The sequence below is a fragment of the Kogia breviceps genome, chromosome 6, assembly GCF_026419965.1.
Source record: "Kogia breviceps isolate mKogBre1 chromosome 6, mKogBre1 haplotype 1, whole genome shotgun sequence".
In the NCBI taxonomy this organism is placed as follows: domain Eukaryota; kingdom Metazoa; phylum Chordata; class Mammalia; order Artiodactyla; family Physeteridae; genus Kogia; species Kogia breviceps.
In genome coordinates, this window is record NC_081315.1 from 55054204 (window position 1) to 55630919 (window position 576716).

A 576716-nucleotide genomic window follows, 5' to 3' on the forward strand; every position below is an offset into this window, starting at 1 on the left:
AAAATGAATGAAGAAAATGAACTGAGCCTCAGATACCTGTGGAAAACCACCAAGCTATCAAATGTATGCACAGTGGAAGTCACAGAAGGAGAGAATAAAGAGAAAGTTGCAGGAAAAAAGTGTGACTAAATAGTGGCCAACAACTTAGCAAATTTGATATAAGAAATTAATCTAACAGTCGACTAATATTTGACAAGGGAGCCAAAGAATACTCATATGGAAAAAAACGTTTCTTCTATAAATGTTGTTTGGAAAACTGGATAACCACATACAAAAAAAAAAAAAAGAAAAAAAGGAAATTGGACCTCTACCTTATAACCCTCCCAAAATTAACTCAAAATGGGTTAAAAACAAAAATGTAAGACCTGAAACTATAAAACTCCTAGAAGAAAACATAGGGGAAAAGCTCCTTGACATAGCTCTTTGCAATGATTTTTTTGAATACGACACAAAAAACAAAAGTAACAAGAGCAAAAATAAACAAGTGGGACTACCTCACACTAAAAAGTTTCTGCACAGCAATAGAAACAATCAACAAAATGAAAAGGCAATCTATGAAACAGGAGAAAATATTTGCAATCCATATATCAGATAAGGGGTTAATACCCAAAATATGTAAAGAATTTATACAAATCAGTAACATTAAAAAAATCCTATTTAAAAATGAGTAGATGGGGCTTCCCTGGTGGTGCAGTGGTTAAGAATCTGCCTGCCACTGCAATTCTGCGAGCCCTGGCCCAGGAAGATCCCACATGCCGCGGAACAACTAAGCCCGTGCACCACAACTACTGAGCCTGAGGTCTAGAGCCCACAAGCCACAACTACTGAGCCCACATGCCACAACTACTGAAGCCTGCGTGCCTAGAGCCTGTTCTCTGCAACGAGAGAAGCCACCACAATGTGAAGCCCGTGCACCACAACGAAGAGTAGCCTCCACTCACCACAATTAGAGAAAGCCCGTGCACAGCAACGAAGACCCAACACAGCCAAAAATAAATAAATAAATAAATAACAAATAAAAATGAGTAGAGTGGGCTTCCCTGGTGGCCCAGTGGTGGAGAGTCCGCCTGCCGATGCAGGGAATACGGGTTCGTGCCCCAGTCCGGGAAGATCCCACATGCCGCAGAGCAGCTGGGCCCGTGAGCCATGGCCACTGAGCCTGTGCGTCCAGAGCCTGTGCTCCACAACAGGAGAGGCCACAACAGTGAGAGGCCCGTGTACCAAAAAAAAAAAAAAAATGAGTAGAGAAACTAAACAGAACTAAACTAAACTAAACACATTTGTATGTGTTCTTTTTCCAAAGAACACATACAAATGACTAACAGATACCTGTAAAGATGCTCACCATCAATAATCATCAGGGAAATGCAAATCAAAACCACAGTAAAATATTACCTCACATGTGTTAGAATGGATATCATCAAAAAGACAAGAGATAACAAGTATTGTTGAGGATATGGAGAAAAGAAAACACACACTGTTGACAGAAATGTAAATTGGCACAGACACTATGGACAACAGTATGGAGGTCCCTCAAAAAATTAAAAAAGGACTACCATATGATCTAGCAATCCCTCTTCTGAGTATATCCAAAGGAAATAAAAACAAGATTTCAAAGAGATATATGAACCCTCATGTTCATTGCAACATTGTTTACAATAGCCAAGCTATGGAAGCAACCTAAGTGTCTATCAATGGATGAATGGTTAAAGAAGATGTGGTAAATATATATTCAATAAAATATTATTCAGCCATGAGAAAGAAAATCATGACATTTGTGAACACATGGATGGTCCTTGAGGACATTAGCTGAGTGAAATAAGTCAGAGAGAGAAAGACAAATACTGTATGATGTCACTTATATATGGATATCACTTATACATATTGTACCATAAGTGTAATATAATACTATACTATACACTTGAAAGTTGCTAAGAGAATAGATCTTAAATGCTGTCACCACAAAAAAGAAATGGTAATTATGTGATGCAATGGAGGTGTTAGCTAATGCTACCATGGTTAACCACACTGTCATATATAAGTTTATCAAATCAACACATTGTATTGTACATCTTAAAATTACACAGTTATATTCAATTATATCTCAATAAAGTTGAGGAAAAAATTAATCTATTCACCCAAGAAGCTCAAGAACTCCAAGTAAGATAAACTCAAAGATCAAGTACTTTATTCATTACTGCATTTTCAGACCCTAAAACAGTGCCTAACACATAGAAGTCTCTCAGCAAATATCTGTTGAATCATTCAATAAATTAATCTTTATTTGGAAAATGAAAAGCCTGAAGCACAGAGAAGCAGAGTAATTTTCCCAAAGTCAAACAGCCAGTAAGTGATGGAGTCTGGTTTTAAATCCAGGCAGGCTGACAACAGAGCTCTCAATCTTAACCTCATGCTATTGTACGTCATGTACCAGCCCTAGAGGTGCTGAAGCATTCAAATCTACATCTTCTGTCTGAAACTCATGTTACAGAATTAGCCATCTTCTACTGCCTCTCTCTGCTTCCATCTGAAGGACTTGACATTTCTGAAGCACCGCTTCTCAGATCTTCAAAGACAGTGAGGTATAGTGGAAAGAAAATGAGCTCTAGTGTCATACAGACCTCGGTTTGGATCTCTAATTGGGTCCTATCTGAGGCTTGTCACCTTGGATAGGTAACTTGATGTGCTTCCCAATTTTCACATCTTGGTAGGCATTGAGAATTATAATATTTCTACAGCACACTGGGGCGAGGTAGCACTTGGTCAAAGGTGACTGGCCTGGAAATCCACGTGCCTCATGCTCTTCCTACCCACCGCTAGGGCTAAGATGATCATAGGGAGGCACTCCTACAATTGATTTGTATACACAACTCTTGAGATGCTGTAACTTACCCAGTTTCCTTACCTTTAAAAATGGGGCACCGGTTCATAAAATGGGGCAAATGATGTCTATTTCACAGAGCCCTTGTGAACTATAAATAAAACATCATAGACAAAATGCTTGCTCTAGACTATCAACATGTAGGTGCTCAGTTGATGGTAGTTATCATCATGGTTACTATGGTTAGTATTGTTTAAAAAGAAATGACAGGTCCCAAATAGATCACTTGTGCTGAGCCCCAGTTCAGCAAACGGAGACTTAACTGCAGTTTCAACCTCTCCCAGGAATGCGACCTTTAGCAGTCAATCTGGAATCACCTGATCAACACTAGTAAGGTAATCTGCATGACAGACCCCACTCTTCCCCCGAAGGAAGGTGATCTTACCTGAAAAAATCCTTTCTTTTGTTCATGACTTCCTTGTCCCACCCCCTTTCTGCCTTTAAAAACCTTCCATTTTGTACAGCTCCTCGGAGTTCCTTTCTCTTTGCTAGGTGGGATGCTGCCCAATTCATGAACTGTTGAATCAAGCCAATTTATTTATTTATTTATTTATTTTTTTATTTTTTTGTGATATGCGGGCCTCTCACTGTTGTGGCCTCTCCCGTTGCGAAGCACAGGCTCCGGACGCGCAGGCTCAGCGGCCATGGCTCACGGGCCCACCCGCTCCGCGGCATGTGGGATCCTCCCCGGACCGGGGCACGAACCCGTGTCCCCTGCATCGGCAGGCGGATTCTCAACCACTGCGCCACCCGGGAAGCCCCGAATCAAGCCAATTTGATCTTTAAATTACTCAGGTGCATTTTGATTTTGAACACTATTAACATCAGCAGTAGCATTTACTTACAATTTCTATGGGCTCTCTATACCCAAGAAACAGCCTGGGCCAGATTTCATCATGCAGGTTTGTTTCTCTGCTTCCTGTAACACTGAAGTATCGTTGTACATTACTTTTATAAATCTTTTTTTTTTTTTTTCTGTGGTACGTGGGCCTCTCACTGCCGCGGCCCCTCTCGCCGCGGAGCACAGGCTCCGGACGCGCAGGCCCAGTGGCCATGGCTCACGGGCCCAGCCGCTCCGCGGCACATGGGATCCTCCCAGACTGGGGCACGAACCCGCGTCCCCTGCACCGGCAGGCGGACTCCCAACCACTGCGCCACCAGGGAAGCCCCATTACTTTTAGTTTATTAATTTTGACTCCTGTTCACTCAGTGACGAGGCACCTAACTGTGCACTGTGGGAGATTCCAAGGAATACAGTCACAGACTCTCAGGACAGGATAAGACTAATACCCTGCTTGAACTGCTTTCCTCGAAGGCTTGAGTCCCTTCTAAAACATTCACTGAATGAACATCTGATCAAGTTTCAGATACCTCCAATGATGAGAGTATAACCATCCAAAGAAGCCCATTCTAACTTGGGACAAGATTTATTAAAAATTCTTCTTTATATTGATTCCAATCCAGCTTCTGCTTACTGATAATTTTTCAATCTGGAGCCATATTGAGGAGCTCCAATATACGTCATATAGAGCTCAGCTTGAAAGATCACATTCTAGGACTCAGACATACCTGCGATTGTCTGAAAAGAGGGAACCTGGATCTGGGTTAGGGTATTATTTGTAGGAGGAACTGGAGAGCTTCCTGGAAAAGAAGTCATTCATCTAATCAAAAACTAGCTGTGGAACAGTAGCAGATAGGAGCCATAGTCTACAAACACAGGAGAACAAGCAAACCACTTCTTTTCTATAATAACTTAATTTCTGACTAATAAAATAACCAACTTTTATCACACATTTGTTCACAGATGATGAAAGAAGAGCATATGAGTAGAGCCCAAAGTCAGTCTCTGAGACTGTCTTCCAATCCTGCCCCTATGGTCTCATGCTTAAGTCCCAGGGACAGGAAGGGCCTTACAATGAAAAAAGAGATAGGGACTTTTCTGAAATTAAATAATTACTATCTACAAGTCTGTGCTGATAAATTCCAAAATCTCAATGAAATAAAAAGTTGATAGGAAAAATATATATAATAAAAACTCAAGAAAAATACCAAACATGAAAAGATCAATAAGCTTGGAAGAAATTGAACGTTATCAACTAATTACCTCTAATAAAAGATTTTAGAACCAGACAATTTTGCTGGCAGGTAATTCAGTTCATTTTATTAAGCTAGCATAACCAAAATAGCAGAGGTGACCAAAGAGGGTCTAAAATACAAAAGCTGGGGACTTCCCTGGTGGTCCAGTGGGTAAGACTCCATGCTCCCAATGCAGGGGGCCCAGGTTCTACCCCTGGTCGGGGAACTAGATCCTGAATGCATGCTGCAATTAAGAGTCTGCATGCCACAACTAAGAAGTCCACATGCTGCAGCTAAAAATACCAAGAAACAAAAAAGATCCCTCATCCCACAACGAAGGTCCCACATGCTACACTAAGACATGGCACAGCCAAAAATAAATAAATATTTTTAAAAATGAAATACAAAAGCTGTAAATCTCACCTATGTGGATTTGAAAAGTCAAAATAAAATAAGCAAATTTTGTAAATTGGAAACAAGTTTAAAAGATGGCTTTTCATTAAAGGAAGGAGTATACAAGGGTGCCAAGCACTAAATACTTATTTCTCTAAGATTTCTGGAAGGTATTTTATTTATTGTTCATTGTCTATATACCCTTGTTAGAATATAAGCTCCACAAAGGCAAGAATCTTGGTGTACTGGTATATCTCAAGCATCTAAACGGTGCCTGGCATATAGGAGACATTCAAGTATTTGTTTCAAAAACAAATGCAATAAGAAGAAGTTTGTTTTTTAATCATTATTACGTAGTCCCAATGGCAAGATTTAATAGCAGGTAACAACATAACTGTCAAGTGAATATGTCCATATGTCCATCTCATTCTCTGCTATTATTTATCATGACACAATCTGAGCTTGACTCATTTACTGCATGCCTACTTCAGATATAAAAGTTGCATTCCTTAGTTCTTATATGTAAGAGAAACTGCTAGTTGCCAATCTGATTTCAGTTTCTCTTGCTTTCTTGAAGACCATATACTCAACTAGAAGACCACTTTCTAATCTCCCTTGCAGATAGGTTGTGGTCAGATAATTAATATATCTGATTAATAATGAATATATCTGATAATTAAGATACATACGAGGGACTTCCCTGGTGGTGCAGTGGTTAAGAATCTGCCTGCCAGTGCAGGGAACATGGGTTTGATCCCTGGTCTGGGAAGATCCCACATGCTGTGGAGCAAATAAGCCCATGCGCCACAACTACTGAGCCCACACACTGCAACTACTGAAGCCCACGCACCTAGAGCCCATGCTCTGCAACAAGAGACCACTGCAATGAGAAGCCCATGCCCTGCAACGAGGAGTAGCCCCTGCTCACCGCAACTAGAGAAAGCCTGTGCATGGCAACGAAGACTCAACACAGCCAAAAAAAAAAACAAAAAAAAAGCTGGGGGGAAATAAATAAAAACAAAACACAATGAAGGAAAGAAAGAAATGAAATGGATCTGACAGAAAATCAAAGTGCCATAATGACACAGAATTGAAAACTTTATTATGGGATCTACTTTCTGCCTGCCATATACTGTTTCTTCTTTGCTTTTGTGTGTATCCTTCACTCAGCAACAGCTGAAAAGAGAAGAGTGTGAGAAAACTACCCACGTTCCTAACTATTGAAACTGACAAGGAAGACTCAGTTCTCTGCTACTCACTGGACATATGACCTGAAACATATCAATTTATTTGGGCCTCAGTTTCTCCTTTTGAAAAACAGAAGAGATTGTCATAGATCAGTGATTCGCTAATGTAGCTCTTGGACCACCAACAAACTAAGAGGGGCTCATCTGTCCTAGGCGAAATGAACAATGTAGAAATCATGTAAGAAATTTGGTGTCTTTTTAAAAAAATAAATTTATTTTATTTTATTTATTTTTTGCTGCATTGGGTCTTTGTTCCTGCGAGGGGGCTTTCTCTAGTTGCTGTGAGTGGGGGCTACTCTTCATTGCAGTGCACAGGCTTCTCATTGTGGTGGCTTCTCTTGTTGCAGAGCACAGGCTCTAGGTGCACAGGCTTCAGTAGCTGTGGCACGTGGGCTCAGTAGTTGTGGCTCACAGGCTTAGTTGCTCTGCGGCATGGGGGATCTTCCTTGACCAGGGTTCGAACCCATGTCCCCTGCATTGACAGGTGGATTCTTAACCACTGTGCCACCAGGGAAGTCCCAAGAAATTTAATTTCTTACATGAAATTAAGTTACTAAAATAAAAGATTGCCATTGATTCTGAGATCAAATCCTCTTACCCATCTGGTGTTAAAATATTCCTCCCTCTATGAAGCAGTGGTGACATGATTTTAAGAGTGGCTTGAAAGTCCTCACTAAGTAAAACATTGCCAACCCAAAACTGACCTCCAAATTTGGGGTCTATGAAATCATTGAAAATCCACTGAAAAAAAAATTTTTTTCTGAGTGTGTAATAGCAAAAAGATAGTTCAGTTTGGAGACTGGTTGGCCCAGGCTTCAATCCAGGCTCTGTTAATTACAGATTATGTGACCCAGGATGTGAACAGACTGTCTCTGCTTGAAAAGGTTATTGATCTTGAAAACCAAAAATCTGGAAACTCAGTTCCTTGCTGATCTCTAAAGGTCCTTGCAGCTCTGCTTTCTAAACTAATACATGGATGTCAACTGGAAAAATACACTTGAGTGATCAAATTAACCTTGACAAGCCAAAAACAGTGGATATTCTATATACTCCAGGGCTGAAATACAAAAGAAGAGGAAAAAACAGGCTGTGCATAAACATCAGAGAGAAAGATGAGAATTCTAACAGAATACCTTCTGTATATGCTTGTTACACAACTATTATACGCTAATATGCACATGAGTCATTTCATCACTCCTGAAAACTGTCATGAGATTTTAAAATTCCAGATTTTCTTCCTGAATTTCATACTCTTATTTGTATCAGTTTCGTGAACTCTCTTTCTAAAACGGGAGAAAACAAAGGGAATTGGCAAAATGAGAACTCAATAACTATATAGGGTCTCCAAGCTCCTTTTGGTCTTTAACACTGCCTCCCCACAGAGCTTGCAAAGTAGGAAACACACACACACACACACACACACACACACACAGACACTCACCCACAAAAGCCCCTTCTCCCCTGCAGTGTTTTTCCTCTGCCTCTGACAAAGCTGCCAAATCCAAATGTAGGTCACAGGCACCACCTAGAGGCATTAATCCCAAATCTGACTCTCATTTCTGTGAACTGATAAAAGTCAGTTCAAAATCCAGATGAGTTCTCCCTCTAGTCACAGACTTGCAAATTAGTTAATCAAGTAAAGTGCTCCCATTTCTAAATGCTGTCAGGGGAAATGAGTAAGACTAAATGAAGAGATGTGCAAATAGACACATCCTGTCAAATTGTTGACTTATCTGTCTTACCATCTCATTCGTTAACATATTGTGGTTTCACTTGCTGCCTATTCCAAAAGAAAGATGTACAACACAAAGGCCACAATTCTACCTTCGGGGGATCAGGAGATTATGAAACTGGAACCACAATAATTCCACACAAGCCTTAACTCAAGACATAACATGCCCTTTTAAGAGTGAAAATGTGTCTGCAAGTAATGATATTAGATCCTCCAGTTACCGTTGCTATTAGGGACAAGGAGTCCATTTCCAGAAAGTTCATCTTTCATGTGCCAGCTTTATCTCATCAGCAATAACAAGACATCTGAGTGCTGTTTTAATCATCTGCACATCTTGTCTAACTGGAATACATAAACAGAGTCCCCAAGATTCAAAAGCTAATCTAAACCCAAGGTATCACAAATCACCATGCAAAGTTAGGAGATAGTTTAAAATAATGAGGAGCTATGAGCTTCCTATGCATAACTGAGTCCACAACTCAGGACACTGTTTTACAAATACCTCAAACTTTTAGGATATCAGCAATCTAACTTAGATGGCAGCTCTGCTTGGCAGAAATTATGTTGGCTATAGACACTGGAGTCCCATGTTCTAGCATCTATATCACTATCTAGCTTTGGGATCTATAGCTATTCATTTAACCTCTCAGTTTTCTCATCTGTAAAATAAAGAAGCTGTTTCTTATGAATTATAAAGCTCTACAGACAGAAAAATATTTCATTATAATTTGAAAGTCTTAGATGTAATAAAGCCTATAAAAAACACCTGCCCTTTATTAGCATCGATACTTTTTCTACAAACCACTAGTGGGCAGTGTTGGGCTATCTGGTTAAGACACAACCTGCAGGGTGGGTGAAGAGATGCCTTTAGCACAGAAGAGCTGCCTCTGCAACTTTTCTCAGAACTGTCAGCAGGCCACCTGCCCACTGCTACCATCACTACCTTACCTGTGCTATAAGACACAACAATCAAGTAGATCAAGAAAAGTTTGAAGAATAAAAGGCTCAACATTAGATTTCATTTCATTTTCACTGTAAGTTAATCATTAGGCCCCACTCTGATATTTTAAGTTTAATCTTTAATTAATCTCTTCAATTACCATATTAATTCATTAAAATCATAATTATTCAAAAAAGACTTAAGATCTCATTTAATAAGAACTATTATATAAATTTTTTCTTTATCCCAATGTTTCTGAAAAGATGTAACTACAAAAAAAAATGTAACTACATTTTTTATGACAAAAGAAATGTTTCACTTTTTAACTTCAGAAATTATTCAGAAAAATCACAAAAAAGCAAGAAGCCCCTCAAATATTAATGTTTTGAAAATATCACTGTTTATATTTTGTGGCTTATCCTTTGTGTAAGCATTTAACTTCTGCTTTTTTAAATTTATTTTTTATCGAGGTATAGTTGATTTATAACACTAAATAACAGTGTACAACAGTGATTCACGATTTTTAAAGATTATACTTCATTTATACTTGTTATAAAATGTGGGTTATATTCCTTGTGCTGTACAATACATCCTTGTAGTTTGTTTCATACATTATAGTTTGTACTTCTTAATCCCCTATACTTACATTGGCCCCTTTCCTCTTCTCTCTCCCTACTGGTAACCATTAGTTTGTTCTCTGTATCTGTGAGTCTGTTTGTTTTGTTATATTCACTAGTTTATTTAAAATTTTACATGTAAGTGATAACATACAGTATTTATCTTTCTCTGACTTATTTCACTAAGCATAACACTCTCTAAGTTCATCCATGTTGTTGCAAATGGCTAAATTTCATTTTTTATGGCTGTAGTATTCTATTGTGTGTATATGTATATGTGTGTGTGTGTATACACAAACACACATCTCCTTTATCAATTCATCTGTTGATGGACACTTAGGTTGCTTCCATATCTTGGCTATTGTAAATAATGCTGCTATAAACATTGGGGTGCATGTATCTTTTGAGATGACTATTTTTGTTTTCTTAGGATATATACCTAGGAGTGGAATTGCTGGATTATATGGTAGTTCTATTTTTACTTTTTTGAGGAACTTCCATTACTGTTTTCCATAGTGGCTGCATCAATTTACACTCCCAGCAACAGTGTACAAGGGTCCCCTTATTTCCACAACCTTGCCAACATTTGTTATTTGTGGTCTTTCTGATGATAGCCATTCTGACAGGTGTGAAGTGCTGTCTCCTCATGGTTTTGATTTGCATTTCTCTGATGTTTAGCCATGCTGAGCATTTTTTCATGTGCCTTTTGGTCATCTGCATGTCTTCTTTGGAAAAATGTTTATTCAGGTCTCCTATTTTTTTAATTGGGCTGTGTGTTTTTCTGATGTTGAGTTCTAAGAGTTATTTATATAGTTTGGATATTAAGTCTTTGTTGGTCATATCACTTGCAAATATTTTCTCCCATTCCATAGGTTGCTTTTCATTTTGCCAATGGTTTCCTTTGCTGTGCAAAAGCTTTTAAGTTTAATTAGGTCCCATTTTTTAATGTCTGCTTTTGTTTCCTTTGCCTTAGGGGACAGATCCAAAAAAATACTGCTACAAGTTATGTCAAAGAGTGTCCTGCCTATGTTTTCTTCTAGGAGTTTTATAGTTTATGATCTTACATTTAGGTCTTTAATACATTTTGAGTTTATTTTTGTGTATGGTGTGAAAAAATGCTCTAATTTCATTCTTTTACATGTAGCTGTCCAGTTTTCACAATACCACTTACAGAAGAGTCTTTCTCCATTGTATATTCTTGCCTCCTTTGTCACAGATTAATTGACCATAAGCGCATGGGTTTATTTCTGGGCTCTCTATTCAGTTCCATTGGTCTATGTTTCTGTTTTTGTGCCAGTGCCATACTGTTTTGATTACTGTAGCCTTGTAGTATAGTTTGAAGTCAGGGGGCATGATTCCTCCAGCTCTGTTCTTCTTTTTCAAGATTGTTTTGGCTATTCAGGGTCTTTTCTGTTTTTATACATATTTTTAAATTACTTGATCTAGTTCTGAGAAAAATGTCATTGGTATTTTGATAGGGATTGCATTGAATCTGGAGATTGCCTTGGATAGTATGATCATTTTAACAATATTAATTCTTCCAATCCTAGAACGTAATATATCTTCCCATCTGTTTGTGTCATATTCCTTTCATCAGTGTCTTATAGTTTTCTGAGTACAGGTCTTTTGTCTCCTTAGGTAGGTTTATTCCTAGGTATTTTATTCCTTTTTATGTGACTGTAAATGGGATTGTTTCCTTAATCTCTCTGATAGTTTGTTGTTACTGCATAGAAATGAAACAGATTTCTGTATATTAATTCTGTATCCTACAACTTTACCGAATTCATTAATGAGCTCTAGTAAGGTTGTGATAGTGTCTTTAGGATTTTCTATGTATAGTATCATGCCATCTGCAAACTGTGTGACAGTTTTACTTCTTCCTTTCCAATTTGGATTCCTTTCATTTCTCTTTCTTCCCTGATTACTGTGGCTAAGACTTCCAATACTATGTTGAATAAAAGTGGCAAGAGTGGGCATCCTTGTTTTGCTCCTGATAATGCTTTCAGTTTTTCACCATTGAGTATGATGTTAGCTGTGGGCTTATAAATACATGGCCTTCATACTGTTGAAGTGTGTTCCCTCTATACCCACTTTTTGGAAAGTTTTTATAAATGGATGTTGAATTTCTTCAAAAGCTTTTTCTGCATCTACTGAGATGATCATATGGTTTTTATTCTTTAACTTGTTAATGTGTATCACATTAATTGATTTGTGGATACCAAACCATCCTTGCATCCCTAGGACAAGTCCCACTTGATCATGGTATATTATCCTTTTAATGTATTGTTGGATTTGGCTTGCTAACATTTTGTTGAGGAGTTTTGCATCTACGTTCATAACACTATTCTGTAATTTTTTAAATGATAGCTTTGTCTGGTTTTGGTATCAGAGTGATGTTGGGCTCAAAGAATGAGTTTAGAACCATTCCTTCCTCTGCAACTTTTTGAAATAGCTTGAGAAGGAGAGGTGTTAACTCTTCTCTAAATGTTTGGTAGAATTCACCTGTGAAGCCATCCAGTCTTAGGCTTTTGTTTGTTGGGAGTTTTTCGTTGTTATTGTTGTTTAATTACTGATTCAATTTCATTTTAAAGAACCTCTATACATATTGTTGTATAATTTGCTCTTCCCCCATTAATTATGTCATGAATATCTATGTCATTAATTACCTTCCCCATCATCTTCGTTAATGTCTACATAGTATTACATCACGGTCACAGGAAAAAACTGAGTCAACTGCCTTTTTGGAAACTTAAAGTTCTTTCTGATTTCACAACACTGAAATGAATACTTATTGATAAATTTCTATACACATTTTTGATATCTAAGCATAACGTAAGGTTTAAAAAATCAGGCAACAATTACAGATGTTTCAATGTTCAGATGTCTTCATTTGAAGACATTTCAGACAGCCTGTTTTAAGTAGATTCCTGGGTATTTGAAGAAGCCTTGGGGTAACTGTTTTCTAATCTTGATTTTTACCAACTCAGATACTGTCTTAGTCCATTTGGGATGCTATAATAGAATACATAGACTGGGTGGCTTAAACAACGAACATTTGTTTCTCATAGTTCTGAAGGCTGGGAAGTCCAAAAGCAGGGTTCCAGAAGATTCAAGGTCTGGTGAGGTCCACTCCCTGGTTCATAGATGGCCATCTTCTTGCTGTATCCTCACATGGCAGAAGGGGGCAGCAGCCCTCTAGGGTCTTTTTTTTAAGGGTACTAGTCTCATTTACAGGAGCTTCACACTCATGCCTAATCACCTCCCAAGGGCCCCACCTCCAAATAACATCATCTTGGGGGTTAATTCGGAAGGGGGGGACACAAACATTCAGCCTATAGCAGATGCTTTGGTTTAAGTTACTATAAAAGAATCATAAAGTAAATGTCTTGGATCCATGTACCCCCATCCACTATTCCCATACAAATCTGGTTAATACTCCTCTCCAGCCAATACCCTCCTTCCTTGCATTCACACTTTAGGATTCAGTAGAGACTTGGATTTAAATCCAGATTGAATTACTTATTACTATTATGTACTATGCACCCTTGAGCCTGAGATTTAACCTCTTTAAACCTTAATGCCTTCATTTGTCAACTGGGAATTATAACAGCCTATAACTTACCAGGTTCTTGCAAGGAGTAAATAAGCTAAAGCATGAAAAGCAATCAGGACAGGGTCTGACACAAGTACTATGAAATATGTGGTAAATATTGTTATTATTTTGTTCATTCAGAATTTATCAAGCACCTGTTCGTGTGCTAGGTCTAAGAGGTAAAACCCTGTACCTGACACTCTTTCTGCCCTCGTATTGGGTATGTGCTAATGAGGATACACATCCAAGTCAGTTACAATACAGTGTAATAAGGGCCATGTAGAATCAGGCAAGAGCTATGGATGCAAAGAAGAGGACCACCCAACACTAATGTGTGAGGCAAGGGAAAGTTCCCAGAAGAAACGACACTTCAGCTGCAGGATGGTTGAAGTGCGAAGCAGTGTTGCTAGGAATGTGAAAAGTCCTGGGGGGAAATATCAGGAATAGAGTGACTGCATAAATTAAAGCTGAGTGTATAAGAGTCACCATGTTGAAGACTTTGTATTCTATTTTTAAAAACAGTGATTAGTAAAGCATTTTAGGCAGGAAACGGCAAGATTCTATTTCCTTTTGAGAAAGGTCTATAGCTACAGAATGAAGAATAGACTGAAAAGACAAGACTGCAGATAGACAGCAGTTAGAAAGATGTTGTAGAAATCCAAGTGAAATAACGGTGGCTCAGAGGTTCCAGCAATGGGGACTTACAGAAGCAGACACATGCAAAAGAATTTTATAACTTAGAGTATGAGGCAAGAAAGCAAGGTTACAGGAGAGGGTGAATTCAGGATATTTATTTCTCTAACCCAGGCAACTTGGTAGAGAATATAGAAAAAGGAAGGTGTTTGGTCAGAGGGTGATAATGAGTTGAACTTTAGGTATATTGAATTTACTGCCTACCGACAGCCACGTGGAAATGTCCAATAGTCAGGTAACGTTATTAGTCTCAAGCTCTAGAGAGCCAAAGAATTGGAGGTGCAGATTTTGAATATATAAGTGCATAGATGGTACTGTGGCCAAAGGAACCTCCCAGAGGAGGATGTAGCATGAGAAGATAAGACCTAGAAAAAACTCTAATGGTCAAGACTTAAGAGGAACAGGAGGCCACAGCGAGGTACTGGAAATAGGAGAGGAAGACTCAAAGCATGCATTGCCATGGAAACTAAAAAGGGTGTTTAAAGAAGAAAAAAGTGGTTAAGCATACCAAATGCTGCCAAGAGGTAGAAATCAAGAAGTGAAGCAAAATAAGGATAGAAAAAAGTTTGAGGAGGAATGTGGATGTTTATTGCGGTGGCATAGTGTTTGAAAAGAAAGGAGGAATCTACATAGCACACTGGGGATACCTGTCTGACTGCTAAAAACTCTAGAAATTACCAAAAAATCTATAGCAGCAATGAGAAATGAGGGAATCATTAATGGAACAGAAATGATGAAGAAAATGTACGCAGGGAAGGAGTTACATGAAAGGTGGACACAGTTCTGAGGGTAATCTAAGCTTGGAAATTTGGCAAATTTGAAGATAGACAAGGGAAAGGGCAACTGTCCGCTTGTTTTGAGAGCCTTTCAACCACTTGATCTTGCTTATGTCAAATAACAGCCAGCAGAGTCATCTAACAGCTATAAGAAAAATGACTGTAAGTCCTTGAATTAGGGGGGCAATGTAATGCCCTGAGTGGCCAGCTACACTTAAGAGGAACAAGGAGCACTCCTCATAGAAGAAGACATTATTGACACCTTCTGCCTTGCAGCCTTTCCTCACAATTACTGGAGGCTGCTACAATAACAGATGCTAGCAGAGAAAGTTAAATCAAAGACAAAAACACAACCAAGAATGACCAAATAGTTAAGTAAAATCGTGCCCTGAAATATAAGCATCAACCTAAATATGCAGAAGAACTAACTCCTGAGGAAATAAAACTGAAAGTTCTTTTAAAAGAAGTATAATTAATATTTTCAGAAGCATGAAACAGAAAGATCCATGTAGCAAAAGTAGGTTTACCCATGTAGCAAACGTCAACTTTTGTGAAAAAAGAATTGATTAGGACAAATAAACTTTTAAATATTGTAACTGAAATTGTCAGGAGAATCACTGACTGAAAACTGCCCGCCCTGGCCAGGCCCAATAGTAGCCACTAGCATGAGTTATCTTAAACAGGAGGTCCTGGTAAGGAACACAAAATTAACAAGCCACCACCAACTGGAAAAATCCAGGAAAGGTCAAAAGGAGGCAGGAGACACCAGACCACATGTCCTCCCAGAATCCTTCTCACTGGAATTGATCTTGGCTGAGCAATGTGCGTGCCACCCGGAAGGACCCTCAGTCAGAGTGATTGGCCAGAGATAACCCAGAAACTAATCCCATCACCATAAAACCCAAGACTGTGAGCCATGTGGCGGAGCAGTTCTCCGAGGTTCCCTTATTCTCCTGCTCTCCACCTGGGCGCCCCTTCCCAATAAAGTCTCTTGCTTTGTCAGCACGTGTGTCTCCTCGGACAATTCATTTCCAAGTGTTAGACAACAGCCCACTCTTGGGCCCTGGAAGGGGACCCCCTTCCTGTAACAAAATGAAACTAAGAACACTGAGTAGACACAACTGCAGAATAGACACAGATGAAGAACAAATTAGTGAACTAGAGCACAATGCAAAAGGTCAAAGTAATGGAGAGTGGGAGGGAGTGAAGAATGAGAGACTGAAGATAGCCAGTACAGACAACTTAAAAATAAAATGGCTAGGGAGTTCCCTGGTGTTCCAGTGGTTAGGACTTGGTGCTTTCACTGCCATGGCCTGGATTCAGGACCACGAGGAAGAATGAATTAGTTATTTGATTAGGCACTACCAGAAGCTCAACTGAGTTTTAAAAACAGGCTCTTATTCACGAGTTCAGGGCCTTTTTCTTCAAGGTGCCACATTTTTCTGCTTCTGCTTAGCTGGCCCTGTGATGGCAAACTCCTGGGGAATCCCTTCTGAGTACTGGAGAAGACCCAGGAATGCTAGGGCTGACTGGCCATAGCATTTAGTGTCATACCCCAGAGGCCCGTCCTCCATACTGTTTGTGACAATGCAGCCTGGCTGGCCCAGGTCCTTTTCCCTAGGACTTAGAAGAACTAAAGGAAAGTAAAAATCAAAGCAGGAGCTTGCCGGGTGTTTTCCTGTCACTATAGGAGAGGTGTGGCCCAGTGTCACCTACAGGTCCCAACAGGAAAATCTTTCCCCCCCTGTGCTGCCTCTCCCCAGCAGTACCTCCTTCAGTCCTCTTTCTGCCTAGCAATGATAAGTACTGCCATTCTAAAAAGCAATGCACTGGGATGCAGCCCAGCAGTGAGGAGGAGGTTTGCTCTGCAGAACGACCCCCAGCCTATTGTTTCTGAAGAACAGGTCCATAAGAAGCAGAAAGCAGAGAACCAGAAGATGGGCAGTGTAGTAAGGCCTGCCCCTAAACAGGGTCAGGACTCACAGACCACACATCGACAAGCTCTATGGTGTTGCTTGCTAGACCATGGAACTGTGAGAAAGCAAGTCAAGGGGAAGGCTGGAACGGTTTCAAAGTAAATATTTTGCCAGCAGAACCACAAGCCTGTTAACTCCCAAGGTGCCTCCCAGGCAGGAAAAGCAGTACCAAAAGGGAACTGGTGAAGCTCCAGAAGGGAAGCCCTCCTAGTGCTCATCTCACATGCAGCTGTGGGTAAGACAAACTAAAACGGCTTTACCTCCCCATGAGGGAGCCCCACGGGCTGTGTGTGTGCCTGCGCTATGAACCTGCAGCCACGCGGTGATTTCCCTTCTTCCCTACCTCAAATGGGAACTTCTACTGTGATTTTCTTGTTTTCTTTCCCTTCCACTACTTATTATTGGACACGTAAGTATATTTCTTACCATGCGGAATCTCATGAACTTAACTCAGAAGGATATAAGTTATTCAAAGACCTTGGATCTAAAAGCAAATGCGGGGCTTCCCTGGTAGCGCAGTGGTTGAGAATACACCTGCCAACAAAGGGGACACGGGTTCGAGCCCTGGTCCGGGAAGATCTCACATGCCGCGGAGGAACTAAGCCCGCGCGCCACAACTACTGAGCCTGCTCTCTACAGCCCATGAGCCACAGCTACTGAGCCCGTGCGCCTAGAGCCTGTGCTCTGCAACAAGAGAAACCACCACAATGAGAAGCCCACACAGCACAATGAAGAGTAACCCCTGCTAGCCACAACCAGAGAAAGACCGTGCGCAGCAACAAAGACCCAATGCAGCCAAAAATAAATAAATAAATAAATTTATTTTAAAATGAAATAAAAGCAAATGCAGGAATTACACGATAATTTGGAATTTGGGCTGTCTTCTGTTAAGGAGAAATAGTTACATTATGTTTTAAGTTATATATTTATAGAAATTACATATTTATATATAACAAGTGTAATGTTTAAATTATAATTAATATTAATTCTACATAATTATATATTAAATAAAATTAATTATATTACATATGCTGCTGAGCAGGTAAGGAGCTGGATAGAGAAGTCCTGTATCCTTTGAAAATCCATTTCTTCCCAACACTCCATTCACATGGTTTAGGTTAGAGTTACCCCAACAGTGGATCTGGGAGTGGTAAACGTAACTCATATCTGGCCAAATAATATACTACACCCACACAAGCCAATCAAGGTCTTCCCTAGAACATTTTCTAGAAGTACAGGAAGCACTAACTGAAGAGATATTGTGAGCCTAGAGCTACTAGTGGCCATATCTGCCACTTGAGCTTCAAAAATCAGGCCAACCCAAAGGAAAGCAAAGTTGAAAAATAAAAGAAAATGGTCCTGAGGACACTGTTTAAACTTCTAGGACCAGCCATGCCTAAATCCAACATTACCTATAAACTTTGTAGTTATATGAATAAATATAACCTCTTTTTTTCTGAAGTTAGATTGAATTAGGGTGCCACTTACTGTGATCAAAAGAGGTCTTATAATCAAACTAAGTAATGGAAAAGTAAACTATAAATCAGGATTTAGGTGTTCTCTGTCATCGAATGGAATGTAAAATATGCTAGAGAGAAATAACACTGGCAATATGAAGCCCTCTACTTTTTAGGGAGTATCCTAGAAAAAAATGGTTTATTAGAGAAAATGACTAACTTAAGCATCATATTAATGAAGTATTAATGTCAGGGTGCCTGGATATTGGAGTACAACAAAATTAAGACATATGTGAAGTATGGTATGGGAAAAATGGGCTAAAACACGTCAATATCCCACACTGGGACTTCAAAATGCTGAAACTGCTGAGCCAGTGCTTGGTGGTGCTGGTCCGTGGTAATGGGTTTCCTGAATTTAAGAAATGGGTATTTTCCCAGAGGACTCACCCTGTTGTTATGGGAAACGCTGGGACCCTCTGCTATTACCATATAATGATCTTAGTTCTCATGGAAATCAGATGAATTGGTAGATCGTGAAAACTATCTCTTGTTCTTCCAACTACATACTGCAATTATCTGTCTGTCCCTTCTGAGGGTACATATGCTACAAAGAAAGTGAATGTATAATGTTTGTGAAATTATTATGAAATAGCCTTCTTTCTGTCTGCAAAACATGCTTGGTATTTATACATACATTAAAAATCGTGTAAGAGAAAAAAATAGTGTAAGAGACCCTAGAACCTTCTACTGGGCCCCTGCAACTGTTCCTCTCTACTCCCTTCTACATATGACCTTTGCCCCTTGTTGTTCTCCACTGCTCTTGATAAAATCCATGCCCAAACCATGGGTATGAATCAGCACGAACTATTCCTCTCTCTAAGGAGAACATCCTTGACTAATTCTCCCAACCATCTAAATGTTAAGTGACCCTTCATGCTATAAACTCTATACAATTTTGCCCTCCTCCCCCATGTTAGAATGTTCCATTGGACCTTCTCAGGGCCAGCATTTTAGAATAAAGATTTATGTTAATGGTGGTCTGGGGGGTTACTGTCTACAACAAAAGATAGGGGGGGGGGGAAACAATCCCTTTCCCTTCAGTATACTGCATGAGATAAAGTTTTGATTTAATATCACCCCAGGTCCACAGTATCTTTCCCAAAGAAAGCAAGAAAGAATACTTCCTTCCAGAGCAGGCAAAGTCTTGTCTGATGGTAGCAGACCTGCAATCTGACCCCTCAGATCAATTGAACTGATACCATTTTAAACCCATTTGAAGACTTTAAACCCATTTGGCCTCAGAGAGAGGCAAGTGTGCACATAATATCTGAATATACCTGGGAATAAAAGAGAAGGAAGACCTTGTAGACGAGTCAAAAGCAGTCTTACGGCAAGAAAGGAAAAGTTAAATGAAACAAAGGAAAGGTCTAGCTCAGGAAAAAAAAAAAAGTTAATCCTATATTGTAGGGAACAAAAACACCAAACCTCTGGGACTCCAACTACCTTTCAGCAGCTGATCTAGAGGAAGTGCTTGGGAATGCAAACTCTCTGGACATGATGGTGCCTCTAGGCAATCTCATTATATTTGGTAACTCTTTGGAAGAACAAGAGAAGAGACTTCAAAGCAGTAGACCAGGGCTTCCCTGCTGGCGCAATGGTTAAGAATCTGCCTGCCAGTGCAGGGGACAGGGGTTCAAGTCCTGATCTAGGAAGATCCCACATGCTGTGGAGCAACTAAGCCCGTGCGCCACAACTACTGAGACTGTGCTCTAGAGCCCATGCTCTGCAACAAGAGAAGCCACCAACAATGAGAAGCCCACACCCCGCAACGAAGAGTAGCCCCTGCTCTCTGCAGCTAGAGAACGCCCACATGCACCAATGAAGACCCAATGCAGCCAAAAATAAATACATTTATTAATAATAAATAAAGAAGGGTGGCGCAGTGGTTGAGAATCCGCCTGCCGATGCAGGGGACACGGGTTCGTGCCCCAGTCTGGGAAGATCCCACATGCCGCGGAGCAGCTGGGCCCGTGAGCCATGGCCGCTGAGCCTGCGCGTCCGGAGCCTGTGCTCCGCAACGGGAGAGGCCACAACAGTGAGGCCCGCATACCACAAAATAATAATAATAATAATAATAATAATATTAATAATAATAATAATAATAATAAAGAAAGAAAAATAAAGCAGTAGACCATCTCAAAAAGGCAAATCTGAAACTTCGCCATGGTAGTCATCAATTGTACTGTTATCTACTGTACCCCTGTTAAATATGTGGGGCACTTGTTATCTCAGCCAAAGGCAAACACAAAATCCCTTGGAAGACTTGTTCAAACACTGGCCTGTCCCATGCACTTCAGAGAACTAGAGATCTTATACCTGGGAGTTATCAATGGGCTGTTGTTGATTTTTAAGGATTTAGATTTCCAATTCCTTTCACTATTTTGACTTGAGGCTACACTTTCACTAGGTAACCACCTTGTCTTCTCTCTCTGATGACCCCCAGCAGCCTTGGGCATTGTAAGAGGAGTGGAGTCATTCTACCCTGGTCCCACTGGGAGAAGAAGCCTACAGGCAAGCATTCTATGTGTAAGTGGATTGACTTCTCAGTGTCACTGTACCAACATCCGATCTACATATGACACACTCACATCTGTGGAAGGCTTAGGGGCAGTGCAATATATGATGATTCCAGAGAAGAAAAGAACAGGAACAGCTGGTTGCCTTTGCTAGCTGAGGGACTATGGAATTACAGAGCTTTGTACTCCACTTACAAACCAGAATTTTTAGGGAATTCCCTGGCGGTCCAGTAGTTAGGACTCCTTGCTTCCACTGCCATGGGCCCAAGTTCAATCCCTAGTTGGGGAATCAAGATTTTGTAAGACACGTGGTACAGCCAAAAAAAAAAAAAGAGTACAAACTAGAATCTTTAGCACTGGAGTGGGCTATTAGATATAAATTTATGGAATGAAGAGGTACCATTTCAAGTGTGGGCTCATAATTACTCCCTTATCTTCCTATTCTGTGTAAATTGGATGCTTCCCAGGACTACTGTAAGGTGGTATTCTCAAACTATAACTTTAGCTTCTATTTTCAGTCTGGGGTAACCATGGAGATTCATGTGTCCCACCAGCAAGGGCATCCGAACAGTATGGAATACTGGAGGAGAGAGAAAGTGGCGAGTAGACAGGTACCAGACAACCCACGCCTCTGTACCTGGGCACGGCACGTATAAAGCCCTAAATTATATAATCCTAACCCCACTGTATCTCCGATAGAGGTTGAGGAGTGGTGAAAGTCTGACTGGAACATCTGAAGCTTCAGATGGGGTGAAGGGAGAACTGAGTCTTGCTTGTGAGGATGAAATGGGAATAAAAGCATTCTTGAAAAAAATGGCTGTGGGTGCAGCTGGCACCTCCTCAGAAATGCTGCCCATGGGAGGCTGAGGTCTATGCATCTTAACTTTGGACACTTGAGGAACAGAGGCACCCCAAGAGCTCATGTAGAAATGCTTCTTCTCCAGGACAAAGAGAGGTGAGTGTCTTCACTAAAATGTGGCTCTGGTGGCCAGTGCATTCATTTGAGCATATTACCCACCACAGTGGGCTATCTAGGATAATTTTAATGAACAAACTCATAGAATTCATATCCATGAAGCTTTTTCATAAAATCAGAGAGTAATATCTATATACACACTTTTGTTGGTGGATCAGTCACTTTACTTCCTACCCTCAAGAAGGCCAAATTCTAGCCTAGACATTATGGGGAAAAATATCTCTGCTTTACTCTATGTGGTCAAGGGGGAAAAACTGAGAGGTGGTTACTAAAGAAATGTCTCATTTGGCAGGGCTTTTTTGTTTTTTTAAGTCTATTCCCTTTTATCCTCAGAAAAAACCCAATCCTGAGAATTTTAATAGAACTTCATCAACAATGAATGTGAGCAACTCTGCCTATAGAAAATAACAATAGAACCAATGTGTGGGTTGCCATGCCTACAAGGCCACCAGGAATTACCAGCTGCATGACACACTCACCTTTTTTGATTTCTGAATATGTGCCCTGCTTCCATTAAACAATTTTAGGGCAAGTGACAAGGTGTCAGAGCTAGTAAGCTGGCGCTGAGCTGGGGGAATGAACATCTTACCCCTTGGGCAGTTCATCACATCACTGACATACAGAAAAGACAAGTTACTCATGTGCAGCAACAGGAATGGCAAGCCAGATACTGGTTCCAGAAATGTCACTTGTGCATTCCAGACATATACACAACTGACTACTGAAAGCTTATCATATGTAGTGGTGGATGGGTTAGGTTCCCTGAGGTGGATGATGTCAGAGACCATGGTCAGGATTATCTTGGTAAGGCATTTTAGTAAGCTCCTGCCCACAGGAAGATGGTAGGGAGAAAACACACCCAGCCCAAGGCACTGACATTAACATCCAAGACACAAATTGGAGGGATTACTCTAAATAGTGTCAGAAAGTGACCCTGCTCTCCCCACCACCACCTAAAAGAAACAGGGGGCTACAGATAGGAAGAAAAAGGGAGGAGATGATGGGAGATGGAGTGACTCCTTAGATCTAGATAGTGCAGGGGCAACATGGAAGAGCAGAGGAGTTCATTCATCTGCACAGATCTTGATCTAGAAGTGGCAGTGCTTAGACATGAGAAACAAGGTCAAAAAATGTGCCTAAATTAAGGATCTTGAGATGGGAAGATTATCCTGGATTATCAGAGAAGCCCAATATAATTACAAGAGTCCTTATAAGAGGGAGGCAGGAGAGTCATAGTGAAAGAAAGATAAGAGAGAGAGAGAGAGAGAGAGAGACTGGGTGTGGCGGGGGGCGGGTAGGGAGGTCAAGAGCTAAGAACTTGAGCAGTCCCTAGAAGATGGAAAAGGCAGGAAACTAGAGTCTCTCCTAGGGCCTCTAGAAGGAACGCAGCCCTGTGGATCCATTTCAGACATCTGACCTCCAGAGTTGTAAGATAATAAATGTGGGTTGTTTTAAGTCACTAAGTTTGTGGTAATTCACTACAGCAGCAATAGGAAAATAACACGTGGCTTGAACTTCAAAATTTGGAATTGTGGCTAACTGCTCCATCTTTTAAGGTGGTGGAGCCTATGAGATCTCTCAATCTCAGCTTCTTTTTGCAAGATTTTGTAATTTTGCCTCCCCTCTTATCGTAAGCTTTCTCTGCTGCCCTTGTCTTCTTTGCAACATCCTAGTCTTATCACGCATGTGAGTTTGGGCTGGTGGATGGCTGGTGGTCTAGCACTCGTTGTGCATGAATCTGTTCCCCAACTGACTTGGTCTCCATACCTTAGTTCAAATTTCCAAGAGAGATTTAATCGGTCCAGCTTGAGCTACCTGAACAACCCTGACCCAACCATCTATGGCCTGCAATGGGAATGACTTGTCACCTGGTAAAAAAACTTACTCCTGAAGGGTAGAAAGGAAATTACAAACATAGCAAACATAACAGGTGAAACAACTGAGTGGCAAAGCTGTCTGATGGGACACCTGTTTAGCTATTGAAGTCACCCAGTGTGATGGCAGGAGTGAAGATAGAGAGGAAGCCAATAAATAAGAGGGGTGACCAGGCAAGCAGTAGATGTCAGAAAAAATAGAGGGTAGGCAGTGGTAGACCCAGTTGGCATTTATATCAAGAGAAAGTTATTTTTACGTAAGAGAATAGTAATCTGTGAGTAAAAATTGGAGGTCCCTTACCTTCTACCATCCTGAGTTACAAGGGGAGTGAGGAAAGAAAGCTGAAAAGGATGCGGCAGCTTTGTTTACCATGAAGATAAGAGGAGCAGAGTGGAGAGGTTTGGGAGAGTAGGGATACAGTGGGAAGCTTAGTTAAGAGAAGGGAAACCTAGATCAGAATGAGAAGGAGAGCTCCAGAGTCAATAGATGACAGAAAGAACCAGTGATCAGGCATAATGGATTTAGGCAACCACGTTTTCTCAAATAATTAGCTCTAGCTGTGCCCTTCTGCAGGGGTTGGTGTTCACTCAGAGAAACATACTAAAGCCTGGTGGGGTTATTTCTGAATGTGGCCTAGCTCATAAGGGCAGGACAGCACTGAAATCTGGTTCCAGGGACCAATCCCTTTGGGGTAGCCACTTTAATTTTTTTTACCACCATTAGAAAGATTCTTAAAATGTTCTTAAAAATATCACTTCATGGGCTTCCCTGGTGGCGCAGTGGTTGAGAGTTCGCCTGCTGATGCAGGGGATACGGGTTTGTGCCCTGGTCCGGGAAGATCCCACGTGCCGCGGAGAGGCTGGGCCTGTGAGCCATGGCCACTGAGCCTGCACGTCCGGAGCCTGTGCTCCGCAACGGGAGAGGCCACAACAGTGAGAGGCCCGCATAACGCAAAAAAAAAAAAAAAATCACTTCAATTCACAGAACATCTTGATGACACGTCTTTCCAAAGCCTTTTTGAAGGCATGTGTGTGTGTGTGTGTGTGTGTGTGTGTGTGTGTGTGTGTATACATATATATATATATATATATATATTTCTTCCCTCTTTCACCATAGCATCTAGTTTGGGAATAGTGGGTTATAAAAGTAACAAATAAGTCAATCTGGCTATATACCAAATTGTTAGGTTCTTTTTGGCAGATAATGATACTCTTTCAAGAGTTTGATAGGGGTGAATGTTAGTAATTCCCCCATCCCACTCTCCAATTTCACTAGCAACTTAAAATGAAAGTAAGTCTCAGACTAAACTCTACCCCATATACATTTATTAAACAAAAATATGTGATTAGCAAGTAGACACAAAAAGTGCAGCTCTGTGCTCTGAGCTCAAAGAAACCCCAGCCCCTGTCCTTTAGGTGATCTCATCACATCAGCATGAAGACTTACTACAGGCAGCATTATGTTATCCTGGGAAGGAATCAGAACTGCTCACACAGATTAAGCCTCAGGACCATCACTGAGGTTGCAGGTACAGACCTCATCAGATTCTTATCCCCTATTCATTCAAATGTAGGCATGTCTCTAAACTATCTCAACCAATCCAAATGCCTTCATACAACTAATCTGACCAATGAGAATCCATTTCAAATATCCATTGTGGTGATTAAAAAGCCACTAATTTCATCAAATAAAAGCCTGTGATACTATAATATATATATATATATATATATATATATACTGTAATATAGTAAGAAATATGTATTTGGTCTTCATTCATGATTCCTCCTGGCACACAGCTCCTACAACACTTGTAATTTCCTAGGTGAAAAGAGCAATAGAAGGATCTTTTGTTATGCCATTTGGTCTTTTGTGCACCTCAAACAGCTCCTAAAGGAGCTGTGAGTGTTGTTATTGATAACAAGGCCCTTTCAAACACAGCTGAGTTTATAGTAATGAGGTAAATTTTGGAAAGCCCCTCCTGGATAACCAAAGGACGGAGGCTGAATGCCCAAGGAACCAACCACAAGATCAGAGGGTTAAAATGGAAACTTTCAGCCCCATCCCTTGACCTCCCAGGTGGAGAAAGGGGCTGGAGACCGAATCCAATGACCAATGACCAATGATGTAATCACTCGTGCCTACATAATGAAGGCTGCAGAGTATGGGAGCTCTGTGTACCCACCCCTATACAATGACCCAGGCAATCCTTCCATTTAGCTGTTCCTGAGTTGCATCCTTTATAATAAATGGATAATAGTTAAATGCTTTCCTAAGTTTTGTGAGCTGTTCTAGCAAATTATCAAACCCAAGGAAAGGGTTACGGGAACCTCAGATTTGCAACCAAGTTGGGTGGAGGTTGTAGGTAATACTTCAGATTGGTGTCTGAAGTGGGAGGCGGTCTTGCAGGACTGTGCAATCTGTACTGACTCTGTAAGCAGATAAGGTAGGGGGTGAACCAGGCATGGCTTCCTTGATATAAGAGAAGCCATTTTTGCCCTAAGCCATTTTGTGATCTAAGCCTGCCTACTATGCTTGTCCTTGAACAGGGTCTCTGTAAGCAATGATCATAAGGGAAGGCAGGAACAAAGGAACAAAGGAAATGCAGTAAAGAAACAACAGTTCAGGGCTTCCCTGGTGGCACAGTGATTGAGAGTCCGCCTGCGGATGCATGGGACATGGGTTGGGTTTGTGCCCCGGTCCGGGAGGATCCCAAATGCCGCGGAGCGGCTGGGCCCGTGAGCCGTGGCCGCTGAGCCTGCTCGTCCGGAGCCTGTGCTCTGCAACGGGAGAGGGCACAGCAGTAAGAGGTCCTCAGACCACAAAAAAAAAAAAAGAAACAACAGTTCAGAGATAAAAGAGTCCTAGTTCCTCCTCAACGGATATACATAACAATCTGATACATTATCTTTGACTTCTGAAGGCACTAAGGCCCCCACCCAGGTAGAGGATGGTAACTACACACTGAGACACTCAGGTCAGAACCTAAGGAATGATGATGTTAACCTTTTCTGACCCTTGGGAGCTTGGACTCTGTCGACATTTGCCCCAGTTCTGTGCCGAATTCTCCTTTGCTCTAGCCCCTTCCTGAATGTGCACATATCCTTAGCTTAAAACTTCCCCAATTTTGCAGTTCGGGGAGACATTCCTTTTGGAAAATCCCCTGTGTCCTCCTTACTTGCTGCAAGTAATAAATCCTTTCTTCTCCTATCTTTGGCTTGTTTGTGTCTCTTGGCTGGACACCCACCAAGAGGCAAACCCAGTTTTCAGGTAAAAACTCCAGGTAGTATCAGAACTGAACTAAATTGTAGGACACTCAGTTGGTGCCTGCAAAGAACTGGAGAACTGCTTGGTATGGAGAACACACACACACATTTGGTAGCTAGAAGGGTTCTGTGGGTAGTGTATAGAGGAAACAGAATTTTCCATTAGTTGTTTTTCTTTCAAATCCATTCTGCTGTGATGAGATATTCCACTTTAAATTTTCTACTTTTTCTGACCATCACTTTCCTGCAAGTTGGGAATATCATGATGTCTGGTAATGTCAACATACATCGTGTTCTTTCAGCGCAGCGATAGTGTCACTGCATAATAAACACAATGTTTTGCCATCTAATTCAATAACAAAACAATCTATACTCCACTGTGCTTTAAAAGTATGACATTTGAAATCCACTTTTCTTATTTTGACTGTATATGAACTGGTAATAAAAAATAAAATATCACAGTAGGGCAGTACACATGAAATGCTGTGGAGTTATAATTGCATCACTAAGACCTGTGTGCTGAGCAGAGTATGAAGCACTGTGACATAAAATCTCTGTCACAACCACTCAGCTCTGCATTTGAAGCATGAAAGTCACAGACAATACATAAACAAACATGGCTGTGCTCCAGTAAAACACTGAAATGTGAACTTCATATAATTTTTATGTGTCAAAAAATATAATCTTTTCATTTTTTTTCAATCATTTAAGAATGTAAAAACTATTCTAGGCTTTCAGGCTGTACAAAAAAGGGCAGTGAGCTAGATTTGTGGCCCATGGGTCCTCAATTTAAGGATGCCTGATTTAAACCATCATATGACTAGAAAACTGTGTGGCATAGGCTGAAATACATTCAATTCTCATTATTCACGGTAGTTTTGTTCTATAAAGCCACCCATCACTCCTAGAGGAAATTCAGAGTTAGGTTCCTTCAAGCCTTTGGTCACAACAGCCAATTTCATCAACCAATCAAGACATAATCACGTCCTATGTGTGTTTCTGTTTAAAGACATCTTATCTAATATATATTGTTGATTCACTAACACTGAACTCATGGCCAGTAGCACTGTAACTCACACTGGAAAGAGGCTTATTACATAACACATATTTCTCTGCGAGGACATCACAGTCTTCTTGTACTTACTGCTTGGGGGCCATCTTAAACAGAGAAATCATCACCAAAAAGTGTAAAAATGAGAAAAACATGGCACTACATAGACCACAAGAAGGACACGTTTACAGTATGAGAGCTGAAACAAAACGCAGTGTCACCTAATTTGACTGTTGCTGGGAATGTGTGCACTGGTCTCAAATTTTTTGCTGCTCTGAGCGTGCAGCCACATGTCTGCTAGTAACAGCAAAAACATCACGAGCATTTTACAAATAAATTTTAGTGAGCAGGTGAATTCACAAATATGAAACTGTGAATAATGAGGATTGACTGTATTTTAAAATAAAGTAACATTATGATGTAGATAGGTGAAAGTTAAAGATAAGGAAGAAGATATTTCATTTTAAAATCTCTACTTGGTTGTGACTGTAATTTTAAATGGGAATTTCTGGTTTTCACTTGCATCCCCAAATGGAACATCTGTATTTGAAAACTCATAAAAGCACAACTGAAGCTTCTATAATGAAACCACAAAAGGAGTTTCCTACCTATAGCAACACATGGGACACATTTTGAATAACATGGAATAAGAAGCTGTTAATTCTCTCAGATACAGAATTCATATTTTTAATACTCCTTACCCTCAGAAGCATCCATCACCCACAGAAAAGCCAGGAAGTTTGAGGTTATAATTAGAAGAAATTCCTCAAATTATCAATTGTACTACCGTTGGAACATGCAGATATGCAGCTGCAATGAAAGGGATATAGTTAGGTATATTTCATATTCCAGTTTTAAGTTTCCCCGGAGAGCAAAAATTTAGCCAGAAGACAAAAACCAAAGCTAAATTAAATACACTGCTCTGCCTTCTCAACTAAGGAAAAACAAATATAACTGCTATATCAGGGATACAAAGGAAGAGGAGCATGACCGTAAAATTTTCTCAAAATAGATAAGATGGAAATGGGGCATTTTCCCCAGAGGCTTCTTTTTCAAGAAATTCTTGGCCCTCTGGAGTCTAGCAGGGACTTTCAAGGATAGAAATTTCTTTTTTGTTGCCTTAGACAGAAAAACTCAATAACAGTGGCTGCTTTTCAAAAAAATTTTATTATTTATTTATATTTATCTTTGGCTGCACTGGATCTTTGTTGCTGCGCACAGGCTTTCGCTAGCTGTGTTGAGCGGGAGCTACTGTTAGTTGTGGTGCGCAGGCTTCTCATTGCAGTGGCTTCTCTTGTTGTGGAGCACGGGCTCTAGGCATGTGGGCTTCAGCAGTTGCAGCACGCAGGCTCAGTAGTTGTGGCTCATGGGCTCTAGAGCGCAGGCTCAGTAGTTGTGGCACACAGGCTTAGTTGCTCCACAGCATGTGGGATCCTCCCGGACCGGGGCACGAACCCGCGTCCCCTGCATTGGCAGGCGGACTCTCAACCACTGCGCCACCAGGGAAGCCCAGCAGGTGGATTCTTAACCACTGTGCCACCAGGGAAGCCGGACTGCTTTCTTAAAGCATTTATTTTGATTTTAAGGTCTTTCCATCAAGGTTTTTGTTCTCAAACACCCGGAAGTCCTCATTTTACAGAAGAAAATCAGCAGTATAGGCCTAGGCAATTAAAGGTAAGACTATCTTGCAAAACTTACGTAAAAACTGGGCTGTCAAGAAGGTAGTCAGTGAGAATGCAAGGGAACAGGGTTCTCTTGTTACATATTCCTTTGGGACAGTTGTGTCGGATCTCTCTCATGTTCAAGTTACAGCAAAGCAAAAGTTACTGCTCTAAGAACTAGGCAAGGTTTCTGTGTGAAAGTGCTTTCTTGGTTTAATCTCTTTTGCTGCCATTCCTCAGCTGGTAATTTTTTTGTGTGTGGTAACTGCCAGGCCTTGTGGTTCCTATGGACAGGAATCAACCAGGATCAAAGTGCTTTTATGTACAGTCCTGTCAACAGAAAAATTCATCAACAGTTTAAGAAAAAAATGGAAAATTTTCAAGCCAATTTGAGGATTATAATCTGAGAGGCAGACTTTCACAAAGCTCTGGGGACTGTTCTGCCAATTAGGGGTCAAAGCACAGTTATGTACGTTTTTGAGACAAAGGGTTTATGTCATACGATGTATTATTAATGGTTTACACAATCCAGGCCTACAGGTACAAAGCAAATAGTGGGTCATGAGTCATCATGGTCCCTTACAAGAAGGAAGGTTATCTCCTAAGAGTCAGTGTCCCTTAATGAGATTAAGGAATGTCATCTCCTAAAGAGCTCTGGTTAATGCAGATGCACAATACCTGCTAAAGGGGAGGGAGGAGGCCCAAAGGGACAAAGAAAAAATTTATGTTTAAACTTTTCTCATCTTGCCATAAAACATGAATTTTATTTCATCAGTTCTTAACTGGGGTTGTGGAAGGTCTTAGGTGAAACAGATATGAAGGATAGGCTTTCTGGGTATACCGGTAGAGAACAGGGCCCGACACTTTGATCCCACTTTTATATAATTGAACATACTACATTTTTAGCACTTAAAAGATTTTAAGTACTGTCAAATATATCTGGATTATATCATAATCCACAGTACTTCACAGAGCTCATGATTTTAAAAAACAAATTAAACCATATCTGAATTTCTAAATCTTCTATATACAATAACAGTGAAACTTGTAATTGTTTCAAAATTACTAGAAAGTATGTCATTTTCTTGAAATGAACTTGGCGTAAAAGGCAGCAAAGAGGTCTTTATAAGGAGTGTCTGAATCTGATTTGGTCAACGGTATTCGACAAAGCTGGCGAAATCTAGGAGAACGTAGCAGCAAGTTCTGTGAAAGGCCCATGAGGCTGGAGCATAACCAGTAGAGAACAATTGACTGTAAAGAGAAGAAAGGACGTGAAAGTTAGCATCTCTCCATTCTCCAAGGACACCAAGGTCTAGAAATAGGTAGGCAATAAAAAAAAATTACAATCTCTGTAAATATAAGTACACGAGGACTGACCAAGACCTTCAGTAGCTATTAGATACCTGACAGATCTAATAGATAGGTAAGAAAGTTTAAAGGAAGACTCAAAAGTGAAAAGAAACAGAAAGGAGAGGTATTCATGACAGAAAGTGGATGACAGAGAACAGCTCCCACAGAGGTCCAAGAGAGATCTCACCTCCGTCTCTGGCAGTTAGGTATACTTTTTCCCCACCAAGAGTCTTGACAGGCTGCTACATTGAAAGTACGCTACTGGGGGCACGGCCATTTATCATGGCAAATTTAGGCCCCCTAGACCTATATACAGTCACCTATCTTCCAAATGTTTCCCACTAACCAGTTTCTAAGTGTAGTCAGGACTGCATTATCTTTGCCTTTTCCTGAGACAGTCTCAGCATTATCTTCAACTCTTTTTTACTACCATTCAGATTGACTTATTTAGGTCAAAGACTAAGTTCTGCCGCCTCTCAAGACATTCCCATACATACATACATCTTTCCCAAACCTTTCTTTGGCATTAGAAGGTAATCAGTCCCCAGAGGCAAGACCATGTGGTGGTTGAATCCAGGTCCCAGAGTCAAATTGCCTGAGTTTGAAATCTATTTATTTAACTCTGGGTACGTTATTTTTCTTGTTTCAGTTTTCTCTTCTATAAAACGGGGACAGAACTGTACCCACCTCCAAGAGATGCTGTGAGGAATAAATGAGAAAATTCAGGTAGAATGGTAAGCACAGTATGTCGCCCATATTAAGCATTTGCATTTGTTCCAGAGCAAGTTTTTAAGGGCAGTAAGCAATACATCCTTAAAGGCAGGTTAGCACAGTAGTTAAGAGTAAGAGCCAAACTGCCTGGATGTGTGTTAGACTCTGCCACTTAAAAGATGAGTAACCTTGATGAGTTACTTAACCTCTCTGTGCTTCAGTTTCCTCAGCAGTAAAGTGCAGATTATAATAGCTCCTACTTCAGTGCATTGTTGGGAGAAGTATGTGTACTAATATATGTAAATGATTTTAAAAAGGGCCTGGTACAATGTTAATGCTGAATAAATATTAACTACCATCATCAAACTTATCCACAAAGCAAAGAGTATCCTGAGCCTCAACTACGTCAGACTAAAAACTGCCTCCTAAGTATCATTCTTCTTCCTTAGTAAAAAAAAAATACTAATTTTCAGCCGGGTATACTGCCATCTAAAAAAAAGAAAAAGAAGGCTATCCTTCCCAACCTCTTCTGCAGTTAGGTACAGCCACATATTTAAGATGGAAGCTCAGTGTTTGGTGGGGCACCTGGCCAGGGTCCTGAAAGGGGCTGACTGCGTTTGAGGAACCTTTTTACTATTCTCGCAAGGTAACAAACTCCAGTGGCCATCGTGACTATCCTGCGGCCTTCAAGACCATTACCGGCTGTGGACGATGCAGCACTGAGAGAGAAGCAGGCTGCCTTTCTCAAGTCTTCACAGGGACGCTACATCAGCTCTACATTAAATTACCTAATTCAGAATTTCCTGTATTTGAGAGAATGAATTTTGGGGTACTTAAGACACTGTTTTTCAGGGCTTCCCTGGTGGCGCAGTGGTTAAGAATCTACCTGCCAGTGCAGGGGACCCGGGTTCGAGCCCTGGTCTGAGAAGATCCCACATGCTGGGAAGCAACTAAGCCCACGCGCCACAACTTCTGAGCCTGCGCTCTAAAGCCCGCGAGCCACAACTACTGAGCCCGCACACCTACAGCCCACGCTCCACAACAAGAGAAGCCACCGCAGTCACAATGAGAAGTCTGCGCATCGCAACCAAGAGTAGCCCCCACTCGCTGCAACTAGAGAAATCCCGCCCACAGCAACAAAGACCCAACACAGACAAAAATAAATAAGTTAAAAAAAAAAAAGCTTAAAAAAAAAAAAGAATGTTTTTCAGATCTGTTACTCACTTTGAATCCAACCTCTCACTACAACTTTACTGCTCCTATTTTACTTGATCTGGGGGTTTCTTCAGTTACAATTGGTATTATTTCTCCTTAGAAATGTAGTGAATTTGTATTGTTCTGTTTTTACAGAGTATTTTATAACAATATTATTATTACATGAAAACTACTATAATAGACACTTGTCATTTCATTAATTCTCACAGACATTATGGTGTCTATTTTAGAAACAAGGAAACTTATTTTACACAGGATTAATGATGGTACTATGTCTAAGTGACAACTTAAAAACATTTAACATTTAATTGAGCCCATGGACACTGCCAAGTAATCATCGTTGAAGTCTCCCCCATCTACGGCCATCATGTGTAAGTCGGAGTCTCCCAAAGAGCCCGAACATCTGCAGAAGCTCTTCATCGGCGGTTTGAGCTTTGAGCTTTGAAACCGATGAGAGTCTGGGGAGCCATTTTCAGCCAAGGGGAATGCTCACAGACTGTGTGGTAACAAGGGATCCAAACACCAGGCACTCCCGAGGCTTCGGGTTTGTCAAGTATATGCCACCGTGGAGGAGGTGGACGTGGCCATGAAGGCAAGGCCACACGAGGTGGATGGGCGAGTTGGGGAACCAAAGAGGGCCATCTCAAGAGAAGACTCTCAAAGACCTGGTGCCCACTTAACTGTGAAAAAGATTTTTGTTGGTGGCATTAAAGAAGACATTGAAGAACATCACCTAAGAGAGTATTCTGAACAGTATGGGAAAACTGAAGTGACTGAAATCATGACTAACCAAGGCAGCGGCAAAAAGAGAGACTTTGCTTTTCGTAACCTTTGGTGACCATGACTCCATAGACAAGACTTTCATTCAGAAATACCACACTGTGAATGGCCACAGCTGTGAAGTACGGAAAGCCCTATCTCAGCAAGAGATGGCTAGTGCTTCATCCAGCCAGAGGAAACTTCAGTGGTCGAGGTGGCTTTCGTGGCAGCCACGCTGGTGGGGGATATGGTGGCAGTGGGGATGGCTATAATGGATTTGGTAATGACGGAAGCAATTACAGAGGTGGCGGAAGCTACAATGATTTTGGCATTTACAACAGTCAATCTTCAAATTCTGGACTGATGAAAGGAGGAAACTTTGGAGGCAGAAGTTCTCGCCTTTATGGTGGCAGAGGCCAATACTTCGTCAAACGATAAAACCAAGGTGGCTATGGCGGTTCCAGCAGCAGCAGGAGCTCTGGCAGTGGCAGGAGGCTGTAATTACTGCCAGGAAACAAAGCTCAGCAGGAGAGTATAGCCAGAGAAGTGACAGGGAAGCTACAGGCTACAACAGATTTGTGAACTCAGCCAAGCACAGTGGTAGCAGGGCCTAGATACTACAAAGAAGACATGTTTTAGACAATACTCATGTGTATGGGCAAAAAAACTTGAGAACTGTATTTGTGACTAAGTGTATAACAGGTTATTTCAGTTTCTGTTCTGTGGAAAGTGTAAAGCATTCTAACAAAGGTTTCCACTGTGACTTTTTTTTTTTTTTTGCACCCATGCTATTGATTGCTAAATGTAATAGTCTGATCATGATGCTGAATAAATGTGTCTTAAAAAAACCAAATATTTAATTCACATTTTTTATGATGAAAACATACTATTTCAGATTCCTAAGACAAGTCCTATAAAGTACTTTTATATAAATGATATAACTCTAACTACCAGCAACAAATGACTACTACTTTATGGTCTACATGCTGGCTCTGAGCTAAGACAGCTCTATACCTGACATAGCTTTACCCATCTTAGCACTGAAGTATCCATGGAAGCAAAAGGCTAAAATTATGAAATAACTGCAAATATAACATCTCTTTTTCTATTTCTATAAAAGTTTAATTACATATATATAGGGACAAGTATATGTATCTCATAAAACTGTTATGAGATAAAACAATATTACATATGAACCCATACAAACCTAGCACAAAGTTTTGTTTCTTTTTTCAGTGCTAAAATTCCTTGGACTAGTCTATGAAGACAGAAAGAATTCAATATATCAGTTAATCAAACAGAGCAAATACTACGTTCATAGTACTGTGTCAGGTACTTTGCAAGATTAAAAAAAAAAAAAAGAAAAAAAGAGGAAAAGGAGTTTGGTTTAATAGGATGGTTAAGACATTCACGTAAAGGAAGATTAACCAATCCCCCAAGAAATATTGAGACGTCACTTGGTGATAGAGACAGTAGATTCGTTACTACAGAAACCCAGAAACCAGTAAGGGATTGAGTAGTCAGAGGAAGCTCAACAGAAGAGGCAGAATCCCAGCCAGTCTAAGCTAGAAACAGAAGATTTATATTTAGCACATGCTTCACGCAATACTGGTGCTTACTCACTGAAGGTACTGTCGCTGCAATTGGAATCATCAACACTGATACTGCACGAACAAAGTACGTAATATATGTCTGGAAACGAGACATTCCAATTTTTTGCAGAGCAAAAATCTGAAGGGGTAGAATATATAACACATGCTGATTATTGAAATGTACATTAAATGAGACAAGCTTTAAAATACAAACTGATTTTTGACTGGCCTCTACCTATATTTTAAGAAAAGCAATAAAAATTTAAAATAAAACTGATAAATTTATGTAAAATTCTTAAATGGAACTTTAAGTAACAGCAATAAAGAGATTCATCTATACTACACAGTATCACAGCATAATTTTTACAAGTCAGTGTTTTTTAAAGATTGCCTGTAAAACTGAAGTCCCTTCAAGATAGGTGTTATGTATGAATCACTGTCCTTGTTTTTTAGCACCTAAACACAGGACCTGACATAAAGAAGGAACTTAACAGGTATCTCAAAGGTTTGTGATCTGGCTACGTGGAGTACGGAAAAGAACCAAGGTTAGGGAAGGCAGTTATGGTTTATGAATCTTATTTAAGAGGCAGCATAACTTAATGATTATGAGCACAGACTCTACACTCAAACTACCTAGATTCACAAGGCAGCCCTGCATTCAGTGGTTATGTGACCTTGCACAAGTTACTCAACCTTTCTGTGCCTTACCTTCTGCACCTTAAAATGGGGATGATAGTCGCACCAACATCACAGGATTATTTTAAGAATTAAATGAGCTAATTCATGTAAATTGCTTACAATAGTGCCTGGCACATGGAGTAAGAACAGGCTTTTATTAAACTTATGCATGCTGGGTCGTTAGATGGAATAAAAGAAAGACTAGAGGACTGACATTACTCACTGTGACCCTGTGTCATCGATTCTTTCTAAGAAATACTCACTAATTACCAACCACGTTAACAGAACTGTGCTAGATGCTCTTAGGCTAACACACTTAGACTACACATAGAGTCTTTCGTCAGGAAAACTTCACCCAAGACCTCAGAGTATCATCCTCACTCTTCTCGTCTGAAAAAAATAAGGGGTGTATTAGATTTCCCAAACAGAGCAGTGGATATGAGGTCTGTGAAATCTCAACTGAGTTAGGTCTTTTCTAAGGTTTCTTCTAGCTCAAAGAGTCTATGTTCCACTCAGCATCTGAGAACAGTTCTTTATGGAATAGGGGTCATATTTTATATGTATGTTTCTCCACTCCATCTTACAAAGAAGTTCTATGACTTTTCTAAGGTTGTGTAACTAATAAATGGCAGTCAGGTACTGACCACCTACAAATTGACATATAAAACATATACACAAAACATCAATATATTGTGGGAAGAAAACCAGATTCATTAGGCATCTTAATTTCTGTCTTTATCAAAAAGCAAATCACAAAACTGTATGTATTAGAATCATATAATCTTAAAGCTAAAAGACATTTTGGAAATGTTCTAATTCAGCTCTCTTGTTTTAATTATGAGCATTCTGACCCCCAGAGATGTTAAGGAACTGGCCTAAGACAATTTATCAACAGCTGATCAGCGACCAAAACTAAGGAGTCTCAACTTTAGCTCAGAGCTATCACCACCAACTCAAATACGTTTACATTTGAAGTCAGAACAGCAACAAAACCCCAATGATTTAAATGGCAAGCAAATCTCATTTAAAACCACTGACCTCCACTATTAATAAATTGATGACACCAATGGAGACAGGCAGAATCCAAGTGGAATCCAGGGCAGTGAGGTCAGGAAACCATAGGACCCCACCAGTAGCTAACTGCTCCTGAACAGAAAAACCTGCTGAAACATTTTTATAAGTAAAACAAAAGAATTTCTAAAATAGTAGAGGGAGGTAATTCCAATAAGGTGTTCCTCACACTAAAGATTTGCACTTTTTATTCAGGTTATTTTCATTCCACAACGTAAGTTAGTTCTTGCTGTACTGAGAAAGAGGCAAGAAGCTTTCTGTAGTAAATAGATGTAGAGACAATAAAGATATGTAGCAGTAATCTTTTCAGACTTAAATTTAAAAAAATTTTAAAAACCAGACTTTCTTTCAAGTCTATTTAGATTACTTTCTGGTTAGAAATGCCTTTAAATGAAAGTAAAAAACAAGCCCTTTAGTTTATAACCTTTCTTAATTAATGTTTACACTTATAACTGTGAAAGCTTTTCTGGCTTCTTAAATTTATAAATAGAAAAAATTCTTGGCCAGGAAACCGTATTATGGAATTATAACACTGATTTTATCATGACCTCCAAGAAGCAGTACTAGTTGACGTCCTTCCTAGATTGATTTGTTTTCTCAACACACCTAGTTTGCTTTACACTTAATATTTTAAATTCTATACCCTTGTAAGGGAGATGATAAAAGTGTATTCTAGTTATGAGAAGTATGGATGTTTTTTAGTTTTTGATTGTTTTTTTTCTTTTTTTTAAGAGTACAAAGACAATGTTAGAAAACTTATTTGGGTGAAACAGACTTCAATAATAACTACCTTCTGAATGCGTTTCCCCTGTGCTAAAATTCCGGAGAGCAACAGACATGAATATCCACATTGGAAGCTGAATCCAGACCAACACAGTGGCTTTGAAAGGGTGGCAGTTATCCCGAACATACAGCTCTGAAACAAGCCTCCGCATAGTCTTTAGATAAGTGAGCCTAGTTTGAGGGAAGAGGGAAAAAGGGAAAGGAGAAAATGTCATTTGACTACTAGCAGTGCTTCATCCCCATAGCACAAACACACCTGTGCTGCGGTTACTGGCTAAAGGATTTATGCAGGATTTTTGGTTGTCCTAAGCTATACCACGGGGCTGCCTAAACGAAAGTAAAATACAGCCTTTTACTCAAAGTTCTTTCGCAATGTACGCAAATTACATTAACAATTTGATAAATCTGACACTGTCAGACTAGTCTTTGATTCTGGTGATCTCTGGCAAACTAGGCTTTGAGGAGGGAAATTTCACTACTAACATGGTTATGATGACAATTTAAATCACAAATACTAGAGATGAAAGCACATTTTACTCATATCTCTCCACTTCAGCCAAGCTCAATCACTTGATCCCCGAACATATCCTGCAGTGTGGTTCTGTACTGTGTATGCTCTTGGCCCGTCAAAATGGTCTTCACTCTTCAATCAACTCTTTCATAAAAACTTTCTTACTCTGTTTCTCTATTAACCATATTAGTTATTTCTGTTCTTAAGTCCCACTTTCTATAGTATTGGGTCTTCATCTTTAAATCTCTCATAGCATGTTTTGTACAAGGTTGGTTTTCAATAGGTTTGCTGAATTTAATCAAATTATAATGTACTGAATTAAGACAGTATATGGAGACATTGCAGGCTCTTTGTAATTCAGCCTCTGCCTACTTTTCCAACTTTATTTCCTGTTACTTTTCTTTAGACACCTATATATTCTGGTCCCTTGAATGACTGGGGTCATCCAACAAATCAGATTTCCACATCAGCATGCCTTTGGAAGTTATTATATCATCTGTGTGGACTGCCCAGTTTCCTGGCTGTTCACCTGACAACCTCCCTTTCACGCCTCAAAACCCAGCTCCATTGAAAATGCAGGAAACCTCAGATATGTGTTCCTAGAAAGCCACTCATCTGTTTAAAGGATGTGTCTGGACAATCATCCTGCCAGTGCTGCATAAGCAAGGTGCCACAGTCTTGTCTAGGCTGCATTTATAACCCAGGTGAGCAGCTACTAATCTGTTCTTCTGGCCTAGAGCTGTAGTCCTCAGATTTCCCTGATCAGTAAAACTTCAAAACTACAGGTTTACCAACTTTGTTTTAGCAAGTAAAGACATTAAGCTGTAAAAATGATTTTTTTTAAATGTCAGATCTTTTTCACTCTATATAAAGAAGGACACAATTTCATACCGAAGATAGTTGGCAAATTTACACCTATATAGATAAAAATATATGGAAAGCTATATATATATATTACATATTCATACTAAAAAACCCTTATTTTTCTCATCGCTGTGAACTGGTGAACACTTTTTCACAGTCTAGTAAGGATCAGAATTTGGGAAACTGACTAAGCAGAACTAGCTTAGGCTGATAGAAGGAGATGGACTTAGAAGCTCCTAGTGGATGACTGTAGGCATAGAACTGTGTCATGGGGCAAGGGCTTTCTAAGAGCCCAGGCAGATACCTACACAGAGTAACCAGAGCAGAATGACAACACCTTGCCTATCCAGTTGCTTTTACCATGGCATTCATACTTTCTACCTTCCCATTCCTTTGGGCTACTACCTGCTGTATGTTGTCAAAAGGTCAAGTCTGTAAATAACCAGTATCATTTGTTGACAAAAATCCCAACAACTGTCACAGTATCTTCATCCTGTGAAGCCTTTCCTAACTTTCCGTGATGACCCAACTCCTTGTACATGATCTTTTGTACAGTACTTAGTTCAGTCATTATTTGATTACATATCTGTCTTTTTCAGTAGCTTGAAGTCCCTTAAGGACAAGGAACTCTCTCCTCTTGTTTCCCTATTTTTTTTGCTTTCGGTCCAGTATATAAAACTACCATGCCACATAAACTTATTAAAATATTAAAGAGAAAAAAAGAACTACTTTGCTGCTAAAGCTACAGAAAACCAAAACCTATAATAAATATCACTTATATATTATATATATGTATATATATTTTCATGGTCTTATATGCACAGAATTAGCTTACCTCGCAGCTCTTTTGGACCACCCCAACTGATTTGCACGAACTGCAACGTCTTGGTTAAGATGCCTTGCAATGTTTTTTATTTCTGGCTGCAAATTTTCCACCTAGCTAAAGAAAAAGCAGACTTTGTAATGAGAACATAAAAGATATTTATTCATAACATTCATAATTTCATTCTCTATTCCCTCAGCTCATTTAAAAATGTGGTTTACTGGTCATGTCAAGAAACCCTAAGTCTGCGTATAAGATGTTAACTTAAGATTTCCTCAGTTGCAACCAAATTCAAACTCCAGCTTGTACATCAGTATTATCTTGGACAAATTATTTAACCTCTAAAGTCCTGTTCTCTCATATATAAAATGTATATCAGCACCTACTTCACAGGGTTATTATAAGGATTATATAAGAACTACACTCTGCACTTTAATGTTTCAATTCCTGGATTTCCCAGTAATGTCAACTGAGGAAACAGAAGTCTATTAAGAATCTTTTATATGCTCTGTGGCAGTCACAGAGCCACCAAAAATTGCATTTACTTCTGCTCTGTGTTAATTCCTTTTTGTAAAGTAGCTCACTGCCTTACTTGTACTGATGACTAAGCACTCCGGGAGTACCTGGGGACCTTAAGCCCCGGGTAGACGTCGACCACTCCTCACCACCGAAGCGGGTCCATGAACGGCTCGGCGCCCCTCACCTTGGCCAGGATGTAGTTCTGGTAGGCAGCCAGGGGCAACGTAACAGCGCCGCGCAGGGCCACGGTGGTGAGGAGAATGCTGCCCCACCAGGGCAGGCCCGAGGCGGTGTGCGCAAAGAGCAGTACGTCCTCGGCGCCCTTCACCGGCGCCGACGTAGCCAGGGCTTCATACCAGCCACCCGCGCCGCTCGGGCCAACTGCAGAGACTGATGCCACCGCCCACAGTGGCAGAGCGGAGGGCTTGACGCCACTGGTGGGGGCCGGTGCGACCGGTGGGCCCAAGCCCCGGAGCTGCAGGGCAGGCCGCGGCTGCAGCCACCTAACGTTAAGCCGGCACAGCATCTCTTGCACACGACTGTATCCAACACGCGGACGACACGGACTAGCTACGCTTACCGCTCCACCGAGGCCGCTACGCGCATGCGCCGGCAACCCCGGGCGTAAAGATGGCGGGAGCCCGCCGGCAGCCATAATTGACTTTCCCCGTCACACCAGTGACGTCTTGCGTCGCACTAGAGATGACGCAGGAGGTAGGGAAGTCCCGCCTTTCCCACGCGGCACTAAGCAATCCTACTGCACACACACGAAACTTTCGCGGTGCTGCGGTGGAGCTCCTCAGAGGCTCGACCGGAGTTGCAAATTCGAGGGCGGGGCTTGCTGCCCTGGGCTGGAAGAGGTGGTTTCTGTGAAGCGCTCACCTTCTAAAGCTGGTCTTCGGGTTGTGCCTTTCCGTTCTTTTTCACTTAAACTAATCGGGTCACGGTTTAAGTTTTACCTTATGTGATCAGGAGGTAGTCCCCCACGTCTTTTTGTGCGCCCCAATTGCTTCCGCTAGAGATTGAGATAGAATATACTACCCAGGAGTCAACATGTTGCTGAAATGCCAGTTTGGAGAGAGGCACGTTTCTGGATTGTTTTAATCAACAACCTTTATGCACTAGGCATGGTTTAGTCTGTGGTATAAAGATTTAATTGGCTCATCTGTCCTAATAAGACATTTTCAGACCCAACTTAAGTGTTTTCTTTCATCATAAAGAGCAGCAAAACACCTTATGTTAAGGGTAAAGTACCATCTCCTGAGTTAAGGGGAATTATCACTGGCAGCGCGGTGAATTCTTTACTGGGGCTTAACATATATCCTATATAAGCTTTCAAGAGCCTGAACAGCAACATTAGGTGTCTTCTGGTTAAAAGGAATAGGCAAAATATACATGGACTAATTTGGGGCTTTCTGTTCCTGGCAAAAGCAAACACGGGAATGACATGAAGGAGTTTCCTAAAAGAAGGGTCACCCCTACACCTAGAGGCCAAATTGTGTTGTGAGGAATAAAACGTTGATTAAAACGATGGCTCCAACCAATGTTGGGGTAATGTCAAACTGAAGCTTCATTATGCACCTACCCAGGGGTACCAGATATACCCTTTCCTCTGGATTCTGGAAGTCATCTTCCTTCAAATTGGCTGATAAAATCATGCATGAATTTTTGAATGTTAATACACACATCCCAATATATGTTATACATAGAATTTCCTTTTTAAAGGTAAAAATCTATCTCCCTATTCGTTTGTCAAGTTAAAACAAGCAATACTGACTACTGATTTAAAGTGGAAAGGAATTTTAGAGGGAAATATCTTGGCCTAAAGATTGTGAGAGTAAAGAAGCAACTTCTATGCTGCTGCATTCCTCTTCTCCCAGAGAACTGATGACATTAGGAGTTGGCCCTTCCACAGTGGCACATAAGCTTAGGGAATCTGATCTTTTGATATCCAGGAGAAAAGGAGATTAAAGGATAAAGATCCTAAAGTGAAAAATTCATATTTATGCATTCACTGTTCATATAATTTAAATCAAGAGTTTGTCAAGCTATTCCTCAAACTCCTAAGACTTCCTTCTGTTGAGCTGTTATCAGGAGTTGGAACTGGGACCTCTTCAACCAGTAGCAGAAAGGTCCACCCTTTCTGCTACATTTTGGGGTCACAAATTACATTCTCATTTACAAATGTTCCATTGTTTTAAGTTTGAATATTGTGATGTAAATAAAATTTATGAATATTTAACTTGCTAATTTCATAAACATACATTTTAAAATTTGAGTAATGAGGATGATCAGAACTGGCTGTCTACTTGGTAGAGAATGTTGGGAAAAGTATTTGTCAATTATAAAGCCCAATGCGAAAGAAGTGTTAGCACTCATGTATATGTATGTACTGGTAACAAACATTGTGATACATTTTATCTTTTGAGTTGCAGAGTACAGTACAAAATGACCATGCAAATATTGGGCAAACCAGCCAAATGAAATCATGTACTTTGCAAATGGACATACTAAACATTTTTTAAAAGTTCAACATTATTAGCCTATTCCTGTCTTTTATTCTTACTACATCACACTTTTTTCTTAATTTTATTTAAACTCCTTAAAAACAGAGACTATATTTTATTTACTTTCTAAAGTTTCTGAAATTCTTATCCATTGCTGTGCTGAACATAGGAATGGAGGTCAAAATATGAATGTAGGCTATTATACATAAACTGTATATATGTAGTCATTTAAATTTCTCATTTCGAACATATATGCCTTCTGAAATGTTTGACTTTAAAGGAGATTTTCACAAGGAGTTGTTAGTGTTTCCTGGGAATCAGATTTAATTTCTTCTCTTTTTCCTATTTCTTTAATACGTTACTTCTTAAAACCAAAGATACCTAATGTAGAATTAGGTTTTTTCTCTCATTAAAAAATATCCTCTCTTATTATCTTATCATTGATTTTTAAGTACTGAGCATGCAAAATTGGCTTTTACTTTTCAAAAGTGTGAATTCATTTAAAGGTAGAAGTCTAATATGAGACCCCTTGTAACACATCTATTAGTCCTACATTCCAAGTGTCACATAAAGAAATTCTTATTTCTAAGAATTTCTAAGCCACAGTGGCACATTTTTCTCTATATTCACTTACCCCAAATGGTAAGTGATGGTATTTTTGCAATCAAGGTGTGTGTATCACAGTAGATTAAGTATTAAAGCACTAATGATGCTCTCACCCTAAATTCCAGTCACCTGGAATTAACACCAGTTGATTCACAATAACACCAGTTAATTCACAATAACACCAGTTAATTAAGTGTTGTGACTTGTTTAAGCATTTATCAATAGGCTATATATATTTCCAAAGAGATTCAGGAGCATCCAGAATTTACAAAGTATAATGTAAGTGTCCCAAACATTAATATTAAAAGACATCTGAATAGATACATTTATGTAAAGTCAAAATATGTTGAGTACTGGAATACTGAATCTCCATATTAGTAATGAAAAACAGTGTAATGGTTTTCCTTTGATATTTTAATCATTTTGAAATAATCCTGATTTAAAAATTTGTTATTTGAAAGTTTTGTCATTCTTTAAATGTTCTGTTCTGTAATGCGAGATTTCCAGTTTAACCCTTTGTACTGTTTTAGAACTAAAGTGAATAACATATTCACTATTGTGCAAACTATTGTGCAAAATAGTTTTTATGAAATGTGTATTAGGTCATTTGAATCAAAAGAAAAATGGAATAATATTTTCATGAAAAACAAGACAGGAAGTTAGTGAACTATTTACCTCCTTCTTTTTCCTGAGAAGAAAAATGACTAAGTATAGTAATTACCAAAAAAAATTAATTTTCAATTACTAATAAAATAAAATGATTTAACTTTACAGTAACAGGGAACAGAAGGGGTAAATATCACATGAATACTAAAATTACTTTTTTGAATATATTGGTATACGTTGAAATATATGTTGAAAAGGCATGAAATGGGGATTCTCTTGGCACAAGTAAACAAAATTATCTCTAAAATGGAATGGTTGGTATAAACAGATTACACAATAATTGGGATATTAACTATTTGGGGATTTAAGGTGTGAACTAACCTGTTATGTCCAAGAGTTAAGCTGCTTCTTAAAAGAATAAGAGAAAAGAAATACCTTACATAGTCTGCAATTATACATACCACATACTTTCAAAAAGGGGGAAAAAAAAAGACCTGCATGGTCTCAAAAGATTGTTTTTTTATTGTTCAAATAAAAGTGCACTGCATTCCATCTGAAATATAAAAAATGTATTTGAAAAATGTTCCTACTACAGACTTCTAGAACCATGGTATTGTATTTAACAAGCCTGATCCCCAAAACTAAATAAGGAACATTCCAATCAATACTCCCCTGTCCTGTAGCTTTAAAATAAAATTATATATATATATATATATATATATAGGGTTTTTTTTTCCTTTTCTTTTCTTTTTTTGCGGTATGCGGGCCTCTCACTGTTGTGGCCTCTCCCTTTGTGGAGCACAGGCTCTGGACGCGCAGGCTCAGCGGCCATGGCTCACGGGCCCAGCCGCTCTGGGATCCTCCCAGACCGGGGCACGAACCCGTGTCCCCTGCATCGGCAGGCGAACTCTCAACCACTGTGCCACCAGAGAAGCCCCTTCCTTTTCGTTTTTAGTAAGACACCCTATCTTAAGAAATTCACTTTTGTGAGTCAACACAAGTCATGTGTTTTGATAAATACTGGCTAGTATCTGTTATCTAGCAAGATTATTTTAATTAGAAAATAAAATCTAGTAAACACAGCAAAGAAATTAAGCAAAAAATTATAGGATGGTGGCAAAAGTCATACATAAAATACTATTAAATAGCATTATACCCCTTTCTTAGTAAAGTGCAATAATTTCATGTCATAAGGATATTTATCTGTAGGATATCATTTAGCTTTTCCTTTAAATTTGGTCATATCAATCAAGGACAGGTAGGAAAACAAATTTATATATTTTAAGACCACCTCCTAAAATGAAAGATATAAATGTGTTGTTTACAAACTTCTGGATATGTTTGAGAAATCTTCTTTTTTACTCTTTACTCAGGCTACCAGAATAAAGAAATCATTTCATTTACTTGAACAGCTAAGGAACCATATTAATATTGTCAACTGTGGGTGATCAATCTGAATCTTAGTTAATGTTTATGTTTCAACAGTGAGGAATTTAGGTCTAAATTTTTTTAAAAAAAGATTGATATATACATTATTTCACTTTTATGCTTACTTTCTTTTACATTTCAACCATATAATTTATTTTTCCACATGAGACGGTAGGACACATATTCTTCTTGGATATGTTACTGTTTATTGTTTCAAGTGAACTGAATAGATAAATTCCACTGAGTAGTTTAGTGTGGCCCTGTGTCTTATATAAACAGGTTAAATGGAGACTTTATTTTGTAACCTGTGTGTTCATGTCTACCATAAATTGTCGTAATGAAAAATGCAAAATGTATTTTATTACTTGCCCCAAGTTAGCTGTTGATCCCTTTCGCTTTTAATACACAAGTGTAGAGATTAAGAAGCCTTTAAAATTGAAAAACAAAAAACAAAAAAACAAACACCTTACACTAAATTACTGAAAACTGGAATTTTTATGTTGACTCCTGGTGACTAGAAAGCCAATGTTAAGAATCAATATTATCCAATATAAAATAGTACATTGAATTGTTTAATAATAAACAGTATATTAAGAGGTTATGTATGCTGACTGGGAACCAGTGGTGGCTTTTTAAATTCTCAAAAAGACTGTATGTTTTATGGTTAGAAGAAACGACAGGTGATGATGAAGATTCTCCACCTCTCCGTAGCAGCCATTAGAGTAAAAATCTTTACAGAATTATTTCACTATCAGCAAGAAAATTTTACCGGTATTAGTGGTAAGGGTGAGGAGAGAAAAAAGAATGAAGAGAGAAGTGTGTATTAGTTTTAAAAGTGTGACAATGTAATAAAGAGACATGAAAAAGTGATAAATTTCTTATTCTATATGTCCCTTGCTGCAAACAAACTCAAAAGAGAGAAGCATGGGTATTTTAAAAGCCGTCGGGAAGCATTCACTGATAATGCCCATTGTTTTACTTTATACTTAAATTACACAAGCAAAAAAGTTGTACTTATTAATAGTTTAATGTATGAAGGAAACATCCAGATTTCTGAATATGAAGGTACATATCTCACATTAATTTAAGTCTACATAAAGTAGAGCCTCTATACTGACATATTGAAATTTACTTTCTGCTTAGCCTTTTCTGTTATGTAAACAATTGTACATTTATTTGCCATTCTAAAACTTCAGGATCAAGTTTACATAATTTTGCTAAATTTCCGTGTTTGCTCAGAAGCAGTTTACAGTACTAAAACCAACCAGCCAAAGAACAGCTTCAACAGAAAGTTATGTCCAAAGGGGCAAGAGGGAAAGAAAAAAAGAAAAATGATAAGAAAAATGCTAACTAAAGTAAAACAGATGATGATGGGGAATGGGCAGTCACAAATGTTCACAGAAAATAGGTCAGTTAGTAAGTTCTTCTGCAAAAAGCCTACACACTTCAGTCAAGCACATCAGTAGAATGATTTGGGAGCATAAATTTTTTTCGGCCACTTGTGATTTCCTCTGAATGAAAAGGAATCTGCAGGCTAACAAGCTGATCCTCATCAGCCAAGCTGGTTCATATGCACACTGTTCATGTGAGGTGCCCAGGGTCCAGTCCACACCTATGAATATAGAGCACACATTTTATTAAATATGTATTGAACATATATTTGATTAAAACAAAACTCTTCAACACTAAGGAAGTGCTCCTAATATTTATGAACTAAAATAGCTAAGTCTCAATCAGTTTGCAACATGCTGGGAAACAATGAAGAAAAGCAGTGATAAACCACTTTTATCTGTTGTTTTCCTGCCTCTCCTCTTATCCCTCAAACAGGATCTGAATTATCACCGTTTTTTAAAAACCATCATCTGAGGGCTTCCCTGGTGGCGCAGTGGTTGAGAATCCGCCTGCCGATGCAGGGGACACAGGTTCGTGCCCAGGTCCGGGAAGATCCCACATGCCGCAGAGCGGCTGGGCCCGTGAGCCATGGCCGCTGAGCCTGCGCGTCCGGAGCCTGTGCTCCGCAACGGGAGAGGCCACAACAGTGAGAGGGCCGCGTACCGCAAAAAAAAAAAACCAAAAACCAAAAAAACAAAAAACCATCATCTGAGTACATACAGGTTGAGGATTGTGGAAGGAAAATGAATCAGGTATTAAACATATACCATAATAAGCTAAAATATACAACCATTTCTGTGCATTTTCACAGTTATATACTGTTTTGACATTTATAATACTTTTAATAGATAACCTCTAGATGGCCCTTTTCACACCACTAGTAAATTATGATACATAAAATTACATTACAACACTTTGCAACTTAAAATCTTTTACTTACCACCCAATAGAATATATTATATTATGGCTTTCATAATTTTAGCCCCAAACCACTACCTTTGGTACCATTTTCCATATCACTCTGCTGTATTTCAGCTATACTAAACTTCCCTCAATTTCCTCAACTGCCCATATTCACTATACTCTCTCACAACAATGATTTATCTTTATCCCATTTGTCTTGGCAGCTCATAAACACTAAATAAAAGTTCACTGAATGATCAGCCTTACCGTTTGAGGGCCATTATTTTCTGTGGAGCTTGAAACCATCTTTATCAGGGAATTCCAAGAGGGGTCCGCAGCATGAGGGCCATTAAATATGGGTCCTCCAGCACCATCAGGAATAGGTGCCACTGGAGGAATAATTGCATTCCCATACACAGAAAAAGGCATACCCTTAAAAGAGGAGAAAACAAAGATTATGGACATTCAAGTCACTGGTTACTTTTCCCAGTATAATCAATAGCCTTAAAACTGATATTTGAAACTTCACCTCATTTTGGAAAAGTGTAAGTTATCTAGGTGATGTAAAAATTATTTTCCATAATATGATTCCATCTAGCATTAAACAGAAGATACTATAAGCCTAGTATATAAAATATTTTGTCAAAAAACATTTCTCTAAACAACTGGGACAAAATCAGGATTTATAAATGTTTATATTTTAGCCAGATTTTGACCTATAATTCCAAGCCAAAGCTCCAGCATCATTTCAGAAACACTTACACTCTGGTAAGTGAAATAAGGCTAATAATCAGAAAATCATTTTGAAATAATGAAAATGCTTTTAAATCATCATTACCCCAACTTTAGGAAAGTCCATGTATCCTGCAGGAACATGCTGATGGAATGTACCAGAAGGAGTTACAATTCCTGTACTCTCTCGCTCCATTGCTTGATGCTGTGAAAATACTCCTGGATCAGACATTGGCCTGTGCATCATAGGATTTCCCATCCCAGGGTTACACCAGTCTACTTTGTCTGAGGGAAAATGAAGAGGCAGAAAAAATAATTGGTGATATTTAAAATCAGAAAACAGCAAAAAAAATTTATATATTTCGAAAATTTTCCACATTGAATTGTGAATTCCTTCAGAATAATGACCTACTTTTATATATTTACCACAGTATTTCCATGTTTGTAGGTGGTGACATAATAGCCTAACAAAGTAACATAAACACTTGTGTTACAAAACAAAAAAAGCTAAGATAAAAGCTTAAGAGACCCCAAAGAAATATTAATATTTCCTTAATATGAAGAAAATAATATGTTTGCATTAAACTATCTTCAGAAAGCAATGATAAATTCAGTAAGAGCTCACATGGGAACAAAATTTAAACTCTTAAATAAATTGATTAGTCAAAACAAAAAGATATGAACACAGATTTTTTAAGAATGCCTATGATAATTAAATACTGCTTACAATATTTTAGTTAAATGCATAAACTTACTTTCCAGTAAGCAGAATAGCATATCATACCTTGATTGCCACCAATCCCTTCAAAGGACCAGATGCCACTATGCCCTACTGATGTGGACAAATTACTCCCAATAACAGATGGGGCTGAAGTTCCAGTTTGCCTGATACGTGCAGAACGTTCCGTCCCAATAGGGACTGGAACTTTTCTATCCTGAGAGACGTTGCTGGGCTTTTCTGACCCTAAAGGTACTGATGATGGGGCAGGAGAAGGTGCACGAACTCCGGAGGATACTGACTGTGCAGGAGAATCTAGAGAAAAGATATTTTCAAATAATATACATGTCAACTATACAGACTGTACTTTTGTAAAACAAAATCTTAAATTCTGAAGACACCTTAAATATGCATTCTTTGAGGAAAAAATGAAATTTGAATATAATGCTTAGATAATAAATTATGTATATTAAAATTCGGTTAAAGTTCTACGACTTTGCAGTCAGTTTTTAATTTGGCTCACAATTTTCCCATTTAGTTTCATGATAGTAGAATGTGAAGATGTGAATGCTGCAACTACACACTAATTAATATTTAAATAAATTTACCGTTGACAGTGAGTAAAATATAACACCAGAGCAATGAGAAGATAATATTTAAATTAAAAAAAAAAACAACAATGACAACAACAAAATGGAGGTAGGGAAAACCACTGCCTATATTGGCAGTTCTCAAACTATTCTCCTTGGGAACATTTGTCCCTTGGTATGGTATGATGAAAAAACAAAGATATTCAGGTATCTAACAAATTTGGAAGATCAAGCTTAAGAAAAAAATGTTTCTTTAAATCAGGACTTCACAGAACTTTAATATGCTGACAAAATACCAACAGAAGGCTATGCTTCATAACCCAACTGTTTCATTGTATCTTGTGGGTATTCCACAGAACACTTTTAGAAATGGTGGTTTAAGCTCTACTTATCAAAAAAGGCTAGTTCTTAATATAGGCAATTTGGGAGCATTCATTAGTGATTTAATCTCTTTGCACACTACAGAGAAGGATAAACAGAAATAACCAAAACTGTATTTCTTATGAAAAGTTCAAATCTCAAGCACATTTAAATTTAAATAGAGTCTAAACTGTGGAGGAGCTTGAAGCTTAAAAGTCAAAACAGTTGGGCTTCCCTGGTGGCACAGTGGTTAAGAATACACCTGCCAGTGCAGAAGACACGGCTTCGAGCCCTGGTCCAGGAAGATCCCACATGCCATGGAGCAACTAGCCCATGCACCACAACTACTGAAGCCTGTGCTCTAGAGCCCACAAGGCACAAGTACTGAGCCCGTGTGCCACGACCACTGAAGCCCACGAGCCTAGAGCCTGTGCTCCGCAACAAGAGAAGCCACTGCAATGAGAAGCCTGTGCACCACAACCAGAGTAGCCCCCGCTCGCCACAAGTAGAGAAAGCCTGTGTGCAACAACGAAGACCCAACATAGCCAAAAATAAATAAATTAATTTTTAAAAAGTCAAAACAGTTACCTGCATAGATAACAATTTATTCACAACTGTCTGACTCTATGCCCTAGTGACAGTCTTTTAATACTTTTTCATTTATCTTTGCATTTAAGTTTTCTATATGTATGTGTGTGTGCATGGGAATGAGTGTGTGTGTGTGTGTGTGTGTGTGTGTATCTATCCAAAAGGATTCAGGGAGCTAATAAATTTACAAAATCAATCAATCTATCTATCTGTACACACAAACATAGTGCTTCTATTTCCTGTGGTACTTTTCAAGGAACTTGGAAGACAAAGAAAATTCAATAATATTATTGGCCTGAACATGTTTTTTAGAAGACTTCTCAGATATATTTTAGAATCATACAAAATTGGAAAGTACTGTGGAGATCAATTCCATCTTACTAGTACTTGCAGAGGTCTATTTTGGTTAAATTGATAGTACTGCCACTCAATGAGACGTAGTGACTATTAACTAAAAGGAATGAATGCTAAAGTACCTTATAAATTATAATTTATTGTATGGATACTGATTTCATTGGGGAACAAAAACATGAAACATGGACTTAACTATAAGAGTAAACCAAGAAAACTATTACCTTCTAATGAAAAATTAAAATATATTTCCTGCGGTCATGGATCCATTAGCATTGCTTGACAGCATTTACTTTTAACAAATGACAAGAAAATGGAAAAGCCACATGTGTCTTTAAAAAAACTATAAATATTTAAAAATTCATTTTACAGTGGTATAAGAAGGAATTCTAGGATGATGGAAGTAACAGTAGCACAGGTTTTGATTCTTCCCATTAAAAAAAGCCACTAAGTTAGCTAAGCCCAAAACCCGTGGATAACATCTATAACAAAACAGAAAAGACATCCAAATGAATCCAAAGATACAAGTGAATGGGGACAAATCACCAACAGCTATAAGACTAGTGTAGTGGCAGCATCTGTGTGGAAGGAAGCAATTCTCTAGACCTGAGAACAGGGGAGCCACAAAACAGTCAAAGGTATTCAAAGGAAAGCAGGGCAGGCCAATCTGAGAACAGCAGGTGAAAGTGGGAGAATTCTGCCTATGCATGGGTGATTGTAAGGGATTCACAGTAAGGTCTGAAAAAGCTGGAGCAACTGGGGCCCTATGACTTTTTAAAAATATTTATTTATTTATTTATGTATTTGGCTGCATTGGGTCTCAGTTGCGGCACGCAGGATCTTCATTGCAGCATGTGGGATCTTTCATTGCGGTGTGCAGGCTTCTCTCTAGTTGTGGTGTGCGGGCTCCAGAGCGTGCGGGCTCCAGGGCAGTGGTCCCTTTTTGGCACCAGGGACCAGTTTTGTGGAAGACAATTTTTCCACAGGGTGGGGGATGTGTCGGGGGGTAGGGAATGGTTCAGGTGGTAATGGGGGTAATGATTCAGGTGGTAATGTGAGCAATGCGGAGCAATGGGGAACGGCAGATGAAGCTTTGCTCACTCGCCCGCCACTCACCTCCTGCTGTGAGGCCTGGTTCCTAACAGGCTGCAGACCAGGGGCTGGGAACCCCTGCTCTAGAGCGTGCAGGCTTAGTTGCCCCACAGCATGTGGGATCTTAGTTCCCTGAGCAGGGCTCGAACGAACCCACGTCCCCTGCACTGGAAGGCAGATTCTTAACCACTGGACCATCAAGGAAGTCCCTGCTATGACTTCTTAAAGGTACCTGCTGATCAAGTCCTACACTGACAAGAAACTTCTGGGAACAGATTCTAAACTGAACAGAAAAGCGACAACAAAAGCAAAGTGAAGAGAATATCCAGTCAAGAGTAGGGCAGAGGTGGAAGTAGGCGCGGAGGTTGGATGGGTGGGTAGGGACAACAAAGCCAGGAGATTTAACAAAGTATAAGACCATATTTTTAAATACTTCCTTATAAGAGGAAATTCTAGAGTCTTTAAGCTAGAGAAGATATCCTGATCCACTTATTCCTTCTAAATGTTCAGGAAAACTCACTTCATTAAAAAATGCAAAACAAAATAGAACTGCAGTCAAATTCCATGCAGAGCTATTATATGAACTAAAGGAGATATGAACCCATAGTAACTTGTAGACCAGAGGTTCCCAACCCCTGGGCCGCAGACCAGTACTGGTCCGCGGCCTGTTAGGAACCAGGCCGCACAGCAGGAGGTGAGCGGAGGGCAAGTGAGCAAAGCTTCATCTGCGCTCTCCATCGCTCCCATTACCCCCATCCATAGAAAAACTGTCTTCCACGAAACCAGTCCCCGCTGCCAAAAAAACCAGTCCCTGCTGCTGCTGTCCTTGGGGACCGCTGTCGTAGACAATAAAAGCATGCCAGAAAGAAAGCTATAGTCTAGTCTAATATTCTAAAGGCACATCAGAAAGAGACTATAATCTAAAATTCCAAAGTGAGCTTAAAGAAATAAAAGAAAAAGATTTGAAAGAACAACATAATTCAGAATTAGTAAAACTATAAACAAGATGACAAAACTCAGGAAAGGATTAGAAATGAAACAATATTCCAGAAAAGACTAAATTGAACTGCAAGGAACACAAGAAGTTGTAAATATGATACACAAAGTTCTATTTTTTGTTTTTTAAACTACATATTGAAAGGGCACAATTATATACCAGAGAAAAATCAACCCAGAAAACTAACACGAAGACATAGTCAAAGGTGACAGGGAGGAAGGAAGCAGAGATGGAAGGCAAGCAGGAAGGACTGATGGAAGGAGGATGAATGAATCCTACCTTCCCTCAGACTCATTTCTGGGAGCCTGCCTTAACTTCTACATTAGAGCTAGTTTTTCACTCTTTTACTGTATCCTTCAAAAAACTAAAGCAAAGCAAAATAACAGAAACCCTCCATATTCTTTTTATTAAAAATTTATTTATTTTTGGCTGCGTTGCATCTTCATTGCTGCAAGCGGGCTTTTTCTAGTTGCGGTGAGCAAGGGCTACTCTTTGTTGCAGTGCCCGGGCTTCTCACTGCGGTGGCTTCTCTTGCTGTGGAGCACAGGCTCTAGGCACGCGGGCTTCAGTAGTTGTGGCATGCAGGCTCAGCCGTTGTGGCTTGCGGGCTCTAGAGCACAGGCTCAGTAGTTGTGGTGCACAGGATTAGTTGCTCTGTGGCATGTGGGATCTTCCCAGACCAGGGATCGAACCTGTGTGCCCTGCATTGGCAGGTGGATTCTTAATCACTGCGCCACTAGGGAGGTCCCCAGAAACCCTCCATATTCTGTTTAAATGAGCAGAATAACTAGGATTGCCTGCTAACCCACCTCATTTAAGAAATTTGCCCTGGGACTTCCCTGGTGGCACAGTACATAAGAATCCGCCTGACAATGCAGGGGACACCGGTTCGTTCCCTGGTCTGGGGAGATCCCACATGCCGCGGAGCACCTAAGCCCATATGCCACAACTACTGAGCCTGCGCTCTAGAGCCCACAAGTCACAACTACTGAGCCCGCATGCCACAACTACTGAAACCCACGTACCTAGAGCCCATAGTCCACAACGAGAAGCCACCGCAATGAGAAGCCCGTGTACCACAACAAAGAGTAGCCCCTGCTCACCACAACTAGAGAAAGCCTGAAAAAATAAAAATTTTCCCTTTTCACAGATTCTGCCACCTCACTAGCCATAGTTTGTTGTTTTTTTATTTTATTTTTTTAAGTTTTTCAGATGATGTTTTCTGCTTCCTTCCTGATGGCTTAACTGGACTAACAGCAGGCATCTGACTGAACAATGATCTACTTCAAGCTAGTTGATAATCTATGACTGACGACCTTACTTGAACATATGAGCTGAGCCAACCATATTTCTCAATCAGAAAGGTGCAATTGGTAAACAGAGAAAAACTGGTTTAATTAACTATGAATTGAATCTTTGAGGACCATATATAAGATGAGATTATGAAGAAGCCTAGGTGTAAAGAGAGTAAGCAAGATAAGAAACAGACCATGAAAGAGAGATCATAAATCCGCCATAGAAAGAGAGAGAGAGTTGCTGTATTAAATTCTGGACAGTTCTGAAGATCGCCCTGCATAGCCTTAAAGTAAACACCATTTTCCTTGAGATTGCTTGGGTCGGTCTATATTCCTTGCTACGAAAAGAGCCTAATTATAATTTTTCTTCTCATCTCTAATTATTATAATTTCTTTAATTAGAAAAAAAGCAAAATCTAAATCAGAGTCATGTTATTAAATATGCTAACATATATTAGAGAAAAAACAGGTTTTAGAGGTTTTGTGGGATCCTATATAATCTTGGGAATCTGTTTTAGAAAAAGAATGCATATCTACAAATACAAAATCAGGTACAGGACCTTGGCAGGGCCCCTTGCAAATAAGATTATCCTGAAACTGAAGCTTCAGTAAATCCACCTCAGTTCTGAAATGACAACAGGGTCCTGAATTCAAATTGAAAGAGCAATGTGACTTATAAATGGAAAAAGTGCTCCTGCAGGAAAATTACACTGTACTTTCATGCTTCAGTTCAGTGTTGATTAAACTATAGTAGATCATGAGATGAATGTGGTTGGTCATGACTAACGTAAAAAATTTTTTTAAAGGTTAAAGAAAACAGAATAGAAAATATCAGCATGCAACATATATTGTAAGGATAAGTATTGTTTTGTAAATATATTTCAATCACACACAGGTACATGTGTACTGAGTCACGATGTAAAATTAGGTTTTTCCTTAAAAAACTGTAATGCTTTTTTACTGCTTTTTGATCTGACAACAGCTTTGTAAGACTGAATGTCAAAATGGCCCACTGACTAAATCTGCCAAGGCCTGAAACTCACAGACCAGAGCCAGTGATCAGTAGTACTCAATGCATGGACTGGTTGAATGTTGGTAGGATAGACCTTAGCACTTTGAGTGGGATAAGGGCTGAAGTGATCTCTGCCCAGCCTGTATGCAGAAGGATCTCGGGCATCACCAATCTGCTGCTTGGGGGCCTCAAGGAAGGTTCTTTGCTTGCTTGCTTTTTTTTTTTTTTTGAAGGAAGGGGCTCATGTCCCCCACATCCCAACTTAAATTTGTCAGAGTCCTAATACCATGTCCTGATGGCCTAAAGAGGGGGAGGGAAAAGAGAAGTGGAATGTATGGAGAAGTGTTGATAAAACCTGTTCAAGTACATAAACCAGATACATATATTGTGAAAAATAAGTCATGCTTCTGTGGTTAGTTCTACAACAGCACCCAGAATGGCAATTTTTAAGAAAAATATAAATACTAAAAACAAAATTTTAAAAGACTACCATAAATAAACAAAAACATGAAATTACACTCATGTGAAGAGATTACCTAAAGAAGAGTTAGAAGTCAGATGAAACAAACTAAATGGTTATTAAAAAGTACTAAGATTAAAAAAAAAAAAAAAAAAAAAAAAAAAAAAAAAAAAAAAAAAAAAGTACTAAGATTTACATTAGGTAAGGAAAATGCAAACTAGTTAAATGCTCAGTATTAAAGGTAGAAGTCTGAGAGTCTTGCCTGAATCAATCATTCTAACAGTTGTAAAATGATGACTCAAATTATAATTCCTCTACATTTATGAGTTGTCATTATACTGTAAGGAGCAACATTCCCTCTTCTGCATTTTAAAATTTTATTTACAATTATTATGTACACATGGGTTTTTGTTTTATTCAATGAGCTGACATTATTCATTTTGATGGTCAAATTGTCCTGAATTTGGCTAGTGGGAGACCCTTTCAAGCCGCCTCCTATGTCCTGAAATGTCCCAATCATCTGAGCACTGAATTACTTTCTGACACTCTAAGACTTTTGCAGGCTCCCCTTATACTTTCCCTGCCCCAGCTCTCGAATCAGCGATTTCCCCGAGAAGACCTAGTTTCTTTTAGTGAACTAAAATATCTAACAGACAGATCTGGACACTGAATATGCTTAGTGCTACTGAAAATTCAATGCTTCTAGGCCCTTTCAGTAGGCAGTGCCAAAGCAGGGGACATGGGTTCAAGCCCTGGTCCAGGGACATCCCACATGCCACAGAGCTACTAAGTCTGTGTGCCACAACTACTGAGCCTGCGCTCTAGAGCCCGTGCTCTATAATATGAGAAGCCACCACAATGAGAAGCCCGTGCACCTCAACGAAAAGTAGCCCCTACTCGCTGCAACTAGAGAAAGTCCGCTCACAGCAAGACCCATCACAGTCAAAAATAAATAAATAAATTTATTTTAAAAAATAGTAAAAATAAAATAAAATAAAATCATGAGTTCATATTGATCCTCTAATTCCAATCCAATTCCATAGGGTTCTTCCTTGCCTTACTCTACTCTACATTTCTCTCTTCTTACAGTGAGAATCCTGGATCACATTATCATCAATATTTTTACTTATTCATTTGCTCAACCTTACAATATACCCCATATAGTTTTAAAATTGTTTATCCATAACATTATAAAAAAACAAATGTCCTAAATAGAATTTCAGATTTGTATGAAGTTTATTTGTCTTTACACTGAAGTAGTACAAAATACTGTCTTGAAGAGACTCTTGAAGAGTTTTTTGGATTGTTTCTTTTTCTTTTAGTAGGTTTATGTTAATAATCTAAAATACAGATAGGTTTACTTGTTTCTATTTACATACTGAGATAAGTGCTACTTCTTCCCCCGGTTCCCTTATATTCTTCTGCCTGAAAGTCTGATGAGGAATAAGAATTGTCTCAAAGCAACTCCCCACAGATTAATTATAAATTACAAAAGGAAAAATGACAATTTGACAGTGTAGAAATCTGTGAAACCAAGTGATCAAAGTTAACAGCGCCAATAATAGCACAAACTGACATTTTATACCTTCTAATGTCAGTGAGAAGGGTGCAATGTTGACTAATACTAATATTCGTGTGAAAAATATATAACTTAAACTTAATCACGAATATCAGAAAAATAAACTGAGGCATTTTACCAAACAACTGACCTATAATCCGAAAAAAAAGCTTTCTTTGAAAGATACAGAAAGGCTAAGGAAACAGTTCCAGATTGTCTGAGACTAAAAAGACATGGGAATTAAATGCAATCTGTGATACTGATTTGAATCTTGAATGAGAGGAAGTAATAAAGGCATTATTGGGACAAGTGATGAAATGTGAATATGGACTATACATTAGATAATAATGTATCAATGTAAAATTTGCTGAAATTGACAATTGCATTGTAGTTGTGGAAGAGAACGTTCTTGTTCTTCCAAAATATTATAATCTGGAGTATTTAGGGGAAATCAGCTTGATATGTGCAACTAACTCTAAAATGATTCAGGAAAAAAACCCCTACAATCCCTACACATACTCTACACATACACACATACACAGACACACACTCACTCACTCATACACACAGGGATATATGGTGGGGAAAAGGAGGAATGTGGCAACATGTTAACAATTAGTGAGTTGGGGTGGGGGGATATACACAGGTTCTTTGTGCTACTCTTTAAAGACCCTAGAGATATAATCAAATGCAACATGTTTACCTTGAGTGGTTTATGGTTCAAAAGGGGAAAAAAAAATCTCTAATGTATTTCCTAAATAATAAACATTAATATCAGTAAGTATGTTTTATTTTATTTTTAAAACGTTCTCTGCTTCTGAGAATCCATTCTATTTTACAGATTAACTACCAAAAAATTTCAAGTAACACATTTCAGTAGCAATGATGTTACAATTTTAACACCTTTTCTCCCAATTCCTATTTTTTATGAACATGAAATCAAAGACTAACCTTATTTTTATATATAAATAGGTGAATATGAATCACCCATATGTAGATATTTTAAGGAAGATGTTTTTATTCCTATAACGGTTTAGTTTCAGCTCAACATACTCAGAAGACACTGATCCAGATCTGTTATATACTTAGGAATAAAAACTAATTCTAAGAGGAGTCAAAGAAAAAACCAAGCAGGTAAAAATCATTCAAAAATTATGTTTCAGACTTTTAAATCACTGGCTATTTATAAATATGTTTGCTCTTCTGTTACCATTCCATTAGTACATTTCTAAAACTATTAGAAAACAGTACTAACACTTACTGTTCATTATCATCAAAAAGAAGACCAACAGTAATAGTAGGTAACAGTAGTAATAGTAGATAATAGTAGACCAATAGTAATAGGAGATTATCCCATTTACTCCTTAAAGTAATCCAGTGTGGTGGATATTAACAGATCAGAAAATTGAGGTTCACTGAAATGACTTGTCTAAGCTCACCTAACTGTTTATATTAGGATTTTGCTGACAAAGGCAATCTGGGGGGAAAATTACCTTGAAAAGTATCTAAACCTCAGTAAATTAACTGTTGTTATTGTTATTATTATCATTTAGCATATGGTTATTAGCTATACTACAAACAGAGTTCATTGGTAATCCTCAATATTTTACTTTTCTGGGTTTTTTAAAATTCTTAATTGTTGTAATGTGCCCTAAAATCTCTTCAAATTCACTTCCCAAAAGGGAGAGAATCCTGAATTAGGATAAAGTACCAATTTTTTCTTTTTATTGCTGCACCACGTGGTGCAGCTTGAGGGATCTCAGTTCCCTGACCAGGAATTGAACCCATGCCCCTGGCAGTAGAAGCTCAGAGTCCTAACCACTGGACTGCCAGGGAATGCCCCCCCTTTTGGGGTCAACTTTTTAAATAAATAAATAAATTTATTTATTTATTTATTTATTTATTTATTTATTTATTTTTGGCTGTGTTGGGTCTTCATTGCTGTGTGCAGGCTTTCTCTATTTCTCTAGCTGCGGCAAGCGGGGGCTACTCTTGGTTGCAGTGTGCAGGCTTCTCATTGCAGTGGCTTCTCTTGGTGCAGAGCATGGGCTCTAGGCATGTGGACTTCAGTATTTGTGGCTCACGGGCTCTAGAGCATAGGCTCAGTAGTTGTGGTGCACAGGCTTAGTTGCTCCGTGGCATGTGGGATCTTCCTGGACCATGGCTCGAACCTGTGTCCCCTTCATTGGCAGGCAGATTCTTAACCACCGTGCCACCAGGAAAGCCCAGGCCAATTTTTAATACAGAGTGAATTACCTTCCATTCAATATATACCTATCAATCTTCCTTATAATAAACTAAATAAATAAAACAAATATCCATATTCATCTAGTACACAGAAATTTATGTTGCATTGAATACAGCTTTAAATAACTGAGGCTATAACCTTTCCTTGTAAGCCAGATAGTTAAGACTAAAATGTCATAATCAGTTATTCCTTAGAGTTGTATTTAATTTCAGTGTTCTGTTAATAGCTTAGTTTAGATAAGCCAGGCTAAGTAGCTATGTTATAGTATATTCACTTTATCTCAATTATGATTTGTAAGAAATTTTCTAAAGCTTTTTCAAAGATGGGTAAAGTATCCTCAATGAGAACTGCTGTAAACTTTTTTTCTTCTTACATTCATATTTTCATACTTCTCACTTTGTTTCTGGCATGTTTTTATCACAGTCACTTTGAATTCTTTCTAAACCACTTCTTTTCACTTAGGGACACCTGTACAAGGATAATTAATATTCCACGTGACAGTCCTTGTTATTTGACAAACACAAGAGAAACTATAAATATGTAAATTCACTATATGCTACATCTTACTTCATGATTTCACTGGCAATGTACTTTGATATGCATGTCTCAAATACTAATTTTTTTTTTACTCTTTCATTCAGTTAACCAGTCTCTATTAACTGGGCTCTAACATTGTTAGAAGAAATTTGGTAGTTTAAAAAAAATGGATTCTTATTAAAATTTCCTCAAGGTGAAAGCAATTTGATGCCTTTATCCTCACTACATAAATAAATAACCACAAATAATAGCCTCACTATGGAATTCTCTTAATGTGAGTTGAATTCCCTATTGATGAATGATCTTCCTTGGTTTGAAAAATCTGATCACTGCTTCAAAGTCTGACTACAGTTAAAAACACACATCTGGTAATGTGAAATCAGTTGTATTATTTATGTAATAGATGAGATTTAAAGGTAGACCAAAAGCACATGATATTTATACTACTTTTAAGGCTACAAATCTTTCTTCTTGGGAGCTGTAGTCTCAAACCTGAAAGTAAATGTAAATCAATAGATGATACAACAAGATTTTTTATTCTCAAAAAATGAGCCCTCTTAGAAATTAACTTCAATATAATATGCTAGGTTTGATAGAGCCGAAGTTGATTCTAATACTTTAAAAACCTGGAAATTCTATTTAAATTCCTCCTGATTTCAGATTGCCATGAATACAAATTACATTTTTATAGAATTCAAATTATTAAGAGATTTAAAACTTAAAAATTCCAAACTTTGAAAAAGTTAAAACCTTTTATTTTTTAAGGGAACATACAGACAAACTCTTCCTCTGGAACTATAGTGTATATTACTCACCATTTGATGCTGATGAACATGGAGTCAACAAACTAAGTGGGGAAAAATGTTGTCTGTTAAAGTTAGCAGCTGTGGGTGCTCCTCCAAGGGGTGCCCCAGGTCCATACATTTGACCTCCTGAAAGGTTTGAGGCAAAGTTTCCCAAATGTGTAGAAGAAGGTGTTACAGAACCATATGGTGAGTCCATATTGACAATACCTATAATGTAGAAGATAATCATAATTTATAATAGTTACCCCTAGGAGATATAATTAGAAAAACATAAAATTCCAAGAGGTTCCTAATATATCCAAAAATATTTTAGATTATTAAAAAAATTTCTCCTTGCTTACTTCTTCCAGTTATTCCACTCATTATTCCACTCATTATTTCCCCCTTTATTTCATGAAGATAGCTATAAAAAAGACATTACCAAGGAAAACATTTTACATTTAATTTTGACATTTTATTACTTATTATAGAATACATATAGATTTAATATTAACACTAGAATTTAAATAGGTTTGGTGGCCAAGGAGTTGTATAAAATTTTACATTTAAAAAAACGTATGGGGAAGAGAGGGATGAGTAGGCAAACCACAAAGGATTTTTAAAACACTGAAAATACTCTGGATGATAGTATAACGGTTACTATACTAGACTTTTGTTCAAACCCACAGAATGTACAGCACCAAGAATGAACCCTCACATAAACTACAGACTTTGATAAGGATGTGTGACTATAGTTCCATCAACTGTAACCAAAAAACCATCTGGAGTGGGATGTTGGTAATAAAGGAGGCTATGCCTGTGTGAAAGCAGTGGGCATATGGAGAACCCCTGTACTTTTCTCTCAATTTTGTTGTGAACTTAAGAGTGCTACTAAAATAAAAAAACAAAAACAAAACCGAAAAAAACCCACAAAACTAAAAACAAACCAAAAAAAAAAAACTATAGGAGAAAAAAAAAGATTGTAGCTATACTTTTTTTATAATAATAGAGATCTGACAATCAGCATCTTAACTAAGTGGCCACGCTTTCCATAGATAAGAGAAGGACAATCTGTCACTGAGTGCCTCCTGATACAATGCAGTGTGAGATTCAAACATTACCCATCTGATGTTCCTGCTAGAAATGTTTAACCAGAATGTAACCACAGATTGAGAAAACAGGTGAATGCAGGACATTCTTCAGTACAACTGGACTCTTCAAGGGATTCAATGTCAAGAAGAACAAAAGAAGGTGGTGAGATGTTTTAGACTGTGGGAGATCAAAGAGACATAATAGCCAAAAGCAATGTGTGAATCTTGATTGGTTGGATCAAAAGGAGAGAAAAAAGAAACATACAGGCATAAAGGGTATATTTGGGATGATGGTACTACATGTTGGATGCTATTACTGAATTAATGTTAATTTCTAGGGTGTAGAAATAGTGGTATAGCTGTAAAGGCAAACATGGCTATGTTGACCTGAATCTAATACTTCCTTCTGATAGACTGTTAAGTTAAACTTCATTGCTAATTTTGGCTCTAATCAACTATACACCCCAAAACCTTACCTCCCGATGGAGCACGGCTTTTTTCTATACTTTTCCACAAAACAAGAATTTATTTCTTTTTTCTCTAAATCTTAATTGTAGTCTTTCTTAACACATTACCTAGATTTCACATTTTTTGAAAAGTGAAGTATTTTCACTAAATTCCAACTTTACAAAAATGAAATATAAAAGCATTTCCAATTAATCCCCCAAATATACAAACAGCTCATGCAGCTCAATATCAAAAAAACCCCAAACAACCCAATCAAAAAGTGGGCAGAAGATCTAAATAGACATTTCTTCAAAGAAGACATACAGTTGGCTAAAATCACATGAAAAAATGCTCAACATCACTAATTATTAGAGAAATGCAAATCAAAACTACAATGTGGTATCACCTCATACCGGTCAGAATGGTCATCATCAAAAAATCTACAAACAATAAATGCTGGAGAGGGTGTGGAGAAAAGGGAACCGGCCTACGCTGTTGGTGGGAATGTAAATTGGTACAGCCACCATGGAGAACAGTATATAGTTTCCTTAAAAAACGAAAAGCAGAGCTACCATATGATCCAGCAATCCCACTCCTGGGCTTATATCCAGAGAAAACCGTAATTCTAAAAGGTACACGCACCCCAATGTTCACTGCAGCACTGTTTACAATAGCCAGGATATGGAAGCAACCTAAATGTCCATCAACGGAGGAATGGGCAAAGAAGATGTGGTACATATATACAATGGAATATTACTCAGCCATTAAAAAAAGAACGAAATAATGCCATTTGCAGGAACATCAATGGACCTAGAGACTGTCATACTGAGTGAAGTCAGACAGAGAAAGACAAATATCATATATTGCTTATATTTGGAATCTAAAAAAAGAATACAAATGAACTTATCTATGAAACAGAAATAGAGTTACAGATGTAGAGAACAAACTTACAGTTACCAGGGGGTAAGGGGCAGGGAGGGACAAATTGGGAGATTGGGACTGACATATACACACTACTAGACATAAAATAGATAACTAATAAGAATCTACTGTATAGCACAGGGAACTCTACTCAATGCTCTGTTATGGCCTATATGGGAAAATAATCTAAAAAAGAGTGGATATATGTATAACTGACTCTCCTTGCTGTACACCTGAAACTAACACAACACTGCAAATCAACTACACTCCAATAAAAATTTTTAAAAAATAAAAAAATGAAAAAAATAAAAGCATTTCCAATGTACTAATTAGCATATGAAGCTTTTACAAAAAAATTACATTGATTCTATTTAGTACTCAAGAGAAAGTGTTTTTGAAAGTACATGAAAATATTTCAATCAACCCCCAGCAAGGAAATATTTACTGACCATGTTCTTTACATTATATTTATGTGTTATAGAAATAGGTAAAAATAACAATCAGTTCCCATTCTATTCAGAAATTTTTAGTCCCAGAATGTCATCTTTTCAATAACACATAAGTTGGCAACCTTTCTGTAAAGGGCTAAATAATAAATATTTTTAGGCTGTCAGCAGAGCATGGAAGCAGCCATAATACAATATGTAAATGAATGGGCATAGATGTATTTCAATAAAACTTTTATTTATGAACAATGAAATTGAATGCACAATTTTTAAAGAAAATATTTATTTATTTATTTTTGGCTGCATTGAGTCTTAGTTGCGGCGCACGGGCTTCTCTGTAGCTGTGGCACACGGGCTCCAGAGTGCGTGGGCTCCCTAGTTGCAGCACCAGGACTTAGTTGCCGCATGGCATGTGGGATCTTAGTTCCCCGACCAGGGACTGAACCCACATTCCCTGCACTGGAAGGCGGATTCTTAACCACTAGACCACCAGGGAAGTTCCAAATATACTATTTTTTGTGTCACATATTATTCGTTTTAAAAATTAAAAAAAAATTTTTTTTAATCTTACATAATTGTTATAACTCAATTAAAAAAACCCCACAAATGTAAAATCGGGTAGTATGCCATACTTGGCACATGGACCATAGTTTATCTATCTCTAGCGTGAAATTATTTTATTATTGCTTTAACGGTAGACTTTTTTTTAACAACTTTATCGGAGTATAACTGCTTTACAATGGTGTGTTAGTTTCTGCTTTATAACAAAGTGAATCAGCTATACATATATGTATTTCCCCATATCTCTTTCCTCTTGCTTCTCCCTCCCACCCTCCCTATACCACCCCTCTAGGTGGTCACAAAGCACCGAGCTGATCTCCCTGTGCTATGCAGCTGCTTCCCACTAGCTATCTATTTTACGTTTGGTAGTGTATATATGTCCATGCCACTCTCTCACTTCGTCCTAGCTTACCCTTCCCCCCTCCCCGTGTCCTTAAGTCCATTCTCTACATCTATGCCTTTATTCCTGTCCTGCCCCTAGGTTCTACAGAACCATATATTTTTTTCCAATTCTATATATACGTGTTAGCGTACAGTATTTGTTTTTCTCTTTCTAATTATTTCACTCTGTATGACAGACTCTAGGTCCATCCACCTCACTACAAATAACTCAATGAAATTATCTTTAATTATTTAAAATATTCATACTAAAACACAAAGCTCAAAATGCAACTTGGTATCCTGGACACTGCAACAGAAAAAGAACATTATTGGAAAAATTGTGGAATCTGAATAAAGTCTATAGTTCAGTTAATTGTACTGTACCAATATTAATTTCTTGGTTTTAATAAATACATGGTGTTTATGTAAGAATGTTTTATTAGGGGAAATTGGGGTAATTATAAAAGAACTCTTCTATAAATCTAAAAATATTTCAAAATAAAAAGTTAAAAAAGAAAAAGCAGTCACTCAAAACCAGATCTTTAGATCCTCTGTAGATATCAGCACTGTCTAACAGAACTTTTTATGTTAACAGATGTGTTCAATATCTGGGCTCTCCAATATTGTAGCTACCAGCCATTATGTGCTTATTAAGGAAGCACTTGAAATATGACCAGCCTACAGCCACTATGGAAAACAATATGGGGGATCCTCAGAAAACTAAAAATAGAACTACCACATGATCCAGCAATTCCACTTCTGGAACTATATCCAAAAGAAACAAAAACACTAACTCAAAAAGATACCTACACTTCCATGTTCGTAACAGCATTATTTACAATAGCTAAGACATGGAAACAACCTAAGCATCCATCCATGGATGAATGGATAAAGAAGCTGTGGTATGTATACATATATGTATACATACCACACACATACACACACACAATAGGATATTATTCAGTCATAAAAAACAAACATAAAAAAACCACGAGGAAATCCTGCCATTTCTGACAAAATGGATGGGCTGTGAGGGCATTATGCTAAGTAAAATAAGTCAGACAGAGAAAGACAAAAACTGTATGATCTCACTGATATGTGGACTCTCAAACAAAACTCACAGAAAAAGAGATCAGATCTGTGGTTACTAGAGGTGGAGGTGGGGGTGGGGAATTGGAGGAAGGTGGTCAAAAGGTACAAACTTCCATTTAGAAGATAAGTATTAGGGATGTAGTGTGCAACATAGTAACGGTAGTTAACACTGCTGTATGATACATAGGAAAGCTGTTAAGAGAGACTAAATCCTAAGAGCTCTCATCACAAGGAAAAATATTTTTTCCTTTTTCTTTTTTTTAAAAAATTGTATCTACAGGAGATGATGAATGCTAACTAAATTTACTGCCGTAATCATCTCACAATGTATGTAAGTCAAACCATTATGTTCTACACCGAAAACTCATATACAGTGAGGTACATCAATTATATCTCAACAAAACTGGGAAAAAATTTTTAAAATGGCCAGCTTGACTAAGATGAATTTTTAATTTTATTAAATTTAAATAGCACATATAGTTAGTGCCTACCTTATTGAACTATGTCGCTCTATATTTTTCTCATTATTTTTAAAACAAAAAAGACAGTTGGAAGTGAAATCAGATTTTAAAAATCTTTGGTAATTATTTTTTTATTTGAACTAAACGCAAACTTTTGATGGCATTACTTATTAAATTAAAATATGAGACTTTTTTTTTTTCTGGTATGCAGGCCTCTCTCACTGTTGTGGCCTCTCCCGTTGCAGAGCACAGGCTCCGGACCAGCAGGCTCAACAGCCATGGCTCACGGGCCCAGCCGCTCCATGGCATGTGGGATCCTCCCGGACCGGGGCACGAACCTGTGTCCCCTGCATCGGCAGGCGGACTCCCAACCACTGCGCCACCAGGGAAGCCCGACATTTTTATTTTTAAAATTATTTATTTATTTATTTGGCTGCATCTGGTCTTAGTTGTGGCATGTGGGATTTATTTCCATGACTAGGTATCAAACCCGGGCCCCCTGAATTGGGAGTGTGGAGTCTCAGCCACTGGACTACCAGGGAATTCCCCTTTTCTTTACTTTGAGAGAGAAAAATATACCTGATGAAGAAATTTATTTATAGTAAATTTAAGATAAAAATCCATTACAGCTTCTAAAAAGATTTAAAAAATAATAATGCCATACTAGACACATTCAATACTCACAATAGCATTTGAATTAGTACTACAATCTGTCTATCTGACCCAGTCACAAAGTAAAAATATTAGAAAATAACCAAGAGTTTCAACATCATTTGTATAAACGAGCAGCTGCAGAATGTCAGAAAATACAAACTTACCTGAGGGACTTGGAGCAGGTCTCTGTAATGGTGGTCTAAAACCTGGAGCTTTGGAAGTATCAGACTGATGTAAAGGATCTGAATTTGGCAAATATGAGGATTTTCCTGATAGCATAGATTCTGGTGTTGACTGAGATGAAACAACAGATCCTCCCCAGAAGGCATGAGCAGAAGTAGGGCTATTTTCAAACAATGTGCTAAAGGGCCCAAATGGTAAGGGGGCACTGAAATTGGGAGCAATAGGCTTATTTGCTGGATGTACTGAATTTTGACAAGCACTTTGTGTACTTAAGGTCGAAGGTAGCTGGACAGAAGAGGGAACACTGTGAGGTCTTTTAATGTGATTGACACTGAGGACTGCAACAGATGAATTTTGCACAGGAGCTGGATTCTTGTGAGGGGCAGCTGTGCCATGAGAGGGTGGTCTAATAGCAGGGGGTTCCATTTTAGGCGGAGGCTGGGAGCATCCCATTTGTGTCTGAGGCATAGGGTAGGTCACTTGGGCAGTAGAAGGCACCGCCACTGGAGCAGAACTTGTTGTTACTAAAGGAGGAACAGTCATTCTAACTTCCGGGGGAGGAACCTGAGACTGCTGAAGAGGTGGTCTTGGCTCCTGAGAAACAGATCCCGGAGGTTGCTGCTGAGTAGAATGAACTGATGAACTCCCAGAAGAACTGCTGCTGTTTGGAGGTCTACTGTTTGTTGTTTCTACTACTGGTGGACTACCTGCTTCCTGTTCAGAGGAAGATGCCCCTTTATTTGGAGATGCTGTTCCACAATCCAAAGGGCTGTTTCTAGAAACCCCTCCTGGCTGGGCTGGTGGTGATGGGGAAGATGGGGATGATACTGGGTAGTGTTCTTTGGCAGTAGGCATAGGATATGTGGCATTTGTGGGTGCGGTGCTGTTGTTACTTGCTGTGGTTGTGACTGTTGTTGTCGTGGCATTGGATGTCTTCACAACTGTGACAAAAAGCTGCCTTCTAACAGAAGGTGAACTTGGACTGCCATTTGTAGATGTACCAGGCACCGTTGAAGCTGATGAACTGGTTGTAGTTGTTGGACTTGAAGTTAAAGAACCTGCTGAATTCACCTGAGAACCACTGCTATTCTGATTGCTATGGCGAGGCACCATGTGAGGCTTAGGCGAGTTAGTAGCTCTGGCAGGGCTCAAAGGCCTGACAGGAAAAGGACCCCAAGTGGATTGAGCTGGTGGAAAAGTACCTCCAAAGTGCGTCATGGGCAACCTTGGTGGACGGATCTGCTGGAAAGTCTGAGCAGCAAGCAAAGCATGTGCAAACTGTGGAGGAGGATATGCTAATGGAAGAGAAACTGGAAAACCAGGCCTCACATTATTCACTGGGTTCTTAATGGTTTTGTGAGTAGATGCAGAAGAAATTGCAGGCACAGTGAGTGCTGTGGCAGTTTGAGATGTTGATGACAGAGCTACAGTCGTCATTTTAATTCCCATTAAGGAACTGTTAGCAGCAGTGGTGGTAGGTGCTGATGACCCAATTTTGGAATTTGCTGAGGAGCTTTTCAAACGATTCTTTGGAATAAGTTCATCAATTTCTTTGTCTGGATCCTTGATCAGAGCATTGATCAACTGGGTTGCTTGTCTTGTTGATTCAGTGCCACCCCTATAAGTTGACAAAAAAAAAAAAATTAGGTCCAATTTCCCCTTTTTAATATGGAAAGCCTAAATTAATCGTGTGTGTATGTACACACATACAGAGAACAGATAAAAATTAAGAAGCAATTTTCTATTTTTGAGGTATTATGCAAACAAAGCAATAAACTGTCCTGACACACCACTATATTTTTCAAAGGAAAAGTAAATGACTTCTTTTCCAAAAAATTTAATTTCACTATTGTTTCCTCAGACTAAGCAATCATCTTCCTACTGTGAAATACATTCTAGACAGAAAAACCACTGCACTTAAAATCCTATGTAATCCATATTGTTACCATGAAGTTAAACAGCTGATCAATATTAAAAGCAGTACAGGGCTTCCCTGGTGGTGCAGTGGTTGAGAGTCCGCCTGCCGATGCAGGGGACACAGGTTCGTGCCCCAGTCCGGGAGGATTCCACATGCCGCGGAGCGGCTAGGCCCGTGAGCCGTGGCCGCTGAGCCTGTGCATCCGGAGCCTGTGCTCCGCAACGAGAGAGGCCACAACAGTGAGAGGCCCGCATACCGAAAAAAAAAAAAAAAAAAAAAGCAGTACAAATAAGCAAGAAAAATAATACCACTGAGTAAGAAAATAGTATTTTATTTTAAATCCTGGTAGCTAAGATGACCCCATTTATATTTATTAGTGGTTTCTCTATTAGTAGAGTGATTATTGTAACTTTTGGACAGATGTCTCAAAATGAGAGAAGAATCTTGATAATTACAACGATGGCCATAAGGTCAAACCCCAGTCTTAGGTGTTCAGGAAAATATTTGATTGAAAGGAAAGCCTTATGGACACCCTAAGGGGGAAATTACTTATAAAGGGTATCTGCTTCCCCTCTTCTCTGGATAAGGCAAGTTGTGACTACACCTATCCCAGGGGAGGGATAAACAAGATAGGAGAAGGGGATAAGTGCAAAACAGAGCTGGCTAATTGCCTCCTTCCTCTTGAGGCAGGCTAAAAAATATCTGTCCCTCTATTACTGGGAAGGGCACTTGTCTCTCACAACCAAATTTATGATGTCTTAGAATATCATCTTTACTCTAAGGGTATTCAGGCACAGACATGTTCAAGTACTCAATTTAAAACAAATATCCACTTCAGATTTAAATCTATTACTGAGCTCATATTCTAAGGATACAATCTCAGAATAACAAATCTCAAATGCTAATTTAAGAGAAAGATGGAAAACTATTGATTAGAATGTGTTAGAAACACATTGCTTCTTAAAAAGAAGTTTTTAAGAATGTCATATTAAAAGTTTATAAAAGGAAAAGATTATTCAAAACCTTTGCCATGGACATACAAAAGAAAAATTCCTTTAAAGCCCTTTGAAATACTTCACAAGAGCATATAAATAAGAAAAAAAAACTGTAAAGGTTATCTTAAACACGAATCAAATTCCCATTTAAAAAAGCATGCTATTAAATACAAAGTTCCATTGAAAACTCAAATGCTTATATATATTGATAACTAAGCTCTAGTACAATAAAATACAAAAGAAAAAAACCGTAAGAGACAAAATTTTGCCTTATAGTTATTATCCGGTCTCCTGTCTTGTCTTTCTGCTTATCAATATCTATGTGTGCACCAGTGAACTCCCGAATAGCATTAATATTACAGCCTCCTCTTCCAATCACTCTGGATATCACAGTTGATGGAACAGATACTTTCTTTGACCTGTTTAACAGTTGCAAAAATAAATTAAGATAAATCATAAGTATCAGTGGTTATAATTAAAATAAGAATTATTACTAAAATACGTTTCTGTAAATGCAGAATAGTCAAATAAGCCTCTCCTACCTACTCTCACTCTAAGTGATAAAAGGCAACTAAGAGCCACAGAACAAAGAGAAAGAGAGAGTGAGCTTTACCATAGCTTCTCATCTCATTACCAAAAACTGTTTGCCTTTTTGACTTTTGTCCTTCATTAATATCTGTGACACACATACATGTAGATATACACTATGTTAATGCAAATACTAATGGCAAATAAGACAGACAGGGGTTCCTGCCCACATATACTGACTATGTAGAAACCAAGTAAGAAAACTACAACACGATGTTGTAAGTGCTGTAATAGGGTATCATAAAGACACATTGGCTGGGGCATCTAATCTACCCCAAGGAGTCAAGAAAGGCTTCTTGTGGGTACCTTTGCGTGTTTGACTCACATTCTTGTTTTTATTCCCTAATATATAACTGAAAGGATGATACTAAAAATTCATTGTTGCCCTGCATTCTTCTAGAGGCATTAAAATGATTATCCACAAATATGGAAACTTGCTAAGGGATGTTTAGTTGTGTGAGGAAAGAGAAAAACCTGCTGGAATTCCAAAAAAGCAAAAACCACCTAACACCTACAAAATTACATTACAATTTTAAACACTCAGATTCAGGAAAGGTAGATATAAATTTCTGACAAGTCTAAATTAAAGAATACTTCTAAAAGAAAAACAGTATAATTCTCAATAAAAAGAGGGAGCCAACTGTGCTTCAATGAATAAGTAAATATTTATTTAGAATAGATTAAATATGAAATTATATGTTACTTTTATAAATGGTAAGGTATGATCCCTTCCCTTTTGTATACATAACTAAGTTACTTGATAATTCCTTTTTCCCTAAGGGACATAATAATTAGTCAGTGATCATTATTTTAAGTTAGTTAAGAATTTGCTTGCATACTACAACATAAAATACATGCAGGAAAACTGAATTCTCTTACTTTTGTACAGAGAGTATTCTGATGTTGTGATTTCAGTTAGTTCAAAAGAATGTGTGTGAGACAGAGAGAAAGATTAAAGATAGAGATGGGGGTTGAGGAGAAGTGTTGGCCCAAAAGAAGATAAAAGATGTACAGTACCTCTTGAGATTAAGAGTAATAAGCTTGGTTCACTACAGATTTTGTTTTAAAACAATCAAAAGTTTAATTTTTTGATGCAATTTCTGGAGATTTCCTTAAAACAGGTTATCAAAGATTTATAATGGGGCTTCCCTGGTGGCACAGTGGTTGAGAGTCTGCCTGCCGATGCAGGGGACACGAGTTCGTGCCCTGGTCCGGGAAGATCCCACATGCCGCAGAGCGGCTGGGCCCATGAGCCACAACTATGGAGCCTGCGCGTCTGGAGCCTGTGCTCCGCAGCAAGAGAGGCCGCGACAGTGAGAGGCCCGCGCACCGCAATGAAGAGTGGCCCCAGCTCGCTGCAACCGGAGAAAGCCCTCGCACAGAAACAAAGACCCAAAACAGCCAAAATAAATTAATTAATTTAAAAAAAAGATTTATAATGGATCACATCCTTTCTAGGTCTGTGGTATCTTACTACCTTTTAGTTTCTGGGATGTTGTTTTACTTTTTAATACATATTATTTAAAAATTCCAAGCAAAATACAGCAAAATATTTTAGTCCTAAAACCCCTGAAATAAAGGTATCCTATGATTTGAAGACAAAAATAGTTTAAAACCAATACTTAATTCATTCTCCAAATATTGACAGGTATGTAGTAGACACTACATATTGGGCTCGAAGGTTACAAAGCTGAACAAGACAATCTATCACCTTAAATAAATCAGCTCACTACCAAATACCAATACCTATGGGGGTCAAGCAGACACCACAGTGATCTAACTTTTTATGTAAAATTTCTCAATTTTAATAGTGTTAACATATACTTATTTTTCCGTCTAAAATACAGTATAGGTTGTCTCTGGTGGCCAGATGCAGCCTTGGGCCACCAGTTTGTTTGCAACCTCTGGAAAAGTTAGGGGAATTTAACTGTAAGGTAAACTATGCTTCATTGTGAAATACAGCACATATAAAAATGAGAAAAACAACCAAAGAAATAATCAGTCACCTTCTTACAACTTCTTTCCATCCTTCTTCCCTCTTTTGTCCACGCTTAGGACTTGCTACTGTTAATTTCCCATTTGGAGAGGAAAGGGGAGATGGACCAGATTTTGTGCAAGTGGAGAGAGAATTACTGGTCACTTCACTGATAGTCTCTGACAATCTTTAACAGGGAGGAAAAACACATTAAATATAGAAGAGATGTAGAATTTTTTAATGATAAAGGTAATCTATTACATGATTTTATTCTTTATTTTAAGAATACTATGATGAATAAATGAGAAATTTATTTTTCACTTTTCAATACTTAGCATAATATGAAGGGCCAATTTTAAGAAGATATTATCTAGAGGTCAAATTTAGCAGAACTGAAATACAATAATAATCCCTGAGAAACCATAATCAATACTTTTCATAGGTTAAGTTTAACAACCAAAATGAAGAAATTACACAGTAATTCTTTAATTCAAATGAAATCATGCCTTCTTTAGAACAAAGACAAAGCCTTATTTTGTCAGTTGTTCATCTGCCTGCTTTACTAAAAAATTCAGCAACAAAGTTTCATAACGATACTATAAATCATGAAAATGAAAATTGGAACTAACTTTATTGCAGCCTTGCCAGAAACAGATTTTCTCTCCTCCTTTGGAAATGTAACCAGAACTGATGGCTGCTTCTTGCTGGTCACAGTGGTGGTGACCATAGCAGGTGAATGATTGTCACTCTTTCGGCTGCTGTTGCTGTTACTACTTTCATCACTGCAACTGGAAATTCTCATGTTATCACTGTCTCCACTCTCACTGGTACTGCTGCTCTTGGACTCTCCATTCACCTTCTCTGGCTGACTGTATGAGATTGGTAGTGGATCATCAAATATAATTTGAACATTTTCTGGAGTAATTTTATTTTTCCTGTTTTTCCTCTTTGAACTGGTTGTAGTTATGGTATTGTTTCTTTTACCATGGGAACCTGCCAAAGTGGTCCAGGTTGCAGATATACCTATGGTAGTAGTGGTTGTGGCACTTGGAGGCTCCGTCAAGACTTCAGGCTCATCTGTAGAAGTAGCAATACTGAATTAGCAAGTTCTAGTGCTCCTGGCATATATTTAGCTTTAAGCACTCGACAAAAGTAAATGCTGAATCTATACTTTACTACTACTATTAGATATAAAGTTATCAGTCATTCCAGCATTCACTGGTAATGAGATAGATATGATTGATCTACTCTCTCTGTCCCCAAGTTCTAAACAATGCATAGTAAGCAGTTATAAAAAATATTTCGGGGACACTTTGGGAAATATGAATATGTACTGTATATTACATATTATTACATAAATATTAAATTTCTTAAGTGTAATAATATTATTGTGGTTATATAAAATAATGTCCTCTTTCTGGGAAACACTGCTGAAGTATTTAGGGGTAATTTCATATGATGTATACAACATATATAAGACTATTCAAAAAAAGAGAGAGGAAAAAAGATAAACAAATGTGCCAAAATGTTATATGAATCTAGGTGACTTACAGGTGTTCATTATACTAATCCTTAAACTTTTCTGTAGTTTGAAATCTTTCAAAATAAAAGGCTGGAGGAGGGGGAAATTAACACACACAGCATAAATATTTGGTGGTTTAATGACAATGGTTCTTTCTAACAATATCTCATCTCAAATAATGTTTTAGTTAGAACCTAGTTAAAAATAATTCCCTCATTTAAGAAAAATCTGAATATGGTCTTGACTGTAGATGAAATTATGGAATTACTGTTAATTTTTTAAGGTATTATAAATGGTATTGCAATTATGTAAGCAAATGTCATTCCTTGGATGTGTGCTGATGTTTTATAGGTGCAATGTCAGATGTCTGCAATTTACTTTCAGACGGCTTAGGAAAAAACTATGTATGTATATTTAGAGAAAAAGATAAAGCAAATACAGTAAAATGTTTATTTTTAAACTAGGTGAAGGGTATTTCAGGTGTTTGTTTCATTATTCTTTCAACTTGTGTGTAGGTTTGAAATTATAATAAAAAGCTGGGAAGAAGACAATAAATGAAAATAGCATATAAATACTTTAGGCCTTAATAACATAGAGATATTTTTTCACCTTAAGTTACTGATATTTAAGGAAATATAATTTTGAGTAGAATGTATTACATGAAACAAATTAGATGGTTTAGAGAAAATACCTTCAACTTTATGCTTTTCTTTTTCTTGAGCAGCTTGGAGTTCAAAGTTTTCTTTATTTTTGGCTTCAATCTCTTCTAGTTTTCTTCTTTGTTCTTCTTTTTTCTTTCTTCTCTTCTCCTTTCTCTTTTCTCTTTTTGCAGCCAAAGCCAGCCTCCGGCTTTCTTCCCTTAACTGTTAAAGAATCGAATTATAACACTGGAATTTACCTTGGAAAAAAGTTGTCACATAATGTCATTTTATCATTAAGGGTACTGGGATACCATACAATTCAAAAGTCATCTTAGTTCAATTCATTGTTTGATCAAGATCATACTCAAATCACTCTAAAGAGAAAATAATTTTTTATTTTTGCGGTACACGGGCCACTCACTGTTGTGGCCTCTCCTGTTGCGGAGCACAGGCTCCGGACGCGCAGGCTCAGAGGCCATGGCTCACAGGCCCAGCTGTTCCGCGGCATGTGGGATCTTCCCGGACCAAGGCACGAACCTGTGTCCCCTGCATCAGCAGGCGGACTCTCAACCACTGCGCCACCAGGGAAGCCCAGAAAATAGTATTTTTAAATGTCAAGATCAAATTAATGATAAAAGACAACCTAATTTCAAAATGGATAAACGATAAAGATATACATAACTTCATAATCACTACGGAAATATAAATTAAAATAACAAGCTACCATGTTTTGTTCATTAATTTGGGAAAATTAAAAAAGACATCAGGGCTTCCCTGGTGGCTCAATGGTTGAGAGTCCGCCTGCCGATGCAGAGGACGCGGGTTCGTGCCCCGGTCTGGGAGGATCCCACATGCCGCGGAGCGGCTGGGCCCAGGAGCCATGGCTGCAGAGCCTACGCTCCGCAACGGGAGAGGCCACAACAGTGAGAGGCCCGCGTACCGCAAAAAAGAAAAAAAAAAAAAAAAAAAAAAGATATCAGGTAGCAAAAGTTTGGGAAAATGAATTCTTCCCTACAGTGCTGTCAGTATAAACATTAACATTTTGAGAAAGGTAATTTGAAAGCCTCCTATGAAAATTACTAAGTGCCTACCCTAAGAATATATTCTATAAAATGACTACCTCTAGTGGAAATATATAGGCTCAATACTTTCCATTGCAAAGTTGATTACAACAGTAGTAACTGGAAGCTAGGTAAATCCATGGGGTGGGGTCAGGGGTGGGGAGAAGTTAACAACAGTATACATTCACAGAATACTAGGCAGCCATTAAAAGTCATAAATGTATACCTGGGAAAATGCTCACAATTTACATTTGCTAGGGGAAAAAAAGGCAAATTGCAAACCAATGATCTCATTTATGGGAGGGGCAGTGCTTTATGTGAATCTATCAGTGGGAATTTTAAAAAAAGGCTAAGAGGCTATAAATCAAAGGCTTACTAGTGATTACCTCTAGAGCATGGGCTTGAACAAGAAATAGCAGAAAGATGGTGACTTTCAATTTTACTTTATATAACTGTACATTGTTTCTATTTGTTAAACTGGATACATATTACTTTCACTGTCAAAAAAACTAGGAATAAGTTTTAAAGTCCAATAACATCTCTTAATAAACTATTTTAACTATTAAATTTTCCTCTTTGGCTCATAAAATGGTAAAATCATCTACAAACTCTTTTGTTTGTGTGTTCTCTAAATGACATTTTCAAAGTACATATTCCTTGATATAATCTAGCTTTCTATATATTTTATGTGTACTTTAAATATGTGTCAAAACAATGATACTCAGTTAATGGAAAATGTCACAATATCCTAACTACTGAAAGCAGCCCTTAAAGACAAACTTATAAGTCAAATCAGACTTACTTTTCTTGAGAAAAAGTCTGACTTTTTAAGTCTCTAGCTTTTGCTAGAACACTCCTCCTCCCTTTTGAAATAATCCCTGTTGGGTACCTAAAAGGTTTTGCCCACCTTGAAAGTTTTCACACCCTGGGGCAATGCACCATAATTACATTCTCTTGGGTAAGAGATATGACTTTTGTTTCCGAAAAGGTAAATAATTAAGGAGAATCTACAGAACACCAGATACTTTCTCAAGCAGATGGATTTTAGGAAAGAACACAAATGGAAACTGGAGATATAAAAATTGTCTGCATAGTACCTACCCCCTATAAATTTTTGTTTGTCTTCCAGAAATACCCATGTTTCCTCTGAAAACCAGTAAAGGAGGAGCTTTTGATCTTTCCAAAGGACTGAGAAGAAAACAGTAATTGGTGACCTTCACACCCTAGTTCACTACAAGGAAGGAGTACTACCTGATCAGTGAGTTTGAAAGAAGGAACTGAGCCTGTATGACTCAGCTCATTCAGCCTTGCTTTAATGTAGCTAAGCTGACTGTCCTCAGGAACCATATACCTTCTACATCTTTGTCTGAGCTCCAGTGAGGGAGGCTTGGGGTTGATCTGTTTTGCTGACTTTCACAAAATAAATAGGTAAGTGTAAAGGGAAGAGAAGGAGTAGAAAGGGCGGTGAAGGGTGTGCCAGAGAAACATTTTCAAAGCAACTGTGGCTACAGATAGATACTAAGCCTCTCCAATTTAGAATCAGGAATAATAAAACTGATCTTTCATCTATATCACATCTGTATGGAAAAAAAGCCTTGAGAAAGGTACAGGAAATAGCTTGGGGGGGATAAAAATAACAAGTGAGGTTTAAGACTTTTGGCTCAGCCTGATGAATTAATTTTGCTTGATTTTTAAAATGTGTCCAGTGGTTAAGAAGTAATTGTGATTGGTATTCAAGGTTGGGGAAGAACTTTTAAAAATAGAAAAACTAGAAAGCAGGCTTTCCTCTAAAACCATCTGGCCTTAGGGGTGGGTAGGGGTGATGGGCTGGGATAGGTCTTAGTGTGCAGGTGTGGCTGGGTCCTTAGGTATGAATGTGCCTCAGGGCTTACAGAGTTCAGTCAGTGGAGGCTGGCCTGCTGGCAACTGTCTGAATTATCAAATTTTAGAGTTTAGCTCTAAGGGATAACTAGTTACTCTTATTTCTAAATTTTGAAGTTATAAGGCTGGTATTTTGATAATTTCATGGATCTTACTAACCTTTTAGACTCACTAAAAAGTGAGACACAAATTCAGAGGTCCTAGGGAAACAATTTCTTTCTAGGGGAGAGATCTCAGACTATGGCTGCAAAAGGACCTACAAAGTATGGAGCTCTCTAAAACTAAGCAGAATTTGACAAGATAGATACAGACTTAAGAGGCATTATTAGTTTGCAGGTGGTAACTGAAACTAATAAATTAAAGGAAATCACCAAAGGTAAAAGGCTATAACAATGTGTGTGTGTGTGTGTACACATAAAGAGGGGGAAGGTAGTGGGGAGGGAATATCAGTTATTAAAAGGAAGACCAAATGAGACTTTTAGAAAGGCATATATCAGGCAGAAGAAGACAATCAGGAGAAAGCAGCTTCAATGGGAGAAGAGTTTCATAAAGGAAGGCAAATCAACATTGGTTAAGTATCACAAAGTATCAGTAAGGACACAAGTATGAGATGTCTAATCTTATTCTGGATTTGGCAATAAGATGCCATTGGTGACCTCTGCCATAGTTAGTTCACTGAATTAGTGGAGAAGTAAGCTAATGGTCCTGGACAAAGAATTTAAAAGAAAAGAAAAAAAAAAAGTGGAGTCAACAAGACATAGATTATTCCCTTAAACTATTTAGATAAGGATACAAAATATTAAATTTGAGGTAAGGTTTCATTAAGATAGTTAACTTCATGAAGTTGTAGAAAGAGGGTAGGAGTTAATGAAACAGCAGGCACTAAAGTATGGGAGAGGTGGTAATAACTGATACAAGATCCGAAGGAGAAAAGATGAAAACAGAGTATTTAAACCATGAGACTCGAGTAAGTCTGGAGGTGCAGGTAAACAGGGTTAGAAATTCAGCCTACATTCTATATTTTCTCACAAGGTACATGCCTAGACCTCATTTCACTTACCGGGGAACTGCTACATGTTTGTGAGCATATGTGGGGGAGGGTAGAGGTTTTGAAGAAAAGAGTCAAATTGTAGAATAAATAACCTCATTGTGGAAAAGGAAAGAAAGGGCACTAGTCCATCTGATTTTTTCTTTTGGCTGCAGGATCTTAGTTCCCCAACCCAGGCCCAGCAGTAGTAAAAACACTGAGTCGTAATCACTGGACTGCCAGGGAATTCCCTGGTGATTTCTAATTATAGATTCAGGAAACAAATTGATGTTTGAGAGTTAAGCTTTTTAAGATGAGAATTTAAGGATTTAGGGAAAGGCAGTCCAGACTAAAGAAATACCATATGCAAATCTGTTTTTTTCTTTTTTTGGCAGTACTCGAGCCAAGTGGGATCTTAGCTCCCTGACCAGAGATAGAACCCATGCCCCCTGCATTGGAAGCACAGAGTCTTAACCACTGGACCACCAGGGAAGTCCCCCCATGTGCATATTGGATACAGTTATGTGAATGAGATATGTGAGGAGTAGAAAACCATAGTGAGTGATGAGCCTAGAGAAGACAGAAAGAGCTAAATGTTTGAAATTTCCCAGGCAGACAATGAAGACTGACTGAAGGATTTCGAGTAGAGAGTAAAGGCAATCTTATCTGTGTATCAGAAACTATGGGAACTGGAAAAGTTACATTGGAATAAAGAAGGATTAAACTGAAGGCAAAAGATGACAGAGGCAAAGGTATTTATTTATAGACAGACTGTTAAGAAGCCTAATGCAATACTTCAGGCAAGAAGTAATAATTTAGGAGAGGATGGAACAGAAGACATAAGGAGACTGCCAAAGCTCAATTAAAGGTGATGATTATGATACTGATGCCATGAATATTTAGGGGGTTAATATGTGCCAGATACAGGATTAAGTTAATTTACTACACTAACTTATTTGATAGATATAGAGAATGCGGAGCAATGATAATTGAGAATCTGAAAATGACATCAAGATTTCAATTATTTCTGAATAATCAGTAGTGGTATCAATAACAGAAAAAGAGATCAAGGAGTACAGGGGAAGGGAAGGGCAGGGCAGGATTAAGTGAAAAATTTTTGATAACTATGTACTAAGCATGGTTCTAGTCTCTTAGGACTCAGCAGCAGACAAAATATCCCTGCCCTCATGAAGCTTACATTTAGTTGCTGGGGGAGGCACACAGATAGCAAACATAATACATTATACAGTTTTTTAAAAAGGTGTTAAGTACAATGTAAAACAGGAATACTGGAGCACAGGAAGAGAAGTGTGTATATGGGGACATACTGGGGAACATGAAGGTGAAGTTTAAGTAAACATTTAAAAGATTTGAAGTATAGCAGGCAAAGAGAACAGTCAGTATATAAGCTGTATGTTCAAGTAGGCCTGGAATGTTTAAGTAGGTCAGTCTGGTTGAGAATAATAGAAAATGACTTTCAGAGAGCATATCAGGAGACTTCATCACCTAAGGTCCCATGGGGCATTTTAAAGACCTTTTATCTCTTACTCTGAGGGAAATGGCACTGTAGGGTTTTCAGCAAAAGAGTGATTTGATTTAAGTGATATAGAGGATCACTTTAAGTGTTAAATAGAGAACAGACTGCAGAGCAATGATGGAATCAGGGAGACCAGTTAAATGACTACTGTGCAAATACAGGTAAAAGATGATATTAATGACCTGAATCAGGGTGAAATGTGATAGTGACTAGGATAGTGACTACGATCCTAGATATAGTTCTAAGGCAAAGGTAACTAGATTTTCCAACACAATGGAGGACAGAGAGAAATCAAGCATGATATCAGTATCTTTAGCCTGAGCAATTACAAGACAGAGTTGTGGGTTTGGAGTGGGCAAAGATCAGGAGTTCACATTTGAAAATAAGTATGAGATGTCCAATTAGGTATCCAAAAGGACATGTTAAATAGCTAGCTAGATATAAGAAACTGGAATGTAGGGAAGAGGTCTGGGCTAAAGATATGAATTTGGGATCAGCTATTATATATTTAAAGGTAAGAAGCAGGATGAGATGACCAGTGGATAAAGAAGATCATGTAATAAGCTAAATGACTTGCCAACTAAGAGGGGAGAAGAGGAGGAATTAGAGATACAAAAGGAACATTCAGAAAGATAAGAGAAAAACCAAGAGTGTGTAGTGTAATGGAGGCCAAGTAAATAGAGTATCTCAGGTGTTATTAGGCTTAATAAGATAAGGATAGAGAAGTAATCACTGGATTTAGCTAGTGAAGAGTCCCCAAAGACCGTAAAGGCATAGTTTTGGTGGAGCTGTAGGAGTGAGAGCCTGGTAGGAGTAGATTCAAGACAAAAAAGAATTGGAATACCCAAAATAGACAAGTTTTGCTGCAAATGGGAGCAGAAATGGGCTTGTAGCTGAAAGTGGGGGGTGGGGAGGTGCGTGTTGGAAAAATCAAAAGTTTTTTTTAAGATTGGACAAAGAAGCTTATATGATGAGGAGGACGATCCAGGAGAGGGGGGAAAATGATATAGAAGAAAAGAAAACTGCCACAACAATGTTTTTGAGTAAGGGATGGCAGACAGAAAATATGATGTAGTTCACAAATGGAGGGATTGGTTACAACAAGTTTATCTAGTAATTGGTCGGAAATATATGGGTACAGGGCTTGGTGGGTTGGGAAGATGGGGTAGGGGAAGTCTCTGGCAGTTTTCTTCTGGTGCTTCAGTTTTCTCACTGAAGTAGCATGCAAGGTCATCAACTGAGGTTGAAGAAGAGGATGTACCAGAAGTCACAGGATAAAGGAGAAAGAAATAATGGTCTAGAAGAGTGGGAGAGTAAATTAAACTAGAGAAGTATATAGTATGACTACTATATAGTATGACTACTGGGCAGCATTAAAGGGTTCACTGTCACACAGTTAAAGTAAAATTAGTCATCAAGGTTGAATACTTTCTTTTTCCTTAGACACCTTTAGTTACTAAGCTTCAGTTAAGAATAAGGAGAAAGAGGAAAGTCAGTGAAGCATGGTACGATAAATGGATCCTACAATTTATTGGTAGACAGAATGTTTTTAGGATTGCTGGAGGTAGAATTCTAGAGGGAGTAAAGCTGAAAAGACAAGACGTGATAATCAGAGAATGAAATGTATGAAACTGAGATTGTGAGGTGGGCATATTAATAGCTTCAGTGGTGGCAAAAAACCCAACTGAAAACGTCTATTAGGAATATTTTTAAAATATACTATACATAGCTCCCTAAAAGTTTATGAAAATTTACAAAGAGAAAAAACAAGTGATAAAGTTGAGGGGTAAAACATTAAAAATGCAGACCAATAATACCCACTATGGATTCTAACAGCCCAAAACATAACCTAGTTTTTAATGTCCTAAGAGAACAAGCAGTTAACTGCCAGAGTATTCGTTAGACCAGATGAACTGCTCTAGAGCATGGACTCTTCCACACAGTGTTTGCTGCATAAGGATAAGGGAATCTGATAAATATAATGAGCAGTATTCGCAGCAGCAATTTTTACAAACCTATTAACCAACATTTTCAAATTAGAAAGGTTGATCAAAGGAGCATTTTTACACAAGCAGTAAGCTACCCATGCAGAACATCCAAGTTAAACCAGACAAGACCACTCCAATGATATTTCTAAATCAGAAATGGTGGAGCCAGAACGTACTGAGCCTCAAAAGGCAAAACGGTGTATTCCTCCAGATGTAAATCATACATAAAAAATAGTGAACCAAACCCTAACACATCTCAATCTGATAATTTTTCAAATAGAAATAGAAAGGAGCTGGAGTTCAGGAAAGAAGAGTCTCATCCACAGTCTAGAATTCTATCTATGTACCATCCCCATTCAAAACTGTTTATAAAGTAAAAGGGCATGCAGAAGAATTTGCATCTAATTAATTTTTGATTAAGAATTAATACTGGAAAATATGCAAAGACATTGAAAGAAATTCCTTTTTAATTGCTTTAAATCTGAGGCTCTGAAAGCATGAACATCTAGGTTAAGAAAGACTGGCAAGAGTTCAAGGAGGAAACACTTATGTATTGCTCATGGTAGTAGGAAAATATTCTGAAAGTATCAAATTTAAAATATACTGACCCAAGTGAATAAACTTACTCCATAAAAATAAAAGCACCAAAATATAAAGAAAGATGTATAATGATGTTTATTGCAACATTATTTGTAGTGACAAAACTGGAAACAAACCTACTATGGAGTATATTATGCAGTTATAAATCACTATCAGTGGACGATATGCTTCACTTATTGAGAGAAGGAAAAGCAAGTATTAGAGTAATATGTTCGCATGATTCTAATTTTTAAAAAGTACAGTTTTCATATACATGGATATTTATTTGTTCAACAAATGTTTACTAACACGCCAGGCACCATTTTGTAGTTCATACAATCTAGTGGTAGAGAGAGACAAACAAGATAACTAAGTAAAATACAGTATTTAGAATATTAGAACATGAAAATAAAGAAGGGAAGAAGAGTAGGAAGAATGTGAAAGGGAGATTAAAATATGAGGCAAGTGAAGTGACATTCAAGGCAGAAGGCATAGCAAGAGCAAAAAGAATGGTCATTATGGATAGAGCAAAGTGACCAAGAGAAAGTAGTAAAATAAGATCAGACAGGTTTAAGAAGTGGTGTGAGTGGGCAGAACATGTAAGGTCTTAAAAGGTTTTAAAGGTTAGAAGTGAGGACTTTTAGTTAATTACCATACCAGGTTTTGAACTTCAGTTACCTTACAATGATGGCATATGCTTTTCTTTTAGTTATCTTTACATAGTTCACAGTTTAAACTGAACACATTATTGTAATAAAGAAAAAAGAAAATAAATCATTGAAGTTGACTGAGAATAGATATGCACAATAGGACATTCCTAAAAGCTGCTTTTGACTTTGTGATCCACAGGTATGCAGTAAATCTCTAAATGTATTTCATGTAACATATAAACAACAAAGGTATGAAACAATTAAAGATTTTATTTAAAAACAGATATCTATGTCTCAGCTATAGAAAGGATGCCTTCTAAGATTTATAAAAATGCAAAAAGAAACAATAATATGAAATAACTTACTTAGCAATTCTAACATCTAAAAATGAGAGTAATGCAAAAACAGGATAATACAATATTGTAAGGAGAAAGCACTAATAGGTAGGTTGACTTCAATTAAGGGAGGAGAGGAAAGCAGGGAATTTAGGATAAAAAAAGTGGATTTAAATCTTAGCCTAGCTTCGGCAAGTTACTTAACTTCCCATAGATTCAGTTTCTCCATCTGTAATATGAGGGTAATGATATTTCTTACAGAGAAGACTCAAATAATACATATTCTGTCATACAACTTGGCCCTATTATACTGCCTGGTATTTAGTAAACATTAAATAAATATTTGATGAAACTGAATATTAAAAATAGGTAAAGTAATAGTTATAATATTATAACCATATCCGTTCTCAATGTGTTCATATTCAGTTAAAACTTCAAAGTGGACAAAAAAGCTAATTTTCATTTGATCAGAATCTAAACTAGCAAGTTTTTAAAATGAAGAACCTCTGATTTAAAATATATTTTTCAGAAAATAATAGTGTATTTTCACATTGACTTTAGAACAAAATGTTTAAAATAACTCACATTTTCTTTATGTGAGATGAACTATATAGCTTAACAAAGTCAGTAAATCTAATTATAAAGAATGGACCTGACTCAAATGAAAAATGTTATATATACAATTGACCTGTGAACAACACTGTGCAGGCCCACTCTATGCAGATTCTTTAAAATGAATAAGTACTACAGTACTACATAATCTGTGGTTGGTTGAAATCCATGGACTTGAAACTGCAGATACGGAAGGTCCAAGTGTAAAGTTACACATTGCTTTTCAACTGCATGGAGGGGGTGCCCCAGCCCCCACTATCACTGCATATCCTTTATAAATCTAAAAAGTATATGTTAAATCTCATAGCATTTTTGACCTTTTAAAAAAAGATGAAATATGGCAGAATATATATTCCATAATATACAATACCAACCAATTCTTTTCCTACTATTACATTCTAGAGTACAGTTATTGATAGGAACAGAGAGTAAAGAAGCAGCTATGGGACTGCCCAAACTGTACATTGTTTAGAGTGTTTTACTCCCCATGGGAATAAATGGGAATGATACTACAGCGTGCTTGAAAGAGAAAAATACAAGATAAATCATCCATTTAAAAAGGTACACATTAAGGGGCAGGAAAGGAATAAAGGTGCAGATGTAGAGAATGGACTTGAGGACACGGGGAGGGGGAAAGGTAAGCTGGGAGGAAGTGAGAGAGTGGCATGGACTTATATATACTAACAAATGTAAAATAGATAGCTAGTGGGAAGCAGCCGCATAGCACAGGGAGATCAGCTCCATTGCTTTGTGACCACCTAGAGGGGTGGGATAGGGAGGGTGGGAGGGAGATGCAAGAGGGAGGACATATGGGGATATATGTATATGTATAGCTGATTCACTTTGTTATAAAGCAGAAACTAACACACTATTGTAAAGCAATTATACTCTAATAAAGATGTTAAAAAATAATAGATATACAATAAATTTCATGTATTTAAATTGTACAATTTTATAAAAATAAAATAAAATAAAAAGGTACGCATTAAACATTTCATCAACTGGTTGTATTTCACTAGTTAGTCATGGCTTGGTAGTGTATGCCTTCATAATGTATTTGGTACTTCTGATAAATTCGCTGGCAACAAATTACAAGGTCTAGGATCAATGAAGTACAGAGTTGGATGGGGATTAAGAGAACATTAGTTGAGATAATTGAGCATTAGAGGCTAGGTTCCCTGACTTGCAGATCAGTGCAATTCCTACAATAACATTTTGTTAATTCGATTATAAAGAAAACATTTTAATGATATAATGATGTTTAAAATACTCATAATTCTCTCCACTATTTGAGCCAAACTTGGAGAGAAAACCATGTACATAATTTAAAGCAAAACCAAAACAAAACAAAAAACCACAGATTACAAATTAGGATGAAGAGAAGCTGAAAGGAAAAAAGTAGGTATTTTTCATATGTAAAGGTTACCATTACCTTTTCCAAGTCTAACTCCTCTAATAAAATGCTGGCATTTTTGTTTGCTTCAGCAGCCTGTCTATCTTTGGCTTGTACTATTGACTCCATACAAAGGTGACACTTCTTCAGCATCTCCTAAAATGAAAAATCAAGATGTTTCCAGACTCAAAAAATTAACATTTAGAGAGATTCCTGAAAACATGAAAATATTAATTAAGGTGCTTGAATGAACATAAGCAATAAAAATCAGTAGTAGGGCCAAAAAAGAGTGCAAATAAAAACATAATTTAAATGGTATATTTTTTAAAATATATAAGCAAAGAGCCTCTATTGTTCTTCAAAATAATATCCAATTGACTGGTACTAAAATTATTTACTCCTGTAATTTAAATATGAGAAATCATACTGCAAATAGAGCTGCAATAATCTGTCAGCTGGTTAATGGGCTAAAGGAAATGGTCAATGTCAACAAAAGAAAATGGGTTTAAAACAATTTAAAATACCTATTTGGCAAGAAATATTCTCAAATATTTAAGCTTTGTTGCTATAACTTCTTGTGCTAGAATCATTCATAAAAAGCATGTATTTATAGACTTATCTCAGTGATTTCATTCTTAGAATATACACTTTTTGAAAGGAAAGGGATATTTCCCTATTAATACAAAGCTTTATTTTTAATCTCTGCCCCCCTTCCATAAGGGATATCCAGGAACATTAATTGTCATAAATGAATCTAGAGGCAGGCAAGACAGTAGATTAGCTATGTTAAATAAAACTTATGGGAAAAAGCTGTTCAGTATCATGCGATAACTGCTGAGAAAATGAAAGACATTTTTAGATTTTCAGAGCCATGTCTTAGGATTTTATTCAAATATTTTGATCTCACTTAGAATTGTAAAGGGATTTATTTTATTTTCCCTACTTTCCCTGCAAAAATCCTAGCAAATTCATTCTTAAACTGACAGTTACTCCAACTTTTATATTATGTTGAACATGTTAAAGAGTTTTCTTGACCATAATTAAAAGTACTGTGTTAATTTTTGTTTAGGTATAAAAAAAATCCACTGACTTGTTCCTCTCAGAAGAGATATCTGTCTGGATAGATTACAGGACTAATGAATAGTAACAATAATTTGCTTTAGATTGTTTAGTATTTACATTAAAATTAAATTAGCTTAAGTACTATTTAAAAAGATAAAGTAATTCTAAAACAGAAAATGTTTTATTACTTCATGAGGTAAGTAAATCATTTGAAGAGTTTCTTAAATATCATACTTCATTCCCCAATACTAAATAAATGAAAATTGCTATGTACCACACATTACTGCTCAAACTAAGACTTTTTTATCTTAGTGTGGAATATACATATATACAAAAAGCCAAATGGGATCCCAAGCTCATATAATGGGGATGAATTTAATCAGTATATTACCTTATCAGTGATCGTTGCTATGTATCTCATACATTCAGAATCTGATGGAAACTGATTGACTTCTTTGACTAAGTAGCGCACCACCTTCACATGACCCTAAAAAATAGATATCAGTGTCAGACTGAAAACAGATTCTATCAGGATTCAGTAAATCTAGTCTATCTTAACTAAGATTCCATTAACATTAGTGCCACAAAATAAAGACAAATTGGGTATTATTCACACTTTAAATGAAAAAGAGACAGGCTTTGGTTCTAATAAGTTAGATAAATCTACATTGTTCATTTTCATCCTACCCTCCCCCCCAAAAAAAAAAAAATACAGAATAACCTGACCTAAAATTCTAAACCATTCTGAATTTAAAAAAACAATAAAGCAGCATGAAGAAATGCAGGATATGTGTGAAAGAGAAGAAAAACCATCTTTTTTTTCTAGCTAATTCATTAGAACTGAGTATCCTGTTTCACTTTTAAGCATTAAAAGAGTAGAAATAACAATTTTGTTCTTTCTTTGAGCTAAAAACTGAATGCATAGCACTATACTAGGTAATGCAAAAGAAATAACATACACTTTCCTAAAGCTTGAGCGATGATTGTATTATTCACTGTAACACAGTTCACTAAGTTGAAAATCTTTAGACCCTTCAAGAGGCTCTCTACTTTCTCTAAGCCACACTATTACTGACATAACATATATAAACAGATGAATAAACATCTGTTTATATTTAGTACATTTCCTCTATTGCATTTATTTCGTCCTTCTCATCTGCATCCTTCTGAACTATCCCTATCTTTTAATGAATAGCTTAAATGCCACTTGCACCTTTCTTTGATATCTCACCAACACTTCTACAGTATTTAAACTATTTATATGGGACAACTCATACAGTTACCTGACTTTGTGTGTGGATCCCTGATTATTACATTTTGTACAAAATGCAACAGCTGGAACCTGTACAATGTAATATGCCAACAATTACAGTTGTACATGGTAGGTACTAAGAAAATAAATAATGGAATGAATACAAAGAGTATAAAAGATAAGTGCCTTTCTTAAGGAGCTAAGTCTATTTGGAAAGATGAGATATATGCATGTTAGATGTTAAGGTAATAACAATATATATTTGTCAAAATAAATGATAAAAATAATAATGAATTGTAGAATTTCTACAACCTTTAAGAGATTAGATATCTCAATGTGAGATCAAACGGAATGGGAAGAGTTTCTGTAGAAGGGGAGATTTACACTGTACCCAAAGAATGAGTAATTTTGGAAGAATAAGGAAGGACATGGGCATTCCCAAGATGAGAACAAAGGTGCTATGAGAGACAATGACAAAAGACCAAACAAGGAGAAGACTCCACATTAGGGACTCAATGGGAGATGAGTTCTAAAAGCACTAGATTGGGCTTTGAATAACAAACTAAGATTGGATTTCAAAGGATTACAGAGACTGGGGAGACATGAAAAGGTACTTGAAGAGGATACTAACATAGTGAAATGGTTTGGATAAACTTGATATGCTAGCTTGCTTGGAGAAGAGGTAGGTAGCAGCTGAGAATAAGTTTGATTAGTGAGGAAAAAAAAATTCAGAGAGTCAGTGGGAAGGTAGTTTAGAACACCCAGGGAGGAGGTGGTATAAAGAACAAGAGTCAGAGAGAATAAGAGAAAAAGGAAAAGATGATTTTTTACAATTTATATATTAAAAATTTTCAATACAACAAAGTAATTTGGAATCTATAAGAGATTTTACCTACGTGAATGACAAAACTCAAAATTATACCTACAGAATGACAAAACTCAAAATTATAATCCCTGGAATAGTAGTCTGGCTTCCCCAATAACAAATCAGACCTGCATTTAAGAGATCAACCAAAACATTAAATCAAATTACTTATACACAGTTCTGTGCTATGCATTACAGAAAGTTTCAGTTTCACAAAATTTATTTCTACTTCTGAAGGTTTCAAATACTGGCAGCTGAATTTTCATTTTTCCTCTTTTCCTAGAAATTAAAGTGAATAATTAAAAATGAAATCAATTTAAGTTAAATTTTTCTCTGCTGTGCTAATGCAAGAAAACACTCATTCATAAACAAGTAATTAATTACTCTTAGTTGGATTTATATTTTGTGAAAGATTAAGATTGCAACTAGATTTTGAAAATACTATTTCCAACAACTTTTTAAAAGTTTACTTAGCTTTGACATCCAATATGGATACTATTAATGGCGTTTCTGGCATACCTGTATCTACCTTTCAATGTTGCCATCAGAGTGATTATTTGCTTATTATTTTACTGCTGTCATCACTACTGTTAGATCCTAAAATGAGAGTCTTTAGTGATGATTAAATTATGCACTTCCTAGCCTAAGTGAAAAATATCCAACTGATTGAGGATGAAAGACTTCTACCTTTCTAAATGCTGCCATAAGAGGAGTTATCTTGCGGTTATCAGCTGCATCCACATCTGCACCTGCTTGCACCAGTAACTGAACCACATCAAGGTGTCCACCATTTGCTGCCAGCCACAATGGAGTGTTCCCCTTCTTGTTACGTACATCAATGTGAGCACCTCTAAATGAATGACACAAATATCACTTTTAAATGAAATGACACAGATAATAATAAAAATCAACTATGAATTTTGTGAAAATATTTTGTAAAGGAAAAAATTGTTTAAAATATATAGGACTAAAATATATTTCTCTCTCAGAATTACATTACAAAGAATTTCCAGTCATCAAATTAAAAGCCATTGAATCAAAACTAACGATACATCAATAATTGCTTTTCTTATTTTAAAATTAATGACTGTGCATAATTCTGAGCTTCAAATCCTGAGAAAATGTAAAATTTTCTTTAGTGAAAAATAATGGTACATCCTGTTAATATGTTAAACAGTATCCTAGAGCACAAACAGTATCCTATGAGGCAATTATATCTTTCAGATTATTTGTATTCATGTATTTATATTATGTGGCTTCATAAAAGAATGAATCTTAAAATAACATGAAGGTTTAGCACTCAGTGGGCATCATGGCAGATAAGACTCATGGTAAATAACTAGCTGATAGTAGCTACTACTAATTACTACTGTTAGGACACCATGCAAAAGTCTTTCAGACTGTTAAAGTAGTAAATCTAATTTAGCAGACAAGCAAGTTTGAAAGACTGGCAAGTAACTCCTAAGTGACTGAAAACAAAAAATATCCTGACTCTATCTTATATCTTGAACAGTTCCATAACTGTCTCTTAAAAGCCCTAATTACCATAAAGAACAAGAAAATCAACAATAAAGCCTTAGATTATTGCCAGACTTACAAGACTTAAGGTGATATCTTTGCAAAACTGTGTGGGAGACGTGAATATGGATGACAATAGCTGGATGTTCAAATAGCTTATTATAGTACTTTAAAAGAGTGTACTCAGACAAAAAAGGAAGAAAAGAAGTATTTCTAGATTGCACTGACATACATTAAACAATGCAACATAGCTCTGGATGGGTGGAAAATAATACAGGTAGGTTTAAAACATAAAAAAATACACTGCAGTTTATAGAAGTAAACACATTTGATTTTTTAATAGTTCAATTTGCACAGAGATTAGTAATTGCTAGTAACACCATGTTCATATATGAAGGGTATGGTAGCATCATACCTGCCAATGAGAAGCTCACAGAATTTATAATGCCCTTTATCTGCTGCTATGGTTAAAGCTGTATCTCTCGAGGAGGGCACTGGAGGGGCATTAACATCAGCACCTTTATCCAAAAGAACTCGGCCCACCTCTGCATATCCACCAGAGGCAGCTTCCATTAGCGGTGTGAGGCCAGTCTAGGTTTAGTGAAAAATAAAAAAACAACACATAAGAGACCAGAAAGTACTAAAATGTTAAAGAACAACGATCTGGGAGAGCATTACGGTACAGCTGTTACAAAATTCATGACTAAATTTCAGCATTGACACTGCTAACCTCTCTCAGTTACAGTGAGGTCTACTGAAAGCAGATGATTCTATCTAATGTCCATTTGTTGGTAAAAATTTTAAGACACATGTACTTGGCATATAACTGGCACTTAATAAATGCTCCCTCTCTTCTCTTTCATAATACTACATAGTTTTCAGCTGATAACCCCAATATCATTATTACCTATAAAAATCTATTGCTGAGGTATTTTCAAGAGTTAATGCTTAACTGAGTCATACAGAATGATTTCTTTTTAAATACATATGTAAGAGATAAATGTTACTACAAAGTACTAGAAGTATAATTAGCATATTGCTAATGTACACCTTAAATGTCAAAGCAATAAACCCATGGGTAAATCTCAGACTTCTCCTTACCTTAGCTCTGTGCTCCACATTTGCTTTTCTATCAAGCAGAAGACTAACCACTTCAGTTCTTCCTTGGAAGCAGGCTAAGGTAAGGGCAGTGTTCCGATTGGTTTCTATTTGAGCATTTATGTCAGAGCCCATGTCTAACAGGAGCTTAACGGCAGCTGTGTGCCCATTCATAGCTGCTAACATCAGAGGAGAAATGCCCAATTTGCTACCAGTTCTGGGGGTGGAAGTATGGGGAGAACAAAGGGAAAAATATATTTTTTAAATGTCCCAGAAAAACTAGATGATAATACAGAATTCTATCTTAGGATTTAAGATTCTTTATTTGGCAGAATTATTTAAAATAATCATTCTTCTCAGCCCTACTAAATCTCTGAGATATTACCAAGACTACACTACAAATCTTTTACTACCCAGAACTAGAATACTTTCTGTATCTCATTCAACATAACAACTTGGGCTGAAAAGTGATAAATTATTAAGTCATTATTAAAATGAACTTTCCATTCTAAAGTATATACTTGCTTGCTTAATAAAAACATAAGACAGATGTGTTTATGCTTATAATAAGAAATAAAGTAATTGATAATTTTTTCAAGTTCTATGTCAACAGTTTGTTTTTTGGTTTTTTTTGGTTTTTTTTGCGGTACGCGGGCCTCTCACTGTTGTGGCCTCTCCCGTTGCGGAGCACAGGCTCTGGACGTGCAGGCTCAGTGGCCATGGCTCACGGGCCTAGCCGCTCCGCGGCATGTGGGATCTTCCCGGACCGGGGCACAAACCCGTGTCCCCTGCATCGGTAGGCGGACTCTCAACCACTGCGCCACCAGGGAAGCCCTATGTCAACAGTTTTAAACACTTAAATTTGAATTCTAAATTTGTAATGAAGGCATTTCCTAAATATGGCATTAAAAAAAGTGTTCTACAAATATCTTTAACATAACATTCTTAAGGGACTTTGAGAGAGAGAATAAAACTTGCCTAGAATTAATCTCAGCTCCTGCATTTAGTAATATTTTGATAATGTTCACATAGCCACCAGAAGCAGCCAGGCTTAGAGGTGTGTAATCAGAAACATTCCTGTGCTCTTTATTTGCCCCTCGAGCTAACAATAGCTCCACCACCTGGAAAAAGAAAAGGAAAAAATGTGTTTTCTTCTTACGGTGAGACTACTTGCAAGGTGTATATTTCTGATTTCTCTTTTTTTCTGCTTTATTGTATAACGGAAGAAGGGGAAAGTCATTCATCCTTTGCACAAAATCAGTCTCAAATGAAAGCAAAAGGTCTTAGAGGCCAATAAAGGGATAGTTTCTCAAGTAAAATCCATTTTGGAATCTGTTGAAATGGCATCGTGTTTTCATTGAAAGATCTTGACCTCATGTGTTCTTGTGCAATGCTGTTTTGGAAATTAGTATTTCTGTATTATTCCACCACATAGTGGTAAAATAGAATAAGATTTTTTTCATTTATACATGTAAATGTCCTTAAAATATTTTTTAAACTTAAAATCAAAAACTAAATGTTAAAAACATTTTTGGAATAAAGCTAACACTTACCTTCCCCCAACATTTTACCATAAAAAGTTTTAAGCACACAGAAAAGTTGAAAAAAATTTACATACAATCATCACCTAGATTCTACCATTAACATTTTCCTCTACTTACATTATCATATTTATTCGTCTGTCCATCATTTTTTGATGCATTTCATTTCTAAGTAAATTGTAGACACCTGCAATTTCACTTAAACACATCAGCATGTGTACCATGAACTAAACTCTTATTTGCTTTTAGGCTTTTTGGGGTTTTTTTAGATGAAATTTGTAACTTTCAATAAATGCACAAAACTTAAGTGTATATTCACTGAGAATCGACAAATGCATAAGCCTAATTTAAATCTGTTATTTACTCATGTTCTTTCTCAGTCAATCCTACCCAAAGATTAGTTTCATTTACCATAGATCTTCATATAAATGAATCACAGAGTCATTCAAAGTCATCTGTGTGTACTGCATAGCATTCCATTATGTGAATATGCTTATTTATCTCTTCTATTGATAAACATCTCTACTGTTTCTAGTTTGGGGTAATTCTGAATAAAGTTGCTATGAACATTTCTTGTGGAAATATATTTTCATTGCTCATGGGCTCCACCTAGTAGCAGAATTTCTGGGTTCACGTTTAGTTAAGAAATTGACAAACCTGTTCCTAAAGTGGTTGTACTATTTACACTCTCATCAACAAGGAGTTCTGGCTGCTCCACATCCTCAGCAAAATTTGGTATAGTCAATCTTTATAATTTTAGCCATTCTAGTGGATGTGGTTGGTGGTATCTCACTGGGGTCTTAATTTGCATTCCCTGATAGCTGAGAATATTTAGCATTTATTTAAGTGCCATTCATAGATCTTTTGTCCATTATGCCGTTTAATGCACAAAACAACTCTTTGACACAGGTACTAGCATCCTCATCTTCATTTTACAAATGAGGCATAAGGAAGTTAAGGACTGCTCAAGATCATAGCACTTATCCTTGCTCTTACTGTTAATAATATTATCTAACTGGGAAATAAATAAATGTTAATGAACAGTGCTTTGCCTTACTATCAGCTAAAACTTTACTCGTTTGAATAAAGCTATGACCAATTCTATTTTACTTTTTTGTTTTTTGGGTTTTTTTAAGTTCACATTCATAAGCATTTTCTTTTTTAAATTTCATTAAATTTTTTTTTATTGAAATATAGTTAATTTACAAAGTTGTGTTAGTTTCAGGTGTACAGCAAAGTGATTCAATTATACATACATATACATACTTTTTTTATTTTCAGATTCTTTTTCCTTAGAGGTTACTATAAAATATTGAGTATAGTTCCCTGTGCTATACAGTAGGTCCTTGCTGGTCATCTATTCCATACGCAGCAGTGTGTATATGTTAATCCCAAACTCCTAATTTATCCCTCCCCCACTCCTTTCCCCTTTGGTAACCATAGTTTGTTTTCTGTGTCTGTGGGTCTATTTCTGTTTTGTATATAAGTTCATTTGTATTTTTTTTTAAGATTCCATGTATAAGCAATATGATTCTTATCTTTCTCTGAAGCTATGACTAATTTTAAATGACTTTCTATCAAATTTTTGCTTTTAGAGCCAGTAAGACTAACTGGTTTATGTAACAAGATCATAAAAACAAGCTCCCAAACTGGCATTAGGCTATTTTATTTTACAAAGAGTCCCTTAAGCAATAAAGTAGAAAACCCTAATCAAATTTCTAAAGTTTTCTTAATTCCTTTATGCAAAGATAACTGACCCTAGTTTTCTCTCAGAGGGAATGGTCTATTCCCCAAAAGTAATAAACATTCAATATAAAAGAATTATTTTGTGATTTTATAGTAAAATGACTTTCTAATATTTTATTAATTACTTCAAAATACTTTACTGTTCTAATGACAGCAAATAAAAGCAAGAGTGTTATAGGCAAAATTATTACCCTAAAACACTTCTATAATTATTATAACCTCATCTGTTACATTTTAGTAAGAATACATAAAGATTACAGTAGGCTATAGGCTTTAACATTGCTTTGAAAGGAAGAAAATCAACTGATTTCTTTTTGATTCAATATTGAAAAATGTTATGAGACAAGTATTATTTCAAACCACACAGTGATTGAAAATTTCAGTTAAGTCAAAATTTTACTTTCATTATATATCAAAAACAGAACATTTACATTTCTGACTGATAGAATCACCTCCACTGTGGAATACAGAAAATAATTAGAATGGTGAAATAAAAAAGAAAAAGATTTTTAAGCTGAGAGTAGGAAACTCACCTGGAATGACCTAGAGTGCTTCCTAAATATAAGATTCAACAACTCCCTAACTGAGAAGTTACCAATCCATAGAGACAGCACGACTGGTGAACAGAATTGGATTTTAAAAATTGATTTAAAATGAGGTTATCCAACTAATTATTAAATGCCAGAAGAATGAGGTTATCCAACTGATTATTAAATGTCCAAAGAAGACACACAATGGAGCAAAGCTATGACCTCTTGGGCCTATACCTAAGCACACCAGCTGTTCTACCTAAAGAAACTAAAAGGTCATATAATATAACCAAGAACCTTTCCTCCAGAGTTGAGAAGGGCTGGGGAACAATTAAAAGACAAAAGTACTCAGGACAACTAAAAATTGAACACTTTTAATCCCCTACTAATCTTATACATAGAGAGCAACAGAGGCTGAGCTTAAGTATCTTTCACACTAAGTACTCTGGGACAGGAAAAGATGAGTGAATATAGGCCCCACTTATCAGGAGCTTGCTGATTTGATTTGGGATGTCTTAATCATTCTCTTAGCCTGAATGCAATGAAGAGGGATTCTTATGGCAGTTCGTACTTTTAGATGAGTAGGATAATAAACAATGTATGATTTTTCTGGTAAGACAGTTTATGCTAACACTAATTCTTATCCTTTTGCTAAAAGATTATAGTCTCAGTTACTGTGATAAATCTTTTTTTTGTGTGTGTGTTACGCCAGCCTCTCACTGCTGTGGCCTCTCCCGTTGCGGAGCACAGGCTCCAGATGTGCAGGCTCAGCGGCCATGGCTCACTGGCCCAGCCACTCCACGGCATGTGGGATCCTCCTGGACCGGGGCACGAACCCCTGTCCCCTGCATTGGCAGGCGGACCCTCAACCACTGCACCACCAGGGAAGCCCCACTGTGATAAATCTTAATGTCTGTTCACTGTTACCACAAAATCATATAAATTAAAGTGCACATCTGTTAAACAGAGAGAAAAAAAAAATTACACTCGTGGACAATAATACCTCCTGTCTTCCCCCAGAACAAGCCAAAGATAGCGGTGTGTCCTTAGTTCTTTCTGACTGGGCTTCAATGTCTGCACCATTGTCCAGCAATATTTCCACAACACCAACATGACCAGCTGTAGCAGCCAAGATGAGCGGAGTAAAACCTGGAGTAAAATAAAGATCTTCTTAGCTAAGCAAAGAAACAGTGCTGTTGTCCATCAAAATAGGGCTACAAGTAGTATTTCGTCACAGAACACAAATAATTCAGAAGAAAAGTTAACAAAAGCAGGCCTCACCTTTCTTGTCTCTGTGCTCAATACTAGCTCCTCTCTCTAGCAATGTCTGTACCAGTTCCTCATGACCACCAGCACAGGCAAGCGTTAGCGCCGTGTCATGATTACTCTCAGTCTGTAAAAAATTGTTGATTAGCTCATTATACAATTAAAAATGTTAACATCAATTACATAATAGGTACATATACCAAATACACACACACACACACACACACACACACACACACTATTCTACTATAGCAAACATTTGGATAGTAACTCTTTTTTTTTCCCACTAATGGTCAACTTGTGATTTTTTAAAAGACTACAAATAATATTTGAACTTTATGGGCAATTCTTAAAGCAAGCAAGAAGAAAAAAAAGTATGATTTTCAACGGTATGCTATTTTCAACTACATGTTTTAAGAAATACTACTGTGGACTCACTTTCCCTTCTACCCATAAATGGAGTAGCACAGACAAGATTTATCTTCCCAGCCCAAGCAACGAAAAAAGACAAACTATTTGAAATGATGCTAGTTAGATAGGCAACACATGACAGTGATCACTGAGGACAGAAATGATTAACTTATTGTATTGCCTGGAGAGTTTCCAGGCTAAAGTGCAGGAAGAGGGTACCCAAACAGAGCCTGGCATTCTCCCTGAGTTGAAAAGAGAGTTTGGAGAAGTGAAGGTGGCTAGAATTCATGGGGTAGACTACTGGAGAGGAAGGCACTACGTACAGAGAGTACTCCAGAGATTTGCAGAGGGCTCCCCTTGAGTCTTCAGCTGAGTTCTGATCAACACACATGCGTAAGAAAAATTACCGGAGGCCAGGGAAAGACTATCAGAAGGGACTGAACAAAACCTAGAGCTTACAAAGAACTGGGAATAGTTTGATTCCCACAGCCAGAGCAGAAAGACCCTCAAAACACACAGAATATCAAGAAAAATCCTCAGCCGTTAGGCCAAATTAGCTACCCTGGACCCATCTAACAAAGCTGAAAAACAAGTCTTGAAATGAAAAAATTATTTCCAAGTAACTTAACTGCATTTGAGGAACAAAGCCCCTAAAAATTTAAAGGAACAAAAAAATATTATATACAATGCAGTTTGAAAGACAAACACAATTATAATTGAGACATGACACTGTTTATATACAGTTTACTTCTGACTTATGCCAGTGATAGTGATCAATAATAGATTTAACCAGTGGTCACACTCTACCATAGTATGTGGCTACCAGAAAACATAAAATTATATGAGTCTTGCATTACTTTTTATTGCATAGCTCTGTCTAAGCCATCTTCCCACTTTTACATATTCACCTCTATTACAGCATTTATCACCAATCTTCCTTATGTTAATATTACTTATGTGTCTATCACCCTCAGGGGACTATAAATTCCTGGAAGGTAATAAACATGTCTTATTTATGTTTGCATTCTCTGCCTATTAGTGATGTCTTGCCTAGGAAACAATAAATGATAGTTAAGTTGAATGAATGACAGTAGCTGTAAGGGTCATAGAATAAAAGACTATCACTAATAAAAAAAAGGATTACATATATGAAATATATATTTACTGTGTTATATAATATTATATTTATTTCAGGTTTATAAGGAAGGAATTATTGCGTCTGATTTCAGAGAAAAGGAGACAAAGATCAGAGAAATAACCTTCTGATGGTCACACATGCTAACAACTGGTAAAGACTGGTGTAAAAAAAACCAAGAGAATCATGGATAACAAAATGCTGCTTACCCTCTTACGTCAGAGAGCCAGCCCTAAGGCACAGCTGACTGAGGTGAACAGAATACTAAATCTATCTGTATTATGTGCTCTCTATGTTAGTGTATAGACACTCAGTAGAAGAGTAATCTTTATGATGTAGAGTCAACTTTATGATGAAGTTTTATGAGGTTTCTAGAAGTCTTCCACGGTTAAAGAGTAATTTAGGAAACTGGTGTCAATCGTAATAGAGAATGAAGAGACAAACAAAATTTGGAAAAGGTAAGCATGGAAAATTTTAGAGGATCAGTAAAATTTGGGTTTTTTCCACATTATAAAACATCAATTCAACTGACATTTATTAAGCACCTTTTATATTCAAAGTACTCTGCTAGATACTCTAGGGCTGACAAAGATAAGTAAATACAGTCTCTGCTCACTAGGAGTTTACAGGTTATTGTACAGGGCAAATTTAGGTTGAAACTAAGAGAGAAATATGAACAATGTGAGAGTTGAAGGAAAACATATTTAAAGCTGAAGAAGACGGGGAGGTTAGTCAAATTCCCTGGGCAACTTATAAGTACGTAACTTCACTATATTTCTGCATTAAGGTGAAATTAAAGCAATTAATATTTTACAACAATCTTTTTAAGACAATAATGAAAGAATTTAAAGATTCTGAAGTGAGACTTTCACCACCCTCCCAGATACATACTACACATTCCCAAAATGGTAAGAAATATCCTGATTTGCAATATATCAAGAAACAATTTAACTGAAGTAGGAGTTTGGGTTAAAATTAACTACTGATAAGATACAGGTAGTTTTGAATTAAAGAAAACAGGTGTTTTGAATATTTCTAATCAAGGAAATGAAATGTAGGTGATGACTTTCTAGACGGCAAAGTAACACTAAAGTTATGTTATTATACTGGTTACCCAGTCACATTCTTGGTCATATATCTAAGAGAAACCTGGAAAAGGAAAAGATGCCCAGAGCTTTGTTAAGAGCTTTCCAGGTTTATATTCTAAAGAAAATTTCCATTTAGCTCACAATATCATAAAATATACCATTCTGTATCATAACATGTTATGATGATTCAGGCTTATAAAAAATGGTAAAATTATATTCAATGTAAAAATATTCTGTAAATTACCAGCATGACTATTCAATTTTACAATATTAAAAAAACAAGCAAGAATCATAAGACAAATGCAATATTAAAGGAAAAGGCAGCTTTTAATGAGCTAGAATATAAGTGAAAAAATATCTGAACTATAAAAAAGGAAGTATATCTATTAATTTCATTTAAAGTAATTAAATAAATTACTTTGAAAACTATTAGGATTCAAAGGGCTGAATATTTTTTAGACCTCCATAGTCCCAAATATCTAATTCTCTAACCATGTTTGGGGTCACGTATAAGATTAAAAAGGATGGTACTTTAGGGCATTCAGTAAATGAGAAAATTCAGTAAGACAGTAAATAACCTATTTAAAACACTTCATATAAAGTAGAATGCATGCTTTTTTTTTTTTTTTTTTTTTGCGGTACGCGGGCCTCTCACTGTTGTGGCCTCTCCCGTTGCGGAGCACAGGCTCCGGAGGCGCAGGCTCAGCGGCCATGGCTCACGGTCCCAGCCGCTCCGCGGCATGTGGGATCTTCCCGGACCGGGGCACGAACCCGTGTCCCCTGCATCGGCAGGCGGACTCTCAACCACTGCGCCACCAGGAAAGCCCAGAATACATGCATTTTAAAGTAGAATGCTTTAATGGCAGAGTATTTCATATTACTATTATGAGTTAAATGAGTTTTCTCCTGGTCTCCTTAATTTCTCATTAAATCGTGGTGAAACTGTTTTCCACGTTGCAAAAACAGAAGAAAAGAGAAATACCAATGACATTTATACCATTAAAGGTAAAACATAATTTTACATACTCTACAATTTGAGTCTTGATATGTAGGTTAAATTTAACATCTACCTTCTTTAAAAGATAATGGATACATGTTAATTATTTAAAAAAGAAAAAAAAAAGGCAAAACTACATGAGGAGGTATTTAGTTTTCTCATTTTTGAGATGTGCTAGAATAAGTTACTCCAAGTTCAAGGAAAGCCTTTAGAAATTTGAGAATAAAATGTCAAGCAGTTCAGAACTGGAACACAAGTTCAGTTCATGCCAGAACACAGGTTTTAGAACCTATGAAGAGAACAACTAATTCCTTCTCACTTTTGGCTAGTAGAGTTAATTAAAAGTTCACACTATAAAATACAGAAAATAATTCCGAGGATTCAACTAACCAGATTTATTGTTTCATATAAAACCACAGTTCTTAAAAATCTATATGTGATTCCTAATTTCCATATCTAGAGTACCCACGTATAAGTTTTATTACACCACTTAAGCAAAATAAAAATAGAGATTAGAGCTATGTTATCAGAATGTATGGTAAAACAGTCCCAAATAATTACTTCAAACTATCATTTATTGATGTTTCCTAAAATAAATTTTGGTAACAGCACAGTGTGTAGTATTAATCTTAAAAGTTTTGATAGTATCCAGACAAACTTAATTCAATAAAACCATTACATGAGAGGTGGAGAGCCTGTGGCACACACAAACCAAGGGTGATTTCTAGTTATAGAACATAAGATTTGAGGAATGTTATAAAGAATGCAAACTCTTATTGTCAGCATTCTTTAAGGGCCAGAAATTACACATATGATTCCAGCTAATCCTTGTTTAAAATATTAGTTCCCTACTATAATGATCAACTAAAGGACCATTTTTCAAGAATCAGTAGCATTTTAAAAAAGAGACTTACATACTGAGCATTAAAAAAAAAATCACACTTCTTTTGTTCTTCCTTAAGTTAAGATTTGAGGTAAATATGCTGTATGGCCAAGGAAATATGCTAAACAGATGTAAAGATTAAACACACATGACCCTTTGCTATCTTGGCAGACCCATTTTCTAGATTTTAGACCCAGAGTCTTTTTGTTTGTTTGTTTGAAAGCTGGCTCCACTAAAAATTGGCTGTTAGGCAAGGCCTCTTTCCTTACCTGTAAAATGGTAATAGTAACAGTACCTACTTCATGGGATTGTTACAGAGATTAAGTTAAAGAAGTATCTGTAAAGAGTTAAGAATGTACATGTTAAGTTTTGTTAAATAAACAAATGAAAGATCCAATTATTAGAGGATTTTTAATCTTTCAAAATAGAGGAAGAATCTTATTATTAACTTTTTCATCATATCATCTGTCTGTAATGGCACAGTATTGTCACACATAAACCAAAATATCCATTACGTAAAATCTCATGGAATTTGTATTGAGAATGTAGAAAAAACTTCAGGTGGATTAAGCATAAAAGAATCTTTGTATTTATCACTTTAAGTACCTTCTTAGTATCATAAAAACTAGTAAGTTAAAAAAACTAACACTGAAAGTTAAAGAAAAAATGGTGAACAATTATTTCCAAATAATTATTTTGTATTATGTGTTCCAAAACAGGAAATTTCTAATTTCTAACTATGCAATTATGGTAAACTCCATGAAAAGTATTGTAACTCATATTAGGCTAACCCAACTGAAAAGCCTCAATGTAAAGACCAGATAAAGAAGCAGATTTTTAAGGAGCCATAGTCAAATCTTTTTACATAAGTATGTCTACTACATTTAAAATGTACGTCGTTTGTTCAAATTAACTTTTAAAAAGTATTTATATGTAACTTCTCAGAAATTAACTTATGGTTGGTTGAGTGGTATAGTCAGGTAAAATTTCATTATCACTATAATCTCAAATTCAATAAATCATGATCATACTTGATGGAACCTTTTCTGTAGCTGATTGATTAATTGATTTAATTTTGGCTGCACCGTGAAGCACTCGGGATCTTAGTTCCCCAACCAGAGATCGAACCTGCCGCACTGCAGTAGAAGTGCAGAGTCTTAACCACTGGACCACCAGGGAAGTCCCTGTGGCTGTTTTATTTAAAGCATTAAAAAAAAAAAAAAAAAAAAAGAAGAAGAAGAAGAAGAAACCCTTTATATTTTGGTAGTTTTACTTTTGCTTGTGGATCAATTCTTGATCCCACAAAATTAGAAAATATACTTCTGGTTAAAACATTAACAGACTAGAGCAAAACAGATTAGAGGAAAATAATGCAAATTCAATAAAAAATTCAATCCAATTCTATAATGCTATCAGTATGAAATGTAAACCATTGTGGTTCACCAAATGAATGTCTAATTTTTTTTATGAGACTAAAAATGAAGCTCTATAGTATGGTATTTGGAAGGGTGCCTTTGAAGTCAAACCAACCTAAGTTTGACTCCAGCCCCACCATTTCTTAGTTAAATGAAGTGATTGTAAGCCAAATGCTTAGTCTCTCTCTTAGCCTAGGTTTCTTCATCAGGAAAATGGGTGTTTAAGAGTAGCTACCTTATATGTGTAATTTGAAGATTGAATAAAGTTATTCCTTAAAAAAAGCCCCTAACTATTTTAGGCGCTCAAAAAAAAGTTAGCTCATATAAAATAAGGGAAGCAAGTAAGAACAGAAATGAGATTCCTTTTTCATAGTATTACCAAGAAACATCTTAATGAAAAGGAGGCTTTATTTCAATAGCTTAATAGTACAGGCCCTTAAGGATGCAATAATACAAACACACATACACTCTCTCTCTCTCTCTCTCTCTCTCTCTCTCTCTCTCCCCCTCTCCCCCATCCCCCCTCCCTCAAATTGATGCTTATAAAGAAGTGATCATTTATAAAACTGCAAGTTTTATAATGTACACCACCACCCTCACACTAGTCTCTCCATCAGGCATTAATCAAAACACAAAACTAAATAAACTGCAAACATTTCTCAGTCCTGAAGAAAGCTATATACCCTTACCTCATTCAGCAGTCTTCTAAGCTAGGCTGCTTGGCATTTCTTCAGGACAAAACACAAGCTACCTTCTCTTTCCCAACCTCACTTTGCTCTGACATTTCATGGTAAACTAATTCTTTTAAAAACCTTGTTTTTTAAACTTAACAGTGTTACAGAAACAGACACATAGACTTACTACATATTTCAGTCAGCAAGATCAGAATTTTCAAAGACAATATAAATGCAACTGAGTATATATGCTATATAAATGGAATCCAATATGAATTTTAAAATACATCTTCTAATTTAAGTTTAGAAGAAAATACATAATCTTAAATAAGTTCTTTCTTTTTACATCCCTTTTTAAACTAAAGTTTAAGAAAAAAAGATTACTTGATGACATCAGAAACCAGATCTTCATAATAATTAGAAGTAATAATCTGTATTTGGTATTTTATTACTTTAAATGTGGATTCTAATTTATAACTGTGGCTCAGGTCTTTGCCCAGGGACAAAACAGTCTAAGATGATTTAAATAACTGATTAATGTTTCTAATGATGATAGAATTCCAGCTAAAAACTATCACTCCTGAGTTTGGAGCTTACCTGTGCATCAATATCAATGGCAGGGTAGATAGGAAGCATGGCTGAAGGAGAGATGATAGGACTTGGAGTTGGAGTCTGAGGTTGGGAAATGGAAGCAGCGATACTGTGGGTAGGAGTGTTTGACATTGCAGATGCTCTTCCACTGACTGCTGTTGAACAAAATAACTGTACTTAATGAGGATGAAACATTGTTAGGTAACAGTAAGAAATAGTTGTCAGAAAATATTTAAATATCTTTAAAAACAAAATATCTACAGGTAGACTGCCATAGCACTAATAACTCATTTTCCTGGTTATTTCTGACACTGGACAACAGACCAAAATTTAAATATATATTGAGAGTAACCCATTTGCTAAACAATAAACCATATGAAAAACAAATTCCCCTCTTATGGTAAGTAATCACAAAACCTTAATTCAAAATAACCCTGAAAACAAAAATATTTTTATGAATTAAAATTAAATATATATGCAAATGGTTATCCATTATATCTTCTTAACCAGAAAAGGAATAAAAGTTAAAACAGTCAAGTTCAGAAGGAGAAAATGTGTCTTTTAACCTGCCAATTTCACACCTTATTTTCTAGAACTAATGAAAGTAATATCACTGTTTGGGGACATTTGCTATTGAATATTTAAAATACTTCCTATTCTTTTATTAACTGCAGACAGGGGGTGGCCCTTAGTATGACAGCATATATATATATATATATAAAAATTTGATCCTCGCACAGAAACAGTTTCTCACATACAGAATTATTCTGAAGGGCGTAAAATGCTCACCAATCAATCTAGCAATCACACTGACTTAGAAGGACAAAATTAAAACATTAGGGTAGAAAAAAATGTATGCATGCCATCAGCCTTCAAATATAGATTACTGTTAGTTCTTCTACGTATAATTTTGCCATGATATTATTTTCACCAAAATAAGCAAATTAAGAAGGGGCTAATTAGGTCAGTACTTGAGATGGGAGAATTCCAAAGGTGGCAGCAGTTGAGGGTACTTTATTCCCTCATCAACTAACTTCTGGAGTTGCCATGTGAACATCAATCCTTTTTCCCCCTTATTAAAAATGCTATAGCACTAGTCTGGGCATTAATCTTTGAATGATCAACAGTAGTGTGGATGTATGTTACCAACGTATTTATCAGCTACATCAAACAGAAAACAATCATGATTCACAACTGGATCTGAAACCAGGCAAAAGAGGTTATGCTCCTACCAAGAGCAAAACTGAAATAGGCCTTATCAGAACAATTATAAACACAATTGTTAATTAAGAAATCTATTTGACATGAAATCCTTAGTTCAGGCACAAACATACACTATACATTATAGCAACACACATTCTATAATTATACATTTTTAAGTCCACTTAAAAGCCAAAGGAAGAACAAAGGAGGAAACAAAACAAAACAAAACAAAACAAAACACACTATTTGAATCCTTAGGGATCCAGATCAATAGAAAAGGGCATGTATTCAACACTAATATGTTAATCATCTAATGACCTTGATATTGTTACTCCACGTTGATAGTTTTGTATGTTAAGAAAAAGATCAAGACAATTCAAATGTACACATTCTAGATATAAATTTCAAAACCATATAAAATCTATGGCTCTTAAAATGGGTTCCATATTCTCCTCTGATTAGACTGATTTTCACAAATGAAAATGCTAAACACAAAATTAGCTTAAAAAGAATGAACATCAATCTGGCCGAAAAACGGAATTTTATTTCATGATACTGAACAAAAAAATCTAAGCTTTATTGTTAAATGACTAAATTATAATTTACATTTCAATTTGAATAAGTTCTTTTAAAGAACATATTAGTTTTCTTATTTTGGGTCAAACTGGTTGTTCTTATCACCTCTTCTAGAAGGAGATAGGAAAAATCAATTCCCTCATTTAATTCCTTTGGGGTCCCTATGAAATTGGTTTACTAAAACTAAATAGCTGCCTGTCACCCAACCATTCTCTACAATTAAAAGTAACAATTATAAATATGTAGGTACCTGAAGGAACCATGGTACAGACCAGATCTTTACATGTGGAACTTCATTTTAGCGCTAGATTTCAGAGAGGGAAAACCAGATGCTCAAAGAAGTTTTAACATCAAGTAAGGAAAGAGGGAACTTGACAGCACAGCAAAGGCAAGTTGTTAAGATTGGTTAAATAGGGGACTTTTTTTGCTTTGGCTAGCACAGAAACCAAGGAAGATAGAAGATTCTGACCAGCCAAGTACTAGAGAAAAAGAGACTGAATCTTATAAAAGCAGTCTAATAAATGGGTACTAAGAATAAAGAACAGACATTATGCTGAAGGAGAGAAGGAAGACTGAGCCTAATGAAGTTGTAAGATATTAAAAAATCCAAAGAAAGAAATGGAAATGGTCATTAGTCAACTGAAATAACAAGTACTACCATAGAAGAAGTTTAAAGGCTGTGGAAGTGAGTGTATATGTGTATGTTTGTGCACGTGCACATGCATGATGCAGGAATGGGTTGCAGGGAGGTAGCTGGATGTTTTTAATCCTGTTCTTTCTTCTGGCCATCTCTCCTCTCCCCATATAAATGAGAATAAACAGGTAAAGTATTTTTATAATATGACAAGTATCTGTCATATTTCCTAAGAAGTTATAAGCTTTAAAAAATAATTTTATATGAAAACACCTGGAACACATAGGGAGAATTTAATTGTTTTTGCTTGGTAAACAAATCAACAGAAAAACTACTTTACAAACCTCCGATAATTCTGATCAGCATAAAAATTATACAACTGGCAAATCATTATTGATAACTATGCCCAAGAACATTAGGTAAATTCTGATAGCATATCAAAAATTTTTAAATAGTCATTGGTATGGAATGTCCATTCTTCATTTAATTGAATAAATAACAATTCTACACACTCTTTGGTAGTTCAATTGACATAATATAAAGAACACCATTATGATCTAGATTAATGGCCATGAAAGTAATATCAAATTTGGCATTTGGAGCTACTGCGCTTCAATTTTCATAAGATATATACTGTTTTTTAAATTACATTCCCAATTATTATAACCCACTAATGGTGATTAGTAGTAACTTTCAAATCTATAGGAAAAATGTATACTTCTTAATATAAGAAGCTTTATAGTTCTTACTAACAATTAATAGCATTTTTTCCAATGTAGTTACTGTACCCTCTAAGATTAGCAGAGACTTTCATTCCACATACTATTGTTGAGGCAATACTAAAAGACTGGGAAACTTTAGAGCAATTTCTAAGTACAAAATCTGTCTCATTAGCTGGTTTCTTAGTTTCTGAATGTTAGCTAAATATCTCAACACTATACAATTTCATTTTCTTTTATTCTTTTAAAAGATTAAAGTTAAATTATGTATAATCTCATAATATATAATGCTACTTAAACAGAGTTTCAAAATTAGAAAAAATGCAATCATCCTTTAAGTATAGACCAAAGAATTAAAAGGGGGGAAGACAGCAGATGAAAATTATCAAAATTCACCTATTTACTCCCTTTGTTTTCCCCTGTTCCTTCTTTTTCTGTTTTTTTTTTCTTTATACTTTTTTTTTAAATGAAGAAAATTATTCTTTTCAGTATAGTATTCTTATGGCTTATAATCCTGTAAAATCTTATTCTACTACTTTGTTACAGAACTCACAAAAACTAAGTACCCAAAACTAGAACCATTAAAACAACCCCTAAAATATTTCTTTTTGCCAATGAAGCTAATTAAAATGGAAAAAAATTTCTCTGCCTACCCATTTAAAGATATATCATTTATGATACTATCAAGGGACTACACCTTCTCATAATACAATTAGAAAGAAACTACACATTAACATTCACAGGGGATAAATGACTGACATACAGTATAATCCAACCTTATTTGGTTTTGTACTTTATTATTGTTGTAAAAGTATTTACGTTTTTTGTTTTTTTTAAAATATCCATCAGGTTTGAAGTCTGATCCATTAGGATATAAAGTATTTCTGTTCACAAATAAGCTTTCTGATATATCCTACTAGTTTTGCACTTCAACTTCTATCAGTTTCCCGGTTTATTGGTGTGAATACAGAAGCAAAAAAGCCAAAATTCTATCAGTATTCTGAACTTAAAAAGAAAAAACAAAACCAAAAACAAACAAAAAAATCAAACATCAACCTACGGAAAAACCTAGATTCCCAGCCTACCCACCTAAGTCAGAAAGTTTCAGCCACTTGCATTGAATAAGCTAATCTTTAATTTGACCTGTATCCATCTGAGAACGTCTGAGATTGAACTAATATTTCTAAAGATATACATGGTTCAAGAGTCCAGAAATAGTTCTCAAGTTGGGTAATGGCAAAAAATTCTGGCACACTCTTACTCGCCTTAAGCAAATCATATTTGATACCTGCTCATAACAATATAACCCACCTGCCATGATGTCATCCAGCGTGTCATTGAGGGTCTGAGCAGGGCTGGCTACCATTAACCCTTGTTGTGTTTCTGTCAGAATTCCTTGCCCCAGCCCTGCCAACTGTGCTTGGCCCAGTACTGGCTGTCCAACTATCACTCCTTGCAGTTCTGTAAGATTTGCGATGGACCCTGGAGGCAAGGGACCTGCCGCCAGAGGCAAAGCTTGAGGCATGGCCAGAGGCTGGACTGGTGCAAAACCCATCTGAGCAGCAGTTTGCTGGGGTTCATCTTTAAGCAAAACGGGATCCACTTGCTGTAACCGTGCATAGTCTCCCTCGGAAAGCTGTTCTCCAACCCCAACAGGAGTTAGCAGTCCCAGATGTTGGCAAGACTGTTGCTGCTGCTGCTGAAGTTGAATTCTTTGAGCTTTAACCTCTAGATACTGCTTTTTTAGCTGCTGCTGAGTTTTCAGTTGTAATTCTCGTTCTACTTTCTGTAGTTCCTCCAAAATCTTTTGTTTCTTCTGAATTTGTTCCTCCCTTGTTTTGTTCAGCTCCTCGATCTTCTCCTTGGTAAGTTGGTCAGCATGAGCCAGTTCCAAGGACTGCAGCTGTGCATTCTTTTCTATGGCTTCTTTTATCCTCTGTTCCAGTTCTGTTAACTTTCCCTGAGCCTCTTCTACAATGCTCTCTGGAGACTGATTGGTGATGTAACCCTGTACATCCTGGCTGTTTGCTGGCAAATGGCTGCTGGACTTTTGTTTAGAAGCAGCTGTGTGAAAAAGAAACCCCCTCAGAAGTGCACATGAATGGCATCCTCATTACAGAGTTACTGTTGGGAGGTTTAGTGCCAACAGTTATGCACCAAGTTATTATATCCATAGAAGGTGAAAATGTACTGTTAAGGAGTTAAAAACAAATCCACCTCCTTTATCATAAATATAAAATGTATGTATTTTATGTGCATAGAGTAATCTTTGGAAAATTAATTTCAGAATTTTAAAAATATCACATGGTTAAAATTAGACAATAGAGGGATGCAGGTTTGTGATATCTAAGTGGTACAATTAAAGTAAAATCTAAGGCTATGTGTAGATAGATACCGCATCTGGTCATAAAGATGTAAAAACTTATCATAAGAACAGAAAAATAATGCTAAATTATTAAGATGTAGGGAAAACTTAAACCTCTGAGTCAAGGTTTTTCTACATTTAATAGTCTGTGCCTTTTAAACACACACACATACACACAAAGAGTACTCAAACCACTGAGAAGTACCAGGAAATTAAAATCCAACTAAAATATATGTCTTTGTTGGGGCCTACCATCTTCAAGACTGATAAAGGTAAGATAGAAATTCACATATTCACAAAGCTACCTGGCCAGTAGAGAACTGGGATTCAGTTTCCCTGGAAGAAAAGATGCTGAACTATGACATCCACTGTATCTTCTGACAGCCAGGTGAATAAACATATCTGGCTATCGGTATAGCAATCATTTGCTTGCTATACCAACTGAAAAAGGTGCCAAGGCTCTAGATTGGTACTGGTGATTGAAAAGAACTGGTGGAAATACTTAGTATTCTTGCTGGTAAAATAATATAGGTAGCCAAAAACCAAAAAATTAAAACCACATTGGTTCCTCAGGTAAAACTTTCTAAAAGGAAAAAACTGATTCAAACTGGTAGCTGTAATCTTTTGGGACATAACTTATGAACATGCATGATGTAACTTCCACAAATCAAATATGGACCTCAGAGTTTTAGAGCAACAAACAACCATATCTGAAGTAACTTTGAATTCTTGGTTGAGAAAAGGTATTCCAGATATAAAATCTATATTAAAACCAGTTATTCTAAAATAAAATTTAATTTTGATCTAGCTTATAAATCTTATGCCTCATATCACTACAGAAATTTTTAGCAATTTACAAAAATGTCACCCAATTATACGCAGCCTAACATTGTAACATGAATAGAAATGACTAGTTATTAGAGGAAATCATCGATAATCAGAATTGCATCAAAGATGAGCATCTGAATTTCTACTGCTAATACTTCTGATTCCAGCACAAATTAGTGTTCTTAACTATGTTCTCTCCCAATAACATGCTTTTTTCATTGTTTAAAAAAAATCTTCAATTATGCCGACCTAGTAAAATTCATTTTTGTGGAATAATAATTTTAAATGGCTAGTTTTTGGTTTTTTTTTTTGCAATCTTATCATTTTTACTTGGACAACTTGTAAGTCTTTAGAAGTACAACTGACCTTTATTCCTGATGGGAAGAGTAGTGGCAACATTGGCAGGTGGTTTGTCAGGCTCCTGAGGTGGGACAACCATGGGCAGTGCTTGAACTGGTACACGAGGAGCCTAAGACAAATGAAACTGATTATATATATATCTGCTTTTCCTACACCTTCCATTACATAATTTGCTTTAAATGAAGAATAAGTTACAAAGATCCATTCAAAATCTTTTTTCATATTACAATCTCAGGTGACATATTTACTTAAAATGTGCTGGTATCAAATTATTTTCCATGACTTTTTTTTTTCCGGCCATGCCACACAGCTTGCAGGATGGGATCTTAGTTCCCCAACCAAGGACTGAACCCAGGACCCAGCAGTGAAAGCGCTGAGTCCCAACCACTGGACGCCAGGGAATTCCCTCCATGACATTTTTTTAATGCACTTTGAAATCAAAAGATTATTCTGGCCACAGTAAGAAAGCAAAGCAAAATCGTATCAATCTAGAATCTGGATATTACACCAGATGTTCATTAACCATATCAAGTATGTTATGTATAAAAATAACTACATATTATAACAAAAAAAACAATCTAGTTTAATCTTGAACTATGACCGAAAAAGGGAACAAGATGATATAACATAAAATGCTTTAGTTTAGAAGCTTACCCTATTTAAATCGTGGGATGGGGGTGTTAACTGAGTGACATCTGGTGGAGGGGCTGAAAGCAAGTTATTAGGATAGTCCAAAAGATAGCAAACAACGCTTGTATGACCACCTTTTGCTGCTTCTATCAACATAGTCGAGCCATCCTAAAAGAGTGAATATGGAAGGGGAAAATTTTTTTTTAAAGTTAATTTACAGAAACATTAAGGAAGATATAGCCAACAGGCCCCAGACACATTAAAGTTTTAGGTTTGGTAAAGAACATTTTTCTCTAAAATGAGAAGAAAATGAACACATTTAGAATGCCAATACAAGTGGAACTTATAGATAATAATTTGTTATGCTCAAGAGTGAAGATTAATTCACACTGCTACCTGAAACATTTGAGTTACATACTTTTAAACGGTGAGTAGGATCTGCCCCATGAGCCAAAAGTAGTTCCACCACTGCCAGATGACCCCCTGCACAAGCCAGGGATAGTACAGTATGGTCATTGTTAGCTGTGGTTCTATTCACATTTGCTCCTAAAACAGACAAGGCATGAAAAATCATGTTAATAGAGTGTTGTTTCTTAAATTACGGTAAACTTCAAAATCGAAGAGTAGAGAGAACAGTATAACGAAGCCCCACATACCCATTACCCAGCTTCAATGATTATAAACATTGCCAATCTCATTTCACATATACCCACATCCATTCTCCTCTCCCATCTTGAATTATTCTAAAACAAATCCGAGACAAACATGATATAATTTCACCCATAAATGTTTCAGTATGTACCATTAAAAGATAATGATAAAAGTATATATTATTCCTAATATAATCACTGTTTTAAAAAAGTAAAATACAAAATTTTATCTACATTTTAATATCTTCAGTGGGAAAGATGACTAAAAACCAATAAAAAATAAACCACACTGCCCTCTATGGGCCAAATATGGAAGGAATTAACAAAAAATAGTAATAGTAGTATAATGTTTTTTCATTGGGAAATATCTGAGAATGAAAACAGGTTTATTTTCCCCTTAACATGAATTCAACCCTGATTTGGAGCACTGTGCTATGCATGTAGGAAATGGAAATAAAATACCAGGAAAAAATTGGAATCAGATTCATTAAAACTAAGCAGGGGCTTCCCTGGTGGCGCAGTGGTTGACAGTCCGCCTGCTGATGCAGGGGACACGGGTTTGTGCCCTGGTCTCGGAAGATCCCACACGCCGCGGAGCGGCTAGGCCCATGAGTCATGGCCGCTGAGCCTGCGCATCTGGAGCCTGCGCTCCGCAATGGGAGAGGCCACAACAGTGAGAGGCCCACGTACCGCAAAAAAAAAAAAAAAAAAAAAAAAATTAACCAAAGAAGAGAGGAGATAATAACTGAAAATAATTTCATTCTTGAGAATACTATGTCTTATTTATAAACATATAACACAAGGAAGTGTTCAAATTGTCTAAAATACTTTGACCAGTAAGTTATTTCTGATTTATTTTCTTTACCTACAAACGATTTCAAACTTTAGTATTTTTGGTAAGAAGGAAATGGCGTATGTTGCCTTTTTAATTGCATATGGTCTACACAGTCTCACTTTTACTAATGTTGAATCAAAAGTAAAATCTTTAATCGCCTATACTTAAGAATATAATGAAATCTCTAATCTTCTATACTTAAGTTCATGAAAAACTTCAACTTATACAGTGAATATCTATAAAGTAATTTAAAGGAAGTAATAATATGCTACCTTTGTTATGAAGGATTTTGGTATTCAAAGTAGAATAAATGACCATGAATGAAAATGCATTTTTGGCATATTTGTTCCTTTTCAATTTTGATTTTTTGGGGAGGTGCTATATTTATGACCACCTCTCTATATTTTACAAAGAAGGAAACTTAGGCCCAAGGAAATATAAAGAAGAAAAGTGACATGCCCTCAAATTAATCAGTGGCAGAAACAACATAAAAATCCAGGTTTCGAGATATATTATTACACGAACAGAAAAGACTTCAAGGTATCTAAACAAACCCTCAAAGTTTTTTACATAGAGAAATTTTTCTGTATTGAAATGTTTTTTAACAAGGGTGGTATTCGGTATCAGAACTCTTCAGTTTGGAATGGTTCTATGTGTTGCAGGATGTTTATCAACTACCCACTCACAAAAATCTCAGTAGCGGGCTTCCCTGGTGGCGCAGTGGTTGAGAATCCGCCTGCCGATGCAGGGGACACGGGTTCGTGCCCCGGTCTAGGAAGATCCCACATGCCGCGGAGCAGCTGGGCCCGTGAGCCATGGCCACTGAGCCTGCGTGTCCAGAGCCTGTGCTCCGCAACCGGAGAGGCCACGACAGTGAGAGGCCCGCGTAACGCAAAAAAAATAAAAAATAAAATAAAAAAGTTTAAAAAAAAATAAAATAAAGATATTATACTTAACGTGTAAAAAAAAAAAAAAAAAAATCTCAGTAGCATCCCTCCACCACATGACACCTCCAAAATGTCCTTTACCTGTGAATCTCTTAATACCCAAGGGCAGGGGATAGATACCTGTGGAAAAAAAATTACTGCCTTACACAAACCTACCTTTACTAATTAGGAACTGAACGGTACAAACATGACCAGCTCTTGCAGCTTTCATTAAAGGAGTTCTTCCACCTTCAGATTCATGCTCCTGTTTAAAAAACACAGACTTACTTGATATTTAATTTCTAATGAACAATTATTCCTTTTCATGAAAATCAAAAGGAAGAGAACTGAACTAATTTCAGAATCTAAATATATTAAATAACATGCTTTGAAGTAAATCAAGGAATACATTCTTTAAACAATCTCAAATTAGAAACATGTTCTGTGGAAATATAGATAAATTAAGAACTGGAATTATATTCATGTGATTGTTACACCCTCATCTAAATCCACTTGGGTAATTTTTCCTTCTCTCTACAAAAAGGACTGTGGAACATGAACAATGAATGACACTCTAGCACAGCCCTCTCCAAACAATCAACATTATCAACATTATCCTAATCCACTACAAGTGATTTTCTTTTCATAAGTTTGTATCCTACGTGTATGAATTTCTCTAAGTATATCACTCTCTGCCTTTACAGGCTTCCCATTATCTCTATTTTACCTTACATAAAAATAACAAGGCTAGTGATATTTAATACCATCAATTATAAGATATTACTAGAGATTTCTGGGTTTCAAAAGGATGGAGAACCAGCTGCATTTTTGCAATTCAGAATATCAGCACAGGAAAAATTTTCAGATCTTACAGTATAAAGGTTTGAGAAAAAAACACCTTTTATAAAGCATTTTATATGTCAATAGTTTTTACACTTACATCTGATGATTTTTCTCTTAAGTCATACACTAAGTTGTTTTAATTGCAATTAACTAAGCAAGATTACATTGTTGTATGTTTCACAGTCACTGTAGTAAACACTGGAAATTTAGTTCCTAAGCTGAAGAAGCTCAAAACCTAATAAGAGGAATATACGCATGACTAGCTAGAATATAATGTGCGTCATAAGTTCTCCAAGAGTTGTGCCAACACAGACAGAGCTGAAGGAGGCCACAATAGTAATCTAATTTAACCCTCTCCTTTCATAAATGAGGAAAGAGAAGTTAAGTAAAGTTTAAGTTAAGAAACCAGTTAATTGAGGAGCCTGTTTCTGCCTGCATGTAAGTTTCTGTCATAAACTATGAACTTCTACAGGAAAACACATTTGCTTATTAATCTCAGCCCCATGAACACATGGGTGCTTATGTTTTAACTAAAACCTACCTTTCTTACTCCCTCACAGGCTAAACTGGAAGAATGACTATTTTCCCCACACACAATTGCTTTATTCTTCCCTACCTCTCAGGCTGTACTCATACTATTTCTTCCAACCGGAGTATCTCTTTTGTAATAACAGCACACTATCTACCTTTCCTAACCTTACACAGCCCCAAACATAACATCTCAGATGACATCTTCACCTCTTCTGAGCTTTTTTACTGTCTGTCCTTTCCCTATGACATTTCTTTGTAATCTACCTTAAAATGACCTCAGTAGGGACTTTCCTGGTGGCGCAGTGGTTAAGAATCCGCCTGCCAATGCAGGGGACACGGGATCGAGCCCTGGTCCGGGAAGACCCCACATGCCGTGGAGCAACTAAGCCCGTGTGCCACAATTACTGAGCCTGAGTGCCATAACTACTGAAGCCCACACACCTAGAGCCTGTGCTCTGCAACAAGAGAAGCCAGTGCAGTGAGAAGCCCACGCACTGCAACGAAGAGTAGTCCCCACTCGCTGCAACTAGAGAAAGCCGTGTGCAGCAACGAAGACCCAACGCGGCCCTAAATAAATAAATATTTTTTTTAAATGACCTCAGTATTTCATCCTTCTCACTAAATAAAAAGTTATTTGAGGGAAAATATTATTTACTGAATACTTATCTTTTTAACTCCTTTATTTAATAATGCTTTGAATGGTATAGGTACAATTTATTTCCTAAACTACAGTGAAAAGCCTCTAAGCCATATTTGCCTTTTTATGACAAATCAGAAAAGCTTCTAAAAATAGCTAAGTACTTAAGAGAAAATGTGTATTAATTATTATGATTATTAACATATCAAACACAAAATTTTCCCTTTTTTGTAGGGGAAAAGGGGTAGTAAACTGGATAGTCCTGCTAACAAGGAAAATAAGAATGGACACAAAACAGCATAGGAAAAAAATATGACTAAATGAGATAAAGAATGGCAAAAAGGCCAACATAAAATTAGAAGTAAAGAAATATCTTTTGTCTATAATCTCCTTTCAATTAATTTCTTGTCTTAGCTTTAAATATTAACATTTAGAAAGTGACATAGCTTACCAGATCTGCTCCTGCCTGAAGTAAGACATCTGCTACATCGGTATGACCATTTTCACAGGCATATGTTAGTGCTGTATCCCCTGTTGCTGTTGTTGCATGAACATTAGCTCCTGCAGTAGTGTTAGATACACAGCCTTAATAAAAGAATCATAAGACACAAATGTGGATACTGAAATTTCTTCTAGATAAGCCATATCTCCTCAAATTAGACAAAACAGCCTTATCCATTTCTAGAAATAGAGAATATTGTCAGCATCTTTAAAAGCAAAAAAGAAAAAAAATTAGAAATAGATTACTGCTTAAAATTAAAACTGCAGATATTTCAAATAGCAATAAGGTAAATTATTTATTCAGAATACACTAAAAAATTTATCACATTATTTTTCTATACACATTCAGTGCATCATACATCAAAGAAAAAGCTATTTGCATTGTAATATTTTTACTTAAATAAATCATGTAAAAAAACTCCCAAATGCAAAAATGCCTACCTGCAGCTAATAAGTATTTAACTAACTCCAAATGACCCTCTTGAGCAGCTTCCATTAAAGGGGTAGAACACCCTAGTTCTATATCAGCTCCTGCCTTAATTAGAAAGTCTGCCACTTCCAGAAAGCCTCCACAGCAAGCCAAAGTCAAGGCAGTTTCTTGAGTTTCTTCTGTCTGTGCATTGATATTTGCTCCTAAAATAAAGATTCTAATTATTTAAAGAAAGTCATTAACTTATTCCAGAGATAAGCAAAACATGATTATTTTCTAGTAAACTATACTTCAAAATGAACATTTATATTAATTTACTAAATGATGAAGTACCTCTCCCCTATTCTAGGAGGCAATAAAAAATAAAGAAAACCATCAAAACCACATCCACTAGTCCATATTTGACGTACACTGCTGGAATAAGATTTATTCAGCCAGAAGGTACAAGTCATGTGATTGAAGGCCTTAGACAATAAACCACATTCCCTAGTTATAAATATTCAAAATAATGATGATAAAGATGTTGATGAAAATAATAATAGATAATATTGAATATGCTGTTATTTGTCAGGCAATATTTAAAGCATTTTACATATTATTGTTAGCTCCATTTTTACAGCTAAGGAAATTGAGATTAACTAACTTGCCCAAGGTCACAACAACATTATCATCATCACTACTACCACCATTACCACAGTTAACACTTAACAGGCACTATATGACAGTGTTCTAAAAGCTTTATACACATCTATAAACTCTTACAACAACCCTACAGACAACAAAATTGAGGCACAGAAGGTTAGAAACTTGCCCAAAGTTACAAAATCGGCAAGCAGTGGATTTGTGATTCAAACCTAAGAAGTCTGCTCCCAAAACTATGCTTTTAAAATTCTAGTCAATATTACCTCTCAGTAAAAGGTTTTAAAAAAATATGCCATTCCTCTTAAATTTGTAAAAACAAAACCGTTACTACTGAAAGAGATATAAAACCAGGCTACCAATATGGATAGAGATGCGAGATTACTTCTAAAGTTAAGGTATCTTAATACAGTCAAGTAACTGTTTCACTTTCTCCAAAAGAGAAGCCCACTGCGTACTGAGCTCCTTGACAGCTTCTTATACATGCATTCTTGCATTCGCATCAAGTTAGTCCTTATGGCAAGATTTCCCATAGTATACTTTATGAAACACTAGAAACATCAAATATTTATTAATAGGTATTCTGCTCTAAGAGGCATTCTCTCAATATATTAGCTGCAGAAATGCTGAATCTCATACACGCCCCTACATAACCTACAACCCTATCCCACCCCCACTTCTATTTGTATTCACACAGCACAAAATGACTCTGAAAGCTCTTAAATACTAAAGAAGTCCATTTGATTTTATTTAGTACAGTATGAGAGCTGTTTTCAAAGAAAATATTTCATCTTTAGTTTTTGTGATAGCACCTCATTACAAATCTACTAGAAAAATGAAATAAATTCAATTTTATAAAATCATAATCTTACATTTTACACATTTATGCGTTAGTGTCTTGATTGGTATTGGTTACCTTGGCCTAAAAGTAACGCCACCATTTCTTCATGTCCTTCACGAGCAGCTTCCATCAATGGTGTATAACCTTCATCATTGACCTCTTCCAGGCTAGCTCCTCTTTCAATAAGTAAAGCCGCAAGTTCCACGTGCCCACCACATGCAGCCAAAGTCAATGGTGATTCAAATGAATCAGCAGGCATGTTCACTTGGGCACCACTGTCAAGAAGTAACCTAGCTACTTCAACATGGCCATCCTGATTACAATGCAATTAAAAAAACTGAATCAGCACCATTAAAAAAATCTTTAAAAATACTTCTCAATTGCTATACAATGAAGTTTACTGATTTCAATTCAAATAAGAATAAATCTACATTTAACAGATGAGTAAGCAAGCATTAATTAAGACATATCTACAGTTTACTCTAGTAGTAAACAGCAATTGAGGATATAAAATATGTAGAAAAATACCTTCAATCAAAAAGCTTATTAATCATCAGAAAAAAAAAAACAGTAAGCACATAAAATAAGAGAGTACTGTGAGATAACATCAACACTGCATAGTATAAGCTTAAATGCTAAAAGGATAAAGTTTAGAAAGGGAAAGTAGGATTCTCATAGAAACTTTAAGGATAAGCAAAGTTTTGGCTAGGTAGAGAAAGAAAAATCCAATACTTTTTAGAGGAGTGGGGGAATTGAGCATAATGTGTTAGGGAAAAGGGAACACAACATGTACATGGTTAATTCCTTTGTTGTTCGACAATCAAATGCCAGTGAAAATTAAGAAAAAGAAAAAGAAGTTCTATCTTAATCTTCTGTCTTCTTTACCGGTCTCCCTTTCTCACAGTTTTCCTAAATATTGGCAACCCCAAGGCTCACTTTTCCATTCTTTCTTCCTTTGATACAATTTTTCCTTCTGTATTAATTACCTCACAGACATTTCATCTTCTTTTGAACGTGTCATGCCCATTTTTGCCTTGGTACTTGCCATATTACACAACTTTAATGTCTTATCACTGGTTACTTTGCTGTTCCTTTAGCTCAGAATTTTCTCCCTCCATAAGTAGTCAACTCCTACATTTCCTTTAAAGTCCAGTTTAAAACCTCAGTCTCTTAGCAAGTCTCCAAACATATGGCCCCTACTAGTATCTTTCATCTACTTATAACACTTACTTCCACTGCAGTACATCTACAGAATATTCCACTTTAATTTTTTAATCTACATATAGTTTGTTTCTCTAATGGGAGTGGCAAGGATGTTTTAAGTTCCTTACACACATTATGTTATTTAATCCTCACAACAACCCTAGAGGCGGATATTATTTTAACAGATGGGGAACTCAAAACCCTCCCAAAAAACTTGTTTAATCAAAAGAATAATTTACTAAAGCAAACACTAGTATGGCAATAAGAGAAACAAAAAATAACTCAAGTTTTAAATGGCTACCTAATTTTTTTTTAAATTAGTAATTAAAATTTAACGTCCTTTCAATAATCATTCTCTGAAGGGAAGTTGAGACAAGAAACTTAAAATTAATTTGGGGTCTGCTTTATCTTTGGTGTGTTTTTCTCATAAATCTGTCTATAATGTTATTCTGATTCATTTCTGTGCCACAAGTCATAGACTGAGATACAAAAGTTTAAGAGTACTATTATTACGCATTCTCAAGTACAAATTTTTAAAAAAAGTTCTTAAAAAAAGGAATTCAGGGTTGAGAAAAGACCATGATAGAGGATCTTTGGGAAGGGAGAATCTTTGGAAAGGGATCTTTGGGAAAGGAGAATGACAGAGGGAGATTTATGTAATGCAAATAATATTCTAATTTAAAATTTTTCATAAATTTTAAATTATGGGTTTGATGAACATGTTTTACTTAGTATTATGTGCATACTCTATGGATTATGTTCTCATTTTTAATATCCTTGATCAATCTTTTAAAAAGTCACTTTTTGTGCCAATTACATAAAACCAGTATAACTATGGGAGACTAAGAAAATGAAGGTAGTGCTACAAAGCTTCAGAAAGCACCTCTGATAGAAGTTAATATTGCACGATTGGCTCTTATAACTCAGATAGATGAGGTTCTGATCCACAAGTCGTGATAAACAGAATCTTTGAACCCAAGGAAACCGCACTCACTATACACTGGCTCTGGCTCTACCTAATATATAAATATATTTCATGTATGTATTTCACCAATCTTACCATGCAAGCCTCCATTAAAGCAGTGTGCATTTCATCTGTTTTATGCTCTTGATCTGCGCCTGCTTCCAAAAGAAATCGCACCATCTCTAGATGTCCTAAACCAAAAGTTTATAAGATTACTTAAAAATATTTTATTATTCCCCAAAAATCAAATTACAATATTTGGAAAAGTCATATTTAACTTATAGCAATACATTTATTAAAATAATACTAAAGTCAGCTACAAGCCACCCTCAACTGCCCAACACAAATTATACAAGTGATCTGTGCTGTTCTACTCCTTACCCTGTTACCCTCGAAAACTGCTATTACTAAAATCCTTGCTGTAGGTGAGCAAGGGTGGCCCTAAGATGCAACACCCAGAATATCCCCTCTACAACCTTTTTAGGGCCCAGGCATGCCATAGTTATTTTATTTATACTACAGATTAAATTAGCTTTTGTGAACTAGTAGCCTGGGATGATAATCATCATTGAAGTTATTTCTATGAGGAAATGAGCTTTAAGTTTTAATAACTAACTCACAGACATTTTAGGAACAACCTGCTTATAAGTTGGAAACTGTATATATAAAAATATTCTTGAAACAACACAATTTATATTTATTCATTTATTTAGACATAAATATATATATACACATACATATATATATACACACACACACATATATTTATGTAGTTTCAAATAAACCATATGCTTCAGTTCAGATAAAGATTACCTTGTGAGTAGTTACAATGAATATAAATTATATTTTAAAAAGGACTTCATATACTATGTAAGAAACAGTAGAAAAGTGACTAATTTTTTTCCAACTTCAACTGGAATGAGCTGCAGTCAATTTTCAGTCAACTGGAAATGGAGGAAGGAGTGGATGGCGGAATCATGAACAGTTAAAATTAACTCTGGTGAATAAGTGTAGCACCTGCCATACTTCGTTTTTGCTAACAAACTATCTCTCCTTCCTCTCTGTCATTCTCCCTTCCCAAAGATCCACATCAATGTTTAGTCTCAGCCTGAATTCTATCCCTTCCCCATCTCCTCCTTGTCAATCTGTATCCTAAGAGACCTCACCAGAAATAGAGGAAAGTAAGAGTGTCCATGGATCCTTGGAAGTAGAGATGTTCTCCACCAGCTCAGTTCTATATCCAGTTTCTCTAATGAAAGCCTGCAAGCCCCAACCTCAGCAGAGTGGGGCTACAAGCATAGGAGAGAGGGAAGAGTAGTTATATATAGCCCTATCTCAAAGCTCATTGGCCAGCTAGGTCTCAGTAGTAAAATGGAGCTAGTTCTGGTTTCAAAAGTATCTGATGGAAAGGTAAGACAGAGCCACCCAATCAGCCTGCCCTGGAGAGGCTGCCCCAAGGCTTAATTCCTCCCCTCCCAATGAAGATCAACCTCTGTGTAACTACTAACAGAACTGGAGAAGTAAGAGACCTCAGCTGTGCTTCCTAAGTACCCTTAATCTGAATTATCTGTAACACGAGATAATCAAAAGTCCTTTACGGCACATTTTTACATTTAACTTAAATTTTAGTCACTTATGTGACTAAATACTAAGGAGTATTTTAGCCATGTTTTTTAAGTGAAGTTATTCCAAAAGACCTAACAAAACCCTGGCCACTCTGAAGTACTGACAGAATGAAACAAAACAACAGGAGGGCCAACACAAGGGTGAAGGAATCAAAGCTCTGGGTGCAAAATTTAAGGAGACATTCACTCACAAACTAGTGTACGTGAAGATTCAGCCATTGAGAGTGAATGCCTCCTTAACTTTTGTACCTTGCCTTGCAAGAGCTTTTTCTTGATGCCTCTGGGTCAAAAATGTATCACTTATTTTATACCATCAAGACACAGCTGCAGATGGTAGAAAACATTGAAGTGAATGGCTATGCAGGTATAAAATTTCATGAAATTTTCTTTTTAAAAAGTTTCTTAGTTTATAGCAATTTATCTGTCAAAATGGTTGATTCTGAAAAATGTCTGGCTCTGTGGCTGTCTTTTTAAAATCTAGAATCTAGATTAACTAGCTGAAGACCAAGTATCTTTCCAGACAATTATCTTGCCCCCCTCCAAAGAAGATATTTTACTCTATTATCAATATTTTCAGGTTGATCGACATCATTTAGAACACTATGTATCCCCATTGTACAGCTATATATTGGTAGGTATTCTCAATTTCAACCAGCTCTTCCTTTTAACTTTATTAAACGTGTTGATGATACTCTAAAATTGTTCTTTTGAATACCAACTCCCTCCACACCACTTTTTATTTTCCTTTTCATATATCCTCCTTTCTCTTCAATTTTTTCCCTTTCTTCTTGGTATCATGAGAAATAGCTTAAGCACCTTCTTGTTAATAAATCATTCTAGCTTCTATTTATTTATTTCTTTACTGGCGTATCGCACGGCACATGGGATCTTAGTTGCCCTACAGGGATCTAACCCACGCCCCCTGCAGTGGAAGCACGGAGTCTTAACCACTGGACCGCCAAGGAAGCCCCTCATTATAGCTTTTATTGCATTTACTTTAAATTACAGGCTAAACACTTCTGGATTCAATAGGATTCTTCTGTGTAAATCAGGCAAAATACTCTGACAAGCAAAATCATTAAAAAGTACAGTGCATAGTAAAATTAAATAACTGTTTCTAATAAAACAACTGGATCAAGTCATTTTTCACTGACAATATTTATAATATTGAGTGTTTATTTTAAGTTTAATAGATAAGCTTTATATATTAAACTTTTAAACTCTAAAACACTTTAAACACTATTTATAACATACTATATACTATTACCATATTTTATATTTTATTTTAAGTGACTAACCATTCTATATGAAGTAACTGTCATTTCATGAGTTTAAAAACTTTGTTTAAAAAAAAAAGTTCTTTACTGTACCTTTGTAACAAGCTAACGTAAGGGCACTCTCTTTAAATTCATTGGAATGCGTATTAATGCCAGCCCCATTTTCTAGCAGCAATCTGGCTACCTCCACATGTCCAGCACTTCCAGCTTCCATAAGAGGAGTATGACCATTTTCATTATGGTCCTCAATACTAGCACCGGATTCCAAGAGCACCTTTACAACATCTACATAACCTCCAGCACAAGCATATGTAAGTGCTGTATTGCCTATTTGAATGAAGAAAAACAAAGACATTAACATAAAATACCAAAATAAAACAGGTTTATTTAATATCAAAGACAAAACTGAAATAGACTATAATCTTAATAAATTTAGCTATTACACTTATATATATAATTCTTTTCTTCATTACATTTTATCTTACTGAAATCAACTCCCTATTCTTTCCATTTAAAAATCAGGGTCAAACACATGTGGAAAATCAGATACACTTATCACAGTTGTAGAGTTATAAAAGAACTGAGTAATTCTGAAACTAACTTCCCACATGAGGAAAAAGTTACACTGATTCTAACTTTAATCAGAGAAATGTTTCCCAAGCTTTATTTTTTCTTTGGATTATAATTATTCATCATATAGATATACCTCATACCGTTCCTTTTAATCACATACTGTTTTCACCACAACTTTACACATCAGTTAACTGGTGGCCAAAGTTAAAATAATTTCAAAAACATTCCCTCTTAATAATAAAAATCTCCCATGTTACAGGGGAAAAAAAGTTAACTTCTTGGTAAAATAAGAATTCCTAAAGCCCCCTCAAACCAGAACATGCAGACCTTTAAAATTATTTAAAATATTTAATAAATTAAAAAATCTTTCATGAAGGAAATGCACAAAATATATTTTCATATATTTTAGAGCTTTTACACAAACCCATCTATGCCCAAATTTGAAAGAAAACTGATTTAGATTAACATTGTCTCTTGTGTAACACAATGTTTTCATAATACTTTCTTTTTCTACAGGCCGCAATTTATTAACACTAGGCAATTACAGACCTGACTTCTGTTGCATATCCTTCTTATTCTCCCTATCTTCCCTTCCATTTTCCCCTTATAAATAGGAAACGGGTTTAAGAGGTGGAGACCATCCTCTCCACTTCCAAGAGGATGGTCCTTTTAACTGGGCCAGTGTTTAATATAAAAGAACCAAGGTCAGTTAATAGCACTCATACACAAAACAGGAGAAATTTCATTCAAAATACATTCTATGTACTGTAAGCCTAATGCACAGATATATACAAATGTGCAGCACTGATAATTGCAAAGCATCACTAATGATCACTTTCATGTGAATTAATTACTATCAGAGGATGTTAATATTTAAAAATTGAAAAAGAATTATGCATAACCTGTTGAAGACTGTGCATTGACATCAGCTTTATGAGCTAGCAGCAACTTCACAATTTTGACATGTCCTCCATTAGCAGCAGCCATTAAAGGTGTAATGTCACCTTTGATCCCCCTATCTTCCACATTGGCATGCATTGCCAACAAAACCTTATGAAAGAAAAAGTTTATAAGATATTAGAAAATGATATTTTCATCAAAATTTTTTGAACATATATTTATGTTAACACCTACCTAGTCATACTAACATAGCCAATAAACAAAAGAGCCAATAAACAAAAAAAATGTATCTAACAAAAAACTATTTCTTGAAATGAGCCTGATGGTTGGTTTTATTTTATTATTTCCTTAATACACAGGCCAAATTAAGACAAAACAATCAAAAAACTGTGAGCTTTATTTTGATAATACAAACCTGTGCAAGCTCATAATATCCAGCAGAACAAGCTAAACAAAGGAGGCTCTCCCCTTCCTCAGTGTGTTCATTTACACTTCGCCCTTCAATGAGTAACTTTCGCACAGCATTTACATCTCCTTCTGAACAGGCTTCTGCCAAACTGCGGCTATTGGGGGAAGAATATTGTAATATCAGGATATAAGAATATAAAAAATTGCCCAGCATAAGTGTTGATTTTTTTTTGAAATTAATCTGGACAGTGGTGCTAAAAAGAATGATTATTTCAATACGACTCATAACAAAAAGAAAATAAAATGATTCAGTTCACTGAGTTTTTAAAAATCTACATATAAAAGTCACTGAATTAAAATTATCCACATTACAAAATGTTTTCAGTCATGTAACTGAAAGATAAAGTCTAATTTACTATAAGTAGGGAAAAAATCCAAAATTTTAAAACATAAAATTGTATAGAAAAATCACATGAAGGAAATACAATTTATAATTACACTTGTTTGTTTAGTGACTAGAAAAATTTTATAAGATTTAATGAAATGGGTAAAACTTTTACTAATTATAAACGCCTATCTGAGTTCTTCAATCAAGTAAAGGAAATCAGATAGGAAAGTTGTGAGCATGTAATTTTGACTAATCTATGAATAACTGAGAAGGAGATTCTTTTTTTGAAGTATTTACTTATGCCATCAAGTTTTGGGGAAGTATGAAAAATATCCAGGTAAGGCAAAGGCTTAATTCAAGCAAAGGGAGAGTGGAAAAAGTGGTGGAACAACAGAAAATTATACTTAGAGTAAAGCATTTGCCCTGTAAATCTTCCACAAGAATTTCAACTATGTACATTTCTAAAGATTCCTTCACTTGCAGCTAAAATTCATTCTTAGAAAAACACTAAATCCAAGTCTCTTCATTAATATTCTCTTTATTTCAAATATACCTCAATTCTTACAACCTCCTCTTAAAACATGGCCCTGCCACTTCAGGTACTAAAGCCATCATCCATGGATAACCTGTTTCCTGTACTCGTATTATCACCACCACCCAGTTTTAAGAACATCATCCTTAGCCAAGATTATGGCGAAGTCTCCTAAGCAGTCTCCCTGCTTTTACCCTTACTCTCCTTCAGGCTCTTTTCAGTGAAGGAGCCAGAGAGATCTTGCTTAAAAGGAAGCAGACCTGTCACTCCTCTGCTCAGAATCCTCCATTGGCCTTTAATCTTACCCACAGTAAAAGTCAGAATCCTTATAAGACCTGTCCAGTGGTAGGATCTCAAACTCCTCCTTTTACTTCTCTGGTTTCATCACCTACTATTCTCACTTACTCTTTCCGCTTTAGCCAAATTGGCTTTCCTGTTTTTCATCAAAAATGCTAATTAAGCTGTAACTCCAAGATTTATGTATCTGTTATCCCTCTGACAAAAAAGCTTCTCCCAGACGCAGCTCACTGCCTTATCTATTTCAGGTCTTTGCTAAAAAGCCACCTTTTAAATGAGGGTTTCCCTGACTACCTTAACCCTAAATGCAACATGATCCCTAACCCCAAACACTGCCTTAACACTTCCCCATTGAATTTCTTCTGCCCATAATCATATCATTGTATGCCATACTATATATTTTGTCTACTTGTTAACCATACTGTCCCCTGCCAAAGTGAAAGTCTCAAAGAGCACTTAATAAGTTTGCCTCTTAATTTCCCATTTTATAGGCACTGACAGTCTCTAGACTCAATGTTCTCTATCACCTTTAAGTAAGTTCAGGACAAATCCCTCCCACAAGACATTTCATGTATAAGAACATACTTTTTTCCTCCCTTTCGGGTGGTCTCTCATTCTCTCTCTCCCCCTCAGGCACACATCCTCCTTTATTTTCCCGTTTGAACTTTCATTCAATTTCCTTAGGTGTGTTAGCTTTAAAAGAGCCTTTCAGGAACTATTCTAGCAGCAGTTGAACTTCACAACTTCTGAGCAAAGGGTATGTTAAATCTGGCACATGGCACCACATTTAACTAATGTAAAATGTGGCACATAAAACCCACTGCGTGCCACTGTTTCTCAAGCTTTGCTGAACAAATATGATGGTCACAAACATGGTCTAGTGTTTTGCTGATCTCTTTTAGTAGTGTCAGTGCCAAAGAATCTATGACTCTTTATTTTTCTATTCTATTTCCTGCTTGAACTAGCTTTAATATACTCTTCAAGGTGTCTTGCCAGTCCCAGAAGGCACATTAAAAAATATCTGGTGAACATCAATAATATCATAGGCTAGTAAAACTGAACGTTAACTAAGGAATAGAACTGGAAGTTAACTAAAGAAGGAGAGTCAATCTATGAGAAGGATGGTAAAATAAATTAATAAAAACAGAAAACTTAGATGAATGAAGACAAACACAGAGTTAAGAGAAACAGCAAATTCACACTCTTGTTAATACTACAAGATGTTGCATAAAAACACTATTATATAAAAGACAATTCTTGAATGCTATTTTTTATTCTCTAAACTCATATATAAAAGAGTATTCTCATTTTTTCAACTATTTAAAGGTAACTGCTAAAATACAGTTGACCCTTGAACAACATGGGGGTTAGGGGTAACCACACTCCACTCAGATGAAAATCTGCAGATAACTTAATCAGTCTGCCCTCCATAAATGCAGTTCCTCCATATCTCTGTATCCACGTTTCTGCATCCATGGATTCAACCAACCACAGACTGTGCAGCAATGTAGTATTCACTACTGAAAAAATCCTGTGCTGGGAGCTCCTTGGTAGTCTAGTGGCTAGGATTTGGCTTTCACTGCTGTGGCCTGGTTTTAATCCCTGGTCGGGAAACTGAGATCCACAAGCCACGTGTCGTGGCCAAAAGGGAAAAATAAAAGAAAGAAGAAGATAAAGAAAAAACCCTGTGTATAAGTGGACCTGTGCAGTTCAGACCTGTGTTGTTCAAGAGTCAACTGTAAATAAAATGGCTTAATGGCTTCTTTTCAGTTAAAGGAAGAAAAAGAAGCCTCTGAAGGGTGAAGACAGTAACATGTATTAATGGTTCTTTTCCAGCTGCTTCCTTGGCATTGTATTTTTCATTATACTACCCATAACTGTTTTATGTACAAGATGGTGTGATTGTTTCATATTGCATAACATCATCAGAAAAACTTTAAAGGCCAAGTCAGAAAATATTTACTGAGTTCTTACTAACATGAAATATTATATAAAAGGAATTATAGGACAAATAAAAATAACATCCCTGGAACTCACTTACATTCAAGTTATGGAAACTAGATCTCTGACATTTTTGAACATTCATAAAACAAATAAATAAAAACCCTGACCTTTAAAATGGTCAGAACTATGCACATGAAGTAGAAAATGGCATGACTAATTAGAAATCATTTACTTCTTTGTCACCAAAACATTAAAAGAAAACAAAATCTAAATAAGCAAAAGGTATTTTATAACATATTGGCTAAGAAGTCAGCCTTGTAGACAGACAGACACTGGTGTCCTACCTCTGCTACCTGTTACCTATTCAATCTTAAGTTACTTCTTTTCATCTTTTCATGAGTAAAATGGGAATAAAAACAAAATCCATGCCTAAGGCTTTTAGTGAGTATAAATAAGATATCACAGGTAAAGTGGTTAGCATAGTGCCAGGCACAAAATACATGCTCAGTAAATGTTAGCTATTTTAATTATTTTTAAGAAAATGTTTTTATACTGATCACAGTGGAAATACACTTACTTGTCCGACTGCCCTGCATTTGCTGTGCTCTCAGCTCTCATACGGGTAAGTGCAGCAGCAGCTTCATCCAACGCACAACTAACAGATGATGTCAACCTCCGAAGCACTTCAGGATCTGCAAAGGCTTTACCATCAGCCGTAGATAATTTGCCTATTCCTATTACATTATTTTCACACCAATTCGGATATACCCAAAAGGAGAAACAAAGCAAAATTCAAGTTACTTAATTCTATTTATGTTAAACTCCAAATGATACACTGGACATATATATTGCCTGGCCAGAATCTTCTGGGAAATCACTGTTCTCCAATTTTCTATTAGTCTTATTCTTTCCATGTGGTCCCTAAGCGCTCAACTCTGTGACTCTGGTTCTAGAAATGGGTCGTTGGTCTATGCTGGGACAATCGGGTGTCCTCACTCAGACTTCTGCCATATGTTTGCAAGAAGAACTTATGCTCAAAGGTTGCTAAATTGTGAGCCATGAGCTATTTGGTCACTTTTATCACCACAAAGAGAAAAAGACTACCCCAAATAAGTCAACATAGAGGAGAGGAGAGCAGAGAAACAGGAAGGAGACAGTTCTGATAAAGTTGTATTTGACTCATTGACACTAGTAGTGCCAGAAGCCAGCACCATCCCTATACCTTTGGTAAATGCCCATTTTCGTTTAAGAATGTTTAGTTGGGCTACTACCACTTGTGACCAAAAAATGGCCATATAAGACATTATAGGCTATATAAAAGATAACCTATCTATGAGTACCTATTTGCTTCAAATTATGACTACAATTTATTACATACACCCAAAATCATGTCTAAAAACACCATATCTAAAAAATATTCAGAATAGACAATATTTTTTTTAACTTCAAAAGCAGAAATGGTTAGTTACCATGTACATGAAACACAACTTGTTGCTATTCTACATATTACTATAAAGCAAGTTGATCTCTAACCTTTATTATTCTAAACTCAGTGCTGCTTAATCCAGGCTGCCCATTAGTGGAGCCTTTCAAAAGTACAGATGCTGAACTCTCCTATATCTAAAGATATAATTCAGTAAGTAAAAGGAAGGCCTAGGGATCTACATACTTTAAAGGCTCTAAGGAGATTCTGATGCACAGCCAGGATTAAGAACCTTTGCTCTAACTTGAAGATAAAACATCTAATGTTAAAATGGATATTATAGAACCCCACTACTCAACATGTGGTTCATGAACTACCGATAGAAGCATTACTGTCACTTGGGAGCTTGTTAGAAATGCAGAATCTGAGACCCTAAAATTTACTGATCAATAACCTGCATTTTTTGTTGTTGTTGTTACGCGGGCCTCTCACTGTTGTGGCCCCTCCCGCTGCAGAGCACAGGCTCCGGAGGCGCAGGCTCAGCGGCCATGGCTCTTGGGCCCAGCCGCTCCGCGGCATGTGGGATCCTCCCGGACCGGGGCACGAACCCGCGTCCCCTGCATCGGCAGGCGGACTCCCAACCACCGCGCCACCAGGGAAGCCCAATAACCTGCATTTTTAAAAAAGATCCCCAAGTGATTCAAACGCAATTAAGGTTTAAGAAACACTATTAGAGGTTTTAAAACAAACTATTTAACTAAGACAAAGACCAAAAAGATCTCCCAAATGATAATAAACATATCTGTACAGATTTCTTTTAATAGTGGAAGGACTCAATAATATCATATAAGTTTGTGTTTGAAGTTTATTTAAAAAAAACTTTATATGCGTTTGCTTTTCCTTCTGACAAATCCAAGATATGAAATATCACATCTTATGGAATAAATATGGCAAAAAGCATTTCTGATTTTAGATATTTAGATATAACAAATGTTCAGAGCAGTCAAATTTAGTGTCTGCTACAATCAAGACGTACAAAGGATAAAAACAGTCTTAATCTGGTAAGACTGATACCTACTGCATAATTTGTGTCACTAATATTAAAAGCCAACTGTAGTCTGAATGTGCTATAGTAGTATTTATTCAATAAGATATCTGTGGTTAGTTAAGTATCCTACCATTGAGACCAATATCACAGATACATTCTCACATGAGAGAATTAGCTCCAATATTTTAGCCAACTCAGATTAGCTATATAACAACTATTTGTCAGTGACAAAAAAGAACTAAACAAGGGCTTCCCTGGTGGCGCAGTGGTTGAGAGTCCGCCTGCCAATGCAGGGGAAACAGGTTCGCGCCCCGGTCCAGGAAGATCCCACATGACGCGGAGCGGCTGGGCCCGTGAGCCATGGCCGCTGAGCCTACGCGTCCAGAGCCTGTGCTCTGCAACGGGAGAGGCCACAACAGTGAGAGGCCCGCGTACTGGGGGAAAAAAAAAAAAAAAAAAAAGAACTAAACAAGAGGATACGTCCAGATCAGAAGAAAGTAATCCCTGTTTTTTTAAAAAATAACATTTAAAATAAAATATTCCACATTAAATTTTTATGAACTTCTCATATCTTCATAAGTAAAGATAACTATTTTAGTAAAAATAACTAGGAAGTAACCTAAGAAATACATAATAACCTTTCAAATAAATAAACAGTGATTGGAAATTAATTTATCTAGCTACTCTGGATTATGGTGATCTTTTTTACTGGTCTTATTCAATTATCAGATATTAATCAGTGAAGATCAAATAACAGAAAAGATACACGATGACCAAATTATTCTTTCCAAGTTATGATATTTAATCAATTGAACAGAACCATATAGTTTCAGAGAAAAGGTGTATTAAATGATTATCTAGATTTTTGATTTCAAGATGATTTTTTTTTTTTTTTTTTTTTTTTGGTATGCGGGCCTCTCACTGCTGTGGCCTCTCCCGTTGAGGAGCACAGGCTCTGGATGTGCAGGCTCAGTGGCCATGGCTCACGGGCCCAGCCGCTCCGCGGCATGTGGGATCTTCCCGGACTGGGGCACGAACCCATGTCCCCTGCATCAGCAGGCAGACTCTCAACCACTGCGCCACCAGGGAAGCCCTTCAAGATGATTTTAAGACAATTATTTCCCCCCTTTTTCTTCTCAGAACTTATTCAAAGGAGAACTAAAATACAACAGGAACTCCATCTTTGATAAAACTAGAAGAAATTTGCAAATCAAAGCTAATATTCATGAAGACATAGTAAAGAGGATATTAACTGACTTCGCAGAACAGAATAAGCAGAAACATAGAAATCAGTGAGAAACAAAGTGATCAGCCCAATAGGACTCAGGAGTTATATATAGGTTCCAGGTTCAGGGGTGAGGCTTGGGTGGGAAAACAGAGAGACTAGCTGAACAGCTGTGAGGAGCAGTCAGACATTTAAGACTCCACCCCAAACTGCATAGCCAGATAATTATTCTCTAAAGAGACTAAACCAGAAAGACCCTGGGCTAGAAGATATTGGGTATAGATGAGGAAGAGATAATACTAAATTGAAAATGAGGATTAAGTGAACATATGCATGATAAACAGTGAGATCCTTAGCCCCTTTTCTACTCTCAGCTCCCAAAATGCTGGCAGCCAGCATTTATAATTCACTAGACAGAAATAAGCAGATGTGTCTCTCAAGAAATTAAACAGCCACAGAGAAAAGACTTAAAGATATTGACATTTGGGGGTTCTCAAAGAAATGGAGAGGCTTCTGTCCAATCATTGGTATACTAGGAATTCTAAAATGTTCCCAAGATTAACCAGCTCTGGTGTACACACTCTATATAATCTTTGAGACTGTGAATTTGATAGATTTTATCCCCATGATTAGGTTATGCTATATGGCATAGTTGACCTGAAGATAAGAAGGTTATCTGGGTGGGCCTGACCTTATCACATGACCCCAAGAAGACCAAAGAGATTTCTTTGGCTGGTTGGAGAAAAGGAAATCAGAGATTCAAAGTACAAGGATTCCACAGGCCATGCTGATGTGAAGTTGGGGGGAATGTGGGCGACCTCAAAGAGGTGAGAGCAGTTTCAGCTGACAGTCTGTACGAATATCAGGATCTCAGTCCCACAATTCCAAGGGATTAAATTCTGCTGCCAACAATAATAAACTTGGAAATGGATTTTTTTCTACAGCCTACAGATGAGAACTCAGCTTAGCTGACATCTTGATGATTGTTAGCTATTATAAAGAAAATGGGAAAAAAAAGGGAATAAACACAGAAATGAGAAAAATGAAGCAACTATTACATCCTATAAAAAGGAACTCTACCTCCAAAAGTAGCTCCTTTCAGCTGAAATCTACCTTTATGTAGCATCTTTAAGCCCGGTTCTGCCTCTTCAAACCACAGAAAACAAATATCCCTCTTATATTCAACTTGAGTTTTCTCATCTTCAGGAGAAATATTCCCTGTTCCTCTTATGACATGTTTTCAAATAATTTCACAATCCTCATTTCTCTCAGGTAAACTCCTAAAGCAACGTCAAATTTCAGGCAAATGCTAAATTTTATCACTGCTACCCTGTACAGTTTTCCATACTCAAGGAAAGAACCTTGCATATGCCCCTACTATGTTTTCATCTGTATTTGGTCAAGATTCCCTTAATAATCCATTCTAGAATTTTACCCAGGATAGAAATCAAACTTAACCATGAGTCCTTCTAATATTTAGATGCTGTGTTGTGAGATATTTATTGAAAGGATTATCAAACAGCAATAGATCAGTTTTATGCTTTATGCCATAATGAAGTATCAGTTTATATGCATTGAATGTACAGAATCTAGCACTGGTTCGGGGTGTTCAAGCCATGAACAATTAATGTTCACCATATATTTATGTCCACTTTAGGAAAGTTAAGAAAATATGGTTATTTTAAATGATCACAGAGATTTAGAGTTACTATTCCCTTATATTTAAGGCATATTACATATTATGATGCTTACTCTTGGTTATGTATATAAACTCTAATTAAAACACTTCCTATGAGGACAATATAATGATGATCCACTTTACAAAAATATAATGATGATTCACTTTACAAGGTTTTAAAAGACAATCTGTGACAAAAAAAGTGGAGGGAATTATACACAGTCAATTCTTATCATTCATGGTAGTTATGTTCTGTAAAGTCACTGGAAACACTGAATTAATGAATACTGAACCACTGTTCCAAGGGGAAGTACAGGGCTAGGTGCCTGGAAGTCTCTGGCCACAGCATTTGCATTAACCAGTCAAAACATAAGCTTGTTTTGTGTGTGTTTTTGTTTAAATACAATCTTATTCAATATATTATACTTGATTTATTAACATTGAACTCACAGCAAACAGCACTATAACTCATGCTGAAGAGGCTTATCTAATACACGTGTACTCTACAAAAGGCACATCACAGCCTTCTCACATTTAGGAACACTAGATAGCACTTAAGCATTATACTTGGGGGCCATTTGAAATCACCAACAAAAGGCACAAAAATATGGAAAATGTGGCACTAAGTAGACCATGGAAAGGACACTTGTTTACAGTATGAGAGCTGAAACAAGAAGGCAGAGAGCATCACCTCTGCAGAAAACATGCACACAGAACACTCAAAATTTTCACCATTCTGTGCATTTCTATGAAAGACTAAGAAAGCACTATAATTTGGGGGTATAAATACATTTTATAAAGTAGGTGAATTTGCAAAGATGGAATTCAGGACTAATGAAAACTAAGTGTATAAGAAGTCTCGGGCTTCCCTGGTGGCGCCGTGGTTGAGAGTCCGCCTGCCGATGCAGGGGACACGGGTTCGTGCCCCAGTCCGGGAAGATCCCACGTGCCGCGGAGCGGCTGGGCCCGTGAGCCATGGCCGCTGAGCCTGCGCGTCCGGAGCCTGTGCTCCGCAACGGGAGAGGCCACAACAGTGAGAGGCCCGTGTACCGCAAAAAAACGGGAGAGGCCACAACAGTGAGAGGCCCGTGTACCGCAAAAAAAAAAAAAAAAAAAAAAAAAAAAGAAGTCTCTGTTGGGACTTCCCTGGTGGCACAGTGGTTAAGAAGCCACCTGCCAATGCAGGGGACACGGGTTCGAGCCCTCATCCAGGAAGATCCCACATGCCACGGAGCAACTAAGCCTGTGCACCACAACTACTGAGCCTGTGCTCTAGAGTCCATCAGCCACAACTACTGAGCCCATGTGCCACAACTACTGAAGCCCAAGCGCCTAAAGCCCATGCTCCACAACAAGAGAAGCCACAGCAATGAGAAGCCCGCACACTGCAACACAGTAGCCCTGCTCGCCGCAACTAGAGAGAGCCCACACACAGCAACGAAGACCCAAGGAAGCCAAAAAATATAAAATAAAAAAAGAAGTCTCTGTTTATAAGGTTTACAACAACATGTCAATTTTATGCTGGTAATTAAACTATGCTTATTGTTGCATGTAATGCTCTAGAAAGTAATCCATTAACCTTTATGAATAGTCTTATACTAAATATCCAACATCAGACATTTATAATAACCAGAGGTTTTAAGAGTTATGTAGAACTCTGGAAAATTAGGCTTATTATATACGTAGAGTTTGCAGACTTACCTGCAGCTTCTAGTAAAGCTTCCAGTCTAGCTTGTGTTTCTGGATCTACTGTCCTGAGGTCTGCACCATCAGCAGTACCTGACAAGAGTAACTTGGAAGCCGTTTCCAGCATTGGATTTTCCAAATCATCCTGATCCAAAATGAAAGACTCCACCTAGAAAACAAATACCAAAAAAAGAAGAAAGGGAGGAATGAAAGGAGAAAAGGAAAGTGGGAAGAGAAAGAAACAAAAGAAAAAGGAAGAGAAGAGAAAAATATTTTAACATCAAAATCAGTGATAAATACAATGCAATCCTGAATAATTTCAATGGGATAGATAAGCCCACAGTTTAAAGGAGAAAATTACATTTGTAGAATAATTTAAGAATGTATTATTCATATCATATGTAGTCTATTTTCTTTTCTTACTGAAATCATATGTATTCTTTTCTATTCTAATTTCATGGGGGAAGGGTAGTGGATGGGAGAGGTTATGAGGTTAATACTTAGACATGAAACCTTTGACTTTGGTAGAGGACCTAAATTAGCTGTTCTTAAATCTTTTGTTCTCAGGACACCTTTATACACCTATAAAGTACTGTGCTGCTCCCAAGGACTTCATATAAGGGTTATATTTATTAATATTTACCGTATTTGAAATCAAACTACAATATCAAAAAATCAAAACATTAATATCACTACTGGTTTCATTACAAAAGTTTTTAAGTATTGGAACGCTGTCAAGCCCAGGCAAATAAAATTTCCAAAATTCCACTTTGTGCTTGAAAGCTTAATTTTATCATTGGTGACAAATACTGTTGATTGTTTCCCTTAAAGTAATAGGCTCACTTCGATCATTTCTGAGAACATTTGCTAAATGCCCAAGTTTGATAGGCATAGTGTGTCTGTCTTTTATATTTTTTCAGCAAAAAAGACATTTCATGAAAAAAAAGTGGACTATTCACCTCACATCTCAAAAAAGCCCAAGTGCTTTTCCTTCAAACACCACCATACTTTCATATGCATAAGTGCTTTATGTGTTCTTCCCATTTTGTCACACAATAACATTAAAAGGACATGTATTCAAAAGTGGAAATTTCAAAAAAATAATATTTATTGCTCTATCAAGATTATTCTTCAGGTTAAACGGGCTTTTCATTTTATTTTTTTAACTGTGAGTATACGGCAATGATAACTACAATGATACTAGCACAATTTGGTGCCATGGCCTTAAGAGGCCAGCAGTTTTACCTACCATTGCTTTTGTATCATCAGTGCAAATATCAACCCAGTAAAAAGGCAAATAACATATTAGTATTGTGATGAAAACATTTTTGACCTCTTGAACATCCTGAAAAGATTTCTGGGAACTTGAGAGGGCTGCAGACCATACACTGAGAACCACTGATACAGTAACATATACCAGATTCAATTAAAAGAAATGTAAAGAATTAGAAAATAGCAACTCTTAAGACATGGGGAAAAGTTTTGTTTTGACATCCCTTGTCATAGTGCTACTTACAAATAGGTATAAAGATATAATTCTTTACAGTTTGCTGATAAAAAGTTGATAATTATTATATAAAATATCACTAACATGATCAGGTGAAATTTATTTCACAAGTCTCAAGTACTTCTAACACTGTAATAACTAAAATAGATATAAAAGTTATTAATAACCTAGAACACAATTACCCTCATGCCTAGTATCTAACTGTCAGAAATAAGATTTAAAAACTTCAGAAATAAATTCTTAACCAACATAACATCAGAAACTCTATTGTTCCATCTTTAAAAGTCACCTGTCTAGGAACCAGGCATAAATACTATAGTTAATCAACACATATTTAATATTGAATGTTAAATTTAGGGGGAAATTAATATGCTTCTTTCTCTGTTAAGCTAATGCAGTTTAATATGAAATAACATTTCAGATTTCTAATATTTCAAATATAAATAGACACAGAATACTCTGAAAATAATCTCCGTAAATATTTGAAAATTTTCAAAAATTTTGCTATATATTAACCTTAAAAATCTATATGATAGGAGGGAGTTAAGAAAAAAACAATAATTTTTTTAAACTTTATTTTTAAAGGCAGTAGTGAAAGACTAAGTGCTATACATTAGAAAGGGGACTTTTCAGCATGGTTTGGTCATAGACATTTGTGATTCAATATTATAGCGTGGTAAAAACTATGTCCTCCTATCTTTAACCATGGTCCAGATGATGAGTCTTTCTAGAGAAAAAGTTGCATCCCAATGAAATTTTCTCTGTTAAAATATCTATTTTTTTCAATCCAATGGGAGAAGACCAAAAAAAAAGAGGAAACAATCATGGAAAAATGAACACAGGTTAAAATGAATAGGTGAAAAATTAAATAATGTTTCAGATTAAGGTTTTAGAAAACAAAAGATATCAAAGAGCAGTGCAAAGTGCCAAACCAAAAGTACAGACCAAAGGTACTAAAACTGTTTAAAGGAGACAAATGCATGCAGAAAGAATATGAAAGGATTTTGACCAAAATAACTAATTGGTATAAGAAAAAAGGAGAAGAAGGAATGTAGCACTGGTAGACAAGCATAAAATTTCTATATGCTAGAATACAGGGTTTACTATAGGAAAAGTCAGAAAGGTACAAGTTAGATCACAGAAGGTATTAAATTTCAATCAAAAGTGATCTGCTGACACAAGGTCCCCTTATGCTACATTGTATCTTAACTAAGTTTGGTGAAAATTTACTAAGAAAAGTGCATCTCAATCTTTTTATGAGGGATACTAAGTGCAGAATATGTTTTCTTATTGATTTAAAACGTCTCCATAAAAGTTCTTTTTTTTTTTGGACACGCAGCACATCTTGTGGGATCTTAGATCCCTGATCAGAGATCCAACCCATGCCCTCAGCAGTGAAAGCCCGCAGTCCTAACCACTGGACCGCCAGGGAATTCTCATCCATAAAAGTTTTCATATTGATTTTTAAAGCCCACTATTCTTGATATGTGAAAAACTTGACAACTTAAAAATCAGTAGATTCAAGTGACTATGAAATTCTATATATAGTTTTAAAAGACATTAGGATGGGCTTCCCTGGTGGCGCAGTGGTTGAGGGTCCGCCTGCCGATGCAGGGGTCACGAGTTCGTGCCCCGGGCCGGGAGGATCCCACATGCCGCGGAGCGGCTGGGCCCGTGAGCCATGGCCGCTGAGCCTGCGCTCCGCAACGGGAGAGGCCACGACAGTGAGAGGCCCGCGTACCACTCACACACACAAAAAAGACATTAGGATGAAAGAAAAGAATAGGAATAGATGTCTATTATATTTTCCCCCACCCCCCCAGTTTAAGATTAATGAAGAATAAACTAATTTCAAGGATACTGTTAGGATCTAAAGACCTAGGTACCATTACTGCTTCATCTGCTACCTATGAGACCTAAGCAAGTCTCTCAGCCATCTCTAGATGCTTATTCTGCATAATTTTGTCATGAATTTTTCACATGACTTAGTATATATATTTACTGTCTTTCTCAACTCCACAGAAATAGGCACTTTGTTTGGAGCACTGATATATATACAGCAACTAGAACTATGCTCATCACATTGTCAGGACTCAAATAACTCTTCAATAAATAAAAGATGATTGGGGGACCCTTCCCTTTCAGATTCTAAAAGGTTGCAGTGTATTTGGAGAAGGGAGAGGTAGTTACAAAATATAAATTTAAAGGTATATTTTATAGATATATAAAAGTCAAATATTAGGTAGCAGGTAGGGCAAAATGCTATCTTCATTGATTTATTAAACACACTTTTATTACAGTCTTTGTACAAGAGATACTGCTGTTTACTACTATGAGATGTGTAAAATTAAGCCTACTACCTAGTATATTATTTCTTTAATGTGAGAGTAAAAGTATATAATAACAATAATACAAGGTAGAAAGTGCATAAGATGAAGAGAGGAAAAAAAAGAGCCATAGGAGTTCTGAAGAGGAAGCAGAAGAGGACTTCCTCCTTTAACACCAATTCCTCTTTTCCCACCTGGAAAGATTCTTGTGCTACATTACAGAACAAGTAGAGAGACTGATATAAGGAGAGGCAGTCTTATAAAAATACAAAAATAAGTAATCCTTTATTCAAACGTCAACTAAGTTATGGGCATATACCTCTTTAACATGTCCTTAGTTGAGGAAATTCAGATTAAAAACTAAAATCCATTTTCCCATTGAAACCTAACTCATTTTAATCATATTATTTCTATAGAAAAAAATTCATTTTGAATAATGGCCAAGTTCTGGAACATTAAAAATGGTCTGAATAAGAAATTCACATAAATATTCTGAAACATTTTCCTTAAATGAAATGTATAAATAACTTTCCTGAAGAGAGGAGAGACAGAAGGAAAGGGATGTCCTTATTAAGTTTATTCATCCCTAAGGGAAATAATCTGTCAAAGTTATCAATATTCAAAGCATGACAATTTAAGTTATATCTAGACTATTGTGGATGGGCTGTTTTGACTAGCTGGATATTTTATGAAATGGTGTTTGTGCATCAAATTCTTGTCCAATACAAAGAACCATCAAAATGCAAGGGTCTTAGAAATCACCAGGTTCAATTCATTGCTAAAGATGAAAAAACAGAAGCACAGGATCCTTATATAAATAGCAAGTTTCTAAATACCTAACACCAAGAGATCAGTTATCCAATTAACAAGATCAATATTCTTCCCACCAGAAAAAGAGGCTGTTGTTTGACTCTGCTCTAGAAAAGCTGACTTTAAATTCTATATTTAAGGGATAAAGCTGTCAATACCTGAACCCAATGTTTAATTACTAAAAGTGAGACAACTAAACATTATATGCCCCTGATTTATGCAACATAAAATACACCGTACCTCCTATGAAGTACTCTTGCCTCCCTGAAATAACTTCCAGTTTATAAAAATTATTAAGGCAAATATCAGGAAAAAGTTAAATCAGGGCTCCTCAATCTTGGCACCACTGACATTTTGAGCCAGATAATTCTTTGTTGTTGGGAGCTGTCCTATATACACACTTCAGGATGTTTAGCAGCATCCCTGGCCTCTACCCACTAGATGCCAGTAGCAACCCTATCACAGGTTGTGATACTAAAAATATCTCCAGACATTGCCAAATGTCCCCCTGGAGGAAAAAATAGAAAAACCCCCTGGGCATGGGAAACTGGGAACCACTGAGTTAAACAGAAGCACACAGAGTAAACTAAAATCTAGAATATGTTTTAAAAGAGGGAGAGAGAGAGAGACAGTAAAAGGGAAGAACTGTTCTAAATTAAAGAAATTCCAGAGACATAACTATCAAAATAATATAGACCTTATTTGAAATTTTCAAGGAAAATGAAGAAATCTGAATATGAACTGTGCATTAAATAGTATAAAGGAATTACTCTGGTTAGGTAAGAAAATGCCCTTATCTTTTACAGATGCATATTGTAGTATACAGAAATATTGTCAGGAATTTAAAACAAAGTGGTGTGGTAAATTCTTGATAATGGTGATCTGAAAAAGAGATTTATAGAGGCTTTATTTTACTAGTCTCTATACTTTTGTGCACATTAAATCCATTTAGTTTTTAAAGATTAAAGGTGATGTTTTACTGCAGAGGTTGCTTTTGTTTAAAAAACTTATTTATTGGTAATACTATTCGATTAACAAAGTATTTTTTAACCAGTTTGCAGGGCAGAAATAGGGACACAGATGTAGAGAACAAACATATGGACACCAAGGGGGGAAAGTGGTGGTGGGGTGGTGGTGGGATGAATTGGGAGATTGGGATTGACATGTATACACTAATATGTATAAAACAGATAACTAATAAGAACCTGCTGTATATAAAAATAAATAAAATTCAAAACCAGTATTTTTTACCCTCTCCCCAAAATAAACTTAACACAAATGCTTAATAATAAAAAGCAAGGTCTTTTAACAATGTTCAGAGCTGAATGAATTTGTTTGTGCTATTAATGAATGGTATTCCCAATCCTTGTATACTCAAAACACAAAGTCACATGAAAATGTGGAAATGTAGCATCATTTGGACCAACTGTGAAAATTAGCATAACATTTCAAACTAACTCCTCTTCAGAACAAATGTATTATCACTGCTATATAAGAGAAGAGCAGTCCATTTGGTAGTTGTAATAAACTGGTATTCACTCCAAAGAATAAGGATACAGTATATTCTGATTAACTAGACATCATATATACAAACTCCATTCAATTTAACAAATGTTCACTGCCAATTACATACTATGTGCAAAGCAGTAGGACAGCCACAGGAGAATGGTAATCCAAAATGATTCTTTTAAATAATCAATGCCTTCCACAAATATAAATATAGATAGGCAACTCTATGTACAAATAGCTAACTATATCAAACAAGATTGGAAAAGAGTACAAAATATATACTAATACAGTGATTGTACAGAGGAAGGAAAAGACAATTCTGAATGAAAATAGTAAAAAGAATAATGCTTAAGTAAGATGGGGTCTTTCAGTATCGTGCTGAGAAGTTCAGAATTTATATGGTAGCTTACTGAAGGGTTTATGCATTAAAATAAATAGTGTTCTAGAAAGATAGAGGCCACGTGAAAGATGGTTTTGGATAGACAGGACAACAGAGACAAAGAAACCAATTAGGAATTATCAATCATTTGATCAATATATCAAATGAAAGATTATGCAAGGTGGGGACAGGAAAAAGGGTCAGTCTTCGAGAGTAAACATACTTTAAAAAACAAGAATGCTAGCAACTACAGAATTTGGATTTCTTGACCTTTAACACTCCCCATCCTCCCATCTCATCACTATCCACCAATTTATTACTGCTTTTGTTGTTCTGGAAACCACCCTCCACTTATCATTGAATGTCAAGCTGGTAATCTGAACTTCAAGATGACAATATTAAAAGGCTGTATATAAGGGCTTCCCGAGTGGCGCAGTGGTTGAGAATTCCACCTGCCGATGCAGGGGACACGGGTTCGTGCCCCGGTCTGGGAAGATCCCACATGCCGTGGAGCGGCTGGGCCAGTGAGCCATGGCTGCTAAGCCTGCGCTCTGCAATGGGAGAGGCCACAGTAGTGAGAGGCCCGGGTACCGCAAAAAAAAAAAAAAAAGCTGTATGATAATTTTATAACACTGATTGAATAAATTCTTAATAGTTTACACTATGTCTCTCAAACAAGCCCAGAAAAATATGGTATGTGTTCTTCCAAGTTCTTTGAATACAAACACATATTTATTATAAGAAATAGTCATCATCATAGTCATCATAATTATTTCCTTCTGTACATCATAATTATTTTCTTCTGTACATGGTCCTAAAATCTAATAAAAATGTCTTTGCTCTATATTTTTTATAGTCTTTTTTTTTGGGGGGGTATAGTTGTTTTACAATGTTGTATTAGTTTCTACTGCACAGCAAAGTGAAATAGAGTTCCCTGTGTTATACAGCAGGTGCTCATTAGTTATCTATTTTATACATATTAGTGTATATATGTGAATCCCAGTCTCCCAATTCATCCCACTCTATAGTCTTAAATAGGGTAAAATTCAGCTAAAATACTGCAACTCTTAATAAAGAGTAAATTATTCCAAAATTAATATATTTGGGGTATAATTTTTCTGCACTAGTGGAGTCCCTGAACACTGATTTATGTATACATTAAAATAAGAAATTAAATAAAAGCCCACTTAAAGTCCTTGTAAAAAGAGTATCAATTAATAGTCTGACATTATGGTATTGGTATCCTGAGATTAAAGCAAATAAAACTAAAGTGAACCTGACTAAAATAAATTTACCTTTCAGAAGTTTATTCATTAAGAAAACAGATTTATACCTATATTCTTTCATTCATACTCATCTATCCATCTAATAAATTTTAGTTAAGATCTAGGAATGTACTAAGCATCAGTGATATACTGCAAAACACAGCAGTGTTCTCACAGAGCTAATACAAGACATGACATCTTTTCTTATGCTTCAAAGTACTTACCTGCCTGCAACAACTCAGTATTAAATCATCAATACAATATGAAATTTTTTACATTAATTATAAACTTTATAAAGTGAACAAATTATTAATGTTTAAAATAAGTAAAAGTTGTATGGAATTCTCAAATCTAGAGTTTTTAAGTAGATTTTTTGCTAACAGAATTAGTTATAGATTATTTCAAGGGTTTCCTTAAGTTCGATATCAATAATACAATGTAATTTAATTATAAATTTAGCCTACTTCTGCTATTTATCATCATTCATCAATTATCATAAAAAGAGCCTCAAAATAAAGCAATTTCCTGTAAGACAGCATTAAAATGCACATGCAGATATACACACACATACAGTCATGACCTGGTAAAATTTGAGAATTCCAAGGATATAAAGTCTAGAAAGATTCCAGGGGGTTGCTGTTAATAAGAGAATTAAAAATCAGATTGATATTAGACTTTTCAAATACAAAACTAGATTCTAGAAGATAATTTGCAATGAAAAGAAATGAAGCACAATTATTTCTAAAAAATCTAAACTGTAGAACAAGGTAATTTTTTAGAGATGTAAGCACTCTGAAAATTTAAAAACCACAAACATTTCTCAATTTAGAGAATGTATGCCTTAACAACAAAAATGAATCCAAGAAAAGGACAGCCTTGGAATCATAAGACTAAGGAGTTAGAAAAGAAATTAGTAGAATATAATCTTTCATTAACATTTCAGTAGTTGTTAATAAATAATTCCTTAAAGTTAAAAAAGTAAAAGCATATTAAAACAAATATATTACTAAAATTTCAAATTATTTAAAAAATAGTAAAGTCAAGTTTGAATGAAATAATGTCAAACGCCTATGTTAAGGGAAAGGGAGCAACTAGTTACAAACAGTGTTTAATTCAATCCAATGCCTGCTGAAGAACAGGAAGAAAACATATTTTTCAAACTGGGAGGGAAATAGAATTTTAAAAACTCCAATTCAGTTAAAGACAAGGGGGTGTGGTGTGGGATAATAAGAAAATACATCTTGGCCAAAATCTTCAATGTTAGGAAAAAGAACAAAGACCAAAAGACCAAGTTAATATAAAAGTGAATGGGAAAATTCCTTATTTTAAAACTGACACATAGATTAGGATTTAAAAAAAAAAAAAAGGAAAAAACTCAACTATATGCTATTACAAGAGAGATCTAAATTTTTTTGTCATAAAAGTTGAAAACAGAGGTGTGAAAAAGCAATCCCAGTCAAAGGTGCCATTATTAATATCAGTCAAAGAAGAATTCAAGGCAAAAAGCATTATACATAAAAAAACATTTCATAATAATAATAGATACAATACACCAGGAGTGTGTGATAGCTCAGCTTCTATGTACCCTAACAATATAACAGAAACATATAAAGTAAAAATACTGGAAATTTAAGCAACTTGAAAATTCACACAACTTAGTGGGAAACTTTCCACATACCTTTCTCAGAAAATGAGGAAATCAAGTAGATTATGCAAAGATATGGACAATTCAGAAATAGAATTAGTGAACTACACTTATATTTCATAGTAAAATAGACCTGATCATATCTTAAGCAAAAGAAAATCTCAGCAGATTTTTAAAATACATTTTTAAAATTAATTACATTCTTGGTCCATTAAGCTAAAAGAAACTAAATATTATCAATAAAAGAATAACACTGTACTTGAAAATTTAAAAAGAAAAGAAAAAAAGCCTACTCATGAACTCTTAGAATATGGAGGAAAATTTAAATTGTGAGCATATTATTTCCAATGGAATTTGGTCATAGCAATCCTTGAAGAAAAATTTAGAGCATAAATGTATCCAGAAGAGCACAAGAAAGGTTTAAAATATATAAAAAGCTTCAAAAATAAAATATAAATCAAAAAATATCAATATAATTTATAGTGATAAATATGAAATGAAGAAATTCAGAGATATACAAAAGTAATTAATAAACCCAAAAATTGCTTCTTGGGTAAGTCTAACAAGAAAGAAACAAGCCTTTGACAAGTCTGATTACAGAAAATCAGAGAAAGAAAAAAATATAAGGAGAAAACTGAGCACAACTATACATCAATAAATGTGAAAGTCTAAACAAAATGGATGGTTTTCTAAGAAAAGAAATCATCAAAATTACCTCAAGGAAAGGTAGAAATGTAATAGAATATATCCATAGAAGAAATCTTAAGGGTAGTCCTTTCAGAAGGAACAGAACATTATTATCTTATTTACAAAGTCCAGAAATCAGATGGTGAAACTCCCTAGCTCATAAGCATAAATAACCCTATTAGCAAACCTAAACAGAAAAGAAAAAAACCTAAACAAAACAAAAACTTAAATAAAACACCATTAGAAAATTCAGCAGTTGTGTAAAAAGTACAGCACACATATATGAAAGGGGATCAAGAAGACATTAAGAAATACAATTAATGTGTGATCTTCCCCTACCTGGAATGCTTTTCCCAATGCTTTCATCATTCTTCAGGTCTTAGTTTATATTTTACCTTCTCAGATGATAATATCAAAGGAGGTACTCTCCTCATCTCTCTACCATACCATTCTCTTTATTTCCTCCACAGTACTACCACAGTCTAAAATTATCTTGTCCTTGGGTACTTGCATATTATCTCTCTTCTCCATATAAAAAAGAGAGGAACCATTCAGTCTTAGCACTATCACCAGTTTGTGGCAAAGTTCCTGGCACAATGCAATATCCGATACTGCAAGTATCCAAATACTTGCTGAATAAATACTAAAAATGAGAAACACCATTACCAATATTAGGTCAATGTATTAATGTAATTCACTACATTAAAATGTTAGAGGTGAAAAGAATAATGTATCATCTCAACAAAAACACATGATAAAACACAATATCTATTACCATGGAAATAGTTGGTAAGCCAAGAAGGACACTTTTGTTCTTGACAATGTATTCTATCAGAAATCTAAGGCATATATAAATGTAGAAGTTTAAAAATTAGAAGCATTCCATTTAAATCAGAAAAGATGCCCAAATCAGAACTAGTAGGGAACAGATCTGGAAACCTAACCAATGCAATAAGACCAGAAAACAAAATAAAATGAACAAAAAGCAAAATAGAGAAGTAAATACTGAAAAAAGGAAACAACAAAATGCCATCATTTGCAGAAAACATAATAATCCTTCTAGAAATTTCAAGAGAATCAATTGAAAATTAAGTAAATGGTAAGATCAACATACAAAAATCAATAGATTTCCTATATAGTAGCAATAACCAATTGAAAAATAAAGTGCAAAATGGAAGAAAAGATGTAATTCACAATAACAACAAAAACTACAAAATACCCAGGAGTAAACCTAACAAGAAAAATGTAAGACCTACATGAAAAAAAAACGATAAAACTTTACTAAAGGACATAAAAGAACACCTGAAGAAATGGAGAGGCATACCATGTTCCTGGATGGGAAGATTCAATAGTGTAAAGATGTCAATTCTCCCCAAATTAATCTGTAAATTCAATGCACTTCCAATCAAAATCCCAAAGGGATTTTTAATGGAACTTGACATGTTGATTCTAAAGTTCATCTGGAAGAGAAAATACACAGAAATTGCCAAAATTTTTTTGAAAAAGACAATGGGGAGGGGTGCCCTACCAGATGTCAAATATAAAATGACAATCATCAAAACAATGGAGTATTAAATCCAGAACAAATATATTTTGGACTTTTAAAATATGATAGGGATTGTATATCAAGTCAGTGGAAAAAAAGACATATTGTTCAATAAATTATTTTGGGAGAATGGTTACAAAACTGAAAAAATTAGTTAGGTCCCAACCACAGAATATATATTCTAAAAATTCCAGATGAATTAAAATCTACTAGAAACATAAATAAAACTAAAGAAGTAGTAGAAGAAAATATAAGAGACTAAATTACTATAAGAAGGCTTTTCTGGAAAGACACAAAACCTAGAAGCTAGGAAGGAAAAGACTGATAGACTTTGACAGTATAAAAATGAAAAATTCAAAGATTCCATAAAGTAAGACAATTGACAGGTTAGGAGAAAATGTTATAAAATATGATGAGTATATTATAAACAGAATTATAAAGAAATACTAAAACTTCAGTAAGAAAAAGGCAAATTCCACAATGGGCAAAATGACATGAGTAGGCAATTTATACAAGACATAACAAATGACCAATAAATATGCTCAAGTTCACTGGGAATCAGGTAAATACAAAATTAAAATGTGGTATTATTTTTTATCCATTGACAGATAATGCCTATTTTGGAGAATAATTTGGCAGAATCTATAACAGACATTTAAAAATGCAATTTTCCTTCTAAGAATTTAGTGTACAGAAATACTTGTACACATAAGCAAAAAAATATGTACAAGGATGTCCATTAAAGTACTGATTATAACAAAAAAATCTAAGTAATCCATATGCCCATCAACAGAATAAGTTAAATTATACTATGAAATAATAAATAACCATCTAAAGAATAGAGTAGGTCTACATATAAAAGCCTACACCACAACTATCTAAGGTACGTATCCTACTCATTCTGTCCCTTCACTTTTCATCTCTTTACACTTTATTTTTTATCTTTATGAAACTTAACAATATAGTGACATTTTCCCCCCAACTTGTTTATTATCTTCTTCTTACTTGAATATAAATTCACTTAGACAAGGACAATATCTTGTTCCTTGCTCTGTCCTTTGCAACTAAAAATATTTCCTGAATAAATACATGAATACTGATGTAGACAGATATCAACATTACACCAGGTGAAAAATGCCCCAGTAAAGCAGGCGTGGTATGTGTCTGCTTAAGTAGATTTTAAAAACAAAATGTATGTGTACAAGAACACAAATAAAAAATTTCAAGATATATAAACCAAAGCGATTAACACTGTAATCAAAGAGTGAAATCAATGAGAGAATTTTACATTTTTACGTCTGTACCCTCTATATTGCTTACCTTTAAAAACAACAACAAAAAGACCACAGTTTCCTATTGTGTAACCTTCGCAAATAACTTAAAAACAACCTTTAGATCTTCAAAGAAAAATATCAAGAATAACTTATTTCCATATTTCTAACAAAAATTCCAAAAGAACTACCATAATAATTTGTATTATTTTGAGGTATATAGGATTAACTTGCTGGTATACGTAATTCAGTCTGAAATGCACATGCAACCCAATTATTTTTAAATGAATGAAAAAAGTCTTGGCATCAAAATCAGTCATTGTAAGATTCAGTTAAAGCAACTGCTTGGTTTCCCAAGAGAAGAAAAATCAGGAGAATATTATATTCTTTCCCTTCATTCTTTTTCCTCTGTATCCAATTAAATTTTTTTGAAAGTCAGGTTTATTGAAGTATAATTTCAAATATATTCACCCATTTTTAGTTGTACAAATCTGTGAATTTTGGCAACTAGTTACGTAATGCCACCATAAACAGGATAGACAATATTTCTTATATTCAAAAATTTCTCTTGTTCCTTTATAGGCAATCTCTTATCATTACCCTCTGCCCCTAGCAATCATGTTTTCTGTTACTTTCATTTTCTCTTTTACAGAATGAAATGGAATCATCCAGAGTTTTGAGTGCAGCTTCTTTCACAAACGCACAATGCCTTTAAGATTCATCCACCCCTACAGCATGTGCTAGTGGTTCATTCCTTTTTATTGCTGAATAAAAGTTTTTTTAAACTTACCTGACTAGGATCTCTAGCCCTATGTTGAGCAGGAATGATGAGAATGGGCAACTGTGCCTTGTTCTCAATCTTAGGGGAAAAGCATTCATTCTCACCATTAAGTATGACATTAGTTCCAGGTTTTTCATAAATACCCTTTATGAGGTTAAAAAAATTCTCAGCAAACACAAGAATTCTCTGAAAATTTTGCTGAAAATTTTTTCAACAATGCATGTTGAATTTTGCCAAATTCTTTCTGTATATATAGTGAGATTATAAAATAATTTTTCTTGAGTATATAAATGTAGTGAATTACACTGACTGATTAGCAAATGTTAAATCAACTTTGCATTCCTAGAATATACACCATTTGTTCATGATGTATAATCTTGTTTATATATTGCTAGATTCTGTTTGCTAATATTTTGTTAGGATTTTACATCTAGGTTCATTGCATATTGGTCTATAATTTTCTTTTCTTATAATATCTTTGCTTGAGGTTTGGTATTAGGGTGATAATGCAGGTCTTATGAGTTGGGAAGTGACTCCTCATCATCTATTTTCTGGAAAAGTTTCTGCAGAATTTGAACTATGTCTTCCTTTAATGTTTCATATAATTAACAGATGAAGCCATTCAGATGTGCAGTTTTCTTTGCTGGAGCATTTTTAATTAGAAATACTATTTCTCTGTTAGATATAATATTATTCTGGTTATTTATCGAGTGAAATCTGATATTTTGTGTTTTTCACAGAATTGTTCATCTAAGTTAAATTAGCTGGCAAGGTAATTCATAATACTCCCTTATTAACCTTTTAATGTATATGGGTGGGATAGGTTGTCTTTTCTCTCTCTCTCTATCACTTTTAATGATTCTTTCAGAGAACCTACTTCCAACTTTCAGTTTTATTTTCTTTGTTGTTTTTATTTTCAATTTCATTAATTTCCACTATTATGTTTATTTATTTTTGTTAAATTTATATTCTACTGTTATGTTTATTATTGCATGCATTCTGCCTGCTTTGGTTTAATTTGCTCTTCTTTTTCCAATTTCTTTTTTTTTAAATTTATTTTAATTTGTTTATTTATTTATTTCTGGTTGCATTGGGTCTTCATTGCTGCGTGCGGACTTTCTCTAGTTGTGTCGAGTGGGGGCTGTTCTTTGCTGTGGTGTGTGGGCTTCTCATTGTGATGGCTTCTCTTGTTTCGGAGCATGGGCTCTAAGCACGTGGGTTTCAGTAGTTATGGCATGCAGACTCAGTAGTTGTGGCTCACAGGCTCTAGAGAGCAGGCTCAGTAGTTGTGGTGCATGGGCTTAGTTGCTCCATGGCATGTGGGATCTTCCCAGACCAGAGCTCGAACCCATGTCCCCTGCATTGGCAGGTGGATTCTTAACCACTGCGCCACCAGGGAAGTCCTTCAATTTCTTAATGTAGAGCTTGAGGTCACTGATTTTACTCTTCTTTAATATAAGCATTTAATGTTATAAATTTCCCTCTAAACATTGCTTTAGCTGCATACCACAAATTATGATTTATTTCATTCAAAATATTTTCTAATTTTCCACGTGGCTTCCTCTTTGACCCATGTATTATTTTTAAGGTATGTTATTTAACTTCTAGATATATGGGGGTTTTCCAGAGATCTTTCCATTTTTTATTTTTAGTTTAATTCCATTAGTCAGAGAACACAGAATCTTAAAGTCAAAATATTTTTGAAGTTTTATAGGAATTTTAAATAAAGTTAATGGAATGATAATTGACAGAAAGTCATACTGTACCAAAGCTGTATGCTTAAAAATGATAAAATTTTACTACTCAAAAAACATCAAATATGAGAAGGTTAAAAGGCAATTAAAAAGAAAGATTTCTAGTATCAATATTTCTTTTATATTTAACAACAACAAAAAAAGAATGCTCCATTCTAAGAATCCTAAATTTTTGAAGGTGGAAAGGATCTTAAACATCACCTAATCAATGATAACCTATTCTCATGGTTATACACTGAACATTTACACCTTTTTCTAACTCTGAAGTTTTACATTTTAATATCTAGCCTCTGTAATTCATCATTTTGTTATTAACTATTAAATCTGTACTTAACTGCATTCTAGGATCCTAAACCTTTCCTCTTTCGTTCAGTCTATCTGTTCCCTTCTGGATCATTTCTTTCCCGACCAATTCACCAATAAATGTGCCCAACATCTCACGTATTTTATAATCACGCCCTTCTGAGCTTCTCTTCCTTGACTAACTCATTTAAATACTAATATGTCCCCTTCGTTTCATCTTGAATCTTTTTGTTTGTTTAAGTTATGTTTAAGTTAAGTAAGTTAACAAGGTAACATCATCTATAAACACGTTTTAACTGATAATTTTCAAGTATTTATCTCTCCCAAATAGACTGTTGAGCTTCAGTTCTATTTTATCTAAACGGTTTGATACCTCTTCCTGTATGTGCTACAGACACCTCAATTAAACATATCTTAAATTGATATCTTTCTGTACTCTTTTCCCCATTTCCAAGAAAAGAAAGCTCTTCTTCCTCCTGTATTTTTTCTCAGAGGAATGTACAGAGCCTTGCCTTTACTATCTTCATTGTCTCACTGGCTCCACTGCTCATAGATAATACTCTACAATGGACAGCAGCAGAGGAGGGGATAGACTATCATCCAAATAAATGATTGAACACTATCTAAATTATAATGTTTTAGGTTTTATATATATATGTAATTTAAATAAATAATATATATATAAAACCCAAAACTTAATCAAGCACAAATAATTAACTCAGATTTCTAAGTATTCCAATTCCTTTTAAAATGTAAATAAGATTTATGACTCTTGTTAAAAACTGGCCAATGGCTCCCATTTCACTTAAAGCAATGCCAAAGTCTTTACAATGTCCCAAGGTAGGAAAAATTATTATATTTCAGTGACTTATGTAACCAAAGCTCTAAGAACACAATAGGTACTCAATAAAATAATTACTGAATAATTTCCAATATTTGGGTAAGATCTAAAATAAAGAATATTCTTGGCATATCAAACAATGGTGAGCAGCAGCAATATTAGGACACTAGATACTTGCTCACTTAAATTCATAAGTATTTATGTACCATATTTGATAAATTTCAGTAATAACTGGAACAGATCACTGCTACCTATTATAATAAATACTTTCCTTTATCCATTAATTTTACTTTATTTGAGTTGAGGTAGTATTTAACAGGAGGTACATTTTTTATGCCATGTAATAAGAATAAAGACACTACTTCTGCTCGCTTGTGATTTTCACTAAATTTTAAAATCCTGAAACTAGAAAAAATGGTAACCCTTTCGTAGGTGAGGTTTTAGAACATTTGTATTATCAATCTCAATGAACTTACAAAAAGATACGTTTTAATTTTAAAATTAATTGTAATTTGCATTGAAATGAGTCCTAAAAATCTGAATTTATATATAGAAGCCAAATAGACTATACAACCAAATAAAGGGTAAAGCAATGCTTACCCTCCTCCACCCACACCAAAAAATGTTTCAGAAAACGGGTAATCACCTTGTCATGCTTCCTTGTTTGGGGAAGACACATTAGTCCAAAACAGTGCAAGACTAAGATATAAACATATACAAAATTCACATGATAATTTTTTAAGGCAAAGAAATATAACAAGGTTAAAAATTTATTCAAAGTCTTCAATTCTAAATGCTGGATGGATGTTATTATAAAGAAACCTTTCAAAGAGCACATCTTAAACTACTTAGTAAATGATTTCACTGTAGCAATCAAGAATAGATAGCTACATAGAGGAAAAATGAAAACCCCAACTGTCTTAAGCTATAAGAATAGGTGTTTGTGGCTTTAGATACAATCATTATAGACAGCTGTGAAAGTACTTTATCTTACTAATCTTAAACTGAAAGAAAGATGTATTTTGGCAAGTTGTGCTAATGACCCAAAACATTGTGTTAAAGACATGTATGTCAAGGTACATGTGAAGAATAATGAATAAAATTATTTCATAAAATGTTAGCATGGACAAGAATCAATATTTTTCAAAATTACTTCATAAAGTAAGTAGACATTTAAGTAGATTCTCTATATCCTAAAGTTTATACTTAAGTAGCTATTATCAAGTAACTAGATTCCTTGCTTAGCACGGACCTCAAGAACCATTTCAAAGGACTGAAATACACTAAGAGCTCTCCCTAATTAAGTTTGTGAGGATTTTTTGGCATGACCTGATAAAAGTTTCACAAAATTACTCAAATGGCCCCTGGAAATTATACTGCTCTTTGCAAGCTGTCATTAAGTAACTCTTACTCTGGAATAATTTTACTAGACATACATAAAATCACAATCATGAAAATACATGGCTGGGAAAAAAACCTCCAACTTTGTCCTATCTTGGTTTCCCCAGTGAAATCTTACTTTTTAAATTCACTGATTTTGTTGTCTGCTGGCAGACAAGAAGTAGCAGGCATGCAGTTTGCGTCACATAGTGTTTCCACAAAAGTTTTGTTTTCATCCTTGGAATAGGACTATTTTGCAGTGAGTTAACACAAATATGAAATTTAAATATCTTAAATTACAAAGATTAAAAATTAATTATCGGGCTTCCCTGGTGGCGCAGTGGTTGGGAGTCCGCCTGCCGACGCGGGGGACGTGGGTTCGTGCCCTGGTCCGGGAGGATCCCACATGCCGCGGAGCGGCTGGGCCCGTGAGCCGTGGCCGCTGGGCCTGCGCGTCCGGAGCCTGTGCTCCGCAGCGGGAGAGGCCACAGCAGTGAGAGGCCCGCATACCGCAAAAAAAAAAAAAAAAAAAAAAAAAAAATTAATTATCGTTTAAATTATTAAAAGAATCTGGGCTTCCCTGGTGGCGCAGTGGTTGGGAGTCCACCTGCCGATGCAGGGGACGCGGGTTCGTGCCCCGGTCCGGGAAGATCCCACATGCCGCGGAGCGGGTGGGCCCGTGAGCCATGGCCGCTGAGCCTGCGCGTCCGGAGCCTGTGCTCCGCAACGGGAGAGGCCACAACAGCCCGCGTACCACAAAAAAAAAAAAGAATCTTCATGGCCAATTCAACTCACTAGATTTTTCTTATCTAATTAATTTGGATGTGAATCTTAATAATGAGATCAGTAACTCCTGGTTGGTAGGATCTATGTCTTTACTAATCTATTTCTACCATAGCACTTCACACATCAAATGTCACAGACATAGCATATTTTATTTACTACATTTAAAATGTTTGAAAGAAACTAATACATTCAATTTTCAGAAAGAGCTTTGTAAGCATTCTCTAACTAAAATGTTCTATTTGTCTACTGGTTATCAAGAACTCAGGATGCATTCTGCATAGCACCCTTTTAGCCTCCAACTCCCCAACACTCTAAACTGAGCAGCTCTGAAACAGTTGTTAGCTCTTGTGTTGTTAATATATCCTACCCACAGTAAGAAGGGTTCTTGTGGTAGAAGGTGGAAAAGCAGTTATTATGCAAATACCACTGAAGTCTTATATTCCTATAGTCATATAGTAAATACCGTTTACATTATGGAAATCGAGGTTTATGCAATGTTTATGGCACAGACAATTGTGCTATAACACAATAAATGCATCCTGACGAACCTGACATTCTGCAAAACAGCACATTAAAAATAATATGAGGGCTTCCCTGGTGGCGCAGTGGTTGAGAATCCGCCTGCCGATGCAGGGAACACGGGTTCCTGCCCCGATCCGGGAAGATCCGGCTGGGCCCGTGAGCCATGGCCGCTGAGCCTGCGCTCCGCAAAGGGAGAGGCCACAACGGTGAGAGGCCCGCGTACCACACAAAAAAATAATAATAATAATATGACTTAGGGAAAAAATAGGACTGGGGACATTCCACTCAAAACTTAAGCAACTCTAGTTAGAACACCACAAATAAATATGTCTTAACTTTTAAAAGAAAAGAGAATCCTGTTACAGCACTTTCAAGAAAGAACATTTAGCCAAACTAAGCCAAGACAAAGAAATTCAGGTGAATGAGAATCACATTAAATATATTATTTACTCTTTGACTTGGGGTATTCAAGTGTGGTAGTATACTTTACATTCAGCTCCTATTATCCAGTGGTACAAAACCTAAAAATATTGGGAAAAACCATGTATGAACCAAAGTACCCTCAGAATTATATTATTGCCATCATTCACCTTAGATATCTATATGTATAATCTAAATCAACACATTTTTGAAATTACCCCAGGAAAACAAATATAGACTAGAATTGTCCCAAGCAAACTGAAACATGGTCACTGCATCTACTTAATAATTGTACATGAGCATTCATTTGCTTCAAATAAACATTCAATGGAGCAGAACAGTTTTACTAAAATATCACTGACTTTAATCCATTACATAGAGTCATGATAATAAAGTAATATAAATTATTTAATTAGCAATAAAATATCTATCTATACACCGAACTCCTTAAATTACCCAAACACATCATTTACTTTAGTTTCTCTTTGCAAATGAAAATCCCATTTGTTGCAATCCAAGTGTACACCCAACAAATTAACTGAATAGCTATGGGCACTATGTTCCATTTGATAAAACGTTAGATTATTTAAGAATATGTCTACTTGACACTCAAAAGCTCAAGACTTCCTAAGAAATGTGGCTAAGTTGTCTATAAGATACGCTGGCAAAATGGCTTTGAAATATATGCATATGCAAAATCTCACCCCAAATCCATATTTTTGTAAAAGAAAAAAGACAATTTGAACATTGAAAGGCACAAGATTTATAATTAATAACTTCAGATGTAATTCCTTAGTATAAATAGTCTAATATCAGAGAAAGAAAAAAAAAATTAAGGTAATTTACTTTAGCATACTACAGCTTCACCCCAAATCACAAAGGAGATTAAACCAAAATTATAAAATTCCTTTCACTGGACATCCAGCCCCCTCCACATATCCCCCAACAAAATCAAAGCCATCCTTTCCCAAAATGATACCCAAATACATTCTCCAATGAATTACATAATACATGAAGATGAGTCAGGAACAAAACAAATTACAAAGTTTTAAAACTGTGAAGGTAAAATATACTAGCTAAGGAAGGTGACCTAGAACTTACATAAAAAGATATATAAGAATTTGAAGAATCTGATATCAAAAATCTTAACAAACTCTTACTTCCTGTGAGCAAATCCAAGAGAAAGTAGCTATAGTACATTCTAAAAATTCCCCCTTCTCTTCCCAACACATCTCTTTCTATTCATGGCTCCATTTGCCTCAAATTATGGCCACAGGACATCAGCAATTATACCACAGCTACAAAAATTATTTCTACACTTGTCCCGGGCCCTTTCCCTGTAGGCCGCTAAAAAATGTAGCCTGCCTCTGCAGGTGCCCATGCATGTTGGTAGGGCAGGAAGGGGGAGGGTAGAAAGAGAGGGAGAAAAGCAAAGTGGGAGGAAAAAAAAAAGGGGGGGGAAATCCAGCAGGACAAAGAAATAGGCTCCCAGGCACTTTTCAGCAAGAAGTCATCTATTTACCTGAAGAAAACACTTTCTCAATTTTCCATTACCTTATATAAATATCATCATTAATTCTACCTCTTCTAATCCCCTTCAAAACATTAACTGTAGAGGCATACCCCAGAAATTTACAATTACAGTTCCCTCTGCCTGGAATTCACTAAGATTTTCAAATGCCTAGTTTCTTCTGAACATTCAGGTTTCTATTTAAATCTGTCATTCCTTAGAGCAGTACTTTTTGACCCTATGAGCCCTCCTCCTCTCTGTCATGGTCTACCTCCATCACCTTGACTTCATTTTTTAATAGTATTAATGATAAAATTAAATTGTATTATTTATTTTCTAGTCAAATTATATACTGCCAGTCTTTTAAACTAAAATATAAGTCCCAAGAAAGTAGGAACTTCATCTGTCTTTTTCACTGCTGTAGCCAAGACCAGTACACCTAGGAGGCAGTCAATAAATATTTGTTGAATGACTATTTTATCATTAAAGATATTTAACTTTTACAAGTCCTTTATTTTGAGACCCTGAAATAGTCTCTATGCTTTTCATATTTTTTCATTGCCTTAAAAAAATTTCTGACAACAGAGTATATCCATGAAGTCTATCTTTTTCACCAGGAGTATTATTTTAATGAAAACCCACAGTTAGTATATATCCTTTTTTGAAGCTAGAAAAACATTAAACACTAAAAATGTTCTTGTGCTAACAGAGATTTACTTATATTTTAACCCATCATGAATTTCAGAATCCTAAAAAAGAACACAGAAGAGCTTTTGTCTCTTGTCTGCATTGTTTACAGAACAAAATAGGCTTATATTATAAAATAAAATAAAGACAGGAGGAACATTTTTGTCCAGATTATTTAAATATTGAAAAAGTCTATCATAATAAACTACAGAATCTCCCCACCTGAATTTTTTTAGAAAGTGCCAGCCAATTCAAAGGTCTGCTTCCATTCAGCATTTAATAAAGAAGCAACTTTACTTCCTTGACGCTATGGACTAAAATGCTTGTTTCCCCTACAAAATCATATGTTGAAATCTACCTCACAATGTAATGGTATTAAGAGGTGAGGCCTTTGGGAAGTAATCAGGATTATATGTCATGAGAATGGAGCCCTCATGAACGGGATTAGAGCCCTTATAAGAGTCATAAGAGAACTTGCTTCCTCTTTTTGCTCTCCACCACATGAATACAAAAATCGGCTGTCTGCAACCTGGAAGAGGGTCCTCACTAGAACCTGACACCACACTGGTACCCTGAGATCTCAGACTTCCAGCCTCCAGAACTATGAGATGTAAATTTCTGCTGTTTACAAACCACTCAGTCTATGGTACTTTCTTATAGCACCGTGAATTGACTAAGACATTTGGAGAGTTTGGGGGCATATCACTTCATATTTTCTTTATCCACACTCTTAGAGCAGTGGTTCTCAACTTTAGCTGTACACTACAATTAACAGATAAAATACTAATGCCTGGGCCACATCCTCAGATATTCTGATTTAATCATTCGGGGGTATTGGCTTGGGCATAAGAATTTTGAAAAGCTCTCTAGGTAATACAAATGCAAGACCAAGGTTAAACCACTGCTTAAAAGATAAATATTAATAATTCCATCATGAAAGTAGTTTACTATATGAAGACAAAAATAACTTCCCTTGGGCTTCCCTGGTGGCGCAGTGGTTGAGAGTCCGCCTGCCGATGCAGGGGACACGAGTTCGTGCCCTGGTCCGGGAAGATCCCACATGCCGCGGAGCGGCTGGGCCCGTGAGCCATGGCCGCTGGGCTTGCGCGTCCGGAGCCTGTGCTCCGCAATGGGAGAGGCCACAGCAGTGAGAGGCCCGCGTACCGCCAAAAAAAAAAAAAAAAAAAAAAAAAAACCTCCCTTAATTGAAAGGCATTTAGTCATTCTAACTGCCATTAGCTTTTGTTTACATTCAAAAACAGCCAAACATTTTATAAATCACATAAAAGACATCAGAACCTTTCTTTCTCATGCTTTCTCTCCATTCACAGGTGGGCAGGTTCAGGCTGTCTCCCTGTGAGCTGAATAAAGGCACTTGAGTTTAACATTCAGGCAGAGTGGCAGGGTTCTCTGAGGCAGGCCATTATGTGTGATTATAATAACGAAAGCAATGAAAAGCAAAGGTTAAAGTAAAAGAAACAGATCTAACACAGAGTCAGATTTTGTTCTTCCCTGTTACACTCTCAGGAAAGCAGGGTTGGTGCCCTGGGAGGTGTGTTGAGGGTGAAGCTCAGTTATTAAACAAACACATCAAAATACCTCTAGTGTACTCAGCACTATGCTAGGCACTGATGAATAAAACTGGATCACAGTAGTCTTGTAATCAGGCATCCACCTCTACCTTTCAGATGCCTCCACCTCAACCAACACCATGATCACTCTCTCTTTTCCATCAGGGGTTGGACTGTATCAGGAATATAACCGTAATGACAAATGTATACCTTTGGGGGACTAGTGTTCAAGTTTAACTACAGGTTTGTTGAATGTCAAGCTCTGCTTTTACTCAAGGATTACTCATAGGATTTAGTCAATCCTAGTAAAAAAGAAATTGATTCTGTAAAGAACAGGTATCTTGGAATACAAAAATGACCTCACTAACTAATCATCTGCTTAAATGGTGCTAGGGTAAAAAGTTAAGATTCTTATCTCATCACATCATGTATCACCATATAAAATAAATTCTAATAAGACTGGATTAAAAACCATATAGACGAATATTATCTGATCTCCAGAAGAGGAAAGATGTTTTTAAATATAAAATAAGAGAAATTATTCACAAAGAAAAAGATATATAAAAGTTTTACAAAAAAAAAGAAAAACCATACCAAAAAAATGTAAATAACTCAGAAAAAAATTCATCACATTTGACAATGATTCACATCTATACATAAAGATTCTCTAAAAAAAAAAGCCACATTTCCTTAGCAAAATGGCCAAAGGACATTTAAAAAATGTTTTTCCAGTAGGAAAACTAAAAATAACCCAGATATCCAACAATATAAATGCACAGTAAGTTATATTCTCAGGCTAGAATATTATGCAATCACCAAAATAATTATTTTCAAGAAAAAGTAATAAAATAGAATAAAGCTCAAGGCATATATATTAAAATGACATAAAATTCTAAAGTCTAGTAAAAATAAACCAGATGTGAGCAAAAAGACAGATATAAATATTCAAATATTTATGTTTTTCCTTTATGCTTCAAAATCTTTACACTAAATACATATTAATGTAATTAACAAAAAAGTTTCAAAATCCATATCCCTTTATCTAGAAATGTACAATAAGTTTTCCGAAATCTAAAGGAAAACACAGAAAAATACTCATTGCAGTATTATTTATAATAGCAAAATAAATAAAAGTAAATTTGACATATTTATTTAAATTGATACTTTCAGTAAATATTTAAGGACACAGCAAAATATAAATAATGTGTGAGAGGAAAAAAATAATCAAGACATATAATATTTTTAAATAACATGGTCCCAATTTGTTTAAAAGGTGCATATATCTGTATTTGTATAAAGAATGGACTGAAAGGAAACATACCAAAATATAACATTGTTCATTTTAACTTTCTTTGAACCATTTTATAATCTCCAAGTTTTCTATAAGATTTTATAATTAATAAAGTTTTCTACCTCATTCCTAAAGACCTGACAATAGAGTGTTTGCCATTAGTAATAACCTGGAAGTTTATTTTAAACTGCTTCAAAATATATTTATTTTTCTAAACATAGGCAGCTGAGAGAAATTTTTAGAATTTTTCACTAAGTATGTTTAGGCCTCCTTAAAATGTACTATGAAACATAAGCATATTAGATGCTGGTATATAAACACAGTACGCTATCAACAGTTAACATTGGCAGTCGACTGTATCAGAAGTATCTGCAATGGAACTGCTCGACACTGAGTAAATATTGCATGTATAAGATATGAAATGACTTTACAACTAAACAGATGAGGGCTAGAAAGACTATAAGATGTGGCACTCTATTAGCCATGAAAGATATTTCATTGCAAATTTGCCACAACTTAGTCTATTTTAGTATAATTCTCTCCACAACCCAGAAGCTTAAATATAGTGACTATATGGTTTACAGTTACAACAAAATAACTGGCACTTGACTAAGCTTCCCATCTCTTTTCAGACAATGGACAACAGGCAAACAGGGGTATGATAACTGAAAAGAAAGAAGTGAACACTACTTCTCCATCTTTCTGCTATATCCAGTAGTATTTGAGGAAAACAAAGCAGAGAACTTAAGTCCTATTTAGTTCAGGGGACAAAGACCAGAGGTTGGAAAAGCTGAGAAAGCTAAAATTTGTAAGGCAGAAAACTGGAGAGAAGAACCAGGAACAGAACCACTACAGAACTATAATCTAACAACCACAGGGGCTCCCACAGGGCTGGGATACAAAAGATTCAACCCGACAGAGGAGAGGGATTTCACTGAACACTTGGGGGTACTCGGCAGAGAATCCAGAAAGGTGACACATACGAATGAGTAGGGCTTCTCTAACTTTAGAGTATAGAATACTAGATAAGAAGGCTTCAAAAACCAAGCCTCAAAAGAATGAAGCTTGGGCTTCCCTGGTGGCGCAGTGGTTGAAGGTCCGCCTGCCGATGCAGGGGACGCGGGTTCGTGCCCCGGTCTGGGAGGATCCCACGTGCCGTGGAGCGGCTGGGCCCGTGAGCCATGGCCGCTAGGCCTGCGCGTCCGGAGCCTGTGCTCCGCAGCAGGAGAGGCCACAGTGGTGAGAGGCCCGCGTACCGCAAGAAAGAAAAAAAAAAAAAAAAGAATGAAGCTTATTTGCAATTAACCTGCTAGCCAAAATTAAATTCAATACTTTTTAAAGGACAATAATATTTAGACATTTGACAATGTTATATCACAGTGTCCAACACCAAATAAAAATTACTAGACTTGCAAAGAAGCAAGAAAGTATGTCCTGTAACTGGGGGGAAAAAAAGATAAACAGAAACAGACCTTAAAATGATAGGCATAGAATTAGCGAACAAGACTCTTAAGCTCTTTAAAATATGCCCAAAGACACAAAGAAAAATGTGAACATACTGAAGACAGAAATAAAAAATATAAAATTAAAAGATCGAACAGAATTTCCATAGCTGAAAAACACAGTATTTGTTACTGAAAATTAACTGAATCACACTGCAGAATAAAGGACCAATGAACCTGAGACAGAGCAATAGAAACTATCCAAACTAAAGCTCAAAGAGAAAAAGACTGAAAAAATCTTCAGAGGCAATGCTACCTTTAGCAGGATGTAACAGTGTGTAATTCCCAGGAAGAGGGAAGAGAGAGGAAGAGGACAGAAAAAACAGTGCTTGAAGAAATATTACTGAGAAATTCTTGAAATGAGAAAAATATAAACTCACAAATTCAATGAGTTCAACAAATTTCAAGCAGGATAAACTCAACAAATTTCAAGCAGGATAAACACAAAGCAAACTGCACCAAGGCATGTAACAATAAAGCCACTGAAAATCTATAATAAAGGAAAATATCTTACAACAGCTAGAATGCTATATGCAGTGAAAATATACTTCAAACCTAAGGGGAAATAGATATTTACAGACAAAATCTTAGAAAGTTTGTTGCCAGCAGACCTGCACCATAAAAAACATTAAGGAAAATTGTTCAAGTGGATGTAAATCATTCAAGTAGATACCCAATAAAACTGAATTCGTGCAAGGTAATGAAGAACACCAGAAGTGATACAAAAATGGGTATCTTTTCCTCGTTAAAACAAAATCTTTAAATAATAATAATCTATTCTGGAGATTCACAACATATGTATAAATAAAATATATGGCAATAATTCCACAAGAGACACAGGAGAGAAATAAAATAAACTGGTACAATGTTCCTAACATTATGTGTTAAGTAGTATATTATTATGTGAAGGCAGCTATGGTTTAAAATATGTATACTGCAAACCCTAAAACAACCACCTAAAAATAATAAAAAGGGGTATTAAGGCAACAGAGGTAATAAAATGGAATACTAAAAATACTCAGTCTAATAAAATACATTAACAATGGAAAAAGGGGCAATAACAAATGGGACAAGTAGAAAACAATCAGCAAGATGGTAGACTCAAACATAAAATACTGATAATTACATTAAGTGAAAATGGACCAAATACTTTGACTAAAAGGTGAAATTGACAGTCTGTATAAAAAGGCAAGAGATAACTATATGCTGTCTATAAAAAACACACTTTAAATAGAAAGACAGAGAGAGGTTAAAAGAATGGAGAAAGATATACCAAAAAAGTAGAATCTAGACAAAACAAGGGATACTAACAAAGATAAAGAGGGACATTTAATTACATAAAAGGATCAATTTAGCAAGAAGATATAATAATCCTAAATGTTTATGTACCTCATAACTGACCTCCAAAATATAATGGAGCAAAAACTGACAGATCAGAAAGAAAACACAACTCTCCATAATTACAGTTGAAAATTTCAAAACTCATCTCTTAGTAGTTGGTAGACAAGTAGACAGAAAACCAGTCAGGATATAAAAGACTTGAACATTATTAATTAACATAATCTAACTGACATTTATGGTACACTCACCCCAACAACTGCAGAGAATATATTCTTTTTAGGTATGCATGGAATATTTACCAAAATGAACCATATTTTGGACCATAAAACAAGTTTCAATACATTTAAAAGAATTGAAATCAGAGTACAGTATATTCTCTGACCACACATAATTGGAAACCTACAACACCCCAACATCTTAGAAATAAAATAAAACACTTCTAAATAATCCACAGAACTGTTCTCAAAAATAGTTCATCTGGGGCTTCCCTGGTGGCGCAGTGGTTGAGAGTCCGCCTGCCGATGCAGGGGACACAGGTTCGTGCCCCGGTCTGGGAAAATCCCACATACCGTGGAGCGGCTGGGCCCGTGAGCCATGGCCACTGGGCCTGTGCGTCCGGAGCCTGCGCTCTGCAGAGGGAGAGGCCACAACAGTGAGAGGCCCGTGTACCACACACACACACACAAAAAATAGTTCATCTGAACCACATATGACCAAAAATGACTTGAATGACTATTTTCTCAATTCTCCCAAGGATGTTATATAAACAGTATCATTATACAGGCACAGGAGAAAAGAGATGTCTTAAGCATTAAAGTGTAATTCTCCCATGAAACCCCAGCTGAGAAAGGCAGAATGAGTCAGAGGAAATCACAAGGAAAATTATAAAACATTTATAACTAAGTAATAATGAAAACACAACACATAAAAATGTGTGGTATAACCAGTGTATGAAAAGGAAATTTATAGCTTTTGATACTCACAGTAGAAAAGAAGAAACACTAAAAATGCAAATTATCAATATCAGAATTGAAAGAGGGAAGATTATTACAGATCTTACCATCATTTAAAGAGTACAAGACTGTTATGAACAACTCTATGTCAATTAATTCAACAACTTAGATTGACAAACTCCTTACAAAGAACTATCAAAACTGACAATGAAAAGCTAAACAGCTATATTTCTATCAAAGAAACTGAACTTTTCATTAACAATTTTCCCACAAATAGAACACTAGGCATAGATGGTTTTACTGGTCAATTCAATCATTCAAACAAGCTTTCAGAAAATAGAAGAGAAAGATATACTTCCAATCACTTTATGAGGCTAACATTTCTCTAATACAAAAATGGTCAAAGGTTTTTTAAGAAAAGAAAACTAAAGGCCACTATGCCTTGTGAAGAACAATAATCTTTAATAACATACTAGTAAACCAAAGCCAGCCATATCCAAAAGCGGTCATACATCATGACCAAATGAAGTTTATCCCAAGAATACAAAGTTGGCTTAAAATCCAAGAGTCAATTCATAAATTCACACAATAACAGAATAAAAGAGGAAAATCATAGGATTATTTTAATAGAAACAGATAAAACTCCCAACAATTCAATATCTTTTGAACCTAGGTGCTAAGTTCAGCTCTCACTAACCCACCTTAGAGGTGCTCACAATACATGTTTTGAGTACAGTTGACCCTTGAACAACACGGGGTGGGGGGGTTAGTGGCGCTGACTCCCATGCAATGCAGCTGAAAGTCAGAAGCCTTACAGTAGGCCCTCTGTATCCACAGTTCTGCATCTGAGAACCAACTGTTCAACTGCTTGCAGATCATGTAGTATCAATACTTTAGTATGGATTTATTGAAAAAAAATCTATGTATATGTGGACCTGCCCAGTTCAAGCCTGTGTTGTTCAAGGGTCAACTGTATTATAGTTACATTTTAACATGCTCTTTTTTTGTCTCCATTGATTCTTTTTTTTATTTCATATGTATTTTTGTAAGCCACATAAGTAACTTGGAACAAAGTAGAGAGTTATCAACAAATGTAAAATACCTTATTCAGTGAAATAAACTGAAATGCTTCAACTAAAATATATATATATATATTATTTTTGATAATAAAAATTCCTAGCAAACTAGGGATAGAAGGGAACATCTCAACCAGATAAGAGAATCAAAAAGAGTATAGATAACATCATATTTAATTAGGAAAAACTGAACTTTTCCCCATAAGATCAGGAACAAGGCAGTGTTGTCCACAGATCACCAATTCCATTCAGCATTTTATTGGAGGTCCTACCTAGTGCAATAAAGGAAGAAATAAAAACTTAAAGGCATAAAAATAGGGGAGAAAAAACTGACTTAATTTGCAGTAGTGACCATGTATGTAGAAAATCCTACCATCAAACAAACAAACAATCCTGGTAGAACTAGTGAATTTAGCAAGCCAGTAGGATACAAGGTCAATATATAAATGTCCATTGCATTTCTATATATAAGCAACAAGCAACTGTCAAATAAAATATAAAGAATTACCATTCACAATAATTTTTAAAAAACATAAAACACTTAGGGGATAAAAGACATTAGAATATGCCACCCCAAAATATACCACTTTGGCATAAGGATTATTTTGACTGAAGGCAACTGAGAGGCAGATGCAGAAGGAACTCTATGCCCTACCCCTTTCTGCCTAAAAGAAGAACACAAATTTCCCCTTTGTGAAGTATACCCTCCTGCCCTCTCCCAAACCAGGAAGAGGAGAAAGACTCAATCACTGGAGATGACTCTTTTCACTGGTGATGGCTCCAACTTAAGTCTGCATAAGAAACTTCAATAAATAATCCTTATCTACGAATTAGTTTTCCTATATAGTTACCTTCCTACAATTTACCACCCTAGAAGCCCCAATTCTTTTTCCTTTGGCTAGTCAGGACACAATTTATCATGCTTTGTTAAGATGGCATATGAGCTCCCAAACCTAACTGCTTCTTTGGGTTTCCACTTCTTTTCTATGAGGCCCCTACCATGTGCATGTGTAATAAATCTTCTCACCTGCTAATCTGCTATCAGTTTAATTTGCAGGTCTCAGTCACTGAATCTAAGAGGGTAGAGAAGTTTTTCCTCCCCATACAGGGACAAATTTAACAGAACATTTGCAAGGCCTGAACAGTGAAAACTATACAAAAGTTATGAGATAATTAAAGAAAATGTAAATAAATGGCCATCATGTGGGCCAACATTATGTGAGCTATACAAAATACATTTCTAAATCTGATATAGCCAAGAAACCATGAGTTTGCAACCTCTGCTCTGGATGTTCTAAATTTTATACTTGAAACAAACCAGACCATCAAAAAACTGAGTACTCAGGCCACAGTACTATTTTTTTTAATCCAACTGAATTTTAACAGAAAATCCTTCACTTACACACTGTAGAAACAATATAAAGCTTGTTTACTTTTGGAATGATGAAGATATTTATTACAACAATTCCTCCAATACAGGGGCCCCCCCAAAATTTTTCGAGACCTAAATTACACGAAATATATCAGTTATCCAGATCATGTAGTATGGTTGTGGAGTTTACGAATAAGAAAACCCTCAAAACTCATCAAGTTTCTAATTTGGCTCTGGTTGCTAGTTAATTCAATCTAAGTCTAGTAATTATATGTTGTATATGCATTTCTGTGTACTACTTTTACCTCTGGTCTTCATTTACTAATTCTGCCTTTTGTATTTTTATTTTTTATAATATATACTTTTATAAGCTACTTCAAATTCTTTTGTGGGATGAAATATCTTTTACATAAATACTGAAGTAATTTTTTTAATTTAAAAAGAGCCAAGGTATCCATATTAAAGAATTTAACATTTACCAAGGACATTATAGAGACATTAAAATATTTTACATGTACACAGTCTCACATTACTTTTTAGGAGCAGAAAAGGGTAGGAGATAATCAACTTGAAAGGAAACCTCTTAGAGAAAACCCTAGGGAAGGAGTAGGACTTTGAATAATGAATAGATATTGAAGAGGGTAGCAGGTAAACAATGTAAGCACTAACAGAATATAGAATACAATGTAAAGGCAAACAATTCAGATTAAGTATTGTAAAGATAAAGTTGGGTGGGTATAAGAATGTCAAATAAAAGATAGTTCAGGTGCAAAACTAAGCTTGGATTTGGTTCTTAAATGTGAAGTAACAAAGAAAAACAGATTATAATACAAAGCTTTTGTGAGAGATACACACCATCACCTCAAACTTTTTGTTTAGATGTTACTGAAGCCACTGTCTTAAGAGTTCTAGTTAAGACTTTTATATCTAGAAGGGATCTTAGAGAAACTATATGGTACAATTTAACTTCAGAGATTAAGAAGCACGAGAATAAAAAAGAACTTATTTCAGGTAATATACGAAGACTCTAAGTCTTAGAACTCCAATCTACTGATCACCTGGGTTGATTTGAGTAATGTGATTAACTTTTAGTTCTTCTTCCTCATTCCATGTATATACCTAACCAAAGCTGAGAGTTCAAAGAACTTCCCAAGAGAAAAAGATAGGAGGGTAATTCCATCATTGTATAACTCAAAATAAAATGAGAAACAGGGCTTCCCTGGTGGCCCAGTGGTTGAGAGTCTGCCTGCCGATGCAGGGGACACGGGTTCGTGCCACGGTCCGGGTAGATCCCACATGCCGTGGAGCGGCTGGGCCCGTGAGCCATGGCTGCTAAGCCTGCACATCCGGAGCCTGTCCTCTGCAACGGGAGAGGCCACAACAGTGAGAGGCCGGAGTACCGCAAAAAAAAAAAAATTAAAAAATGAGAAACAAGCATTTACTGAGTTCAAGACACAATGCTAAGTCACGGAAGACACCAAGAATAAAACTATTCACAGAAAATCATATAATAACACTATAAGCTCAAGACAATGAAAAACGAAGCCTATTAAATATGCTCTAGAAATACTTAAAAATCAATGTCAACATAATTCAGCATTCTCACCTATAACACTTTATAAAAGATATATTCTTTGTAATTCATAAAATATTTACAAAATGATGATCTACCTGACAAGATTTTTTTCAAATGATATTTGTAGGGCTTAATCTTAATATTTTGGTGTTTTAAATAAAGTTTCATAGAAGAAAGCAATTTTCCATCTACTATTACCTCCATTTACTTTATTTCATAGATAAAACCAAGAAAATCAGGAAAAAGAAACTGAGAAAGATATTTTGGGAAGATAACAAATATTGTACAAATGTGACAAAATAATAAAAAGGAAAATTTTCCAATGTCTGTGAACACTTAAACACCAGCACAAGTTTTTGGAAAATCTTAACCAGTATTTCCTATGGAACATAAGAATTCAGAAACTGTATTTCTCAAATTTGCTTAAACGGTTCATACAAATATATGTTGATCTTTTTATGATGACAGAGCATAAATTACAAATGTAGAACATGTGACAAAGACTAGGGAAATCGCAACAGGACAAATTCAAGGTTAGAACCAGTTAAGGATAAACGCTAGTTAGACAAATGAGAAGGTCAACAAATGAGAAGGTCTGTAATCAAGGAGTTAGGCTGGTCACAATATTCAAACATCAAATAGAAGAGCAGAATCTAGACAATCTGTAGCAGGAATAAGAAATCAAAATAAAGTGGGCAGCAGGTATCAAAATTCAGAGAAAGAGGCTAAATGATAAAAGGTCTGAGACTAAAGAAGGAATTCAGAGAGCAGAAAACACCAACAAGCAGTCTAACACTGGCTCAACATTGCTCCTCATCTCAACAGTCCCTTGGAATTTGGAGGTTGGGAGAAGAGTTGCAGCACTTAAGAAGTGTAAAGACAGAGATGTGCAGATGTAACTGACCATCTTTTCCTATGGGACCACATGATTTCAGTGCCAATTTCAAAATTAAATTGTGGCAAAAACACAGTACATATGAATACAAGAGGAAAGTATGAAGTAGATTTTATATGACTTAATTTGCTACTATGCAAAGGAATTTGAAACAGCTTAGCCTTTGGATAACCAAGATATATATTATCTTAATCTCATTTTTCATTTTCATAGACAATATAAAATAGAACTAGTCTCAAAGAAAGAACTTCTGTGACTGCATGAAAACCAACTGGCATCTGTGACAGAATATAGAAAAGAAGACTAAAACCTTCAAAAAGAAAAATATTCAAATTTGACAAATACTTCATATACTTGTTTCTACTTGCTAAGATAGGAATATTCAAATAGTTATAATTTATAAAGTCCTTTCCCAATCATTTAGAACTGTAACGTATGACATTTGATGAAATTTATAACCCATTTAAGTTTTTAATTATCCTCACCAAAATCAAGTGTTACGGAATGGTATTCCTCAAGCAAAACCACTTTCTACTTATGTCTAGCTTCTTTCACTCACTATTTCACTCAGGAATCCTCAAAATCCTTTTTCATAAATTTTGAATGACTAATCTAGGGCTTATAATTGTAAAGCAGTATTTAAATTTTTTTCCACAAAATATTTCCCATGTCTTAAATCTGCTACATTGTAGTTGGAAGGAAAGAAAAAGAAACCTAGAGAGAGTGACAAAAGTGATTAGAGAAGTTGGGACTACGTGATAAATTAAGAAATTTGATAAAATGGTAAAAGAAAACATTTTAATCAAATAGACTTAAATCTAAATCTTAGTTTTATGCCAGTACTGACTGTAAACTTGGGCAATATACTAAACCAGCGGTTATTCAGGTATGGTCCACAGGATCCATGGGGATCTCAAGACTCTTTCAGAGGGTCTCTGAAGTTAAAACTATATTTATAATACAGTACTAAAATGTTATTTGCCTGTTTCACTGTGTTGACACTTGTACTGGTGATACAAAAGTAATGGTGGGTAAAACTGCTGGTCCCTTTACAAGAATCATGGCTATATCACGAATCATCATATTCTTCTGTCATGCACTCATAATTAAATGAAAGAAAAAAAAGGTGGGTTTCGGGCTTCCCTGGTGGCGCAGTGGTTGAGAGTCCGCCTGCCGACGCAGGGGACACAGGTTCGTGCCCCGGTCCGGGAAGATCCCACACGCCGTGGAGCAGCTGGGCCCGTGAGCCACGGCTGCTGAGCCTGTGCGTCCGGAGCCTGTGCTCCACAACGGGAGAGGCCACAACAGTGAGAGGCCCGCGTACCGCAAAAAAAACAAAAACAAAAACAAAAGGTGGGTTTCCATTATGAAGCAGTAAAAAGTACTAATTTTTAAATTTTCAACCTTGAGTATATTACTTTTTAATATTCTGTGTAACAAAATGGGAAACATTTCTGCTGCATACCAAGGTACTGTAGTTGTCTCAAGAAAACACTTATATAAATGTAAGCGAAACCAATAGTTTCTTTCATGAACACCAATATCATTTCAAGGAAAACAACTCATTTTCTTTATCATCAGTGATAAAATCAAGCTTTCAAGTATATATTAGAATTTTGGAAAACTTATATCTGTCACCAAAGGTGACAGCTTCCCACTTTTTTACTTTTCTAAGGAAAACAGTGGTGATATTAGCAAATGTTATTATTGCAGAATAAAATGCAGCAATATTTGGAAGTCAGTAAATCAGTATTTTCCAATTGCCAATGTATGGTGCTACAAAATCATGCACCAAAAGATCTATTCAAAACGCACAAAAAACCAGTGGGTTTTAATTGAACAAAGTTCAGAAAATTCATTGATAATGTTTCAGATTACACACTGCAACTGACCTCCAGGAAACTCCCATTTGAGTAGTTTCAGGAGTGGTATCAAAGAAGAATATCCACAATTATCAAAAGGGTTATTAAAATATTCTTCCCTTTTTTTACCCTCATATAAACGTAAGACATTTTCTTCTTAGACTTCCTCCAAAATAATGTATTGCAACAGACTGAATATAAAAGCAGATATATGAGTCCAGCTATCTTCTATTAAGCCAGACTTAAAAGCTATTTGTAAAAATGTAAAATAAGGCCATTCTTCTCAGTTGTTTTTCTTTTGGATAAGTTATTTTTTTATAAAATTATGTTAACATGTAATGACACAATCCCTCTGTATAATAACTTAAATTTTCAACAAACTGTAACTAATGTGCTCAATTTCTATTGCCACCATAAAATTATGTGGGCATCCTATGTACAACATATACCTATCTATCGACATATAGCCATTAGTTAGAAGCGTGATTCCATCCAAGACCAATATTAATCTAACCACTCATTAAACCAAAAGTTATCTCACATACATTTACAAACACCTCCAGAAAGACCTTTGACTTTGCAAATCTGGAAGCTATATATTAAAATCGAACCAATGACTAAGCAGGACTTTCATACTCAGCAAATTTGTAGTGATCAAGTCATTTCACGTCAGACTGAGTTCTTCAGTCAAGGGTCAGAACAGGGCCCCTAATAATTCAGAACCAGGAAAGTGCCAATGTTGCTACATGTATATGCAGGTAATACATGATGTAGACTTTTCCTAATGCACGCTTCACAGCATCCTCCACATTAACCACCGGACTATGTTGGATTGTGGGACCAGTGGCATTTGGATGACCCTGCCTTTACTCTCATGTGAGAGTAATAACAGATTAATTCACATACTTCTAGTTATACTATCTTTTTGCAAGCTGTTTGAAGCCTTTATACTCCACTAAAATATCAGTCTTCTTTAGAGGGATTATTAACTAACATAAGTGTATCTCTTAGTCATCTTCTACTACTCCTATATGTATTCTCCCAAAGTTGGTGTGTGAAAGCAATGTTGCAACTTCTGCCCCTCTGTTCAAGATAGACTTGACATTCAAATAAGAGTATTCATAAAGCATAATATAGCAGGGACATGAATGTGTGTATGCAGAGTATATGTAAGCATATATGTGAGTGTGTTGCATGAAAATACATATATATACATAAGAGTATTCATAAAGCATAATGTAGCATGAACATGGATGTGTGTATAGAGTATATATGTAAGCACATATGTGTGTTGCATGAACACACATATATACATACATATTATGTATTATGTATAACAACATACTGACTGAATTGGTAATGGAAAAATCTTTACAGATAAAAAGATGAAAATGGGATCTAGGGGACTTTCTAGACAGCCTGACATTCATAAATATGCATAACAATTAGATAAGCACAAAAAAGATAACGTAAAGGTGCTTAAAGAAAAATATTTGCGTACTAAAAATTCAGAATGCTAAAACCATGGGTTTCAAACTATTCAGATGAACAAATGAAGTAAAATACTAGTACTCGAATACAAATCTATACACATCCTGAATCCAAGAATGTTTAAATACCAATGACAGACATTCTATCTTCCGAATTTTTACTTTTATGAAGCAAAGTTAGCTGGACTAATAAGCTCATTGAATTTCAAGTGCCTAGCATGTTAAAGATGCTCAATACTGGAGCAAAATTACAAGATTCAATCTGCCCCAAATGTCTAATCTTTCCAAAGCCTCTTAATGAACAGAAAATGTCACTTACATTAATTCAAATAATGTACATATTTAGCTAAACTTTTCTGTCTCCAGATCAAATTGTATTATGTCCTAAGAGTAACTCCAACTCTTCCTAGTGAAAAATGTCACCAGTATTATACTAACTATACAGATACAGAACTTTAGAAATCCATGGAAGACTTACTGAAAAAATATATAAATGATGTGCATTACATAAGCCAATCTAATTTATAGACTAAAAAGAAATATAGGAAGTAACTGTAAAAAGAGTCTACTTCACAGAGATTTTATATCATTACTAAAAATAATTTTTATGATAAATAGCAAATGGACTTCCCCTGTTTAGACAAAAATACACTATTTACCACTAGTCCATAATGGTGACAAATCAAAAGGAAACAATAGTGTCCCTGTGACTCTTTCAAGCTTATTTTATTAAAAACCCTCTGATGTCAAGATAAATACAGAGAAAGAAATGGTTCCATAATAAACCTACTTAATATGTTTAAATCTGACCCTTAATTTAGTTACACCCTAAAGAATTCAGCCAAATCCTCAACCACTGAATCTCTAAGGAACAACGACAGAGATTTAAGGCTTTTAGATTATGTATCACAACCTGTCAAATCAAGTATAGATGAAGCTAGAAACTGGCTCTAGCTGACAAAGAAACAAGATTGGGCATGAGAGTTATTATACTTAACACTGTAAATATTATTTTCAAAAACTTGCTACTTTTTTAAAGCAAAAATATATCAAACGCTATAACCTGAAGAAAGTATTTTGAATTTGATTAAAATTAAAAGATTTGTGAAAATTTCTCATTTCTAAAGCAATTCTTATAGAAAAACTACTAAACATGGTTCAAATAGAAACAATGAAACAAGAATATATAGTAATCAACTTTCTGAAATGACCTCTCACATGTTTTCTGTTTTCATATTTAAAAAGCTTATGTATAAACTTCAGGTTTATATATACAGCACTTGGTCATACAAATTTGGAATATACCCTTCCAAAAAAAAGTTTGGAGGACTTTTTATTCTTACTGATCTGAGTACTAAGATCCATTATTATATATGACTTAGAGGAAGAACATCAAAATTCTAAAATTATAATCATGTCTCAGCAAAAATAACATAAGCAATACAAAAAAAGAGATATTTACGTAGGCTCCCAGCCCTTTTCCATCATCTGTATTTGACTATTTTCCTGAGCATTAGTTAAGGTGGGCAAAAGGAACAGAAACACTTTGACTACTTTGGTTTGGAGAAGAAAATTACTGACTGGATTATTTGCATAATTTAAATAACCAAGTTATTATATTAAATCCATTACCTTGCAGAGCTGAGAAGCAATGATATAAGTTGAAATCAAGCTCTTCCAGTTTTACTAAAAGTTTTAGAAACTTACAGTATTTTACTCAAGATTTTGATGATCATCTAAAAATTTAGGTTAAATACACAGGGGTATACATAATAAACAATCACAATTTAAAAGGTAAACTAGGGCTTCCCTGGTGGCGCAGTGGTTGGGAGTCCGCCTGCCGATGCAGGGGACGCGGGTTCGTGCCCCGGTCCGGGAAGATCCCACGTGCCGCGGAGCGGCTCGGCCCGTGAGCCGTGGCCGCTGAGCCTGTGCATCCGGAGCCTGTGCTCCGCAACGGGAGAGGCCACAACAGTGAGAGGCCCGCGTACCGCAAAAAAAAAAAAAAAAAAAAAAAAATAAAAGGTAAACCATAGCATTATGAGAATTAATCTGCACTAATTCACTGATGATATTGATTTTGTTTTCTTTTTATTAAGACTTAAGTAAAAGCACTTTTTAAAAATGTATGATTCAACAGACCAAGTTACAGTCAAAGAAGAAAAAAAATAGCATGAATTCAATGTTTAATGTAAATAATCAGAAATCTATATAACATTCCAGATGCTCAATAAACAGTCATAAAGATGAAAATTATAGTGACAAACTTCACATATTAGAAGTTTGTTTGGCTCAATATTAGATACAATAAAACTGTCACTGTGACATATAGATGAACTTCATTATTCATTATTAGGTATTTACACAAGGAGCTAACCCGTTAAAACAAATTTTCTAGAAAGCTCACTGTATAAAATATATCTATTCACTTGCAATATGAGGTACTTTGGAAAATGGTATATTTACCTTCAGAGTTAGCAAGTCTATTCTTTTTAAACTTTTATTTTTAGCATTAGGTCATTATGAGTACTTCCAATTTTGGAAAAGAGTATTTTATTAGTAGTTGGAAATTTTTCACTTCTAGTCTGCCGGTAATTGACAAATACTCAGTTAAATAAAATAATATTAAATAAAGAAAAAACTCACTTAGTATGGTTTAATGCGACAGGTGTATAGGAACCAAATTAAGAGAAACTGAAAATTAGGACAATCAAAATTACAGAAGTAAAATAACCTCTGTATACTTAAGGCATAAAACTATGCCCAAGTGGATTTTCCCCAGAAAATAAATAAGACTTCTAAAATCTGTCATATGCTGAAATTTTAAATGACCAAAGAAAATGTCATATAAATTTATTGAAATCTATAAGGTACATTTCTTTTAAAATCCAAAGCAAAATTTTTAACATGCAAATAAAAATGTCCCACTAGAACTTTATAATTAGACTTGTTTAATCTGAACAACTAATAGTCATGTGACCACTGCTAATTATTGAAGTTCCTTGATGAAAGTATATATCACTATTTATAAGATTCACCATACCACTTCTAAGGAAACTCACTAATTCTATCAAAATATAAAAAAGAAAAAGAAAGGAAAAGAATGGAAATTAACCAGAGAATTCAACTCAGACAATAGCTCTTAGGAGAGGGGTAAAGAGTATGTTGGCAGGTGTCTGCAAGGAGCTAGATAATACAATGGAATCAGTTTTCATTCTGCAGAACCACCATGAGACTTGCTTGCTGCAATGTCAGCTCCAAGCATACACTGAGGGACTCCAGAAAATGCTCATTGATCATGCAGCACTTTATAATGCGCATAGGCTTTTTTCTCCTGTTAACCCCGCCTAGCTTCCCTTTGCAGCTTATTCTCCCAAGCCTTCTCCCCCTAACAAATTCTCTTCCTGAAGATAGTAAAATATTTAATGAATTATCTTCACAGTCTAAGTATTAGGAATACCACTCACCATCATTACACCATCATGAAAATTAGCCAGTTTTTTTAATGGGGGGGAACCCTACAACACCCCAAATAAGAAAATGGGATATAAATATCTATATATCTATAAATACAAATATTTGATGGTATATTACATCCAAGGCCAAAACCAATTATAATTTCACTTTGACATGTATTTTCTTGAACTGATTTATACGCAAATAGGTTCTATAACACTGACACAAACAGGAAAAAAAATATAATTTAAAATTCTCACGACTCAAAATACAGATTTTTGTGAGCTCTCAAGTATTAGTTAAATTTTAGTCTTTTAATTTTTAATTTAATAATTTATTTTATAATAAAGTCACATGAAAAACCTAGAAGCATAATGTACCAGCCAAATTAAGCAATTAGATTAATATATATGCTTAATTTTACCCTAGAAACTAAAATAACCAGCTGTTTTTAATAGTTAACTGCAAGCGGAGTTTTAGGCTTAGATATGTAAATGAATTCTAAGACATATGATACTAAACCTACTCAAAGCTGCTTTGCAGACCCCACCTTCTAATGAGTTAATCTAAAGGTCACCACCAGCACAAGGCTTTTTATTAAGTCCGAGGCCCTTTCTTTCTCTTTTTTCCCCTACCAAACATATATCTACAATTTACAAAACATTAGGTTTAAACAAAATAAGGTTTTAGTAATCTTGTAAACTAGACTGGCACATTCTCACACAGAATAAGGTCTGACCGTATCTTGCTTTTATGCTCTGCCTCTCTTTGCTCTCTCCTCTAATCTATTCATCTGTAAAATAATTCCGGCAGATAAGATTTCTTTGTTCAGATTTCAACTTTCATTTCATTTACAAACCTAGCCCTACCTCAAGAATGTCTTCTAGAACATATGCTTCCATTTCAGCCGCTGTCTCCACCATGTTTTATCAAACTGCCATGTTTCTTACTGCACTATGATTAGATCATTGCCAGCAGGAACACTCCTCTGTGTCAGCAAGGGAACAGGAAATGGAATGTTCTATTACATGCCTAAAGCAGCTTAGCTGTTCACTAGCCAGGCATCTACCAAAAGAGCAGGGGGTGACTCACTGTGTATTTTTTAAAGATACAGAAGCTCTATTCCAAAGCAAACTTCTGTCAAGTAATTTCAACAGGCAAAATAAAGTCTCTTATTTTACCATTTCAAATTTTAAAACTCTAAAATTTCAAAAAAGAAATAATAATGTTTTTTTTTAAAACCTATTTAAACACGTCTGGCTTCCTGGTTGAACAAAAGAGGTTGAAGTGGGTTACGTCGCAATTTATCCTTAGTAAAGCCTTGTAGTAAGATTAATGGCTGTATTAAATACGCAAAGAAGGAGGCAAGGTAATACCAAATTAGGAATTTGTTACATCAGGCATATGTATTATATAACACATATATTACAGGTGCTGACTTGAGGGTGCCAAAAGTAATAATTTAATGTAGTTTTTTAATGGTAAACTGGTTTTCTATAAACTAATCTGTTTGGAAATATCTAAGAGAAATGAGATTAGCATTCAACAGATTTACAATCAATGAAGCAAGCCATAACACATCACGGTTATATGCGTTTTCTAGGAATGTCTTTAACTTCATTTACTAACCAAAGAAATGGCCTCCCCCCACCTTATCATAAATACTACAAGAGACTAAAATATTTCAGATGAATGAAATTCAGAAACACTGTTTCTGGATCATTAAATAGCAAATAAAGTAGGTGAGTAACAGTAGAGCTAATTTTATATTTATCACTGTAATTGAGTCTCAGTTTAGTAAAATTTTTTACTTTGTCAAATTTCTTCCTTATATAATATACAAAATGCAATGGGAGAGGAACAATGTTTTGTGCTCTGCAGTATTAACAAAATAACCCTTACTTGTGAGAGTGCCATACAAACTGAACTTGAAGTGATCCCTCAATTAGGTTAACCAATCTAATTATAACTCTAAGGTGAACAGTTCTTCTAGTCTAAATTTTCCTAACCTAACTAGAGAAAGTGAATTTTTTAAAGGAAAGGAAAACGACAGGAAAGACCATTCACATATGGTCAAATCTCAGTGATGATATGAATGGCCTTTCCAGTACTGTCTCCTCAAAGTTATACCATGTTGTAGTAGAAAGATTTTGTAATTCTCTTGGGCCTTAGTTTATTTATCTGTAAAAAGGGATAACATTCACTCAACAATGGATTTTCTATTGTATATCAGAAACTGTCCTGAGTACAGTCAACAAAACAGATAAAATTTCTTCTAAACAGGTTTATAAGAAGATTAAATGAGATAAAGTATCTACTACTCAGTTTCTGATATTTAGGAGACATCCTCACTGTGTCAGGCAATATACAAGTCATTGTTTTTCAAATAAACATGTTATTTAACCCTCACAATACCCTAGGTGACAATAATTCAAAATAATAACATTAATAATTACCTTGTGCTTACTATATGTGATACACCACTTTAAGTGCCTGGTACATATTAACTCATTAAATCTCACAATAATCCTAAAAGAAAGGTAGCTACTATTATCATCTCCATTCTGGAAACTGAGGTACACAGAAGTTAGGCAACTTCCCCAACTTACTCGCAACTAAGCTAATTAAGAAGCTAAGATTTGGACCCAGGTACTTGACTCCAGAGTCTGTCGTCTGAGCCATCTACTATACTTCCTCCAGATGATATGACCCTCATTTTACGGATGAGAAAATCAAGCCGCAGCAAGTACAGTTATATAGCAGAGTTGAGATTCAAACCCAGAATGGTCTGACTTCAAAGGATGTGTGAAATTAATGGAAAACAAATGATATTAAAAATGTTTTCCGGGCTTCCCTGGTGGCGCAGTGGTTGAGAATCCGCCTGCTGATGCAGGGGACACGGGTTCGTGCCCCGGTCTGGGAAGATCCCACATGCCGCGGAGCGGCTGGGCCCGTGAGCCATGGCCGCGGAGCCTGTGCTCCGCAACGGGAGAGGCCACAACAGTGAGAGGCCCGTGTACCACCAAAAAAAAAAAAAAAAAAAAATGTTTTCCCTCAGACCATATACAGTGCTTTCATTTATGTATGAGTGTGTCTGGTATTTGGAGCTTCTCAAACAAAATAATGTCCATTGTTAAGACACAGTTTATGAAGAACTAGAAAACTGATCTTACTATTTTCCTCCTTCCAGCTCAATCTGTTCCATACTTCACATAAACTGCTTCATCCTTAGATTAGGAGAAGTCATCAACGAAGTTTCTGTTTCTCAAACCTTCTTCCAACAGAAGTAATGGTAGATTTGAATTCAAGGAACTCATATGTTCACACATTCTTATTTCCCATAAGCCAAGAACAGGCTTTTCAACTTTGACAAGAAATCAGGCCCCCTAAGGTTCAAGTCAACCAAACCATTCACTGTCTCCTTCCCCCCTCTTCTAGGATTATACGGTGCTTCCCTTATGTTTTCTGACATATACTGTTAAGTTTTTACTAATAAAGATGTGATTATGGCTTTCTTACAGAATTACAGATATTTATATATCATTTATCATGTCTCTCCCTTATGGATCACAAGCTTGATGAAAGTCGGCAATGCTCTATTTGCCAGGGTATGCCCAGCACAGTCTCTGGCACAGAGAAAGGACTTAAGTATTTGTTGATTAAATAACAAATGCATGAATAAAGGAATCATATCCAGTTTTGTATGCTAATCCCTTTTAAATTATTGCTACCACTAGGAATTATTTCTGATGACAAGAAGATGTGTTCTGTGACTATTATCTTTAGGTCATTGAAATAAGATATTAGAAATGTTGAATATAAACAGAATCTATATTTGAGAATTTCTGTAATTCTTTTTAAAAAATATATTTATTTATTTATTTTTGGCTGCGTTGGGTCTTTGCTGTTGAGCGTGGGCTTTCTCTCTAGTTGCAGTGATCGGGGGCTACTCTTCATTGTGGTGGGCGGACTTCTCATTGCGGTGGCTTTTCTTGTAGAGGAGCACGGGCTCTAGGCGCACGGGCTTCAGTAGTTGTGGCATGCAGACTCAGTAGTTGTGGCTTGCGGGCTCTAGAGCACAGGTTTCGTTGCTCCACGGCAAGTGGGATTTTCCCAGACCAGGGATTGAACCTGTATCCCCTGCACTGGCAGGCGATTCTTAACCACTGCGCCACCAGGGAAGTCCCTGTAATTCTTTGTTATACAGCAAAGTAATTATTTATTCTTAATTTTATTTTCTAGTTCTTTTGTTAATATGAGGACCTATGCCACAGCATAGGATACTTTGGGCAAAAGGGTGTGTGAAAGGAGATTCATATAAATCTGCTGTAAGACCCTACATCCTAATAGTAAGCCACTTTCCTTCTAGTTCAACCTCAATTTGTAGGCAAAACAACCTGTTTTCCCATTTGCCTAAAATGGACTTCAAAATCTTTAATTTTCACCTATGGCAAAAGCATTTAAGCATAAATGATAGTTAACCTACTAACAGTTATGCAAACAAACACAAACTAACAGATGTAAGTGACTTAAATCATAAAGGAAAATACTTACTACAATAAGAAGATTCAAACGTCCAAAGTGAAGAGAAAAGCCTCCCATAAAAAGTGGGGGAAAAGGACAGAAGAAGCTTAATAAATACCAAGACTGCATAAAGGAATCTTCTGAAAGTTACAATTTTATTTAGGACCAGCACTGATTTCTTTGAACAAGGAGCAAGAAAACCACACACACACACACACACACACACACACACACACACACAGAAATATGATGACAAGCAAGCAACCCTATTTTGTATGGTTTAACATTTTGTTGATGTTTGTTCCTCCACATAAAACATCTTTTTTTCAATCAAATATTCCTTGTAAAGAAGTTCTGCTCCTATCAAATATTTTTTTTCTATTTAGGGAAAGGCAAGACTTTTCAAAATCCACATTTTCACACAAAACAAGGACAAATAATTGGTTGCAGCATAAATATAATTATTTCACCCTCCTACATAAAAACAAACTACTAGAAAAACAAAATCTGAACCAACTTCACCTCTCAAAATGTGTGAAATGTAGTCATTACTTTATAACATCTCTATTTTTCTCTTTTCTACTTTGTAAGTTATATTTTAGCAGAAGTGTAAAATAGCCTGGACCAAGCATAAGTGACATACATACATTAAAGAGTTAAACAGAATTTAAATTAAAAGGCTAACAAAATCTGGTCAAATTTCTGATACCCTATATATATTGTTAAAATAACTCTATCACCATGAATTTACCTTATATTTCTCCTAAAACCAAATCATGCCACAATATGACTGGGGGTTCTCGATATGTCTTTTTTAAAAAAACTTATTTATTTATTTTTTTAAGTTTTGGCTGCGTTGGGTCTTCGTTGAGGTGCGTGGGCACAGGCTCTAGGCACATGGGCTTCAGTAGTTTTGGCTCACGGGCTCTAGAGTGCAGACTCTGTAGTTGCGGTGCATGGGCTTTGCTGTTCCATGGCATGTGGGATCTTCCCGGACGAGGGCTCAAACCCATGTCCCCTGCATTGGCAGGCGGATTCTTAACCACTGCGCCACCAGGGAAGCCCTCGATGTATGTCTAATGTAGCACAGTAATATTCTTTTCATTACCACTACAGATTACTTTTTTAAAAAAAACTATGGTTTTTATCTGCAAAGTAATACATGTACATGGAAAACATTCCTATATAAAAGAGAATATAGGGAAAAGTAAACCTATCTCTCACCAACTCTTAAAAGCACAACTAGTGTATTCTTCCAGAAATAACCTACATATGTAAAGCATATCTTAGTGTAGATTATTTTTTATACAAATGGAAGCATATTGTACATACTTTTCTTCATCTCCATTTTAAAAATGTAATACTCCATAATTGTTTCAGATTAGTATGTGTATCTCTCTCTGATTGTGATAGTTGCTCAAATTTTCACTAAAAAACTGTACTGTAATTTATTTAATCAGTTCCCTTTTGATGGGCATTTGTGTTGCTTCAACATTTCACAATACTGAAATGAACACGCCCAACAAAAGGGCACACATACTCTGCACATACCTGAATATAACTGTACTGTAAATTTCTTGATGAGTACATGTATTTAAAACTTTATTTAAAACTTTATGTTACCAAATTGCCCTCTAAGGTTGAATTTACACTGACAGTGAATGAGACTGTCTGCTTCCCTACAAATAGTAAGTATTAATGATACAAAGTCTATTAAGAGAAACCCAGATCAGAAATAAACATGTTTTAAAACATGTATCTAGATTTATCCTTACTCTCTCATTTCCACTTTTCAAGGAAATGCAAATGAAAATTACATCTCCTCTCATCTAACTTCTGTCCCCTTAACAAAAAAAATACATTCATTCCCTGACAGATTAAGAATTTATTTACCACACACAAAAAAAAACAAAATAAGGAGCCACAATGCAAATTCTATCTGTATGTATGTACTTGGAGAAGAGAGAAGAATGGTGAGCCAAATGACACTTTAAAAAAATCTACTTCTGTTATATACAAATTCCATCCAGGTTTAATGGACTCTTTAAGCTGTAGAGTTTCTGCTGGAATTTAGTATTATAAAGATCCAGAATTCCTTGGGTATGTTCTTACTAAAATAAATTAATAAAATACTGTTGGGTGTTCATTTGTTTGCCTTCCACATTTATTTCAAACTATTCATTTCTAAAGCATAAATTTCTAAAATAATCCTTCCATCATTATTGGAAAAAAAATCAAACGCAAACTAAGATGAAGAAGATAGGTTTTTATTAACACAAAGAGCACTAAACAGCTTCTATCACAGTTTCTTGACATGTATCCCAGGTCTAATTTTGATGATAATGTTTAAAAATAAGAATGATTAAAACTTCACCAGAACCTCCAAAATAAATGTTAATAGTTGGACAGGCTTCTAGATATGTGAGGAACACCTAAAAGGCTTAAGTAACAAAGGATTAAGTAAGGATATATAAAATTATAACCTAATATATAAAATCATGCAAAGGCCATCCATTAGTATATTCTAAATGTGAGGAAGGACATTTATTGCTTAAATAAAATTTTTCTCAAGGCTAATGCTATAAAAAGGCCCTAGTAAACCTTCTTTTGAAAGATCATCATTACTATTTTGATCATTCATTTATACAAATATTTACTGAGTGCTTGCTAGGTGACAGGCTTTATACTACACAATGGATATAGAATGACAAATAGTTACTGCACCTTCAAGAGTCTATAATCTAGAAAAACTTGATCCTGATTTCCAACAAAGTCTAAAATCAAAATCTTCAATGATTTTTTCATCTTCTCTGATATATAGTCCCTTTCCATTTTTCTTTAATCTAACTAATAAATAAAACTCCATTCAGAACAGTACAGAAAGTATTATTATATTTAAACAAATATTTCATCCAGATGTGTCCCACGTATAGAATTAAATACAACCACAGTCTTGTCCAAATGTAAGTAACAGGCTAAGCAAAGTAAGAAACAAAACAGCTTTCGCTCCTTTCACATCTCCAATTACAGTTGTGCCTGCTGGACACTTGCACTTGTTGTCTCTACCGATGGTAGGTCACACCATGAATTCATTCTTTTCCTAGTATTTCACAATAGGTTCTATGTATACAAAATTGACAAGGTTTTTATTGTTTTTAGAGAACATTCACCTCCCAAATTTGTCTGTACAACATTTCAAATAAAAATAAACAAGTACATATATAATAGGAATAACTTACTTCAACATTTTTGGGTTTTGTTTCAAATAGGCTAAATCTACTGATAGTATAGTGCTCTCAATTTCTTCTGTTCCAAAGCAACAAGTATCTACCAACAAAAATAAATATACACCACACACACACACACACACACACACACACACACACACACACACACACACAGAGCCTACCTCCATACCCCAACCCCACAAGCACAGTGGTGGGGAGAGTAGAGAGCCTGGGGATAAAAATGCAAATTACAAGAGACAAGTCCAAAGCCAATTTTTTTGAGTAACCAATTTCTACCACCCTTCTGGAAGGACGACTGTCCTACTCTAGGGCAGCGGTCCCCAATCTTTTTGGAACCAGGGACCGGTTTCGTGGAAGACGATTTTTCCGAGGACAAGGCCGTGTGGGGGGGATGGTTCAGGCGGTAATGCGAGCCATGGGGAGTGAAGGGAAGTGGCAGATGAAGCTCCGCTCCATCCTGCTGTGCAGCCTGGGTTCCTAAACAGGCCAGGGACAGGTAGTGGTCCACAGCCCAGGGATTGGGGCAGGGGCTCTAGGGGACACAAGAAACAGCTCCAGGTCACTTAAGACAGTATCAAAGGCACGGAAAATAATCAGGATGCAAAAACTACCCAAGGAAGCTTGCAATCTCAACTCCTTCTCTGGTTGCTTGATGGCCTGGAATTGCCGTCAGCAAGCTCCAATCAGTCTGGTTTCTCATGATGCCAATTACCACTCTGCTGTTTCTAGCCTAGTCTATTCATAACAAATCTGGAATGGTTTGCCTGCAAGCAATTATTGCAAGTACTCTTTCAGACTCATAATTCCATCTCCTAAGAAATGTATTACATTAAATTGTCTATATCCTCAAAAACTAGGCCAAAAATTGCAAAATGGGGTCCCTTTTCCACTAACCTGATCCTGATCAGAGAGCCCAACACAAACCCCATATATATGTGTGTGTGTGTGTGTGTGTGTGTGTGTACGTATGTGTGTATATATATATATATATATATATATATATATATATATATAAAGAAATACTGATTTCATTCAATGTAACTGTGACTCTTGGTCATCATGAAGATATCTCACAACATAGCTACGTTAGAAGCAATGTTACCATTACTTTCAACTTCCCCCACAAACTTCAAATACTCAGTTTTACTACCAAATCTAACAAAAACTAACACCAGATAAGAAAACATAAGTTAATATATAACAACTTTTATGTGTGTAATAGATAAACACTAGCATGTTTTATGAAATCACTATGTTTTATGAAAACAAATTTAACCCACATTCATATCTTTCAAAAGCTCTTTCATCAATTTCTTAACAGAGTCAACTATATTTACTATTACTTGACAATTCCCATCCTCTTCAAGAACACATATGCCAATGTCTCTCAGTGAAGGCAGTTAATATTGTTTAAAGGGTAACCACTGAAAAGCCAATAGCTAACAAAATGTTTAAACGCATAACTGAATTGCCAAATATTATACTTTAATATTCATTTCTGTACGCTCAGGTAAACCATCTCTCTCTAACACAAATTCCACAATTTCCAGTAAAATGCTTAGTTTTTAAAGTATTTCTCTTAAGTTATTTTAAGGGTATATATTTGCATAATTTGATTTCTTTTTAAGCACTCCAGCTTGCCTAGAAAACTATGTATAATCTAAGCAGAATCATTATAGATAGTGTACTTAGGTCTTAGGGTCTTGGCAGTTTACACTTTCAGTACTTAAAGGCATATAACAGCATAATATTTTATGATTTTTAAAATCAAATATGAAAAACATACAATTAGAAATGTACTTCCCAAAAGATGTTTCTGATGCAACACTCCTAAAAATAGGCTTTCAAAAAACATTTTACCTATGTACAGTAGAAACAGGATGCCAACCTATCTTTAAGTTGAAGTGGCATCAAAATAAATTCTTTCATTCAACAAGTATTGTCCAGCTAGGGTCATAAGATAAGCCCTATCTTTAGAAGGATAAAAAAGGCCATCTCTATTCCCATCTTTTCTTCCAGTTCTTCCAGAAGATATACCCTGCCTCCAGTAGCTGTAGCTCTCCTTGATCACATGACTTTCTTCTTATGGAAAACCCAGGCTCCTAATCCCAGTCTTCAGTATGTCAGAGAAAATGTCACCTTATTTAAAGGCACTGGTGGGAAGAAGGACTCAGAATCTTCCCATACATCCAAATTTTTAACAAACTTCTTTTTTTAAAAGAATCATGGAAAGGACTCCGGAGTTGACATACAAAATAAAGAGTGTAAGCCAGTCAAGAGATAATTATGCATCTTATGTAAAAATATTCATATTTGTATTCTATGCAACTTTCCAATTTCCTGGAATTAATTTCCATATGTCCTCCATTTCTACCTCACAGAATTTCTAAAAACCATGTGGTCCTGGAATGGCACTTTATAAATAAAAGTATTATTATCTAAGTAGGTAAATGCAACACATCTGTAATCTTTATAATTTTATAAATATGATGCATGAAAGTGCGAGTTTTAAAAAATTCAAAGGCCACAAAGGCACAAGATGAATAGTAAGTCTTTTTGTTACTGGCCTGAAACAAAATGGCGATACACTGTTAACGCTGCTAACTGACTTCTAGTGCGGTTACAAGCTTAACTTTAACACTATTTTACTTCTGTTTCTGGATTTACCAATTTTTAATGTGCTATCTATTGACTGTCCATTGAAGAAATGAGCACTAACCCTTCCTCTGTTGCCCTCCATCTCCCAATTTTATAGATTATTTTTATATTATAAAGGTATATAACTATACTCCTTAACTATTCCATAACTATAATCAAGTCTATTTTATATATTTTCTAGGTTGATTCTAAAAACTAAAAATTAATTAACTACGTTTATAATGTGACTAAGTAAATACTAATCACTGAAGAGAATGTAATTTTATATCATTTAGACATTACTGGTTGAAATAGAATTGTCCATGTTTTCTAAGAGTGGCAGCACTTGAATTTTCTTCTAGCTCTCTTTGGTTCTTTTTGAAGGCCCAAGACTGCCACTGTAGCTACCAGTTTCCTCCCCCAGACACTGCCCTACCACCATACCCTTTATCTTGGATTATATTTTCCACTGTATTATAGTGTCTCAAATATTTTCATATAAAGTACATAGTTTTTCTAAATATAAAAATATACTTGTCCTCATATGATAAATAATGTGGTTAAGTATAAAATATTTAAGTTCAATATTTTCCCCCAAATGATGAAAATACTGCTTCACTATCTTCAAGCATTCAGCACGGCTGCTAAGAACTCAGTTATTTGATTTTCCAATTTTTTTTCCCTGTCTCTGGCAGTAACTGAGGATTTTCTTTTTATCCTTAGAGTTCTGAAATTTTGCCAAATTTGTCTAGATATAGGTCTTTTTCCATTCATCCTATGTGGTACTAGACGGGTTCCTTTAATCTGAAATTCATTATCTTTCTCTGGCTCATGAAATTTCTTCAATTATTTCTTTCAATATTTTTCTCCTTTCCACCTTCCTGTTCTTTACTTCTAGAACTCATATTTATTGATATGAAAACTTTGTGATGTATTTTCCATACTCTTTTTCTCTCAATTTTTCCAGATTTTTTTTCTTTTGTTTTTTTTTTTTTGCTTCACATATACCGAGTTCCTCCTCTTTGGCTCCAAATCAACAACTCAGTCTTGATTCATGCTAAATTGTTATTTAACCCATCCATTAAAATTTATCTTCATAATTTTCAAAATCTTTTCTGGTTCTCTGCCACTTTTTCAATGAAACTATGATTAATCATTGCAACAGGTTCTTGAATCTTAGTAAAACACATATTACACTTTTTTTTCTTTGAAGTTTTCTTCTGAATTTTATCTGAGGTCAGCTGTTCTTTCTTTCATCTTAATCCTCTTCCATCTTTATTCTCCTCAATTGTCTGTCTGTTTATATTGGCATATAAAAGATTACTTTTGGCTCTCTCTGAGGTTGTTCGAATTTGTTTTCCCAAATGGTGTCTCCCTTAAATGGGAGGGGAGTACTATTTAAGCCGGTAACCCAGAAAGGTACTAGACAGGAAGTTAAACTTGCTGGGATCCGCCAAAACTGCTTTTCTCTGAAGAGGCATGCTTCAGTGCCTCTACTACTCTCTCAGGTTCCAACTCCTCAGATGTCCTACTGAATTGCTAATCTACTTTCTTAACAGAGAAGAGTTCTTAGACTTCTGGCCTGAGGGCAGGCATGACTGCCACCAGGGCTGTTAAGACTGGAGAAAAGGCAAGAAGGAGGTCCAACTAACACAGCACTTGGAAAATAATTCTTTAAAAAATTCTTGATTATTACCCAATTGCCCACTACTGTTCTCTGTACTTGCTGACTCCAAGCTTGGAGTCTTTCTGAGGTTCCCCTAGGAAAACCTGAGCTTACCTGTAGCTTGAGTTCCAGTATCCTTTGAGATTTTGCTGTCAATCCAATCCCATGAACTTCCTATCTTCTTCATAATTTCTTGTCCTCTGATGGTACCTGTAGTGGACTGTCAACTGTAATTTTACTGTTCAACATGCATTCTCCCCAGTCCCTTTTTCTAGTAATATAATCCCTCTTGTCTGTGGGGAAAATATTACATGTGATTTGGGTGGAAGTGAGTCTTCCCAGCTACCACTGGGGTGCCCAGATGACCCAGGTCTGGCTAGAATATCCCATCCCCCCTCTCCTCTGGCAGCCATCTTTGCCTGGCTGAAAATAAAACTAATACAGAAGAAAAGAGAGACTAAAATATTGAAAGAAAACCAGTACTGATGATATTATTCAAATATGGACTTATCCATGCTTAAAGATGGATCTTCTCCCCTCCTTCCCCACACACATCTGAGCACATATAAAGCTACAGAGCTAATGAAGTCCTTTTACTCCTTTTTAAGGTAGTTTGACCAATGTAATAACATCTGTTCCTTGCTTTTCAAAACTGTGGTTTAGTTCAATCTTTAAACCATAGAAGTGAGATGTTGGGAAGAAAGTTAAAGGAATGTACTCAACGCACCATATTTAAAAGAAAAGTTAAGACAAAAATTGTAAAATAAGCTAGAAGAAATAAAATTAAAGCTTTATAGTTTGGTGTTAAACACAGAATGAGGAAATAGCTAAGAACTTTATTAAGTACATCCTATCATTCCCTAAGACATCCTTCATACCTCTAGGGGAAGAAAAGCATATATAGAAACCAATTATCTCTTAACTAGTTTTGTCTCTGAGTCAAGATTCCAATGGTTTCAAAAAGAACAAAGGAGGAAAGACTGGTAGTGATTTAAAATGTTCTAATCTGTTATATAGCCAAAGAAAACTCTCTGAAAGGTTATATAGTGTCAACTTCTGGAAGAAAAATTCTTTAGTTTTGATACGATTATTTGAGGAGAGGTATGGAAGGGGTTGTTTACTTTTTAATTTTAGAGGTAATAAAAAGCACAGAAGGTCATTGAACTCCTCAGTGGATGAAAGATGAAATCCAGTACTCGTCACCTAAGGTAAATAATTCACGGTTCATAGACCTATGCCTCAAAAGTTCTATCCTCCTGAAACAATTTGCAAAATGCTGTATGTATATATTTAAGTACATGTAAGGGAGAAGGGGTCCACAGTTTCCATCAGAATCTAACTAAAATCCATGACCTAAAAAAGGTAAAGAAAACTGCTCCTGACTGGAAAAGAACAATGACAACTTCATTCACGAATTACATTTAACAATTAAATACAAAAAACCTAAATAATGAATACCTCCAACATAAAAGACAGTGTACTAGATATAGAGATTATCTCCATTCTTTAGAAAAACTCTGTTAGAAAAAATTATTAGTCCCAACATGGATGAAGAAAATGAGGTTAAACAACAATTTTCCCAAAGTCACAAAGTATTAAAGCAGGATGCAAAAGTTTCCCAACTTGATTTTACTTTTTCCATATAATGTTTTTTTCCAGGAGAAATATTGGAAAACAAATACAAAGGCAATGGGTTATTCCATAATGGAATGTAATTTTATGCCAGGCACAGAAATTGCCAAGTATTCACATGCCAGGGGTTTAATGAAATTGGAATCTGACCCTTCAATTAAGATTTTCAGGGAAACTTCTGCTTCTAGTAGTAAGGTCAGAAGCCCTTAGTATTTGATTAAGATTTATGAATCTTAACATTCAAGGCTGTCTAAGCCAATGAATGGCTCCCCTTGCTATTCTTCCGGGCTCCACGGGAAACAAAACGAAGTTGCTCGTGCATGGAGACAAAAAGCTGCAATACAAAGCCCATGTCTTTTATGTCTTGGCATACAAGATAAGAGGATCTGGTGATAAGGCTAAAGTAGGCAAGAACTTCTACATATGGAAACACCTCCCACATACCTAAAGCACATTAACAACTTAAAATATATTCCAGAACATGGTTCTGGCTAAGAGAACTCAATACCAGAGTTTGGGTTGGAGCCAGCAACCTGGGTCGATAGTGGAGAGGATCTTGGACTGAGAGGTGGTAATACTGGGTAGAGTAAGAAAAAAAAAAAAGGAAGGAAAGGTACAAATGAAAGAACAATCCACAAAGTAAGTCAGGGATATGTTTTCAAAGTTCTGAGACTTAAGGGGCTTCCCTGATGGCACAGTGATTAAGAATCCGCCTGTCAATGCAGGGGACAAGGGTTCAAGCCCTGGTCAGGGAAGATCCCACATGCTGTGGAGCAACTAAGCCAGTGCGCCACAATTACTGAGCCTGTGCTCTAGGGCCCGTGAACCACAACTACTGAGCCCATGCGTCACAACTACTGAAGCCCACGCGCCTAGAGCCCATGCTCCACAACGAGAAGCCACTGCAATGAGAACCCTGTGAACCACAATGAAGAGTAGCCCCCACTCGCCACAACTAGAGAAAACCTGTGCACAGCAACGAAGACCCAATGCAGCCAAAAATAAATAAATAAAATAAATAAATTTTTTTTTTTTTAAAAGTTATGAGACTTAAGAAAACAGCATGGTCAGATCTTTGCTTTGATACCTTGCTATTTTATCTAGAACCACTGAATCACCTGCTAAGCCTACAAGCAGAGAAGTCACCATTCCCAGAAAAGGAGATAAAAGAGTAAGAAAAGGATGTTGACTTTCCCATTACTCTTATCTGTCCCTCTTTATTAACAGTATGATTAAGTAGTAAAAAACTTTAAATTCTTGGGGAATTTAAGAATATATTCTGTTTAAATACTAAAGATCTAATGAATCCAGAATTTAATCCTAAAAGATCATCTAACCCACACAACTATTATTTGTGGAATCTTCATTACAGAATCCCACTTCCTATGCTAACACTGGCTCCACCTAAAATAAATTAACCCACATGCACAATTACAGCCGAAGAGTTTTATTGGCAGTCTATGAATTCAATAAAATAGTCAAATTAAATGGAGTCAGGAAAGAAAAAAAAAGAGTCAGATTTTTCTAACTTACAGATTTTAAATTGTATTTTTAAAAAATAACCAAACAGGTGCTTCCCTGGTGGCGCAGTGGTTGAGAGTCCGCCTGCCGATGCAGGGGACGTGGGTTCGTGCCCCGGTCCGGGAGGATCCCACATGCCGCGGAGTGGCTGGGCCCATGAACCATGGCCGCTGAGCCTGCGCGTCCGGAGCCTGTGCTCCGCAACGGGAGAGGCCACAGCAGTGAGAGGCCCACGTACCGCAAAAAAAAAACAAAAAAAAAACAAAAAAAAAGAAAACACTTATTACTAGTGAGTAACCCCATTTTTACAACACTCTCCATTCTTCCTCAAACTTCAGTTTTAAAAACTAATATCTACGGAGACTGTTACAGTTCACAAATGTTTTCACACACTTAGCTCATCTGACCCCCACCAAAAGAAGGTATTATGATGTCCCTTTTAGGTGAGGCTCTGAGAGATTTAGCTTGCATATCACACTTACTTGACAGCATGAATTGAGAGATGTAGTAGGGTCTAAGACAGCATTCTTCTCACTTCACATTTTAAAAACTTACTATAAAAGAGGTCATCTACAAGGTATCTATTTTCATTTGATGTTCCAGAAAAGGGGAAGAATAGTATACCATTCACTCACAATCTATGAAATACATCTCAAGATCAATCACATGAATTTTTCCCAAGATGGAGTTAGGGAAACAAGATGTAACAGAACAGAGCAACATTAACTACACTCCAATAAAGTATTTTTTTTGAAGGGGGTGGGGTGCAGTTTTATAATCTGGTGTTCTAACCAACTCTTAAATGTACCAGGACTATTACTGCTTACATATAATGACCCAGGGGTAGGTCATAAACTAGAAAAAGATTTCATTCACACAGATCTGTAAAGATAACCAAAATGCAACATGAAATAAGCTAGTGAGTTCTACAATTTATACAAAACATCTCTTGAGCAATTACTAGGGAGGCCATGAAAGAGTAGTAGGGAGGCAGTGAACTATAGGAGTTAAAAAAAGCAGACTTTGATGTGAGACTGCCCATGTTTATATCTTATTTCCATCATTTACTGTGACCTTGAGCAAGTTATTCTTTTCCTTGATTTTTTTTCAACTACAAACTGTGGATAATATTATTATCTACCTCTTAGAGTTGTGAGGGTTAAACGAGATACTATACATAAAGCAATTAGAACTGTGCCTGGTATACAGTAAGCACTCATTAAAATACTAGTTATTAAAATATTAGTTATTGAGGTTATAATTACCCAATGTTCTAAGTGTTATGAATACTTTCAGGGAAGAGGTGATATTTTATCTGGCTATTAATGGGTAAAGCAGCTAACAGTGACATCCACAGAGAATAGATATTAATGGGGTTTGAAAGCTGACATCTGACATGGCACATCCTAAAACATACTAAACCACTACAAAACCACTGCAGTTTAAAAAATACAGTGCTCATACACATAATAAAATGGGAGTTACAGGAACAGACCCATGTACCCTTGGTCTAGCACTTTCACCATTGGAATATATCCTACCAAAATACAGACATACATACACAGAGATACATATCAAAGAGTCCACTGCAGTATTGTTTGTAGTAGAACACTGGACACAGCCAAAATACTGGCTATGAACACTCAATAAAACCAGGGAAGTCATGATACCTGACAAGGGAACACTCCACAGCCATTAAGAATAAGATAAATGATAAGTGTATTTATATGGGAAGAGTCTATGATAAGACCATTAATTTTAAAAAGAAAATTTCATAATATTTTTATAATGACCCCATTTATGCAAAGCAAAAATTTGTTTACACAAGTACACAAATTACATTTATATTTACTACATGATTTAATAAAAACAGAAAAAAGATAATGCAATCTCCCTTTAAGACTCCTCCAACATTAAATAAACAAACATCAGTCATAGTTTAGTAACTTTGCTACATACTTTAGCACAGGTTCAGTTTAAAAGATGTATCATCCCTTCAATAGAATTAAAACTTATCTATCTCAGGTCTTATAGCAGCTCTTCTATTTTGGTATTTCCTGAATAGCAACTGCATAAGTATTAAATTATTCCTGGTTTATTTGAAATATATTTTTAAAATATTGAAACAAAACTAAAGAACACTGGAATGATAATGCAAGAGAACTAAAACACATTCATAGTTTGTAGATCCCGCCCTAATAGTGTTATGGAGGTGTTCAAGTCCAAAGGCAGCCTAGTTTAGACTACTGACATCACAAATCAATAAGAACATGGTATAGATGCTGGTGCTGAAGGTACCTTTACTTCTTTAGTAGACATCTGGAAGAGAGGGAGGGAAGAAAGGAAAGAAAGAAGCCAACCCTGCTTACAGGCTTAACAGGCAGCAAAAAATAAAAAATAAAAAAATAAATATATATATATATATATTTTTCAAAAGACCACTGACTAAGTAAGATGAAAAATATGGAACATTACTTTGTTAACCATAAAACCCTACAGATGTTAGCTACTTAGCAAAAAGCACAGGAAATTGCTTAGTACAAACAACTAATTTTAGTACGTGGGCCTTAAGGTTATACAAATATAATACATATAAAGATGTATATACTGAGCAGATATAACCCAGTCTATTTTTCTATTGTCTAAATATATGAAATAAAGGTAGTACTTCAAATAGCGGGAAAGGATAGATGATGTAGCTAAATCAACTGATTAACTATTTGGAAACATAAGACTAAGTTCATGTCTTTCTCCAAAGCCAGTATAAATTCGAATTACAAGAATTGAGTGTAAAAATTAACAGACACAATATGCTAAGAGGTGGAAGCAACCTGAATGTCCGCCGATGGATATATGGATAAAACAAAGTGTGGTATATATACATACAATGGGATATTCAGTCTTAGAAGGGAAGGAAATCCTGTTACATGATATAACATGTATGAATCTTAGGACGTCATGTTAAGTGAAATAAGCCAGTCACAAAAAGACAAGTACTATATGATTCTACTTATATGAAGTATCGAAAGTAGTCAAATTTATAGAAAAATAAAGTAGAATGTTGGCTGCCAGGAGTTGGCGGAAAGGAGAATGGAAAGTTGCTGTCTAATGAGTATAGAATTTCAGTTTTACCAGATGAAAAAGTTCGGAAGATCTGTTACACAACAATGTGAATACACTTAACATTACTGAACTGTACACTTAAGTGGTTAAAACAATAATATTTTTGTTGTGTTGTTAACAATTAAATTGTTTTAATTATACAAAATTAAGAAGTACACACTAAATTACTTAAGCCACTTAAAAAATTACTTGACTATAAAGAGATCAAATAAAGCACTTGATCAAATTTCTAACAACTCAATGGCAAAAACAGTTAAAAATACAACATATAAGATTGAAAGGAAAAAGGACACATATAAATTAAATCTATAAAGCACAAATTTTATAAGACTGATGTGAGAAGGAAATTATCTATAGTTTCTCCCAATAAATGTGAAAATCTAATATGAAATGAATAATCTCCACAGAAAATATAAATCAAAAGGTTAATGAAATCAAACCCAACAGTATGTTAAAAGAAAACTACATCATAATAAGTATCCCAAACACAGGTAATTAGGAAATTTATTATCGCAATTCATTATATGAAGAGATTGGAGGGAGAGGGAAGAAATGATCTTTTCAATAGATGCCAAAAATCATCTGATAAAATTCAGTATACATTTCTGCTAATATTTAGTAGGGTAAAAGAAAGAGATATACTAAATTGATAAAGGATTATACTTATCAGTGACCCAACAGCACTCGCATTAAAACAAGGGAAAGACAAGGATAGCCTATATTACCACTCTTATTCAACATTTTGGGCCTGTTCAAATCTGATGAAATAAGAGAAGAAAAACAAATGACAGATATAAATACTGAAAAAGAGACAAAAGACAATCATTTATTGGAGTCAATATAACATCCTAAGGCCAAGTTAGAAGTTTGGGCTCTATTCTAAGAGCAATGAGAAGTCAAATAACAATTTACATTTCAGAAAGATTAGCTTAGTTGTTGCATGAATAATAAATGGAGTATGGTGAGACCAGAAGAGAGAGCTAGGAGATCAAATTAGGAGGCTGCTATGAAGTCTAAGTAAGATAATAGCCAGTGCTAGGGTAATGGCAGAAAAGATGGAGAGAGATAGGAAGTTTCAAGGTATAATTTGGAGGATTTATTTATGTCCAATATCCTTTCCCTTCCCACTTTCCTACTTCACCTTTTTGGCAATAGAAACACTCTTTCTTTGGGAAACCATTCCATGAGGCTCAGGTGGGAATGACCTCTCCTAGTTCACCTCGAAGATGGAGTGGAAAGACATGACGTAGGCCTGAACAAAGAAATCTTCTTCCGTAGTAGAAGTTGCTGGTTCAGGAATGGACACATGACCCAAACTAGGCCAAAAAGAATATTTCAGGAGCCAGAGGTGACTTTTTTTTCGTATATTGCTAGCCATAAGGACAATGTAATCCTAGAATTATATTGGTGTAAGTCTTTAATTATCCCTCAATATCCACACTCCCCTTTATCTTTTAGTAAAACACTTCTCCCACAAGTTATATCTGGGTATAATGGCCATAGAGCAAGAGCTAGGTCCTAGGTATGGACATATAACTAAGTTCTGGCCAACAGGATATAACAGGAAGTTATGTTTGCAATTTCTCGGTCAACTCCTTAAAAGGAAGCTATCTGTGCTCACTTTTCTATTTCTTATTTCTCATGGGCTGTGTATTAGTTTGCTAGGGCTGCCTTGCAAAATACATAGACTGGGTGGCTTAAACAACAGCAATTTATTTTCTCATAGTTACTGAGGCTAGAAGTCCAAGATCAAGGTGTCAGCAGGTGTGGTTTCTTTTAAGACCTCTCTCCTTGGCTTACAGATGGTCATCTTCTCACTGTGTCCTCACATGGCCTTTTCTCTCTGTGTACACATCCCTGGTGTCTCTTTTTATGTATGAATTTCTTCTTCTTATAAGGATGCCTGTCAGACTGGATTAGAGCACACCCCACATGACCTGATTTAACCTGTCACATCCTGAGATACTGGGGGTTAGGACTTCGGCATGAATTGTGAGGAAACACAGTTCAGCCCACAATAGGGTGAAACATGGACATAATGCTGGTAAACCAGATTAGAACTTGTAGATGAAGTCAACACTCTAAGGCACAGCTATTCAGTAAAACTTTCTGTGATGACGGCAATGTTCTGTATCTTCATTCTCCAATATGGTAGCCACCAGCCACATATGATTATTTAAATTACATTAATTTAAAATTAAATAAAATTAAAAATCCAGACCCACATTTCAAGTGCTCAGTAGCCATATATGGCTAGCTACTACTATACTAGACAGCACAGGTTAAGGGATGGTATAGTATAACAAAACAGTAGAAACTTAGATCTACGAATGACCTGAAGCACCACCCCCAGATTATCACATAATCTACCCTGTTTGAACTTCATGTATTTTGGAGTCTCTTTGTTCAAATAACCCATCCTATACCGTAACTAATACAGTAAGTTAGTAGTGGAATGCTGTAATAATAAATTCCTAAAAATTCTGATAAGGCTTAGAAGACAGGTAGCAAGGAAGCATATCAGGCAGGGAAGCCAGCAAGTCTTATGCAGTAGCAAACCATCTTGTAAAACTCTTGCCTGCAATAACGAGTAGGGCATATCACATGACTACCTGGTATGGAGCGCTAAGAAAACTCAAAATATTGATGTGTTAGCTGTTTAAAGAATAACTAGAAAGATCAACTCAACTATGAATAAGGCAGTTTGTAAGCAGAGATAGACACAAAAATAGTGCCACTGAGAGAAGATCTCTCAGTAGCAAACCCTACTCTACAACAGTCCAGTAATTTGGGGTCTGTCTCTCAGGTTTGGGAAAGGCAGTTGTTTCTGCATTCCAAATACAAGGAGTTAATTTGTGACCTCAAAGATTCTTTGTCAGACAGTAGCAAAGATCAGGTAAAGAGTGTTTCTTTCCCACCTATGATGATTTTTGATGTGTCAAGATGGTTAGGGTAAACTAAGAGGAAAGAAGGGCAACGGCCATTTGGTAAATACTTTCTCTCAGTTATTCAGACACTAATCTAGGTGCTGCTGTTAGAGGTGGGGGGGCGGGATTTGCAGATATAATTGAAGTCCCTAATAAGTTAGGGTGATCATCTTTAGTGAGCTGGAACTAGTCAGCTGAGCTCTTAAAAGAGACTGGGTTCTTCCTGACGAATGTGACTCCAAAGACCAGCTGAGTCTATAACTGCTATCCCTTCACCAGATCTTCCTTTTCTAATTGCCTATGGAGAACAGTTTCAGCGTATGCCCATGTGTTCCAGCCTGCCTGAGCTCTTACCTTTTCAACTGCTTACCTTACAAATTTCAGATTTGTTAGCCAGCTCCCAGAATTGTGTAAGCCAATTCCTTGTAATAAATTTCTTAATATATACCTATCTATCTATCTCTCTATCCAGCATATATAAACCTCCTACTTGTTCTGCCTCTCTGGTTAAATCTTGACTGATATGTCACCCAAGCCTATTATTTCAGATGCCCTCAAGGTAGCCAGGTAACACAGGGAGAAAGGAAAAGGCCTAGTAGAGAGAGAAGTAAGAGAATGAGTTGATTTCAAAAAAATATGACAAAAAGATGTTCTGCTGTAGTTAATATCACATGGTACTGACTTAAAGAAAACAGAACAGAAATCTATTAAATGTTTGAGACAGATTTACCATCAAACCACATTACTGGCCTATAAAACTCTATAACTGAACTTTAAGTAACCCTGCAGTCCCTAAATGTATGCCAACTGGTACAGTGTTATAAAAGTTTTGAAATCTCAAATGCCTACTACTTCAGATGTGGCAAAGGAAGATAACAAGGAATAATCACCAAAGAACAAAGCCAAGGACACACACAATACTCAAAAGGGCATTTCTCCCAGAGAGCAAAATCAGAGTTTAACCAAGGATTTTACATAGTTGCCAGGGCAGTCTTCTCCTGTCCAGAAGGATTTCATTATTACTATGGACCAATGACTGCTGTCTACTTATTCCTTACTTCTCCAAAGAAGCTGTCGTTATGATTATCCTACTCCTATTCACCACTGTACAATGGGTTGGGCAAAAGAAGGATTGAAACATTGTTTATTATTTTACAGATTACTGGACTGAATTAAGAGGACAAGCATTATGTAGATATCCTACACTGTGAGCTATATGTAGTATCCAGATGGGACTTTGGATTGATTCGCTTGAGGAAGAAAGACGACTATGTGTTGGAAAAAAGGTTTGTACAACTGTTGGGTGGCCAGAAGTTTTAGCCCGGTACTCAAGAAGAAAGGTTTATACTGGAGATGTAAACTTGAGAGTCATTAGCAAATGCATATATAAAGACACAAAACTAGATAAAATCACCTTAGAGTATGCAGATCAAAGACCAAAAAGGGCCCAGGAATGAGTAATGATGTACTAAATAACCAAAGGATGCACAGTGAAGGGGGTGGGAGGAAGCAAGACCAAAAAAAGCAGCTAGTAATGTAAAAACAGGAGACGGTGGTATTACATTAACAAAGAGAATAGCACGTTTTAAGAGGCAAGGATTGGTCAGCAAGGTCAAATGCTAATGAAAAGAGTAAATAAGAAATGGATAAACAATTAAATACTATATCCAAAAAGATATCCATGTATCTTTTGGAAAAAAGTATAGACGTATCAAAAGACTATGCCTAAGAAATTTTGTTTAAGTACTGGGGTAAAGAAGGAGTCATAAAAGAATAATATATCTTACTACAAAAAAATTTAAAAATTTCTACATTGTGAAAATAATGTAAACAGATAGAGAACATGTTGCAACAACACCATGAAGGATTAATACCCATAAATATAAACAGCATCACAAATCACTAAGAAAAAAAACTCTAATAGAATAATAAGTAACAACTGTAACAATAGATAAAACAGGAAATTTTCCAAAGAAATCCAAATAAAAAATAAACAGGAAAATTTGCTCAATGTCAACAGTAATAAGGAAAACAAAACACTATTTTTTGTTTAACAGATTTTAAAAACTAAGATGATCAAATCCAGTAGCATTCTCACACACTGTTGATGGAAGTAAAACTTGGGAGCATTTATCAAATTAACACCTGAATTACCTCTGGCCCTTAAATTCCATTTCCAGGAATCCATTCCAAAGAAATACTTTTGTACTCAAAAATAACTGTAAAAGGATGTTCACTTCAGCAATGTATATGTGATAGCAATGTACTGAAAACACTCTACCAACATAAAAGATCAAATAAATTATGAACATCATACTGTGAAACATTCATAAGTAAATGAGAATGAGCCAAATCCTAACATACTCTCAGACACCCCCCCACACACCCACATACCCACACCCACACCATCTCTCTCATTCAACTCACTCTCACCAACAAAGAAACTAGACCATTTGATATACACCAAACTGTTAGCAGCATTTACTCTAAGAGTTGGATAAAACCTTCATGTATTAGAAGACTTTTTTTTTTTTTTTTTTTTTTACAAAACAAGCATCACTAGTTTTTATAGTTAAATAAATATGTAATCATTATCTGAGAAAAAAAAGAATGCAAAGATGATTTCAAATAATGATTAATTCTAGAAAAAAGATTAGGTGATTTTTGTATTCCTTAGATATTTTTTGATTTTGTCAAATTTTCTACAAATATGTGTAAGTTTCTACAAGTATGTATGCTTAATTAATTATGTTTAATTATAGAAACACTGTATTTAAGATCTAATTTAAAAAGATATTTAACACTGCACTTGACATTGCCCTGTAACTCAGTTTTTCATATTTTAACCCACCTCCACCTGCAGCAACCATAAGTATACTAGTATAGCTACCTCTTTTCTTACTACAAAATCTTCAGGGTAAAATGAAGACTGAATGGAGAATGAATGAAATGAATGAAGTGAATGTTTCTTTGGTGTAGCTTAGTAGTCAAGGACACTCTAAAAAAGTATCACATAACAGGCCTCATCTTAAAACAATTTTTTAAATAAAAAAACATACCCAAAATTAGTGAGTATTCCAAGAGACACTCATAAAAGATGTAAAGTCTACACTATCAGTATGCAAAAACAGAACAATCCCTATAATGAGACCAATTCTAAAGGCACACAGATACACTGAAAACTGTTAGACTCCCAAGTAAAGTAATCATACAGGATTAAAATCATCCTCACAGTTTTAAATTATTATTAATTTTGTCTCAACAAGATTTAAATTTTATGAAGCTGGGAATAATGTCTCAATTTCTTCAAAACCCTCAAAATTCTTAAGTGATTATGCCAGGTCTCAATAATGCCTCTTAAATAAACTTAGTTAGAAAAATATACTAATAGTGATACTTATCTTCTGAAAATCATAAAAAACAGAATTCCATCACTGTGCTTTCACGTATGCAAGTTTAAAAGTTTTACTAACTATATACAGCTATGATTTTAAATATAGCTAACTTTTTCATATTCCCTGAGAAGGAAATGGTTGAGATTATTATATAGTAAAAACAGCCACATATAGTAGATACACAACAAATGTTTGGCAAGTAATAGAATCAACTCCTATACCAAATCTCACACTAGTAAGAACTACACTAGAGGCTTTGCAACAGGACTATTTTTGTTATTAACTTCATGTAAAAAACAAGAGGGAAATGTGGCACAGAGAAGGGAAAAGACAATAATGGGGTAAAAGACTGAACTGAAAACAGATTTGGTGTAACACAAACAGGAAGACTTCCTTTTCTTCTCAGGTTTCAGATTTAGGGCAATAGGAAAGAAGAAAAGGAAAACAGAACTTAATGTTAATTTTTTTTTATTCCAAATTCAAAACTGATGAAACCAATTTTTCCACAGATCTCTCTGAAATATTTTTCATTCAAATATTCTTTAATTAAAAAACACTCCACGAGGAAAGACCAAACCAAGAATTAATTTTAGGATAGGTCTTTTATTTCTCCACTTTTCTTTTTTTCTTTTCTGTTCCCTTCTTTTTTACTGGGGGGTAGGGAGGATTAAAAAATTAAAGATTAAATGAGACCAAATGATAGCTCGGGAAGGGAATATGCCCTACTGGAGATGCACAGATACAAACTAGTTTCATAAATTTGCCATGTCTAGTCTATACTTTCAAATAATCTCAAGAAAAGAGAAATGAGGAGTTTACTTATTTTCAAAGTTGAAATAACACTAATACACCTCATGTTTTTCTTCATGTTGTGACTCAGTTTGAGTAACTGGTTAATTTGAACATTAAATAATAAGAGCAATGAGAATATAATTAAAGATAATCAGCAGTCCTCCTTGATCATGGATTCCATCCCTCACCCATCCCTCACCCTCCAATCTTTTTTTTTTTTTTTTTTGCGGTACTCGGGCCTCTCACTGCTGTGGCCTCTCCCGTTGCGGAACACAGGCTCCAGACGCACAGGCTCAGCGGCCATGGCTCACTGGCCCAGCCGCTCCGCATCATGTGGGATCTTCCCGGTCCGGGGCACGAACCCGTGTCCCCTGCATCGGCAGGCGGACTCAACAACTGCGCCACCAGGGAAGGGAAGCCCCCTCCAATCATTTTTAAACTCTCTCTCTAGAACTTCCTTAGTTTTAGTCATCATTTTCATGGTACAGCAGGCAGAAATATATATAATCTATTTTTTGCAGATGTATCTTAGCATTATTTAAAATTAGAATTATGACTTTGGTTATCTCTAATACCTTATTTAATCTTGTTGAACTTTACTGAAAAAGCATGCTTTGTTTCAGACCATTTAATCAAAAAAAGCACATTTTTTTACCCATGACTCACATAAACCTATTTAAAATTTTCAATCTATTCTCAATAATCTTGTCCATTCCCATCAGTACAATTCAATATGATCTATCTGCATACTTTGAGAGATTTTATTATATATCAAAATTATCTATAAGAACACTAATAATATTGGCTCCAAAAGGAATTCCTAAAGTACTGTGATATTTACATGTTTTTCCACCTGACCCTCTTTTATCTCTAGTTTCACCCTGAAGTAAACATAAAAAGTCAACTCTAAAAAGATCAGGTAATGTTTACGAGTTTCGCAGAATGACAGAAGTCAACCTAAGTTATGCTTTCAATAATTAAGTCTATATTGATTTTTTCATAGCATTCTTGAGGAAGATAAAATTTCCAGCATGTCCCTTTTCAATAATTAAAACCCCAAATTACAAATCATGATAAAATAATACCTATAATGCTCTACAATTCCACTTCCCCTCATGACTGGATAAGAATAGTTTCTAAAGAAAAAAGAAAAAAAAAGTTAAGAAGTAAAAAAAAAAAACACCGTTAAGTCAGGAAGGGTATTTTGCTTCTGGGTGGCAAACGGATAGGCATAACTCTACCAGAAAGGTAAGGTTCCAGGCACTAGAAGGAGTATTCATATTTACCCATCACCTTCTATTCCCTAATGACTTGTTTTTTTTTTCCAAAAGGTGAAAGCTGAAGGAAGTTAGTCAGATTTGGCATAGGTTACCATGGATGCTGGTGCCCCCTATCGGTCTTAACAAAAATATAAGTGGTATCAGCAGGTACTAATTCACAATTAGGAAGTGAAAATTCCTTTCTGTCTATGGTCAAGTACGGAAAAATTATAATAAGGAAGCTCATTATATCCATATTTCATAAGCCACTAAATTATCCTTACAAAAATTCAGAATATAATGTCATAAGTGCAAATACTCTCAAGGGCCTAAAAATCAACCTCCTAGTCAACTGATGGTCTAATTTGGATGCTAGTAGAAGGAGTCTAGCAAATAGTCTAGTGAATTTCTGGGAGTCAAAATGTACTGCTTTGATGATTATTCAACAGTTAAAACTTTCACAATACTAACTCCAATTAGGTTGGTGAGGTTAATGACTAGACTTAACTGAGTAAATAGAATCCAATAAAAGCATCTGACAGGGGTCCACCATAAATAGCTGCAACCAAGTTCTGTTACCTTAAGACTTGAGGTCCAGGGACTTCCCTGGTGGCACAGTGGATAAGACTCTGTGCTCCCAATGTAGTGGGCCCGGGTTCGATTCCTGGTCAGGGAACTAGATCCCACATGCACACTGCAACTAAGAGTTCGCATGCTGCCACTAAGGAGCCGGCGAGCCACAATTAAGAAGCCCATAAGCCACAACTAAGGGGCCCACATGCCGCAACTAAGACCCAATGCAACCAAATAAATAAATACATAAATATTTTGAAAGAAGAGAAGAAATCTTTTTTTTTTTTTTTTTTTTTTTTGCGGTACGTGGGCCTCTCACTGCTGTGGCCTCTCCCGTTGCAGAGCACAGGCTCCGGACGCACAGGCTCAGTGGCCATGGCTCACGGGCCCAGCCGCTCCGTGGCACGTGGGATCCTCCCGGACCGGGGCACGAACCCGCGTCCCCTGCATCGGCAGGCAGACTCTCAACCACTGCGCCACCAGGGAAGCCCGAGAAGAAATCTTTAAAAAAATAAAAAAGACTTGAGGTCCCAAATATGTCCAAAGTAACTAAATAAGATATATTTATAAACTATTTTTACTTCAGAGATCTGACTTCACCAAATCCTACCAAAGGTAAGACATTATGACTTATTAATAACACACATCGTACAGTGCAGTAGGAGGTAGAGAGATGTGTAAGACAAGGTTTCTGTCTTTGGATCTGATAAAACATAGCAGACTAGATGAAAATGCTTCACCGATTAAAAGGCAAAATATGAGGATTTAAGAGAAGAGAGAGCATAGAGCTAATTTACCAGAAAGAACAGATAAATCTGAGACCCCCTACTTCACAACACAAATATGCCTTCTTTATTACCACATTATCTTAGAAGCAAGTTTCCCAATTCTAAACAATCCATATAAATGCTCGCTTGATTTCCCACAACCACGGCAGTGAGAATGTTTCAAAATAACAAGGTAGGAAGGAGGGAGGAGGTGGTCATATACTTCTGAGTATGGTATCTAATGAAAGTTTTACACACATACTACAGGTTAAGGGAAGAAAAGAAGAAAAACAACAACAACAACTTATAAGCACCTTCAACAAAATCTTGAGTTTAACTCCAGGGTATTCACAGCCTATCCAGACCCCAAGTTAACATCTACTATTTAAAAGGAAATTTTTTTTTCTAAGATAACCTTAAAAAGCTTAAGTCTTGAAAGGCACAGAGAAACAAAAAGATTGCCTCTAGACAAGGTGGTTTTCACTATAAAGTTTCATTCTGTTAGCAAGCAACTGTTAATTCTAAATGGTGGAAATATGAATATATTTATCTGTACTTCTCTGTATTTCTTTTTTTTTTAATGAGCTTTTCAGAACAAGAAAAGAAAAGCTCAGGGTAGCTAATTTGTCTTCAGTGGTTGTCCTACTGCCAAAAAGTATCTTCCCCTATGCCATCTGAATTTGTTTTAACTTATCTGAAATGCCAACATCACTGATGTCGTACTCAACATCATACGGCATACCAGAGCATGTGAATGAGTGAATGAATAGGCAGGCTTTGAATCAAACAAGCACAGGTTACGTCCCACTCTGCCACTTATCAGCTAGGTGACCCTGATGAAGTTACCTAAAACCCTTCTAACCCAGTATCTTTGCCCTTAAAATGAGTATGAATATCCCCTCCGAACATTTGTATACTTCCCACATACTTTATTCAGGATATACATTTAACCATTTGCTTTCACTCTCATACTTCCTCAAACTTATATTTAATCATTGGTGTATTTTTAAATCAATGTCTTAAAATAGTTTTGCTCACTGTTGCTTACTCAGTACAGCAAAATTCCTACCATATAGTAGAAACTCCAAACATTTATGAATAATGAAACAAATATGATGACACCACAGCGTAAGGGTGAAAATGGGAGTACACGAAAACTATATTAACTCATTTAATTCTAAAAACAATGCTGTAAGATAGAATCTACTATTATCACCATTAACATATAAGGAAACTGGAGAGAGGTTATGTAACTTGCCCAAGATCACAAACATAGTGTGTGATGGACCAAAGATATGAATCCAAGCTCCATCTAATCGGAAATCCACTAATTGGAAAAGATGTGCATCACAACTTTTATGTTAGGAAATACATTTCTATTTTCCACATTGGTTAGTCACCCATTGAAAGCCGAGAAAATTACTGCAATTTTCAATTTTTGATCTAAGGTTTAGCATCAAATTGGGGAGGTGGGTAAAGGAGTATCTTAACTTACATAAATTATCTAAAACATGATTATCCTTATTCTGAAATACTGAAGAGAAAATCCAATTCTCAATAACCTATGCTAATGTTTAGTAAAAATTAGATTCTTGTTCTTGAACATTCAAATAAAGCTTTTATTTAAATTGAATCTCCTTTCCTCCCAGTGTTCCCTCTTTCAGCAGATATACAAAATATCCAGCTAGCGTTTCATCGAAGTAAACATATATATTCTTGTTAAATTATCCTCCACTTTTGTAGGTTAAATACCCCAAAACTATAACCTTTCTTACTCCTTCTTAACCTTTCAACGATTTTTATTGGAAGAATAATCTCAAAGACGTTATCCATATTTTTCATTAGGTAGCCAATAACAGAAAGGAAGTAAGTACAATTAAGTATTAGCCACAAGATTTCCTAGCTCTAGAAAGTTAAACTTCTGCTAACATGTCAATAAAATGGTAATGAAATGAAAAACACTGCACAACTCATCCATTTAGCTTATAGTGTACAGTGACGATTACGTTTATTTATTTCTCTATTCTGGTCAAGGATGGAGGCAGGTGCAGAGACATACTGTCCTCCTGTCTGCTTATCCCTCATCATGTACCTGTATAGATTTATACAAATGGTTGTGCTTTCTTCCACTTATTTCTCCTGACTCAGCTCCATAACAAATGACAAACCCACTGTCTACACCACTGTACAGAAGACAGAATAAAGCATATTAAAAACAAAGAAAACACTCCCCTAGTTGATCAGTCAACATATACCATTCCTATCTTCCAAGGAAAACAAACCCAACTCACAAAACTAACACACTTACAAACTTAAGCCTTTTCTACATGACTTAATGAATTACTAAAAGTTTTGCTTATTAGGCTCAATTCCAATGGACAGAACTATCTAGGTATGTGAAGTTTAGAGAATAATATTTCAGTAAGTACTGCACTCAACTTCATATTAAGTTCCAAACCAGAGCTTGATACTTTATCTGATAATTTAAAATCTTAATAAAATATTGGTATTTTGCCCATAGCTGCATGATTGTGTTACCTTGCAACTGACCGCCTAGTTTTTGAAAAAGGTCAGGAGGGGGATACAGGGAATAAATTGTCATGAAAAAGTACACTGGTCTGAATCATTAGAAAACTCTGATTTCCACTTTTGCTGCTACCACCACAACCAGTTTCCTTTAAAAAAAAAAGTCTCATTTTCCTCATTTTTAAAATAAAGGGGTTAGATGAGATTAGCTCTAAAATGTTTCTCATCTCTGTAAAAATAATACAATCGAATGATTCTAACTACCATATGATAGATTTTACTGGAAATAAAGATCCTGTCACATCCTTCTCTTCCCTGTTTCATATGCAGGCTGAGCAACACACTATCCTGAAACACCCAACTAAGTCAATACAAAATCTATCAATACAAACCTACCCTTAGAATTCAGTAGGCTAAATGAAACAGCAGGGAGTGTCCATCTTTTTGGTATACATGCATGAACTATTTATTACATCTCTACCGATATAACTTCATCCAGTCTGAGGTAAAAGAGAATCTGATCTTCTACTAACAGACAAGTCTCAAATTCTTTCAAAGGTATTTCCCTATTTGAAATTAGGGAACCCAAGTTCCAATAATGCAATTTTCGGAAAACCAGCCTGTTACCAAAATTAGCTGTGCTTGTGAAAAAGAATAAATAGCAAGTGGTACTTCTAGATAATCAGTTGTTCTCTCTTATAAGTTAATTTATAATCAGCCTTTAAAGCTGCTTTCCTTCTGCTGCCTTAAGTTACAACTTCTTTCTTCAGATCGAGATTTTCGAGCTTCCATTTCAGGGAGTGGACAAAAGAGTTACAAAAGAGCTGCTAACTAGTAAGGCTAACTCTTCTTCGCTTGTTCTCAGTATGGTTGGTATGTTTTACTGAGTTTTGGTTAAATGATCTTCTTTGAAGAATGAGGTCCTGCAACGCCGCCTGTCTGTGGACCCAGGAAAAATTATAAACAGTTATTATGAAACCAGATCACTAGGACAAACCAAGAGGCCTTCCTATTCCAACTCACCACAACCAAGCCTGGCTCCAAAGCAGACTCTGCAGCTGCCTGACGTTATGTGGAAAGCAACAGGGCCTAGCTTAATTCTTCCTCACCAAGGAAGCATTTGAAAATGTAAGAGTATGTACATGTAAGGATCAAACATATTTTTCATCCACTGAGTTACATATAAATGTATATGGACATAAGATCAGTTCATCCAAAATCCTTGAGAGATTGAGGAAGTGAAGGTTACTTCAGCAGCCACAACAGTTATGAAAAAAAAAAAAAAACTGCAGCAGAACAGTATGGAAAAGTACAGCTTCTCACGTGTCTCTCACATACACAAATACTTAGCTCTGAGTCCATTACAACCTTGCCTCCCCCAAAACTGCTCCCCTCCACCTCACAAGTGGGAGAAATTTACCAACCTCCTAGTCGTTCCTCACGAGACTCATCTACCTATTATCTTACCCCTCCCGCTTTGGTCCCGCCCCCGCCCCCGCCCCAGGAGTAACACGGCCCTACTGGCCCGAGGCCGACCCCGCCGGCTGGGCAAAGAGGGAATCTAAGCGATTCCCTCCATCCTAAACCGAGTGAACTATGCCAGGGTAACGTGCTATTCACCAACTCTGTGCACTCCGTGGTCCTCCCACCCCCACGTGTCAGCTACCCTCCCCCACATGTCCACACCTCACAATTTCGGTCGGGGAAAGAAAGGGGGCAGTGGAAAGCCTGGCCCCTAAGACAGATCAAGCCCACAGGAATCTGTCCCACCGCAAGTCCCCTCCCACCTTTGGCCCCTACCCTTTACGCTCCCTTCCTCCCTCCTTCCCTTGAAACCAGGCCCTTGCCTCAGAAACCTCCTCTTCCTCGTCGTCGTCGTCCTCTTCTTCCTCGCTGTTGTTGCTGCTGGTGCCGCCGCCGCCACCTCCGCCGCCTCCGCCGCCGCCTCCACCGCCGCCGCTGTTGTCGCTGTCGCTGCTGCTTTCGCTGCTGCTGGGGGGTCGGCAAGTCCGGTTACGTTTGGCCTTGTGGTGTTGCTGCGGCGGCGGCTTCTTCTTCAGGAGCAGATCGCAGACTCGCACCATCCCACGAGGAGACGAGGCCGAGCGAGCCCCGCTGCCGCCGCCGCCACCGCCGCCAACGCCGCTGCCGACCTCCGCTGCCGGTGCAGCCGCGGGGGGGCCCGCCACAGCCGCCACCGCCGGGGGGCTCCCTTCTCCCTCAGCTGCCGCCGCCGCCACCGCCACCGGAACCGTCGCCTTCTCCATCTCCGGGGAAAGAGGGAGGGCGCGGACGGGGGAGGGGCGTGGGGGCTACGCTCTACCGCGACTTCGGCCGCACCGGGGCCAACACAGCGCTCGGTGCCGCCTCCGCCGCCACCGCCTCGGTCACCTCTACTGCTGCCGCCGCCGCCGCCGCTCCGCCAGCTCTCACCTCGTCTCGCGATACTAAGGGCGGGGAGCCTGACGATGGGAGGGAGGGAGAGGGAGGGATCGTGAGGGAGCTAGGAGGGGGTGGTTAGAGGCGAAGAGGGAGACCGGGGTGTCGGGAGATCAAGCGGAGGGGAGACTACCCAGAGTCGGGGGAAGTGTGCCTAGGGCGACTTCCGATGGGGGGACGCCGGGGACAGAGGAGGGCCGCGGTTACTGCCGTAGCGCCCGCTACACCCGGATTTCTTCTGTTTCCTCGCTATTTCCCCCGCACACAGCCCTTCAGACCTCCCTTCTTCCTTCCTCGCTGGTGACTAGAACGCAGCTGCAGGCGGAAGTACGGGTGACGCCATCAGCCGTCGCCTGAGCGGTGGCGCGCGGGTGGCCGAAAGACGAAAGTGAGGTTTCGAGGGTTGGGTCTTGGGCCTCCGCGGGCGGGCAGTGCTGCGGTGCTGGGGGCTGGCGGGCAGGCTGGAGAGGAGCAGCCCGGGCCGGGTAGGGAGCCCATACCGAAGCACGGACCAAACGCTTTGTTAGCTGGAGGCCGGGACTGCCTGATCCGGGAGGTGGAGCCTGGTTCTGGACTATTGTACGTAGTTTCGTTTCTGGCCATTTTTTTCTACCGCCAAATGGTGAGTTAGGGCTGTGGATCTTGAGAGATGGCGTCGTGTAAAGAGCCCACTTTGGCTAAATCTTGGGTCAGACTTCCTGAACCTGAGTTTACACCTGTGTAACATAAAGGAGTTCGACTAAGTGAAGTCTGAGATCACTACAACTCTGAAGTTTCCAAAGGGGAGAAGACAGAAGGAAGCAGAATCTGTGCCAGACTCTGCAGACGATTCAGTTAATGACCCCGATTTACTCCTTCCACCCCTCACCTACTCAGCTTTTTATCTGTGAAGTAAGCATCATAAGTAATCATCCTTGTCTGTGAATCTCTTGAAAGGAATATTGTGATGGGGGTTGTGAGTTCAGTTGTAGGTGTCTGAAGAACTTTCAGGACTTTTGGAATAATAACGTAGCTTATTGAACTCAGAATTATCCCTTTCAGGTTCAATAACACAGTAGCATAAGGAAAATGAAGGAAACATCAAAGAAACATGTACTGGCACAAGATAAAAAGTATGTCTCAGCTGATATAGTTGCCATTTTAAGACTGCTAAGTTTAGCCGAGTATGCCTGAATTTTTTTAGCCTTTTTTTTTTTCTTTTTAGCACTGGCATACCATATGAAATGTGGGCAGTTGCCAGTACTCTACAGAGTACTATGGCAGAATTGGCAATGATTGAATCAATTCATTCAAGCAAAAATTCATCATGTGCCTACTGTGTGCATAGTTTATAAAATCTAAGTCTCTGCTTCCTGGGGCTTTACAGTGTAATAAGTGTTATAGTAAATATACACACGAAGTGCTAATCATCTGCCTGTTCCTCTCCTACAGTGGTTGCTAAGTTCTGTGCAGAACAGTACATTACATTATGTATCTTAACACTACAGATTTAGGTCCTAACCTCAGCTGGATTCCTCCCTCCTACTTATATATTCTTCAGCACCTTTTTCTCCCTTCCCACTAGAATACTTTCGCAGTCTTTAAATCCCAACCACATTTCATTATGTGACTTTACTTCAAACTTCACAAGAAGATCGATGCTATTAGGCACAAGCTCCTTCAATTTTCCAAATACTAGAAACTTAGGTACTTCTGGATCTTTCCTTTCCTCCAATATCAGAGGAATGAGACACTCCCTGCTCTTATATAAGATGAATTATCCGTCTGTACTCTAGTTCCAATCCCGGAGTTCTATTATCTTTTCTGTCTTCAATCCTCTACAGTTGTGGTTCCACTCTATTTCCTTTCCTTCACAACCAAGCTTTAAAGAGTATTCTACATTCAATGTCTCTTTTTGTTATCTGAATTTCACTTATTAACCCTCTGCAGTCTAACTTATGTACCTATCACACTATCACAAATACTGTTTGAAGTAATCCCATTATTTAGAAGAAAATGAATTCTTACTCTTTTATATAATAGGGAAATGATTATTTTGTTGAAACTATTAGAATAAGGTCACACCTATTAGAATGGACAAAGCCCCTGGAGTGACTTTCTGTTCTTTTTATGTAGCATTTTTTTTCCTTTTAGAACCTTGTAACAGAGTTGATTAGTCATTCATGAAACTTATTTCTTCTTCCTGCTAGACTAAATATCCCAACTTCCCTTTAGTTATTTGTGGTCATGTGAATGACTTTTAGCCAGTGAACTGTAAATGAGTGGCTAAATTACTACTTGGAAGACAGACGCCTCCAAATTAGAAACACTGCTTTTTGGACTTCTTGTAAGAGAGAAAATTGAGATTTGAGAATTCATATGTTATAGGCTAGAATGACCAAGACTAACCCAGAAATCAGTGCTGGAAGTGGGGTACTGCTTAGACAGTACTCCATATTTTTATGCTATAAAATATGATGTATTGGCTTACTGATGATGCAGCAGATGTTGGAGAAACTGGTATCAGTCTGGAAGGAGACCCATGTTTTGCAGTGACAAAATGGGTGGTAAAACTATTACCTACCTATTGAGACTGTAGCTCAGTACAATCTCAGTAATAAGGGGAAATAGTTCAAAAGAGTATAAGTAATACTATATTTTGCATTTTAGCATTTTACTTTTAGCAAGACTTTGCTAAAGAGATAAGCTCAGGAGACAATTAAAAGTGCATAGGAATATTTGGAATTCTTGACCTGGAACAGTAAACAAATGAAACTAGAAGAGGCCTTGAGTACAGTCCTCCCAAGATTTAGTCCTGGAACAAAAATCAGATCAAGGCTTTGGCCTTTCCATCCAAGGCCATTATTTTCGATGGCCTCAAGGAGGCTGGGATGAAGTTCTTGAGAAACTGACATGGGGGCAAGGAAGCAAAGGAATAAATTGAGTTAGAGAATTACATAAGAAAGAACTTTGGGTGTAGTTACTGGAAGCAAATAGATCATAGGACTAAATTTTTGAAGGAATTTTATTACTGATCAAATCATGAACCTGATTCAAATATTGTTCAAGTGTTAAAACCTTGAGGCAGCTGTTGCACCCCAAACTTGCATAAGTAGAAAATAGAGCATAGATGCTTTACAACTCCCCAATACTCACATAGGACGTGGCCATGGGGAATAATAGGCAGAAAACATTTCAGAGGCCAATATTGGGCCATACAGAAGACAGAGGACAAACAAATTCCCCTCCAAAACTAGATTGCGATCTCATCAAAACTTCCTCCACTCTCACAGTAGATGGACCACAAAATGCCTGCTCAGTATTTCATCATTGTTACATATCTGTATTGCCTAGTGTCACAGTTTTCTCTTTTTCTAATGAGAACATATTGTAGTTACCTGTTTCTGATCTACCACTGCACAATGTGTTTCCTGGAATTTGGGGTGATATTAGAGATAACTTGTGTTTTTTAATTCATAGGTTGTATCTTTACCTAATGAAGAGGACTGCACATTACCTAAAAACTAGACTTTAAGCGCAACCTAGTAACTGGATAGAACTTTTAGGTTGTCTTTATTGGGGTAGGATGTGTTCTTTGTGTGGGAAGAGAGGTAAAATGTATATTTAGTGATCAGAATAGTGGACTCTTGCAGACACTAGATTCTTCTTCTGGGCACACAGTCAGATTACGTTTCCCAGCCTCCTTTGCAATTAGGCGTACCAGTTAGATGTGCCAATTAGATTCTAACCAGTGGAATGTGAGTATAAGTGATGTGCTCCTATTGCATCTCTGGTCCATAAAAAATATCACATGAAAAGTTCTCCAGCATCTCCCATTCCCCAGCAACTTAAGGCATTTGTATTGGAACCCATGTGTTGAAGATGGCGAAGCCACAAGGTGGAAGGACTCTGGTTTCCTGAATCTTCACTTAGAGGATAGCTGCCTGCCTGTTAACTTGTGTTAGAGTTCTTATGCATTCTTTTGTGTGACCCATTGATATTTGAGAGTTTGTCCTAACTAGTATAGATCTACCCTTGTTTCTCCAGGTGCAACCATCCATTTCCTGGTCTTAACTCCCATACCAGAGGAGTGGGCCCATGAATCAAGCCAACCAAAGTACCATAATTCCTCAGTCACAGGGATTGGTTTAGGAATGGGCAGGTTAACAAAAGGAGCCAATCAGAGACAACCTCACCATTTTGGCTAGCATTATTGAGAAAGAGGCACCTCACTCTGGCTGAAGTTAAGCAAAAACTTAAATTATCTGTGGCCTTTGGTCACCATGTGGCATGAACATGTCTGAGAAAGAAATTATTACAAGACAATAGAGGCGGTCTCGATGGTATTGCAAGAGGAAAAAAGTGCTTATGAATTGAGACATATTTCTTGGCTCTCTCCTCAGAGTTGAAACCCTAAGGGGTAAGGGATAGACACTGCCAGGAAGACTTCGGAATTCAAAAACAGGGAGCTTGTAGCTTGGGCCCTGTTTCCCACCTGGAACTTTGCCCAACACAGGCAACTACAATCAAGTAGAAATGGCAACATAATATGTTTAAGCAGATGGCCAGGCAGCATTGATAACCACTCCCACTCCTGCATGTTCCTTGACTACACTGAACTGAAAAGGAGATACAGAATTCCTTAAGAGGTATGTAAATTTGATTCACAGTAAGAGTGCAATTGCTTTACATAGGCTTGTTGCAGTACAGGATGATTGAAACTCATGGCACAGGCTGTGGTATGAATCCATGGGTTGGACAGAGGATCCTATTGAGAAGACACTAACACCCATAAATTCTAAAGTAAGGGCCGAGGAAAAACAATCACATTTTGAGAGAATAGATTGCAAATTGCATCATCAATAGACCCTACAGCAACAAATTTAGACAGCAAGCAGATTCCCCTCCAACAATGCCATGATAGTGAAGGACTTACCTCCAGCAACCAGATAAAATCTTAGAGAGAGAGAAAAGCCTAATAATATGTTAAACGTTGAATTCCCTGAATTTGCATACAAAGTTGATGTGAAATTCAAAACGGACTATTAAACTGGAAAAGAGTAAGAAATCTCAAAATGGCGAGGTTTGGGTTTTTATTCCTGACTAGTATATAAAATAATACCAGTGTCAACAAATGACACATCCTGAAATGTAAAACTGGTAAGTCTAGGGGGCGTGCACAGTCATAACAATTCCTTGGCCCTGGCTAGGAGGTTCGTTAATATTTACTATGTTGTTGCAAGCAAGCAAATTGTTAAATATCTATATCAAGGTTAACGTTTTAGGGGAATTGGTAGAAAAATGTCAGGATTTTGCAGTGTATCCATTAGCAAGGTCCTACAAGAAAGGGATACATTTCAGTTCAAGCTGCCTATATGAATTCAGAAGAAAGAATACAGTTGACCCTTAAACTGTGCAAATTTTAAAAAATAAATACAGTGACCCTCAGTATTGGGGGACTCCACATACATGGTTAAATCTGCAAATGCAGAATCCACAGATCTGGAGGGTTGACTACTGGACCCAAGCATCCACAGATTTTGCTATCTGTGGCAGGTCCTGGAACCATTCCCCTTTGAGTACCGAGGAACAACTGTATATTTCTAAGACACCCCCCTTCTGCATGTACTCAGTAATCCATGTGACTGAGAATCAACTAAACCTGCAATTTACAGGTTTGGAAAACCCATATTCTCTGTCCTGAGCTAAAGTTATTGCTAACACAGATAAAGAGTTGAAAACTCAGTAAAAGATATAATTGGAACCCTGAAAAAAGCCTGATTCTTGATCACCTCATACATCTCTTGCTGTCTATATCCTGTCTGACAAAGGTTGACAAATTAGTCCTGTAGTGAGGAACCATTCCCTGAGATGCAACTCAGAGGCAAGTGGACAGAGATAAATTCCAGCTGCATTATCCCTAAACTCATTGCTCAGCTTATGATTTTGGATGCAAAGGCCAAAATAGAAATACATAGTTAATTTAGTTGACTGGAGGATAGACATTGCTTTCCAACCTTGTAACACATTGCTAAGGGACAGAAAACAGATTAACACACCATCTCTGTTTTTGGTTTCTAAACCAGAGTTACCAAAAAGCAAGGTGACCAGCAACCAACTAAGATTGTAAGAGACTTGTATAGACAAAAAATACCAAGTCTTGCAAACAAAGGCCTATGATTGCTTAATTCCAATACCCTCTTACGTATGGGCAAGGGGTCAGGGATCACCTTCCAGAGCACAAACTCAAGACGTATTAACTGGACTTCCCTGGTGGAGCAGTAGTTAAGAATCCGCCTGCCAATGCAGGGGGCACGGGTTTGAGCCCTGGTCCGGGAAGATCCCACATGCCGCGGAGCAACTAAGCCCAAGCGCCACAACTACTGAGCCCACACACCGCAACTACTGAAGCCTGCACACCTAGATCCCCTGCTCTGCAACAAGAGAAGCCACCACAATGAGAAGCCCGTGCACTGCAATAAAGAGTAGCCCCACTCGCCTCAACTAGAGAAAGCCTGCACGCAGAAACAAAGACCCAACACAGCCAAAAAAAAAAAGGATGTATTAACTGACCAAGAACCTCATCTACTAGCTAATTAGAGTGCCCTTACTTTCCTTAAGTGTATACCAATATCTAATAAAATTATCTTTATCATGATGTGCTACATTCAAACCTGGTTTAAGAAATGCATATCACCTAGAACTCTTGGTTTCCAAGAGCAAGGTGGAAAAATTGGATGAGACTTTGGCATGTCTCCTGTTGGAGAAGAGAGTATTTCAGTTGTCCATGGTATAATTACATTGTCTTAGACTAGGGCATTTTTAAAATTCTGTGTACTGAAGGAAGCACAAGTATAGGTGCCGGGTAGCCAAGGGGTAGAATGTAGTGAACAGCACTTTTGTATGTCCATCTTTTCAGGAGATTCCTATGCTTTATGTAATAAAGCTGTCAATTATGTGACTTTTCCCCTGTCATAAAGATAGGTACATGAGCCAAGCCAATCTCCAGAGTAATGTATGACAGTTTTACTGAGGCTAGGGCTGCCACTGACCATCTTTGGCACAACAGGGAGCAAACCTACCTTACCATATACAGGTGTACCTTGGAGGTATTGCAGGTTCTGTTCCAGACTACCACAAGAAAGCAAATATCAGTAAAGTGAGTTACGAATTTGTTGGTGTCCTAGTGTTTACAAAAGTTATTTTTACACTATACTATAGTCTATTAAGTATGCAATAGCATTATGTCTTAAACATATTAAAACATTATGTCTTAAGCATGTTTAAGCATTATACCTTAAATAAAAATACTGGGCTTCCCTGGTGGCGCAGTGGTTGAGAGTCCGCCTGCCGATGCAGGGGACACGGGTTCGTGCCCCGGTCCGGGAAGATCCCACATGCCGCGGACCGGCTGGGCCCGTGAGCCATGGCCGCTGAGCCTGCGTGTCCGGAGCCTGTGCTCCGCAACGGGATAGGCCACAACAGTGAGAGGCCCGCGTACCGCAAAAAAAAAAAAAAAAAAAAAAATACTGCTGAAAAATGCTACCATCATCTGAGTCTTCAGCGAGTCATAGTAGTAACATCAAAGTAGTTTCACAGATAACCAAATCATATATAGTAATAATGAAAAAGTTTGAAATGTGAGAATTACAAAATGTGACACAGAGATACAAAGGGAGCAAATGCTATTGGAAAAGTGGTGCCAATAGGTATGCCCAGTGCAGAGTTGCCACAAACCTTTTATTTAAAAAATGCAGTATCTGCAAAATGCAGTAAAGTGAAATGCAACAAAGCAAGGTATGCCTGTAGAAAAAACAGACCAAAGCATTATAAGCAATAGAGGGTAGAGTCCAGATAGCATTTGAAATCCAGGATCATAGACTAACCAATTGTCCATTAATTAAGTGTCCACTAAGTTCTGTCTTTTTTCCCTCCCACACCTGCTGCTCTCATTTAAGCTATTTCAAGGTATGTTTTATACATGTGCAACTAAAATATCCCTGACTAATATAGTCCCCTGGGTGGCATAGTCCCATTCTTAGAGAATCTTAACAAAACAAGGATTGGGGCAGTAGTTAACATTGTCCCACCAAAATCTCCATGGAGACATTTCTCAATTGCCTTCCTTGGAAAAACTGTTTGACTTTATTAAGGAAGATAGTGATTTATGATTACTTCATAATTGCCAAAGTCATTAGCCTCTCCCAGTCCCTACCTTACCTGGTGTGGAATTTGGCATAAATTGTTGCAGTTTCCAAGTGGGTCCCAGTAACCTAATCCCCTTCTTCTTGCCTAGGTTCTGAACAATTTGGGAAATAAAGTAAAGGATAGAAATGGGGGCCAAAATATCACTGTATTACTGATAAAGTTAAGTTGGTTGATGTTGCATAGTGGGAAAACCAAATAGGCCTGCCAACTGATCCCCAGAATTAGGCAGATTTATACCTCCAATTCCTAGCAACAACACTTGACAGGGACAGCACGGAGGATCAAATGGGAATTCAGTCTCTGGACAACCTTGTTCTTTGAGGTTGGAAGACAAAGCTAAATCAGACATTCTGGGCTTCCCTGGTGGCGCAGTGGTTGAGAGTCCGCCTGCCGATGCAGGGGACGCAGGTTCATGCCCCGGTCCGGGAAGATCCCACATGCCGCAGAGCGGCTGGGCTCGTGAGCCATGGCCGCTGAGCCTGCGCGTCCGGAGCCTGTGCTCCGCAATGGGAGAGGCCACAGCAGTGAGAGGCCCGCGTACCGCAAAAAAAATAAAATAAAAATAAATCAGACATTCTTCACAGATTTACTAATTTTATAAGTCACTCAATCTCCCCAAATGTAGAAGAAGACCCAGAACTAATTGAGGTCCTTTCACAGGGAGCAAACTTAAGAAGCAAGCAAGATGCTTTCTCCGCTACCATCATTGACCAATTACTACTTGAACCTTCCTTCCTTCCTTCCTTCCTTCCTTTAGTTTCCATGATAACCTAGTGGCTTTACCTTTTTAATCAATCCTGCTTATTCTTTATAGGCCTTTCTTCCTCTATCTGGCTCTTAAATATTAAGAGTTCCCCATGATTCTGCCATTGCCCTATTTTTATTTTATATACTGTACCTAAGGAATCTCATTTAAGTTCACAATTTCATTTACCATATATAAGACTAGTGAATTCATATCCCTTATCTCCACCCCAACCCATATAGATCCAGGGTTACCAATGGAATTACAGTGTTTAATGTTTCCTTAGCCTTTATCTCCAACCTAAAGGGATCCAAGATTACCAAATCATATTCATTCGTTCTATGTTCTATGTTCTCACTACCTAATTACTTTCTTTGCCTCACAGCCACTGCCTTAATTTGGCTTCTACCATCTTTCATCCATTCTATTGCAAAAGTCTATTAATCTCTCTGCCTCTGATCCTACTCTACTCCATTTTATCCTCTACATTGCCACCCAAGTTAATTCTCTACCTTGTAAAAACAATTTCCTTCTGGATACAAAAACAATACATATTCATTGTAGAGCGTTAACAAAATATAGAAAAGCGCACACACAGGAACATATAATTCCATCAGCTAGAGATAGCCACTGATGACATTTTAGTCCAACTCTTTTCAGTGTTTTATAGGTGTATTTTTAAATAAAACGAGAATGCTGCTGCTGCTTGTTTAGCATGCTTTTGTTTTGTTTTACTTAATATATGTGAGCATATTCTCAGGGCATTAAATGTCATTTGTATTGAATATATAATGGGTATATCAACTTAAGCATTGCAAACTGGCAGCCTATAACCAATAGTGAATATATAATGGATATATCAATTTATTAAAGGTAAGCACTGCAAACTGGCAGCCTATAATCAAAACTGGTATATGGACATACTTTATTTATTTTTTTTTATTTTTATTTTTTTTGCGGTACGCGGGCCTCACTGCTGTGGCCTCTCCCGTCTCAGAGCACAGCCTCTGGACGCGCAGGCTCAGCAGCCATGGCTCACGGGACTAGCCGCTCCGCGGCATGTGGGATCTTCCCAGACCGTGGCACGAACCTGTGTCCCCTGCATCGGCAGGAGGACTCTCAACCACTGCGCCACCAGGGAAGCCCTGGACATACTTTATTTTGTCATCACAGCATTACAAAGTTTTTTGAATTTTGAATGCCTTTACACAAGATATGCTGTCTTGCAATTCCTCATAGTTTCCACAAATTTTTTTCTCTTATGCCCAGTATTATTCCCTCATTTTTGTCCCTAACCTGTTTTTATTTTTGTTGTTGCTATTGTTTGTGTGTGTGTGTGTGTTTTTTAATTTGAGTTGAAAATGGACAATTTATCCAAAATAAGAATGGATTTTCATTCATTCACCAAGTATTTGTTGCCTACCCACTATGCACCAGGCACTATGTTAGGCAAGAAAATGGTGAGCAACACAAATGTGGGCCCTTATACCTTGAAAAATATAGTCTAGTGTGAGAGATACACAAATAAAATAACTGTTCCAAGGGAAACCTGACCTAGGGACTTGTGTTTTGTTTGGGAGGGCAGAGCTTTCCTGAGGAAGTAAAATTCCTTTTACCTGGTACATCATGTCCACCTTTCAATGAAAAATTACAAGGCATACTAAAAGACAAAAAAAAACATAGTTTGAAGAGACTGAACAGTTATCAGAACTAGAATCTTGGAATATTGGAATTATCAGACCAGGAATTTTAAAAATCTATGAAGAAATTGATACAGCCACTATGGAAAACAGTATGGAGGTTCCTTCAAAAGCTAAAAATAGAAGTACCATATCACCCAGCAATCCCACTACTGGGCATATACCCTGAGAAAACCATAATTCAAAAAGACACATGCACCCCAATGTTCATTGCAGCACTATTAATAGCCAGGACACAGAAGCAACTTAGATGTCCATCAGCAGATGAATGGATAAAGAAGATGTGGTACATATATACAATGGAATATTACCCAGCCATAAAAAGGAACGAAATTAGGTCATTTGTAGGCATGTGGATGGACCTAGAGACTGTCATACAGAGTGAAGTAAGTCAGAGAAAAACAAATATTGTATATTAACACATATGTGGAATCTAGAGAAATGGTATAGATGATCTTATTTGCAAAGCAGAAATACAGACACAAACATAGAGAACAAATGTATGGATACCAAGGTGAAAACGGTGGGGTGGGAGGAATTGGGAGATTGGGATTGACACATATACACTATTGATACTACATATAAAATACACAACTAATAAGAACATACTGTATAGCACAGGGAACTTAATGTACTGTGGTGACCTAAATGGAAAGGAAATCCAAAAAAGAGGGAATATATGTATATGTGTAGCTAATTCATTTTGCTCTACAATAGAAACTAACACAACTTTGTAAAACAACTATATTCCCATAAAAATTAATTAAAAATAAATAAATGAAAATAAAAATCTATGATGAATGTGCTTAAGGCTTTCTTGGGCAAAGTAGACAACACATGAGAACAGATGGATAATGTAAGCAGAGAGATGAAAATTCTAAGAAAGAATCAAAAAGAAATAGAAGAGATCAGAAACTCTAACAGAAATAAAGAATGTCTTTGTTGGACTCAGTAGGAGACTGGACACAGCTGAGGAGAGAGTCTATGAACCTGAGGATATAACTATAGAAACTTCCAAAACTGAAAAGCAAAGAGAAAAAAAACTGAAAAAAAAAAAACCCAGACTATCCAAGAACTGTGGGAGAACTACAAAAGTGTAATATGAATGTAATGGGAATACCAGAAGGAAAAGAAAGCAGGCAACAGAAACAATATTTGAAGCAGTAATGACTAAGGACTTCCCCCAAATTAATGTCAGACACCAAATTACAGATCCAGAACATTCAGAGAACACTAAGCAGATAAATGCCAAAACAAAGCACACACACACACATACACACACACACAAAAAAACCAAAACCAAAAACAAAAAATTACACTTAGGCATATCATATTCAAACTTAAGAAAATCAAAGTTAAAGAAAAAATCTTGAAAGAAGCCAGAGGGAAAAAATAGCTTACCCATAGAGGAGCAAAGATAAGAATTGCATTTAACTTCTCCTCAAAAACCATGCAAACAAAAGAAGAGTAAAGTTAAATATTTAAAGCATTGAGAGGAAAAAAACACCAACCTAGAATTCTGTACCCCACAAAATTATCATTCAAGTGAAGGAGAAACACTTTCTTAGACAAACAAAAATTGAGGGAATTTGTGGCCAGTAGACCTGCCTTGTAAGAATTGTTTAAAAAAGTTCTTCAGAGAGAAGGAAAGTAATATAAGTTAATAATATAGGTGACTTCAACTTGGCAGGCACCTTTCTGGTTTTGGGAGGACCAGTAGCTCCTCTGATGGCCCTATTCTGAGGTGTGGCTTTAGGTTGTAATTCTGGAAGCTCACCTAAAATCCATTTCATCTGTCCATCAAAATAATTCTATAAGCTATTTAATGTCCTATAATATATCCCTTTCTGCTTAAAGCACAGTATATTTTACTCTCTTCAACTTAACTCTGACCAATAGAGTAGTGCCAGAGTGGCTATAGACAACATCTTCAAGAAAATGTGAACTTGTGATCGGTTATCTGACCTGAGTGGGTTTTAAACAAGCAAGAATCCTTTTGGCATCAGAAGGTGGGACTCAGGAAATCTGTTGCTTAAATGCTGACTTGTGATTGCCTGGAAGGTAGGGCCTACTGATGTCAAGACTTTGGCAAGCCATGTGAATATAATGAGAATAAGGAATACAGGTTTGTGGACTGGATTGTCTGCTTTTAGTTGTACCAAACAAAGGTTAAATGAAGACCGTGACAAATCCAGGATTTTAAATTCCAGGCTCCAGGCGTGACTAGAGTTTTAGGGAGCTTCTATAATTACCCTAAAAGAAACTTGAATCTTTAGGTCCCGAGCAATCATATCTGAAAATAAGATGTAGAGTCTGATCTTCCAAATTGCAGGATTAAAATGAAGGTTGAATTTACAGTATTTCTGGGGCTTATATATAAAAACCAGGGACTATTTGGGATACAGTGAGACCCTGAGAACATTTGAGTGAATTCAGATAACCCTGAGGTTCATAAAACATCAAACCTCACCAGGTATTCCTTACCAGCAGGCCCTCTTCCCTTTATGTTAAGACTGGCCTCTCCCTGTCTGAAATCTCTGTAGCCACCCCACTTGAGGGAGCTACCACATGCCATATCTCTACCACTTCTTGTATCCAGACCAGATCTATAGCTAGAGTCATAATCCATTAAGAGGTCTATGTGTAACAGTGACAAGCTTTTGATATGCTCCAGAAAACTGGAAATATGTATAAAGATGAAAAAAGAATATAAGTTTAGAGTCAAACTTATTGATATAGGATTCTCAATCCCACGTGGTTATAACTATTTTAGATGTAGTCATTTTGGAGTGATTATAATCGTTTGTTTGCTTGAATGACTGAAATGTATTTTTGCTGGTGGACAATGTTAAGTGGATTTGAGATATCAGAAGTTGCTTAGCAAAATGTAGAGGAAGGGATAGAAAGATTTAAGGAGAAAGGAAAACTTGAGTGATTTATCATGTTCACTCTTTCTACTACTTTCCATTGTCTCCCAGAAGAGCCCAGAGGATACTCCCTTCATCAAGATATTGAGAGAGTAGTGACAGAAATGTCAGTAATCTTGAAAAGCTCAACACTCTAGTTTCCATCATCTAAAGGCTGGGGATAAAGTGTGGGGGAAATGCTATTGAAAGAGGCTCTCTGATTTTAATTGAAATGGTGTACTCCTATAGTAGTACAGACAAATTTATTGCACTTAAGCAACAGAGGCAAGATAGGTGTGATTGCCATAACTGTAAGACTACAGTGGAATTCAGAATGAAAGGTCTTTGGTAACGGCAAATTGACCATGAAGCTCCTTAGGACTTAAATAGATAGGCAGCTTACAAGAATAGCCAGGGTTACCACATTGCACATAGCTCTTAGCAACATATACATTGTAGTCTATACAGATGGTGTCTCCTGGAGTACAAGACCTACTACAGTGAGAATTGTGCACCCTTGAATTGTGCAAAATGGTGGCCTGGATATAACTTAAAACATGCTGAAAATTGAAGCTTCTTACCTAATCTCCAAACCTCAGTCATTTTACAGTCCCTAAGAACCCCAGGAAATGGTCACATGAAGAAGATACATGCATCACAAGTACATGCAGCAAATGTTTCTCCTTACTTTCTATAAGGGACCCATAGATATTTACTAATGCTTGGCCCCATTTCTTTAACCCTATCTCTAGCCACATCCTTGCTATATCATTACCATTGCCAGAGTGTATTTTCCTGCTTCCTCACTTTGGGCCCAGCAATATGATTTGTTTTAGCCAGGTCGTATAGATGGAAGTAACGTTGTGTCATTTGTATATGTCTGCTTGACTTCTTGCCTCTCTATCACTGTCATGAGAACACATCCTAGCTAGTTCACATATTCAAGGAAAAAGAGATAGTGGAACAGACCCACACCAGCAAACTTGCACCTCAGCTAAACTTAAGATATGTGAATAAGCTCAGCTGAGATGAACAGAGCTACCAGTAAAAATGAAGAGCAACACCCAGGGGGTCTCTTTGGATTTTTAAGAATAACATATGGCATTTGTGTATGCTTCTTCAACCTATCTAATCCAGTTTAGGGAAGCTGACCCACCAATGTGAACAAGAACAAATAATTGTTGTTAACCACTAAATTTGGGGAAAATTTGTTATGAAGCAATATCTGATCAATACTTGGAAGCTATTCATTGAGAAAAGGGAATACCCAGGAATTACTGGACACTGACTCTTAGCATACTTGAATCCCCAGGACTTGGAGTGCCACTGTGATCCACCAATTAGAATTGTTGCTTATGGAAGTAAGGTAAAGCTGCATTCCTGGAAAATTGCATGATTAGTGCTACCATAAAAGACTTGAAAGATGTAGTGGCAATGATTTCTTTCTATTCACATTTATGTGTCCTCTTTTGCCTATGTAGAATAGATGAGTCTTGGAGAATAGCAGTGGATTACTGTAAATATAATCAGGTAGTGACTCTAGTTACAGCTGCTGTTCCAGACATGCTCTCTTTAATAAAGCAAATCAACATAGCCTCTATCAGTTAGAATATAACTATTAATCTGTCAATTGTTTTTTTCCTTCTATCTCAGTAAGAAGAGGACTCCAAAAAAGTGTTTGTTTTTACCTTGAAGGAACACAAATAATACTTTCATTGATCTGTTTCAGCTCTCTAGCTCTGGGTTACAGTCTAGCCTGCAGAGACCTTTACCATCTCACCATCCTACATAACATCACACTGGCCAACTACTTTGATGATATACTCATAGTAATGGGTGACTGGATTTCAGGGAGTGGGAGGTAAACTCCAGTGAAAATATACAAGTAACTGTGACCTCACTGAAATTTCTGAGGATCAGGTGGTCTCAGCATCTCAGGATATTCCCTCCAGCACAATAGGAAAAGTGGTGCACCTTTTTCCCATATCACTAAGAAAGCACTTGATGAGCCTCTTTGAATTTTATAAGTAGAATATCCTGCATTTGGATGTGCTACTCCAATCTGTTTAATGAGTTACCAACTTTGAAATATCCTCAAAGCAAGAGAACTTTCTAGCTGGTCTAGGCTGTAGCTTAAGGTTCTATAACAGATTTAGAGTCTATAACAGATCAAGATGCTGTTTGGAGCTAGGAGAAGAATCATGGTGTAGCCTACTAGGGCTTTGAATCAGTGCCATATAATCAACTATTCTTTTGGAATATTCCTGGGCTTGTCTTGTGAGCCTTAGTAGAGACTGAACACCTTACCATGAGAATTTAAGGCCATGAAGTCTGGGATGCCCATCACCAACTGGGTTTTATCTAACCTAACAAACCCAAACCATAAAGCTGTATATAACCAGAATCACTTTAACATCAACTGGAAGTGACATATAGAAGATTGGAGTCACTGAAGCCACTGGTAAATAACATGACCAAGTAGGTGGCTCCATTACCAGATGCCTACTCTGTCTACATTGCCACCCTTCTATCAACCCACACTTGTGACCACATAGGGAATTCTCTATGACTAGTTGACTCAGGAAGAAAAAATTCAATCCTGGTTTGCAGATGGTTCTGGAAAATGAGCTGGCCCCTGCCAGAAGCAGATTGCTATAGCATTACAATCTCACTCAAAGGTAACTCCAAGGGGGAAGAACTTTAATCAGTGTATGTCATTTAAAAAAAAAATAAATTTATTTATTTATTTATTTTTGGCTGCATTGGGTCTCCGTCGCTGTGCGTGGGCTCTCTCTAGTTGTGGCGAGCGGGGGCCACTCCTTGTTGCAGTCTGCGGGCTTCTCTTGTTGGGAGCACGGGCTCTAGGCGTGCGGGCCTCAGCAGCTGTAGCATGCGGGCTCACTAGTTGTGGTTCACAGGCCTCCAGAGAGCAGGCTCAGTATTTGTGGCACATGAGCCCAGCTGCTCCGCAGCATGTGGGATCCTCCCGGACCAGGGCCCGAACTCATGTCCCGCGCGTTGGCAGGCAGACTCTCAACCACTGTGCCACCAGGGAAACTCCAGTGTATGTCATTTTCAATTTGGAAAAGCAGTGTACTTTGTCTATTTATGGGTAGTGGTTAGTGTTCTGGCTGGACATACAGGGACATGGGAAAAATAAGGCCGAAGGATTAAGGGATAAGTTCATTTGGGGAAGTGATATGTAGATGGACCTCCTGTAATGTTAACAGAGTGTGAGCATATTTATATCTCATGTAAATGCTAACAACAGTAGCAGCAGCAGCAGCAAAAGAGGTCACCTCTGCAGGGGAGGCTTATCATTAATCAGGTAGCCAATGTGACCTCTTCTGTGGCTACTAGTTAGCCTTTTTCTCCAGCTAGTCATTTCTTGGTCAATGGTTCCCTGAACAAAGTATGATGACAGAGATGGAAGTCATTTATGATCTCATAAAAACATGGACTTCTCTTCCAGAGGGTTGATCTATCTACTGCTATAGTTGAGAGCCTAATCTTCCAGCAGCAGAAAGCCAATGCTGAGCACATGAAACAACACCATACACCAGGGGGACCAGTCACCCACCTGGTGGCAGGTTGATTATATTAGACTTCATCTATATATAGGTGGAATCAATTTGTCTTCATAGAATGGATCATTATAGTGCAGCTATATTTGTTTTTCTTGCCTGCCATACTTCCTCTAGCAATGCTATTTATAAAATAATGGAATGGCTTATTCAGCATTAGAGAATCTCATACAACATTGCATCTGTCCAAAGAACTAATTTTAATGTAGATGAACTAAAGCAAAAAAATAACAACCGGGCTTCCCTGGTGGTACAGTGGTTGAGAGTCCGCCTGCCGATGCAGGGGACATGGGTTCGTGCCCCGGTCCGGGAAGATCCCACATGCCGCAGAGGGGCTGGGCCCATGAGCCATGGCCGCTGAGCCTGCGCGTCCAGAGCCTGTGCTTCGCAATGGGAGAGGCCACAACAGTGAGAGTCCTGTGTACTGCCAAAAAAAAAAAAAAAGAATAACAACCATGTGGTCACTGGCTTTAAATGGTTTATAAATCCATGTGGTTACTGAACTATAAAGCAATGACTTTATAGAATGGTGGGATGGTCTATTGAAGAACTCAGTTATGATGTAAGAAGCAAGTTGGGAAGTACTGTCTTAAAGGATTCAGATACTCATTCTAATAACAGAACACATTGGTCTGAGAACAAAGTGGTGGCAGTGGAATGGCACAAGTCTCTCTTAGACCTAACGACAACAAATTTATGTCGTTCAGACTGAGACACTTTTAATAATTGAAATGGAGGGACTTCTCTGGTGGTCCAGTGGTTAAGACTTCGCCTTCCAATGCAGGGGGTGTTGATTCAATCCCTGATCGGGGAGCTGAGATCCTACATGCCTCGCGACCAAAAAACCAAAACATAAAACAGAAGCAATATTGTAACAAATTCAATAAAGACTTTAAAATTGGTCCACATTAAAAAAATATTTTGGGGCTTCCCTGGTGGCGCAGTGGTTGAGAATCTGCCTGCCAATGCAGGGAACACGGGTTTGAGGGCTGGTCTGGGAAGATCCCACATGCTGCAGAGCAGCTGGGCCTGTGAGCCACAACTACTGAGCCTGAGTGTCTGGATCCTGTGCTCCACAACAAGAGAGGCTGCGATAGTGAGAGGCCCGCGCACCGCGATGAAGAGTGGCCCCCACTCGCCGCAACTAGAGAAAGCCCTTGCACAGAAACGAAGACCCAACACAGCCAAAAATTAATAAATAAATAAATTTAATTAAATTTTAAAAATCTTAAAAAAAATTGAAATAGAGCATTAAGCAATTAAACTTACATAATATTTAAAAATATGTATTAAACAACAAATTGATTTTGTTATATTGGTGGGCCTATAAAATAGTATGTTTGAAAACTATTTTCAAAAATAAATCTGGATACACTAGAGAAAATTAAAAACTGCTTAATACTGATTATTAGTCCATTAAAAATAACAACCAATAATTATTCTATAATATTTATGTATTTTAATCAGTTTCTCAGCTATATCTGTCTCATACCATGTATTTTTTCACTTCTGAAAAATGTATTTTTTTCCAGATTCACTGAGACTAATTGACATATAATATTTTGTGAATTTAAGGTGTACAATGGAATGATTTGATGCACATTTATACTGTGAAATAATTGCCACAATAAAGTTAGTTAACACTTCTATCACCTCACATTATAGTCACCATACTGTACCTTAGATTCAAATAAATTATTCATTTTATAACTGGAAGTTTGTATCCTTCAACCAACATCTGCCAATTTCCCCTGGCACCCAGCCCTAGTGAAGAATGTATTTTAACATGGTATTATGTTTGTAATTTTTAATAAAAATATCTCTAAACTTCTTCAACATTGTATTTTACAGTTAATGAATTTTAAATTATTGATGCTCTCAGTTGACTCTTCTGTTGACCTCAGTATTTTTATGTGGGATGCTCTCAGTATTTTATATGCTCTTTATATAGGTTACTATAAGTATCTGATAAGCTCAGAGCAAATTATGCCAAATGGACTCTATTCTCGAGTTGGATTTTGTTCTATTATATGTGTAAATATTTCAGCCCAAATGTTTTCAGATACTGTCTTTCCTGCTTCCACTCATTATATCCTTTTTAAGACAAATCTCATCAAGTAAATGATCTCTATTTATGATTCTTTAAATGTAATATCAAATATAGATGTTGCACAATAATAGATAAATTCTCAATTTCATTCTATTCTTGTACAGAATATAAATTTATTCAAGTAAAAATAGAAGCTCCATGAAAGAATCTCCTCGTAAGTCAAGGGTATTTGTTTCTTACTGCTGTTGTATTAAATTACCACAAACGTAGTGGCTTAAAACAACACAAATTTATCATCTTACAATTCTGGGGGTCAGAAATCTGAAATGGATTTCTCTGGGCTAAAATGTGAAGGTGTTGTCAGGATTGCATTCTTTTTGCATGCTATAGGGGAAATTGTTTATTTGGCTTTTCTAGCTTCTAGAGTTTGCCTGCATTCCTTGGCATGTGGCCTCTTCCTCCGCCTTCCTCCTTCATCTTTTAAGAACCCTTAGATTTCATTGGGCTCACCTGGATAAGGCAGGCTAGTCTCTCCATCTCAAGAGCCTTAACTTAATCACACCTGTCAAGTCCCCTTTGCCATGTAAGGTTACGTATTGCCATGTACAGTTTCCTGAGATTAGGGCATGACCAGGAATATTTTCATATGACGTGGAAATGGCTGGGTCATATTGTAGGTATATGTTTACCTTCTAATAATGGGTGAAATAACTGAATAAACAATTCACTAAGTAAGATACATGAGTGGCAAATAAGTGCATGAAATGATGCTCTGCTCTATGTGAAAATATAATTGATTTTTGTATATGAATCTGATATCCTGAAACATTGCTAAACTTCCTTATTAATTCTAGTAACTTATTTGTACACATAATAGGATTTACTTCACAGAAATCATGTTGTCTGTGAATAAAGGGAGTTATACTTCTTTTCCAGTCTAGATATTTTAAAATTCTTTTTCTTTCCTAATTCACTGGCTAGAACCAGCACTACAATGTTGATTAAAAGTGGTAAGATAAACATCCTTTCCCTGTTCCTGATTTTAGAAAGTATTCAGTCTTTCACTATAAGTATAATGTTAACTGTAGGTTTCTCATATATTTTTGTCTATGAGTTTAAGGAAGTTCCCTTCTGTTTCTGGTTTTATTAGAGTTTTTACCAGGCATGTATTTTGTATTTCTCAAGTGTTTTTTTCTGTATTTATTGAGATGATCATGTAGTTTTTCTTTCTTAGTCAGTTATTACCCAGAATTACATAGGTTGGTTTTTGAATATTAAAACAATTTTACATTCCTGGGATAAACCCCTTTTATGATGTATTATCCATTTGTATATTATTGTATTTTATTTGATAACATTTTGTTAAGAAGCTTTGCACATATAAGCATGAGATATATTGATCTGTAGTTTTCTTTTCTTATAATGCAATTTTATGGTTTTGGTATTGAGTAATGTGGTCCTCAAAGAATGATTTGGGAAGTATTCCCTCATCAATTTTCTGGAAGAGTTTGGTAGAATTGGTATTATTTCTTGTTTAAATATTTGGTAGAATTTGCCAGTGAAGCTATATGACCCTAGGGTTTTCTTTGTGGGGAAGTTTTTAACAAAAAATTCAATGTCTTTAATAGCTCTAGAGTTATTTAGATTATCTGTTTCTTTTTTTTTTTTTTTTTTTTTTTGCGGTACGCGGGCCTCTCACCGTTGTGGCCTCTCCCGCTGCGGAGCACAGGCTCCGGACGCGCAGGCTCAGCGGCCACGGCTCACGGGCCCAGCCGCTCCGCGGCACGTGGGATCTTCCCGGACCGGGGCACGAACCCGTGTCCCCTTTTTTTTTTTTTGGTTGTGGTACGGGGGCACTCACTGTTGTGGCCTCTCCCGTTGCAGAGCGCAGGCTCAGCGGCCATGGCTCATGGGCATGTGGGATCCTCCCGGACCGGGGCATGAACCCGTGTCCCCTGCATAAGCAGGCGGACTCTCAACCACTGCACCACCAGGGAAGCCCTGTTTCTTTTTTAAAAAAATTTATTTTGGTTTATTTATTTTTGGCCGTGTTGGGTCTTCATTGCTGCATGTGGGCTTTCTCTAGTTGAGGCAAGCAGGCTACTCTTCATTGCAGTGCACAGGCTTCTCATTGTGGTGGCTTCTCTTGTTGCGGAGCACAGGCTCTAGGCACGCAGGCTTCAGCAGTTGTGGCATGCGGGCTCAGTAGTTGTGGCTCTAGGGCTCTAGAGCACAGGCTCAGTAGTTGTAGCACACGGGCTTAGTTGCTCCGCGGCATGTGGGATCTTCCCGGACCAGAGCTTGAACCTGTGTCCCCTGCATTGGCAGGCAGATCCCTAACCACTGTGCCACCAGGGAAGCCCCCTATCTGTTTCCTCTTGAATGAGCTTTGGTAGTTTGTGTATTTCAAGGAATTTGTTCATTTTATGTCCTTCTTCAACTCTGGTAGTATTATTTGCTCTGAAATCTATTTTGTTTGATATTTATATAACCATCCCAGCTTTCTTTTGATTAGTCTTAGCATGCTGTGGTTTTTTTCATCCTTTTTTTTTAAACCTATATGTTAACATAGCTGGATCTTGCTTTTTACCCAATCTTACAATCTCCACTTTTTAAATGAGACTATTTAGACTATTTACATTTAATGTGATCATTGGTATGTTTGAATTTAAATATATGGTCTTGGTATTTGTTTTCTGTTTGTCCCATCTGTTCTTTGTTCCCATTTTCCTCTTTTTCTACTTTTTTAGAGCAATTATACAATTTTCATTTCATTTTATCTCCTTTGTCAGTATTAGCTGTAACTCTTTATTATTCACAATAAAGAGATACAGAGTTTTAGTTGTTGATTTAGGGTTTATATTATATGTCTTTAACTTAACACATTGTGCCTTCAAATGTTGTTATATTCCTTAATGTATAGTGTAAAAATCTTTAATAGAAGTAATAGATAATAGGTGTAACAGAAGTGTAATTGTATTTCCCCTTTCTGGACTTTTTACAATTTTTGCCTTACGTTTTACTTCCACATATTTTGTAAACCTCACAGGGACTTCCCTAGCAGTCCAGTGGTTAAGACTCCACACTTCCACTGTAGCGGGCATGGGTTCAATCCCTGGTCAGGGAACTAAGATCCTGCATACCATGCGGTGTGGCCAAAAATAAGTAAATAGATAAATAAACAAATAAGCCTCACAATATGTTCTTTTAAGGAGTCAATTATCTATTAAAGGCATTTAAATAAGAAAATTCTTTTTTTCAGCTTTACTGAGGTATGATTAACAAAAATTTAATATCCTTAAGATGTACAATATGTTTTTAAATACATTTACATTGAAAGATGATTACCACAATAAAGCTAATTAACATATCCATTAACTCACAGTTATCTTTTTTTTTTGTAGTACGCAGGCCTCTCACTGTTGTGGCCTCTCCCATTGCGGAGCACAGTCTCCGGACGCACAGGCTCAGTGACCATGGCTCACGGGCCCAGCCGCTCCACGGCATGTGGGATCTTCTCGGACCGGGGCACGAACCCGTGTCCCCTGTATCAGCAGGTGGATTCTCAACCACTGCGCCACCAGGGAAGCCCGGGAAGCCCGGGAATCCCCCTACTAGATTTGTACATCGTTGATCCACTACCTTTACTGTATATTTGCCTTTACTAATGAGATTTTTTATTTCATAATTTTTATATTTCTAGTTATGATCTTTTCCACTTAGAGAAGTACTTTTATCTTTTCTTGTAAAGCTAGTTTGGTGGTGCTGGACTCTTTTAGCTTTTGCTGTCTGTAAAACTCTTTATCTCTCCTTCAAATCTGAATGATAGCCTTGCTGGGTAGAGTATTCTTGGTTGTCGTTTTTCCTTTTATTACTTTAAATATATCGTGTAACTCCCTTTTGGCCTGCAAAATTTCTGCTGAAAAGTCAGGTGAGAATCTTATGGAAATTCCCTTGTACATTACTAGTTGCTTTGCCTTTGATGCTTTTGGAATTCTGTCTTTAATTTTTGCTATTTTAATTACAGTGTGTCTTAGTGTGGACCTCTTTGAGTTGATCTTATTTGGGACTCTCTGATCTTATTTGCTTCCTGTACCTGAATGTCTGTTTCATTTTGCAGGTAAGGGAATTTTTCAGATATTATCTCTTCAGATATGTTCTCTGACCCTTTCTCTCTCTCTTCTCCTTCTGGGAAACCTATAATGTGAATGTTAGTACATTTCATGTTCTCAAGAGGTCTCTTAAACTGTCTTCATTTTTAAAAATTATTATTTTCTTTTTTCTCTTCAGCTTGGGTGATTTTCACTGTTCCATCATCCAGTTCACTGATTTGTTCCTTTGTATCATCTAATCTACTGTGATTCCTTCTAGCATATTTTTAATTTCAGTTATTGTACTCTTCAGTTCTGTTTGGTTCTTCTTTACATTTTATAACTCTGTGAAACTTCTCACTGTGTTCATCCATTCTTCTCCCAAGTTTGATGAGCGTCTTTATTATCATTACCTTGAATTGTTTACTGGGTAGATTATCTCCACTTCACTTAGTTCTTCCTCTGTGGTTTTATCTTGTTCTTTCATTTGTTACATATTCCTTTGTCACCTCATTTAGCCTAATTCTCTGTGTTTATTTGTGTATATTAGGTAAGTCAGTTACATTTCCCAATCTTGTGAAAGTGGCCTTATATAGGAGACATCTTATGGGGCCCAACAGCATACTACTCCCTTCACGTCACCAGAGCTATATGCTGTAGGGAGGGTTTCCTCCTATGTGGGCTGAGTGGGCCCTTCTGTTGTGGTGAGGCTGCCTATTTGGGGCAGGCTGGTAGGCAAGGCTGGTCCTTGGCTCTGTTGGTTGCCAGGCCTGCCTCATGTGGAGGCTGCCGGCTACTGGTGGGCAAACCCATGGCATACCTGGCTGTCCCATGACTCTTGCCAGCCCACTGGTAAGTGGGTAAGCACCTGTCACTAATAGCCTAGAGGGAAGACTCAAAAATGGCACTTGCTAGCACCAGTCCTCAAGGTAGAATGAGCACCCCCAAATGGATGTCACCAGTGTCTGTGTCCCCAGGGGTAGTCCCAGTTTCCTGTTGCCTCTCTGGGAGGCTCTCCAAGATCAGCAAGTGGATCTAACTCAGGATACTTTCAAATTACTGTCTCTACGCTAGGTCTCAGAGCATGTGAGAATTTGTATGAGCCCTTTAAGAGCAGTCTGTTTCCTACAGCCCTCTGGCTCTCCTGTATGAAAGCCCTGCTGGCCTTCAAAACCAGATGTTCTGGTGGCTCATGTTCTTGGGCTAGGACCCCCTTCTGAGGATCACAATGTGGGGCTCAGTCCCCTCACTCCTTGGGGAGAAACTCTGCAACTGTTATTATCCTCCCATTTGTGGCTCACCTACCCAGGAATGTGGGTCTTGACTATATAGTATTTCCACCCCTCCTACCTGTCTCATTGTTGTTCCTTCTTTATATTTTTATTGCAAAAAATCTTTTTTGTGTGTGTGCTAATCTTTAGGTCATTCTTATTGATAGTTTCTCTGTAATTAGTTGTAATTTTGGTGTGCCCATAGGAGGAGCTGAGCTCAGGGTCTTCCTACTCCACCATCTTGACCACTCCCAAATATAATGCACATTCTTTAAAAACAAATGAACACATTATTTTTATTTTATTTATTTATTTATTTATAAAATTAATCAACTAATTTTTATTTTTGGCTGTGTTTGGTCTGTGTTTCTGTGCGAGGGCTTTCTCCAGTCACGGCGAGTGAGGGCCACTCCTCATCACGGTGTGCAGGCCTCTCACTGTCATGGCCTCTCCTGTTGCGGAGCACAGGCTCCAGATGCGCAGGCTCAGTAGTTATGGCTCACAGGCCCAGTTGCTCTGTGGCATGTGGGATCCTCCCAGACTAGGGCTCTAACCTGTGTCCCCTGCATTGGCAGGCAGATTCTCAACCACTGCGCCACCAGGGAAGCCTCGAACACATTATTTTTAAAACTACCTTACTTATTAAGACTATTCGTATTTTATCAGATTTGTTGGTAGAAATGTTACATGGGATCTGGTAACATTTAACTTCTCAGCACAGCTTCTTTGAATGAGGCTAAACATTGCCATACCCATTGTACCTCATCTACAATTTCTTTTTATTTGCAACCTCAATATATTGATTAGGTGCTCAGCATTATAAGCACTAGAGAGGTAGTATAAAATCAATCCTATTCCTCAAAACATTTATTTAGTGAGATATGGCCTATATACAGGAAACAGCAAGGAATTGCGCAATTATTTATAAGATAATAACTAAATGCACATTAAGTTGTATATTCTATAAATCCTGTTCTTGCTACTCTGAGAATGGGAAGGTTTAGGACAGGTTGGATAGAGACATCAGCCATTAAATTTTATGCCAGATAAAGGACTCCAGAGACAGTATCAAGTAGGTTAATTAATTATCTGGAGTAGCTAGAAGAAATAAGAGATAAAAAATAAGTATAAAGCATTGTCTAAGTCAAAAACCTGGAGAATAAGCTACCGAAACTGAGTCTGTTGTCAGATGCAAGGAATGAATGTTTAGAAGACAAATCAGAGGTCATGATTTTGTCAACACAAGAAAACAGTGGGAGAAAGGAGTAACATGGCAATGAGGTTAACGGATTTGTCACTCTCAGCGTGAGAAGGGCTGGATTACTTGAAGCTCCCTGTTAGTTACCAGAGAAGTTTACCTGTTTCTGAAGCTTAATTGTTATTGGGTGTGGGTCACATGCTGAATATGTGAAGGGGCCTGAATTAAAGGAAACTGATTACGGGGTGATTTTCCTTCTGATTACTACACAAACACCCAGGCTTGGCCTTTCAAGGGAGGGAAGACTTTCGAAGGATTGCCTTTGAAGGAGTCAGTTTTCTTTAGTAGGAGGTTCTATTCCATCTCAGTGTCTTATGGCCCCGGGCATTTGCCTGCTCTGATATGTTCACTAAAATTATTGTGTAGACACCTCCCAGGTTCCTGATGTGCAGTCATTCATTCCATAGTCCATCTGGCCTTTGACTGTGGCTCCATTCCCAATTTATAGTTCTGCTCCTGTCCTTTGAACTAGACTTTGGTGTTTGATTTCTTCTTTTTGATTCTTGGCCTGCTCTCAAAAGAGTGTTCTAATAATCATTCCCACTTCAAACTGCTTCACTTTAATTTTTCTGTAAGGACTCAATCCCCATTTCTGTAGGGACCATACCATACCCCCTATTTTTGATCATGGAGTAATGCCTCAACCCAAATCACTGGACCTTACATGAGGGATTCACATCAGTGGTTGTTCGTTTGTGTTTTCCTCTACTATATACCAGACCAAGTACCAGGACTAGCTATAATAATGGCAAAGTCCAGATCATTTCCTACTGTGTATTTTGGCTCCCTGTCTCTGGCAGTTGGGATAAGTTGCAAAGGAATTGCGTTCTGAGTGAAGTTCTAGGGACCTGTGCACAGGGATTAGTGAAAATGAATTTGGGATGCAGGGATGGAAAACCTGGAAGTGGAAGACCCCCATTTTATGGGTCAGGAAGCTTGTTCTTGTGTAGGTTAGAAAGTAGTAATAGGAGTAATAGGTGGCACACATCTGTTATGAGAAAAACCACAGAGTCTTCTCTTTGTATTACCTCCCTTAGTGTTCAAGACTGTCAATTTAAGCTTTCATTTATTTAACAGATACTCATTAAGCACCTACCATATATGTATTAGGCAGCAGGCTAGAGCTTGAGGATACAATAGTGAACAAAAACAGACATGGTCCCTATTGTTATTAAGCTTACAAGCTAAATGGGAGAAAGACATCATACGTTAACCCAAAAATTACATAATGGTAATTAATGCTAGATATAACATAATAATGTAACTATTCCATTTAAACAAGCATAAATATAATAATGTAACTATAATTAATGGAAATCTATAACTATGTTTAGTGCTATGAGGATGAAGTACATAACACTATAAGAGAATATAAAAGTGCTTCCCTGAGAAATTATGGCTGATCTGAGATCTTAAGGGAAAAGAGGAATTAACCAGGTAAAGGAGGGATGAAGTACATCCAATCTTAGTCCCTGTAGTAAAAGGAATTATCGTGGCTTCAAGTAGTTGAAAGAAGGCTATTGTTACCATTGTGTCAGAAAGCTATGAAAAACATTTTGCCAGATGAGTCTAAGCAGCAGGTAACGTCCAAGGAAGTAAAGGAAGGCTACAGTAAGAATTTGTCTTTAACCAAAGAAAGATGGGTTGCCATTGAAGTGTATTAAGCCAGAGAGTGTGATGATTTGTGTTTTGAAAAGATCATCCTACTTGCTTATGTGGAGGAGACCAAAAAGATATAGGGAGACCAGTCAGGATGCTGACTTGGTAGGTTCAGCAAGATACAATGCTGGCTTAGACTGCCATGTTAGTTGTGGAGATAACTGGAAGGAGTTGGATTTAAGATAGATTTTGAAGTCAGAACTAATAGGACTTGCTGATGAATTTGTCCAATCTCTGACCCCTCCAATTATTCCTTGATCTTTTAGAAGGTCATCTTTTTGGTGATCTCATCTCCTATTTTACGAAGAAAATAGAAGCCATTAGACAAGAACTCTCTCTTATACTTGCCAACAAACATGTACTAGAGAGGGTCTTAGAGGAAGGGGTATCTTCAGGGGACAAATTTCAATTAAAGAAAGGGAATAAAGTGAGAGCTCAAGAGAAGCTTCTAAGGATACAGAGGAGTTTTCTGGATAAGTCCTGGTTATTGTATTGGGCTCTTTACTAAAGTTTGTAATTGGAGTAAAAGGTGAGGACTGATCTGAAGAAAGGAGGTGAAAAGTGTTATGGTTATGATGGTGAAATAGAGGATGGATGACCGTACAATTTGTCTTATAATGCAAGGCATGGTGAATTTCTTTGAGGCAGATGGACAGTGAGAAGTGGACCAGAGGATTTGACCAGGGTTGTCATAAACATAGCAATTGCCAACCCACATGTTAGGTCTGGATAATGCTGGCTGTAGAAACTGAAGATTCACACGCTGTAGTGACTGGGTAATGGTGGGTATTAACAACCATCTCTCTTGTGTCAGGAGATGTCCATAACTCATTTGGGGTATTTTGGATTTCTTCCAGGAATTGACTTGCGGCAAAGGTTATGGTGGTGCTAGGCCTAAAGGAAAGCAGTGAGCATGAAACCCATATTTATTGAAGAAGGGATATAAAAACTGTTAAAGGCCAACTTCTCTGTTATGAGATAAATGACCTAGTCATATTGCTTATTTGATATGTAGCCATGGAACTTTGCTTTCTTTCTGTATCTGGTGGATCATTCTTTTTCATCTTCATCTGTGGATAATGAGTAGGAGACGGATGAATTCAGACATTGCACTCTAGAAACACAATAATTGCAATACATGGTATCACTCTAAATTGTCAGGTAGTTTATGGATTTGGAACACCTCCTTAATTAGCAAGGCCACAGGCTCTGAAGCAGAATGTGATTAATGTAAAGGATACTTTGTGTCCCATCTTGGTGGAAGCACTAAGAATTATACTAAATCTATATGAAGGGGAAGGGTTATGATGAACCATGGTAACAGTTTTTTAATGAGATCTGAGGGTCAGGTGTAATTTTTCCTAGGGTATTTTGAGCCTGCTTTGATTCTAGATGCAAATCTTATAAGCAGTGGTACGCATCAGAACATTTTGTCAGAAAAGAGGATTACCATATATACTTATGGGTCACGTTTGGGGTCTTGAATGGACCACTGCATCTAGCCAGGTCAACATTTGTCTTTGATTCACTTTTGTAACAACAACACCTTGATTCTTCAAGGCTGCTTCCAGTCATTCTGGAGATCCCTCGGATGCTGTTTGGCCCAAATGTCTGCCTCTTGCTGCACTCTGATAAAGTCTTTCTCTTCTAGCTGTGGTTCTAGGGCCATGTCAACTTTCGAGCAAAGAGTCTCAGACATGATTAACCTTGTCCATCAATAAATTCATAGATTTCTTTTGCCTTATATGTACCTGATATATACATGATATAAAGTTTGACTTCCTAGAAGAATATGACACATAGCACCTGACATATGCTTAGCTCTCTTTTCATTTGTGCTGTTCTTTGTTAAGAACATCAGGTTATGGAGCAATTTTATGCCCTCTCAATAAGTGTATTCACACCTTGAAGACAGTGTTTACAGTGAGCGAATCAGTTTCATATATTGCATAATTAATTATTGTCACAGATAACTTTCTCTAGAAAGTTAAGAACAGGCAGAGTTCATCTCAGCCTGAGGTACCCTTAAGGCAGGGATTCCTTCATGGAGATGATGGAGGCCTCTCTTTATGATGAGAAGAGGAGACAGATGGTAGGGTGTGATTGAGACTGAGGTGAAGAGGATCTTCCACTCTTGAAAGGTAATTACCATTTGTACATCACTGACATCTTCTCTCTTTCCTCTAACTTACATGGCTGGAAAGGGTATCATTCAGGGTTCTTTCAGGATAATAGAATTGCTATAAAATTTGGGGGAATAAGGGATTTATTAAAAGTGAAAGGAGCTGTGGAAATGAAATTTTGGAAGAGGGGAGTCAGAGACCCAGAGAAATCATCACCAGTCAGAACCTTCTAAATATCTGCCTGGTAGACAAGTTGAAGTTTTCAGGGAAAAGCAAGAAGCCAAGTACTTCAGGCTGCCAAAGCGCAGCAGTGAAGGGGAAACTTGAGGTGGGATCTATGGAAATTGCTGCCTCTGGGAAGTTATTGCCTTCATGTAGCTACTGCCTCTGTGGGTCCACAGTCAAATACCTGGTAGAGAGCCTGGGGTCACTGTTGGCCAGCAGGGCCAGCAGCTGTGAGGATGAACCAAATGCAGGGGAAGATAAGGTGGGACTTGCTAATATTCTGTGTCTGTTGTCACCATGTCTGACAACAATGACTTTCTGACAGCGATGGCCTCTGCTTCACTTTTGCCTTTTAAATCTCATGCAGTTCCTCTTTTGGTCAACTCTAGCCTAGTAACACAGAGAGAAAGGAATTTTGAGTAATGTAGTTTTCAGCATTAGCTAAATTCACACAATTCAGCATAGACATTCAAACCCAAAGGTCTCAGAGATACATTTATTGGAGTTTCCTCAGAGGTGAAAATGGTATAGTGGTCCTAGGGCCACAAAACCCAGGCAATCATATAATGCCATATTTTTTGACATATCTAGATCATGGAGAATCAAAACAAAATAAAACACCAGAGTATTCTAATGGCTAAAGAGTATCATCAAATACTTAAATTCCTCCAAGTGTATACAAAAGGCCATTTCCCTAATAATGCTCCCTTGAATGTGGATTAGATTTCGTCCTCCTTCTGAGTTGGTCTAAAGCCTTGTGGGTGGACAGCCTCATACCGGCGCAGCTTTGGAGTTGCAATAGATCCTGGCAGAACTGGGGTTTCTCATTCTTCTCTTTAAAGAGTACCAGGGCCCCAGCAAAGGAATAAAGAGGGTTGAGAGATTGCCAGAGAGATTTCTTCTATGGAATTCTAAAGGGCAGAAATCTTCTAAGAGTGAAGTACATTCCCTTAACTCTTTTGGATTTCAGCCACAGATGCAAAATAGATCATGCAGTCAACTGTAAATTCACAGTTATTATCTGCTCCCTGTTTCAAGCGCACCATTTAATAGGCCAAATATTTTATATTTATGTATATCCTCAAGAATGAGAGCATCAGGTAAAACTGTTCAATGGCCTGTGGGAATGCTACACTCAAGTGAAGTTCAGTGTCTAAGTGCTCCAGGAGTTCACAGCATTGCGTGTCTCTAGTTAGTTGATGATAATAGCCCTCCAACAGCATATACCTAGCTAACATATATGCCTGGACATGTTCCCCCTAATGTTCTAGCTTCTTTGTCTTTTCTCTTCCACAGTCTTCCTCTCCACTTGTCTGTCTACACTGAAAACTCACCCTTCTTCTGGGAAGGAGGTCATAGCTACAAGGAGGTATAATTAGGCAACTATGTATGGAAGTCTGATGAAGATTTTTGGTCAAGTTTCTTGGATAAGCAGTCCAGGCTATCTTATCCCAGTGTGGTGACATTGTGATACACCACCTGGGTCCCTTCAATGAAGGCCTGATGCCTCAGCTGCTGAAGGGGCTATCTACAGATAGCCATCAGGTTTCAGCACCTTCAGAGATTGCCTCAGTTCCAGAAAACCACATGGGAAGTCCTGTATCCAGTAGTGGATTGAGTATAAAGGCCTTGCCATCTGAAAGACCATTCTAGCTCCAAAGCTTCCAACGGGGTTGGGTGGAGCTTTACTCGCTTCTCCCTCTCCCCTCTCCTGCTTCCTCTTCTCCCTTCCACAGGTGTCAACCCCATGGGTACTCCTTAGTCCCACGAGTACTCACTGTACACTAAACTCAATCTCAGAATCTGCTTTCTAGGAATCCAAGCTGCAAGACCTTAAGAGCTTGTGAGTCTTTCTTGGAGCTGTGCTTGAAAAGACAGATGACTAATCCTCCCCTCTGCCTTCCTGCCCTTAGATAATAGCCTTGTTGTGAGGTTATGGATTAAAGGTGCTTTGTTACAGTAAAAAAAAAGTGCTCCTGGAGTTTAGAGGGAAGAAAATGATCAGTGAGAGTTCAAGAAGTGAAGAAAGACTTCCCAAAGACTATGGTATTTATATGGTCTATGAAAGATGATAGAGCATGTCATGACAGAAAGACACAAGAGACTATTCTGTTATCCTTTTCCTCTCCAATTTATTCTCCACTCTGCTGCTACCTATTTTGATGCCCAAATAGGGTCAGGTTGCCTTTCTTCTTAAAATCCCCAAATTCCTTTTATTACTCTTGGTATGGAGTTGAAACTCAAAGAATCTGTGACCTGGATCTTCCCTCATTTCTCTGACCTCATCTCTCATTCCTCAGCTCTACTGAATTTCATTTAGTTTCACCAAAGTACCATGTTAATGCATTCCTGGGCCTTTTCACATACAGTTCTTCTTGCTTAGACTACTGCTTTCTTCTATTACCAAGCTGACTCCAACTTATATTTCAGGACTCAGCTTCAACGTCACTTCCCTGGGAAACCTCTCCTGTCAATGCAGTTGCCTTTTTTGCCCCCTCCCCCATAACACCCTGTACTTCCCTGGGAATAACACTTAGAAAATTTTGTTTTAATTTTTGTTTTCCTTAAACACTATACACTACCTAATAACACATAATGTTTGTTGAGGGCTTACTATGTGTCAGGAACTGTTCTATGCACTTGATATGCATTATTTCCTTTAGTCTTTACAATAAAATTATGATACTATATTACCCCTTTTTGACAGATAAGGAAATAGAGGCAAATGGAGGTTAAGGAACCTCACACAGTAAGAAACCTCACAGTAAGTGGTATTTTAACCTGTGTTTTAACTTGATCTGTCTGGTTCTGGAGCCTGTGCCACCACTACATTGTGGTTTGGTGTCTACTACATGGTAAACACTAAACAAATATTTATTGAATGAATGAGTTTAATAGGCCCAACCAGAAAAGAAGAAGAATACTCAGGATTATTGGTAATAAAGCAGGAAAGTTACTTCCAGATTATGGAAGCTCTAGGACCCTGAGATATAGTTTAGATCTTAGGTGGTTGGGAATAAGGACTTACTGTTGAAATCACTTTAAAAAGGAGATTCAGTTGGCAACAGTTTATGCAACTTCTACTCTCTGCCTTCTACCTCAACCTTCAACTTGAAATTAGAACAAGTAGAAAGGGGTATGATGAAGCATTAATGGAAAAATTCAATAGTGCATAAGATCTAAAGGCTGAATTTTCTGATTTCTTTAACCGAAGGTCATATATATTTAAAGAAGCAGAAAGTATCTTTTTCAGATAATTTTATGGCATGACTATTAGGATTTTATATTTTAAAAACATGAATAGATTTTTGAAAAATCAGTTACTTTTATAGGATGTTTAGGGGAAAACCATATTTTTTTGAGAATTAAGTTATATGTCTTTACCAAAGCTCATATTATATACATATATATGTATATTTTTTGACAGATTCCTTTTTTAAAAAAAACTTTTTTTTCCAGTTAGGATTTTAGGGTTCATGTTAAACCCAAAATATTAAAATCAACTGTGACAATCTATAACTTTTAATACTTTCTGTTCGTTCCATGTTCACATGGTAAATAATACTTTTTGTTGCAAACAAAGCCATCTATTGGACCAAGTGTCTTAACTAGAAAACTTTGCTGTTAATCTCTAAGTGTGAAATTCCACCCTCAAGTATGTTTGTTGAGGGTGGTAAAGACTTAAAAATCATTGTCCTCCAAAGTGATCTGACTACATTGGATGAATACCAGTGATCATTTAAACATAGTCATGGGGCTTACCCAAGACTAGTGTAAGTATCATAACATTCCACTTTTTTCTCCACCCCATCCCCATTACCCCACCCCTCATTTTTACTCATATTACAGAGTGAGAAATTGTAACAATATTTCCCTCTTATAATTCTAGTTGTTCTCACTCCAAAATGCCTTGATTATTTCAAAGCTGTTAATCCAGGGTCTTCTGTTCTAAATTTTTATTTTTTCATTTAGTTTCCCCATACATGTACTACGCTACTGATGTACATTGTGAAAATCTAGAGATACACATTAGAGTTTTAGTGAAACAAACATGACTAGACTAACAGGAGAGGACTTGTCTTTGCATAGTTGAAAGGGTCTCTTTGTTGCCTTTGGCAGTATATATCTAAATCTGTACATTCCTGTTTTTAGAATTTGGGAATACAAAGGTTGGAAGATATATAGTCATACCTTACATCACAGAATGTCTAAGTGTGATCAGAACCTAGCATAGTATTTATTTTCAAGAATGGTAGAGGGCTTCCCTGGTGGCGCAGTGGTTGAGAATCCGGCTGCCGATGCAGGGGACACAGGTTCGTGCCCCGGTCCGGGAAGATCCCACATGCTGCAGAGCGGCTGGGCCCGTGAGCCATGGCCACTGAGCCTGTGTGTCCGGAGCCTGTGCTCCGCAATGGGAGAGGCCACAACAGTGAGAGTCCCGCGTACCACAAAAAAAAAAAAAAAAAAAAAAAAAAAGGTAGAGAGCCTTGCATCTTGGAAGTGAAAACTGCAGTCATTTACAAATAATAAACGAATGTTTCCATTTATATACTGTAAAAAGTTATATGACTATAACTGTAAATTCTATTCTCATTCTGTCTTGCTCCCTCTCTTCTTCCCTCCTTCCCTTCATTTTTCTATCTGTAGAGTTTGATAGCTGATGTAAGTAACAGAGAGAATTTACCATACTTTGAAGAATATTATCTTTAACATATTTCAATATGTGTAACTATTAGTTTTAGGACACACTTCAACTACTGAGTTGCAAATCAAAATGCAAAAGAATTTGTGACTGGAAGCATAATGTAATATATACTATAACGTGATATAATAATATATTATGATATGATATGTACTCAGAAAAAGAAAACCAGGAAAACCCAATCTAAGTAAATCACTTTGGAGGTCTGGTGGAGAGTACTTCAAAAAGATAGGCAGTAATTCTTTGGAACAACTGAAATTGAGGCCCATGCTACTTCAATTGTGAGAGACAAGTCATAAATATTATTTAATATTATTATAATATATAATTATTATAATAATTAAATATTATTCATTAAAACATAATGAATAAAGAAAACAAACAGGAGTTTTTAATATGAGCCTCAATCAAAATTCACAAAGGAAGAAGTTTCGATTTTTGGCATTGATTTGCGATTGAGCTGTTTCTTTCATGGGCAACTCTATGTAGTGCAGGGTGAAATGTCAGTCTCTTTAAGGTTTGTTAGAATGAATGAGGCCCTGTACTCAATCAGTTCTGGGACAGGGAACAAGTTGGGTGTCCCAGTCGGTAAAATGAGGGGATAGTGAAGAATTTACCAAGGTAAGTGGTACCTTGTGGACATGACTAATCACCTGGGGTTCCACAGGTGACACCCTATTTCATTTTACGAAGTCTTTGAGCATCACCACATTAAGAAGATCATTATAAATCCATGCAGCAGGGAGAAAAACTGTTTTGCTATAATTTAAAATAAAAAGTTAAAGCATAACATTTTGTCTATCACAAAAGCAACAATTTAAAATATAGATGAATATGGGCACAGTAATAAGGGATCAAGGGAAAAGAAACAGTGACTGTGATAGAGGGACATGCCAATAATATACATTTTTTTCTACTGCCATTTTGTTTGTTTACTTAATAAAAATCAGGAGAAAAAGTTCTGCATTATATAAATATAAAATGTTATAATAATAATGATATGAGTAATATAAATAATAGCATATTTAATAATAATTAAATGATAAAATGTATATTAAGCAATACTAATGTTAGAGTCATTTTCATTTCTAATTGACCCATGAATCTGTTAAGGCCAATACATGGTAACAGAGAAAATTGTAATTCAAAATAAAGGTGCAGGGCCTTCCCTGGTGGTCCAGGGGTTAAGACTCCACACTCCCACTAGATCCCACATGCTGCAACTAAGAGCTCATATGTGGCAACTAAAGATCCCGCGTGGGGCCATGAAGATCCCACATGCTACAACTAAGGCCTGGAGCAGCCAAATAAATAAATAAATAAATAAATAAATAAATATGAAAAGAAACAAAAAACAAAATAAAGGTGCAATAGCCACATAACTATATATCGCATACCAAAATGAGTATTTTCTGGACGTGTGACTTTCCAATTCTCAGACAAGTGAAAGCATATTGTGCATTGAAAGTCACCTTCTAAACCATACTAAAGACTTTGAATAATCTCTGGTAAATTACTTGGTAACTAATATACAGATAGAAAGTCTGGTTATATATACCTTGAAATTTCCTTTTTAACAAGCAAGTCATTTTGCTGGTTTACTTCATTCTTGATTTTCCCTTTCTTTTCCCCAAGTTATTGAAACAACTTAAAAGAAATTTTTTTGCATCTCCTAGTTTCTCATAGTCAAGTTAAAATTTATAAGAAATAAACTTCTTATGGAGACACTCATTATTAAGAGGCTTAAAATAATGATTTCCATCTACCTCCTTAGCAGTTAAAGGTTTTTATAGATTTTTATGATCTATGGCTTAAATATTAAGTGCAGTTTATTGTGGAAGGCTACCAGTAATGGACTTGTAGAAAAAAATAGAGTCAAATGTGAGCATTACCCAAATATATGTTTGAGATGTAAATTCTAACCCTAAGTATTTAAGTAAAATTTTATTCAAATAGTGATTCAGTATAAGCAGAAGTGTTATCACTACAATTCTCTCTTCTGTGTTTTCTTTCTTTTAATCTCTGTCTTTTCATCATTGAGTCAGCTTAGTGAAAGTCTGTACCTCCCTCTAGAATATGAAAATGGCAGTCACTTTTCACTCATTCTGAGGGAGAAATACTGTTCTCAAGAGGAACCCTCAGGCTTCCCTGGTGGCTCAGTGGTTAAGAATCCACCTGCCAATGCAGGGGACACTGGTTCGAGCCCTGGTCCTGGAAGATCCCACATGCCGCGGAGCAGCTAAGCCCATGCACCACAACTACTGAGCCTGTGCTCTAGAGCCCATGAGCCACAACTACTGAAGCCCACAAGGTAGAGCCCTGCTCCACAACAAGAGAAGACACTGCAATGAGAAGCCTGCACACCACAATGAAGAGTAGCCCCCGCTCACCGCAACTAGAGAAAAGACCACTTGCAGCAACAAAGACCCAAAGCAGCCAAAAATAAAATAAAATAAAATAAAAAATAAAGAGGAAATCTCTTAGTGCCTCCACATTCTGCTTTCTAGGGTTCAGCATCAAAGGCTCTTCTTATCCCCAGTCCTCCTTGATTGTCCTACCACTGGCTGGTATGGAAGCTGAAGGAGCCATTGGATCTGAGTCAGTGACTCCTTATCAGTTCAGAGCATTTCTCAGGAATAACAGAAAACAAGAAATCGTGGACTATGATGTTAAAATAAACTACACCAGTAGAAAAGCCAGGAGAGAGTAGATTTTACTGTAAAAAAGGAATGAGTGGAGCTAATTGTGTCTCTGGGTACATCATATCTCCAGTCAGTCTTCAAAACTGAATTCAAGTAAGTTGAAACATATTTGGTTAGTCTCTATGTTTCTCATTCATGACGAGTATAAATGTGAATTTAGAGTTAGTTTTAAATTAATGATCTGCTTTTTGTTTGTTTCTAGATGCATTTTATTCTGCAGTGATTCTTACCTCAAAGCTCTGGGATACATTTTGGGGCACAGATGTATACAGGATATGAAAACATAGATAGACCGTGATAGACCAATTTTAAAAGATTGTAAAAGATATATAGGACATAATACTCTTAAATACACCAAACATCTCCCACCTCCATAGTCAAACACAGTTATGTAAGAGGAAGGGAAAGACAGCCATGCAAATTATAAGCATATTATTCAACATAAACTACAAATAAACATCAAAGGAAGATTCAAGTAAAAAAAATATGGAGAGAGATTAATACAGATAAAATACATAAATTTGGATACTAGTAGTTCCACCTATCATGCTGATTAAAAAATAATCTTGCAATTATTTAAGAAAGTAAATTTAAAAGGCTTTTCCACCAAAATAAATACAAATGCCTTCTCCACTGTCTCTAATCAATTTAAAAATTATCCATGTTAAAATACACCACATGTGTTGAGTTGAGTAGTCTTGAGGTTATATTTCTCTGTGAACTAGATTTATATTTATGTTAATGCAATCTTGGATTATATTAACTTAAAGTATCCACACCATATTTTAGCTTTTTGTGAGACCTGGATCCACTAAAATATTCTAATTCTATTCACAGGATCACTATCCTATATTTCTGAGATTGAGTTTTTGAATTTAAGGACAGAACTTTTTATTAATGACTGCTAAATTTTATCTCATTACTTTCACTTCTTTATTTTAGTGAGTTAAGGTAATCATTTTGAATCTTGATTCTGCTATGGATCATATCCTTTACTGTTGGCAAGCTTTTTCTGAAAAACCTAGTGAATATTTTAGGCTTTGTGGACCATGGGTCTTTGTTACATATCATTCTTTTTCTTTCATTAACAAACAAACCAAAAAAACAAACTCTTCTAAATGTAAAGACCATTCTTAGCCCAAGGGCCATAGAATGGCAGGTGTCAGACCAGATTTGGCCTGCAGGCTGTAGTTTGCTGACCCCTGATCAACTGAATTGGTTATCTATTGCTGTATAACAAATTATTCCCACAATTTAATGGCTTAAAATACAAAACAATATTATCTTAGTTTCTGTGGGCTTATTTGGTTGCCTCTGCCTGGAAGTCCCTTAACAGGCTGTAATGAAGGTGTCTGGGGTGCAGTCGCATGTGAAACCTCAACTAAGAGAAGATCTGTTTCTGAGCTCACTCGTGTGGTTTTTGGCAGAATTCAGTTCCTCCAGGGCTGTTGGCCAGAGGTCTCTCAGTTCCTTGTCAGGGAGCCCTCTCCATAGGACAGCTGGATTCTATCACAGCGAGTTAGCAAGAGAGAGCAAGAAAAAAGCATGCAAAATGGAGGCCATAATCTCTTCGTAACCTAATTTCAGAAGCAACTCCCATCACTTTTGCTGTATTATATTCATTAGAAGTGAGTTATTAGGACCAGTTTGTACACAAGGGGAGGGGATCCCACAAAGGTGTGACTACCGGGAGGCAGGAATAATTGGGGTCATCTTAGAGGCTGCCTGCCACATCTATCCACCCAGAATTTTCTGCAACTTAAACAAAGCATGCTTTATTCATCAGGTTTTTGATAAAAATATTGAGAAAAAAGAGTTCATGACAGAGTCACCTCTCAGATTGACTCCAGTCCACTAACTAATACTATGAATATTGCTGGTTGCATACCTGTAAATTCTCAATTGTGGTGTGATCTAACTATTTTCTCATCATATCCTTGGAGATCTCAGAGGACATTTTAGTCAAATACATTTAAAAAATCACACTATTTATGCGTCACTGGATAGGTGAGATCAAGTTAAAATAAGCTGTAAGAACTGTCTTGAAGAATAGAATAAGTCATTGTAAATAGCTCAAAGGATATAATAAAGAGAGGACCAGTTCCATCAGCCTTACCTTCATGACAGGCAGTTTTAGAGATTATTGCATCTTACATGAGCCTCAATTTTTTTAACCAACTAGTGAAGCTGCCTTTCTTCCACTTCCACTTGTGCTCTCCTAGAAAGATTTACATTAAAAAAAAATAGCCAACAGACCAAATCAGGGATAAATTATACTTTATAAATATTTTGACAGTAAATCACAATTATGGTCGGATTCAGGGACTCTTTTTTCTTTTTAAAAAAATTTATTTATTTTATTTATTTATTTTTGGCTGCATTGGGTCTTCATTGCTGCACGGGCTTTGTCTAGTTGTGGCGAGCGGGGGCTACTCTTCATTGCGGTGCACGGGCTTCTCATTGCGGTGGCTTCTCTTGTTGTGGAGCATGGGCTCTATGCGCGCGGGCTTCAGTAGTTGTGGCACGTGGGCTCAGTAGTTGTGGTTCACAAGCTTAGCTGCTCCGTGGCATGTGGGATCTTTCCGGACCAGGGCTCAAACTCGTGTCCCCTGCATTGGCAGACAGATTTTTAACCACTGAGCCACCAGGGAAGCCCCAGGGACCTTTTAAAATTAGAGAATACCAGTCATTAACACCTGCCATCTAGATAGCAACCATATACCAATGTTTCTACGGCTTCAAGAAAGAAGTATAATACTCTAACCAGATTTGACAAAATAAAGTGCCATAGTTTTAAGTGCTGTATCACTCAGACTTCATTCTCACTGACAACCCAAATAGTTTGCAACTCTTTCCCCATCAAGTAATATAATAATGACTACTTACTGGGTGCATACTATGAGCCAAACACAGTGCTAAACAAGTTTATATGGATTTTCTTATTAATTTTTCTTAATTCTGGGAGGTAGGTACTACCATTATGTGCATTTTACAGAGAAATTAAGCATCTTGCCTGTGGCATTTACCATTCAGCTGGTAAATGATGAAGCCAAATCTTAAAGTTCCATAGCCTAAGTCCAGAGTACTTCTTAAAGCATAGGCACAAGAGTATCATTTGCTTATTTGAAAACTGCTAAGGAAAGTTTTCCTAGGAAACGTGGTTGAACGATTTACTAGTTATTAATTATTTTTTTGTTTGACACCACTAGATGGCAACATTTTCAAAAGTTTTTATTGCTTAAGGTGGAAAAGTAACTCAGCTTTATTATCATTTAAAAAATTCAGCTTTATTGAAGTATAATTGACAAATAAAATTGTAAGATATCTAAATTGTATATTGTGATGAATTGATATACATATACATTGTGAAAGGATTCCCCCCTTTTTAGTTAATTAACCTAGCCCTCACCACACAGATTTATTTTTAATATTTTTTTTAGAATATTTCAGTTCTAGTCCCTTAGCAAATTTCAGTTATACAATCCAGTGTTATCAACTATATAGTCACCATGTTTTACATTAGATCCCCAGGCTTTACCCATCTTATAGCTGAAATTCTGTAACTTTTTACCAACCTCTCCTCATTTGCCCCACCCCCCAGCTCCTGGCAATCACTTTTCTACTTTCTGTTTCTATGAATTTGACTTTTTTAAAAAAAAGATTCCACATGATCCACATGAGTGATGCCATGCAGTTATTTGTCTGTCTTTGTCTAGCTTATTTCACTTAGCATAAGGCCTTTAAGTTCTATCTATGTTATCACAAGTGGAGGGATTTCCTTTCTCATGGCTGAATAATATTCCATTGTGTGTGTGTGTGTGTGTGTGTGTGTGTATAAACAATGTATATATTCTCTATATATTACATATTCTTTATCCATTTATTCGTTGATGGACACTTAGGTTGTTTCCATATTTTGGCTATTGCAAGTAATGCTACAATGAACATGGGAGTGCAGTCATCACTTCAATATTCTGTTTTCATTTCTTTTCGATATACACCCAAAAGTGGGATTGTTGGATCATACGGTAGTTCTATTTTTCATCTTTTAAGGAGCTTCTCTACTGTTTTCCATAGTGGCTGCACCAATTTACATTCCCACAAACAGTGTACAAGTGTTCTCTTTTCTCCATATCATCACCAATACTGTCCATCTCTTGATTTCTTTGATGATAGCCATTCTAACAGGTGTGAGGTGGTATTTCATTGTGACTTTGATTTGTACTTTTATGATAATTAGTGATGTTGAGCACCTTTTCATGTACCTGTTGGCCATTTATATGTCTTCTTTGGAAAACTGTCTACTCAGTTCCTCTGCTTGTTTTTAAATTGGATTGTTTGATTTTAAGCTATTAAGTTGTATGACTTTATATATATTTTGGACATTAATGCTTTATCAGATGTGTGATTTGCAAATATTTTCTCCCATTCCATAGGTTGTCTTTTTACATTGTTGATGTTTTCTTTTGCTGTGCAGAAGTTTTTTAGTTTGATGTATCTTACTTCTTTATTTTTGCTATCATTGTCTTTCCTTTTGATGTCAAATCTAAAAAATTATTACCAAGACCAGTGTCAAGGCAATTACCCCCTGTGTTTTTGTCTAGGAATTTTATGGTTGCAGGTTTTAAATTCAAATCTTTAATTCATTTTGAGTTAATTTTTGTGAATGGTGTAAGATAGAAATATAGGTTCTTTTTTTTTGCATTAGTCTGTCCAGTTTTCCCAACATTTATTGACGAGATTATCCTTTCCCCCTTGTACATTCTTGGCTCTCTTTGTCATAAATTAAATGACCATATATACATGGTTTTATTTCTGGGCTCTCTGTTCTGTTCCACTGATCCATGTGTCTGTTTTTATGCCAGTACCATACTGTTTGGATTACTCTAGTTTTGTAATATAGTTTGAAAGCAGGATGCATGATGTCTCCAGCTTTGTTCTTTATATATGTACATAGTATATATATATAGTATACATATATATAGTATATATATATTCTTTTCTATATATACTATCATGTCATTTGCAAATAGAGACAATTTTATTTTTTCTCTGGTTCCCTTTTATTTATTTTTTTGTGCCTAACTGCTATGGCTAGGACTCCCAGTACTATGTTGAATAAGAGTAGTGAGAGTGAGAATCCTTGTCTTTTTCCTGATCTTAGAGGAAAAGCTTTCAGCTTTTCACTGTTGAATATGATGTTAACTGTGGCTTGTCATATATGGCCTTTATTATTTTGAGGTACATTCCCTCTATACCTACTTTGTTGAGAGTTTTTATCATAAATGGATGTTGAATTTTGTTAAATACTTTGTCAGCATCTATTGAGATGATCATTATGATTTTCATTCTTCATTTTATTAATATGATGTATTACACTGGTTGATTTGTGTATGTTGAACCATCCTTGAATCCCAGGAAAAAATGCCATTTGATCATGGTGTATGATCCTTTAACTGTCTATTGAATTGAATTTGCTAATATTTTGTTGAGGATTTTTGCATCTATATTCATCAGGGTTATTGGTCAATTTTCTTTTCTTGTAATATCCTTGTCTGGTTTTGATATCAGGGTGATGCTGGCCTTGTAAAATGAGTTTGGAAGTGTCCCCTCACTTTCTATTTTTGGAAAGAATTTGAGAAGAATTGCTATTAGTTCTTTTTTAAAAAATAAATTTATTTATTAATTTTTTGCTGCATTGGGTCTTAGTTGCTGCACGCGGGCTTTCTCTAATTTTGGCAAGCAGGGGCTACTCTTTGTTGTAGTGCATGGGCTTCTCATTGTGGTGGTTTCTCTTGTTGTAGAGCTCAGGCTCTAGGCGTGCAGGCTTCAGTAGTTGTGGCTCGCAGGCTCAGTACTTGTGGTGCACGGGATTAGTTGCTCTGAAGCATGTGGGATCTTCCCGGACCAGGGATCGAACCCATGTCCCCTGCATTGGCAGGCAGGTTCTTAACCACTGTGCCACGAGGGAAGTCTATTAGTTCTCCTTTAAATGTTCGGTAGAATTCACCAGTGAAGCCATTTTGTCCTGAACTTTTCTTTGTTGGGAGGCTTTTGATTATTGATTCAATTTCCTTACTAGTAACTGTTCTGTTCAGATTTTCCATTTCTTCATGTCTCAGTTTTGGTACACTGTATATTTCTGGGACTTTATCCATTTTTTATAGGTTGTTTAATTTTTTGGCATCAATTTTATTATTGACTGGTTTTCTGTGAATGAATTATTTATCTTTGATTGGCCAAATTATAATTGCTTTACTTGTAGGAAACATTTTCAATGGTGTAATATAAAATGGCAGAAATTTAAATGGACAAAAATTGGAGTGTTATATGTAGTGTTTGTGTGGTGTTTTTTTGGTCAAAATTAGTAAACTTTACTTAAACTTCAAAAAATAAAATAATTTTAAAAAGCAGCTTTCGCTTTGCTCTTCAGGAGGATCAGATGTAACAACCCAGAGTAGGAACTACCGCTAAGAAGTTAAAATACACTTTACCCCGAATCAAGCCACATGCAAGAAGGATCCTGGATTTGGGGACAGGTCTGGTGTAGGTGGAGCAGGAAGGAGAACACCACAGCGGGTGACTGGGTTCTGAGACAGAACAAGTGGAGAACAAGACAAAAGCCCTGGCAGAAATGGGACCAGAACTTCAAAAGGAAACTCTGTCACAGGAGCTATGCACAAAGGAGGTGGACTGGGGCCTGCACTCATGGGGACGGGGATGAATGCAGAGCATCCCGAAGCTGCCCTTCGCCTTGTCAGGGCCACTGCCCACTGCTCACCCTCAGTTCTCCTCATCACTGTCATCTGGGCTGATGGCTGGGCTAGTGAGGCTATAGGGGGGCTGGTGGGTGAGTAGCTAGGGGAGGTGGGCGAGTAGGTTGAGCCTTTGGGGGAAGCAGGAGAGTAGGTAGGGCTGGGGGGTGCGTACTGGGGGGAGGTGGGTGAGTAGGTGGGCGAATACTTGGGGGAGGTTGGGGTATAGACCGGAGAGGCTGGTAAGTAGGAGATGTTGGTGAGTATTTTGGGATGGTGGGCAAGTAGGTGGGACTGGTAGGAGAGTACTTGGGAGAGGTCGGGGTGTACTCTGGTGAGCTGTGGCTGTAGGAAGGACTGGTTGGGGTGTACTTTGCCAGAGTTTGGGCTGTAACTGGGAGGGCTGGGGCTGTAGCTGGGAGAGCTTGGGGTATAGATGGGAGACTGTAGTGTGTATTATGGGCTCAAAGGGGAGTAGCTTGGCGAGGTCAGGGAGAAGCTGGGTGAAGTCGGAGAGTAGCTTGGAGTGGTTGGGCTGTAGTTGGGGCTCCTCAGTGTGTAGTTGGGAATAGTAGGTGAGTAGCTGGGGGATGTTGGGCTATAGCTGGGTGACATCTGTGTGTAATTAGGACTGGTTGGAGAATAGTTAGGGCTGGTGGGCGAGTAGCTTGGGAAAGCTGGTCAGTAGCTGCTTGGTGATGTAGGCGAGTAGCTGGGCAAGGTGGGAGAGTAGCTGGGTGAAGCTGGTGAGTAGCTGGGAGGGGTTATATATATATATTCTTTTTTACATCCTTTCCCTTATAGTTTATTACAAGATATTGAATATAGTTTCCTGTGCTTGACAGTAGGACCTTGTTGTCTATTTATTTTATATATAGTAGTTTGTATCTGCTAATCCCATACTCCTAAGGTATACCCCCCCTTCCCCTTTGGTAACCAGAAGATTGCTTTCTATGTCTGTGAGTCTGTTCTTATTTTGTAAATAAGTTCATTTGTGTCATTTTTTTTAGATTTCACATATAAGTGATATCATATGATATTTCTCTTTGTCTGACTTCACTTAGTATGATTATCTCTAGGTCCATGTTGCTGCAAATGGCATTATTTCATTCTTTTTTATGGGTGATTAATATTCCATTATATATATATAAATACCTCATCACCTTTATCCATTCATCTGCTGATGGACATTTAGGTTGCTTCCATGTCTTGGCTACTGTGAATAGTGCTACTATGAACATTGGGGTGCATGTATCTTTTCAGACTGAGTTTTGTCTGGATACATGCCTAGGAGTGGGATTGTTAGATCATATGTTAACTCCATTTTTAGTTTTTAAAGGAAGCTCCATACTGTTTTCCATAATGGCTCATACCAATTTACATTCCTACCAACTGTGTAGGAAGGTTCTCTTTTCTCCCCACCTTCTCCAGCATTTATTTAAATAATAGACTTTTTGATGATGGCCATTCTGACTGGTGTGAAGTGATACCTCATTGTAGCTTTGATTTGCATTTCTCTAATAATTAGCAATATTTAGCATCTTTTCATGTGCTTGTTGGCCATCTGTAGGTCTTCTTTGGAGAAGTGTGTATTTAGATCTCCTGAACAATGTCAAATACTTTAAAAGCACTTTTCAGAAAAACAAGCTTTAGTGACTTTACAAGTAAAATTTGTACTGCCTGGAATGGAACTCTCCTCCTTTACATCATATACTCGTACATATTTTAAGGCCTAACTTACATATGTGTCTTCTTCCTCTGTGATGTCTCTCCTACTAATGCAGACAGATTCTTCTAACTGCATCATCACAGCATGATCCATTTGAGCCTTTGTTATATTACATATATACCAGTGATATACTGATGTGTCTATACTTCCACTCCATTGGGAACATCTCATAAGCAGTCTTTTGGAAATTCATATTTGTAAACCTCTCCCCATCCCACCCCAGTCTCCATCCACAGTGCTTAGTATTGTATCTGACATGGTAGTTTTTCAATACCTGAATATTTTAAAAAATGACATAATATTTTAACATATCACAACCTATTTATCTAATCCTCTACCAATGGCATTTGTGTCCCCCCCCCACATTTTTGTTATTACATACAATGCTTCAGAAAACATCCTTGGGGCTTCCCTGGTGGCACAGTGGTTGAGAATCTGCCTGCTAATGCAGGGGACACGGGTTTGAGCCCTGGTCTGGGAAGAGCCCACATGCTGCGGAGCAACTGGGCCCATGAGCCACAACTACTGAGCCTGCGCATCTGGAGCCTGTGCTCCACAACAAGAGAGGCCGCGATAGTGAAGGGGCCCACGCACCGCGATGAAGAGTGGCCCCCACTTGCCGCAACTTGAGAAAGCCCTCGCACAGAAACAAAGACCCAACACAGCCAAAAATAAAATATAAAAATAAATAAATAAATAAATATATTACTATTTTAAAAAAAAGAAAACATCCTTGTTCCTGTCTTGTATGTGCATGAGAATTTCTTTAGGAGTTCTAGAGGCAGAATTTGTGGATCACAGAGTACATATAATATGTGTAATTTCAATCATAGTTGACATTTGGTACTCATTTTGGCTGCTCATTTATTAATTTGCCCTCCTATGCTTTGGGAACGTCCTATTTTGTTAATATGGTGGGAGGTAGAGCCTACTTTCCACTATAAATACTGAAAGTGTCAAATACTTGCTATCTCAGCTTCCCTTGCACCTAAGGTGTAGACACATGATCTTGCCTGGGTACTTGGAATTGGGAGTTAATGAATCAGGTGAGAGGAACTCTGGATCACTGTGTAGGTCATTGCACAAGATTAAATTTTATAGCAGTAGTGGCACCCATGCTATTAGGTGGCATTTAGTATACAAAGATAGCTCTGTTTACTGTGTAGGCTTCAACAACTGTTGTTTGGTGAAATCACAGTGGGGTTCTCATTAACCCAGTTGTATGGTGTGATTTTTGGCATTGTTTTTGGTGCAAAGCCCTGTCTCTAATTGTCTAGGCTTCCTAATGATTCTATGAGCTACCCCAAATCCTTTTAATAGTTTCCTATTTTGCTTAAATCAGTTGATCTTGGTTATTTTTAGTTTCCAACTAAAAATGCTGACTGTTATAGATGAGCATCAGGAGTGGGTGGGCTGGGAGTGTTTTTCTAAATATGCTAAAGAGTTTAAAAAAAAAGAAATGACATTCTCAAATTTTTAACTTAGGGCATAGATTGAAAATTAGCTAAAAGAAATTTGACCAGTACATAAGATAATGGAATCTGAGCATGCTAGAGCAATAAAAAGGAAGAATATAATTTAAGATTTAACAATATACCTATAAGGGTACCCTATTCAGAAATTTGATTTCTAATTCACTAACTTAAACATCTGGGAGTGGTTTTAATTGTTTTCTGTTTTGGTTGACTTAAATCTAGACAATAGTTCATATTAAAATAAATTGATATACCATATAGAACAAAAGAAAAAAGAATTAAAGATTTGGGAGGTAGAAATGTTGGAGTAATTTGTTATATGCATCTTACTATCCTCACTCCTAACTATATTCCTAAAGTGGGTCCAGAAGGCAATTCCTCTACCAAATCCTTGAGAAATATATTAGACAGGAGAATGCCAGCATCTTAAATACTCCATTTCAGTGAGGATAAAAAGATTCTAGGTTAGCAAAAGTTAATTAGAAGCACTTAATCAATAGAGGGAAATTGGCATGATTACCATAAAGGTAAATAGTAAATCCTTGATCAGAAGACAAAGTGACTACTTGATCAGAGCTTCCCATTATGAACCATGTGTTATCAAATCAAAGTAACCCAACAGTTGGTCATGTCCAGCAGTATTCTATCATCAAATGGAAGTGATGTAAAAGGAACCAAGCGTGAGAATATCCAAGACACAAATAAGTTGCACAAGCAGATAACTCACATTCTGAGCCAGCTATCTGCCACACTGTCATTTCCCCCTCAATCTCATTTAAGTTCTTTTGGGGAGTTTCTTAATACCTAAATATTTGACTCTGGTTAACAGATTAGTCTACATGATTTTCTGGCACCAAGTGGAAGTAAACTGCTACTGCCTTACAACTCCACTCAAAGTTGACACTAAAGGAACATAAGAAGGAATTCCTCCTAATGGGTGGAATGTTGAGTATTTCAGGTAAATCTCCAGACTTCATGGAAGGTGTGGCTTGGGTAATGAGTCTATACTCATTCAACATCATTGGCTAATGGACCTGGAAGGAGGAAGATAGGAATCTTAGAGACAAGGAGGTTTGAGAAGAAACAGACATGGATAGACCTCTTCTAATGGATCCAATCCTTCAGGAATAGAGGCTATGCATGGATGTAGCAACATCAATGTTTACTTCTGAAGGCTGATTTGGTTACCATTGTTGAATGCCTAACTTGCCAACAGCAGCACTTATTCTCAACCTTTTATGTGATGAATCCATTAGTTTTTTATTGCCACATAAAAATTATCACAAAATTAACAGCTTATAACAACATAGTTATTATTTCACAGTTTCCATAGGTCAGAATTTTACACGTGGCATAGCTGAGTCCTTTACTCAGCGTCTCACAAGGCTGCAATCAAGGTGTTGGCCAGACTACATTTTTATTTGGAGGCTTGACTGGGGAAGAATCCAATTCTAAGCTTATACACATTGTTGGCTGTATGACTGAAGGCCCTGGCTTTTTTCTGGTTATTGTCTGGAGGCTATCCACATTTCCTTGGCATGTAGTCTTCATGAACATGGCCACTTACTTCATCAAATCCACAAACAAAACTGGTTTTTTTGGGCATGTGTTCTATGCTGTCACATAAGGCCCTGTGCTTAGAAGGCCCACACTTGGTTTAATGCTCTTTTGTAGCTGTTTTGAAATCCTTAATAATTTTTAAACAAGGGGTCTCACATTTTGCTTTTGCAGTGGACCCCACAAATTATGTAGCCAGTCCTCCCTGCAAGGAGAGTCCATTGCTCCAGTGTGTTAAGATAGAGACTTTTATAACATGATGTAATCATGAAAATGATATCTTTTGCTATATAATGTAATGTAGTCACAGGAGTGCTATTCCATTACCTTTGCCATAATCTACTGGCTAGAACCAAGTCACAGACTCTGCCCACACTCAAGAGGGGAGAATTATACAACAGCATGAATACCAGGAGGTAGGAATCCCGAGAGCCCTCCACTTAGGGTCTTCCTGCAATAGTGCCATAAACTGGAGTAAAGTAGGTGGAGAGCAGGTAGCTAGAAAGGCTATAGATTGTATTTCTCTCTGCCATGATTTTGGTAACACCCTGATTGCATGGAGTTTCTATCTTATTTACTGTCATTGTATCCCACACAGCATTACCTCCAAGGAATTGATTTTATAGTTTACAGTTTATTCCTTACCACCTGCCTTATAGGTTGTTAGAAATTACTACTGAAGCCTAACTTACGGTGCTAGGTGGGAATGCAATATCTTGAGAGGTCAGGATGTTGTTTTGCAAAATGTATTGTATGCTTGAAACCAGCAAAAAATACGTGGTACAGTTTTTCTCAGAGCCAGAATGCATGGGTCTGAGAATCAATGACTATAAGTGATGGTTCACAAAAAGATAACTAATGCCCTACTTATACATTTTTTGTATCCTGTCTTCAGAACACTATTTTTTAATGGTTTAGAGGTCTTAATATCTAAAATAAACGGTTATACCGGGGGAAAAGTAAAGTTTAATTAAACTGAAGGTGGAAAGAGTTAACTGGCCACAATTCATTCCACTTGACAAAGAAGGAAAAAAGGTGGTTGGATGTTGCAGAGATGAATTATTCTATTTTTGAAGGGTAATAGCCTTGTTGCTGCACAATGAGAGTAAATAAGAATATTGATGAAATCCTTTCTTCACAATTTTTATAATTCTTATTTATGTTTCTTTTCTGATTTCATTATCTGAAATAATAATAAATAATAATAATTTCAATAATTTACATTATTGAAAAGCAGGGGCTTTAGTGGGCATCTGTGTATTGTGACCCTAAAGAGAATATTTCTAGTTTTTTGGTCATGAAGTATGATGTTTATGGAAGGTTTTTATTAAATGACCTTCAATTAAGCCCATTTTCTTCTACTGTTGGTTTGCTATTTTTTAAAAAATCATGAATGCATATTGACTTTTTCAATGCAGTTTTTCCTCAATGGAAATAGTCATGTTATTTTTTTAATCTATTAATGTGGTAAATCACATCAATTGGTTTTCTGAGCTTGAACCTTTCTGGAATTCCTGGAATAAATCCTACTTGGTCACCTCTAGCTCTAGCTCTTCAGTGCTGAATTTGATTTGTTAATTTTCTACGTAGGATTTTGCATCTATACTTATAAATGGCACCCTAATACAATTTTCCAGTCATATATTGTCCTTGTCCAGTTTTATTTTGAAGCTAAATTAGGTAGCATATTAGTCAGGGTTCAGTTTGAGGCAACAGAATATACACTATGTAAAAAGGGAATTATCCTGTAGGATATTAATGGCTTACTTAGAGATACATTGCTAGTGCTGAAAAAGAGATTTTATCTGAATTTCCAGGAACTACATCCAAATCCATATTGCAGAACTGGGTCATCAAACTGCCAGTGCTGCAATCAAGAATTTGAAAAATTAAGATGACATGATACTATACATAGAAAACCTTAAAGTCTCCACCAAAAAACCCATTAGAACTAATAACTGAATTAAATTGGCTAATGATATTGAGCAGCTTTTCATATGCTTATTGACCATTTGTATATCTTTTTTGGAGAACCATCTATTTGGATCCTTTGCTTCTTTTAGAATTCGGTTATTTATCTTTTTACTATTAAGTTGTAATAGTTCCTTTTATATTTTAGTACAACTCAGGTATACGATTTACAAAATTTTATCTCATTCTGTGGGTTGACTTTTTACTTTCTTAAGGGTGTGCATTGGAGCACAAAAGTTTTTAATTTGATAAAGTCCAATTTATCTATTTTTTCTTTTGTTGCTTGTGTTTTAGTGTCGTATTGAAGAAACCATGGCCTAATCCAAGGTCATGAAGATTATGCCTATTTTTTGGACATATATACACTACCAAACGTAAAATAGATAGCTAGTGGGAAGCAGCCGCATAGCACAGGGAGATCAGCTCTGTGCGTTGTGACCACCTAGAGGGGTGGGATAGGGAGGGTGGGAGGGAGGTAGACGCAAGAGGGAAGAGATATGGGGACATATGTATATGTGCAGCTGATTAACTTTGTTACAAAGCAGAAACTAACACACCATTGTAAAGCAATTATACTCTAATAAAGATGTTTTAAAAAAATCACAAAAACGATTATGCCTATTTTCTTCTAAAAGTTTAACAGTTTTTGCTCTCACATTTAGGTCTTATATATATATATATATATATATATATATATATATATATATATATATATATATATATATAAATTATTTATTTATTTATTTACGGTACGTGGGCCTCTCACTGTTGTGGCCTCTCCCGTTGCGGAGCACAGGCTCCGGACGCGCTGGCTCAGCAGCCATGACTCACGGGCCCAGCCACTCCGTGGCATGTGGAATCTTCCCGGACCGGGGCACGAACCCATGTCCCCTGAATCGGAAGGCGGACTCCCAACCACTGTGCCACCAGGGAAAACCCTCTAATAATTCTTTTAAAATAGTTTAAATAGTTGGTCTGCCTGCAAAGGCTTGTAGCCTCTTTTGCGGACATCAAGGAATGTACTTTCAAACAACCTCTTGGAATCCCTTCTCAGGACTTATTATTGAGTATGGGCCTCTGTGAGAGAGAGCAGGGTAGGTTTCTACTTAACCTATTTCAGCTCTCAGGTCACAATTTCAGCTGTACTTTAAAATATAATTTTTAAAAAAAACCATAAATATTTAAAAAACAGATATAGCAAGAGTTCAAAGGACATGGGTTAAGCATTTTCCAGCACGTAGGAACCAATCTACTAAATTCAGGCATTAGCACTATTACTGTCTTGAAAAGGTCTTGGGCTCTTTTTCTGTTATTTTTGTGAAACTATTTGTTAACAATTTTCTTTTCCAAATTACTCCTGGGAGGAAGCTTCAGTAGCCTCATCCACAAGTAGTGCAAGTGAAAAGAAAGCCTGTTGGGGATTTTGAACAGTCAGCGATGCAACACGAGGTGGCACTCTCATCCCAGTGAGTGTGGTAGAGCAACACGTCAGATAAAGGATACACAGCTTCAGGAGACTGTGGTAGGTCTGAACGCCATTGGGTGACTGCCCAACAGACTGAACAGCTAATGGGGCACAGAGCCATAGGTGAGATTGAGAAAGTATGCTGGTACAGTTGGGCAGAGGGCAGAAAGTAGTATAGCAACCACCTGAGAAAAATAACTAGTGTCTGGACAGTGCTTTATAGTACACTGATTAGTTACCTCTACTATTTATTTAATCCTTATAACAATCATCTTTTCACTGCTGCTCCATACACAAGCCTGAAACAAACATTAGATAATGACATTTCTATGTAGAAATGATGGCTCTCTGTGGTCCTCATGATAAAATCCCACTTTGTCTTCCGTCTTCATCCTTTCTTCATTACTGAAATATATGAAGTTCCTGAAATGCATCCTGCTCTCTTTGTCTCTGTGATTTTGTGTATGATGGCATTCTACCTAGAACATTCTTTGTCCTTTCATCTTCATGGATGATTCCTGCTCCACCTTTCTGAGTCAACACAAATTTTACCTCCTAGAAGGCTTCCTTGACCACCTCCACTGGGCAATTGAAGCTAACATACGTGAAGTACCTAACAGGATATAGATGTCTAACAAATGGCATCTGTTGTCATCGTACAAATCCAGTCAATCATTTTCATTTATTTGTTCATGAGTATTTACTATTTTCAGGGTCCATTTTCAGGTCCATTATGTTTTTATTGTTATGTAATTACCAGAATACCTCAATATTTCCAGGGTGGAATTTTCCCCTTTATGCAAGTGTAAGGTGACATTTCCTGTTTTGTTTTCAGTGTTATTTCTGATTAATTCATCCAATAAATGCTTTCTCAGTTTCTATGTACAAAGTGCTGTTTCTAAGCACTGAGAGTATAAGATATAAAAATGGATAACATAAGGAGAACTTATTGTATAGTGATTCTTAATATTTAATTCTTCAAAATTTCAAGATTAAATTGCATCATTTTTATAATAGTATCTTGGTAATAATGATGATTTTCCTGGATTATAACCGATAGATTGTTTTCTGCTATTTTCTAACTATAGTTTATATTAGTAATTCCCAGATGGATTAACTATTGCCCACAGTAAAACTCCTCTGCTAATTAACACTGCTTAAAAAAAATCCTCTTGATATTTATTATTATATTTTTGGATTTTAAAAAGTCCCCAAACTCATTAGACAATCTTAATGTCAACCATAAAGTTTGTCCCTTTTTTGAGATCTTGTGGAGAATTGTGAACTAAGGCTTTTGAATAGTCACGGTCCTGGCAAGAATCAGCAGACACCGCAAAGTAGGCAATTGAGAGGAGGACTGCTTACAAAGGTGTGGGGAGAGTTTAGAAAAGCAAACTATCCCTGGTTTAGCAAAATGGGGGGATGGTACTTCTCCTAGGCTTCAAGAAGCAGGAAGAGGGATACCAGGAACAGATACCAGGAATGAGAGAGGGCAGCTATAGGGAGAGGACTGCCTGACCAGGGCTAAAGACTTCCACAGAGAGATACAGCCCATTCATGGTGACCAGCAGGCAGAGAGCCTGGGAAATTAATATCCTCACCTCATTGTCTTACCAACCCCAATCTGCCACCAGGGCTTTCTAGTGACAGAATCCCCTGGAATCTAGAAGACAAGCAATTCAGCTGCTGCAGTTCACACACGTCAGTCTCGTGTGACACAGATGAGGGTGGAGAAGGGCATAGTGTGGATCTGGAGAAGCAAGTGGAAGAAACTCATCACAGGCCTTAACTTGTTCATAAACTGAGAAACCTAGCAATTCATATTTTTTATTAAAAGAAATATGAATTTATCCCTAAGGTTTGTTATCATTTCTGTAAATCAGTCCTCTTTTCATGAAAAAATATCCTCTCTCCCTACTTTTTCTATCCCCAGTTCATTCAGTCAACATTTATCAAATTCTTCTTTGGGCAGGTATTGGTAGCACAGAAGTAAAGACACAGTGTTCAATCTCAGGGTCATACCATCGGATGGGGGTTAAGAGAAATAAATAAACCATCACCTTCTGAGCACTATAAGCATGATGAATTAGGGGAAAGCACAAGGGCAATTGGAACTCACAAGGTCACTGCCTCAAATTACAAGTTGTCTGGGAAGGCTTCCTGGAGGAGGTGATTTAGGCAGACTCCTTGGTCAGGTTTAATTATTTAGTTTCTCTTTTTTCCCTGTATTTATTTAATTCTTAGATCTTTAGTCTAAGATCTATGGTTGATTATGTGACTATGAGTTTTCTTTTCTTGCTGCTTTTCCAATTTCACCTTCCTAATTATTTTTTTAATGGTTAAGATGGTAAATTTTATGTTATGTTCATTTTAGTACAATAAAAAAGAAAATGTAATAGATTATTATTAAGTACAGAAAAATATAAAGCAGAACAATATTAAGTCATGATCCTGTTTACTAGGAGCAACTACTTGAATATTTCCCTTTTTTTTTTTTTTTTTTTTGCGGTACACAGGCCTCTCACTGCTGTGGCCTCTCCCATCACGGAGCACAGGCTCCAGTAGCGCAGGCTCAGTGGCCATGGCCCACGGGCCCAGCTGCTCTGCAGCACGTGTGATCTTCCCGGACCGGGGCACGAACCGGTGTCCCCTGCATCAGCAGGTAGACTCCCAACCACTGCGTCACCAGGGAAGCCCACCATTGTTTTTATTTATTCATTTAAATTCTTAGTTTTTTAATTGAAGTATAGTTAATTTACAATGTTGTGTTAGTTTCTGGTATACAGCAAAGTGATTCAGTTACACACACATATATATGTGTGTATATATATATTATTTTTCATTATAGGTTATTACAAAATATTGAATATAGTACCCTGTGCCATACAATAGGACTTTGTTGTTCATCTGTTGTATATACAGTGGTATGTATCTGCTAATCCCAAACTCCTAATTTATACCCCCCCTTTCCTCTTTGGTAACCCTACGTTTGTTTTCTGTGACTGTGAGTCTGCTTCTGTTTTGTAAATAAGTCCATTTGTATCACATTTTAGATTCCACATATAAGTGATATCATATGATATTTGTCTTTCTCTGTCTGACTTCACTTAGAATGATAATCTCTAGGTCCATCCATGTTGTTGCAAGTGGCATTATTTCATTCTTTTTTATGGGTGAGTAATGTTCTGTTGTGTACATATACCACATCTTCCTGATCCATTCATTTGTTGATGAGTATTTAGGTTGCTTCCATGTCTTGGCTTTTGTAAATAGTGCTGCAGTGAACATTGGGGTGCATGTATATTTTCGATTTAGAGTTTTCACCTTTTCCAGATATATGCCCAGGAGTGGGATTGCTGGATCATATGGTAGTTCTATTTTTATTTTCTTAAGGAACCTCCATACTGTTCTCCGTAGTGGCTGTACCAATTTACATTCCCACCAACAGTGTAGGAGGGTTCTCTTTTCTCCACATCCTCTCTAGCATTTATTGTTTGTGGACTTTTTAACGATGGCTATTCTGACCAGTTATCACCTTCTAATTCTTGATTATGCTTTATTAGGCTGCTTAAAATGGATATTTTGTGAAATACAAATTGCTGGACCAATCTCTGGAGCTATTTTTATCATCTTGCATTTGGAATGACCATTGTGATACCATTTTATTTGACTGATTTTGGGAGGGGGCAGGGAATTTTAGTGTTTTTGGATTCCTTAATTAAAAGCTGGGCTAAAGACATTCTATGTAAATGTGATTTACTTACGCAAGTATTCATGTAACTCTGGTGAAAAGGAGGACTCTATCTGCATAGGACATGTTTGTTCATGTAGTTAAGTTTTAATACTGTTTTGAACCACCATGAACATAAATTTTGGGGCACATCTCTGAATCCTGTCTTTAGATAAACTGCAAAGTATGGATTACCGCGCCAAATGGTGTGAATATTTTTATGGTTCTTGATTCATATTGCCATATTGTATTCAGAAAGTTTGTACACTATTGTACACAAATGTCACATGCTTTCACTATCACTATGAATTATATATTTTTGATATTTTATAATTTTGCTTGCTCCTTCTTGTTAGCTGGCTGTTCATGGCAGCTTTGCTATAGCAATGGCCTTTTAACCTGACAACAGCAATTCGTTCCAGTTTCTACTTTCTTTATATATTCCCAGAGGTAACATTATTGTGCTGCTTCAGAAATATGAGAAGCTGTAGTGCTACCCTCTGCTCAGAAGTCTAGGTCCCATACTATTCTTCTACTCTGTCTATTCTGTGTATGTTTGAAGTTTTCTATCATATGTTCTGATGATCTCACATTTTCCCTTTGTCCATTTTCCACTGACATTAGAGTTGTTGAGTTTGTTGATTAAGAGCTAAATCACCTGGTCTGTCATGCCCAGAGTCAGAAATCTCCATTATTATTATTTTAATTTCTGTTTTAACTTTGGTTATGTGTTCTTTTTTAAATTCATATTTTTTTAATTCTCTCTGTCTCTTTCTTTAATTGAAATATAGTTGACATACAATATTATGTTAGTTTAAGGTATGCTACATAAATATTTGACATTCACTTTCTCTCTCTTTTTTCTTGATCAATTATGTCAGAGATTCAGAAATTTTGTTAATATTGTTAAAGAACCATGTTTTGTGTTTAATGAATTTATGTGTGGCATCTTTCATAGTCCAGCAACTTCTGCTCTTATCCACATTACATATATTAGACCTCCATCTGCTTTCTAATTTCCTTCTAATGCTCCCTTTGGCAGATTTTAGCAGGAATTAGCTGACAAGAGAGAAATGCAATTTTCAGAGTCTCAGTCCCAGCTTTACAAAATACAGAAAAGAAAATGGATTTGGAGTTGAGACATAATTGTTTAAGAACCAACTAATATGATCCAAATGATCCATTTTTGGAATTTAACTTTTATTTTCCAGCGGAGAAAAATAAAAAAGTCACCCCCCCAGCCCTCCCCGCTTTTCTCTCCTCCTCCTCCTCCTCTTCCTTTTGTTATAGCTCTAGGCACAGGTAAAATAATGATTATATATAGAAGAATTGGAAAGGTTACACTATTCAAGTCTTTCTTAGTATATATTACATTCTTAAAACAGCATTTGCTGCCTGCAAGATTTAGTGAACTGCTCTTGAGCTAACAGCATGGTGAATACTAGGAGCCAGGTGCTTAAGTCAGATCTGCGTTTGAATTCTGGCTAACTTACTGGGTCTATGGCCTTGGGTAATTTACCTAACTCCTCTAAGCCTCAATTTCCTTTCTTTGCTGTGAGGGGTTAAGTGAAATAATACTTGTAAAAGTCAGTTCTTGGCACATGATAAGGGCTCAGTAAATGCTAGTTTTTTATTATAATTATACATACCAACCACTGTGGAATATTTTTCCCCTCATAGAAAACACAGCAGAAATGCCTATCGTCTATTACTGCCCTGAAGTCCAAAGGTAGAAGAACTTAATGTTTAAAAGCTACCATGGCCATGGAGTGAACATTACGTGAAAAAACAAATATTTGGATAAACACCAAGAAAGCCACAGGTGGTTAAAATATTAGCTGGCTGACAAAATAATTCAAGTTGCTTAATGGTGTACAAAGGCAATGCAAAAATACTCTTTTTAGATGTGTAATATCTTTACCTTTAAGTTCTTTCTAAGGTATCTAAGAATTAGGGAAATAAGATATTTTTATATCATAAGTGCATGAGTTATACTCACCTTGAGAGATTTTTGATTCCTAGAAGTCAAACAAAAAAAATTTTTACAGTGTTATTTTTTCTTTTATATGAATACATTACTTGTAAATTTCTTCCCTTATAACTTTTGGATCATTTAAAATGCATTAGGCATTTAAATAACTCTGCAAGAAGCAGCAGCAATTCTGTTAGACTCCTGGCCCCTATTGAAACTGGGTAGCTTTCTTTGCACAAGCCTATATGCTAAGTAGCAGTCAAAGACCTGTGTAATTAATTCAATTCTGTTCCACAAACTTGATCTGAGCACCTGAAATAGGCCAGAGGGGTTTGCAAACAGGACTGTTATCCATGAAACAAAAGGCTAGATGTGCATGTATTGCTGCATGAAGATAGTGGAGCACACCAATTGAAACTACCATTAGGGGCAACCATTTAGTAAAGGACCAGACATCTGGGGAAACATAATTTACTAATAGTAATTAATGTAGAACTTTTTGGTTAATTAAAGATAATGTTTCTGAAAATTCCATTCCTTTCTTTTGAGTACTCTGTGGTATTTTCCAACTTATTTTCTTATTTTTATTGCTTTCTTGCTAAACTTGTTTATTTTCCTCTCAAACTCTGATTTGCATTAAGTTTGTAGAATTAAATTAGGCCTGTTTAATATTGCTGCTAATCAGACACTTGCCACAATTATAATTTCAGTTGCCTTTGGATTGTGATTCACAACCAATTAAGTTAAAGTAACATTAATGTACTCTAACTTTGTCTGCCTACCAGCACGAGAGAGGCTGGTAATCTTCAGGTTTTACAGATGATGACTGAGGATCAGATAGGTTAGAAAACCATCAAATTGCAGAGCGGTTTAAAGCAGACCAGAGATTAGAACTCAGGCTCCCTAACTCCCTGTTCAATCCCCTTTGTATACTCAACAGAATTTTGTCACCGTTTAAATAATGTTGAAGAGCCTTCCCACATACCCCAAAGAGCAAATGAGAGATTTAAGTATTCTGGTGTTTGGTCACCCTGTCAAAATGCATTTGCATCATTTATCTTTTGAAAATTTTCATGGAATGTGTTTAATAGAAACAAGATTGCTTTAACTTTGTTGTAAGAAGCCATCTGGAGCTCTTGGTATACACAGTATAACTGGGTAAACATTGGAAATAATTTGTAAATTGATGAGACACCAGATAAAATGAAAAACAAGAGATTAGGAATTTATATAAAGAAAATCCTTATAATATATATTTTTTCTATTTTAAAAATAATGTTCTTCTATAGAAGTGCTATGACTACATTATAGAATATCTGGATACTTCAATGGGAGAAAAATTCTGGTTCTGTTCTAGAAATGTAATCACATCACTCCTTTGCTTTCTAGTTTATACTCTTCCCCCATATATCTACTTAAAAAAAAACATAATTATACTCACAGTACACATATAATTTCCATTCTGACTTTATTTAATGTCATAACATGCATTATACTTTCAAGTGAGAAAATCCAAAAGGAAAAGTTAAATTTTCAAATACTTTAACTGTGAGTCAGTTATAAATTGGTCACTGAAAAGATTAAGTTTTAAACATGAAAGCCTTTTAAGTGAAAGTTATTAAACCAACGTGAGAAGATAATTATAAAATAGGACTTACTATTAAAAGAAATGAAACATATTTTTAATGTAAAACACTTAACAATATAAACCATGTGTCTTTTAATTTGGCAATTTTCTAATTTGCCAGGAAAGTTTTTTCTTGTGCATTTCCATGTGCAAACATTTTTTTCCTAGTTAGCCTAAAACACCTAACTACTATTTTGTGGGGGTTGGTGGAATTTGCACTTATGGAAAGAATGTAAAGGGAAAGAAAAAAATGATATGATATGATATATAAAATTTGTTTTAAAATAATTCATTAGAAAAAGGTGAGTTACAGATTAAACAACACCAAAAATGTCGATAATTTCTGAACCTGGGTGATGCATACATTTTATTATTTTCTTTACCATTATGTAATTTTTCACATTTTAAATAACATGTAAAAACAAAATAGAGTGGTACAACTTTTTTCTGCCAGGAAGAATTCTTAGAATGGTTTGAAATCTAGGTTTGGCTGAGAAAGAAAAAAGAGTTTTCCAAGTTCTTAGTCCCCATGAATATCAAGAACCAGATCTGACGGACTCTGATCACGGAGGTTCTTCCCAGCTTTGAAATGATACTGCGTCTAATGATAATGGCTATACCATGAGGCTTACTATTCTAGAGTGGACGAGGGATTTGAAGAAAGAGGAAAGCCTGAATCTGCCTATTCAGTCCCCAGGAGATTGTGAGAAGTAGATATCAAGAGAGCCACGAGACACATTTGTCCTGACCTCCCCTCTCCAGGCTGAAATCCTGGAAGGGAGATGTGTTAGATCATTTGAGGGCATAGGGACATTTATTCTGGTGAGTGGGTGTTGAGAGCAAAGGGGTTCTTGCTCCATTCCTCTGGTCAACTAGGTGTCCACTGGTCTGCAGGGAGGCCCTGCTCCACATGGGGCAGCCCTAACAGAGTAAATGGGTGGAACAGTGTGGATGGGCCAAAATGTGCTATGCTTCACAATTCTAATCCTCCCTCTCCATAGCTGTAGACTCAGGAACAGACAGCAAAGGGTCCAGAGATGGGTTCTTACCCACCACACCTCAGGGGCAGTGCATGTCTACAGTACATGTGCAGACCTCCCACTTTCCTCAATGCCACAAGGGCACATGAACCTCTTCATTCATACAGCTTGATGCCATTTAAGGAAAATGCTGGGGTGAGGGCAACTTGAAAGACTAGCAATTTAAACAAAACAAAACAGACTGAGTTATGAAGCAGATTACTTAAAGTAGGAGAAATAAAAACACTGCTATGGACTGAATTGTGTCCCCCACCAAAATTCATTTGTTGAAGCCCGAACCGTCAGCGTGCTTCTATTTGCAGATGGGACATTTGGGAGGTAATTTGGTTTAGATGAGGTTATGAAGGAAGGATCCTCATAATGACATCAGTACACTTAGTGTCTCCCTCTCTCTGCCATGTGAGAACACAGAGAGATGACCACCTGCAAACCACAAAGAGCTCTCACAAGCCCCTGATCATGTTGGAACTCTGATTAGGACTTCCAGCCTCCAGAACTATGAGGAAACAGATTTATGTTCTTTAAGCCTCCTCATCTAAGGTATTTTGTTATGGCAGCCTGGTCTGACTAATACAGATACTGTAATTCAAAAATTAAAAATTTATCCCTTTTCCTACTACTCATTGGGCAAAGAACTCATGATACTCACAGCAAACAAAAAAGATATATATATATATATATATATATATATATATTTTTTTTTTTTTTTTTTTTTTTTTTTTTTTTTTTTGTGGTACGCGGGCATCTCACTGTTGTGGCCTCTCCAGTTGCGGAGCACAGGCTCCGGACGCGCAGGCTCAGCGGCCATGGCTCACGGGCACAGCCGGTCCACGGCATGTGGGATCTTCCCGGACCGGGGCACTAACCCATGTGCCCTGCATCAGCAGGCGGACTCTCAAGCACTGTGGCACCAGGGAAGCCCCCAAAAAGCTATATATATATATATATATATATATATATATATATATATATATTTTTTTTTTTTTTTTTTTTTTTTGCGGTATGCGGGCCTCTCACTGTTGTGGCCTCTCCCATTGCGGAGCGCAGGCTCCGGACGCACAGGCCTAGCGGCCATGGCTCACGGGCTTAGTTGCACCGCGGCACGTGGGATCTTCCCGGACCAGGGCACGAACCCGTGTCTCCTGCATCGGCAGGCGGATTCTCAACCACTGCGCCACCAGGGAAGCCCCAAAAGCTATATTTTTATTACACATCTGAGTATAGTGAGAATAAATTTTTCATGCTGCTACAGAAATATACATATAGGGTAATTATTCCAAATCACGTAAAATTGTTTACCAAACAAGTAAGCTTCTCTCTAACCTAGCTTCTGGGATTCCATTTCACCATCCCAGAAATTATTATTCTTCCAGAAACATTCTGTTCATACGTTAATATATTTTTCTTTGTGAGAAACTTCCAATTGTACATCAGTACCCATTCTCCTTTCTTCCTGTAATAATAGACTCTCAAGTTTAGCTGGGAACACCTAGCTAATGACTGCATTAACATCCTTCCTTGGGACTAGGTTTGTCCATGTGACTATATGTCAGCGGAGTGTGAGTAAAAGATAAAGTGTGCCCTTTCTAGGTACGTCTTTCAAAGGGATGAGCCTATTTCCCCCCAGCTCTTTCCCCGTTTTCCACTAGTTGGAGGATGGAGAGAGTAGAACAATTGCTTTGAGTCCAGAGGTGGGTGGTATCATGTCAAGGATGGCTACCTTATCAGTCCCAGACTGCTTATATCTGGATGTTACTTTAGAGGAATTAAGTTTGTATTTTAGTTGAGCCACTGTATTTTGAGGTCTTTCTGTTATAGAAGATTAGTGCCCTAAATAATAGTATACGTATTATCTTTTTTAAACAAAAGCAAACAGAAGCACACTCTAACACTAGTTTGTATCTTGTTTTAAAAATTATTAATATGCTTTTAAAATCTTTTTAGATCTCTTTTTGATCCTTATTCTATCCAGGTTCTCCAGAAAATTATACACATCCCATTTATTCATTCAGTCAGTGTTTATTGGGAGCATAATATGTGCTGCACCCTCAAGTACATGCTGTGAGAGTACGTGGGGACAGACTAGAGGTTAACGTCAACAGAGACAATCTTTATTTAATGAGGGATAGAGCTGGTGACAATTCTGAAGTGTGCTACACTCAGGCCCTCAAGGAAGCTCCAGTGGGACTGAGCCCCAAGTGCCCACAGTAGTAACCTACCCATCAACACGTCCTTCACTGGTTTTTCTCTCTTCCCTGTCTACTTTCTGATTTCCTCACTCTGCCTTCAGGGATCACCTTCCAAATAAACTCTGTGCATCCGGTCTTGGTCTCAGAATCTGTTTTGGGAGAAACCAAACTAAGACAGTGGTCCAGGCGGGTTTATTTCTCAGAAGGAGACTTGAATAATAGAAATGTCCTGTGATGGAGCAAGCCTTGTGAATATCTGAAAGAAGAGAAATGAGCAGATCTAAAGGGCTGGAGGTGGGAACATGCTTGGACATTTTGAAGAAGAGCAAGGAGACTGTATGGCTGGAGTGGAGCATGTGAGGGGAGAGTGGTAGGAGATGCCTTGGGAGGATTAGTCTGGGGCTGATCCTTGTGGAGTATGATAAGTCACAGTGTCACAAGAAGCCTTTGGGTGGTGTAAGCTGCCTAACAATATAATATGATTTAAGTTTGAAAAAGATTATTCTGGAGATTCTGGTTACATGTAGAATATTGAGCACACACATTTATCTCTATTCTGTCAAAACAGTAAAGAAATAACAAAAACATAAATTCATAAGGACAAAGAGAACTGGAAAGTAAGTAACAGTGCGTAAGAAATAGGCAACAAAATTTTGAGATCTGGAAAGTGGATAGAAAAGATGTAACATTTAACAGATGGGCAAAAGCTGAAATCTAAGAAAAATGGGGAGAGAGGCTGTTAAGGGTTGAACTGTGTCTGTTAAAAAAATGATATATTGGGGCTTGCCTGGTGGCTCAGTGGTTAAGAATCCACCTGCCAATGCAGGAGATACGGGTTCGAGCTCTGGTCTGGGAAGATCCCACGTGCCACAGAGCAACTAAGCCCATGTGCCACAACTACTGAGCCCGTGTGCCACAACTACTGAACCCCTTGCACCTAGAGCCCATGCTCCGCAACAAGAGAAGCCACCGCAATGAGAAGCCCTTGCACCGCAACGAGGAGTAGCCCCCGCTCGCCACTTAGAGAAAAGCTTGTGCGCAACAACAAAGACCCAATGCAACCATAAATGAATGAATGAATGAATGAATGACATCTTGAAGTCCTAACCCCTAATACCTCAGAATGTGATCATATTTTGAAATAGGGTCTTTGCAGATTTAACCAAATTAGGAGGAGGTCATTAGTATGGACCCTAATCCGACATGACTGGTGTCCATATAAAAAGGAGGGCTTCCCTGGTGGTGCAGTGGTTGAGAATCCGCCTGCCGATGCAGGGGACACGGGTTTGTGCCCCGGTCCGGGAAGATCCCACATGCCGCGGAGCGGCTGGGCCTGTGAGCCATGGCCGCTGAGCCTGCGCGTCTGGAGCCTGTGCTCCGCAGCGGGAGAGGCCACAACAGTGAGAGGCCTGTGTACCACAAAAAAAAAAAAGAGAAATTTGAACACAAAGGCATACACGTACAGAGGGAAAACACATAGGGAGAATGTCTTGGGGAATACAGAGAATTGGAGTAATATATCTACAAGCCGAGGAATTGCTGAGGCTACCAGAAGCTAGGAGAGAAGCCTGGAACAGATCTTTTCCTAGTGCCTTCTTGGAGAGCATGACCCTGCTGATACATTAATTTTGGACTTCTGTCCTCCTCCAGAACTGTGAGACAATAAGTTTTACTTGCTTTAAGTTACCCAGTTTTTGGTATTTTGTTACAGCAGCCCCAGCAAACTCATATAGAGGCCAATAAAAATCAAGCTGATATATGCCACAGAATTAGGCTATCATCATAAATGGAAGAAACTAGTAACTTTAAAGGTAGATATGAAAGATGGTTGGTCTAACTGAAGAATTAAATGAAATTAAAGAGCACTTATCTCTTCAGATCCCCCTTCTCTCTATGCATCCAGGTGACAAACCTTCCCTTATTATACTAAATTACTGAAAATTTAGTCAATAAAGTTGCTGAATCAGAAAATCTCTGAACTCAGATAGAAGCAAGGATGAGATGCCATACTGAAAATAGGGAAGATAAATGAAAGTCAGCATTTTAAGTAGTGAGATCCCAACTCCCTTTTCTCCACTGATGGCCAGAAGACTGGCTGCCAAACTTCTATATCTAAGCAGGAAATTAGGAAATTTCTCTCTGAGGAAGCAAACAGACCCAAGAGTAAAGAACAACAAAATGTCTGGATTATACGATCACCCTGCAGCAAAGCCCAGAGTCAATACTTTCCACAAAGACTACAAAATCTCCAAATAATATTTATTGTCTAATTTTAAAATATGTATGGAAAACCAAAATTCACTAGACATTTGAGAGGAGTCTCTTATATGGGAGATGAGAAAACAAACAAACAAACACAATCAGAGGATACAGAAAATACTAGTAGCAGAAGAAAACAAAACAAAGCAAAGATCTATAGTTAGAAAAGATAACACAGAAACTATGAAACAAGAGACTATCAAAACTTGAACTGAAAAACTAGAAATAAATTTAAAATATGATAGAAGGAAAAAGAAAACCAGAATTTGGATTGGAAAACAAAGTTGAGGAAGTAGCCCATAAAGTAGAACAAAACTACAAGGACATAGAAAATGGGAGGGAAATGATGAGAAAACTAGAGCATTAGTACAAGAGGTTCAATATTCAAACTATAAGATTTGTATAAAAAGAAAATGGAAAAGAGGAAATTGTCACTGAAGCAATGCAAGGAAGTTCCTTAGACCTGAAGGACATTATAACTGACCCTCAAACAATACAGGTTAGAACTGTGCAGGTCCACTTACATACAATTTTTTTCAGTAGTGATGGTACAATACTACACGATCCATGGTTGATTGATGTCCATGTGCAGATGAAGAACCATGGATAAAAAGAAACGACTGTAAAGTTATACACAGATTTTTGCCGAAGGTCAGCATCCCTGACCCCTGTGTTCTTGAAGTGTCAACTGTAATTACTGTTTTGAAAAGGCCAAATTATGATCCAGTTCAATGGCTGAAAAAAACTCATACCAAGATACTTCATGAAATTCTAGAACACTGATGACAGATTCAGAAGCTCCCAGCAAGGATAGCTATTTAATTTCTGCAGCTCAGTGAAAAATCGAAATACATATGGGGCTCCTTGTTAAAAAATTATTAAGAATTTCAAGACTGCAGCAGCAGAGCATTAAACCACGTGTGGATTCCTTCTGGATGCAGGGTCCTGTATAATTGCTCAGGCCACATGCATGTGAAGTGGCCAAAGATTCCAAGAAGAAAAAAATATCATGAAATCAGAACAAATACTTCCCTCTTCCCCATCATTCTAAGCTATGACCGTGATTCTTACTTCACTCAGGATATAGAAGCAATCAGAAGACAACTACCTCATCTTTCCAACCCCAAAATTACCATCTTGTCTTCACCTATTCTTAAACTTTGCATTCTCTTATTCAGTGGCTGAACTATCCTAGCTCCTGTCTAAAGACTATTCTTCAACTTGTGTGCTGGATCACATAACATCTGGCCTATTCAAGGATTTTCTCCTTCATTTAGATCCTTTCTCCTGCACCATTTGTTTTTGCCTTTCTTTTGGATAATTCGCATCAGAATATAAATATCACCACTATCTTTAAAAAGTCTCACTTGGCCCAAGACTTCTAGCTACAGCGTCATTTCTTGGCTCCCCTTTATAGCAAAATCCAGGAAAAAAGAGTTGTCTTTACTTATTATTCTACATTTACTTCTTAACTCCCACTCCAGTTCTCCCTTCAATCAGGCTGATAGCCACATGACTCCACTGGAACTACTACTAATCAACAATGACCCCATCTTTTCAAAACTAATGGTCAAATCTCAGGCCTCATTTTCTTCAAAATTTCAGGGGGATTTGAGATAACTGTTCATTTCCTTATCCTTAATGTTTTTTATGGGACATCACACTCTTCTAGTTTTCCTCCTACTTCACCGACCACTTCTCTTTCCTCTGCTGACTCCCCCCTTATATCAGAGCTTAGATTGTTGATGTAACACAGAGCGCAGTCCTTGGTCTTCTTTTTCTCTATCTAAGCAATTAATTTTATCTCATGGTATAATTACCATCTGGCATATTCCACATTTAAATCTTCAGCCTTGGCTTCTCCTTTGAGTTTAAATTTATATATCCAAATGCCTACTTGAAATCTTCTTGGATGCCTAACAGGTAACTGAGATATAACATATCCAAAATAGAACTCAGTTCCTTCTCCCAAATCTCCAGTCTCAACAACCCAATGAAATGGACCCATCATCTACTCAGTAGCTTTGGCCAAAACATAGCAATTATCCTTGATTCATCGCTTTCCCTTACATGCCACATCAAATCCATCAATCATTAAGTCATGTTCGTTTTAATTCCAAAATATGTCCTGAATTTGATGATTTCTCACCACTTCTATCACTACCCTGGACTCTCCCCTAAATAACTGCAATATCTCCTAACAACTCTCCCTAATAGCTGCTTTCTGTATAACAACCAGAATAATGTTGACAAAATCCTATAGTGTAAGAAATATTTTTATTACTCTCTTTTACAGATGAGAAAACTGGATCTGAAAATGGTTAAGGAACTTAGCCAAGGTCACACAGCTAGTAAGTGGTGAAACTAGAATTTAAACCTTGATGCTTTTCTGGAGCATCCTTCCCTCTCCCCACCCCTGTGCGCTTATATGCTTTTGTGTTTATGTCCATGATGCCTATCTTTGGGCCTGAGTAGCACCTGACTCACAGTAGGCACATAATAAATATTTGTTGAATTAAGTAATGAACATCACCTAGAACACAGTGACTACTCAATCATTTTTATAATAGTGTCTAGAATAAAAGCTCCCCAGAATTTAAGATTTTAGAGGAAGAATTTTATAAGGCATTTTATTCATATAGAACCTCATAATTTGCTATTACATATACTATTATATAATATTTATTGTGAAGGAGTAATATTAAGTTTGCTATATTTTCTGCTCAAAACCCTACATTGCCTTTCCATTTCACTCAGGATGAAACTTGAAATCCTTTCAATGGCCAGTGGGATGCTATATTGTCTGCTGTCATTACCTGTCTGATTTCCTCTCCTAGTCTCTGTCTCTTTGGTCACTCTGTTTCAGACACACTGACTCTCTTAATATTCCTCCAGCACATCAGGGGTGCTCCTGTCTCAAGAGCCTTTGCACTAGTTGTTCCCTTCGTCTTGAACACTCATTCCCTGCATACGTATGTGGCACCTACCTTATCTCTTTCAAGTGTTTGCTCAGATTACACATTCTCAGTGAAGTCTACTCTGTCTTGTTTAAAATTGCAAGCAATCTTATGTTGCCTGCACTCCCAATCTCCCTTTACCTGCTCTAATTTTAATTTTTCCATAGTACTATGCACCCTCTAAAATATTATGTAATTTACTTATATATTACATTAATATTGTCTGTCTACCTGTGCTAGAATGTAAATTTCATGACAGTAGGAGTGTTTTTCAAATTAATATGCAGCAATAATATTCATTGAATGAAAATAACCTGAGAAAGTTATTTCCTTTATGAGAATTTATATTTATAGAGCCCAGTTTAGTGATACCATATGTCAACATTTTTTCATTTTATAGGTAAATACCATATATTTAAAAATGGTAAAATATGTTCTACCAAATTTGCAGGAACATTAAGGGCTATTGAATATAAATAAGACTATTATTTATGACTTGATTATCACAGCTAACCCCTACATGAATAAGATAAGTTCTTTCTGTACATCCATGGTTATTAAAATCAAGTTCTTGAAATCAAATTATTTCACAAGGGCTCTTGTAATTCTTATATTATCTCCTTACTTAAAGGTAGAAGTAACAACATTTGCAAGACTACTCTCCAACCTATAAATTCTCAAATTTTGTTTTTTAACCATACTACATGACTGTGAATTTTGTTGAGGCTAAAATGGTCTTACTTAGATAAGAAGGGAATTTTAAATTTATTTTGAACCTGTTTTTTGTCATGGTTTTTGACCTAGGCCAGTGTTTTTCAAATGTTTTTGACAACAACATGTGAATATAATGTACTTTGTATATTGAAACCCCAATTTACACAGAGACAAAAGCAGTTTTCTCTAAGTATAAATTTGTTTTGCAGATTCACATTAAAATGTTTAATAATATAAAGTCAATTGATGAGAGCAATAAGGCTGTTTTGATCAAACATAAGCCTGGGTAATGGAGCTCATGAATGTCAGTTGCAGTCTTTTTTAGCTTCCTCCTTGATTTATGTCTAGAAGGGCTTTTGTTGCAAGGTTTCAAGAAAAATAGTTACAAGTATCTGGAGTGACATCACCAAGATGGCAAGATCTGACTTTCCCATGGATACACTGAATATATAGCTACACACAGGAGTAGGAAAGGCTAAGACACATTTTCACCATCAACCCCACCTGGCACAATAATCAGGAGCGGACCCCCTAATTCTCAGCCTCTCCCTGAGGAGCTGAGGGTCTAGGTCACACATCTAGTGCCACAACTTTTAAGGTTGCCACCCAAGAGATATGCCCCCAAATCACCTAGCCCTGAGATCCAATAGGGTTTGCATTTGTGAGTCCCACAGAACCATAGTAAACAAAGAAGCAATTGTTAAGTGGAAGAGCAAGCATTCTCTGTGGAGGCATGTTCATGGATGGGAAGAATTAATATTGTTAAAATTGCCATATGACCTAAAATGATCTACATACAGATTCAATGCAATCCCTATCAAAATTCCAATGACATTTTTCACAGAAATAGAAAAAAAAATCCTAAAATTGGTATGGAGCCACAAAAGATCCTGAATATTTAAAGCAATCTTGAGCAAGACAAACGGTTCCTGTTTTCAAACTATATTACAAAGCTATAGTAATCAAAACAGTATGGTATTGGCATTAAAAACAGACACATAGATCAATGGAACAGAATAGAGAGCCCAGAAATAAAGCCACATGTATATAATCAATTAATTTACCACAAAGGCAAGTATACAACCATGGGGAAAGGATAACCTCTTCAACAAATGGTGTTGGGAAAACTGGATAGCCACATGCAAAAGAATTAAATTAGACCCCTATCTTACACCACACACAAAAATCAACTCAAAATGGATTAAAGACTAGAATGTAAGACCAGAAACTGTAAAACTCTTAGAAGAAAACATATGGAATAAGCTTCTTGACATTGGTCTCAGCAATAATATTTTGGAGTTGACACTAAAAGCAAAAATAAACAAGTGGGACTACATCAAACTTAAACAATTCTGTACAGCAAAAGAAACCATCAGCAAAAATGAAAAGGTGACCTATTGAATGGGAGAAAATATTTGCAAAGCACATATCTGATAAGAGGTTAACACCCAAAATATACAAGGAACTCATACAACTACACAGCAAAAAACCAAACAACCCAATTAAAAAATGAGCAAATGACCTGAATATACATTTTTCCAATAAAACATACAAATAACCACCAAGTACATGAAAAGTGCTCAACATCACTAATCATCAGGGAAATGCAAATCAAAACAACAGTCGGATATCAACTAATACCTGTTAGGATATCTGTTATCAAAAGGACAAGAGATTAATTCTGGTGAGGATGTGGCAAAAAGGAACCCTTGTACACTACTGGTGAGAATGTAAACTAGTACAGTCAGTATGGAAAACAATATGGAGGTTCTTCAAGAATTTAAAAATAGAACTACCATATATGACCCGGCAATCTCATTTTTGGCTATATATCCAAAGGAAAGGAAATCACTATCTTGAAGAGATGTCTGTACTTCTACGTTCATTGCAGCATTGTTTACAATAGCCAAAACATGGAAACAACCTAAGTGCCTACTGAAAGATAAATGGATAAAGATGTGGTGTGTATATATATATATACACACACACATATATATATAATGGAATATTATTCAGCCTTAATAAAAAAGGAAATCCTGCCTGCCATTTGAAATGATAAGGATAAACCTGGTGAGCCTTAGGCTAAGTGAAATAAGCCACACAGAGAAATATATACTTCCTGGTATCACTTATAGGTGAAAAAAAAAAAAAAAGTCAAATTCATAGAGAGAATAGAAAGGTGGTTGCCAGTGTTGGGGTGCGGTGGGGAAATGGGGAGAGATTGTTCAAAGGATACAAACTTTCAATTATAAGATGAATAAGTTCTGAGAATCTAATGTACAGCACAGTGGGTATAATACTGGTAACAGCTGATAACACTCTATTATATAATTGAAATTTGCACAAAGTAGATCTTAAGCATTCTTATCAGAAAAAAAGGTAACTATGTGAAGTGTTCTGTTAATTAACTTTTTGTGGGAATCCTTCCACAATGTATACATACATCACATCATCACATTGTACACTTTAAATATATTGCAATTTTATTTGTCAATTATACTTCAGTAAAGCTGGGGAAAAAGGAAAAATAGTTGCAAATGGTAATAGTTAAAAATAAAGCAAAAAGAGAAACAGCATTATTTGCAACCTCAAAATAACTGTGGTTAATAGGAATAAGAGAATAACTTCGTTTTATAACTGCATCACCAACAATATCTAACAATTACTTACCTTATTTATCATGAATATAACAGACAAGAAACATCCCAAATTTACAGTAAGTGATAAAACTATGATACTCTCATAATGCTTCCTGTTGGAAGTTCACTGGTCTTCACACATGTGATTATTATGATTCGAGAAAAGTAGGCAGATATCCTAAAGCTTTATTGACATTTATCTGAGTATGGCACATGCATTTCTGAGTGTTAAATTATATCTTCCTTCCCCTGAAATTCATCAATTAGGGCTCACAACCTTATTTAACTTGTAACTCAAGGATATTTTGCTTTTTTGCCTGTATGCTATTTTTGAGGGGGAGGAGAGGTGCAAAAATATGTAAAGACATGGATGCATAGCTGAAGAGCAAATTTCCCTACCTTTAGGAGGTAATTATTCATAACTAAGGAAGAGGTAAGAAAAGGAATGTCATGCTCCACCCCCTCACACCAACCAGCCAAAGCAGGTCTCCCTCATAAGTTCTAGCACCAGGAAGCTTCATGGAACCTGGATGAGTTCCATGTTGTTCTATTGTTGTCACTGGTCAAAACCAGCCACCAAAACAGTCAGTTCTCCATCATTTATCCACTTTGGAGTAACATCCTCTGTACCTTGAAGCTCTGCTTAGCCCCCCATCAGATAATCTTCTGCCTGACAGTGACCCAGGATACTTGTAATGCACACACTCCCCAAAGGGTGAAGCCTTTAGTCACTTTAAGGGTTGAAGTGACTTGAAGTTAAATATTTTCCTTGACCCAAGAGGGACTAGATAGAATCAGTTAGAAATTGCTGATCCAGCTTGGAGAGCAGCAGAACAGAATGAATCTTCTCTAGAATTTTACATACCATGGATACATCCAGTTCTGAATTTTAGAGAAACACCAATTGTAAAGTTTTGACCTTCCTAAGCATTGACATTTTGAAAAAGTTCTAATATATGCATAGAGAAGATTTTTTCCTAGATTTATATAAAAATAAGCTGGCCTGGCCATAGATGTTAATATTTTCTTTTTTTTTTTTTTGCTGCACCATGCAGCATGTGGCATCTTAGTTCCCGGACCAGGGATTGAACCCATGCCCCCAGCAGTGGAAGCATGGAGTCTTAACCACTGGACTGCCAGAGAAGTCCCCAGAAGTTAATATTTTCATTGTCTCCAAAGTCTCCAATTTGGATATAAAACATTAAATAAAATGTGTTTATATATATATAATATATATTTTATATATTATGTATATAACATACAGATATATATGTATATATATGTGTGTATACACACATAGTTTAAGCTATATATGTATTTAAAAAGAAGTAAATAAAATCAAATATTTGCAGAATATCTGAAGCACTGCAGGGCCCATAGAACATAACTTGAAAATCACTCTTCTAGTTACTGGGTGCTACAAGGATAAGTAAGAGATGGTGTGTGCTTGAGAGAACCACATAATCTTAGAGGGGCTGTCCAATAAAATGTACATAAATATAGCTTATTGTCTAGTTTCCAACTAGAATGAAAATGATTGCTTTTGCAAAGGGTAAATTTTCTGTTTGTTTTTCTTTAATTTCTTTAATATCAATTCTACCATTCTCCAATGCTTATAGAATGAAAAATATTATGTGCAATGATTGAGAGTTAATGTTGGATTTAAAAACTGTAAAGCTAGATGTAATTTCTGAAGGATGCTCCTGCAGTTTCGCATTCTCCTCAGCTGCTATAGTCGGTTGTGATAACTATATGAGAAGGTCTATGAAATATGTGATTTCGAATGTCATCTATACTTTCCTAGGATTATTATGATGATACAATAAAATATATCAGTACTAAGATTCACAAGACTACTTCATGTCTTAAATATTTATTCAGTTTTAGTTTCAATTATTTTTGAATGAATAATTCACTAAGATGATTCACATTTTTACAAAGGCATAAGCAAATATTCAGTGAAAAGTATCCATTCCATAACCATTCCATAGTCATCCGGCTCCAGCATCCCAGGAGTCAACTAGTGTTACCATTTTCTCGCATATCCTTCCAGATCACTTCAGTCAAGCCACATGGTTTTTACCATGAATGAGTCAATACCTGTATGTCCCTCCTGACACACTACTTTTATTTATTTATTTATTTATTTATTTATTTATTTATTTTCGGTAAGCGGGCCTCTCACTGTTGTGGCCTCTCCCTCTGCAGAGCACAGGCTCCAGACGCGCAGGCTCAGGGGCCATGGCTCATGGGCCCAGCCGCTCCGCGGCATGTGGGATCTTCCCGGACCGGGGCACGAACCCACGTCCCCTGCATTGGCAGGCGGGCTCTCAACCACTGCGCCACCAGGGAAGCCCCTGTACATATATATATATATTCTTTCTCATATTCTTTTCCATTATGGTTTGTCACAGGATATTGAATATAGTTCCCTATGCTACACAATAGGGCCTTGTTATTTATCCATTCTGTATATAGTAGTTTGCATCTGCTAATCCCAAACTCCCAATACATCCCTCCCCCACACCCTCTCTCCCTTGGCAACCACAAGTTTGTTCTCTATGTCTGTGAGTCTGTTTCTGTTTCAAATTTGTGTCATATTTTCGATTCCACATATAAATGATATCACATGGTATTTGTCTTTTTCTTTCTGACGTGCTTAGCTTAGTATGATAACCTCTAGGTCCATCCATGTTGCTGCAAATGACATTATTTCATTCTTTTTTATGGCTGAGTAATATTCTATTATATATATGTACCACATCTTCATTATCCATTTATCTGTTGATGGACATTTAGGTTGTTTCCATGTCGTGGCTGTTGTGAATAGTGCTGCTATGAACATAGGGGTGCATGTATCTTTTCGAATTATAGTTTTGTCTGGATATATGCCCAGGAGTGGGATTGCTGGATCATATGGTAGTTCTATTTTTAGTTTTTTGAGGAACTTCCATACTGTTTTCCATAGTGGTTGCACCAATTAACATTCCCACCAACAGTGTAAGAGTGTTCCCTTTTCTCCATGCCAACATTTACTAGTTGTAGACTTTTTATTATTTTATTTTAAAATTAATTTTTATTGGAGTATAGTTGCTTTACAATGTTGTATTAGCTTCTACTGCACATCAAAATGAATCAGCCATACATATACATATATCTCCTCCCTTTTGGATTTCCCTCCCATTTAGGACACCACAGTGCATTAGTAGAGTCTCCTGTGCTATACAGTATGTTCCCATCAGTTGTCTATTTTATACATAGTGTTAGTAGTGTATATGTGTCAATCTCAATCTCACAATTCCTCCCACCCCACCTCTTTCACCCATGGTATCCATACATTTGTTCTCTACGTCTATGTCTCTATTTGCTTGGCAAATAAGGTCATCTATACCATTTTTCTATATTTCACATATATGCATTAATATATGATATATGTTTTTCTCTTTTTGACTTACTTCACTCTGTATGATGCTCTCTAAGTCCATCCACATCTCTACAAGTGACCCAATTTCATTTCTTTTTATGGCTGAGTAATATTCCATTATATATATGTACCACATCTTCTTTATCCATCCATCTGCTGATGGACATTTAGGTTGCTTCCATGTCCTGGCTATTGTAAATAGTGCTGCAGTGAACATAGGGGAGAAGGTATCTTTTCAAATTATAGTCTTGTCTGGATATATGCCTGGGAGTGGGATTGCTGGATCATATGGTAGCTGTTTTTAGTTTTCTGAGGAACCTCCATACTGTTTTCCAGAGTGGCTGCACCAATTTACATTCCCACCAACAGTGTAGGAGGGTTCCCTTTTCTCCACACCAACATTTACTAGTTGTAGACTCTTTTCTTATTTATTTATTTTTGGCTGTGTTGGGCCTTTGTTGCTGCAAATGGGCTTTCTCTAGTTGCGGCGACCAGGGGCTACTCTTCGTTGCAGTGTGTGGGCTTCTCATTGCGGTGGCTTCTATTGTTGTGGAGCACGGGCTCTAGGCACACAGGCTTCAGTAGTTGTGGCACATGGCCTTAGTTACTCTGCAGAATGTGAGATCTTCCCAGACCAGGGCTCGAACCTGTGTCCCCTGCATTGGCAGGTGGATTCTTAACCATTGCGCCACCAGAGAAGTGCCTGTAGAATTTTTAATGATGGCCATTCTGACAAGTGTGAGGTGATACCTCATTGTAGCTTTGATTTGCATTTCTCTAATAATTAGAGATGCTGAGCATCTTTTCATGTACCTATTAGCCATCTGTATGTTTTCTTTGTAGAAATGTCTATTTAGGTCTTCTGCCCATTTTTTCAATTGGGCTGTTGGGTTTTTTTGTTATTGAATTGTATGAGCTATTTGTATATTTTGGAAATTAGCCCTTGTCGGTCACATCATTTGCAAATATTTTTTCCCAGTCTGTACGTTGTCTTTTCATTTTGTTTATGGTTTCCTTTGCTGTGCAAAAGCTTATATGTTTGATTAGGTCCCATTTGTTTATTTTTGCTTTTATTTCTATTGCCTTGGGAGACTGACCTAAGAAAACATTAGTTTGATTTATGTCACAGAATGTTCTGCCTATGTTCTCCTGTAGGAGTTTTATGGTGTCATGTCTTATATTTAAGTCTTTAAACCATTTTGAGTTGATTTTTGTGTGTAGTGTGAGGGAGTTGTCTAACTTCATTGATTTGCGTGCAGCTATCCAACTTTCCTATCACCATTTGTTGAAGAGACTGTCCTTTCCCCATTGTATATTCTTGCCTCCTTTGCTGCAAATTAATTGACCATAGGTGTGTGGGTTTATTTCTGGACTCTGTGTTCTGTTCCATTGATCCATATGTCTGTTTTTGTGCCAATATCATGCTCTTTTGATGACTAGCTTTTTAATATTGTCTGAAGTCTGGAGGGTTAGTCCTCCTGCTTTGTTCTTTTTCCTCAGGATTGCTTTGGCAATTCTGGTTCCTTTATGGTTCCATATAAATTTTAGGATTATTTGTTCTAGTTCTGTGAAATATGTCATGGGTAATTTGAGAGGGATCACATTAAATCTGTAGATTGCTTTGGGTAGTATGGATATTTTAACAATATTAATTCTTCCAATCCACAAGCATGGGATAGCTTTCCATTTCTTTGAATCATCTTCAGTTCCCTTTATTAATGTTTTTTAGTTCTCAGCATATAAGCTTTTCACCTCCTTGGTGAGGTTTATTCCTAAGTAAATTTTTTTTTGATGTAATTTTAAAGGGGATTATTTGTTTACATTCCCTTTCTGGTATTTCATTGTTAGTGTAAAGAAATGCAGCTGATTTTTGTATGTTAATCTTGTATCCTGCTACCTTACTGAATTTGTTTATCAGTTCTAGTAGTTTTTGTGTGGAGTCGTTAGGTTTTTCTTTATATCGTATCATGTCATCTGCATATAATGACAGTTGTACCTTTTGGAAGATCATTTGAAAATTAGGATTAAATCATTCTTAGTGTGGAATGTTGTTGGAATAATATGATTTAGTAAGAGACATCCTACTACCCCACTGATGATTTTAAACACATGAAAGATTGAGACCTACTCCCCTAGAATGGTAGTGGGAGCACACATGTGTTACTTGTGTTCACATTTACCTGGTGGCTTCAGAATGGCAAATGATACTGGTTATTTCCCATTTATGCTCTTTCCTGCAAGGCCAGATATTTATTTATTTATTTATTTTTTTGCGGTATGCGGGCCTCTCACTGCTGTGGCCTCTCCCGTTGCGGAGCACAGGCTCCGGACGCGCAGGCCTAGCTGCCATGGCTCACGGGCTTAATTGCTCCGCGGCATGTGGGATCTTCCCGGACCAGGGCACGAACCCGTGTCCCCTGCATCGGCAGGCGGATTCTCAACCACTGCGCCACCAGGGAAGCCCCAAGGCCAGATATTTTTAAATCCCATTGAACATCAAACTTAGCAGTAAATAAAGGGTCAGAGAGAGGAAATTCTCTCCATGCAAGTGAGAAGGAGGCTTATATCAGAAAACAAGGAAGTTAGTAACTTTTGTATCTTGTCTGGAAGTAAATGCCAATGGTCTGTTTGAAATAAAGGAGACATGGTGTTTTGTTCAGAGTGATGAGAAAATATTAGGAATAAGAATGGAAAAAGTAGAAGGAAGGGATGTTCATCCTAGGTTATTTTTTGTAGTGGAAGTGAGCTCTATCTTGGTAATGTGTGACCTCTAATCCCGTGCTTAGTACTTCATGGCTAGGTCAACAGACTCTTGGTAGGAGTGGTAAAATTTTGTGGCAGAGCACATAGTAGACAAACATGTGTGGGTGGGTTCTCTGGAATAAGACACACTGTGAATGTTCTAGATAACTTTTCCATGTGACATTGAACCTACTGATTAAACAGTTGTCAAAGGGACTGTTACCACTAATGTTTTGGGCTCCTCTGCTTGAGACCTGTCTAGAACACCATGTTCTTATCACTAGACAGACCAAGAAAGTCAGTGTGATGGTCACTGTTCAGCACTTCATTTCTTTTCTGATTTAAAGCTAACCCAAAGAAATGATTAAGATTTAGCTTTCCAAATCTGCCATGTATATGTGTTTAAATTTTACTGCTCTGGAGTACTGTTAATCCTCTTTCCAATATTCCTGCATTTAACTCTCCTATTCCACAAGATTCTACAGCATACTATCTACACAGGGGAGAAAATGCTAAAATACAGATGTCTGCACCTAACTATGATAAAGCTCTGTGAGGACCATATTTGGCTACACTCGGATACAAAGCAGATGGTTGTCCTACCCCGACTTCAAACCCATGAGCTTAGTGCACTATCTCTCCTTTATTCAGGTAACATATGATTAAAAATTAGTAAGAAACAATGTTGTAGATCATATTAATGAACTCTATCATTATGCGATTATGTTAATTTCTGCTCTGTGAAGGTCCCCTCATGTTTGCTCAGTAGATACTTTGTGAGGGAAACTTTTTTAAAGAGTTCCAAATGGGAAGCAGTACAAACTGCTTTTGGCTTACTCCTCAATGTATCTGAATTTACATCTTCTTATTTCTTACTTCTCTGTTACAGGTATCAGAGTGACATTAGCCATGAATTTCCCTTTTGCTTTTCCTATTCTTCCTCTGGAAAGACTCTCCATTTCATTCCTGGGTAGAATGGAATGTCCCTTATTCACATTCAGAGTTCTCTCTATCTAAAGCTTATAAAAGGGGGGGGGGAGACAATGTAGATTGAAACCATACAAGTTTTGTTTTTAATATGTGGATGAACAAGCTTAAAGAGTAAATCCTTCTCTCTGGAAAAAATTTCTCAAGATTATTGTGTCTCCTGAAAATCTTATAACGATAGGTGAATATTAACAGTGCTTTTCTTTGCATTCCTGATATAACAGTTTTAATCCTCCTCAAGACATTAAATAGGGAGAAGATCATATACAAAGAAGCCAGAAAGAAAGTACTTTTTAAAATTGTCATTAAATATGTCTATATTTTCATGTCTATGTCTATTTATCTGCCTCTGCCTTCTTGCCTTTAGTAAATTGACTTTATTTTTTGACATTTGCTTCAGAAATAATTGTATTCTCTCATTCTTAGTTTCTCCTCTCCTTGCCTGTAGGAGATCCTTGTGGATCACTACTGGTATCCAGTTGTTTATGGATATTACTTCTTTTACCTTCGTCTAGCTCACGCCCTCTCTAAGTTCACTATTTCCTCTTATCGACCCCTTTTATCCATTTGGCATATTTGGATCTCCAATCTTTTAATCCTATTTCTTTTCTCTTCTATATACTTCCTTCCCCTAATTGAAACCTGGCTCTCTAGTTCATTGACAAGCATTTACTGAACACCAGTTGTGTACAATCTTCTTTTTTTGGCACCTTGTATTTCACCAATCCGTTGAATTTTCACTGCCCTAAGAGAGCCTGCGTTTTTCATCCCAAGCTGGTGGACTGATTCAGATTCTGAGAGGCTCTCATTTCTAGGTTGAAGAGATGCTGCTTCTGTCGACTGAAAAAAAAACGGACAACCTAAAAGATGATAATTATGTTTTGTTTTTTTGCGGTACGCGGGCCTCTCACTGTTGTGGCCTCTCCCGTTGCGGAGCACAGGCTCCGGACGCGCAGGCTCAGCGCCCATGGCTCAAGGGCCCAGCCGCTCCGCGGCACGTGGGCTCTTCCCGGACCGGGGCACGAACCCGTGTCCCTTGCATCGGCAGGCGGACTCTCAACCACTGCGCCACCAGGGAAGCCCAATAATTATGTTTTATTCAGTGTACATTCTGAGGACTTGAGCCTGGGAGACAGGCTCTCAGATAACTCTGAGGGACTGTTCTGAAGAGGTAAGGGAGGAACCAGGATATTTAGGAGTTTTTGCAACAAAAACCAGGTAGTCAGAACATCAAAAAAATGCTGTTAATTAAAGAAAAACAGGACATCTGAAGTTAGAACTTTTCTATGTATGGAAAATGCAAAGTCTGGGCTCATTGAAATCATTCTTTTCATATGCACCTTAAATGTCTAGGGTCAGTATCCTGTTTTCTCCATCATGAATCCCCTCAGGGTGCATGCACCTTTAGGATGGGTTTGCAGCTGTATTGGCTGATGGCTTAATGGCCACGACATCCTTTGTTTACTGATATTGCAGGTGACATTCTTTGTCCCCATTCCCCTTTGTGTACCAAGCACAGGGTCCAGCACAGTATTAGTTTGGATTTAATTTTTTCAGCAATAGAGAACCATTACAAATTTTTGAGTGGAAGGAGAGCAATGATTGTACATGATATTCTAGGACGATATTTGTGGGAGTAACGTGCAGGATTGCTTGTGGTTTGAAGTATGTGTGTCCATTAATACATTACTACAATAAAACTGAGAGAGAGAGAGAGTAAATAGAGAGACCAAAAAAGAAAGAACTAAATGACTTCTGACTGATTCAATAGAAGAGCCCTTTGTTAGATGATAAAAGAAGAGTTGTAAGCAAATAAGAAAGAGAACAATTGGTTCAAGAAGATGAGGAGCTAAAATAATGTACTTTTATGGAAGTCAATGTGAAAGAGGTGAGTCAAGTGCCATTGACTGGGCCCTTTTATGTGCATGAAACTTGTAGCAAATATTTTCCTACTGAGGTTAAATACTCTACTTGAGAGGCAGTTCAGAGCAGTGGTGGAAGTAGAAAGCATTTGGAGGAAACCGAAGAGGAAATGAGTAGTTTTCACACAGGAGTCATTATCAGGTAACTGCATGGGAGAACCATGGCTATGACACACTTTTCTTTAGGTTGGATCTGACTACAAGATGTGCTGAAAATTCCTGTTAAGAGCTGAGCTCTACATGTTAATTCATGTGACTTACATGGGTGGGAGGCCTCAGGACTTCCATTTTTTAAAATCTTTCCGTTACCCACAGGGAGGCCTGCCTCTGCTACTATCCAGGCATCCTGTACTCCCAGGACTCCTTTGCCAGAGTAGGAATGAGGCTTGCAGAGCTCCAGGCTTCCTGACACTCCCTGATCAGCTTGACTATACTTATTTTTTTTTTAATTGGGGGAATTATAAAATTTTAAATATTCCTAGATTTTAAAGCAATCATTTTCTCCTTAGTTGTTATGATAAAAAAGGATCTTCCTGAAGTTCTCTTTGCCCTAATGGAATACCAACCAGCTTAAAAGAGGGTTAGAAAATCAACTGTCAACAAAGACCAGGCAGGTATAGCACAAACATATGAATTAGGCTAGGTATAAGACTATTAGGAGTGACGTTCCTGTAGTAAACCAGATATGGTGTGCTCCACCCAATGGCATGCAAATTGAAATGCCTTTAAAAAGCTCTTTACTGCAGGATAAGCAACGTGAGTATATATCATTTGAACAACATGTTTTGAGAATGCTTCTGTTAAATTGAGGTATAGAGAGAAGGATCTCCCACTGAGTTTCTGCTCCTGTCACATTATGGGCTAGTCACACAACTTGCCCTATATCAAATGGACGCATAGGCTGAACTTCAGATTTCATATATTATCTTTGCTCATGCTTGAGTTAAAAGTTTAGGAAATGAAAAGGCAATAAGTGTAGTTCACTAAATTGTCACTATGATTGGCCAGAGTGTCATTGTAGGGCTTGGATTGGGTGATTTTTGCATTGATAGTACTTGAACATATTCTAACCTCTACCAACTTCTAGCCTAGTCTGAAGCAGTAGAAAAATCTAGACAAAAAGCAGAGGCCAATGTGTTTAAAACCTCAATAAAAGAAAAATAAATGAATACTGTCAGAGTTTAACACAGCTGTTTATTTTCTGTTTGATATTTTTATTCTGAGGGGTAGTAATTATGTACCAATAATATTATTAATATTCTGAACATTTTTATCACTGTGGGAAATTAATTTCATTTATTTAATTAAATAATTTAAACTTTCTTTGCTAAAGAATTAAATGTAGCTTTAGTTTACCACAGGGTTATATTTTTTCCTCTAAAAGTATGCCTATGATATTTTCATGAAATTCAACAGAAAAATAGAATTACACTACCAGCAATTTGCTTAGAAACACCTCTGTATTTGAATAAAGGATATTGTAAAGCAAAAAGAATGCAGTTTTATAATATCTATGATATAAGATCCTTTAAGGTTAAATTCAAATAGGTGTAACTCCAGATCATATAGGACCATTCTCTTGAAAAATAAAAAAGAAACGCAAAAATTTTTTTCATATAGAGTGGAGGTGAGAGAAAAGATAGAAAATTTAAGTATTTTTGCAGCTTGGGGACTATTCCATTTGGTTTGTACTATTCCATTCATTCCTTACCAGGGCAATTTTCCATTTGTAAGGGACAACGCTCATTAAACAGCATGTGTGTATGTCCAAGGGTTTGTTTAACTTAAAGAGATACAGTATCTTCAAGTTTTCCAAACAAAAATGGCCAGTTCAAAGTTCTATGACCAGTGGCATGTAAACTAAAGCAATCAGTGCAGGCCTGGTGATGCTCTGTTAAAATTTCAAAGGTTACCATGCGTGGGCTTTAGAATTTGTTTAGAGAGACGCAGTGATAACCTTGACTCTCTTTCAGTGGAAGCAAGAGTTTATTAATCTGAGACCCATCATCCACATTTTAATCATTAATGTTTATCTCAAGATTCAGGTAATCATATTCCACTATAGAATACTTGGTTCTACAGATGGGTGACTATATTTTATGTTTGCTTTTTCCCATGCCCCGCAATTTTAAATTGTTCTTTTTGGAGTTTAATTTTAATTCAGTTTATTCAACTCAATGTCAGGTGGCCTAACACAGTTATTGGGGCTCTTCAAAGGTCTCTGTCCAAACAATATTAGGCTTGCAACTTGATTGCTAAACTCAACTTTAGACTTCTTCCTGTTTAATGTCTTAGTTGCTGAAGTGGAACTATCTATAAATCAGATATCTTGCTTTTAATTGAAGAGATCTTTTATGCATTGGCTAACAGTGACTGCTCTTTCAATGAGACCATATAAACAATAATTGGTTGAGACTGAACTTCATGAAAACTCATTTAATAGATGCTTAGTGTGCAAGCACATTAACTTAGTAAGTACCCCTAAAGCTCATTCAGGCTCCCCTTTCCCAGTTTTATTGTGATAGGTTCTCAGTTTTCTTTTAAAGTTTCTAAAAGGACAGACTTGCCTTTCTACTTTACAATGCATAACCAAACCATAATTGTTATTGTTATTTTCTGATTTTATTCTTTCACCTGCCACAAAAATACAGAAATAAAACATGTTTTTTTGTTTGTTTATTTTCATTGTTTGTTTTCTTTGGGTAAATGTTGCTCTGAAAATTTTTTTTTTGACATATGTATTTCTTAGATGTTTGGATAGTAGTTTGTAAATCTTTCTATTCTTTCATTGATTATCTATTTTAGGTATTTTAAATGAGGACTAGGATAATGGAAAGCTACTAGACCTCAGCTTAGACAAACGAGGCTTTATGTCTTGCTACCACTTACTCGAATTTGAACCTTAGACATGTTTGTTCTTCTCTCTGTACTATTTTCATGGTCTCCCAGAGCTATTGAAATAGTTATGTTTAACATTATACAAGAAATTATGTTGCATTGATATATAGCATTATTACAACTATTATAATGTCCTGGAATAAAATACTAGTGCCTGTTCAATTAAGTTGTGTGGATCATATTTCGAACTAAAAATAAATACGGTCTGACAAGTAATTTTTTTTTATTTGTGAGTTTAAATAGCAAGCCTTAAAGTATACAAAATTAAAACATATTCAGTTATGCTTCTAACTAAAGATAATATTGAATGGAATTAATAGCAAATGTCATTATAATGTTGAGTGGAACTTCAGGGTTATAATATTGTTTTTCAAGGATAGGTTACTTTTAACCACTGTTAAATTAAATTTGCAACATCAGGAGTTTTGAGTCACATTTCCTTCCAGAGCTCCTACAACACACATGTGGTCAGCCCTGTCCCCTGACCTTAGTTAATGTGTAGGGAATCTGGAAGAATTCTGTGAGTCTGAAATAATCAGTGTTAAGTCTATGGATAAAGTTTGTGGGCTCTGTGAGTCTCAGGCATGCAGCAGAGGGAATGGCAAAGAACACTGATTCTGGAGTCAAAATGCCCAGGTTTGCATCCTGACCCTACTACTTACTAGCTGTGCACTCTGGAACAAGGTGAACGACTTAACCTGATGCTCCATGCTCCTTACCTGTTAACTGGGCATAAAAATAATACCTGCCTCAGTTGTGAGGATTAAATGAGTGCTTATGTGTAAAATGATCGGAGCAAGGTCCATCATAAGTGCTATTTAAGTGTTTCTTTGGGGGAGTAAACACTCATTTCCCCTGCCTGATGCTACACAGACTTAACTCTTAGGGACTTGTTCGTTTTTAGACATAGAGAGAAAAATCTGCACTTTATAGTGGTTTCAGAGGAATCGAAATTGTAGAAGGAACTTTATAAGTCATCCAGCCCCATCCCTCCGTTTTATCGATGAGGAAATTGAGACCCAAAGTAGTTGAATTACTTGTCCAACATCACTTTAAATAAACTCCTATTAGGCAGGTAAACCCACTACAGCTTTGTTACTGACGGGTATACTCTCATCTAGCTGGGATCATGAAATATCCAGATTGCTTGAGTCCCTTGGATTACAAAGACCCACCCAGTTGAACTGAGACCTAAGAGCTTCAACTGACCCAAGGTGAAGACCTTAATAGACATTTCTCCAAAGAAGGCATACAGACGGCCAGTAGGCACATGAAAAGATGCTCAACATCACTAATTATTAGAGAAACGCAAATCAAAACTACAATGAGGTATCACCTCACACCAGTCAAAATGGCCATCATTAAAAAGTCTGTTATATAAATAAATGCTGGAGAGGGTGTGGAGAAAAGGGAACCCTCTTACACTGTTGGTGGGAATGTAAGTTGGTACAGACACTATGGAAAACAGTATGGAGTTTCCTCAGAAAGCTAAAAATAGAATTACCATACGATCCAGCAATCCCACTCCTGGGAATATACTCAGACAAAACTATAATTCAAAAAGATACATGCACCCCTATGTTCATGTATAGCAGCACTATTCACAATAGCCAAAACATGGAAACAACCTAAATGTCCATCGACAGATGAATGGATAAAGAAGATGTGGTACATACATGCAATGGAGTACTTCTCAGCCATAAAAAAGAACAAATAATGCCATTTGCAGCAACATGGATGCAACTAGAGATTATCATACTAAGTGAAGTAAGTCAGAAAGAGAAAGACAAATACCATATCATATCGCTTGTATGTGGACTCTAAAATATGGCACAAATGAACCTATCTACAAAACAGAAACAGACTCATAGAGAACAGAATTGTGGTTGCCAAGAGGGGGGAAGGGAGAGGGATGGAGTGGGAGTTTGGGGTTGGTAGATGTAAACTATTATATTTAGAATGGATAAACAACAAAGTCCTAATGTATAGCACAGGGAACTATATTCAATACCCTGTGATAAACCATAATGGAAAAGAATATAAAAAAAGAATGTCTATATGTGTATAATTGAGTCACTTTACTGTAGAGCAGAGATTGCCACAACATTGTAAATCAACTATACTTCAATTACAAAAAATAAAAATAAAGGAAAGAAAAAGAAAACCTAAGTAAAGCTCGAGTTCCCTGCTTTGCATTTATTGTCTTTCTCTGATTCAAGGTGCTCTATTTTTATGCATTTAGACTTTTATGTATGCAGAAAATCTTATTAATGTACAGTTTCAAAATTCCAGATTTCAAAGCCTCTAGCTTTGTGATGCTGCCTTAGGCTTACTTTGATTTTGCTTTCTGGTATAGTAGGTAGGTTGTCTGAGCACCAAAATGAGAATTCTTGTTAAGAGGGAGAACAGTGTAAAGCTACAGATGCTTAAGATGGATCCAACTAAATGAAATATTGCTACTCTCTTTGACAAGAAGAAAAGAAAAAAGATTGGTGGATTATGGAAAATATAGAATACTGAGGATAGAGCAGTAGCCGTCCAAGGCATTTTGCAACAAGAATACATGTTATCAAAGTCTCAATTTATAACAATATCTATAAAAAAGAATATTCTCACTCTATTAGATAAAACACCAGAAAAGGTAATTTTATTGCAATGCTTGCTTCACCATGAAAACTTCTAAGTGTGTAAATTAACTAATTCAATATAATTCAACTTACCATGCAAAATCTTGTGTGCCACACTGGGCGATAGGCAGCAACAATTGTGTTGTATTAAGGGAGAGCTATTACTTTTAAGGAGCATTTCTATAAAAGTATTTTTTTCCCTGAGATTTTGATTTATGTTAGTTCTTTTTTGGAGCCAACTGCGTCTCTTGTTGACCCTCAGATAATGAATTTACTCTTATGTCGACTTAAAACATAACGCACAACTTAAAGTTTAGAGTTATATTTTATTCGGTGGACAAATCTGAGGTCTTAAGCCTGGGACACAGCATCTCAGATAACTCTGAGAGACTGCTCTGAAGAGACAAGGGGGAAGTCAGGATAAATAGGAGTTTTTGCAACAAGGACCAGGTAGGTGGAACATCAAATATTACTGTTAATAAAACAAAACCAGATATATCGAATTAAAGAATTTAGTGCTTTTCTATGTATGGGAAGACGCAAGAGTCTCGGCTCATTGAAATAATTCCTTTGATAGGCACCTCAGTTATCTGGGCCAGTATCCTGAGTTTCCTCAGGTGCATCATTGGTGGTGGCTGTAGCAGCTGACTGCTAGATGGGCTTGGCAGTGGACAGCCCTGTTTGTCTCCATCCTGAGTTCCTTCAGGGCTCACCCCCAGGAGGCTGTAATATAGTGGCTTGATGGCTGCAACATCCTTTGTTTACTGATTTGGCAGGCAATATTTTAGTTCTCAGTTATGTCACTCCTAAATTTAATACATATCTGTAATGATAGATATTCAGAAATTGCAGATTTAACATTCACAGTTTTGATTACTTTCAAACAACTCTGAAGGTCCTTTGCATGTACAAGTTTATACTTGTGCTGAGACATACATTTTGATTGAGGGTGTTGGGATGTTGAGTGAGTCACTCACTTATTCTCTTATTCACTGAGTAAGTCAAATGTTTGTTGTGCATTTACTATATGCTAGCCTATCACCTAAAAGGTCTAGCCAGCCCCATATATATTTCAATATTGCTTTTTGGGTTTCTAGTTTCTTTATCCAGTAACTCATTACTGTGATATTAGCAAATTCAGAGTTAAGACAGTTTTAAGGATCTTCTATATGTTCTCTCATATAATTTTGATCTTTTTTTTTTGGTACGCGGGCCTCTCACTGTTGTGGCATCTCCCGTTGCGGAGCACAGGCTCCGGACGCGCAGGCTCAGTGGGCCTAGCCGCTCCGCGGCATGTGGGATCTTCCCGGACCGGAGCACAAGCCCGTGTCCCCTGCATCGGCAGGCGGACTCTCAACCACTGCGCCACCAGGGAAGCCCTAATTTTGATCTTTAAAAGGATATTTAACATGGAAAGGTCATTGTGACTAAGTTTGATAAATCAGGTCTGATATACTTTTCTACTTTGATTGATTCTCTAATTATTTGACTGATATCACATACCTCTTGGTTTATTTTTCCCAGCACCCAGAATACCATCTTTTGTGTTAATTTGAATAAAATTAAATTAAATTCTGTTTAAACGTGTGAATTCATTAGCTCTGTAATTTCTCTGTTGGTATAGCAAACTTGCTATCGTATGTGCTTATAAACATAAAATTTGTTACAATTTGTTATAAAAATTTCTTAAATTTTAAAAATTTGAGATCAGAACATCAAATACTACAATGATCTATGAATTTGTTGTATATTCAGAATTGGTAAGAGTGTATGAGGAGGTATGTATGACCTCTTAGGTATTAAAATCAGCTGACCAACTCTGATAGCAATTCATAGGTTCAAATAAATTTGTTATTTGAAGCAGTGACACTTCCTGTATTGTTAGATATTTCCTTGACAAAAGTTAAGTCTATTAATTTTCAAGGAAGAGTCCATTTAAATTTGTATTCTGCACTCTGAGTAGTACAAAAAATCCTGTTGAATGGAAATAAGATTCTAACTTCAAAAATGGCCTTTAAAATACCTTAGTTTCCTAATCTAAGATGATTACTTGTTTTATTGTTGTAAAATTTCTAAAATTAGGGAGCATCTTGGAACTGGTATGTGTTGGGTTTTTTTTTTAACATCTTTATTGAAGTATAATTGCTTTACTTAATCTGTGTGTGTTAATTTCTGCTTTATAACAAAGTGAATCAGCTATACATATACATATGTTCCCATATCTCCTCCCTCTTGCATCTCCCTCCCTCCCACCCTCCCTATCCCACCCCTCTAGGTGGTCACAAAGCACCAATCTGATCTCCCTGTGCTATGTGGCTGCTTCCCACTAGCTATCTATTTTACATTTGGTAGTGTATGATATGTGTTTTTTAATGGTGCTTTCTTTTTTTCTTCTTTCCTCTCCTCTGAAAAGTTATTACTAAATTGTTAAATCATGTCTATAAATAATGGCATGTTAAAATGGATGAATAATGTAAATCAAATGAAATATGAGAGGATCAGTTTTTGTTTCATTTCAATTTCATGTAAGATATGTAATTGAAAAGGTAAATTAAGCAGTTATTCCTACGGATTTTTCAAATTAATGAAATTTCACTAGCATTTCTAATTTCCCAAGATTTTCGTAAACTACAGAATTCTAGTAGTGTCATCACGTCACTATAGTCTCCACTCACACTGGATTTTATGAAAACGTGTTAAAAACTGCATGTTGAAAATATTTATTACCGACTTTATTCAACAGTGGTGTATTGGGAACAAGGTGTTTTGTTTATACCTTAGCATAATTCCTGGTACTCTGCAGGCATGCAGTAAATATTTGTGGAATGATTGACTAAAACAATGAATGCTTAATATATTTCAAAATTAGCTAAAGATTTCTCTAAAAATCCCTACTAAGGTATATGATTAAATTCTATGAATATATTGATACTTAACAGTGACATAAAAACAGAAAGACATGTAGCAAATCCAGGTCATCTGATTGAATCAGAAATCTGACAGGATATTGAATATAGTTTCCTGTGCTATACAATAGGACCTTGTTGTTTATGTATTTTATACCTAGTAGTTTGTATCTGTTAATCCCAAACTCCTAATTTACCCCCTCTCCCCTTCCCCTTTGAACCATAAGTTTGTTTTCTATGTTTGTGAGCCTGTTTCTGTTTTGTAAATAACTTCATTTGTATCATATTTTAGGTTCCACATATAAGTGATATCATATGATACTTGCCAGGGACCATATTCTTATGACTTCCCTCCACGTCTGTCTCCTCTCCCCAGCCTCATAGATTATTTCTTGTCTCTTCTCATGTCCTTTGCTCTTCCCCAAGTACTTCCCCCAAACATTTTGTCTACTTCAGTAATACTTTCAGCTCCTCTAAGAGCTTAAGTTTTAGAAGCCAACATTAAAGAGAACTCTTTATCCATGCTTTTCATCCTTTACATCCCTCCTCTAAAGCATTTAGCACAGAATATCCTAACTACTTATGAAAAAAAATCAACATTTTCTGAAAGAAGGAGGAGAGAGACTTCCCTGGTGGCGCAGTGGTTGAGAGTCCGCCTGCCGATGCAGGGCACACGGGTTCGCGCCCCGGTCCGGGAAGATCCCACATGCTGCGGAGCCTCTGGGCCCGTGAGCCATGGCCGCTGAGCTTGCACGTCCAGAGCCTGTGCTCCGCAACGGGAGAGGCCACAGCAGTGAGAGGCCCGCGTACCAAAAAAAAAAAAAAAAAAAAAGAAGAGAATTTACTAGATCAAATGCTATCCCACCACATAGATACCGATATTTTATTATATGGGGACAAGTCATCTTCAGTTTGTGAGTATTTGGTAAATATGCAGTGATAGTAGTGTCAACCCCCCAAATTGGGGGAATTTTCATATAAAATAAGGGCATCCTGAGGCATTTTTTGTTTGTTTGTCAAATTGAGATAGAAGGTAAGTATCTTTAGAGAAATGTCTCCTGTGATGTTTTGGAGAATGATAAAGTAGGACTATTTAGTAGTGAGACTTAAGTCATTTAAAAATTTTTTAAATGGGAAGTTTTTAAGTGCTGAAGACCAGAGGAAACTTATGAATAATACATAGTAACTATTATCTCTTGCATTTGTAGCTCTAAAATTGAGACAGGAAAGTAATTCACTTCAAGGTCACAGCTTGTTAGTGGCAGAGTTCAGAACTGACTCTGACTCCTGTTTTAGCATTCATCTTATATCAGGATTCTGCTAGGTGCCTGGTACTATTCTAGGCATGTAACATGCATACCTAAAATGAAATAAAATAAACATTTTCTAGTGGTTTTAAATTTTTTTCCCCTTAGGGATTACAGATTAATCTTGGCTGCTTTTAATTGTATTAAGACTTTGAAACAGGGAAAATATAAAGGTTCTTTACAAGGATTGTGTAGGTTAGCCTTACAAATATTTTCTAGAATCACGTCGGCAGACATCAGTAATGAATAAGATATATGTGAGTAGCTGTGTGTATTCTTTCTCTCTCTCCACCTAAAGCATATCCTGTTTGCTAAATATCTTGGACTCTTCACTCCCATTTATTTGGTTGTTTTTTTTTTTGGACACCATAATTTCCACATATACATGTACTTGTGTATTTACAACATATAATAGTGATAATAAAAGCTATAGTAATAATAGCCAACATTTATTGAGCACTTGCTATGTGCCTGGTACTTTCTAGGCAACTTTACATGTATTAAATCACTGAATCCTTTAAAACAAACTCACATCCCCAGTTTATAGTTGAGGAAATTGAGGCATAAAGAAGTAATTTGTCCAATGGCAAAAACTAGTAAGTGGCAGAGGGGTGATCACCCCCAGGCAGTCTGTGGGCTTAGTTGCTTCTCTCTGAACATAGGAGTGTCATATAAGAGCTGTGTGTTCTCCTTGTACATCATGAGGTTTTGACAGCAGGTCAAAGGGAGAAAGAACTTCTACAAACGAAGTTTAATGTCTCTGGGATCATTTCGCTAATTTGTGTATGGTATGGCACCCACTGCCATATTTTTAAGACTTTTCATATTGGAAGAGGTAAAGTGATGTGAGGTATTGTAGAAAACTGATATTATAATCCCTAGTTTTACTTCATCATGTTGTGCCTTACAAATGCCTCTTCACTGATGTGTTAAGGGGCCTTGGCAGAACATGTGAGACATAACAAATATTTTAAAATATTTCCCCAAATTAGATCACTGTCATATCTAAGTTAGTAATTGTTTTATTGTATTTACCATTGGAGCTTTTCAGAGCTGTTAGCTGTCACGCACATTACAGAATGATGGGACTTGTTTGTTGAATCTCTACCAGGTAAGATTTCCCTGATTGATAACACAGATGCTGGACTCAGCATTTCTCCTTCTCCCCAAAGCTAGGCTACTCCCTGGAGGTCATTTCTTTGTGTGGATTTCTGTAATTCATTTGCCCAGAGTATACTTTTCAATGGACATAGTTCACTCTTTGTTGATCAGAGTTGTAAAGTATTTGCTGTCTGCCTGGGTTTTGCAAATTATCTGTGGTAAAGGATTAAAGTATAAACATCAGGTCGTTGGCCTTCAACGTGATGAATGGCCTGATGTTATAATTTTTAAAATCTTTAAATGAATTCATTCTTTAATATATTGAAGGATTTCTACAGGATTATTTTTGTATGCAAAAGAAATTCACTACAGTCAGAGATGATTCTAAAAGTTTAAGGGGTCGGATAGTTCTATATATTGAAATTTTAAAGTACTATGAATGAATAGAAGTGTTTTTTGCTTGTATCTTTATTTAGCACTCATGGCTGAATGCCTTATATTATAGATTTTTTGGGGGGTTGCCTTGGCTTTTTAATTTGTAAAATCCTTGGGAGAAATTACTGTGCATTTTGATATTTTTGTGCATATCATAACGCACCAATATTGTTTCTAATACAATGTATATTCTCAAGAAAGATTTTGAATTAATTATTTATCCAAATTAAATACAACTATAAATCTATCTCATTATTTGCACAAGAATATTCAAATTGTGGGGTCAAGATATATAGATATGGTCACCAAGGTAGATATTGTATCATTAAATCAGAGAGTGTATGTGACTAACCAATAATTGTTCATGAGAATAACCAAGTGATATTGTGCAGAAATATCCATTTGCAACTCAGTGGAACTGTAGATAAGTAAAAGTAGAAATTTATTATCCTTTCTATCAAGGTAAACCTGGTTTTGATTGTCACATATATGTATAGTCTGTCAACAATTAATGAATTCTCACCATATATTTAGCTCTATTAAGTACTGTTGGTGACATTTCTACCAGGATGTCTAACGGATATTTCAAACTTAACAAGGCCAAACAGAACTATCAATTACCTTCCTTAAACCTGTATGTCTTCTCCCACCTTCTTCTCCCCCATCTGTCCCCCAAACCCTCTCCATCTCCACAAATGGCTCCAGCATTCTTCAGTTCTTGAGGTCAAAACCTATGCGTCATTGGGTCTTTTATTCCCCTCACACCTCACATCCAATTTATCAGTAAGAACTGGTAGCTCTACTCCCCAAATGTATTCAGAATCTGACCAGTGGTCACCATTTCCTTTGCAATAATCCTAACCTAAACCACCATCATCTCTTGCTGGGCTACTACTGTCAAGCCTGCTGGTTTCTCTACCTCCACTCTTGCTCAGTGTGGTCTATTACATCTAGACAGCGAGCTTTCTAAAGCTTAGATTAAATCTTGTCATGCTACTGCTTAAGAATTGACCTATGACTTTGAACAACCACCAAAATAAAGTTCAGGCTCCTTACTGAGGTCTAGAGTGTCAGCTTCTGCCTCTTTCTGGACCTCATTTCCTCCTACTCTCTCCTTGTTCACTGCACTATAGCTATCCTGGCCCACTTTTTGTCCCCTCTTAGAGCCTTTTCACTTACGGTGTCTTTTACTTTGAATGCCCCTTGCCCCCACCCCTAATCTCACCATGCCCATCTCGTTGTCATCATTCAGATCTCAACTGAAATGTTACCTCCTCAGACAGGTCTTCTCTGACATCCTTTGGAAAAACCATAGCCCTTCACTAATCACATTCTCTCTCAGTACCTGATTTTATTATCTTCAACTTATCAGTACATAAAATTAGCTATTTATTTATTTACTTGTTTACTTGCTGTCTTTTCTACTGGAATGTAAGCTCCTTGAGGTCAAGGAATATGTATGTTTTGCTCAATGGTGAATCTCCAACACCTAGAGTAGAGGCTGGCACATAGTAGGTCATCAACAAATTCATTGATGAGCTGGCTAACTGGACTTTATATTCTTTTCTGTAAAACAAAAGTCATGGAACCAATTATCTATAAGGACTTTTCTAGTCCTAAGATTTTGCTTTAGTCTCTTAAAACTGTATTGGTCTGAATAATGAGGATAGCAAAATGCCCAGGTTGAACCCATACTCCAAGACCTAGATTAAGTCACACCTCTGACCACCCTGCCCTACAGAACTTTCTGCGACCTTCCCTATGTGGACAATTTCAGAGTCTCTAAAGGCCAGTCTATGGTTAACCATATGCTGTTTTGCCTTCTTAGCTAAAGTGCTCTTGCATGTATGTCTATAGGTGCAATTTCATTTGAAAACGCTCAAGGTAAGAGCCTGTGCTGGTTCCAACCTGCTTTTCCTAAAATTCACTGAGTGCCAATATGTGCCAGGCACTGTTTACACTTGATGTGCCTTAACTAATTTAATCCTCATAGTGACTCCATGAATTAACATTACCCCAATTTGGAGGAGAAAAAATCAAGGCACAGAGAGTTGGAGTAACTTGCCCAATTCCACATAGCCAGTAGTGGGGCTGGCATTTAAACTTGGGAATTCTGTTCCCAAGTCTGCTCTTAATCAACACATGATAATGCCTCATACAGTACCTGGCATAGACGCTAGAAATATGTGGGAAATATAGCAGACACTAGATATTCATTCGAATGAACTGAATGAATGAATAATAAATAGAAAAAAAAATGTGCAATAACAGTTCTATGCAGTGGCTGTATTATCTCATCCAGAAAACTCCCAAATAATTATTACTGAAAGGATGTGCATTACCATGAATATCTTGTTTTCTCTTGTTGCCACCTTTACAAGGCTTGCATTTGTATTTATCATTCCAGTCCACCCTGCCTCTGCTTAATCCAGCAGTTTTGTATCTGAGCACCCATTTGTCTCCAAACAAATTCCACAGATGTCTTATCTAACCTATTGGGCTTGAAAGGCAATCGTTAGTACAACTAAACTGAAAACAACCTCAAATCTAATCTTCCTAGGATGAGCAAGACTGTGGCTTAGGAGGACTTTGCTTTCAGAGTTACGAAAGAGTATTCTTTCTACAGGTCTTCTAGAAGTGGAAAAGCAATGATTGAAAAGACTATGAATTAAAATATTTTAAGGTAAAGATTTGTATGCCTGTTTTTAACATAGTAAAGTAAAATAATATGAAAGAGTAGATTCTAGCTTTAATTTATTGCCAGATTATCTGAGATTTGAAATATTCATGGATACTTTACTGTCTAATTTCCAATGTGGTTGTCAGTGTCTGTTTTCCTCTCTATCTTGCACTGCAGCCACTGGGATTGTTACAGGAAAGGTAAAAAGCAAGGCCTCTATGACAGAGACCTTATTTTAGGAGAACAAAGAATAAAGCATAAAACACAAAGGGTAGATCCTCATGCCAGCTTCTGCAGCTCAAACTCAAGGAAAAATATTTCTACTGCCAATGGCAATGGATGTAGCTTTGCATATATAATGAAAGATTTTAGGGACTATCAGTGGAGAACAACTGCTCTAATTTTTTGAAAGGCATCATCGATTAGATCTATACATAGATTAGATCTATACCCTCCTGACCCCATGCTGCATGAGTTCATAATTCTTGCTCTGTTGCTCACTAACTGTTGACCTTGAGCAAGTTACTTAACCTCAGTTACTTTAACTCAATCTCAGTTTCTTCAGTTGTAAAATAGAGATAATAACAGTGTTGCCCTTACAGGGTTCTTCTGAGGAGGGAATGAGCTAATCTGAGCACTGCTACAACATTGGCACATTGTACGCACTTTATAAATGTTTGTTAAATAAACTGCTGCATTTTTCTCCTGACACACTCAGCAGTGTTTCAGTACAGTTGATATACCTCTATTCTAATGTAAAGGCACTTGAGGTTTTAGTTAGTATTTGCAGCCTCATCATGAGTAAACACAAAATTTCTATTATAATTATTTGCAATATTGACAATAAGCCCATGGACTTTCATTATGCTTTCATGGATATCAAAGAGTTTATGGTTAAAGACCTAAATGTAAGGCCAGACACTATCAAACTCTTAGAGGAAAACATAGGCAGAACACTCTATGACATAAATCACAGCAAGATCCTTTTTGACCCATCTCCTAGAGAAATGGAAATAAAAACAAAAATAAACAAATGGGATCTAATGAAACTTAAAAGCTTTTGCATAGCAAAGGATACCGTAAACAAGACCAAAAGACAACCATCAGAATGGGAGAAAATATTTGCAAATGAAGCAACTGACAAAGGATTAATATCCAAAATTTATAAGCAACTCATGCAGCTCAATAACAAAAAAACAAACAACCCAATCCAAAAATGGGCAGAAGAACTAAATAGACATTTCTCCAAAGAAGATATACAGATTGCCAACAAACACATGAAAGAATGCTCAACATCATTAATCATTAGAGAAATGCAAATCAAAACTACAATGAGATATCATCTCACACCGGTCAGATTGGCCATCATCAAAAACTCTAGAAACAATAAATGCTGGAGAGGGTGTGGAGAAAAGGGAACCCTCTTGCACTGCTGGTGGGAATGTAAATTGATACAGCCACTATGGAGAACAGTATGGAGGTTCCTTAAAAAACTACAAATAGAACTACCATATGACCCAGCAATCCCACTACTGGGCATATACCCTGAGAAAACCATAATTCAAAAAGAGTCATGTACCAAAATGTTTATTGCAGCTCTATTTATGATAGCCAGGACATGGAAGCAACCTAAGTGTCCATCAACAGATGAATGGATAAGGAAGATGTGGCACATATATACAATGGAATATTACTCAGCCATAAAAAGAAATGAAACTGAGTTATTTGTAATGAGGTGGATAGACCTGGAATCTGTCATACAGAGTGAAGTAAGTCAGAAGGAGAAAAACAAATACCATATGCTAACACATATATATGGAATCTAAAAAAAAAAGAAAAGATTAGTGATAGGATGGGAATAAAACACAGACCTACTAGAGCATGGACTTGAGGATATGGGGAGGGGGAAAGGTAAGCTGTGACGATGTGAGAGAGTGGCAGGGACATATACACACTACCAAATGTAAATTAGATAGCTAGTGGGAAGCTGCAGCATAGCACAGGGAGTTCACCTCTGTGCTTTGTGACCACCTAGAGGGGTGGGATAGGGAGGGTGGGAGGGAGGGTGATGCAAGAGGGAAGAGATATGGGAAGATATGTATATGTATAACTGATTCACTTTGTTGTAAAGGAGAAACTAACACACTATTGTAAAACAGTTATACTCAAATAAAGATGTTAAAAAAAAGAGTTTATGGACACTAGACTAGAAACTGTTTATCTGTTTTTTTACTCATTCATTCACTCAACAAACATTTGTGAATGAATACTCATAAATACTACATGCCAGGAATGTATGTGATTACTTGTGTGTCTCTTAAATTTGCTAGAGATGGATATTTAATAACATTCTTTAGTTTTTTCCCACAATACAATCATTTTGCACATTTTTACTAATTAAATTTAATTAATGGGTTTAACAACTCTCTACTAGGTGTCTAGAACTGGACCGAGATTTTGTGGAGAATACAATAAATAGGACAAATCTTTACTCTTTTTTTGTTTTTCGATAAGGCAGGCCTCTCACTAGTGTGGCCTCTCCCGTTGCGGAGCACAGGCTCCGGACGCGCAGGCTCAGTGCCCATGGCTCAAGGGCCCAGCCACTCCGCGGCATGTGGGTTCTTCCCAGACCGGGGCACGAACCCGTGTCCCCTGCATCGGCAGGCTGACTCCCAACCACTGCGCCACCAGGGAAGCCCTCAAATCTTTACTCTTATAAAATAATTACATTAATAAAACCATAAAATTCAAGAGGTATGACTAAAAACTAATATAAGTAATAGAAATTATCAGAAGAGAGTGAGAAGACTGTAAGACTGAGGGAGAGAAAGTTCTGAGGTGTGCTCTGAAGAGGAGGATTTATATAAACAGAAAGCAGAGGAAAGTCATCATGGTGGGAGACTGCCTAATAAACAGAGACCTGGTCTGGAAATGAGCTTGGTATGCTGGGTAAGATGAAGATGACCTTGCAGCACCTTGCACAATCTTCTCACCCATTATGGTGTTATATATTTTATAGGGTTGCCAAAAATGTTACACTGACTATTACTGTCTTAATAGGGGAACTTATATGTGCAAGAGAAATAAAAGATTATGCTACGGAGATCCTTCTTTTAGTTGTTCACTCATTTACTCATCCATTTAACAAATATTATTGAACACATGTTATATGCCAATCATGTGCTATCCACTAGGGATACTGCAGTGATGGAGAAACATAAAGCCTCTGCTTGCATAGATGTTATAAACTAGTGGAATCAGGTTCCTGAACATTTTGAATACCAGGGCAGGGAGCCTGGAATTTATTTACAATGTAATGTAATGTAAAAAGACTTTAAAGAGAGAAAAGTTTTAAGATTAATCAGAGCATATAAGGACTCCAGGTATGAACATTAATTAAGAGTTTATTGTAATAACTCTGGCGTGATTTGGTGAAAGCCTGAACCAGAGTTGTGTCAGTGTTTGGGGGGATAAGGATAAATGTGAGATTTTAAAGAATGGATCAAAACTATTTAGGGACAGATTGGATACTTGAGGTTAAGGAGAAGGAGGCATTAAAATTACTATAAGGTTATAAAAATGAGTGACATGAAGAATTAGGGAATAATAAGTCAAATGGGTAAAATTGGAAGAAAATTAAATGCGGGTTGTGGTGGGAAGATGACAAATTGATTTTGAACATGTCACATACTGAGCTTATGTCAAGTGGATTTTAAGGGGAGGAACAGATCTTCAAGGTTTTGACAGTGACTGTAGTAAGAAATGCATTTTACATAACGAACTAATGACATATATAGCAAACATTTCACAAAATGATATTTATCCTACTATATGTAATGCACTCTGATAATTTCTGTTCATTTTATTTACTAAAAAATATTGGTCATGGCATGAAATTTATTTTGTGACCCTGTTTGAAAAACTGTTCTAAAGATAGTTGAGGGCCTTCCCTGGTGGCGCAGTGGTTGAGAGTCCGCCTGCCGATGCAGAGGACACGGATTCGTGCCTCGGTCCGGGAGGATCCCACATGCCGCAGAGCGGCTGGGCCCGTGAGCCATGGCCGCTGAGCCTGCGCGTCCGGAGCCTGTGCTCCGCAACGGTGAGAGGCCCGCGTACCGCAAAATAAATAAATAAATAAATAAATAAATAAATAAATAAATAAATAAATAAAGATAGTTGAAAATAAGAATCTTATTTTAGTTGATGGGTTGTAGAGCCTTTTGGCAATAAGGAGCAAGCTAATATAGATTTTGGATTGTGCCATCAGGCATTAGGAAATAATTTCAAGTTCACGGGGTATAGAAATCCTTCTTAGATCATCATGGCTACAGATGGAGAGACTCCAACATATGCACAAGTTGGTTAGATGTACCCCAGTGTGTGGATAGCAAAGAATATTAGAAATAGCATGCAATCTAATCATTTTTTTGCTATAAAACATTTTTTAATTTAAAAAAAGGATCTCTGTATTAATGTCTGAATACACCAGATTTTTCCTACTGAGTAAAGGAATATTACTCATACCTTCTTCTCCTCATCCTTGCAGACACATTCCATATTTGATATTTCCCAGAAATGTGCTCACAATTTTAAGGTATAGTCAAAATGAACCAAAGAACAACCTCTGAATGGACTGATTTAGGTTATTGTGGCTATCAGTTTAATATGGCTAATGAAGAAGCAATAGCATCAGTGTAGTAAGTGGCCTTGAGCAAGTTCTCTACAGATGGTCTTGCGTAACAAGACGGTTGAATCATTGGAAAGAGTTTCATATTTGAACTTTTCTAGCACCCCTTTTGTTTACTCACCTAAACTGCATACAAAAGATTATAAATGGGAATTAGTATTGGCTTGGGACTTGGATTTGGGTGGGGAGTGCAAAGAAGTGTCAGCCATATGGCAACAGGTTAAGAATTGAGCAACACTCTGGACAGTGAATGTGGCTGCTGGACCAATGGGATATATCATCAGGCTATGTAAATACAACTCCATATGCCTAATGGCAAGAATGCATTAGCGTTTTTAGTTGGCCAGGATTGAAGTAAGTCAGCATCTGCTAACATGTTTGCCTCCATTTTATCCCTGTAACCAAACTAATTCCCAGATTGCATTCCAATGAGAAACACAAAGTGTGGGAGGACATACGGTATCAATATCAAGTTGCTCATGGCCTCTTACCACGGGAGTGCAATTGACTCTTGCTCAGTCAAGTTAAACTGACAGTCAGTGAAAGTTTTGAATGGTTTCCATATCCAAAGTATGCACTGGATCAGGTGTTAGATATAATGAACATAATAATACACGGGGTATCCCTTCAAAGACCTTATTATATTTTATACTGGGCATGTAGGATATAAATTGGGGCATTTCAATTGTAAGGAAACACTGATCTAACAACCTTAATGATCCAAAAAAGAAAAAGAGAAAAATAAGTTTCTGAACAACCAAATAGATATTCCAAAGTTCAAGCACCAAAGTTCAGGCCTTACAGGCTATTTACAAGGGTCACTTAACCTCTGTCCTAGTGGGATAGGACCTACATGGTGAGAGTTGAAGAACCATGGAACCTCTGCCTCAGGTTCTGCTCTTCACTTGGTTTCCTATCTGAGATTCCACTCAGGAATTAACCAACAGAACAGTACTTCTAAAATGCCTTTGTTTCAAAGAAGTTTAGGTGTGATTTTGTGGAGGAAATAGAGTGCTGAGGAAATTGGGAGCATGGGGTTGAGATAAAGGAGAGACTTCCAGATTTTGTGGAGTTATAGTTTACTTACTAAGATTGTTGATCTTTAACACCCACCTGAATTTGCCTACAAATTCAGAAATGATCATTTTGGCATGGGGTATCCACTAGAGAGAAGGCACACAGAGTAGAAGTGGGGTGCCAGTGGGGGGCTTGGTGAACCTAAGAGAACAGTAATGCTGGGGTGCATCTAAGACATGCATTTGAGGTGTGCAGAGGGCTGTGGAATGGGAGAGAGGGTTTATCATGAGCCCTAGTGAGGGGTTGCAGAGGGAGATGAGTGCCACAAATACACTTTCTTACTTTTCAATTTAGCCCCAGGTAATACGTCTCTCTGTTTAGTGCATTTGCTTTTTTTTTAAATGAATACTTCAACTTTCTCAATTTCCCTCAAATATTCAATTCCAAGCCATTCATTCTTAGCAATCCCTTCCTTACAGAGTAAATAAAAGCCACAATCGGTAAAACCCTTGTCATTGGCTTCTAAATGCTCATCAGTGAAAATTTTCTTTCACCCTCAACCTTCTCCAGTTGCCCCCCTTCACATCCAGATTTCTTGGAAGAGTTATCTATACTGTAGTTATTTATTCCTCTCCTCCCATCTACTTTTCCAGCCACTCCAGTGTGGTTTTTGGGCTCATCATTCCATCAAACAGCTCTATTAAGGACGTTGGTAATGCTCTTGCAATAGATATTATTTCAATTCTTGTTTACTATCCCTGTCATTAATATTTGTAACTCTTTAGTAAACATTCCCTTCCCTTACATTCCCTGGTATAACAATGCCTTGGCTTGTTTCCTCTTCTCTGGCCACCTGTTATTTGATCTTTGATCTTTCCACTCCATAACGGGCCTCTCCTTGTCTCATGTTACTCTCTTCCCAGCCTATCTCAATCTTGTACTGCTTTATGACTCACAAATAATATTCCAAGCTTAGGCCTTGCCTCTGCCCTCTAGACTCCATAACTGTCTTGCTTGACATCTCTCTTTTTTTTCAGTGTTCTTTTAATTTTTAATATTTTTTATTTATTGAGGTATAGTTGATTTACAATATTATACAAGTTTCAGGTGTACAACATACTGATTCACAATTTTAAAAAATTGTACTCCATTTATAGTTACTATAAAATATTGACTATATTCCCTGTGCTGTACAATATGTCCTTATAGCTTATTTATTTTATTACATAGTAGTTTGTAACTCTTAATCCCTATCCCTATCTTGTCCCTCCTCTCTTCCCTCCTGCCACTGGTAACCATTAGTTTGTTCTCTATATCTGTCAGTTTCTTTTTTTGTTATGTTCACTAGTTTGTTTTATTTTTTAGATTACACTATAAGTGATAGCATACAGTATTTGTCTTTCTCTGTCTGACTTATTTCCTAAGCATAATACCCTCCAGGTCTATCCATGTTGCTGCAAATGGCAAAATTTTTTTATGGCTGAGTAATATTACATTGTATATGTATACCATATCTTCTTTATTAATTCATCTGTTGATGGACTCTTAGGTTGCTTCCATATCTTGGCAATTGTAAATAATGCTGCTATGAACATTGGGGTGTATGTACCTTTTCACATTAGTGTTTTTTTTTTATTGGATATACACACAGGAGTGGAATTGCTAGATCATGGTAGTTCTATTTTTAGTTTTTTGAAAAACTTCCATACTGTTTTCCGGTACCTGCACCCAACAATGTGTAGCCAACAATGTACGAGTATTCCCTTTTCTCCACATTCTTGCCAACATTTGTTTTTTGTGGTCTTTTTGATGACAGCTATTCTGACAGGTGTGAGGTAATATCTCATTGTGGTTTTGATTTGCATTTCCCTGATGATTGGTGATGTTGAGCATCTTTTCATGTGCCTATTGCCCATCTGTATGTATTCTTTGGAAAAATGTCTATTCAGATATTCTGCCCATTTTTAATTGGGTTTTTTTTGATATTGGGTTGTATGAGCTATTTATATACTTTGGATATTAATCCCTCATTTGTCATATCATTTGCAAGTATTTTCTCCCACTCAGTAGGTTGTCTTTTTGTTTTGTTGATAGTTTCCTTTGCTGTGCAAAAGCTTTTAAGCTTAATTAGTCCCCACTTCTTTATTTTTGCTTCTGTTTTCTTTGCCTTAGGAGACAGATTCAAAAAAATATTGCTAAAATTTATGTCAAAGGGTGTTCTGCCTATGTTTTCCTCTAAGAGTTTTATAGTATCTGGTCTTACATTTAGGTTTTAATCAATTTAGATTTTATTTTTGTATATGGTGTTAGATGATGTTCTTATTTCATTCTTTTACATGCAGCTGTTCAGTTTTCCCAATACCACTTACTGAAGAGACTGTCTTTTCTCCACTGTATATTCTTGCCTCCTTTGTCATAGATTAATTGACCATGAGTACATGGGTTTACTCCTGGGCTCTCTACTCTGTTTCATTGATCTGTATGTCTGTTTTTGTGCCAGTACCATACTGTTTTGATTACTGTAACTTTGTAGTATAGTCTGAAGTCTAAGAGTGTGATTCCTCGAGCTCTGTTCTTCTTTCTCAAGATTGTTTTGGCTATTCGGAGTCTTTTGTGGTTCCATACGAATTTTAAAATTATTTGTTCTAGTTTTGTGAAAAATGCCATTGGTATTTTGGTAAGGATTGCATTGTCTGTAGATTGCATTGAGTAGTATGATCATTTTAACATTATTAATTCTTCCAATCCATGAACATGGTATATCTTTCCGTCTGTTTGTGTCATCTTCAATTTCTTTCATCAGTGTCTTATAGTTTTCCAAGCACAGGTCTTTCACCTCCTTATGTAAGTTTATTGCTAGGTATTTTATTCTTTTTGATGCAGTTGTAAATATGATTGTTTCCTTAATTTCTCTTTCTGATAGTTCATTGTTAGTGTATAGAAATGCAACAGATTTTGGCATATTAATCTTGTATTCTGCAACTTTACCAAATTTATTGTTGAGCTCTAGTAGTTTTTTTGGTAGCATTTTAAGGATTTTCTATGTATAATATCCTGTTGTCTGCAAACTGTGACAGCTTTACTTCTTACTTTCCAGTTCGGATTCCTTATATTTCTTTTTCTTGTCTTTGACATCTCTTCTTAGATGTCTCAAACATGCCTGAAATTAAACGTGTCCAAATCATATATTCCTACATAGCTCTGGTCTTTGTCCAGTGCTCCTTAGACCTGTGAGTCATGCCACAAACATTGAATTGTACAAGGCAGAAAGCTAGAAATCATCATGACACCTCTACTTTTCTTACCAACCATTTTCAATCCATCCAGTCCTGCTGATTTTTTCTCCTTGGAGTTTTGTGCTGGAGAAAACTACTCCCCACCCCTGGCGCACCTCTCTTTTCTGCCTATCCCTGGCTTTATACTGTACTATGAAGGGGCATTATTTATGTACATGTGGAAATTCCACTTATTATATCCCAGCTTATTATATACCACCTTCAAAAGCTGCCTCTTGGCCACTTCTCAAACCTAGGAGTAAATACATCAGTAATATGGTCTGCCCATGGAAAGATATACTCATGTAAGGGAACTCTCTGGCCCTAGAAGAGGTTCAGAGCTGTTTGGACTGGGAGTTCCAGTGTTAGGGTGCCTGAATTATGGTCTAGAAGAGGAGGAAGACATACCCTTGGTTTTGTGAGCAGAGCATAGCTGGAAGCAGAACATAGCTGGGGCAGAATATAGCTGGAAGAAGCTGGAGGAGGTCTTCTAAAGCATGGATTTTATAGAAGGGGGTCTCTTTTTTGGGTTCAAGACCAGTACTGCTCCTAAATATCTCTTCAATCTGTCCGTTTCTCTCCATTTCTATACCACTGATATAGGTCAAGATCCCACCATCTGTTGCTGGGACTATTGCATTAATCCCCTGACTAGTCTTCCTGGATATACTCTTGCCTTCTCTAGTCTCTTCCCTACACTGCAACCAGAGTAATTTTCTGAAGCATAAATCAGATTATATCATTGGGCTAATAAAATCATTCAACTTCTCATTGCTTTTAGAATGAAAACCAAATATACTACTGTAGCTAAGATGACATACAAACCATCTACTCTCATATCTCATCTTACGTTGTGCTTCCCCTCAGCTCTAGCCTTTCTCAGTTTCTTTCATGCTCTTTTCTCAAGCATTTGCATATTTTGTCCCCTGTGCCTAGAAGGCTATTTTCTTTCATCTTTCTTTATGCCCATTTAAAAAATTCTCGGTTTAAAACTCAGTTTAAAACCCTGGGAAAGCCCTCTCAGACTTCCAGGCACATGGTATTAAATAAATATGGCTTGAATCAAGAACACTGTTTTATCACTAAATATTTGGGTGGTCTACTGACTTTGTCAGTCATCTTAGATGAACTATTTCCCCACAGAAATTTTGTAGCTTTCTACCAGAACAATACATTTCTTTGGGGTTTATAATATTAAAATGACCAATCTCATCCTTAACTTTGCCTGCAAATCCAAATAATTGAAAATTCTGCTTTTTTTTTTTTTTTTTCTGATTGCCAGCCTGCCTTTCTTTTCTTTCTTACTCCTACAGGAAATTTCATTGTCTTTTAAATTCAGATCTAATTCTTTGCTTTCTGCATTTTGGTATTTTATCAAACATTTAGAAATTACACATATTCTTACCCTCCTTACTTCCCTCAGCCCTCTACCTACTCATTCCATTTCTTCAGGCAAAGTTCCTTCATAGACAAAAATGAACCCAGAGAATGCAAATTTGAAGCTTTACAGTCTGTTGAGTTGCATAGTTACCTGAAGAGGTTAGAGCCCACACATCTTATTTATGGACAAGATTGCCCTTGAATTTAGAGCTTCTCCTCTGATACTTCTTTATCACCTCAGGAGTACTTTGTGTTCTACATGCACAGCACTTTACAATGTTGCAGTGTAATTATCTTTCTATGGTTCTATCTTCCCTATTAAACTGTGGGCTTCAAGACCTAGGGAGGTCTTCAAGAACTTCAAAGTCAGGGACTGTATCTTATTAATCTTTTGTATCCTCATAGCCTAGGAAATGCGTGGCATTTAGTGAGCATTCAATGCATTTTGAGCATTTAGTGGCATTTGATACATTTCTTTCACATGAATGAAAGACTAGGTGATACTGCTTAAAATAATATGTAATAAAATAAGTCTGAAACATTATTTTCAGAATTGTGCCCTGTCAGCAAGAACACTGGTGTTCCTAAATAAATAATGGGTTTGTTGATGCTAGGACAATGTTTGCTTTTAGATACCATGCTTCTTGATGTGCAATTTTTGCCAATTTTCCATGTAATAACAGAGAGAAATTTGAACTCATCAATAACAGCATTTGCCTTCAAGACATTAAATGCTGAGAGGCCAATTTATATAATTTTAATGAATGAATGAATATCTAATGTAAATATAAAAATTAAAATTGAAATAGTAATTGTATATATTTCATCTAATAACTTAAGCTACACGTATTAAATATACTGCATATCTCACAACTGTGAATCAAAAGTATTTTGGAAAGAAATTGCCATGGTCAACATCATATGTTACTGAAATTACTTCTTTATGCTATCTGAATGCATATTTTTATAGCAACATATTATTATCAAATAGCTATTTTTGCAAACAGAAACTTCAAACCTATAAATACTATTCAAATAAAAGAATTTTGTTCTTTTCAATGTCTATATCACGAAAAACTTTTGAACAATTCATTGCTTATAAGCAATAATTATATTTAAAATCATTTAAAAATATTTACATTGTATAGTTTATTATTATTAGGCTAGAGGTGAATTTCTCTTTAAAAAAGATTAGGCCAATTATTTATTTGATATATTTCTTAAAAGTTACAAGTTTTTTTTTTTTGTTGTTTTGTTTTTTTTTGCAGCATGCGGCCTCCCACTGTTGCGGCCTCTCCCGTTGCGGAGCACAGGCTCCAGATGCGCAGGCTCAGCGGCAATGGCTCACAGGCCCAGCCACTCCGCAGCATGTGTGATCTTCCCGGACAGGGGCACGAACCCGTGTCGCCTGCATTGGCAGATGGACCCTCAACCACTGCTCCACCAGGGAAGCCCTACAAGTTCTTTTGGATCAAATAATTCATTTCTTGATGTTAGCCCATATATAGATGCTTAAAAAGGTGACGAGAATTTCAAGACTTAAATTTCATGGCTCAGTTGGGTGGCCAGCCAGAGAAGTCAGCTAAAGTCCAGCACTGTAAGATTACAAAACATTTGATTAATTTTAAGCTTTAGAAGACATGAAGGAGAAAACAATTTTTATCCTTTAATGAAAACTTCCTAAATTTGATCCACTGACGTTTTAACATAAGAATATTTTAGCTACACAACCTTTGTTGTTTTACAAGAGGTTAAAAATAGTTCCATTTTGTACCTTTAAACTAATCTCCTTTTTAGGTAGTAAGTCTCTTGAATTATATTTGAAAAAATATATAGAATATGAAGAGACTAAGCTCTATTAAACTCTCAGCAGTGTATTAATTTCTGTTTGATGTCCCTGTAGCTACTATTATGAGATAGGAGTTACTAGTATTCATTTCAATTTCTATGTTTATAGACTATTTGTTGTTAACTTTACAAAGAATGGATAAACAAGGATTTCAGGCATTAGCTATATTTTTCTTGGATTGGAAAAATGATAGAAAGATATGAGAAAGTGTCATTTTATTTCCATAATTTAGACAAGTTAAATGATCTTTTCATTTCTTAAAAATGTTAACCTGAATTGGATAGAGAGTAATGCCTGATGAGCCACTGGGCAGCTTAGCAATGGACCAGTTCTCAAATTTCTAACCCAATTTCCTAACTTGTTATATTCATTCTAACAGTCAGACCCTTTTCTCATGCTATGACTGTTTCATTGGGAATATGAAATCACAGAATGTTCAAGGTACAAGGGTCCTTAAAGATGATTTAATTCAACTTGACCCATATAGCATAAAGATATAACTAGATCTGCATGTTCAAGTTTGGAGCTAGAAATTGACACTGAGCTGAATTAAACTGCATAGTAAAGAGTTAAGAAGTTTGAAGTAAATGGTTAGGAAATCTGAGAGAAGGTACATGTAATTTCTAGAGGCCCAGAGTAACATGAGGAAAGGTGGAAAAGGGACCCTCCTGCCATGGGAGCTTTGGAGAGAGAAGGACTTAAGAGATGGGACAAGCCAACAATGGTGATCTAGTGTGGTTTTCATAATGTGAACTTTCTTTTCTTTGTTTCCTATGAAATTTTCAGCAAAGAATTTTCTCACTAATGCAACTGTTTATGGAGGGACATGAGGGGACAATTGATATTTGGATTACATTACAATTATTTGTTTGCATTAGATGCCTATATAAGTTCATACAGTTTGGACAATTTATTTTCTTATTTATTAATTGGAAATATATTCACAAGTGAACAAGAAATTAAATTGCTTACCATGTTTCAGTTAGTTAGTTTGATGCTTAATGGTCTTTTACTTTTCTACCCTTCGTATTTTTTAGAAAGCAGTCCAGAGCCTTCATGATAGGTAGGATCTACCCTACCTATCCACACATATGTCCACAGTATAGTAGGAAAAATGCTAAGAAGAGATTTTTTTTTTGTTCTTGAATTTCTGTCCAAAAAGATCCAAATTTCCCTTATTTTGGAATGACTTTGGGTTAAGTGTTTCTAGAAAGTCTCTATTAAAATACTGAGGCTATTATCCAACATTGTTGTCACATTTTAATGCATATGTTTCACTTTTTTTCTAAGAGAAGACAACCCAGAAGTAATAATCTACCACAGAAGGAGATGGCATAAGGGCTGGACCAAGAAGATGGACAGTTGGAAGGAAATCTGGTTGGATGACTTGGTGAGAAACTTCAGGAATTCAGAGTGTGGTAGGAGGGTGTAGGTTTAAGGTTATGATTAGCAGAGCAGGGAAGTAGGGGACTGGTCTCAAGAGAGATTTCATTTGCTTCAAAACTGTGCCTTTTCTATCCTGTCAAAATGAATGCAAAAATAAAGGACAAAAGGGATAAAGGCTCAGGTTTAATTCCCAGTTATATTTCAACTGAGGTATTTTTTTTCTCTTCTAAATGATCAGTACATTATTAATCTTTGCATATGAAGTAATCATCTTAACCACTCTCTCTTTAAACTTTTTCCATAAAAAGAAACTAGAATCTGTAAGACCTATTTTTAAATCTTGGTTTAAATATTTGCATTTACTCCCATGCCAGACTCCTTTGATGACTAACTAAATATGACTTTAAAAGCTTGAAGAACAGAATATTTAGAAATAACCAACAATTATGTAGTTTCATTTTTCTTTCAGTTTATAATGTACATGCAGAATTAATCGAAGAAAACTGTAGGTATCCTTACTTTGGGAACCCACAAGATGCAAATATTCAAGGGATACTTATTAATTAAGGTAAATTTTAAACAGATAGTGTTAAGAATTAAATATTTTAATGTCTCAACCATCTGCTAGTCTTTAAAAAGGATACATATATGGAAAATGCATTATTGATGCTCTTAGTAAGATTCTTTCAGGTGTTTCAGTTTCATATTTGAAAATTATGCAATCTGCATTAAATATAGGAATATCAATTTTAGGTTTCTAGAATCATAATGAATTTGATTTTCTTTTGGTTTTCTATATTACTATTGTAGTACAGTATAATATTAGAGTATTACAGTATAATATTACAGTATACAGTATTACAGTATAATATATTAATATTAATAATAAAAGTAGGTGGAAAACTAATATTATTCTCTTCATTTGTTAAATAAAAAAATATGCACAAAGTATATGTGTGAATGCTAATGGCCTGATTTTGTGAATTAGTCATACAATGAAGTCCAATGATAAGGACTGTGTGTTTGATCAAGCCTTCCCAGAAGACTCATTTTAAGGAAAAGGCCAGGTTGAATACTGACTTCAAATAAAAGTGCCTACTTTTTCTTGGAGGCTAAAAGAAAAGTTGACTTCATTTACCCAAAAAGGAATTATTTTTTTATTTAGAAAGTCAGCATATTTTCCTTCTTTCTTATACAGTATACAATTTCAGGTTTCAAAGAAATGGTTTTCAACAATGGAAATAATTCCATAGGCAGATATTCATTTACTTCTGTTCAGCTATTGCTGGAAAGACGAGTCTGAGTCCCTTATTCGGACTCCATTGAGCCATTAAAAAAACTCTTATCAGCTCTAGCTAGCTAGCTATCATCTGTATGTATATTACCTATCTCTGTCACCTATCTAAAAATCTATCACCTATTTTTCTATTATCTCCTCTTCTGTACTTGATTATTTAATTAGTACCCTGAAAATGAAATAAAATAAAATAAGATCATAGAGAGTATATTTCTTTCACCATATGACTGAATAGGAAAAATAATTCTTCTCAAGTATTTACTAGTCTCTGAGTCTATATGTGCCATAGGGCAAAACGGTTGACAGTTTTAATTGACTCGGTTATTTAATTAAATGAAATGACTGGCTTGGTACTAATTATTGTTCTGTAGTATCAGAGAGGGTCAATTTTCCCACTGATTGAAATGCATAGTTCATCTTTCAGAGCAAAAGGGCAGAGAGAGAGTAATCATTCAGAGGTAGAGATCAGAATCTTGGGTGGGGAGAGTAAGAAAGGAAGTTTGAAAAAACATTTTTAAAAAATTATCTTTGTTTTGCTTTGTTTTTAGACATGAAGTTAAATTTATTTTGAAATTTAAAATAACATTTAAAAAGAGCATGTGACTTCTCTTTTTATTAAAAGAGAGAAAGGAAAAAAGCGTGAAATAGGGATGGAAAGAATATGATACCTGGTAAAGAAGATCTAGTATTCTTATAACCACTAAAGGTGTAATCAGGCTCAGCCTGTCCTGTATATATTATGATGACAAAGATCATCATTACTGCCATTGTGTCCATTTTCTTCCCCATGTCTATTTCATGAGAGATACCCACATTGCCTCTAAGTACTTAGCTCTAGGGCCTGAACCACACGTGGGACAGAGCTGAGATGAGAATCTAGGACTTTTGAATACCCATTTCAGTTATTATTGTTGCTATGGCTTTTCCTTAGTTCTCAAATGTGTGTGTGTATGTGTACATTTTTCATTATTTATCAATAAAAGTACAGTTTGAATTAGTAATAGATACAATTCAGAGCTTAGCTCTTTTAGTATATGTTATTTCCATGCTAAGTTATTGGTTTGGTTAAATTTTTGCAAGTACTGAAAACTTAAATGTTCAAATGGTAAATCACAGAGAACATGGTAATGGTACAAATTGTTTAAACTCTTATGTAAAATTTGATAAGGTGTTTTACATAACTAATGAATTGACAAGGTCTTGTGGAGAAAACAGTTCCAGATCGCAAACATGTGCAATGGATTTAGTCAAACAATTTTTTTGGCAAGAATAATATGACTTTTGTAATCAATTGTGAGCCAATGAAATACAAAGATGAGTCTAGTTAATAATCTACAGTTATTGGCTAAAGAAGTATATTAGTGCTGATCTCCCTCTATTCATCCTACCTTTTCTCTTCTATCAACCCCACAAGGCTTTGGCATAATGAAGTGGGTGACTTCTATTTCCCTTATCTTTCTCTTTAGCTCTGCGTATTCCAGGGGTGTGTTTCGTCGCGATACACGTAAGAATTCTATTTTTCTACTGTTCAACTTTTATTTTCCTAGTAAAAGAAGGTTTCAGTAAACCTTGAATCTTTAATGAAATAAGTTTTCCTTTAGCATTTATTTTCTAGACTGTTATGATATTTTGTATTTGTGAACCCTTAAGAAGTTATCTTATATTTCTAACATCCTAGGTGAAACAAATAGTGAGAATTGTTTAGTAACTGTTATTTGCTATTGCACATGAGGGAACTTAGGCAGAGTGAATTAAACTTCACAGAATATAGTTGAAGATAGAATTCAAAACTCCAGATTCCCAAAGGTCTATCCACTGTACCTTAATTTATATAAAAAAATATAAAACCTGTGTTTTTAATCTTATAAATAGAACTTGTATTTATATTTTTCATTTCAGAATGTCCTCTCAGTGGCTGTTAATAGACACTGCAAAGGCATTAGATCTTACCCAGGTTTGAATATAAAGCTATAAATATTTAATGATTTTTCAAATAGTATCATTTGAGATTAAATAACTCTTCTGCTTAAATGCAGAAGAAATAGTTCACCATCATCCTAACATTTTCTGTTGAGAGTCAGAGCTCAATATCTTGGAGCAACTGAATACCTAAGTCAAATGGAGAGAAACATAAAAAATAATATCTTAACCAGTTGTTTCTTTAGAATTTAAAGCAAATCTTTTTTTCCCCTTTTTTCCCCCCCAGACAAGAGTGAGATTGCTCATCGGTTTAATGATTTGGGAGAAGAAAATTTCAAAGGCCTGTAAGTTAAAATATTTAAGAATGAAAATTTAACGTTTCTAATAGTATTGGTTATAATTTTGAAATCCTTATATTCCACTGTCATCAAAGATTCTAGAACAGTACTGTCCAGTAGGATTTTCTGCATTGATGCAAATATTCTATATCAGTGTAGTCCAATATAGTTGCCACATGTGGCTATTGAGTACTTTAAATATGACAAGCACAGCTGTGTATAAAAAATTTAAAAGTATTTAAATATATATTGTCACTTATGGCTAATGGCAACTGTTTGGACAGTGTAGCCCTAGAACTCTTATATAACCTGCATGGTGGAAAGTTCCTTTCACAACTTGCTTACTAAATTATTTTACCTAGCAAATAGTTCTGTGGTTTCTTGAGATGATTTTAATATTTTTTAATCTAGTAAAAGTTGAGAAAATAGTTTATTTTTCAAGGTCTATCTCATTCTACAGCATGATTAAATAAGATATGTGTGTGTTTTTTGTTTTTTGTTTTAAATAGTCAAAAGGCCTATGTAATGCCCCATTCTTAACAATTAGGTCTATTTAGAATACATTTTGCTTGCTTGCTCTATGTGTATGCATCTACTGACATGCACACACGTATTTTTATACATGGTGGAAATATAATCATCTTTGCTTAGAAAGCCACACGTACCTGGTTAGGCCTCAGATAATAGCTGATGTGAACAGGCTTTCTGGATAATAGTAAGAAAGATGTGTAAAATATAGAACATATACAGACACACTATTTGTTTTCTAGCATAGCAACCTACTGTATATTAAAATTTTATTATGCTACATTTTTCCATGTCCTTCGTTTCAGGGTGCTGATTGCCTTTTCTCAGTATCTTCAGCAGAGCCCATTTGATGAGCATGTAAAATTAATGAATGAAGTAACTGAGCTTGCAAAAACATGCGCTGCTGATGAGTCAGCTGCAAATTGTGACAAGTCACTTGTAAGTATATTCTGATTTTGAATAGTATTTCTTCTTCCTTTATGTAATCTTGAATGTTTAAAAAGAAAACAAATACCACTTTAGTTTTCTCAATTATTACTAAATGACCGTATTTGTAAGCAATGCTCAAAAGTGGGTATAGCCACTGTTTCTTCAATGATAGATATATTCTAGTATACCCACAATTTTAAAAACACTTCTTTGTTGAAACCACACACAAGAATCATAGTGTTTTTAAATGAAAATTTTTTATCTGTAAAAGTTTCTTTTTAAAATTTGAAGTTAGATTTCTTTTCATAGAGGCTAATAATGATAGTATAGTTTTTATCTTCAGAAAGTACTCACCTGATCTCTGTGCTAACTTTGTTACCCGGGTAAAATAATAGTACAGCTATGTATTCCTTACTTTAGGGATATTCATATTTTTACATACAATAAAATATCAGAACTTTGAACTTGTGATATTTTCAGATAGGTCTTTAATATAAGGATAGCTTTATGTTTCTCTCACCACTTAATCTATATATACCTTTCTGGGGACAAGGCAGTTTCTTATTTATCACTAAAGCCTTTCTTCTTCTTATTTTTGTCTATATGTACTTCTGCCTCAAGGCAGAATCAGTTCTTTAGCTACACACAATAATATTGCTCTAAATAGGAATTTTTAAAATGTGTCTTTTAAAAAAATTAATAAATTCTGTCTTGAGCAGCATATTTTCCCTAAAGTTATAATTACTTTCATAATAAAAATTAGTGGGGACAGAAAGGATTCATTTAATGGAATATGCATTGAGGCAAATATTTCTAGAACAAAAAAGTCTATATTTTAATACAATAACAACGAATGCATGGTAGATTATGTTACTCCTCAGTTTTGAATGGTATCTACTCAAAAGTTGATCCTCTCAAAAAGGAGCAGATCAAATGAGAAACTATATGAACACTTCCCTCCCTAATGTGAATTCACTTGCTACTTAGAGGATATTTTTCCTTGAGTTTTTATTATAATGATTGTTCTCCTAGCCTTTAGCCTCAGGTGGAAATAGGAGTTATGCTCATTCATTAAAGTCAATGTCTTTTTGCCCTTCTGTTTTATCCACTATAAGTGATAGTGTGACAGTTAATTCTTATGGAAATCACACATAGATGGTCAAATCAAGGGAAACGCTCTAAATCTGAGAAAAATGTGGATTTTTATATGATTTACTAACCAAGGCTTACCAAGATATTAATTCCTTATACTATTCTTTGGGTATAAGGAAAACAAAATTCTGCCCAGCAATTTGACATCTGCGCTCTTTCACTTAGCACACTCTCTTTGGAGATAAACTGTGTACAGTTGCATCCCTTCGTGAAACCTATGGTGAAATGGCCGGCTGCTGTGAGAAACAAGAGCCTGAGAGAAATGAATGCTTCCTGAAATACAAAGATGATAATCCAGACCTCCCTAAGTTGAAACCAGACCCTGATACTTTGTGTGCCGAGTTTAAGGAAAACGAACAGAAGTTTTGGGGAAAGTAAGTAATCAGATTTTTAAGCTTCAAAATTAAAAATTATGGAATAGGTCAAGACTCATTATAACACTTGCTATTATGAAAAATATTATCAACATTAAGACTTGAAGCTTCTGTTCTAATGACAATTTTCAAAGAAATAATATATGATACTACAAAATTCTACACAATGAAAAAGTCGATCAAAGATCTTTTGGAGTTCATCAAAACAGGATATGATCTGTATGAAAATATTTGAAGTTGATATGTATTAAAGTATTATAAAGATATATATATTTAGTATACTCAGAACTTATTTCATTTTAGTCAATAACATATCACTGATATTTAACTAATTTATGCATGTGTGTATATTTATATGTATATACGTGTATGAGTTTAACATTTTCACTGACTCAAAGAGTGACAAAGGCAAGTTCATTATGTGCAAATTGAGCTTAACTGGTAAATTAGATGTCATTAGATTTTGGAGGTTCTGGGGAGAATGTAGATTACAAGTGTTCCTGCAATACTGTCTGCTATAGAAAAATGGCTGTCTGTTTTTTGTTTAAAAATTTAGATACCTATATGAAATTGCCAGAAGACACCCCTACTTTTATGCCCCAGAACTCCTTTTCTATGCTCATCAATATAAAGGAGTTTTTGCAGAATGCTGCCAAGCTGCTGATAAAGGTGCCTGCCTGATACCAAAGGTATTCCCCAGAAGAAAAATAGAAGAACCAATTCATAATCAAATCTCAGTTTTGGGACATCTTATGGTTAGATTTAGGAAACCTAAGCCTCCAATAGAAACTTCTTTATGTGGTCTAAAAAGCTGTCCTCCGTCTTTTCCCCCGCAAAGATCTTTCACCTTTTTTGAAGGCCTATGTCTTCCACCTTCCTCCTTCTAAGATTTGCCTAAGTGGATCTGGTAGAGGGAATCACTGTGTATGTGTCTAAATATCCTGCCTCTTTTAATAGTGCAAGTTGCTATAGTGAAATACGGAAACTCATGTTTAAAATTACACAGCAAGGGAACACAGTTTTTGTTTCTCTTTTCATGAGACTTTTTTGTTCGGAAGGGAATTTAAAGTAGGGGAGAATTTAACTGCATCTAGAAGCCTGGGTTTATTCATTCATTCCATAAACATTTACACTGCATTCTCTTTTATAGGGAGTTTATTGATGTTATGAGAGTTGGTGGAGGAGGCATTGAAATGGTTTATATGCAAAATTAAGAAGTCAGCAAAGTTCTGTTCCCTGGGATATTAGTGTACTCTGTCCTTCCACTTTTCCTTTCCGTTCCCTTTTCCCTAGCAATGCCTCCATGCTGGTTCTTAACTACCTGGAGGTTTCCACTATGAGCAGACTGACTTTTCCTCTTCCCGCAGAACAAAATAGTTATTTGCCAATAGTGAAGCTTGGGAATTTAGGGGTAAATTCTCTCTTTAAAATTCAATTTGTCATAGTCTCATCTGAGCTTATGAAGGGGTGGTCTGCATAAAATTTTTCTTTTCTAATTTTTCCAAAATTGTTTCTTTTTGCAGCTTGAGACTGTGAGAGAAGAAGTACTGGCTTCATCTGCCAAACAGAGACTCAAATGTACCAGTATTCAAAAATTCGGAGAAAGAGCTCTAAAAGCATGGTATTTTAAACTTAGTTTGCATTTTTATAATGATGTAAATGATGATGGTTTAGTTGACCAAACTGTACACTTGCATGTCATTTTACGCAGTGCTTTCACATATATCTTTTTGGTTGTCTAAAAGGTAGAAATTTGACAGAGGTGAAAACCAGAGCATCAGTAACAATTTGTCATTATTTTTTTTTATCATATCTTTTCTAAGTAGTCAAAGAATCTAGAGGACTTTTTTGTTCTTCTAGGACAGGTGTTTAAACTCCCATGTATTTATAATGATTGTGATCTTAGTATAATGGTCCACTGTTTTTATAAAGCTGTAGTCAGGGTCTTTTATTTAATTTTATCTTCCCTCCACCCAATTATCTAAAGTGTCTGCTTGTCTTTTTATGTTCTGATAATTAATTTAAGCCATCAGGTTTTCTTCTCATTTTCTTGTAGCACCAGTTCTGCGCTTAATGTCTTATTTTTGCCTGGGCCTTTGTTTTTATATTATTAGCTAGCTCTAGAAGCATCCTTCAGTATCTGAGCCAAGGAACTCCCCTTCTCCATCTCCCACATCCCTGCGACCAATCCCTTGCTTCTAGTCAATATGAACAGGAAATAAAATGAAAATAGATATTTTGCAAACTCGCTAGAAACTGGCACTTGAACTATCTTTGCCTGTCATCCCTACCATCTATACCACCAAAAGCAACCAAATCAATAAACGAAACAACCTTAACATGAAATGATACATAGTTAAACAAGCTATGATTGGTTTGGGGGAAGAAGTGTCTTTTATCAGATTTAGGCAACTCCGAAATGATTTGGGAAAGCTTGTGGATATTAGCCTTTTACATCTTGTCAGTGAACTGAGAGATAATGCTGAATCAATTTCTTGGTAAAAATATGCTGAATTAAAACTCTCTAATTTTGAAGAAGTTATGAAATTTCTTTTCTCAGAGACCTTTGGAAGTCAGGAAGAATGTGCTTTAGTTAATAAAAAAAAGGATAACTGGAATTTGTATGGCACTTCCCAGTTCATAAAATGCTTTCATTTGTATTATCTAATTTAATCCTCACAACAATCCTTTGGTTTAGCATGTTGTTGTGACTCTGTAGAGACTGAAGCTCAGAGAGGCTAATTAACTTGCCTAGGGTCACATTGTTAATAAGCGATAAAACCCAGATCAGCTCTGGGCTCCAAACCTGATGCCTCTCAGCATGCTGCCTTTTTTAGAATCCCTCTATGATTTCTGCTTTCATGAATTGCTGGACTTCTGACAACCATACACACTCCTACAATGGATAAGTAGGCCCTAAGGAAACATTTTGCCCTAAGATAACAATTTGGTTCAGAATTAGCATTAAAATAAGAACTAATAAATCTTAAAAATTATTTCTCTATGTTATTTTATCCTAAATTTTCTTGTTATACGTAGTATTTTCCTAGTGCTTTCATATAAAATGTTGCCTGTTAATAATATTCTGATGGGAGAATTTTCTTCTTTAGGTCAGTAGCTCTCCTGAGCCAGAAATTTCCCAAGGCTGATTTTGCAGAGGTTTCCAAGATAGTGACAGATCTCACGAAAATCCACAAGGAATGCTGCCACGGCGACCTACTTGAATGTGCAGATGACAGGGTAAAGAATCTTCAGTATACCTTTTGGTAACTTACTTGCTTAAGTTGGTAGAATCAATTTGTTTAGCATCAGAACAACTGAGAGTGGTTTGAGATAGTTTTCTATGCTCTAATCTGCTCAATACTTGCCTTGCCTTGCGCTTCTTTCTTTCTCTCTGCCCTTCTTCCTTCCTTCCTTCCTTCCTTCCTTCCTTCCTTCCTTCCTTCCTTCCTTCCTTCCTTCCTTCCTTCCTTCCTTCCTTTCTTTCTTTCTTTCTTTCTTTCTTTCTTTCTTTCTTTCTTTCTTTCTTTCTTTCTTTCTCTTTCTCTCTCTCCCTCCCTCCCTCCCTCCCTCTCTCCCTTCCTTCCTTCCTTCCTTCCTTTCTGATATCCTACTCAGTAAGTGATCTGATAAACTCATTCAGTAATTTGTAATCCCTTTCATTCATATTCTAACTGAGAACAAAAGCATAAAACTGAAGTAAGACAGATTTCTAAGAAGATTTTTTAAGGAGGTGGGAGGAGTTGGAGAGAGACTAGAATCTGAAGAGACCTTTGGAAATTATGTAATTTTTTGCTCTATATTCTCTCAACTGTCTGTATTAAAAATACAAATATTTAGCATATCTCTTTTTCTCAAACTGAAAAATATGACCAAATACCAGAATCCTACTCTCTTAAGACACTTTCTGGAAAATTTAAGGCAGATATTTTACATGTGTAAGTAGGGTCTGTGACTATGATCTTGACTAATTTTTCAAAAATCTGTAAAGCTTTATTTAGTTTTTTGGTTTTAAGATGCCTGCACTTAATTAGTGGGGAATATTTGGAAAAACAGTACTGAGTTTTACTTTAACATTTAAATGCTTTAACAGTAGGAATATAAAATTAATAAATAACTGATATGAGAGCTTATTACTGACTAGTTTTTTTTCAAATCAAGTGGAAATGTTTTAGTAGTTCTATCTGTGTCTCTAGACTTAGCAGCACAGACTGAAAATATTCACAGAAGGCAGGTTCATATATGTATGGTCTTAGAATAAAATGAACTTGTTCTGCCAACATAGTAACAGTCTAGGGAGGAAGCACAGCAATGTCAATTTATGTTGAACAGTTTCCATCAACTTGCTTGTAGGCGGATCTTGCCAAGTATATATGTGAAAATCAAGCTACAATCTCCACTAAACTGAAGGAGTGCTGTGATAAGCCTCTGTTGGAAAAATCCCACTGCATTGCTGAGGTGAAAAAAGATGAGTTGCCTGAAAATCTGCCCCCATTAGCTGCTGATTTTGCTGAAGATAAGGAAGTTTGCAAAAACTATAATGAAGCAAAAGATGTCTTCCTGGGCACGTAAGTGGATAAGGAATGATCTTTCATAGTTTTATATGGTCTCAGGATTTAGGAAATTATTCTAGGCTTTCCTTTGGAATTGCTACAATCTTCATGTTGCCTACAATGTTTCTTTATTCTTTCTTCTCCCAGTCTTTAAACATTTTTGGAAAAAAATAATTTTAAAAATTGTCGTAAAATTATACATACATATAGCAGATGCTCAATTAATAGAGAAGAGTACAAAGTAATGATAAAATTTCATTTTTACACCCCCATTTCATTCCTTACTCCTTAGGAATATTTCTGGAAGCACCTGTAGAAATATTTTGTGTGTACATAAATTATATACATATTATCCATTCATGCATTCATTCAAAGAGTATTTCTTGAACTTATATATCTGTGAATATATGTAATACATCTTTATGTCTCTATATCTATCTATCTATCTATCTATCTATCTATCTATCTATCTATCTATTGATATGTCTGATGTCAGCAAAGAACTATAAAGAGAAGTAGAATGTTACCAGGAGCTTTATATTTGGTTAAAAAGACCAGAAGTCTGGTAGCATGGCAAGGCAGCATTAAATGACAGCAATTAAATGAGAAAATCAATGATTATATAAAGTCAGTAAGTGTAGTGATAAACTTTGCATTTTTGTTGCTCAATTATAATAGTATTCTGTGCACTAAATAATATTTCATAAAATTATGTACCCGTCAAGAATTTACTCATACAGAGAGGAAAAAAATTAAGATTATATCTCTATTTATCTATCAGAACCTTTTTGAGGTGTAGTCCGAATCAAACAAATTATACCTAATAGTAACGGATGTCATTCCTCAGACATTTACTATGTGCCAGACCGCATGTGTGTCACATAGATTACGTCATGTATTTCCCACAGTTCACCTTATGAGATAGGTACTATTATTATCCCCATTCCACAGAGGAGGAAACAAAGTCTTGATAATTTTAATAAGTTGCCTAAGGTGATATAATAAAATAAGTGGCAGAGCCAGGATTTGATAGCTTTAACTCTGAACCCCCAAGTCCTTAACCACTAAGCTTTACTGCATGGGGTTTAGTCAAATTCAGACCTTTAGGATATGAGTTACTTTTGTGGTTAACTATGTTTTTTTTTTTATGTTTTATTTACTTATTTATTTGTCTGCACCGGATCTTAGATGCAGCATGCATGTGGGATCTAATTTCCTGTCCAGGGATCGAACCCGGGCCCCCTGCATGGGGAGTGTGGAGACTTAGCCACTGGACCACCAGGGAGGTCCCAATTATGTAGTTTTTCTTGCTCATTTTTTCAACTAAATCTATTTTATTGTCATCTTAATTAGGTTTGTGTATGAATATGCGAGAAGGCATCCTGAGTACTCTGTCTCATTGCTGTTGAGAATTGCCAAGGGATATGAAACCACACTGGAGGATTGCTGTGCCAAAGATGATCCTCCTGCATGCTATGCCACAGTGGTAGGTTTCTGGAAGGAAAAATAATATAACTCTTTAACTGATGATTCTAATAACAGGAAAGAAAAATAATGCAAGAATGTTACATAGTGCAATTTAGATTTTTTCTTAAGATGGTTTCAACTCTGTGCTTTTAAACATTATAGGAATAATAGCCTTAAATAGAAAGATCAAAGAGAGCAATCTCTAATTTCACAAAATCTTGACCATGCTTTTTCTCCTTTTTACACTCCTGAGAACAAAATAAATTTAAATGTTAAGAGATTTAACTTAGATATAAAGAACATTAACCTGATTCCAAGTTTTATTAAGTATCAAGAATTAGTATCAGGCTTCCCTGGTGGCACAGTGGTTGAGTGTCCACCTGCTGATGCAGGGGACACGGGTTCGTGCCCCAGTCCAGGAAGATCTCACATGCCGCGGAACAGCTAGGTCCGTGAGCCATGGCCGCTGAGCCTGTGTGTCTGGAGCCTGTGCTCCGCAACGTGAGAGGCCACAACAGTGAGAGGCCTGCGTACAACAACAACAAAAAAAGAATTAGTATCATAAGAAAGATTGTGAAATCTAGTACTTTAGAATATTTTCAAATCCTTTTTTGAGACAGTTTAGGAATGGTTTTACAAGAAATTAAGTGCGGAGAGGAAATCTGTTTTGAGAATATTTAGCATATTTAGCTATATATATATATATATATATAAAATAGAATTTTATCACGTTTGAGATATTTAGTACTCCTAGCACATATAGTGGTGTGCAAACTTAAGAATCAGAGGAAAGTCATTTTTTCCTCTACCAAGAAACTGGTTATATGCCAAGTGCCACACAGGAACTGATGACCAAGGTAAAATCTCTTATCTCAGAAAGCTCAGGATCCAACTGGAGAGATGGCTTAATAATGATGATGCTTACAATCATAGCCATCATTTATTGAGTTTTTACTATATTCCAGTCTATGTTTTAATTTCATTAGCTCAAGTAGTTTACAGAGCAATTCTCTGAGGTGAGTACCATGTTCATCTCCATCTTAGAAATGAGGGTTCTAAAGCTTTGAGCTGGGAAGTAAAGTTGCACAACCGGAACATGAGTCAGGTTGGCCTGGCTCGAACATCAGCAGTTGCACTCCAGAGTCTGAATGTTCTTAATCACTTATCTCATACAGTCTCATCAAATAAATAGTTTGGACATATTATAATAGATTTGACATCAAAAATCTATTTACATGGCTTTGGACAGAAAAGCCTTTCATTCTGCCTAGAAGGATGAAAAACAACCTGCATCTGGTCCTCAGGGAGAATGTTGTAAACACAATTCTTTTATTTTTCAGTTTGAGAAACTTCAGCCTCTTGTGGAAGAGCCTCAGAATTTAATTAAACAAAACTGTGAACTTTTTGAAAAACTTGGAGAGTATCCATTCCAAAATGCGTAAGTATTTTTGCTTATTGACTAAATTTTTCATGTTCATTTAGTAAATATTTAAGGCAATTTATAGACCACCTATCAGAACTTTAAAAAAAATTTATTTAATTAATTTATTTATTTTTGGCTGCTTTGGGTCTTCCTTGCTGCACACGGGCTTTCTCTAGTTGCAGAGATCAGGGGCTACTCTTCGTTGCGGTTCGCGGGCTTCTCATTGTGGTGGCTTCTCTTGTTGCAGAGCATGGACTCTAGGCATGCGGGCTTCAGTAGTTGCGGCTCGCGGCCTCTAGAATGCAGGCTCAGTAGTTGTGGCACACGGGCTCAGTTGTTCCACGGTGTGTGGGTTCTCCCACACAGGTGGGAGGCAGGTGGATTCTTAACCACTGCACCACCAGGGAAGCCCTATCATAGAACTTTTAATCTTGAAAATAAAGTATCATTTCTAATCGCTCTCCATCAAGAAAGACCAGAGAAAATGAAATAAAATAGTTGATGGGATGAAGAGGCCTATATTTGAGTGCAGTTTAAAAAATTGGGCTCTTAAGTCTGGGAGGAAAAATATCAAATCTTGAGATATAGGAACTGAGGATGCCATTTGAAAGTTAAGAAATAGTTTATGAGCAAACAAAATATAACAATGCTTCACAGAGCAGAAAATATTAGGTCTTCAGTAGCAGTAGCTCAATAAGATGATGGATTAATGTCCCGTTTAAATAGAGCCTTATCTGTGGAAGTTAAGACAGGAAGGGACACATCATTTAGTTATTTATTGTTCAGCTTACACATGTTAGCATTCTTCTACCTATAGGTGCTAAGAATAACAACAATGAACAAGACATAGTCTCTTCCCTTGAGTAGATTATGGTCATACATTGGCTCTCAATGGTGATTAGCATTCTTAGTAAATGATTATCACATGCTAGATACCACATCAGGTTGATCACGTACTTTGTTCCTTTTAATTTAATCCTTGCACCATCCCTTTTGAGTCAGGTATATTTCCTTCCATTTCATGGGTGAGAAATTTCATCCATGTCTTTCAAATTTAGTACAGTGCTGATGTATGTTAAGCTCTCAGTAGGTTTTATTGAAAGAAAGAAGCAATTAATAAATATTTTAATGTCACTGAATTATAATAAGGTAAGCCACTTTCCTAAGATTATACAGCACAGGTGGATTCAAAGCTAGGCTTAATTAGTTGCTCAGGACAAGGTCTTCTCCCACATTACCCTGCCAACCTGGAGATGATAATTTTATGAATGGAAAACCATCTTAGTGGATTTTGGCTAAGTGATCTCTGCTTGACCTGATGTGTTAGAAAAAGACAGTTTCTTGCCTGGCTGAAAACACATGGATTATGTTGTTATAGGCTCATCGTTCGTTACACCAAGAAAGTACCCCAAGTGTCAACTCCAACTCTCGTGGAGGTCTCAAGAAACCTAGGAAGAGTGGGCTCTAAGTGTTGTAAGCATCCTGAATCAGAAAGAATGTCCTGTGCTGAAGACTATGTGAGTCTTTCAGAATATAATAAAGTTAATAATGATGAATTTTTGCTTTTAGATATTGACAAAGCTAACTTTCAGAAGGAAGGGTGGGCTAATGTGTGTGTGTGTGTGTGTGTGTGTGTGTGTGTGTGTGTGTGTTTTGTGTATATGGTAATGGCAACCAGGATTTGGTCACCTGTATTATCCTGACCATCAGAAAAAGGTTTTAGATAAGATTCCAAAAGAGATAAATTGTTTTGAAAAAATTCTGTGAATTTTTAATGTTCCATCCTGGGATTTTCTAAATTTTTACTTTCTTTGGATCTTTAATGTATCAGTATAAGACTATTTCGCCCTACTCCAAGACATATATCAGGATTCACCTCAAATTATTTAATCAATTATTTTCTCAATAAATTCTTCTTAAAATGTAGAAGAGAAGACTTCAAAGTCCCTTATTACTTGTAGTTCTAAAAATAAGCAAATCGTTGCCTCAAATCAACCTAGGATTCAATGTTGTTAGTTAAAATATAACATTTGTTTTGGTCCTTGGAAGGCAGGAGTTCATGGAAAACTTTTCATTATGCTTCCTTTGAACTTCTGCTCTCCTGCCTGATTTTAGCTGTCCTTGGTGCTGAACCGGTTGTGCGTGTTGCACGAGAAGACACCAGTGAGCGAAAGAGTTACCAAATGCTGCACGGAGTCCTTGGTGAACAGACGGCCATGCTTTTCTGCCCTGACAGTCGATGAAACATATGAACCCAAAGCCTTTGATGAGAAAACATTCACCTTCCATGCAGATTTATGCACACTTCCCGAGAATGAGAAACAAATCAAGAAACAAATGTGAGGAGTACTTCATTACTGTGTGTGTTTGTAGTCTTGATAGTGAGAATTGTAAATTAAAGTGAGCAACTTTTCCTTAAGTAGTGATTAAATACCTTAAGTACTTAAGTATTGATCTCATTAAGCAGATAAAAATGTCAAGAATAAAATGGATAGCATTTTGTTTTCTTAGCAAAAGAAAAAAAACAGTACCATTCAGAATAATCTTGTGGATAAAAGCTGCAGTAGAATAACAGCTTAGGCTAGGTCCAGTAGAAAAAACTGAACTGATGCATTTTTGCAGAGCAAATTAGTTAGTAGAAATCATATGAAAGTTTAATTCTAGGCATGAATGGTTATTTTCAGTTTGTTCTATGGCAACGCACAGACAAGGCAACCCCTCAAGATCTGACTTTTGAGAATGGAACTTGGATTAAAAATATCTGGGAATTCGAGTTCTGAGACATGACTCCCTATTGCTGTCACAAGGGATTATAATTGCTTGAAATTCAGCAACATAAATTTGCTATTATCTCTGGCGGATTCTGATCATGGACATAGACTTGAAAGTAATATTGCAAAACCTGTCATGCCCATATGACTCTTTCTCTAGCACTATTGTCTCTGTAGATGTCAATGAAAGAGAACCACCCACTTCCATGAATTGGATAGTTTTATTTCCTATGGCCACTCCACTATTAACTTTGAATGGGGCAAATTACAAAAACCAAATATAGAGATTCTCAATTAGAAACTTTTTAAACGGAGCCCAAGATAAGTAAGTTTTTCAGGATCATTTTAACTCTTAAATTTTTAAACTTCCAAATGACATAACTTCCAAAATCTGAATAATATATAAATGCAATGACATCATCCTTTCCAGTGATTTACTGAAGAATGATTTGTTGAGATTTACTGACACTACAAATGTTGAGCAATTTACATTGATTACTTAATTTGATCCTTCCACTGACCCTGCAAAGGTGGATTTTATTATCCTCATTATGCAAATGAGAACACTGAAGCTTATAAAGGTAAGCCTGGGCCTCAGCTCAGGTCCAGAGTTGTCTGGCTCTAAGACTTAGCATTGCAAGTAGCAGTGCTACCATTTTAACCATCTCCATTTTTCTCTAGTAAGTAAACTTTTTTTCTGTTTTTTTTTTGTTTGTTTGTTTTTTGTTTTCATTCAAATGCAGTGCACTTGTTGAGCTGGTGAAACACAAACCCAAGGTAACAGAAGAACAACTGAAAACTGTTATGGAGAATTTTGTAGCTTTTGTAGACAAGTGCTGTGCAGCTGATGCAAAAGAGGCCTGCTTTGCTCTGGAGGTACTGGAGTTGTTTGTCTTCATTTTCATATGTCAAATTTCCTTTGCTGTTGCATTTGATCAAGCTAGGGGTTAGTGGTTGAAGTATCTGAAAGACATTATGTACATGTAAAACAGGAATCTTATTCTTCATACAATTGTCATACCAAATGACTGAAATAGCTCTTCTTTTAAATCTCCTGCTGCACTGTGGTTTATTACTAAGTGTTTGTAATGTTTGTTCTGTTTCCAAAGTTGTGATGTTTATGAATGTAGATAGAAATATTTCTAAAGCCTGAGATCTTTTGGTAGAGACATCATCAAACCAAAACATTAATTTATTTAAACATTTTCTTGAAAATGCTGGTTTGTGATTTGGTTGAATCTGAATGTTTAGTTTACAGGTTAGTGTGGAAATTTATATTTAGATGTCTGAATCATTTAATATTCCCCGTATGACTTGACAGTAATTTTTTTAGTCCTTTGGGGGCAGTGATGCTGGTGAGCTTCCTTCTAGAGATTCTAGTACTAAACTGTTATTAAGGGATGTGATGTACATAAAATTACTTTGTAATCACCAATGGCTGTATAAATGTTACTTTTTTATCCTAATAGTGGTGCTAATATTTTCCCCACATCTGTCATTTCTTTGTATTTAGGGTCCAAAACTTGTTGTTTCAACTCGAGAAGCCATAGCCTAAAAAGAACACAACCACAAGCATCTCAGGTAACTACACTTTAGATTTTTTTTAAAAAACTGATTTTAATAGTTATTATTAAAATAGCAAAGATCAACTGACCAGTGCTAACCACTGTTCTAAACTCATTATATATATTAACTTCTTTACTTCTCAAAATAGTTGCTTGAGTTGAGTACCATTATTATTCCCATTTTGCAGATGAGAAAATGAAGGCATAGATCAAGAAATAGGTTAAGTAATTTACCCAAGGACTACGCAACCAGTGAGAGGCAGATCCAAAATTAAAAATTCAAACCAGGGCTTGAGAGTTAACCACTGTCCTGTTCTGACCCAATGTGACACAGAAGACAGAGTCATTCTACTAAGTACTAGCTCAGCAGTGGGAAACTTTAGGCAATAGGCTGGACCATATGAAAGTGCATTTTTGTATGTACAAAAACAGTTCAATATCAATGATTTCACATGGTTCAACCATATAGCTCAAGAACAAATTCATTTCATTGGAGAATATGATAAGTCTACTTTATGTGAACTTTTATTACAAGTAAATAATTTGCTACTAAGTTTCCAATGTGTCAACATGCTGAGCTTTAAGAGAATTTCTCTTCTTATGACAAAAAGGCCCAGTTTAAAATTTAGATGTTTGAACAGAAACATGTTTTACCCATTTTGGTATAGTATTTTGGGGGAAATTATAATAAAAAATAGAATGAACTTCCTTTTTGAAACAACTTGTCCAACTATTTTTTAGCATGCATTATTTTCATATTTTTTAAACTGTATTCCACTATTAGTTTTTTTTTTTTCTTTTTTTGCGGTACGCGGGCATCTCACGTTACGGAGCATAGGCTCAGCGGCCATGGCTCACGGGCCCAGCCGCTCCGCGGCATGTGGGATCTTCCCGGACCGGGGCACGAACCTGCGTCCCCTGTATCGGCAGGCGGACGCTCAACCACTGCGCCGCCAGGGAAGCCCCCACTATTAGATTTTAACTTGCTCTTTGCCTATATGGTAATACCTTCATACTGTGCATTCAGGAAAAGAACCAACTTCATATCTTTGCAAATTTGGGCATTTCAAAATGTGATTTGTTTTGGTCCTAAATGGCAAGATTTTCTTCCTAGAGGTCTAACTTTGAGAAGACAACTTTTTTGTTTGTAATTAACTTAGGTAAGAAGTAGATGTTGGGAATTCCCTGGCAGTCCAGGGTTAGGACTCCACGCTTCCACTGCAGGGGACACGAGTTTGATTCCTGGTCCGGGAACTAAGATCCCGCAAGCTGCACTGCGTGGTGCGGGGGAAAAAAAAAAAAGTAGGAGTTAAGTAAATGACCCTGAGAGTTAATGATGAAAAGCCTGTGTGACAAAGAGAGGACTTTACAATCCTTATTGCTGTGTCCTCTCCCCTAGCCCAACAGAAGAATTCAGCTGCCATGAGTCTAGGACAGGCTTGAATTGTTTTCATTGGTGGAAATTGCAGAAAGGCAATCTAAGCAATTTGGCATTCATTTGAAGAGATTTGAAAAAACACATGCCATTTTATAAATAGTAATTATATTTATCTTTGTTTTTCAGCCTACCCTGAGAGTAAGAGGAAAAAGAGAGAAATGAAAACTCAGAGCTTATTCATCTGTTTTTCTTTTCTGTTGGTGTTAACCAACACCCTGTCTTAAGAACACAAATTTCTTTAAATATTTTGCCTCTATTCTCTGTGCTACAATTAATTAAAAAATGAAAAGAATCTAGCATAATTGTCCATGACTGTTATTTTTCAACGATATGTTGCCATCCTGAAAATTTTGTAGGTGCTATGAAAGTTCCACTGTTCTCTCCCCATTTCAATGGAGGACTTCTAGTTCCTTATGGGTTAATTATGTAAAAGAAACATTAATACTGTTCTGAGTTATGGATTATAAGCATTCAATGTAATATTTTAACATTATGATAATTCTGGATAAAAGAATAGAAACTGCGGTATAGGTAAGGCATACAAAACATGGCTTCTTCTTACTACTAAGACTCAATAATAAAGGTGGGGGACCAAAAAGAGAGAGGATTGTAAGGATACAGTAGTCCTCCCTTATCTGCAGGGTATAAGTCCCAAGACTCCCAGTGGATGCCTGAAACTGCAGAGAGTACCAAATCTTATATATACTATGTTTTTTTCCTGTACATACCTACCTATGATAAAGCTTAATTTATAAATTAGGCACAATAAGAGATTAACAACAACTAATAATAAGATAGAACAATGATTACAATATACTGTAATAAAAGTTATGTGACTGTGGTGTCACTCTCTCAAAATACCTTATCATACAATTTTAATGCCTTTTCCATCTTAACTAAGCACTTATCACGCACTGTGGCCATAACTTTTGCAGTTTGCAGTGTGAGAGCAAGACTAGCATGAATATCTTTTTCCTTCTTCACAATTTCACGGATAAAAGATATGTACTTAACATAGATCTTAACACCCTCGGTATACAATTCTTTTTCTTTCCATATTAAGTTGAGAATTTTCACCTTTTCACTTAAAAGGAGCACTTTATGGCTTCTCTTTGGCAGATGTGATTTGCCAGCATCCCTACCCTTGTACTTTGGGGCGATTATTAAGTAAAATAAGGGCGATTTGAACACAAGCACTGTGATCCCATGACAGTTGACCTGATAAGTGAGAGGGTTACTAAGTGACTAACAGGTGAGATATGCTGGACAAAGAGATAATTCATGTCCAGGGCAGACAGCATGAGATCCCATCATGCTATTTGGAACAGTGTGCAATTTAAAACTTATGAATTATTTATTTCTGGAATTTTCTATTTAATATTTTTGGACTGTGTTGACCTGAGTAACTGAAATGGCAGAAAGTGAAGCCATGGATAAGGGGGACTAGGGTAGTTAACTGAATTAGAAAAAAAAATGATCCTAGAAGAAATTTAAGACAGTTTAGGATGACAATAGAAGAAGAATGTAAGAAGTTTAACAAGAAGCATTTGGAGAAGCATTACTGGAAGAGAGGATTAAGAGGTCTGGACAAAGGTACACTAATGAATAATTAAGATATCTTGAACTGAGGAAGTGCAACAGTTAGAAAGTGAAATTTTCTTATAAAAAATTAAGATGTTATACTCAATACTGAGCCTACTTTTCCCTGTTCCTAGAGGTTGCCACTGATATTAGATAACTGTCTATCAATTACATACTTAAAAATCATTTATAACCTTATTGGTTATAAATGTATAACCAATGTATAATTTGTGTATTTTTAAACTTTTTATAAAGTTGGTTTCATACTGTACATACTATTCACAACTTGCTTATTTTGTCCCTAATAATAATGCTTTACAATTTTAAGTATGATGTTTACAAAGATTTTTGTACCAAGTTAAAAAAGGCTCCACACTCCCTCCCTGTTGGCCCTCAACCCCTGTTTTGACCTGATGTTGACTGTATCAAATGTTTTTCCACATTTGTTGCTATCATAAAAAAGCTCAAAGAGAGCCTTTAAGGGGAGAAATGGAGATGGTGGGCTCATGGAAAGTCCTGGAGTCAGACCTAGAAAATTTTGATTGAGACATTTCCACAGAACTGGATCCACATGGGACCAGGATCTACATGCCCTGTCTGGATGGCATTGCAGCCCAGGCACTGAAAGGGGACTTGAAAATTTTGGAGAAAGACTCTCCATAATGCAGACCTCCAAGAGCCTGTCTTCCTCGCTGCACACAGGTTCAATCAGATTCCTGAGGGGAATTCAGACACTTGAGTCTAAGAGTGATCCAGGAGCCCAAGGCCCTCTCTGGTTCTGAGAGGTTGGCCTGGCAAGCACAATTTCCAGTCAAAATATCATTTGCCAACGTTACTTAGGTCAACTCAATTCCCCATCTACCCACTTACGTAAGGTTATGACATGAGTTTTGTGTGACTCACATTGGACACAAGAGGAGTTTGGGGTCTGGGCTGTTAACTAACCCTTAGGCTTGAGCTGCATGTGTGGTCCCATCCAGCAGCTCTTTGTTGTTTGTGTCCCGATAGGGCAGCCTCGGTTTACAGTACACAAAGGTGGCAGGGGTTTGGCAGGTGTCCTTTATTCAATGTGCTCCCTGATGCTGGCACGCTGGGTGATCACTCCAATTCCTCCACAATCTCCACATAAAGCCTCCTATAGACTTTAGTGGTGGATATATCTATCTCTTCCAAGGGCTTTGGAGATCATTCCTCCATAATGCCCCTGGACCCTGCCAGTCAACATCCTCTCTTGCCTTCATCACCGTGGTTACATTGTACTCCCCTGGGTTGGTCTGGAGCCCTGCCAAACACCCCTTGCAAGAACAGGGTCACACTTCTTGCTTCACCCCAGGTCTCTCACCCATCCTCCCAGTTGGTGGTTGTGTGTGGAAGCTAGGAGTGCAGTTAACATTGAAAGAGATCACATTCTAAAAATGCAGTGATTATGATCTAAGAGTTCAGGAGAAAACATGGTTGGAAGATGTGTTGATCTATATGTATGCTAAGAAAGTTGTAATGGTGAGTTTAAGATAACCAGAGACTTCCATTTGTGGTTACCGTCAGTGAAGCACAATAATTACATTTAAGAGAGTCACTGGAAGCCAGAATTCATGGTGATACGCTGGATGCTAAATCATCGTGAATAATGATGTAACCAGATTAAATTAAATAAATGAATTGAGAACTATAGTGGCAAGAGGATTTATTTGTTTCAATGCAAATAAGCTCCAAGGAGCCATCACATCATGAGAAATAACAACATTTTTACCTTTTTTTGTTGAGATGGTAGATATAAAATTAGCCAGGAAGGAGATGCATTTGGCAATACAGAAGATAGTACCAAAACAGAGGTGCTACCTGGACCTGAACAGGAAGATATGGTGCCAGGACATTAGGAAGAATCTTCATGTTCACTGAGCAGACAATGAGGAAGTATCACTTCTCTACTCATTATTCTAAATCTTAATTGATAAATTAGTATACTTCACATAGGCCCATGCCAGTGCTGCATAAATCCAGAGGACATCATTACTGTAGAATAAAATGTGAAGGGTGCCTTCCAGAGTTGAGCAACATGAGCTCAGTTATTTTTATTACTATTGTTAACATTTTAGAGATTTGGTTTATGAAGGGGCAGCTGAGAGTGTGATAACACTGCTGTTTTATAACTGATGTGTTGGATATATGGGAATTACACATGAATCACATCATTTCTACCTTACCGTCTCATCTAACAACTCTCTTTGTTCCTCTTAGTCACTTTATTAAGTGACTCACTATCGTTTCAATATTTTTTTCACCTTTCCTTTGATACTCTAATCAGTTTCCACTTCATACTATTCATGAACACACCATGCTTTTGTTTTTTGTTTTTTTTTTGCGGTACGCGGGCCTCTCACTGTCGCGGCCTCTCCGGTTGCGGAGCACAGGCTCCGGACGCGCAGGCTCAGCGGCCATGGCTCACGGGCCCAGCCACTCCGCGGCATGTGGGATCCTCCCGGACCGGGGCACGAACCCGCGTCCCCTGCATCGGCAGGCGGGCTCCCAACCACTGCGCCACCAGGGAGGCCCAACACACCATGCTTTTTCATGCATGCTTTTCCCTTCTACCTGGTATGTCTTTCTCTCTCTTGTTTATCTGCTTAATTCAACTCAAAAGTCACCTTCTTTGAGGAAATTTCCCTGCACAGAGTTAGTTATTTCCTTCTCTGATGCCACATTCATTCTTTGAACTTGACTTATTACAGGATTTATATTTTATTATAATTATGGTAGATTTTTATATCCATTTAAAATATGTGAAATCTGAGTCCTAGAGCTAGAATTTAAACACACATGGTTCTGACTCCTGGGAGCAGGTCCATTTAATAGTTTCAATTCATTTATATGTCTCTCTCTTCAACTAGATATTGTTTCTCACCAGAGGGGACCATGAATTAGAAGTCTATGCATCTCCCTTGGCACTAAGCATAACCTGATATATAATGGATATTCAATAAAAATTACATGAATAAATTGACATGCTATGGGGTGTAAATATTCTAAACTACAAATCACAGAATCCTGACTTAGAGCAATTTCCTGGGTTTCCAAAATAGTAGATATAGTAAATTGATCTTTATGTTAATTTGAATCATGAAAGTTTATGTTTTAATATAATAATAATGGTACATTTTATTTGTAAAATGTTAAATAATGAAAATTCCCTCAAATTAAAATAATCAAGAACTGCATATTTAAAACTGATAGACCTGGTAATGTTCCATATGATGGTGTCACTTTTGCATCAGTCCAACTAATCCAAAAGTATCCAAATTATCTCTCTTATGTGAGTAACTGATGAATAAATATATGAATATTTGCAAGAGACCAAAGAAAGTGCTTTAGCACTTTGAGATCTATCTTTTGGGAAGGGCATGATCTTTTTCTGACTAATGAAAAATTTTATATCCATAAGATGTTACATATGATGGTTGATATATATGTGGATTAATAACCATTTTTTTCCATTTTATTTCATTCGTGTGAAACTTCTGTAATTTCTTCAGCACTAGACTATAAGCAATTACTTGGACAATTTCTGAAAAATGCTGCATCATATGAACAGATCACTTTTAGAATATTTATTCTTTATCTCCTCAGGTCTTAGTTCAGTTTGTTGCAAATTTCTTCATTCATTCAGTTGATACCTGGACTCTAGGAACTGGTTCCTTAAAAAAGCTGAACTTAAGAATCTCAAGAGAGGGCTTCCCTGGTGGCGCAGTGGTTGAGAGTCCGCCTGCCAATGCGGGGGACGCGGGTTCGTGCCCCGGTCTGGGAGGATCCCACATGCCGCGGAGCGGCTGGGCCCGTGAGCCACGGCCGCTGAGCCTGCGCGTCTGGAGCCTGTGCTCCGCAACGGGAGAAGCCACAACAGTGAGAGGCTCGAGTACCGCCAAAAAAAAAAAAAAAAAAAAAGAATCTCAAGAGAAGAATTGAATTAAGGAGCACTATTACTGGAGAATAAGGAGTAGGACCACTGAGGGTGTTGTAAGTGACAGAGAGAGGAAGTCCATCCTCTCTGGGTGGGCTGAATCCTCACCCACCTCGGATGGAATAATTCGGTTGGTGATTTGAGAAGACACACAGTTGAGTATCAGGAGTCACAAACATCTTCCAGTGATAGAAGGGGCATCAACAAGGCAGATGAACACCCTAAAGTTTCAGATAAGTTTAGCCCCTGTCATTGGGCTCGGCTCTAGGGCACTGAAGCAGAAGTTGTAAGGGAGCAGAGTGCAGAGTTAGCTCCAGCAGCTGGTAAGAAGAATGTGTACCCAAACTAAGAACGCCTCTGCACTGTGGGAAAGATGCTCCCTTGATTTCTTTTTTATTGTAAATTGCAACAAGGAAAAAAATGTAGAACTCCACAGCCATATTCAGATATTCACTCCACTGCTTCTTCCCAGTGCTGAAGGATTGGCTTTTCTATGTTCAGAACTGTCTTGGATGAGAGAGCTGGCCTCCCTAACATTGTGATGGGGTGAACAACAGATGCATTGCTTGAGGTAAAACTTATTCAGTGCAAGAACGATTATGAGGTATTGAGGATGGGAATGGAGATGTGCTCTGACCCATTTTATTACCTTTCTCATGACAGAAATTGTGAGGCCACAGCACAATCCACTCACAAATTTCTTTCCTCCCACAGAATACTGGAGAGCACATATGTTCTCATTCTTTCTCAGGAACATCAAAACAAGCCACATTTCTCTAAATAAACAGAACCTGTTTAGAATGAGGTAGCTTATGTTCTGGGGTGCAGGGTGATTGGCTTAAGAACAATAGATAATAATTCTAGTTTTTATTCTATATATTTCTCATGAAAATAATGCATGTTTACAGGTGTGCAAGTGTGTGTGTGAGTGTGTGTGTATGTGCTTTATTTATTTATCTATTTATTTATTTGTATTTATTTATTTTTTTAAACATCTTTATTGGAGTAAAATTGTTTTACAATAGTGTGTTAGTTTTTCCTTTACAACAAAGTGAATCAGTTATACATATACATATGTTCCCATACCTCTTCCCTCTGGCATCACCCTCTCTCCCACCCTCCCTATCCCACCCCTCTAGGTGGTCACAAAGCACAGAGGTGATCTCCCTGTGCTATGCGGCAGCTTCCCACTAGCTATCTAACTTACATTTGATAGTGTATATATGTCCCTGCCACTCTCTCACTTCATCACAGCTTACCCTTCCCCCTCCCCATATCCTCAAGTCCCTGCTCTAGTAGGTCTGTGTTTTATTCCAGTCCTACCACTAATCTCTTCATGACATTTTATTTTTACTTAAGAGTCCATATATATGTGTTAGCATATGGTATTTGTTTTTCTCCTTCTGACTTACTTCACTCTGTATGACAGACTCCAGGTCCATCCACCTCATTATAAATAACTCAGTTTCATTTCTTTTTATGGCTGAGTAATATTCCATTGTATATATGTGCCACATCTTCTTTATCCATTCATCTGTTAATGGACACTTAGGTTGCTTCCATGTCCTGGCTAGTCAGCTTGGGCTGCCATAACAAAATACCGTAGACTAGGTGGCTTAGACAACAGACATTTATTTTTCTCAGTTCTGGGTGCTGGAAAGTCCAAGATAAGTATCTAGTAGGGTTCAGTTTCAGGTGAGTGTTCACTAGATGGCTTGCAGATGGCCACCTTCCACTGTGTCCTCACAGGTGAGAGAGAGAGAGAGAACACAAACGCAAGAGTGCTCCCTGGTGTCTCTTCTCATAAGGACACTAATTCCATCCTGGGGCCCCTTGCTCATGACCTCATCTATGCCTAATTACTTGCCAAAGGCCCAGTCTCCAAATACATCACACTGGGGGTTAGGTCTTCAACATATGAGGTGTTTTTTTTGTTTTTTGTTTTTGCGCTACTCGGGCCTCTCACTGCTGTGGCCTCTCCCGTTGCGGAAGGCAGACTCCGGACGCACAGGCTCAGCAGCCATGGCTCACCAGCCCAGCTGCTCCACGGCATGTGGGATCCTCTTGGACTGGGGCACGAACCCACGTCCCCTGCATCGGCAGGCGGACTCTCAACCACTGCGCCACCAGGGAAGCCCAACATATGAGTTTTGAAAGAACACAAACCTTCAGTCCATAAGAGTGTGTGTAACCTCTGGACCATGTAGGGGATTTTTCTGAATCTCCTATGATGACCAGCCATCTCTCCACCTTGCTAGGGAAAGGGAGTGTCCAGCAGTTATGCTGATGATGGCATAAGGCCAGAGAACCCCTTTGTTATTTCTCATATTCTGCCTTGGCTATAGCACCTGGGAAGAGGGGAGTTGTAAGTATTTCCTCATCAGAGAAAGTATATGTCATTACAACAAAGTATTTGGAAAGTGCTTTTTTTTTTCTGTGTAATTTATTGTTCTAGGACTTTTGGGAGATGCTCTCAAAATATGTTTCCCTGAAATAGTTTATAATCTATTTGGGTATGTGGACCAGTTCTACTGTTTTAAGGACCCATGCTTAGGCTAGCAGCAGCAGTCCACCCATATAAGGAGAGATGATGTAAACAGAACATAGATTTTTGTGACATTAATTTATGATTGGCCCCTGACTTACTTTGCTGTATCTCTGCTTGACCTATATTGATGTTTTACTTCACCTTGTTGACTTTGAGGCTCTCTGTCCTTTCAAGTTTGGCAGGCAGATTGTTGTCTTCTCTGACTCTGATTCCTCTCATTTTGTTCCTGGTGTGGATGAGAGGAAGAAATGCCTCCCCACCCCCAAAGAGGCAAAATCCCTTTGATGAAGGAAAACTGTTCCCTTTCTCTTTCTCTCTCTTTCTCTTCCTCCCTCCCTCCCTCCCTCCCTCCCTTCCTTCCTTCTTTCCTTCCTTCCTTTGTAAAATACGTCGATAACTTTTGGAGGCCAGCAAATGTGAAAAGTGGCTTCTGCCCTGGAGTATGATTTAGATAGGCTCACATTAAACAAAGGAGAGATGGTTTTCTCTGCCTGAAAACAGTAATCGGAAGAGGAGTGGAGGGGCTGAGGCCAGCTGAGAAAAGATAAGACAGGAAGAGGGGAGAGAAACCAGGAAAGGAAGGGGTTGGTCAGCACTCTACATGAGATGTCAGGTGGTGTTGCTACAACCTGAAAAGGACTTTTCATGTTTGATTTCAAATATCTTGATACACACTTGTGCTGGGGGGTTCTTTACAAAAGTGACTGAGGGTGCATCCAACATAAGGTTCAGGATAAGGGATAGCATGTGTAGGAGAGAAGATAAAGCACAGGTAAAGAGAACCCAGCAGGACAAGAAAATAAGAGCTAGAGGTGTCAAGGATAAATGCAAGTAGTCCTTCCCTACTCCTTAATTCTTAGAAATCTGGAGAGGGTGGTGGTGGTAATTCTGGTGGCTTTCCATAGGTGGCATCAGTATTGGGCTAAATGTAATTAAATCTTAAGTGACAAGAAGACTCTATTGGACTGGAGGACTTTGGAAACATTCTTCCTGCTAGAATTTGGCTTATATGTGCTCTATGGAGTGTGTTTTTAAGTGTTATGGCTTGCAAACAAACTCATCATCTTCCGTGAGGATCACCTAACCATGATCCTAGGTACTGTCCTCTTCTCATATCTATCTCAGGGCCTCTAGACCCTGACCATCAGAGAAAATATGAATGTAAATATTTCAGTAGTGATCTCTGGTTAGAAGGGTATGAGAGATGTGTCATTCATATATGTCAAATGAGTGAGTGAGGACAGTGAATGCATAAATGCTGACTGCAAAAATCTGATTCAGTGCCACTCAGTTTCTACTTATAAAGGTTCTTCTTTGTGCCAGACATTGTGCTAGGCACTGCAGGAGTCGTGAAGGTGAGTCCTTGAATCCAAGAAGTCAACTATTTAGGAAGAACTGCCTAAGCTTGCAAATGACTGTGATGTAAGGTCAAATGAAAAGTACCAAGAGAAAAAAAATCTAAAATGTGTTATAGGTCGCCAAAAGTGAGAGCATTCTTCCCTAGTTAGGGAGAAATCAGAGATACAGTCATGGAAAATTATTTGATATAGACCTTAAAGGATGGATAAAATTTTTACAAGCATTGTTGAGGAAGGGGAAGAGAGATTAACCACAGTCCCCCTCCCCGCCAAACTTTCAAACAACCAACTACTCAACCCAACAAAGAACAAAATAGAGCCCAGAAGGAATAAGTAGTCCAGTATCGTCTGAAGAGAAGGCATTTTCTAGCAACCACATGTATAGCTTAATTGCTTTGAAGAAAAGAACCTCTAATATTTAACACTAATAGCAATGCTAACATGATAATAAAAATTATTATCTTTTAAAAATGTCTGTTAGGTATCAAACGTTTTAAATACATTAGTCCATCATATACACAAAAAACTTCAGGTGAATATTATCATTTTCATTATATACGTGAGAAAATTAAGAATCAAAGGATTAAATTATTTGCCCAAAGTCATATGGCTAATAATTGTTACAGCCAAGATTAGCATCTTCCTGATACAAATGTCCAGTTTACCATGCTAAGCTGTTTCTGAGCAGTTTCATAGATTCATTAAAAAGTAAACAATCAGAATTAGAGCAATGGAAACACATTTCATGTAAACTGTGCACTTTGGGCAACACTTTGAGCAATGACACATATACATAATGGGTTGTTTGCAGTTAGTAGACAAACTCTGATTCACAGCTCCTCTTTATTGCTTGTCTTTTAAAATTGGGTGTTCCTCAGGGTACCTCTTTTCACTACCATCTCTCTTTCTCATCCCATCACATGGCTATAATAACTATGTAAAAGCTGATGATTCCTGAATCTCCATCTCCAGCTTTGATCTTGTTGCAGAGGTTAAGAAGTACTATGCAACTGCCCATCAGCTTCTCTAGTGGAGGTCTTACTTCAAACTTGCAAACCAGGGTGTTCTGCTTAATAATTACACTAAGTTAACAGGCATAAACCAGAGTGAACTGGTGACTCTGCCTTAAGCTTCGATATAAGCAAAACTGAACACACATTCAGTAAGTAAGTCCTTTTGATTTTAACTCATTCACATCACTGACATTCATCCACAACTCTCATTCCTATTAGCACTACCCTCATCCAGGGCACTTACTGGACCATATTATTATAAAAACTTCCTAAATGTTCTCCTTATCACAATCTTGTCTCCTTTTATAACAAAGAGATGGTTTCAAAGCACAAATGTAATTTTTATTAGCTCCCTTTTGTAGTCTCTGTTATTTTAGGATGAAGTGTAAACTTGATTTAAAAGGTCTTTGAGGTGTGGCCCCACTCACTTTGCCAGAAATTCCCTTGATAGAGTAAGTTTCCTCATCTTTAAACTTTGTATCTCATTGCAGTTGCATTTCTTCCAGTTCCTTAAATACACTGTGCTGGCCCTCACTAGTGGGCCTTTCCACAGCTTTCTAAATTTGCTTTGGACCCTTCCCTCCCTCTTTGTTTGGCCCACCTTCAGTTTTTCTACTGGTCCCCACTAAGAGGTTGCTTCCTCCAGGAAGCCTACCCTGACTCCCTAAAAAGATGTCAGGTGTTCCTCTTCTTACTCTACTTATCACTGCATCTATCACACCGTGTTGTGATTGCTGATAATAACTGTCTGTCTCTCCGGTTATACGGTAAACTCAGTGAGAACAGGGGTGGTGCCTGTTTCTTGTTGCTGATTATTTCCATCAAAGAACAGTGCCTGGTATGCAGACTTCTTTTTGTTGAGTGAATAAATAAAACTCCCATCTATTAAGTGCCATTCTGCAAAAGGCCCTATTCTTAGTCATTTCCACTCATTTATTTACTTAACCATGAAAGAATTCTGTCACTCTCATTATTTTATAGGTGATGAAAATAAAGCTCAGAAAAACTAAACAACTCATCCAAAGTTATGTAGCTAATAAGTGGTGGGGCAAAAATTCAACCCTGGTCCCCAAGCCCTCATGTTGCACCATGACACCGTACTGCCCTACTGATAATATGGTAGTAATGAGTTAGTGCATTTAGTTGAACTTCATACAAAGTCTGATGTCTTTTGTCTATGGCCCTGTTAACTGCTGTTGTGCAATTTATGGAAAAATCACCTCCTTGAATACTCTGTAGTTTGAGAAGAATATTTGTTATATTTGCAAAATGGAATGAATTTGCAAGTTTTCCCCGCTTTTTCCACCCAAAAGAGGTCTGAGTCCTTGAACATAAAAAGCAAATAATCCCTGTGCTGTTAATTATTAGCAAGTCATCCCATTTGGAACATAAGGAAATAAAGTAACACATATACCAACAGAAGATTACTAGTTAACAGGCATTGCTAGAGAAGACTATAAAAGAATTTCAGCATGATTTTCAATATTCTGCCCCCATCATCATCACCAACAACAAAATAACTAGCAACCATGAAGTGGGAGGTATCAATTTTTTTAATTTTTCTACTAAATTTTACTGAATCCAGAACAATGCAGAAAAATGCATATGGAATAGGTAAGATATTTTGTGCTTTTCTTTTGTCTTTTTCCTATATGAAAGTTCTTAAATTTGCTTTTATTCATTTGCCTTGATTTATTTATCATACTTACTGTCTGACACAGAGGAAAAATTATTTAATTGGTGAATGTCATTAAATGAATGATAAACTTGTATATTTATAAGAGTACAAGAGTTTTACAAAATCATGGCAGCGCTTAACATTTCCTGTGAATGGTTCAATGGTTCCAAGAAATTGGAAGATATAAAATCTGAATTTTAGTGTTAAGTCTACTATAAATTATTCTCATTAACTTTATTCCTTAGTTTCCTAGTTTTCTCAAGTACAAAATTAAGATGCTTCGATACATGATTCCTAATGTCCTCTCAGTTCTAAAATTGTATAGTTTTAACTTAGACACAAACATTTACATCTAACAATGATTACTTTCCTGATTGCAGTTGAAAATATCATTTCTCATGAAGTTTATCTTGCTTTCCAGCTTCCATATTGGATTCTTCCCCATGTTCTGCAGAGATGAATTTAGTTGACCTGTAAGTTTTGCTTGTATAAATGCACTTTAAATATGCAAAGCAATGAAAATTTTAGTTAGGTAATTGAATAAAGTTGGATAACCCTATGAGTTTTTAAAAGTGTGAAAGCAAACTAGACAATGCTAAGAAAAGTTATTTATGTTGAATATCAAATTGATATTGAAGAGGTTGAACTGTTACCCCATGCCTACAGTTTGTTAACCCCAAACTGTAGATTCCTTGTAAAGAGATGGGACAAACAAAATCAGATTTTAGAAACTGAAGAATAATGTCTGATTGATGGCAACTATGTATGAATTCAGGAATTTTTCTCATCAATACCAATAGGATGACATTACCATATTCTCTATTCTGAATACTATTTAATCCTAGTAGCAAATAGTTGGAGGTAAAATGTTCTATTTTTGGTTATTTGTAGAAGGTATGTAGTTCTCTTGAATGCTATCTTTCTGTCCCACACTTCTGAAGTTTCTAATAAGGAATTTAAAGTCGTGTGTTACAGACTGGTTGTTCACAGAAACCTGCAAAAGCATTGCTTTGGGTCAATCCATGATCAGACCTTGATCACACTGGTAGTAGACACAGGTAGAGGTCTAATGACCAATTCTTTGCTTAAAAAAAACAAAAAACAAAAAACTACAAAGGATATAAATACCTTCAATTATGGAGACATTGCAGTGGGTGGAGGACCACAAAAGGAGGAACCACTCTTAGGGGAAATCCACTTATTTTCATTGTTAACAGATATATGTATATTTATGGGGGAAGGGGACAAGAAGATAGACATTTCTTCCTGGATGGCTAAAATTTCACATACTTTTTTTAGCAAAAGTCATCCCCTAAACAGGTCACAACATAACAGACAATAAAAACAAACAAAAACTAACCTTGAGAAAAAGATTGATATGTCTGTTCCTTAAGCATTCATATGTATTTTTGTTTCAGAGCTACCATATTTTTTGCCCAGTTTGTTCAAGAAGCCACTTACAAGGAAGTAAGTCAGATGGTGAAAGATGTATTGACTGTAATAGAGAAATCTGCTGGCAGTGAGCAGCCTGCAGGGTGTTTAGAAAACCAGGTGAGTGAATAATAATAATTTTTTTAAAAAGCACTGTGACATTTGACTAAAACTCAGCATGCAGAAGAGAAGAGGCAGGGACTGCATAAGAAATAAATACATTTAAATATCTCAGGACCTGTTTTATGAAGGGAGGTTTAGGTTAATTCTGATTTGCTAGAGAGAGGAGAGGAGAAAACAATGGGTGTCTATTGTAAAGAGACAATATACGCATGGTGACTAAGAGCTAAGGTTCTGAAATCAGAGTATCTGGGTGACCATGGGCATATTATTTAACTTCATTGAGCTTTAGTTTCCTTATATATAAAGTAAGGAATAATAATAGCTTCCATTTCTGGGTTGTCATGGAGATTGATATGATAATGGTAGTAGGGGTTAGTTTTTATTAAGCACACAATGTGACAGGCATTATTCTCAGGAGTGTTACATATCCATTGATAATCAAAATACTTTGTGACATGGAGCATAGCATTGATGAATCAGAATCAATGTCCAGTGAGCCAAGAGACCCTGGCTGGGGCTTATTGGTAGACTATCAGCTTTGCTTGCAAATATTAATTTATTAAATCTTTACCATAATCCTAGGAGATAGATGCTAATATTCCAGTTGGAGAAGATGAGGCACAGAGAGGTTAAACAACTTTCTTAAGGGAGCCCAGAACCAGGATTTAAATTATGTCATCTGGCTCCAGAACTAACACCCTTAGTGACTTCATTATACTATACACTATAGTGAATGTGAGGTGCATAGCATAGATTAGGGTTGACAGATTTAACAAACAAACAACAACAAAATATGAAGCCCTCTTAAATTTGAATTTCAGATAAACAGTGACTACTTTTTTTATTATAGGATATCCTAATGTAGCAGATTAATAAATAACTGTTATTAGTGTTTATTATTATGTCAATATAGAAAAAAATTAAGAACTTTAAAATGATTAGAGCTACCAGTTCTGGGACAAAATGCCCAGAGAATCCTCTGTCATGATGGAGCTAGTGAAGTAGCCAAAAAATGATGTATCTTCAGTATTGTAAAGGAGACGCCCTATTAAAGATATAAAGTACTTTACAACTCTGAAATTGATGACTTAAATAAAAATCCCTGATAGGCATCTCTATTTTTAGCTTGACATGTGAAATAAGCAAAATACATTTTATATTGCAACTTTACATCCAATGAGACATCCAAGGTGATGTTACAGATTAGTGATTTACCATTGTAAATTTAAAGGCATGATTTTTAGGTGGATTGGGAACTGGAAGTCTTAGTTAAGATTTCTAGGATTCTCTAAATATTAGCTGTTATAAAAGCTAAATTAAAAGCTTCCTGAGATGAATGAAACACACATATTCCTCAGAGGCATTCATCAGACTAGTGGTGTCATCACATGATTTTGGTAAAGCTAAGGCAAACAAGAAGGATTTTAAACATTTACAATGTACATTTTAAAACTTTTTTTTTTTTTTTTTTTTTTTTGTGGTATGCGGGCCTCTCACTGTTGTGGCCTCTCCCGTTGCGGAGCACAGGCTCCGGACGCGCAGGCCCAGCGGCCATGGCTCACGGGCTTAGTTGCTCCGCGGCATGTGGGATCCTCCCGGACCAGGGCACGAACCCGTATCTCCTGCATCGGCAGGCGGACTCTCAACCACTGCGCCACCAGGGAAGCCCTTTCTTTTTTTTTTTTTTTTTTTTTTTTGATCTTATTTCTCCAACCAGGGATTGAACCCAGGGCCACAGCAGTGAAAGCGCCAAGTCCTAACCACTGGACGGCCAGGGAATTCCCTAAAACATTTTAGCTAAATCCATAATTAGACCCATTAAAAGTATTTGAAGCTATTTTTATTCAGTTTCAAAATATTTTGATTTTTATGTGAAAATAATATCCAATTTTATATCAGTGTCTCATAATAAGAATGCCAGATGGAGTATCTATGTCCTCCTTTTAAGATAAAATAATTTTGTCTAATAGGCATGTGTATTATTTAAGGTTGAAAACTAAATTCCATTTTCCAAACACGTAAAAGAAAGCTATCCCATCAGGCTGAAACTAAATATATTGAAATTTGTAGGCGGAATTATTTTCCTAATCTACCATTGTGATTTTAAATATTAGAAAACTTTTCATGTGTTTTACAGCATTTTTAGGTAAAGTTAGTTGTCTTTCATTAAAAATAAATCTTATAGGTATCTGCCTTTCTGGAAGAAATTTGCCATGAAAAGGAAATTCCTGAGAAGTATGGGCTTTCAGACTGCTGCAGCCAAAGTGGAAAGGAAAGACATGACTGTTTCCTAACACACAAAAAGGCCGTCCCAGCTTCCATCCCACCTTTCCAAGTTCCAGAACCTGTCACAAGTTGTAAAGCATATGAAGAAGACAGGGAGCTATTTATGAACCGGTAAGGATCCAATTTTAAAGGTAGATAAGACCCCGGAAAGAGTGCAGTACCAAGCAGAATCTACAAATTCTGCAATTTTTGGCTGTATTCTAAAACATGGAGAAATAAGGCTTTGTGTGGCATCTGCTGAGCTCCTGCCCTATGAGATTAGGTGAGAAACATTAAGTGTAACTTTGTCTCCACAGCACGTAGATAGATGGGTATAGACCACAAAAGAGACCCATCAGTTTTTCCTTTAGTCTCTTAGATACACCTTGTTTTTTCTCTCTAATTTTAGCTTGCCCAAGAATATATTAGTGTGGCACAAAATGACTCCTTCCAGAGCCAAATATTTGGTGTTTTGTGTTCACCAAATTGCCTGAAAATAGAAAATGTTAGCGATCCAGGAATGTTTAAGGCACATAAGCATGTCTAACATTTATTGAGCACTTAGGATGTTTTAGGAACATGTGTGCTTTGCGTGTACGATCATATTATTTCTCACAAACAGCCTATCGTCTTCTTGTCCTCTTCCTCTTCATTCCTTTTCTTCTTATTATTTTGCAGATGAAGAAATTGAGGCTTAGACGGTTAAGACAATTGGATGAGGGCAGACCACTAGTACATTCCCAAGCTGGGATGTGAACCCAGGTTCTCTGTTGGGGAAGCCTGTGTTTAACTCTTAATCACTTCTACCTTCCACATTGCTGCCTAATCCAGAGAAATATAGAGCCTGCCCTTAGAACATCTCTGCTATGTTGACTGACAGTGTGGATAATCTTGTTCTGCACTGATGAGAAAAAAGACTCCACCTTTCTCTTTTACCTAGTGGAGGTCTGGCCTTGTGGACCCTGAAACATATCTGAGTAGGCTTATTGAAAAGGATGCTTTCATAAGAATCATAGTCAGCGTTTTGCCTAGTTTGTTCTTATAATCTCATAATAGATTTTTCCTTTTCTTGGAGGATCTTTAGTGAGGAAAATTTTGACAGCAAGTGAAAAAAAAGTGACTATTTTCTGAATCTTTCAACAATTCTAGAGTCCAGTTCCAAGCAGTAGCAGTCCTATTTTAATGTGTTTGTAAATTTGACTGCTTCTTTTCATTTCACAGATACGTCTATGAGATAGCAAGAAGGCACCCCTTCCTATATGCACCTACAATTCTTTCTTTGGCTGCTCAGTATGACAAAATAATTCCACCTTGCTGCAAAGCTGAAAATGCAGTTGAATGCTTCCAAACAAAGGTATTGTATTTGTGTGGATATCTGAACCAATAACTTCAATCTGGCTATGACTTACTAAAACCAAACAAAGTTAAAAATGGAAAGATACTTTGTGGGCAGAGTATCATTTTCAGAATAGAGCATATTTCAGCACTCTGCTATTCTTTGGGCTAAAAACGCTGGGTTTGCTCTTTTTTTATTCATTCCTTTATCCATTCATTCAGCCAACAATCATTTTATTATTAAGGAAGTGAGTTTGTTGGGATAAAGAAAGACAGAGGTAGAGGTGATAACATAAATGAAAGAGAGAAGAGTAAGAGGTGAAGGAAGCAAGTATGATAAGTGCTTTATATTTATTATTTCTTTTAAACCTTAGAACAAATTTGAGGTGTAAGTGTTATTGTCATTTAACAAACAAGGAAACTTAGGTTTAGAGACGCAAATAGTTTTCTTAGGTTTTGGAGAGCTAGAACAACATCCACAATTAATTACTTGCTGCCTGAAGTCCTATAACAAAATTCCTAAGAACTGTGACTCCTCCCAGAATTGTCAGGCTGTGATGCAATCTTACTTTTTGTTACTGAGAAGACATTTAAGAAATTATCAGGCTTCAATTTGTTTGAAATTACAGTTGTTTATTCATTATCTCAAGTATGAAAGTTACAAGTGTTTCTGTTTCAAGATATTTTTAATAAATCTACCTGGCATAGATGTATATCAACCCATCTAAAAGAAAGAATGAATAAAGTTCTGCAAAGATATATTGCATTTATAAGTTTTAGCAAAAATTTTTAGAGTTTCATGTTTTAGTTGTATCTGTTGTTTTTCTAATTATTAGAGCCTATAAAGGAAAATGCATCCTTTCTTGACACCCTGTTTTTCTATCTAGACAGCATCAATCACAAAAGAATTAAGAGAAAGCAGCTTGTTAAATCAACACATATGTGCAGTAATGAGAAAGTTTGGACCCCGAACCTTCCGAGCCATGTAAGTTTAAGCTCTATCTAGGGAAGAAGGTGAGATCTGCAAAACTCCCATTTTGAAGTTTGAGTCCATTTTTCACAGTGTTACTGTTGTAGAGAATGAAGTTTCCTTTGATGAGAGCTAATGTGATTAGAATCATGAAATCCTAGGATTGGGAGGAACAGATCAGTCTGCCGTTTAACACTTATTAAAGTCTACATGAGATAACACTTGGGAAGACTTCAGAGATTTATGCTTTTTACCTATTCTTCCAGATACTCAAGTTCTGGACTGCAATCAATTTACGCCTCATAATTATACTACACATTTATTTTTTTTTTAGAGGAGAGAAGTATTACCTTTAATTATTTTTTTATGCATTAGTTCATTGAGATACATGCTTTTTGATGTGTGTTATGGTCTAAAAGAAGTGCTCAAAAATTCCAGTTATTTCTCTTTTCATTTGTGCTTGTTTGTATGCTTTATATCTGCAAGAGATTTTAAGGTTCTTGTGGTAACAAGTTTTCTTTCTTCCCAGTACCCGACACAATGGTTTTAATCTACGATCTCCAGATATTATTAAACTGTTTTTTTTTAAGTTTATGGAATGATCTTAAGCAGATATACCACATTTTCCTAGATTCTCTTCAAGGTAGATTAGCCTTCTCTAAGTATCATTTAAAATTTCTGGCTTAACAAGAAATTCTTTACATTAACTCTCCTTCCTAATCTGCTATAAAAGTCCATTATGCCAATTGTTGCTTTTTATGAAAATATTCACTTGAGGCAATGATATTAGAATCCATTGTCCAGAGGAAAACAAAACTTTCATTTCTGAAGAACTGGCATGTATTTTCCTAACTGATGAAAGCATGTAACTCACTGAAGTCTGTTTTCTTGTCCCAGCTGCTAAAAAGCTCAGAGGCAAATTTGGAGTTTTTCAACTGACTGCATTAACTCTTACATTTAACATATTTGTCTTTTCTCTTTTCCCTTGATTGTATCTATCTATCTATCTATCTATCTATCTATCTATCTATCTATCATCTATCTATCTTTCATCTATCTAATTTATATCTATCTCATCTATCTATCTTAGTTGTTAGGATGAGAGAAATATTAAAAACAAAAACAGAAGCCCAAACAATTGAATCAGGTAGTTCAACCTCTTCATTTTTACACATGAGTAACCCGAGGTCCAGACAGATTAAATCAGTTTACCCAAGACCACACTGCTGGTCATCAGAACCAAGTTCTTCTAGATCCTTGTCATGATTTTTCTTTCCTTTTTTTTTTTTCATTTTATTTTATTTATTTATTTTTATACAGCTGGTGATCCTTGTCATCATTTATTTCCATTACACCTACTTGTCTGCTATGTCAGTGATCTCTAATTGTCTGTGTCCTGACAACTGAGACTATGAGGTCAAGTATAGGAATCAGAATTACCAGTCGTTTAGAGTTCCACTAGCCAGTATGGCAGCCACTAGCCACACAAAGCTCCCGAGCATTTGAAATGTAGCTAGTGCAAATGAGGAACTGTGTTCTAAGTGTAAAACCTGATTTCAAAGACTTAGTATGAAAAAGAAAATGTACAATATCTCATTAATAGGTTTTAATGTTATAAACAACAAGGACCTACTCCATAACACAGGAAACTATATTCAATATCTTGTAATAACCTATAATGGAAAAGAATCTGAAAAAGAATATATATATATATATAACTGAATCACTTTGCTGAACATCTGAAACTAACATAACACTGTAAATTAACTATACTTCAATAAAAAATGGTTAAAAAATAAGTTTTAATGTTGATTACATATTGAAATGATATTATTTTTGATATATTGGGTTAAAAAATATTATTAAAGTAAATTTAACCTGTTCCTTTTTACATTTTAATATGGTAACTAGGAAATTTTAAATTACATAACTGGTTTAAAGTACTCTTCAACTTTTATGCTGAAACATTTCTAGTCTAGAAAAACATCTGACCTGCTAATTGAAGAGTATTAAGTGCATGCATTTAAAGTTTATTTATTTGTTTGCTTGTTACATGACACATTTAAAAATATTGTACATAGTGAAGACAGATTAAAGTTTTTAGTCATGGATTTAGTTCCAAGACTGACTGCCTCTCCTTGGAAGAGGTCAGAGTATGCTTTAACCACCCTCCAACTCTATTAGAAACTTAAAGATTGATTCATCATTTGCTTTAGTTAAATTTATCTTAGTAATACAATGTAAGTTAAGCTTTTATTATAATGACCATTTGCTATCCATAAGTAATTAAAGTTAAATGTTCTCAATTTAAAAAGAAAATCCGTCTTTATCAGTAGCAGCAACAATACCAGTTGCTCTAGGCCACAGTGGTCTCACCAAGACATCTCCTAAAATTTACATGAGCTATGCAGAAGAAATAAGAATTTTTGTTTCTTACTTCCTTTTTGGGTCACACTACATGTCTTGGCATGATGACACATTTGAGTGCTTAGTCTGCTTCACTTTCTTGTCCCGTTGATACGCACATGTGCGTCCTTCCTTATATTCTAAGAAGTATTTTTTTCTCCCAAGTAAAAGAATGATTATCGTTCTCATAGAATTTTCTGTTTCTTCATTGTTTATCCTTTTAAATTTTTCCCCACCCTCTCACAACAATGATCCCCGACACTCAGCATCGGGGTTGAACAGCAAAAAGATAGATATCATTAAAATTCACAAGAAAGGTTTTAGGAAAAGATAAGTCCCTTCTAAACCTTTTGTAGGGGCGGATCACAGTTTATAGAGCCACTGCCTTGAAAGACTGGGCTAGAATTAACAAGACATAACACTCTTCCTTTTCTTTTTAAACAAGAACATATTGGTCTTTTATCCTTGGAGCTGTAACTATACTAATACTCTATAAATGTTATTTAAGTTTTCTTAACATCTTTATTGTGGAGTATAATTGCTTTACAATGTTGTGGTAGCTTCTGCTGTATAACAAAGTGAATCAGCTATATGTATACAAATATATCCCCTCCCTCTAGCGTCTCCCTCCCACCCTCCCTATCCCACCCGTCTAGGTGGTCACAAAGCACCGAGCTGATCTCCCTGTGCTATGCGGCTGCTTCCCACTAGCTATCTATTTTACGTTTGGTAGTGTATATATGTCCATGCCACTCTCTCACTTCGTCCCAACTTACCCTTCCCCCTCTCAAGTCCACAAGTCCATTCCCTGCGTCTGCGTCTTTATTCCTGTCGTTATTTAATTTTGATAGATAACCAAGATTGATTTCTAATTCTTTTTTTTCCCCTTAGAACTGTTACTAAACTGAGTCAAAAGTTTCCCAAAGCTAATTTTACTGAAATTCAGAAACTGATCGTGGATGTGGCCCACGTACACGAGGAATGCTGCAGAGGAAATGTGCTGGAGTGTCTGCAGGATGGGGTGAAGAGTCTTGCCTCCTATAAAAGAGATATTCCCACTCCCTTTTCTTTCTTTTGCTCTTATTCTAAATGGGAGAAGGGTGTCTGCCATGAGTTGGTTGTAGAATGTGGAAACTAGCTGACTGAGTGAAGTTACAGATAAAACTTGAACCTCTTTTGTTGACTCTGCTTTTCACTTAAGGGATGTGCTCCTCTTCCTAGACCAGTGCCCATTCATTCTTACTTCTAAAGGAGATGGTAACCTCTCTGGAGGTCTCCACACAGAATTTTGGGGGGAAAACTCTATTTTTAATATATTTGTTTTTTTACCCATTTGTGCTTTCATTTGATAAATATATATTGAATACTTTCTATGTGCTAGGCACTGTGGGGCATACCTGTTAGGAAGGCACAAGCTGTTTTCAAGAAATGTATAGTTTGATAAGAGAGATAAGACGTGACCTCTTTGGGGTTAGAGACTGTCTTTGGTTTACTGTTATTTCCATAGGCCATCAGCACCATGCCTGGCACATGGAAGGCACTCTATATTATATACATAGAGCTATTACATGAATACAGCAAAATAATAAAGGAAACATAAAAAATAACACAAGATATTATTCTACATGGTAAAAAGCTAGCCGTCACGGAGAGGTGTGAATAAGGGCTCTAGGGGAATTAAAAACCAAAACCAAATACCCCAAAAACAGAATCCTCAAGCATGCCATAGTCAGTTGCGATTTAAGCAGTGTGTCATTGGTCTATTTCGGGCCACCCTAGGCTTCCTAGATGTTGGAGGCCTGTCTATCCCCAAATTATTCCCTCTTTGGTACCCTGTGATACACCTTCTTCTTCAAGGAGGCTTAGAATCATTACTCTTAGATATTTTGGTGGCTTGAAACCAGGACTGGAATATGGTTTCCAGAAGGCTACAAGTGAGGGTAGAATGCGCCTTTCAGCCAGTCCACGGCAATGTGGCTGAGATACACTTGAAAACCAGCAAGTAGCCAAGGCTGTAGGGGAGACCTGAGGGTGAGTCTTTGGGCCCAGGCAGAGAATCCTGGTGTCAGGAGTTGGGGCTGCCTCCAAGACAAGTTTTCCTATATCATTTATTTTTCCTTTTAGAAGCATTTACCTTCATATTAGGAATGGTAATAAGAATGATTTTATTTTTCTTTGATGTGAATTGTATCAGTTTTAGTTGACTATTTTACTAATTTGTATACTCATTTTTTAAAGTTTAGTTTTTTCAATTTTTGGACTTCAAACCGCCATTAAAGTGAAAAAATAATTTTAAAGTATGGTATATAAGTTGGATTTTAATGGCTGAATAATGGGTTCTAATTGTTCCTGCTGAGAATGCACAGAATTTTCAGTCCTTTGACAGGTACATGTAAGCTCGGCTTCTTTCTGGCCACTTACGTGCATTTCATTATTTATAGACTGCCCTCTGGAGGTCATAATGGGTTACTGCAGGGTTATATAAACAGCAAATGTTTACTACCAAATTTCAATACTAATAGAAAGATATGCATCAACGTGCAGGTCATTTGGTTTGAGGAGTACATTTGTCTTTTGTTTTTAAAAGCTTGCTATTAGAATAAAATGTAGATTTTAGCTGACAACTATGAAAAGAAGAATTGAACTAACAAGGCTAGGTGGAAAGGAGTAAGAGAGGTAGAGTAGGGAGAAAGCACTAAAATGGGAGACAAGGTAAATGTCTTCTTCCTTCTTTCCTTCCTAGGACTGGCCATGAGGTCCTGAATTAAAGAATAAATGTTTAAAACTTAGACTTTATTTTTCTATTACAGGAAAAAATTATGTCCTACATATGTTCTCAGCAAGATATTCTGTCAAGCAAAATAGCAGAATGCTGCAAATTACCCACCACACTTGAACTCGGTCATTGCATAATTCATGCAGAAAATGATGACAAACCTGAAGGCTTATCTCCATCTCTAAGTAGGTTTTTAGGAGAGACAGATTTCAACCAACTTTCTTCAAGGGAAAAAGATCTCTACATGGCAAGGTAACACACTCTGTAAATGTATGTTCACACAAGTAAAAATTATGGTGTGACTGACAGCTTTGTGTTGTTGAAATGGTTTCTGAACTCAGTATGTGAGGATAATGTTAGAATGTTCTAAGCCAAAATATAGTTAGGAGAAGATAACTAGGAAATAAGGAATAGGGTCTACCTTTTTTTTTTTTTTGCGGTACGCAGGCCTCTCACTGTTGTGGCCTCTCCCGTTGCGGAGCACAGGCTCCGGACACGCAGGCTCAGCGGCCATGGCTCTCGGGCCCAGCCGCTCCGTGGCATGTGGGATCTTCCCGGACCGGGGCACGAACCCGTGTTCCCTGCATCGGCAAGCGGACTCTCAACTACTGCGCCACCAGGGAAGCCCTAGGGTCTATCTTATACTGATGAGACTTTCACCACTGCTGTTATTAACTGGCTTGCTTATGAGGATGCATTTTGTTTTGTATCAGTTTCTCTGGAATCAGAAGCATTGTCATCCCTGTATGGATCATCATGTAAAGACCACCATTGGGCTTCCGAATAGGATATGGATATTTTTGTAATACGAAGGGCTCATAATTAAGAATGTGCTTTTTCACTGTGCATGTTTTAAAAACGTTTTCCCCCAAATATAACTTAATAGATAACGCTAGATAGAAGGGCTTTCATTGTAGCAGTTTATTTGCTAGTTATTGAATATGTTTTATTATTTTAAGGAAGTGAAAACACATTTAGAGACATTTGCATTATGGTAGTTGTAATTGACAAGACATGTTCTCATTCTATTTGCCTTTAAGGGGAGCAAGCAGTTAACACATTTTCCTTTATTGTACAGTGTGTATCAGTGGACACTATTAGAGGAGGGATTTGTGCAGCTCTTAGGACCCTATACTTAGTGATCTCCAAAGGTCCTTCTAAATTTGAGTTTGCTTTTGATGTAGTAATGAAAAGAATGGTGCAATTTTCTTTTTAATATTCCTGGAGGATATTACTCTTTTGTTGATTAAAATTAGACATGCATACATTGTTTGCACCGCTAAACTAAATTATGCAAACAAGAACAAAGTCCAGATTTCAGAAACCCATAATGACGTTATTGGAGGAAGAACTAATATGACCTATTTCTATAACCTGGGAATACAATTAGTAAATTCAAGAAGTCTCTTTAAATTTACCCAGTCATACATTCTGAAGCTAATTGTTTATTTAATAGAAGCAGTTCTTCAATTGGAAAGGTTCTTTGCAATAGAAATTTTCTCAGCCAAGAATGATCTTCCCCCAGACACTTTGTGTGGCTTCCTTCACCCAGGTTTTTCTCCTGAAAGAGCTACTCAAAGAGACTTTTCTTGACCACACACTCTAAATTGTCACCCCTTTCCTTCTTGTCTATCTTCCTTTATTTCTCTTCATTGATTTATCACTACCTAAGATTGGATGACCTATTTCTTATTTGTTTCTGTCTCCCTATAATGCCTGCTTTTGAGAGGTCAGATATTTTATCTTATACATTATTGAATCCTTACTGCTTAAAGAAATTGTTTGCACAGACTTGGCAGTGGAAAAATATTTGTTGTATGGATAGATTTCACATCCATAATTGAAAGTGAATAGTGCAAAAGAAAACAAAATACCATTTTAGAACAATTTGAGGGATTATAATTTTTATTAATAGCTTTGCCATGCATATAGTTGAAATAATATTTGATTTCTATGTTTATTTATTTGCATTTTAACTTCTGCATGCCATATAACACAGGAATAATTTGTCTCTTAATTCCAATAACATGATTTTTTTCACACATATTTCAGATTTACTTATGAATATTCAAGAAGACATACTAAGCTTGCTGTCCCGATAATTCTAAGAGTTGCTAAAGGATATCAGGAGTTATTGGAGAAATGTTCCCAGTCTGAAAACCCTCTTGAATGCCAGGATAAAGGGGTAAAATGCTCTAGTTTTTTAAGGAAAATCTGGAAAACTAGATGGATATCATGGATTAAAAGTCCTATTTGTTTGAAAGCATCTAGTTACTAATGAGCAGTTAGTCATGTCTACTAACTAGCTATTAAGTAGTGATTAACTAGTAGTCAACAACTATTGGCTTATTTTAGAAATAAGAATGTTTTAACCAAAAGTTCTTTGATGCACAGAATAAAAATAATATTCATTTTTTAATAGCTCCACTCCAGAAAGGCAAGAATCTTGTACAGAAAGAATTGTAACTTTTTACCCAAAGTTTGAGTTCTGCCATCAAATAACTTGGTGATTCACAAAGTTTTAAACTTAATCTCCCTAAAGTTCATTTGCCTTAATTCTCACAATTCATCTTTAATATTTAAAAAACCCTGTAAAAGTGGTTTCTCTAAGATTGGTATCATAATAGAATAAACTATTACTGGCCAATTTTTACATACAAAGTTATGTGTGCAGAAAGAGACAAAAATGTATGTAATAATGCTTGTATTTTCAGGAAGAAGAGTTAGAGAAATATTTCCAGGAGAGCCAAGCGCTGGCAAAGCGAAGCTGCGGCCTCTTCCAGAAATTAGGAGAATATTACTTACAAAATGCGTATGCTTTTTTAAACAGTATTTTGAGTGATTTAAGATCATTAATTAGTGAGGGAAAGACCCATCTAAATTAATCACCCATGGCTACCCTAATTCCAGCCCCTATGTTGGACTGGAGGTTTTGTAATCTGATCACCCAGTTTCCAGTTCCAGAAGGTGGCCTTCCCCAGTTCTCTCTCTTTAGGAGCAACAGATGGCCTGTGAAACCTGATCTGTGGTACTGGCTTTGCGTTCCCCAAACCGTGCAGATTTTTGCAGTAAAGATACCCATTCTATCATAGCCTGTCGTAGTTAAAGTGCCAAAAGATCAAAGTGCATATCGAGGAAACTTCTGAGGTTGGGAATAGGAGCCAGCCTGCAGCCCAGTGTTTATTTTCCCGTCGTGATACGTTGGCGTAAGAAGAGGGCGGGGAATGCTTATCAGAGTAAATGTACCTCCAGCGTTGGTCCAGGTACCATGTGGGTGAAACAAATGAGCTGATTTCATGTCCCCTGATGCCAAAAGAGGGTCTTTGAGAAGGAATGAGGGACCAGAGACTCGTGAAGGACTCAGCAAGATTTGGTGAAAAATGCTTCTTTCAGGTTTCTTGTTGCTTACACAAAGAAGGCCCCTCAGCTGACCCCAGCTGAGCTGATGACCTTGACCAGGAAAATGGCGACCGCGGGAGCCACTTGTTGCCATCTCAGTGAGGACAAACAATTGGCCTGTGGCGAGGGAGCGGTGAGTGCTTTGTTTAGTCTCATCCTGTTTCTGCCCTGTCGGGCTTGAAATAGCCTTATAATTCCCATTTAGGGGAGATGGGAAAAACCAATGTGGAGATGGCTTTCCTGGACTTGTTGGATTAGTTGCAGTTGGAGGGGTGTAAGAACTCGGCTCTGAATGGTTGGCATGTGGGCAAGCTTCCTGTCCTTCTAGAATGGCTGGTAGAAGTGCAGTGAGTCTATTCAACAAACAAGCAAGCTTTATGTACAGGGGAGACAGAAGGACTGACACGTCACTCAGTTCATGATTTCACCAAATACCTACTTCAATGTTAAAACAGAAAAAGCTTCAACTTTGACAGATTAAAATATGCTATTTTGTTTTTAGCCATACCTATGTTTGGGTCTTTTATAGTTTAATTTTTTATGATGATATTAGGGACAATTTATTCTGCTTGACAGGGTGCAGGGTACAGAACAGGTAAATCCCATGTTCTGAATAGTAAAATGACTTTCCAGTTGGTAATGCCAATAATCTTTACTTCTTAATGTCACTAGTGTCATACATATAATTACAGGTTGAATTTTTTTTAAATTATTTTTTCCCTTGAAGTCACAATTGTGAATAAAATTGTGTATCTTTTTTTTTTTTTTCACTTTTCCTCTTTTTGATCCTGGGGAATCATTTGCTAGTCAGTCTTCATGTCCTGGAATTTTTTGTCAAAGGTTAGAAGTGAAAAGAAACTTTCCTGTCATTATGCATCATCTTTGTCATTTATTGAATCCCACATGTTGGGAGGATGCAGGGGCACAGGATGGTGTAATGGTTCAGGAGTATGGGTTCTGGGGGCCTCCTGCCTACATTCCCATCCCACTGTCACCACTTGTGAGTCTTGTCACATTTGGAAAGCTAGTTATCTCACTAAGCTTGAGAATTTTCATCTGACATTTGAGAATAAAGTTAGGACGGCTATCTTAAACGAGGTAATCTGTGTGACTCACTCAATACTAGCCTGATACATAGTATGCCCACAAAATATGTTGGCCCTTGTTACAAGTTATTATTAGGTGTTTAAGAAATATCTCTGAAGTGTGGAAGGTAGGCGAATTCTACATTAGGAAAGCCTTAAGGACACACAGACTCACACACACACGTCTTATTTCTTTACAATTAGGACTACATATTAGCTGTATGTATGTATGTATGTACATATGTGAAAGGGTTAGGTTTGTGCTATTCTTATCAGAAAGTGATTCTCTGAATTCCCAAAATAAAGTGGAAAGCTCAACTAAATATACATGGAAAATGTAGGCCATGTATTGATTTCAGAGACTTTTCCCCTTCAGAAGTATGTATGTAACTGAAAATGTGTTTCAAATCCCTGGCACAAAGAGCTGAAGTGGCTCTCTTCAACATCACTTGTGGAACATTGGTCACTAAATGCTGAAGTTTATCCCAAACAAATGGGTAAATAAGAATCTACAATATGGCAGCACATGACCCCTACACAGACAGCAAATTTTCCTGTAAATTAATTATAAGTTACTGGACATTAAACACTATTGCAACAATTTTCCTGAATCAATTCTATGGCTGACGCTCCATCTCCTTGCTTTCTTCTTTCTCATTCTCCTAATTAGGCTGACCTTATTATTGGACTGTTATGCATCAGACATGAAGAGACTCCTGTAAACCCTGGGGTTGGCCAGTGCTGCACCTCTTCATACGCCAACAGGAGGCCATGTTTCAGCAGCTTGGTGGTGGATGAGACATACGTTTCTCCACCATTCTCTGATGACAAGTTCATCTTCCATAAGGATCTGTGCCAAGCTCAGGGTGTAGCACTGCAAACAATGAAGCAACAGTAAGAAATGGGTATTTGCTAGCATGGAGAAGACTGACAACACTAAATAGTGGTTGAGATTTCTACTTCACACACCCAACACGCTTAGGCTTACCAGGAGAAAATTATTGCTCCAAAGCACTTAAAGTGCTTTCAGAATAGTCTTGTCTCAGGGTCTTCATAGCCTCTAGTCTGGAAAAATTCACCGTGGCAGATAATTTCCTGTATGTAAAAATAGTCTCCTTTTAAACTATTGTTGTGATGCATCTTGGGATCAAGGGAAAAGGGGCAATCTATTTCAGGTTATTAGGATATATCTTTGCAGTAAGTCTCGGGTACTTCCATTCCAAGCACTGAATAAATACCTTTGAATTTTTTTCCATACTGTTTACTCTTTGAAGAGAATAATCATAACATTTGATTCAATCATGCAATATGGGTGTTATGAAGTGGAATACCCATTTCAGTTCATTGTGGGAGGCATTCTGTAATGATGATAGTAATGCAAGTCAATGTAACTCATGTTCTCCAAATTCCCATGCATTTTCATACTCCCACACTTTGTAAAAGGTCTTCCTTCATTTCGGAAAACTTGTTCATCCCTTTTTTCTCTGTCACAACCTGAGGCATGTTTCTCGGTACAGTAAGAATGCCACCTGGCAAGCCTCCCCTATTTCCTGGATCAACATTAATTCCAGACTGAATGTATTACCAAAAGAATATTACAGGCAATTAGACAGATGGTGCTCAGGCTAGGGGTGTGATAATGTGAATGACAAGGGTTTGGAAGTTGGAGACTTTGAGTATGGATAAGACATATTTTAGAAGAGTGAACTGGAAAGAATATTTTAGGCAAATAAGAAAAAGACTATTTCACTACATATAAGTAAGGTGGAACTGTGAAATAGTGTTTCACCTATAACCTGCACAAGTCCAAACCAATGGAACATTTAGCATGTTTCTCCCCTCAGTTTTTCTAAGAAAGTATTAGCCAAGATAAATGTGGTGAGTCTGGTGATGGGTTAATGGAATCAGGGCTTAGGGTAAGGGTTGCCAGGGCTCTGAAAGTTCTCTCCTAGGAAGGCTTTAGAAAAATACCATTGCATAGCAGATTTCTCTTTTATATTGTTTTGTTTTAAATTATAGGTTTCTAATTAACCTTGTGAAGCAAAAGCCACAAATCACAGAGGAACAACTTGAGGCCGTCATTGCAGATTTCTCTGGCCTCCTGGAAAAGTGTTGCCAAGGCCAAGGGCAGGAAGTCTGCTTTGAGGAAGAGGTATGTGCAGCTCATGTTTACACTCAGAATACTTGGTATGGAATTTTTTGTAATGAATAATGAAGAGTATCCCACTAATTTATAATTTTAAAATAATGCCAGAAATATTTAATTTAGAAATAGATTGAAGGAGTTTATAATATTTAAAAATAATCACAGTTTTCTCACTAAATACTAGGAGAAGTGTAATTTTAGAGTATATTATGAGAATTAGTTAGTTTGATTTATTTTCTAGTGGAGAAAACTGTAAAGTGAATATATAATTAGCTGATGATAATTTAGACAGCTTCTGGCTTAAAATTTATCAATTGAGCTAAATGGACTAAAAGGATTTAATAGCAAATTAATTGTGCACATAGGATATTGGGGGAATATTTATAGAAAATACATTGAACTCAGGAGCAAGTCTTTGAATATTAACAGAGTAGTAATTAGGTATTATCTTAATATAATTATTTAGCAATTTTAGCTGGATTTGTAAATTGACTACATTTTGTAAGCCTCTAGTTTGTATTACTAAATATATTTGAATAGGCATCACTATATTTTAAAAAGATATTCTATAATTCAGCCTTTTTGCCAATTTTATTTGACTATCTCATGATGTAGAAGTTTTGATGTTTTGTTATTTGATAATATTTAGAAATGTTGAGTTTTTCAATAGATAATATAATTACATGGGTTTGAGTGTGTATACTTACTAGTATGTGTCTGTTTTTGGTAGGAGGGCGTGGGACACAGATAATGAAATGAGATAAAACAAAACTGATAAAATAGATTTTATGTAAACCATTTCTGATAAATATGATACAAAAAGATTAATGTCCTCTGTTTTGAAAACACGTTCATTTACATGCAGAGAACATTAACAAATAGTAGCATAGCAGTATTTTCTCTGCAAACCTTTTAATTTCTGTGACTGATTTGTAGAGAAAGGGGAGAGATGGGATGAGGCTTTGTAAGAGTTTGGAGATTGGTATCGGAAAAACAATACCTCCTGTTGATAAGAGTGGGGTTGTTTTCCTTCTGCCTTGTATTGTCCTAGCTTGTTGACATCAGAGTTGTATATCTTTAATTTTAACTTGGTTAATCTATAAACCAATGAATTCACCCCTAGCTAGTGGAGAGTTAGTTAACTGTACAACTGGCACAATGGTCTAGTTTTTAATCTGATGATTCTTTTTTTTTTTTTTTTTTTTTTTTTGTGGTACGCGGGCCTCTCACTGGTGTGGCCTCTCGCGTTGCGGAGCACAGGCTCCGGACGCGCAGGCCCAGCGGCCATAGCTCACGGGCCCTGCCGCTTCGCGGCATGTGGGATCTTCCTGGACTGGGGCACGAACCTGTGTCCCCCGCATCGGCAGGCATACTCTCAACCACTGTGCCACCAGGGAAGCCCTATCTGATGATTCTTATTGAATGATTTGTTTTATTTTTTTTCTTTTTTTAATTGAAGTAGAGTGGATGTACAGTATTATATGTTAAGGGAAGCCCTATCTGATGATTCTTATTGAATGATTTGTTTTATTTTTTTTCTTTTTTTAATTGAAGTAGAGTGGATGTACAGTATTATATGTTACAGGTCTATAATATAGTGATTCACAATTTTTTAAGATTATACTCCATTTATAGTTATTATAAAATATAGCCTGCATTCTCTGTTGTACAATATATCCTTGTAGCTTATTTTATACCTAATTGTTTGGACCTCTTGCTCCCTTACCTCTATATTACCCCTCTCCCCACTGGTAGCCACTAGTTTGTTCTCTATATCTGTGAGTCTGCTTTTTTTTTAATATTCAGTAGTTTGTTGATGATTCTTTTTAACTTGCAGGGTCCAGCACTGATTTCAAAAACTCGTGCTGCTTTGGGAGTTTAAATTACTTCAGGTAACAAAAAATTCAGATAAGGCTAACTATAATGTTGATTCTCCCCAAATATTGATCCATAGTTAAATACATCCTAAGAGCTAACATTAAATACTTTTCTTAAAAATAAATGCAATTCAGTAAAAACAAACAAACAAACTTATTTAAAAACCCTGGAACAAAATAATGCCCACAATGTTAAATTAGTGATTCAGCTAACTCAAAATTCTTTAAGCTTGTTCCATAGGCTTCAGAGAACGTCATTAGAAGGACTTCCTATCAGTTTATCTGATATAGATCTGATATATGTATATATATATATATACATATATATGATATATTTATATATCATATATAACACATATATTTATATCATATATATGATATAAAATAATAAAACCAGGTACATCCTGCATCTATTAATTTAATTAGTACTTATATTTTTGTTCTTGTTACAGGGGGAAGAGAAAAGACCAAAAGTCTTTATTGTTTGGTGTGAACTTTTCCCTTTAATTCTAACTGATTTGTGCTTTTTGTGAATTAAAGAAACGATGAAGACTTTTATGTGAAATTTCCCTATTATAAAAATAAAGTATCTCCAAATGTTTCTTTTTTCCTGGTCTGCTTATTTATGAACACTTATAAATAATTTCTTTAAATAGTTTTGTATACCATTGTCTGAAGCAGATTCTGGTCACAAAGCACTGAATATTGGTTATAGTAGGAGATTAAAGCCCCTCAGGGATGGATTTACGACATTGAAGGCTATATTACGTGGTGAACTAAAAACATGTTCCCAAGTGAAGCACTTTTTGGTGCTTCTAGGGCACACTGTTCATTAAATGATCATTGAAGTATTCTAACAGATAAGTTGGAGATGAGAAAAGAAATTATGTTTTTATAGGATTCATCAAGAATGATGTTACTCAAAATTTAACATCTAATTTTTCTTAGTCTTGTTCATAAACCTTTTATTTATTTATTTTTATTTTTATTTTTTTTTTTTGCGGTATGCGGGCCTCTCACTGTTGTGGCCTCTCCCGTTGCGGAGCACAGGCTCCGGACGCGCAGGCCTAGCGGCCATGGCTCACGGGCTTAGTTGCTCTGCGGCATGTGGGATCTCCCCGGACCAGGGCACGAACCCGTGTCTCCTGCATCGGCAGGCGGATTCTCAACCACTGCGCCACCAGGGAAGCCCCATAAACCTTTTAAAACATAAATGTTAACTGTCCTGTAGTTGTTTTGCTTGAATATAATTAACATTTTCATCAATTATTATTATTTTTTGTTCTGCAAATATTTATTGAGCATTCACTGTGTCCCAGGGTCGGCAACACATGAAAGAGGAAAACATGGCCTATGACAAATGATGGTGAATGATTTTAGGGGAGTATAGGGTGGGGAAGAAAGCTACAGACATGGAAGATCAAGCAAGACATTCAAGCTATATAGGATTGAGTGGATTCTCATGGGTTTTATTCCAAAAGGTTTGGATGATGTCTTATAGGTAACAGGGGACCAGAGTAATATCTAAGCAGAGTGATTAGCTTTTAAGGAAATAACTCATGAGATATGGAGGGTGGGAAGTAGGGGCAGGGGAAAGTGTAGAGAGGGGCAAGGTCAGTAAGCGGTGACAGAAAGATCAGTCCACCGGTAGGGAGGCTGTTTATTGTATTAGCTTTAAACAGAAATCTAAATATCACATTCATGCTTTGGCATCTGCTGCAGGAGAAAACATTTGCTCAGAGCAATAAAATGGGCTTTCAGTTCTAACTCAGTTACTTTGCCCTTTATATTTTTCTTTCAATTTTGATGGAACATCTGTGGACTTTGCCTGATTGTGGTGTAATTCTAAGAAGTATTAACTCAGAGATCACAGTAAGATAAAGTAGAATTCAACATAAAGCATTTAACAGGAAAAATAATCTTTTACTGTTAAGAGGAGAGTTCAAGTAAGATAAAACTGTTTGGAAAATTTATGAACCAAATGATATCGCATTGACATATATAAAGAAAAAATGATTGGAAACACTAGGACAAATTGACACAAATACAATAGTAAATTGGAGATTTTAGAACATTTCTACTTCTCAGAAAAAATAAGTTAAGCAAACAATAAATAAAAACTCAAGGTAAAAACTTCTCTAGTCAAAGTTACTAGTGGCTTCTATGCTGCAAAATCCAGTAATCAATTTTCAGTGTTTAGTTTACCTGATTTCTCTCTGGAGAACTTGACACAATTGATCACTCCCTTTTCCTTGAAGTATTTTTCTACTTGGCTTCTGGATTTTCCTCCAACCTTATTGGCTGAATCTCCTCAATCTTCTTCACTGCATTTTCTGCAATTCTTGGACCACTAAATGTTGCAGTGTCCCAGAGCTGCTCCTCCTGAATCTAAACTTACCTCTAGGTGATCTCATATAGACTTGATGCAGTAATACCATCTAGGTGTTGAAAACATGTATTTATATCTCCAGCCTGGATTTTTTCCCCTTAATTTCCAGGCTCTCAGGTCAGCTTCCTCCCTGACATCTCCATGTTGATAATGCGGAGACAATCCAAACTTGGCACATTTTAAACTGAACTCCGCCCCATCCCAAATTTGTGTCTCCCTCTGTCTTGTTCTTCCTTCTGCTTACTCAAGCCAGAAAACTTAGAGTCATCTATGGTTCCTCTCTTCCATATCACCCCTACATTCAATCTATGAGCAAAACCTGTTGGTTCTACCTTCAGTGTACATCCAGAATTCGACTCTTTCCCAATACCACTAGTACAAGCCACAATCATACAACACAGGGATTATTGCAGTAGCTTAATTTGTCTCCTTACAGGTACTCTTGCCTCACCCCCGCTCTAGGCTCAACACAGTAATTGAGGCGTTCCTTTACATCTAAGTACATTATACTGCTTTTTCCACATCTCACTCAGAGTAAAGTCTCTACGCTGACTCTACATGATGATAGCTTTCCGCCCTTTTCTCTTTCTTCTTTTCCACTGGGTCTTTTCGCTCAGGCACAGTGGCCTCCTTGATGTTCTTCAAGTTACCAGTTAATTTCCTGCTCAGAGTTTTGCCTTTGCAATTCTTCTTGCTTGGAAATTGTGCCCTCAGATATGTGTGGGGCTCACTCCGTCACCTCCTCAGGCTTCTACTTGTTATAACTTGCTAGATGAAAAGTCTTCCTTGACTGTCCTATTTTAAATTGTACAGCTATCCTTAGCACCCCACCAGTTATCACCATCTCATATACAGTAGATTTTGTTTATTTTCTGTCTACCTCCACTACTGTAAACCCCTTGAGGAGAGGGATTTTTTTTTCTGTTTTGTTCACTTCTGTTATCCTCAACATAAGAACAGTGTCTGGAACATAATAGGCATTATATGAATATTTGATGGATATGTAAATGAATACACATGCCACAGGCTGTATTTTATTATAAGGTGGTGATCTAGAGGGGTTGTTAGCTTCATCTTCTAAAAGCCACACTGGGGAGAAGAAGCATGGGTCTGAGAAATTAACATCAAAAACATAAGAAACCACTGAGGAGGTTCAAGACTTCAGGTTTGGGGTGTGTGTGTGTTTGTGCGTGTGTAATGAGTATGTGTTGGTGTCTTGTGGTCTTGTGGTTACTGTAACAAACTACTGCAAACTTGGCTGCTTAAAACAACAGTTTTCTCTCTCTCTCACAGTTCTGGAGGCCAGCAGTCTGAAATCTACCAGGGTATTACTCCCCTTGGGGCTCTAGCAGAGAGTCCATTCCCTGCCTCTTGCAGCTTCTGGTGGCTGTCCCAGCATTCCTGGGCCTGGAGATGCTTTACTCTGGTCTCTGCTTCCATATTCACATCATCTCTCTGTGTGTCTGCGTCTTCTCCTCCCTCTTCTCTGTCTCACATCTCCCCCTGCTCTTCTCTTAAATCCATTTGTCACTGGATTAAGGGCCGCCTGGATAATCCTCGTCTCAAGATCCTTAATTACATCTGCAAAACCCCAAAAGCCTGGTGTCTACAGGATAGTATTAGGATAGGACTAAACTTGTGCAGCGGTAACAAACTGTTGAAAGCAGGTGAATATAGACCAGCCAGTCTTAAAAATTACTCTTCCAACCTCTCCCTTGCCATGCCCTACTGCCCCCGGACTGGTAGATTACCATATAAAGAATTTGTCTCCTCCCAATGATGCCACTTTCGAAGAGTTAAGGGAGATTCCAGAGAATTGCTTGATGGTATAATATTAAATTGGTAATACATAATAGTAAGATATCTGGAAATCCCCAAGTGTTCATGAACTAAATAACACACTTCTAAAGAACTCTTGAATCAAAGGAGAAATTAAAAGGACACTTAAAAATATTTTAAACTGAATTAAAATGAAAACACAGCATATCAGAATTTGTGGGATACCATTAAAACAGTACGTAAAGAAAATTTATAGCACCAAAGTCACTCTGTTTTATAATTTATAACACTCTGTTATCTTCACTTAACATAGATTAGAAAAGAAGGAAGATCTCAAAACAATGAACTCAGCTTTCACCTTAAGGGAAAAAGAGCAAATTAAAACAAAGCAAGCCAAAGAAAGGAACTAATAGAAATGAATAAAACAAAAAAGAGAAAAAACATAGATAAAAGTCAATGAAACCAAATCCTGGTTCTTTGAGAAGATCAATACTATTGATAAACCTCTAGCTGGATTTTAGGGAAAAAAAGAGAAAAAACCAAATTACTAGCATCAGGAATGAGAGAGGTGACATCACCTCAGATATCAAAATGATAAGGGAATATTTTGAAAAATATTTTGCCAATAAATTTGACAACTTAGATGAAATGGGCAAATGCCTTGAAAGACACAAACTACCAAAGCTCATTCAAGAAAAAAATAGATAACCTGATTATTTCTATATCCATAAAAGAAATGGAAAATTTAGTTAAGATCATTACCATAAAGAAAACTCCAGAAAACTGGTGAATTCTACTAAATAAACATTTAAGGAAGAAATTATACTAATTCTACACAAACTCTTCCAAAAAATTGAAGAGAAGGGAATCTTGTCCAGTTCATTCTGTGAGGCCAGCATTACCCTGATACCCTCTTTCTGCCATGTGAGGACACAACCAGACATTGGCAGTCTGCAACCCAGAGGAGGGCTCTCACCAGAACTGACCAGGCTGGTACCCTGATCTCAGACCCCTGGCCTCCAGAAGTGTGAGCAGTGAATTTCTGTTGTTGATAAGCTCCTCACTTAATGGCATTTTGTTATAACAGCCTGAACTGGCTTAAACACTATTCCTTCTGTTCTGTTTTCCCTTTCTGCTATAGATAACAGCTTATGTCAGTTCATGGTTACCCATTCTCCCCTTTATTTTTAACACCTAAGCAAAAATATATATATATATATATTTCTATTGCACAATTCTACCTATATTACACAAGGGGTTACATACTTATATTGTTCTATACTTTTCTACACTTAAAAATGCAATCTTGGTGATTACTCCATCTTATGCATAAGTTTTTTCCTCAATTTTTTAACAGCTTCACAGAATTTCTTTGTGAAATTTTTTTTTTGTGATTTTGTTATAGCTTATTAACTGACCTTTTATTGACATTTGGATCATTTCTAATCCTTTGCTATTGCAAATAATGCCACAATGAATAACCTAGTGCTTTAGTCATTTAGTAATATTGATAGTGTATTTTTAGCATAGGTACCTATTAGAAATGTGTTGGCTCGAAGGACAAATACATAATTTTTTTAGATATTGCCAAATTCTCCTCAGTAGGTATTACATCACCATTTTGCATTCCCACCAGCAGTGGATGAGAGGAACTATTTCCCACAGTTTTATCCTCAAAGTATGTTGTCAAACTTAGATTTTTGCTAGTCAGATAGGTGAGGAATGGTGCTGTGGTGTTGCATAGATGTTTGTTTCTCCTGTTATGAGCATCTCTTTTATGTTTAAGGCCCTTTTTATGTTTTTTTCTTTTTGTGTAATATCTGTTTATATCATTTTACTATTTTTCTATCAGATTGTTGGTCTTTTTTCCCCCCTTCAGATTTCCAGGAGCTCTTTGTATATTCTGGTATAGATTGCAGCTATCTTTTCTCAGTTTTTCCTCTGCACTTTTTCCTTTGTCTATAGTATTTTTCTATGTAAAGCCTTAAAATTTCTTTGTGTGTAGTTGAATTTATTACTACCTCTGAATTTTGTGTCATAGGAAAAAGTTCCCCATTTCACTTGGGTTTCATCCAGTACATTTACCGTTTCTTCCCCCTTTTTACATTGGGACCTCTGATCTATTTGGAATTTTCCTAGTGCATGGATAGGCATTTGAATCTAATTTTAGATTTTTAGTTGTATGTGTCTTTCTCTTGATTGCCATTACCATACTGTTTTAATTACTATGCTGTTTTAGAATGTGTTTTATTATCTGGTAGTGCTGCTTTGCACAACCTCTCACCCCAGTAGTTTTTTTTTTCTCCTTAGGGTTTTCATGATTATTCTTCTTGGTCATATATACCTCAGTCAGCACATAAATGCCCCAGCTTCCCAGTCTCGGGAAGGACAATTCTAGGAAATCATCTTCCACTTCTCAGATAGGATTACATCCAGTTTTCTACACTGTTACTCTTGTCATTAACACATCCTTTATTAGTTTTTCCTCTCTTGGTCTCACTTCCTCACTTGTGCCTCCTCAAATCACCTTCCAAATAAATTAAAAGTCTTTGCCTGGAGTTCTACATTTGAGAAACCCAAACTAAGACAGAGTCATTTTTAGATTTTGACCTAGATGTAAAAGATACTGACCCCTAAGACCTGAGTATGCTATATAGGTGTGTGTGGTGGTACAGAAGGGGAGGGAGAAGTGGTGCCTTCTAATTTAACTGTTCAGAATGTTGCTTTTTAGCTTGTTCTCTGGATTATTGCCCTATAGCCTATATCTGATCTTTAGACTTAGAGCTTCTCTGAAATGCCCTTGGGAAGCGTTGGTCTCATCTTCCATATTTTGAACTCAAGTTCCTTTTTTTTTTTTAACATCTTTATTGGAGTATAATTGCTTTACAAAGTTGTGTTAGTTTCTGCTGTATAACAAAGTGAATCAGCTATACATATACATATATCCCCATATAACCTCCCTCTTGCATCTGCCTCCCACCCTCCCTATCCCACCCCTCTAGGTGGTCAGAAAGCACCGAGCTGATCTCCCTGTGCTATGCGGCTGCTTCCCACTTATTTATTATCTCTGTCAGCTTGATCCCATCTGTGTTAGTTTCTAGGATTTTCTCAAGATTTTGAATGTTCTGCTGGCTATCTCCCTCTTTTTTTCCCCCCAGTGTCCTTATGTGTATGTATGTGTATGTATTGTTGAAGCAAAACTTCTTAGGCATATTTATCTGAGTAAGTTTCAAAGTTTATTACTCATTAATGAGGGAGTTAGCAGTTAGATAATTCCAGGCAAATTCAAAATGACAGGAAGAAAACTGGTTTAAATACATTAAGTTTTTAACTAGGCACAGACTGCTATTTTATTTCATATAATCACAAAAAGTCACATCCTTATCAGTGATATGGTATTAGATTTGTGAAATGGATGAATTGGAGCTGTCCTCTCACAATTGCCAGGCATGAAATGGATATCAAAAGTAATAAGTAACATATCTGAGAAGAAAATTAAAAGCAAGTTGATCTAATAGTTGAGAAATATACCCAGAAACAGGTTTTTTACCCTGACAAAAGGCCAATTAGAGGTCAGCAAAATCAGTAACATTCACTGGCTGCAACCAAAGATGCTGACCAAACCCGTTACATAAATCTCAGTCTCTATCTCTCTCCCCCTCTCTCCACCTTTATCTCTATCTGTATCTCTCTCTTTCTTTCCCCACCTCTTCTCTTTCTCTATATCGCTGTTTACTTATCCATCTGTAAAGATGTCTTTTCCCCTTGGTAATTAATAAGTAATCTATGGAGTTATACTTTGAAACTGTAAATATGCCATTGCCTGATAATTTCTCACCAGTGACTTTAGCATCCATTCATGAAACTGGCTTAAATCAGTTTTTACTATGAGAGTTACAAAATGATTATTGACATTTATCAGTTGGCATTCTTATATAGAGAAGAGCTTTTCCTTCCTCGACTTTTATTTTAATTTAGTATTGGTATAGATTAATGAATTCTTTTTTCCCCCAAATTTAATGAGTTATAATGCATTCTTGTCATTATTTACTTTACTGTCAAATTGTCCCATTGGTTTCTATCTTCTTTTGACATGTTTTTGAAAATTTCCTTAGTTTCTGGCATGGTGCTCTCAGCTTATTTTATAGTTTTTGTGGATCAGCCCTGGAATTATTCATTTCTTTAAGAAGCTCAGGATTCTTATAGTAGAGAAGAGTGTTTAAGACCCAAGGTGTGGACACAAAATGTGCTCCAAGGGCACCAAATAGGTACTTGGTTGCTACTACTTTCAGGTCCTTTTAGTAGACATAATTAAGAAATAGATTTCTTCTTTTATATCATGTACTAAAAAATATTTCCATATTTAGGATCATGTTCTTAATATAGATTCCCAGAATTTGAGTGATTGGTTAAAATAACATGAACATTTTAGTGTATTGATTCTTATTATAAACTTGTTTCTCAGAAGCTTTGATTTTGCAGGTACTTGTTTTGCTATATGTTTACCAGAATTAGATCTTAATTTTTTCTTTTTTCTAATTCTATCAAGTACATAAAAATTATATATTTTAAATTTAACTTTGATTACCAGCAAAATTTAGTGTCTTTCTAGTTATGTTTCTCTTTGGTGAATTATTTATTCTTGCCCTTTCTCTTTTAGAATTTGCAGTATTTCAAGATTTTTTTCTTTTTTGGGTTGTCTATTTGGCTAGGCATTGTGCATACTTAACCTGTGGACTTTTTTTCTAACTCAATAGATTTTTCCAGTGAAACACTGAGATAATTTTTTCCTAGTTAATAATTAGCAAAAAAATCTGCAGAGTGATCAAATAAAAATCAAATATGAGGTATATGAGAAATAGGTTAAACAAGTTACTTTTTTACTAATAGTGTCAAAGAATAATATAAAAACTTGATTTTCCTCAGTCACGTTACTTTCTTTTGTGAATGTGATTTCTTAAAAAATGAAACAGTTAAAACTTACAGGTTTTCTTTTCTTTTACTTTTTCTTTTTGACTGAATCCTTAACCCTGCCCACAAAGCCTCAAGATGTAGGTAAGAAATTTACTTGTATATCACCTAAGGAATGACTAAGTTGGGATAATTTCTATTTTTTAACTTTGTTTTCTTTCAATTTAATTTTTCGCTTGCTTTTTCCTCCCTCTCCCTAGTTTACATACACTGATCAGATATCGTGAACTAACCTTCCCAGATATTGTATTTTGGTGATCATATTACCCTATCTATAGACAGAGACAGTTATCACACCCAGCAAATGGTCACCAGCCTTATGGTAGTATAGGAAATGTTGCTGGGAGATATAATTTGGATTTGAAAATAGTAGTATTTCTTGCAGATGTGTATAGTGTATGGTAACAGTGGAACATTAGATATGAGTTAAGATTTTTCTGGAACCTTTGGTTGTTCAATCTATCTCCCAACTAGGTGGTAAACACCATAAGAGTATGCAGGATCTTGCTTCTTCCAACTGTACGGTTTGTAAATCTCCCCAAGCCTGTACATTCCCTAAGCCTGGCTGATGCAGTGTCAGCCTGGAGGAAAAGGTGACTTTTATATTTCTTCTTCTCAAAGGGGGAACATTTTGAACTTTACTTCTTCAGAGGTGTCTTTTTGTAATCCCTCTGGCCTGAAAGGAGCATATTTTTGTACCTCGCACCAAGGTGCTGTAAGTGTTGCCGTGGCCCTGAAGACGTGGATTGTGTCGTAATTTGGTACCCCCTACAGTGTCTGCTAGTGAGCCCAGTCACCGGGCTTGAAGAAGGGTAGTCATTCTTGAGTTTTCCTTATCCTTTGCCCCTGTAACAACTTATTAAAAAATCCTGTTGATTTTTGTCTCCAATATCTTTTGCATTCATGTTTTCCTTTGCACTTCCATTACTCCTACCAAAATTCATGCCCTGCTGATTTCTCAATAGGATAATTGCAGAAGTCTCCTAATGGCCTTCTTGTCTTTTTCCACCCCATCCATTTATTCTTCCATCCATCTATTTGACAAATAGTCCTTGTCACTTTCCATTTGTCAGGCACTGTGGGAGATCCCAGCATATCAGACATACCACCACCTGCCTGGTATTTCTTAGCAAATAGAAATGATGATATTACTATTCTATATAAACATTTTCAGTGGCTCTTCATGGCTTCCAGTTGGAGCCCAAACTCAGCTTTATATGAAAGATTTACATAATCTGGACCCAGTTTCTTTCTATCATACGTTCCATCATTCTTCTTTATGACCCACTTTTTCGTCAGAGTGGATTAGTTGATTTTCCCCAAAGACATCCCAGGATTTCTTACCTTTGTGCTTTTACTCACATCATTCTCTCCACATAGAAATATGAGTTTCCTTCTTTCTAAGCTAGTTGAAATCTTGTACACTTTTTTTCAGACTCAACTCATATGCACCTCCTCCTATATTCCTTTTCTGGTTCCTCACCCAGAGATCGTAAAGCATTCCTGTCATATACTTACCCACATTACTTTAGAATGTCATATAGATTCTACATTGTATTATAGTCATGTTCACGAGTTGCCTGCACTATGAAAGTATTTAGGAGCCCAAGGTCCAGGGGGAGATGTTTTAGTCATCATTGATTGCCTCATAGTATCCAGCACAATACTTTGCAAAAGTAAGGACTCCATGAAAATAGTCTATGTGAACAAATATAAATGTGCTCTGATAAGTATATGCTCACTGGGAGGGAATCAGTGATTTTAGACTAGTTCAGAGATCACTTAAATATCTGTGCGTGACTAGCACTACAATCTCAATCTGTACTACCACCAGCAAGCTCTGGTATCTCTTGATGGGCACAGTTGTAGCATTATATCACTTAATAATGAACACACATACTACTTTTCTAGTCATACATGACACCTAGTGGGGAAATGGTGCTTGTATTTGACATTTGTGTCTGGGGAGCCATCAAAAGTAACTCTAAAGTCTAGTCAGTGTGAGATTAATTCAAGTCAATTCAACCTAATGAATATTGTTTGAGCATGTAATCAACTGTGATTAAGATCTAATATTTGGTTTATATGATGTCTCTTCTTCATGTTAAATATACCAAAATTATTTTCTACCATCAGTTATCTATTTTATACTTTATAAATTTATCACATATAGTTATTTATTGGGAAAATGTTAAAATATCAGGATATATAATAACCTAAATATCTTTGCTTTTCAGATGATGTCAATATCACCCAGAAATTTATAGAGGATAATATTGGATATATGTGAGTTTCTCTAAACTCATTTTGATGATGATGGTGTTTATTATAAGCTTATCTGGTATCTTCCAGAAATATTAATGCTTCTCAAAAGTAATGTAATTAAATATAAACCATATCAAAAAATAAATACAGTGTTAATCATAAAATTCAGATGAGGCAACTGAATTGTCAAGAAGTTGTAAAACTTATAGCCTTCACACTTTGATAATTTCCTGAGGTTAGTCTGCAAGTGGGTGTTCCTATGAGTTTTTGGTTGGACATAAATCGAAATTCTGCAGGTCATCATTGTGTACTCTGTGTGGACTGTTGCAGCACCATCATTGCATTTGCTCAATATATTCAGGAGGCATCCTTTGAAGAAGTAGAAATGTTGGTAAAAGCCATGACAGAATACAGAGATAAATGCTTGGCTGACATGACACTCCCAGAGTGTTCAAAATTAGCTGTAAGTAAATTGTTTGCATTTCCTAAACAAACAAGCTTATTTGTCAACCCTGAGAGAATTTTTGCCTTGGAAATATAAAAAGAGAGATGCTCTATGGCCCTCATTTTTATTTTTTAATTAAAAAAACATTTTTTAAAAAAACAACAGAAATTTATTCTCTTACAATTCTGGAGGCCAGATGCCTAAAATCAAGGTGTTGTAGGGTGTGCTCCCTGCAGAGGCTCTAGGGAAGAATCTGTTGAATGCTTTTCTCTTAACTTGTGATAACCAGCAATCCTCGGCATTCTTTGGCTTATAATTATCTCGCTCCAATCTCTGCCTCTGTCATCACATGGCCATCTTCTCTCTGAGTCTCTTCTCCTCATCTTATAGGGACAGCAGTCACATTGGATAAGACCCTCTCAATAACTTGGTTCCATCTGCTGAGACGCTATTTCCAAATAAGGTCCCATACACAGGTATGGGGATTAGGAATTGAACATAACTTTTGGGGGGACATTTTTCAACCCACAACAATGAGTATCTGGCTAGTCTCATTACAAGATTCCAATAACGAATTCTTCCTCCACCTGAATGAATTTGGACCTTGAAGCCACCTTGGGAATAAGGAAGAGTTAGTTCCATGTACCAACATAGTGGTCAAATCGTATGTCTCCAGAAGGACACTAAAAAAGCTGAAACGTACAGGGGCCTGAGGAGCTATTTTCTGCCATCTCTGCTAAATCACCACTCAAATGTGGTTTTGGGACAGAATGAGAGTCTCTGTTCAAAATATGTATTTTAATTTTATCTATAACCCAGAGAAACAATTAATATAGGAACTGCTCATAGCAGAAATCATGGTGAGGGAGGTGAGTAATGCAGATCTTAGATTTCTAAAAGCATCATCTCTCAGTGTCAGGAAGGAGAAATATGGGCCCCTCATTTTTAAAATAATTAATTAATTAATTAATCTTTTTGGGGGGCTGTGTTGGGTCTTCGTTGCTGCACGTGGCCTTTCTCTAGTTGCGGCGAGTGGGGACTACTCTTCATTGCGGTGCGCGGGCTTCTCATTGTGGTGGCTTCTCTTGTTGCACAGCATGGGCTCTAGGCACGTGGGCTTCAGTAGTTGGGGCACACGGACTTACTTGCTCCGTGGCATGTGGGATCTTCCCAGACCAGGGATGGAACCTGTGTCCCCTGCATTGGCAGGCAGATTCTTAACCACTGTGCCACCAGGGAAGTCCCTGGGCCCCTCATTTTTATTTTGCCTGACTTTAGTATTTAGGGTAAGGCACTTTCCTAGGAGATGCAATTCTGTGTAATGATGCACAGGAGAACTGGGTTATGAGCTTGCAGTCCATGCCGTAAGTATACAGGCAGGAAGACAGGCCATAGCCTGGCAAAGCACATGGAAGTAGAGGTACCTTCCTTACCTGCCTCTCTCAATATGTACTCTGCTGTCACACCCCCTTGGCCTCCTCCCAATAGAGTCACCAATAGCATCTCTAGAAAACTATTACTAAACATTACCACGAAATACTTCACCAACCCATTACACTCTGACCATGTCACCTTGGAAGAGAAGGAAAAAAGCCATTACGTAAGAGAAATGTAGGCAGTAGAGAAATAGGAAGAGGTTGAAGGGCCTTAGGATAAGATAGAGAAAACTTCCCAAAGTGTGGGATGGTTGTCAAGGGTGTGGGTAAAGATGCTCTGCTTGTAATATTGGAAAATTTGGGAGTCTCTTTCGCAAAAGGTGACACTCACCACTCATTGTCTCCATTGTGTCATCTCAGAAGGTTGAAAAATGTCACAATGAATAAAAAATGTCTTTTACTTTTCTGTTGTCCAGAATGATGTTTTACTGGAAAATATATGTACTATGGAGGGACTGCCACAAAAGCATAATTTTTCACACTGCTGCCATAAGGCTGGCTTTGAAAGAAAACATTGTTTCCTCCATAATAAGAAAGCTGATGTAGGATTTTTGCCTCCTCTCCCTACTCTGGATCCTGAAGAGAAATGCCAGACTTACAAAAATAACAGAGAATCTTTTCTAAACAAGTAAGTTTAATTTTAGTAGAAAAATGATTTAATTGAAGAATTATTCTTAGGCTAAATCCAATATCTCTTCCAAAGGAACATAGCTCAGTTTCTTGATCATTTAGTTCATTCAACATGCATTTGTGTGTCAGATTCTGTGGTCATTGCTGAGGAGATGAACAAGATATGAAACCTGCTTTCAAGATCCTTTCATTGTGATGTGTATTTTCTAATGGGATGAGCCCCAGAACTGAAGGGTGTACATAGCACCAAAGTTCTACTGGAGGAAATAATATAGTATTTCAATGGAGAGTTATAGTTTTTACTAAGGGTAAACATTACATCAATGGATGTTTAGCAAAAATCTGTTTTCAGTAGTGTAGTAGTTGTAGAAGCAGAGATTTTTTCTGGAATGCTTAAACCACAAAGCTTGCTTGAACATAAGTGATTATGAACTCCAAATCGTGGATGGAGTGTGTATATGTAGCTGTTCTTTGAACCTGAAAAGGAGAGATGCTGACCATCTGGCATAGGGGAAGAAAAAGAATAGCCAGAGCCCCGTGTTCATGAGTAGAATGGCAATCATCATTCTTCTTTGGGAGCAACTTCAGTGATACAACTTTTACTGGAGGCTTGATAACGCTGCTTTCCATTGAAGCCTTCAGTAATGGGAAATTCTTTCACAACTTGTTCTTCTTGTCTTTTAAAATCTTCTCTTTTCCTTCCCTTGTCTACCATTCCTTCATTACCTTCCTGTTTTTTCTTTCCCTCCTTCCTTCCTTTTTTCTTTTATAGTTATATCTACGAAGTTTCCAGAAGGAACCCCTATGTTTTTGCCCCTACACTTCTTACTGCTGCTGCTCGTTTTGAGGAGATGACTAAAACATGTTGTGAAGAACAAGAAAAAGCTAACTGCTTTCGAACAAAGGTGTGTATTACATTTGTTTTCTTAAAAGGACAAGGATTCATCTCAAACTGTAGATCTTTACTTAAAATTAAATTATAGCAAAAGAGTTGTTTGCCATTTAAAAACCATTCTCTTGCCACTTTCACTGTTTTTTCAACCCATTGGCCACCTGCTACTAATCTAAATTTCTTATTACCTGAGACCCTTGAAAGACAATTGCCCATTTCTAAGGTCTCTCTTCTGGCTTTGTCTTCCTTGTGAATTGGAAGGAAATGCTAGTGGGTAAATAAGCAGGGTAAAAATGACATTTTATCTTCTATCTTGGACAAGTCCTCTTTTGACTACCCATAAAACTGAATCATCCTGGTAGAGATGGACAAGCTCACAGCACTCTTCACCACTCATCTTCCCATCAAGTATAATTCAGTCATTGGGAAGACTGGCCCCACCTTTATAATAAGCCACAAATTTATAGTTTGGTATGTACATTTCCTGAGATAAAAACCCCATAATTTTCTGTTTCTGAACAAAGTTTGGAATTGTTTGGTTGACATGTGGTTAAGAAATAAGAGAATAGTGGGATTTTGCTCTTGCTTCAACAGAATTTCTCTTTATCCTTCAGGCAGAAACTTTCATACAATATTTAAAAGCATTATCTTCTTATCAAAAAAATGTCTGTGGGGCACTTATGAAATTTGGACCGAAAATCTTAAAATCTATGTGAGTTTTATAATAAGTATTTTGTTTCTACTTGTATTTTCTTGTCTAAGTCCCATTTTTGTTAAATCATTGATGACATTTTATTAATACTCTTCCTAGTTCCTCAAGGGTTTTGAGGTTGGGCTCAGTCTGGGTGGATTACTCAGATCAGGACTTTAGGTCCAGATGAGAGAAGACCTGCAAGGTGGGGAGACCCCAGAGAGAAAAAGGACTACTTATGAGTTAGTTTTTGGTTAGTTGTGAATCTGAGTGGGTCTAAGAGTTCTGAACCTGAGTTTTAAAACCTTCAAGTGCTTTAGACATGGTTTATCCATGCATCTTTGACTTTAATGACTAGGAGAATACCCTCTAGGGATAAATTTTATTTTACATGCTTACCCTAGCCAACTAGCAATGATGCTAGTGCAATGTTTTGTGAAAAATTCTGAGATTTCAAATAGATCAGCATGAAAGGATTCTGTGATGAATAACCCTATGCCAGCCATGGGCTCACAACAAGAAATGGTGGTCATTAAAAGAAGTGTTTTGCTATAACAATTATGGAAGAGGGCACATCTCTCAGGCCCTTTTTTTCCCAGTCCTGATCTAGGACTCAAAATGTCAACCTAGGATTTTCAAATTGATCATGTGGGCCATGCAATGTATAAACATTGGTAAAGCCATCAGTGAAAAAAACAAGAGTACAACATGCTTACTGCAGCTATTTATACTGTATTAACAAAGAGCTCCTTCTTGCCTTACTTGCTGTTCAAGTTGTTTTAGTGGTTTATCAATTCTATTTCCAGAAACATTGCTGTACTTAGTCAAAAATTCCCCAAGATTGAATTTAAGGAACTTATCTCCCTCCTAGAAGATGTTTCTTCCAAATATGATGGATGCTGTGAAGGGGATGTTGTGCAGTGCATCCATGGCAGGGTAAATATTCTATAAAACCAAGTAAAAATAGTGATTTTGGGGGGTGGCTATTTTTTATTTTGAAGTTGCCCTAATGTGTGGCTACTCACCACAATAAAATCAGAATGTTGATAAATTGGTTGGGATTAACAGATAACACTACTATATATAAACTAGATAAACAACAAGGACCTCCTGTATAGCACAGGGAACTATATTCAATATCTTGTAATAGCCTATAATGGAAAAGAATCTGAAAAAAGAATATATATATATTCTTTTATATACATATATATTCAGTTATATACATAACTGAATCACTTTGCTGTACACCTGAAACTAACACAACATTGTAAATCACGTATACTTCAACAAAAAATAAATTGTTAAATAATAACATAAAATAAATAAAATAAAAAATAAAATGTTAACAAATAAGACCATATAAAACTTTGGAGCTTTTTATACATGGGATTGTTTTTAGATTACTAAGCAGATTCTATTTTATATGGCTAAATGCACATGACATAAACTCCAGGAATTTAGAATTTGTAGACATTAATTTAGGCCAGACTAAAGTTTTCTTTAATATTGCAAATACTCTTTAGCTATATTAGAAATTAACAGTACAGCTCAGAAAATCATTCATCTTTATGTTTTTAAGAGCTGCTTTCTCTGAGTTTCTTCAGGCTATTTAGGAACAGTCTTTCCAGATAAATAAATATGTTAATTTAAAATAACTCTTACTCTAGTCTTTAAAGTGATTCTCTAATGACATATACTGGTAAATATATTGTTGACCTAGTTGAAGTTGTTTATGCATACGAAGGTAACACAATTTCATTAAAAATATCCCGACTTCTTAGTTGAAATTAGGCTTTTTCTTAGTGACTTTTAATTAGTCTTAGTGTTTTAAATTCACAAGGAAACATCATGTTAATTAGACAACTTGAATTTTAGAATATGAAGATGTGTACATTTTATTTCATGTAGTGGACAGTAGATATCACCAAGAATTATTTTGTCCTTAACTGTATTTCAATGAAAAGCAATCTCACTCGCTATTTACTTTTGTACTGTTTGTTTGTTTATGGGGATGTTGGTTTTATAATATTAAATATAATGTACTGAAAGGATACAATTGAAGATTTTTCCCTGAAGTTTGGAGCTGAGACTAAGGGATCATATTATATTCTTAATATCCTTTTCTTTGATGGTTTTATGTAGAAATAAGAGGAATAGAATTGTAATTTATTCAAAATAGAAATTAATTCTCAGACAATAAGAGATGTGTTGCCTAGAACGATGATGGCCTTAGGGGAAATGTATATATGTTTGCAAAGACGGGCTCCCTGGTTCTAGGCGGTTTGCTGGAAACATGGTGCCAGCCTCCTTTCCATTTCTCACCTCAGCCTAGAGCTTCATCTCATTCCTTATCCTCAGTGTTCCCCAGAAGATTCCAGGCCGGGGAACAGCTTGAGCAAAGTCAGAGAGTCTGGAATAGCCTGGTGCTTTGACAGAACTCAATGTAGTTCACGGGATGCTAAGACAGAGAGTAGGAGGAATGTACAGCCTAATTCTGGAGCATCTGGAGAGAGGACTAGAGGCTAGACTAGCTTTTAAAAAAGTATCCAACTAATGTGTAACCAAGATAGCTTCACCCTCTCCCTTATTCCCGTAACTTTATATGGAGGTCAGAATTAGGTAGGGAGAGTAGGGAGAGGGGAGAGAGTAGGGCTTACTATTTTGTACATTATTTGATAATTTGAACAGCTTCAAATTAATAATATGTATAGGAAAGTGACAACAATGTGCAGAATATCTCCTTATGTTTGATAAAACTTCATCTGGTAATTGCTGTAGTGGTTCATTTGTTTACCATTCTTTCATTCACTTATCAAATATTTCTTGAGTTTCTACTATATACTTGGCAATGTGGTTTCAGGCCATAAGAGAAGAAATTTAGGATTATAGATATTACAGGAACATGTCTTTGGTGGCCCTCATTAAAGTACAGATGAATTCTCACAGTAAAGAAACAGCATTTAGAATTTAAAATGTTGATACACCAGTGGAGTAGGGGTAAAGTATTTAAAAGATTAATACTTAACAATGAATGTAAACTTATGAGTCTATTTTTCATAATTATATCATCTAAAATCCTTAGAAATAAAGCTTGTCTTAATATGAAAGTTCATTGTATTAAATCAATACAAACTTTAATTATCTATCAAATTAGCTGATGAAACAAGTCCAGATGTTATGCACATGGTTGATTTTGAGTTGATTTTTGAAGGAAAATCCAGCCCTGAAGATATTGTGAAAATAAAGTCATTTCCCATTCTTATTTGATACAGAGCAAGGTTGTGAGCCATATTTGTTCAAAACAAGATTCCATCTCCAGCAAAATTAAAGAGTGCTGTGAAAAGAAAATACCAGAGCGCGGCGAGTGCATAATTTACTCAAATAAAGATGATAGACCAAACAACTTACCCTTAAGAGAAGCAAAGTTTACTGAAAGCGAAAATGTGTGTGAGGAACGAGATGCTGACCAAGAGAACTTCATGGCCGAGTAACATAACTCTATATTGACATTTATCAGGAAAACAGAAACTTTGGATTTGACCAATTTTGGCTAACTTGGGTGGAAGGAATAAGGATCATTTAAATCACATAAGTATTGGGTCTCACCTAATTTTAAGAGTCATGGCTACCGATTCTAGTCGTTTTACATGATTTTAAGGAAATGCAACTATGTTATGATGTGATGGCTAACATTTATTGAGTACTTGATATGTGCCAGACAATGGGCTAAGTACTTTATATGCAGTCATGTAAAATAAGTGCGATTTCTCCCAATTTTCAGATGAGCAAACTGAGGTACAGAGAAGTTAAGTAACTTGTTCAAGTTTCACAGCTAAAATATGGCAGAGTAGGGATTAGACCCCAGGAGGTCTGGCCTGAGAAGTTGCAGGCTTACCTGCCATGCTCTGCCCTCCCCTGCCGTCCCTCCCCCTACACAGCTGCCCAGCTGTTCAGGGGAAGACTAGTTGACTTGGAGCCAAAAGGACTAGATTTGAGTGCTGGTTGAGTCAGTGGGACAAAAGTTAACCTCTCTGTATTTTAGGTAATCATATATAAAGTTCATATAAGAATATTTGTTCTTTCCAAATATTTTGGTAATAAAATATAATCCAGGGACTTTACTATGTTAGACAGGGTTCTTATCCCCAGTAAGCTTTCATCAATAAGAAGTGTGACGTGAGAAGAGATAGCCTCATAAATAAATGAGTGCAAGAAATGCTCTTTAATTTCTGATAGCACTAGATGATAGGTAATGTGTGGACAGGGGAGGAAGTCCCTGGGGACCCTGGAAAGGCTTGATGGGGAGGAGGTACTGGAAGAAATTTTAATAGTCTGGACAGAAGGAGTAGAGCATGGATGGAAGTGTAAAACTGCTTGGTGTATATGTGGTTGTGAATAGGGTTTCTGCAGTGAGAGAGGAAGGTAGTGAGAGGTAGATGGGTCAGATCATACAGGCATGCTAAGTAACGAGATGCCACTGAAGGGTTTTCACTGAAGAATAAGGAAGGACAAAATCACTTTTGTTTTTTAGAAACTTCATCTGGAATGAATCCCAGTTTGGGGCTTAGGTGGTTGGTAAGTAGTTTTCAGACTCAATGAGATGGGAAGTATGGGGGACTATTTTGGGGGAACGAGAATATGTTTGAATCTGACCACCTTGACTTTGAGGTGCCTGTGAGGTAATTAATTGGGAATGTCACGAGATAATTTTATATATGAACCTGGAATTCTGGAAGGAGGTCTGGATTGAAGGTACAGGTTATTGAATACTTACCAAATTTTCAGTGTTTCTCATCTATTAACCAATTTAATTTTCAGAACGACCTTCTGAGGTTAGAACACTTTTATTATCCTCATTTTACATGCAAGGAAACTGAGGCACAGAGGTTAAGTAACTTGCTACAAAGCCACACAACTAATATGTGGTGCAGCCAGGATTCAAATGTAACCAGTGTGGCTTCAGACTCCTGCTCTTATAACCACTGTGCTCTATGGCTTCTCATGAGTCATGGATGCTAAGTCAAATTCATTTAAATGATAGATGCAATGCACTTCACTTGTACCTGACATATGCTTGCTAAATGGAAGCAATTTTCGTGCTGGTCCTCATCCTCATCATCTCCATCACCATCACTATGACAACTGAAATAGGGTTTGAAGCCTGGGGAGAAATGATAGAGCAGCAATGAACATGCTGAGCCAGAAATGTTTCAGGTGCAGTTTTTCTGGATGCAAACATTTGATGCAAGACCTCAGTGGATCTGCCAGGGTAGGGTCGGCTCGCAGGGTATTTTTTTGCAATATTTTGGTGGTGTGTTTTTAGGAGTAATTTTATTCCTGGAGAAAGGTCCACGGCTTACATGAGATATTAAGGGGAACACTTGATTCTCTGAAGGTTAAACACCACTGCTTTAGGATATGGGAATGTATCCCACAAATGGGATTGAGAAGGCAGGTGGGGAAGCAGGAGAGATGATGTCAGAAAAACCAAGATTAATCAAGAGAAAAAGGTTGTAAAACAAAAAAAGATTTTAAAAAGTCCCTTGGTCTTGGAGAACTCTTGTGAGGTATTGCTCTCTCAAAACATAGACCATTTTTACTTAATTTGAATGAATAGAGAAGATGATTTTATGAAGAAGATTGTAAACAGCACAGTCGAGGTAGTTCAAGAAAACACCTCTCTTTTGAGCAGAGAGTCAGCTTGGTTTAAACAATAATGAAGTAGGCATCCTATGGGACCTAGGTTCAAATTTTATACTCCCATTAACAGCCAGGTGCTTAACTGGCTTAACTGAGACTTAGTTTCCTCAGCTATAAAATAGTACTTATCTTGAAGGTTAAGTGAAGTTAAATGAGAAAGTGTTTTATAAAGGGTAGGAAGCCTGTCTTGGTCTCCTATGCACAAAGCTTGATCCAGTGCCTCGCACCTACTAAGGGCTTAATAAGTGTTAGCCTCTTCTCTCTCCCTTTCTCACTTTCTCCCCAAATCACACCCACATATACTTCACCGAGGCCATGGAAACCTTCACCAATAACTTAGGGTGGCAGGAGTGATTATTCCCATGTTTGACAAGTGACAGGATGAACGAATGAGAAAAGGCTGCTCCACAATCTCTCCCCAAGTTGGCACCAGGAGCGGGGAGAAACCCATATTCCCACCATCTCAAGGTGGAGGTCTGAATGTATTTTCCAACAGAATTATACTCAATATGTATTTTCTAAAGTATTGGTGGCATGATCTACTATTTCTGATGCTTTATGGGTTAAATCATTCTAACAATGAATGCTAAATACCTTTAATCATTCTATCCCTCCAAGTAAAAGGATTGTTAGTTTAAAACATAATATAGAAGAGAACCTTTGTAAAAGGATCTCCTGTTGTCAAAATGTTTCTTTAATCATTCCTTGACCAAACCAGAGGAGGAACTTAGCATTTGAAGACAGACTCAGTGTTAGAAGATCTCTCTAGAGTAAAAGATAACAGGATTTGGTGTTTTGCTCTTTCTCGAAGTTCTAATATACAAAATATTTTACACATCGCAGGTTTCTTTATCAATACTCAAGGAGACATCCAGAACTGTCCACACCAGAGTTGCTAAGAATTGCTGGAGTGTATGAGGATCTCCTGAGGGAGTGTTGCAACACGAAGAACCCTCCAGACTGTTACAGACATGCGGTAAGTTCCATCCTAGTAGACTCGGAGAATGAAATAAACAAAATAAACAACAAACACTTAAAAACTATCAAAGTTTCACTCTGGTTCAGAGGGTAGAAAATGTGATTGACAAATCTGAGTCTACCTTAAATTCAGTGTAAGTTGATCATTGGGAAGAGCAACATCATCGGTTTGGGTTACTCATAATGTTTTGAACTACAAATCCTGTGTGTTGATGCAAAAAATTCTTCCCATTATACATTTATATTTTTATTTATGTACTCTGTAATTTCTTGGGCCAATTCAGTTTTTTGTTATAGTAAAAATAATAAATGATTAGGAAAGTATCAAAATTTACAAAGAAAAAATAAAAATTTTCTGATTCTGTCACCAAGAAATAGCTATAATTAAAATTTTTTCATCTTTTCTATGCATATATGAATATATTTATATGTGTTTAAAAGTAAGATTGGAATAATACTTTCTTAAGAAATTTTTGGATCTGTTTTTATTTATTGGCATAAAAAACATTTTATGTTATTAAACAGACTTTTAAAAAATGTATTTATTTTACATGATGATATTCCATCATAGTAATTGATTTAAATGCTCTCATACTGTACGTTTGACATTTTGGACATTTATTTAGCTTTTAAAAAATTTTATTTATAAGTGACCCTAAGTATCTCATTCCATTCATCTTTATTAATATTTATGGTTATTTTCTTTAGATAGATTATCAGAAGGAAAATTATTAGGTCAAATTATATAGACTTTAAAATAAAAAATATTTGATACAAATGGCCAGGTTACTATCTAGAAAGTTATTAGCAGCAATAGTCCTATAACAGTGCTTGAAAATGCTCATTTTACCTCCACCTTCACCAACATTGCATATAGAAATTAACTTTGCTAAATACTAAGCATGTTTTAAAAATTTAATTAATTTTTTAATGAAGTTAAACTTTTCCCATATGATTTTAGCTACTGTAGATATAAATTTCCTGTGAACAATTTGTTCACATCTTTTACCCATTTACCTATTGAAATTAGCATTTTTAAATATCAGTTCATAGGCACTTTTTGTGTATTTTAGAAATTATTTGTCGCTTTTGATTTGTTTCTCATTCATTTGGTAAGTGTTGCTTTTGCTTTACTTAAAAAATTACCTCCACTTGCCAAAAATGCCAGTTTACACCCATTCATATTTGAGCAAGAAGTAAGAAGACTTAAGTTTTATCCAGCTCTACTGCTGTCCCTAACAAGGAGGTCTGTTCCTGATCCTTAAATGAAACATAGTGCTAGAAAATCTCTTTATTATATGGAGACACAATTTGTCCCACAGCATTCATCCACTGGTGTGTAGTTTTCTCTCTAGTGGTCACTTAATAGATGTCCAATTTTATGCCACGTGAGAGAGAGTTTGTCAAATATTTGAAGAGAGTTATTGGAATTATTTTAAGTTCAAATTCTAAGTGATGAAAGAGAAAATATAAAAAAGATACACGTGATTAAAAATGTTCTGTAGCAATACTTACTCACTGGGGGATTCTATCCAAGCCACTTGACTTCCTAGGGCCAGATAACTTCTCTGGCCACTTCAAAGGGAGAATCAATATGATCATTGTTTGGGAATTCCCTGGCGGTCCAGTGGTTAGGACTTGGGCTTCCACTGCAGGGAACACAGGTTCGATCCCTGATCAGGGGACTAAGATCCCACATGCCGTGATGTGGCCAAAATAAATAACTAACTAAATACATACATACATAAAAAAATAAACAGCTTGTCACCTCTTTCTAAAAAACAAAAAAATATGATCACTGTCAACATCAGATTTGAATTTCACTTTGCAGACTGGAAAGCTCTATAAGGTAATGATACCTCTACAAGGTAATGATAATGAAAATTTTGAGCTTTCAAATTTAGCAAAAACCATATCTATAACTATAACTTAAAAAATTCAAATTCTTACATATATAAAAACTACCCTCAATGTAACTAGTAGTGTATGATAATTAGAGTTTGAAAATGCTGTATAAATTTAAAAAGCAATTAGACAAGTTGACTTGAAGCTTATGATTAAATTTTAGATAAAATGTTCATAAACATGATTGTTCGTATTTTCAGGAAAGCAAATTCAATGAGACAACTGAGAAAAGCTTCAAGATAGTACAGCGAGAATGTGAACATTTTCAGATTTTGGGGAAGGATGACTTGAAATACAAGTAAGTTGTTTGCACAAGTAAGTTAACAATGATGACCAAGATAAAATAGAGTGCCACAAAGTGTCAAGATCTTAGCTCAGTCTTTTAGTTATGACAAGTTCATAAACTCTGGGAAAGAATAAAAATACAAAAGTCAAGAAGGCACATTGAGCTGTCATATTAAGCCTTTACCAGAAATGAGGCTAGAAATTGAAAACATACAGGATTCTGGACAAATTGATTCCCTAATGCATTAGTTTTTGTTTGGACTAGTCTTCCTCACTCCCAGCCCAGAATTTCTGGATTTTACCCCATTTCAGGGGTGTGCGGTGGGATGGAGAAAACTTCAGGTTGTTATAATTTCCCAAGGAAGAATTATTTAAGGAAATAATTCTTATTGAGTAAAAAAAATAATTCTGGATTTACTTAACACTTTCATGTTCATTTTTAAGTATTATTGTGAGCATTCATGAATAATATGAAGTTTGTTCTGGATTTTCTTAATGAATTACCATGCTAATGTATTGTGTGTTGAAACCAAACATCTTCAAGTCACAATAAAACACAGTTTAAAAAATATATTTTCACTATTTCTGCAATTGGGCTGTTATCTGAGAACTCAGCCCATTAAATATCCTTGTTTCCTCCATCTCAGATTATCCTTTTCCAACATGTATCTATTATATTTTCCCTTTGAAATATTTATTAACTGCTCAAGGGATTTCAAGCAGGATTTTACATAATAGCTAAGATATTTTCTACCAAGGAGCTCCTATACTCACAGGTGAAGAAGGATGGGCAAATCTGAGAGTTTCTGAATTATCATGAAATTAGAAGGAAACCAAAATACAGTGGTCTAGGAGGCAGGGTGCAGGAAAACAGGGAGTGAAGAGACTGTTCTCTACCACTTTATGAGAGAGCTGAGGTTCATGTTGTCCTTACGTTGGTTGTCCCTAGCCTGGCAGGGTTGGGGCTTCAGGGGGCTAGACAAGGGAAAATGGGTACCTGCTTTTGTTCAGAACAAACAGACAAATGTTCTTTCAGCTACCTCATCAATCTCACAAAGCTAGCCCCCCAGCTCTCCACTGAAGAACTGACCTTTCTTGGCAAGGAAATGGTGACAGCTTTGACCACCTGCTGTACACTGAGTGAAGAGTTTGCCTGCGTTGATAATTTGGTGAGCCTGGCCCATGTGCCTGACTATTCCTAAAAGAAAGAAAAAAAAACAAAGGATGCTTTTGCACTCACTGATTTATAGTGATTATCCGTCTTCCTGTCTTCATTGTTTTCAAGATTGTTAAGCAAGGAAGGTCAAGTTTTATTTTTGGCTTACTGTGTCAAAATCCTGAGAAGCAAAAGAGAAGTCTTAAGTATTTGCTTGGGGTTCTTCAAATCATCTTTATTACTTCTTATTTGTACTAGAAGCAATTTGTTAGAGCAAACCACTTGGAATCATAGAATTGTTTCAGAATAATAGAGAAAACTTCATAATCTTAAATAATGGGATAAATTCTCTCTCTTGTCCCACCAGGTCAGTAAGAGAATTGCTGTTTCCAGCCCAGTTCAGGTTGGGTGCACCTTTTTAGGTCTGGGCTGGATAGTACGTGGGGGACATCCCAGAAGGGTACTAAATCTAAGGGCCACAGTGTCCTGATGCCATTTTCAGTTGGCTGTTTGCAGCTCTCTGCTCAAATTCACAAATTTGTATATATGTTAACAAGAATTAATCTCTAGACATTTAAATTGCTATGGCTTGAATTTTTGTTATAATGCCATTTAGGACCCCAGCCTCTACTTTTCTTTGCACGTCGTTTCATGTTACAAGTGCATGGGTTTTTCTAAGTTGACAGTGATATTAGCACAAACTAACAATTCATCTAGCTGTATTTCAAAACTCCATTGCAACTTTCATTGGTATAGGTGGACTTAGTTCTTGGAGAGTTATGTGGAATAAATGAAAATCGAAGTATCAATCCTGCTGTGGACCACTGTTGTAAAACAAACTTTGCCTTCAGAAGGTCCTGCTTTGAGGGCTTGGAAGCCGATAAGACATATACGTCTCCATCTACCTCTCAAGGTTTATTTACCTTTCACACAGACTTGTGTCAGGCTCATAACGAGGAGCTCCAGAGAAAGAAAGACAGGTACAGACATTCTCTACTGTTCACTTTTTTCTTCAGCCGGAAGACATATCATGTATTAATGAGAAGGTTTATTGTAATGGATATGTGATTTTGGTGTTATAATCCTGCTCTTTCTGTCAAACTGTCCAGTCTGCCAAATTACAAGTTAAAACCTAGCTAGTTTTTTCCTTTGCTAGAGCCTTGGAGTGTCCAAAAGACTGTGACTTGAAAAGGTGGGTGAGAGTAGCCATAAAAAAACTCATAGAAGGGTCATAATGAATCAGATTTTCTAGAGAGAATGTCATAGATGTTTGCTCTGAGAATCTCTATTAATGTTTGAAGATAAGAGAGGCCCAAAAGGAACAGGAATTTTGCTTTTGTTTTCTCAGGCAATGCTATAAATGCCAAGGAATCAGATTTTTTTTTTTTTTTTTTTTAGATTAAGCAGTGTCTGTATCAAGTGGAGTGGAAACAGAATTCAGTTACTGAGGAAGGGGAAATAGATGTTGCTTTGGACATGAATTTTCTAGAGACATCAAACGTAGTCACATATTCTACAATATTGTGCATATTGAAGACTTACTATATGTTCCCATATTTTATACAATTTCGTCCATGATTACGTAACTCTCCAAAGATTGTTATAATGGAATCCATCCCATGTGTTTAACAGGAAAGGTTCAGGACATCCTTTCCAAAGTGGAATATTTTAACTTTTTACATTCACCCAAGTGGAGATTCCTAAGACATATGATTCTATAACTAGCCTTTTGGAGAAGAGGGCTGCAGAAAGAAATGGTTAATTAATTCTGTTTGACATCACTGGGTCACAGGTTTCTTGTCGACTTAGTGAAACTGAAGCCTGAACTTACAGGGGTGGAGCTGCAATCATTGCTGGTGGATTTCACGAATGTGGTGAAGAAGTGCTGCCAGGCCCAGGGGCCTGAAGCCTGTTTCAAGGAAGAGGTACTTCCAGCTCTTTTCCCCTTGAAATCCAACTGGTATTCCTGGTCAAACAAAAGAAACCAGAACTCCTCTTAGGACCTCGCTTCCTCCCTGCAATGTCTCCCAGGTTGAGGCCTGAGAGCACAATCACTACACAACTAAATACGCAGACATCTCTCTGACAGGGTTTTTGCACCATCTCCTTGGTGACGAAATTGTGTAAGAAAAGGTGTCAGGAAATCATAGGTTCTATGCTAGCAGTCTTGGTCATGTCACTTAATCTGAACTGTGGTTCATCTTCTTTAAATGAGGATGGTAATAATTATTCTTGAATTATACTGTCCAGTTGGTTAATAAATAGTTAATCTCACTTGTAAAGGAGATCATATCAGTCTCAAAGGGAGGAGAGCAGGAAGGACATCAGGAAGTGATGAGGTCTTTCAGGGGGTGGCTGTGTCACCTTCCTGGCCCTTGTCCCAACATCCCCTGCTAGAGAATACCTGTGTGTGAAGTGAGGAGGTGGAAGAGAAGATGAGAGGAGATGTGTCCCCTGCTGGTTCGTGTTCCAGGAGCCTCAGGCACCTGTGAGTGTTGGCCCCAGTGGATGCTCCTTGAAAGTACCTTGCTCACCGTTTCTTTCCTAGTGACACCCAATCCCCTCCAGACTCACCCACAACTCATGCACACACATATACTTCGTTCACACTCACATGCTTCATGCACACTCACAGGCACACAGACACACAGACACACACACACACACACACACACACACACACACACACACACACACACAGAGCTTTCATCCTGGTTGAGATCCCTCTGTTTTTCTGAGTGAGTGCTTAGTCTGGGAATTTTTTTTTGGCACGAACTACTAGTTTTTTGAAAAACATGCTTGATTTCATTAGAGGGTATTAGTAACATTTAGCATTTATCCGGGTGAGTGTATGTATTGAGACCACATAAAGGGAGAGATGAATTCCCTGGCAGTTTGTAAAAGGCTGAGGTGTCTGTTTCCAAGATCACCAGAAGAAATTGTTCATTGTCTCCTGTACTACACGGGAGTGGTTTAACTTTTCTTTACAAAACTCAAGACAATATGCTTCTCTAAATTCAAATAATAATGTCTTAAATTTTTCTTTCCATTTTTTATTGGAGTAGAGCTGCTGCACAATATTATATAAGTTACAGGTCTATAATATAGTGAGTCACAATTTTTAAAGGTTATGCTCCATTTATAGTTATTATGGAATACTGACGATATTCCCCATGTTGTATAATATATCCTTATAGATTATTTTATACTTAATAGTTTGTACTTCTTAATCCCCTACCCCTATGTTGCCCCTCCTCCCTTCCCTCTCCCCACAGGTAACCACTAGTTTGCTCTCTATATCTGTGAATCTGCTTCTTTTTGTTATATTCACTAGTTTGTTGTATTTTTTAGATTTCAAATATGCATATATCATACAGTATTTGTCTTTCTCTGTCTGACTTATTTCACTAAGCATAATGCCTTCCAAGTCCATTCTTATCGTTGCAAATGGCAAAATTTCATTCTTTTTTTAAATCTATGAGTAGTATTGTATTGTATACACTGGCCACATCTTCTTTATCCATTCATCTGTCGATGGACACTTAGATTGCTTCCATATCTTGGCAATTGTAAATAATGCTGATATGAATGAACATTGAGGTGCATGTATCTTTTCAAATTAGTGCTTTATTTTTGGACACATATTCAGGAATAGCATCGCTGGGTTGTATGGTAATTCTATTTTCAGTTTTTGGAAACCCTCATACACTGTTGGTGGGAATGTAAATTGGTACAGCCACAGTGGAAAACAGTATGGAGGTTTCTCAAAAGTCTTCCTATGTGTTTTTATTTCTTTTTTTTTTCCTCTTTCAGGGTCCAAAATTGTCAGCCAAAAGTCAGGTTGCTTGAAAAACATCAAGTAAAATTCACCAAAGGTAATAACTTCTATCTCAATCAAAGGCTAAATGTATTGGTAACTTATTTGGTCATTTTGGCTTTTCCCTTCTCATGCTTCAATGTCAATTTCTGGCTCATCCCCCATGCCTTACACCTAACAGACCCCAGTACTGGTCCTGTAATGTTTCTCTGAGTATCATTCACTCCTTATGGGATGGCACAGCTGCATTTCTGCTAGCACACTCTTACTGTCCCAGCAATTTTCTGAATACCTAAAGGTATCCATTCTTCTGCCCTTCTACTACAGTCAGATGTCTGGACCAGGAAGGAAAGGCAACAGAATCTATGAATGTTGACAGGGAGAGGAGGGTGTTGGGATGGGCAAACAGGCCTCAGTAAAGCTGTTCTAAGAGTCTCTTGCTTCAGTATTTACATAAAAGAAAAGTGATATGTTAGGGATTTCAAAAATGTGTATAAAGGATCTCTTCTTCCCTGCAGTTTGTGTAAGACGAATTCACAAACTTTAGGAACAAAATGTTGAGTACATATAGCAAGGATGTTCAGTGTCCAGGAAGAGAGACCTGGACCTCCACAGGGAGTAAGCAAAACATAGTTACCACTAACAGTTTTTTAATATGCATGACTTTCCATCACCCAAGTTATAACATTTCATATTCTTTTGCTGCACAAGATACTATTTTTCTTTCAGGTTTTGGAGAAAAGAGAGGAAGACCAACATACCTGCTTCCTATCTGTCCTGTGGTGAATTTCGTTTTCTGAGAAGAACACAGTAAAAAGATTCTTCTGTAATCATTATCTGAGATCATGTTATTGCAGCAAGCAATAAACAACAACATTATAAAGTTATTTCTCAAAGACTAATTGTCATGTGTCAACTTGTTAACAAAATTAAACAATCAAGAGTCATTCATTCCATCAGGATCTTTGGCTCATTGGCTAAATCTACTACTTTATGGAAGACAGGACTCTGAAATAGCAATTGTGAGGGCAGAATCCTCACAGATTCTGTTCTTGATGCTACTGGGAAGAAAATGGGGAGTTGTGGGCATGCAGCATGACCTCTACTACTACTATTACTACTACTACTGTTATTACTAGCTGGGATTGAATGTTTTCAATGTAAAAACATTGTCATAGGTACTTCTAATACATTACCTCATTTAACTGTAACAACTCTATGAAGTAAACCTTTTTTATTCCCATTTTACAGATAGGGAACCTAAGGCTTGGGGATATAAACAAATCTGTTCAATGTCATATGACTAGTAATTGCCAGAACCAAGGTTTGAATTTGAGCCCTCTAATTTCAGAAGAATATTCTTAGCCACTGTACACACTGCCTGTGTATGGCCGTGTTGTGGGTGTCTTATAAAATCTGTTATTCAGAGAAGGGGAAAAGTGCCCAAGGCATCTGTGACAGTGACTCTTTCTTCCCCACAACCCCACTCCACACCAAAATTGCTATTATGCTGGAGCTGTAAGCTTGGCAGTGATGTCTAAGGAGAGGGAGTGGTAGGAACTGGAAAGGAAGGAAATGAAGGTTGGTCATGGGATCATGGCTTGATGATCCTGGATGCTCTCTAAACTTGTAAGGTTTTTAGTATTTCAGTGTCTGAAATGAAAGATTATGACCATCGAAGAGATAATACATGAAAATATTCAGAGTTCTTTTGGTTTAACATTTAGAGCATAGTGTTTGGGATTCTCATTCATTTATCAACAAATATTTATTAGATCCTACTGTGTGTCAGACATTGTGGATGCAAATATGAGGCAATTAGACATGGTTCTTAAGCCCTGCTGGGCAGGGGAGAAGGATAGTAAGCAATCGCATACAGTGTCATAGGTGCAGGATGGAAACAGCCCCTGCTGTGGGAGCACATAGCACCGGCACTCAATCTAAGCTGAAGATGCAGGTGGGAGGGGAGCGGAGGGATTATATCCCTTCTGCCAGTAACTTGCTGTATGGCCTCAGACACAAGTACCCTATGATCTAAGACTCCCATTTCTTGGTGTAGGGTGAAAGAATAATCCCCATGTCACAAAGGCTTTAGAGAAATGTATTAAATTACTATATAAAGTATCCAATACAATGGCCAGCAGATAATAGGTGTTTAATTCATGAAGCTATTTTGTCCTTTTACCATTTCTCCAAGCACTCTTGTTTAGTAACAAGGATAATAAGGAAGAAAATTTTACTTAAATAATGAATAATAAGTTCATCAAACAGAAGTGAAACAGAGCATAGTTTGCTAATTCAATTTTGTACCTAGTAGTGGATTCTGCTATGTGTCCAGTGCTGTGTTAAGAGCAGCAGATATGAAACCAGAGACCCAGGAAACTCTGCCATCACAAGACTCTATTATCACAGAGGAAATGGCCGGGCAATTCTCTCCACTGATGTGCCAGAGAACACACTGATAGAAGGTGGGTAACCAGTGTGATGTGAAGAAAGGAAGGAGAGGAATGGTTTATTCAGAAGTCATGGTTTTCCTGGAGAAGAGAGCATTTGGAACAAGGGCAAGTCACACTTATTCTGTACTGCTCAGACAGAATCCATACCAATGAGTAGAACATACCTGGACTCACTCGATGCAGGAAGACTTTTCTAGTACTAGAGATTTTTGAAAATGTGATCAGCCTCGGGTGCTATAATGAGGGCCAAGACTGAATGTGCATGAACCATCACCACCCAGGTTTTTGGTGGGATCCAGGGATCCAGCCTTGCTCTTTCTAACTCTGTTTCTATGACTTGGACTAGAATTAGGTTTGCTGTAAAAATAATATTTATTAAAAAGTCATCATTGTGTCTTGTACTTGGACACCTTCCATTTTTTTATCTTAAAGGTCAGCATGGAGATCTTCCTCTTTTAGAGAACAAATTCTGTGCTGTCTTTTGAATTCTATCACAAAACCCATTCCCTTGCCTTTGCTTAAATAATCCCTATAGTTTGTCTTTGCTCTGGTCTAAAATTCTGTTATTAATTACTAATGAAGAACTTAACTTTTTTATGTCTTCAAGAATCTCTTACTGTGAAAGAAGGATAACCATGAGAAATTAATTTTGTCCAAAATTTTTAAAAAGAGGAATTAGTTTAGCACACATAAAACAGTTATTTTTTCTTTAAGTGACAGTTACAATCAATTAATAGTGGCTGTAATGAGGCATTGTGCTGTGAATGATTCTAAGGCTACTCTAGGTTCCGAGAGAAAGAGTACAGTGATCAATTAGTAATGTCTGCAATGGGTGACAGTCTGGCAGCACTCATCCAAAGGATTTGCTATCCCTAGAGCAATAGGTCCATTTCTGATAGTCCCAGGAGGCTTAGAGTAAGATCTCAAGGGAACAGCTCTAAAGATACAAGACAGAAAGAGATGCTGAGCATTAGGACTGTTTAGAGGACCCCGAAAATCTACCACACAGGGCCATCCATATTTTTTACCATAAGCCAGTGTGTCCCAAATCTAAATAACAGATTTGTTGTTGTTGTTTTGCAGGCAAATATATCTGTCTCACTTGTGATATTTCTTTGCCTAGGAAACTAGAAATGAGAATATGTGGGTAGAAGAATCAAGCAATGGACTGCCAGCTGTAAAGATTATCCGGTCCAAATCCTCCATCTATAAATGAGGAAACTGAGGACAGGAATGGTTAAAGTATTAACCAGTGATCTTCCATTTCCAAAACTTTTAGTCTTTACATTTAGCTTAAACTTTTTTTAAACATCTTTATTGGAGTATAATTGCTTTACAATTGTGTGTTAGTTTCTGCTGTATAACAAAGTAAATCAGCTATACATATACATATATCCCCATATCCCCTCCTTCTTGCATCTCCCTCCCACTCTCCCTACCCCACCCCTCTAAGTGGACACAAAGCACCAAGCTGATCTCCTTGTGCTATGCGGCAGTTGCTTCCCACTAGCTATCTATTTTACACTTGGTAGTGTATATATGTCCATGCCACTCTCTCACTTTGTCCCTAGCTTAAACATTTTATTTAATTAGTAATCACCTGTGTCCTGCCCGAGACCCAAGAACTGGATGATTGGCAAAACAGAAAATAGCTGAGGGATGTTGGGACCTCAGCTTTTAATACTAGCTCTTGGGTGCTGTGGGCTCTGACATCAGACAGACCCGAAGTTCTACTTGTGAGTCCATGAGCAAATTATATGACCCCGAGTCTTAATTTATTATTCAAGAAATAAGAATATGGCTATCTAAATATAATCATATAAAGTGCCAGACTCACAGCAAGCACTCAGTAAATTAGGTTGCATTCCCTTGGGTTTGCTCCCAAGATCTATGCTCCCCACTCTCTCCAGTGACCTAAAAATGTGCACAGCACTGGAACCCAGGCTTTCACCATTTATTTGAATCTGGAAGAGTACATGTTTACCTGATCTCCTGGCATTTTCGAACTTTGTACACGTCAACAAACATTTCTAGGAAATGAGATATTTACCAAAAGTGTTTATCGATTACTTTATTCCAAGGTCTATGTGGTGTAATCTTGAAAAAACAGGTAGATTGACATACTCGTTTTATTTTATTTGTTTATTTAATTTTTAACATCTTTATTGGAGTATAATTGCTTTACAATGGTGTGTTAGTTTCTACTTTATAACAAAGTGAATCAGTTACACATATACATATGTCCCCATATCTCTTCCCTCTTGCGTCTCCCTCCCTCCCACCCTCCCTATCCCACCCCTCTAGGTGGTCACAAACCACCGAGCTGATCTCCCTGTGCTATGCGACTGCTTCCCACTAGCTATTTTATGTTTGGTAGTGTATATATGTCCATGCCACTTTCTCACTTGGTCCCAGCTTACCCTTTCCCCTCCCCGTTTCCTCAAGTCCATTTTCTAGTAGGTCTGTGTCTTTATTCCCGTCTTGCCCCTAGGTTCTTCATGACCATTTTTTTTTTTTTTTTAGATTCCATATATATGTGTTAGCATACGGTATTTGTTTTTCTCTTTCCGATTTACTTCACTCTGTAGGACAGACTCTAGGTCCATCCACCTCACTACAAATAACTCAGTTTCGCTTCTTTTTATGGCTGAGTAATATTCCATTGTATATATGTGCCACATCTTCTTTATCCATTCATCTGTTGATGGACACTTAGGTTGCTTCCATGTCCTGGCTATTGTAAAGAATGATGCAATGAACATTGGGGTGCATTTATCTTTTTGAATTATGGTTTTCTCTGGGTATAGGCCCAGTAGTGGGATTGCTGGGTCATATGCTAATTCTATTTTTAGTTTTTTAAGGAACATCCATACTGTTCTCCATAGTGGCTGTATGAATTTACATTCCCACCAACAGTGCAAGAGGGTTCCCTTTTCTCCACACCCTCTCCAGCATTCATTGTTTGTAGATTTTTTGATGACGGCCATTTTGACTGGTATGAGATGATATCTCATTGTCATTTTGATTTGCATTTCTCTAATGATTAATGATGTTGAGCATTCTTTCATGTGTTTGTTGCCAATTGGTATATCTTCTTTGGAGGAATGTTTATTTAGGTCTTCTGCCCATTTTTGGATTGGGTGGTTTGTTTTTTTGATATTGAGCTGCATGAGCTGCTTGTAAATTTTAGAGATTAATCCTTTGTCAGTTGCTTCATTTGCAAATATGTCCTCCCATTCTGAGGGTTGTCTTTTCGTCTTGTTTATGGTTTCCTTTGCTGTGCAAAAGCTTTTAAGTTTCATTAGGTCCCATTTGTTTATTTTTGTTTTTATTTCCATTTCTCTAGGAGGTGGGTCAAAAAGGATCTTGCTGTGATTTATGTCATAGAGTGCTCTGCCTATGTTTTCCTCTAAGAGTTTGATAGTGTCTGGCCTTACATTTAGGTCTTTAATCCATTTTGAGTTTATTTTTGTGTATGGTGTAAGGGAGTGTTCTAATTTCATTCTTTTACATGTATCTGTCAAGTTTTCTCAGAATCACTTATTGAAGAGGCTGTCTTTTTTCCACTGTATATTCTTGCATCCTTTATCAAAGATAAGGCAGCCATATGTACGTGGGTTTATCTCTGGGCTTTTTATCCTGTTCCATTGACCTATATTTCTGTTTTTGTGCCAGTACCATACTGTCTTGATTACTGTAGCTTTGTAGTATAGTCTGAAGTCAGGGAGCCTGATTCCTCCAGCTCCGTTTTCTTTCTCAAGATTGCTTTGGTTATTCAGGGTCTTTTGTGTTTCCATACAAATTGTGAAAATTTTTTTTTCTAGTTCTGTGAAAAATGCCAGTGGTAGTTTGATAGGGATTGCATTGAATCGGTAGATTGCTTTGGGTAGTAGACTCATTTTCACAATGTTGATTCTTCCAATCCAAGAATATGGTATATGTCTCCATCTATTTGTATCATCTTTAATTTCTTTCATCAGTGTCTTATAATTTTCTACATACAGGTCTTTTATCTCCTTAGGTAGGTTTATTCCTAGATATTTTATTCTTTTTTGTTGCAATGCTAAATGGGAGTGTTTTCTTAATTTCACTTTCAGATTTTTCATCATTAGTGTATACAAATGCAAGAGATTTCTGTGCACTAATTTTGTATCCTGCTACTTTATGAAATTCATTGATTAGCTCTAGTAGTTTTCTGATAGCATCTTTAGGATTCTCTATGTTTAGTATCATGTCTGCAAACAGTGACAGCTTTACTTCTTCTTTTCTGATTTGGATTCCTTTTATTTCATTTTCTTATCTGATTGTTGTGGCTAGAACTTTGAAAACTATGTTGAATAATAGTAGTGAGAGTGGGCAACCTTGTCTTGTTCCTGATCTTAGTGGAAATGGTTTCAGTTTTTCACCATTGAGGACAATGTTAGCTGTGGGTTTGTCATATATGGTCTTTATTTAGGAAGTTCCCTCTATGCCTACTTTCTGGACGGGTTTTAGATAATTTTAAATTTCATTTATTGTGTTGTTCATCACTGTTTGTTTGCTGTTTAGTTCTTCTAGGTCTTTGTTAAACGTTTCTTGTATTTTCTCCATTCTATATCCAAGATTTTGGATCATCTTTACCATCATTATTCTGAATTCTTTTGCAGGGATACTGCCTATTTCCTTTTCATTTGTTAGGCCTGGTGGGTTTTTGCCTAGCTCCTTCATCTGCTGTGTGTTTCTCTGTCTTCTCATTTTGCTTAACTTACTGTGTTTGGGGTCTCCTTTTCGCAGGCTGCAGGTTTGTAGTTCCCGTTTTTTTGTGTGTCTTTCCCCAGTGGCTAAGGTTGGTTCAGTGGGTTGTGTAGGCTTCGTGGTGGAGGGGACTAGTGCCTGTGTTCTGGTGGATGAGGCTGGATCTTGTCTTCTTGGTGGGCAGATCCACGTGTGGTGGTGTGTTCTGGTGTGTCTGTGGCCGTATTATGATTTTAGGCAGCCTCTGTGCTAATGGATGGGGTTGTGTTCCTGTCTTGCTAGTTGTTTGGCATAGGGTGTCCAGCACTGTAACTTGCTGGTCGTTGAGTGGAGCTGGGTCTTGGCATTGAAATGGAGATCTCTGGGAGATTTTCACTGTTTGATATTATGTAGAGCTGGGAGGTCTCTTGTGGTCCAGTGTCCTGAACTTGGCTCACCTACCTCAGAGGCACAGCCCTGATGCCTGGCTGGAGCACCATGAGCCTGTCATCCACACAGCTCAGAATAAAAGGGAGAAAAAAAAGGAAAGAAAGAAAGAAGAAGATAAAATAACATAAAGTTAGTAAAATAAAAAATAATTATATTAAGAAAAACATTTCTTTTTGTAGAAAACATTTTTTAAAGTAATAAAATTAAAAAACGGACAGACAGAACCCTAGGACAAATGGTAAAAGCAAAGCTATACAGACAAAATCACACACAGAAGCCTACACATGCACGCTCACAAAAAGAGAAAAAGGGGGAAAATATATATATATAATTGCTCCCAAAGTCCACCTCCTCAATTTGGGATGATTCTCTGTCTATTCTGTTATTCCACAGATGCAGGGTACATCAAGTTGATTGTGGAGCTTTAATCCGCTGCTCCTGAGGCTGCTGGGAGAAATTTGCCTTTCTCTTCTTTGTTCGCACAGCTCCTGGGGTTCCGCTTTGGATTTGGCCCCGCCTCTGCGTGTAGGTCGCCTGAGGGCGTCTGTTCTTCGCTCAGACAGGACGGGGTTAAAGAAGCAGCTGCTTCATGGGCTCTGGCACAGGCCGGGGGGAGGGAGGGGCACGGATGTGGGGCGAGCCCTCGGTGGCAGAGGCCGGCGTGACGTTGCACCAGCGTGAGGCGCAACGTGCGTTCTCCCAGGGAAGTTGTCCCTGGATCCCGGGACCCCGGCAGTGGCAGGCTGCACAGGCTCCCGGGAGGGGAGGTGTGGAGAATGACCTGTGCTCGCACACAGGCTTCTTGGTGGCGGCAGCAGCAGCCTTAGCGCCTCATGCCCGTTTCCGGGGTCCGCGCTGATAGCCGCGTCTCACGCCCGACTCTGGAGCTCCTTTTAAGTGGCGCTGTTAATCCCCTCTTCTCGGGCACGAGGAAACAAAGAGGCAAGAAAAAGTCTCTTACCTCTTCAGCAGCTCCAGACTTCTCCCGGACTCCCTCCCGGCCAGCCGTGGCGCACTTAGCCCCCTTCAGGCTGTGTTCATGCCACCAACCCCAGTCCTCTCTCTGTGATCTGACTGAAGACCGAGGCTCAGGTTCCGGCCCCGCCCATCCCGGCGGGTGAGCAGACAAGCCTCTCGGGCTGGTGAGTGCCGGTCGGCACCGATCCTCTGTGTGGGAATCTCTCTGCTTTGCCCTCCGCACCCCTGTTACTGTGCTCTCCTTTGCGGCTCCGAAGCTCCCCCCTCCGCCACCCGCAGTCTCCGTCCGCGAAGGGGCTTCTAGTGTGTGGGAACCTTTCCTCCTTCACGGCTCCCTCCCACTGGTGCAGGTCCCGTCCCTATTCTTTTGTCTCTGTTTATTCTTTCTTCTTTTGCCCTACCCAGGTACGTGGGGAGTTTCTTGCCTTTTGGGAGGTCTGAGGTCTTCTGCCAGCGTTCAGTAGGTGTTCTGTAGGTGTTCTGTAGGAGCTGTTCCACATGTAGATGTATTTCTGATGTGTTTGTGGGGAGGAAGGTGATCTCCGCGTCTCACTCTTCAGCCATCTTGAAGCTCCTCCCCGACGTGACTCATTTTAAAATCCAGTATTCGTTAATGAATGCTATCTATCAAAAATATTTCTTCATTGTCATGAATTTCTGTAAGTTTTTGTGAGTCATAGTGGCCAAGGTGGAAAAACATTCACCAGAAAAACGTTAATTATTAATAGCAACTACTTGGAAAGAATATAAGAGGATTCTTCAAGTCTCTCAAATGATAGAACATACTCTATAACGATTCATCTGAAATAATGAAGACTGTTAGAACCATATCTTTTCTTGTTTTCTTCAGCTACATTAAATGTCAGACTCTTCAGAGAAGTTTACTAGATGCAGGTAGGGAATCCTATTTACAGTCTATACACCCATGTGCCAGGAGATGAAACATAATGACTATTAACATATACATGGAAAGGCTTATCTTTCTCAGTGCTCATCACTGTCTGTAGAGTCATTGAAGATTGCTAGAAATTAACCTGTGGAATAGATACAGAAAGAGAATTGATTTATTGAGGCAACATACACAGGAAGATCTCATTTTCCATTTTCCACCTTACTTCCACTTTAGGTCAGAGAATGACATATTTCAAACTTGTATTTAAAATTGGATAAATGATTTTAGTTAGAGCAATAGTGTTTATAGTAGCAAGAATAATCCCATGAGCTACATTATTCAGTACCTACTATGTGCCAGGCACTGTGCTCAATGCTTCACACATAGGCTTTCATTTAATCCTAACAACCACCCAATGTAGTAGAAGTTATTTACATTTGATAGAGAAACAGAAACTCTGAGTGCTTAAATTATTTCCTCAAGGCCATATTGAGTATCAGAGCTAGAAGCTGAACTCAGAATAACTGTCTCCAAAGCCTTTACTTGTTAATATGTAAATAATAATGGTTTCTTTATTAAATAGATAGCTGCTAAGCTCTTTTGAAGCTATTGATATTAGAAGGAAGACACTGTTTTCAATAGAGAGCATGTGTATGTGTATGTGGTGAGTGGAGATGATGAAGATGAAGATGATGAGCGAATCCAAGGTGTATGAGTTACTGCCTTTGCCATATTAAGCCTGGCAAAGTGTTAATATTTATACTTTTGTTCCTAATGCCAGGCTTTAATTTTCTTAGTGTTCTTTGCGTGTGCTAGTAACTTCTAATAAGAGATAACCAAAGAGTCAAGTTTAATTAATTCAGAAGTATCAATACAGGTATGTGCAACTTATTTGTAAGCCGATGACAGTTCAACTACATGATGTGTTTGACTAGAAAGAAATAATTCACAGAATACAGTTTAAATAAAAGATATATTCTTATAATTTGTTCTGGTTTATGATATAAACAAAAATAAATCTGGAAATTTATGAATGAATAAATATAGATTTGAATTGCCAAGGGAGATTTCAGTTTGGAAAATTTCCTCTTCAGTAAATAAAATCTCATTTCTTTTCAGCCATGCAGCACACTAATAGCCAGAATTATCTAGAGGAGAACTTAAGAGCTGTGTGAGTTTTATTATCAGTATTCTTTTGTTTGAAATGTAAAATCATATTAATTATTTTGGGGGGGGGAGTAGGGCAGTGATATAATAAGATTGATGGAGGAAGAGTTTGATTCTATCTTCAGCATTCACACAAGTGTTCTATTTCAGCACTAGTATTATGGTTGCACAGTTTCTTCAGAAAATGACTTATGAAAAAGTACAAACCACAGTTAAAGAATTGCTAGATCTTTCAGAGAAATGCAAAAGCCTCAAGCCACATGAATCACCTTCAGAATGTTGTCACCAATTGGTAGGTGAATCATGTTCTGCCTTTTTCTCTCTGTTGTTTTAAAAACTAAATTGCAAACAAAAGATGTTGTTATGAAGTGGGATGATTGAATAATTAGGCAAGGGATTTTAAGGCAACAATATGTACGTGTGTCACACTCAAGATATAATCTTTGTAGGTTTATAAACTTACATTTTATCATTTCATATCTGGGAGATCAGACTCTGAGAACCAAATGCTCAAGAGAATGAACTATACCCTAGAATGCCAGTTTGTTCATTTAAGCCAGTTGCTCTGTCTCTGTCACTAGAATATTATTGTCTGACATCCTCATATAAAGGTTTCTGGGAAACTAATGTACTGATTTTAAAAATTTCCAAGAGAATACAAAAAAGGAGAAAAAAGTGAATATTATTATAGGCTTTTTTCCCACTTAGTAGAAAATCTTGAAAATTACTGTTGTCTCATAAAATATGTCTATCTTGTGATTAGAAAAATTCTTGATGAAAACTAACATATTCTTATAATCTACATATTTTTGGATCAATTATTCTCATATCAACAATTTAAATACAAATAAATAATTTTCTTTTTTATTTATATATTTTTTTCACTCCATCTTCTTGGGCTAAAACCTACCTATTTTTTACCAGACTCTAAGTAGTCATAGAAAAATCATTAGTCTAATTAGAGACACACTTTAAATGAAGTTCGTTTGCCAGTGGCTAGCCTCACTTATTTTATATTGATTTCTTCTTACTTCCATTTCCAAAGTTGACCTTTTTTGCCCTTATCCCACAAATCTGGAAGCATATGTCATTTGAGGTTTACAGCACCCCACACATTTACTGCCATTCAAAGATACTTGAAAACTGAATCATTACATTTCTATTTGAATATTTGACACTGAATACACATTGCCTCAGAGTTTAACTTTTAAAATAAGTTCCCATGGAAATCAACTAAAAACAATCAGGAAGCAAGAAAACAAACTGACAGCTGTTTCTTGGTGGGTAATTCTTATTAAAAATACCTTGATTTCTTTAGGTCTTGGACATTTTGGCTTACTTTTATTTTAATACCTTCAACTGTATGAAAATGAAGCACTTACATAGGTAGGGAGAAAATGATAAATTCTATTTGGCCAATGTCCAGCATGTGGGAATTTAGACTTAAGAACCTTTTAAAAGGCTTTCACTCAAAAGAGCTATGACCAGGGACTATTGGATACAGAGTATAACATTATGCCCTCAGTTGCACTCAGTTGCCTTTTCTATATAATTCCTTAACTTACCTGTGGTTAGAAATGTAGACCACAAGTGCTTTCCCTTAATTTATTATTTCCTCCTACAGATGACTACCTTCCTAGAGCATATTTGCAATAACCAAGGGTTGGCTGACAGACATGTATTTTCTGACTGTTGCAATACAAATAACTCAGCAAGACACAAGTGCTTCCTATCATACAAAAAGGATGTTGCAGGTTACAGTGATATATTCCAAATTTCAAATCCTGAGCAGATCTGTGAGATGGACAAAGAGAATCAAGTGCCGGTGAAAGAGAAGTAAGTCACTTTTCCTTGCCAGGTCTTTGAAAAAGAGTATTTTCCAATTTTGAAGACAGATCTTTTGTTTTAATATAAAAGCCTCTGAGTACACAATGTTTGATTATATAAAATTAAAGAGAAAATTTGAGCTACAATTTTTTTTTTCCCTCACAATGACAACATCGTTTTAGCGAACCCAAGAGGGCATGAAAATGCCTGTGCCATGAAACATTAAAAAGGACTAGGATCTGTAAAGGACCCATCTCCTTAAAGGTTAGGTTGGTCAGACCAATAGCAAATGAATACAGTCTAGTAGGCAAAGCACAATAAACAGAGTATTGGGAATAGAGAGCAGGTAATAGCTCAGGCAATGGGCTGGTATTTTGGAGGTTCACCAAGGGATAGCAGGAGGGGTATCTGATAGGCATGGAGATAGAGTATGTCATTGGGAACCTAGGAATAAGTAATAATTGTGGATCAGACAGAGATGAGTTTTCTACTCAAGAACTCTGATTCTGTAATTCCTACCTGGAGTGGATAGCATGATAGCCCATGGGTAGGTGAGCTCATATTTTGGTTTCCTAGTTAGCACAGAAGTCTATCTTTAGAAAGTGAGGTATGAGCAAGTTAGGGACAGGAAACCAAAACCAGAGAGAGGTAGAAATGACAAGAGAAGCACAAAGCTTCAGTTCTCAAGGAATGCAGTTCTGGCCATCTGGTCAAGACAGACTCAGACACTGGGAATAAGGAAAAGATCTGAATGCTGGATCTAGTGCAAAAGGCATGGTGGTGGTTTGATTTCAGATTTTAGACATGAAACTCTAAACCAGAAATGAATGAGCAGGCAGGGTGACTTGATGTTGAACAACGTAAACACTTTTAATTCACCTATACATGGGCAGAATTGCCCCAGAAGTTACTGAGCCTTCAGGAAGGAATTAAATGGCCCCAGTCACTTAGGGAGAAAGGACTAAGGGACAAGGGATTGGGCCGGTTCCAACTGGTCTGACATTAGGGGCAACCAAATGGGAAACTGTAATATGAACTTGGCTACCTAGTAAGTGAAGTGCTATCCACTCTAGGTGAGATTTATAAAATCAGGTTTGAGCATTCAGAGATTACAAAATCTAACCAATACTCAGGCAGTGAATCTAATCTCTTCTTGAACATTTACAATTAAGTCTGTATCAAGGAGTTATTTTATATGCTAATTTAACTTATGTGCATACAACCATAAATATTCAGGGGAAAATAATTTTCTAACTACTTGCTTCATAATTATATCAACAACTTTGTTTAGTTCTCCACCAAAGAAACAGTAACTTATATCAAAGCTAGAGGAAAAGTCTGCTATTTCAGTCTTATCAAAAGATAGCAAAAGATAGAATACAGATACACCAAACTGTAGTTATTTTATCTTTGGATTATCTAAGGAATTTTCAATAACAGTTTTGATCATTGTAAGATAAGTGTGACCGCTTGTTACCTTGCAATAGGGACATTCTATTTTTAAATGGCTCTAATTATTAGAAAGCTTTTTCCTTATACTAAGTTCAACTTTGCCTTTGGAGATTTGAAATTAGATTAGTTCATACTGAAAATCCTCTATGGGAACTAAGTTACTGCAGCACAAAAATGTACTCTTAGTTTAGCATAGTACCCAACAGAGAGCAGAGATATTGAATGGCTCCAATGAAATTTCCTATCAACCAAGAATTTTGCCTTATCTTGGGTGGCAGATGTATCTTGACAATGTCAATTCTGCTTTTCTTTTTTTACAAGTTGGGCTTGAGAAACTTTGCTGAAATGAAACAAATCTATTGACTGAACTTCCAAGAGTAAGGGGGGTGAGGGTGGAGGTTGGGTGGGGGTCAGCATTTTCTCTAGTTTAGCCATTTGCTTATACTATCCCAGTAAATGATTAAAGCCTTAACTATACTTTCATTTTGGCTTTTTGTCTTCATTGGCTACTCTGGAACTTGGCAGGTCAGGCTTCTCCAGCTCAGCTCAGCTCCCGACACCTCTCTTCCAAGGGGTAACTCAGGAGTGCAGGATCCTTCCATCTTGGAGCTATACCCTCTGGAGCATGTGTTTCCAAGGTTACTGCAAAAAAGAAAGAGAGAGACTAGGGAACTGTGCAAAGTAATTAATAGCCAAACCTAGGATTGGTGTGTGGCATGTTTATTCATATTTCATTGATTAGAACTCAGTTATATGTTCCCACCTAACTGCAGGAGAGGCTGGAAAAGTAGTCTTCCTTTGAACACAAGAAGAGAAAGTGGATTTGTGTGAGCATTGAGCCAGTTTTTGTCTGCACTGTCAACTTTTTGGGGGTATTTGTGTGTGTGGGGAGGTGGGGAGTAAATAATTTGAGTAAGCTTTGTGGAATAGTGTGAGGAGATATGATTATAAGTGAAAGGCAGGCCTGGTGCCCAGGCTCTATAATGAGTGTAAAGAATAAATTTGAGAAGCAAATTAAGACTGGGATTTAGTAAGAAAACAAAATATTGAGTAACATGTCTCGGAGGAAAATGGCATTAACTTTTCTAGTCTAGAAAGATCTTATGGATGATTTCAGAGATTCCTCTTCACCCACCAATAGCTTCTAAAGTTAATTTGCCTTCACCAGGTGTACAATCCTCCATTTACAATCAGTTTAGACTATTGAACTTTCTATCTCCTACTACTTATATAAAAATGAAAAGTTGTAATTACTGATTTTCTTTACCTACTGGTCCAGAAAGTACAGTTGGTGACTTCATGGGCACTGTCTAACCTCACAGTGATCTCTCTGTAGTGAACTTTTGATGCATTTAAGTACAGTGCTATCCTATTTCTGTCACCATGAAATTCTAGAAGTTTCAGGTCAACAAAACTAAATGAATCCTAAGTTTTTAAGAAACAGTGTCAGCATATGTTCTCGAATTCCAATTTATATAGCTTTGTATTTGTCAAATTACAGGTTCATTTATGAAACTTCTAGGAAGCATCCATTCTTGTATGGACCCACTATTCTGACCATGTCTGCTTGCTATGAAACAGCTGTTCAGTCTTGTTGCCAAGAAGAAAATAAGACTGAATGCTTCCAGATAAAGGTAAACTATTCATATGTCAACTCTTACTTAGGGACTTGTTATGCTAAGTGTGGACTATGGACCAGCAGCATATGCATCACCTGGCAGTTTGTTAGAAATACAGTCTGAAGCTTTTCTCCAGGCCTGCTAAAGAAGACTTCATTTTAACAAGATATTCAGGCAATTCATATAGTCCTTAAATTTTGAGAAGCATGATCTAGCATAAATATAACTTCATAATAAATATTTAATATTCCAGTTATTATTTCTATATAACAAAACACCCCAAGATTTAGTGACTCAGAACAATAACAATTAGTTTATTACTCTTATGGTTTCAGTGGGTCAGGAATTCAGGAAGGGCTCATCTGGGCTTTTCTGGCTCCTGATTTTTCATGGGGTTGCAGTCAATGGCTGGGGCTCTGAAGGTCTGTAGTACCTGGGGTTTGGTCCAACATCTCTTTCTCCTCATATTATCTCAGGGCCTTTCCATGTGGTCTCTCTGCCTTGGCTGGTTTGGGCTGCTTCACAGAATGCAGCCTCAGGGCAGCTGGACTGCTGACATATGGCCAAAGTCTCAAGAATGAGTTTTCTAGTGGATGAAGCAGAAATTGTATGGCCTTTTATGACCAGGATTCAAAAGTTATTTATGCTTTACTCTATTGGTTGAAATATCATAAAATCTCACCAGTTTGAAGGGGAAACTAAATATACTGTAACAAAAGCTCATTGTAAGAAGAACATGGGATAGAAGTTGTTATTATAGCCATCTTTGGAAATTACAGTTAGCCTCACACTTAATTTTAACCGTGTGGCTTTTCTCCTTCATTGAATAGATGTAAATCGGTGATTAGTTCCATGATAAAAGTATTTTTTATGTATGTTCATTAAAGGTTCTAAATATCAACACAAAGTAACCATCTTTAGAAGGCACACCAGATGGATTTTCCCAAGGTCGTGCTGAAATGAATAGTAGTTTGATAATCGTTTTTATGAATTCCTCAAGTCTAAGGGCAGTGCCGCTTCTTCCTTGCTGTTTTTTTTAATATCCTCAGTGAGAATTTCTCTCATATTCCTCTCAACCCCTATTTCTCTATTCCACTAAAGCTATTTCTCCTATTGAGCTCCTCATCATCTACCTTGTGTAAGAAATTAAATAATGTATCTAAAGAGTCTGACATATGCTAAGTACTCAATAATCGTAGCTATTATCATTAAAGCTACTTATATATATTTCTTTCCCTAGTCATCTCCAATTCCTTCAGAAGCCAATTCTGAATTCCTAAGCAGGACAGTCATTTTTTTCTCCTGTTGGTTTTATATTATTAAAAACAACAAAAACAAGTGATTGTGTAGACTTAGGTCTCATTACCTGGCATTTTGCAAGAATGAACTTTTTCATGAAGGTTAGTTGTTTTTAGGTAACTTGTTTCAAAGTTTTCTTAATCTTAACCCGTTCAGAGGAAATTTTTCCTTAATGTATAACATGTCCCTATAATTAAAAAAAAATTTTTTATTGGAGTATAGTTGATTTACAATGTTGTGTTAGTTTCTGCTGCACAGCAAAGTGAATCAGTTATACATATACATATATCCACCCTTGTTTAGATTCTTTCCCATATAGGTCATTGCAGAGTATTGAGTTCCTTGTGCTATACAGTAGGTTCTTCTCAGTTATCGATTTTTTATATAGTAGTGTGTATATGTCAATCCCAATCTCCCTATTTATCCCTACCTTCCCAACCCCAATTTCCCCCTGGTAACCATAAGTTTATTTTCTACATCTGCGACTCTATGTCTGTTTTATAAATAAGTTCATTTGTACTATTTTTTTTTAGATTCCACATATAAGCAACATCATATGATATTTGTCTTTCTTTGTCTGACTTATTTCACTCAGTATGACAATCTCTAGGTCCATCCATATACTAAGCATAAGCAGATGCTTTTAAGTTAGCTAAGAGTTCTTTTCTCCTCTCCCTCACTTTGTGATGTTTACAGTCTTGCTGCCTCCAGGATGTCTGTTCCTAGTTCTTACTCCTTGCCCAGAGAAAATTGCATAGCCAATCATGTAAAAGTTGTATCTATGATCAGAGAATGTGGTTTATGAGTTAAGCCTTCACAGACTCTCTTGTGAAGTGGATAAGCTTGTTTGTATTTGATTTCAAATGAGTATAATACAACAAAATAAGGATAAAATTTATATTTATAATTAATTATAAAGTATAATTTATTATCATTGTGCCAGATTTGTGGTTTGAATATTGCCTCTGTATACATTATCTAACATGTTCTTTAAAAAAACATTGTAAGGTCCGGTTACCCCAAGTTAAAATAATATATGGTCAATATAATGTTTTAAGTGAATATATAGAGCTCTTCTGAAATTTTAAGATGTTGTTTATTCTCCCACCACACAGAGATACCAATTTTGGTATATTTCCTTTTATTCATTTTTTTCATTCACAGGTTTTATTTTGTATATTGTTGTGATCAAATTGAGTATATACTTTTGGTTAGAGACTTAAATACATGTGCTTTTTATTAGAAGGCAAAAGTCAAAATTCTGGCTTAAAGAATATGAAAATTTTCTGGGAGGGGCTCCATTAATATATATTGCAAAACTGGAGCATATATCATAGGTAAACATTTGGAGACATGTTCAAGATGACAGGGCTAGTAACTTGAATAAAACCAAAATACAACTGTAAGATGTTATCAAAATTTATTCTAGTGGCTCTCTGGATTTTTGTTTGTTCACTTTCTTGTTCTCATTTATATGCCAAATGTCTAAGTTCTGGGACGAACAATCTCTGGGGAAGTGTGATGCTATTTTGTAAAAAACAAAAAACAAAAAAACAGAAACTTCACCAAATTATGCTTTTACATTTGGCCTCATAGATAAGACAATAAAAACTTTCTAATTTGGGGGAGATACATGATTTTTATTTTTCTCTCTTCTTTACTAACCATGAGATGAACTTCTTCTGTTGTTACCATAGTTCTTTGATGAGTCAGTTTTCTAATTACAGCTAGAACCCATCAGAAAATATGTGAGAGAAATATCTTCGAGGCATCACCACTTATGTGAGATTGGGATTAAATTCAACCACAAAGTAGCAAAAGCAGTGTAAGTTACCTATTTAGATTTGTGGACTTTGTTGCTTTGGATGACCCTCTTTGATTAAACTCATTTGAAAAATGATTTGTCTTTCGTTTAGCTAATGTCTCAGTGCAAATCTGTTTCCTTTCTTTACACGTGTGGTACTTGCCTGTTCAATAAGGCACACTGGGCTGTGCCTGAAACTGCACAGTCCTCCTCTCTACCCACTATCTCCTGTGGGGTTGATATCTCCTCTATCAACTTCTTCCATCAGCTCAAATCCTTTAGGCTCTTCTCCAGTGCACAAAAGATTCTGTACATTCAGATGCTCACACTTAGTAGTTCTGCATGGTAAAGGCTAGAGGACAAAAGGTATTTTTCTCTTGGAAGATAAGAAATATTTTGGCTTTAATGTCATGTAGGACAGAAAAAGTGAGTGGTGTTTTTTGGGGTGGGGATAGAGGAGTGTGAGGTGGGAGGAGAATTTGATGCTACTCAGTATGCCTCTATCTTGGGCCCAAATTGTGTTTCTGTCCCAAGTTTACCCCTGAAGACATGCATCTTCCCTTATATCACCTTCTTCCCCAATTTAGGATAACATTGGGCTGTCTGGAAGCTCAGTTTTCCTTATAAGACAAGCCCATTTTTCATATTTCTAGAAAAATTTCAGGGATGTTTTTCAGTTGTCAATAGAGAGGGACAAGGGAGAACCAAACCTCTTACAATTATTATCTTTCTGATAAAGAATTTTATTTGGAAAGTCAGGTCAGATAAATTCCCCAATTACCCATCTAAGCAACTCAACTACTTTAAGCAATAATTTGAATGATGAAAATGACTGTATTTACACGATTATGAATTGAATAATTTTCATTTTGTGATTTACATCTTTGTATGGCTCTGGGTTCTATCACTGTAGAGATAGAAAACATTTATAATATACAACTGTCTTCATCCTACATTTGCAACTGTGTTCTATTCTTTTGGTTACTCAATGAACTACAACTAATTTTAGAAAGAATCGAATTCAAAAAACTGTTTAAAATGTACTTTTTTTTTCCAGGGAATTGGTTCTGTTGACTAAAAAACAACCTAAAGCTAACTTTTCTGAAATTGCCAAACTGGCCATGGATATTAAAAATCTGCATCAGATCTGTTGTGAAGGAAATGCAGTAGCGTGTGTGCTTGGCAGAGTAAGAATTTCTCTTTTCTTAAAACTCTTTAAAATACTTGTGCTTTTAAAATAAAGGTGAGGGCGGTATAAATGAATCTAAAAAAGTAATTATCATTTCTCAATATTACCAACAAAATGGTGTCTTCCCTCCTCTCTCTGCTCTTCTCGTGAAACAATTTTTTCTTTCTTTTCCTTCCTTCCTTCCTTCCTTCCTTCCTTCCTTCCTTCCTTCCTTCCTTCCTTCCTTCCTTCCTTCCTCATTCTATCTACTTTATTCTTTTATTCTTAAATTTTTAGAGCTGGCTGCTAATTTTCTTCCAAATTGGGATAGTATTTCATTCATCTTTGAATCTCTAGAAAGTCTTGGAATTGAAAACTATACCCTCAGGCCTTATCAGCCTGGAGGAAAGAAGAAACCACCAAAAGCAAAGATGTGGCATCAGGGACAAGGACCGGGGCATGGACAGCATAGAACTCACCTGGCCCACGTCCAAACGTAAAGTCTCAAAATCCCAGAGAAGGAAAAAATTATAGCTGTTAAAATCCTGATAACGTTTTAGTAAATCACAAGTTACAAGTATGTTCCTATTCATTCTACAAGTTTGAAAACTGAATAAATTTCATCATGATAAAAAATAAAACAGAAACAAAGAAAGACTACAATCATGATTTCAGTGAGAAATCTGTGACTCTTATGGGCGGGAATCCTTACCCCCAACAATTTTTGTCCCATTATGCAACAGATTAAGGAATGTGGGTAACAATATCAATTAAAATAGAAAAATCATTGAATCGAGCACTCAGTAGAACCCCTAAGATTCTAAGTCCTCAAATGTCTACTTTGCTGGAACAGAGAGTTGGGGTCGGACCATAGCTTTCCCTTGGCAGCCATCGCAGTTGGCCATTGTTTTGTCAGTTCCACATTCAGCTTGACCGAAAGATGGTGGCTGCTACTGCCAATTCCATCCTGGAGATAGACAATATAAGGTTGCTTCTTGGATTACTTCCCATATGGCAAAAATCTCAACTTATACTGGAAGCAATACTATCCTATACACTTAGAAGTCGTGCTGACTCTTTGGGACAGGCTCTCAGAATCCTACTTGCATGAAGATTAGGTGAAAATTACAGGGAACTTTGGGACCTATCCATAGGTATTAAAACAAAACAAAAGAAAAATCTCTAAAATCCTTTAACACATAAACAATACCCATGCCAAACTGATAACTTTAGAACAGCTCCTATTATGGTCTGTACTATGACAGGAATGCTAGAACAATCTCCAGTTATTTAATTGTATTAGGTAGTATTCATAAGCAATATAAAGTAACTTTAGATAGTTCTGGCATTCCTGTTTTATTCTAGACTATAAAAGAAACAGGTTTAGAGTTATTAGCTTGACAAAGATACTTTTATTTGTTGAGAGGTTTCACTCTGTTTTAGAGGTTGTTTTGTTTTAAATAGGATGGATTCTGAACATTAGTAAATATTCTTTTGTTTTCTTAGGATGATCATTTGATTTTTATTGTTTGACTTATCCATTGATGAATTATATTAAAAGATTTCTTAATATTTACCCATTTTTACATTGCTCAAGTCAATATCATTTTACTATATCTATGGTCTCTCTCTCTCTCTCTCTCTCTCTATATATATATATATATATATGTCACATTTTTGCATTTATCTTTAGATGTGAAATGGATCTAGAACTTTCTTTTTTGGCACATATTTTATCAGGTTTTGGTATCCAGTTATGATAACTTCTAAAAGATGAATTAGAATTTTTTTCCTTTCGAATTCTCTGAAATAACTTAAATAGCACTGTAACTTACCTGTTTTCAGAAGGTTTGTCTGTGAAACTGGAGGAGGGATGGAGATACAAACTGATGTGACAGCTTCTCCATTTCTTTTGTTATGGATTTATTTAAACATTTTTTCAGTCAATCTTTATTATTCATGAATTCTGTACTTGAGACTTCACCTACATGCCAAAATTTATTTGTGACGCGCAAATCAATACAGCACTTTGTGCTCATTCCCAGATTTATGCATGCTCAGAGCAATGGAAATCTGAGTTGCCAGATGTGCATGGCTCCAGCTACAATAGAACAAGGTGATGCTCTCTGTCTTCTTATTGTAGCTCTCATACTATAAATAGGCGTTCTTTTTGCAGTCTATTTAGTGCCACATTTTCTGCATTTCTGTGCTTTTTGTTGGTGAGTTAGCTGTTTAAAATGGCCCGAGTATACTTCTGAAGTGTTGTCTAGTGTTCCTAGAAGCTGTGATGTGCGTTGTGGAAAGAATATGTATTTTATTTTATTGGAGTATAATTGGTTTACAATGGTGTGTTAGTTTCTGCTGTATAACAAAGTGAATCAGCTATACATAAACATATATCCCCATATCTCCTCCCTCTTGTGTCTCCCTCCCACCCTCCCTATCCCACCCTTCTAGGTGGTCACAAAGCTCCAAGCTGATCTCCCTGTGCTATGCGGCTGCTTCCCACTAGCTATATGTTTTACATTTGGTAGTATATATAAGTCCATGCCACTCTCTCACCTCGTCCCAGCTTACCCTTTCCCCCTTCCCATGTCCTCAAGTCCATTCTCTATGTCTGCATCTTTATTCCTGTCCTGCCCCTAGGTTCTTCAGAACCTTTTTTTTGTTTTTTTAGATTCCTTATGTATGTGTTAGCATACGGTATTTATTTTTCTCTTTCTGACTTACTTCACTCTGTATGACAATTTCTAGGTCCATCCACCTCACTACAAATAACTCAGTTTCGTTTCTTTTTATGGCTGAGTAATATTCCATTGTATATATGTGCCACATCTTCTTTATCCATTCATCTGTCGATGGACACTTAGGTTGCTTCCATGTCCTGGCTATTGTAAATAGTGCTGCAATGAACATTGTGGTACATGACTCTTTTTGAATTATGGTTTTCTCAGGGTATATGCCCAGTAGTGGGATTGCTGGGTCGTATGGTAATTCTATTTTAGAATATGTATTTTAGATAAGCTTTGTTCATGCATGAGGAACAGTGCTGGTGGCTATGAGTTCAATGTGAATAAATCACCAATATGCAGTAGTCCCCCTTATTGCCCCCTTTGCTTCCTGAGGTTTCAGTTAATCACAGTCAACTTTCATCTGAAAATATTAAACAGAAAAATCCAGAAATAAACAATTCATAAGTTTTAAATTGTGCACCATTATGAGTAGCATGATGAAATCTTGTGCCATCTTGTTCCATCTCATCTGGGATGTGAATTATCCCTTTGTCCAGCGTTTCTCGGGGATTAGTCACTTAGTAGCCATATGGATTATCTGATTGGCTGTCCTGGAATCACAATGCTTGTGTTCAAGTCACCCTTACTTTACCTAACAATGGCCCCAGTGCACAAGAGTAGTGATGCTGGCAGTTTGGATCTGCCAAAGAGAAGCCATAAAGTGTACCCTTGAAGTGGAAAGGTGAAAGTTCTCAACTTAATAGGAATAAGAAAAAAATATCGTATGCTGAGGTTGCTAAGATCAATGGTAAGAACAAATCTTTTATCTGTGAAATTGTGAAGAAAGAAAAAGAAATTCATGTTAGTTTTGCTGTCACACCTCAAACTGCAAAAGTTTTGGCCACAGTGCATGATAAGTGCTTAGTTAAGGTGGAAGGGCATTAAAATTGTACAATAAGGTATTTTGAGAGAGAGAGAGAGAGACCACATTCACATAACTTTTATTACAGTATATTGTTATAATTATTCTATTTTATTATGTTATTTTTGTTAACCTTTCACTGTCCCTAATTTATAAATTAAACTTTATCATAGGTATGTATGTACAGGAAAAAATATAGTATATACAATGTTTGGTACTATCTGCAGTTTCAGGCATTGACTGGGGGTCTTAGAATGTAACCCCTGTGGGTAAGGGGGAGCTACTCTTTATTAAATAAGATGTTTTTAAACAGAAACATACACAAAATAAGGTTATGTCTTGATCTGTTGACGAAAGTGCAGCCAGAGACTTGCAGAAGACTTATTCTGTATTTCCTCTAGGGTAGATGATTCAATATTCACGAATTCAGTGTTTATAACTACTGTGAATAATGAGAATCAATTGTACTTATTTTTGTCAGGTTTTAAAATATACATATTCCTTTAAAAAATCTCCTTCATTAGCACTTTCTCATTTAGAAATATAGAGTTCTACATGACAATATTATTATTTGATAACTAAAAACATCAATTATGTAGTTATACCTCCTTTCCCCCCATGTATATATGTTTTCTCCTTTAAGTAATTAGTTTTGCAAAGGGACTATTTAATTTACTATTCTTTTCCAAGACAGAGTTCTTGGAAAATGACATTTACTCCAGGCTCACAACTAGGTGGAGCCTAGTCAGAAGTGATTTATGTCATTTCTAGGCTTTTATTTGTTGAGAGGTTTCACTCTGTTTTAGAGGTTGTTTTGTTTTAAATAATTGTTTAATTATTTTAATTATTTTAAAACAATTAAACAATTGTTTAATTGTTTTAAAAACTCCTGTCCAAAACACCCAATCTGAGGTCAATGTTAGAATCTACAGGTTGAAGATGACAGTGCCGCTGTCAGCCTGGTTCTCAGAACTACTGCCCAGAGGCAATACACCTCCCCTTCTCAATAGGACTTTATTGAGAAAGAAACAGACTGGATCCTATTAAGCCACTGAGAGCAGGCTCATCACTTAACTAATGTACACACTCTCCCTTATCGGTCTCAACCTGACCTCACAATGCAGCTTCAATTTACCACTCTCAGATCTAGATCTTCAGTACATTCTTCTTCTCTCCTGATCCCTTAATCTTAATCTCAACTAAATTTTCCCAATGAGCTCAAAATGTCCTATATACCATTTCCCAAGTATGCCATGTTCTTTACTTCTAAGACTCTTTACATATAAAGATAGATAATTCTAGTATGCTTTTCCTCTCCATTTGTTTCCAACTAACTTCTATTTGTCCTTCAAGACTCAAATCATTCAAGGTCTTCACTCTGACCTTTATCCAGTCTGGATTGCCAATCTCTCTTTTTTCTTCCAAAATAAATATGTGCATTTCTCTAACAATTTATTTTATAATGCATTATTATTGTTGTTTAATTATTTGACTCTCCAACTAGATTGTGAGTTCCTTAAGTATAAGGACTAGCTTGTTCATACACACATATACTTATTTTTGTATGTGTATAATAAGTAAATATGTAAGTTTTATAGTAATATTACAGTAATGTATATAGAAAATGACAGAGACAAAATGTTTTCTAAACTGGGATCCCAGAACGATAACAACAGTAGCAAGTAATAAAATTCTTCATTTGTATTTTGTTGGGCTAAACTTGAAAACAATAATACAGTCTGTTTCCCTTTAAGTTCTTTAAGAGATGTTAGAAGAACTTGTGACACTGAGTAAAGTCAAATAGAGAAGGTTACTTATTAGAATGAGTCACTATAAATGACCTTTTTTGGTCTCTCAGTTTGCCATGGAAAAAGCAATATAAGATGCCAAGTTTTTCTCTGGTTTTCTACTAATAACAGTAAAAAGAAATAAGTTCAGAATGAAGTCATCAAAAATAACTGCTCTTTTATGTTTATAGAGCCAGCTTATGAACTATACCTGCTCTAAGCAGGCTACACTATCCAGCAAGATCACTCCATGCTGTGAACTGCCAGAACCATTCCGAGGGGAATGCATTATCAACTCAGAAAATGACAAACCTGATCTCTCATCTTTGCCACTTAGCAGGTTTACAGAAGACCAGTTTGTATGCAAACAATTCACTGACAGACAAGATGACTTCCTACAAGAGTAAGATGGCTTTTTGTAAAATCTTAGTAATGGTATATTGTATTTATGGATTCTTTGGGAGAGATTGCAAACTTGAATGATGACAGAGGCGAGCCAATGATGTGAGTGAATGGTTAAATGGCTGAGAGGAGATGCCTTGTGGAGTCCAAGCTTGCAGCTACTATTTGGCTCTAGCTACTTGTTACCATATGGGAATGTAGGCTTTGGGTCATTGGATCAACTGCATTTTGAGAGAAGTTGGAAGTCTCTTGATTTTTAAATGTTGACAACTAATATAGGAATTTAAAAAAACACAGTGAGCGTCAAGTGTGTGCAAGCTTTGCTCTGAGGGACTTAGAGTCATCCCTAAGTAAGGGTTTCAGATTGGTATGCCTGGCCAGCTCTTCTAATTAATTTAATGCCTACTATCAAAGCCAGAGTGTGGCATTACAAGATTAAAGAGATGGAGTTCTAACATCTCTGGTGTCCATTCAGAAGTGCAAATTATTTGGGGCATAAAGCAAACTGATTTCAATATATTATAATATTAAGACAATATTACGGAGTGATTGAAATAGTTCCAAAGTCACCTTGTGAAGTATTATCTGGAGCAGCTAAATTCTAACAAAACATAAGAATTTGAATTTTCCTCAAAGTTTTCTGTAGATTGACTTTAGTTATATTTCTGAAATTACATTTGACACTGGCTTATAAAAGTAAATGTCGCTACCTGAACTCACTTATCCCTAAACTTGCATTTAGTATTGAAGAAGTCAGTAGGCACAACTTCCTAGTGGAAATTACGTTAGACTATGAGTTGTGAGACCTGAGTTCCAGTCTAGCTTGGTTATGCATCAGCTTTGAAATGTAGTTCAAGCCACTTAATTTCCCCAGACTTTTGGGTTCCAACTGTAAACTGAGGCAGTTGGATAAGATCACTTCAGATGTCCCTTCTGCAATTCTATGATTCCTTTGAATATATTCTAGAGTCCAAATTTCTCTTTCTTGTAACCCAGAAGAATGTGCAATTATAGACAACTCATGCTCGAAGGCTTATGTGGAAAACAGGGGAAGATGGTTATTTAATACCACAGCACAGTCTTACAAAAAAATTGTAATATTTATAAAATCTAGCCTCAAAGGTCATCAAGAAAATGTTCTCACCTAAATACTTGAAATGAATTTCTAGTAAAAGTAAGGAGAGACCCTGAGCCAGGAAATAAAGCTTATCAGGATGTTTTAGGTTCAAGTTTGAATCTGCCACTCACCACTGTGTAACTTTGGAAAAATTACGTAATTTTATTGATTTGGTTTCCTTATCTCAAAATATAGCCAATAAAACTTCCCTGTCAGCCTCCCAAGATTTTCAGATACCTAAAGTCAGTTAAAATATTGAATAAATTTCATGGTCATAGCTGGCTTTTGAAAGAAAACTATGGCTTCAGAAATTTAGTGTTTACTTTCTAATATGCTTCATGTGCTTACAGGTTTCTTTATGAATATTCAAGAAGACATCCAGAGTTGGCAGTTCCAGTGATTTTAAGAGTGGATACAGTATATCAAAACTTACTGGGAAAATGCTGTAAATTAGAAAATCCTCTGGAATGCTATCGTCATGGGGTAAATTCCTTTTTTTTAACCTGTTTCTCATAAGTGATTATAAACATAGGGAAAAGTCCAGTGCTGTTAGTAGTACTGTACTTTTGTAAGATGATTATGCATGTTCTTTCTAATTGCAAGCACTACACAAAAATTTTGATTTCTGTCTAAACCAAAGGCCACATCATTATACAGCAGCAACTTTCTATGTGAGTCACTGCCTTATAGATTCTGTGTTTTATGAAAACAACTCTGTGCAATCTTCTCTTTAAAGTTTGCTTGGCATGGTAGCAGGTAGCATGAAAGCATAGCCTATTACGGTGGGGGAAGGTTGACGGTTTCTACCAAACAGGCCTGGAAACTGTCCCTATCTCAGGCCAGAAATCATACTGGTCACACTCAGCAGCTCCTGTTGTGTAGTTGACATGGAAAAAGCTGGTTGCCTTACAAATCTCTGACCAGACGATCTGTTATCCACAGTTTACCAGGAGCCAGGTGGTTCTGGCCTTTGTTATGCTAATTAGTGGCTTACATATTTATAGAGAGGTGGAGATGGAGGACAAAGGCATTTCCTGTCCTGTTTGAGTTCAAGCAGGTACACTAGCATCTTCCTGTTCCCTGGAGAGAAGGCTAAATGAAGGCAACTTAGTCTTTGGTAGGTTAGCACCCTTTCATAGCATCACCTGTAGACTCCACAATCATCATTATGATAACAGCCCCTTATTGGAGCATGGATGTTTAGAGTTTACAAAGTAACTTTACAACAAGTGTCCTATTTTATTCTCACAACAGCTTGGTAAGATAGGTAATGGCATAAGTAGTAGCTACATTTTGTAGATGAGAGTTTTGAGTTTCAGAAGGTTCAGGTGACTTGTCCAATGTCACACAGGCAGTAAGGACAAGGCTAAGTGTTAAATCCAGGCAAACAGTTTGCCAATCAGGTAAAATTTTTACTATAACAAATACTGTTTATTAGGATCAGGTGGACTGGGTCTGATTACTTAAGAAGATAACCAGTGCTCCTACCAAAGAGCTAAGTCTGCAAGGTCACTCATATCTTCCCAATGGAATTTTATTTGCACTGTTCAAGAATTCTTTGAACTTTCATTTAGCTCTGAGAATTCCATGTGATTCCCTTCAACGTGTATTTGTGGAGTGCTTTACTATGTTCAAGTCTGGTACTTGTTTATATTAAACCATGACTTCTTAATATGTATCTATATTTCTATACCTATATCTATATCTCTATATCTGTACTGTTTCCATAAAAATGCAGTATTATTAAAAATAACCAATATGCACACATACACACACATTCTGATCAATTAAACTTAGATCTATAAATTACTTTTAAGGACCTCTTTTTGGCTTGATGAATGATTAGCTTTATGCTTGTAAAATATGCCATTTAAGCCCATAACTGAGTTCATACCACAGGAAACTAAATATCAATCTTGCTGTCCCACTTTTTTCTTCACAAAGTACATGGCCATTCCTGTTTCAGCAAAATGTGTTTTTTCAACATTTCCAAACTCACTAAGTAAATAAAACCCTGGGTTTAGTAAAACGGTCACATTAAACTATTACAGAAGATGGTTTTGCAATCTTAACCTCAAGATATATTGTTGCAACAATAGATAAACACTGATTATCTTTATTTTTCAGGAAGAGATGTTTCAAAGAGTGGTTCATGAAAGCCACGAGCATGTGAAAAATCAGTGTGATTTACGTGAGAAATTAGGAGATAGTGACTTCCATGACAGGTATGCTTCCAAGGTATTGTCCAGATTTGTGGTTGTTCATGAGTTTTTGTTGACTCCTGCTGCTGAGAGTTGCTAAGAATCTATATTCAACCTTAAAATCTCAGAGGCCAAGGAAAACCTCAGTTCAGAATTAACCTAGCTATCTTTGTCTTGATAAGACAGTTGTCCACATAACCTTGGGTGCTTTTACATTGCTTTTTAGGCCAGTTTCCAGATTCCAATCAATGCCCAGAGGTCAGGGAGCCAGCAGACCCTGACTGCCCTTCTGCAATCCCATAGGAGCCCTCTACCCTTCACCTGGACATTTAGTTTGGGGCTTTGCATGCAGTTTGGAGTCAAGGCTGCAACAGAGATCTAATCTAGGTTTTCTGTGTCAGTTTCAAGTCAGGTCAATATAGCAAATACAGTATTTTCACTATGAAGAGTAGAGATAAATAGGTACCTTAGTCAGAGGGAGCACATGTAACTTCATGTGCAGAGAGCCTGGTAAATCCCATTGTATTTCAAAGATTAAGATATCAAAAAAAAAAGGCCAATTTTCAGTTATCTTTAAGATCTTACTGTAATAGTCTATTAAGAAGCAGAGTATATATGTCAATCCCAATCTCCCAATTCATCACACATATATACACTATATGTATAAAATGGATAAATAATAAGAACCTGCTGTATAAAAAAATAAAATAAAATTCAAAAATTCAAAAAAAAAAAAATATATATATATATACAACTGAATGCAGAAAACCAGGTGGAGAGCACTACATGTTTGTGGATGTTATTTCAATAACAATCCAAACAGTTGTGTGTGTGTGTGTGTGTTGAAAAAAATGATCTTAAAATTGAAATGGATATAAAATAGGTAACTAATGAGAACCTGCTGTATAGCACAGGGAACTCTACTCAAAAAAAAAAAAAAAAAAATAGAAGCAGAGTATCAGGGAAAAGTTCAATTTGATACAGTCCCATAATATTGAGCTTAAATTAAATGTCCAGAATAATGAATCCAAAAAAATTATTCTTGTTTTAGAATATTTGGCTTATTATTATTATTATTTTTTTAACCGTTGTGTTTAATTGCTAACTTCTAGCTTAAGGATTAGACCGGTGGTTCTCAAACTTCAGAGTGCATCAAAATCACCTAGAAGACTTGTTAAACACAGCCCACCCCTAGAGTTTTTGATTCAGTTAATCTGGGATGGGGCATGAGAATTTGTATTTCTAACAAGTACCCAGGGGATGCTGCCAATCCAGGGGTCACACTTTAAGAAGCACTGGATTACGTTGACTATTTCATTGGATGCTATAGCTAAATTCTTCCCCTAACTCCATTATAGTATAAATGCAATAAATGATTCTGACATTCTGTTGTCCTCAAATTCAGTGCAGAGTCTTTCTCATTAAAATCTCTCTCCATATCCCTCAGTTCTGACTACCACTCTCCTAGTTCAGGCCATCACTTGAATTACTGGCATGGAATTTTCTTCCCTCACTTTGCCTCTTGCCCACCTCCAATCCATTCTTTATATAACAACCATAATTATCTTAAAAACAATGTAAATCTGATTCTATAGTTAAGCTTTCTTCCTCCTCCTCTCTCCAATTCCCAATCCCCCATAATTAAGAACAAAATCACACTCGGTGACTTTCTAAATGCTCCCTTCTTACTTTCACTCCCCTTCACCTGGCTCATTTTTAGTTATTGTCAGATCTCAGCTCACATGTCATTTCCTCTAGGAAGCCTACCTGATCTCCCTGGGATGGGATTAGATGTCGTTCTGTGTGCAACTATAGCATTCTCTATTCCTCTCATTACACTGAGTGTACTCCTCTATCTCCCCCACTAGGGGTGTGAGACCATGAGAGTAGGACATGTTTCCTGATCGTTGCTGTAGTTTCTATTCCTACACGTTGTAGACAACCAATACATGCTTTAGTGGCCTGTGCATATATTTATTTCAGAAGCTGTTTACTATGAGTCTGATTTTGCAGCCATCCAAATTAGCTATCACAGTATCCTCCATAGGTAGAAAGAAGATGGATCAGAATGGAGCAATGTGTGAGGTGGAAAGGGAATTCCAGGTATACTGAATAAGCCATTGAGCCACTGGGTCAAGAACTAAAAGGATAGACTTAAACCCAGTCTAATGACTTGCTCATCCCACATCAGAGACAATGTGAGATATGGAGGAAAACTTTGTAGAATTCTTCATTTTGGGCACATACCATTGCCAGGAATAAGAGGAAATTATTCTTTCAGGCTCATAGTCCTTTATACTAAGAAAGCCCCACAACTATCTGCTCAGGAGTTGGTTATATTCACGAAGAACATGGCAGCTGCTGCCACCAAATGTTGTCCACTGAATGATGAGCAACAGGTTGTTTGCATGGAGAACTCGGTAAGCACATCCTTGACTGCATGTTTGTCTGTTGTTAAAAGTTCTGAGCTCCAAGCCCCAACAATCAGTCTCATGTTGGCGGACACGTCTCTGAATTGTCAATGGAACCTAATAATTCTGTCCTTAAGAGAATTTATTTCTGGTCATTTCATGCCAGTTGTCTTTGATTAGCAGCAGGGATAAGACTATCGCTTTGCAAAAACTGGGGATGTCACGTTAACCAGACCTTTGCCTGGATCATATCCCAAGGTCTATTCCCTGGATTTTCAAGTCAACAAAAGCAATATTGCTGATTTTAGACTAACTCATACTCATCAAAAGTGTAGGAAAAAACCACCCAGTTTCCTCTTGTGTTTCTCCTTTACTCTCATACAATTACCATACTCACCACACTTCTGACACCAGAGTGTGGGTTTGTTTTTGTTTCCCCAGAGCAAGCACTGGGAATCCTACAATTTAACTCAATTCTAACACTATCTGCTTGGCAATAGCATCAGATCCTACCGGATGAGGGCTCAGTTCCACAAGACTGCCCCCACCTCACTTCAGATGCCAATCACAAGTCCAAGTTGTCACTTGTGCTTCTGACTGATTAGCTATAAATCAGAGGTTTCCATGACCCCCTCCTTGGGTTCAATTAATTTTCTAGAGCAGTTCACAGAACTCAGGAAAACACAGTTACCAGTTTATTGAAGGATATGAGAAAGATGCAGAAGAACAGCCAGATAAGAGATACATAGGGTGAGGCCTGGGAGGGTCCCAAGTGCAGGAGCTTCCTGTGGAGTTGGGGTGTCTCACCCTCTCAGTACATGGATGTGTTCACTCACCTGAAAGCTCACTGAACCCCACACTATTGGGATTTTATGGAGGCTTCCTCACATAGACATGACCAATTATTAACTGTATTTCCAGCCTCTTTGCCCTCTTTGGATCATGGGGGTGGGGCTAAAAATTCCAAGCTTCTAATCATGGCTTGGTCTTTCTGGAGACCAGCCCTCATCCAGGAGCCATCCAGGAGCTCACTCAGAGTCATCTCATTAGAACAAAAGCTGCTCCTAATGCCCTTATCACTTAGCAATTTATAAGCATACCGGGAGCTTTGTGTCTGGAAACAGGGTCAAAGACCAAATATTTATATTTTCTGTTATCTTACATCAAACTTACAAGTGTTACCTTCATTAGACAGAATACCAAGTATTCATTTACAGTGAGAAATGTCTTCCCAATGTCAAGAATAATTGGGTCTAATAACTAGGCTACACTTTTCCCTGAATCACATTACTTGGGAAGTTGAATTACGATATGGGTATTCATGCAAATGGAATCAGAGGAAGGGCAGGGATGGTCTTGAGGGATACTTATTCCACAGATATGAATTATTCCCTCCTAGCAATGGAGAACATCACTCCAGGACCTGGATGCTCATCTCTAGGTCTCTCTCAAGTGGTATATTTTAACGCTACTGAATTCTTGTTTGGTGACAGTTTTCTTTATCCTATATTCTTGGTAGAGCATCTCCTCTATACTAAGTTAGTCTTTTTTTCTGATAAAATATAGTTATTTTGGTTACAGATTTAAATTTTTTTATTATCCAGCTCTGTCTTCCTTTTATTTTATTATACATTTTTATTATCTAATCATGCCTTCCTTGGGGAACTCTTGATTTATATTCCTAAAACCTTGTTTTTAAGTGATCTCTTTGGTTACTTCAATAAATTCATAACTTAAATGTTGATGCTCACTAGTTTCAGTCACTTCATCCCCACATACATAAGTGACAGGGAATTTGTGTGGTCATTATACTCAGAGTGGAATACAGGCAGCCTTGCAGACAGCATCAGGATAAGTATCAGACACAGCCTGGGAGCAAGGCAAGGTGACTGTTCTAGAAGGAGACAAGAAAACAGAAGGAGACAACTGAAACAAGATCCAGGGATTCCTTTCACCATTCATTTGTTCACTTTTTCATTAATTCAACGAGTGTTTATAGGTGATTTATCATATACCAAGTTCTGTGGTAGTTACAGGTGTCCTGTTATAAAACACAGAAACACATTGGATTTGAGCTTTTTTAGAAGTGCAATCATCAGTCTTGCATCTGGGTCAAATTAGCAGTCATGTTGACCTGAGACTTGATTTTAATTTGATGGAGCATAAGAAACTCCTGCCTCAAATCAACACTGGTCTATAAACAGCACACTGGGGGGGAGTTGGGAGGTCGGGTCCGAGGGAACTCACCTTTGAGGGTGGCAGGAAGATGGAGGACAAGGCTGAGAGCCAGGCTTCACCTGACATGCTTGCTCTTTCCCAGAAAGTGAAATCCCAGCCAAATGAGCAGAGACTAGAATTTGAGAGTACTTTTCTATGGATAAAAAAAATAACATTAATGACCGCAAACCTTATGGCTCTTATTTTAATTCTTTTCTGGGGAAGGCAAAGCTAATTCTTGGAGCTTTATGCAGAAGACACGAGGCAGAGCCTATCAATGCTGGCGTGGGTCACTGCTGTGATGACTCGTATGCCTTCAGGAAGCCTTGCTTTGATGATCTGCAAGTAGATGGAACTTACATTTCTCCACATTTATCCTGTGACCAAGTCGTCAACCTTAATGAGGACTTGTGCAGAGCTCAGGAGGAGGAATTGCAAACCGAAAAGCAAAAGTAAGGATCTTTGTTTATATATATATATTCTGGTTACCCTGAATCAACACAATGCATCAAAAGCACTCCACCTCCTGGCAGTGGGGCAGTTCCCCTTTAGTGCCCACCCACTCCTCTTCCCACCCTCCTCTCGTGCCCCTGATCCTGTCCTCAGGAGAAAGCAGGTCCTGGTCCTCATAGCTCCTTCTCCCCCAAGATCATTAGAAATGGTTGGTAGCTTACTTCTAATTAATTTATTTACTCTAAAACTTGCTCTTGGAGAGTCTAAATATTATTAGTCCAACCATGTCGTCTTGCCAAGTGAGGCAAAGTTTTTGTTGCCTTGGGAATAAACACATTCCTGTGGTCAGCAAGTGCAAGGTTGTCACTTACTCTCTTTTATCACAGTACTTAACATTCACAAGCCAACTGACCCTTGAGGTCCTTTCTTCAGTTCCCAAAGTGAGCTGATCACAAACTAGACTGTAAAACTTGCCAGTAAGCATCCAAAAACCATTGTAACACTTAGTTTGCCATTCTTTCTTTAGCCCAGGCTGATGTGAGAAGATAATACTTTTTTTTTAGAGTTCAGGCTTTGCTTTCTTGTGAGGAAATTCTCTGGCATAGATAGGCACCCTTTATGTATGTCATCTCACCAAATCCTTACCGCAGATTTAGGAGGTAGATAATATTATTACCCCATTTTAATTGTGAGGCAACTGACGCTAAGAAGGCAAGAAGAAATGGTATGAGCTCATGCAACAGGTAAATAAGTTGTTTAACTGGAATTTGTACCCAAGCTACTTACTTAGCTCAAAGCACATATACTTAACTACCAACATGTAGCTGTTAGTGTGCCCTAATCAAGGGGATATAATGCTGGTGATAATTTTTAATACTTGAAACTCTTCATGTAAGGGCTAGATGATGAAAAGTGTGAAATATTAGGAAGCATCCATGTTCTAGTGAATTCATTGTGTTTTCTGTATGGAGAAAGCAATAACACAGAGAGAGCTGATGTAGAGATTTCTAGAATATTCTGGGAAGATAAATATTGGGAGTCAAGGGCTGGGCTGGACAAAGCTCTTCAATTTCCTGGGAAGTGGTAGGGGTTCTCTCCATGGCTTTCACCCCTATATAGTTCTGACTGATCATCATAGCATAAGTCCACATACACACAAAAAGAAAAAAAAAAGTGAAGGGGGTCCTGGAGGGGAAAGACAAAATTCAACAGGATTATAAAGAGAAGGCAGAAATGAGGTCATGGAATAAGACAGAGGAAATAAAGAGAATAGAAGTTCAAAGGAAAAGAATTTAAAATCCAATTAAGAAAAATACAGAGTTGAAATGTTAAGACTTAAGATAGTATATAAAGACTAGAATGTGTTTTAAATGAAAGGGTGAATAAATGTAATGAAAATAAAAGTAATATCATTGAAATGAAAAGCTGGAAACAACTTGATGGTGTTGAGGATTAAAAGTCGGATCTAATATTTTAAAAGGTAAATTAAAAAATTTAAAACTAAAGGAATGAGTAGAATTAGGGGAAATGTTTTAAAACAGCAGTTAGGTTGACAGGTAGAGAGATCTGGGGGGTGGGCTGGGTGGGTTCGAGGAAGTGGTTAGGAGAGATAAACCCACTGCAAACAGATCACAGGTATGTGGCTAGTCGTTGTAAGTGAGGGGGGCCTAGCTTTCAAATGGCACAGAGTCCCCAGTTATAGAAAAAGCAGCCTTCATATCTGGAGTGTCAAGGAAAGGTACCATGACATGCTGATACCTCTGCTCCAAATCTCATTCCCAGACCTGCATTCTCATAATGGGACCCTTTTTTCCCCTAACCTATCTCAGTACAGTGAAAGTGTTTCTCGTTTGTTTACTTATTTGAGTATAATTGCTTTACAGTGTTGTGTTAGTTTCTGCTGTACAATGAGGTGAATCAGCTGTATGTATACATATATCCCCTCCCTCTTGGACTTCCCTCCCTCCCCCCCCCCCCCCCCCCCCCCGCCCCATCTAGATCATCACAGAGCACAGAGCTGAGCTCCCTGTGCTTTAGGTAAGCGACTAACACCTGATTTGGAAGCTCAGCGGTCATGCAAGTGTTCCCTCTACTGGTGCCTCTGGGGACGTGCATCCTGAAACCAGCTGACCCAGCAGGACAGAAAAGAGAACAGAATAGTTGGGTGTGTCTGAGGCAGAGGGGAGAGAGGGGAGAGAAACTTTTGGAGCTGAGACTAGAGGCACTGGGAGGGGCCAAACCATGAAGACAATTGGAATCCCAGAGCTTGTGAGGAAAGAGAAGAAGGGTACATATGAAGGAGCCTTCCTACCTCCTCCTCTAGCTTTCTCTATTACTGTTAAATCTACAGCTCAGACCCTCAGGGAAATGATCAAACTGCTCATCAATTATTTGCTGAGTGAGTAAATGAATAAGTAGGTGAGAAGCAGTGACAATGTACCATTTATTGTGGGAGTCAGGGAGAAGGGAGACTGTGGTTGGAAGCAACCAATAATTTGAAAAGAAAGTTGCAAGTTGTGCTATTACTATAATTATTCATTATCATTGCCATAATTTGATGAAATAATTAATATAATTATTCATATTATCTTTGCCACTATTTATTAAGTGCCTTCAGTATGCCAGTTACTGTACTCAGCCCTTTAATATAGTATTATTTTTGGTCCTCACAAAAACCTTGCAATGTAGGTGTTCACATTCTCATTTTATAGAGTAGGGTCAGAGAGGTTAAGTGTCTTACCCATCCTCACACAGACTAGTGAGTGGAGGACCTAACTTGAGCCAAAGTAAGTTTGACTGAAAAGTTTGTGTACTTTTTATGACATTGGAAGGAAAAAGAAGTCCAGATTTTGCATGAACTCACCGTAAAACCAGTGCCCCTCCTATACCAGCTTTGGCCACTTGGGGTGCTGAATCCCCTAGGCCACACCATAGAAGCCCCAGTGGGTGCTGGGAAATGGGGTAGTCTCACTGTGTAGGTATTCATGATGGTTAGTTTCTGTAACATGGGACAGAAGCTGTCCTATGCTTTTATGGGTTGGGTAGTGAATTTCAGCATCATGAACAATATTGTTATCTGTGGGGGAATATATTCTGAGACAAAACCCACCAAAATTCCAATGGGAAGTAGCCTATATTTCTCCCTTTGAATAATTAAATTGTTAAAAACTGATAATTATTATTCAAAGATAGTATCAACTGTTTTGACCATATATCATGCATAACCATACAGACTTGAATGATACAGAGACACAAGCAAGCACAGTGTTTTCTTTCAAGTGGGATCAAGTTTAGGTCTAATTGGAGAATTGAATATATACATATCTCAACTATAATAAAACATAATTTTAAAAAAGATCAAATATGTACAGAACTGTTGGATAGAAAAAAGAATGCTTATACTATTCTATTTCTTTGTAAAATGTTGATTTACTTTATTATTAAAGTAATACACAGTCTTTGCAGAAAATTTAGAAAATACAGAAAAGAGAAGAAAAACATAATACTTTTATTCCAACACTGCAGAGATACCCATTATAAATATATGTATAGTGTAGGAATACATAATTCCATATCTGTACACAAGCACACACTCCCACAATTGCCCTCTGTCCATCAGTCTATGGTTTGAATACATAATAATGCAAGTTTTACACATTCTTGCTACTACCTGCTTATACAGAATTTCAGTTCCAGCAATTATCCTCAGAATCCTCAGGGGAGAGCTTATGAAACCCCCCTTGCCTCCCCCACTCCGCAGGAATTCTCCAGGCATTCCTGGCTCCTTGGCACCACTCCTGTGCCACTGGGAACAGTCATGCCCTCCAGGGACTGCTGTCTCCTGCTCAGCAGCAGACTGGATCCCTTTCAATTGATGACAAAGTTGCTTTATGTTTTGTTGTAAGGAAAAATTAATACCTCCCCCAAACCTCAGGATTGTACACGTTTAGCAGGTGTTGCGGCAGTGCTGCTTGTGTCTTAACGGTGTGCAGGACTTTAATGAAAGCACTCTTACAGCCCCCTTTCAAAGAGTTATCCCGATTCCATATAACTCAGAAATGAGAGTAATGGAGGCCCAGCTGGGGAACCACTGAATTACTCCCATCTTCCACTGACCAGACCTTTCTTAATGGGCGGAAGTCTGTGAGCCTGACTTCTTGTCTCAGGACGAGTTCTCGAAAGTAGTTGTCAATCCTCATGCCTTCTGGGAGGGAGGCTCACCTCACTGGCTTTTATATATGCCCAGATCTATATTATTCCCAAGGAGTTGAAACCAGTGTTACAAATGCAAAGTGGAGATGACATAGAGCCTTATTAAGGAGGTGACAGAGAGCATTATACGAGGTAACATTTATAAATTTTCAGCGCATTGTTTGAAACAGAACAAATATCAAGATACTCAAAAGATGTTGGCTGTTGTCATCATTTTTAATGTAGCTTTAAAAATGATAATGTATGCAGTTTTGTCACTGATTATTCTTCAAAACAGCATTGTAATGGCTTTTTAATATTCCAGTATATGGGTACAATAACGAACTTAACCAGTCCCTATTTCTGGGCATGAAAATTGTTTTCAGTTTCTAAGTATCATAAATTGTGACAATGAATATTTTTGTACATGTCTCTGGACCCTCTCTGATTTTTTTTCTAAATTCCCAGGTCTTAGGATTAGGGGCAAACATGGAGTTAATGAAAATCTCCTAGCTTCTCTTGACTGTGTCTTGGTGCTCAGAGGATGCAGTGATTACATGCTTCTCAAACCCACCTCATCACTGTAGTAGTTTCCGAAAAGAAAATTGGCTTGTGCTTCCTTATCTTCAGTCATGCTGCTGTTTTCAGCTCTGTCTATCCTCAAGGCTGGGGGTTGGGGGGAGGGTAGGAGAGGGTGGAGCTGAAATGGGAAGTTCAGAGGCATGTCCAGGGCGCTACCAAGTTAAGCTAAATATCTGATTGCTTAGATGGGGTCAGCACGCTACGGCCGGCCAGGGCTGTTTCTGTCGGTCCTGCGGGCACCGCCTGAACAAGCTAAGCCTGGGAGCTGCAGGGTGCTGCATCTGCTTCGCCTCTGTTCCCGGGCTTCGCGCCTGACTTCCCCGCCTGGGACCGAGCTCGCTCTGCCCAGTGCCTGCGCTGGTGCCACGTGCATGGTGGGGACTTCACTGTTGACGACTGCCGGGCAGCAGAGGGGTGGGTGGCATCTCAGTCCAGGAGTCAACTGACTCAGAGAGTCACCTTGCCTTGGGCCAGCTGCCCGCGCTGAGAGCGGGGTGCGGGGAGAAGAAAAGGGCGTGTCACTGGGGCACAGAGTGAGACAAGTGGTGCGCACCCCCTTCCCCACGGCTGGTCCCTCTTCGCCATCATTTCCAGCTGATGGCAACTGGCACAAACTGTGCCCGCCAGCCACTTGGGGCAGCCCACCCCAACCCTGGGGTGGTCCAGGAGTTCTCTGTCTTGTGATATAAGTACTTATATAATATCCTCAATTTTGCCTCTTGGCTAAAAAAGGCTAAAATATTTGCCGGACCCTTGGGTTAGTGTCATAGAAATAGCTACTTAAAGCTTTGCGATACTTCCTTTTATACCTATTCAAGTACAAATAAGGCCACTAGGTATTATCAACGTGAATTTGAAAATGAAGAGTAAGTGAAGGTTTTTGGGTAAGCAATAAAATGTGGATTAATGTACATTTCCCCTACCCTTCATGTTTATTTTCTTTGTAGTTAAATCTCTCTTGATCAGTAAAGAAAAAAAAAAGGCAACATTGGAAGATTTGGGATACTATTTTATTAAATAGAGAGACAGAAACCAGGTTATAATTTTAAATATTCGAAGTGGTTGAAACACCGATGTTTATATAGTTGTGGGGAAACTCATTCTGTGAGGGAAATCTGAGATGATTGTCAAACTACTGAAGTTTCAAATTAGAGTATTGGTTTTATTATTAATAACATAGAAGGGGGCCTCAACTTCCAGGTGTGTTATACTTGTAATAGTTATTGGGAAGTTAGTTTAGAATAAATGTTGTTCATAACAAAATATTATAGGAAAAGGTAATTTATTTTATAACCTATTTACCACCCAATGTAATAAAAATAGAAAATAATTTTTACCCTAGTAATAATTACATAAAGGTAATTAAATTTAATATAATAGTTATATTGATGAGATGTGCTTGAAGAAAAATATGTTGCATAAAAGATGGAGATGGATACTGTGAAAACTATGAGGACATCAGGGCATTTTCAGGGCCTGTAAACTTAAGAGTGAGAGCTATGCAAAGGCATGGGTGGTGTGCAGCTTTAAATAAGTAAGGCAGGTTTGCAAGCTGGCCTTTTAGCACTCAGGGAGTGCTTGTATTTTTGCCACTCATTTCTTATTCAGACTCCTCAGCAACCTTGTGAAGCAGGAACCATATGCAGCAGAGACGCAGTTCCAATCAGTTATTGTGGATTTTGCTCATCTGGTGGAGATGTGCTGTCAAACAGAGAAAAGTGAAATGTGTCTCCAAGAAGAGGTATCTCTGTTTCCTTGTCTATTCTCATAGCACTCTTAGGGTAAAGTTAAAAAAAAAAATCCTTTCTCCATGCCAATCATGAATGGATTAGGAGAAAATCACAGTTTAAGTGGATTGCTGTAATTGACTATATTTGGGTTTAAGATATGTTAATATTTATGTTCATTTGAGGGAACCAGGCATGTTAGACATGAATAAAGATAAATACAAAGTCATGACACCAGATGAACTGAGATGTTTAGGACTAAGGGTGGGAGGAAGAATGATTAGTTGAAGACTTTCTCGTTATAGAGGAATGGTGTCCTTGGAACTATAGAGAAATATTAAAGAAATAACAGTTTAAAGACCTGTCTGGGAAAACTGTAGCTTCATTCTAGAAATTTCTGGGGGCATAATCAGGAAGAGTCACCAAATGTAGTTTGGGGCTTAACTAGGAAACCGGCTTAGGTGAAAAGGATTGCATTTTCTCAGTGGCAGGTCATTAGAACAGGGGGTTGAAGAATAGAAAGAGAAAAGAACAGTGACCAGAAAAAAGTGTCTCTTTGTGCATACACACCCAACTGAGTACCAGGAGACTGTTTTGTGTAACTAATCTAATTGCATACAGTTAACAAGCAAATGACTTTTCATAAGATGGTAACGTTGTATGACTTAAATTTCTAAGAATATCATGGCAATCCTACCATCCCTGTGTGGCATAGAAAATTCATGTAAATTCATGGAGGGGACCTGGGATGGACCGTTCTCCTGGGGACATGACTTGAGAAGCAGAAACTAGGATATAGTAGGTAATAGTATCCGAGTAGAAGAATGCAAGCGTGTGGTTCAAAAAATAAAATATAATATAGCAGACTTTACAGTCAAAACAGGCTGGGGCTAGTTAGTCCTAGTTAGGACTAGGTTTAGCAGTGGCCCAGGGAAACGTTTTCACAGGTAACAATTTTCATGAATGCCTCAATTACCTTCAGTGGCTCTTTTCTGCTTTTTCACCTAAACTGTACATGTGCTTATGTTAAAAGTCATATATCTATGGTCTAGTCAAAGGTAGACAAACTACACCCCTCTGGCTAATTCAGTTCCACTCCCTGTTTATGTAAACAAGGTTGTGTTGGCACACAGCTTTGCCCATTTATTTACGTGTTGTCTATGGCCACTTTTTACAACAGCAGAATTGAGTAGTTGTAAGACTGAGTAGTTGTGACAGACTGAATGAACTGCAGAGCTCCAAATATTACCTGGCTGTTCACAAAGGTATTTTGCTGACTCCCAGACCAGCTGATACACAAAATGAAAATAGTCACAAGTGCCCATTTATTTACTTTAAAGCCCTTTCACTTTTTTGTAAAACATTCAGAAAACAGATCTCTACCTGAGTAACAACCCCATATCCACACAGATAAACATTTTTGCAGAAGGGCCTGTGCCAAAAAATTCCCAAAGGAATTTTCTTGAAGTGTTCTCGCTCTTGAGTGTGAATGCTTCTTGCTTGAACTATTTCATCAATAGCATGATAGGAAGATTTCTGTGTGCTTTTTTTCCCACACTTTGTCTGACAGTGCTCTTCAACCTAGTCGTTGAAAAGCCCAAACTTTTCCCCTTTCCTCCCCTTCCCTCTCTACTTTCTTTTAGGATTTCTCCACAAATAGGGGCTATCTGAAGAATATATCATGTTAATTAAAATTTGCTAGATGAACTTCTTCAGATAGAAATGCTTATTGTATGTAATTCTGCACCATCTATAAAGTTCGACCAAGTATATATCTCCATATGATTATTTTAAGGAGGTGATTCTGAAATATTCATGTGCATCAGAGTTACTTGGAGGGCTTGTTAAAACAAAATCAATGTTTTCTATCCCCAGCATTCCTGATTTAATAGAGCTAGGGTGGGGTCTGATTATATGCATTTCTAACAAGTTCCCAGGTGCTACTGATGCTGCTGGTTTGGTGACCACTTTAAGAACCACTTTCCTAAGGTGAAAGTAGATAATCATAAACTGTTTCCCCCCTCCCTTCCCAATATTTTTATATATCTAACTTGGTGAGTAGTTAGAACCAAGGACAGTAACAAAAATAATAAAACAATTGAAAAATAACCTATTTATGAAAGGAAGTGAAAGATTTGGGGGACATTAAATACAAAGGTAAGACTGGAATATAAAAGCAATAACCTTATATGAATAGGCTTAGCAAAAAATATAGGAATATATGATGGAAATATTTTGGAATCTTATTATCAAGAATTTTGGTGAGTCTTTGTGCCTCTATGTTTGTGGAAGAGATCTAGGTTTGACTGTAATGCAAAGGAATAATACCTAGTGGCTTTGGGAGTCTCCATGGAACCAAAATCCCAGAAGTGAAGAGGCTTAGCCAATTAGCGGTCTGTAGATGTTCCAAGTTAGACTAACTGCTCCAGGGACCTACATGCATTTTCTTTGTTTTCTTTTCTGAGATTAGAATAGTCAATTATATGAATCTGTTCTGCCTGTTAAAAGAGAAAGTGGGCAGGTTTGAAGACTGCCTTTCTAGCTTTGGCTAGTGGGAGGGTAAAACATTTTTAGACAAGATGGAAGACATATTTTGAGAAGTAAACCAGGATGCAGGAAAATTCTAAGGAGAAAAAAGTGAACCAAAATTAATGTTGGAATGTTGGTAAGAATAAGAATAAAACAAAAAGAGGAATTAAATAAGAAACTCAGCCATACAAGGTGAATTTGGATCTTCCAAAGAAAAGGAATTTCATATTTCATGAAATAATAATGTGAATTGTAGACTTCAGCAGTTTTAAGGAGAAAACTACTCAGAAATTCTCTCTTCCAGGTCAGTGGAGAATGATAATTGTAGCCTGAGATACTTATCTGTCACCCAACAGAATATAACATAGAAGAAAGTTAACAAGAATTAGCAGGAATTTGGGCAGGTTGAAATGATGGTTTGAAAATAATACATGAAATTTAACAATAATAAAAGCAAAGTTCTGCTTTTAGTTGTGACTCAACACAAGTTCATGTGGAAAGACTTGCTGGTTTAAGTAGCCTATGCTTACAACTTGATGGGTCTACTATCAAAGCTACTGCAATCCTGGGATGCAATTCTGGAGAAAAAACAAGGATCAGATTAAGGATCAGATATTGCAACCACATGGATCAGGTCACTCTGGGATACTGTATTTAGTTTCTTATGATACATTACACAAGTTTTGAAAATTACATAAGTAATATATGAACATGTCAAGAGTTCAGACAGAAGGGCAGGGTACATTTCCTATTCCCAAAAGGTAAGCAATTTAAGTTTTCACTTTTAGTATTCCTAGTGATTACCATTATTACTTTAATAGTTTTTAAAAATACTGCTGTCACTTAAAGAATATAGTACTCTTACACTAACTTCGACAATACTGCCAGTAGACTCTCAATTTTTTTTTTTTAGGTAAAGTATTTTTGTAGTTTTAGCTCTTTTATTCGTTATACTCTATTTCTTGGTCCTTCTACTTCAATCAGCATCTAGTGATTTTCCAAAACATAATTAACATGTCTAAACTTCTTTTGATTTCTTTGCCAGCTTTCCTTTTTGAAGCTATACCATTACTTCCACACTGTCTAGGTTTATTCATCCTGCTTTGTAAATGTAAGGTTTATATGCTTTGTCAATAGGTTGATACAAAAACTGGAAGCCATTAAATAGTGTTCAATAGTGTGTTTAACTGTAATATTATTTACAGCCGTACAATGAATGGATTGACCAATAGTTCAATGACTTATCCTGGATCACTTAAAAAGTGTCAAGATTAAATGAAGTCTTTTTTCTTACTATCAACTGCAGAAAATATGCCACATTTATTTAGTTTTACATATCTGGACTATGATTTCCTAGTACATCCTTCTTTTTTGAGAGTTTCTAATTACCATTCTTTTTCCATGTTGACAAATAAAGCATCTACTTTCATCACACCACTAAAATATATCACACCGCTAAATTATATCAGGTTCTTAATTATACAGCTTTTTTAATAGAATATTCTATCATCTTAAAGTTTGATAAGACTTGAAACTTAAAGTTTGATAACATTTGAAAAGTCCTCTGACTTAATCTTTCAGTTTGGATTTAGTTATTTCTGGGACTGATTTATGGTTGTCCACTAAGAGTTTCTTTTTAAGTGTAACTCTGGGTAAAATGGACTATTTCTAACATCCCATTTTGTGTTTTTTTCTTGGATTCTTTTAAGGTTTTTTTTTGCTACATTCTTAAGTTAGGTATGTATGTATTTATGTATTTTTTCAGAATGGGCACCTGGGTGATAAACTTTAGGGGCCCTTGCATATTTAAATATTATTTCACCCATATATTTACACAGTTATTTTTTAAGCTGGTATGTTAGTTGGGTTTCTTTAGTTGTAAATAATAGGATCAAATTCTGGCTAACCTAAGTAAAAATTAGTATATTTAAAGGATGGTTGTGACTTCAGGAATCTTTAGGAAGTTTAAAAAAATGGGCTGAGCAGGAGATAAGAACCAAAGCAGCTCAGAAATCAATGACTTTCTGGTCTTTTACTGGTACTTCTCTAATGTTACTATTCTGAGCTTCTATCTCTGCATTTTGATAGGTTGATTAATATCACACCAATGACTGTTTTTCAGAAGTTCATTATAGCTCTTACATTGATTTTTTTTTTCTTTTTAGCATCAGTAGGCTTTATTCTTTCCGGTATATTGTTACTATTATTGAATTGGGATTTCAAAAGAGATGAGAGGTGACCCATTTTAAAAGGATCTTGGCAAGTTGTCCAGCAGTATCTAGAATGTAAAAACGTTTGAAAAGCATGTCACAGGATTTGGAGAAATAGGCTAGTAATGTTTATTCCAAAGTCTTCAGATGGATGACAGGTTAGCAGTCTCCCATACAGACAACGTACAGGCTGGAAGAAAATATTTGCAAACAATGCTACAGACAAGGGATTAATTTCCAAAACATACAAACAGCTCATACAGCTTAATACCAAAAAACCAAACAATCCAATCAAAAAATGGGCAGAAGACCTAAATAGACATTTCTCCAAAGAAGACATACAGATGGCCAACAGGCACATGAAAAGATGCTCAATATCACTAATTATTAGAGAAATGCAAATCAAAACTACAATGAGGTATCACCTCACACCAGTCAGAATGGCCGTCATTAAAAGGTCCACAAATAATAAATGCTGGAGAGGGTGTGGAGAGAAAAGGAACCCTCCTACACTGTTGGTGGGAATGTAAATTGGTGCAGCCACTATGGAGAACTGTATGGAGGTTCCTTAAAAAACTAAAAATAGAGCTACTATATGATCCAGCAATCCTGCTCCTGAGCATATATTCAGAAAAGATGAAAACTCTAATTCAAAAAGATACATGCACTCCAATGTTCATAGCAGCACTATTTACAATAGTCAAGACACGGAAGCAACCTAAATGTCCATCAACAGATGAATGGACAAAGGAGATGTGATATATATACAAAGTGGAATATTACTCAGCCATAAAAAAGAGTGAAGTAATGCCATTTGCAGCAACATGGATGGACCTAGAGATAATCATACTAAGTGAAGTGAGTCAGACAGAGAAAGACAAATACCATATGATACAACTTCTATGTGGAATCTAAAAAATGATACAAATGAACTTATTTCCAAAACAGAAATAGACTCACAGACATAGAAAACAAACTTAATGGTTACCAGAGGGGATGGCGGGGGGCGCGGTGATAAATTAGGAGTTTGAGATTAACATATACACACTACTGTGTATAAAATAGATAAACAACGAGGATCTACCATATAGCACAGGGAACTATATTCAATGCCTTGTAATAACCTATCATGGAAAAGAATCTGAAAAAGAATAGATGTATATACTTGAATCACTTTGCTGTATACCTGAATCTAATACAACATTGTAAATTAACTATTCCATTTTAAAACATGAATTTAGAAAAGGAAATAAATTAACATTCAAACAAAGCAAAACAAAAAAAGTCATGGGTCGCCGTGGAAGTAAGGATACGTAAATTCCAGAGGTATTTTTAAAAACAAACCTAAATAGATTTCAATCTTTCTAGACAATCTAGGTGTGGTACTGTTTGAAGGTGGGAAGAACTAAATTACTAGACTTCTAACCATTTTCTACAGGATCCTAGAGGCTCTTAAGAGTGCGAGTCATCTATCCCTCAGATGTGTGTGTGTTCATACCTTAGCAGTGGAGTTCTAGGGGTCCCATTTCCACTAAGCTAAAGATTTCACTTTTATCTACTTGGGCTTCCACAAATGATTTTTATTTGAATAAGGACTATACAGGTACAAATTGGGGAAAACTTTCAGACTTAATATCAAGGTCCACACCAGTACATATGAAGGGAGTAGAGATAATCTGATCAATTTTAGTGGTTTTTTTCCTCTTGAATTTCTATACCTGAATATGTAGTGATTTAGTATGGGATTACCCTAGAGCTGTTTTAAAATGCAGCGAGAAGCTGACATTGATTGTTCATTCTTACCCTGCAGCAAAAGAGTGTCATATTTTTGTGAGGAGGAAGCAAATTTTTATTTATTCTAAATCTGGGGTCCTGAAAGTGGATGAGGCATTGCAGTTAATTAAGTCCTTAAGCTAAGGGACTGTGAGAAATTCTGAGACCTTGAGAGGCAGGCATATTAGAACCCATCTCAGGCATGCAAAAGGGAAGTCTTAAAGATTTTCTGTTTGAGGATCAGAGCAGCTTAACTGTTTTCTCTTTCTCACAGATGTGCTTATTTGCTTTTTTTTAGGGGTCCAAACTGATCAAAAAGTGCCAGTCTCTTTTGGGAGGCTAAATGATTCCAGCATATATCAATGTACAAACTTTGCTGAGAACTGCTTTTTGTTTTTCATGAATAATGAAATGCATGTCTAATATTCAAAAGAAGAATCAACTTCATTTTTCAGCTACTAGCAATGTTACTCAGGAACATTAACTAGTCTACACTAAATCTCTCCTTTCCTACTCAGCAGAGAAATCTACTTATTGTAACTCTCCTACAACCCACTTCCATCCCTTCTGTCTCCCCATAAGCTTTCTACTTCTCAGAAGCAGCAACAGAAATATGAAACCAAGGGGCCTTTCAAAACATCAGGTGGATGTAATGAGCTGCCACATCGAACTGGGACCTGGCTGCTGGGTTTCTGGAGTGAAAAAGACCCCCAACTGCCATTTGTGGTTTCTATCTGTACGACTACTGAAAATGATTATTGATGAACTGAATGAAATGTGTTTTCCAATAAAGGTACTTACATGACTGTATTCCCTTTCATCTTTACCCGAGATATGTGACGTTGACATTGTCACCAAGGAGTCCTAACGTATTTATATTCCCTTGAGCTTTCAGTGATGATTTGTAATAGTAGTCTTTTCCCTGGAAATCCTGGCATAAATGACATAAAGAACTTATCGTTTTGACTTAGTTTTGCAGATTATTTTTGTGTGTAATGAAGTAAAAACAAGCAGTGATATTTTAGTGCTGATTTTGGTTAGAGAAAATGTTTAATTCTCATTATAGTGCTCTTTACTTGATTTCAGTTTTTTCCTTACTCCAGTAATTTCAGCATGTGCATATATACCAGCAAATGAAATCCAATAAACATTTAAGTATTGATTGTATTCAACACACTGTGCTAGGTGTTGCAGGGAATAATATGAATATGATATGGCCAGATCACTAATGAATTTAAACAAGATATAAACACATAAGGAATTATAATAATGGGCAGATTTCACATTGCCAGTGTCACAAGAGCAGAACTAATTAATGTGGAACCCAGGAGTTTGAGATCACACATAGCCACAGAGACCAGGAAAGTTCATGGAAGGAGTGACCCTGGCCAATGACTAGAAAATAGGCATGTTTTAACAGATAGATGTGGAGAGTGTGAGCGCGAATGGTGAGTGATTCAGATGGGTGGCTTTTGAGACAAGAATAAAGTAGTTGTGGGCAGTAAGACTTAGTGAAAGCCTAGGCTACAGTGTTGGGTGAGGACATATTATAGTTTAGTTATAACAATAGCTAATATTTATCACACACTTCTTATGTGCAAAGTGTCAGCCTTTATTCCTATAACTCCTACAACCGTATAATGAAGTAGGTACTATTATTTCTATATTACAGATGAAGACAGAGAGATGCCACTTGAGGGTGAGTAATTAGGGTGAGGCCATATATTCCAGTGGTTAAGAGTGTGGGTTCTGGAGCCATAAGTTCAAATCCTACCTCAGTCTTTTACTAAAGAGCTTAGCAAATCTAACCTCTCCATGGCTTACTTTTCTCATCTTTAAAATCAGGTTGAAAGATTAATTTCTTCACAGGAGTGTAATGGATGTTAAATGAGTTGATCTATGTAAGGCAAATGCTAAGTATGGTTAGTTTCAACAGTATAAAATTGTTGCTTTTGTAGGCCAAATATGGACAATTTCAAATGTCTCAGTCTAATAGTTTAGCTGTTATTTAGAAGAGAAATGGATGCTGTTGAGGGTTTTGCCCTCTTGAATTGCATCCTATTCCTTTCCTTTCACATGTAGATATCTCAATATAATAGATACATGTGCCATCTTTTCCACCTCATCAGCTGCCTTGCAAATGGATTTCTTCAGTTCTTGAAGCCAAGCTGAACAACCCTAAACAAAATTCCATAGTAACACTGCCTAACTGTATATTTCATACTGCCAAGAGATGATAAAATACACCACCATATTAGGGAAAGCCATATAGGAAAGTTTCAATATGTTTTTAGCTAGTAGATCAGATTTGTGAAAATGGAGGCATATATACAGGGGATTAAAAAAAATATTTTAGACAATTTATTCACTCATTCTTTTATTCATTCATTAATTCATTCAGTCCTTTATTCAACTGATTTTTATTGAGCACATCCAATACACAGGACACCATATTAAGTACAACAAAGTATACAAAGATGAATGTGACAGGTCCTCTACCATTAATAAGTATAACATTATCTAGAACTGAATTTGAAATAATATGTCACTGGTAGTGAAATATTTGGACCAACTAAAACAAGGATGAATGGTTTTGTGACAAAAGTTTATATTCTTGTATTATGTAAAGATGACTCTGAAGTGAACAGATTTTTGTCTCAGAAATTATATCAGTTATCTATTGTGATGTAACAAATTATCCTAAAACATAGCAGCATACTACAATAAACATTTCGTACCTCACACATTTTTTGATGATCAGGAATCCAGGAGTGGTTTAGCTGGAATTTTTGGCTCAGGTCTCTCATGAGGTTGTAGTCAAGCTCTTTGCTAGGGCTGTAGTCATTGAAGGCTTGACTGGGGCTGGCCGATGGCGCACTCCCACAGCTGTGGGCTGTGGACGGGGTGCCTCAGTTCCTTGTTGGCTTTTGGGCTTTTGGAAGAAGGTCTCAGTTCCTGTTATATAGGCCTTTCCCTAGGGCTACTCTGGATGTGGCAGTTGGCTCCCTCCAGAGCCAGCAATCCAAGAGAACAAGCAAGGAGGACACCACAGTGACTTTTCTGACCTAGTCTCCAAAGCCAAACCCTGGCACTTCTGCTTTCCTCTGTTCCTTAGAAGTGAGTTACTAAGTCCAGCCCATTGGCAAGGTGAGGAAGATTAGGCTCCATATCTTGAGAGGAGGAGTATCAAAGACTTCATACATATATGTTAAAACTACCACGGTAGTGATGTTAACATCTCACTTGAATAATTTATTTGAATTTTTTTGCATCTAGTAGAACTCTGTGCTTGCATGTACTTGCTACTTTTTTGTTGGCAACTTTTTAATCATAAATTTTCTATTTCCTAAATAGAAAAAGCAATACATGTTCATAACAGATTATTTAACAAGTGTAGAAAAACATGAAAAACATGAATCACCCATACATAATTCTACAAACCAGACATAACCACATTTAACATGTTTTTGGTTTGTAGTGTTTATGTACAAATAATAATATACATACATATATATAAACATATATCTATATATCTTATGGATAATAAACTTTTGGATATTGTATCCAAATTCTTATCCAGATACATAAGGAGAATTTACTCTTATAATTAAAATTTATTAGAAAACAATTTAAGAGCTGCATAACATTCTATAGGTAAATGTTTCTTTCCTTCCTTAATCTTTTTTTCCTATTTTTGAACATTAGGCTATTTACTTCCTTTTATCACAATAAATAATAATCATCTTTACATAGTGTCTTTGTATATCTGATTATTTTCATATAAGATCCTACAAGTAGAATTATAGGGTGAACTTATTACTAGATTGCTTTCAAGGAAAGTTATATTCATTTGTAATTCTACTAGTAGTTTAAGTGCCCATCTCATTGTAATTTGTTGAGTATTTAATATTATCATTTCTTAATCTTCTTTAATAGATGAATTTCACTTTCCTTTGCTTTGCATTTTGTTGACACGCCAGTTATTTTATTGCGTCTCTGCTCCAAATTCACTCTTTGTTGTTGTCTGTGAAAATGTACATGGGAGCCTTTCTATATGCTTCCTTTGCAGCTTACATGATGTCATGCTTTGTCAGTAGGGGGCACTGGAGAAACATTGTAGGAGGAAGTTGGTCTTCCCTGATTCTGGGAAGCTGACTTTCTTCCTTCACTGCTCTACCCAGAGTGGTTTCTTCAGTGCTAGTTGCCTGTAGGGTGCAGCTTTCTTTATCTTGTGCTCTTCCAACCCTTTTTGTAGCTTTTGATTTGGTTTGTGGTGGCACGGCCTGGAGGCCCAGTAGAGGCCTGTGTCCTAGCTCAGATCATTACTCTCCATACCTTCTCAACTTGGTGCATGCTCCCAGAGAGTGCCTTGTGGGGCTGATCATCTGGTAAGCCACTTGCCCCACCTTTGTCCCATGCAGCCTCAAAGATGCCCCAGTCCAAGGCATACACAGAGTTGTATATTAGGTTCCTGCAGAGATGGCCCCTGCAGCCCCCCCAGTCCTAGCAGCACTGGCAGCAGTGCCCCTGACTTCATTTGTGTGCCTACCCTTCAGCCTCTGCTTACCTGTGCCCCCAGACTTTGTTTCCTGTGGACCTCCAGACACCGACACTCTGTGATCTGGTTTTGTGCCTGCAGAGAAGCCCCAAGCCCCCTGTTCACCTGCCTGCCTGATCCACACTCCAGAGGGCTGTTCCTGGTTGTCCTATGACTATAGCCCTGCTGTGTCCTGGGCAACCAGAGAATGCCTCCCCTATCCACTGGGCTGCAACCACACCTTCTCCAGTGAACTCTCAGCTCCTCACTCCAAGCCTTTCCTTTGTGGGGTATTCTTCCTCAGCCTTAGGGTACCCTTTGGAGTGCTCTTCACATTTTTATAGTTACTCTATCATCACAGCTAAGTAATTCTTTATATTAAATTTCCCCTGTTTAAATGACTGGGTGTTTCTGTCTCCTGATTAGACACAGACTAACACAACTGATCACTATTAAGAGACATATTTTTTCACATACTTAGTAGCCATTTGCATTTCCTCTTCTGCAATTTTACTTTTCAAGCCATATGTCTTATTTATTCTATCCAGGCATGGTATTTTTTAATGCATTTTGTAGACTTTCAATATATTAAAGATGAATCTTTTGTCATGTTTATGGCAGATACTTGACACTACTTTAAATAAGTATACTGAATTTTAACCATTACATTTGCTTTATTTTTGTGAGATAAGATTTTCTTATTAACTGATAGATAATAGGATGAAGATGCAAGCCCATGTCTTATTCAATAAAGGAGATTTCTGAGGACTGGAAAGCTAACAGCATACTTACTTTCGTCTGGTTTAGGATTTGGTTACACTGAGAAGTAATACCTTTGTCTTAAGCATGTTTCATATTTTGATAATTGATCTTCCAACTGGGTTTATTACATTCAACCTTATCCCATAGTGTGTGTAATATAATCAGTTTAATCCAATACTTATGAGGAATGCAAATAGAAATAGTAGTGGAATGGAAAAGAGCTGCATAAAACTCCCTTTTAATATAGAGTTCGTAAATAAAATCATAGATGATACTTGTGGCATTGTCAGTGCTTTTTCAGATTGGTTAAGTGTACTTGATGGAACCTGAGTGTTGTTTTGTAGAATGAGTTGTCTTGGAGAAAAAGGGCAGAGCTCCAGATTTCCTGCCCAACTTAGGCTACCACAGCTTCGCATTATCTTCTATATTCATTCAGCAACAAATGGTTATCATGGGTCAAGTCTTAGTCTAGCCAACAAAATACACTAAATCTCTTTGATATGTTTGGAAAAATAAAGAAAACTAATTCAATTGACAAAAGAAAAGCTTAAGAACACTTTCAAAAGTCATCAGTAGAACAGAGGGGGAAAATAAAGAAGGGCTCAGGTTGAGAAAATTACAATTTGGATTTCTTAACAGAGTCCATAATCTTTTCCATCCCAAAGGACAGATAGCTCTGATGTTATAGATAGCCCAAAGCCACGTATCCATAGAAAGATAGTCCTAGATTTTATGAAAAGGCTAGAGTTTAAGGAGCTGTGAAACACCATCACCATCCGATTCCTTGGTGGGGTAGTAATGTGCTGATTTTTTATTTTAAGAGCTGGCAGCTTTTACTTCTGAATCATTTCTGAGAGTCAGTTGATGAGAGTTCTCTTGACAGTTGAAGCTAAAATAAGTTTAAGCTGCATGGTATCTGAAGATGCCATTTAAATTCAAGTTCATTGAGTGTTTTACTATAAAAATTATTTGGAATACATAGTATCCGAGCTTATTCCAGTTACTGAAACTAAATTCAAGTTCCTTCAGTCCAACTGCGAACCCTACTTAACCTCTTCAGTTTAAAGAGAGACAAGCTTTTTCCACATTCCATTTCCTACAGATTCAAGTTCACACATATTTGTATAAATGCAAATATAGAATTTATGCACTCAAATAGTTGTAACACCCTTCTAATTTTGTTGAAGTGTTTTAGCAATAGTGACCTGTATTGCTAAACTGTTGTCTCTGTTTTTATTACCTGCTTACTTTGAAGACATTTCAGTATGATAGCCTTTTCTGTACTGAATCTGAAATAAGGAGAAAAAGAGTATTAACAACTGGACACATTTTGTGCCTTGAACCTATTAAAGTGCGAAGCACCCAATGTGCAAGCTCTTAACTTACTTTGTTATTGTTCTTTGAATCTCTCTTTTCTCTTCTTCATTTAATCTTTGAAGGATGGATTCCAGGAGAGAAAAATGAAAGTTAATATACTGAGCCACCTAAAAGAAAAACAAACAAAAAAAGCAGAGCATTTGTGTGAGAGATGCTGAGTGAGGAGAGGGCAAAGACAGATTCAGGGCAATGGCATCCATACATCACTGCTAATTTCTTCTGCATCTTTATCCATGAGGAAAATGCGAGCATTCTTTTTGGATGGTCCCTGTAGGAGTCTATGCAGTAGCGGAATGTCTGTTTTCTTTAGCCGTCTCTGCTCTGCAAATGAAAATAAGAATCAACTACAGTCAGGAGTCCATTCTAGAGAAAAAAAAAGAAACATAACTTGTCCATTCATTTTGCTTCTTCAGCTCACTTCGAAAGACCTAAAAAGAATATACAACAGGAGGAACTCACTCAAAAATGTAAGTTGAAATTAAAACCTTTAAATGAACTAAAAATGGACTTCTTTCTCTTGCTATCCTTCAGGGTTTGACTTTCTATCTCAGAATGCCAACTTTGCCTTTGGTTTGGATGTTCAGTCAAATCTTCAGTCCCATTTATGCCTTTTATCATGCAACATTCCTAAAAAATTTTTTACAATTTTTCACTCATTCAACAAATATTTATTGATCTTCCCTAGTTACATTAATGTAATTCTATCTTTCGAATAGTTCAGATCCAAAACTTTGTAATTATCTTCAGTTCTTCATTTCTCTCTCACCCCACATCCAATCCTTGGCTTTTCTTAAAAATATATTCAGAATTGTTATTCTCATCAGGGGTATTTTTTATTATTTCATTAAATTGTGGACTTCATCCATTCAACCATAATAATGAGATGAGAAAAAAAATTACTTCCTATTCGGTATAGTCCCAGAACTTCAAATTTCCAAAAGTCACAAATACTCCCACCACAAAATACTTCTAGCTTTCTGTTGAAGTAGTTTCACCCCTGTGATTTCATTTTAGGACACAGTGCCTTTACATTCATTTTCTTTCCTCCTTCCTTCCTCAAATTATTTTTTGAGTTCCAACTATGTACCAGGCCTTGTTCCCTATACTGGGTACACTACAGAACAAAGCAGAGTAAAATCACTTCCCTCATGAACCTTACACTCTAGTGGAGAAGATGATAAGGAAGATACATCAGTAAGACATGTCACATATAGTGATAAGTATTCAGGGGAAAAAATAAAGCAAGGGAGGGGGTAGAAAGCATGCACATGTGTAAATATGTGTGTGCAGGGGAGAAGTTTGCAATTATTGTAGGGTGGTGGAGGAAGGCCTCACTGAAGATGTAACATTTGAGCAAAGACCTGAAGGAGATGAGAGAGGAATCATGAAGCTATTTAGGGGAAGTGTGTCCCAAAAGGGTAAGTAAATAAATAGAGCACCTCTGAGGTCAGTGCATGCCTAATGGTGTCAAGGAGCAGCAAAGGAACAGGGTGGCTGGCATGGAGATGAGGGGAGGGTTGTTAAACGATGAAGAGAAGAGGTAATGGAACCAGCACAAAGACTGTGACTTTACTGTCAGAAGAGAGACCATTGGAGGATCTAAGAAGAGGTGTGACATGGTCTGACTTCCATGGTTAAAGAATAATCTGTCTGCTCTGTTGAAGTAGACTGAAGGGGAAAAGGTGGACCAGTTAGTCCTTTCTACAGTATCATTTGTTTCCTTGGGCTTTTAAAAGTTCCAAGTGTCAGAACTGTTCTCATCCCCTGGACTAGACTTACCCCAGGAAAAAGGGCAAGAGAGGATCTAGAACATAGAAGTCCAGCTTCCCCACAATTAAAGTGACATCCATTCCTATGTCCACAGAGTCAGTGTTCATTGCTTTAATTCCTCTACCTTTTCTGAAGCAACGGGGAACCCCATAATTTAGCTCCTGTCATTAACCCACCAGAATCCTCTTCTGACCTTTATATCTTGTATTGTTTTGCATCCTCGATTTGCTTCATTCTTGATATCACAGGGCAATGTTCCTTGCTTCATGGTCACCTGGGATAATTATTAGAAATATGCATTCCCAGACTGTCCTCAGATCTGGAGGGGCTTGAGAATTTGTGTTTTAAATGAACTCTCCAGGTAATTCTGAAGGGTGCTATAATTCGAGAAACACTGTTATAGATCATGCGCTTAGTAGATAAAAGGTATTAAAAAACACAGCTATCTATTTTCCACATTACTACCCAAACAGGTTCTATACGCTCCATTCTTTTCTCTATTCCTGGTCCCTAAAAAGGTCCTAGTTATGGTTATCTTCAGTTCTGGATTTCATGTATAAGAAATTTTGACACAATATAAAAGAAAACATAATTTTCACAGGTAAAATTGAAATAACTACATTTTACAGTAAAAATAGGCATTTTCCCCTGATTTTAAAAATAACATACATATTGGTAAGGGGAAAGGAGGTTATATGGGTCAAAGAGTACAAATTTTCAGTTATTAGAAGAATAATTTCTGAGGATCTAATGTACACTTGAAAGTTGCTGAGAGTAGATCTTAAGCATTCTTAGCCCAAGAAAAAAAAGTTAACTATGTAGGCTGATGGACGTGTTGATTATCTTGATCTTGGTAATCATTGCACAGTGTACATGTATGTCCAATCATCACATTATACACTTTAAATATATACGATTATATTTGTCAGTTATTCCGAATTATTCCTCAATAACATACATACTACTGTAATTATGAGGAAAAGAATAAGGCAGAAAGTAAAAATCACCTGGAATCCCAGAACTCTAGGATAAGCAGCTTTTCATTTTTTGTGGCCATCCCTTCACATATCTCTTTATGCACACACACAAACAATACATAAAGGTGGTCGTATCACACTTGCTATTTTTATTGTACACATATATTTTTAAAAATCATAATTTGTTTTTTCCTTGTATGCTTTTTCTCCTTCCCATTGTCTTTTCTGTATCTCCCCAACCCCCTAACCAAGTAATCAATGTTAATGGATTGGTATTTATCTTTCCATACCTTTCTCCCTGATCATGCGATCATATAAACTACATATATAAATAGGGGTTTATAATTGTTTTTTAAAAATGGGATCATACTATATACATTTATAGGCATCTTGCATTTTTAATTAAATGTATATTATAGAACCTTCCATTCAACTGGTATAGATCTAACTCATTTCATTTAATGGTTGCATAATAATCACTTATTAAATCATTCCTCTATGACGGGTAACTTTGCCTTTAGCTTTTTGTCATTATAAATAGCCTTGCACATAAACCTGTAGGCAGTAGTCCTTTTATTTTTCTGAAACAGATTCTCACCAGTGGAATTGCTGGGTTAAAGGATATATATACTGTGGATTTTAACAAATGTTGCTAGAATGAATTTTAAGAAAGTGGACAGATCTTCACCAGAATTGCCAGAACATACGCTTTTACCCTTATCCACACCAGACATAGGTGATAATATTACATTGAATTTAAGGATTGAATTTACATTTCCTTAACTTCTGCATTTCCTTTAATACTTGTATTTCCTTGAGTTTAAGACTTTCCTAAAAATATTTACTGGTTACTTTGTTATTCTTTCAATTGCTTTATCATACTTTATTTTTATGGGATTGTCTTTTCACTATCATTTTGCAAGAACTTTTTGATATTGTAGGTATTAATCTTTTTCTGATATTCTTCATAATGCTTGTATCTTTCTTTTTCTTTTTTAAAAAATTATTTATTTTCATATTAGTCGTCCATTTTATCCACATCAGTGTATATGTGTCAATCCCAATCTCCCAATTCATCACCCCCGCACCCCCATCCCTGGCTGCTTTTCCCGCTTGGTGTCCATACGTTTGTTCTCTACATCTGTGTCTCAATATCTGCCCTGCAAACCCGTTCATCTGTACCATTTCCTAGGTTCCACATATATGCGTTAATATATATTTGTTTTTCTCTTTCTGACTCACTTCACTCTGTATGACAGTCTCTAGATGCATCCACGTCTCTACAAATGACCCAATTTCATTCCTTTTTATGGCTGAGTAATATTCCATTGTATATATGTACCACATCTGCTTTATCCATTCATCTGTCGATGGGCATTTAGGTTGCTTCAATGACCTGGCTATTGTAAACAGTGCTGCAATGAACATTGGGGTGCATGTGTCTTTTTGAATTATGTTTTTTTCTGGGTATATGCCCAGTAGTGGGATTGCTGGGTCATATGGTAATTCTATTCCTAGTTCTTTAAGGAAACTCCATACTGTTCTCCATAGTGGCCGTGTCAATTTACATTCCCACCAACAGTGCAAGAGGGTTCCCTTTTCTCCACACCCTCTCCAGCATTTGTTGTTTGTAGATTTTCTGATGATACCCATTCTAACTGGTGTGAGGTGATACTTCATTGTAGTTTTGATTTGCATTTCTCTAATAATTAGTGATGTTGAGCAGCATTTCATGTGCTTCTTGGCCATCTGTATGTCTTCTATGGAGAAATGTCTATTTAGGTCTTCTGCCCATTTTTGGATTGGGTTGTTTGTTTTTTTACTATTGAGCTGCATGAGCTGTTTATATATTTTGGAGATTAATCCTTTGTCTAATGATTCATTTGCAAATATTTTCTCCCATTCTGAGGGTTGTCTTTTCATCTTGTTTATGGTTTCCTTTGCTGTGCAAAACCTTTGAAGTTTCATTAGGTCCCACTTGTTTATTTTTGTTTTTATTTCCATTACTCTAGGAGGTGGATCAAAAAATATCTTGCAGTGGTTTATGTCAAAGAGTGTTCTGCCTATATTTTCCTCAAAGAGTTTTATAGTGCCTGGTCTTACATTTAGGTCTTTAATGCATTTTGAGTTTATTTTTGTGTATGGTGTTAGGGAGTGTTCTAATTTCATTCTTTTACATGTAGCTGTCCCATTTTCCCAGCACCACTTATTGAAGAGGCTGTCTTTTCTCCATTATATATCCTTGCCAATTTGTCATAGATTAGTTGACCATAGGTGCGTGGGTTTATCTCTGGGCTTTCTATCCTGTTCCATTGATCTATATTTCTGTTTTTGTGCCAGTACCATATTGTTTTGATTACTGTAGCTTTGTACTATAGTCTGAAGTCAGGGAGTCTGATTCCTCTAGCTCCATTTTTTTCCCTCAAGACTGCTTCGGCTATTCGGGGTCTTTTGTGTCTCCATACAAATTTTAAGATTTTTTTGGTTCTAGTTCTGTGAAAAATGCCATTGGTAGTTTGTTAGGGATTGCAAAGAATCTGTAGATTGCTTTGGGTAGTATAGTCATTTTCACAATGTTGATTCTTCCAATCCAAGAACATGGTATATCTCTCCATCTTTCTGTATCATCTTTCATTTCTTTCATCAGTGTATTATAGTTTCCTGCATACAGGTCTTTTGTCTCCCTAGGTAAGTTTATTCCTAGGTATTTTATTATGTTTGTTGCAATGGTAAATGGGAGTGTTTCCTTAATTTCTCTTTCAGATTTTTCATCATTAGTGTATTGGAATGCAAGAAATTTCTGTGCATTAATTTTGTATCCTGCAACTTTGCCAAGTTCATTGATTAGCTCTAGTAGTTTTCTGGTGGCATCTTTAGTATTCTCTATATAGTATCATGTCGTCTGCAAACAATGACAGTTTTACTTCTTCTTTTCCAATTTGGATTCCTTTATTTCTTTTTCTTCTCTGATTGCCATAGCTAGGACTTCCAAAACTATGTTGAAGAACAGTGGTGAGAGTGGACATCCTTGTCTTGTTCCTGATCTTGGAGGAAGTGCTTTCAGTTTTTCACCATTGAGAATGATGTTTGCTGTGGGTTTGTCATATATGGTCTTTATTATGCTGAAGTATGTTCCCTCTATGCCCACTTTCTGGAGAGCTTTTATCATAAATGGGTGTTGAATTTTGTCAAAAGCTTTTTCTGCATCTATTGAGATGATCATATGGTTTTTATTCTTCAATTTGTTAATATGATGTATCACATTGATTGATTTGCATATATTGAAGAATCCTTGCATCTCTGGGGTAAATCCCACTTGATCATGGTGTATGATCCTTTTAATGTGTTGTTGGATTATGTTTGCTAGTATTTTGTTGAGGATTTTTGCATCTATATTCATCAGTGATATTGGTCTGTAATTTTCTTTTCTTATAGTATCTTTGTCTAGTTTTGGTATCAGGGTGATGGTGGCCTCATACAATGAGTTTGGGAGTTGTCCTTCTTCTGCAATTGTTTGGAAGAGTTTGAGAAGGATGGGTGTTAGCTCTTCTCTAAATGTTTGACAGAATTCACCTGTGAAACCATCTGGTCCTGGACTTTTGTTTGTTGGAAGATTTTAAATCACAGTTTCAATTTCATTACTTGTGATTGGTCTGTTCATATTTTCTATTTCTTCCTGGTTCAGTCTTGGAAGGTTATACCTTTCTAGGAATTTGTCCATTTCTTCCAGGTTGTCCATTTTATTGGCATAGAGTTGCTTGTAGTAGTCTCTTAGGATGCTTTGTATTTCTGCAGTGTCTGTTGTAACTTCTCCATTTCCATTTCTAATTTTATTGATTTGAGTCCTCTCCGTCTTTTTCTTGATGAGTCTGGCTAATGGTTTATCAATTTTGTTTATCTTCTGAAAGAACCAGCTTTTAGTTTTATTGATCTTTGCTATTGTTTTCTTTGTTTCCATTTTATTTATTTCTGCTCTGACCTTTATGATTTCTTTCCTTCTGCTAACTTTGGATTTTGTTTGTTCTTCTTTCCCTAGTTCCTTTAGGTGTAACATTAGATTGTTTATTTGAGATTTTTCTTGTTTCTTGAGGTAGGCTTGTATAGCTATAAACCTCCCTCTTAGAACTGCTTTTGCTGCATCCCATAGGATTTGGATCATTGTGTTTTCATTGTCATTTGTCTCTAGGTATTTTCTGATTTCCTGTTTGCTTTCTTTAGTGATCTCTTGGTTATTTAGTAACATTGTTTAGCCTCCATGTGTTTGTGTTTGTTACATTTTTTTCCCTGTATAATTGATTTCTAATCTCATAGCATTGTGGTCAGAAAAGATGCTTCGTATGATTTCAGTTTTCTTAAATTTACTGAGGCTTGATTTGTGACCCAAGATGCGATCTATCCTGGAGAATGTTCCGTGCGCACTGGAAAAGAAAGTGTAATCTGTTGTTTTTGGGTGGAATGTCCTATAAATATCAATTAAATCTATCTGGTCTATTGTGTCATTTAAAGCTTGTGTTTCCTTAATAATTTTCTGTTTGGGTGATCTGTCCATTGGTGTAAGTGAGGTGTTAAAGTCCCCCACTATTACTGTGTTACTGTTGACTTCCTCTTTTAGAGCTGTTAGCAGTTGCCTTATGTATTGAGGTCCTCGTATGTTGCATAGGTGCATATATATGGTGCATATATATTTATAATTGTTATATCTTCTTGGATTGTTCCCTTGATCATTATGTAGTGTCCTTCCTTATCTCTTACAACATTCTTTATTTTAAAGTCTATTTTATCTGATATGAGTATTGCTACTCCAGCTTTCTTTTGATTTCCGTTTGCATGGAATATCTTTTTGCATCCACTCACTTTCAGTCAGTATGTGTCCCTAGGTCTGAAGTGGGTCTCTTGTAGACAGCATATATATGGGTCTGGTTTTTGTATCCATTCAGTAAGCCTGTGTCTTTTGGTTGGAGCATTTAATCCTTTCACAATTAAGGTAATTATCAATATGTATGTTCCTATTACCATTTTCTTAATTGTTTTGGGTTTGTTTTTGTAGGTTCTTTTCTTCTCTTGTGTTTCCCACTTAGAGAATTCCTTTAGCATTTGTTGTAGAGCTAGTTTGGTGGTGGTGAATTCTCTTAGGTTTTGCTTATCTGTAAAGCTTTTGATTTCTCCATCAAACCTGAATGAGATCCTTGCTGGGTAATCTTGGTTGTAGGTTCTTCCCTTTCATCACTTTAAGTATATCATGCCACTCCCTTCTGGCTTGTAGAGTTTCTGTTGAAAAATCAGCTGTTAACCTTATGGGAGTTCCCTTGTATGTTTTTTGTCATGTTTCCCTTGCTGCTTTCAATAATTTTTCTTTGTTATTAATTTTTGCCAATTTGATTACTATGTGTCTCGGCATGTTTCTCCTTGTGTTTATCCTGTATGGGACTCTCTGCGTTTCCTGGACTTGGGTGGCTATTTCCTTTCCCATGTTAGGGAAGTTTTCAACAATAATCTCTTCAAATATTCTCTCCGGTCCTTTCTCTCTCTCATCTCCTTTTGGGACCCCTATAATGCAAATGTTGTTGGGTGTAATGTTGTCCCAGAGGTCTCTTAGGCTGTCTTCATTTCTTTTCATTCTTTTTTCTTTATTCTCTTCCGCAGCAGTGAATTCCACCATTCTGTCTTCCAGGTCACTTATCTGTTATTCTGTCTCAGTTATTCTGTTATTGATTCCTTCATTTCAGTTATTGTATTGTTCATCTCTGTTTGTTTGTTCTTTAATTCTTCTAGATCTTTGTTAAACATTTCTTGCATCTTCTCAATCTTTGCCTCCATTCTTTTTCTGAGGTCCTGGATCATCTTCACTATAATTATTCTGAATTCTTTTCCTGGAAGGTTGCCTATCTCCACTTCATTTAGTTGTTTTTCTGGGGTTTTATCATGTTCCTTCATCTGGTACATAGCCCTCTGCCTTTTCATGTTGTCTACCTTTCTGTGAATGTGGTATTTGTTCCACAGGCTGCAGGATTGTAGTTCTTCTTGCTTCTGCTGTCAGCCCTCACTCTGGGTCTTTAACTATTTGCTGGGCTTTTTTCAGAGGCAGCAGGGTAGAAAGACACCACAGGGTCTGTTTCTAGGCCTTCTGCTTCTGCTCCAAGTCCTCTTCAGTGGTGCGTTTCTCTGTGATTTTCTTCCATAGCAGTTGATAGTTGAATCAATTTTAAAACTTGTTCATGTGTCTATACTTGCTTTCATTGTGACCCTTCTTCATAATGTTTGTATCTTTTATCAATACATTTTAATACAGTTCAATGTTTCTACCTTTTAGTTATTTTCCAAAACAACTAGAATGAATACACACACACACACACACACACACACACACACACACACTCTCTCTCTCTCTCTCTCTCTCTCTCTTAGAATTTTCAAAAATTTAATATATTTCTTATATTTAAGCTTTTGATTTATAAGGACTTTAATTTTGTATGTGTTTGGAAATCGAGCTTTCATTTTCTTGTAATTGTTCCAGATCAAAATGTATTATTTTATTCTATTCAATTTCTGGCTCAAACATTCTGATACTTAAATTATAACCTGAGCTATTTTTATAATTTAACATTTAAAATTTTTCAGTTTTAAGGCTTTCAAAAATTTCATTTTAGTATTGCTTTAGGGTTTCTCTAATCTTTCACTCCCTGCTCCTAGCACCCCACATATAGCCTCTTTCCAATGTCCTGCTGCTAAACTTTTACCTCCACCACAAAGTTCTGCACATTTTTCTCTACTGAGGAAGAGAGAACACTCCCACAATGTGTCAGACACTGTGCTAAGAAAGATGAGGAAGAAATGATATGTAATGATGACTCTAGTAAGAGCTAGAATGATAAGGGAAAGTGAAAAAGAAAGAAGTACAGAGGTCAACTTAAATGCCTAACAATTCCTGGGAACCTTCCACCTATTCTCCAGTGCTCTTTGATTGCCATTCAGATAATGTAATGACTGGCCAACAAGCAAAGTCTTTTGTATTATAAACTCTTCTAGGATACCTTATTCTTAGGGTGTCTTCCTCTGAAATTGTGAAATATGAATAATGTAAAACACTCCCCCTCTCTTCCTTCTTCCTTCCCTCCCTCCCGTTCTTCCACAGAAGGAGGTAAACTGCTTTTCTGCCTTTCTTATGGGCAGAAAATGATAACACACTGGAGTCATGTAAGAACAACCACCAAGCTTTCTTACCTCCTGTTCCAAAAATAATGTAAAGTGAAAAATCCTGGGCACTATTTTCAATCTGTCAATGGAAAAGAAAGAACAGACATGAATTATTTGTTGTCAATGTTTTCTAAGCAAACCAGACACAAATTATATATGTTTCTTCACTTTCATTTTTCACTTGCAGATATAAAACCTTTTCTGCTCCCTGGGGATAATGTAATTTCTCAGGCACAGTCCATTTATATTATAAATTGACCCATGCAGTTCAAACCCGTTTTATTCAAGGGTCAACCATACATAGGAAAGAATTCTTTGGAACTGAACATTTAAGTTCAGAAAAATCCATTTATGTGCCTACAGTTAAATTATATACAAGATATTTATAGCTCAGGGCTTCCCTGGTGGTGTAGTGGTTGAGAGTCCGCCTGCTGATGCAGGGGACACGGGTTCGTGCCCCGGTCCGGGAAGATCCCACATGCTGCAGAGCAGCTGGGCCCCTGAGCCATGGCCGCTGAGCCTGCGCTCCGCAACGGGAGAGGCCACAGCAGTGAGAGGCCTGCGTACAACCAAAAAAAAAAAAAAAAAGATATTTATAGCTCAGTTCACTGACTGATAAAGATTACCTTAAATTTTTGGAGAATTTGCTTTATTACTTCTTCAGTTCTCATATTACTGTTTATTCTGACCTTAGTTTCTGATCCAAAGGCTGGAGTGAAAATTGATGTCTAGAAGAGAAAAAAAAAGATTGATATAATTTTAAGGACTTAACGTGACAAACTAACGAGAGTCAATATTTTGAACTTGGCCTTCCTTTGGACAAAAAAATCCAAGATCATCGGTTTAAAAATTTGCTTTCTTATTTTTACTTTCTTTGTTGTTGTTGAATACTGTACCATGTATGCCTTTAAGCAGCTTTATATTTTTTCTAGAGTAAGTTAGGTAAAACATCATTTGAGAATGTTCAAAACAGTTTCACTAGATAGTCACACCATTCTTCAGTGTAGTTTAATATTTCAAAATTCCCTCCTCGTTGGGAATAATTGTTCTAAATTGTTTTAATTTGAACTGTATAAAATTACTCCTTTTTGGTTGGTCAGAAATGGTCCAGTGTTGGCAATTTCATATGGTTCAGCCTATATCTCAACTGAGGATTGAGGTAAAAGTGCTGCTAATTGAATATCTAGAACAATATTTCCTGCAAGTTGCTCTAATCAAGAGTCTGCCTTTTAGATAATACTTGGTAAAAGTTTTCTATGGTCAGATAAGTCTGACACATCCCTCTTGGGGATTAGTAATGCACCATAAAAAAATCATAAGAAACATAACCATAAAATTTTTTCTCATTATTTGATCATTATTCCTATTTTAAAATAAATAGAATCCTGAGAGAGATGAAAATAATTAAATGGAAAATTCCAGAAATAAACAATTCATATGTTTTCAATTGTGTGCCATTCTGAGTAGCATGATAAAATCTTGCACCATCCTTCTCCATCCGGCCCAAGATCCCCAACCATTGACAATGTCTGCTCCTGACAGCCAACTATCGATGTCATCATGGCTTGATGGTCCAGGATCATCTGAAGCAGATGATCCCCCTTCTGACATACTGTCAGAAGGTCAAGAGTAGCCATGCCTCCGTGATTCACCTCACTTCATCTCATCACACCACAGGTATTTTATCATCTCACACCCTTACAAAGGTGAATAGAGTGCAATAAGATATTTTGAGAGAGATGGAGGGAGAGAGAGACCACATTTACATAAAATTTTTTACAGTATATTTTTATAAATATTCTACCTTATTATTAGATATTGTTGTTAATCTCTTATTTTGCCTAATTTATACGTTAAACTTTATCATAGGTATGTACGTATAGGAAAAAACATAGTATATATAGAATTCAGTACTATCCTCGGTTTCAGGTATCCACTGGGAGTCTTGGAATGTATTCCCTTGGGATACTGCATCACAATCTAAGCCTCTAATACTGGAGGCATTATCAAGAGGTTTCATGATATAAAAACATATCTTACGACTATATCAACTTAAATTCCTAGATGCATACACATTGCATACACATTGATAGAGTGCTTTGGGTTTCAGGGTTTTGTTTTCTGCTAGTTATTATACTGCAGTGAATGATATTTGTGTGAAATATCTTTAGTTCCACTTGATCTCTTTCAATCAATATCAATAAAGCTAAAGTAAACGGAGTTCTTCCTTCGTGCAGATACTTATGCTAAGTACTGAACTCACCTCATTCCACTTAATCCCATCAACAGCCTTGTAAAGAAGGAAGGATGAAGGAATGAACGCTAAGAGGTGGAGTAATTTTTTATTTGCTCAGCAAGAATTTGCAATCAGGTCATCAGGCTGCAACGCCCAAGCATTCAGCTACGATGCTGTGCTGCCAACTTCAGTGCCCATTTCATTCTTAGCCCCGCAAATCCCATCTGGAAGCTGCTCATTTGGAATAATGTGGCTTTCATAGCCTACTTTAACACAAATCACCCCACAAGCGCTAATGACATACAGCATAATTTTGAGGAGAAGAAACCAGGACAATTGGTAGTTGCATATCTGTGGGGAACTGTCAATGTTACTTTTTGGCCAGGAGGAAATTCTTGAGCCAGAAAAATGTCTAATTTGAACAGAGAATTCACAAGGGAGATTTCTCCATACCAGTCTCCAAAGAAACGTATGGATACTCTCCCAAGGGATGAAGAAGAAGGAAAAAAGGTAGAAAGCCCTAAAGAAAAAAAGCTTATGATGAATGAGTCAATATTTTGTATGAAAGGACTTAGAGTGGTGCCTTGCACAGAGTGAGTGCTTTTTAAGTATTTATTAAATGAATGGATGAATGATCGCTAAAGTACATGACATGAAAAATGTGAGTTCTACAAAAACATGATGTATTTCCTACCTTTGGCCAAGTTAAATGTCTTATAAATACTATAGAAAGGCACATATATATTTAACACATATTAAGTGAAAAAAATCAAAATGCAAATAGTATAAACTACAATTGCACTTGTGTAAAAAGTGATATGGGTTTATGTATAAGACCTGGAAAATTTAATTGATCAGAATAAACAAGCCTATAGCTGATTTTTTCCTTTTATTTAAATATTAATGTTTGAATGTACTTCGAACCAATCTCTTTTGTAGCACTTACATATTTTAATACCATTTGTGGATGTATTGGTTTCTTTGCCCAACCCCGAGCTCCATGCTGGCAAAGGCATCAATTGAGTCATCTTTATATTTCCAGTGTGTATCACAGGGCCTGCCACTTAGGGTTCACTGATCATGTCGGTTAAGAACTTGGGTTCTGGCATCAGACAGATTCGGGTTCAGAGTTGCTACTTAAAAGCAGTGTGACCGGTGATGGATTGTGTAAACTCTGTGAACCTCAGTTAGCTCATACGTAAAGTAGGGAACATAATGGTATCTGCTTCATAGGATTGTTTTAGTGATTAATGAGATAATCCATCAAAACAGTTTAATGCTTAACACATAGAGAGTACCCAATAATAATAGTAGTAGTATATTTAAAGGCATTATTATTTTAAATTATAAATTGAATTGAGTGATATTGTTAGTACAATAGACAACATTCTTTTAAATGACATTAATGAAACTGTAACTCACTTCATGGTTATAAAAGTGTCCGTTAATAGAGGCCCTATGCTTCTGTCTGTCCTTTCTGTCCACCATCGGAGGCTTCATCCTTTTTCTCACCAGGGTTGCTTCACTCATGGTTCTGTAGAGCAATGGGGATTCAGGTTCTTCATCTGCATGAAGCTTCAGAGTGCTACTGTGATAAGATAAATAATCTGGGGAGAATAAAGGTTATAAGCCCATATAATTTAGCTGCTCACCTCTTTGTATCGTGGGTGGATTTGATTACATACTTAGTAATTATATAGCTAAGCAATGGACTATAATGCTTTGAAACAGAAAATAGCAATGATCTTGTTTAAGAATAGGGCCATCTGGTGACACTTGTTTTCCATTTTACCTTGGAATTTTAATTATATTGTAATTAGAGTATAAGCATGTGATACTTCATCTTTCTCTAGCACTGGTGCTTAAATAAAAATAGATTTTTATTGTATCTTTGGTGCCAAGAGATTGGGATTCCCTTGTGTTTAGATGAGTGTTGTCAAAGGGCTAATTATAAGGACCCTTATATAAAAGATGCCAAAAGGCCATAAGACAAAAATAAGGGAATCCTGAAAGGAGCATCACATTTGTTACAGAATCTGAGTTGTTATAGAGACAGCAGGGAGGACTGAACTGAGAATGCTTTGAAAAAAATTAAGCTAAACGTTGGAAGTTGTTGGTAGTTTCATGAAGATAATGCCAGCACCATACCCTTCTTCAGTCTGAAGTCAGTTTGGTAATATCACCTTCCCGGGAATGTGAACCCCACCCCAGCCTCAGTCATCATCTTCTCCTTGGATCTCCACATATTACATGAAAATGAAAATCCATGTAAAATGTAAGATATCATGCCCGAGTCTCAGTAAATGACAGATACTAATATTATTACTAACACATAATCATTATTATGATTACTGTTGTCACATGTCATAGGGGCTGGCACTTTCCATTCGTTTGTCAAATTTGATATGAACTCACTTGATGTTCAAGTAGATTTCTCTTTTTTAAATAAATGTTTGAAACAACCCAATCAAATATAGTGAATGCAGTATATCTGCCTCTGAGAAGCAATGTTATATTAATATCTATTAACCAAAATATTCAACTTCTCAAAAGATGTAAAATTCAATCTGAAGGGCTTGGTCTAACATAGAAATCTTCTGAGTATAATAAATGATCCTAATCCTTGGGGAAAATATAAAACAATTTTATGTACACAAACTTTATTCAAACCATCAGTTCTCCCTAATCTAGTGAATCTAAGGGACTTGATGTAATTTTTAAAATAATGTTTTTATATAGCAAAGTAAGGTTCTTAAACATCAGATGAGCACTGTAGTGACCTAAGTTAGTATGTTCCTAAAATATATTTTTAAATATAAAATAAGGGTTTAATAAGTAACGGTATATAAAATGTTGAATTTCAGAAAAATATTCAGGATTCATGCTTTGTATTAGTTTTTAAAAGTCTCCTCATTAATAAGATTTTGATACTGACCTTCCTGGGAATCTGTTGCTCCAGACACTGGAATCTGAGTCCTGTCCAAATCACTAATACGGTAAAGATCATCAAATTCTCCCCAGCGTGTCATTCCCCTGAAAAGTAATAAATCTTGTAAGTGATATTATTCTATTCATAAAAAGGCGTAGGATGGTTTTCAGATTTACAGTATTAATATAATGCTGTGGGCCTCTGTAGGTAGATGCATCATCCTAAGTTATAACAATTTTTTATATTTTTAAAATTATATTTATACCAGAGTAGTCAGCTTGCATTTTAAATAATTATTGTACTGATTTTGAGCATGTTTTGACACAATAATTCAGTTACACACTGAACCACAAGATTATATAGATTCTGTAAAACATATGTGCCAATGGAATTAGTAGAAACCAATATAATCCATTCTTTTTTTTTAACATCTTTATTGGAGTATAATTGCTTTACAATGGTGTGTTAGTTTCTGCTTTATAACAAAGTGAATCAGCTATACATAAACATGTATCTCCTCCCTCTTGCATCTCCCTCCCACCCTCCTTATACCACCCTTCTAGGTGGTCACAAAGCACTGAGCTGATCTCCCTGTGCTATGCAGCTGCTTCCCACTAGCTATCTATTTTACATTTGGTAGTGTATATATGTCCATGCCACTCTCTTACTTCATCCCAGCTTACCCTTCCCCCTCCCCGTGTCCTCAAGTCCATTATCTACGTCTGCATCTTTATTCCTGTCGTGCCCCTAGGTTCTTCAGAACCCCCCCCTTTTTTTTTTAGATTCCATATATATGTGTTAGCATACAGTATTTGTTTTTCTCCTTCTGACTTACCTCACTCTGTTTGACAAACTCTAGGTCCATCCACCTCACTAAAAATAACTCAATTTTGTTTCTTTTTATGGCTGAGTAATATTCCATTGTATATATGTGTCACATCTTTATCCATTCATCTGTCGATGGACACATATGGTCACCTTATTTTTGATAAGGGAGGCAAGAATGTACAATGGAGAAAAGACAGCCTCTTCAATAAGTGGTGCTGGGAAAACTGGACAGCTACATGTAAAAGAAAGAAATTAGCATACTCCCTAACACCATACAGAATCCATTCTTATACAGGTATCTCACAATGCTTTTAGGAGAGTTTAGATACAAAGTGTTTATTCTGCCAACGTGCATTAAGTTCCTGTTGTATTCAAAGCATTTTTAGGTAAAGTGACTCCAATATAATGATATAAAGCCTATCTTTAAGACCCTTGAGCACTCTAAAGAATGCGATTTATAAAGGAGCAAAGTGTATGATAAACTTCTTTTCTGGAAAATCATGATTTATATAGGGTACTAACAATTTTCAATGCATTCTAATGCCCAGAATACATAAAACTGGGCAACTGCTTATTTTTACCAGTTGGGCCAACACTCATTGTTGGCTTTAGATAAGCTACTTATCTTCTCTGTGCATTAGTGTTCTCACCTATGAAATGGGGATGATTATAGTATGAGGTAGGATAAGGTTATTGAGAAGATTAAATGAGTTAATTAAATTTTTCAAATCCTTGAAAAAGTGCCCAACACATAGTAAGCACTCAATATGTGTTAAAAACTACCATGATTGTCCTCATCTTCATTGTCACCCTCATCCTAATCCCCATCATCTGTATCCATTTCATGATGGGTCAGGAGCCATTGGGGATCCAAGGTATTCCTAGATGTCTCTAGGTTAGTAGACACTATCATAGCTGGGACCAGTCTTAGTCCTATTAAGAGCCTCTTCCCTAATGTCTGTTTTCCTTATGACCAAAAAATATTCACCCATAGGGAATCTGTGGCATTCATTCTTCCCAAATGTCACTGGTGGCAACAACAACAAAAAATGCTTATTCATACTAATGGTGGCAAATATGAATAAACATGGTCCTTTTCTTCCTTGATCTCTGAATTCCTTTGATGTCTTTTTACAACTTCTATATCATTTGAGCCTCATAATAAAAGCCTTATGACACAGATAAGATAATCCTAATATATTTGTTCATTAATTTTCTAGTAAACTGTATTATACAGAATATAGCCAGTCAAAAATAAATGTCTTAAGAGTCCAAGAACTTTAGGCAATAAGTTTAACTCAAAGGAGAACTATTTTTGTCCTGACTCAGACTCTAGTTATTCTTCCTTTTTCTTTTTTATTTTCAATTGAAGTATAGTTAATTTACAATGTTTTAGGTGTATAGCAAAGTGATTAAGATATATATATATATATATATATATATGTATATATTTCCTGTTTCAGATTCTTTTCCATTATAGGTTATTACAAGATATTGAATATAGTTCTTGTGCTATACAGGAGGTCCTTGTTGTTTACCTATTTTATATATAGTAGTGTGTATCTGTTAATCCCAAACTCCTAGTTTATCCCTCCCCTACTTTTCCCCTTTGGTAACCGTAAGTTTGTTTTCTGTGTCTGTGGGTCTATTTTTGTTTTCTAAATAAGTTCATTTGTACCATTTTTTTTTAGATTCCACATATAAGTGATATTTGTGATATTTGTCTTTGTCTGACTTACTTCACTCAGTATGATGTTCTCCAGGTCCATCCATGTTGCTGCAAATGGAATTATTTAATTCTTTTTTATGGCTGAGTAATATTCCATTTATATATATATATATATATATATATATATATACACACAACATCATCTTTATACATTCATCATTCAATGGACATTTAGGTTGCTTCCAAGTCTTGGCTACAGTAAATAGTGCTGCTATGAACATTGGGGTTCATATATCTTTTCAAATTAGAGTTTTAATCTTTTGTGGATATATGCCCAGGAGTGGGATTGAAGTATCATATGGTAACTCTATTTTTAGTTTTTTAAGGAACCTCCATACTGTTCTCCATAGCGACTATACCAATTTACATTCCCACCAACATTGTAGGAGGGCTCCCTTTTCTAATTATTCTTATGATAGATAAAATTATCAATTTTCCCTAATCTATAGAAGATTAATTTTAAAAGGCAGATGTGATTATCATAGAAAGAGTGTTAGCAATGGAAAAGACAGAATGCCAACGAAAAATGGAAACTAAAAAGGCAAAGCACCCCAATGCTATCTCCCATGGGGGAAGATGAGAGAGTCCAAGCACACCAGACCAGTGATGTGCTATAAATTCTTGGTAATCCTGCCCAAATTCACCTCTGTCCTCACCTTCTCTCAGCTTAGTGATGTCACACAAATACAGAGAAACAAACATGCCTCAATATGGTCAGTGTTTGGCCCATTTTCCTTCCTACCATCTTAGCAAAAATAAACAACCCCCCCATCACCCCCAAACCCAGCCGTTTTCAGCTCTGGATTGTGTAATTTGAAGCGTCTCCACATACAACTGTGCAAGTGACTAAGCTTGAAGGCAGTTACCCAAAGTTTTCCAAAGAAAACTCCTTGGGACTTCATGTACTATCAAATAGTTTAACTTGCCCAAGCACAGGACTGTCAGCATTGCCCTGATTAAGCTTCAGGATATACACCATTAGCAAATTTAAACTGTGCAGAGGTTTTCTAATGAGCTGCAAAATAAAAAGGAGGTAGAAATTTGATAGACACATAGAAGGAGGCCACTTCTCTACCCACATTGTAAAAGAAAAAACACTACTGATGCCATTCAAATGTACACCTGTCCAGTTTTTGCTCTTTACGCCATTCCGCCATGGCTTGTCCATTGCATGTCAAAGCAGACTTTGGAAAGACATTAAAAGCAGAAATGAAAACTGGTGCAAGCAAACATAACCTCAATAAAGCTGTTTTTACGAAAAAGTTCCAAAACAAAATACTTGGACCAGATATGAGAGATCAAAGTGCTGTCCATGGAATTGTTTCCATAATAGATCACAAGTGGTCACAGCTCAAACTGATTTATTTTAAAACTTATACAGCTCCCATTAAGCTGATTCAGTGTGACTCATTTCAAAGATAATTAAAACAAACTAGCTTGACAAACTGATGATTCTCCCCAATGGTGAATTGAAAGAAAAGATTGCAGCCCTTCCAGCAGCTGAGTACACAACTTCCACGTCTTTCATTCCACATTCCATATCCATCCACTGGAGATACTAAATCTGTGATCCTGAGAGAGTAAAGGTGTAAGTTCTGCCCACAGAAACCCAGTGTGGGAAAGAGAACAATAAGAATTGTTAGGGAGTGAGGGAATAGCTCATTTCCTTACACAATTTCATTCAAGGCTCAGAGTTTAAACGAATACCAGAAAAATCTGATACACTGCACTTCAAATATTCTCCCAGTAAGTCTCATTACTGTGGTAAAGAGCAAGCAAAGTTTTCTAGGGTAGTCTTTCTCAACTTTATTATTTTTTTTCTCAGCTTTAAACTAAAGGAGACAATTTATGTTTGTTTCACAGCACTGTTCTGATAAACAATAAGAAAAGGCAAATGGATTCTATGGAAGTCACATCATAAGGAGATTAATTTATAATCTGCCACAGAATATGGAAAGGCATCAATATACCTTGTCTACCTGGGCTTCTGAAACTCATCCTCAAATTGAGTGTTTCCAGGAGCAAGGATTTGAATTTTAATTTGAGAAATTAAAGAAAATATCTTGGGATATCCATCCAAAATCGTGATAGCTTAATGTGCTAATACAGGTAGCTTACTGCAACTCTTTGACGTCTTCCCATAGAGTTCCATATTAATCAAGCATTCATGATTCAAATAATTCAAATGCATCAAAAAGAGCTGGCTGCTCAGAGAACTTTGCAATGACTTCTTAGGTAATATGAAGAGTGATAGCTAGGGCTTCCCTGGTGGCGCAGTGGTTGAGAATCCGCCTGCCGATGCAGGAGACACGGGTTCGTGACCTGGTCCGGGAAGATCCCACATGCCGCGGAGCGGCTGGGCCCGTGAGCCATGGCCGCTGAGCCTGCGCGTCCGCAGCCTGTGCCCCGCAATGGGAGAGGCCACAACAGTGAGAGGCCCGCATACCGCAAAAAAAAAAAAAAAAAAAACAAACAAACAAAAAAGAATGATAGCTAATTTTGCCAAATTCATATCTTGTACAGTTTCCTAAAAGCAGGGCCCCGGGGTAATTTTTACTTTTAAATGATGCTCCTCATCATTTAGAATCATCAGCCCCATCAATCTTCTAGTAACTGAAGGTGAGGGATGCAGGGCTTCATCAGGTTGCCTAAGTCTGTGGTTTCTCTTCTGCCTTCATAAGTACTGGACCCTTTGCCCTTCATTAGCTTGGATGGGAGACTAATCAGAAGTGGTAGATGGAGAGACAGTTCACCCAACAGAGCAGAGGTAATTTAACCACCAGGATTCCATGGGCTTCATTCGGTACTGAATTCTGAGTCCTCTCTTTGTGCTGACACACTGCTGAGCCCCAGATGAATAAAGCGTACTCCTTACCCTTGAGGAGCTCACAGGCTAGAGGGGGAGGCAGGGGTATAAAAATACAGTTAACTGCATGCTCTGAAAGGGATATAGAAAAGTTGTCAGGGCACCTACTACAGGGTCAGAAAAGGCTCTCTGGAGAATGTGTTACTGACCTGAATCTTAAAGGATTGGTGGAAGAGTCTAGCAAATGGATGGCGAGAAGCAGATAGGCTTCCAGGCAGAGAGTCAGGAAAGTAAGAAACTGCATGACATGTGTAGGGAATTATAAAATGTTCAGAATTGCTGGAACCTCACATTTGAGAAAGATTGGCAAGGTGCAAATCATAGTGAGACTTCAGTGTTTTCCCCAAAGGAAAAGTGGGGCTTCCCTCAAGGTGATACCCGATTTTCCTTGGTTATGACCAAAGGTCAGATTGAGGAAAAGGTCCTGGCTGCTCTCTCTCCATCCTCTCTCCTGCTAGAACTCCAGCTCATCTAGTTATGGATAGAAGGATGGATGAAGAGAACGCTTGATACCTCCATGTACACACGAAAAGGAGATGTGTTAGAAAGTCAAGGATTAAAAAGGAAGGGGAGAAGGGAGGGAGGAAGAAAACAATATTTATATCTGTGAGTTCTTTGGGAATATTTATTAATTTTTCTAAAATTTGTAAAGGATAATGAAAATATATATCTCAGCCCCACCTATATATTCAAGGTACACTTGCATAAACCCACACAGAGTACTGTTTTGTGCATTTACTGTACTTCACATGCACTTTGTCCTGATTCTAACAGGACACAGCAATCAGGTGGAACATAATTAAGTCTCCTTTCCAGAAAGCAGGAAAAGCTTTTTGTTCTAAGAAGAGGAGAAATTTAAACTTTATCCCCCCCCCCCATTTTGGTGATAAGACCAGGGCTAATGAAATCTTGCCTTTACATTTTGTTTTTTCTAGTGAAAGAATGCAGTCTCCCAGAAGAGAAGGAATATAGCAGAGAGGTCAAGAGCCAGACTCTGGCACCCACAGACCTGAGGTCCAGTCCAGTTCTGCTACATGGTAATTGGGGATCTTGCACAAACTACCTAACCTCTTAGAGCCCTGGTTTCTGAACACCTACGTCCTAGAGTTGTTGGGGGATTAAATGAGGTTGTATATAAACTTTAGAGCTTTCATCCTTGAGGCACACAAAAAAGGTAAATATGAAGATCATTTTCTAAGGAATTAAAATCATAAAAGGTAGCTCACCTTTTGGAAAAGACATCTGGTGACTTCAGCACAGTGAAAGAGGGGATTTGCTTCTCATCTTGTATTTTCAGCTGTATAGGCTGCTTTACTCCCCAGAAAATGTCCAGCGTTCCTTCAACAATTAGTTTACCATCGTCAGTCTAGGGAAGAAACCAATCATCACAAACACTGTTTTTGTATTATTTATAGAAGGCAAATGTTTTAACTGAAGATGTAGAAATGAAGTCTGTAAGACATCTTAATAGATAAAAAATAAATTCCCAGGTGGGACTGTTTGACTTTTAAATTTATCTACAAAACATTTCTACTTTTGAAACATTCTTTTACTTTTGAAAACAGCTATAAACAGCAAAGTCATAATGGTAATGATATGCCCACCAGAGGGCACAGTACGCTAAGATATTTTCTGAACTCTGCTTCTTCAATTAAGTGGAATTTTAATTCTCTAATTCTATTTAGCTTAAAATTAAAGCAGAATTAAAAACTGTGCTAAAGTAGAAATCAGAAGAACAGCTATTGTTCAGTTTAGTGGCTATTTTCTCATTTCTGAACAGGAAAAATTTAGCTCACAAACTTATACAGAACAAGTGAAATAATGTATGTAAAAACACTGTAAAATAGACAACAAATTATATTTTTGAAAAAATCAATAGCATTTGAGTAATCTCTTTTAAGTTGGAACTATTATAACAAAAGAAGGAAATTCTATGCAAAGAAAAATTAGTAAACAGGATTGAACACTTACTTATCCTGTGGATGTAGATATTAATACCAAAGCACACTCCCATAGAATGTATTTTCTAATCTATTTCTCTCATATATGTAAAAATCTGTTATTAAAGTAGTGTTATTATTATAGTAAATTTGGGAAATATAGAAAGAATATTCCAACTATCCAATAACTACTCTAAAATGCAATAACTACTTGTTATTATGAAAAATCAATAATTAGAAAACATAATAAATATAAACATAAATGACTCAATTCTTATTTGAGAGTATAATGAAAACTCCAGACTCTGGAATCAGACAGACCTGTGTTTGAACTCTGGCTCTGCCATTTCCTAGCCGTGTTCTCTTGGACAAGATGTCAAACACCTATAAAACTGGGCTGCTTCTTCTGAAGAATGAAATGAAATCATAACAATCCTTGATTCATAGGACCTCGTATTTAAAGTGCTCAATAAATGTTATTGCTTATTATTTCTTTGGCTGACAAACCTACTTTGGAGTCACTCCTGAAACAAAGTTTTGCTCTTTTGAGTTCATATATCAGACCACTGTGAGCTCAGGTAACAATCAGTTGTCCTTAACAGCCAAACATAATTTGCTCTCTGAAAGGGCAGTACATGATGCAGAGCCTGCATTTTAGTTATTGATGTATAACATCTTTTCGTGGCTTAATTATACTACAATGAATCCCTTATATCAAAAACTCATAGAATAACTGCTCTTCTGAGGTTATCTAACTTTTGCTTTCAAGAAGAAATACTCCAACTATTATCCGAAAATGAGCTTTTCTCATGTAAGGAATATCAGAATATTTTTTAATTTCAGAAACCATCTCTAGGACTTCCTTGGTGGTGCAGAGGTTAAGAATCCGCCTGCCAATGCAGGGGGCACAGGTTCAAGCCCTGGTCCAGGAGGACTCCGTATGCCATGGAGCAACGAGGCCCGTGTGCCGTAACTACTGAGCCTGTACTCTAGAGCCCATAAGCCACAACTACTGAGCCTGCGTGCCACAACTACTGAAGCCTGTGCACCTAGAGCCTGTGCTCCAAAAGAGAAGCCACTACACTGGGAAGCCTGCACACCGCAACCAGAAATCTGTGCCTGGAATGTGTGTCCCACAGATTTCTACAAGGTTTGCTCCCTGACATCTTTCAGTCTTTGGTCAAATGTTCCTCTTTCCCCATCCACGTAGATTCCTGAGCCCTCTTCCCTGCTTTGTTATTCTCCACAGCCTTTCTTTTTTTGGCTGCATTGGGTCTTCATTGCTGCACGTGGGCTTTCTCTAGTTGCAGCAAGCAGGGGCTACTCTTTGTTGCAGTGCATGGACTTCTCATTGCGGTGGCTTCTCTTGTTGCAGAGCACGGGCTCTAGGTGCGCAGGCTTCAGGAGCTGCAGCATGTAGCTGCAGTAGGCAACTCAGTAGTTGTGTCGCACAGGCTTAGTTGCTCCGCAGCATGTGGGATCTTCCCAGACCAGGGCTCGAGCCTGTGTCCCCTTCATTGACAGGCGGATTCTTAACCACTGTGCCACCAGGGAAGTCCCTCTCCACAGCCTTTATCGCCATTGGATACACAGTTTACTTTTTTGTTTCTTTTCTGACTACTAAAATGTAAGCAGCATGAAGGCAGGACATTGTCTAGTTTCTTCATTGCTATGTCTCTAGCTTTTAGAACAAAGTCTGCTGTGTTGTATACAATAAATATTCATTAAGTTAATTAATCAGAGATTTAGAAAGCTACATGCTATTCTCCATGGACTGCCCCTTTTAACAGTGTCCATCGTTGTAACTAAGTCAGAGACTTGGAAAATTCCGGATTCTAACTTTATTGACGGTGGGTAAAGATGGAAAGATTAAGCAATCTGATATTCTCACTGTATACTTTACTGCATACAGTTTTTAAAAATTATGTAAGACAGGACATTTTATTCTAAAAAATCATATGACTTTTGCAGATTGAGCACTGATTCACAGAATAGGAAATGACATGTCTCAACTTATATGTTTGTCACATCAAAATTCAAACATTTTCCTAAAGGAAACGAACTTCTTAACATCATGAATTCTGTGGAAACAACTGAATTAAAATATAAAATCATATTCTTAAAGTTTTGATCTTTTCTTAAATTTTATATTTTTACAGTTACCTATATGAGAGATCTAAGATATAGGATAATATTGAAATAATTAAAAATTAGGCCATTAAAAAAATTTAGGCCCATTTCTTGATAAAGGGAATAGTTATTTCCTACTTCTGTAGGAAATTGCATTTGGGAAGGTAATTGAAATGTCCAATCAAACTAAATTACTTAAGCTCACTAGTAAAGGCCAGAGAGGTCTATAAATTTCCTTCTGTTCCAATTGCAGATTTAAGCCAATGGTGGTCTAAAGTCAATGCTGATCTTCATTTGAAGATCTGAATCATAGGTAGAAAGTTCTAATGTTCCCTAGGACCAGGAAGATATTGTAAAGATGTGAAGTGAGTCCCATTAGAATACAAAACTGAGTAGGAAGACCCGTGGAGAATGAGGCATTAAAAAAACCAATCTAAGGCCACTTTGTATAGTAGCCTGCCAGTTGCAACCTTAAAAATGCTTGCTGAATTGTTTCTAGGATAGATTTTTAATGGAATTGCTGTTCAAAAGATGTTCATACTCTGTTTTTAAGGTAGAAAGCAAATATGTCATTAAAGTTATTTTAAACGTTTTCCCATTCTAAAAAATACTTGAAAAGTCACAGATGTTTCAGGACTAGGATTTTGCAATATTGTTTAAAACTGAAAAATCATGATCAAGTTAAAGATTCACCTGCTTCTCCCAGACGTTTTGCGTTATGGACTCCAACTTATCCTGACTTCTCTGTACTTTTATGGATTTTTTTCTCCTGTGAATCAAACTGTACTGCATTTCTTTGACCGGCTTACCTGTCCATATAAAATATGCAGATTTTTCTGGTTCCTATAAAAGATGTTATAGGTCTTCAATAAAGAATTAAGTTGTTCCCTAAAAAAACAATATTACATTCAGTTACATTCAGTCTTAGGCTCTTTAATGGTAGAAGGCAATAATGGTGTCTTCAGTTCAAAAAGGTATGAGGTAGGAAAAAATGGTTCAATGGAATCTTTACTATTCTGTCATTTTAATATAGGTCATTGAAAACTGAAGCCTTCTTAGGACATCAACAAATGTTGAAGGTGTTAATTCATAAATAAATAATCAAAGTAAAACAAATAAAATCTGGTCTTAGGTGGTTACTTTCCCTTAGTGAAGATGTGTGTTAATAATTTCAAAGTTGAATTTGATTTTTTAAAAGTCCTTCAAAATTTTGCATAATGAAGAAACGACTGACTGCAAAGAGCTGTTTGAATTGAATTTATAATCTAAAGCAGTGGTTCTCAACCCATTTAAGTCACAGTATCTTTCGAAAACCTGATGAAAGCTTTGGCTTCCCTGCGGGGGGTGGAGTGGGTTAATCCTGTATATAAACACATAGTTTTGCATATTCAATTTGTAGTAGCTAGTTTTTGTGCTATTTTGAAAGACTTTCCTGATAAACAAGGAAGGAGTTATTTTCCACATGGTGTAAGTATACGTTCTTTTTATCTGACAGTAACAAACTGACATTTAAAAATATTCTTTGTTTAAAATTCTGGAGGAAAAGGGAATTCACTGCCTGTCCAGTGGTTAGGACTCCAGGCTTTCATGGCCAAGGGCCCAGGTTTGACTGCTGTTCAGGGAACTAAGACCCGCAAGCTGTGTAGTGTGGCCCCCCCCCAAAAAAAAATTCTGGAGTATATACATCAAAATATTTCTAGTGGCTGGTAGGATTTGAGATGATTTTGAATATTTTTCTACTGTCCTCTCCGTTGTCAAGTTCTTCCCAGGGTTGTTGTTTTATAAAATTTTGAGTTAGTTTTATTTTGACAGTTAACAATTAAAATATTTTCATCAGAGAATAAATAAATAAATAACCAAAGGATGGAAAATGACTGCAGACAAAGTGGTGAGGAGAGTGTTCTGTAGCAGGAGACAGCTGTAAAAGAGATTTCGTTTCACATTCCTCTTTTGTTGTACAACATTTAATCAACCTAATTTAAGCACCTAGTATGTGCCTGACCTTATGCTTTCCACTGGAGATACAGCAACAGTTCAGGAATGGTTGTTGCTCCTGAGCGTCCTACCCTCCGTGGCAGGTGGGTTCTGGCAACGGGAATGCTGGTTCCTGCCACACCTCCATCCTCCCCTAGTGCTACCACAGCTGAAGATGCTGCTCTCACTCACCTTGCTGGTCCAAGCTATCTTCTCTCACCTGCATTATGGCAAAAGCCTCCTAAAAGCCTCCCCTGTACTTGTCGTCTATTCTCAACAGCAGGAGTTGTTTTAAAACAAACCTGATCACCTCTCTCCTTTGCTCAAAGCTCTTCAATATCTTCTCATCATTAGAATAAAAGCCAATATCCTTCCAATGACTTCAAAGGCCAGTTGTGATCTGATCCCTGTTACACCTTCCATCTCTCTCTCTTTTTTTTTTTTTTTTGGCAGTAGCGGGCCTCTCCTGTTGCAGAGCACAGGCTCTGGACACACAGGCTCAGCAGCCATGGCTCACGGGCCCAGCCACTCCGTGGTATGTGGGATCTTCCCGGACCAGGGCACGAACCCGTGTCCCCTGCATTGGCAGGCGGACTCTCAACCACTGCACCACCAGGGAAGCCCCATCTCATTTCTACTTCTCGTTCCTTCACTCACTGAACTCTAGCTGCTGGAGTCCTTGATGTTCCTTGAGTACTCCAGGTACATTCTGACCCCAGGGCCTTTGTACATGCTGATACCTCTGCCCAGAATGACTTCCCCCACGCCATCACACTGTTAGTGCGTTCATTGTTTTTAGCTATTTACTCCAAAGTCACCTGCTCAAGGAGTCCTTCTTGACAACCAAATCTGAAAGTTTGCCTTCTCCCAACATTCATATCCTGCTTTCCTCCTTACTTCTGCCCCTTGGTCACCATCTAACCTTGAATATATTTTATTTATTTATCTTATATTCTGTCTCCTTCACTAGACTGTAGCTCCAAGAGACTAGGCTTGCTTTCATGTTATGTTCACACTATGTTTCATGTGCCTGGAAGAGATCATGGCACATGGTGAGAACTCAACAAACACTGGTTGAATGAAATGATCAGAAGAAGTCTTATTCCTAAAATAAAACCAAACATATCAACAGGTGGAAAGCTTTTTTATATAAGTTGTTTTATGGGGAAGACATCTCATGATATTAAACTTCCAGATACAGTAATTGCTAAAATCCCTTTGATCTTCAATACCTGTCTCCCTCCCATAAGAATACTTGGCTCAGGGGCTTCCCTGGTGGTGCAGTGGTTGAGAGCCCGCCTGGAGATGCAGGGGACATGGGTTCGTGCCCCGGTCTGGAAAGATCCCACATGCCGTGGAGCGGCTGGGCCCGTGAGCCATGGCCGCTGAGCCTGCACGTCCGGAGCCTGTGCTCCGCAACGGGAGAGGCCACAGCAGTGAGAGGCCCGCGTACCGCAAAAAAAAAAAAAAAAAAAAAAAAAAAAAAAAAAGCAAAAGAGTTGGGACTCTAAGAGTAGAACATGTAAAATGGGGAATGGTGAGTGATGAAGAAGCAGGCAGGAACCTTGTGAACCATTTTAAGAAGCTTAAAATTCACCCTGCAGGAAATGGGCACTTACTGGAGATAAGCTCCTAAGGGCCAATAGGGAGCTTATGGAAGACAGATTTCAGGACAAAACAACACGGAGGCAGCAAGATGAGTGGAACAATTGCAATGGTATTGGGGTAGAGAGCCAAGGCTATGTTCTCTGGAAAGGTGATCAAATGTCCCTCATGTACAGAAGAATCTAAAGTCTAGAAGAGACCTAAAATAAGTATAGGGATTATTTGGTTTAGGAGATCCAAAGGCCACCACTAAAGTGTTATCTAGGCAGTCCCTAGTCAGGGAAGGGAAGACTGATTTAATATACATGGTGACTTGTCAGTGGTAATTATAATGTATTTTTTAGGATTTAACTTAAATGTTACCTATGGACCTCCCTATCTCATAAAAAAGGAAAAGAATCATCTGTATACTTTTCCCTCTTAGCCCCAAAGAGTCCCCCACCAGCCTAGACCAGACTGCTTAGCAACTGTTCAGCTGCCCTAACAAAGCTATAAAGTGGGTGATAAGAAATGAATTCCATATCCAGTCTTCTCAGTTTACAAATTTGTCTAGAAGCCACAGGGACACCCAAGAAGTCGGCATGGTACAAACAGCCTGTATATCAATACTTTATGTGTGATACATAAATTGATTTTCTAAGACGAGCTTGGTTTTCTCGAACATGAAATACTGTATCATAATATATTGTAAGGATTTTAAAAAAACATTATCACATACTATATAACATGAATAGTGTTTTTATAAAACTAAGGAATAGCAAACTTCCATGTACACTGGACCTCTAACTAAATGAACACATAGAATCTTAAGCTTCCCCGGGACAGAAGCTGGCACTGTGCACTGACAGGACGGAGAGGGGACCCTGATAGATGCAGGTGGACACCCAGAATTCGTCATTACAGCTCCTGGGTGAGTGCTAACCAGGGCAAGACTTAACATGGGGGGGCGACAGGTATAGGGGAAATATGCCAGGGCTCCTGCTCCTTTGAGGTCCCCTGTTCCTGTAAGGCTCCCAGCTCAGTTCTAATGAGCAAAAGTGGATCCAGAGTTGACTGTAAAATGCTTAGGTGTACTTTGCACTTTGTGGGCTGAATTGCATCTGCCCATCAGATGGGAATTACCCACGTTCTGACGTTTGTCATGAATAATGGGCTGAGCAAGAGAGGAGTTCCTCAATCTTATCACGCTATTTGGCCAGAAGAAACACTTTGTATTTCATTTTATAAACTGTAATATGCATTGACATATTGGACAGTATGATGAGTGGAAATGAGTTAAGCCCTGCATCCATAGATAGAATGAATGTCAAATTTTAGTTGTAATAAGAGTTCTCCCTCATTTTAGTGATGATTTACAGCATAATTCAGTGGCTATCTGATCCTTTTCCTGGAAACCAGAAAACCCCGTCTCATTCTTTACTAAGTGATTCTTACAATTTGGACAAAGGCAAACCAGAAATACTGTTGTGTACTGTAGCCCAACACCAGCTTCAGAGATTTGCCACATGACACAAAATAAACTTCAGTGGAAAATACAACCCCGTGTAGTCACCAAAGGCAGATTTGGCCATGGCTGTGCTTCCTGAGTTTGTGTTATTTCTGCCTCTTGGAGACTTGCTGAAAAATGTTCAGGCTCCCAGCCAGGCAGCCACTGAACCACATAGTGACAGCAGCACTAGAGACAGCATTCTGCAGTGTGTATTGCCATGTTTAAGAGCAGAAACCTAAAACATTCGAAAGAGTCTTTTCAAAGAGATGAGAAATTGAGGCAGAATAAAAATGCTAGCTTGCTCTCTTACACAGTCACCCCTCCCAATTTTGTTCATAATGTTACATTTTAGCAATGAGATTAACTGTTTAATGTCACGTTCAAAAAACTGAATTTAAAACTTAACTCATTTATTTTTACAAAAAACATATCAACATGTAAAGATAGCAAATTGATCATTTTCTGGGAATTATGGTTGTGATTTTTTATTTTATGTGTTGTAGTTCTGTATACTTTTCAAACTCTATATAGTAAGTGCATAATACAGTCATAATGTTTTCATAAGTTTTCTTCCATAAATATGTAATATGAACTCCTGTATGTTTTTGGAAAGGGGAACCAGGAAATATGCGGACAAAAGAATGAGTAAAGCCTTATCATTAAGCTCTTTGCCAAGACAAACCATCATTCCATATTACTGACGTCTGCAAGCAGTAGCAGAGTCCTCTTAACCCGCGTTATCCTTCGTCACTGTCAACTTGAATCCCGGAATTAAAATTGCAAACTCCTGCCACCCCTCTTCCATAAGTGGCTACAGCTCCAGTTCTTTTTGTCTTTGGCCTCATCTCCTGGCTCAAATGATGAGGAAAGAAGACTGCTTTTCAACCTTTGCTTAGAGAGTTTCTTCAACTAGCAAAGTAGGTTATTCATTTCCATTGCAAATGAAGGGATTGGGTTCCACAGTTTGAATACTGAGAAGCTGGGAAGGGAACGGCTATCTCGATTGAAGCAAAAATGCAAAATCTAAATGATCAGGGAGTCCTGAATTTGTTTAACTCTCCCGACTTCCTTCAAAGGGCTGCCCTTTTTGAAAAGGAAGGGTTTTGAACATCTTAGCAACTCTGCTCAAGTATCATTAATTATTGCTGGTGGTTAGGATGGTGGTGCCTGTGATTTGTTTGCCTTTTTCTTCCAAGCAGTTCTATTCTAGACCCTAAGTCTCTGTCAGTGCTGACAATTGATAATAAAAAGGACCTGGGAGTTTCCTGAAATCCATTAGTAGTCTAATCAATAAGGTAATATAACTAGACTTGTCTCACCTCCACCACATAACCACCCTCTGGCTGCTTTTGGCCATTTTGTGACTTTTGTATTTTCTGAGGCATACATCTTTTTAAGATTACCCCTGTAAACAATGGCCCTGGAGCCATTAATGAATACATCTATCAACTTCTCTCAGGTCCTTAACACCTAGAACTCAGATAAGAGCAAAAGGATTAAAGATTAAGGTATAATTTCACAATATTAAAAAGAAATTTGAAGTGACTGATGGCTAGTCGGTTGATAGAAAATAAAAACCCCCCAAATGTTTTCTTGATTATGAAAACTCCACTGTTTAAGAGAGGAGCTGTAGCTACTCAGAACAATGTCACTAGATGTTGGTAAGACATGGAAGAGGGGATAAAAAGGGAGAGGCAAAGAAGGATTGTATCATTTATTAAAATGCTCGTGCTTCTAAAGAAGACAGGAATGTGCTTTAGAACTGATATCTGATTTTTTTTTTTTTTTTTTGGTGGTACGCGGGCCTCTCACTGTTGTGGCCTCTCCCATTGCGGAGCACAGGCTCCGGACGCACAGGCTCAGCGGCCATGGCTCACAGGCCCAGCCGCTCCGCCGCATGTGGGATCTTCCCGGACCGGGGCACGAACCCGTATCCCCTGCATCGGCAGGCGGACTCTCAACCACTGCGCCACCAGGGAAGCCCCTGATATCTAATTTTGAAGAGAATTCGTTTATAAGCGTAACTATCAGATTTTATATTTTAACACCCTAGCTTGTTTTCTAACAACCTCAGATAAAGGAAGACACTTATCTACTCTCTTTCCCTCTATGGTTTGGCTTCTGAAGATTTTTATGAAAAATATTTAATTCACAGTCTATTATTCCAGTTGGCGGCTGCAATGAGCAGCTTCCGCATCAGACCTTGGTTTCTGTTATCACATGCAGCTGACTTCCTAAGGGCAGCCCAAGCAGTTTGTGGACAGGGAAGAAAGAATGAGGGAAGTCTATGCTCTACGATCTCCTTTTCTGGCCTGAAACACAGAGAAGTATGGTCTCTGGCTCACAGCCCTGACACTATTTGCAAATCAGTACTGATTTTTCTATTCTATTCTAATCCAAAGTAGGGACTTGAAACTACCTCCACTTTGATGGAAAAGTCTGTTTCTTGTTGTATCTGATGGTTTTGGAGAGAACAAAGAAATATTTAGTGCCCAAGAAAAAGCTGTTTGAAAACTACAGAAAAATTATGTGCCCTGAATGTGTGGACAACATGAAGCACAGTGGTAGATGTGCTATGTTAGATAAATGGTTCTAAAACCGGACCTGAAGGGCTTGTTGAAACAGATCATGAGTGGCACCTCCAAAGTTTCTTATTGAGTTATGTCTGGTGTGGGTCCTGAGAATTTACATTTTGTTTGTTTGTTTGTTGTTTTGCGGTACGCGGGCCTCTCACTGTTGCGGCCTCTCCCGTTGCGGAGCACAGGCTCCGGACGCGCAGGCTCAGCGGCCATGGCTCACGGGCCCAGCCGCTCCGCGGCACGTGGGATCTTCCCGGACCGGGGCACAAACCCGTGTCCCCTGCATCGGCAGGTGGACTCCCAACCACTGCGCCACCAGGGAAGCCCTCCCAGGTGATTCTGATGCTGCTAGTCCAGAGACCACACTTTTGAGATCCATTCTTTTAGATCTCAGGATGCTGAGAATCATGGTGATATTATTCTTTTGGGGGAAGGGAAGTCTATCAAATGGCAGGTTGCAGGTTGAACTAGGTGGACATTCCAACTGAAACTAAAATAGTTACATATAACCAGCCTGCTAACACTTCTGCCCTTTCCTCCTCTGTTACTGAAGTAAGAGGCCAGAGAACACTGTCCTTGCAGACATTCTTTGGGAGGAGGTTTGTTCTAGTTTCCTATTGCTGCTGTAACAAATTACTACAAACCTAGTGGCTTTAAACAACATAAACATATTATCTTACAGTTCTACAGGTCAAATACAGGTCTCACTGGCTATAACCAAGGTGTCAGCAAGGCTGTACTTCTTCTGAAGGCTCTAGGGGAGAATACATTTCCTTGCTTTCTCCACTTTCCACAGCCTACCCACATTCCTTGGCTTCCAGATCCCTTTTCCATCTTCAAAGCCAGCAGTGGCTATACAATCCTTCCCACTCCATCCCTCTGACATGGAATCTTCTCACACAATTCTCCTACCCTCCCACATTTAAGGACCCTTATGATAACATTGGGCCCATCTGGATAATCTCCCATTTTTAAGGCTAATGGATTACCATCCTTAATTCCATCTGCAACCTTAATTCCCTTTTGCGACATAACGTAAAATATTCACAGGTTCAGGGGATTAGGAAGTAGACATCTTTAGGAGGTGATTATTCTATCATGAGATTCAAGGATGACTCCTATCCAAATATTGTCTGAATACTTGGGAGGCATCTTGTTAGAAATCAGAATCTGTATTTTAACCGAGATCCCCAGGAAATTTGCATGTATTTTAAAATGGAGAGAAGCCCTGATATAATCACCTTGCCACTAGGTATGAAACAGTATTTAAGGGTAACATATGTCAAGTCAAAATACTAAAGTCCTGATTTAGTTCCTTGATGCTGATACTCCCATACGCACACAACATCAACAAAAGTTTATTGAGGGATTACTATGTAACAGACAATGTAATAGATGCTGGGGAGACTGCAATATTTAAAACCAATGGGGCCCCTGCAGTGATGGGAGTTGCTTTCTGGAGGAGGAAGATAGAAAAAAAAAAAAAAAAAAAAGAGCAAATAAAGAAATATGTTGATTTTACATAGGGGTAAGTTCCATAAGAACAATAAAACATCATCCTGTGATGCAGCAGATGAAAGCGGGCATTTTAGAAAAGGTGATCAGGAGGCCTGAAATATTAAACTGACACCTGAATAATGGGAAGGAGCTAGCCCTGTGAAGAGTCAAAGAAAGTGTCCTGAGGCAAGAGATGCCGGTGTCACATCTTGTGTGCAGGACTAAGCTTGACGTGTTTAAAGGAGAAAAACAAGGGAAGAATGGCTCAAGATGAGGTTCTAAAGGTTCTCCAGGCCAGATTGCATTGGGCCTTAGAGACTCCTTATGGTAAGTAGTCTGCGATAGGAAGCTTTGAAGGGTTCAAGCAGGACGCTGTGACTACATTGTAAAGAGACGTTCTGGCTGCTGGGGGAGGATGGATTACGGAGACAGGGAATGGAAGCTGGCAGCCCGATTAGGAGGCAGTTATAGTTGTCCAGGCAAGAGATAGTGGTGGCTTGGACTAGATGGTGAGAAGTGGTTGGATACTGGAGGTAGAGTTGATGGGACTCGCTGTGGGGCTGGGTGTAGAAATGAGGAAATGAAACAATTACATTGGTTTCTAGCTTCCTGTTAGGATCTTGCTTCTCATTTTTCCATGATTTAAACTTTTAGGCCTCTCTCTAATACGTGCCCTACAGACTGTTTTTTGAAGCCAGTTAAAAAGTAAACACAGATGTGTCACACAACACGCATCATGATTGGAGCAGATGCAGGCTGACTGTAAAAGAACACGCTTTGTGTATGAACAGCTGGGAAATTTTGTGCTTGTTGAGGATGATTACCTTGACATCACAGTCTGATGCCCCTTGTTTCCTTGAGATGGGGAAACTATTCTGTTAAACCTTTCGGACTGATATGACTTTCAGCCACTTGGACCGTCCGGATTGTTACTAGAGTGTCTGAAACACAACAGGTGGTCAGCGATCCTTGGGGCCATCTAGGTGAGCATGAACTAGAGACAGGGCTTTCCTTACAGGGCTTTTATGGTACTCTTCTGTAATGCCGCCGTGACTTTGACCACTGATTCTCTTTACATCAGAAAATATATATTAAGCAGCCTCCTTGCTTCTATTCTGGGCATCCTCCATCTACTCTTCACACTCTCTCCAGAGTATGTAGAACATACATAAGCATATCATCTGCTTTGGTTAACATCCTTAAATGTCTCTCTACTGCTCTTGGTATAAAAACCCCAAATCCTAATCACAGCAGGTAAAATCCTGCTTGGTCTCTCTTCCTCTTTAGCCTCTTTTACAGAGATGCTTTTTCCTGTGTCCTGCACCTCAACCATACTGGGAACTTTCACTGGCTGGAACTCTGTACTCTCTCTGGCCATGAAGATGTCAGGCTGGCTCCCTGGGTCAGGCATGCTCTCCTGCTGACTCTCTTAAACTTGTTAGCTTGGGCTTCCCTGGTGGTGCAGTGGTTGAGAGTCCACCCGCCGATGCAGGGGACGCAGGTTCACGCCCCGGTCCAGGAAGATCCCACGTGCCGCGGAGCGGCTGGGCCTGTGAGCCATGGCCGCTGAGCCTGTGCGTCCAGAGCCTGTGCTCCGCAACGGGAGAGGCCGCAACAGTGAGAGAGGCCTGCATACCAGAAAAAAAAAAAAAAAAAAAACCAACAACACCAAACATAAAAAACTTGTTAGCTTGCTTCACCTTCAGATCTCTGGACTTCCCTGCTTAGGCTAGATCCTTATTTTCTCGTAGAACCTGGTTCTTTTCCTTCTGAACACTGACCTCATTTTGTTATCAGGCTTTTAGAGCTGTGGTCTCACTGTGATTTCCAGAGCAGTTAGCATCTGTACCACCTGGGAACTTATATGTGCAAATGCTTACTCTACTCCAGACCTTCTGAATCACAAACTCTGGGAATGGGGCCCAGCAATCTCTATTTTACCAAGACCTCCAGAGATTCTGATAAAGGCTCAAGTTGGAGATTTGTGGCTTCAGACTACAACCTCCTTGAGAGTAGGGCTCTCATCTGTTTTTTTTTTTGTTTTTTTTTTTGTTTTTTTTTTTGTTTTTTTTTTTGTTTTTTTTTTTGTTTTTTTTTTTGTTTTGCGGTACGCGGGCCTCTCACCGTTGTGGCTTCTCCCATTGCGGAGCACAGGCTCCGGACGCGCAGGCTCAGTGGCCATGGCTCACGGGCCCAGCCGCTTCGCGGCACGTGGGATCTTCCCAGACCGGGGCACGAACCCGTGTCCCCTGCAGCGGCAGGCGGACTCTCAACCACTGCGCCACCAGGGAAGCCCCTCTCATCTGTTTTTGCTCAAAGTTGCTACCCCAGCTTCTAGTCAGCGTCTGGCTAATCGTGTGCTCTCAGCAATTGTTTGTTTAGGGAATCAAATATAGAAAACTGAATGCTGAGCAACATTTAGAGGGGAAAGATCTTTTGCCAGCATAGCTAACATGACCAGAAATTCGAGTAAACTCTGTGTCATCTATTTCTAGAGTCTTTGAATTTTGATCTCATCAGACTTTCTATTGAAACATTTTCAGTGTGTATTGGGCAGACAGATGATCTTTTTGTTTTTTAATGAGCTAAAGTGATAAAATAGGTAAATGTGAAGTAGATAAATTTTATTGTGAATAGCAGTCATACTGGTATGCTCAATGACTGTTAATAATATATACTCATTGAAAAATATCTGATATAAAGCTTAACGACCCTTTTCACTAGTCTGGGGGTGATATTATTGACCTTTATATAAAATTGTGATATCCAATTTCTCACAATAAAAATGCATTTTTACTAGGTCACCAGACATGAATAATGGGAATGTTTACATAAATTTAAAAGAAAAACTCCCACATAGAAAAAGATTCCTCATTTTTAAAGGAGATGGTCCTACACATGTCTCAAACTTTTCGCCCTGACTTATTTTAAAATCCTGACTCCTATCAAAATATGTCAGGGAGGGCTCCCTTATCCTTTATTAAAGACAAAAGTCCAGCGGTCTTCAGAAGACTGGTGCCCTGTCTTTATACACCTACCTGCAGGGCATGCTGGGGCTCGCAGTGTTTGCTCCAGTTCCTTTGATCCAGAGAAGACCCAGGCCATGGGACCTGGGCAAACATTGCCCTCTGGTTCTGCCCACCAGGTAGGACGCAGCCTCTGGAACACTGGTCCTTTGTGCTGAATTTGTGCTCAGAGGTGCAGGTGGCTGCTTTCTTTGTTTCAGCAAAGGGTACTGGCCAACATGCTTGGCAAAAGGAACTGTTTGGAGTGATGCACTTTCTGCTCAAATTTATTACGTCATGCTAATTAAAGTTAGTTAGTAAGGACAGGAACGCACATGTGCTTTGTGGCCACTGTTGGAAGAGCTGCAGCCTGCAAGGGTTTGTATTAGGTTCCTAAGTAGGAGAATAAAGAAAGCTAACAAGTTCCGAGAGTGAAATCTGATCTACATTCTAAAACTGGATTTGAACTCTTTTTTCAAATTCAGGATTGGCATTTACTCACCCCTAAAATGCCCTGATTTTAGCCTAAGACCTGAAGTGAAAGCACTTTGAAAGCAACCATAGGGAACCACTTTTTTTTTTTTTTTTTTTAATACTCAGCTCACTTAGAATATTTACCACGTGAAGCAACAGAGCAGTGACAACCCCAGGCAACAAAACAGCAACTGGAATCTTAATCATTTGAGCATGGAGTTACCTTATGCCAACACACTTCACTCAGGGAAGTTTCTAAACTCAGAAAATTCTTATCCAGGAGTAAGACATAAATGTTATATTGCTTACTGTGCTATTAAATCAATACCTCTTATTTCATGGATCATATATTTGCTGAAAGCAAAATTTTCATTAATGAAGGTCTATTTTCCTATAATTTGCAGCATTTTCATGTATTTCTGTGCATGAAAATAAATATCCCTTAATAAGCTGGTGATTTCTGTCTTGCCAGAACAATGCATGTCACAGAATGGGAGCTGAATAACTAGTTAAGTGAATAAATGAAGAATGGAGGGGTTTATGACAAGCTGGATATCATAGGTAGTCAATGGTATCATTATAATTTTTGGTGACTATTTTGTAAAGATTTCCCTGAGTTCCAGAAATTTTGTTTATTTCAGGTGGGCAGAAGTTCTCGAACTTTAAGCCTTTCCTCCTCTGAGCAGTAGTTTCTAGACTCCAGTAATACATCAGAATCACCTGATTATCTCTGAGGCGGAGCGCAGCATCTGCATTGTTAATAAGCATCTTGATCGGAAGGCAGGTGGCCCCTGGACCACATTTTGAGGAATGCTATCTTCAAGTCCAGTGTTTGCGTAAATACTATATTATTTTACTTTACCACCTGGAATGCCAATAATACATGGATACTAGGGACTGAAAGGGTATCTGTGGTACAGAAGATAAACTGCAAGTGCCCAATTCAGTCAATTCAAAATATGACACAAAATAAGGGTTACTAGAAATGCAGACACTTTTGAAATATCCTCCCCCAGAATATGTGGTTTCATTTTAACATATTTCATTGTAGGCCAGTTATAAAATGGGAATGCATATAGGTTCTCAAATTTTGTTAGTTTTCTTTCTCTTCTTGTATTCTAAATGATTAGAATGTATGTATAAAAATATTTTCAGCGATTAAAAAATTACAAAATGCTGGCTTCAAGGCTATTTTGTGGGAAAGTGATTGATACAGTCTGGCTGAGGGCTATAGCTGTGCTATTCAAAACTAATTATTTATGTACTGCTTTTATGAGTTTGGCTAACTCCAAGTATAATCTGTTATCACTTAATATTTTTCTAGTTGACGTTTCTCTTTTTGTATATTTATTCAACAATTTGTATTGCTTATTGCATTAATATTTGCAGAATTATATATGAAAAACTACCCTCTCCCCTTAAATTTTCAGTCTTATTTGGGGAATAAAATAAATAAATATAATACATTAGAAAGTGAGAGTGTTCTGATAGCATGTGGTTCAGGATGGGTGTTTTCATTAGTTATAGGACCCATGGTTGTGAGTGACAGAAACCCAACCAAGTTACTTAGTAACTTGGTTACTAAGTAAGCTTTTATCTGTCCTGAGCAATAATGTTTGTGAAATCAAAGATTTCATGTGCTAGTTATATTTTTCTAATGCTTTCCAAGAGTGTTCAAATAAAAACCAATTATTTATGTTTAACCTAAAATCATCTCATGTATCAAGGTCATCCAGGTACCTCACCTTGGGAAAGAGGATGCAAAAGATACTTAGGTCTTACCTTCAAGGGGCTTACATTCTACCTTGGGAAACCAAGCATCTGTTATGAGGCAGTAAAGACAAGGCAAGAAGCCTTAAGCTGTTGGTGGGAGAGACAGCTCATCAAATTGTTTTAGAAAGCTAATTTGTAACAATAACATTAGATTTACTTGTATACTTTGATTCAGTAATTACACTTCTGTGAACTAGTCCTTGTGTATTCAAAATATTGGAGCCATCTTGAAGGTCAAAATGAAAGGAATTATATTATGACATTTCTATATTGTTGAGTGATATAGTATTATTAAAATCATCTTTGGAAGATTATTTTAATAGTATGGGGAAATATTTGTAATATAATGCCAGGTATGTAAAATAAGATATAGAATGATCTCAATTATATAAAATAAAATCCTTAGAATATGGGGAATATGACAAAATTAGACAGTACATTTTCTGAGTAGTAAGATTATGGATAATTTTATTCTTTCAATCTATATGTTTCTATATTTTCTCAGCTTTTATAATATAAATATATAAAATACAATACTTTATAAAATAATCATACTTTCATAATTAGGAAGTAAATATTTTAAAAGAACAAATAAACAAGTAATTAACAGGCTAATTAAAATCTTACTGCGGGGCTTCCCTGGTGGTGTAGTGGTTGGGAATCCACCTGCCGATGCAGGGGACACGGGTTCGTGCCCCGGTCCGGGAAGATCCCACATGCCGCGGAGCAGCTGGGCCCGTGAGCCATGGCCATGGAGTCTGTGCGTCCGGAGCCTGTGCTCCGCAATGGGAGAGGGCACAACAGTGAGAGGCCCGCATATCACAAACAGAAAAAAAAAAAAAAAAAAAAAAAAAAAAAAAAAAAAAAAAAATCTTACTGCAGTTCAGGGAGGATTTCATGGGAAAAGTGAGGAACTGAGACTGGGAAAGTATAAAATATTACAAAGGAAACAAAAGTTGACCTGGTAATCACCAGTGTATGGAATAGGTGTTTATTTCAGTGAAAATTCTTGATTTTCATACTGGGATTACACAGATGAATAAAAGGAATGTGGTGTCCAGGACGAGAAGTTACCATCAGCTGCTCATGGCTACAAATGAGATCGACATAAATCAATTAAGAACAGAACAAAGAGCTTCATGAAGGTGGAAGAAAGCTGTTCTAGAGAAACAAAGGATTCAAGGACTGAGAATAAAGAGAAACACATGTGAACGAATAGCAGGATTGGGAAGAACAGGACCACCCCTTGGAGCAGACATGAGTTAGGGAGGGCAGACATTTGTCTTGAGGTTTTATAGGGGAAGAGAGGTCAGGGAGATGCCAGTGAGTGCAGAAGGGGACTGTGCATTGCTATTTGGATTATGTGGTGCATGTTTAGGGTGCCTTTTAATCCGATCATAAGGGTAAATCTAAAGGTTTTGGTGAGAAAGGACCTTGCTTCCTCAGGAATCCAAGAGGTGAAGAGCAGCTGTGTAGCTGAAGTAGATGAAAAGGAAAACGATTGCAACCTCAGACTGAGAGGTGGCCCCAGGAGTAGTTTAGCAATGCACTGAGGGCGGGGCTGGTGGCAGATGAGAATCTGGATTCCATGGGCTGACCTGAGTCAAGCAGAGTTGAATAACAGGAAAGTACGTACAAGGGTTCGTACATTCTCCTCTTATGCCTCGTACTGTTTCTTCTCGAAACTTCCCTCCCAGGGTGGTAAATTTGTTTTCCTGGCTGGTTAAACTTACACTGCACAGAAGGCATTTATGCAAAAAAGGAACACTGGTGTAGACCCAAGGCTACTGTCTTTGGAGACACCTTTGTTCCATGTTTCTGTAATTTTCTCTGGGGGGAGGCACTGTGGTAGGGGGACCTTCTTGGGGCTGTGCTGGGCTCTTACCCTGTTCTGCCCTTACGGTCACTCTCTCGTGAGCCTCTTCCCTTTTCTTCACAGTCTCTCCCATCTTCTCCATCATCCCTCTATGTTGAATCTCATTTGCCTCCTGCTTCCCCTGCAGATCACTCACATGCTTTTTTTCATCATTTTCTCTTCCCAAACCATCAACTTTCAGGTCCTCTCAACAATGTCCATCCTGTTACCATGTCCATCTCTTACTTCTCTCTAGGATCTTTGTGTCTCTCTTCCCTTTGGTTTCATATGGATGTTACTTTCTCTGACTTTCATTATCAGTCATCTGCACTTATTTTAAAAATTAATTTCTGCCTTTCATGTCAATTTCCCATGTTCTCAACTTCCCTCTTCTCCTTGTATCTCCAGCAACACTTTAGCTACCTTGACATCCCAAAGTGGTGTCTTCTATACTTACCCACTCTATCACTGCTCCTCTCTGTTCAGTGTCCACGTTCCTACTGCCTCGCCTTGTTGTTGCCTACTTTTCCTTTCACTCTTTTCTAACCCTGGACCTTGAATCTTCTCTATCACACTTATTCCCTTGGTGATATTAGTCAGTCTCAAATGTAACTTGTCTAGGACTGAATTCCCTATCTTCTACTCCAAACCTGCTCCTCCTGTAGTCTTTATAATGTCGGAGTGTACTAACTCCATTCTTCCTGACCCAAATCCTTGGAATCATCCTTAATTATTCTCTTTCTCTCATACCCACATCTAATCCTTCAGGAAATCCTATTGTTCCTTCCTTCAAAATATACCCAGAATCTGACCATTTTTCCCCACCTCCACCACTGCCACCTTGGTCCAAGCCATCATCATTTCAACTCTGGACTATCAGCTCCTCGATAGTTTCTCTGCTTCTATCCTTGTCTCCTCTTCAGTCTGTTCTTGAAGCAGCAGCCAGACAGATTCAGTCACTTGTGTACTCAATAATCTTCAACGATTTCTCATCTTGTAAGTGGGAAAGACAAAGTCTCAGTGGCCTTTGAGGCCTTACATATTCTGGTCCCATTCTGTCTCTGACCTCATCTTCTCATACTGTCCTCCCTATTTCACTTTCCCATACCAGCTTCCTACACACTTACAGGCGTGTGCCTGCCTCAGGGCTGTGAACTTCGTGTCCCCTTTCCTGGAAGGGGACCTGGAAGGCTCCCAGCCAGATACCCACACAGCTCATTCGCTTCCCTCCTTCAGGCTTTTCCCTACTGCTAGCTCCTTCCTGAGGCCTTCCTTGGCCATCTTATATGAAATCATAACTCACTGCTCTCTACCCCCTGCAATCATTACTCCCCTTCCAGCTTTATTTTTATTCTTCATATCTTTCAGCACCTAATAGTGCATCTTGTTTTACATTTATCCTACATTTTGACTGTATCCCTCTTTTAGGAGGCAACCCTATGAGGGTAAGGGTTTTGTTTCATTCATTACCGAACGTTCAGGGTCCACAGGAGTATAAATTGCTTTTAGGAAGCAGTTTATAAGTATTTGAGGAATGAATGAGTAACTCCTCTATCACTGCTGTGGCCTCTCCCGTTGCGGAGCACAGGCTCCGGACGCGCAGGCTCAGCGGCCATGGCTCACGGGCCCAGTCACTCCGCGGCATGTGGGACCTTCCCGGACCGGGGCACGAACCCGTGTCCCCTGCATCGGCAGGCGGACTCTCAACCACTGCGCCACCAGGGAAGCCCCCCACCTCATATTTCATGCTTATCCTCCAGCTGTGGCTTTAATTCCATTTTTGACCATATTTATTCCTTTTGCTTTCCTATTGTGCAATCCTGCATCATTTATACTACTTTCCTCTGTCATTTATTTGGCTTTGTGTCTCTTCCCTGTAAGACATGGATCACATTCCAGGGCGACTTGCTTTTTTTTTTCTTATTTTTGTGTCTTTCCCCTCTTCAGCTTCTGCTCTAGCTCAGCCAGGTTCATCTCTTATCTTTACTCTTATAGTTTTCAAATCCCTGCTCTATTATTTCTAAACCAGCATAAGATGCTATCTGCTGTGTATAAGAAAATAGCCATAGCTGTTGGCCATCCATTGCATAATCTAACATCAAGAGGGCAACAGTAAAAATCAAGTATGTCCTCAGGAGCAAGGCAGGGAAGGAGAGGCCAGGAAAGCCTGATTTAGGCCCATAGGCTAATTCTTTGGATATATTATTTATGAGGCGCCTCGGATCCTTTACTTAATGCTGCTCCTGAGAACTGTCACAACTATTAAAATAGAAATTTAGCTTTTGGTGAAATTAGACCACTATTTATGAAATATGAGTGATTGTTCCATGATAGGCTATGGCTTTTCACTCTTTAGGAACATATGTATTCAATTTCTAATTCAGTGTCTCAACTGATGATTCATATCATTGATCTTGTGGGTCATACCTCATGCTTTTTTTATTGATACACATTTAGACTTTATTATAATACCTATGGAAGACTCAAATTTAGGCACTCTTTATATCAAATTTTCTGAAATGTTTTACAAAGCCCTCATAATTTTTATACAATGTAATTCACTGGGCTCTCTTTGTAGCAAATGAGAAAAATTAGAAAATGTAATGATGTCATTTTCTAAGTTTTTCCAATACAGTTAAAACTTTCAAAATGAAGCTTCGAATGACAAAATGCATAATACACATAAGGTGTAATCCACAAATGACTGATAACTAGAATAACATATAATACAGGTGTACAGTTACCTGGTAATGAATGTCCTCTCATTGATGAAGATCCAAGAAGAGGACTGGTGAGCCATCATAGTCATTTTCTCCCCCTTTTTGAGATCATCTGAGGCTACCCTAAAACATTAGAATAATATTAATATGTTCCTGTGACGCATTCATAAATTAGTTTCTGCCTTAAACTGAAATTATTTGTTGTGTACCTATTGTGTAAAAGTATTTGGGGGAGAGTTTTTAAGTACTGTTTTTTGTATGGGCATGAGGGTTGAATTGGAGGGGCCGGGGGGAAAGAGAGTTTTTTTATTTACCATGTGCCCGCCGTGGATCCTACACTCTGAATGTGGGCCATTTGATGGATGTTATCTCATTTACTCCTCAGACCATGCCAGCAAAGTTGGGGTGTTATTTCCATTTCACTTAGTAAGTAGTGGAACAAATAATTTGAAGCAAGGTCTGAATGTCTTTAGGGTTTCTTCTTTTTTTTCTTTCCAGTATTGTTTTTGCAGCTTGAAAAGGGTTTGAGTTTCTATAAATTTGTCTGTTCTAAGATTCTTTTAAAAGATTTTTTTCCTATGTCAAAGGGAATTAATTTTGAGGATAAGTTCAGAGTTCTAACTACAACTCACTTTGAGTGGGTTTCTAAATGGCATCCTCTAAACCTGCTTTTCATGGTTATTCACAGGATAATTTGTTTTGGGGAACAGTAATACTGTTGTTTTTTCCCCCATCCCCTCCCACCCCCTCCCCTGCCTCCATATAGCTTTAAGATGTGTAGGTGTTTTACTCCATCCTTATTACTCAGTACATGCTTTTGAGAAAAATCTATTTTATTCTCTTTTGATATCAGTTTCCCATTTTAAACTGAAAATTATATTCTTCATATAATTTATGGAAAATAGCAGTAAAAGAAGAGGAACATATAAGTTAATTTTGACCATCTAAAGAAAGATGATAAAGAGGGCATATGAAGAAGTACTAGATGAGCCAGAAATACATAGCTTGACATATGGTTTTCCCCTTGGTAATCAATTCAAGAGACTGACAACTGTGTGATAGAGAAGGGGAGAGAGAGAGGCAGACAGGGGTGGAGCAAGATTTCTAACAAAGGACAAAACAAACTGCAGTGTTGGCCCATGATAAATGCTATTGATTTGCAAATTTATAAGTGAAATCCTGGACCAGAGATGTGCTGATAATCACTTCCCAGTTCACGGCTGTAGTAGCCACGCTCCCAGTGATGCAGGGATCCAGTATGTCTGAATTTGGCATAACTCCCTTTATAGGGAGTCCTGTTTCTGAGTTTTTAGTATTTGATTTGGAATGCATGCTAAGAATTTTCTTCATTTTTCAATTTATCCACAGTTCCTATACTACCAGGTTTTAGTGATTTAAAAGTTATCCTCCTGCCCCATCCCTCTATAAATGCACAGATGGGCCTAGGGTGTTTGAAGCTGCTATTTCCTGGTGCAGAGCTTACGCTTTATTGAGAAGGGTAAAAAGGAAAAAAGAGAAGGCCCATGAGGAATTCTGTCTAGTTGAAATAATGTTTCTGAAGCCTTCCTGATTTTATATTTTATAGTAAAATTCCTAGATATTTTTTTAACATCTTTATTGGAGTATAATTGCTTTACAATGGTGTGTTAGTTTCTGCTTTACAACAAAGTGAATCAGTTATATATACATATGTTCCCATATCTCTTCCCTTTTGCGTTTCCCTCCCTCCCACCCTCCCTACCCCATCCCTCTAGGTGGTCACAAAGCACCGAGCTGATCTCCCTGTGCTATGCGGCTGCTTCCCACTAGCTATCCACCCTACGTTTGGTAGTGTATATATGTCCCTGCCACTCTCTCACTTCGTCACAGCTTACCCTTCCCCCTCCCCATATCCTCAAGTCCATGCTCTAGTAGGTCTGTGTTTTATTCCCGTCTTACCCCTAGGCTCTTCATGACATTTTTTTTTCTTAGATTCCAAAAATTACATGTCTTCCTGTTATATTTGTAAATAAAATTTCCAAATTTTATTTGTAAAATAAAATTGACTTGTGAAAAAAATTCATTTAGTTTTAAACTTCTGTTTATATAGCAGCTCAGTGTTATTTTATTTAAAAAGATATTAAATTCCCAAAGGCTTATATGATCCAAAAAGAGGCATGTTGCAATCATTGAAATTTTGGGGAGCAACATGATAATACAAGCTAGCTAAAGTAGAGAAGAAATCCTGGGGCAATGTTTGGCGGTGTGCAGAAAAAAGGAAAATGTACTGTGTAAACTGAAAAACTAGAGAAACTGTGGCCCAAGGCAAGGAAGGATCGAGCAGTTTGGTAAGTCTGTTTTTGGAGTATTTCTAGAAGAAATTCTGTCCTGTATGATTCTGTGCAAGGGAACATATTCCTTCTATTCCAGTAATTGAATTCAAACTGACTGAACCCTGTCCCATCTTATAAACACAGCTTGAAGTTTCCAGCCAAAATCAAGCTCTGATTTGTAGAGTTGACTAAGTGTGATGTAACGTCCTTCCAGTCTCCTTCAGGCTCTGGAAACTGTGGTCAGACATGAGTAATAACCTCCTTTATGTCTTCATATAAATGGCATTAGGGTGTGACCAGAGATTTTATATAATATTTTCTAGTCATTCCATTTTGCAGAAATAGAATATTTAATTATCGTTGCTTCAAGCCTATAGAATCATAGGAGCTATAGCCAGGATAAAACGGTAGGCTAGAGAGAAAAGTTCCATTTTTTTTCTTTTTAACATCTTTAGTGGGGTATAATTGCTTTACAATGGTGTGTTAGTTTCTGCTTTATAACAAAGTGAATCAGTTATACATATATATATGTTCCCATATCTCTTCCCTCTTGTGTCTCCCTCCCTCCCACCCTCCCTATCCCACCCCTCTAGGTAGTCACAAAGCACCCAGCTGATCTCCCTGTGCTATGCAGCTGCTTCCCACTAGCTACCTATTTTACGTTTGGTAGTGTATATATGTCCATGCCACTCTCTCACTTTGTCACAGCTTACCCTTCCCCCCTCCCCATATCCTCAAGTCCATTCTCTAGTAGGTCTGCACCTTTATTCCTGTCTTGCCCCTAGGTTCTTCATGACCTTTTTTTTTTCTTAGATTCCATATATATGTGTTGGCATAAGGTATTTGTTTTTCTCCTTCTGACTTACTTCACTCTGTATGACAGACTCTAGGTCCATCCACCTCACTACAAATAACTCATTTTTTTTATTTTAAAAAAGAAGGGGAGGAATTTCCTCCTTTTCCTTCTGAAGCAGGTCATTTTGATTTTGGTTGGGGTAAGCTGTGTGAAAGACATTCTATGTTTTCTTTCTCTAGGAGAATACCAGCAAAAAAAAAAAAAAAAAAAAAAGAAAAAAAAAGAAAGAAAGAAAAAAGATAAAGAAAAGCTATCTTCACAAAATCCTGATGCATAGTTTTTCCTTATAGTGAGCTATGAGCACATCTCAACAGGCATAATATAATATTCAAGCTGTAATAGTCAAGCTGAATGCCTGACTAGTTTCCCTTTATGCTTTTACCATTTTGATCATCACATCATCTTGTTCACGATCCTTGGGATCTCGTTCTTAGCAAATATAGCCCAAGTCTCTTAACCTGACGTTCAGGCTTTCTGCAGTTTCACCCAAACCTACATTTCCAAACTCAGAATTGAAGCTTTCTTTAATACCAGGCCTTCTAGTCCAGTGGAATCAGGTGTCATCAAGTCCCTTCTCACTATTTCACTTTCCCTCATCATTGCAGGTTCTAGTACCTGCTCAAGCGGGATCGGATCAATCTCCCCATGACCTGTTCTACACTGCTGTGACGCTGCTCTCTGCTGTCCATCGGTATTGTCATGATTGATTTATACCTTATCTAATTTTCTACTCATATCCTCTTGTTCAAACAGTGGTACTCCTCTAGTTGGGAATGTCATCCTCTTTGATAGCACATCATTGGAAGGGGGTTTTGTGTAGGACTCATGACAGAAGAGACAGAAGCTTAGCCAACCAGGCAAATTAACTGTATAGGTCAGAAGTGACAAGGGCATTTTAGGCTCCCTTGGGACAGAGACACAGCAAGCTCCAAGAGCCCAACAAATCCCAATTACTCAGTCACAAGATTTGGTCTGGGCTGTTTGGTTATATAGCCTTTGCTCTTGCTTCTAAAACCTGAGTTTTGCCCCTAGACTTTGTCATTCTAATCATCCTCAAAAAGAGTTACTGATGCTCCCTAGTGAGGTCCACCCCCCACCCCCACCCCGAGGTGGTCACCTTGCTACCCAAACATAACCTTCTCCCTCCTGGGTCCAAATTATTTACCATCTATTCTTTACTTCTATACTTTTATTTCTCCTGTACCTCTCCTTCCACATTCCAGCACCCTATATCTTGCCAAGTGGTTCATTTTCTCTCCTCATTTTCTCTGCCTCTTAGCAGCAGTTGACAGAGTTGGTTTTCCCCTCCTTCTGAAACACTTTTTTTGGAGACTTTTGAGACAAAACAGCAATCACACAACCTTACTTTATTTCCTTGCTCTCACAGGTCTCAACTTTTTAGTCTTCTTTACTGCTTCCTCCTTTATATAAAATGCTGGCTAGTTCTAATAGTCTGTCCTCGGCCATCCTCTTTTCTCTAACTACACTTTCTTCCAGTTAATCTAATCCAGTTCCCTCCCAGCCTCTCTGCTGAGCTCCAGACTCATGTCACTACCTACTTTATGTCTATTTTGATGTCTATAGGCATCTCAGTGTCAACATGGCCAAACCAGAATCACTGACTTTCTCCCATGCTCCAGAATTCCCTCCTCCACAATTCTTTCCAATCTACCCAACTGGGCACCAAAACTAAAACTCAGTCTTATTTTTTCCTCTTTCATCATAACTAGATTCCAGTCTGAAAGTAAGTCCTATTTGTACCTCCAACAGGTAACTCCAGAGCTTCTGTTTCCAATGCTACCACTCTGAGCCAACCCACCACCATCTTTCTCTTGGATTATTGCATCAGCCTCCTGACTGGTTTCCCTGCCCCCACATCGTGACCCATATTCCATTCTCCACATGGCATCCAGGATGATAATTTCAAAGAGCAAATTAGATCTTGTCATTTCATGATTAAAACATTGCAGAGACTTCCAAGAGTGAACTAGAATAAAATATAACCTCCTTATGATGACCCCCAAGATCCTGTCAATCTGTTTAGTATTCATTCCTTTCATTATTTCCCTCATTGATTACATTTCATCTCTCAATACATTGGCCTTCTTTCTGGCTTGCAGTCACTCCCTAAGCTCATTCCTGCCTCAGGGATTTGCACTTGCTGTTCCTCCTACTTGGAGCACCTTACCTCAGACCTTCACGTGGCTGCCTGTTTCCCATCATGCAGATCTCATTCCCTGGGTCTCTTCTCTCAGAGGCTTTCCCTAAGCAAGTCTCAGCCAGTCATTATCACATTATTTTCATCTAGGTACACATCAGTATCTGAAAGGATCTTATTTATTTACATTGTCTGTATTCCCCAACTACACCATGAACTGTTTAGGATGTGGACTTTTTTGTTTACCTGTGTACATCTAGTTCTTAGAATTTTGCCTAGAATGTGGAAGGGATTTAATTAATATTTGTTGACTGACTGACTAAATGTCAAATTGTAGCTGTGACCCAAAGGACTAATTACTATTAATAAAACTTTTCTTGACCTCATAGTTAATATGATATTTTAGCTGGAACTAGAAGTCGTGGATATTTTGAACTGAAGAAGCACAAAGTGCAAATTGACAGGGATGGGCTGAAGAATCATGGCAGTGGCTTTCTGATTGGCTCCATTCTATTTGCGTTCATGACAAAAATTAGCTAAGGTATCATTAAAGATAGCAAAAATCGGGCATCCCTGGTGGCGCAGTGGTTGAGAGTCCGCCTGCCGATGCAGGGGACACGGGTTCGTGCCCTGGTCCAGGAAGATCCCACATGCCGCAGAGTGGCTGGGCCCTTGAGCCATGGCCGCTGGGCCTGCGCGTCCGGAGCCTGTGCTCCACAATGGAGGAGAGGCCACAACAGTGAGAGGCCCGCGTATCACACACACACACACACACAAAATATATATATATATATATATATATATATATATATATATAGCAAAAATAGCTATGTAATTATAGTGTCAAACTCATGACCTATGCTGAAGCAAATCATAGCTAGCTTCAGAAGATGTGATTAAACAATTTCAAAAGCACTGGGACTTCCCCGGTGGCTAAGAATCCGCCTGCCAATGCAGGGGACATGGGTTCGAACCCTGGTCCAGAAAGCTCCCACATACCATGGAGCAACTAAGCCCATGCACCACAACTACTGAGCCTGTGCTCTGGAGTCCGTGAGCCACAACTACTGAGCCAATGTGCCACAACTACTGAAGCCCGAGTGCCTAGAGCCCGTGCTCTGAAAAAAGAGATGCCACCATAATAAGAAGCCTGCACACCGCAACAAAGAGTAGCCCCTGCTCACCACAACTAGAGGAAGCCTGTGCACAGCAAGGAATACCCAGTGAAGCCAAAAATTAATTAATTAATTAATTAATTAATAAAAAAGAAAACAATTTCAAAAGCCCTTACATTATTCTCTGACCCTAGAAATAAGGACAGTTGAATGGAAATTATGAAAGAAAAATGAAAATAGGATAAAATTTTTCTTCATAAGCAGTATATGCTAATTGAATAGGAAATAACATTCACCATGTCTGAATCCAAGAGTTGGCTAAGCAAAATATTCAAACAATTGAAATACCTGAAAGGTAAAAATGTGATTTAGTAAAAGTCCCATTTTATTATTAATTGCTGAAGTGAGAAATAGATCTATGAATTCCAATAGTTTCCCTTTTCCATTCCCATTAACCATGATTCACTGCAAATTAAAATCTGTTAATGCCTTTGTGAATATCCTCTAAGTTATAAAGACTTGGTAAGTTTAAGAGTCTGAGCTAGTTATCTCAAAAGGCTTAAGAGGAGGATAACCAGAGGTTATGATTAGCAGAAAGATTTATTAACAAAAGAAAAATTAGAGGTCTAGAAGGCTAAGGGTCTTACTTTAAATGTTCACAATTATTTTGGTAGAACAGAACAAACTATGACTTGAGGAGGAAGGTAGTTGTTAAAAATCTATATACTTTACCGGGAGGGATAATCATACAGGACTCTCCCACCCTGGGGCCAGAGCTTATTACTTAGATTGTGTATGAAATAAGATCGCTTATTTAATGTTTGGCTATTTATTGTTTAACTATGTCCAGACAGATAGAGCTCAAGAGATATGGAATTAAATAGGCAAGTAATTAAATCCTGAAGAAATAAACAGTCCTAGAAGTACTAGGCAGGTCTAGGCTCAAACAGACCTTGGAGGCTCAACAGGGAAGAGAGAAGACCAGGAAGATAGAATCAGTCTGAGCAGGCAGCAGGGTTCAGGAACCTGAGAAAGCAGAACAAGTCAGCACCAGTATCTGGGCAACGCAGAGAACAGAGAGCATCTGAGAGCATCAGTGGTTCACCTCTTCCTGCTTTGCATCCTGCCTAGATGTGGGCTTGCCTGGACTGGCCAGAATGAGGCCAGAGGATGGGAGGTGAAGCTCAGTTAACTCAAAAGAGCCGGTCATTTAAGGTACCTTCCTTGGTCCAAGCATGGATTAATTAAATGGTTGCTTGTTTAAAAGTGGGAAACTTGGCTCACTCCTTTGTATATCAACAAATATTTCATGAGCTCCCTCTCTGTGCTGCTGCTGTGCTAGCCAGGAAATGTAGCCTGCATCTGTATCTGCAGCTCCTGATTCCTGAGGCCCCTGTGTGCAGGAAGTGTCAAAGTGGACATGATTTTACAATGAACCAAAAAAAATACATGTGCTAATTTCCTTGGGTCCTCCAGCCAAAGAGAATTTCTCCTGCCTTTGAACTTTGATAGCAAAATATCTGCAGCTTTCTAATTACTTACTACTTTCTCTCCCTAATCATATTTTATTTTACCTGATTTCCTCTAGAACTGGATGATTGCTCATTTCATTTTTGTATCTCCTAGAGTGAATGTATATATGCAAGTATGTAGAGAAGACATATATAAAATTATGAATACCTGTATATTCAAGATGTGGAGAGATGATGTACAAAAATATTAACAGTAAAATTGAGAGCTATGAAATTGAGTGATAATTATTTTCTTTTTGATTTCATATGGACTTTCTAAGTCATATACGAGGAACATATCTTAATAACACACACCATAAAAATTCCAAAAAAAGAAAAAAGAGCAGAGAGTATAACATTAGAATAGCGAGTGTGTATTTCAATTATGAATTAAGATTAACCCACTATGTACGCATAGTGGGTTTTGTTTTAATCATTATTTTGGCCTGAAGAAGCAATGGAAAGTTACAAATATGTATTTACCTCTAAAATAAAGCTGTTTTCTCTAAGCTCTGACGTGGAACCTTGTAGTAGAGAAGAGTAAACCCGTATACAATAACGTCACTTCAAGGAAACAACACCAAACATCTATAATTCTAACCGTTATCCAATTCTTAGAAAACAGGAAAAGAGTCAAGAAAAGTGTGGTTTCTGGGAAATATTTGGCTCCATATTTTTTCTAAAGAATGTGTGTCATTTGCAGAGATGGTAAAAGTTGAGCGTTGGACTATAATCACTATCACTTTATTAAGTGATATTGATTGCAGTTAGGGAATGTTTGTTTTGAGATACAAACAAAAATGTATTACAGTGCTTGAATTTAAGCCAGGATAAACAGGATGAATATCAAACAAGCAGGCTTCTATGTGAGTATACCATCACCGTCAGTCCAGTGGAATCTAATTTGAAGTGCCAAACCTTTAGTATGCTATTGCATATTTACATGGCGCTAACGTCCTGTGCTCCATTCTCCCCAGAGTACCCTCAGGGAGGTGAGAAAAGCAGGAGCAGTAAGAGAAGCAAGCTAGTTGGAAGCCATTCAGGACTCAAGGCATCTTGCCACCACTCAGTCTGGGAAGGAGCTATTCCATCTGCCAATGACTTCTTCTGGAATTGCTTCTATGGCACAGCTCAAGAGTCTCTGCTTCATCTGAGTTTCCAAGAGGAAATTCTAAGGTTGACTTCACAGGGACCATGGCTCAGTTTTTCCTGTTCATCTGTTGGCTGCAAAAGAATCAGCCCTCCTCTTGAGCTCCATTTCCTAGACTCTGGGATAATGATGGCGATGTCCTTCAACCATCTCAGCTACTAAGATAACACCCTCATCCCTTAAGAGAGAGACACCTTCATGTTCAACTACTGAAAGCAGTAGTATTGGTTCGTTTGGTACTTGAGACGATGTTATGAAATGATGAAATCAATCTACTCGATAGCTTTAAAAGACTAATTTTTTTCCAACAGATCCAACCTTCTCTAACCCTAGACTTTAGTGAAAAGAGAGAACATTCAAAAGAAGTTCTTTCTCAGAGGTTGTATTTTTAATTGACCTTTACTTGACTATTTTTAAAAATCTAAACTTTTATATGAAGCCCATGTATCTCTAACAATCCTAAATTACCTGTCTGCGTTGTAACCAAAGAATCTGTACAAGTAAATTGACTATTACCACTAGATTTCTATTTTGAAGAAAGGTATAGGATGCACCTTACTTTAGGAAGTTAAAACAAGTATCAAATATGAAACCTTGAATTACATGTTAAAAAGACATATTATATATATGTTATACTATTATAAATGTAACCAGAAAAGTTAATTTTTTCTTAATGACTGCTGGTTACTTCTATCTCTTCTGATAGAAGTAAACATTTAATAACATTTAAACATTTAATTTAAAAACATTTAATAGTTTATCACAAAATTTTATAAGCATTAGAAATAGTAGAAAAACATTTGTGTACTAAAATAGACTTTAGGAAGATTTATAACTGGTTATGTGGTTAAATAAATAAATCTCGAATTATTCTCAAATATGGTTAATGGATTTATCTCAGTTGGGGCTACTGTTTGTAATTTACATATATGCCTATTAAGGAATACAAAAATCAAATATTGATAACTTGTTTAAATTCTAACAATATTTATTCAGCATAAAGGCATGTTTCTTCTTTGAAAACTATTTAGTAAACACTGGTACTATAATTTATTCTAAATAGATTGGATTTTTTTAAAGTTTTTAGTTAAACTACACTAAACTCAGTCCAGCCCCGGAGGACAATATAATAGTACAGTTCAGTTTAGTTGGCTTTAGAATTCTATCTCCAATTCTCCAGTCACTATCCCATTATAAGGTTGGGCAGGAGGGGGAATTGAATGAAGGTAGTCAAAAGGTAAAACTTCCAATTATAAGATAAATAAGTACCAGGGATGTAATGTACAAAATGATAAATATAATTAACACTGCTGTATGTTGTATATGAAAGTTGTTAAAAAGTAAATCCTAAGAATTTTCATCACAAGTAAAAATTTGTTTTTCTATTTCTTTAATTTTGTATCTATGTGAGATGATGAATGTTCACTAAACTTATTGTGGTAATCATTTTATGATGTATGTAAGTCAAATCATTGTGCTGTACACCTGAAACTCATACAGTGCTGAATGTCAATTATATCTCAATAAAACTGGAAGAAAAAAAGTTCCTTCTAGCTCTAAAAACAAAAAAACACCCCAAAACAAAAAAAAACTCAAACAAACAAAATGAAAACACAGTACATACATTGCAGATTTTCAACTCTGCAATTTGAATCCATTAAAACAATGATAATACTAAGCTAGGATCAATTGCAAAGCATTTAACTGTTTTATATTAATAACATAAAAAGATAAAATGTCATAATTGGAAATACTTTGCTAGACACACCTACTAAGTTTATTCCTTCCTCAAAGTTATCCACGTTAATAAAACCATCAGCAACATTAACCAAAATGCCCTTTAAAGAAAAATTCATAGAGTAAGTTCACTTCCCTATAATTTAAGTGGTAAAGACCAGCAAAACACAGGTATCATTCGTTTATGTTTCTTGTCTGTAAACACAAATAAAAGTCCATATCACTTTAATACAAATAATACAATATGTGCTACAATGTAAGAACATGGACTATATGGTCTAATTTCATCAAAGTTATTCAGGGGCAGTCTCTCTCATAAATAAAACTCAAAATTGATGGATTCTACAACAGGGGCTTGAGTGTTTCTCTCCTATTATGAAATTATTGTTTCTTGTTAGAAATAACATATTCATATAAGTGAGACTTCTCCAAAGTAAAAATGATTGAGTAGCAAAAAGTTTGAATTTGCCACCACTTACTCTATTGGAAAAGTGGCAAGAAGCCAGATAATTTCATTGCTACTCAGAGGTCATGCTTTGCCCACTTGCCATCTGCTTCCGTGTCCTGGACCCACTCACTGGAAACCAGTTCAACTGCGGTACCCCCGTGCTGTCTGGTCTCACTAGCTCACTCACTGTCCTTGACATGGACCCTTTGGCAGAGCTGCAAATTTCTTAATGCTAATTGGAGGCATTATGTATAGCTATTTATAGAAGGCTTGCTTAGTGTTTAATTCCCATCAAAGCCCTATTGGCAGATCCTGTTATGACGCTTATTTTATAGATGACAAACTGAGGCTTGGCTAAGTTAAGTAACTTGCTATGGGACAAACCAGTAAGTGGTAAAGCCAAGATTTGAACCTATAGCTCTCTTGCTTCAGAATTGTACCCTTAACTCATGGACTCTCATTTAATTATGATTATCCTTTCATTGTTTGGGGCAGTCTTAAATTATATCAGAAATCCTTTTCAATTTTGTGTGTGTGTGTGAGAGAGAGAAGTCTCTGTTGATTTGTGGAAAATAATAAAAGTTTAGCTGAACCGCAATTAAAAAGACCTTTCAAGTCTGCTGGTTGAATGTAACATTGTAACCATAAGGGTACTGAGGGAAAGGGGGAAGTCATGCAGGAGTCTAGTATCTTTTCCAGGCAAACCACAATTCCGGGTGAAGAACCTGAGTTCGGCCACACCTGTCAGAAAAGGGAGGAGGGTTTGGTGGCCACACTTACCTTCAAGCCCTCCCCTCTTTTCCCTCACCCTTCCCCATGTGCTTACCTTGGTCAGGAAAGGGTGTTCTGAAAAAATCAAAAGGAAAATACGTCCAGGTTTCGGGCTGCTCTGACACATGCACACCTTCAAACTTGGCTCCCTATGGACTTTGCTTTCTAACAACTTGCCCTCAACTTGACCTCAGGAAGTAGATTAGAGGGTTTTTGTTTTCCCCTACCCCCATGTTTCACCTGCTACACTGTGAATAGGAGATTTTTTACCTTCGTTGTTGAGCTGAACCTGCTCCGGAGAGTGTGTTCCCCTGCTTAGTTCCAAACTCTGATCATCGTTGGAGAGTCAGGGCTTGCTCACCTGTCCCGGAGGTGGAGCTGGGGTCGGAGACAAGCGCGGGAGGAGGGGCGCAGACGCTCCTGCCCGGGGCTCACTCCGTGCCTGGCATTGCCCCTCCCACGAACAGCAAAAGCCCAAGAAACTGTTAATTATTACTCCTTTTCGCCACAGCAGGGAAGTGTTAGAAACCTGAGCCACTCCCTGTGCCTCAGTGCATGTTGGGAGTGTTTACTTTCTTTCTTGGGAGCCACTGATAGGAACTCTCCTTTGCTCCCTGTCACACATCTTGAGGACAAATGAATTGACATGCTGGTTAACGCTTTAACCTCTGAACTGGCCGCATTCTAATCTCTCCTCTCTAGTCTGTAGAGAAATAGTCTTTAAAAAATGACACCGACTAGGACTGAATGTCATTATTCACATGTCTTTCTTTTGAAAATTTTCTCTTGTAATCAGAAATTTCTTAATTTTTCCCCCCTTGTTCTTTTGCCACCCCCTTTCCTTACTGGCACCTTTTCACCCAGAGCGGTGGTTCTCCCACTCAGAGCAAACCAGAGCCACCCAGTATCTTGCTAAACCCTCATAACCCATGGGCCTCAGCACCTATGCGACTCCGATCTAGTATATCTGGGGTAGACGGCGGGTATGTTTTAAATAAGCTTCACAGAAGAATCTGGTAGACATCAAAATTTCAAAACTATTGTAATAAAAGTATACAAGAGGAAATGAATAGTAATTTAGTCACTACCTAGTGAATTATGTTTAGAGACTGCTTTTCCTTAATACCTCTAGTTTTTAAAAAGGCACTAAAGTCTAGTTAACTAGGCTTATTATGGTGATGATTTCACAATATATGTAAATATTGAATCATTATGTTGTATACCTGCAACTAGTATAATATTATATGTCAATTATACCTCAATTAAAAAGAAAGGAATGGATAAAGGAACTGACAGTTTAAAAATAAAAAGAGCTCCCTCTTCGCAAACTACAAAATTTACTTAAAATTAGTAAAATCAGACCCCCAAAAAGGGCACCAAAAACGCAGAGACACTCAGATGACAGATGCTCTGGAAATAGTGCTTTTATTTACACTCACACAAATGCACTTTTTGGTATCATTGGTACTTCACCTGTTTCCTTTGTAAAGCACTTTGATCATGAAAAAAAAAAAAAAAGAAGAAGGTTATTTTACAAGAATAAACCTCAGAGCCCTCAAAAGGAATTAAATATAATTCCTACAATGAGTTGAGTAGGCAGAGTTGATTTCTGGTGTCCTGTGTGTTCAAATGTCAAATTAACAGACTGACCGTCACTCTAGAATTGCAGGTTACATGTTTGATATAGAACTTTAAGGATTCTCTGTGTTCAAAAGGTCAGTTTAGCTAGTTAACTTTCGTTGTGTGGAGACCAGGGATGATAAGACTGATCATTCCTTGGGCCATTTTAATAAACTGAACAGGCAAATGGGCTTACTGGATCACAAGCAAACCTTTTACAACCTCATATATGAGGACAGTGTGACCTGGTATTACCTGTGGGGATTCTTTTGATGGCCACGTTGGCCTTACAACTCCCCATTTGTGACTGTTGGTATGGACTGACCTTTTAATTATGACTAACAGCAGCTGCAGTGTCCACAGCTCCTAGGCTCCAGAATGTCTTTGTTCAAATCCATGCCCCACTCCCATTGTCTGCGTTTCTTTATTATCAGTATCAGATAAACCTTGTTTTGCCTTTTTTATCTGCAAGCATCCTTGAAGCCTTTATTCTGATTACTCGTTTTCAACTGGTTTCCTTTCACTAGTTTCTGTGATTCCTTTTGTTCTGGAGTACTTAACCTTTTATAAATATGTAATTTTTATTTTATAATATAAAAAATACATAATTACACATGTGGAAAATACGAAAAGCACAGATATGTAGAGGAAAAAAATCACCTACAATTCCATCTCTCAAATATAGTTACCAAGAACAATTTGGTGAATGTCTTTATTGACATACTTTCTCTATGGATATTTACCAAAAAGCTATTACATTTGCTTATTGTTTTATAACCTGCTTTTATCACATTAAACATACTATGAACAATTTACCACATGTCAGTCAGTTGTTTTTCTGCAATATGTTTTTAACTAGCTGTACTGTATTACACCATATGGATATACCATTATTTATTTAATCAGTTCCCTATTGAGAAATTTATATTACTATAAACAACTCTGTAGTAAATGTTTATATGCAATTGCACACAACCACGATTACGCCTTTTAGACATTTCAAAAAATGAAGTTGCCAGATGAAAGGTAATGCACATTTTTATAGAATTTCTCTCAAGTGTCAATTTTATACTCCTGGAGTAACTCTTGGATTATTTTTCTTCTTTTAAACATTTCCCTATTTGAAAGGTAAAAAAAACATATCCTATTTTAAATATGTATATTATTGATTACCTGTAAGACTGAACTCACATTTAGACTGACCCTGCCTTTTTGCTTTTTGTTTATTGTACTCTTTGTTCATTTTTTCGGTATTGATTTCTCAGGTCTCTTTATATATTAATCACATAAACATATTGTCATATATGCTGTGACTATATTTCCCAGTATTATTTGCCTTTTAATTTTGTTTATGGTAATTTTTGACCCGCAAAAGTTTTAAAATTTAGTTATTAAATTTATTACTATTTTTCTTTATTGCTTATAACTCATTGTTAAAAAGCTTTCCCATCCTTAAAGTATATATATATTTTTTTTTCTAGTTTATTTATTTAGAGATTATTTATCTATTAAATTTAACATTTCAACCCATCTGGACTTTATGATGCTAACAACTGTGATATTTAAATCTAAATTAATTTTTAAAAATTATTAGTTATTAACCAAGTAGGATTTATTGAATAATTATAGATTATAAATTCCACAAGGTAAGGACTATGTCTTCTGCTCTATTTTATCTCCAAAGCCTAGCACATGACTAGCAGGTTCATTGTTAACTCAGGCCAAAGTTTTATTTGTTTATTCACTTAGTTACTTATTTATACACTTAATTGAGATATAGTTGGTTTACAATATTACATTAGTTTCAGGTGTACAACATAGTGATTAAAAATTTTTATAGGTTATACTCCAACTAAAGTTATTATAAAATATTGGCTATATTCCCTGTGCTGTGTAACATATCCTGTAGCTCATTTATTCTATACATAGTAGTTTGTACCTCTTAATCCCCTACCCCTATCTTTCTCCTCTCCCTACCAGTAACCACTAGTTTGTTCTCAATATCTGTCAGACTGTCTCTTCAGGCCAAATGTTTAATAGTCACTTGATTCTTTTCTTTCCATCCTTCCACTCCCAGCAAGTCTTGAAGTTGTATCTTAGTCTCTGCATCTCCACTACCTGCTAGATTAGGCAGTATCACTTCTTGCTCAGATACTACAAATGGCCTCCTAACTGGTCTTTCTTCCTGTACTCTTGTCCCACAATAGTCCATTCTCCAGCTGTAGCCAATGTAATCTCCTATAAACAAAAAGCAGATCACAATGCCACCTTTCATCTCCTTTGCTGAAAACCTTTCTGTCGGTTGTCCCCTGTATCTGGGATAAAATCTATATCTGAACTCCCTACATCTTTGACTTTACTGATTCTCTGCTCTCCTGATACTGACTCTCTCTTGCTGTCCTGGTTTGATTTTTGTTCCTGGGACAGACTAAGCTGGTTCTTGCCTCACTGCCTTCGCATTTGGTATTTTCTCTGCCAAGAAAGCTCCGCTCTTGTCACGGCTTCTTTCTTTTCTTTTTTTTTTTTTTCCCTCAAATGTTACTCCTCAGAGAGGCCTCCCATGACCACTGTATTTTTAATTTTTATTTATTTTTAACATCTTTATTGGAGTATAATTGCTTTACAATGGTGTGTTAGTTTCTGCTTTATAACAAAGTGAATGAGCTATATGTATATATATATATATCCCCATATCCCCTCCCTCTTGTGTCTCCCTCCCTCCCACCCTCCCTATCCCACCCCTCTAGGTGGTCACAAAGCACTGAGCTGATCTCCCTGTGCTATGCGGCTGCTTCCCACTAGCTATCGATTTTTTTTTTTTTTTTTTTTTTTTTTTTTTTTTTGCGGTATGCGGGCCTCTCACTGCTGCGGCCTCTCCCGCTGCGGAGCACAGGCTCCGGACGCGCAGGCTCGGCGGCCATGGCTCACGGGCCCAGCCGCTCCGCGGCATGTGGGATCCTCCCGAACCAGGGCACGAACCCGTGTCTCCTGCATCGGCAGGCGGACTCCCAACCACTGCGCCACCAGGGAAGCCCTAGCTATCGATTTTATATTTGGTAGTGTATATAAGTACATGCCACTCTCTTACTTCATCCCAGCTTACCCTTCCCCCTCCCCATGTCCTCAAGTCCATTCTCTACATCTGCGTCTTTATTCCTGTCCTGCCCATAGGTTCTTCAGAACCTTTTTTTTTTTTTTTTTTTAGATTCCATATACATGTGTTAGCATACGGTATTTATTTTTATCTTTCTGACTTACTTCACTCTATATGGCAATCTCTAGGTCCATCCACCTCACTACAAATAACTCAGTTTCATTTCTTTTTATGGCTGAGTAATATTCCATTGTATATATGTGCCACATCTTCTTTATCCATTCATCTGTCGATGGACACTTAGGTTGCTCCCATGTCCTGGCTATTATAAATAGTGCTGCAGTGAACATTGGACCACTCTATTTAAATAAGCCCTCCAGTCTTTCTCTATCACAGTCCTCTGTTTTATTGCATTAATGGCAATTGTTATCACTATCTGAATGTATTTTGCTATTCTGTTTATTATTGAATATATATTTATAGTTTGGGGTGACTTGTTTATTTTACATCTCCTCTCATTAAAAATAAGATCTAAGAGGACAGGGACCTTGACTTCTAGATTCAGTGTTCTGTCCTCAGTGCCTAGAACAATGCCAGGTCCATGTCAAAGGCTAAAGAAACATTGGTTCATGAGCAATTCATGGTGGCTTAATAAATATGTGTTGAGTAAAAAAATCAAGATCATACTTTTTTCTGATTTGAAGTGATACTTTTATCTAGTACTAAGGGCATATATATTTTAAAATGTGATTCTAGAATTTATAATTTGTTCCACTGACCTATCTAGTTATACTGGCATTGGTTCCATATTATTATAAGAGCTTTATGGTACAACTTAACATCTGGCAGTATAACCTGAGCATCATTTATTTCTAAAATTTTCTGGGTTATTCTAGCTTTGTGATACATAAATAGCTGCTCACTATAGCATAGTTTATTTACATTTAGTGATTTCACGATTTTCCATTGTCATTGGCAATTCTCCTAGGCCAGTAGGCTAATCCATATTAGCAATTAATGACTTCAGGTCTAGGGGATAAAGGATCCTAAAAGTAGATATTTTTCTTGTTTGATGCTTTATTTTAGGACATTGATGTGAATGGTGGTTTGACTGAAATAATAGCTCTCATTTGTTCCTGCTTCCCTGTATCCCTTGGAAGGACTTTCTTACACTGGTTCTGGGCTTGGCCATATGATTTGCTTTGGTCAATGGGTCAGTACCCAGTGATGTAAGCAGAGGCTTGAAGACTAGTTGTGCACTGGCACATACCTTTCTTTTGCTCTTGGGGCCCTGAACAACCATATGAACAAGCCTGGGCTAGCCTGTAGGATGATGAGAGACCCTTGGCTCAGTTGTTTTATTACCCCAGCTGACAGCCTAAAAGGAGAGTCAGTAAGCTAACCTGCAGCTGACTGAAGACCCATAACAGAGTTCAACTGAGAAGAGCAGACTGCCCACCAGAGCCCAGCCTAAATTGCTGATCCACAGATCTATGAGCTGCATCAATGGCTGTTGTGTTAAGCCACTAACTTTTGGGGTGGTACGTTTTAGGGCACAGGCCAACTGATACAACTGGTGTTTTTCTCTCACATGCACACACATGCACACATATGTGAATATGCGTACACACTAATATATTATTACTTGGAAAGTGAGAGAAATCTTAGGATCACAATGTGTTTTTTTTAACATCTTTATTGTAGTATAATTGCTTTACAATGGTGTGTTAGTTTCTGCTTTATAACAAAGTAAGTCAGTTATACATATACATATGTTCCCATATCTCTTCCCTCTTGCATCTCCCTCCCTCCCACCCTCCCTATCCCACCCCTCTAGGTGATCACAAACCACTGAGCTGATCTCCCTGTGCTATGCGGCTGCTTCCCACTAGCTATCTATTTTACATCTGGTAGTGTATATAAGTCCACCACAATGTGTTTTTTTGTTTTTTGTTTTTTGTTTTTTTTTTGCAGTACGTGGGCCTCTCGTTGTTGTGGCCTCTCCCGTTGCGGAGCACAGGCTCCGGACGAGCAGGCTCAGCGGCCATGGCTCATGGGCCCAGCCGCTCCGCGGCATGTGGGATCCTCCCAGACCGGGGCATGAACCCGTGTCCCCTGCATCGGCAGGCAGACTCTCAACCACTGCGCCACCAGGGAAGCCCACAATGTGTTCTTAATATAATTCTGCTGCAGGGATACAATCGCCCATAGAAATGACACAGAAAAGGAGAAAAAAAGATATGTGTACAATTAGAATGGGTCATTTCTACATCCCACTAAATCACTCCTGAAAAATATTTAGAGCTGATTGCAAGTGGAAGAAAATACAAAGAGAACAACAAATTGCCTGATTCTAACACTATGACCCAATTGCTGTGGGTCACTCATACCAGTTTGTTTCATAGCCTACACCTTGTTAGGTATCTGAGGCTGCACTGGAAGCCAAGGCTACGCAGTAAATGAAGTAAAAAAAAGGAAGCAGAGGAGCTCCAAACAATGAGGGGACTCCCAATAAAAACCTGACTAGAAATTGCCTTAATAAGGAAGCCAGGCATTGATAAGGCAACATGATAAATTACTTTTCCAATATGTAAAGCTTAAAATAAATACATTTTACATTTGGGAATTTTTCCATAGAGATCTTAATAAATTATAATAACAACATTAATTCTCTGGGAAAAATCCCAACATTTTTCTTGAATTTGAAGACTAAACCATCATTTCCTGTTTAAATTAAGAAACATTTAATTGCTTTTTAAATAAAAACAAAGACTTTAGAACTTTGACTTTTTAAAAAATTGTTGAGAAAAATAAGATAAGGGAGGGGAAATTCCCTTCTAAAATTCCCCTAAAAATTTAATTAAAGTAATGCTGTTATTAATGTACAGGTCATTTAAAAACTTTTATATAGTTGATGAATTTTTTAAAAACCTCACTCTTCTGTAGTTATTGTATATTTTGTACTTTTACTGACTTTTGAATCAGGCTCTAGTTTGTCCTAATCATGGGCATAAATGCCACACAACTGCTTTTACAATCTGAACAATGAAAAACATTATATTAATTGAGAAGTGATAAAATAATCTCCATTTCTAATGCATTTTCTTTCTCCTCTCTTATCTTCAATATGGACTTTTTTTCAATAGTATAATGGCCAGTGGAAAACATTCAGCTTAGTCAGACATTGAAAAATTACTGGAATGTAAGGTTGATCTGACTGGGACATCTGTCACCCCATTGATCACAAGGGTTGCTATAGCTGATATGGCTGGCTAGGTGGTGTCCCTGTTCTCCCTCACTCCTCCATGAATGTCCCTCCTGCAGCTGCATGCTCCCCTAGGTCAAAGAAGATGACCTTCCCCTACATAGGCAGACCGTTCTTTGGTCAAGGGTATATGCGTAGCTGTGCTCCCCTGTTGAAATTACCCAACAAGCTCTCAAGGTGCATTTATAGGAGAATGTAGGGCAGTCATGCTTTCAACACTCCAGACACATCTGAATGAGGCACACATGTAGCAGTCTGCCTTTCTTTTCGAAAAACAGAAAAGGAAAAAGAAAAATTACTTTGTGCCAGGCAGGTGCAGAGATGGTTATACAAAGATGAATAAGACAATCTCTGCCCTCAAGGAACTAAAAATCCTCAACATCTAGATCGACTCCATTCAGTCTTCTCTGCCATAGGAGAAAAGAGATTTCAAAGCACACATACTTTCAAAGTTCAGTGACAGAAAGAAACACGGGGCATAGTGGTGTTTTGATAGATTTTAAGATAGATTTTAAATTAAAAATGTTTTTATAACATTTTAAATAACATTTTTAAAGATTATTTTCCAGTTACAATTATTACAAAATATTGACTATGTTCCCTGTGTTGTACACTACATCCTTGAGTCTAACTTACCCCCATAGTTTGTACCTCCCATTGCCCCACCTCTAAGTTGCCCCTCCCCCCAATGGAAACCACTAATTTGTTCTCTATATCTGTGAGTCTGCTCCTGTTTTGTTATATTCACTAGTTTGTTGTATTTTTTAGATTCCATATATAAGTGATATCATACAGTGCTTATCTTTCTCTGTCTGACTTCTTTCACTTAGCATAATGCCCTTCAAGTCCATCCATGTTACTGCAAATGGCAAAACTTCATTCCTTTTTATGGTTGAGTAGTATTCCATTGTATATTCCATTCATCTGTTGATGGACACTTAGGTTGCTTCCATATCTTGGCAATTTAAATAAAGCTTCTATGAACATTGGGGTGCATGTATTTTTTGAATTAGTGTTTTGGGATTTGGTGGGTTTTTTTGGATATATACCCAGGAGCAGGATTGCTGGATCATATGGTAGCTCTATTTTTAGTTTTTTGAGAAACCTCTATACTATATTGCGCAGTGGATGCACCAATGTATTTTCACACCAACAGTGTGCAAGTGTTTCCTTTTCTCCACATCCTCACCAACATGGAGTGGAAGAATTAATATTGTTAAAATGACCATACTACCCGAGACAGTCTACAGATTCAATACAATCCCTATCAAAATCCCTATCAAAATGGTATTTTCCACATAACCAGAATAATTAATTTTAAAATTTGTATGGAAACACAAAGACCCCAAATAACCAAAGCAATCTTGAGAAAGAAGAAGAGAACTGGAGGAATCACAGTCCCTGACTTCAGACTATATACTCCAAAGCTATAGTAATCTAAACAGTATGGTACTAACACAAAACAGACACATAGATCAGTGGAACAGAATAGAGGGCCCAGAAATAAACCAACACACTTATGGTCAATTAATCTACAACAAAGGAGGCAAGAATACACAATGGAGAAACGACAGTCTCTTCAATAGGTGGTGTAAGGAAAACTGGACAGATACATATAAAAGAATGAAATTAGAACATTCTCTAACACCATATACAAAAATAAACTCAAAATAGATTAAAAACCTAAATGTAAGACCAGATACTATAAAACTCCTAGAGGAAAACATAGGCAGAACACTCTCTGACATAAATTGTAGCAATCTTTTTTTGATCCACCTCCTAAAGTAAAGGAAATAAGAGCAAAAGTAAACAAATGGGATCTAATTAAACGTAAAAGCTTTTGCACAACAAAGGAAACTGTCAACAAAACGAAAAGACAACTTACAGAATGGGGGAAAATATTTGCAAATGATATGACTGATAAGGGATTAATATTCAATATATATAAACAACTGTAGTCAGTAAATGAATAGAGAATCATTTTCAAATAAATGAAATGAGCAGTAGTCATTATCCCACCCTAAATGGTACTGCTTTTGAAAACTGATAATTATGTACAAAACATAAAGAAATACAATGGAATGTGACAGTGATTGCTGTTTTTATAAATATGGCATTTAGTTAATTTGATCTGTATTCCATTCTGTTTCTCCATTCCTTCTCCCCCAACACACAGAATTTTTGATACCATGTAAGACCTCTCTTCAAGTTTTGGAAAAGAACTAATAAAGTAATAGTAATAATAATAATAATGTATGAAAATTCAATTCCATGCAATAACAGCTTATAAGCAATTAAGATCAGTGTACTGAAACTTCAGTATAGTACTATGTTGGCCAAAAAGTTCGTTCGGGTTTTCCATAACAGAAAAACCCTAAATGAACTTTTTGCCCAACCCAATAGTTGAATGCTGCTGAAAGTAAGATTGTAACCTAGATGTTTTTTAAGGCAGTATTATAATTATGACAATATTTCTAAACAGAAAATTGGAATATTTGATTGGATTCCTGTATAGAATACATGAAATTAAGAATTTTCAAGGAAATCATGGACATATGATGATCAAACAACACAATTTTCATTAATGCTGACTCTATATGATGTGCTCAAAGGTATCATACATAACGACAGATTTTAAAAAAATGTTCTAAACTATTAACTATTGTTTTTCTAAGAAGGATCCACAATTGCTTTCTGTCCCACCCTTAATAACCCTGGCTACTCCATCATACGTTCTAAGCATAGATGCTTGCATAATTTCAGAAAACAAGATATAGTTGAGTTTGTGTTGGTTACAGTCACAATATGCAGCTCCTGGAGCATATCCTCTTTGTGCTAAGGGATTCTTCTTGAGGTAAATTCTTGTGACGTCACATAGATCACAGCATTTTGGCAGAACTGGGTTAAACACTTAAGTAACTGTAATTATTGGGTAGTGTCTGCTTATTAGTTAGAATAAAATGTTGATCGGGAATTAATATTAGTATATCTAAACTTTTTCATTTAGGCTATGTACTTTTTTACTAATTTCCACAGCTACAAAGTCTTTGCTTTGACATCTAATATTCTATAGTTTTGCTGCTTTGTTTTTTGTTGGACCAGCAATCCCAGGAATGTAGATCCCAAGTTTCTCCTGCATTATAATTTAGTTTTTCTGTTTAAATAAATTTTATTAAGGTGTAATTTATGCCTAATACAATGCACCCATCTTAAGTGTACAGTTTTGAGTTTTGATGAATGTACACACCCTGCAATCATCACTGCAATCAAGACAGAAAATATTTCCATCACCCCCACATTACCCTCCTCTCTGTTGTAGTCCCTCACCTGATGTGTTCCTTACTGCTTGTAGACAATTTGCTTGTTTTGAAACTGCATCTCTATAGTCCCCACAGTGATCTTACTTAGCCTGTACATTTACTTGGAATGGTTGCAGGTTCCGACAAAGATTCATCTTCTTATTTAACAAATGTTTATTGAGCTTCTACCAGGCATCAGACATTTCCCACCAATCCTCTTTCATTGATGACAATGAAAATGGAGATAATATCATAACTAAATTTCATAAGTGAAATTTATATTACTTGTTAATATGCAATGTGAAAGTTAAGAGAAGGGAATATTCTGAGTACATTTCTTTAACTTTCAGTTTGGACAATTGGATTTTTTGTCATGTATTGAGTTTTACTGAGTATAATAATCTGCACATAGTTAAAACATACAATTTAGTAAGTTTTGACATATGCATACCACCATGAAATCATCATCACATTCAAGATAATGACCATGTCTATCACCCTCAGAAGTATCCTCATGTTCCTTTGTAATCCTGCTCCCCATTCTGTCCACATGTGAATCCTAATTGTTTCACATATTCATCAACACTGGGTATGGTTAGACTTTTTAATTTTAACCATTCTATTAGGTATATAGTGGTATCTCATTGTGGTTTTAATTTGTATTACCCTAATGATTAATGATATTGAATATGTGTTTGTGATTTTCTGGAGTATATTTTTATGATTCTTGGGAAGAGTTTTCCCAATTCTTCAGCACTTTTCTGATAAGACCAGTGATGATATAGACAATGTGATTTTTTGATATTATATAATGAAATGTCTTAACATTTGGAAGATCTGCATAAGTCATTAAGCCAATATTTTCCAAATGACCAATACATAATGTCACAGAATCTTGCATGGGTAAAAGATCCATCCAAAGTTTAAAACAGACCAGATGATTTTATTATGTCAGAGTATAAATACTTCATTGACATGGTTTCAGATTCCACATTGCAACTCATATTTAACCATTGGTTTTGGTAGCAGGGTGATGGTGGCCTCGTAGAATGAGTTTGAGAGTGTTCCTCCCTCTGCTATATTTTGGAAGAATTTGAGAAGGATAGGTGTTAGCTGTTCTCTAAATGTTTGATAGAATTCGCCTGTGAAGCCATCTGGTCCTAGGCTTTGGTTTGTTGGAAGATTTTGAAACACAGTTTCAACTTCAGTGCTTGTGATTGGTCTGTTTATATTTTCTATTTCTTCCTGGTTCAGTGTTAGAAAGTGGTGCTTTTCTAAGAATTTGTCCATTTCTTCCAGGTTGTCCATTTTATTGGCATATAGTTGCTTGTAGTAATCTCTCATGATTTTGTATTTCTGCAGTGCCAGTTGTTTCTTCTCCTTCTTCATTTCTAATTCTATTGATTTGAGTCTTCTACCCTTTTTTTCTTCATGAGTCTGGCTAATGGTTTATCAATTTGTTTATCTTCTCAAAGAACCAGCTTTTAGTTTTTTTGATCTTTGCTATTGTTTCCTTCATTTCTTTTTCATTTATTTCTGATCTGATCTTTATGACTTCTTTCCTTCTGCTAACTTTGAGGGTTTTTTTTTTTTTTTCTTCTTTCTCTAATTGCTTTAGGTGTAAGGTTAGGTTGTTTATTTGAGATTTTTTCTTGTTTCTTGAGGTAGGACTGTGTTGCTATAAACTTCCCTCTTAGAACTGCTTTTGCTGCTTCCCATCGGTTTTGGGTCATTGTGTTTTCATTGTCATTTGTTTCTAGTAGTTTTTTATTTCCTCTTTGATTTCTTCAGTGATTTCTTGGTTATTTAGTACTGTATTGCTTAGCTTCCACGTGTTTGTACTTTTTAGGTTTTTTTCACCTGTAATTGATATCTAGTCTCAGAGTGTTGTGGTTGGAAAAGATATTTGATACAATTCTGAATTTTCTTAAATTTACCAAGGCTTCATATGTGACCCAAGATATAATCTATCCTGGAGTATGTTTCATGAGCACTTGAGAAGAAAGTGTATTCTGTTGTTTTTGGATGGAATGCCCTATAAATATACATTAAGTCCCTCTTGTTTAATGTATCATTTAAAACTTGTGTTTCCTCATTTATTTTCATTTTGGATGATCTTTCCATTGGTAGAAGTGGGGTGTTATAGTCCCCTACTATTATTGTGTACTGTCAATTTCCCCTTTTATGGCTGTTAGCATTTGCCTTATGAATTGAGGTGCTCCTATGTTGAGTGCATAAATATTTACAATTGTTATATCTTCTTCTTGGATTAATCCCTTGATCATTATGTAGTGTCCTTTTTTGTCTCTTGTAGTAGTCTTTATTTTAAAGTCCGTTTTTTCTGATGAGAATTTGTCTGATGAGAATGAGAATTGCTACTCCAGCTTTCTTTTGATTTCCATTTTCATGGAATATCTTTTTCCAACCCCTCACTTTCAGTCTGTATGTGTCTCTAGGTCTGAAGTGAGTCTCTTGTAGACAACATATATACAGATCTTGTTTTTGTATCCATTCAGCCAGTGTATGTCTTTTGGTTGGAACATTTAATCCATTTACATTGAAGGTAGTTACTGATATATATGTTCCTATTACCATTTTGTTAATTGTTTGGGGTTTGTTATTGTAGGTCTTTTCCTTCTCTTGTGTTTCCTGCCTAGAGAAGTTCCTTTAGCATTTGTTGTAAAGCTGGTTCGATGGTGCTGAATGCTCTTAGCTTTTGCTTGCCTGTAAAGGTTTTAATTTCTCCATCAAATCTGAATGAGATCCTTGCTGGGTAGAATAATCTTGGTTGTAGGTTTTTCACTTTCATCTGTTTAAATATGTTCTGGCATTCCCTTCTGGCTTGCAGAGTTTCTGCTGAAAGATCAGCTGTTAACCTTATGGGATTCCCTTGTATGTTATTTGTTGCTTTTCCCTTGCTGCTTTTAATATTCTTTTTTTTGTTTTTGTTTTTGTTTTTTCTTTTTGTAGTATGTGGGCCTCTCTCTATTGTGGCCTCTCCCATTGCAGAGCACAGGCTCCAGATGCGCAGGCTCACTGGCCAGATGCACAGGCTCAGTGACCATGGCTCACGGTCCCAGCCGCTCTGCAGCATGTGGGATCTTCCCGGACCGGGACACAAACCTGTGTCCCCTGCATCGGCAGGCAGACTCTCAACCACTGCGCCACCAGGGAAGCCCTGTATTTAATTTTTGATAGTTTGATTAATGTGTGTCTTGGCATGTTTCTCCTTGGTTTTATCCTGTATGCGACTCTCTGCTCTTCCTGGACTTGATTGACTATTTCCTTTCCCATATTTAGGAAGTTTTCAACTATAATCTCTTCAAATATTTTCTCAGTCCCTTTCTTTTTCTCTTCTTCTCTGGGACTCCTATAATTAGAATGTTGGTGTTTTTAATGTTGTCCCAGAGGTCTCTTAGACTGTCCTCAATTCTTTTCATTCTTTTTTCTTTATTCTGCTCTGCGGTAGTTATTTCCACTATTTTATCTTCTAGGTCACTTACCTGTTCTTCTGCCTCAGTTAGTCTTCTATTGATTCTTTCTAGAGAATTTTAAATTTCATTTATTGTGTTGTTCATCATTGTTTGTTTGCTCCTTAGTTCTTCTAGGTCCTTGTTAAACGTTCCTTGCATTTTCTCCACTGTATTTCCAAGATTTTGGATCATCTTTACTATCATTACTCTGAATTCTTTTTCAGGTAGACTGCCTATTTCCAATTCATTTGTTTGGTCTAGTGAGTTTTTACCTTGCTCCTTCATCTGCTGTGTATTTCTGTGCCTTCTCATTTTGCTTACCTTACTGTGTTTGGGGTCTCCTTTTCACAGGATGCAGGTATGTGGTTCTCATTGTTTTTGGTTTCTGCCCCCAGTGGCTGAGGTTGGTTCAGTGAGTTGTGTAGGCTTCTTGGTGGAGGGGACTGATTCCTGTGTTCTAATGGATGAGTTTGGATCTTGTCTTTCTGGTGGGCAGGACCGTGTCTGGTTGTGTGTCTGTGAACTTATTATGATTTTAGGCAGCCTCTCTGCTAAGGGGTGGGGTTGTGTTCCTGTCTTGCTAGTTGTTTGGCATGGGGTGTCCAGCACTAGAGCCTGCTAGTCATTGAGTGGAGCTGGGTCTTAGCTTTGAGATGGAGATCTCTGGGAGAGCTTTTGTTGATTGGTATTATGAGGAGTCAGGAGGTCTCTGGTGGACCAGTGTCCTGAACTCAGCCCTCCCACCTTAGAGGCTCAGGCCTGACACCTGGCCGGAACACCAAGATCCTTTCAGCTCCATGGCTGGGTCATCCTGGAGAAGATAGACTGAAGCCAGGAGAGAGCTAGAGGATTGGAGACCTGTCAGAAGGCTTGTTTCATGAAATCAGGCAAAGGATGGTGAGATTCTGTACCCAGGTTCTACTCGCGAAGGGGAAAGTGGGGCCTAAGGACCCAAGCGCACACTTCCACCTTATTACTTCTTTTAAATTGAGTTAAATCTTCTGGCCTTTTTGCAGTTTGGCAGAATGAACAGAGACACTGTGATCAGATGTGATTTTAATTCTGGTCTTGCTTCGTACTGGGTTTGTGCCTTGGGCAGCTAAACTCCTGGAGCCCTAGGTTCCTCATCTGTGACATGAGAACCTTTATAGAGACCTCAGATGCAGTCATACAATATAAGGAGAGGTAAGTGAAACACCATGTGCCTTTCACATAATAGTTGCTCAATAAATAGGAGCTGTTATTGCTATTTACAGAGGTGTGAACAGGAGAGGGCAAAGATCTCAAAAGTGATGCTTCCAAGACTGAAGTTATGAGTTACAACAGAAGGATGGAGCTACATGAAAAATGAAAGTAGACTGTGGCCAATGAAAAATATTTAATTTGAAATTTTTGGTTTTCCAATGTGACTCAAGTATCCATTTTAATACTTTCCAAAAGCATAGACATATATGTCTATAGGTATATGTATGTATATATCTATATCTATATCTAGTGACAAACTTAGGCTGAAGGCAACAGAAATTAATCTGGGACAAAGAAAGAGTAGGACGAGTGGTGTGATCCAAAGCCACAGATTGCTAGATAGACAAATGGAGAGGTAATTATGAGAGCAGTCAGGTAGAAAGGACAGGGGTTCTCCATGAACTCAAAAGTTGAAGGCTTTGCAATGTCATTCAGCCCAAGACCTATGTTTTGCAATTGTGGTGTGCCACTGTTTGCCCAGCTCCTTTTCCTTGACACCTCTTTTTAGGTTATTAATTTAAGGTTGATTTCTTTTTGTGAAATGTCATGAATATGTTGGAGGCAACACGCACAGGCAGAAGTAGGTTTGACTCTTATCTCTGCCAATTTGAGCAAACTAATTAGTGCAACCTCTATTACTGAGTCCCTATCATGTTCCTGGTATTGCACTAATTTCTGATGATATGATGGTGAACAAAGGCACCTGTTAATCCCCGCTCTTGTGGACCTCAGAGTATCAAGTGGGAGACAGACATTATTTAAAACTGACACTAATGAATGTATAATTATACTCTTAGATAAGTTCTAAACTGTATCATAATTTAAAGGAGGTTAGGGAAGAGTATTATATTTAGAAGGAACAGTATGTGCAAAAGATCTGGAGCAGGAGGGAGCAGGGAAAATTAAAAGACAGAAAAATCCAAGGTACATGGAGTGAAGACAGTCAAGGAGAATGCAGAAGCCTCAGTTTCTTTGTTTATAAACGAGCTAATACTGTAGAGGGCTATCTTATAGATTAGTGAGAGCCTAAGATAATGCCCAACCAATAGTGGCTACAATTATTATAACATAATTACTGCAGAGATGAAAACATTTCTTGAATCACATAAGTCAAATCAACCTTGTCTTTAACATTTACTTGTGCTTGACCTTTGTGATGGGCTACTGGCAGACAACTGTGTCTCAGTCCCTGCTTTGCCCAGCAGATCTGTAGTTTAGGGAGAAAGTGGAGTGTTTTCTTTTGGTCTTGGACTATGTAAGATGCCTGTCAGTGAGAAGAGGAATGTCTAAAAGGCATAGTAGAAAGGAAGGAGGGAAGAGGTCAAAGAAGCTCAATGTTCTATATCTTTTTTCCCCAGACATGTCTGGAAATGTGACATTCCATTCCCCTAATCTGTCATTTTCTATCCTACAGGCAAAGGTTCCAATCTCCCAACATGTTCCTGCAAGCAAAGGTCTGAACAAGGAAACAACTGTAGAAAATCTCTTTTAGCAGTAAGAGTGGAATTGAATTGAATTGTAGAATTAGGAAGACTCACCCATCCAGCCTTTTAAATGGACCCCAGGATGACAACCCCTATAGCCCAGAGCCTGTAGCGCGAATAACATGGATCCAAATCCTGTCTCCACTCTTGACTTCTCTGTGTCCTTTTCCCTTATCTGTAGGATAGGGATAGTGATGAAAACAGTAATATCTGCTTCATATGGTTGTTGTGAGGATTAAATGAGTAAGCAGAGTGAATGTGCAAAGGCTTTAGAACAGTTCCTGGCACAGAGTAAGCATATGTGCAAAGTGTTAGCTATAATTTTAATGCCTGAAGAAGTTGCCAGTTTTGCCCCTCCCCCCTTCCAACATATACACATGCACACCTATGTACGTATATAAATATGAATAAACACACCTACATAAGGTTTTCTTGATCTTGGTATCAAGATGTGTATAAACTTCTTAGGGTGTTGTATATAATTGAAAAGGCTTTGAATTTAATGAGTTTTCAAATGCTGCAGCTATTAAGGGCAATAGACAAAGGGAAGAATTTTTTTTTTTTTTTTTGGCGGCGTCAAGCGGCATGTAGGATCTTAGTTCCCCAACCAGGGATCAAACGCGCGCCTCCTGTACTGGAAGCGCGGAGGCTTAACCACTGGACCGCCAGGGAAGTCCCCCGGAAGGATGTTTTAATTTCGACAGCATCTTTCTAGGGACTAGTGTTGTTTTTTAATAGTCAGTGCATGAGGGAGAAAGAAGAGTGGGAGGGTTATTTGGGGAGCAGCTCTTCTTCCTCCTCCAAATTTCACGTGTGACCATCAATCCACATCAATCTTCCCGGCTGCCCCATCCCCTGACACCCACCCCAGCATAATTAAAGCCTGGGGAAAAGGTAAAGATGCAGGGATGGGAGTTGAGAACCCGTTGCCTCGTTTTGCACACAGTTTAGCTTCCTGCATCCAGACCAAGGTCCCACGGCCACCTTTGCTTTCAGAAGGCTGAGCCCTTGTAGGTTGGGACTCAAGATGTATCTCCAGGCTTTGAATGAACAAAAAGGGATTAGCTAACCCATCAGCACCTCTCTCACTCCACATCAGCTGTCATCAGAAGCAGTAGGTTGGCTTTCCTAACTTCAGGCTCCTATTGGTACAGCTTCCTGGAACCTGAACCCCAGAGGCTCACATTTCCATTGCAATGTCATAGCCAGAGGGTGCCCTTTTTCCTGCCCATCTCTTACTCTGAGTCTGGTGTCTTTGCCATTCTTTATAAAGCTGGCGAACTTGAGGCTGCAGACACCGGTGGTCAGTGATACTGAGGCTGCACTTGCAGGACACACATTACCAGTTTCCCTTTCTACACATGCTGCTATCTGACCTATGTGTGGATTGTTACACATTTTCTTTGCTGCCACTGAGAGTTGCTGTGTTCCTCACTCTCTTTGCTCTAATCATTTGTCTTAACCCAGAAACCTCTGTAAAAGGAGAGGTGAACACTCGTGAGGGTGCAATGTGGCTCAACCTGGGCTAAGTATAACCCCATATTTCACTACCATTTGTTCTCTATCGACACAGCACCAGAACTCGGCCCTGGCAATATCCCTCCTCAGGGCTTCTAGCTTTCTCTAGGGATCACAACTCAGTTCTCCATTTTCTTCAACTTGACCCCTACCTACAACCATTTGAGGCCGCTCCACTTCCCCTGCTGCTGGGTTTCTTTGTGAAGCGTCGGATGCCCAAGCCTGAGTATTTTATCCTGAGGTTTCCAACGCTGTCACTGTGGAAGGACCTAAGTGGTGCATAGGTCAGCAGATACACAAGAGATGTTCCTGCTCTTGGCTACTACACTGGCACCAGGCCCCAATTGTACTGTTCATGTCCAAAGGCTCATAGAGTGCCCCTATGAAGGCGGCCCTTCAGCTGCCACCAGCAGGCCTACTCTTCATGGCCTCAGTCACAAATCTAAGGATTAAAATAGAGATTTCTGGCTTCTGATCTAGCATGTAAGGAGCTTGGAAGTCACCACTCTGCCCTAACAAATAAAATGCTGAACAGACTGAAAATGCAACATCTCTTCTCAGATCTGTAAGAGAAGTGAGGTCACAATCAAACCACTTCCCCCAAATTGACTAGACCAACAGGCATGTACAGAGAATCACAACTTGCTGGAACAGAAACCCATGAGCAGAATTCTCCATGGCAACCAGTGCTGGGGTAGGAAAACCTGGACTGATCAGTTTATTATAAAAAATTTCAAATATGCAGAAAAGTAGAAAGACTTTTACAGTGACTACTATATACGCACCCCATGGATTCAACAATGAACACTTTTCTATACTTGCTTTTTAAATTATATGTCTATGTATCCATCCTTCCATCTATCCATTTTACGTCATCATGTTATGTTTCGATCCATTTAAAATAAATTATATTTTATTTTATAATAAAGTATATTATATTTTATTTTAAAATATATGTTATTTTATTAATTTATTTTTATAAGAAATAGGTTTGTTTACCCCCAGACACCTTTGTGTGCATATCATTAACATTATTAACTAGAGTTCAATATAGCTGTATAAACCAAAATTGTTCCTTTTTTTTAGGTATAATGAAATGCACAAATCTTAAATGTTCCATTCGATGACCTCTGACAAATGTATACACCAGTGCAACCCAACCCTCTTCCCTGCTTTAGTTCCTCCATAGAACTTATTTTTTAAATTTAGTTTATTTATTTATTTATTTATTTATTGAGGTAGAGTGGATTTACAATGTGTTCGTTTCAGGTGTACAGCAAAGTGATTCAAATATATATGTGTATAGATATGTATATGTATAGTTTTCAGATTCGTTTCCATGGGTTATTACAAGATATTGAATATAGTTCCCTGTGCTGTACACTAGGTCCTTGTTGTTTATCTATCTTATGCATAATAGTGTGTATTCCAAACTCCTCACTTATCCCTCTCCTCACTTTCCCCTTTGGTAACCGTAGGTTTGTTCTCTGTGTCTGTGAGTCTGTTTCTGTTTTGTAAATAAATTCATTTGTATCATATTTTACATTGCACATAGAAGAGATATCATATGATAATTGTCTTTCTCTGTATGAATTACTTAGTATGATAATCACTAGGACCATCCATGTTGCTGCACATGGCATTATTTCATGCTTTTTATGACTGAGTAATAGTCCATTGTATATATGTGCCACATCTTCTTTATCCATTCATCTGCTGATGGACACTTAGGTTGCTTCCAGTGAATAGTGCTGTGGTGAGCAGTGAGGACTCCACAGCGCTTACTGCTTCACTTTTTCCACTGTGTGCTGTTCATCTCCTTTCACTTGACTATAAACTCCATGAGGACAGAGCTTTTCATCTCTTCAGTTCCCTACTATAATCTGAGTGGTACAGTTGTGCCTGGAATACAGTAGACACTAAAAATTATTTGTTGATTGATAAAAGTAACAGATGAATTAATATGCCAATATTAATACTTATTTAAGGGACTGTGAGATTTTCCAAGAGGGTCCTCTTGCTAAACACCCTGTTTGATCCGTGAAGGAAAAGGACGACCTTGAGGCCACTGCCTATGTGGGTCAACAGGGGTCCAGGGTTCAGCTGGGGAATCAGGTAGGGACTCAGGTGCCCCAGGTTCAGCTGGCCCTGGGGGCACTGCATACAGACAGAGCACTGGTTCGCAAAACTTAGTATGCATCAGAATCACCTGAGGACTTATTAGAACTTACACTCCTGGGTGCCCGTCCCAGAGTTTCTGATTCAGTCAGTCCTTGTTGAAATCCAAGAACTTGCATTTTTTTTAACAAGTTCCCAAGTGATGCTCTGCTGCTGGTCAGGGATCAGGCTTTGGAATACAGCAGAGCATTGACTGCCGTTTGCTGCTTCTCTTTTTCAAGGCTGTGTACAAACCCCTCCTCCACCATCCTTGCTGGACCCTGTGTTCCTAATTCTTCACATCCAGGCCTCCTGCTTGTGGCTGAGCAAGGCAGGGGCTAGGAGCATAATAATAAAGCATAATTCATCTCAAGAAATCTTCACCAGATTCACTTAAAGCCCAAGTCTCACTCTTCCCTGACTGTGCTCTGTTTCTGCAGCTGTGAGACCTGACATTTTCTAACCCTTGCAAGTGGTGATGACTCCATAGACATATTTGCATCAAAGAAATGAGTTAGTTAATTGATTAACTCCTCAGATGAATATGGGAGGGGGGAATTGACACCAGAAGTGGATGAAGCCAGTGGTTCTGAAACTTCAATTACACATGGGATGCTTATTAAAAAGGCAGATTTCCCACGACCACCACCAGCAACTCAGAGGAGTGCTAAAGTATTAGGTCTAAGGTAGTTTAAGAAATAACAAGTTAAATAAACACCCAGATGATTCAACTATGGCTAATCAGTGGACCCATTCTAAAAAAATACTGGATTAAATAATTTGCCCAAGTTCACCCCAATAATAGCATATATGGAATAGAACTGTGTCTAATTCATTGAAATATGTTCTTAAGGGCCTACTGTGTGCAAGCAGTGTTCTAGGCTGTGAAGAGGCAATGGTTCGCAAGATAGATTGGGTCATCCACGCCCTTCCAACTAGAACATTCTGCCTCTTTCTAAGTGAGTCTGGTGAAGATTTCTTGAGATGAATTATGCTTTATTGTGCTTCAATTTAGCCACTGTAATTTAAGAAAATGACAATTATGGGCACGAATTATAGGCGCCAATTAAAAAATGTAGTAGCAAATAGAGAGCAGTTTCTCTAAGGCAATTCAATTAAATACCATATAAATCCATATCATATGACACAACTTAATCTAACGCAATTCAATGCACTACATTACGCTACAGTACAGCAAAAAATGTATTTCAATACAATGCGGTATCTCACTGCAGCTGCAGTGCAGTGGCCTTAGCGGCAACCTCATCTCAGGTCTTAGGCTGTGGCGCCCTCTAGTGGCAGCGACCGAGACGCTTTTTGTGTGTGTGTGTGGAGGCTACAGATGCACTTACCATTAAATGAAAAAACCGTCAGCAAACATCTGTTAGAATGGAAAGGAGCTGAGATCTAGCTGCCTGCTTTTTATATAACAGAGGTCACAGATTAAGAGACTTACCTGAGCTGCCACCTGAGCTAGTAATAAAGTAACTAATTATCCTGTCCATATTACTATTGTTTTCACAGTATTTTCTTCATTTGTGACACATAAAGGAGGAATGGTAATCAGCCTTTTCTCCAGCCGGAAGATAGGAGCCTGGAGTGGCAATATAGAATGGTTAGAAACCCTATAAAGGATTAATACAATAGAAATATAGAAATAAAAACTATAATGGAGTATCATGGAACTAGAAAATAATCTGTATCCTTTAATATGGAGTCATCTTCCTTCATGGTTGGAGGTTAGCTGCTCTTATGCTGTTTGGGGATAGCAAGGAGAATGTTAATGATTAAAAATACTTTATTTTGCAAAATGTATTTTGCAAAATGTAAAAACTGTGTATTTACAGTTCATTAAATTCATATTTACTGAGCACCTACTATGCTTCAGCTCAAACAAAACACACACATACCCCTAAGCAATTTCATGTGCATAGTAGGCTCCTTTTCCTCTCTCACACATTTGCTGAGGATGACAAGAGCTTTCCTGGTGGCAGGCACTCTGTTAAGTACCAGCGGAGCTCATGGTCATGGGCTGATTCCTTCATCTCCTTTGTGGAACATGTGACTCTGACTGAATATGATGTTATGTAGCCTCCCATACCAGTGGATCAAACTCAGGTGATCCACTTAGGTGCCACTTGGCACTCTCTTGCCCAGTTTTGATGGAAAATAGACCAGTATAGTAATTCTGTCTTGAGAAGATCATGGTGATCAGCGCTTTAGGCTCTTTGAGGACAAATTTCCAAATCATGTCACCAGGAAGCCTCTGAGACAAGCAGAGGTGCCAGCTAAAGAGAAAGAAAATCTACAGTGCATAATGGAGGAGGGAGACCATATCAGTTGCAGTGGTTGGGAACATAGTTCTTCCCATTTCATTTCCTCACCCAAGCTTCCCTTAGGAAGAGAGATCCCCAGAAACCTAGAAAAGCTGCTCCCTGTATGTATGTGAGGAAGTGGATCCCGGCAGTGCTAGGGGTGGACTGCCATGGACCTGGGCTGTGCCCTATGTTCTCCTTCATCACCTTAGCTACTGGAATAGGGAAGAACAAATCTGATTCCATATTAGATCTGTTTCTTTGCTTTCTGTTGCTTTTGTTACAAGTTAATCACTAAAAGGAAGTTGGCTATAGTTATAAACATACATAATGGCCTGTCTCAGGGAACCCTGCCCCTTTGCCTGAATGTTAAACTAAAATACCTTTGTTAGCTCACCAGGAACATCCTGACCCAGCTCACCTGTGAATGGCTGCAGGAAAGAAGAAATTAACACATCCCCTCCCTGAGTCTGGCAAAACCAGGAGACATGCAAAACTTATGGCCTTTTTTACTTTACCTCCTTACCAACCCCCTCCCTGTTCTATAAAAGAAACTAGCATCCAGACCCTGGGAAGATGGTACTCTAGGACTCTAGTCTGCCATCTTCTCGGACTCCTGGCTTTCCGAATAAAGTCGTTCTACCTTGTACCAACACCTCACCTCCCGATTTATCGGCCTGTCGTGGGGCAAGCAGAATGAGCTTGGACTCAGTAACACTACTGGAATACTGTGAGCAGATGACCTTCAGAAACTGCCTCAGTTGCTGAGGTGAACTGCCGAGGTGAGCTGACCTCACCTAAGGTCAGAGCCTTCTGGGCCCTACCCATATCCGATGACTGATAAGGTGGAAATAAAAGACCCATTGGACTCAAAAGCAGGACAACTTCGATGGGCCATAGCACCTCCAGTAATGATCAGTTAAATTATGCCTTAGTAGATAATCTAGGAGAATTAGATGCAAATTTATTGTTTCTCCTATTGTTTGAAATTAGGATGCTATTAAACTGTAACTAGGGACTTCCCTCGTGGCACAGTGGTTAAGAATCTGTCTGCCAATGCAGGGGACACGGGTTTGAGCCCTGGTCCGGGAAGATCCTACATGCAGAGGAGCAACTATGCCCGTGCGCCACAACTGCTGAGCACGTGCTCTAGAGCCCGAGAGGCACAACTACTGAGCCTGCGTGCTGCAGCTACGGAAGCCCACGTGCCTAGAGCCCGTGCTCTGCAACAAGAGAAGCCACTGCAATGAGAAGCCTGTGCACTGCAATGAAGAGTAGCCCCCGCTCGCTGCAACTAGAGAAAGCCTGTACGCAGCAACAAAGACCCAACACAGCCAAAAATAAATAAATTAATAAAATAAATTAAAAACAGAAGAGTACTGCCTTTGACAGCACCTTTTTTAAAAAAGAAAAACAACTGTAATTACCACTAGTAATTTGATGGTAACATCTTAAGCATGTAATTTTTCTATTTTTAAAGAATATTTACAAAGAATAAAACCTTATGATCAGTTACTAACTCAAAACACATGTATATATATATATAATATATAGATATATATAGATATATATAGATATATAGATATATTTCTTTTTTTTTTTTTTTTTGCCGTATGCGGGCCTCTCACTGCTGTGGCTTCTCCCTTTGTGCAGCACAGGCTCCAGATGCGCAGGCTCAGAGACCATGGCTCACAGGCCCAGCCGCTCCGCGGCATGTGGGATCTTCCCGGTCCGGGACACGAACCCGTGTCATTTGCATCGGCAGGCGGACTCTCAACCACTGCGCCACCAGGGAAGCCTAAAACATGTGTATATTTTTATACCTCCTGACGTCTATGGCCTAATCACTTTTCAAAAGGGTGAGGCAGGTTTGTTGTGGCATACATCAAAATATGTTTCTGTATAGCCCGTGCTTTGTAAATATTTCCAGCTCAGTATTTGTGGACTCTTAAAAATTCTGCCCAGTTTTTCTTGACATAAAGAAAATTTCTTTAGCTAATTTTGAAACCGCATTGACAAAATTTTAAAAAATTATCGAATTTGAATGATGAAGATGAGAAATTTTATCATCTTTTCTAATGAAAGTGGCTGTCAACTTGATAAAACAATTTTCTCCTCACTCACACTGTAACTTTACAAATCTCTTTCTCAGTCTTTTTGGACCTGTTTCTTTGTTTATTAGAAAGAATTGCTTTATATAATTTGATGCTGAAAATCTCGTATGGTTTTGAGAAAGAGAAAAGCTGTCCCCAACCTCCAGGAGCTGGGCTGGTACTCCCAGCAAGATGTTCAAGTTCTTCTTTTGAAATAAACAATATCACAGAACACTGACATCAGACAAGCTGCTCTGTGAGCCCGATGGATCAAGACACTTCATAACCACAACTGAACACAGAGTAAATCATGAATGTGGGCTAAGCCACAAAAATGATCAAACATCCGGCTGTGCAGCCTGATCAGCATGCCTGCTGCTTCTTTACTCTTACAGTTTTAGCCTCGGTCTTGATATCCCTCTGTCTAGGTAAGATTCAATAAGAGACCCAGCCATAGAATTGCCCCACTTTCTGACAACATTCAGTCCAGAGCGAAGCCCTGTTTCCTAACCCTCCCCCCAAATCACCTAATGCAAGTCCAAATTTAAAGAGAAACTATTCTGAATGAATGCCATTTTCATGAGATACCCCCTCCCCAAGGTGTGATTTCTCCCTCCCACAATGAGCAGCACACGCCGCTTGTTCAACCACGGTGGTGTCCCAGTGGAGGGTGTGACACCTTCTCTACTTCACCTATTAGTAATTTCAACTTCACTTGGCTAGAACGTTGCAGGTCAACTTGATTTATCTTAATCTAGCTTTCCAGGTTCACATCTCTAATTTACACAGTATTTTCTCTCCAGATTTCCTCATTTTTTCAGTATTCTTTTCTTTAGACATGTAATAGGTCAACAATAATTTTGTTAAATGTTTGGCAATCTTCCTCCTTTCCAAGTATTTTAAGAAATGTGATATTTATTTATTTATATCACAGAAACATAGAAATGCTTATGGAAAGACGACAATCTAGTTTCTGTTTGGCTGGTGCGTGTTTTGCCATTTGCTTATAAGGCATTTTGAAACTCTGAGGTTTCCTCTGAGTCAACTCCCTGCAGGTAAATAAGTAGAAAGATATTGTGTCAGGGTACTGACATGGGGAAGCCAAAATTCCCAACTGTCAATAAGTGGGGTCAGTGGAGAGACTGAGTCATGCTCCATCTATGTAATTCTTTGAATTCCTAGAGGAAAAGTTCATGGAGGAAATGGTTTTGAACAAAATGAGAAACAACCTTTTTGGTTATGTTTTATTTCTCAACATCATTTCCTGTTCTTAGACTAAGACGTACCTATGACTGATAACATTTGCTCCAAATTCTCAGAAAATAAAACTGGTTTTCCTTGGCAGGTGTCATTATCCTCTGTTTCTCTGCTGCATCATCCTCAACATCTTGCCTACTTCCTGCTTATTTGCGGCCTACAGGCTACTGCAGCACTAGGGTGTCAGTTGGTCCCGCCCAGAACACTTCAGTTCCGCCCTGCAAGGATATATTTAATAACTGATTGGTGTGTCCCTCTGATACAAGAAAATGGAAACTGAACAGCCAGAGGAAGCCTTTTCCAACACCGAAACCAATGGCAAACTTGGTAAACACCCTGCTGAAGATATGGAAGAGGAACAAGCTTTTAAAAGATCTAGAAACACTCATGAGATGGTTGAATTACGCATTCTGTTTCAGAGCAAGAATGCTGGGGCAGTGGTTGGAAAAGGAGGCAAGAATATTAAGGCTCTCCATATAGACTGCAATGCCAGTGTTTCGGTCCCAGACAGCAGTGGCCCCGAGTGCATATTGAGTATCAGTGCTGATGCTGAAACAGAGAAATTATGAAGAAAACCATCCCCACCTTGGAAGAGGGCCTGCAGTTGCCATCACCCACTGCAGTCAGCCAGCTCCCCCTCGAATCTGATGCTACGGAATGCTTAAATTACCAACACTATAAAGGATGCAACTTTGACTGTGAGATGAGACTGTTGATTCATCAGAGTCTGGATGGAGGAATTACTGGGGTCAAAGGTGCTAAAGTCAAAGAACTTCAAGAGAACACTCAATCAAGCTTTTCCAGGAATGTTGTCCTCAATCCACGGACAGAGTAATTCTTACTGGAGGAAACCCTTTTAAGATTGTAGAGTGCATAAAGATCATCCTTCATCTTATATAAGAGTCTCCCATCAAAGGACGTGCTCAGCCATATGATCCCAATTTTTACAATGAAACCTATGATTATGGTGGTTTTACAATGATGTTCAATGACCGCCAGGTGTTCCGTGGGATTTCCCATGTAGGGAAGAGGTGGTTTTGACAGAATGCCTCCTGGTCGGGGTGGGCATCCCATGCCTCCATCCAGAAGAGATTATGATGATATGAGCCCTCGTCGAGGACTTCCTCCTGGACCAGGGGGCCTGGGTGGAGGCAGAGCTCAGAATCTTCCTCTTCCTCCACCACCACCTAGAGGAGGAGATCTAATGGCCTATAACAGAAGAGGGAGACCTGGAGACCGTTATGATGGCTTGGTTGGTTTCAGTGCTGATGAAACCAGGGACTCTGCAGTAGATGCATGGAGCCCATCAGAGTGACAGATGGCTTATGAACCACAGGGTGGCTCTGGACATGATTATTCCTATGCAGGGGGTTGTGGCTCATATGGTGATCTTGGTGGACCTATTATTACTACACAGGTAACTATTCCCAAAGATTTGGCTGGGCAAAGGTGGTCAGCAGATTAAACAAACCCGTCATGAGTCAGGAGCTTCGATCAAAATTGATGAGCCTTTAGAAAGGTCCGAAGATCGGATCATTACCATTACAGGAACACAAGACCAGATACAGAATGCACAGTATTTGCTGTGGAACAGTGTGAAGAAGTATGCAGATGTTGAAGGATTCTAATGCAAGATATTTTTTTCTTTTTTATAGTGTGAAGCAGTATTCTGGAAAGTTTTTCTAATAGTGAAGAACTGAAGGAGTCCTGTATCTTTTTTTTTTTTAATCTGCTTCTGTTTAAAAAGCCAACATTCCTCTGCTTCATAGGTGTTCTGCATTTGAGGTATAGCGAAATCTTTGCAGTTCACCAGATGAAATGTTTTAGTTCCTTACAAACAGGGTTGGGGGTTGGGGGAGGGTGTGCAAAAACGAACATTGAAATTTTGAAACAGCAGCAGAGTGAGTGAATTTTAATTTTTGTTCATTGTTGGTGGTTTAAAAAAAAAATCCCCCCATGTAATTATTGTGAACACTTTGCTTTGTGGCCGCTGTAACATTTGGTGGGGTGGGGGGTGTGGGACAGGGAGGAAAAGTAACAATAGTCCATATGTCCCTGGCATCTATTCAGAGCAGTGTGCAGAATGTAATCCTCTTTTGTAAGAAATGTTTTATGATTTTTAAAATAAATTTAGTGAACCTGTTATTGGTGGTCATTTTTTTAAGACGGTCTATTTTTTTTTAACGTCTTTATTTGGAGTGTATCTGCTTTACAATGGTGTGTTAGTTGCTGCTGTATAACAAAGTGAATCAGCTATTCGTATACATATATCCCCATATCTCCTCCCTCTTGCGTCTCCCTCCCACCCTCCCTATCCCACCCCTCTAAGTGGTCACAAAGCACCGAGCTGATCTCCCTGTGCTATGCAGCTGCTTCGCACTATCTATTTTACATTTGGTAGTGTATATATGTCCATGCCACTCTCTCACTTCGTCACAGCTTACCCTTCCCCCTGCCCTTGTCTTCAAGCCCATTTTCTACGTCTGCGTCTTTATTCCTGTCCTGCCCCTAGGTTCTTCAGAACCATTTTTTTAGATTCCATATATATGTGTCAGCATACAGTATTTGTTTTTCTCTTTCTGACTTGTTTCGCTCTGTAGGACAGACTCTAGGTCCATTCACCTCACTACAAATAACTCAATTTCGTTTCTTTTTATGGCTGAGTAGTATTCAATTGTGTATATTGCTACATCTTCTTTATCCATTCATCTGTAAGATGGTCATTTTTTAAATGGCTGAATTCCCCCCAAACTGCCCCCAAACTAAACACTAAGTTTAATTTTCAGTCCTCTGTTGGATATAAATAAATGCATCTCTTCTTGGACTTAGGCAAAATATCTTGACAGATTTAAGATATTCAAGAAATCACATTGGTGATTTCTTAAGTGATTTGAATGTCCATTGCTTGGGAGGAAATTCCACCATACGTTCATGCTTATAATAAGCTGGTGGTTTTTGTTTGATTTTGCAAATGCTTGCCCCTACTTTGCAATGATTTTCTGTTTGTAATTGTGAAGAACCAAGGTGGGGAGCAATACAACGATGGAGTAGTTGGTATAAGAATATACCAGAAGCCTAATGGTGGCAAGTTTTATTAATCAGAATAATACTTGGTTATGGAAGTGACTGATGCTAAATAAATTATGATTATTTTACATTAGATAATTTCTCACCTATAGACTTAAACTGTCAGCTTGGTAGTGTCTATTAGCTAAACTTTGTAAAATATATATATATATATATATATATATATTCTTGTTTATCCATTGTATGCAAATTGAAAGAAAAAGATGTATCATTTCTCTGTTGTATGTTGGATTATGTAAGAAATATTTGTGAACAATTCAAAAAAAGATGAAAAAAGTTCTTGTGGATGTTTTGTGTAGTATCTTGGCATTTGTATTGATAGTTAAAAGTTCACTTCCAAATAAAACTCCTATAATGCTAGGAAAAAAAGAAGTTTGCTTTCCTTGGGTTTGACATAACTTGTATTTCACACATAACTTGTATTTCATAACTTGTATTTCAACAGTTACACAAGTTGGTGAGTAGTAATATGACTGACTCAGCGTGAACTCCTTTAGTCTTATGAACCTATCATGAATTTCAAATGACAAAATCTAGATAAGCTGCAGAAAAATCATCTGATTACTGCTTGGGTCTGGAGATAATTCTATATCTTTTATACCAGGAAGATTTCCACAAGGAAGCCCTTATTAAAACTATAGCATGTAGAAAGTAAATCCCTCATTTAAAGTCATTTCAAACACCAAAGTATACAGTGTTGGTGTCTATTTATCAATGAAGAGCTTTCAGTTGCAGAAAACCTGAGTCAATGGGATTTAAACAATAATGTGGATTTATTGGCTCCTGTAACTGAAAACCAAAGGACGATCCTGCATCAGACATGTTTTGGTTAAGAGCTTGGTTCTGTTTCTTCACTCTGGCTTTATCCCCAGCCGGACGTCACCCCACAGTCACAAAGATGCATGGTCACGAAGGGGTGACAGGCTTCCTTGTCCATTTCCAGGGTAGAAAAGTGGCACTTATTACGTATCAAATGATATTTCCTGTTCTTCAGGCAGATTGCACTAAGGTACATTGACCATAGTTGCAAGGGGTTTGAGAATAGGCTGATTGACCATCAACTGGAACTGTGGAAATGGATGAGTCCACTTTCACATCACGGTTACTGGGTGATTACTGCATGGCTACTACAGATATTTCCTTAAAGTAAAATCAGAGATCTATTGGGTAGTTGGAACAGAGGGAATAGATGCTGGTCAGGCCTGTCCAGGACTTTCCGTTTTAAATCTTTGACCTATTGGAAGTGATATCCCGTTCTACCTCTAAGTGGCAGTATTGGGCTAAAGACATGGGATCTGGTCAGGTTGCAGTCATTCAATTCTTAGGTCTACAGTTACAAGCAGTATGGTTTTATGCACGTCACTTAACCTCTCCTTGCCTCAGCACTTTCATTTATAAGATGAAATTAGTAGAATCTTCTTTGTAGAGCTGCTATGAGTTTTCAGTGAAATGACGCATATACAGCACTTAGCATAGTGCTTGCCAATCTCTAAGTATTGGGAACGATATAGTTGCAGGTGAAGTAGCCATTTGATGGACTCTCTAAGGCATTGTTTTTATCTGTTGGGGCATGTGCACGCTGCCCAGAATGTTTTGGAGGTTTTTATTCCCATTCTTAGGGCATTTTTATCAGTTAACTAATTTATTTTAAATAAACTCAGTTCTTTGACCCAGAGACCAGCAGTCTGGTACTAAAGAAGTGTTGTGTTGTGGCATATTGTGCTATAAATTCTCCAAAAAAAAAAGCCCCACCAAGTGTCTGTGATAGGGAATTTCCTTTGCAGTGTAAATTTCATTCTTAAATCGTTTGAATACAGGGTACCAGCAGCATCTTACTGGGTCTCCATAGTTTCTTGTTAGGAAAATCACCACAGAAGGCCTGCTAAACCCATACAGGGCAATAAACTTTTTATTATTCCTTGCTTACTTCCATCAGCTCAAGTAATTGGATAGCTGAATATATGCATATGGCAATAGCAAAGTAATTTTCTTTTGGCTTGCAACTTTTAAATTTCATTTTAATTGAAGCTAGTGGTGAGGTGGGACAGTGGAGAGCAAGAAGAAAGGAGGTAAAGTAACCCTGGTTACTTGTTTTAAAACCCATCCAGTGAAAGCTAAAGATGGAGCTTGGACTACATTCCTTTGGGAAAATCTATATAAACCTCGTAATGTATAAAGTAGATGAATTAGGGTGATTCCTTCAAATAGCTCTTTGCTTTTCAAAATGATTTATCTTACGTATTTACAGAAATGACGAACCTGATGAATTTGGAATATGACTTGTGCTTAAGTAGATGGAAGCAATTAGATCAAGGGAAAGAACATCAGCTTTGGAGACAGAAAGACCACTCCTTAAATCCTGACATCACTGTTTGTCAGGTGTGTGACTTTGGAAAATAACTTAACATCTCTGAGCCCTCAGCTTCCAAATTTGTGAAAGAGGGACAATAATACCTTCTTTGTAAGAGTTTATGGAATGATTAAAAAAGAATTGTCTAGCACAATGAACGATAGATGTAAAGAGCCACAAATTATTTTTATTTATAAAGATTCCTGGAACATGTAAGTTATAAGGAAAGATCTATTATATAAAGTAAAGCACGTCTACACTCAGAATTCTATGACTTCTTATTGAATGTCCTACATCTGATCCTAAAAGCATTCTTTTGTCACAGGATCTCATCACTTCAGGTCTAAAACTGAGAGACTTACACACTTCCTAGTGTCACTGAGGAGAGCAAATAAACTGGAATGCCACTCTCAGCCCACTGAATCAGTGCTTGGCTGCACATTATAATTGCTTGGGAACTTCGAAAAACCTCAATGCCCCAACCGAAACCCAGAACAATTAAATCAGAAGTTCCAGGAGTTGGATCCAGTCATGTTTTTTTTTTTTTTTTTTTTTTTTTTTTTTTTTTTGTGGTACGCGGGCCTCTCACTGCAGTGGCCTCTCCCGTTGCGGAGCACAGGCTCCGGACGCGCAGGCTCAGCGGCCATGGCTCACGGGCCCAGCCGCTCCGCGGCATGTGGGATCTTCCCGGACCGGGGCACGAACCCGTATCCCCTGCATCGGCAGGCGGACTCTCAACCACTGCGCCACCAGGGAAGCCCCAGTCATGTTTTTTAAAGCTCTGCGGAAAATTCAAAGTGCAGCCAAGCTAGAGAATCATTGCTCTAAGCTGTTGCTTCTCAAACTATAATGTGCATGTGAATCACTTGAGGTCTAGTTAACTTGCAAGTTCTGATCCTATAGATCTGGGGTGGGACCTGAGCCTCTGCATTTCCAGAACTCTTTTAGGCGATGCCATTACTGCTTGTTCCTGGACCACACTTTGAGCAGCCAGACACTCAGATGCTTATTTTCCTCTCTCTTTTCGCCACCACCCAGTTCTGGGAAAAAAGCCTTTTATAAAAATACTTTCAATTTCCTAGGAATAGCTTTATTTACCCTTCAGTTTTATTTTTAGAGAAATAATTAACATATATCACTGTGTAAGTTTCAGGTATACAGCATAATGACTTGACATACCTATATTGTGAAATAATTACCACATTATGTTTATTTAACCTCTGTCACCTCATATAAGTACAAACAATTTTTTTTCCTTCTGATGAGAACTTTTAGGAACCACACCCATGACAACTTTGAAATGTACAATACAGCAGTGTAAAGTGTAGTCATTGTGTTGTACATTACATCCTTAGGGCATATTTGTCTTTTAACTGGAAGTTTGTACATTTGGACAACCTTCATCTAATTCCACCACCTCTTACACCCTGCATCTGGTAATCACAAATTTGTTCTCTTTTTCTATGAATTTTTTTTTTTTTTTTTAAGATTCTATGTGTGAGTGATACCAGGTAGCATTTGTCTTTCTCTGGCTGACTTATTTCACTCAGCACAATGCCCTCAAACTCCATCCATGTTGTCGCAAATGGCAGGATTTCCTTCTTTTTTTATGACTGAATAGCATTCCTGTGTGTGTGTGTGTGTGTGTGTGTGTGTGTGTGTGTATACTGTATTTTCTTTATCCATTCATCTGCTGATGCACACTTAGGTTGTTTCCATGTCTTGGCTATTGTAAATAATGCTGCAATGAACATTTGTGTGCTTATGTCTTTTCAAATTAGTGTTTTTGGTTTCTTTGGGTAAATACCCAGAAGTGGAAGCGCTGGATGATATGGTAGTTCCATTTTTAAGTTTTTGAGGAATCTCCATACTCTTTTCCATAGTGTCTGTGCCAGTGAACCTTCCCACCAATAGTGTACATGGGTTCCCTTTTCTCCACATCCACACCAGCACCTATCTCTTGTCTTTTTGATGATGGCCATTCTAACAGGAGTGAGGTGATATCTCATTGTGGATCTGATTTGCATTTCTCCTAGGAATTGCTTTTACTTCTGAGGCCACTGTCATCTTTATCCATGATAGGAGAATGTTATTCTTTCTCCAGGAGTGTTTCAAACTGCTCTACCCTTCTTAAAATATCAGTAACTTTGACTTATGAAAAATATATACCTCTGTCTTCAGTACAATATTACTCATAATTTTATCAGGAAAAAATTGTTTAAGTATTGACATAACATGAACACCTTCAGAAATTTGACTGCTCTGAAAAGTTTTTAAAGAAGATAATTTATGCACAACTAAAAATCAAGAAGAATGTTTATTCAGGCAGTGTTTGTTTACACTGAAAACTGTTAAGAATTGTTGATACTGCTGAGATTTAGATTTGAATCCCCAAAGCAGCTTTAAACTAAACTGTCTTGTCTAGGATCATTTGGCTAAACTCCACTGGTCAGACTGCTACCAGCTGCCCCACAGCTGACCTTGACTTTTGGCAAAGAAACAGGAACTCCTGAATAGATCTGGGACTTGTCCAGGCTATGGCACAGGAATATCCAGTCAGTGGTGTGCCTTTAAAGAAGAGAGCCAGGATACTTAATATCCATTTTTTACTTTTTTTTTTTTTTACTTCTTTAGCCTGGCATAGTCGACCAAGCCAATGGCCCGTGAGTCAGCTACATCTAGGTTTGAAATCTCAGCCCTTCCTATTTGCTGTCTTTGAGTTTGGGACAAAGTACTCTGCTTGTTTGCATAAATAATTATTTATTATAATCTCACATAACAGGAAGTCATGAAATAATGGTTTTAGGAATGGCTCAGCAGCTTGAACGTGTTATCAAGTTTCTCCTGGTCCTATCACATTGACAATGTGTTTCATCATGATGACTATGGAAGCTCCAAGTATCATATCTGCACAGGTATCATACCTACGCAGGACAATGCCCTTAATAGAAAGACAGCGTATATCATATACCTTTATTTAATCAGGGGAAAAAGTCCTATCTAGAAGACTCCCTAGCTGACTGCCCTGTCATCTAACTGAGCAGGAATAGATCGCAAGTCATCCCCTGAACCAATCACTGACAAATAAGAATGGGATTATCATTATGGATTTAGATTTCTCATAATTCATCCCTGAGCAGAATTCACCTTGTCACATTGTGGAGAGCACACGGTCAAATCAGGATCCTCTTAGCAGGGAAAAGTGGGATATGCTAGTGTATTGACAATGTAGGGCTTCAAAACACCACTAACAGTTGTCCTGCATTGTTGAGACTATCTCTGAATTAGGCAATTACATTGGCCCACAGGGAATCATCAGCAGGTTTGTTATCCCCAAACTGATTTATTTCTTTACTTGAGAATGGCTTCAGTTTGCACCTTGGAAATTTTGCTTCTAGTAAAAGAGTTCTTATCGCATTGCGGTAATCTTTTTGAAAGTTTTCACCTAGAAGTTGAAAACAGTATGATCTTTGTTGCTCTCTTCAAGATCTAAGACCAAGAAGGCAAAATTACATTTTTATTTATAAACAAGGACTAGGTTAGCATCAAATTTAAATCTGAAATCAGAGAGGAAAGACGACAAATTTTGCTCCTGTTGTATTAATATATCATGGACATTTGTTGCTTCCACTATTACAAGTTCTTCACTGGAGGTGACTGTGTCCTAGTAATCTTTGTATGCCAAGAAGTTGACTCATTTCTTGGCTCATAGGAGATGTATGATAAATGTTGTGTTGAAAATAATCTCAAAACACACAATTTCATGAAACATTAACTTGGCAAATTTATAAGACAAAGTCCTTGTCTTGGCATTAATGAATACCTCCTAATTTTCCTATGACCATACTTGAGGCAGCTTGTCAATGATCCTCCAGATTATGGTGAATGTATCAAGTGGTGTTGACAGAGTCAACTCATGAATTGGCATTACTTGGCACACACAGAGTAGATGTGGCGCTTAGACTGTTTTTTTGCAGCACAAAGCCCTCCATTTGTCCCAAGCTCGTTACTGCACATTGGTCTCGGAGTCCATAGCTGAGGGATATCAATAGTTCTGGGAACCAGCTCACATCACATCCTAAGCTTCACTGATGGCTATGTCTGAATCAGAGCAAGGCTTGAGGGTGCAAGATTTCTTATAACTTGTTTGGCTAGTTTTCAGGAGTTGACTGATTAATGTGGACAGTCAGCTCATTTCTCAGTGTGAAAAAGATGGAACCACTGTGTAATACTAGAAATTTCTTGAAAATGAAATACTTACAGAAGTACGAGGAGAGCCTGAAGGAAGTGAGAATCAAGAATAGCTTCCAATAAGGAACTTTAGAATGTAATTTTCTGGAAAGCAGAGACCTGTGATTTTTCTGTCCTCAGTCCCCATTGGTGACTTGCTGCAACACTTTAGATTGTGTAATGCTCAGGAAAGTTCACATGTGCCAGATACCCTTCTTTTCTCCCGAATCATGAACTCTGAGGGCCAGAGGGGCATTTGCACATAGAAGCACCCTTAGGTGGTCATCCTGCCCTCACCCTCTCTTGGTAAGTGGCCATTCTAGGAGGGCTGGTCATTCTGGTCAGTTAGTTTGTGCTTCTTCCATCATTCTCAGTTTGGGTAGCTCTTGCAGTCTTCCCAGAGCACGAACTTCCTCCCTAGGGTTCCTTATGAGTAGCCGTTGCCTTGGGCTTAAAGCTGAGCTTTTATAAGTAACACTGAGTCGGAGTATGGTAGTGATGATCCAAGATTCTGGAGTCATATTTTCCAGGCTCATATCCCATCTCTGCCACTTGCAAGTTCTATGACCTCAGATGCTGTACCTCTTTTCGCCTCACTGCCTTACTTTCCTCCCCTACATCGTAGGGCTGTAAGGAAGATTAAATGAAAGCATTGTCTGCCACAGAGAAAACACTGTGTAAGTTAGTAAGATTATCATCATTTGTGTCCATCCCAATTCAGATGTATAACAACTTTAGCAATTCTACATGGAGCCTGTACACCAGTGGCATCAACTTAGACATTTCTCGGCTATGCAAGAGAGGTGACTAAATAAACTGTATAGCAATAGCAATGGTTGTGACCACCATTTTGCATCAATATTTTGTTTTAAATTTTCTTAAATATCTTTCCTATAATTTCTTTATTTTCAAGTGAAAAGATAAAATTTTCAAGGACTGGAACTTTCTTTATGAATTTCTTCATATACTCAATGCAGAAGTGTTACTTATGTGTCAAATATAAAATGTACTGTTTTCAAAATTTAAAAAAAAATCAATTGAGAGGCAAGCCCTTTACAATGGCAAAACAGCCAACTAATTCAGTCACAAGGCTCCTAGTTTTAGAACTGTTAAATTCTAGGGTCAATTCCATTGTTTTCAGTGTAATAATCTGACTACCTTATCACATAATCTTCCCACCTAACATCCATATGACTTTAGGATGCCTGGACCTCATCATTGCCTTTCATCTTAAGGAGATACTGGTATTTCTAATGGTTTAGCTGATGACAGAGGTTGTAGTATTGAAGAATAATCCCTATTTAGAGATTAGAAGGCTCATGAACAGGTCACATGCAGTTAGAATATATTTTAACCAGTGAAATATCCAGTTGGCATTGCTCAGGTAACACAAGAGTTTCTGATCATTGGAAACCATGCAATATGGGCGAAGTGTTGGTGAAACATAGCAGTCCTGGTCTAAAAGATAACATTTTGGTTCTCTGGTCTTCGAAAAACTGCATCTATATCACATGTACACAGCTTCTTGTAGGTGACTCAAAATGAATTATTTCAGCAAGGTAGTGGGTTTGACCCAGTTAGACAGTGCAGAAGAATTATTAAAAGTACTGGCTCTCAGGGCTTCCCTGGTGGCGCAGTGGTTGAGAATCTGCCTGCCGATGCAGGGGACACGGGTTAGGGCCCCGGTCCGGGAGGATCCCACATGCCGCGGAGCGGCTGGGCCCGTGAGCCATGGCCGCTGAGCCTGCGCGTCCGGAGCCTGTGCTCCGCAACGGGAAAGGACGCAACAGTGAGAGGCCCGCGTACCACACACACACACACACACACACACACACAAAAGTACTGGCTCTGGAATGGAACTCCCTGTGATCAGATCAAAGCACAGATGCACTAACTGGTGTGCGACCTAAGGCTGATTCCTTCACCTCTCTAAAGATCTGTTTTCTTTTCTAGAAAATTGGCCTAAAAATAATAGTACAACTTCATTACTGTAAGCGTAAAATATAAGAATGTGTAATAAAGTGCTTAAGTCCACAGACTGTATAGTAAGAATTCACTACATTTCAGCCATTATTTTTTACTATTATTTGAAGACAATTTCTACCTTGACGCTGCATTGGTAAATAACATAATGGTGAGAAGAAAGCTCTTCCTGATAAGTACTGAGACCTGCATATTCAGGGAACTCTAATTTGTGTTTCAGTAAATGATCTGATTACTGGTGAGACCAGGATGTCCTGTAAATGGCTACCCACCCCGTTCGTGTCAGAACCTGAGTCAGGTTGAGACTAGCTGCCTGACACATTCCTTTATGGTTTCCACCTAATGAAGCCACCTTCACACATTGCTTTCTTTAATTGGCCAAGGACCTATTGAGAAAACTGTCATCACATGACAGAGGGTTCTTGGAAGGAAGAAGTGATTTGCCTGAGGCCAAGTTTCTGCAGTACTACTCAGACAGTCTTAATAATAGCCAACTTTAATGAGCATCTACTATGTACTGGCATTGAGTTAAGCACTGTACATGCATTATCCTGCTTAATATTCATAACAATCTTTTGGAATGGGACTTTCATCATCTCATTTAAGTACAAGGAAACTGAAGTGAAGAGAGGTGTGCAATTTGTCCAAATCCCCACAACTTGGAAAAACCAGGGTGTGCTCTAACACTATACAATGATGGATGCAAGGACTTTGTGTATGAAAATTGTTGTTTCTCTGAGGCCTGTAGGGTACATATATTTTTGGAAGGGCAAAGATTAACTTCTGTTGAACTTTTTGTTTTTCTTTTTAATTTTAATTTTTATTCTATTTTATTTTTTAACATCTTTATTGGAGTATAATTGCTTTACAATGGTGTGTTAGTTTCTGCTTTATAACAAAGTGAATCAGCTATACATATACATATATCCCCATATCTCTTCCCTCTTGCGTCTCCCTCCCACCCTCCCTATCCCACCCCTCTAGGTGGTCACAAAGCACTGAGCTGATCTCCCTGTGCTATGCAGCTGCTTCCACCTAGCTATCGATTTTGCATTTGGTAATGTATATATGTCCATGTCACTCTCTTACTTTGTCCCAGTTTGCCCTTCCCCCTCCCTGTGTCCTCAAGTCCATTCTCTAGTAGGTCTGCATCTTTATTCCTGCCCTGCCCCTAGGTTTGTCATGACCATTTTTTGTTTTTTTTTTAGATTCCATATATATGTATTAGCATACAGTGTTTGTTTTCCCCTCTCTGACTTACTTCACTCTGTATGACAGACTCTAGGTCCATCCACTCACTACAAATAACTCAGTTTCATTTGTTTTTATGGCCAAGTAATATTCCATTGTATATATGTGCCACATCTTCTTTATTCATTCATCTGTCGATGGACACTTAGGTTTTGTTTTTCTTTATACATTTTTTTAAAAATTTATTTATTTTTTATTTATTTATTTTTGGCTGTGTTGGGTTTTCGTTTCTGTGCAAGGGCTTTCTCTAGTTGTGGTGAGCGGGGGCCACTCTTCATCATGGTGCTTGGGCCTCTCTTATTGCGGAGCACAGGCTCCAGATGCACAGGCTCAATAGTTGTGGCTCACGGACCCAGTTGCACTGCGGCATGTGGGATCTTCCCAGACCAGGGCCCTAACCCGTGTCCCCTGCATTGGCAGGCAGATTCTCAACCACTGCGCCACCAAGGAAGCCCTCTATACATGATTTTTTAAAACTAAGTAATAGTTTTATTTTCTAATAAAGAGGTAATTAGAGACATCAAAGCAAAAACGACTAGATAAAAGAAGAAAGGTTTATTTTGGTCACTTACAGACTCAAATCACATTTCAACTGCTTTCTGTAGCCTTCCTAAATCTCCAGGATTGAAATTAATCACCTCATCCTCTGGTCTCCCAAAAGACTTTTCAAAAAGAAATTTACATCCTGAGCAGGGTTGATATTAAAAATATTTAGCAACTGGTAGAGATGCTGGCCAAATACAGAAGCAAGGGCTTGGAGCTTATCTGTGCTAACCCTTAACCCTTTAGCTCCTGGATAATGGGGAATTCCAGGGTGACTCAGGCTTCTGGGATGACTGGGAAGCACTCAGAGAACAAGAGCAGAGGTTATTTGCCAGGTGGTATGAAAGTATATGTTATTTCAACAACCAAAAAAAATGTATGGGTACAGAGTCTATTTCTTTTTGTTGTTGTTGAGATATAATTGCTATGTAACATTATATTAGTTTCAGTTATACAACACAGTGATTAGATCTTTGTATGTATTGTGGAATGATCTCACAATAAGTCTAGTTAACATCCATCACCATACATAGTTACAAAATTTTTTATCTTGTGATGAAAATTTTTAAGATCTATTCTCTTAGCAATGGTCAAATATACAATACATTATTACTAACTATAGTGCCTATGCTGTACATTGTATTTCCATGACAGATTCATTTCATAGCTGGAGTTTGCACTTTTTAACCCCTTTCTCTCATTTTACCCACTCCGTAACCCCCGGCCTCTGGTAACCACCACCAATCTGTTCTCTGTAGCCACGAGCTCTGTTTGTATGACTTTTGTTTCATTTTTTATGGTTTTTTTTTTTTTAGATTACACATATAAGTGAAATCATATAGTATTTGCCTTTTTCTGTTTGACTTATTTCACTTAGCATAATGCCCTCAAGGTCCATCTGTGTTTTCCTAAAGGGCAAGATTTCCCTCTTTTGTTGTGGATGAATAATACTCTATTCCATTTTCCATAATTATACACACATACACATACACACACACACACACACACACACACACACACACACACACACACATATATATATATATATATATAGAGAGAGAGAGAGAGAGAGAGAAAACATTTTCTTTATCCATTCACCCAAAAATGGACATTTAGGTTGTTTCCATATCTTGGCTATTATAAATAATGCTCCAAAGAACATTCGGATGCATACATCATTTTTTAAAAATTTGCATTATTTATTTATTTATTCATTTATTTATTTTTTAACATCTTGTTGGAGTATAATTGCTTTACAATGGTATGTTAATTTCTACTTTATAACAAAGTGAATCAGCTATACATATACATATATCTCCATATCTCCTCCCTCTTGTGTCTCCCTCCCACCCTCCCTATCCCACCCCCTAGGTGGTCACAAAGCACGGAGCTGATCTCCCTGTGTTATGTGGCTGCTTCACACTAGCTATCTATTTTACATTTGGTAGTGTATATATGTCCATGTTACTCTCTCACTTCATCCCAGCTTACCCATCCCCCTCCGCCTGTCCTCAAATCCATTCTCTACATATGCGTTCTTATTCATGTCCTGCCCCTAGGATCTTCAGAACCACTTTTTTTTTTAGATTCCATATATATGTGTTAGCATAAAGTATTTGTTATTCTCCTTCTGACTTACTTCACTCTGTATGACAGTTTCTAGGTCCATCCACCTCACTACAAATAGTTCAATTTCATTTCTTTTTATGGTTGAGTAATATTCCATTGTATATATGTGCCAAATCTTCCTTATCCACTCTTCTGTTGGACACTTAGGTTGCCTCCATGTCCTGGCTATTGTAAATAGAGCTGCAATGAACACTGTGGTATGTGACTCTTTTTGAATTACGGTTTTCTCAGGGTATATGCCCAGTAGTGGGATTGCTGGGTTGTATGGTAGTTCTATTTTTAGTTTTTTAAGGAACCTCCATACTGTTCTCCAGAGTGGCTGTATCAATTTACATTCCCACCAACAGTGCAGAGGGTACCCTTTTCTCCACACCCTCTCCAGCATTTATTGTTTGTAGATTTTTTTGATGATGGCTATTCTGACTGGTGTGAGGAGATACCTCATTGTAGTTTTGATTTGCATTTCTCTAATGATTAGTGATGTTGAGCATGCTTTCATGTGTTTGTTGGCCATCTGTATATCTTCTTTGGAGAAATGTCTATTTAGGTCTTCTGCCCATTTTTTGATGGGTTGTTAGTTTTTTTGATATTGAGCTACATGAGATGCTTGTATGTTTTGGAGATTAATCCTTCATGGTTTCCTGTTATTGCTTCGTACTCCAGAAACATCTTCCCTTTTCTCAAGCAGTAAATATAGAGGTAAAATACATGGCCAGAAAATCTGGAATTCTAGGGGCAACAGGTAAGTGCTTATTAGACCTGTAGGTTGTACTTTAGCCCAGGGCTGAGGCTGGATGGAGGAGATTACAGTGGTGTTCCAAACAAATAGTCATTTCAGACAAACAGAAGTGACTGCTTTTCTGTCTCACTATATACTTACGATTCAGGTCTTTTTTGACCTAACTTGTTTTTATCATCAGATAGAATTGTAGCAGCTTTTCTAGCTTAAGAACAGCTTAAGTGGAGCTCTCCAACAGTTGGTCCACAGTCTTCTGAAATTGTAGAATGATATCAGTTGATATTATAAGCACAGTAACCAACTTCTTTCCTACCTGTCTCAGAGAACTATTTTAGGTAGAGTTCATTCTTCTCTTATGTGCCTTGGCTAATGAGATAACAAAGCTGCTATTCATGTCAGCCGATTGTTTATCTCTAGACAAAAGGACACATCATCTTAGGTAAATAGAAACCTCTGCTCAAAAAACAAAGGAAACAAGTTTTGACTCATCACTTTGAGTGGAGTCTTTAATATGTATGACTCAAAAAGAACAATCTCTATTTAAGAACAGGAGTGAAAAATCCCCCAGTCTTTTGGTGGGTCTTGGTCACAAATATATAGAAAGTAGATTCTTATTTTATATGCAAAGTGTTCAATGGATGATTGGCTAAATCTCCACGTCTCTTTCTCTTTCATTTTTTTTTAAATAAAAAGAAGCTTTGTTAGCTTAAATGAAAAGAGACTTATGGCAATTGGGGGAAGTTGGGCAGCGTGGCAGTAGTTATAGAATGAATAAAACTTTGATTTTGTTTTTTTAAGTAAAAGATGTCAACAGCTTTGCAAAGCAGAGTTATTCTCCACCCAAAATCCACCATGGAAAATAATGCCCCCTGCAGTAAGAGTAAACAAAAGTATTTGCATAATAGTCATACTAACCAAAATCGATAGACAACTCCATTGAACTCCGCCTACCCATAATCTGCATAGATCTCATTCCACAGTACACTTCTCTCTTTTCTCTTCATTTCATGTTGAATATTGAATCTGGAAGAACTGTTCTGTTTCCTTTGAGGTTCTTATTCATCTGCTTTTTATTTTTCCTTACATTTTAGTCATCCTGATGGAAGACGAGGGAGAAAAAAATGGACAAAAATATCTCCGTACATTCTTTTAAAGAGCCTACTATGTGTCGGACTATTCTAGTCCCCTCCAAACACCAGAACCCCCAAACTCCACTCAACTGGAGTTTACATGGGATTGAAAGGGGATGGAACAATAAACAGTAAATAAATGAACCCAAGAATTATTTCACATTGGGGGGTTAATTTATTTTGGTTGTTCAGAAAAGGCCTTGGTTACATGGTAATGATATTTGAGCTATGAATTGAAGCTATGCACAGCTCTGGGAACAGAGATTTCCTGGCAGAGCACAAGACCCTAAGAACTGAACTTGGCATGTTTGAGGATCAGAAAAAGGCCAACTGAGTGCCACCTGAGATGCAGAGGTGAGCTAGAGTTTGAGAACCCCGAGGGGCTATCATAAGAAGCCATTTAAATGAGTACTTTATTCTAGTTACAGTAGGAAGTCATGGAAAGTTTTTAAGCAGGGCAGTGATGTGATTTGATTTACTTTTTAAATGGTCACCCCTGCTGTTATATCCAGAGAAGAGAAGATGATGTTTGGACTAATGTAGTAGTGGGGAAGATGGAGAAATGCAGACAGGTTTGAGAAGCATTTTGAATGCAAAAGTAAGAGGACTTACTGTTGGATTAAATGGTAGTGTGGTAGGAAAGAGAGGAACTGAGGATAAGTTCTTGGTTTTTGACTTGAGCAACTAGGTGGATAATGGTACCATTTACCAAACTGAGGAAACCTTAGAGATGAGCCAAGGAGGGAGTGGAGGGAGTATGAGGACCTCTGTTTAGGCCAGATGATGCTGGAAAAATCTCTAAGCCTTCCAAGTGGAGAATTACTACTGACACCTTCTATTTACAGACTATATTATACACTTAAAATTTTTTAATCTGTATAACTAGTGGGTTGATTGTATGGGCAGATGGGGAGAGCTGGACAAGAAGGAGACATGAGTGAAGAGGGGAGGGGCACAAAAGCGTGGAGGAGATGGAGCTCACTGATGTGATTGCTGCCATGCCAGGCGATCCAGCCTTGGCTTTTCCAGGTGCCCCTGAGAAGAAATGTACTCCTTTTACTCTCCCATGCCTTCTTCAGACCATCTTGCTGGGGACTGAGATGACACATTTCTCAGAAGGATAATAGAAATTGACTTAAAGATTCTTTCTTTTACAATCCTCATTTGCCTTTGAAACTCTATCACACTTCTTGGTTTGTTATTCTAGTTGTCACTTGAGGCTTCATAATCTATGAACTCCTGGGTTCACTGCGTTCTAGGACCCAGGAAAATAAAACACTTGCTCCTATTGAACAATAGTTCAGCATGGGGCTTCCCTGGTGGCGCAGTGGTTGAGAGTCTGCCTGCCAATGCAGGGGACACGGGTTCGAGCCTTGGTCTGGGAGGATCCCACATGCCGCGGAGCAACTAGGCCCGTGAGGCACAACTACTGAGCCTGCGCGTCTGTAGCCTGTGCTCCGCAACAAGAGAGGCCGCGATAGTGAGAGGCCCGCGCACCGCGATGAAGAGTGGCCCCACTCGCCGCAACTAGAGAAATCTCTCGCACAGAAACGAAGACCCAACACAGCCATAAATAAATAGACTTAAATACTTAGGCTTAAAAAAAAAAGTTCAACATGTATCTCTTTGATATTTATATGTCAGTAAATATAAGTAACTCAAATGATTCACGTAAAGAAATGTTTTCTAAACCATAAATTACCACTGAAGACACATCTTATCAATGATTTGTTCTCTTTCATACACTCAGTTGCCAACTGAATTTTCAAAGAAATGTTTTTTTTTAAATTAGCAGATAATATTTATGTCAATGACTATTATATTTAAAAGATTTTTATTTCAAAATAGATTAATAGGAAATTGCAAAGATAGTACAGAGAAGTCCACTGTACACTTCACCTGGTACCATTATTTTTAAAAATCTTAATATATTTGCCTTTAATTAATTTGAAACGGCAGAGATTCTCTCACAAGTAATTGGGTCTATGGTGAAAAAATATATATATATATTTGCATTTCTGTTGTATATGTATTCAGAGTGAATTACTGGGTCAGAGAGTATGCATACGTTAATTATTTACTTTTTATTTATAAAAGTAATACATGTTCATTATATAACATTTTAATAATATAATAGCAAAAACATTAAACTACCTATAATCCAAGAACTGAGATACAAGCAACAAAAACTTTGATGTATAAATGTTTCCTGTGAGGGTGAGTGAAGAGTGTTCCAAGAAGTGGAACGAGCTTGTATAGAAGTCCAGTGCCACAAAGAATGTGTGACTTTTCATAATGGAAAAAAGTTCATTGTGACTGGATTTTAGAGTATAAGCAGGCTGATTTATAGATGATGAAAGGAGAGAAATGGAGAACAGAAGGAAGTATGACACTTCTTTGACAGCTTTATTGGCTGTTTCTTTGTAAAAATGTTTATTTAATCCTGATGGTTTCACTGCATAATTTGGAAAGAATAAAATTGTTGACAGAGTGCGTAAATTAGTAAATCAGATACCACGGGTAGGTAAGAGGAATGGAGAGTGCTAGGGGATTGCTGTGTTTTATAGTGTAGTTAGAAGACTTCTCTGAAGAGGGACGTTTGCATGGAGAACAGAAGAAAACAAGAAAGATCATGCAAAGCAGAGGAAGAATCTGGGTGGGGGGGCACTTAGAAAGTGCCAGCAGCTGCAGGGAGGCCAGGGCAAGAAGGCAGAACACACAGGGCAAAGCACAGAAATGGCAGAGGACAAAGTCAGAGAGTGGGCAGAGGAGATAACATGGGGACTTGAAAGCCACTGAGGGACTTCTCACTTTTATCTTAGTGAGATGGGAAGCCACTGGAGATACTGAGCCTGGCAGTAACATGTTGAGGCTTGTACTTTAACAAAAGCCTTTTGTTTCTTTTTTTTTTTTTTTTTTGCGGTACGCGGGCTTCTCACTGTTGTGGCCTCTCCCGTTGTGGAGCACAGGCTCCGGATGCGCAGGCTCAGCGGCCATGGCTCACGGGCCCAGCCGCTCCGCGGCACGTGGGATCTTCCCAGACCGGGGCACGAACCCGTGTCCCCTGATTCGGCAGGCGGATTCTCAACCACTGCGCCACCAGGGAAGCCCCTTTTGTTTCTTTTATTCATTCAGAATGAACATTTTTCAACTGAAAATAGAGTGTAGGGGTAGAGGGGAAGAGATAGATAAACCAACTAGACCAATAGGAGGATATAGCCATACTTCAGGTGAGAGATGATGGTGGTCCAGACTTCAGTGACCGCAGAAGAAGAATTAAGAAGTAGATGAATTTTAGATATATGTTAAATAGAGAGCAGACAGGAGTTGCTGATGGTTTGAATGTAGGTGTAGGATAAGGGAAGCAGAGATGACTAAAATCAGGTTTTAACTTGAGCAACTTGGAGAATGGACTAGCTTTTTACTGAAAGGGGAACACTTAAGGAGAATCAGGGCTTTGTGTAGGAGACAGAATGGAAGTTTCCTTTTGGATATGCCTTTCTGAGATGCTTTTTAGATATGCAAATGGAGATTGCAAAGAAGCAATTGGATAAATGTGTAGGGAACATAGAAAGAGGTCTGGCTTAGAGATATAAATTTTTCACGTTGGTGGATGTGGTGGTGGTGTTTCTGGATTCAAAATTTGAAGTACCACTCCTGACAAATTTTGTCTAATGTTTAAAATACAAGAAAAAATGACAAATTTCCAGTTTCCACTAACTTTGTGGTACTTAAACATCTCATGTAATGCTCTGTCTTTTTTTTTTTTTTTTTTTTTTTGCAGTACGCGGGCCTCTCACTGTTGTGGCCTCTCCCATTGCGGAGCACAGGCTCCGGATGCGCAGGCTCAGCGGCCATGGCTCACGGGCCCAGCCACTCTGCGGCATGTGGGATCTTCCTGGACCGCGACACGAACCTGTGTCCCCTGCATCGGCAGGTGGACTCTCAACCACTGCGCCACCAGGGAAGCCCAATGCTCTGTCTTTTGAAGGACATTTTTACACTCTCGGAATCCTACTGATCAAATATTATATTCACATATTACTAAGGCATATGCTCATCATTTGATGATAAAATTTTGTTTAAATAAACATTATTTTACATAAACAAGTCATTTGTTAAGGATTGAAAATCTTTGGACTGTACAGAGCTGTCTCTGTTTTCACATATGTACCTGGAGTGTGACCACTTTCTGACACATTCTCATGCAGACAATTTTCTATATCTTGCAATTTTTGAGTTGTAAAAATATACCTAGAATAACAGGCAAAGCTTTATGAGATAAGAAGTGGTCATTAGCTCAATTCTATGTCTACTGCATTTAAGATTAGGACCTATAGCAAAATTAGTAGCATAAGTTTAAATTCTGGGTTCCCAACCTGCCCGTAATAAGAGTCATCTCTTATCCACAATCACTCAAACACTTTTTAAATTTTCAAGCCTGTGTAAAGAATATGAATCTTACACTACAAACTAAGTATATGGGAAAATTCACATTCATTTAAAAAATATATTAAATTTGAGCTTACTTCATGTTCCTCCAGAGTCATGAGAGATTTAATTTCATTAAATCATTAATGGGATTCCTTGGTTTCTACCACCCCACCTCCCAGATACTTCTAAGATCCCAGGAGACATATGAAAAAGAAAACATTTGGAGAATGTTCCTCTGGTCTTGAAATCCATGAGAGACAATTTTACAAGCCCACATGGTTTGATGAAGCACAGAGGGGCATGCTCAGAGCACAGAAGTCTTTGCCAAGTTGGAAACTCCAGATCCCAGGTCTAACTTTCCTAGGTATAAAATCAACCATTTCCCCAGAATCCTGTCACCTCTCTGAGGATCTGAGAGAAGTTCAGTGTTCTCCTTCTAGTGGAAACTCAAATCTTACTGTCTTTTCTAGTCTAGGATAATATACCTTCTCTCCCCTTCTCAGGTCTCTTTCTCCTCAAAGACACTCTCCTCTTTCTCATCCCCCTACAGGATTGCTGGAATAACCTTCTTAATTAGGTTTCTTTAGGCTTTTCCAAAAGAAGAAAATGCTAGTTTTTAGACTTCTTCTGCTTTAGAACAAATGAAGTTGGAGCTTCCCTAAGCCAAGAGAATACAAAAAGCACAGGGAGCATAAAATATAGACTAATAATCCCATAAAGTATCCCACCACACTTGGAAAGGCCATCACCATGCTGATATGAACCTTGGTCCTGACTATCTACTATTCAGTTAGTTGTGTGCTAAGGGAGAGTAATAAATAGAGCACACTGAAATCCTCAGGTATTTTTAGCCTTCTCAGTTACTCACTTTATTAGTGCAATACCTTATCTAGTTAGAGCTTTGCCATTAAAACTCACTGTGGCATCCAGTTGCACATGGCAGGGCTAACAATGTACTCTCTCACTTGTGCCTGGAGGAAAACAACAGCAAACTCCCCAGGCCTTTTCTTGCATGACAGCAGCCAGTATAGCTTACTTTCCTAATGCCCTACTGACCTACTAACATTCCTGAGGTTCTGAGCCCTGTCATAAGATCACCTAAATAACAGCTCCACAGGAGGTTAAGCCCCAAAGGAGGAGATGCATTTCTGCTTCACTGAGTTGTGCCGTGATGTCCATGTAATGGTACTCTGAATGAAGACAAAGGTAGTTCTGGGAAAGGAAAACCTCTTAATTCATGGGGCTCACAACATAAGCCTTATAACAAAGGGAACAATTCTTTTTGACTTTGTGAATAGACCCAAACAGCTTTTTGGCTCTTGAGTTTCTTGGGCTCTACTCATTTTTGAGCCCCATGACCTGCCTTGAGGACAGCCCTGTCAGCTCACCCTTTGTGTCCTCTTTCCATAGCCTTGGCAAGGAACGAGGCTATAAGTCCAACTTTATTGACTTAATTTCACATCTACTTTCCCGAAGAAATTTCTGGAAATTAGAAGGAAATTTTTGGTTCCATTTTTACACTAGTAAATTTGATTTCTATTGAGCCCATTCTTATTGTCCTTCGACATGATAACATCATAATAAATGATACAAGCAACTTCTTCATTAAGAATATGACAGAGTAGAAGAGAGAAAATGATGCTTGACACTCCAAGTATCAGCCTCAACAAGGGAGGTGGACAGTAGCTGAGGGTTCTATTTCTTAACAAGGTCTTTTATTGGGTTAAAGCTGAAATACCCTGCCATTTGGTGTCATTTGTTGATTAAATGACTAGAGTCATTCACCAAACATTTACTCTGTCCTGCGACAGACCAGTATGGTTTACACATATCCATTATTGAAACAGTCCAATTTTTGAGCTTCCTGTTTGTTAAAACAAAAATTCAAAAGCAAAACAAATCCAGACATGTTTTTAAAAAAATGAACTTCAGTGTTTCTGAATGTACAATACCTGAAAACAGGGATCATGTAGCTATTTTTTTTTTTTTTTTTTTGCGGGCCTCTCACTGCTGTGGCCCCTCCCATCGCGGAGCACAGGCTCCGGACGCACAGGCCCAGCGGCCACGGCTCACGGGCCCAGCCGCTCAGCGGCACGCGGGATCCTCCCAGACCGGGGCACGAACCCGCGTCCCCTGCATCGGCAGGCGGACTCTCAACCACTGCGCCACCAGGGAAGCCCCCATGTAGCTATTTTTTAAATGTCAAAAATTTATTTCCTGAACTTCCAGGGTAAAAGCAGAATGTTTGCCTTTGGCATATTCATTCATTGTCCTAAGTGGTATACACTTTAGATAGTTAACCTCGTTCTGGGAATTGTTTATTCTTTCTGCTTGTGGTAGCTCAGCTACTTAGAAAATAGTCCAAAGGACTATCAGACTGGAATATTAATTGATATCCTACTTAGCATTTTTTTTTTTTTTTTTTTTTTTTGTGATACGCGGGCCTCTCACTGCTGTGGCCTCTCCCACTGCAGAGCACAGGCTCCGGACGCGCAGGCTCAGCGGCCATGGCTCACGGGCCCAGCCGCTCTGCGGCATGTGGGATCTTCCCGGACCGGGGCATGAACCCGTGACCCCTGCATTGGCAGGCGGATTCTCAACCACTGCGCCACCAGGGAAGCCCCCTACTTAGCATTTTTAAAAGTTGTTTTATGGGAAAGAGTATATAAACATATTTTACATTTTCTTTTCTTCTTATTTCTCCTCTTGTTGTTCTTTCCTCCTCTGTTTCCCCTTCTCGTCCCCCCACTTCTCTCTGTCCTCCTTCTCCTCTTCCTCCTTCTTCTCCTTCTCCTCCTTCTCCTTCTCCTTCTCCTTCTCCTTCTCCTTCTCCTTCCCTTCTCCTTCTCCTTCTCCTTCTCCTTCTCCTTCTCCTTCCCTTCTCCTTCTCCTTCTCCTTCTCCTTCTCCTTCTCCTTCTCCTTCTTCTTCTCCTTCTTCTTCTTCTTCTTCTTCTTCTTCTTCTTCTTCTTCTTCTTCTTCTTCTTCTTCTTCTTCTTCTTCTTCTTCTTCTTCTTCTTCTTCTTCTTCTCCTTCTTCTCCTTCTACTTCTTCTTCTTCTACTACTACTTCTTCTTCTTCCTCCCTCCTTCCTTTCCCTTCCTTTTTTCTTCCTCTTCCCCATACCCTTTTTCTTCTCCTTCCCTCTCCTCCTTCTCATTCTCCTTCTTCTTATTCTTGAGTTTATCAGTTTCCCTTAGTCTGCAGGGCAATCTGGGATTCTGTGCAAGGCAATGATGATGGTGAGAGGGGTGTCCTTCACTTGGGGAAAAGAGTAGGTGGGATATGGGGCTTTGAATTGAGGAAAGAATTGCTAGTTTTATGGTTTTAAACTAAATTCTTCAGTGTTGGGGCTTTATTGCCAGAAGAAAGGGACTTATGTATGAATGTCTTTTATCTTTCTAGTGAGCCAATGTACTACTTGGATTCTAGATCATGAACCGTACTGTCTTGAATTTCTGTCATTTCCATATGGTGAAACTATGTGCTAAGAGATGGGGGTACAAAGATGAATGGTCCATGATCCCAACACTGAAGAACCTCATCATCTAGAATGGAAACTAAGAACAACTCAAGCTCTATTATAAAAGCTAAATAGTGATATAATAAATACTTAAATTGAATGCTCACAGAAAATTTTGAGGAAACTGAAGGATATAGAGATTAAATAGCTAGTCTAAGATAACACAGCAGTACGACTTGAGCCAAGACTCGAACCTACACAGCTTATGAGACAACTCTTGAGGCAATGAAGAATCACAATGAAAGAAGGACCTGAAGCTAATGAAAGCTTCTGAGGGGAACTTATGTTTCAGTTTAACCTTGAAGGATGAGTGATAAACTAGGCATCCCAGGTGAACAAGACAGGTGAGGATATTTCATGTTCTCAAATATGCATATTTGAGAAATAGTCAAAGGGCCAAGAAAAAAAAAAAAAGTGGTAGTATTGCATATCAGTGGAGAAAACTGCTGGGACAATAGAGTATCTGTACGGGCAAAAATTAAATTGGACCCTGTATTGGATGCTGTAATGCCTGCCCAGATCTCCCCTTCAGGATGGTAGCACTATTTCCCCAGCTGCCAGGAGTATTGTTAGCTCACAGCTCAAAGCAAATTCCACCTCAGGAATTTCCTTTGGCCTAAAGAAGATACCGTGTTCAAAGCTGTGCCCTCTCCCTAAGAGTAGTCTAGCTCCAAAGACTGGCTGATGTTGGGGTAAAGATCTATCAATATGAGGCATCCTAGAAGGACTATACCAGTTCCACAACTCCACATGGAATCTGCTGAGGCCTCTGCTGCATCTGTTCTACCATCGAGTTCAAATTCAAGTTTTCCTTGCCCAACCCCACTTTCCTCACTCTCTGCTGGGTATTGTTCCTAAGAGCATTATCCAATAAACCACAAGTGTGCAAATTAGCATCTCAGAAGCTGTTTCCTAGGGAGGTCCACCCTAATCCACACCATACTCCCAAATCAACTCTAGGTAAATTAAAATAAAGGTACAGAGAGATGAAATAATTTGCACAAGTTAACATATCTGAAAGTGATAGAGCTGGGATTTAAACCTGGGCAATCTGGCTCTAGAGTCTCTGCTCTTAACCACTAATGACAGAGAAAATAAACCAACTGGAACTGCATGGAATATCACAAATGAATCACACAAACATATTGTGGAGCAAAAAAATCAAGGCACAAAAATGCAAAGAGTATGATTCTATTTATATGAAGTATAAAACCAGGCAAAAGGAGCTATATTGTTTAGGAATGCATGCATAATGAAAGGCAAGGCAAAGATTACTGAAAAGAACCAGGAAGTGGTTACCTGAGAGAAAGAGGAAAAGGTTGGAATTGGGAAGGATGTTCTAGGGGTGCTGGGAAAGTATTATTTCCTGATCTGGGTGGTGGTTACTCATGTGTTCACTTTATAATAATGTTTTAAACTATAGCTTTGTATTCTTATTCACTTAATCTCATGTTTTTAAAAAATAGAGGGGGACTTCCTTGGTGGTCCAGTGGGTAATACTCCACACTCCCAATGCAGGGGGCCCGGGTTCAATCCCTGGTCAGGGAACTAGATCCCGTATGCATGCCGCAGCTAAGGATCCTGCATGTCACAACACAAAGATCCCGTGTGCCACAACTAAGGCCCAGTGCAGCCTAAATAAATAAATAAATGTGGTGCATATTTTATCTCTTAAAAAAATAGAGGGAATAAAGAAAACCATATTGAAACAGAGGAGGTGACTGCAGGAGAGTACCCTTGAAGGGTCAGCCAAGGGTCAGGGTCACAGAATTGTGTGTGTTAATGTGCTTTTCAGCCATTAACCAAGAAATTTTGCAAAAGCATCCCCAAATTGTCTGTTTTTGAACAAGGAGCTCTGGAATCCTGTTGGTCCAGACTCTGTGTTGGTGTTGATTCTGATTTCTCTATAAAGCCATGGACAGCTGAACTATCCACCTCCTTCTGAGCTTTGAGGTCTGTGTTTTAATCTGCCTGGACAGCTTTCTCTCCTGCACGCCTTTAGGTGCCTCAGAATCAACGCATTTGAAACAAAACTCATCACTAGCAGAATGAGCCTTTAAAATTCTTTTTCCTCTTGGGATTGAGTTCATACAGGCTAGATGACAAAGGGACACAGCCTAGAAGATTGTTAATCTGAGTGGTGTAAAAGATTGGATTATCCTGCATGTAGCATAGCTCTCTGTCTTCCTTCCCTCCTCTGTGATTCATCCGGGGAACAAACAGCTGGAGATGAAGGGCTGATAATGAGCTCAGCAGGGAGGGAACCACTAGAAGTCCTGAGAAAGGGGTGTAAAAGGACAAAGGGGCTTTGGGATAGGAGGAAGGGGTATGAGGTTCCTCAACCAACTTTAACTAGGTTCAACTAGGTGAACTGAAGGTCAACAATTGTGACGTTGCTACAGTAAGACAAATGTGTGACCAAGGTGGTGGAATGGGGCCCAGAAGCCACTTTGGACTCCCACCTATTCCCATCTTATATTTTCTTTTTAATTTTTTCAGCTATTTGTCAGATTAACATTTAGGCCATGTGGGACAAGGACATTGCTGCTCCTACTTGTCTCAATAGAAACACAGCTCTGGAGGCTTCACATGTATTCAGTTTAGCAACTCTGCAAGCATAGGTTAGACATCAAGTTTCTGAGCAGGGCTCTGAGAGCCACTGATAAGACAGTCCCTTCTCTCATGGAGCTCACGCTATAGCTGAGGAGACAGGTCAACGGGCGAGCATGGCGCCAGACCTCAGGCTCTGGGTCAGACCCTAGGGATGATAGAAAGGTGTGTACATGACCCCTGTCTTTAAGGAGTATACCTAGAAATTAAAATGACTGATCAAGACAGAGCGAGGGTTTTGCATATTATGTGTAGCTCTCCAAGGGGAGTGTTGGACTTGGAGGAAGAGTTGTGGAAGGGAATGCTGAAAGAAATAGTTGAAGACCTGAGTTTTGAAAATAAAAAGTTATTATGATTATTTTATATTTTATGTGTTTGAAAAAAGTTTTTTCTATTTATACTTTTTCTTCTCATAGCTGTCATAGTACAGTGCTTTGAACCCAGTATTGGGGGAGAACCTTTTGGGAAGGGACTGGGATATAGTTTCAATGGTTAAGGCTTCCAGATGAGACATCTATATCCAGGGTGTAAACATACATTTCTTTCAAGTATAATTTCTTGGAAAATTAATGGAATAACATTTTAATTAAAGTCTTTTTGTTATAGAACAATGGGACATGATTAGAAAAATGACGAATTATGGTCTTGTCTTTCTTGAAACCTCAATGGATCTTTGAAAAAACTGCACCATAAGGTAGACCCATCTAGGAAGCTTAGTTTAGGAAGCTAACCCATCACACTGACATTTGTCAAGACACTTAATTTGTTTGGTTTTAAGAAAATCTTTTTTCTTTTTCTCATTGTTAACACAAAGAACAAATTTATATTTGTTTCTAAAGTGTTGGAAGAGTTTCTAAAGAAGAGTTTCTAAAGTGTTGGTATCACAACAGTAAGAATTCATTTCTCAACTTGCATTTATCACTTAAAGAGACATCGAATTGCTCATGAATTAATAAGCTGACAGATATTGTCATTTCCTGGTGGGAGACTTTCACAGTTTTAGGACAGGAGGAGATTGCATGCGAGGTACTGTTCATCATGTGTCTTGGGGTATGTTTCCAAAGGTCTGAAGTTTACATTAAATTTATAGGAACAAGTGTAATTGAATTAAAAGAGAGAAATCTCCATCTTAGAATAAGGCTGTGGAATCAGATGGTGGTCCTAAGAGTGCCTGCTATGCTTAACCTTTAGCTATAATTTCTTTCTCACATGTACTGATGCAGTATATGCTGCTTCATGTTCTGTAGCTACTTGTCAGACTTATGAATCAAGACACTGAAATTTTAGTCAAATGAAATGTTGCACAATTCAGCCTGTTCACTCATAGCACATATAATTTTGATTATAATCATCTGTAGCCTCAGATCTGGCAGGCTGGAATCCACTAAGGGAAGTAAAAATGAAGCAAGAGATTAAGAATCTGACCTTGGCTGCAAAGGGCAACAGGATGCCAGCAGACTTATGGTCTTGCTGTTTTCCCCCTTTTATTGAAATGGCAGGTCCATAACAAATTTATGCAAATACTACATGGAAAAAAATTTCTCGAAAGCAATTTCTTCATGCCAAACATTTTTCTGGTTTTCTTTGCCCTAGACTATGGATGATATTAGCTTACTTTAGAGTCTAGTTCTTCCAATTTTCCTCCAAGCTAGGGCCAAAGAGTGTTTATGTCACAAAAAGGCCAAGGCCCTACAGGTAGGGCTGGGAGTGAGAGAGGCTCTGGGGCAAGATTAGAACACCAGGATGTTTCACTGACCTTCTTTTCTTTCTCAACCACCCTTTCCCATCTCACGAGTGGCTAGGGTTCAGTAAAAGGATAGTAATTATCATCTAAACCTGGGAACAGAGGTGCCTGGCACTTGAGGATGAAACCACATCACTTTATTCAAATCCAACTCAAGAAAACTCTCTCCTCATGACTAATAGAATCTGAACACTGACTCCTTAAAGTGAAAATGCAGTGGCATTAATACATCAAAAGAAAGTTACATTAAAATAAAACAAATATCTTTTAAAAGTAAGTATTCTACAACAGGAGAATTCTATTCCCTGGGTTCTACTGGAGCCCATTGTTAGCGTGTTTCCAAGTGTCACTTAGCTCCACCTGTCATACTGTATGAACATCCTGCCCCTTGGGAACTCTGGCCTCCACCTGCACTCTTCTCTACTGGGTAGTTCCATTTTTTCCCTTAGCTTTCAGTTTTCTAGTTTTACCCATCCAGGCATCTCTTGTGGCAGAGGATGCTTGTCCCAGGAGTTTGTCCTCATGGATTAATGGGTGAAGGTGGTTCTTTTAACAACCAAGGGTCTAGAAGTGAAGTGTTAAAAGATCAAGAATTCATTGCTCATGGACATCCCTTCCCACATGTCCTGGACTGGTGAAGCATTCTGTGTGCCCAAATTACTGTGTGTAGATTCCAGGTAGGTATTCTCAGTGACCAGCTCTGGGTCCACTTCTATTGCCCCCACCCCATTTCTACTGAAAATACTGTTTCATGCAATGACCAAAAAAAGTCGGCACGCCCTGATGTAAGGTGTGTTAAATTATCCTAAGTGAAGGTGGAGAGAGATAGTATTTACAAGTGGAAGGGATCTAAAAAATAATCTACCCCAACTCTCTCAATTTTCTGATGAGCAAAGAGAGGTTTGAAGAGGTTACTCATTCAAAGTTACTTGGTGGTAGTCAAGTCCCTGATTTCCCCTTCTGGGCACTGTTACTTGTACCATGATGTCTACTATGTTATCATTATTACAAGGGCCACAGCAAAGTGCATTCAATCCAACCAATGGTTATTGACTCCCCACCACGTACAGCTACAGCTCACTATATGTTAGTCACAGACCTAGGAGCTGGATGTACCCACAAAGACCCTGCTCTACTGGAGCTCACATTTAACTGGAGAATAGATCACAATAAAAACACTATTTGTGTTATGATTATGATCTCTAGTTGTTACACTGCACAATGAGATAATTTGAACTGGAAATGGCTGGCTTTAAAGTTGTTCTACAAAGATTTGAACATGTTTGTCTTCTATGACATTCCCAATTTATAACATCCCAGATGTCTGAATGTTTGCCTAGCGTTGGCTCTCCTGTTCTCTAGTTCTGAGGTTGTAGTTACAACAATTGTAGCAAGAGATGGGTGGGCTACTTAGAAGGCAGGCTAGAAAGGCAGTCTTTGGAGGAACGGCTACAAAAAGCCAAAGCGGAAGTTTACCCAAACCAATTGGGAAAGGCTTTTTTACATTAATTACTATTTTTTTCCTTGCTGAGGAGTTGTATTAACTCAGAGTTTCCTCTGAATATTTCTGTAAAAAATTCCCCTTTGATGAAATGAATTATCTCATGAAATCTAAATAAAGAAGGAGTTGGGAGAGCAGGAAAGAAACACCAGCAATGTGGCCACTGGGAGGTGGGCTTTCTGTGGAGAACCCTCTCTCTGACCTGCCTGAAAAAGCCCTTAAATCCTCCACCTCCTTTGCTTTTGATTCCAATCTTTCTTTTCTTTTCTTTTTTTTTTAACCAAAATTCTGCTGACTGGATTGCAGAGTAGGACAATGGCATTCTAAATTTTTTAAAGGAAATGTTACCTATGCCCCTTTGTATAGACCAAATTGTTTGAATTCTCCTATTGTGTCTGTAAAAGCAACTTAGTAATTTAGACAAAAGTAATTTCTCAAAGTGAGGTTATACATGTATTCAATATATGACATGCTAGGTATTGTTTCCTCAAGAGGCAAGACCCAGCCCTTGCACTAGAATAGTGTACAGTCCAGATTGGGGAGACACCATGAGATGGGCAACTTCTGGTCAACTATTCTAAATTTAGCAGCAGTTCAGACTCAACACCAGATCGTGGCTATCTGGGATTTCATGTGAAGTCATAATCGGAATCCCATTCATGTGAAATAGAATTCCCTCATTAAAACAAAGTATATTGAGCACTACTATGTTTCAGGTACTAATATTGACAGACAATTACAACTCTCCTGTAAACAAAAACAGACCTAATTCCTCACTTTCGTGAGAATTTATATTTTAGCTGAAGCTTGGTTGGTTACTTTGATAGACCCCACGAGAGCTCATTTCCCATGATGCTCCACAGCACTCAGGCCACGTTCTGCAGCAAAAGGGGTGAGTCACCAGAACTGTGAGGAAAGCCCAGTCTGAGGAAGTAAGGACTGTGGTAGGAGAGCACGTATGACTTCCCCCTGCAATTTAATACTCTTGTCTTAAGTGTTTCTATTGAAATTTTCTAAGCAAGGTAATAATCCACAGGCTATGACACTCTCCCTTTGTGAAAATTGTTAGGTAAAGAATGGATCACCCTGGTATTGGCTATGTGATAGGCCCTGAGGGAGGGAATGGAGAGCAGGCAGTCTGCTGAAACTGGGCCTGGAGCACTGGACACACCTCTTCAGCTATGCCTTAGCAGCTTTGCAAAAGGCAATCAAGAGCTCAGAGCCTCAGTTTCCAATGATCTAAATGCAAACAATTTGCAAACTATAAATTGTTATACTCCTACGAGTGATTATAAATATGCATACCAATGTCTACATTATTGAACTTTGAGACTATAGTAGAGCAAATGTTACAAAGAGGGGGAAAATTCAAATGCACATTGAGAACCTGCATTGGGCTAGGTAATGTGCTGGGTTTTTTTAATGTGCTTCTAGTTACTTACCTTTCATACCACTCTTGTAAGGAGAGATTATTAGTTTATTTTATAGCTAAAATAACTAGGATTATTTAGCTATAAAATAAATGCAGACAATGAGCAGAGAGTTGGGATTCTAATTCTGAACAATTGGACTTTATACTTGTGCTTTAACTAGGCTAAGTGGCTGCTCATACACAGTAAATAATTCTATCATGGAATCTCCTAGATAATCTCTCTTTCTTACTTTCTTTCTTTCTATTTCTTTCTTCCTTTCCTTCTGCAGGGAAATAGTATGTAAAACTACATATATCAGATTATTCTTTGGACTAAATTTTAAAATTTCTGTCTGGTAATTTAGTTTCATTTATTTGTAGTAAGAATGAGTGCTTCTAATGATTTAGCACTAAATCCTAGATAAGTGTTTCACTAAAATGCAATTTTCCTGAATGGAGAAATGATAGAACTTTTTGGTCAAAGGAGCCTTTTTGAAACTACAAAAATATACAAGGATCACATCTTTTTTTTTTTTAAACATTCTTCTGATGTGACACTTACCATCATCCTTTCTGAAAGTGGGAAACTACAGTAGAAAACTCCAGTGCAGGATTAAGGGGTTAATTCAAAATACTACCTTTATTTAGATTATAGTTTAGCAAAAATTCATGCAATTATTCACTTAAGAAGATTAAATGGATCTCTGACAACTTTCATAATAATAACTGCCACATAATGGTATTTGTTGTGTGTTCCGATGTTAGCATAAGGCTTTACATTGATCTCAATTTTCCTAGCTCCCTTCTGAGTCTGAAGTGCCACTATTTCTCCATTTTATAGATAAGAAAAAGGAGACAGAGAAACACAGAGGCGGGTTTCCAGCCCAGGGAAGGCTATCTCAACTTCTGGGTTGACAACAGACAGCAAAAGAGGGAAAAAAAAAAAAAAAAAAAGAAAGAAAGATTAGGCAAGATTTCTAGGGATTAAGTCCACTCTGACGAAGGTCTCGTCTTTATGATTTATACCATTGCTTAAGTTAGTCCAAAATATGCATCCTCATATTTAGGCAAATAACATGACACCACTAACAAATATAAGAACATTCTGTTTTCTTGCCAGGATGCTGAACGGGGTTTGCGTAATTATGAAAAGGGAAAAGAATTTTGAGTAGGTTTGAGGAACAAGGCTGCCCAAGCTATCAACAACTCTTGAATTCCAGCTGTGATCAGTGTCTTGGCAAGTATCCTTTGCTTAGTCTCAGATGACAGAGCAGAATTGTAAAAAAATGAAAGCTTAAAGTTTTTTAGTAAAAGAACCTTTTCTTTCTTTCTTTCTTTTTCTTTCTTTCTTTCTTTCTTTCTTTCTTTCTTTCTTTCTTTCTTTCTTTCTTTCTTTCTTTCTTTCTTTCTTTCTTTCTTTCTTTCTTTCTTCTTTCCTTCCTTCCTTCCTTCCTTCCTTCCTTCCTTCCTTCCTTCCTTCCTTCCTTTCTTTCTTTCTTTCTTTCTTTCTTTCTTTCTTTCTTTCTTTCTTTCTTTTCTTTCTTTCTCTTTCTTTCTTTTCTTCTGCAGGGAAATCGTATGTAAGACTACATATATCAGATTATTCTTTGGACTAAATTTTAAAATTTCCATCTGGTAATTTAGTTTCATTTATTTGTAGTAAGAATGAGTGCTTCTAATGATTTAGCACTAACTGTGCACTAAATTCTATTCGAGGACTTCACTTAACTCCTTATTACTTAATTTTTTACCATATTTTGAAGTAGGGAATACTGGCACCACATTTTAGACTGAATAAGATGTGGAAAGGATGAGGTGTGTTCCAAGTCCACACTGATGATTGTCTTTGGAAATGTGTCTTCAACCCAGTGTTATCTGACTTCATACTTGTGTTTCTAAGCACTGTCTCTGAGTTTTAAGCAGCTCTTCCATTACTTCATTGAGACAGGTTTCCAGTCACACTGTTACATGTGGAGATCAAGACCTGCAGTAATAATAATGACAACACTTTTGTAGCACCTGTGTTAACACACCAAATTCTCACCACACTGTTATGTAGGTACTCTTTTACCTCAACTTTATGGATTAGCAACTAAATACAGAGAGGTTAAGTAACTTGCCCAAGATCACATATAGTAATTAGTGGAACTGGGGTTCAAATCTCAGGCATTCTGCCTCCAAAGCCATATGTTCTTATCCATAACTCTATTCTGTCTCTCTGAGTTGTTAATTTAAATAGTGTGAACTAAATATGTGTGCATCTCTTAAAAATTATTCTGCATAATTAAAAAATTGATACACATATGCATTTCAGTACTTTATCAGTTCTCCAACTTTCACAATGTCCCCTATGTCTTAATCACATAAAGAAGATTTTCCAAGCACTGATGAAACCTCTAATTCAATGAAATTTACTAGTTATAAACCTTATCTTCCTGGAATTTAATTTGCATATGCCTACTGTTTCCTTAAAGCATTAAGAATGTGCATAAATAACATGTTGGTAAAGCAGGATATGTGGTATGAGTCTTGAGTTTGATAAGGGAGGGCAAGGAAAGTATTAAATCACCTGGTCCTGTGAGAAAAGAGCTCTGATCCTGTCCTTCCTTTTCCCATATCAGAGACCTTAACGTTTCTAAGAGAAGGCCATTAACAGTTCCTTGTTCTCAGAGCTGTTGGTCTGCCAAGAAAATGACCATTTTTAAATTTTGGACAAGTTATGTCTGAGATTCCTATTGGTTCCCAAGTGAGATGTCAGGTGGACAATTGGATATTATTCAAGTATGGAGTTACTTGGCACCAAGCAGAGTGAATGAATGAATGAATGAATATCAAAGGGTGATAGCTCATAGTTGGGGAGAATTAAGAGGCAGACAGAACTTGGTTTTTAATTCCAGCTCTGTCATTCACACAGTGTGATCTAGGTCAAGGCTTTTAATCTCGTTGAGCCACAGCTTCCTCCGTTGTGAAAGGGGATTTATTCAACAAATATATATTGAATGCCCACAATGTGTCAGGTACTGTTCTAGGTGCTGGACACAGCTGTGAAAAACACTTAAAAAAATTCTCACCCAAGTTTATATTCTGTTGTGTGTGTAGGAGGAGGGGACATTGTGTAGAATCAAGTAATAAAGCAATGAAAAAGTGAAATACGTACTGTGTCAAATGCTTAAAGAATAAAAGAGAACAAGAAATCAGGGAGAGTGTGAGGGCATGTCTGTTGGGGTAGAGGTGGGGAGCTGAGGATGGTGAAGAGTTAGAATTGTAAATAGGATGGTCAAGGAAGTCTTCACCTAGAAGCAAAGATTCCAAGAATGGAAAGGGAGGGAATCATACAGATATCTGAGAGAAGACTGTTCCAGCAAAGGAAGAGCTAGCAAAAAGGCTTTGAGGCAGGGCCCTCTCTGGTGAGATCAAGGGGAAAAAAATCAGAGTGGCTGAAACAGACTGAATGGAAATGAAGAGGGCATGGGAACAACAGAGGAACCACGGATGTCACCACAGTTTTCAGACTGTGAAACCGGAAAGATGGAGCTTCCAGCTACAGAAATGGGAAAATCTTGGGGGAGGACCATATATGATTTTAGACAAGTTAATTCTGAGATTCCTATCACTGCCCAGGTGAGATATTAAGAAGTCGGTTGAATAGTCAAGTCTGGAGTTAGCAGTGGGAATCAGGCTGCACATAGAGCTATGGAAGTTGTCAGGTATTAAAGACATTTCAAGTCACCAGAAGTGGTGTAAGTAGAGAGGGGAGGGGTCTGAAAATGATGAGGGAAGTAGAAGAAGGTCAGGAAATTGCAGTGTCCTGGAAGCCAAGGGACAAATGTAAGCTGAGGAGGAGGAAGTGAGCTTCTAGGTGAAATGCTGTAGGTAAGTTAATACTCTCCTCACAGCATTTGGGCATGAATTAAATAAAAACAATATTTGTACAACATGACATAATACTGAGCATAGCATCTGGCACAAAACAAGAACCCAGTCAAAGCTTTTTTTTTTTTTTTTTGTAAAGAATCTATTTGGGACCTCCCAAAGTAAAATTTAATCATATTTGTAATTTCATAAATATACTTTATCTGCTAATAAAATGCATGACTTTATATCTCTGAGGACAATGAAACTTTTAAAATGTGAGGAAATAAAATATATCTTAGAGGAATTTCATAAAAGCTGAAGGTAGATTCTCTTCCCCGTAAATGTATTTATACTTTAACAAAATGTAATAGTGAGACATCAGATGTGATACACATAATTTGCTTCATAACTGAATTTTTAAGAATAAGTCTTTTCATTGTTAAGGGACAGCTAGAAGGAGAGAGGGATGATGAAAGGAAAATGGAATAAAATAATGGATTCTTCTTACTTAATCTCTGTGATACTCTGTCAGGTGCTTTAAGTGCATCTCTCTTAATTTGCACATCAACCCGACAAATTGGAAATGGCTCTTTCCAACCACTGGAAAGAGAGTGGCCCCAATGTATCTGCTGTGATGATACCTTCCTTGTGAGCTGTGGGCTGCGAGGTCTCCCATATAAGTGTTTTCTCCAAATTCCAAGAACCATTTATCCTAAGGGAGAAGCTGTATTAGTTATTTGCACCAAAAAGTGCAATGACCAAAGACTGGAAATATTATTTGTTCCCAGTAGTGTCTTCAGCCATACCTCCAATCAAAGTTTGGAATGATGTGAAAAAGTAAATGCAATATCAAGATTTTCTATCTCTTCTGGCCCCAGTCCTTCATTTCTTAGTTGGAGATAAGCAAGGCCAAATGATTTTCTTCTAATCATATAACCAGATGATAGGAAAGGATTCGGGGGGCATAGCCAAGTGTACCAGCTCTCTGCTTTCGTCTTGTGATGCCCACACACAACACCTCTGAGCAGGTGAGCCTAGACTACTAAGGAATGCTCTCACCTGTGTCATCTGCAGATTTTCTGTAGACTAGACTGTTCGTCAGAAATGGCCATAAGGCTTTGCCTTGGAAGTGAATACAAAGATTGAACACAGATATTTTGACTATTTTTGTGACTCATGGATTCAGTTTGCAGAGGACACTGGGTTCTTCAAGGTCTCAATCACTAAATAGGTTTCCAAAAGCACATGTAAGATCTGTGCGGGAGTGGGGGAGAGAGTGTACCCTATTCATGGGATCTGTGCTGTAGCACATGATAATTTAACGACCTTTGTGAAACATCCATCTTCTCAGAATGTAAAATTCTCTGAGAGCTGAGACTATGTTTATTGCTGCCAAAAAATATAAACCCTATCTAGTGTATACTTCGTATTCAATAAACATTTGTTATATGAATGAATTCTGCTTCATTCTACCTGCATGACAAATCTCAATCCCATTGTTAGCTGAAGAGATGCCCATATAGACTATTATTAACATCACCACTTTAGGCCAAGGGATAGAGGAATGTGAATAATTCCTCTGGAAACTGTAGAGCCGCATACTTTGAAATTCAGAATCTTCAACTAGGGGGACTGTTCAGTTTGCTGGACTGTATACTCTATGAGAGCAGGAACCATATTTATCTCACTCACCATTTTTTCCCAGAGGCTTCACAGTCCCTAGTGTATATTAATTGTTAATAGTTTTTAAACAATTAATTTATCAAAAAAGATATTTGATGACTAGCAGTGATAAAAATGGACAGGATCAGCATTAAGTGCTAGAAGTAAAGACAGTTATGAGAGTCCTGTGGTGAGCTCCACTGGGTGAATTTCTCTTCATCACCCCTTTTTTGTGTGTAATAAATAACTTCCTGGGACTGAGCACACAACAGACACCCAAGAAATATTACTTTAAGGTAGATTTTGTTCAAAGAAAACAAGAGACATCAGAAAAGATGGTCAATTAATAGAAAACGATCTGATAGAACAGTTAATGTGTTAACTGGTGTTCAGAATCTGATTATTTTACAAAATTTTATTTAGTGTTATCTTGAATCTCTGTGCCAAATGTATTAAAAATGATTTTGTGAAACTCCAGGCATTTCAACAATATCTTGAAATTCAAATACCAAATCTTTGTTGAATTAAATAACAATGTTCCACATAGTGGTTAGGTAAAGACCAAGAACTGTTTAGGTCTTAATTCTCATTGTAGAGAGTAAGTAGTCTTATAATATATTTATTAAAATATTTTAATCTTCAATTATATCTGTATAGATATAAACAAATTTAGAACTGACTGTGGCCTCAACTGAGATATAACAAGGTCCCTCAAAGCTGAAGAAGCCCTGGCATTAGTAATGATTTTCATTCATCCCCAGAAACTACGTATGGTTACATTTTGTTATGCCAATTGTTTCCTTAGAGTTGTGATGCCACTTATGGGTAATTACCCAATAGAAACAGAAACAAATAATACATTTTCATCATTCCTTCATCATCCATAAATAAGGCTGTATCTGCTATTCAACTGCATAAAGATAAAATGTATTATTATGATTTTTTTAATCTGGTAAGGGAAGTGATTCTTAATCATTATCTGGAACTAAAAAAGGTCAGTGAAGACCTGCTAAGTGGTCCAAAATTGGTTCATAAAGCAAGCTGAGCTACACTTCAGTTTGGATGCATGCAGCTAAAGGAAACATGTTTTATTCTGAATGATTTTACTTTCAGAAACTTACCAATTTGCAATGTGTAGAGGATTAAATGGAGATAAAAATCATTCAAAATATTTGGCACTGTGCTTAGTTCAAATGGGCACTTGGAAATGTTATTTCCTGCCACTCATCTCCCTCATGCTTCACTTCTTGAGAGCTCTTAATCCTGACTGTTCAGCTACATTATGTCTGAGCACCACGACTGTTAACCTCCCTGAAAGGATACCTTTTGATTTTGACTCTAAGTATCTCCTTACTCTTTCTTCCCTATCTCCTCATCTTCTTTCTTTACTACTTCAAATTAAGACATTCATTCAGGTAGTTGAAAGTAGATTAGTTGCAATGTAATAAAACTTAGGCCACTAGACAGATGAGAGATGCTAAGTAACAGTTAAGAAGAAAGAAAGAAAGAAAAAGAAAGAGAGAGAAAGAAAGAAAGAGAGAAAGAAAGAAAAGAAAGAAAGAAAGAAAGGGAGGGAGGGAAAGGGAGGGAGGGAGGGAGGAAGGAAGGAAAGGGAGAGAAAGAAAAGAAAGAAAAAAGCCCTAAGATGTTAAAGGCCCTTGCTAACCTGTGTTATTAGACCTAAGATATCCAAGGAGGACGGCCCTTTCCTTTTGCCCTTCCCAGAACCAGTCCTGAGCTAAGTGGATCTATGCTTCTCTTAGGAATGCAGCAAGGAAGACCTTTTGTTCCTCCAAAGTGATTCTTGGGCAAAATGTCTTCATGAACTGTTACCCACAAAAGTAGCTGTGGTGATCGGGTTGTGATTTGAAGCTTCAGGCTGACCTTGACCAGACAAGGCAAAAGCTACCCAATGACCCACTTCTACCTCCTGTATGACCTTGCCTAAGTCTTTGGACAGCTCACTTTTGAATAAGAGACTCTGTCAAACTTCCCATAGTATCCTTAGGTTCATCTTTCTGGGCTTGATATATGTCTGTTTTTACTTGTGACTCCAGGTTTTGGTTTGGGGTTTAGATTTGTTTATCCTTTGGGTGCTAAATCTGACCCTCACCTCATTTTGCTTGTAAACTTACTGCTGTTAGGTCTTGGTTTCAGGTATTTATCTACTTGCTTTATTTCCTGATTAGAGTTCTGACCTTTGCTTTTGGGGGATAATGTTTGATCTTCAAATTGTGTCCCTTAATCTGCTTCCTTATTCATGTTTTCTTTCAAATAATCCTACTTGTTGAAATTTTCCTCAATTTTCAAAATCTAGTTTAATTGCATTCTCTTCCAAGAAGCCTTTCCCAATCCTCTCAGTTAGAATAAACTTTTCTTCTCTTGGCTTCTGTGTTTTCTGTATCTCCAATTTTGTCTTCAATGTGAAACTATCTTACATCAAGGATCTCCTTCCAAGCCTATGCCTGTGAAATGCCCTGGACAAAGTAGTATCCTCAATTTACTGAATTGAAATGCTGACAATTCCACCATTGTGATGCTTTGTAGTGGTCAAAGTTTAAGGGCTGACCTTAGATGTCAGCCAGACTAGAGCTACAGGACATGTGACATACAAGAACAGACCTGTTTAATAACAGGTTTTTTTGTGGTCAAATTCCAAACTTGACCATTATTCCAAGAGGATAAAAGGAAAAAAATGCTCTATGGAGTCAGATGCAAAGGATAAGACTCAAGTTTGGAGTGAACTTCTGAGAAGACTTGAAATCGAGTTGCATGCCATTGTGGATTTCATGGATAGAAAGACCATGGATTTGTTCTCCAGTTCCCATAAAACAAAGGTGAAGGGGCATCAGCTAATATTAAGAAGGGCTAAGTGTCAAAAAACTTAAAGGAATTATGACTTTTTATAGTGAGTAATATACTTAATGAAGTCATTCTTCCAACCTGCTACTTTATAAGATGTTTCTATAAATTCAAACTGCTCCTCTAGTGTCCTTCAGCTGTGGTATGGTAGAAAGAGAACTTGACTTGGAATTAGGCAGTCTCATTTAGGAACTGGCTTTTCACTACCAGAAAATGGAGCATGGTAAAGTCACTTAAATGCTCTGATTCTCATTTCCCCACTACCTCCTGCAAAAGGAGAATATAGTAGATCCTGCTGGTGCCCATCCATATCCTCTTTCTCCTGGGCTAGTGAATCTATCCTCTAGCTGCTAGAAATGCTGGCTAAAAATGACTTATAGCTGCCCCCTTGCCAAGAGAAATGCCCTTGTATGGAGTGGTTATATACCCACATTCTTCCTCTGATAGCTCACAGCCAATGAGAAGCTGACATCAGTGATGGAGATTAATAATGCCTATCTCACAGAGTAGTTAGGATGAAATAAGGTAGCACACATAAAAATGCCTAGGATGCTAAAGTAAGTGTTAACATTTAAAGAAAAAAGAAAGAAAAGAAAAAGGGAAAAAAGGGAACTAAGAAAATTATAGCCATGTATTGCTAATCTATGATTAGATTCATGATGTCAAAGAGTAGAGTCATGACCTATACTTTCCAGGTCAGAATCCTTGGTAGAATGGTTAGCATAACTAAATGGCATTTATGTTCCCGTATGAGGAACAAGCTTTCTAAATCATCATAAGAAATGCTGTCTCATGGCAGTGTCAATAACACGTGAGGTAACAGGATGTTGTACTCCATGTTAGACTGTCTTCCGTAACAACTTCCTGGCAAGTTACAAATATTCATACTTTCAAGTAAGTAGAATGTTTGACATGGTTACTCTTGACTCACTGGAATCTGATTTAAGATTTCCTTTGATTTAGGTCTTCAAAGTGAGCAACTATAAGTAATTCTCTCAACAAATGACAGTGATAATAATTGAGCTATATATTGGGTGCCTATTGTGTGTTGATGATTCTACATACATACATCATATTGGGCTATCCTTCAAGGTACTTATAATTATCCCAAATTTGCACACTGGAACCAGAGACTGTCATTTAATGACTTGCTGAAGGTCATACGCCTGGCAAGTGTGTCAGACTCAGGTTTGGAAGCCAGGATTATCTGCTCATACATTCTGTGCTATGTAGAGCTAAATTAGGGCTACATGAAGATAAATTCATGTCTATATATTTATTTTATAAGTTAGACTCAAGCCTAAACATCAGAACACAGATGAGGGATAAATATAATGGTATGAACTACTTTTAGCTCAGATATTTACCAAAAACCAGCAAAGAGATAAATGAGAACCATTAAAGGAGTGTCCTTGTCTATTGATGAATAGTAACTGAGGAACTGAGTGTTATAATTATTTCATAAAACATGAGAATGAGGACTAAAGTGAGGGATTATTCTTTATTTTTTGTTAACATCTTATTGGAGTATAAATGCTTTTCAGTGGTATGTTACTTTCTGATTTATAATGAAGTGAATAAGCTATACATGTACATATATCCCCATATCTCCTCCCTCTTGCATCTCCCTCCCACCCTCCCTATCCCACCCCTCTAGGTGGTCACAAAGCACCGAGCTGATTTCCCTGCGTCATGCGGCTGCTTCCCACTAGCTATCTATTTTACATATGGTAGTGTATATATGTCCATGCCACTCTCTCACTTTGTCCCAGCTTACCCTTCCCTCTTCCCATGTCTTCAAGCCCATTCTCTATGTCTGCATTGTTATTCCTGTCCTGCCCATAGGTTCTTCAGAACCATATTTTTTCTTTTTGATTCCATATATATGCGTTAGCATACAATATTTATTTTTTTCTTTCTGACTTACTTCACTCTGTATGACAGACTCTAGGTGCATCCATCTCACGGCAAATAACTCAAATTCATTTCTTTTTATGGCTGAGTAATATTCCATTGTATTTATCTGCCACATCTTCTTTATCCATTCATCTGTCAGTGGACACTTAGATTGCTTCCTTGTCCTGGCCATTGTAAATAGAGCTGCAATGAACATCGTGGTACATGACTCTTTTTGAATTATGTTTTTTCAGGGCATATGCCCAGTAGTGGGATTGCTGGGTCATATAGTAATTCTATTTTTAGTTTTTAAAGGAACCTCCATACTGTTCTCCAGAGTGACTGTATCAATTTACATTGCCAGCAACAGTGCAAGAGGGTTCCATTTTCACTACACCGTCTCCACTATTTGTTCTTTGGAGAGTTTTTGCTGATGGCCATTCTGACTGGCGTGAGGCGTTACCTCATTGTAGTGTTGATCTGCATTTCTCTGATGATTAGTGATGTTGAGCATCCTTTCATGTGTTTGTTG

The 576716-nt window shown here is 37.3% G+C and overlaps 7 protein-coding genes and 1 pseudogene across 27 annotated transcripts; 5 read left to right on the forward strand and 3 right to left on the reverse strand.

The window, feature by feature from the left end:
• Window positions 1–29276: 29276 nt before the first annotated feature.
• Window positions 29277–41333, reverse strand: COX18 (cytochrome c oxidase assembly factor COX18). 2 transcript variants are annotated; one of them, XM_059067215.2, is made up of 6 exons: window positions 40843–41333; window positions 40152–40252; window positions 37949–38112; window positions 37126–37247; window positions 35441–35548; window positions 29277–31033 (listed from the first exon to the last, which is right to left on the reverse strand). In XM_059067215.2, the coding sequence occupies exons 1-6, from the start codon at window positions 41311–41313 to the stop codon at window positions 30860–30862; spliced, it is 1140 nt and encodes a 379-aa protein (XP_058923198.2). In that variant the 5' UTR covers window positions 41314–41333; the 3' UTR covers window positions 29277–30859. The 2 variants fall into 2 exon arrangements, with proteins under 2 accessions (XP_058923198.2, XP_058923197.1); XM_059067214.2 differs by having other exon boundaries at window positions 37126–37250; window positions 40843–41199.
• A 3890-nt stretch (window positions 41334–45223) lies between these two features.
• On the reverse strand, window positions 45224–209013 carry ANKRD17 (ankyrin repeat domain 17). Of its 13 annotated transcripts, none has more exons than XM_059067181.2 (34): window positions 208506–209013; window positions 135769–135922; window positions 129271–129427; window positions 125540–125687; window positions 125127–125274; window positions 123745–123978; window positions 120846–120940; window positions 118658–118895; window positions 117114–117305; window positions 116623–116732; window positions 114338–114425; window positions 112168–112295; window positions 111774–111917; window positions 111126–111228; window positions 108878–109630; window positions 104441–104586; window positions 97256–97367; window positions 96978–97123; window positions 93136–93278; window positions 92161–92374; window positions 91475–91650; window positions 90229–90391; window positions 87816–87911; window positions 86402–86518; window positions 75350–75521; window positions 73766–74213; window positions 73168–73323; window positions 70843–70992; window positions 67642–69278; window positions 61454–61651; window positions 49617–49865; window positions 48939–49117; window positions 48368–48532; window positions 45224–47417 (listed from the first exon to the last, which is right to left on the reverse strand). In XM_059067181.2, exons 1-34 carry the CDS (start codon window positions 208923–208925, stop codon window positions 47358–47360), a joined length of 7839 nt encoding a protein of 2612 aa, XP_058923164.1. In that variant the 5' UTR covers window positions 208926–209013; the 3' UTR covers window positions 45224–47357. The 13 variants fall into 13 exon arrangements, with proteins under 13 accessions (XP_058923164.1, XP_058923163.1, XP_058923162.1 ...); XM_059067180.2 differs by having other exon boundaries at window positions 104441–104589; XM_059067179.2 differs by having other exon boundaries at window positions 116623–116756.
• A 436-nt stretch (window positions 209014–209449) lies between these two features.
• On the forward strand, window positions 209450–336554 carry ALB (albumin). 6 transcript variants are annotated; one of them, XM_067035827.1, is made up of 20 exons: window positions 209475–209988; window positions 213480–213725; window positions 315036–315287; window positions 316907–317006; window positions 317472–317570; window positions 319766–319803; window positions 320506–320563; window positions 321391–321523; window positions 322832–323040; window positions 323597–323729; window positions 324564–324661; window positions 326151–326280; window positions 327394–327608; window positions 328947–329079; window positions 330401–330498; window positions 331862–332000; window positions 332599–332822; window positions 333998–334130; window positions 334768–334835; window positions 336384–336554. In XM_067035827.1, exons 8-19 carry the CDS (start codon window positions 321452–321454, stop codon window positions 334807–334809), a joined length of 1626 nt encoding a protein of 541 aa, XP_066891928.1. In that variant the 5' UTR covers window positions 209475–209988; window positions 213480–213725; window positions 315036–315287; window positions 316907–317006; window positions 317472–317570; window positions 319766–319803; window positions 320506–320563; window positions 321391–321451; the 3' UTR covers window positions 334810–334835; window positions 336384–336554. The 6 variants fall into 6 exon arrangements, with proteins under 6 accessions (XP_066891930.1, XP_066891927.1, XP_066891929.1 ...); XM_067035829.1 differs by lacking the exon at window positions 315036–315287 and having other exon boundaries at window positions 209450–209676; XM_067035828.1 differs by lacking the exon at window positions 315036–315287 and having other exon boundaries at window positions 209466–209988.
• Window positions 336555–348241: 11687 nt separating this feature from the next.
• AFP (alpha fetoprotein) lies at window positions 348242–368804 on the forward strand. The gene is made up of 15 exons (XM_059067221.2): window positions 348242–348326; window positions 348812–348863; window positions 349809–349941; window positions 352130–352341; window positions 353431–353563; window positions 354432–354529; window positions 357812–357941; window positions 359731–359948; window positions 361749–361881; window positions 362411–362508; window positions 363090–363228; window positions 364851–365074; window positions 366200–366332; window positions 368164–368218; window positions 368656–368804. The coding sequence occupies exons 1-14, from the start codon at window positions 348242–348244 to the stop codon at window positions 368206–368208; spliced, it is 1833 nt and encodes a 610-aa protein (XP_058923204.1). The 3' UTR covers window positions 368209–368218; window positions 368656–368804.
• An 8500-nt stretch (window positions 368805–377304) lies between these two features.
• On the forward strand, window positions 377305–397600 carry AFM (afamin). Its single transcript, XM_059067200.2, has 14 exons — window positions 377305–377426; window positions 379580–379628; window positions 379938–380070; window positions 381905–382116; window positions 382891–383023; window positions 383625–383722; window positions 384508–384637; window positions 386974–387188; window positions 390245–390377; window positions 392485–392582; window positions 393606–393738; window positions 394482–394705; window positions 395518–395650; window positions 397539–397600. The coding sequence occupies exons 1-14, from the start codon at window positions 377336–377338 to the stop codon at window positions 397572–397574; spliced, it is 1818 nt and encodes a 605-aa protein (XP_058923183.1). The 5' UTR covers window positions 377305–377335; the 3' UTR covers window positions 397575–397600.
• A 9348-nt stretch (window positions 397601–406948) lies between these two features.
• LOC131758158 (alpha-fetoprotein-like) lies at window positions 406949–444964 on the forward strand. The gene is made up of 14 exons (XM_059066111.1): window positions 406949–407033; window positions 408151–408202; window positions 408349–408490; window positions 409823–410034; window positions 412979–413111; window positions 416123–416220; window positions 417257–417386; window positions 423000–423211; window positions 424678–424810; window positions 426455–426552; window positions 428810–428948; window positions 431382–431608; window positions 437991–438123; window positions 444920–444964. The coding sequence occupies exons 1-14, from the start codon at window positions 406949–406951 to the stop codon at window positions 444962–444964; spliced, it is 1839 nt and encodes a 612-aa protein (XP_058922094.1).
• Window positions 444965–446987: 2023 nt separating this feature from the next.
• On the reverse strand, window positions 446988–507448 carry RASSF6 (Ras association domain family member 6). 3 transcript variants are annotated; one of them, XM_067036930.1, is made up of 12 exons: window positions 507196–507448; window positions 494892–494990; window positions 476706–476784; window positions 473053–473192; window positions 466410–466507; window positions 464897–465081; window positions 461865–461966; window positions 461266–461317; window positions 451500–451618; window positions 451307–451404; window positions 451161–451209; window positions 446988–447967 (listed from the first exon to the last, which is right to left on the reverse strand). In XM_067036930.1, the coding sequence occupies exons 2-12, from the start codon at window positions 494954–494956 to the stop codon at window positions 447950–447952; spliced, it is 1005 nt and encodes a 334-aa protein (XP_066893031.1). In that variant the 5' UTR covers window positions 494957–494990; window positions 507196–507448; the 3' UTR covers window positions 446988–447949. The 3 variants fall into 3 exon arrangements, with proteins under 3 accessions (XP_066893031.1, XP_066893032.1, XP_066893030.1); XM_067036931.1 differs by lacking the exon at window positions 446988–447967 and having other exon boundaries at window positions 450463–451209; window positions 507287–507407; XM_067036929.1 differs by lacking the exon at window positions 446988–447967 and having other exon boundaries at window positions 450463–451209; window positions 507196–507362.
• A 26436-nt stretch (window positions 507449–533884) lies between these two features.
• Window positions 533885–535431, forward strand: LOC131758744 (heterogeneous nuclear ribonucleoprotein K-like; annotated as a pseudogene).
• Window positions 535432–576716: the final 41285 nt, after the last annotated feature.

What these genes read in the sequence shown, in the direction of transcription:
- AFP (XM_059067221.2), top strand. Translation starts at nt 348,242, where the DNA reads ATGAAGTGGGAGGTATCAATTTTTTTAATTTTTCTACTAAATTTTACT. An exon ending in AGGGAGCTATTTATGAACCG is followed by an intron (nt 352,342 to 353,430) that starts GTAAGGATCCAA and finishes TTCATTTCACAG; the next exon opens with ATACGTCTATGAGATAGCAA. An exon ending in GAATATTACTTACAAAATGC is followed by an intron (nt 362,509 to 363,089) that starts GTATGCTTTTTT and finishes TGCTTCTTTCAG; the next exon opens with GTTTCTTGTTGCTTACACAA.
- ALB (XM_059067201.2), top strand. Translation starts at nt 319,725, where the DNA reads ATGAAGTGGGTGACTTCTATTTCCCTTATCTTTCTCTTTAGCTCTGCG. An exon ending in TGTGTTTCGTCGCGATACAC is followed by an intron (nt 319,804 to 320,505) that starts GTAAGAATTCTA and finishes TTTCCCCCCCAG; the next exon opens with ACAAGAGTGAGATTGCTCAT. An exon ending in CAAATTGTGACAAGTCACTT is followed by an intron (nt 321,524 to 322,831) that starts GTAAGTATATTC and finishes TCTTTCACTTAG; the next exon opens with CACACTCTCTTTGGAGATAA.
- COX18 (XM_059067215.2), bottom strand. Translation starts at nt 41,313, where the DNA reads ATGGCTGCCGGCGGGCTCCCGCCATCTTTACGCCCGGGGTTGCCGGCG. An exon ending in AGAACTACATCCTGGCCAAG is followed by an intron (nt 40,253 to 40,842) that starts GTGAGGGGCGCC and finishes TTCTTTAGCTAG; the next exon opens with GTGGAAAATTTGCAGCCAGA. An exon ending in AGGGGAAACGCATTCAGAAG is followed by an intron (nt 37,248 to 37,948) that starts GTAGTTATTATT and finishes ATGTTTCAGCAG; the next exon opens with GTTTTTCTGTTCAGGAGCAG.
- LOC131758158 (XM_059066111.1), top strand. Translation starts at nt 406,949, where the DNA reads ATGAAGACTGTTAGAACCATATCTTTTCTTGTTTTCTTCAGCTACATT. An exon ending in CAAGTGCCGGTGAAAGAGAA is followed by an intron (nt 410,035 to 412,978) that starts GTAAGTCACTTT and finishes GTCAAATTACAG; the next exon opens with GTTCATTTATGAAACTTCTA. An exon ending in AAATGTGTCTCCAAGAAGAG is followed by an intron (nt 438,124 to 444,919) that starts GTATCTCTGTTT and finishes GCTTTTTTTTAG; the next exon opens with GGGTCCAAACTGATCAAAAA.
- ANKRD17 (XM_059067178.2), bottom strand. Translation starts at nt 208,925, where the DNA reads ATGGAGAAGGCGACGGTTCCGGTGGCGGTGGCGGCGGCGGCAGCTGAG. An exon ending in AGCTTTACTAGAAGCTGCAG is followed by an intron (nt 129,428 to 135,768) that starts GTAAGTCTGCAA and finishes ATAATGTAATAG; the next exon opens with GAATAGGCAAATTATCTACG. An exon ending in GGAGCTGAGATTAATTCTAG is followed by an intron (nt 92,375 to 93,135) that starts GCAAGTTTTATT and finishes TTCCACCCCCAG; the next exon opens with AACTGGTAGCAAATTGGGCA.
- RASSF6 (XM_067036931.1), bottom strand. Translation starts at nt 494,956, where the DNA reads ATGACTATGATGGCTCACCAGTCCTCTTCTTGGATCTTCATCAATGAG. An exon ending in TGCATATTTTATATGGACAG is followed by an intron (nt 473,193 to 476,705) that starts GTAAGCCGGTCA and finishes TTTCTTCCCTAG; the next exon opens with ACTGACGATGGTAAACTAAT. An exon ending in AGCAACAGATTCCCAGGAAG is followed by an intron (nt 465,082 to 466,409) that starts GTCAGTATCAAA and finishes TATTCTCCCCAG; the next exon opens with ATTATTTATCTTATCACAGT.
- AFM (XM_059067200.2), top strand. Translation starts at nt 377,336, where the DNA reads ATGAAACAGTTAAAACTTACAGGTTTTCTTTTCTTTTACTTTTTCTTT. An exon ending in CCGAAAATCTTAAAATCTAT is followed by an intron (nt 383,723 to 384,507) that starts GTGAGTTTTATA and finishes TTCTATTTCCAG; the next exon opens with AAACATTGCTGTACTTAGTC. An exon ending in CAAGAGAACTTCATGGCCGA is followed by an intron (nt 387,189 to 390,244) that starts GTAACATAACTC and finishes TACACATCGCAG; the next exon opens with GTTTCTTTATCAATACTCAA.